The sequence below is a fragment of the Motacilla alba genome, chromosome 2 (assembly GCF_015832195.1).
Source record: "Motacilla alba alba isolate MOTALB_02 chromosome 2, Motacilla_alba_V1.0_pri, whole genome shotgun sequence".
Lineage (NCBI taxonomy): Eukaryota > Metazoa > Chordata > Aves > Passeriformes > Motacillidae > Motacilla > Motacilla alba.
The window spans coordinates 47,910,836-48,487,551 of record NC_052017.1 but is presented as its reverse complement, the minus strand read 5'-3'; the positions used below and the strand labels follow the sequence as shown (position 1 = coordinate 48,487,551).

General features: G+C 39.0%; 1 protein-coding gene and 2 long non-coding RNA genes across 35 annotated transcripts; all 3 read left to right on the top strand.

The window, feature by feature from the left end:
• Window positions 1-29,694: 29,694 nt before the first annotated feature.
• LOC119697200 lies at window positions 29,695-35,972 on the top strand. Its single transcript, XR_005255797.1, has 3 exons — window positions 29,695-29,810; window positions 32,990-33,207; window positions 34,709-35,972. It is a non-coding gene; the product is annotated as an uncharacterized LOC119697200 (long non-coding RNA).
• Window positions 35,973-59,130: 23,158 nt separating this feature from the next.
• Window positions 59,131-140,646, top strand: LOC119697199. Its single transcript, XR_005255796.1, has 3 exons — window positions 59,131-59,229; window positions 69,713-69,823; window positions 140,485-140,646. It is a non-coding gene; the product is annotated as an uncharacterized LOC119697199 (long non-coding RNA).
• A 3,522-nt stretch (window positions 140,647-144,168) lies between these two features.
• Window positions 144,169-433,091, top strand: ARPP21 (cAMP regulated phosphoprotein 21). 33 transcript variants are annotated; one of them, XM_038127609.1, is made up of 23 exons: window positions 144,169-144,409; window positions 292,679-292,841; window positions 330,317-330,485; window positions 332,137-332,336; window positions 332,737-332,778; window positions 333,182-333,214; window positions 334,046-334,135; window positions 338,209-338,353; window positions 339,597-339,675; window positions 341,003-341,062; window positions 341,971-342,111; window positions 355,435-355,543; window positions 357,323-357,424; window positions 363,778-363,815; window positions 365,878-365,937; window positions 368,477-368,709; window positions 379,365-379,595; window positions 383,941-384,110; window positions 385,614-385,718; window positions 388,042-388,305; window positions 396,036-396,162; window positions 430,978-431,129; window positions 432,279-432,944. In XM_038127609.1, the coding sequence occupies exons 4-23, from the start codon at window positions 332,175-332,177 to the stop codon at window positions 432,534-432,536; spliced, it is 2,601 nt and encodes an 866-aa protein (XP_037983537.1). In that variant the 5' UTR covers window positions 144,169-144,409; window positions 292,679-292,841; window positions 330,317-330,485; window positions 332,137-332,174; the 3' UTR covers window positions 432,537-432,944. The 33 variants fall into 33 exon arrangements, with proteins under 33 accessions (XP_037983537.1, XP_037983536.1, XP_037983538.1 ...); XM_038127608.1 differs by lacking the exon at window positions 144,169-144,409 and adding an exon at window positions 237,696-237,827; XM_038127610.1 differs by lacking the exon at window positions 144,169-144,409 and adding an exon at window positions 237,861-239,779.
• The last annotated feature ends 143,625 nt before the right edge of the window (window positions 433,092-576,716 follow it).

Below are 576,716 nucleotides of genomic sequence, written 5' to 3'. Positions count from 1 at the left end.
TCTAGCTGGGGTAGAGTGTATTTTCTTCAGAGTGGCTGGTGTGGGGCTGTGTTTTGGATTTGTGCTGAACACAGGGTTGATAATATAGAGAGATTTTGTTATTGCTGAGCAGGGCTTGCACAGAGCCAAGATCTTTTGAGCTTTTTATATGGCTGCACTGGCCGGGATGTTTGGGGATGAATGGGGGACTGGGAGGAGACACAGCCAGGACAGGTGACCCAAACTGACCAAAGGGACATCCCAGACCATGTGACATCATACTCATTATATAAAGTTGGGGGAAGAAGGAGGAAGAGGGGAATGTTTGGAGTGATGCTGTTTATTTTCCCAAGTCACTGCTGTGTGCGATAGGGCCCTGTTCTGCTGGAGATGGTTGAACACCTGCCTGCCCACAGGAAGCACTGAATCAATTCCTTGTTGTGATTTGCTTGTGTACATGGCTTTTTTCTTTCCATATTAAATTGTCTTTATCTCAATCCACAAATTTTCTGTCTTCTATGCTTCTGATTCTCTCCCCAGTCCTGCTGGTGGGGGAGTGAGCGAGGGGCTGTGTGGGGCTCAGTTGCTTGCTGGGGTTAAACCACAACAGCTTGGAACACAAATAATGATAATTTTTCAAAACAGAAGATTTTAAGTGCATTTTTTTTTTCAGAGATATCTTCTACTCCTACCATCTTGAATCCCCCTAGAGATAAACTCTAACAAGACAGGATAAACTTTTAAGGACACACCTCCTTCTTCAATCTCAGTTGTCATTTATCTTGTCATTTGAAATGCTGCATGATAAATCACTTTGTGAAGATGCAATATTTGATGCTCTGCACCTCTCTGTTTTTATGACTTTAATAAAATTTGAGGTTTTGCTGGGAATTGCTTTTCTTTAGTGAATTTCCTGATGTGTTTGGATTTCAAATGTTTTCATTTTGTCAAGTTATATGTGACATTATTCTGGTTCTTGTGAATGACACTAAAATGATTGTTCTTAGGTAATGAATATAATTCTATTCAAAGAATTAATTTTGGAGAAAGTTTAAAAAAATAAAAGGTAAAAAATCCCAACCCAAAGCATACGAAAAACGGAAGAAACATTTGGCTTTTTTGGATATAGTTTCCACTATGGAGCATCAGAGTCACTGAAGTGATCAGTTGTCAGTCATTACACCAGTGACACTGTTTCTAATTTGATTTAGCTTCAGATTAATTGAAACAGGCAGTATTGATTGCCACTAAAAGAACTGGAAGTTATTTCATATGACAGAAGTCAAATGGGATGGTTTGGAAGATGAGTCCAACTCTTCCACAGACATGCCTATTTTCTGTTTTGCATTTGCCCTTGAAGGAAAGAGCCCTATTTGCATTTGTAGAGAGATACTTCATAGTCGAGCATGTAATGCATGATCCAATCTACTGCAGTTGATAAAGGCTTTCTAGTCCTTGGTGGTTCTTGGATGCCATCTCGAAAGATCATATATTTGAGCTATCATTTTTTCTTATCTCAGTGTTTCTCTTTTACCTATAAAGCCTATACCTTCTTACTTTCACTGGCATTAATCGCCTCGTATTATCTCACTCGCTGCCTGCCAGAAATTTCAGTCAGAAATGGTCAAGAACTGGTTTCTGGCTCTTACTTCATAGATTGGGTGAAAAAGCATATAGCATTAGTACAGGTCAATGAATTGATATTGAAAAAGCAGGAACATCACCTAACAACATAATTAATTTTATTGAGTTCAATGAATAGTTTCATTTCTGGATCAAGCCTGAATTTCACATATGGCAGCCAGGCAGTTCACTGATGCTTTTATCAGGCTCATCCTAAATGATGCGTTTCACTAGTCTTGTTTAGGGTTTGAATCTAAATTAATAAGAAAAGGCTGAACTGGATTTCACTTGCTTCCTGGAAATGAGGTCAAGGCATGTGTAGATGCAGGAAATTGAGCTACATGATTTTAATGAAAAACTTTACCCGCAGATTTAATCCGTGCTAAGAAATTTAAAGTGGGAAGGAGGCTTTCATTTATTTGCCATACCAGTCTCTGCAGAAATAAGAACATATGCCAGGGCAGTAGCACTGCTTTATTTCCAAACCACTGCTCAGGTGCTAGAGAAGAGTCTTTGTAAACCTGTGCACAATGCCACACGGTGACTCCCACTGGAAGGAAGGACCCTGGTATGTGTACACACAATCCGACAGCTTACTTGTTCCACCAGTTTTCCACCAAATTTTGCTTCTGTTTCCTACAGTACTGTGAGAGTGAGAGGAATGGCTCAAAATCCCTTATTAACTTCTGCAAAGATACTTCATATTTAACTTCATATGCTGCAGTCTACAAGCAGTCTGAGCACTTTGAGTTTCAGTTAAGATGCCTATAGGGATGGTTTTTCCTGGATTGAAGTGTGGCCTGAAGCACCGTAATGTCCACGCAGAAGGAACTTTTGTGCCACACAAAAAAATAAATCACTATGAATTGATTTATATTCTGTAGCTGCTCCAGCCTACCAGTCAGTGCTGGAAAAAGATATCCTGGGTTTTGGAAGGATCCTGATTGTTTGTCAAGCAGTGGTCCCCAAAAGAGGAGGTTTTAATTTCTAGTAATGTGCTTTGTGGCGCTTTTTCCGCTTCCATTGATTCCAAACATGTTATGTTCATCTTCTAGGTTTCTTTTTAGAAGTCATCACAGTGATATTCAACACTGACTAGCATGCACAGATGGACATGTAACTTCCTGTTGTAGGTCAGATTTTAAGTAAAGCTTTTGTCAAGTTTCAGAGTTTACCAGCGCCCTAGGTTGAGGAGGACTGAGTCACTATCGTCCTTGAGCTGGCTGCAACGTGACAACTTCTCTTAAATTTTGAAGGGTTTTTTTGAAAACAAATGTTTTCAAATTTTTAAAGGCAGGTTAAATTATGCTCTAGAATGTTTTCTGTAATCTCTGGCCTTGTAGTAAGCCACTCAAAACTCTGCTTTTCCCTCAGTCATTCTTGAATCTGTCTCAAAGTAGAATGTTTTTCTATGTAATTCATTTTTTGATTTGGGTGTATTAATGGTCAAATTGCATAATTAAAACAAGCATCCTACTAAAGCTGCAGTCATATACTCTTAACTCATGCTCATTTCAAAGTAGAGTAATTGTGTATGTCTTCCCACCAAGGTGTTGACAGATGAGCTGTAGCAGCTGAAGTTACTTCTCTCAGGTGTCCATCCTTCCTGTGAGGAGAGTTGGAGAGACAGAATGTGTCTGTGAGCCTCAGGCTGTTCAGCATGAGTCTGGCAGCCCTGCTCCAACCCCTCAGAAGTGTAAAGCAAGGCGTCAGGGTTTGCACTGAAGTGGGAGAATTGAGAATACATTCCCTCTCGCTGACTATGCAGGCAGTGTGGCAGCCTTTCAACAGCCATAGTTAACTGCTCTAGTGTCCTTCACTGCCATAGACAAGTACGGGTCAGAGACCTAGATTCTTTTCATGTATTTGAAGTTCCACCTGTCTTGAGAGGGTGCTCTGCCAGGACTTGGACCAAGGTCTTTGACATCTTCTCTCAAGTGATAGTGTTTTATTCATGACAGTTTTCATGGACACTTACGCAATATTAAACAGGAAACTCCTATTAATGCGCAGTGAAAGTTTCGTAAGTGAACAGAAGTTGGGGGAAGAAAGATAACTATCTTAGTATAATATCAATTTACCTACTTTTATAATTTTTCTAGATTACTGGGAAGAGAACTCTTGAGGGTAGGAATGCACAAGTTGTGACAAATATCAAGTGTATTAATGTCATGCATTGGGTTAGTGAAGTAACAAAGCCTTATTCTTTAGTTACTTATTTCTGTGTAGCTAAAACTTTCTGCCTTTAAAGGTGATTTCATGGTTTTTTGCTTCTCTAAATTTATGTTTTGGATAGATTGATAAAGAATCTACCTTATGTTTACTGAAATGTGGATGCTCTCTGCTTGACAAATCAGGCTGAAATACAAAGGTGGTGCTTCTGGTAGGCAATTTGCTGTCTAAAGGAAGCAAACTGTCTTAAAAACAATAAAGATTGATACAAGAGATAAAACAACAGATTAAAACAAAAAACAAAAGGCCAAACCAAACCCCACCTACAGCTTCCCAAACAAGACATAAACCCTGTTCTTTTTTCCTTCCCAAAGAATCTTTCATCTTTAGTACCTGTTACTGCCTATTACTTTACTGTTTTCAAGCTGTCAATTATAAAGAATCTTTTCCCCCTGCCTCTCACCAGTATATTTGGAAAAATGATCAAGATAATGTACTTAAAGGATTGAAAAGAATTCCAATGTAGAAAGTAGATGAACTTTCCTGTTTGAAGCTGCACATCTGCATCATTTCCAGAGCTGGATAGATCAGTGTTACTTTGAAAGACTGTTTTGCTGCAACCCCCTCTTCTTGCCTTTCAGATTATGTGCTTATTGTGACTCATGTCACAGCTCTTGATTGAGAGGTCTGTTTTGGTGATTACATGAGAGAAGTAGTCTAGAGCTCCTAATCCATTTAAATTGCTTGTAAATGACTCACCTATTTTGTCTCTTGCTTCTACTATTGTGTGGTACCTTCTTACTCATATGTCAAGGTGAGCTATTTCCTTGTGTGCTAAGAATGGGCTCACATAATCCCACAAAGTATAAAAGTATAATGAGAGCATGGTACTTAAGTAGCTGCTGAAACTTTTTTGTAAGGTGTGTATGGATTTCCATTAGACAAACATCTCAATTACCAAGTTGAAACTTTTTTCTTAAATTCTCTTTTTCTGCATTAACATGCAATTGTATCAGATCCAGAGGACAACTATTGACAGGAATTATGGGGCTGTCTTGATTTTCACAGTGGGACCTTCTGTAGCGAGTCTCTTGTCAAATTTTGTTTTCTGGTCCATATTTTGTTTGGGCTGATTGTTGGACTCCACAATATTTTTTGTGTTCTCCTATGGCATTAAGTCTTTTTGAGAGGAAGCTGACCTTTTTCTCTGTGCTTGCTGAATGTGAAATTGTAGCAGTGGTAAAACAGTTTAGCTGAAATGATGCACTGGGTTGAAGCCACTGAAGTGGGGCATTTCTGTTCCTTTTTTTATTCTTTTCTACCCTTTCTCTATCCTTGGACCCTACTCTGGGCTGATGTAGTCTTGGGTATTCCTTGTAACACAAATTCTTTTATCTGACTCTTTTATGGCTTTACCATAAGCTAATTGAACACAATAAGTCAGAAGAAATATGGTCATTGCATATGTTGGGTTAGTTTCCTGTTGGATTGATGAGGTGAATTCTTATCCCACACAGCTATAAAAGCGTTAAGAGTCGTGAATAATTGTCCAATAGGAAAAGTAGTAGAGGTATACTGTTTCCAAATCTCTTCCATCTCTCTATGTGTAACAGAGATAATGGCATTTTTTCTATTAGCAAGAGTGTCCTGGTTTAACCCCAGCTGCCACTCAGCCCCACACAGCTGCTTGTTCTTTTTTTCTCATGGGATGGGGGAGAGAATTGAAATGGTAAAAGTGAGATATCCTTGAGATAAAGACAGTTCAACGGGTAAAGAAAAAACTGTGTGTGCAAACAGAGTAAAACAAGGGATCCATGCACCATTTCCCGTGGGCCAGCAGGTGCTCAGCCACCCCCAGGAAAGCAGGGCTCCATCACATGTTACTTAGGAAGACAAATACCATTACTCCAAATATGTTTCTCAGTTCCTTCTTTCCCCCCAGCTTTGCATGCTGAGCATGATGCCAGTTGGGATCAGCTGTCCTGGCTGTGTCCCCTCCCAGTTTCCTGTGTGTCCCCCAGCCCACTCACTAGCAGGGCTGTGTGAGAGGCAGAAAAGACCTTGGCCATGTGCAAGTCCTGGTCGTCAATAACAAAATGTGCTATCAACGCTGTTTCTGGCCCAAAAGCAAAACAAAACTTAGCCCCGTACTATCTACTGTGGAGAAAATTACCTGTATCCCAGCCAAAACCAGCACAAAAACTAAGGTGCTCTCTTTTTGATGTTGTTGTTTGTTTCGGTGTTTGTTTTTTAAAAAAAATTTTTTTGGGGTTGGGTTTTTTTTCCTTTGGCTTTATTTTTTCAGTGTGCTTTTTTAAATCCAGTTTGTTAGCATCTAATCAGAGATGGGGTTTTACTTTCCCCTATATGACCTACATGCCTTACCTTAGATAATTGCTTGTGCCTGTTATTAGCTGAGGAATAGAAGACCGTAACATTGATTTTAATAGTTTATTATACCCTGTGTGGACCTTTGGAGACTAAAAAGGCTATGCCACTTGAGCATAAAAAAAGAAAAAAATATAAGTCAGTTTCATTGTATCAGAAGAAAACTGCAAAGTATATATATATATTTGTAGCATTAGGTACTTGTTTTCTTAATGCAGCTTAAATTTATTTTATGAATAGTTCCCTGTATTAAGATTAAAATTTTATTTTGGAAATGTTTTGATTTTTTTGATAAATTTGTTTTTATACCTTTGTTTTGAACTGATAATAAGGGAGATCAAAGTTTCCTAAAGGGAAATTTAAAACATCATAACTGCATCTGAGTCAGCAGAACTTTTCAGTTTCCCATTTGCTTTTTTGCTGTGTTATAACATAAAAGTTGATTCCAAAGGAAAATAGAAACACAGTTCTGCAACTGTTAAAACAATTTATTGAATCTGTACGTGGTTCTACAGACTCAGTCCTCTGATCTCTAGAACAGGCACATTCTCCCCATTTCTAGTGTCATTTGAGGCAACACTGGAGATGCTTGAGATTATCAGGACTTGGCTCACCTCAACTAGAAAGGAGCTTGGAGTTGGTAAGCAGGAACATGACTCCATGTGTTAAGGCAACTGCTCTCAGGAACAGATGCAGCCTCTGCAGGAATGGGCAGGCTGACCAGCCCTAATCACATCAGCTGGCATGGGCATGGGATGCCTGTCTCTCTTACCTCCCTCCCCTGCCAAGTGCTGGCCAGCAGTATCCCTGGGCCCTCGGGATAAATCTTGCACTTGTTTAATAGTAATGTCAATTTAATCCAAATTTAGGAACTGCACTCTAAAACTTGATATCTCTGTTACAGGCTTTTCCAGGTAGATTATGACTGAATTTGTTAATCAGTGACAAATTATGTACTTTTTTTTGAGTTGTTTTATTACTTAGAAGTAAATAAATAAAATTCACATCTTGATACTACCTTGATTTCTATTGACAAGTGTACTTGTTAATGTATGCTTTAAAGACCTTTCCTTGTTTAAGGGCTAAAAGGTTAATAACTGAACCCAGAACTGTCTCCAGTGAATCAAGCTCAATTTTCCTGAGCCTATTGAAAGCAATCTGCTCCAAAGAAGCTAATTAGAGCCAAGTATATGGATTTCCTGGGTGATACTGTCTACATGTTGTTGTATATACTCTGCAATTCCTCTTGCAAATTTGGAAAATCATTTAGCTGTGTCTAGCTCACTTTCCCTTTTGCTGATGATGGAAATCAAAATACATCCCCCTCCAAAATCTCAAGATGGACCTGACGTGATTCAACAGCAAGGATGCTCTGGTAGTGGTAGCTTAGTAACTTTGCTAATAAAAATGGTGCTGTCAGTTTTACCAGCTTCCTGTGGTTGAATTGATGACTATTGGCTGGCTTGGATGGCACAAAGTATGAGAAAGCCATATTTATTTATTTAAGGATACTTAGTTGATGCTGGTAATGTTCAAGCAAGCATGCTTTCCATCTGTGTTTTTATCTGTGTTTAAAGTCACATTTTTCTTACTCTGGTGCAATGTTTATTTTGAACTTCAGAGTGGTAGCTGAGGAACCATTGTTGTGTTATTCCATGCAGAATGGAAATGTTTCTTCATTATATAGAGGGTGACAGTGTGACCTTGGACCCAGATGTAGATGACCTTGAATTTAGAAACAGGTGAGTCGAAAGGTCTGATTTCTAGACTCAATCTGTGTTGTGTAGGCCACAGATTTGCAGGTCTAAGTTTTGACAGCAGCTTAAAAATTATTAGCTTATATACTGAAAACCTCATTTTGTGGAAACTATGATACTACATGTTACAATTTTGAACTTGATATTACTCAGGGTCATGTGAACCCATGGTGGATCAGGATCTGACTTGGAGTTCCCTGGAATCCGAGCCCGTTAAGGACACCGTTTAAGACTTTGGCTTCCGGTTTAAATGTGTTTTAGTGTTCCAGTATAAATGCTTATACCTGCTCCTCATACTCTTGGCCTGAGACCTGAAAAATGTCTACTTCTGTGCGGAATATTAAGGCTGTTGGCAATAATTGTGTTTACACATCCCTGCTAGATAAGGAAGTGGTTTTCTTTCAACAACGGCTTGACTGTTTCAGAAGCTTTCCTAATTCTTCTTTGCCTTCCTTAGAGCTATGTTTTAAGATAATCCCATTCGTCTCCTAAGCCCCAAAACGTTATACCTAAAAATAGATGCTGAGAAACAGAGTTTCATTGTTTGTTGGTTTCCTTTAAAGAAAAAGATAGCACAGAATATCTAGGGGGTAAAGAGAGAAATATTTCCAACATCGTCATCTGCCTTCCCTTTGTATGAGGTGGTGAATGTGAAAATCCAAGTAATTAATCAATGTGAACTTTTCAGATTCATCATTGTTAATGTGCACCTGTGCCAAGCAACATTGTGCTGATTCTGGGCAGAAAATAATGCATCATATTCATTAACTACCTCTGGTTTTTGTGTCTCATTTGCAGAGCAGCGTCCAGGGAGGGGGTGGGATTTTAGTTTGTGCTGAGCCAGTGTTGTGCAAATTGAGTAGAGACTTCGGCTAAAGATCTAAGCTCTGGGCTTTTATCCCTTTGCTGCTTAAACCTTTAACATGAATAGAAGGTGTACCTGAGCACTGATGGTAATTTACCCAGTTCTCTGTATTGCTCTGTTCTTGTGAATGTGTTTTTGAGCAAGTTGAGTAGGTGGCAGCTTGCATATAACTAGGAAGACATTTAGTGGCATATAGTTTCAAAGTTTATCTTCCTTTACTATTTTGGAGATGAATCTGGCTGCATAAGTGGTTAATGGAAGGAGGGGAGGTCTTGGAACATGCATCTGGAGTTAATGTATTCCCTCTGATTTGTAAAGTGCCTGAGAATTCCTTCTGCCCAGTGGTTATTAGCATCTGCTGAGATGTCTCACTTGTGTTTGCTGTGATTGCATCTCTGCTTTCATTGCTGACTGGTGTATACAGCTGTTGGATTTTTTTAGGTGTCAGCCTTGTCTAAGCAAATGTTTATTTTGTTGGTATTAATTTTTCTGACAACATTTTGTGTGTGTTAATTATGGATTACAGGAAAAAAAGAAACCCAAAAACAAACCCATGAAACTTTCCAAACAAAATTGAAAAATTTCTGAAACATCTTCTATTTTTTTTTTCAGATCTTAATATATTGTCTACTGCTCCAGATATGGGAATATTATTTTACATTCTTTTGTGTCAAACAATTTAAGAGGAAAAAAAATTGAGATTCTTCAAACAGTACTAATTACAAATTGCCCTAGAGAATGTTGAAAATAATGGAACATCCATGTACTGGCATCAATAATAGTAATATATAATTATACAGTAGTACTTATTTGTTGTGAAACAATGGGAATCCCTGCCAAATGTGGAAGAAATAATTGGAGGCTCTGAAAGATCAGCTGAAAGAACAGTTTTCTATTCAGAACTGCCATTTCGTGCATTCATTCAAATTAAAATTTTGTTTGTTTTGAAGCTTCCCACAAGTAGAAATTCAGAATTTTGGTCTGCTTTTATACTCTGATAGTTGAAACAATCTTTTATAGAATAAGACAGATGTTCATGTTCTATATATTCTTATGTTTGAATTATTAGACTTCTGTCTAGATAACACAAACAAGAATTTTCAGGAGCTCTTATTCCAACAGTATGTATGGCTACCAATTAGCATTCAAATTCTCTCACTGTATGATAGGGTGTTTATTCACTTCTTTTTTACCATTAGAGTTTAGGCTGAATCAGGTGTCTATTCACAACTGTGTTTAAAAATAGGAGAGAGATACTGGGATGTGAGTACCTGATAGAATTCATGAACTGCACATGGAGTGCAAATAAATAATAAAGGTAAGGATTTAATAAATCCTGAAGAGAATCAAAGAAAACCCCTTTCTCCTGTAGCTCCCCTGCTTTTTAGTTGTCCACCTTATAAATTGTCTGTAGAGGCTGTCATACTGCTTTTCCCTACCTTGTATGCTGCAGCTGGCTTTTAACTACAGGCATTTGCAATGTCAGGGGCTCTGTAAACTTGGCCAAGTGAAATATCTTGAGTGCTCAGTGTTTATATGCAGGCTTGACTGTTACCGGTCAGCTGCAATGATGCACACCAAATGAAATTAAAGGAATCACTCTGGAACTTTATCCCTCTCCCTAAGCCCAAAGTTACATATCCCAACCACAGCCAAAGCCATCAAAAAGCAGCATAACAACTATAATAATTTCACATATGGATTGGTAATATCAGCTATTGCTCTTGGTAGAACTGATAATTAACTGGAATGGCAATTTATGGTCTTGCAGACCTTGTTTACGAAGCACTGCTTGCCATTAAAATTAATAGGAGCTGAGGGGAACTGATGAATGTCAGAAAGTTCAGATAAATCTGGAATACCTTGTGCTGGTACAGCACCACCCAAAGTATTTTGCTAAACTTGTCACTCATCAACATGTCACTCATACTCATGATGGATATGCATTTTTGTTGACACTCTTGCGACCTCATTGCAGCTATGGGAGGGTAAGAGATGGTTATGTCACACAGTCATATAGTGAGAGATTACTGTGTTGATACAAACTTTGTAAGGACGTGAGGCATGCAGAAAAAGAAATTATTCAACAATGTGTGTGATGAGTTTCAGACTTTTTTTTTTTTGTGGATCTTTTTTAAAGAACATCAAGAGTTACCTCTGATTGGCTCCATTGTTTAGAACAGGGTGCTAATAACACCAAGGTTGTGGGTTTGATCTCCTTATAGGCCATTCATTTAAGAGCTAGACTCGAAGATCCTTGTAGGTCCCTTCCAATGCAGAATATTTTGTGATTCTGGAATCATTGTTCCTTGGAGGACTCTTCCTCACAGAGGAAGGAAGGGAGAAATCAGAAGTCTCTGTTCCAGCAAATAGAACTAATGTAGTTTTGTTGGAAAGTGTCATCAGACTGGTGTAAAATTTGGGATTCTACAACTTCCTGCTGTTCTTTGTTTGATCCTGCTATAGACTGCAGCAGAGTTGGGAATAAACAGATTTGGCCCAAGACAAAGTGGCGTAGCTTAGGAAACCTAACATGGAAGCTGACAGAAATAGGGACTTGATAAAGCAGTGCAGTACTGCCAGTACCTGCTTCAGGACCCAGGGCTTTGGTAGAATTTCTACCTCTTTCCATCTCTGAGAAAGTTTAATCTCTTAAACTGTCTAGGCCCCTCTCCTGTTGGACTAGACCAGTCAGCCGCATCCTACCATGGGTATGCACTGAGCCCAAATGCTTAGTCTGTTGTAATAAATTATTTAGATTAATGCCTGCTGTATTTTGAGAGCTACTTCCTTTCCCTCTTCACCTTTTCCCCCAAGACATTTGCATTCCATTCTCTTGTGGTGTCCTAGGATTTAGCCACTGGGAATCAAAGTAAATTAACATAATGCAAAGGAACTGAGTACTGCAACTTTAGAGAGAGTATCTTACCAGAGGAACTCAAAATTGCAGCTTTTCAACATGCTTTGAGGTTCTTCATATCTTATCTGAATGTGACCTTTTTAATGTGTCAGTATTCTAGCAATATTTTGTTGGGTCATTTTTCTTGCCCAATTTTTCTTGCTAGTTGTTCTTGCAAGTCTTTGCTTGTGGGTTTGACTGATTTTCCTAGTCAGAAAAAAATGTTACTCTTAAACACATACAGAATTTCTGTGCAAGGTGACAAACTCCAAAACCATAACGTTTTTTCCACCTGTGTCCCTTGCAGGTCCTTGTGCTACTGATTTCATGAGATAAATCATTGTTTGAGATGCAGTCAAAATTCCAGATTTGAAGCTTTAATGGCTGTCAGATTGACTTTTATTCAGGTGTCTGAAAACCAGGCAGCTGGCTGGAATACTGTTGTGTACCAGAGGAGTCTTGGAGTTAGTATTCAGTACAAAGAACAAAGCAGAATTTATAATTTTTTATAAACTCCACACTTCCCTCCTGCCCTGTGCAAAGATAACAGGATTGTCTCTCTTGTGTTGGTTAGTGTCCTTCCTTAGGATGCCTGACAACAACTCTCTGCATCCCTACTACCCAGCAGCTTTTTTCACTCTGAAGAAACTTTGTGTGCACATCATTAGCCATCACTTTGTGAAATGGCTTTCAGGACTGTCGTCTAAAAGCTGAGCTTTTAACTACTACTCTTAACTGTCCTTCCTTCACAGCTAAAAATGCCTTCACAGAACCAAAAAGTTATTGAGTTAAAAATATTTTTTTTCCTAAAGAATTGAGATGCCATCTGTACTACTTCTGGCTCCCATTCAGCTCCTTTAAATGAATGCCAAATTAACAGCAGCACTTCTTCCTCCCTGCTTCCTTCTCATCCCATAGCACTCTTTCAAAGGTTCATCCAGAATCCTTGAGTAGGTAGGGAGTATCACCTCTGCAAAAACTTCAGTGGGAATTTTTCATTTATTTTGTGTTTATTCTCTGTGGCTGTTACAGCCCTAGTGTATCGTTCCTATGGTCTGACCTCCCTCCCTTGAAGGGAGGGCACAGCTTTACCAGAAAACTGTGTTTTCTCCTCTAATGCTTTTTTTAGTTACTGGTTTTGAGTACCATTGTCCCAGCTTCATGGGCATCCCCTGGCATTGGTTTCCATGTTTCCATTATTTCCAGCATCAACCCTTTTATTTTTCTGTAGGCTTCTCCCTTGGCCAGTATCTTCACCTTCCAGATGCCACATTTTCATTTTAAGGCACCATGTCTTATCTTTTTAGCTGGGAATAACCTCCCAGTTTATCCATTCTAAATGGAGTATGTGCAGAAGCATGGCAGAGGTGCAGCCTCTTAATTGGTGGGTTGATCTCATATTTCTTTATTAGCAGTCCATACTGGTTGCAGCTAGCAAGTATCAGACTCCTGCTTGAGAGTTCAGGAGGTTAGTTTTGGGCATTCACCCATGCACTGACACACAGTTTTCTCCTGCCTGTTTATGCTCATTATTTCAGCTCATTTTTGCGATGACTGCAGCTGTTTAACTTTCTGTGCTCTGTTGGATGCCCCTCTGTTGGACTGTGTATCAAGAGAAACAGAACCTAATGTTTCAAAGGCATATTTTTTCGTGTTTAATAATTTTGATTATGTATGTGAGTTTGGCATAGAAGATGTTTTTGAGGTGGTGATAGATTGGCCATGTAGAATATATTATATTATTATTTTATAATATATATTATATATATTATATTACTTCTGCTTCAAAACAAATGCCTCTGTTTTGAAGAAAAAAAATTAGTTACAGTGTGTTTGTTTCATGATTCTACTTATTGGTGCAGTGTTTTCCAAACTGTGGTTTGCAAGGCTAACACAAAGCTACTGGCTCATGTGAGTGCATCACATACAATCCTGATTAGCTCACATTGTTGCCTGTACCTTTTCCTATAACAATAACACTAGCTAAAACTCTCCTGGATACTTAAAAAATTCTCTGCTCTTTTTCCATTTCAATAAAACACTTTCCATGTTTTGTTTTGTTATTTTGGTTTTTTTTTTTCAATTAATTTGGGGACAGGGTAGGGGAAAATATTTTGATGTTTCTGTAGCAGAAGGCTTAAAGTAGCACAAAAGAAAGTGGAGTGAAGCTCTGAATTCTCCCATGGAGGCTTGTTTCATAGCCTATTCTTATGACAGAAAATGTTTTCCTCCAGCTCTTGTGAAGCTTGGTCTGGGTTTTGTGATCAGTATTGTCCCAAAGAAGCACAACTGTTTAGGAAATGTGCAGATAGGAATTTGATCCCCAGTGCACCAGAGGCTCATCTGTTAATTGCTTTGAAGATTAAAGTCAAGACCTTGAACTGGCATCTGAAACTGCCTTTAGAGATAAGCCGCAGCTGTGAACTTCCGTCATCTCCTTCCCAAAGCCTTTGGTATTTAGAGGATAATAGATAAGCAGGATATCGAGGGCAGCATCTAACTGATGTAAAAGATTTGTATTATGGAGACCTGAATTGTTATGGGGGCAAAGCCAGGTGTCCCTGGATAACAGATCTAGAGAGCTCTCCAGAGATGTCAGCAAAGAAAAAGTGTATGAAAGTAAGACCAGACAGCCACATGGAAGTGACAAGTCAATCAAGTGTTGATAACATCCATAACATGTATAACAGCCACTCCAGTTTGCTCATTGAATTGATAATTTTCTTTTTCTTGTAAATTAATAATCTAAAGGAATGTCTTCTAAGGTGGGTGTCTCACCTTCTCTCACTTGGTATTGCACACTCTGCTCACTTCCCTGACTTCCTGTCTCCTTCCCCAAGCCAATTTGGACTGAGTTGAAATCCTTTGCCTAATGAAGGGAAACATTTCATTCTACAGTTGTTTAACCATTTTGTTATAACCTCTTTTTTTTTTTTTTCAAGACAGTTTCGTTTCAAAACGTTTCTTTTTTTCATGTAAAAAACATTGAAGAAAAATGTTTTTGGCAAGTTAAACAATTTGCTTAGAGATCTTTAGAAATAACTGAATTCCCTGGTAGCTTTGGTTCCATCACTCAAAATGTCATTCTTCATCAAGAGCAGCTCTGTTAGTCAAGTATGATGCAAGCAAATGGGGATGTTTACAGAGTTACTCTACTGTCAGCATGTCAAAGGCTGTTTTAAATACAGTGCTTGTTAGGAGAGCCCTGTGGATGGCATTTGTTTTTATGGTGTTTGAGAGCAGTGCCTAAGGAATAGTTGTTGCACTTGGCCACCTAAAAGGACAAAGTTGCACCATGGAGTCTGTAGCATGTTGCTAAATGGTGATTTTTTTTTTTTTCTCCGAGAAAAATAGTGACAACAAATTCAGTTAGGAGGGGATATATTTCAGAGGAAGATAAAGCATTGGAGGGTGAGGTAGACAGAGGTGAGCAGTAGAGAAAGATTAAGTAATTGACAAAATCTAAAATAGAAGTGAATTAAGATGCTGCATAGCTGGTAAATGGAGATGAACAAATAATCATTGAGAAGTCTGAAAAACTGAGAAATACAATCAAAAAAACCCTCTGCCAAAACCAAACCAAAAGCCTCAGTCTATTTTGGCTGTTTCAAGTCCTCTCTAGTTCCTCCCTAGACTTCTTTTTCTAGAATTGCCTTTCTTGAAGTTCACTTTTCCTTTTAACACTAGTGAAGTGGTCCAGTGTGGGATATGATCTGCCTGCCTCATGGGTTTGGGCAATAGTGTCTGTCTTCTTTGCACTGCCTGGCCTGGGACATCAAAGAGTGGAGTTACCCTTCTTGGGGCTTTCTTGCTTGGTTTTATGTCCTAATGTAACTACTAGCATTGCTCAGCTTGGAGAAGTGCAGTAGACCAAGGGGAAACCCTTCTGACAGCCACAGGTCCTTCCAATTTTCAGCCAGGGATGAAAGTGTTAGGGAGATGTGGAAATAGCTTTGGGGTCCTGAGTTCTGTTTCAGAGGATCATTTGGGCACCTGGTGAGGGTAAAATGATCCTTTCCACCCTTCCATATTATAGGAGGGAAAGATGGGAGGAGTAAGAAAAAAAAAAAAGGACTTTAGTTTCAGAGCTCTTAACCAGCTGTTGGGGAGCTTTCTGAAAATGATGCTGGGAAAGATAAGTGTTTCCCTTTTGCTCAATGAACAAAACCTTCTGTTCTTTCTCTCTCTTTCTCTCTCTCTGTCTCTTCCCTGCCCCCTCATTCCCACTGCTTATTGTGCTATATAAAGTAGATGTAGTTCTCTGCTGCATCCTAGCCCTGCAGCTGGTACTCTGTTTTTGAGATGAAGAGTAAAAAACTCTGATGTGGTTCAATTTGCAACCCTCTTACCAGCTCATCTGGGGCTCTCCGAATCAGGAATGGGCCCTTCCTTATTTTTTATTATTTTTTTATTAGTTTGTGTGGCTGTAAATAGAAATCCTTTTTTATTAATTAAATTTTTATTTTATTAGATGTAAACATACTGACCTTGTAGGTAATGGCTGTCCTGCAATGTGAACCAAGTACAAATGGAATTCTGATTAACTTCAGGAAGCTACAGATTGTAGCTTGATATTTGTTTTCTTTGTAGTAAAAACTGACTACCAAGCTCTTGTACAAATTGTTTATGTGAAGGGGAATACAGGACGACCTTATAGCGCATGGTATTGCTTCTTTGCCCAGTTCTTATCATGAGAATATCCTAAAATTTAAGTTTCAATTAACATTGCTTGCATTTAGGAGAGATGTCTTTCACACAGGGATCTGCTGGGTATGTTAAAATTGTCACTTCTGCAAAAGCAATTGGTATTCCCTCATTTATTAGCAAAAATAAGTCTCCTCGGCTTCAGACATGGGTAACATCTGAACGAATGGCCTGATGTGAGAGAAAGACTCATGTCTTAGTTACCATGCCATCAGTGTTTATCTTAGTATTTGCATTAATTCTGATTTATCTTATTTTTGAAAGGTAAAATGAGCTTTCTTTGTATGTGTGAAGAAAAATACTGTTTCTACATGAGCCTATGCCAATCAAATGCTTTTATCTCTACACAAAATTATGATGCACAGAAGATCTTGAATGCTAGAGCTCCAAATGCCACATATCATACTCTTATAATAATCTCCCCATAGGACCAGTAAAAGCAAGACATCCTAGGGCATATACATGTAATATGGTAGCCTCTCTACATTTCAGATACACTTGAATAAGGAAAATCTTTTTAGATGCTGTGAACATGCCTCTGCAATCAATATATGTGTGTCCTTAGCAAATTTGTCATAGAAGTCAGATGCTGAAAAAAATTTTCAAATATTTCAGACAACAGCAGGTTTAAAGAAATATAAGGAGCATGATTTTTTGGAGGAGTGTGATGGGCATCTGAGCTAAATTTGGACCATATCAGTTTACATATAATCATAATTTAAGTGATACCTTTACAGTCATCTTTGAAAGTTGCAGCTTCAAGCTTCAGTGCATGATGTCTTGTCACGATTTCTTTTGTTCAAAAGTAACTGTGGGCACGAGGTTAATCACACATTTTCAGTTAGGGAAAGATTTGTGTCTTCTTTTAATCAAAAATGTGTTTCTAAATAGCACAATGTTGTATTTTAAAAATAAAAATTGAATACAAGTTATTGACTGGATAGATACTTAGAGGATTGACACTGATCATAGAGGTATACAGACCATCAACTTCTTTCTAGTCTGAGCAAAACTGTTATGCCAGTTGAAGTTTTCCTTCAGTGTGGGAAAAGAATGGGTGGTGGATGGTGGTCTTTTAACCACATATTGTGAATTCTTTGTTGAGCCAGGTCTTGAGGTGTTTTTAGCACCTGCATCTCTCATTGACTTATGAGAGACCAGTAGGTAATAGAGTAGTATCTGTAGTAGTATCAGCCTGTTGGAACTGAGCAGAGTTTAGTGAAATATCCTTTGAAATCTTTTGAAGGCAGCTGTTTTTTAGAAGGCTTAAAATACTTGTTATAGATAGCTTGTGACATTCCCATCCATCATGTGTGTGATCAAAATAAATTAAGAACTGTAAACAAAGCCAGAACATTCAAAGATAATGACTCAATAATATTGCACTGATTTTTCTCTTCTATTCCTTTCTGTCTTTAGGCTACAAAGCTGGGATTTGTTTAAAGCTGAGTCTTTAAAAATGAAATAAATTATAACAAAAGTATTTTTGTTTTGGAAAAAATAATAGCAGTATATTGGAAGGAAATAGCTTTATTCTGAACTGATTAGAGAGAACCTGAAGTTTATCCCACTCTATATAAATCCTAGAGGTGAATTACAGGTGTAAATGTTACGTTAATTTTGCCCTTCTCAAAGACACTTGAAAGTGTGATTCTGGCTAATGCTCTTCTATAATCTTGGGCCAGGCTCTGCGAACATAAATTTGCACAGATGCATTGATTATAGGAGTGTCAGTAGCATAAAGAGTGCCCAAAGAGTGTAAGTCATTATGAATGATACTGCTAAGACATGGATTATCTATTTCTTACCAACTTAATAACTCTAATACCTAAATAAAAAAAACCAACTTATTATTTAATCAAAGCAAAGAAAAAGGATCATTCCGTCTCAACTTGCTAGAAATTTGCCATGTTTGGATGCTCTCCAAACATTGTTGGAAGTTGTTTGATCCACACCATTGAACTGGAAGAGCTGAATATTAAAAAAGTCTCTATTTTTATTGAGTTTTGAGTCTAAGCACTAAAATTAGAAGCTAAAAAATTTCATATGAAAGGCAAGAGAAGTTTGGTGCTCTTAGGTATCAAAGAAGCTGTTCTTGAGTTAGAATCGCTCTTGAAGTTGAGCGATTTCTTGTCTGAAGGAGCAGACCAGATCTAACAAAGGGTTGTCTTGCATTGTTTATGAGTTGATGGCATTAGTCTGTTTTGGAGGAGAGAGGATGAAAATATTGATAATTGGTTACTTGCTTAAAATTTGGGCCGTATCAATTCATACAAGAAATTCTAATTCACCAGCTACCACCAGATGTTTAAACATTTATCTATTATCTGTTACCCTTTCCTATAATGATGCTCACTATTTCAATCTGGTTCTTTAAGCAATCACTTTTCCTAATGCCTTAAATTAACTGGCATTTTGAGGTTTTGATTATCCGTACCTGATTTCATGTGATTTTTTTTTTATTTTCTCACTCTCCCCAGAAATTACCTCTAGACTTTTTCACTCAGTAGTCAGAATTGAGAGGGGTGATCTGCACACCTCGCTGAATACTGTGCTTTATGCTCTGTCTGGAAATCCACCTTGTGCTAATTGCATAAGGCTGAAGAGGAGTTATGATGAATTGCTTTGTTGAAGAGTGTCTTAGTAGGCTCAGATTAATTTTTCAGAATGATTTCTGAATATTGTATGGGACCCTTGGTGAGAACAAGAGAAAGTCTCAAAATGAATCTTTCCTGATCAAATCATGCAGTACTCTGGCTACCTAACAATATGACATGTGAGACCAGCTCTGGAGAGGACAAGCCCTCAAGAGATCAGCAGTGCTGGAATTGTAGGACTTAAACACAGGCAGCATGATATAACCTGAGCATATAGCTGCAGCAGGTGAGGAAGAGTTTCTCTTTTTTACAGCTTAGACTTTTCAGGTTCCCATCCAGTTGTTCAGTACTTTGGGTGGCTTGATAAGCAAGCTTTTACTGTATTTCTTTCCCTTTGGAATAGAGAAAACTCAATGCCTTGTAAAGACCCTAAAAGGGACCATCTAGGTATTTGTGAGGAAAGGAGGAATTTTCAACAGAACTCCCTTTGGAAACAGAAGCTCCATGCAGGGCAGTTTGACAGATGAGTAGGGGACAGAGGTGGAACACTTTCTTGCTGTGTGAATTGCCAGAGTTCATCATATGTAGCTGCCAATTTTCTCTTCTGTTTGATGATCCAGTAGACATGAAGCAGAAGTGAATCTGATGTTCTTGCTCAATGTTTCACTCAGCTCTGGATAAGAGATCCTTGATATTAGAACTATAATTTGTCATTCGCCCCCTAATTGTAACTGGTGTGAGATGTTAGTTTGCCCCTTTTGAGGTTGGCTTTAATTTCCTGAATAAAAAGTTCTCTCACAAATGAAAATGTAACAATAAATTTAAAAAAGTAGTCACGATATGTCTTTCTTGACCTAAATGCATTAATAAAGATGAAGAATAAATGCAAATACAAAACTGAGATAACTATTCTTTTGCAGTGTGAAAAGGGTCATTTGAGAACATGAGGAAAGTGACCAACCCCATGGGAACAAACTGTGAAATAAATGAAGACGAGTGAGGGGGAGACAGGAGGGGATAAAGGAAGTTGAGTGGTTTTGTCTTCTCATTTGTTTGTTTTTATTTTCTTCAGTAAACATTTTGAACACAGCAGTCAAAGGTACTTGGACTTTCTTTGGCTAGTTTTGCTATATATCACTCCATTTCTGCTTTCATGATGGAAAAAAATATTTACCTGCCATAGATGCATACTGTTTCCTGCCATCATCCTCTGATTACAGGAGAGAACATATGGGTGTTTTCTCAGCATGGCTTTTTACCATGACTTCATCTTTCCAATGTCTTCCTGGAGGTTTTGTGCCATCTTAGTAAGAGTACAGTTGATTTGTACTCCCTGCTTTTCCTATGTTTTTTTGTCTTCTCCATGTATTGTAATTCTTTCCCAGCGCTCAAGCATTCCAGTTTAAATCTCACCAACAGAAAGTAAATTTGGACTACACTTTTTTTTTCTTTATGTTCAATTTAACATACGTTAAAATTTCCCAGTTATTTATATCTTTGTTCTTTAAATCAAGTATATTAATTTTATTCAGTTAGGGACTTTAATCCCTAATTGCCTTGAAAATTTAGGCTGATGTGGTGTTGGATTGCAGTTGCCCTTCCTGAATTTCATAATGAATTCTTTTTTAACAGTGAGAAGGCCTCATCTTCTCTGTTTCTATGAGAAGGTTACCTTTTGTTGCTCAGATTCTGGGAATAATTCAACTTGTGTTTTTCTCCCAGTCTCCTGCACCATTAATTGAATTACCTGTGAGCACCTTGTGTTTTGATTCTCAGGGGGATGGATGTATCTGAAGTTGAAATATCTGAGCTGTTTGTTTGGTTTTTTCTTCTCAAAAAACCACAGTCTGGAATCAGTTTTAAAACATGTTTTCCGGGAAGCCTGTGAGTGTTTTTTAAGCCTCCATAAAATTACTTCTGATTTAAATGACGAAAGAGCATCATGCTCTTCTCAGGGATTAGATCTTTATCTTCTTATGCTGTTTGTTTTGGATGTAAAGTTATGTTGCCTACTTTAGGTTTCACATTTCTAGGGACAGGCATAGACTGTATTCCAAGAGTCATACACTGTTAGGCTAATAAGTGCCACTGTGCAACTATTTTTTCTACACAGAAGTCTACTCCCATGCAATATTTTTTTCTCATATTTTAGCATGAAATAAAGCCACCATTGGATTTAGTATCTGTTTGTATTTGACCTGGATGAACTCTACTCTTTTAGCGATCGTCCTGAGCTTGCAAATGCTTTCCTGCGCATATAAAATTAGAAACTTGCAAGAGATAGTTCTTGCATAGTCACAACCAAGAACAGAAATAATGAGGCAAAGTAATGAGCAGAATTTTTAGCTCTGTAAAGGTCTGGAGACAGAGCTTGGGCCAGCATTTATCCAAAATGTCAGCGCTATATATTGAACAGGTTCATCTCAACACCTGGCCAGTGGAACCAGCTGGACATAGCAATGGGAGTACAGCAAGTGAGATGAAGTGTGGCTCCTTGCAGCCTTACTTGTCTCCTCCTCTCCTTCTGGAATCCTGAAAACTAGAGAGGAAGCCTAGCAGGGAAATTAAAGGCCACTCTGAACAACCGTGAACCATTAAACTTGTCCAGAGCTTCCTGTTCTGTTCCTTCACCAAAGTTTCCAAAGCTCTTGTGGCTGTTAAGATTGAATTTGAAGGCCTTCATGAAAATATTACTGTTTCCCAACAAATACAGCAGTTTTTTAAATTTCCCAGGATATGGGATTTGAAAGAGAGATAAAATGTTGAATTCAAAAAGCTGCTGTTGCTGAAGCTAGAAGTATTGCTGATATACTAATATATATTCCAAAATTTTATTTTATCTCATATAAGAAGAATATTTCCTAAAAACAAATGAACAAGTTTATTGTGACACAGCAAATCTATTAAAAATCAGTCTTTGGGCTCTGATATCATAACTGTGTCCTGAAGTTTTCCTCTTGTTCTAGTAGGCATCTTTTTATACTGGCTTATGGCATTCAAATTGACTTAGTTCAGCTGGGAGAACTAATTGAAACAATCTGAAAGGAAAATTGGATATTTCTTTTAGAAATTCAAAACTGAGAGTAGTTAATTATTAAATGGGGAAAAATAAATCAAACTCTTTTACCCTCTAGGAACTCTTGATCTAACCCAAATTTTAAAACTTTTGTTTTGTAACCTTGTTTTAATAAATAATAAAGTTTCAATTTTAAGTAAAAATGCTTCAATACTAACAATGCTTCTCTGGCTTACGGAACTAGAATCAAAAATCTGTGATAGAGGACTAAATGTTTCTACTTTAAAATGGGGTATTTTGGGGAAGGTGTGTTTGTGCATGAAGGCATTTTTTAGGTTGGGGTTGTGCTTTTTTCCAGAATTGACACTGCTGTGGAACAATACTAATTTACAGAGCACTGTCCCTTACACAGTGCCCTCATTAAGTGTAATGAGGCTCATCTAAAAGTCTTAATAATCCTTCAAAATATTATTAAATCCTAATTATTTATGAACAATGCTAGTGTATTTGCTTGAGGTCAACGTAGCATGCAAGTCATTTAATTAGTGCATCATGTCCTGTTGTATTCACTTATATTATTTTAATTAGAATGGTAATTGAGAACTGAGTATGTATGTTTTTTCTTGCAGTTGCAGTGCCTAAACCTACTTGTTGCTACTGTAATTGCTACATGCCCCATATCTTCTACCACCCCTCATTTATTTATTCATTATTAAATTAAGAATATTTAAAGAGGAGACACAGCTATTGCACAAAACTTTTTCCAGTGCAACTAGATCACATAATAATGTAACAGAATGATTATGAGAGTTGACTGTCAGATAGTCTTACCTGTAATCTTAATTTCTTCCCTGCCATGTTGGACCTTTGGTCCTGATTAAGTCATGCAAAGCCACTGGAAAGCAAGGAGGTGCCTTTTGTGTCTTCCAGACACATTTTTCTGACACTCGGTGGATCATGTACTGTACATACCAGCTGTGGTCTTATCAAATGCATTGGCTACAGTATTTTGGGGAGTTTTGCCATTGCCAAAATGGCTTGAATGTTCTGAGAGAGAAAGAGGAATGGAGAATAAAAATGTAATTTTTATCTGAGTTTTGCATATAGCTGCAGTCTGACTTGGAGTTTGCATTTAACATTTGAACACATAAGAGCTAATAATAATTTTTGTTGCAGTGGAACATCTGTTAGTTAATCAGAACTTGAATTAATGGATAACTGAAAGCAATTAGCTAAAGGTTGCAAACTAAGTAGTGTAATAATATTATTAAACTAGCCCTTCCATAGCTAATATTGCAGCCAGGTTTGGTAATTTAAAACCTTTACTTTAAGGGACCCCAAAATCTTGGTTTGGAAAGCAAAATTATTCAATTGAAAACATTGCAAAGTTTGAGATATAAAATCAAATTGCTCTAGGAATATACTTTAAATTAAAATCAAAATCAAACAACCCCCTTTTCATTTTGGATTTTAATCTTTTTTTGCCACACAATGGGTCAAAGAATGTTTCTTTTCATGCTTTGTACCCACCCATATAGTGAAATCTCCCTGGAAACAAATGCAGCAGCTTTAACTGAAAAAGGTTCATTGTACCTGAAATAAATTGCTGATTTTGTTGAGAATAATATTGAGAGGGATCAGCCCATTTCCTTGCCTTCACAGGCAGCTACAAACATGTTCCTGTTATCACTCAGACAAAATAATGGTTTGGAATGGTTTGAGAATATCCTGTGGCAAGTGATTTCAAAAGGGGAGAGTTTACTTTGTTTTATTTTTCTTTTTTTCTTTTTCTTTTTTTTTCCCCTAAGATGATCAGCATGTACATAGTGATTGAAAATTCAGAAGCCTGGCTGAGAGCTGAAGGATTTTGGTGGGTGGGTGGAAAAATGATGGGTGAATTGACAAGCTCTTGCACAATTATGAGTATATTGCTCCTGCAAGGGCTGTGCTACCTGGAAATAAAACTTTTGCTGAGAAAGCAAACTAAGTCAAATTTCTTATGGATTTCCTTTTTGGGTTGTGATTGGAGTCTCTCTGTAATTTAACAGAAAGGGAACTTGCAGTTCCTGGAGCTAGGTGACTCGTGATCTTTCTTATGAGAAGTCTCCAGTGGAAAATAAGTTGTGCTCACTCTTCAGTCTTTCCTTGGGCAAGGGTTGTAATAATGCTTGTCATTTATCTGCTTGCTTGTTTTCAAAAAGTGTGAAGAAACTCAATATCTTTGAGACAATGACTGCTTTATTAAAAATAGAGGTTCAGGGGTTCCAAAGTCAGTGACAAAGGGAGAAAAGAGACAGTGCATGTATGCAGTGTATCACATGATTACATAAGCACAGTTCGATTAAAGACGTACTGCTAAAACCTCAGTGTTATTTTGGCAGTAAGATCTGACATATCTCTTCCTTGAAGTTCTGTGTTGTTAGATTAGTTGCGTGTTTTTAGACTCCTTGTGTGTTGTTAGACTCATCACTCTTCACTGCTGCTGGATACATGTGGTTTAGTAGTGAATAAGCTCATCTTCACTTGATAGGAGTTTGCAAGGTCCCAATAAAAGTCTGCCTCTGGTTTTGTGTATTTGAAGTAGATAGAGTGATATTTAATGGACAAAACATTTATCAATTTTTTTTAAGCTTTCAGAAATAGAAGTACTAAGTGATTGTCAGCAGGTTACTGACATTACTGTGGTTTGTTGGGGGTTTTGTTTGGTTTTTGGGGGGGGGGGTTTGTCTGTTTTTTTGGTTGATTTTTTTTTTTTTGTGTATGTTTGTTCATTCAATTTTTCTTGAGAGACCTCTCTGAATACTTTCCCACTTTTATTGAAACACATGTAAGAAAATGGACAACTGTACTTCATGCACATTGCTATATTTATTTCTTTGTCATCAGATTTCATTCCTTCATCTGTCCTGCTCCCAAACCCACAGCTGTGCATTGCAGCCTTGTGCTTGGTGCAAATGTCTCATTGATGACTTTGCAAGGTTTGCTGAAGTGAGTTATTTGATACAGGCTATAGAACTGACTGGACTGTTTGATTAATCAACTCTTGAAATATTTTCTAAGTCTCTATCCAGAACTTCAAAATAGCTCATTTAATTTTTCTGGGAAAATAAAAAGAAAGCAAGCAAAACAAACAAACAAACAAAAGCAGGTTCGGCACCTTCATAGAGAGTGGCATATTTTATTAACAGTCTCCATCTTGGTTTTGTTTTTGTTTGTCCTTTTTCATGAAGGAATATTTCATCTGAGTAACAGTTACCACTGCATTAATTCTCTCACTTTTAATAAAATTTTGTTACATCATTAACATCCTGAGAGGACTCACACCCTTGAGAAGGGAGAAGGATCAATGATCAGGATATTAAGCTTTCTTAATCAGGATCATAAGCTTTCTTACAAAGCTGGGTTAATGTAAAACACTAAGGCTTTGGGATATAGCCTGTTGGAAACTTGGAGGCACCTTTCCCATCTTTTCAGCAATCAGGAAAAGAGCCTTTTTTTTCTTTTTCAGTCGAGGTTGCTAATTCTTTATGTAACTGAGGGTAGGAGTTCCTCAAGATCAAGGCTGCTGCACACTGGTGGTACTACTGGCTTTGGCTACACCTCTTGTGTCATGGACCACCTCTCCAGTGGACTTTGACCTTCCCCTTTGGAGAGACAGAGCTGCTCAGTGTTGGGAGCTGTCGTTCTAGTGTATATCATAAATGCAAAAAAATAGTTCAACCAATCCTTAAAGCAGAAGACAATTGTTCTAGTTTTATTCCTTAGAGCACTTCATTACACATGCACGCTCACATGCGCACAGAGTTTTGCATTTTCTCACTGCCCCAGGCCCCCCATATGTGTTTGCTGCCTGCCTCACTGACACCCTCTCCTGTGAGTCAGCAGTCTGCCATGGAAGGACAGGCATTAAAGCCATTTTTCTTGCTCCTGTTCAGAAAAGAAGCCTGCTGCTCTGACACAGAGAGTAAAGCTGCATTCCCCAGCTCTTTCTAAAACATACACGTTGCACTCAGTGTGATATTTGCTACTTATTGGCACTATTCAGTGTTTTGTTCCAGTGCCCTTCCAATTATTACTGTATATTAATTTTGATTAGACAGGAGGCTGCTTTGTGAGTCTTGACTTCCTGCCAGTACAATCAAGTGTGAGCCATGGGAATGAGAAGCAAATGTTGCTTTCAAAACCTTGTGAAGAATATATTACTTCCAAGTCACAGTAAATATATATAATTTTAAAAAAATACATGTCCTTGTTGGTAGACCAGGAATTCAGATAGGGCATGAACCCTACCCTGAAAGGGGGAATATGTGAAAATTGATGAAGTATCTGTATAAATGATTTTGTTTGTATGTGTTTCTGTACTCAAACTTAGTACTTTTAAAATTTTTAATCAGCTGTTTTCTTAATTCATCAAGCACTGTGCTATAAATTAAATTAGTAGAAGCAATGTTAGAAAAAAATAGGAATGACATAGGCTCCTAAAGACCCTATTGTGAAATATAGTACAAAGAATTCTGGTAGGTTTATTCAGGCAAGTTCTGTGATTTGTGCTGTTGGGAATGGGTGAGCACAGTATCATCCCTCTCCTGTTGTTCCTTCTTCCACACCCTTCCTCCCCTCCCTAACATCTTTGGTTTCATCAATGAATTTACAGATTCTGCAAGTTTAACTCTCAGAGCTCAAAAAAAGGACAATTGTGGTACACACAGAGCTTTTGTGGGGCCCGAAAATTGAGTTTTGAATGTCTTCCTTTTTTTTCTTGCTCTGCTTATTTTTCTGGCTGAAGTAATTGTCCTTCTTAGTCCCCTTGCTCATCTCACTCCTTTCTTTGGCTGGTGACTGCTGAGTTGTCATCATACATTACTTACTCTTGAGAGGGTAGCTCCTGTGGCCCTGCTTGTGCATAGCTCAGTCAGCAGCAGGTGCTGGAGGAGCAAAGCGTGTCAATATTTCATGCATTTAAAATCAAACACATTGACTCCCATATGGCTGCTCCAAGTAGCACTATATGTAAGCATGCTTGCTTTATGTAGATGGGCTGAACTGCTGTCCCTAATGCACCTCCAGCCTGGCAATGTAAATGTGATTGTGAGCAAGCAGTGTGGTAAAGAAGCCTTACCCAGGTTATGAAACTAAGTACCCAAAAATTACAAAATAGCAGATTCGTGGCTGGGGAATGAACAGGGGTTTTGCATGAATCCATTACTATGACAGGAAAATGACATGTGATCATGGGATTACACAATGACAAAGGTTTAGTATGGATAATTCCTAATTTTTTACCCCTGATTTTACAGCTGCAATGATAGTTTAACATGGCTTTCAGATATAATTTATGCCTATGGGAGTTAGAACATCATACACTTGTTTTTACCTTTTTCACTGTGCAATCGGTGCCCTTTCCTTGAAATCTACCTCCAGAGGATGATCTTGAGCTCTGAATTTTTAATATTGCAGCATGGATCTCCACAGGTTGAGCTGCAGAAGTAACTGCTCTAACTCTGGGGGGGAAGCAGGCATGATGCCCTAAGTTTTAGCCTTCATATTTTCCAGATTCTGTACTGCATTAGTATATAACTCTGAACTTCATATAAAGTGTTAGCAAGTTCTCTTCACGGTTCAATGGGACAAAACAATCCTTTTCCAGTTTGAGAACCAGGACACTGTTGCAGCTTCAGGCCCAAAAAGTTTAAACAACATTGAATTGAGAAGAGCAGTCTGGGAGGATGTTATTTCATAACCTGAAGTGTAATTGGACAATTAACCCCAATATTTAAATGGACCAAAACTTTCAAAAGCATGAAAACTCATGACTCTGAGTCCATCTTGGGTCCATCTTGGTTAGACCCATGGCCAGGCTCTTGTACTGCCCAGGGTGCATCCTTCAAAAGCCTTTTTAATAAATGCCTACTTTATTCTTATAACACTGTCCAGTCTCTGTTCTAGGTAGCCTCTCAAGGCATCAGGATCATGCAGGTCAGATGGGGGCTGTTGTGTTACTGGCTATGTTTGATCAAGAAGGAGCAGCTGAGATGTCTGGTTGCATTCTTCCATATGTTGCACACATTTTAAGTATAGTTCTTTCTTCTCTACATTTGCCAATACAGACCTTGGCTTAGCAGATTTCTGTACCTTTGTTCTTTAAATGGATACGAAGCAGAGGACTGCTCAAATGGAAATGAAGGAATGCCTTACTTGCCAAACCGAGTATCAAGAAAAGGTGTGTCTGGCTAATGATGTCCACATTTTCAAGTACTTGGCATTAGAACTTAAACCAAGAAACAAACCCAACACTTTGAAGGAAACCTTAGACTGACTGGTTAGAAACTTGGTGTGCAGGAAATGTTAAGAGTTTTTGCAAAAAGCAAGCATCCCTCCCCAAAACCAACCAACCAGCCAATGACCACAGCACCACAAAGAAGAAGAATCAAAAAATACCCCCAAAAGCCTTTTTTATTAATCATGCAGCATAGACTGGCCTGTTGCTGAAAAAAAAATAAAAGAAACCAGACTTTGGAACTTTGAAGTCCGTTTTTTAGTTTTTAATTTTGTTACTATGGGGCTGAGACAGCTACTGAAGAAGTCTGTGAGTGTTTAGCTACCCTGGGGAGAAATCAAAGCATAGTGCATTGACATTTTTTTGTCCTCAAATTATTCTAGCTGATTCCTTGTACCATTGATGAGCATGTAGTTGAGATTTAACTGTCTACTGAGAATGAAGATGATAGTGCAGAGTAAAGGAGGGGGAAGCAAGTGGAAATGTACTGAATGAAAATCTTTTCTCTAGGAAGGCAAATTCTCTACAAGATTTTATTTTTTTCTGGGCTGGAATTTTACTTGACTGTTTAGGTGCTTATAATGATTGAAAAGAATTAAACCTTTTCCTATTTAAAGGGGAGATATGTTATTGTCTTTTTATAAAAAAAACCTAAAAACCACAAACCCAAAAACTCCCTATTTGATTTTAAGTTAGGATGTACTAAATGTCTTTCCTATATGCATGGAATAGGTTTTTTAATTGTTATTTTCATTATCTCTTGTAAAACTCTGCTGAAATCTTGAAACTGTGTTGCTTAGAAAACAACTCTGCCAGCTAATATTGCACTTGCAAAGTTAAAGTTATATATCAAATCTGAGACTTTTTTGATATATTTTTTTTGTTCTTTGTTTCCAAATTTTGAACAAAATTACTTACTTTTCTCATACCTTCCCCCTTCTTCCTGTTTCCTCTTTTGATCTGCCTGGCTGCAGGAGGTTTGGGAGTCTGAATATCTATCTTGAGGGACAAATACTGCAGCCTAAATCATGTTGATGCTGTTGAAACAAAATGTCTCTGCTTTGATTATATTTCAAAACTACAGAAGATAAAAACAGAAACCAGGTAATCCTCGGTACCATGGACTGAGAGAAAGCAGCAAAGGCTAGACACTGTGAATTAATGTAACAAGCAGAAAGCAGACAAAAAGGAACAAAGCAATAGAGGTCTTATAGGAATTATGTGCTTTCAGAAAAATTTTAAAAGTATATTATAATCTATTTATCTTGGCTCTCCTCTGTTTCCTGAACAATGGGTGTCAGTCTTTGCCTAGATACACTGTCACGTGAAAGCTCCCATCTGTAGATCCCGCCCCACTTCAAAACCTACAAATATATTTAGCCTCTCTGAATCTTTTCACAGATCCAGGAAACAGCAGCTCTCTGTCACCAGCCTGCTCTTGACTTTTAGAAGAGATTTATTTTACCACCATGGATAGGAGCAGTGGGTCTGATGTTAGATGTTCGCAGGTATATTGAACAAACTCTGCAGCATGTAAGATTTCCTTTTAATTTCCTCTAAGTAACAAGTGCCTGTGTAGAGGGAATAAGCAAAGAAATGCCTGGCTTTGTTGCTAATCCTTTGTTTTATTAGCAGTTGCCCAGGAGTAGCAAAGATTCCCTCTCTCCTACAATGCCCTTCATGCTTTTTGCTAATTTGGTGCCTTGTGGTCTTCTAATTTATAAGCAGGATTTTCAAAAGTAAATGCTTGATATGCAGTTGAGAAGTGTTTGTGCAAGTCTGTGTACATTGTCATACATGCGGAGACCCAGAAATTGAATGTGAGTTTTTTGGGTGTTTGACAGTATTGATCCCATGACTCTCACAACTACCTTGGCAGTTTTGGCAGCAGGAATAAATCCATTGGAAAATAATAAAATAAATGATAAATATGTAAATAGTTTACAATATAGGTAGAGTGACGGAGATTATGGGTCTGACCTGCATTTTTCTCATTCACCATACTTAGGTTTTGTCCTCCTTGGGGCAAAACCCTGATTTTATCATTAAGTGACTGTGTTTTCTGCAAAAGAAGCAAACAACCCCCAAACATGACAGAAATTTTTACGGTAATGAAACACATATTGTCATCACACTGCAGCTTTTTTGAGACCAACCTTATGCAGCCCTATTTTTCTCAGGTTGGACTAGTGAGAAGGTAGTAACATCTTTCTGACTGTCTTTTCATGGAAATTTTCAGCTATGTTTGTCTAACACAGCTGAGATTACTTATCAGAATAATACATTCATTTTGGCCATTAACTGTGCTCACTGAGACCACGTACTCTGGAAATAATATATTCTGAAGTTTATCAAGCACTAGGGTAGTGGTACCTGTTTGCTATGCTCTGTAGAACAAGGAATGAATGTTTTGAACTTTGAGTCTCTGTGTACAACACCGTGAGGCAAGATCCATAAAATATATCATGGAAAAGGTGTGGGATTTAAAATATACAAATAGGATTGAGCCATTTGTTTAAAACTTTCCTGAATGTAGGTTCATACTTTACTATACTATAATGCGGTAGTTGCAGTACATGTCCAAATGTGGGATGTCTGGTTTGTAGACTTCTGCTGGCTTTGAGGTGCCCCCAGCAGGTTCCTGATCGCCTGTACCTAGGTTCTGGAAAATTCCAACTTCTAAGATGTCTTCTTCTAAACAGCATGTTGCAGTAACTGATTTAAATGGATTTGAAGGAGTGAGTTCTGAATCCAGACCCTTCAAAACAATACTGTTTTCATCTAAGGATACTGAGCTGTTTCAAAACAAACTCAAATATTAAAATGAGACTTTCATTAAGCAAGAGTGCTTCATGGCTGTAACCTTCCAGTTTCCTGTGTTGATCTAAAGCTGCTTCAAATATTCCAGTGTGGCAATCTTTCTGAGACAGGCTGCAGTCTCATGTGTTGCATAATCTGAGGTTAGAGCTTTCCCTGAAGTTTCTGCTAGAAAGTTAGAAGCTGTAATGCTGTCCTTTTGTGCAGATGGTCTGTTGAGACTCCATTTCATCATGTCACTAAAAGTAAAGGATTTTTTAATCAGAATTGATAACTGCTCAGCACAAGGGAGCATAAGTAAATCTTTAATGAAAATTGCAAATGGTTTGCTTTACCAGTGGATACGAATTTTTTTGCTGAAGAATTCACTGAAAGCTATTTGAAAACCATCTGATTAAATGAGTAAAACCTTTAGAACAATTTAAAATTAATTTAACAAACAGCCTGGATCTTTACCTCATTTAACAGTGGTCTCATCCAAACTACTGACCTTCTGACTTCGAGTCAGTCTGTCTCTTTCAGCTGTCATCACTGACTTCCAAAAGGTGGATGCCTTTCTCAGAAGTGGTCTCAAACTAGCCAGTTAGGATCCTGTTTAGGCTTGAAATCTGCGCCTAGCAGTCAACTCAGTTCTCTGAGCTTTCATTCTTTCAATGTCCTACACAGCAGCTTTTTTTCAGAATGTCTGCACTATGCAAGTAAGGATCATGCAGAGGTACCTGAGATGGATCAAACCAAAGCAGCAAAATCCCTGTGCATCCAAGCAGTGATCTGCCAGATTCCAAAATGATCCTGAAATAGATATATCTATCTTTTCATGTTACATTTTAGCAGTACATCTTTCCTTGGCCATTGCACCACAAGGGTACTATTGCATTGTTTTAGGAACCAGTAGGTGCTAGAGGGGTTTGAACTAGCTCCACTGTCCATGTTATGATCACAATTTGCCGTTTAAATATGTTCTGTGATCAGGAAAGATCTTTTGTTAATGGCAGACCTATGGGCCAGTCCTCTTAACTATACTTTAAAAGGAATAGCAGTAAACTTAATCCATGATTTCTCATAAACTTCCACACTTTAATCTAGAATGACCCATGACTGTGCATGCAAATGGATATATGGGGAAAAGTTTTCAAGACTCTTCTAAGAATCAGGATTTACTGGGGCAACACTGTGGCTGTGGAACTATGGGACAGGCCAGGGATCAGGCTGTTCTGCTGAGGTCTTGTTTCTCTGACTGCTGGGTGCATGAGGGCCAATCTCATTTTTGGCTCTTGGAATACTGCAATGAAAAGTTTATCCTTGAAATGACAGGTCCCTAAAATATTAAAATCCTTGTGTGTTCCCTGCTGTCCTCAGCTCACCCAGCCAGCTGGCAGAGAAAAACTGAAGGAAAATTTTTAGACACTCTCCCTCTTCACTAAGGAAGGATTTATGTAAGTGTATGTTGGCACATATTCATGTATGAGCACATATACAAGGACTTGCTGAAAATACAACTGCAGTGTTAGTTGACAGAAGCTCCTGGGAGTTTAGATTTGGTTTTCTGCCTCTGTATGAATATTAGAAATACTGGCTTTTCAGTGCTATAGTCAGGTGTCTGTGACATTACCCTTTGTGTGCAACTACACTTAACTAAAAAAGATTCAATAATTTCATTTTTTAACAAAAGGTGATTGAAGAAAGGACTATAAATTACTTAGAAAAACAGTAAAGATTTTCTTTTTCTTTACAGATACAGAAGATGCTCAGGAAGTCTGTGTTATTCAGTATGATGCTTCATAGCTCTTAATAGTTATAAAAGCTTTACACTGCTTGCAGTAGGGTGATTAGCATGGATGTTTAAAATATTTTCAGAGAGCTCTAATTTTGTTTTCCAAATTGACTTTAATTAGGTGCATTGGGTGCTTAATCTCATTGTTTCCTACGAGATGGGATTCCTAAATTGCTGATGGTAGAGCAAAATATGAAAAGAAGTGTTTTTCCTGGCTATATGAGGGATTGGGAGACCATGGAGCTGAGAATCCTGGTGTGGAAAGGAGTAATGAATCTGGGAATGGAATTGGAAAGTGTCAGACGCTCCACGTGGTACCTTCATGCATCACTGCACAAGGTATGAGAGGACATTGTGGAATATGCTGTGTAAGTTGTACAGATGTGATGTAGAGACAGATGGAACTATTGCACTGAAGATGAACACAGCAAAGTATACAATTAAATCTGAGATTGGGAAACAGCGAAGTAAAGAATTAGATAGTTGAAAGACCTTAAAGGCAGCACAGTAAATTCTGCTTTATACGATATTTTAAGGAAATGGGGTTGCATTGATATCACAAATAGGAATAAAGAACAGATTTATAAAAGTCTTGACCACGTTTTATGTGAGAAATTCAGAGGTTATCCAAGGATAGGGTACCATGTTCACACTTATTACACATCATTGCTACTAAAAACAAGGAGGTGTTTGTGATATATGCTTATGTAATATTTTAATGTTTATGATTCTTATAAATTTTAATTTCTTTGTGCCGTATTGTTTATGCTGTCTACTGATAATGCAATGACAAGCTTTCTACATTTTGAAAGATTCTGGGAGAAAAATTTCCCTAGATATTTGTACATTATCTCACTGTTACTCTTGGTCTTTCTCTTGTGATTATGAAGAATGTTCTCCTTCCCATGGGTTAGGACCTTTCCTTCTATAAGTTTCAATATCTTTTCTTTGTCATACCTTCTGGCAAATTTAAAGAGGGGCAAATTGGGTGTAATAGAGATTGAGCTCTTTTTATAACCTCTTAAATAATTAAGTCCCCTCTACATCTGCACTGTCCCAGACAGCCTAATCCTCTCTCTCAATTAATGAACCTTATCATTTCCCTGTGTCAAGTTATTCCTTCAAGAGTTTTCCCTCATAACAGTTTTGGCAATAGACTTGCAGTCTTTCCTGAATTATATTGTCATAGGTTACACTAGGTAATTGTCTAATTAGTATAATTTAAGATTACATAGTGAGAGGTTTATTTGAATTTTTCTTTCCATAGAAAGGATGCACCCAGAAATAACTTTCTTTGTTTGCTTAGTTTGAAACCCATAATAAAAGTTCAGTTCTAATTACAGACTTTATTTCAATGGCACATAATAAATATGTTTAGCTTCTGACCATTGAAAGGATTATTAGATATCAGGGACAGAACATCAGTCAGATAGTTTAGTATAAGCCGCAGGAGACAACCTTCAATATATTTGAATTATGCATTTCAAATGTTACGTTTTCAAATAGGACATTATTGTGGCATGAATCTTTATTAAAATAAAAATCTGGTCTTTATAAAAGCATAACACTTTTTAAGACTTAAAAGAATGATAATCCTTGAGATGGTGACAGCACTTATAGCAAGGAAGGCAGATGTAATTCATCTGAAAGCTGGTTGTGAAAACAGAACTTTTTCCAAGGTCTTAGTATAGGTGAGAGGAGCTTCTAGACAAGTCTTATAACGTGAAAGGAGAGTATTCATCAGGAAAAAAGTAATTTATCAGGGTATCACACATGTAATTCTGCTTTCCCCAAAGTACCATCTTGCTGGCAAAAATGATTATGTTTTATTCTTTTCTAGGGGCTGCCACAGAAAGAAGTCAGCAGACTGCTGTTCTTTTGCACTGGATTTAAATACATAATATGACAAGTGTTTCACTAGCATTGTTAGAAAATTATCTGAAGATTTTGATTTTCTTCTTTTTCTGTACATTGAGCACTGAAATAACATTGATAGACACTGTGCTGCTTTGTATTACTGTTTTTATTTTAGGCTATAAGTGATATTTTGTATGTCTGTTAGGTTTTTAATCAGGCTAGGCTTTATCAGAGAGCAAATATTTTGGCTAAATTACTGTGATTCTGAGATTTCCAGAGCAGTGAGAGGCCATTCTGCCCCAAGATCCCGCACATTTACTGAATTTGGCCTTATACCACACAGAAAACACTGCAGTTTTGTTCCTGATAAATATTAACTGATGAAATAAATTAGGTAGTGGGAAGACAAGATCATCTTTGCAGTTGTAAAGAAATAAATAGGTGATAGACAGTAGGTAACATGAAGCAAAAAAAAAAAAAAGAAAAAAAGAAAATATGAGAGTTGGGTGGAAAGAAGACACTGCTTTTATTTCAACAGCAATTTACTAGTGGAGGCAGGGTGCAGTGAGGAGGAAAGAGCTCTTCAGAATTCTTCAGAGCTGGGAAATAAAAAAGCATTCCAAATAAAAAAAGAGACGATTATGTCAGGAAAAAGGTGCATGTTTCTCCCATCTTCAGCAAAGGCAAGAATGACAACAACCCAAATATCGTCACCTTTATGCTATGACATGTTATGTCCTTAGAGAAGCCACCTCTGGGTACATGATGGACTGACTGGGGACATCTATCATCAGTGTTACAATGGCCAATTATACCTGACTGACATGACTGTTTTCTGTGGGGGGATCAGACTGTCTCTCTTGCAAACAAGGTAAGGGAAACGAAAGTCGTATACCATAACAAGACTTTTGTTGTGGTTTCTCACAGTACTCTTTTTGTCAAACCAAGGAGACATGGCTTGTAAGTATGGACTACATGGTGGCTGAGAAACTGGCTGGCTCACCAGCCTCAGCGGAGTGCTAGTGTTTCAAAGCCTAACTGCTTGTCATCTGGATTAAAAAGAAAATAGTTCTCCATTATTATCTCCAAATACTGGAGCAGAGCCCAAAGTGATTGCAGAATCTTCGTACAGGAGTTTTGACAGAAGTTGACTAGACCATAGACTGAGCAAAAGAATCTAAAATTGAAGCTGGCCTTGCTTTGGGCAGAAGGTTGAGCTGGGTGTCTCCCAGATGTCCCTTTGAACCTAAAATTGTTCTGTGATTCTGAGTTGTCTCAGTCCTTTCAATAGTCACTCAAAGCAAGCCTGATTGTTGAGTTTTGTCATGCCCACTCACTGCACGAATCACTCTGAATTCACCAGGAAAACAATATTAGATGCAGGTAATCACTTCAACATTCAATGTGCATGGTGAACAGCGTATCATTACCAGAAACTGCATCATTAAATATGTAAAAGGCCTTGCTAATCACTGACCATTGTTAAAGATTCATATAGTCTAAATACTTCCCCAGAATTTTAACAACCTTCCTCTTCAATTAAAATAAAATAAATGCATCAGAGCACAGAGAGAATCATCAAGTACAGAAAAGTACAGTTGAAAATGGACACACTTACTTGATTGAAAAAGTCACCTAATCAATGGGATCATTGAAGTAATGTATAATCAAGTAGCAGGGAACGTTCAACAGCTTTCCTCTGCATAAAAATTGTGAATAGAATTTAATTGTTCCTGTACTGAATTTTCTTTAACCACCTTGAGTCATGTTTCAGCAACACCATTGAATGAACTTTGAGCTGTTACTACTAATCAACCTAATGAAAAATTTGCCAAAGCCTTTACAAAAGTCTTCAGAAAGAAAACAAGAGGCGGGTTTTATATAGGTATAAAAAATTACTTTTTTCAGGGTTAGAAAAGCTCCTTAAGAATTAAAGGGTAGCACCTAAAGCTATCCAACCCAGACATATCAGTTGAGAAAATATATTGATGGATATTCACTTTTTGTGCTGAATCATTGCAGTATTTAAGAACCCCATAAAGAAATCATAATGGAGAATATCCTCTGTTGGAACTCATGAAGTTTTGGTTCAGTGAAGGCCATCTTGATAAATGCTGCTGTTCTTACCAATGGCTCTGGTGCTTCCTTTGCAGATGATTTTATGATATAACAGGTTATATATTCGTTTATGTGACAAGGGGTAGGGAATCCTACCCTTGGAGTAAGCTCTCTGAAACCAACTCTGCTGGTTTTCCATAGCTTTGCTATGAGACTTGTATGAGACTTTTGGACCCACACTAAATATGGGATTGGTACCAATGGGACTGTGTGTTATTTCTGTAAGCCACTCTGTTCTGTAATGGCTACAGGAGATAACAGCAAGACTATAGTTATATTTGTTGGTTTAACCAGCAGAGGTTTGTTTTGGTTTTGCGTTGTGGTTATTGTTTTTATAAGGTTCCCTCTTTTTCTAGCATTGAAGTAAGAAAAACTTCACAGCACCTTCATCGTACGTTCGATCTATGAAGTCGTATTGATTGTCAGGTGTAAGCATTCTGACAGCTGTGAAATGAGTGGATGCTGTGGTGCTAAGGAATGAAGGCTTTGCAACTGCATGAATTCTTGGGCAAGGAGTGTGCTTCTTATTGCTTTTTTGTTGAAAGTGGCAGATGTGGTTATGAGTGAAGATTACTATTATTTCAGTGAATCCACCCTGAAGTCTGTCACAAGATACAAGATGGTATTTGAAAGAAAAGGTTGGTATGCGTGATAGGTAAGGCTCTGAGAGAAAACCGTACTATAACAAGGAGTTAGCAAGCTTGTACCTGTCTGCCTTTTACAAAGTAGTTATCAGAGCTTTTAGAAGAGAGATTTTCAGATATGGAAATGGGACTTGGTATTAGGGGCAATTTGGCAATAGGAGATGAATCTTTGTCTCTGGCAGACAAACTTCAGTGAGATTTTAATTTTGTCACACGTCATCTTTCTTGTGAACTGAGCTAGCAAATGTACTCAGAGTTTGTTCGGTCAAAATGTTTCTCCTCAAGATTGCAAGTGGGGGATGGAGATGGAGGGTTCGAGATTAAGTTCTGAATTTGAAAAGTAATGTGCAGCAATCTCAGTCTTCAGTAAGCAAGCTCTGAAGGGCAGGGAAACCTCTTTTGTTATGTAAAAGGATATGTTTGCTATTGTGATTACATTGTTATGGAAAAGCATTATAAAATGTAATGTAGAATCTTGTAAAAGGCTAAAGCACTTTTAAAATGCCACCAAAAAGTTTTTTTCTGGTTCTCCAATTAAAAGTTATTACTCTCCAGTTTTACCTTGATTGTGGGGTAAATTCCTTGGAACCTTATTTGTTTCATTCCTCTAAATTCATCTAGACTCCTCCATAACATGAACGACAGATGACCCCAAGGGGCCTGAACTTCTTCTGACTGCTATTTTTACCCTATTGGAGACTTAGTGATTGAAGTTCAGTGTCATGTACTGAGAATGAAATCTGTCAAACAGTTTAGAAAAACGTGGCTAATTTAGCAGTGTTAGATAAAACAACTCCTTTCGTTTTTCCCTCTGAGAGTAATAGCCTCTATTTTCAGCACAATTGGCCTTTGGCAACTGTTGGCAACATGGGAGGGTATTTTTGGAAAAGGAAGGAAATATAAAAAGGATTAAACCACAGGGAATTGCAAGGGAGAGAGAATGCCGAAGAACAGAACTGCTAAGGAAGAAATAGCTTTACAGCAAGTTCCTGGACTATAGCTTTTTATTTCTCTTATGTTCCCTATATGGGTTCAAAGTAGGTCAGACACAAAAAATGCACACTTTATCCTACCATTGTGGTTTAACCCAGCCAGCAGCTGGGTACCACACAGGTGTTTGCTTGCTCCCCACACCTCTCTCCCCACCCTTCCTTGACATGTGGAACAGAATGAGAAATGTGTAAAACCTGCAGACTGAGATAAGAATAGTTTAGTCATTTAGGGGGGAAAAGTAAAATATAATAATAATTTTAATGAAAAGTCGAGGAAGAGAGATGATGAAAATCCAAGAAAAAAGTGATGACCAGTACAGTTGCTTACTACGCACAGAGGGATGCTCAGCCCTCACCACAGGAGAGACTGGCACCTCCCTCAGTTTTTATACTGATCAAACATTTTATGCTATGGAATGTCCCTTTGGTTAGGTCAGCTGTCCTGGCCATGCTCCCTCCAAGCTTCTTTGCACCTGCTCTCTGGAAGAGTATGGGAAGCTGAAAACTCCTTGACTTAAGGTAAGCACTGCACGGCAACAACTAAAACATCAATGTGTTATCAATATTATTACCATCCTAAATCCAGAACACAGCCCTGTATCAGCTACTAAGAAAAACTCAACTCTATCACAGACAAAACCACAACAGTATCCACCTCTTATTCAACACCACTTGTGTCATGCCAAGTTCTGTCCTTTCCAGTACACCATCACCTTTCCTGTCCTTCAGTTTATATACACAGAGGTATCATTCCCTTAGTTTATGTACCATCCTTGCAAAACTTCATTAAGTTCATGTAGTCTCTGACTTCATCCTCTATCAGAGACAGGTACCATGAGGTTCTCAGTGTGGTGATGGGCTGCCATAAAAGTGGTAACATGTAGCATTATATAGGGGTTAATATGTTATAATAGAATTTATTGGTTATTTTCACCCAAAATCAAATCCTCTTGAGGGAGACATCAGAATCCTGTCCTCCCACATTACCCACTTAGTGCACCGAGGCCCTCAAGAAAAAGCAATCCCATGGATGGGCAGTCTTTGCCTGAGGCACGAATAACCCAGCATATTTTTATGTTTATGTTATGAAACTGTCCCCTCCAGCAGTATATGAAAGTCTTGATTGGGCAGTGTCAACCAGATCGGCAGATCCTGTAGTGTTGACTAAACAAATGGCATTTGTTAAATGTGTACCCCAATGTTTAAAACTCCTTCCACTGATTGCTCTGTATCATCTTTAGCAATCCATCATATCATTAGATTTTCCTGGAGTTTGGTGCGTGTGACACATCCACTCTATGTCCTGTTCTTTAGCCAGGTGTCCATGAAGTTTTCAGAAATTAGTCCCATTGCCTCTCTTTTTTTCTGGAGTATCATGTCACCATAAGCCTTGCTTTTCAAGGCCCAGGAGGTGTTCTAGGTGGTGGCTTGGGGCACAGGATCTGTGTCCGGTCATCCATCAGCTGCTTCCACCACTGTAAGCACATGGCCCTGACCCTGGTGGGTTGGTGGGAGTGTGTTACAGCCAGCCTGCCAGGCCTCCCATGGTAACACTGCAGACACCATCCTCCACACAAGCTTGTCCTGCTTGATTGCAGGTCTTGTTTCATATTCATGGATAACCTTTGTGAGAGTGTCCATGGATAAGTTCCACCTCTTGGTCATGAGCCCATCTGTGGGTTACATCTCTTCCTTATGGCCCAAGGAGTCATGGGCCCATGGAGCTAAAAATAGTTCACACTTATGATACATCTGAGCCACTTAGCAGTCTGATCTGCCTTTTGGTTAATCTGATGTACTTCAATGGCCTAGGTCCTGGTGCATGAGCATTCATTCATGTGATGTAAAGGTTTTCCCCCTGGGCAGCAATGTCTTGCCACAGTCATATAATCATTGAGGTTGGAAAAGACCTCCAAGGCTATTGAGTCCAACTTTTGACCAAACACCTCCATGCCAACCTAAACATAGTGCTACTACATCGAGTAGTTTCTTGAACTCTTCCATGGATGGTGACTCCACTGTGTTCCTAGGCAGCCTGTTTCAATACCTGACCTGATCCCTGGATAAAATACATGTGTGATAGGAAACGGATTAATCTTTTAATAGTACAGTTTTCATTGTCAGGCTTCAGTGTTGTAACTGGGGATGCCTTGAAAACCCAAAGTTAAGCATACAATGCAGGGTGATGATGGGAATCTTGTGCTGGTCATTTCCTAATTCTGTTTTACTGTGTAGGTGAATCTCAAAGATATTTTTACAACTTTAATTGGTACTTTCATTAGGTGCATAGTGATGCTCATGGCAAATCTGTTCAAATGTTGCTTATGATAATCTCTCAGCCAAATGTAGGTCTGACCCACTAAAACTTTCTTTAAATTAAAATAAAAATCATGCAGATGTGTCACTTAAGGACATGGTTAAAGTCTGACTTGGAAGTGTTAGGTTTACAGTTTTATTCAATCTTACAGGTCTTTTTCAGCTTAAATTATTCTTTGATTGTATCTTTTGCAAAAAGGAAAGACCCGTGCTTTTTCCCTCCCTTTTATTTGCCTTTGACAGATCTTCCAATCATAAAGAGAGTGTCAAAGACAAATAATTCAGGTTTGTTCCTCTTTGTTTCCACTCAGCTTTGAAGTTCATGACAGTGTAGACTTAGTGTGGAATGTGAATGAAAAGGAAGCATATGAGAAAACAGAGAAATAAAAAAAAAAAGGAATTTGTCTTTCTGTTGTTGTGAAGTATGCAACTAGAACTTCTTATAATTTTAGCTCAGTCATGAACTTCTGGCTTAATTAATTTTTCATATGTTTCTTGGTCTTCAAAAATATGTATAATCTGATTTAATAAGATTAAACCTATTAATATTTGAACAGAATGTTAATAAAGAATTAAAATCTTCTCTTGGTTCTATCAACATGAGTCCAAAATATCTCCCTTGATTTCTTAGACTATTTGTCCAGTAATGCAATATCACAAAGAATTGAAGGTAAATTATGGTGCACTGCTTTTGAGCTCTTCAAAAGTACTTTCTTGCAAGATTAGATTATTTTTTAATTGGCTCACTAAATACTTATTAACTGCACTTCAGTTTACACTAGCGTTTTTATGAACAGTGATTAGATTGAGCTTTCAGCCAGAATGAGTTTTTCTTGTTCCATATCTAGTGACTGAACTTTGGAATTAGCCCAGATCTGCAGAATGGTAGTTTAATGACAAATATACGGAGATATTCTTCTTGCTTCCATACAGAAAATAGGGACTGACTTGTACCCTACATGTAAATCTGGTTTGATGCCAGATAAACTTGGATCCTTCAAAGTATTTTTATGTTTGGATTGCTGCACTTAGGCTTTTAGAAGTGTAGTAAGGGTCTTCCAATAAAAACAAAGCCAAAATCACAAAACCCCCAAATCAGAGACAAGCCATGGGCAGTCTTCTTTTTCTAGACTTTTTGTTTTTTATTTTTCTTCTATTCACTATCAGAAGCAAGGCATCCTTCCTCATTAGCCAATAGCAGATGAGTGTCTCCAAGCTGCTCCTGGAGTTCTGTGGAAGAGTTTCTTGCTATTTTGACTTTCTAATAGTTTTCAGGCCTTTTTCCTTAAGGGGACATATTCCTCAGGTTCGGTTATAGAATTGGATGGAGATGAAAAACTACAGGAGTGAGTTGCAAGCAAATCACTTCATAGTGCTAAGCCTGTTTTCAAAGAAAGCAAGCAAGCTGCATGGCAGCCCAGTGCGGGCAGCTCTGAGAAACATTGGCTTTTTGCACATTTACTGTCAGTTGACCTCTGTATCAACTGAGGGAAACAAAATTAATGACTGACTTTGAAGTGACTATTGTAGAATTTAGGGGTTTTCTGCCTTACTCTACAAGCTGTGAACTATATGCTTAACTCATGAAAATACTGTGCATTCACAGGCTATTCAACAGCATCTGCACAACTGGCTACTTGTCTTCATTGTGGATCAAAGGCATTTTTACAATGTAAATATTGAATATATTAGAGCAGTAAAGAATTTCATAGCTTGGGCAAACTAAAAAATGTGAACTGAGTTTTGGCTATAATGAGTGATTGACAACAGTTAAAAGTCAGACAAAATCATCATGACTTAAACCAGTGTATTCTGTTTTGTGATTAGAGGCAGAGTTATTGTCTCCAGTAAGAGTTAATGATGTTAAGAGTCATTAGTGCAGAGCTGGTTTCCAGTAAGAAGTCATAGTATAGTGAGGTGAAGTGATATTTGTATTTGACCTTCACTAAAATCTTCTGACAAAGCTACCTGCTATTTTTAGCAATTTAAATAAACTCAAGATAGCTATAAATATGAATTGTAACATGTTTCCTATATGTTCTAGCTATGTGTCATAATTATGTGATGAATGGAAAGGCACTGATTTCTGACTCAAACTTCTTGAGTCTGGTTTTAAGACTGGATGATGCCTTAGTGAAGTTTCTCTTTATTAGAAAAAGTAAATTTAATCCCAAAAATAGACCATAAACTGGTTTTTGCAGCTTATTAGAGATTGTCCTAGTAGTTAACTTCCCAGGGCTTTGCCTGAGGCTGAAGTGGTTTCTAACAATCCATCATTAACTTCTATGACAACCGCGGGTAGGCTGTGATTGTCAGAATCAGTCATGACATACTGCAGACCTCCTACTGTCATTCTAAAAAATGCAGTTACACCAGGTTTTGCACCCTGGCAAAGCGACTGGGTATGAGGATGAATGTGAAGTGAGTTTATTTCACACACTCTTGCAGGCAAATCTATGCTATGTTTGTCCAAGCCCCTCCTTAATGTCTTAAATATCTGCTGTTGGAATCATCTCTTCTTTAATATCCATGTCCCATTGTTGTCCATGCATCACAAATACTCCACTTTTAACCCCAGCCATGTGCAAATCCCTAGAGGAGAATCAGAATCTGCAAATAAACCTGATGAACTGGATATAGTTTTAAATAAATCATGAAGTGTCGCTTTCCTATTGAGAAGAAAATATGGATATGCAACTTCAGCTCCTTAAAGTTAAAATCCATTTTTAAGCTTTTTCTGCTAGTAGCACATTTCCTATAAATTGTTCCAGGTGCCACTAATTTAGGCATTTATTGTGCTGTACCTCATAACCAGGACAGGTTAACTTTACAGACCTCATTCTTTGTTGGAACGAGTTCATAAGAAAACTACATTGTCCTCATTTCAGGGTCTCCCTGTAAGTTCCAAACATAATCAATACATCTGGTAATGCCGCTGTTTATGTACTGATATGACTCCAATGAGATAAATTGTATTATGTCATGTCAAAAAGATCTGATGTCAATTATTTGAATGGGAAACTTGACGGAGAAAATGTCTTTAAACTGTATTTATAGTGTGACATAATATATTTTTACTTCTCTATTCTGCAGGAAGAAAACCTATACTCTTCTGGACTGACTTAATTATTAAATATGCATAACATTCACACACAATTTGAAGAAAAAACATTTTAATTCTTGTGAATAAGTGTTGGTATATAAACTTCTTTATCTTTTTAAGTTGAGAATTTCCTTGGGGCAGAAAACTTACTAGTGCTGTTCATACATTTAGTCAAGATTGACAGGATGATGATGCCTTTCTATTCTGCTAGGATGCAAAACTTTGTAGTTACTCATTTGTTTGGGCCAGTTATGCATGCTGAATGGAAAATACCTGGATGTTAAAGAAGCTATAGTATGATAAACTGCAAAACAAAGCATGTGTTTGAGGAGAAGAGAACACTTCAAGGGCAAACTGAAGTACTATTTCAAGTGATGTGCAACTGATGAAATTAACTGGAAATTATAAAGAGTAAACAGATCATGATGGTACATAGCACCATAACCCAGCATGACTCTTTCTGGGAAGATATGAAGAAGGAATGAGGATCTAAAGAGATGGCCTTGAAGGCAGCCAAAAGTTCAACAAGCACCATTTTCCTATGTGTCTATGAAACAGCCTATGTAACTAGTGCTGAAAAATCAACTGCTTATACACTAGAATTTTTAGCTGCAGTCCCAACTGTGCATGAAATTGCCAGTTCTGACTCACCTTAAGTTTCAAAAGGCAGCACAACAACAATGTAAGGAGAATCAAAGAACTGAAAAAAACCTTAAAAAGGTCACCTAAATCATCCCTTTATCTCCAAAGTCCACCAAGACCATTTAAAATCATTCCTGAATGAATTTTATCTAAATTTTTCTTATGACCAAAACTTTTCCAGATAAAGATTCCATAAAGTTTTAAACAATCTGTAAAATCTGTAACCACCCTTACTGCTACAAGGTTTTTTTTTCTTTCTTTCTTTCCCTTCCCCCTTCTTTCACTGTAATTTAAACTCTTTACTTACCCTTACCCCATCTGCAATTAGGACAGGAAAACCAATTTTTTTTCCTTTCTGCTATGCTTATTGTATTATCCCACTATTCAGCCTTCTCTTGTCTAGATTAGATAACTACTATTTTTTCCCTTTTTCCATATAGATCATATTTTGCAGACCTCTTATTGATCTGTTCTGGACTTTGTCCAACCAGAGCATACAACAGAGATCTTACTAGCTGCACAATAAGCAAGATGATTACTGAGTATGACTTGCCAACAATAGTTTTATTCATGCATGTCAAGGTAGTATTTGTCTTTTTCTTAAAAGCACAACATTCTTGCCTTATCCTAGCTTGTAATTCATAATCAGTTACATCCTCCCTATCCCTTCTGCAAAACAGTTAATAAATCACTTTTCCTATGTTTGCAGAGTATGCTTATTTTTGTAGGAAGTTGTCTTTATTGATTAGTATATTTTGTTTTTAAATTCCAGCTTTCCAATTTTTTTGAACTGTAACGATTCAAAAATGCTTAAATCACTTCTATGCTGATGTCACTTGCATGTTTAATGAGAATTCTTATTGCATCATACAAATTTGATTAGTTGTGATTTTCAGTGGTATAGGCAGAAGACTATTGTGGAGTGTCATCTTGCAATACTTCATTTTAATGACGAGACACTGATAATTATTTAGAGTAGTTTCTTGTCATATAGCTATATATACTATATATGTATATAGTTATAACAGTTCCATTTTAAAACCAAACCTGTTTTGGTTTTAATCACATAATATCAAAATATTATATGAGAAAGTGTCAAAAATTCTGCTCATAACCAAATTCTAGCCATCTTTCCCTGTATTCAGATATTTCTATCTACATAGCTGCATATACAATAAGATGGTATTTTGTATTTATATAGCAATAGCACAAAATAGGGAAGGTGGTATTCCAAGCAGAGCTTTCTTCTCATAGGGGATTTCTGGAACTGTTTTGTTGATGGAGAAAGGAGTTGTGGTAGAAACTGCTAGAAATACTGTTATCTTAAAAAAAACCCAAAAAACCAACAAGAAGTTAGGTGAGGTAGTTGAAGTTTGCATCACACTGCTGTGTGAAAGGGAGCAGCAATCAAATAAATAACAGCAGTGTAATTTTTGTGGGAGATCTCATTTTCTCTGCTTTTCTATATGTATTTGGAATTTGATTGAACCAAAGAGTGAGAAGTTATGGATTAGATCTAGAAACAATAACATTTTGAATTTGGTAAAGACACAAAATACAGAAACTTTTAAAAACTCTCCTGCTTTTTTGTTGAGTTTGGAGTTGTTTTAGCAAATAAAAAGTTGTGCAGAAGGAGTCTGCGAGATGCAGTATAGTGGGTTAAAGACTTTTCACCTTTGTACCTTTCTAAAAATAGTGCACCTTGCACAAAATGACCGTGGGGTGTTGCTGGTTTCAAGCAACGCAGGATAGACATAAAATCCTACAATCCTTTAGGTTGGAAGAGATCTCTTAGATCAAGACTAACAGTTAACCCAGCACTGCCCTGTCTGCCACTAAAACATCACATCTATGTGACTTTCAAATATCTCTAGGGATGGCAACTTAAACCCTTCTCTGGGCAGCCTGTTTCAATGCTTGGCAACCCTTTCCACAAAGAATTTTTTCATAATATTCAATCTAAACATCCTCAGGTGCAATTTGATATAATTTCCTCTTGCACTATCACTTGTTCCTGGGAGAAGAGACTGACCCCCACCTGGCTACAACCTCCTTGCAGAGAGCACTGCAGCTGCTCTGAAGTGACCCCAGGACAGGGACATTTGGCTGTGTTTGCTGTCTCCTCATGGCTGCTAACCCACTCAGGGGTTGCTAACTCTCTACAAGTGCATGTATTTTCTATTTGTCTGGATCCTAGAGTCTGACTTTGGTCTTGGAGCTTCTACCTGTGAATTTGTATCAGCATAGTTGAGCAGGGGAGATTTTTCAGATTTTCAGATTCATTTTGCAAGGTAAAATGCTGCTTATAAGTTCTTGCTCCAGATAGAATCTTAATGTTGGAAAGGTAGAACTGTAACTATAGAAGTATGTATTCTTACATCCTTCCTTTTCAGAAGGATCTAAATGCAGGTAGCATCTTCACAGCAATCTGTCCCTCTCCCAAATTTCTGTTCTAGATGTGCTGTACTATGTAGATATTATTGTTAAATCAAAATACAGAGTAAAGTAGAATGCATAAAAAAGAAAAAACAGAGGAAAAAGCCCATAAAATCTCCCATGTTTTTGGGAAATATACAGTGATGTTATTTGCAAATGATAACTGTAGATATAAAATCCATTATTATTATTATTATTATTATTATTATTATTATTATTATTATTATTATCCATTTTCATTCAAGTAGTACTTAACCAGGCACCAAATATTTATGATTTTTTTTCTACTCTAGTGCTTTTGGAGGCACAAATACTACCATGCTCTTTCAAATTGAATGTCATAGCATGAAACTGGTTCAATCATCAATACTTATTTGGGAGAAGTTATTTGAAAAGTGCAAAATTACTCATAACAACTCTGATAAAGATAAGAGTGCTCTTGCTTATATGGTGCTATCTAATTGTAAAAATTAAATACAAGAGTTATAAAACCCAGCTGTTTCTAGATGCACAATATTGTTTTGCTACTGTTCAAAAGTGCTGTAGCAAGGACAGTAACGTGTAAACCCTGGGTTGTTGTCTTGCTTCATGTAACATGCAGCTGGGTAAATCAGGTTATTTACAAGTTAGTTTTGTCAAAGAGGTAAATTTATCTTTCTGCTGTGAACAGGAACATAATTTTGTCCAAGTAACATGTCTGTACTTCGTGCAGTATAGTAGTTACTGTTGGAGGAGAATTTTCCTGAGGGTGCATTGAGATGGCATTAGAGATATCTGTGGCTGTTTGTCTCCATTAATGTTCTCTTTCTGAAGAGCAGAGGGCTTGGATGTTTAAAGGATAGGTTTGCTTTTTTCCCCTTTCCTTGTCACATGAGTATGTCTCGTGTTTGTCATGTGGGCTTCACTTGTTTTAGATTTGATGTGTAACAAATTGCAGGGAAATTCAGCATGACACTTTGATCTCTCTGATGTCACTCAGGAGGACCTGAAGTTGTAGGATGGGGTCATATCTCTGAAAGTGGTAATAAAACTGAAGAGGTTAGTATGGGGTTAAACCCTGTGATTAAACACTAATATTGGGAGAAGCAAGTGATAATGTTCTCCTGTGGCTCTTGGGGACCATATCTCAAATTGTATTATATCTGACTGGTGGAATCCCTGGTGTGAGTGTACCTTGTCTTTATTATTATTATTGATCATATATTCTTTTTTTTTAATTTTAAGAAGAATAATTTCTTTCCACAATAGAACAAAACACAATTTTCAGAATGCAACACTTCTTTCAAAGTAGAATTGAGCTTGTATTTCCCACTACACAACTTGCTATGAATTTGCAGAGGGACTTCTATATGGTCGGAACCAGCCTTTACATGATGTTTAAAGAAACCCTTTTTTTGCCTTTGATCCATGTCTGTATTCCCCTGACTTATCCACAAGGGGGACATAGTTCTAAACAAATACACAGCTTGTGGTTATTTTTGAATATGAACATTCCTATCCCTTCTTATTATAAATGATTCACTTGGAATGCCTTGGGACAATCTCAAAACTGTGCATGCAGTCACTAAGGAAACTCTTTGACAGGAAAAAAGAAAACTGTTTTTTTTTAAAAAAAGATTATTTTTATTTTGGAGAGCCTTCTTTTTTTTTTTTGTTTACTTATGGAGGTAAATTTGCTCACCTGAGTGTCAATAGTGATTTGTAATTACACGTGAATATGCACATGCCAAAGAGATCGTTATGTTTTGTTGTTTTCCAAAGAACATTATTTTGGCATTCTTAAGAATGTGTTGACATTTCTCCACTTGCTTCAGACATAGCTGGAGCTATCAATTAATCTAGAGGATCTGGTAATGAGCATTTTCCCCTCCCTATGTCTATCTTCTTTCCTAATAATTAGTTCTGTGTGAAACAAAGATTTGAATTAGAGGACAGCAAGACATGAGGTTATATAACAACTTGGCTTGTCTTCTGAACTCCAGAAATAGAGTTTTTGGTTTGTATTACAACTATGTTCTAGGGCTCCTAGAAAAATGAGAAGTATGATTGAGGCTGAGTTGACTGTGGGATCTGAGATTGTTTCTACCCTTCTGGTATTAAAAAATACAAGTATACAAGCAAGCCAGACCCTCCTGTAAGGGAAAGTAGTCAATCTGAGGATGATATCTCATTTTATAACCAATTTTGATTGGAAGCACTCACTTTGCATTGTCTGGCTAAGTTTGAATTTTGGAAGGGGAATTTGGTACTTGGTTGAGCAGAGCTGCCCTGATTACTGACTAAAGAAAGGAAACTCTCCCTGTAGCCTCTTTTTCATTCACTAGGAAGCCTTGACTTTTCCTATAACATGTTAATACCAAATGTCTTTTTATGCTTGGTATTTAAAATGTAATTCTGCTTATATAGCTATCCAGTATCAGAAATGAAAGAGGAGGATATAATCTCTTTTCACGTAGCTGTAAATATTATATTGGTGAACATTATTTTGCAGACTAAATTGCTGTGAGTTTACCTAAAATTACTCCTCTAGCCCACTCGGATGACTCATATCATCCACAGGAGACCAAATTAGATTGTCATAAATAATGTGCTTCACATTTATGTTTATTTCTCAGCATCTTTTTTGAAATTGTTCTTGTGAATGAGTGACATTTTTCCTATGTGCATTTGAAGCTTGCTTTATTAGTTCATTTTCTACTTCAAAATCCCAAATGTCTAAATACAGATTTTTCCATCAACCCAGTGGGGAAAACACGGTATTTAAAGATTTCTAGCCATGTGAAATTTCTGGAATCTTCTGTAACTTCTGGAACTACCAGTTGTGTTTAGAATTGACACTACCTTGGCAAAGATTTGTTAAATCTATTCCCAACATCCCTGTAGGTAAAAATCTGTAGAGCCCTAAGTATTTTTTAAAATCCTTTGTAATCCTTGCAGTTAAAACGCTTTTTTCCAGTAGCTAACCTAAACCTTATCTGCTTGAAATTTAGCTAATCTTTTATTGTTCTGTCTCCCCACTAGACATGGGAATGACTGGTTACCTTTCTCTTCAAAGCAACCCTTTACATTCTGTCATCATATCTCTTCTCCTGTGATCCTCTTCAGTTTCCTTTTTTTTTTTCCCTCACAGATCTTTTATTTCCTGTAGCTCCCCTCTGCTTTCTCATTTGGCTACATCCTTCTCTAATCTGAATGCAGCATTGCAACTGAAATCTCAACAGTATTGAACAGAATAAATAATTGTCCTCCTTTTTTTTTTGCATAGGGTATTTCTGTTAATGCATCTCAAAGTGATAGCTGCCTTTATGTATCATCCTAGAAATGAGTCAATGGTCTGTGTTCCTCTAACACTTCAAATCCTTTTCTTCAGAAGAGTTGCCTACACTAGTTTCTCAGTTTTGCACTTGATTTAGCCTTAATAAATGCAGTAATTTGCATTTGTCTTTGCACATTTTTCTTATTGGCGACATTGGATTATTTTTCCTTTCTTTTACTGTAATAGCAAACCATTCCAGCTTGATGTCATTGTTTTGCGTGTGCTGACCTAACTTCTTCAGGAAAATAATTAACAGAACTGGCCTTCTGCAGGGTCTGAGCTGAAACAGCCTTCCCTAACACAGAACTGCTGACAAAAACATGTTTTAATTTTGGCCCTTTATTATCAGCAGTAAGTGCTCCACAGCAGAAACAATTCCAAGCTGGCATCAACAAATCTTCAGTTTCTGTCATTTGTGACACGTGGTGCAATCTTTCAAGACAGTGCTCTGCATGAAAGTAGATTTTATCATCAAACAGAACAACTTGATCAAAATCTCCATCATAAATGGGTTGTTTGCTTTGAAAAAGTGTCACTGGCAATCCAAAGACACTAAATCCACCCAGATATTTCTCAAGGGATTATATGATTGACACATCTGTGTGAAAAAAGAACTTGCCTTATTGAAGTGCTTCTTCTATCCCATGTTTTAAAGAGACTTCCACCACTTCTGTTTCCCTAGCACAATGATGGAGGCAGCTACAACATGGAGAAATTAAGAACACCACTGCACCACTGCCAAGGTCAGGCAATGTGTCCCTCTAGCCCATGATCCTGTCTCCAGTAGTGGTCAGTACCAGTGCCTCAGTAAAAATCACAAGTACAAAAGCAAACATACAGTAATTGTTGTTCCTCCTCACCTCTTTTCCCCAGGTAATTTCTCAGTTTCCAATGCTTTATGGTGTCAAGAGCTTTCCTAAGCAGAGGTAATGCTGTTGTATAGAAAATTATTCCAGCTTTTGTACAGATGATTTGATTGATTCAAATCCACAATCTCACATTTACCTGGATTAAGCTTTGCTCATTTTTTTTTCAATCTATGCTAGATTCAGAACAAAAGGTAGGATGTAGAAGTTTGACATTTTCAAAGGTGCTGTCAGAAATCTTTCCTCCCTGCAATTCTTTGCTCTATGCACTATATACTGCAGTTTCAAACTTTGCCTATTGATCTGTCCTGGCTTGTTTAATCTGAGCACAAGGACAGCAATATTGATGAGGAGAATGTGAAATATTTGCCCTCTATGTGGCAGCTGAACCAGTAATTATATTCCCTTTCATAAAAATATATCTGAATAGTGTCACTGTAAATCCTCATTCATTGTCAAATGATTTCCTTGTAACTGTTGCTTCTTTCCTCCCATTTTTTAGAAAAAGCTGTAAAGGGAGTGTTTTTTATTGCATTATTTTTAGACACTACTTTGAACTTGTTTTTTCTTACTAGAACTTTTTGAATAGTATGTGTCATATTTTTCATACTGAACTTAGCACACAACCTTGAACTATCTGTGAGGAGCTTTTTCTTTCCCTTTGATTTTTTTTTTTTTTTTGTTGTTGTTTCGTTTTTGTGGATTTTGGGTTTGGTTAGGGTTTTTTGAGCTTATTTATTCCATGGGAAATTAACAGTGAGGATGATAAAGGTTTGTTTCTAGCTGCTCCCACCATTACAACCACATTGGCAGAATCCTTCTTGCAGTGCTACCACCCAGACAAAGAGAAGCAGACTGTTCTAGCAGAACTGTATGCCATTTTTGAGTGATGTGGTTTTATTAAATACTAACATTTTGCAGGTATTGCTTTGCTGGTGGACATGTAGGGGTTGGTTTCAGTTTTTGTTTCTTCCCTTACTTTTTTTTTATCCCTGCAGGCTTGTAGCTCATAAGAGAAATGGAGGGAGCTCCTTGTTCCTGTACCTATTTTGGTAGCAGTACAACTACACAGGCTTTACAGTCTTGTCAAACTGCACCCTAAAATATGCTGATTTACATGTTGGTTTTCCCAGTTGTTGGAAATAAGGATCTTCCAGCAAGTATTAAGCCACAGTGAACTTTAAGCCAATTTATTTCTGAATGAGAGCATTCCCATAGGTATGTAGCACGCTTTGGTTTCTCCATGCTAATTTCACGCCTTTAGCCTCCTTAACTTCTCAGTGGTCCCCCACACAGAACTGTACCAGCTGCATCATTGTTTTCATTATTTTGAATTTCAAAATGAAGGAGAATGTGAAAAAAGAAAATAAGGCTAGAAAAAGTGCTTTCAAAGTTTTCAGCTTTTACACATCTCATCTTCCTCAGTATCTAGGCACTGTGACTAAGCCAAATTCTTAACAAAGCAGTGGCAGATCTCTGCCATCACACTTTTTCTAGACAATTGTAGGTTTCTGTTCAGCACAGATGCACATTAAAGGAACTGCATGGGCTATTTTGACTTGATGCCATGCACCTTTTTTTACATTGGCATTCCAAAGCAAGTTAATCCCAGCACAACATGACAAGAGCACTCCAAAGGCGGGGCACTCTCTGGAGGTCCTGCACTCCTGCTCTGCTTCTCTTGCACTGCACCGGAGTGGAAGGGGGTGGGGGCTGTGGCAGCGGGTAGTGAACCATGGTGACAGATCTGACAGCTGCAGAAGCAAGAAGCTTAGGCTTTGAGACAAAGCTCTGCATCCCAGCCATCTGGGAGGCAGCTCTTTTTCCTTGGCTTTGCTGGTGGGTGTTGCCACTCCGACTGCTGGGGCATGGTCTGCTGCCTGTGAGAGTGTGCAGGCTCTTCATCTGCTATTAGGTTGCGAGTGTCTGCTTGCTACCATATGGCTGCATTGAAAACATGCAGAGAGGAGAATAAGCTGTAAAGCAACAGCAAAAATTCTGTTCAATGTTCTTCCATGGTGAGAGGGCTACTGGCTCACCGTCCTCTTCCCCCAAGTCCTTACAGCTACTGGTTTAAATAGGTACACCTGCACCAATTAAGCCCCTGTCACTTCCCCACTGAACTGCTCCAAGCAAGGACACGCTTCCCTGCTTGACACTCTGAATCCGGTATAATTCAGGGTGCTCTTACCCTCTGCTGCTGGAAACAGGAGGCTAAAGTAGGAATTAAGAGAGGTGGGGCTTGCTTTGGTTGAGGTATTTTGGAAAAGTTGCCAGGCTTGCTGGATTGATCTGGTGAAGAAGTGGGGGGTCTTCTATCCTCTGAAAGAGGCCAATTCTCTCAGACCACAATAGGAGAAAATCATGTAGCAGCATCACCAACAACAGAAAGAGGTTATTTTGCAATATAATTGTCTGTATGGCTGAAGAAGAACAAATGCTTTCCTTGTTCCCCATGGAACTAATAAAGAAAGGCAAGTTGAGGAGTCTAGGATAATTATTTAGTCATCTTAAATATTTATGAGCTACAGAATGTGCTACATGCAATTTAACAGGGACTTGACAATTGCAACATGCATCATCGTGTTTCACAGGGGCTAAAAATACTTAATCTTACTCCTTTAAAAAAAAAAAGCATTAATCCTAAATACGTTTTAAGCCAAGAATGAAGCTGTAAAGTGCGAGAGGAAGGAGAAGAAGGTTTTTTTTCTTTTTTATCATTGCACACATGCAGGTTGGGGAAAACACTGCAGGAATAAAAGTTTTGTTGAGAAGATTTTATGTGAGCTTTCTGAGAGTGGTGATGGTGGTAGCGGGTGTGTAATTCTTGATATTAAACAGTTTGCCATTGGCTTCACCATGATCTGGGGAATTTTGTTCTGTTTAGTAGGCTGGAAAAGGCATAGACTTTCCAGCTTTCTTTTGGTGACAGTAAAATCATTGTTGCAAATACAAAGAATCAGTTACAGTGGGACAACTCTCCCCATGTTATCTCTTTACAGGACTCTTGAGCCACAAATCCACAAAACAAAGTCTCTTCTCTCACTTTTTCTGGCTTTCACATGGTTTTCTGTTCCATGTGTGACTTGTTCATGCACAGCTCATAGTGGAGAAATTCACATGGAAGGACAGCTTCCACTGGCCGTGGAATCAGACATAGTAAGTTTTCTAGAACAGGTTGCTTTATTTTGGGCATTACAAGTGCTAGAACAGACTTTCTGAATTTCAGATTTCATAATTTCTGCCTGCATTTTAATCTCCCAATTAGTAGCAGTAGTAATAATAAAACCTCGGTTACATGGGCTTATCATAGGTAGTTGTTAGTTCATTTTGATGAAAGCAACACTGATGTGGAAGAGAGCTGTAATGTCTCCATTTCTTATTTCCTCACAAGTTGCACTGTCGACAATTTTGTAAGCATGAACAGATTTGGTCTTATGTATTTTTCTGCATTTGTAACTGTGCAATCAGTGTACTAGAAAATGTTTCAGTACTGCTGAATTTGGCAACCTATTTAAATTTTGGCTGTTAAAATTGGCAATTGTCTTCATCCGTTGTGATAGCTCAAGAGTGGCCAGGATAAGAGCTACCAGGCATTTGGGTTTCCTCAGACATATCTTACTTTTCTGCCAGGAAATTTTGTCTAGGAGTAATTTGAATGCCTTGACTTTCAGATAGAATGCATCTCTATGTGCACACCTAGAGCAAATTTGCTTGCTTTGTGATACCTGGGATTCAGTGTGCATGCACATATCAAATGGACACAGACATGTCCAAAAAACCAAGTGCTCTGAGAGCATCTTTGCTGAGCAGATGTGCCTTTGCTGCTCAGTGTCACAGGACACACGTGAGCTGTGTGTGTAGCATGAGCGCCGAGGAGCTGCCTGGTACTAGAATCCCTGTCTGACTGCACACAGTCAGCGCATGCACTGATTTATGCTCAGAAATCCATGGTCATGCTCTGAAGACAGTCTCTGCTTTGCACCAGTTACAACTTATGCATATTGAACAATCTGCATTGGAAATTATCAAGGAGAACAAATGTTCTCCACCCTAGCATCTGAAATACTTGATCTCTTTTGTGCCAAATGCAAAGTGTTATATGCTTTCACAGAAATGCGAGGGTTTTAATTTATTGGAATGGAAATGTAGACAGTGTAAAGGGAAAGACATTGATTTTGATCCAGTGTAAATTGTATAGGTGGGCTGAATGTACTGTATATTGAACATGTCAGAGCAGGGAAGCCAGGAGGTTGCTTATGTTGCAGCTCACTTTCCATTGCTGCAAAGTGGAGGACTTTAAACAGAACACTTGCTTGAGCTTATGCCTGCTGCATACCATGATACATGCTCACATCTTTCTGGCTCAGTGGCAGCAGCAATAGTGGAATCTAGAGCTTGCTGCAAAAAGGAGAGAAGAAAAGATGAGGGAAAGCAAAATGTGCTTTCCAATTAGATAATGGCAAATATCATACTTGTACTTGTGGAGGGTCAGAAAGGTAACAGCTGAAGGAGTCAAATAATAGACAAATTGATGATGGTAACTAAGAAAATATAAAAGAGACTCAATCTCTCTCTCACTGATAAAGCTGTTTGAGGTGCAGTAGATCAATTTAGCCATGGCTGTTGTTAGGAAATTGCTCTTGTTTGATGTTCCACAAGCAGATCATGCAGTTTCCTAGGAAACATCTTTTTCCACTTAAAATCTAATTTTCTTACATTGCTAGAACTGATGAGTCACCCTGCCTGGCTTTTACTTACTTCCCCTTACCTATTAAAATGTACTCACCAGAGAGAAATCCAGGGATTTATTAGTCTTTATCATTTGTCTGTTCAATTAACTCTTCTGGTTAATTCTGGTTCCTGTCTGTTATTAGATAATATACTTGATATGGCAAGTTAAAAGTTATAGCTTAGAATACAATCAAAATCTGAAATAAATCATGGATCTCTTAATGGAACATGCCTCCTAAATTGTGAAGAATTCCTATACTGGCTAATGTTCCATTATGACCCACTATGAAATTCTCCATGTTCCTTTGCCAATAACATGCCATCATATTTTCATTACTATTTTGTTAATTATTCCCTTATTCAGCTGATTTATAAGAGGGCTTCAACTTAGCAATGACAATTGCTGCCAGTTACTGCCAGAAAATAGATAGATTCTGTTAAATTTTGCAAACTATGGTTGAAGTTTAAAAGTCTCACTTCTTGGTTGAGATGTTGAATTTTAGTTGTAATGAATGGCACTTAGGTTGAATGGAAAGTTGCCAGGGAAAGAGGCAGGGCTTATTCATGGCTGTGGTCAAAGGAACAGAGGTCAAAGAAACGGGTTGGCAGCCTGAGTTTTCAGGGTCTTGTGGAATTAGTTCCAGTTTCCCAATGAAAGGTAAATGCTATAATTTACAGTTACCTGTTGTTTGGGCTATATATAAATCCTTGTAGTTTGCAGATGCCTAATGAGCCCCTGTGGCTACATCATTAATAAAAGGTTGGTCCAGCAGAATACAGCTTCCATAAAATTCTCCATGGGCTAGAATTCTTACCCTTTTTCCATGTGCAGCTGTGCCATAATCAGTATTCCTGCTGTTTCCCAGTGCCTCTGATGCCTCAGTTTTCAGTATCCTACTGATGTGCCAAACCCTAGATAGTAATGCCGTGAAGCTTCAACTGCTGACAAACGGCTTTCTATTCGAAGGGCAATCTCTCTGCAAAAGTAAGGCTCAATGTGACCCTACATCCCAAGAAGAGGATGGCTGAAGCAATTCCCCACCCTTTAAAACTTTGTTTTAAAACTTATGAAACTTTTTGGTTTAAGATTTTTATGTAGTTATTTATTATTGGATGACATACTTGTATCTTATTGTGTATCTATTTGTCTCTGCTAGCACATGGCTTGTTCAGCTGCAGCTGGTGAGTGGGTGGCCTTATCATATAAAGCTATGCATAATGCTTAAAAAATTTGATAGGCTTATCACTTGCATTGGCTTGCACCGGGTTTTGCTTATATTTCCAAAATATTAAAAATTAGAAGGAATGACCATGACTTTCAAGCAGCTGTTTCAAAGTATGGTTTCAAAGCAGTTTCTCTAAACTAACACTAGATTATGAAGTCTGTGGAAATGGTGCTTACACACTTGTGATCTTACACTATTAAAATCTGTTTGTCTTTTTCTTAATTAAAAGCTTTGACTTCTTCTGATGAGTTCAATTAATTTTTTTTTAACTGAAGCTTTCAAGCTAAATTTCAAGTTATTGATGATAATTTTGAGGATTTTAGGGACTAGAAGACTGAGTTTCAGCAGGACCTAGGCTAAAAATGTTCACCTGGCCCAAAGAGCAGCAAGGTTCAAGTTTCCATACATTTCGAGTTTGATGGCTGTGTTTGTACCCGAAGGGCACATGTAATATCGACAGAAAGATGTTGTGTGACTTAGGCTTCAGTGAGTGTAAGTTCTTCTGGTGTAAAAGAACTGTATAGATTGAACATTTGCTTTGAAACCTTGCAAATGTGAAAGATGACCTTTGATCAGAGTCTGGACTCTTGAAAAATTTTGTGTGGAAATGTGTTGGTGGCTTTGATTTTATTTTTTTTTTTAATGAGTTACGGGAATGGAGAGACCCTAGAGGCAAGGGAATAATAAAAAGGACATGCTTTAATGTTGTCATTGCTAAATGAAGTATTTGCCAAACCTAAATATTCACCCGGGCTCTGGGACTCACCCTTGATGAGGGAAAATACATAGAGCCATACTCAAGCCATTGATTGCAGGCACTTGCTGAGGCCATTTGCCATGAATTAACTTTTTGTGCTATGCTACAATAAACTCAGTATAACTTTCCCACTCTTTTAAACAAGAAAACAGGTTGTATCAAAACTCTGGCAGCAGAATCCACTCCTTCCAAGTAAAATGATGAAACTACTGATAATTTAGGAGAACTGGCTGCTGCACTCCCCTTTTATTCTGCTGGTGATGTATAAGTGCACTTAGGTCTTTTCATTCCTGTCTCTATCTCTGTCTCCTCCTTGATTAACAGTTTTGGTATACTGCTATGTGCTGCTTATGTGGCATCTGGTTCAGTGTCTGTCACTTCAGGGGCTGCTTGCATCTGGCTATGATATAAAATGCCAATCTGATGTATTTTGTCCTGGTCAGTGGCCCTTCATGGTCTAAGGTGAAGGCAGTTGAATTGTAGCTGTATTTACTTATTTCTGGAAATGTGCTGAATGTCTCAGTAAAACATTCCTTATGGAGAACAAAGGCTTTTTGCTGACCTGTGGGTCACCAGAGTAATTCACAGTCCAAACCACTGATCCACTGCAAAAGCTGTCTCCAGACCATAATTTGTTATCAAGGAGAACAAAAAGGAGGCTAATTTATAAAATTTATGCAAAACATCAGCACTTCTTGGTTCTCCACTTCATGTAAACTTTTTCCCTTGTTTTGATTCATGCCTTTGTGTTAAGATCGAAATGAAACAAAATTTTCTCTTGGCCCCCAAGAGAGAAATAATTATACATTTGTTTCATTTCTTATCCAACCATTTCTAAACTGCCCATTTATTATAGCAAGACCTGCAGAAGGCCACAGCTCTGCTGAGAATATTAATCCAATTGTTGACTATAACATACCATGAATAGGTGTGGTATAGTTTATAGGTATAGAACATCTAAATCCTGTTAAACCAACCAAGTCTATTGCTGAAAATTCTCACCATTTGTTCCTGTTTCTTTGTCTACCCTGTTGGCAGGAAATCATTTAGCCTAACCTTAGTGTAGCTCACACCATCTCTGTATAATCTTTACCACTCTTGCATTTGTGTAGTGAGAAGTCATTCTTGTCAGAGACACTCTTGAGATTCTGAAAGTAAAGCCAGACTTTTCTCTTATGTATGCAGTATTGCTCTTGGAGAAAAATGGAACTATGCTCACTGTGCTAATGGTATAATTATGGGGTCTCACTTCCAGGAGTAGAAAGAAGGCATTGGTTTTCATAATGTGCATGAACTTGGGCTTCAATGCAAAATTCATAAAGAAGATACAAACGAATCATTGCTACTAAATAAGGTAGGTCTTGGTGAATAATAGCATTCAAAAATATGCTCAATAAATGCAATCTTTACACTTATAGAAGTGCTTTTTTTTGAGGCTGTGTGTTTGAAGTCTTTTGCTATTATGCTTATTGCAAGTATTTGAAATGTAGTTGAAATTTGATCTCTCCTTTAGGGGTAGCAACAAATCACATACTGTTGTTTCCACTTCCTGACTATATTATCAAAATCCTTGTAATCAGTGCAATGTCTTAAGAATTTTAATCTATCCTTCTGGATAACAGAAACAAATAGAGGATTTGAAAAAATTGTCAACCACTTTGTCAGTCCTGAGTGTCCAGCCCTTTCCTGAAGCATTGCACATAGAACATTTTATTTCCTCCCCAATATATTGGTTTCACACAGAGTTTAAAATTTACCTTGTCACCATATTTGCACAAAAACATTACATAAGCAAGTATGGTCCTAATTGAGATAGATATTTTTCTACCTTTTTAATTGGTTCTATAAAGGTCTTTGAAGGGGTTTAAAAACTTAGATTATGCAGTGTCCCAATTGCATAAAATCTATTGCTTGTCTTTTATTCATATGCATGCTTAAGATTACTTGTCTTTGTGTGCATATGAGAATAGGTATTGATTCCTTGACAGTCTATGTTAAGCAAACAAAAACCCAAAGGAAATAAGTTTTCAAGCCTTTGTGACAGGTTTTGCTGTGTTTGCTGTGTTTAGAGATGAATAGATGAATGATTTGAGATGAAACGGAGGAACCTCAAAGAATTAGTGAGATATAAGTTTTAGCCAAGGTGAAAAAGTTACAGTATCTTTCTAGGTTTGTCCTAGAAGTAAACATTCTGAGCCTATACAACTGAATGAATAATTTTCCAATTTAAAATGGGTATGTTCAAAACTTCCTACTTTTGGGATACATATACATCAACATTATTCTTCAAAATTTTGCTGTTTTGTCTCCTGCCCCCCTGCCCATTTTTCTTCCTACCCTAGGAGGTGGAAAGAAGTATGAAAGATGATTTCACAGGAGCAACATGCACAGTTACCATACACAGATAGTGTTACCATAATGATACATCAAAACAAGTATTCAGAATCGGAGCATTTCAGAATTGAACATTTCAGAATTGGAAATTACCAAAATTTAAGATTTTCTAAGTTATGAGGAATGAATTTTTTAACCTCAATAATGCTATTTTAAGAGTCCTGTTATTTAAGAGGTGATTTTAAGCTGCTTAGAACAGTAATCTCTTCTCTTCCCTCATTTTGTTTTTGTACTATACCATCATACAGACAGCTATAAAAACCATCAAGAGAAATAGGCTCTTCAGGCTGATGGCTCCAAAGCCTGGCCCCAGAACAAAGGTATTGCAGTGTCAGATCATTGTTCTCTTTGTGAATGAGTACCCAAAAAGGGAATGAAACATCTTCTATGTTGTGAAGATCTATGGGTGACTTGGAGTGGTGAGCTTCAAGACTCTTTCTCTGATCCAGGCTGAGGAGGAATGTGTCACCTGCCCTTTTGCTCATTTCCTCTAGACGATACTTCCACAATCCCTTGTGCTTCTGGGTTGTCTAAATCCTTTTTTATTCTTTATTATGGAATGATTTGCATTGGGAGGTACCTACAACATCATCTAGTCATAAACCTTTGTTCTGGGCAGGAACAACTTCTTCCTTACTAGAACAGTGGATGGTGCTCAAAACTCCATCCATTCTGGCCTTGAATGCTTCCAGGGATAGGGCATTCACAACTACTCTGGGCAACCTCTTCTAAGGCTTTATCACCCTTTCAGAAAAGAATTTATTCCTAATGTCTTATCTATACCCACCCTCTTTCAATTTCAAGCCACTGTACACCCTTGTTAGAAGTGCCTCTCCAGCCTTCTTCTAGGCCCCTGTTTTGTACTGGAATGTGCTCCCTGAACCCTTTTCTTCTCCAGGGTGAGCAACCCCAGCTCTCTTAGCCTATTTTCTCAGAAGAGGAATTCCATCCTTCTGACCGTCTTTGTGGCTTTGTCTGGACTTGCTTCAATGGGTCTATATTTGTCTTACCTTGGGGCCCCCAGAGCTGGATGCAGCACTCCAGGTGGGGGTCTCATGAGAGTGAGGTAGAAGGTGAAAATCACCTTTGACCTGCTGGTCACACTTCCACTGGTGCATCCTTTTGGCCTAGCTGTATACAGGGGACCCATTTCCAACTCTTCAGTGGGTGGTTTTCACTGCTAAATACCTTTCTTTTTAACCTTGCCTTGCTCCTATGACCCATGAGGTTTCACTTCTGGCAATCCATGTGTTGCTTTCCATGCCCTTCACCAAGTTCCTGCTCCTTCCTCTTGTAAGATGTGTCCCTTCCTTGCTACTTCCATGTACCACACTAACCATGTTTCTGATTCCCAGTTCTCTTGTCAGCCTCCTTCCTTGCTCTTATTCTATTACCTCCACTAGGGAGATCTCCAGGTATGATCACCAGCTCTGTGTGTGATAAATATTTATTCGTCTGCCACCTTACATAGCTGGGTCTGATTTTAGCAAACTTGAAGGTGATCAAAATAAGAGACAAAGCTTGAATGAATTATACAAAGATATTTGCTGCCCCTCTGAGAAGCTGGTTGCTTGGGGTTTTTTTTTGGTTTTGGTGTGTGGTTTTTTTTGTTTTTGTTTTTCAATTTGGTTATTTGGTTTTTGTTTGTTTGTTTATTTTGGTTTTTTCCCCAAAGTATTTCTTTAGATGTATCATTTTCAGATATAAATATTATGTGGAGGCTGCTCTTGGTGCCCCCATTTTTCTTGTGAAAAGTTTTGTTTCCTAGCCCAAGATGGGATGTCTGGCAAATGACCTTCCCCTAAGGGTCTTTTCATTTCTGCTGAAAAAGGCAGAGCTGGAATTAGAGTCAATGGAACTGTCAAGGCAATGCTACACCCAAGTTAACAGTGACCTACTAAGTAATGTGGCTATAATGCTATTTTTTTTCTCCATATAGCATTGGAATGAGGGGATAGTCTCAGCTATAATGTGTTGCAAAGTGTGGACCACGGAAATTTGCTTCACCATAACTATTCGCCAGCTTTAGGGTGAGTGCAGTAGCTGTGTACTAAACGTCCACTATTAACAAATAATTTATAGCCCGGGTGAATCTCCAACAAAACATCACCAATCTCATGTGCTAACTGTGTGACAGAGACAAATATAGTCAAAATCTCCAGGGTCTTCTTACTTCCTGCCTGCCAACTTCACAATGTAGAGACCTTATCACATATAGTCTGACAATGTGTGTCTTTCCCCTGAGCTTCCTTCCAGGCATTGGGACTTTGGTCATCCTTTTGCCCAGGAGACTTTATAAGCTTGACACCTTTGTTGAAGGCAGAGCATATGGAAATGAACTGCAATGCAGCATGTGGTATGAAAATGATTTTAAATTCCGTCATTATCACAGTTTAGCATTGTGGCCAGAGCTTTCCCTTAATTACTCCCTAGAGGGACAAACTGCTGATACTATAACTAGACTGAGGCCATCTACTAAACCCAAAGCCCTATTTTAATTCTGAAAATTAAATATTTATTGTTCACAGGAGCATTTTGTTAAAAATGAAATGAGAGACAGAGGAAGAAACAAGTTTGTGGGGTTTAGTTCATCGCCCCATTGGTGTGGGTTGGCAGATATGGATGTGCATTGCTTCAAGAGGTCAGACTCCCTGTTGGCAAAAGCAGTCAGATATCTGACTCCAGACAGGTTGAGAAGGTAAATTTTGGTTATGTATATTACAAGACTGCAAGGCTCTAAAAGTTGAATTTCAGGAGCCTAGCAGCAGTCATTTGATCTATACCCTCTCACTTTAAAGAGATTGTGATTTTTTAAACTCATCTGTAGAGGACATTTCATGTGAACTCCATAGACCTCAGAGCATTAAATTTGCTCTGAATGTCTTTGTGATAACTTAGACCAGCATATTCTAGCCTTGATTTTAACCTCTGTTTCGTGTGCCACCCTATATGATGATGAAACTTTTTCCTGACTTTCCTATGCTGCTCTATTCATAACTTCCATTTCTCCATATTTCCATGTACTCTTTTTCTCCATCTTCTTTAAATAGTTTTGCAATGAATAACTGTCTTAACAAGGTGCATGTACTTTCCAAGTGAGAGCTGTCCTGCAGTCATTAGCTCTTAGTCTAGCAGATGACAGTCTAGCAGTGATGAGATCTTGGTATTACTCTTAATCTTGCTTCTAATTTGGTGTACAATTTTAGGCAAGTCTTGTCTGCTGGCATTGATTTCTAATGAAGGGGAGATTATAATTGGCAGTGGTAACTTGACCGAGGAACGATCTGGCACACAGGGCAAGAAGGCCCAACTACAAGAAGGGGTTAAATTGGCTGAAAGCCAATTCTGGCCAATGCCAGAAGCAGAACAGATTCCTTGCAAGGGTGGAAAATTTCCCTCGGTGGTGAGAGAAAAGACAGCCTCAGCATTGTCTTGTGGCCATTGTGGATTCCAAGTGCTCAGGGGCCACCTTTGGGCCGTAGAGCCAGGGCTGGGATGAGGTGCCCAGTGCAATAGCTCTTAGAATGGGTGCTGGTCCAAGAGTGCATAAGGAATCTGCTTGTGGCACATCTTTTCACACTCCACATTTGAACTGCATAGTGTGGTAGGACTCTGCCCGATGCACTGTTTATCACATTTTTCTTTTATGTTCAAGTACAAATGTGTTCTTAATTCATCTCGAGGGATACCATAAAAATTTCTTAATGCTTTCCTAGTGTTTGTCTCTTCCAAGTATGTTTTGCTTTTTCAGTATGAAGGACTCTCTTACCATGTGATTTGATGTGGTTATACACAGGAAAACACAAACTTTTCTGGGGCTTAATGCTGATGGTAAAGGACAACTGAGCAAAACACACTGAAATAAGATTCACAAGATAAACTCAGCTTTTCACAAATTAAAATAAACTCTCAGTTCAGCTGGCAACATTTTTCTGGAATTCAAATGTTTCTGCAGATCTTTTTAAGCAATGTAATACTTAGCAGGCCCTTGCATGAGGAAGAGACTTGTCTTTTCTCCCTGTAGATTTTTCCTATTTATCCTTTTTTTTGGTTTTAGCTTTGCTGCCTGAATAACAAGTCCTGTGTAGACAAACCAGTTTTATTCTAGTTTAGAAAGATTAGAGTTTGGGGATTAACACAAGTGTAGGAAGGGTCAGGGAAAGTGAAATTCTCAGCGACTTTGAAGAAGTAGTGCAAAAGGGAATGAGTGCAATGAAAATAGGGATATCAGCCTTGCCTCAACAAGAGTCTGTAATTTTTGTAGCTGTAGTTGCCTATTGCAAGATGCAATCCTAATGAAGATGAAGCTATGAATAATTTTAATTTTATGTTGTTAAGCTGTTTCTCTAAGATCTTCCATCAGGGTTTACCTTGATCTAAGAGGTATACAAAATACCTTGTCCATATCAAGGCCTTTCTATAAAAGACTTTGTTTTAACTAACCCTAGACTTACTGGTCCTGATACTTCTAACAACCAGAGCTTGTGTGCTGGACTTAATAGGCCTTTCTGGAAGAATAGATAGGAAAGCTAAGCTTAATTGCTTCATTTAATTTTCATAAAGCTTGGTAATTTTCAGTGAGTGTCTTTATGCCAGCTCTCAAGCCAATTTTTAATTATTTAGCAAAACATTTAAGCACATACTTTGATCCATGCTATTCATCAAAGCACTTTAGAACCTGCTTATGTGCCACTTGAATAGGTTGAAAGAGATGCTTGAGTGTCTGCTGAATGGGGAAAGTTTATAAAGTCAGGACCTTAAGAGGGAGCTGCTTGAATACAATGATCAGAGATACCAAAAAGTGTCCACCTCTGTCAGCATTGCAAAGATTTGAGACCAGAGTTGACTACATAACAATGTAAATGCCCCCCTCCACTTCCCCCCATATGCTTTGGGCATATTTCACGCACAGTTTTCAGCTGGTTTTGCTCACAAATTGATTTTTGTGTGTGTGTCTGTGTAATTTTAGTGTCACCAGCCTGGTGTGCCTGACACTGCAGTCTTTTTCAGAAGCAATAAGCCATGCAGTCTGATGTGGAAACAAGTCTCCATGGAGCTAATCGGCTTTGGTTTTTTGCTCTGAGCACTTGCTCGTTTTGTCCCCTTGCAATGGTATTGGAGCACTGTGTTAACTCTAACAGAGCTACTGATTGACAAACTAATGCCATGGAGTTGGCTTATAAGCTAAACTCTGAGAGTAACTTAAATCTTACTGCGGCAGAGTGGCAAAAGATAAACAAGCTCAGTTGGGGTTACTGAGTAATTTTAGATTAATCATACTTTCACTTTTCAGTGTTTTAAACAGTAAATGATTTTAGGAAATCTGGACCGGGACCTGGCTGAGGGCACGTCTCTGCTTTCATGTTATATAGTTTATTGTCAGCTGAGGCCTAAGTTTTTTTAGGCTGCCCTGGAATACAACGTGTGTTTTTATCAAGTCATTGTCATGGTTGTAGCAAGTCAAAATAAACCAGGCTAAGGTGATATACTGAATTTACCTATGCAGGGGTTTTGTCTGTAATCCCTGTACCTAAAGCATATCTCCAGAGAGCAGCACAAAACAAAAACATAGATACTTTTTTCTCTTTTTGTTAGTATTTTCTTTTGTTCTTGTGATTTCCTTTGGAGAACCAGAGTGTTGTCTCTGCATAATATCTTTAAAATTCCAGAGAAATGAAGAACCTTTATGGACCAAAACTGCAATGACAAAATTAATTTCACAAAGCAAGGCAAGATGTCCTTGAGGTTTTGAGCATGTGTAGAGCACCACATATGTCCAGGCAGGAGTTGTGGGGTATTTTATGAGGAGGCACAGATATTTTAAAGCACACTGGACCACCCATACACACTTGCTGAAGAATTAAAAGTGAAACTTGAATTTCAATAGTTTTGCTCACAATAGGAGTATAATCCCTCAAAAAAAATAGTGGGAAAAAGAGGAAAATTAAAAGATAGGTTTCCAGGATAACAAAGGAGACCTGGCAGTCTATTAGTGGGATGACTACAGCAGCTGACAGGCTGACAGACTGCTCCACAGTCCCAGCACACCTGTGTGGAGCCACCTGCCATAGGAGTGAAAAATGTATCCTGAGTTATAGAACTGCAAATTCAGCAAAAAATTCTGCAAGGGATCAGAGGAGTGAAATGGCCCTCATGCTAAGTTTTTGTTGCCAGAAGATTTCTCACCTAAGGAAAAAAAAAACAACCCACGAACAACTCACTCAGAAAGTAGTTTTCTCATTTTTACAGTATTAGGACTACTGGAAAATATATTACCATAGTAATGAAAAATGTCCACATCTAAATTATCATGTATATTCTATGTAAGTTGGTTTAATCAGGTAAAAATACTCTATACACAGCTTTACCTAAAACAAACAAACAAAAACAGCAACAACAACAAACTTCAGGAAAATGGTGAGCTGGAAGGTGGAGGGAAGACAGGACAGGTAAATCAAGGCTTGCAGAGAAATCAAGGAGGAATCATCCTGTACTCACTGTGGATGGTAAATGCTTCTTAGCTCTCCAACTAATACCACAAATGGGACATGCTGCAGAAGAGATCAAGGCTTTGGTTAAGGGCGATTATCTACGTAAGAAATCTACTGGGTAAAATTCTCAGATGATTTTAGGAAACTGAGGGTACACCAATGGACAGGAAAACAGTCCTTATGTATAGAATAATAGAATGGTTTGAGTTGTAAGAGATATTAAAGTCCAACCCCCTCCACTATGGGTGTTTAATTGATCCGAATAATCTGACTGTAGGGAAAATTCTTACATAAACTGATTTCTGCCTGTTTCTTAAGCTTATGAATGCCACTCTTTGCCTAAAAGAATTTTGTGGGTTTGGCAAGCCAGTTTACATAGCCCAGTGTTTTCTGTCTAGCTGTGGCACACTCCACTGCTGCAGTGGGAAGTGAAATAAAAACAGCACAAACCCTTGTGGAAGGGTTTTTTTCCTGGTAATTAGTAGAAGGTTCAAGCATAATTACTTGTAAAAATGATGCAAACAAAAAATGATTGAGTCTCCTCCAAGACACTTAAGTTATCAGCACATCAGATACCAAGGACTCAAATTATAAATTTAATTTCTCATTGCTGGGATTTTGTAAACAGTCCCTTTCATAAATTTAGAAAACTCACATCCTCAAATGGCATTGATCCCTTCTCCTGATGACTCTTCTTAATAATTTCATCACTCTCCATATGATTAGAAGTTTCCTGTATTCATTTACCTCCAGTGTAGTCTAGTTATTGTCTTTTGGTTTACACTTTGCTGCTGTTTTCATATGTACCCCTACAGCATGTTATTAAGGAATTAGCATATAACCTGTCAGCCTTTGGATAAATTTGACAATCAGCTCATGTAACTTCATGGTAGATCTATTGTATCATGGCTATTCCCATAACCAGGCATTTTACATTTTCTTTACCTGCTGTAGTGGAAATTTACTTTTGTAACCATAACTATCCCAAGCAAGTGTTCCCAAAGATGGCAACATCTTATTTCAGACACTGTTCCTGTATGAAATGTTTTTGTTCTCATAAATATTTTGCTTTATGAAAACATCCTAAACCCACGTTCATTTTCTCACAGCTGTAGTAAATGATGGGCATTTCCTTAAAGTCTCCAGCTGATGAGCCCAGTTCCAGATTTATGTCTTGAAGTATTTGCGTTCAAAGTACATTTACATTTATTCATCTTTGAATGGATAAATTTGTACTTTTGGCTGCTCAGAACTACTCACTCCTTCATTCTTTTGGTTTTGTTGTAAGCCAGAAGGGAAAGGTTCTGTGATCTTGTTCCTTTTCTACTTATGGTTCACAGAAGGGACTTCTCCCATAACTCTGGATGCAAGACATGGAGGCTAAATATTGGAAAGGCACAGGAGTGGGGCACATTTTATCGTTAAATGTTTTATTTGTTGAAAAGTACAAATCTGGGTCAACTTCATCTATTTATGAACCCAAATAAACTTTGATTCCCTATCCAATATTCACCCGGAAAAAAAAATAAATAGCTGGAATGTTTCATTGAAATAAAAAAAATCATTTAATCTATACTTTGATTTTGAATAAAATTGTTCTTGTTTTGAAAAGAGTAGTGCTTCTCTAACTCAGAAACATAATGGGGTGATTTGAGAATATTGACATAACCGCAGATGTTTGCTTAACAATGCTCTCATTTTCACAAGAATCCACACATTTTTTCCTTTTGGGTAAACTGAAACCAAACTCAGGCAGCAAGTGAAAAACAATCGTATTTGTACAGCTTTAGTTGATATTAAAATGCTCCTGTTTCTTGTGGTGATAGCTTTGCAGAGGGTTCACAGAAATCTCACCCCTTGTTCCATATGTTTCTTTTTGTAACTCATTCTTTGCTAAGGAGAAATAATTTTCATTCTTTCTAAGAAATTTCCCAATGTGTAGTTTTCCATGGAAACCCAAACATGTGTCAGAAACTGTGGAACTGCTGAATATAAAATGTCTCCTTCAACTCCTCTTCATTTTTAATCAACTCCAGCCACAGCTAAGGCTGCTTTCTGCAGGAGCAGCCCTTATGTTTCTGCAGTTGCTGAATATTCTAGGACATCATACCTAATCAGAAAGTCTTGTTCAGGACTGAGATGCAAGCCGTGACCAGCTACAAGCTTTCTTCCCTTATTATTTATTTATTTCCTTGCCCTTAAGAGCAAAATGGAGAATATTCCCATATTTATAAATTCAAAACCTAAGTGTCTTGATAGTTATAAAGAATAAAAAGTGTGTGGTAAGCATTTTTGTCAGGAAAAAAGCAAAACTGGTTTCAGTTCTTGTCTGTAACACTACTTTCCAGCGTGACTTTGGTCAGCTCAGTAAATCATTCTGAGCTTAGTTCTAGCCAGCTGTAATGCCAAGAGAATAGTGTTTCTTTTCTTCCACCTGTTCTGTAATTTATTACAAACTCTTTGTGGCAGCAACTGATTTTTCTTGTTTGGCACTTTCTGTGGACACTTAGCCCAACTTTCTGGAAGTAATTAATTTTTCAGTTCACAATCATTCTAAGTACTATCAAAACTTGTATGTGGGTGAAATGAACAACTTTCCCCTGTTTACTACATTAACAAGGTAAAAAAGTAAATTTTGGTAGCGTGCATTACAAACCATTATTTTTGCAATTTAAAATTAATGTTCAAATAAGCTGTAAGGAAATAGAAATGTAAACAATAGTTCAAATTGATATAGTATTATATGGCTGAAAACTGAGTTTGAATTAAAATTAGGAGAAAATTTTATGACAAGAGGGATATTTTCAGGTTTTTTTTTTTTTATTTTTCTGGAATGAATGTCTGAAACATTAGCATTTTAATTCTTCTAGAAGAACATTTTTCAGGGTATGATTCAAAATTTGTTCCAGCTGTGTCTAGCGTGGTAAATACATGATTTTTTTTTTTTTATAGGGGAACTCGAGGTGTTCTGTAGCAGTATGAGATATTGACCTCAACACATTTTAGACTCAGCCCTTCCCTGTAGGGTTGTAATGAGGACTCAGAGTCTGACCTGCTGATCAGGTAAGGGAGTTCAGGAGCCATTTCTTCAGCCTTTTGGAAAATAGCCCTTAAATTTGCAAGTGATTTCCTGTGTGTATACATGTGCATGTCCTGACATGGCTCAAACACTGAAATAATAAGGAAGTATTGACTTCCACCCAGATGTCTGTTTCACTGAGCAAGTGTTGGTCAATGGTTTGATGCGCTATTAGCAAGCATCTGAGTCCCTGCTAGGGGAGAATTTCCTGCAAACTGGCAGGAAACGCTTTCTAATTTCTGCACATTCTCTGCAGAAATGTCTTTGGAGTAAAGTAAGGGAGCATGTGTGGTTACTGGATATTGGAGACTTCAGTTATTTGAAAGACATTTTTAAAAATACATCAGTTTTAGCATTTTAATTAATTCTGGTGGATTTCATGCATGACCAGATTAGGATGTGTGAACTTTTAACCCATTAATGTATCCCTTTATTCAGAAATGTGACAAGCTAGTTGCAGTATTAACACCAAAACTATTCAAGGGATTCAAAAGCTGATACTGCAGTAGTAAGGTTATCTCCACTGGGCTACACTAGTCAGTGTGGACTACATTCAGCCAAAGGCATGACCAAAACACTCAAAGAGTGAATATAAGCTCCAATTAAAGTCAAGGGACCCCAGCCCCAGCTCCATCTGCTCTGAATCAGTGTAACTCCACCAAAAAAAAAAAAAAAAAAAAAAAAAAAAAAAAAAAAAAAAGAAGAAAAAAGTTGGCATAGTGTCAGTTTGTACATGTTGACCCCACAGGCTTGGCTCAGTTCAAACCTCCTTTAAATATGGATGTGGGTGCTTCCAGAGAATGGCCCTGCAGCATACTTGGCAAGTGGATAGATAGATTATACCCTGATACAGAAATACTTCTTGGACACGTGCTTAAATCTGTTGCTAATGAAGCTAATGGTACATTTACATCCACAGGAGGCAATCTCTGAGCCCCTTCATTGACTTCTGAATATGGATCATGGTTTTATTTGACTTAGATTTTGGTGCTGTTTTGAAGGAGATGCATTTCAAAGTGTGGATTTTGTCTGTGCATGTGTAGTCCTTGCTCTGAGATGGAATTTCATGGGCCTTGTATGACTCCTCTAGTGCATCTGTTAATGGTTGCTGATGTACCACAGCCTCGCACTCTTAACTGCTAACAAAATTGCTCAGGGTTTATGTGCAGACACATTAGAAAGCAGTGGTTGGCTTCCTATGTTTCAAAAAAAAAAAAAATGTCTTCAGAAACAGTTCAGTGGTAAAGTCACAAGTTAGAATTGTTTATCATCATCAACAGGCTGAACTAATAGCTTTTGTCATGAGAAACATTAAGATTAAATAGGAGTGTAGGGGAGGAAAAGCTTTTATCTTTGGGAGTATTTGCATGCAGAGTGTGTTAAATAGCATATCTTTTCACATGGTATGACATTCAGGTATGAGGAATACCTTAAGGACTTGCCAATGTCACTGGTCAGCAGTCTGCAGGAGTTAGTACAGTTGGAAAGGAACACAGACCTTGCTAAAACACAGCATGATCTAAACTTCAGGTTGTTTTAAAAGCAGGGCTCTGATGACACGGAATCAGTAAAGGTTTCAGTTTATCTCCTGTAGAAACAGAGCATGTTAGATCATCAGTTGTGGAGAAATCTCAACTGGGTCATTGCATTTCTCAAGCTTTTCAAAATCCTTCCTACTTTTTCATGGGGAAAATCTTGTTTCAATTGTATATGGGATTTTTCAGGCTCATTTTTAGTCTGTCACATTATGTGCCAGTATTTTCTTTTTGCCATGGACAAGGTTATATAGCTGTGACACATATAAATTGTTTATTATGTGGGTACGACATGAGAGAAAAAGTGTACCTGAGAAGAAATAGATCTATTGTAATCCTGTGACTGCATCATTTATCTTTTGCTATTGACTCTAGACTCTACCTTTTCTGGGACTCATTTCAATGTTTTCTGTTCAACTTTCAGGACCAGCCAGTCTTGTAATACACATCATTAAAATTTACCCTCTAGGAGTTATATGTATGTGTGTAAGCATATAGAAAAATATATATGCATGTGGATATATATGTATGTATGCATGCATATGTATGCATCCTTTGTTTAAAATCTCCTGAAGTACAGCTTTGCTGTTAGGCATGTGCTCCACAGAGTTTGCAAGATAGCAGAGCACAGGGCCTGTGGTCAGACCAACTTCACTGTTTGTCAGCAGTGTGGCAAACCATAGCACACACAAATGAATGAGCTGCTCAGGAGGTAACAACCTGAATTCTTTCACTTTTTTTTTTCCGCCGTGCTGGAGGGGGGCTCAAGCATGCCCACACTGTGGCTCCAGCAGAAGTTTAACAGCGTGCTGTGGGATCCAGTTTGGCTTCCCTCAGTGAGGGGAGGGGTCTGAGGGAAGCCTAGGAGAAATGACAAGGGTTTTTTTCATCTTCAGCTGAACTATTCCATGACTTTGCTGTGATGTATGAGCAGTCAGGAGGAACTCAACTCCTGTCAGTACCCTGGGGAAAATCTTGCTGGACCATTTTTTTCTTTTCAAAGTGAGCAGGCACTTTTTGTCATTTTGTTGATGGTTACAGTTTTTTTAAAAATCTATTTAAGGCCTTATTGGTTTTTTTTGTAGTTGAACCTCTTACCAGTAAAACAGATGGATCTGTGGACAAAAGCCAAGTGTATTTTCAACCTGAAGGAGGAAGGAAGACTAGTTCTGCTTGAACAGTGATTATTCTAGATCCAGAAACATACATTTGTGATGTCGAACTGGTGCTGATACTTCCTTCTAGTGATGGTTGTCAGATCAAGAGGAACTCTATTAATACTTTGTGTCCTAGTAGACTAAGAGATTTTTTCCCCTCACTGGAACAGAAAGTTGTCAAGACTTAATCTATGTTGTGTTGAGTCCTACGTAGATGAATTTGCCTCTTGAAGACAATGAAATGTTATGCTTTGAGGCCTCTCTTCTCTTTGTGCCTTACTCCCCCCACACTGGCATCCTTCAGAAACTTGTACAACTTCTGACACAACCCCTAGTGCAACTTCAGTGGTTACAGGAGTGTGGACTCATTTGGGAGCATATAAGAAGGTTCCAAGGTCACACTGACTTCAGACAAAAATGTTGTTACTGGATGCAGGTTCTTATTCTCTTCATGAATAAGAGGAATAACTAATGGGTTCAAAAGTTTGAGATGTCAGGTGAAACTGCTGGAAACCAGGATAAAAACATTCACTCACACATCATCACATCATAAGAAGTTTGATATGGTTCTGGGGAAAAGAAAAACAAAACCAACACAGTTGCATCTTGTAGCAGAACATTTATGAACAATTCTGCTGTTATTATTTTTTCCATGGGATCCTATTGCAATTACTTTTTTTCCTTCCACCAAATAAAAGCCAAAAGAATGTCTTTGTTGTAAATCCTGTTCATTACTGCCAGGCAAATTCTCCCTCCAATGTTTAGTTCATAGAGCAACTATGCTTCTTTCCATAAGCAGAGAAAAGTTCTCCAGGTTTATTTTGTGGTGAAACAGTTGAAAGAGAAGCTCGGCCCTGTGGTGGGACCTTGATACTTACCACAGCCCACATCCAGCTGTGCTCAATGCATCCTCTGGACAAGTACACACAGGTGTTCCATGCCCAGGACTCATTTTCAGGCATAAATATCACAAGCAAAGTGAATAAACAGAGTGAATTTTAAATATGAAGCAGTATTGTTGCTATATCTTTTTAGAGACAAAGGCATATTCAGCAAAGTTAATGAGAATAAAGTGATTCTGCCAGATTATTATAAGTGCAAATTGCATTTACTCGAAGGCTATGTAGAGGATGACTGTGGATTTTGTATTTAGCTATGTTTGTTTCATTGAAACTTTGTCATTGATACCTCAGATACTCCTAGTTTTGGTACTATATCAGGACAGAATAGCCAGCAGAGGGAGCAAAGGCTTTTTTAACAATGAGCTGTTGGCAAGAACTATGTGACCCTATAGGGGGATCAGGAAGGAAGCAAACTTTCTCTGTGCTACTTTCTTGTCCTCAGGAATGGAAGAAGAGGTGAGAGAGAAAGGTTTGCAGGCTTAGAAAAAAATAGTGTTGTGTGTTACTTTCAAACTTGAATTTAAAGCAGACCATGTTAATAAAAATTGGAAATTCAGCCCCATAAATAAAATACTACCTCACTGCAGATGGAGAAGGAGGGAGGAAACAAAACCAAAAACAGACAACCAAAACGTACAAAAAAATTAAGAATCAGTTGCTATTTTTTTTCTATTTGTTCATGTTTTCAGTGCCAAAACCATTTTCATCTAATGGCCGGGATCATTATGAAATGTATCCTGTGGTTTTGGCCACTTACACAAAGTTCTGTCACAGAGGGCTCTGTAATGACAATTTGCTCTTAATTGCTATCTAAAAGGGGCAACCATTGTAATTTCAGCACAGGCTTATTCATAGATCACCGTCAGTTACTGTGGCCAATCTCAAACACTTTGGGAAAAATATAAAATTAAAAAATGAAGGAGAAAATACTGGAGTTTTTGATGCCACTTCTCCCCTGCTTTTTAAGTTTTTTAACTCTTCCACCTGTAGTTCTTTGGGATTGCATGTAGATGATTAAGGTCCTGTATTATAAGATGACAACAATTTTAGATCTGGCTAGTCTCTGCCCTAAGCCTGCCTTATCATCTCTGGAACAGCTGCAGATTTTTGTGCTGAAAGACTGGACCAAACATATTGAACACATTGCATTTGGTATGCTTTCAAAGGGGTAGGCACACTCATCCCCAGCCCAGAGAGCTGGAGAGGAGGGAAGGGGCAGAAACATCTCAAAGAAGGAGAGGGTTTGCTGACGTGAATCAGGATTTAATGACCTGACCACCTGCTCTTGAAGTCTTCATCTGTAAGGTATTTGAGCCTATGAACTCAGACATGATACCTACAGGCTTTTCAGCTAATCTTGTTGTCTGACAGCACAGTCAAAAAGAATGTGACCTCAGGAATAGAGGAGATACCTACTTGATATCCTGGCAGAGCACGTTAATAAACATTTTAGCATCAGCAATGCCTGCTCAGCAGTCTGTAGGTTAGGGGGCACATAAGGTTACTTCTTAGCTCTAACATTCATTCTGTTTTGTAAACTCCTAAATTTCAGGTTTTGGATTCACTTGAATTCTCAGTCTTAGTTGGTAATATGCAGTGTAAGGGCAGATAGAGAAGTGTGTATCACAACAACATCTGCGGACTTGTGCATGGAAGTACAAGGCTAACTTTCAGAATCAAAGAGGAAAGAGCCTCAAGGATTGTTTCCCACTGCTCTGCTTTAACCTTTCTTTGTCTGTCTTCCTCTGAATGTGCCAAAAGTGAATGGCTCTTCATCCAAGATAACTGTGTGGCACAGGGCCCCCCCTGGCCTGTTATCAGCAGTGTTTGTGATGCTGTCATCCTTATGCAACATTCAAATAGCTTAAGAGAAGCTCCAGCTTAAATTGAGTGGCTGTTGTACTTATAGAGCAACACACCAATTAAGCCATGCTATAGAAGATTCCAGGGCTTCCTTGTCCCAACAGGAGAGGTGTTGCTTCATGCTTGCAGAGGGATTCCCCTGAGGGCCTTCGGCCCACTGTTTTCTTGGTAAAACCCATTGCTGTGAAAAGCCTGACTTCATCTGCTCCTTTCTCCTGAGGAAAATGGTTTTTTTTAAGGTCAAGAGAAATGTGAAGTTTTTATAAGGATGGCTAGAATGCAGCTTTCAGAGCAAGGCTTGTGGGTTTTTTTCCCCATAGTGTGCCTCTGCAGAGAAGTTTGGGCATAATTTCCCTTGTTCAGGAACATTAGTCCTTGTTATTTTTCTTCTTACTCAAACTTAACAAATTGAGCTGGAAATATATCCATTGTCTGATTGAATGGGAACATTAGCAGTGTGATTTCCTTCCAGAGGCTGATGGCTTTGATCCATGCTTGAATTCTGAGTGTTGCAGTGTCAGCAAGCTTTCTTTGTCTATGATTTCTGACTGTCTTTTGCATTTGCATCTTCACCTGTTCTTGTGTTGTTCTCGATTCAAGAGCACACAGATACAGGTGTGCCACTAATATGTAACTTTGTCTATTTCTTGCAAGTTAGGAACATAAAGCAAACTGAGAGTAAAAGAGGAAGAGATCTCCAAGGCAAGTGATGAAAAGAAGTTGACTTTTTAGCTACCCCCAGACACCGGTGACTATGAGCAATCCCATTTAGGTGCCCAAGTAGTGATTTTCAGAGCCCCACAGTCTGCTCTGTAGCCTAAAATTATGCAGAAACCTCTAAAGCTCCATTTTAGAAAATGGTTCATTATTCTGCCTTTGTTCCTATTTAAAAATCTCATAGCTCAGGAGGCTGGAGAAATTATTATAGTCTTCAGTCTAAACCTATTTTGGCAATTTTATACCTATTAGTTCTTGTACAAATGTACTTATTTTGATTAATTCTTTAATTCCTTACTATTCCTTCTAACTCCTTGTTATATTTATAGGTAGCAATCATATGCTCCTTAGCCTTTCTCTGACTTGGTTAGCCAAATTTTTTAGTTTTCTTGTGTAAAAAAAGGGTTCATTGTTTGTCTGAAGAAATGTTTCTCCTTCTTCTGCTTGTACTAGAAGACTTTCACTGAACCTCTTCTGGTAACAGACTCATCTTTCTGAGTTTGGGTGATCAAGGAAATGTGCAATTTTTAAGGTTTCATTGGTTCTCTGTGCAATCCTGTTCACCATTTCTGTTGGAAAGCTCCCTCATGATCACATTTCATCCATTTCCTTAAAACAATGTACATAGTTTTTGTATTAGAAATGATAGAGCTGCTCCTACTGCATATGATCATTTGGTGCAGAACAGTTGCCCTAGGCATATCCAGCTTCTGCATAAAACAAGTTAGGGACCCTATTAGTCACAAGTGTTTTTCCCCTAATGATTTCCCTTCCATGCCTTCTGAGTGAAGAGTTTCAGGGGAGGAGAATCAGGTAAATAAAAGCACATGCACACTAGGGAGCTAAGTTAAATCCTGCATTTTTGATTGCTGTGTTTTGCAGACACAATACATTTCTTTCAGCATCATGTAAAGTACTGTAGGCTGAGGCAGTACTGTGGAAATGCTGGCATGCAGTTGGAACATTTGCTTTACTTGTGAGAGATGAGCCTATTTACAAAATTAGGCAGATCATCCCAGTGGATGTCAATGGGATCTTTAATACTCACTGCCATACCTTTAAATACCCCTCTCTGATGGATGTCACTCATTTTGTCAGTCCCACTGAAACACTTTGGTACTGAAATCTCAGTTTTACCATGATGGGTTTGTGGAAGACTAACTCTAAACTTGTTGATGGTAGAGAAGGGAAGAAATTCTGCATGGAGGGAAGAAAAAACTTTTACTCAGATCAAAAGGAAAGGTGTGTTTTTTTTGGTTTTTTGGGTTTTTTTGGTTTTTTTTTTTTTTTGATAACTTGTCTTTATTTATTACAGTCATTTTAAAAGGAAGATCATTCATACTTCTGAAGGGCATGCAGTGGTTAAAGTCTTGAAACTGCTGAGAAGGACTTGGAGGTGCTGGACAGCATGAGGGGCTGGACAGGAGCTGGCACTGTCAGCACAGAAATCCAAATTTATCCAGGGCTGCATCAAAAAGCAGCCTGGCCAGCTTTGCCACCTGCATCCAGCTCTAGGGTCCCCAGCCTAGAATGAACTTTGGCCTGTTGGAATGAGTCTGGAGTTGGGCTACCAAGATTATTAGAGGGGTGGAGAGCTCTCTCCTATGAGGAAAGGCTGAGGGAATTGGGTTTGTTCTGCCTGGAAAATAAAAAGTCTAAGGGGTGACCTAATTGCAGCCTTCCAGCACGTGAAGGGAGCGAGCCTACAGGAAAGATGAAGAGGGATTCTTTACAATGGTAGGTAGGGACAGGAGAAGGGAGAATGGATTCAAACTGAGAGTAGGTTTATATCACAGATTAGAGAATAGGCTGGGGGGTTAGAAGTAGATCTTAAAGGTCCTTTTCAATTCAAGCTGTGTTATGATTCTAATAAAATCTGCTCATTAACAAGGTGAGGCCTTTCAAAGATGTTTTCAACTTTGAGACAAATATGTAGAAGACTGAAGTAAAGCCCTCCTATTCTTATTTTGCATTGCTAGTATGCACCCTAATTGATAGCACAGCAACCCCTGGGGAGAGCTCCTCCACTTCTGCATGTTTGTTAAGCTCAGCTGATGTCAGTGAAACAGTGGTGATCCACATGAGCTGAGGATGTGGCCTCTGGAGTTCAGAGGAGCAACTGTAGAATATCAGGCCGAAAAGTGATTTCTGAAGGATTTTCAGTTAAGCTAATGCCTAAAACAAATAAAGAGGAGGTTTCTTTATGTATTTAAGTGCTTTCCTTAGAGATACTCAATGAGCAGTGTGTGTCTTGACATAAACAGAAATGTACAAATATGACAGGTGAATGTTTACCAATTCCATTTACTGTTTATAGCAGAGTAGACATATTGTCTATGCTAATCTATGAGTTTGGCTGATGTGATCTAGAGAGGAGAAAAATGTTTTAATAGAAGTAAAGTATAATTTAAGCTTTATTACAGATCTCAAGTTTATTGAAGTATGATGCAAAGAAGTTTTTTGGGATGGTAACTGTGTATCCACAAAGCATGAAATAAAGCCAGGAACAGAATAAGGGTATTTTCAGTCTTCTTTCTTTGTCAGATCAGCTAAAACACCAGACTTTATTTCCAAGAAGAAAGGATACAAAAAAGACTAATGGCTTCTTTCATCAAGCATGGTTAAATTTAGGACATCTGTGTGGATAAAATATATTTGAAATGGTGGCTGGTTATTTCTTTTCTTTGTTGTTGTGTTTGGGTGCCTTTTTTCTGTTCATAAGCAAAGCTTTATATATATATATTTTTTTTTTTTTTTTTTTTTGTTGGGATACAGAAAACCTACTGACTGTTAGAGCAGGGGATGACAATTTTTGTTTAACCCACAGTTTTGACTGCAGCTAGCCATGAAACTTAGGTCTGGATTTTGATCCCAAATTCCATGATTACTTCCAGAGCTTTTTTTCCAATTAATATTTACAAGTGTTCTATAGTTTAGCAAACCTAGTAAGTATAATGTAAAGAATGGGATATATTTTTGCAGAGTCTCTTAGCATGTTAGGATGTCTGTCCTGCTTGTTATCATTGGAACAATTAAGGATATTCTGGCAATGAGTTAAATAATCTGGAATGTAAAATGATCTTTTTTTTCAATTTCAAAAGAGGGAACTAGGCTTTATACCAGTAATCTCAAAAAACATGTCTGAGCTGGTGATCCCAAGGCGTGCTGTGATTGTATGGGGTGGTTTAATTGGATATGCGGATCCGAGTTCACTGTTTACATGCACACAGCTATTTGGAAAGGGAGCTTGTTAATGAAAGTAGAAGAAAAACTTGAAGGAAAAAGCACGTTTGGCATTTAACTAGCAAAAGATTTGCTTTCTTCATTAAAGTCATTATAACTGAGCTCAAGAATTGCACATGCACAAGGGAATTACTTGAATTAAGTTAATAAAGTTGTACTTTATTAGATGTGAGGGGCCTGATTATTCCATTAGTAGCGTTATACAGCCTGAGTTCATATCTGTGGACTGGAGCAAGCAGGTTATGAGGATGAAGCTGTGAAGCTCCTGTCCTGTGCACCTCTTCACCTGGGTAAGAGGAAGGCTTTTGTTTCCGTTTTTATGAAATGGGACAAAATAAATTGGTGCTGTGCTGGCTAAACCAGTAATCAATAGAGTTTGTTTTTAGGAAATTTATAGGAAAGCCATTCAATTACCTGGTAGAAACTCTACACGTCTCTCAGCTGTCTCTGAATGTGTCAGGCCTGGAGAATATACATCAGGGTTTGGGAGTTATAGCATGTTCTTTTAAGTGCAATTGGCTTCTGTTTGTTTTCTTTTTTTTTATTCAGTTCTTGAAACAAGATTCAAAAAATAATATTATCTGTATCACTGCAGAGCACAGTGGGCACTGGTAATAAGCTGCTTTCAAGCATACAGTGTTATCTGTAAGGTGAAATGCTAAAGAGTACCATTGACTTGTTATGTAAATATCTTGCTAAAAGGTCAGGTGAATGCTTTTCTTTGGTCTGGGAAATGCTCTTAAAATTTTGCCACTTTGGCTTAAAATAGATTTGATCAGCCTTGAAGCCTGGTAAACTTTAGTATCACACTACAGTGAAGAAATTACCTGAAGTGTTGTTGAGTCTGAATGATGAAACTGGAATTCTCCAAACCCTCTTCATGAAAAATATTGAGAATGGACATATAAGTGGTGCTTCCCAGCTCAGAGGCAACAGTAAAGGAGTCCAAAAGATGCAAAGTAGGATTAATAACAATTAAGAACAAAGTGAACAGGTTTTTTTTGTTTTTTTTTTAAATCACTGATAACAGGAGAGCGCTATGGGTAGCAATGCACTTTGCATAATGGGCCCCACTTCTGAGTGTACCTTAGTATCATCCTGATCTTAAACAAGTGCCTGCCCTGTCATTTGTCACTGAGAGTGGAGCCCACTCTGAGCTGAGCAGATGAGTGTGGGCAGAGCACTGCTCTTGTCTGCTGGGGGCTGAGTTGTGCTATCAAACGTTCTATTGGCTTCCCATCAGATTTATGCTTCCTGAACCACTTTTTGAAGCACATGAGTTAGAGAGGGTCTTTCCAGCTGTGTTCCCAAGATCAATAAAATGGAAGAAAATGTAATGTTATTACTACAAATATATTTTAATTTAGCAATAGTTTTCCTAGTGAGGACAAAATCCGCTTGCTACAAAATCCACTTTCACTACAAAACCATCACATTATAAAACATATTGCTGATAGTGAAGGTGATGGGAATTTTGCCACAGCCTTGACCCTGTGTTCACTGCTGAATGCACAAAAATGGTTTAGCCTGATGAGTTAAAGAGCCAGCTAAGAAGTTATTAGGCAGATTGTCTTTTCTGTAATACACCATTCTTTACCAAATATCCATATCTGTAGGCCAGCAAAGAGTTAATAATCAATTGCCACTTAATGAACCTATAACCACCTTATTAAATCTGCATTGAATGTGTAGTTAAGTGTACTTAGAGTATTTTAATTTAAATGTTACCATAAAATCTGCAAGTGGAATTAGTGTAGTGCTTTTGAGATTACATTAGCAGCAAAACAGGGGGTGGATGGTTATTGTTAATTAAACCATACAGGCAACATCCAGTAGAGTCCTAACGGAGTGTAGGATGCATCTATTTGTTTAACATATCACAGTTTCAAGACTCTTTGTCCTGCAACTCCTTTCCCTCTCCCCATCCTTTTTAAATTACCAGTGGAAATTTTTGGACTGATTTTGTTATTCTGTGAGGCTCATGAAATGTTGAAGTGAACCTTTCCATTGTCCCTGGAATGGGCTTGACATTAATACACTCCATAGAGGGATGGAACAATATAATTTCATTATGAGTTTGTTTATTAAAGTATTTTATGACAATTTTTTTCTTCCATCTAAGCAGTCTCTGAGGAAAATTCTAGATTTGATTTCCTCTAATGAAAGCATCCCCCTTATAACATATTCATGACCACATGAATCATGACATCCTATATTTTTTTGCTCTTCTGTGCTTAGGTCAAATACTGCAAAAAAAACACCTTACTCCCCAGTCATTGTCCTTTCTTTTCCTTCCTTTTATGTGTCTATGTGTGCAGTATGTGGGACTGAGAACAAAATTCCCGTGGTATTTTTTTGTTTGAGAGGAATTTCTGTCAGACTCAGTGTTTAATCTGTGCCATAGTTCCTCTGCCTTTTGAAGGAACAAAATTTCTCCTCTCTGTGATTACCCTCAGTGTGACACTCCCTTCTTAAGCTTGTTTTCATTACCAGCTGGGCACTCAGAAAGAGAATAGTGCTGCATACCTGTCTATTTTAGCTGATATATTCCATTATTTGTGTTAAAGTCTTCAGGAGTCCTCCAGTCCTGCCTCCCTGGTTGTTGCCTCTGCTGATTGTCACGGGATAGGTGTCCCTGTGCTGTGTAGCCCTTTTTTTTTTTGTCTAAAAGGAAGAGTCCTTCCCAACAAACCTTTAGTCAAATCATAAACTCTGGTAGAGATAAGGTTCTGCAGGTTTTACATTTTGTTCCCATGGTCTTTTAGAGCTGTTACCTGGTCCTTAGTGTCTCCCCTTGCCCTCCAGCCCTGACACTTTTGTAATACCTTGCTAAAACTCACTTGTTGGTAGTTCCTGCTATAATCTTTCTCCTAGCTGAGGAACACACTGAGTGCTGGCAGCTCAGTGTACAAGCTGCAGATTAAGCTGCTGTCTCTTTGTACAACAAAGGGCACGGGGACATGTGTCCCCAGCCAGGAGACATGACAGCCAGAGACATAGCAGGAGCTGCTGACTCAGCAGGAAGACCCCAGACTTGGCATGGATGAACAGCTTGAGCTGTTACTGTGTTATTATGCCATGAATAAGTTGCTTTATGGATCCAGAAATTTTAGGCTCTGCTGTGGGAAGCCTGGGGTCAAATCAGTAAGGAAGCCTGTTCTGACTGCATGAGAGTGGGGTGTGTAGGGAGTCAGGTGGGACACCCATCAGCACACTGGAGCCACCGACTGCAAAGGGGCTTCAGTCTTCACAGTGAAAGTATCCAGTAGTGAGAGTGTGAGTTCCAGAGTGCCTCCTGAATGGTCAGACAGGCAAGTTTACTTAACATTCCATATATGCGAATGCCTCATCAAAAGACTTACCGTAGAGTCATAGAATTGTTTGGGTTGAAAGTGACCTAAAAGGTCATGAAGTTTCAACCCCACTGCTGTGGGCAAGGACACTCTTATGCTGCTGCTATATATTGTCTGTCATGAATTGCTCATTGTCCCCCAGGTCTTTTTTCCACAGACAATTCCTTGCCTATTTCTTGTACAGATATCCTTGGCAAACAGATCAGGACAGTGCTCATTCCCCTTTATTGCTTTCTGAAGCACACAAACCCGCCTAAATAACAGTATTTGCAATAGGAGTTTTTGTGCTCCTATCCATTGTGGAAGTTTAATTTAGACCCTCTGCATCTTTCAAAATTGTTTTCACTTTTCTGTGAAGGGCCACACACCTTCTAGGCACCAGAAGAATATGATACAATAATAATGAACATGAGACTATGCTTTGGCTGTTGAATGGGTCTTTTTACCCCCAGCTATACAAACCACGTGGTTACTCTGCATTTTCAAAAAAGCCCGTGAGTCAACTCTTCTAAGCAAATCCGTTGTACAGTGTGATGTATTCTTTCCTAAACTCTCTTAGGACTATACTAAAATTTGACTTGTTGGTTGCTTTATTTTAGTCACAAAGATCCAATTCTAGGTCTTTTCCTTCTGCTTGCTGAAGGTCATAGCCTGGAAACCTGAAAGTTAAGTCAAGTGCTTGACCCCTGTGAAGTCAACAGGACCTCATGGATTATTTGGTAATCCTTTCCATTCATCCTCTCTGTGCAGTAGTGCATGCATGTACAGGCCACAAGCAAGGATTTGCAAAATGGAGCCCTTTTTTTTGTAATTGAAAACCGTTGTTGAAGAAACAATGGTTCAATAACCTTTTCTGAAGCTGGCCTAATGTTTCTCTCCAGAGACCATGGTGAGCACAGTGGTAAATTGATTTTAAAAAGAGTACAGCATTTCTAACTCTTTATGCAAGACTGACTACGGTTTCAGGCTTCTACTTAATAGCTTTGGATAATGCAGGACGTCAAGCATTGATGTGAAGTGTATGTGTGCAGGAGCACATGGTATTATCATCTTATCTCTTCAGATTTTTCCTACTGTAAAAGAAAAAACATCAATAGTAAGATGAGTGAACAGATAATTTAAATTAAGAAATAACTGGTAGTTGTTTGATTCCCTGTTGTACACAATGGTGATATATGTTTGGAAGCAGCCGCCATTTTTACATCTCTTGAGGGAGCTTTTCTTTCCATTTTCACCTTTCTACTGGGCTGGTCAAAAAGGAAGCTGAACAAGCACAGAGAAAACCAAGAAGGTCTAATAGCGGTGGGCAGATGGAAGAGCTTTCCTTAACTGCATATGAAAAATAAAGAAAATCTTTCCTTTCTTGAACTAACAGAACTTAAACACTGATTCAAAGATACATGTGTGCTCATATGTCCTTTAATCTCAAAATAAAACCCCACCCCAATGTACTCTGATGGAATAAGATTTGCTGGAGATTAAACTAGCGAGTATTGTGAAGGCTGACCAAAAACTCCCCAGTACTTCTGTACCAAAATAAAAACTAAGAAATGTGTCAACCTGCTACTCCATGGACCAGGACACATAATGACAAAAGACAGGGAAAAGATGCTCAGTCCTTGACTTGATTTTTTTTCATTTGCATGTTCTGTCCACTGGCCATCAAGTTCCTTGTTTTATTAGCAGGGCCTAAGTGAAGCCTTATCCACACTACAAGAAGGTAAAGTAAGGAGTGCTTCAACTGATTGACTGTAAGCAAGTCTATGTAACCAGATAAAATGCATTTTGGGAGCTCACCAATATAATTTTAAGGTCAGTCTCTAACACATTTAAAAGATGATGGAAATTAAAAAAAAAATAAAAGGCATCACACTCATCTTCAAGAAGGGCAAGAGGCAGGAAACTAAAGGCAAGTCAGCTTTACCTTAGTCCTGTGGTGATCATGGAGCAAATCCTTTTTGGAAGCCAATTCCGGCTGTATGAGAGGGAGGAATCTGACTGAGGATGAGAAGAATGGATTTACAAGTGCAAATTATGCAGGACCACCTGACAACCTTCTGTGATGAAGGAATGCTCTGTAGATAAGATGAGATCCATGGATGCTGTGCATACCTTGATTTTAGAAGGTCTTTTAATATGGTCTGCTAATCTCCAAACAGCCAAAGTGATGATATGTAGAGTAGATAAACAGATAATAAGGTGGCTGGAAAATTGGCTGAACTATCAGCAGCAACACAAATCCCCAGCTGGCAGCTTGTTGCTAGTGCTGTCCCTCAAAGATCAGTATTGGTGCCACTATTATTGAGTGTTTTTATTAATTAGCTGGATGATGGGAGAGAGTGGACTCCCATCAGGTTTGGGGAGAATACCAGTTTGGTGGGAGCAGTCAGTGTTTTGGCAGGGAGAGTTGCTATTCAGGGGGAAATGAACAGGTTGGAGAAATGAGATGATAGAAGCCCCATGAATTTCAAGACAAAAAAACATGACCTGAGACAAAATAATCCCATGCTACAGTAGAGGCCATGAGCCGGCTGCAACAGCAAGAAGCTTTGAAGGAAAATGTGTTTCTGGTGGGAAAGTTGAACGAGAGCCAGAAGTGCCTCCCTTGCAGTAAACAAGGCCCGGCATATAACAGGCTGCACTGGCAAGGGTGCAGCCAGCAGCTCTGGGGAAAGTGATTCTGCTCAGTACAGGTGCATTTAGGTACCCTAATAGAAGTGGTGTAAACCTCATCCACAAGGACTAGCTGAGTCAATTTGGATATCAGTATAGACCAGTGTAGTTCAAAATCACAAGCTGTATAAACAAACATACAAAACAGACAAACAAATATAAACAAATTTTTGGGTGGCTTAGGTTTTTTGTCCAATTTATCCAACTCAGCTGGTACAGCAAAATAGTTTACCTCTCTTTACAAATGTGACTGCTTTGAATAATTACAGAGAAGATGGGTCAGTTATCAAGTGCCCAGCTTGAATTGAAAATGTTTTAGTTCCATTAACTTGTGAGGTTAAAGCACCTCATTCCAGCTGCAGATCTTTTGGCCACCACATATGTTAAATATGCCAGTCATCAGGCTGGGCTTGCTCCTCCCATGTGGCAAGCTTCAGGCAGTAGATGAGTGACAAAGCAAGGAGGGTGAGGACATCTGTCGTGTTTAGTGCCTGCTATTAGAAGAAAAACACAACCTGTCAGGGAGGTAGGAAGAATGAATGAGTTCAACCCTGACAGGAATTGGTGGGCAGGTGATGGCATCTCTTTGCATTATGTGTCTTACAGAGGTCATTTTTAATAGGTTGCAAATCAGCCCATGGCAGTTTTCTCTGATATGCCAGGGCAATGTGCAAGGCATTGTGATATGTACTTTTCTCTTATTTAGAGTTATTTAGAAAGCAAGTCCATATGTTTTTTTTCCCCTCCTTTCTTTTCTTATGTAGATATGGCCTATTTTATTTAAACTTTTGTAACTATTTGAATCATACTCAGTACTGCATTTTCAACTCGTGGACTAAATTGTGATGTGGAAGATGTAAATTACAAGGGATTATACTCGGGTTTTTTTCCTAATAGCCCACATTCTGTTACAATTTTGTTTGTGTTTGAAAAAAGTCTTCTGCAGCAGATATAGTCTGGTTTGATGAGTCCATTCAGAAGTGCTTTCCACTCTGCAAGGGTAATTGTCTTTATTAGTTTTGTACCTTGATAGTGTTTCAGCAGAGCATTTAGGAGTGTCAAATTCTATTAAACACAAACTAGCTCACAAAGGAAATAAATTGGAACTGTGTGCAAATGATGATACCTTAAGAGGTTTAAGTGAGTGTTCTGCTAGGGGTTTTGCCACTTGATAGGAAAAAAAAACCCAACCAAAAACAACAACAAAAAAGCCCCTCTAATTTTTGTTTATTTGAGGGGAGGGAGCTTTGTATCTTTTGGAATGACAACCTCCCTCTCGTGGATAAATGTGGAAAATTTAAAGTTTCTACATGCAAGCAATCAATCACTATGACTCCTAAAAGTTTTCATCATCTTTATTCAAAAGTGTAATTTTGTTGGTATACTGAAGTTTGAGTTACAAAGGAATGCTACAGAAACCACAATGCTTTTCTGAAATTTCTTTTTTTCCCAAGAGCTGAACTGCAGAGGTCAGGCAGGACAAAAGTACAGCCTATATTTGCATGGCTTAGCAAGACAGTAAAAGATGCGTCTAACTTCTGTCATGTAATGTTTGTGAAAGCCGAAGTAACTGTGGTTTCTGTGGAGCAACACCCATATGCACTAAGCAGGTCCCTGGATTTGTCTCACCCGAGCTGCAGGACTAACTGAGAAAACCAAAGGAAAGTGCTGAGACCTGGAGAAAGGATTTTGTTAGTGGTAAACACGAAAATTAAACTCTAGAGGAAGGCTGTGGTGTTGCAAATTGTGTCCTGCTTGATTTCCCTAGACAGCTCAATTTCATTGCATGCCATTAGTGCTTACATTCAAGACCATGAATGTATTAATCATGTTGGAACTGCTGTCCTCAGCTCTCAGGAGTTTGTCTTTCCTCCCTCCACAGACTCTTTAGCATCTTCAACTTGCTCTTTCTCTCATTTTGTCATTGGTTCCTATTTGCCCTGTGGTTAAAGGGGACTGATATGGAAAAGACAAATCCTTTGTACTAGCAGAAACCCATCAAATACTACAAGCTGGAAGGGTGTTTCCCTTTGCTTAAAGTGCTTCCCTTCTCACTGCTTATCTTATTCTGAAGTTGCTGTTCTGTGGAAAACCCCAGGAGGAAAAACCCAGACGGAACTGACTTTAGCTAGTGCTATTTGCCTCAGAATCAGGCCAAGTGAAATGGTGAGGGGACAAAAAGGCAGATGTTTTTTGGCCACCAGAGAAACAGCTGGCAGAAGCTCTTGCCCACACTATGGGGGACAAAAAAGACAGAAGGAGAGAAGCAGTTGGAAGGAGCAGGTCTGTCTAGGTTCACTAAAATGTAACTCATTCTGCACTATGCCTTTGTAAATAGGTTTTATGTTGCATGCTTTGTTCATAATCAGGTAGTTTCTGTGCTTGTTTCTTGGACAAACCAGAAACACTTGTGCAACCCTTTGTCTGATTTTATGTTGATTTCTGGCTTACTCTTGCTTGGCTAGGCTGTGGTCTGGCATCCTGTTTCACTGGCACTGGCCAAGTGAAGACATTACTCCCTCCAGACTTTACTGATTAACCTCCAGTTACTGCTGAGCTCTGTTGGTGTAATTTGATTCAGTCAGGATGACCTGGACTGGAAAAGGCTATTATGCCATAGACTGGTAGGTCTGGCAAAATTTTCTGTTCTCTAACACAGGTCAGTGATAAGGCAGTCTGGTAGTGGGAGGGAGCTGTGATCTTTCTGAGCACAGCCCAGATGAGACACATCAAAATAATGTCAGCATCTTTCCTGACTTGCTGCTTCTTGCCCTTTATCATCCACTGCCTCAGAAGCCTCAGTCTGGTTTTCATTCCATACACTTGTATAGCCCTGTCTGACTGTGTGGTTTTCTGGGTCCCTTGGGGACAGAAGAAAAGTTTGTGCCCAAAGATTCTTTTTATCTCTTTCCTAGTAGGAGGTTTGTGGAAATGTGCCCTAATCTGCTTTTGGACAAAGTGACTTGCACTAGCTGTGTGATTTAAGTGTTTCAGGTAAAGGCCAAATCTGCCTCAAGCAAACTAAGCATCCTTAAAGCAGACACCCCTCAATTTCTGTCAGATGTTCCATGCTCTCTAGGAGAAAGTGACTTCCAAGTGGAACAAGTACTTCTCTGACCAGGCAGCTTGGGTGTGAACGGGAATATCTGCACATGAGCTGAGAGATGATGCAAATTGAAGCAATGTGGATCAGTTTTAAAAGGGAATATAAGTTCCACTAGTTTGACTGTTTCTATTTAAACAGTGTAATATTATGAAAACCTATTCGTATGTTAATGGAACTGATCCATCTTGCCATAAAGAAACACTTACTTTACAAAGCAATATTGATATTTCATTTGTCTGATGGCAATTCTTTTTTATGCTCCTTTAGACTACCCATTTTGAAAATCCTTTTTTTATCCCCTCATGCTTTTGCTTTATTGTAAGCGCTTAAAACTGTGTCTTTCTTCAGGTATGTGAACAGTCATAATGGATGTTACTGGGTTTACCATCATAGTCTATATACTTTAAATCAACTACTTTTATTGTGCTAATACAAATGCTGATTCAGTGAAACTTGAATTTTGTACTTGTCTTCTCTGGGAAATTAATCCAGGCTAATTGATGTAAGTTGGCTTAATTAAACCACATTAAAGTCATGCAAAGCCTTTCTCATTTTGGGAAAAAAAAAAAAAAAAGAAGAAAACCACCTTAATTTGATTTTGTTTGATTCACTTCCAAATCAGAGAAACCACTCTGATCTAATATCACTTTAGATTCATGTTCAGTATGGTCTCTGTGTAGACAACTCATAGTCTTTATATGAGAGAAGGAGGGAGAAGTTGTGCTACTGCCGAGGAATATCAGTTTGTCTAGAATTACAGGAGGATCGTTTTTTTTTTTATTTTTGCAGTTGAGCTACTACATCATTTAACTTCCTTTTCAGGGGAAGTTAACTTTCATTCCCTTTTCTTCGGCCCATATGGCTGAAGCTTTCTTTTTGGTATGGAAAAGAGGAAAAAGGAGGCAAGGAAAAGGCAGAAAGCAAGGCAGATTATGGTTCAGGAAATTAACCCTGAGTCAAAGTCAAATGTTTTACTTGTCTGGCAATTGTTGACTGTTCTTCTTTAGTCTGGACCCACCAAACACAATAGAGTACTCATGTTCTTACAATCCTTTCCGGTGCATAAGATCACAAAGAAAAACCCAGCCGTCCCAAACAGGGCTGAATGCAGAAGGTAGTAGTGAAATGGGTAGTTTGATGCAAATCTAATTCGATGTGTAAGTACTGCTGAATGGGAAGGACACTTTAAATATGTAGGGGATGTTGTGGTGATTTGGTGTTTAAGAATTTCTAAAATATTCAGCGCTGAAATGCTCTGAAAATGCTAGAAAATGGTTTAAGGGAATTGCATAGGTACTTTTTGACCCTACCATGGTATAATCCCACCTTTCTGTGAGTCATCAGCATTATCTTATTAAAAGTAAATTCTTCAGTTAAAATGAGAAAAATATTTTAAATTTTTCAAATGGCTTAATCTATTTACTTATTTCTACTTTTGCCTGGGTAACAGCCTGAATTGATATAGAAAAAGGGGTTCACTTACAATTTTTGTAACAGAAAAATTTGTAAATATCAAAAGAAACTTTAGGAGTTGTAAAAGTCTATCCTAAATTCTTTATGAGCTTTTTGTGTTGAGAAGGTTCAAAATAGTTTGAGTAGGAACAAAATAAATACCCAGAAGTACAAAAATTCAGAGGTTAAATAAAAAATTTTCTCTAGTGTTTGCTGTCCTGATTCAGCCAGTGCAGTAGAATGTAAGAAAGCAATACTGCTGTAAGTGAATGAAAAAAAATATGATTTGATAATGGTTTCCATCTCATTGGGACTGGAATAATACACAATCTGCAGACAAGTAAGAGGACTATCTTCTGACTTAAGCCAGCCTCAAAGTATATGTTCAAATCTTCAGAAGTTGAGAGGCAAGAAATTTTATTAAGTGAAAAGGTGGGTATATATTAGAATTTTTGATCTGTGGGCAAGTTTCATTGATTTTTTTGAATTTATTTTAGAGTTTGTTAACATTCTTAATAAGATTTTAAGAAACTCAAACAGTACTGAAATAAACGTTGCACAGAATGTTTCATTTAACACATTAACATTCAACACTGAATTCAGCTTGGAAACTTGTGAGGTGAGTTATCATCTTGCCTCCTTCAAATGCTGTTTCCCATCTCAGTATGAAGCTCCATTGCTAGATTACATCCCTGTTATCTGTGCTTGTGGTTGAAGACTTTGTGTGGAACACCTCATGATCTTGGCTGGAGCAAAGCGATCTGACCGGTGAGTCTGCACTACAGATGAGGAGAGAACCTTGAGACTCTGTGCCGTCTCATGTCAATTTGCTTTGATATTAAAATATGTGAATAATAAATCAAAATATTTCAGTCAAAGAAAATATTTCCTGGAGAAAATAGAAATAAAAAATTGCAAAAACATTTTTCCTTTTTTTTTTTTTAACTAGGAAGTTTCTGTCTAGTTAAGCTTATCTTAAGCATCTGCTTGAACAGAAAACCTTTCTGCATGAGATTTTAAACTGTGTGCAAACGTCGTGATTCCCAAGAGAGGTACCATGAACATGATAGATATCTTTAAATGTCTCTGCTACATTAGAAGTCAGACAATTTTCTTGTCACCTGAGACAGGTAGAAACTTTAGCTGTTGCACATTTCCCCTTTTCAGTGCTCCTTCTTGCCCTATCAGAGTGCTAACCTATTATCCCTCTTATCCGCCCTCTTTTGCTTTGACTCATGACTTGAAGAGTCTTGCAAGCATAATGTGCCTAGCCTGAATAAGAGTTATGAAGCAGCCCTACTCACCTCCTGATGTTACACTGGTGAGGTCCAGTTACTGAAGCAAGTTACTAAAATAATTGAAAGTAAATTTCTGTAGATTTTCTTTCAACTGATTTTGAATGCAGTTTGGTGAAGGGAATGAGGGGTTGGTTTTGTTCTTTCTATTTTTGTCAGCTTCATAAAAAAATAAATATTAATGTCTTGTCATGAAGAGCCTTGACAAATTCTCTCTGGAAAAAAAAAAAAAAATAAAGGCACGGAGCTTTGGGTATCAGAGTTCTCTGAAATGACAGAGAGGAACAGAGCATTAAGATGAGACAAATGCCTAACTACTATGTACGTAAATAGTAAGAAACACCCTTTTCCTTGAGTGCTTTGTCATCAAATAGCAGCCTAAAAGCAGAAAAAGGCAAGATTACTACCCCCATTTCACAGATACAGACCTGGTCTATTATCAGCCCTCACTGTACTAGACTATGCATCACAAAACAGTGAAAACCTTGAGTGAATTAGATAAAAACTCTAACAGAAGCAGCAAAGGATAGAACTCAAAAAAGGCACTGATGAAACAAGTGATTTGTTTCTTCTTTTTTTTTTAATTTCCTGAGAAGTTTCTATTTATGTGCTTATTATTGCAATTTGCAAAAGAAAAAAATTAGAAATGTGAGATATTGAGGCACATGTATTTGATCATGAAAGCTGAGTCCCAAAGAGCAAATTATCCCAGTTTTTTGGAGAGCACCCGATATCAGGCTTTACCTGCCTGTAGGTGGTGGGAAGGTGCTTTCGCCCCACAGCTGCAGCAAGGTATTCAGAACATCTCTCAGATGCCTTTTGTTTTACTTGTCTTCTCTGATACCATCAACTGGCTTTCCCAATAATAAAGTTAGCTGTGTTTTACCAGTAAAAAAAAAAAATCTTTAATGGGGATAATTTATAACCTCTGAGAGGAAAAAGACTGATCTTTTCACAGAATTTAGGAAATTATTGCTTTCAAAAGTGGATTATAAAACTTCTTTGATTGAGTGACAGTGGTGCATTGTACAGATGAATCTTTCTGAGCCTTGTAGATGGAAAAGCTGTTCAGCAGTTAGAATAATCAGTCTCCATCAGAATTTTAAGCAGTTTTTTTTCAGCTCAACATACAAGCAATCTACTTTTAAAAATTTTAGTGTGTTGCTCTATATAAAGCCATTTATGAAGCATAAGAAAGAAATTGAAGTTCTCTCTCTATACTCTCCTTGCCCTCTACCCAAATGCAGCTGTCAGGTAATTTCTTTGAAAAATAGTTCTGGAGATTTTTTTAAATTTTTTTTCAACTTGTTGGTTATATCAAGGGCCAAATTGACTTAGCTTATGAAGGTTATGGAAGATACAATGAGTAAAGGACATCAGTATTTCTATTTTATTCTTTCAAAATGTGTTTTTAGATTAAGCTGACAGACAAGAATGGTGAATAATTAATGGACAGTTCCTTCTTATGATGACACAAAACTACCTTTCTGAACAGGAGGGTTACTGCTGCATTCCTTTTTACCCTTTACCATCCAATTCAGATGTTCAGTTCAGGAGCCTAAAATCCCCTGGTCTGTCCTAAAAGGAAAATCCCCCTTCAAAGTAGGAGCCAAACTGTAAGTGAATCACCTGTAAACAGGAAAATGTCCCACTGGTGCTTGTAGCTGTCTTTCTTAGCTGCAGTGTTGCTGTGCACATATGCTTCTCTTGGAATTTGTTTAAACTTAGCCATGTAATTATGCCAAAGAGTCTGAAATGCAGGGTCCAGCATCCCTGATACATCCCTGGTGCTAATTCCCTGATGATGCACCTTGCCAATCCTCTGTTGAAACAAGTTACTTTAGCTTAACAAATGAAGGGTTGTCTCAGAGCTGCACATATCTCACCAGAAGAAAAAAACAAAAAAACCCTTGGGGCCAGGGCTTCTGAGAATTCTGTTAAATAATCACTATCTCCTCAATCAAGTATCTCCTGGAGCAATTATTTGCCCTAGAAGTGGTCCTGCTGGGCTGTTATTGTTGCTCAGTGTGGAATGGTCAGGGTCTCATGATAAACTGTCTCTGTTGCTCCTTTTAGAAATCCACATTGCTATGAAATGGGGGGGAGGAAGAGAATGAGAATTGTGAGGGATTTAGAGAAACTGCACCATTTCATGGCTTCCTCCTCAGAATTTCTTATTTGTTGTCATTTTACCACAGGAACAAAACACAGAGCTCCTAATAATGGTCTGTATTACTGATCTCCTTTTTGGGCAGGTTACCCAAAGAAAACAGCTGCGCGTACTTTCACCTTAAAGCCTAATGGAGAAATGTGTATGCTTATCCAGTGTTCCTTTTCACTGCCTTTTCTGGATTACTCTTATATTCTACTGTGGCAAGCATAATGCAGATATAATAAAAAGCCTAACCCAAACAGACAGAGAAATGAAAAATCAGGATTTCAGACAATATCTGTTCCTTTCAAATGCCATAATAATAAAAGCTAGTTCCAATAGAATAAATATATTTAACCTCCAAAGAGCTATCAGTGCATTACCTCCCTACCACTTATGAGAAAGAGATTCAACTGGCTCATGAGTTATCTGTGTTTTATGCTCATGACAGAAAGATAATCATCCTCAGGGGTGAAGTATGCTAAATACTGCATAACTATGCTGAACTGGAAGCAGCTGCTCCGTTCTTTATGGGAGTGCCATTTGCTCCCACCCACACCATACAGTCTCTGGACAATTACTACTTTTCCTTCTGAAACCTATTTCACTGTATTTAAAACTGTCGTTAAAAGTTCAGCTCCCTGAAGAGCTCTGTAAACTGGGCCACTGTTTGTAAACATGGTGATTCAAAATTAGTTCCTTAATTTCCCTGCAGTCTGCTGCAATGTGGGCTGATGTTATTTTATTCGCCCACCGATGCACTGAACGGAGTGCACTACAAAAGGAGCAGCAGCAAAGGGTCAAGTGAGAGGGTCACCAAACTGGGTCAAATATGCTGAAGTCCCTCTGGTTCCTGCCACTGTCATTCCTGAAGGGCAATTTTAGATCTCAGCCTAGAGCCTTAAAGAATGTGCTAGAAAGTTCCCTGAGGGTCTGTGTTTTCCTTTATATGTGTTGTTAGGCTGTATTCCATTTCTGGAGATAAGTGTAATTTTATTTCTGGTTTGGTGTTTCCTGGTTATCTGGGTTGGAGAATGGCACTCTCACTCATCTTCCTGATTGTCTAATTAGTAATTATATGGTTTTTACAGCATGTTCTAGTGGAATCTAACCAGAAGTAATCCCACACACAGATGAGTATTTGCTTTTACTTGCCTATTGTGAACAGGCAGGTGATTGTTTTGGTTTCTTTTTGACAGCTGCCATTTGAGAGAAAGTAGGATTATAAATAGTTAGGCAAAGGTACGACATGAATGAGGTATATTGATGAGGCTGGTTCCTCTTGGGCCATTCTTTGGGTTAACCTGCTTCTTAAAATATATTGAACATATTCACTTATTTCAGCACAAATTCCAACAAGATCTACTGATGTCAGAAAACACAGAAGTTTTTTTAATTTTGGGGGTTTTTTTGTAAATCCTAAAGATTAAGAAGAAACCTTAAGTATTATAATTTGTTTTTCTCATCTTGATACATTTTTAATAATCCTTACTGGATTTACAAGTAGCAGCTGGAGGAAATGGACAAGAGGGGGAACAGCTGGAGAGAGAATAGACTTCTGAATAGAAACCTCATCATGAAGGTGCTGCGGAGGTGGCTTTGTGCTTAGGTGGAATCTAGTAGGAGAGTGGAAAATTGTCTGTCACTCCAAAAGCATGATATTCTTTCTCACTTTGAAAGAAGCTTCTCTTTCCATACAAACACCTGATAGACTGTGCTGGGAATCCAAAGGTAATCAAATAGATGACAGACCCTGTGCTGTCAGATAACAGAGACTGTATTAATCATGCCAGCCTTGCCGGCTACCCGTCTGTGCCTGTGACAACTTTATACAACTTGCACTTTTCCTCATTTCCTGTACTTGCCCCACCACAGTGTAAGACAGGTTACACTGAACGAGCCAAATTGTTTCCCTTTCTTTTCAGACGTCAAATTTTTCATTCTACTGATGACCTCTCTAGTCATTCTCCCTCATGCACATTCCAGTTTGAATTGACTTTGTAAGCATGCTTGGCCAGAGCTGTGTTTCATGTGATGTTTCAGCACAACCGTTATTATTTCCTAAACTCCCAAGGAAGTGCCTTGTGTAAGGCATCTTACTTAAGATTGCATTTCTCCCAACAACAGTACATTGGTGGCTTGTAGTTCATCCTGAAATAAGTTTCTTTCTTTCTTTTTCTTTTCATCTTATAGGATGAACTCCTAATCCTTAGCTGAAATTACTGATATTTTTCCTGAAAGCTGTGACTTTGCACTTAAAAGTAGTTATTTTCAACCCTTAGTTACATCTAATGCTCAGTCTTCCAGCACTTCCAAGACAATGCTAGAGTCCTTGCCACTTTGAGGTGCTTCTTAGCATTACATCGTTCTGGGATTTCACCAGCATGCTCCTACCTATTATGGCTGAGTTGTTAATGAAAGTGTGAAATATGGTTGCCAGAGATCCATTCTCCCCTACTGGTATTCTTGTCTTGTCTATAAACTATTTTTATAGGCATTATAATATTTTTACTACTACCAATTTTCTCTAGTTTAATAATTTTCCCGTATGTCCCTGCAAGATGCTTTAATTAAGTCCAGATAAATGAGACCTATAGCAATTTCCTTCATTTAAAAAATCAGATTCATTAGCAAAAGTGATAATAGTTGGATGCAGTCTACACCATATACTGCTACATTTCCTTTTTCATTTAGCATATATTTCAATTGTTTTTTGCCTTCAAAATTTGTTTAAGTCTTTTCTATCTTTGCAGGCAGACTAGAGGGCTTAAACAACTTTTCACTTATTCACTTTAAAAGTCTAAATGTGTTGGTTTTCATCTACTATCATGAACTCAAAAGACATAAAATATTTGCTACTAGATCTATAATTTAGGTTATTAATTTCTAGGCGGTTATCTGGCTTGTCCAATTTTAACTGCACTTTCTAATATGCTGTTTGAATAATTTTCATGCCTACAGAGTTTTCATGTCCCTTAATTTTCCTCTTTTTGCTGTCTGCAGGTCTTGTGTTGCTGTAGCCTTGTTTATCTTATTCCTCTTCCATACACTTAGACTAGCCACAAAGATTATAAGTCAAATGTCTTTTGTTCTTGTCACCTTTCCTCTAAGCCTCACACTTGTCTTATCAGTCACACCAGGCTTGAGTCCTAAAGGTCAGATATGCCACATACTCAGGGAATTATCCATCTGTCAAGAAGGGTCCTGTGCCTCTGAATATTTTCTGGGGATTGGATATCTGAAATCTTTCTCCTAGTTCCACTTCTTGAGCCTCATGTTGATCTTGAGTATCTTGTCCTATTTCATCCTCCTTCTCTAGGGAGGAGTTGTAACTACTCTTGTTAGAGGCTGTTTACCATGAGTGTGATTCTTGTAATACAAATGTGCCACTAAGTGGAAGGGATTGGGGCTTTACATTTTTTATTTCCTGTGAAATAGGTAGTCTGGGAATATAGGAGTACTTTTTTGAGAGATGGCCCTTTTATACTCAGAAAAGAAGATTGCTACTGAATGGATTTCTTTCAGGTACTTCTCTAAGTATGCCTGAGCATATGAAGTACCAGCAGCTGTAATAGTCAAGAGATAGCTTTTTAATTTGAGTCTGACAGAAATACAGGAATTAAAAATTTTCATTTTCCTTATATAATAATTGATAGATATAACCTTGCCTCAGTGGTAGAAAAAAACCACAGTATTTTGTCAAGCTCCCCAAACGTTATTTATTTACAATAAATGCATAATTTAGTAGGGAAATAGTTGAAAGCAGTGCTTTTCTTGGCTTTTAGAGCTGCATGGTCTGTGATGTATTAAAAACCTGGAGGGCGACTTGCATTACAACAGCAGGATCTTGTGTCAGCTAGATAAATTAGAACAAGTTACTCCACAAAGTGAGGAGAACCTTGAAATTAGTAGTCTTGCATATTAAAGACTCAGCATTGCTTATTTTCTCTGGACAAAAAAAAAAGAGTCCAGAGTACTTGTGATAGGAAAGTTATCTTCAGCCCAGTTATGTTTTATGTTGTCTTAAGGAGGAAAGAATGGTCTTATGTACCTGTTTCTTCCTTATGACAGTAGGAAGAACTAGTCTGACTAAATCTGAGTAGCTCCCTAACACTTAGATGGTCAAAGGACATAATTTGTAGGATGTGAATGCAAGGGTGTTTTTTGTGGTTTATTTTTTCCTTTTCTGATAGTCCAGAAAGAAGGGCAGAGTAAAGTGAATTACAATATTTCATTGTAGAAGTGCCAAAAAGGAGATGTGGCATTTCTTGAGCTGCAGAACTCAGTTTGGTTATGAGTGAAAGCCTACACAGGTGCAAGAGACAGTTGATATTTACATGAAACAGAGGGATAAACATCACCTGTGGCTACAAATTGTCACTTTGAAAATGTCTACAAAACCACTAGCTGCTGTAGCTTATCATGTAATCTCCCACAGCTAAGGTTTCATCTCAGAAGAAACTTCCTTAATATTTCCTGAGAAAACTGTTCTAGATTTACTGATGGGCTGAACATGTGTGGCTCAGATAGGCATTCTAGCAAATACAGCCTGACCCCAAATCTTGGTATTTACTGATCTTGTGTCATGCCACGCAGTTCCTCAATCTGATGTCTCTCAGAGCAACTCTTCCCCAGTGTTTACTGGAATTTAATGTAAATCATCCTCTTCTACCCCATAGAAAAAATTCACCCTGGATCTGTTGCTATTATGAGAATCCTTGCTTGCTTCAGTGGCATTTAGAAAATAAAAGATGCTTTAAATAATAGCTACTTGAGATTATGTCTCATGAGATATTTCTGAGGACTCCTGAGTATGGTGACAGAGTTAGAATTCACAATTGCCTGTCATATACTATTTCTTTTGCTGTACAAATTGTCAGCAAAGTTATCTAACTTCCAGTTCTTGAAGGTACTAGATTATAACTTTAAAACCAGGGGGAGAATGAGGTGGTATTTGTTGGTGATTAATAATTTCAGATAATGGCCCATTAAATGCTTCACCTCCAGAAAAAGCTTTCCTTGTTTGGAGGAGCCAAGGCACTCTCAACTTGGGAACATTGAACTGAGCACATGTCTTTTCCTGAGTGTTACTTACACTACAGTTACCAACCCAGAGAAGTAAAATGACAAATTTAACTGCCAGAAATAATGGATCTTAAAAAAAAAAAAAAAAAAAAAAAAAAATTAACCTAAAATCTCCCCAAAACAGGAGAAAGGTGTTTGGAAAGATTAAATGGCTAAAACTGAAGCAGATATGAAAAGACAGTAAGATAGAGACCTTGAGATTAATTTTTACTGTGTGTGCTGCAGCTGAAAATGGGACTGTGATTCTCGGCTCAACCAGCATCAAATAAGCATAACAAAATACCAAACTCTTTTAAATACCAAAAGAGTTGATGTCAGTGCAGAGCAGGTTGCAGACATAACCATTTATGTATTTTCCCAGCTCCTGAGGGGTCTCTGTAGCCCGTGGTAGACTTGCTTATGTGGCAGCATGGGTAAAGCTGAGTTTATTGCGTCAGCTTGAGAAAAATCAGTTTCTTACCCACAGTACAATTCTCTGAGAAGTTGTGGCTGTGGCCAGGGCTTTTCAATTCTTATTACATGGTGACAGTTTAGTGTCTGTTGCTGTTCATTGGCAAGATTTGAAAACTTGGGTATTGATTCCTTCTCCTCCCCAAGACAAAATGACAGAGGTACTCAGGTGGAGAACCTTCAGAAGTCTATTCATTAACAATTTACATTTTAATAGGATTTGACCTACTGGGATAAACAGGTGCCACCAGATGTGGATGTCCATCACCTCAACACCCCTTATGACTTTCAAATGGCAAAGATACTTTAGTGTCATCTGTTAGTTTGCAATATTGTCCTTGATGGGTTTTTTGGGTGTTTTAGGCCTCTAAAAATGTTTAAAAGATGGTTAATATTTCAGACCTTTCCATCAGGGAAGCTTACAAATGATCCCTTCTCTCTTGAGTCTTGTTTGGTTTTTGGTTTCCTTTTCCTAGATGGACAGAGAGCAGCAGCAACTGTGAGGGTGGTGGACTGCTTCAGGTGCTGAGTCTGTGGCCTCCTTCACCAGCTCCTTACTCTTTCACATGGCAAACAAGGTGCCAAGGTGGGCATGGGACATCTTCCCTTCATGAAGAAGGTCAGAGCAATCAAGGAAGCACAATTCCATATGGTGCTGGCAGCACACAGCCTGGCACTGACCGCTGTACCTCTCATCAGTTGCATAAAGCGCCTCTACTCAAGCAGGGTCTCCTGCAGTGTCTTAGCTGTGATGAAATTACCACTGGGCAAATGGCTTTCTTCACTGCCCTGGCAGGATTTCAGCCAGTGCTGAGAGCAGCTGTCCTGCACGAGGTACTGCCCTGCTTGCCAGTGCATCAACATGATAGGAAGGGCAGGCAGGTCTTAGATTACGGCAGCAAAAGAAATAATCCTTTGTGTTTTCCCTTCTCAACACAACTGGAACCACTTAATCCATTACTGAAGCATTGCTCTGGACCCCAGAGCATTTAGCTGTTTCAGCTTAATCCAGCGACATATATAACAAAAGCACAGCATTCCTACTGAATAAAACAGTTAGCTCCGGCATGTTGCATTATTAAATTATTATTTTCCCCTCCCAGTTCCTATCAAATACATCAAACAAACTGTTAAGAACAGTTTGTTGGAGACAAATGACTTGTAACAGGTTGGCGTCAATCATGAGCAGCTCACACAGATCGCTCTGTCAGATGCTTGGCGGGATGTGTGCCGACGTCCATCAGAGATGATTCAAGTCCTCCATGACACATTGCAGAGGTGGTGGGGTGGCAATGTGTAGCACATGCAGGTACTATTGTTAGGATTCAGAGATGCAGAAAGATAAATAAACTTTCTGAAGTTTTCTTCTTTTTTTTTTGAGGGAATGCGTGCCTGTCAGTTGTTTGTCTCTGCTTACTATTCGTTGCTTGAGAAGATCTAGAGTCCACATTTCTCAGAAGTCAGGGCTGGACAGAGCTGAGATTTTGCTGATGCTGATGATTCTCTCCTGGGAGAATTGTAACTAGGTGTCAAGGGACCATATTTATAGATGGTAAAGATTTTTCTGACAACATGGGCTCCTGGTGGAAAACCAGATCTTTAAATTGATTTTTTTTTTTATGGGAATGTCCTTACAATTGCTTCTAAGGAGCTTCTTCCCAATAAAAGCAAGGAGATGGGAAAGTTTTGACTGAAGGCGGGTAGATAGGAAAGAAAGGAGAGGTCATAGGTAAATACAGAATAGTCTGCAAACTTTTCTACTTCATGTAAAGAACTATAGTGTCACTGGGACAGGAGATTGGAAACACTTTCCTGTGTCCCAGGCCAGAACCACCACCACTGGACTGTGGAATAATCTGTTCCACTGGGTATAAATATTCAATGTTTTCTACATAGCCAAGACTGACAGATCAGTCATAGGCCTGTCAACATCCTGGTGTTTGGTTTCATGATGGATTTTGAAGTTCAGACTTCCAGATGGTGACTAGAAAAGCAGAGCTCAGGTGTATGCCTACATTTGCCTCTGGTTTTCAAGACAAACTGTAAGATTTTTAGGATTTCTCTGAGGCACTATGAGAACATTTTTTAAAATTATTATCTTGAAAATGTCAGTTGTCCTTTTTATTTTAATAAAATTCATGGTAACTTTGTCTAAAAAGAGGAGTTTAGAGTTGGTCCTGATATCAAAAAAGAAGGTCACAGTGTAGGAAAAAGGCATTGTATTGGTCTGCCTATAAAGAAAACTGTTCTTACATTCCAATGCTTCTGAACTGAAAATAGACATGGAAATACTATGCAATACTTTATTATTGTTTTTATGTCTTTAAAAGAGCATACAGCTGGGGTCAATTACAACTGTGCACAATAACATCAGGATCTTAGTTTTCTGACCAGATTCCACGTGATGTAGTTCCTGTGGAAGAAATCCTTCACGTAAGTTCAGCTTATCTCTTTGGCACATGTTACAAATTTGGGATTTTTTTTCATATGGCTGGGAAGTAAGAATTGCTTTCCTCTGATGGAAGCCTAATTTATAAATAATTATAATATATATTTGATTATGTGGTATTCAATAATTTGAATTTAGAGCAAACTGAATGAATAGCTGTCAGAGGGGGGTCAGTGCAGACGTTGGAAGACTTATGAAGCCTATTTCTCACTCCTACACTATGTTCTCTGGTTGTCTGCAGTCTCCAAATGATATTGTTACCTTCTGTGCTCATTTTGAATTATTAGCGCCTTCTAGATAGATACTGATGGCTTATAGACACTTGCCTGGGATTGTTCTCAGACTGCTGTTAATATAGCCAACATGTTTTTCAGATTGTCAGAACTAATCTTATTATGGAGTGACTTTTCACTTACAAAGGCATTTATAATTATTATGAGCCAAATTTTGCCTCCAGATACGTCCCTGAGTTTGCATCCTTGAGGGCTGTTCTGCCTAGGCTTTCATTTTTCAGGGTCATTCCCAATCTTTCTTCCAACCCCAGGCTTGCATTGGTGAGTCAGCAAGATTCACTTCCCTCTCCCAGGAAGATCAGCACTTGCTTAACACAGTGAGTTCCCAGGCAAAACCAGCCATTTATGTCATTATGGATTAACCTCAGAAACAGATTCAATTGTGTTGTGCCATAAGTAATTTATTTCCAAGGACAGCTTTCTGTGCAAGCATGGCGCTGTCTCCAGCTCCCGGTCACAAGCAGGCTGTGGGCAGATTTCTGAGAGGCAGCAGTGACAGTGCTGCCTGTGGGATGTTGGAAAACCATCTCTTCCATGGAGAGATTTAGAGTCCAGTGTATGTTCCTTAACACACACAAAAATAAGAGCAGGTCAGAACTGGGCAGTGAACTCAGGGTTTTCTCATGTGTCCTGGAAAATGCTTTGAGTAAAGCCCAGGTTTTCTGATACTTGCATGACTGTGAATATTGATCCTGCAGTGTTTTGTATTCAAGAATCACTACAGTTTGATTTGGTTTGAGCAAACTATACAAGAGCCCTCTTCAGAGTGGAACTGTTATTACTCTGATGATTAAATAACCTTTATTTTTTTTTTGGCATTTCAGCCCAGCTAGCTAAGTCTCATGATCTAATTACAATTTGGTATTTTATAACTGAAGAGACTATCAACAACCTCTAAATTAAATATTTCAGAAACAAAATGTCTTGTCTGAGAGTTAAATAAAAATGGTAAAAACAAACCAGTCTTTCCTTTATTCATCACTGTTTACATTCTAGTTTATTCATTAATGTTTAATGCACAGAATGAAAACTTAATGACCCCAGCATGCAGAATTTCACTTTGTCCTGTGTCTTTGTCTTTTTTTCTCTTTCATTTCTTGGGTAAAAAATGTCCCCCATTTGCCATTGTCTAAAAATATTGGGAATAGCTGAGCAGTAATCCCTGGCAGCAAATCATTTTCTGTCTTAATGAATGTCACCATAGAGATGATGACCATTGTTCACATACTAGTGTGACAGAATAATTTGCTATCTCATACAATTGTTTTCTATTAGCGTAGGTTAATCAATAGGATTCATGTATGTGAATAAAGCTGATCACCCCCTTTACAGTACCATTTGAAAATTTGGCTGGCATCTGACTCGTAAGTCAAAATGGGTGGCTACTAGAAGGTGTTTTATCTGTCATTTCATAGTAATCATTAATTTTTTAAAAAATTTAACACTGGACCTCAGTCAGCAGATGAAAAACTATACTGAGCTCAGGTTATTCAAGTCTGAGGTTATCCTTTAGGACCATTCTGTGTTTTACTTTTCAACAGTAGTGAGAAAAAATAGTTAATAGTCCAGGTAACAGGAAGCATCTTTAGGAGAACAGAAAGGAACCAAAAAATGTAGTTATTTTTGTGTCTCTACTTCTCTCTTCCTTTTTGGTGGTAGGACTTAATTCTCTGTACTCAGGTTGAAGGACTTTGGTCCTACGGCTTTTTATTTGAATGAAAGTGGTTTGTCAATCTATGACAAAGAGAATGTATTCTGTGCAGCTAAGCAGAAGAACCTGAATTATATACTAGAAAGGAAAGGATGGCTGGTTTTTATAAATTCATGCATAAGAACAAATTCTTCACACTCCTGGTGCCTCAGTGGTGACTGTGAAGATGATGCAAGGAATATATTGTGTATGAAGAAAGGAATATTGAAGACATTTTTTGAGTTGTAGATATTGTTGAGAGGTGACATTGGTAACAGAGTTTTACTTTCAGGCTCTCAAGATTGCTAGATAAAATGTCTCCTTTAGGTGTTTTGAATCCATCTCTTCTCTTCAATACAGTAGATTGTGCAGTATTCCATTGAGTAACAACCGGTAATTCCCTTTTTCCCTATTCTTCTCTGAACAAGCTAGACATTCTTGTATTCCAGCAAAGCTGGCTGGTTTTGACCTTCTTTTGCCTAGGATATCTTTTGAAGAAATTGTTGTACACCTTGTTTAGGGATTTCAGTTTGCAAATAGCATGTTGATTTATGTTTACTTTCCTGCAAAAACAAAGGGCATACTTTTCCTGTTGAGATAGTACAGGAATAATAAGCTTTTGGTAAGGCAGAAATGGTAATAGGTGTTAGAGGAACAGAACTCAATCTTACTGGTGTTCAAACTCAGCATCCATGACTGTTGTGTTTGACTGCCCCTCAAAATTATAGGTGCAGCATCATCTCTTCCTTCAGGAGGGAATTTGAAGTTGTTTGATGTTTTTTTATTTTTCAGAGAGAGTATAATGAAAAGGTTAGGTGAGGAATTGGACTTACCCTTTCTGGGGGTTCCTATGTGATCTTTTCTAGTGATAAATTCCACCTTTGTTAGATAGCTTCTTTTTTCTCCTCATCAACATTTCTTTCTGGAGCTTGGCATTCACTTCTATCACTTAAGTCAGTGCAACTGACTCCAAATGACACTCAGCCACACATTTAAAAATAAAAAGGAGCTACTTTTACCTCACCTTACTTTAGATAACATTAAAAATAATTTTTCATTCTCTTGTGTTTCCAGCATCCACTCTCAAGAAAATGTATGGAAATGATGCCTCTGATGTCTCCATGGCTTGAGTGGAAAGGTGAAGCTTGAAAAAGGCTTTTCATATGGCTGCTTTTGTAGACAGCGATGTGGCCACACAGAATTGTTCATTGCTGGCTTTTACTGATATGGGTCACAGCCTTCTAAGATAATTCTTTATCGTTGTGCAAATTTATCTGCCCATTTTTCTAGGGTGCCATGCAAACTAAGTAGTGTGCTTTTCTATTTCCCTGCAGACACATACACACATACTTCCCTCAGTAGTTTTGGGGTGGTTTTTCCAGCTTAGCGAATACAGATAATTTGAATTTAATTCCAAGAAAATAGTGAGAATTAGAGTTAACAATAGTACCTGCAAGCGCAGCTGAAACAATGCCTGAACTTTTCTAGGTCACAGATATTATTTTTTGCTTCCACACCACTGTGTGAGAAGCAAAAACATAAACCACAGAAAGAAAGGCTGATACACAGGTGCAGTAGTTGCTATTGAACTGAAAACACAGTGTGGTTTTTGTGGCAGTTGCCATAGAAACAAGATCATTTACAGAACATAATCCCATTAGGAGAAAACATTTTTAAACTGAGCTAATTGTACATGAGTTTATATTGCTTCACAACCTGTTTTTGGAAGATTTCATTTTTAGGATACTAATAAAAGACTGATTAAAAGCATTACACATTGTCCTAAATTGCCTACAGAAAGAGAGGAGATGGGAATTATGTAAATTATTGCAGGTTTCCTTAGATTGAAACAGTATGATCAAGGAAATTAATTCATGTTCTCATTTCTGTATTAAAAGTCACAAGCTAGCAGCTGTACCTATATTATATTATCAGCTTGGTCACATTCTGGTCCTTCTAAAAGCATTCCTCAAATGGCTCTTTTCCTTAAAGAATCTGTTCATTCCTTTAGATGTCTCCCAGTTATAGAAATTTTGGTGACATTTCCTCTGCACTGATTTGTGCACTAAAAGATGTAAAAAGCCTGTTGATAATTGACAGAAAGCAAGCTAATGGATTGTAAAAATACAGAATGAATAAAACTAAGATGAAATGTTTCACCTGTGGGAAGGCAAAGCTGGATTTAGGAAAAAACCTGAAAGTAAAAAGGAATGCTGAGATCTGCGGGTGCCATAAGGAACGAGGGATTTCCAGCTAAATACCCTAAGAAGTCAAATGTTCAAAAGCCTGTCCTTTGTATTTAGCCTTGCTCCAGAGAAATGTTGCTGCCAAATACCTGTATTAAAGAAATAGAGATGTCAATGGTTAAGCAGCAGGACTGTACCTATTGAATTATAACTGATGGGACTGTTCTGCTTAGTAATGTTTCTGGCCACCAGTCACATTTTCATTCAAGATGTGATCTGAAGAATTCATTGTCACTGCAAGTCAAGGAGGTCAAGAGCTCAGAAAGTTTCAAAGGGGATTTTGATATCTATATAGCAGCTAAAAATACCTGGAGTTGCACGATATTGGTGATCATGGCTCTTTGTCTTCTCTCTCTTTCTATGCCTCTCTGCTCCATTTAGATCCTGTTACACCTGGAGCAGATGGGGACAGTGCTGTGGGAGTCGTGGTGTGATCCTCATGGACACAAACTCTCATGCAATACAGCAACCCTACCTTGCTTGGGAGCAGCAAACACTACAGCTCTAGAGGCAAAACTGAATCTTGATGTGTGGGTATACAGCTTTATATAAGCTTTCCCTGATTTCAATGGGATCTTTTCCAGCTTACATAGATCCCTGGGAAACTATATTTTAAAGACATTAGCAGGCTAAAACCACGCATTCACCTCTAGCATGAGGGGAGGCAGAGAGCTCAGAGCCCAAATAATCTTGGTCAGGAACACATCAGAGACTGTTTTATGGAATTGAAATGTCTGTAAGAAGAGGTTATGGAACAAATAGTTGGAGTTAGTGCTGACCTAACACTGTAATTGAAGTCAGGGATAAAACAGTGGAATTGTGAGAATTGCGAGCTGTGGTATGTTGGCTCTTGTCTAAGACTGCTGGAAGCCTGGAAGATGGCAAATGTGACACCAGGCTTTTAAGAGTTTTTAAGGATTTTTAAAGGGTTCCAGAAGAGATCATGGGAACTATAGGATGTTAATCTTGAGAGGTAAATGTAAATCTGTCTGTACCAGTCAACAGAAAAGGATATAGAATAACAAACTTATAGAAGTAAGAGATGGGAGCCATGGAGCCATGAACTTGGTTTTAGTTTAAAATACAAATAATTAAAAAAAGGTCCACCTCACAAATTCACATCAACAGCCATGGGGACAAGCAGTTCCAGTTGATAAACTCTACTACTCCACTTGTAACATAATACTTGCATTTCTAAAAGGCAGTTTGTGAAGTTCATCGTAAAAAAAAAAAAAAAAAAAAAAAAAAAAAAAAAAAAAAAAAAAGCTATAACAATGAATGTCTTTATATAAATTGCCAGAAGGTAGAAAAGACAATAGGTGTCAATCACTTCTTCCTGTCATAGAGAAGTTACTGATGATGTTCTGTAGGGAACTGTGCTATTGAGCACATATATAAATGACTCAGAAAAGGTACTGAACAATGTTGCAATTCATTATTCTAATTACACTAAAGCAAACAAGGCAACAAAAAAAAAGAAAGCTAGTTGAGAAAATTGCAGAAGAGCCTTATGAGGGTGTGTGACTGGGTTAAAATGGCAAGTGAAATCCAATGTAAGTGTAAAGCAATGTATGGGGGAAACAGGATCCAAACTTTACATATAAATTACTTGTTCTGAGATGATCTTTAGAGATCAGAGTGAAATTTTATGATGAGGGCTGTAGGGGTTAAAAAACTAAACAGAGAAAAACCCGAAATTACAATCTTTAAATGACTCAAATCTGAAAGAGTATTCAGGGAGTGTTTCATCTACAGACACAGACCTGTTGGAGCAATTTCAGAGGAGGGCTAGCAAGATGATTAGAGGAGTGGAACACCTCTCCTATGAGGAAAGGTTGAGAGAGTTGGGATTGTTCAGTCTGAAAAAGAGACAGCTCCAGGGTAACCTAATTGTGGCCTTTCAATACCTGAAGGGAGCCCACAAGAAAGGTGATGAGAGACTTTTTACAAAGGCATGTAGTGACAGGACAAGGGGGAATGGATTCAAGCTGAAAGAGAGAAGGTTCAGATCAGATATAAGGAGGAAATTCTTTACTGTGGAGGTGGTTAGGCTGGAACAGATTGTCCAGAGAAGCTGTGAATGCCCCATTCCTGGGAATGTTTAAAGCCAGGCTGGATGGGGCTCTGAGCAGCCTGGTCTAATGCAAGGGGGGTTGGAACTAGATGATCTTTAATGTCCCCTCCAACCCAAACCATTCTAAGATTCTAGGTGTTCTGTGCTTTCTTGGGAATCTGCTTTTCTGCAGAACATGATTGAAGAGGCATCCTTGACCTGTTGCCTACAGCCATTGTTAATCTAGACACCCTTTTATCTTGGTGTATACAATGATATTTACAACGTTCTTGTTAGTCTTAAGTTCCTATTCAGAATGAAAATCCTCCTATGAATGGTTTTCAAATTAGTGAAGTAACTTTACAATGGTTGTTCTTTTTCCCTCCTCGAAAAATAGCTGCTATACTAATAGGTGGCAGAACACCCACAAATAGCAAAGAGAATATTTGATGTACAGACAGGATCCAAATATTTTTCCTCTCTAAGTAGAAAGCATGGAAAATGCAAATTCCATCAGAAGAGCTTTCTTTCTCTTCTTCCTAAGAACTTTAGGGAAGAGGGATAATAGGTAAAAAATAGTGTAATGCATCTGGATTTGCAAAAGACTGCAATGAATCCAAACAATAGGTGGAATTTTTTTTTAAATCAGCCATTAAATGATATGTTGAGGCACTGTTAATGCTGTATTATTTAGAATGTTTTTATATAGTCAACATGATATAAATTATTGGGATGGCATGTGGCTTATTTTTGTCATGATCTACTAAAAAGTTCCTTGAAAACTCTTCAGCTATAGTTTTTCTACTTAAAAATTATTTTCTTGCAGTTCAACTTTAAAAAAGAGTAACTCTTCTGCAAAAATCTCTCATCATTTTAAGAAAAAAAACAAGTTGTTTTTAGGTAGATGAAGTGTCTCACCTTATATTTTAAAAATTGAAAATGAAGTGACAGGTCTATGGAAAGGAAGAAGCATGAATCTCTAAAACCTTTTATTTTTAAAATTGCCATACAATAAACCAAGCAGATTCTTATGTAAACATGTGAAAATAGTAAAATAAAATGGCTTAGTTAATCCAAAACAAAGGGAAAAAAACACCCATTGAAAATATTGAATACTTTCACTCTCCATCCTGTTTGAAATCTTGAAAATTATTACACCTTTTCCTAACTCTGCTACTTAATAAGTAACTTCTTGGCCCAAAAGGAATGTTTTCATTTCATTGTTAACTTCAACTCATTAATCTTGTTCTTTAAGGTCAAAGCATAAGTGACTCTCTCGCTCTCTCTCTCTCTTTATTCTTTTTGCTTTTCCTTTTCTAAATCAACTAAAATATCCAAACCCTAAGGATAGCTATTATGCCTTCAGTAAGAAAAATGCACTGCTTGCAAAACAACTTTGATTCTTGTTTCCATGGGATTGTTTTAGTCATATTTAACATTAATGCCAAATCATGAATGCTGACCTATCTGGTACTCAGTTGATTTTATACTATGTCATTAAAAAGAAATTTTAGATAAAACATTTTAGTTTGCAGCCTTTTCAGATCATGATGTTCTGTCTTATTCTGGACAACAATAACATTTTATACAGAAATAAATCAACAATTATGATGGCAGAATAGCATTAACCCCTGAACTCCACATTGTTCAACTCTTAAGATGACATGTCAGTGACAAGACATGTCAGTGTCAGAACAATTTTTAAAGTGAGGTTAGGTCTGCTGTGTCACTACTTAAATCAGACACACAGTAAAATACGTATGAGACTGCTGCCCATCTTTCTCAGAAAGCTATGAATCCTGAGAAAGCTTTGCATCCCTGAGTCATCTAACACCTGGATGATTTCAGATTGCTTAGGGTGTTAGGCTATCCAGAGACAATGGCTCTCAAGCATGGCCTCATATGAATTTATTAAAACACTCCAGTTTTAACCCTGAAAGCTATTTAGGAGACTGCTTTGTTTCCCCATCATGCTTAAAGTGGTAAACTATCCCCACTTCAAAATGTTAATGCTGTGAGCATTGAAGATGATGGTCTTATCACATAAATTGTTATTAAGCATGAGGGGTTTTCTTCTGTACATTAAAGACTGGTCTAGATCCCTAAATGCTGAAGCAAAGGTAAGGTCTTTATTCAAGGCTGTGGTAATTTGTGCCATTCACTCAGCCACTGCTCTGTCCGGGTCTCATTCAAATGATAAAATAGAAAAAAAAAAAAAGGATGTTTTATAAATCTTAGCTTTTTGTGATCCATGCCTTTCAGTTGAAGGATTTTTCAGATGGAGAATTACCTTGAGTATTGCCTTGAACACTGTGTGCAGTTTTGGTCACTGCCATATAAGAAAGATATTAAGTTATTGGAGGATGTCCAAAGGGGGGCAACTAAGATGGTGAAGGGCCGTGAGGGGAAGCCATATGAGGAGTGGCTGAGGTCTCTTGGTCTGTTCAGCCTGGAGAAGAGGAGGCTGAGGGGAGATCTCATTGTGATCTTGAACATCCTGAAGAGGGGAAGAGAAGGGGCAAACACTGATCTCTACACTCTTGGGACCAGTGACAGGACCTGGAGGAACAGCATGAAGCTGAGTCAGGGCAGGTTTAGTTTGGGTATGAGGAAAAGGTTTTTCACCCAGAGGATGGTTGGGCACTGGAAGAGACTCCCCCAGTCAGTCATGACAGCACCAGCCTGATCGAGCTCAAGAGCATCTGGACAATGCTCTCTTGGGGAGTATTGGTATGACTCTTGGGGATGTCCTGTGCAGGTATAAGGGTTGGACTCGATGACCCTTGAGGGTCCCTTCCAACTCAGAATATTCTATGATTCTGTAATTAGTGCTAAGGTTCTCTCTCACTTACTTTTCATTCCAACCATAATAGAGTAAAGCACACTTATGCCTTCAGATGCAGGCCTCCATTGGTCTGAGACAGGGTGTTGGTGAAAGAAGATATTGATTGGCAGAGTATCAATCCTTTTCAGTAACTTTGGTAATCGCTTTCTAGACTGATGGTGTTGCTTTCCTTACTTCCAGAAGACTACTTTGACTTCAGCATTGATTTGGGCACATATAGACCATGTTATTTCACAGGAATATGGTAACATGAGGTCCAGGGAACAAAGTCATATACTGAGAAGAAACTGTGATGAACGACTACATTTATATATTGGGCAACACTTAGTAAACACGGTTTTGTTACAGTAAGAAAACTGGTGACACCTTCCCTTTATTGCCTTACAACTGGGCTGCAGCACCCACTCCTTCTTCAAGAAGATTCTAGTAGTTCTTCAATAATTTCCATATCATAGCTGTGGTATTTTTCTGTGTTAAAGCACTATATATTGATCCTGATGCTGACTTATCAAAACATGATTGTTTTTGTTATTTGCAGGCAGTTTATGAATCTACAAATGATCTGATTTTTTTTCCCATCAGGATTTTATATGGCTCGATAGCATCCTTTTGAAGGAATGTGTTGTCATTTTAAATTGTATTGTGCACAATTCATTCCTGTAGCATTGTTTGTTTAAATAAAATATGATCTCTTTCTAAGTTGTCTCTCTTTAGTGCTAGAGCTGAGGAAAAAAATAGTTTACCTGTATAATCCCTGAATTTTTTTTTCAAAAGAAGCTTGGGTCATATATTTTGCAGAATGTGAAATGTTCTTTTTTGCATGTTTTCTCCTCAAGTATTTTTTGCTCTTTCTTTCCTTGTTTCAGTTGAGACTGGCAGTAGAGGCCTCATAAAGTCAAAAGCCTCCCTTATAAGCTTCCCAGTCCATTCTCCATTTTGAAGTAAAAAGAATAAATCTTCAAAGTAAATCTTAAATCTGTCCAAACCAAACCCCAAATCTTGTAAGTTTTCCACATCAGGCTGTTCTAATACCTTCTACATTTGGGCAAGAAATTGTAAACATAGAGTACCTTCAACTAGGAAGTAGAAATAGTTTTCATGTCTGTATCTTGACGTTTCTGTTTGTTGCCTCTAAAAGTCTGTCTTTTGTTATTTTTTTTTAGTGTAGCTTCTTCCCTATGCTGAATTATTTCAGAACTGTGTACTATGCAAAGTACTAGATATGGGTTCTGAGAATACATTAAATTTTATCCTGTTGCCTCCCATTTTGTCACGCTAGCAGCAGTGAGCTGAGCAGTCCAGACAAAGGCAGCACTTGCACAAAGGCTGCACGTGGAGCAACTGCTTGTGTTCTGGGCAATGCAGCAGAGTATCCAAATGTCATCCTAGTTCTGGATGTTTGTATATACCCTGATCCATAGACCACAGAGAAGAAGGGTACTAAAACTCTAGCAGAGTTTGAATACAAGGATAATATTTTTTTCCTTTTCTCATGACTAGAGACATCTCAATACTTATTTTTTAGTTTTCAAAACAAGCAAACAAACAAACAAAGGCTCTTTTGTTTCACCAATGTTGATTAACTTTCATACAAGAGCATTTACTTTGTGTTGGTTCTAATGGATTCTATTATAGTGGCTACCATGATAAATTTACTTCCAGGGAAGGGTAGCCTACTAGGTAGATACTAGAGTATTCCAATTAAACAAAGCTTGTGGAATTAATTATTTAATACTTTGTAGGGAGGAAAAAATTGCTAAATTTTGAGGCTACACTTAACATACTCCACTTTTACAGAAAATGGCAAGTCTACCTTTCCTTGCCAGACATTAAATTTTCTCATTTATCCAAAAGTCTACAAGACTTTAGTTATCCCTTGTTGTTTCTGAGGCAGTAGTTTCAAAGAAAATATAATTACTGAGTTCTAAGTTTTAATATGACTTGCATTACTCATGCCAAATGCTGTTAGGATGCACCCCTCCTTCCCCACAACATTAATGTATAGGATTTGATGAGACATAATTATCTAATCCCTGTATTGTAGATATGAAGCCTCAGCTTCTTTCATTCTTTTTCTTACATTATGAAAATTATACAAATGACAGGAAAAAAATCTTTTCTTGTTGCTTGAATGCTTGAAGTTTAAAATCACCATTCTGAGCCCCACAGAGCCCCACAGAGCTCCCCTTAATGAGTCTTTTGAAAAATATATCAGGAAATAAACTTGTCCCTTGAAAGAGATAAAAATACTAGAAACCGTAAACTGTATTTTATAGAACAAATGTCTTTCTAGAGAACCCACTCTATACAATAATAAGCTGTGATATGGAAATCCCTAAAGAACAAAATTCCGCTATGTTTTCATCAAGGTCAAATCTGTCTGACTTTCTCCTAGTATTTTAAAAAGGTTCTTGGGGGAGGAATTGGTAATGATTTTGAAAATGCTTCAGGAAGTGAATGTCACATCTGAGAATATATCTAGTCTAAAGGTAAATGTGTTATACATTGACATTTGTATGTAGTTCAATGGGTAAACTATTATTGTAACAGGTCAAAGGTGTTCAGATTGAATAAGTCTTTTCCAAAAATCCAGTAACAACCCTTCATAATGACAATCTCTGGCCTTTTCTGTGTTGAAAAGGATGATGTTTTGGAAATCTCCATCTAAGTAAATCTCTTCCTCTTTTAAGTCGTAACTATGTATTTTTACAATTTTTATTTTATGTATTTTTACAATTTTAAGAGACTCGGGCACAAATCAGTTATACTGGAGTTGGTGAACTCTCTTAATTGTGATGGTCTCAGTCCAAAGAGAGAAAAAGGGATTCAAGCAACCTCTGTATCTAACTGTGTAACCCAAACACTGAAAACAGTTAAGATGGTGGTTAACCAGGAACCCAAATGTACTTGCTTATGGCACTCTAAATGAGAGGTTATGTGCTACATAGTAATGAATTGGGACTCTGAGGATTATCTGAGAGGATGTAAAATGCTGGGCAAAGGTATTCCTGGAAAAGAAATGACAGTGGCGTTTGAGTGCAGTGTTGGAATAGTCCTCTCTTAGAATAATGAAAATTAGTAGTGCCATGTGAGAACTCAGTTAATCAAACTGCCCATCACTAAATATAAGGCTTACCTGCCTTTGATCTTTGCAATGTATCCTCTGGGAATTTTCACTAAAGCTTGGGTTCAATAATTGCTGTGGTGGCTATATCTTTTTTTCCTTTTTTTTTTTTTTTTTTTTTTTTTTTTTTTGAGCGGGAGAGAGAGCTAAACCTTGCTTCTAAGTAAGTAGTCTTACTGGTAGCTACTAACAAAAAAATCTCTGCATGTCTGGAGGGAAAACAGGGTGGCAAATGAAAGATCTTTTTTTCTTGTCAAGGGAAGGGAGCTTTTGGCATATTTTAGAATGTGCCTCAGATCTTTGCAGTCTCTGAATTTTCCAGATTAAAAAAAACCACAAAGTCAACTGACTTATTCAATTTTCTACTAATATTGCTGTGTTAGGGTATGTTGCTTTCAGATCCCATCCCCAGAGGTTAAGATGCTAAGGACAATTATTGTTTTCTGATTATGCTAGGAAAATAACACTCCATAATTGTATTACTTTCTATATTTTCACCTGCTCATGAGCTACTGTCCAATGTCAGAAAATTATTAAGACAGAACTTTCATCTGAGTATGGCTAGTCTCATGTCATAGTTTTGGTTGAAATCAAAACATGCTTCTGAATTTTTATTTTTATGTTAACACAGATATCTCTATCATAACAGAAAGGAACAAAAGAAGATGTTTTTTAATGTCCCACTGATAGAAAGTGTAAGAATAGAAAAAAGAAATAGGTAACTATATGTCCTTAGATCCTCCAATTTTCAGGTGGTTCTGAGGATCTTTTACACTTAATTGGCATTTCTGGGGGTTTCTACTACAGCAAATAGCTTTGTAGATGCCATTTTTGGTAGTTGTTATAAAAATTTAACAAGACTGGAAAAGAAGAGACTGACTCCATACATTTACCATAGCATAAAATCTAATGATTTCCTTTTCTCTCTTTCTTATTTAAGTGGTAAACAATACAAAAATAATGCTTTCAAAACCACATAAGTAATCCTGACTATCCTACAGCACTTGCTGGACATTTCTAATACAAAATTAATTTGTTAGCCACTCCAGAATATTTCTTGAAAACAGCTTGGGGGATATGCTCTGAAAGTTCGATTCCATTCTGAAAAGTGACAATACTAAAGTGTCACCTTTTACCTTATCACGTCTGTTCCATATGGGTTCAGAGTTTTATCTGCTGACTTCTGTGGCAAATATATGTCTCTAGTGCTTGTTTCACTCATCCTCCAGAAGTGGCACAGCTCCATGAAGAGATGTTGATTCTGCTCCTTTCTGAGTATATTTATCATTAGAAGTGCTTTCTGAGTTTTAATTAAAGGATACATCAGATAACCTCAAGAGACTGTATCCGACCCAGCGATGTTGTGCTAGTTCAATATATACTTAGATGGAAGTGGAATTACTGAGATGTGATTGCAGATCTAATTAATTCTGCACATACATTATTTACTGGTGGTCATGTAGCAGAGAGGGAAGATCCAGGCTGACTTCAAATGCACAGTAATTTTTTAGAAATGCAACTGGGAGAGGAACTGGGAAGAAAATTGCCCATCTCTAAATCAGATTTGATCAGAAATTTCAGAGATGTTAACTTCTGAACTCCATCCTGCCATTTTTACAGGACTGCTTTTCTTAGAATAATTATTTGAATTCCCAAGCAGTGCAGTGTGTCCAGAGAAGGACAACAGAGAGGGTGGAGGGTCCAGAGCACAAGTCTGCTGAGGAGTGGCTGCAGGAGGTGGCATTGTGCACTCTAGAGAAAAGGAGGCCCAGATCCCTGCAATTTCCTGGAAGGAGGCTGTAGCCAGGCATGAGTTGGCCTCTCCTCCCTAGTAAAAAGTGACAGGACAAGAGGAAACAGCCTCTTGGCCAGTGGAAAGTTGCACCAGGGGAGGTTTAGATTGGATGTTAGGAAAAATTTTTTTATGTAAAGGGTTGTCAAACATCGGAACAGGCTGCTCAGGAAGTGATGGAGTCACAATCCCTGGAGGTATTTAAAAAATATGTACGTTTGGCACCTGGGGACGTGGTTTAGGGCTGGCAGCACTGGGTTAATGACTGGACTAAATGACCTTGAAGTTCTTTTCCAACCGAAATGATTCTAGGATTCTATGACAGTGAAATCATTTAAAAGTTTCTTGATTTGTGGTTTTTTGGCCTTGTGTACCTGAGAAATTTGAACGAAATGATCCTTTCATCAATTTCTGTTCAGAAATGTTGCAGAATGTTATTTTTAGCTTGCTAGTGAGACTTCTTTGTGTGTACAACTCATGTATGCCATGTTGCTGTGTTTATATTTATTATTTATACAGCCATGCATATTCCATGAAATGGACATGTCTCTGTCACCTTCATTGATGTCTGAAGTTTTATGGAGAAAAAAACAGCTCTAAAAAACAGCTTTTTATTTAAGATGGATAGGAAGGGTTCAAAACACAAGCTTTATTTCCCTTTAGATCAAAGTTACATCAAAGCCCTCAGGTTTTCTCATGGGGATTAACTAAAGTTCTGTAATTTACCATGGATTGATATTTGGATGCTTGCTCTGTATTCAAATTTCCCAGTTTCATCAGAACATAAGTTCCTCACTAGGAAAAAATCAAAAAACATTTAATCACAAAAACATTATTGTGATGCTCACAAGCTTGGAAGTCATGGTAATTAATATTGTATAGAAGGGAAAACCTATAATGGGATTAAAAGTAAGAAGAAAAGAAAAAAGTATTTCACCTCTTCTCCAAAGATCTTCAACATCCCAGTGCAATATATTTGGAATCTTTAGTAGATTAAACAAATAGCAATTACATTGCAAGGTTCATAGGACTAGACTTATGCCATATTATTCAGTTGAATGTAGTTTTAGATATGAGTTATAACAGTATTTTCATATTTTCCGCTTGCTTTGCCTTTATGCACCATTTAATTTACAAGTGTTATCTAGCCGCTGTTAGTAAAGTTTTCACCTAGGAGAGATCTATAGGCTTTTGTGGGTAGCTCTTGTTGACTCCCTGGATGATCACTTATTTTAATGAGAGAAATAAACATGGTGAGAAAGGCTCTTAGGTGAATTGTTTCTACCTCAAAATACTTTTCTACATTTGTATCATCCTCGATGCAGCAAAACCAAAAAACCTTTCATAATTGCTGTGATTTACTACTTTTAATAGCCTGGTAAAAGAGAAAGAATAAAACTGAAATGCCAGCTCTTGTGACTGAACAGAGAACAGAACAACAAAGATGGGTGAAGGTGGAGAATCAGGTTAAGCCAGCTCAATGACTTCTAAAGCCAGCGCAATGTTGGGGCACAACACACATGTTACACCCACAAAAGAAGCTGTCCTGTAATCTGTTGCTCTCAATGCATTCGTCTCTCAGGAGATTGAATGCAATTGATGTGATGTTGAGAAAAAAAAATTAATTCTGTGTTATTCTTTGCTTAGTAGGCTAATATAGGGCTCATTGCCTCAGGCTGTTGACCAGCTTGTTGATGACATTTTTGTCCATACATTAGGGAAAGGTGAATCAATATTGGTTATTAGCAGTCCTTTTTTTGCTGTGAGCCTCCCTTGCATATGGGATATGATCACAGGATCAGCTATGATGCTCCCAGCTCTAATATTGATTCTATGCATGAAACAGAAATATAAACAGCAGAAGCCAGCTTGTGCCTTGCCCGAACGGTTTGCTGTCTCCTGCTATAAATTATGATGGACCATTTTTAAGGGTCTTTTTCAGTTCATTGGGAAGAATTTTATTTTTCAGATTAAAAAAAAAAATAGCCATGGGCATTGTCACTGATTTCAGTCAATGGAAATGCTCAGTCATCAGCACCTTAAGATCTCTTTGTATTCTGCTTGGATGTTGTCTCATCCATGAAGTATTCTTCTCTTGTCTCCTCAAGGTTGCACTCTGGATAACCTGGTCATTTTCTTTTCCCAGGAACATGGGATTAATTTTGCCTAACTTTAGCATTGAAATCTTAAGTGTTTAGTTAAAAAATCTGGGCCTACTCTAATCCATGGAGGAGACCTCTTAATGGGCATTTGTAGATGTTTATCTGAGATACAGAAGATAAATTGTCCTCTTGAACATCACTTCCCACTGCCAACATAAGCAGTCTGGTCAGCTAGCTGTGTGTAGGGGCTTACTTTTTAAACTAAAGAAAGATTAAGCTCATCCTATTCAACACTGTCTTCTGAGATAGTACACAGGCCTGGGCAACATGCAAGGTGTAATGAATAGTAAAATCAGAACAAAAAAGCTCAAAATTAAATCATGCGCTTAAAAAAATGGTGAGCCAAAACACACAGATTGTACGGGCTCTGGCACGTAAAGAGAAACATATAAATAACATATCTAATAGTCTGTCTATCTATCTATCTATCTATCTATCTATCTATCTATCTCCTGACTTAATATCTAAAAGGAAATGAATCCTAAGGAAATCTGATTGACTTGTTGTATTATTTCTCTTACTTTAAATGCAATGTTGTCTCCTGTACTATGTTGCTTGAGAGAACACATATATTTCATACATATGATTTAGTCTGAAGGAAGTAAAGGAAAATGATCCCCATTTCACAGGTGATGAAGTGTGTGACAGGCCAACTAATGCCTGAATTTAGGCTCCTTTCTGATTCAATTTCACTATTTTTAGATGACAACAAATTGAATTAACTCAGAAGGACTTGTAGTAGAAACTTCATCTGCTTTCCCACAATACAGCTTCACACACCAGATCCCTTTTTTTTTTCTATTTATTGTTTGAGAAAGTCTGCTGTCTCATCAGTCTTAGTTTAGAGAGAGAGCGTTTTTCCTTGGAAGAATTGCACTATCCTATTGGACACAGCAGCAGCATTTATGTATGTCTTGAATGTAGCCTGAATAATCAGCCACTTCTGAGAAGAAAAGTGGATAGAAATGACTTCTTTACTTTTGAGAGATGAGACACAGGGATTTTTAAAAAATGTATTCTTCTTTCTTCCTGGGTTCTTTTGGGTGAGAAGTTTCCTTCTCTTCTTATTTCCATCCAAAATTTTCTTCCTTATGTCTTCTCTTTTCCTCTGAACATATTTTAAGGATTTGGACAGTGTATTTTTCCTTTGATTTTTTTTCTGCCTGTTTTGGCACTGCCCAGTATTTGCACCACTATGTACTTTTTTAGTTTTTCAGTAAGAAACTTAGTGTGCTGAGTATTCTGGTTGTGATTTTTATCCCTGTTGATTCAGTATTTTCAAGAAAAACTTTCTCATTTGCAGCATCCTGTAATAACCATGGGTTTCGGGCTGTAAAGTCCAATTCCGGCTAGTTTAGGACTCTGCCCGCACGGATTTTACATAGACAAAGCAAAAGACGAGAAGCGCTCTTTCTCCACGTGGCTCTAATGTCCTGTTTTATTGGCGTGGAAGACCACGCAGGTGGAAAAAGAGGAAGTGGTCCAATCCCAGAGAACATTTATACCTGAGGGAAAGGGGGCAGGGACGGAGGGCCACAGCCACTGGGAGACCACTGAAGAGGGGCAAGGGAAGGGGTTACAAGGGCATGGACCACCAGGGGTGTAGGGCAGGGGAGTGAATGGAACATACCATATGAGGGAAAAAGGGTACAATCCATGTGACATAACATTTCAAATCACCCAGTGCAATACAACAACTAACTATTTAGTGCACTACAACACCTCACCCTTTTCTGTTAAAAAAAAATAATAAAGGAAAGTGCATTGGACTGTTCCCACTACAGATTATGAATTTGCCTACCACTCATGATTTGCGGGCCTGTCAATTTGCTTTAGTTCCACAAATTCTGTGCGGTTGACTTCTGAGGTAGTGGAGACTAAACTATTAATGGCCTTTAAAAGTATGTGACGTAGAATTCCAAATGCTAACGCGACCAGAAAAAGAACAACAAAAAACAACATAATTGATCTAATTATAGAAGTCCACCACCCCGAGAGTCCCCAGTCTTTGAACAGTCCACTGAACCAGTCCTCGGATTCCTGTTTGACTTGTCCGGTCAGGCTTTTCACTTCTCAGAGAGCCGCGTGGATACTGGGTGCTTTCAATGCTAGGTTCATGCAGCAAAGTCCTTCAAATTCCTGGCACTCGTGTCTGTGCAGAAGCAGGAGGAAATCTATGGCTGCACGATTTTGGAGTGTGGCCTGCCTGGTAATCTCCCTGTCCTCTAGGAGGGAGCTGATGGCCGCGGATGTCAAGTCTGCCTGTTTGATTACCCAGCACTCTAGGTGGCCCAATTCATCTAGAGCTTTGGCTGCAGCAACCCATGGAAGGAAGAGGGATACAGCAACTCTTTTGGACTTGGCCCAATGGAAAATTTCTGCATCACAATTTGGGTCCAAATTGTCAACGCTTCTCTTATGAATTTTGCTGACTGAATTGTTCTTTTGAGTCCATTCGCCAATCATGGTTTGGTTGGGTGCCAACAGGGACAACCGCCCAATGATACATGGCCCTCCTGAAAGTCGAGAAGGGATTCCTGCCCCTGCCTGATCCCCACAAATTAAAAACAAACCTTTAGGGAAGCTTTTGGGATGTGAATGGTGTGGATCATCTGCTGCGATATGGCTTAAAACCTTGCACCACATTTTGGCAGTGAATTGCCCTTGATATTGTCGGATATTGTGAAAAGGTTTGGTGTTGGAAGGTGGGATAGTGAAGAAGTGTTTGCAGTATGGAGCAGGGGAGGAGCCCAACAGCTCTAACTCTTGGGGCTCCTGAGCAGCTCTGGGTAGCTTTGGCAACCACTCTTCTATGGGATTCCCAACTATTACGGCCCGCCGCTGACGGGTATGGTGTGATTGCGTGTGATGTCATGTGGTTTTGTGGTTGGAACTTGGGTTAGGCATAGGTGTATCTAACTTGTCTGTAAACTCTCCAGCTTGCAATGGAATCCCTACCAGGCAGGTAGACATAGGGTCCTTTGCTGCTGCTGTGGACAGGCATAAATTTTCCTGTTGAAGCGTCTGTGCCAGGGTCACCCAGATGTTTTGCTGTGGCTGAGGGACGATCCACACAGCTGTTAGACTGCTCAGCGCAAACAGGATGACAACTTGGACAGGGCCCATCATGAGGTTAGGTGGGAGGTAGAATTTCTTCTCCACAAAGGAAAAGAAACACTTATTTTTTAAAAGCATACTCGAGTTTATGGGTCTACTGGAATGCAGCTAGTTCTTTTGGGAAGGTTCTTTCTTCTCTTTCTGGCGGCGTCTTCTCTTTGAGGCGACAGCTGCTTGTTTCTCATCTGCTGGATTTTTGGGGACGAAAGGTTTTACCCACTTTTGAGGTATCCATCGGGGGCCTGAGGGGGTGGACACACATGTGTAACCACGCCCCCAGGTGATGAGCTCCTAAGGACCCTTGACTTCCCAGGTTTCTGGGTCCTTAATGAGAACTGGTGGACGCTGTGACAACCTGAACCAATTGTTATTATTGAAATGACATACTACTGGAGGATTCATGTTTTCAAGTGAACAGTTTAAGAAATTGATTGTAAAAAGGGCTTTGCAGAGCTTTTGTTGTGGAGTCATCCACGCTGCAGAACTGCCCTGCCTAGCCAGAACTTGTTTGAGCGTATGGTGGGCACGCTCGATCACAGCTTGACCTGTGGGGAAGTGGGGGATGCCTGTCTTATGCTCCACTCCCCACTGCTGGACAAATTCTAGGAATTCCTTGGAGGCATACGCTGGGCCATTGTCAGTCCTAATCTCCCCAGGGATCCCCAATACTGAAAAGGCTTGCACCAAATGTTGTTTGGCATGCGCAGCCCTTTCCCCTATGTGGGCAGAGGCATAAACCGCGCCTGAGTATGTATCTATGCTGACATGCACATATTTCATGCAACCAAAACTGGAAATGTGTGTGATATCAGTCTGCCACACTTCACAGCTCCCAAGGCCTCGGGGGTTAACCCCAACACCCAGTGATGGGACTGCCTGAAGCTGGCAATTGGGACAGGTGGCCACAATGGCCTTAGCCTGACTCCATGTTAATTGGAACTGACAGATTAGACCTGGAATGTTTTGATGATATTGCTGGTGACTTAGCTTTGCCTGTTGAAAGATGTCCGGAAGGCGTACCATTCCTGCTGGAGCAGCAAGGGAATCTGCTTTGCTATTACTTTTTTCAATCTCACCTGGCAAATCGGTGTGTGACCTCACGGGCACCACAAAGAATGGATGCTCCCACTGCAAAACCAAATGAATTAGTTTTGAGAGCAATCTGAAGAGTTGTTCATTCTCGATGTCTTTGAGAACTGCCTGCTCAGCCCTGGACACTATTCCCGCCACGTATGCTGAGTCGGTAACCAAATTAATTGGCTCCGAGAACTTCTCAAAGGCTCTAACAACTGCGGCCAGTTCAGCGATCTGGGGCGACCCTTCCACAAACTCAGCATCAGCTTCCCCATGCTGGGTCTGGGGATTTCTCCAAGTCATCACCGACTTGTGGGAGGCTCCGGACGCATCAGTGAACACGGTAAGCGCCTTGAGAGGCCTACGACTCCTTATCTCAGGAGCCATGAGGTGGAATTCCTCATTGAACAGCTTGTGTAACGGGGCGTGGACAGATACCTGTCTGTTGTAGCTGTCCAGGGATAGCTGGAGACTGGCATTGCTCTGGAGCAGGTTCTCGAGCATCTCCTTGGTGAACCTCTCAGGAGAGTTCCTTCCCTTTTTAGAAAGTTTGACTGGAAGGTGAATGCACTGAAAGTCACCACCAGCCAGCTCACGCAATCTTACCCTGGCCTTCCGGATCAGCTGAGCTATCAGCTCCTGTGGCTGTGTGATGGTTTTGGATCGCTGATGGGAGAGGAAAACCCACTCTATGATTAGAAACAGATTCCTCTGCCCCTCAGACCACTGGAATATTAATCCATGTATGTGTGGTAACTTCCCTAGAACAATGAATTTGAAAGGCAGCTTGGGCTGATAACGATGAGCCTGCCTCTCAGCCAAAGCCTTGTGCACCTTTTGGAGAGCGGTTTTTGCCTCTGGGGTCAGTTCCCTGGGAGAAGCTAGGTCTCTCTCCCCTTTCAGTAAGTTGAGAAGGGGAGCTAGGTCCTCGTTGGTGAGGCCTAGCCAAGGCCTGATCCAGTTCAAAGACCCACACAGAGAATAGAGATCTGCTAGGGTTTTGGGATCACTCTTGATTTCCAGTTTCTGCGGAACAACGGTCCGCGCAGTGATTTCCAAGCCCAGGTACTTCCAAGGTGGCATCCTCTGAACTTTGCTTTCCTGCAATTGGAATCCAGCAGAGGTTAAAACTTTAACCACTAGGTCAAGTGTGTCTTGGAGTATTATGTCATCAGGGGCACACACAAGCACATCATCCATGTAGTGTAGGATGATTGCCTTCCTTTTTTGGACACGCACTGGGGACAGCAATGAAGCCACGTACCACTGGCAGATGGATGGACTGCATTTCATCCCCTGAGGCAACACTTTACAGTGATAGCGCTTCATTGGGGCTTCTCGATTGATGGTAGGAACCGAGAAGGCAAACTGTGGTGCATCTTCCGGGTGTAGGGGAATATGGAAGAAACAGTCTTTAATGTCTATGACAGCCAATTTACAATCTTTGGGGAGCATGGTTGGGGAGGGCATCCCTGGTTGTAGAGACCCCATGTCCTCAATTACCTTGTTTATTTCTCTTAGATCATGGAGGAGCCACCGCTGCATCCCATACTGATTTGTCTTTCTTTGCAGACTGACATTATCACAATGACACACTTAACTAGTTTTAGATGGTAGAGAATCAGCTAAAGCTCTGGTAGTCAGTGGAGAGCAGAACACAGAGCTTTCAGAGACTCAGCCATGCTCTGAAAACTCTGGTCTCCTTCTCCCTCCCCATGGGAAGGAGATACAGCTTTGCTGACTTGCCAGTGGTGAGGTGTGATGAGTCTGGGCCAGTGAGTCTCTGGCCAATTAATTAGATGCTAACAAAGGGTTAATTGCTGCAAAGGTAGAGTTTAACAAGTATTTCAGGTAAGGATTACCTTTTTTGAATAACTTGAGAGTGGGCAGCAGCAGGGAAGCGCCATGCATAAAAACACTGGGAATGCTCTGTTTTCATTCAGAGACCAAGTCAGCACAGGTCTTCCTAAATGTATGCTGCTGGCATAAATGTCTGTATCCATTGTGCATACTTCTAACAACATGATCAGCAGTTTCCTATTAATTTCAGTGAAGCTTGGGTCAAGCCTGAGTTCATTTCTTCTTTTGGTTGCTATGAAGTCAAATTTGTTAAGGATTTCATCTGGTTTAGCTTCTTCTTCTCTGCTACTGCAAGAATGATGTGGTAAAAATGAGACTGTTTAGATAGTACAGCCAAAATGCATAATACCCATGGCTGTATAGAAGCAACTTTGGGACTTAATATTTTCTGCCAGTTTCTGTTAAGACTTTGGATTTAACGCAGTCATGGCTCAGGACTGACTGGCAAGATTTATTCTGCAGTGCTGGTTGGGAAAGAGAAAAGCATCCCCTTTTCCTCTTCATTTTTCAACATTCAGCCTTTGGTAGGCTCCAACAGGGGACTTCTAGGTTCCCCTAAAAGGTTTGAAATGTGTCAGCTCCAGAGACTTTCAGCAAGACCTGCAATCCCCTAAGACACTGCTAAAAATCTCTCCTGGGTGTCTGTTTCTTTTCTGCCAGTGATGGCGGCAGGCTGCTGATCTCTTCAAAGCAGGTCCTGTGGTCAGAAAGGTGCTTGCCTCCGCCTCCAAGGATGAATGTCTGTCAACAAGGCGGTTCATTGGCATTCTGCTGTGAAGATGGAAGAAATCTGCCTGTAGCGACACACCACTGGCAAGGTCGGTGAGACAGAGAGAGAAAGAAAAGAGTTTGCAAGGCTTTTGCTCTCAGTGGGGGAAATTAAAGGTGGCTTGTGTTATAAAATATTAAATAGTGATTTAATCAGCAGTGAGATATGTAAGTGAGCTTAATTAGAAATACATATTATTCTTTGACTTTAAAGCACAAAATGAAAAATTAAAGCAATCTTAGAGGATATGTAATCAGCAAGGAATAATATGTTGGAAAATGAGCCTGATGTTGTAATTGGTGTATGCAATTAAAATTAATTAATTTTAGTTAGCATACATGCATGCAAATATGAAATCAACGAATTTCAGATATTAAACTCATAATTATAGTGATACTATTGCCAGAGCTAGTGACAGAGGAATTGACTTTTCAATGGTAAATACTTGCTCTTCACATTTTCTCTTTGCTATCATGTCAGGCTGAAACATAATGATTAAAGCTATTTGATCAGGCATGATTAAAAAAAAAATGTTTAGATTCCCCCTCATTTTGACTTGTGCTTCCTAGCTTCTCAGCTGTATAAGTTATACTCACCTCTGGGGTAACTGCAAGACATTTTTTGATCAAGTGCAATTTGAGTTTAAGAAGTTCCCACCCACTCACTCACTGGTTGATAGACTTACCCCCCCCCCCCCCCCCCCCCCCCCCCCCCCCGGGCCCCTGCCAGATTGCTCTCCCTGTTTCTTTGCTAATATAGTCTTGAGGAGATGTGTGGTAAGCCAACTCATGGAATGATCTGGCTTTGTGAAAAAAAAAAATCTTCTTTCTGCTTTCTCTGCAGATTCTCTAATAACTGTTCACCAAACAAAGTGATTTTCTTCATTTCACCTACGAATAAAACCCTCACTGCTTGCAACAAAATTATTCCAGTGTATTAAATTCCAGTGTAAGGAAATTGTACAGAGCAGCAGCCTTCTCAGTTCTGGTCAAAATTTGCTTAAACCTTTCCAATTCCTCACTTTGGAGACTGACAACATATTGTTATAAAAGCTCCTGATTTTCCAAAAGTCATTCAAGGTAATGTAGGAGCAATTGTAAGACTGAATGATTATATTGCTACCAAAATGAATAAAGAGTCTAAAATGACAGTACTACAGCTATTTTTAAACATTAGAGAGGGTACATTATGCTTTAACATTTTTTGATCCAGTTTAGCCTAATAATCAGCATCACATTAATCCCCTTCAGATTATACATGCAACCAAAACAGAAAGCAGACCCCTGTTGGCTCAAAGTGTCATTAAAATAAAAGCTTTTAAAACAGCTTTAAAGTAAACTTCCTTGTTCTCCCATGGTACAAACGTACCTGTAAGAAGAATTCAAGGACATTCGCTAAGAGAGATGGAAAGGAAAGATGTGCTGATGAGTGAAAAGGAGGGCAGAGCTCCCCTGCTTCAGTCTCTGCATACCTGCATAACCAGCACACTGTATTCCACCATGCCTTTGTTTATCATTTACTCCAATATTCTTTCCTGTTCTGGCAGCAATCTTTTCACTGAAAATATGTTTCCTCACTAAAGTCTCCAGGTATTTAAAAGCAGCCATTTCTCATATGTGGTATCTTGCCCAGGTTACAGGAGCAAGGTGCATGGAGAGGATGCAGTAATCCCTGAGGGGCAATTAGGCAAGTACTGCTGCCAGTACACCTTTGTGCTCAGCCTGTCGATTTGGTGAGGAGAGATGAAGCTGGCTTCATCTGGCTTCCTCTGCCTATTTCAGATACTTGTAGGTTTTTCTTTTGACATCCCTTCCCTCTCATTTGCACTGTAGCCTGTTAGTGTGCACACTGTATGTTAAATGCAAAATTAATGTATTGACAGAATAATAATTAGGTGATGGTAGGTAGTCTGTGCAGAAAGATCATGTTTGTGTAAAAACAGAACCTGAGCAGAGTTATACAATCACCAGGAAAAATGCCTGATTTGTCTAAGCATTGCCACTTTTATCTGCTGCATGCAATAGCAACAGGAATCAAAGCAGCTAACTTTCCATCGTCTCAGGACAAAGGTGCCTGTTTGATTCAGCTTCAAGGGCTGCATGCACAATCAGACCCCTGGAGATATTGAAAGGCAGGAACCAGAGAGATGCTTCAACAAAGTTCATAGGGAGGAAGCTGCCTGCATGGAAAGAAAAAGATTGAGAAAGGAAATAAAAAATGGAATGGGACATGAATGCACTCTGAGGTCGCAGAAAGGTCTAAAAAGGGAAGAAGGTATTCAGAAAGACACTTAGAATGGAAATATAGTTGCTGTTAAAACTAAACAGAGACATTACTTAGGTTTAATGAAGCTGAATTTAATCAAGAAGGAATTGAACAAACTGTTTGGTGGTTGCACATTGTAATGCAACAACATGGTGTGACAGCTTTGCAAAGTGGTGCAAATGCTGTCCCTGCCCCCACAGGGATAGAAGTGGAGCAGGCAGCCTGCACAGTGGCCCAGCTCCTTTCCGTGTGGGGAGGGGTCAAGTCTCTAGGGCCCCCTTTCCCTGGCAACTGTGGATCTCAGGTACTGGAACGGCAGGGGAGGGGACTGCCTTGGGACACTGTGTAGCAGCCAGCTAAAAGTGAGAAGAGTCAAACTGGAAGCAGCTGGATGATTAGATCTCCTTTATTCACTGGGCCACTGCTTTCTCAAAGGATTTTGTGCATATTTTCTCCAAGATGTATGCCTCAGCTCTGCCGGCCACATGGCGAATGTCAAGCATGGTCGGCCCAAATTCTGTGTAGAGAACTGTGCCTCTGTGCATGGGCTTGCACTCCACAATCCCTGCTTTCACAGTTTGGAGGAGCAGACATCCAACAGGCTGTGTGACACCCTGGCCACCCTGCTGTCACCTCTCCCACCAGAGAGTTGCTCTGAACAAGTGCTCAAAAAGTAGGGTAATGCAAAAGTAAATACACAGCTACAGTTTTCTGGGGTCAAACTTCTGACTCGGGGGACTGCTTTGTTTCCCACTAGCGATTCTGCAGCTTACTTTATTTATACTTGCTTTAGCTGCTCCACTTCTAACAGTGTGGCTCCTGGCATGCTGATACAAGGTGCTGAACAAAACGTGTGCATCTATGGGTTCCACACATCCTACTTTCTGCAGAGATGCAGTGCAAAGAGAGCGATTTAAGGGCAGGGACAACACTTCAGTCATGCTGACCTTGTGGATCTGCTGCTCTGCTTTCTGAGGCTGGCTATCTGTCCCGTGCTCCATGCCAGCTGTGCTCAGCACTGGCTAGCACAACACCATTGTTTGCATTTGCCTTTTGGCAGAATAGTGAGTCTCAGAGAAAAACAAGAGTGTCTGAGGAGGTGTGTGCTTGCAACATATTTCTGTGGCAATAGCTTTTGCGGATGCAAACACAGACTGGTGAGACTCCACATGTTGTGGTCACACAGTGGCCGTGAAATCTGAGTGAAAGGAAGAAGAGATAAAAGTTTAATTTACTGTCTTGCTATTTGGGCAACAGATATGAGGAAGTTAGTGATTTTGTTACCCATGTGGTTATACAGTCATCCAGATCTACTGAAATTTCCCTTTCACGTGGCAGAAGGTACTAGCATAGCTAAGATACAGGTTTTGTTTTCTTTTTTTCTGAGTAAGTGAAAACAAAGGGACTGAACTCTGCTGCTTTGGAATGCAGATGTATTACTCTCATCAAATTTTACTATCAAATTTGAAGGTAGAGTTTATGGCAGGCCATTATTTCAGTTTTATGCCCTAAGAACTTTTGAATGGCTCTTTAGGAAGGAATGCTTTTAAAGTCACCTTATTTTGCCCCCTTTTCCATCAACAACTGTTGTTGGTAGTTGCAGTAAAAACAAATTCTGATGTGTGAAAATAACATGCTCTGTTTGCTTTTCAACATGGAGAGATTAAAGGAAATAGTGTGATAATTATTAATTTTGCTCTTTTAAGTGAATCTACACATTTTTCATCTGTCCCCACTCATTTTCCTGAAAGAGACATTTTTCTTTTTATCTGATTTTTGTCTGATAGCTATATATTGAGGTTGGAAATCCCTGTCCTATTCCTCCAAAATAAATGCAGGCAACATAATCTTGAATTCATATAAATACCTGAGGAAGGAAGAGATGGGTCACTCTAACATCACAGTCTTTTATGAGAGCAGTACTATAATTTGATCAAAAGGACTAAGCTTTGCTTAAAATTTTTTTGACTCACCAAATTTTTTGTTGGGTACTGAAAATAAAGCTATGAACAGAAACTACTTTATTGCTTGCATTACATTGTGTTGTGACCAGTCATCAGGGAATTTAATCATCACCTTCTAATTTTAGGAAAAAAGAATGTTTAAAGGCAGATATGGTGACATCAGTTCAGTGGTATTTTAAGAACCTAGCTGCTTTGCCTGCTGCCAAAAGCTTGTGTCTCGACTTTGTGCTTAGACCCTCTTGCCATAAATGGGAGTGACGATTTGGAATAATAGAAGATTGCTCTCGGACCAAATGTGTGTGGCATGAAATAGTGAGGTATTGGCAAAACAACAGGAAGGAAAGTTACATGGGTGATTGTACACTTATTCTTTGGTTAAGTGAGAAAGTCAGATGAAATATGTAAATAGAATATGGATTTTGTGTTAGTCAGGGATTGAAATGGGCCAGTATTTAATCACACTATATTGTTGCTTCTCACAACTTGAAACAGATGTAATGACACTTTTTAAACATATAGGCTGCAGGAAAAATAAGTTTCATTAAGTATTTTTAAGTTTTCATTTTGGCCCCAGGTAATAGTGTAGAACAATGGTGATCATGAATGTTGAAAAGTCAGGCTCCTGCCACTCATAAGATTTTCAAAAATTGGTTAGGTTAATGTGTTTAAATTCAAACTGAATGGATCATTTAATCTGATGCCTCCAGGAACAGAAAGAAAATGCCAAGTCTAGTGTGAAAAAATCTTTTGTTCTTAGAGTCTCCATCCTGCATGTGCTTAAATTCCTGGCGCTGAATTGCCTTTTGGAGGTTGAACATTCTGAAAGTGATGAGAAGTACAAAGGTGGTTGAAGGTACATTGGTGAAAAGTATATCGTAAAAGGAAACTGAGGATGAGCAGTACTTAGTACTGGCTGGCTTTAAAGTGATTTGTGGGCAGATTAAATACTGTTGTGTCATATCGTGTGCCAGGATCCTAAATATTTGCTAGCAGTTGTTCTGCCAATGCCACTATTGAGGAAAGGATGCATGGTTTCTTGACAGGTCTGCATGCATAACTTGGAATACTTTATGGTCCATGCTGCTGGAAGTTATTCAGCTTTCCCAGGGCTGGACCAATATGATCAGAGAGCTACTGGAGTATGAGGTGGGTATTCCTCCAGCTAAGGGTTTCTAGAGAACAAGGGCCTTTTCTCTGGGGTGCTCCTTTTCACCAGATGGGCTTTGGGTCTGAGATAATGCTGACACCATACCTAGGCCAGCAGCTCAGGATGCTGCTGTGTCTCAGCAGAGGGGTAACAGAAGAGACTCAAAGAACACCTGGAAGCTTTTCATTTGGCACAGTGCATCTTAAATCAAAGCTGTAGATGTGTAGAGCATTTTCAACTGGCTAAAACCGTTGTAGACACCAGATCCTCAGCTGGGCATCTACAGACTGACCTGTCTGACTTAACTTCACTGCAATCCTTCAGGCTGAAACTCCAAACTGACCATCTCAAATCTCTTTTAAGAGTCTTGGAAGCCTCGGGTTGATTTAATATGCACAAAACAGTAGCAATAAATTCCTGGAGAACCAATCAAAGTGTACAAAGAACTTCTACACCTGACATGGTTTATTTTATATCTGTCATTATCAAACACAAAGGTGGTAACTCATCCCTTTTTTTCAGTTTCTTGTAATTTGCTTGTAATTTTACCAAGCTTCAGAAAGTTGGGCAAACACTTTTTGTGCTTGGTGTCTGCCTTAGACTCATGATTTGATGATATTGCTGGTACTGTTTTCTGCCTTATAATATTTAAAGAAGCTTTATAAACCTTTTTTATTCTTGGGTTTTAACACTTATGGTTCTGCTTAAATCTCAGAATTTTTGGGCTGTTACTAGTTTGAGCTGAAAGAATCAAAGGAAAGCCTTTCGCTGTCATTTGCAGGTTAATTGGTGTGTTCTTTGGGGCATTCATCTTGGGACAGCAATACCCAGATGACAAAAGAAAAATATGTTTCATCCAAGGCACTGATGTGGCAAAACAATGGCCTTTGACTGGGCTGAGAATTCAGTGTGATTTCTCTGCTTCCTTGAAACAAAGGGAGAAGCTTCCAACTGCAATGCAGATTCCTTCTCCTGTGTTAGACCCACCTCAGAGATCACATGCAACTTTGCTCATACCCTTGTGCCCGTTTATCACTGTAGATCTGATCACTGCCAGCAGTTGGGGTCTTTAATCTGATAAATCTGACAGGAGATGCTTATGCATACCATTAGGAAGGCAATATTCCATATGCTCTCTAATTGGTTTGAATTTATCCTATTATTTCAGCATTTAAATGTTGCTGAACGTAATTTAGATGTGTCAGGCTCATAAAGTGTAGGCTCTGGTGGGAGTTCATTATTGAAAAAAGATACATCCAGCACGGCTTTTTCTGGCTCCAGGCCCAAGCCCTCAGCATTTTGCTTACCTCACGTGTAGCTTTTGTCCGCTAGCTATACTCCTACAACCATGCTGAAGTAGTCTCTGACATATTCTTTTTATTGCTTCCCCTCTAGTATTTCTTTTTTCCATCTCTCAGGGTGTGTATGTAATTTGTTGATTTAAGAGAGCGATAGCTCATTCAGAATGTGTGGTTGGCAAAACCAGGGTAAACAAAACACGCTTTTGTGAGGATGCTGGAAGACGTGAACATCATCCTCCATAATTAGTGACTGCCTGGCTAATGCAATGAAACCTGACAGTCAGTATCTTCTAATCTGGGTGTTGTGGCCAGTGCTACCATCCACTTATTAAAACTGATGAAAGGTGAGCTGGTTCTTCTCCTTACAGGAGTGCTCAGCCGGTGGACATGGCAAACACTGAGAGTTTTTCCTATTTTTTTAATCTCATTTGATCTCTAATGGGGCAATTTGGAAGGCAGTATGAAAGTTTGGGTCTGCACAGCTTTGTGACATATTTCTGTAACTGTAAAAGCCTCTCTGAAGAACATCTTGAGCTTCATGGCAGAACAGGTGTGAAAGCATGCTAATACCCCCAACACATGTGCGCTCACATGGCATGGTGGGTAATGAATGAGTCAGACTCCAAGGAATTTAATTTTGGTCATTCATCTCGGTAAGAAAAGTTTTTATATGGATGTCTTACATATATTGGTAATCAGAATTTAATCCACTGCTGCACTTTAGGGAGCAGAAATCTTTATACCCACTCCATTTATATAGCCTTCTCCTTTTATAAGGTGCAAGCGTTCTGTAAGGCTTATGCTCCTGCTTTAATGACAGGATGACTTTAATGACTAATGCCTTAGTCTCTCAAAGAGGAATAATTTTACCTCTAGGCAGATTCTCTCATTCCAACAGCTTTGTGCAGCTTCTTTACGACATCATCACAAAGCAGGAAGGCCAACAATGCCTTTTTAACCACAAAGAGATAAGAAAACATTTACAGGTGAGGCATGACTTTATTATTAGACTTGCACCAAAACAAAAAAAAATAGGCAAGCATGTGTCTGACAGCCTGCCTTGCTTGAGTTGACCATCTGATTCTATGAGAAGATGCCTACAAGAGATTTGTTGTAGACACTTACAAAACAGTGACCTCGCAGGAGCGCATGAATTGGGACAACTAGAGCTTGCAAGCATGTTACGGGCCTCATGCCTCACACGCTTTTCTCACATATTTCATTGAGTTAGGCTTGTGATGTGGGCAGGAAAGAACTCTCTCTGGATGTTGAGAGGCAGTGTCTAACATACTTTCTGCCTTAACACATACTTGGTGTGACATTCACAAAGCAAACCTCCAATATTACACCCCTTTTAACTATTCCTGAATATGCACTTTGGAGATAACCCTGAATTTCTTTTCATCACTCGTCGAGAAGCCCGTGGTTCAAGTACACTAGGTTTGATTTCTTGAGGGTGAGGCAGATGGTGGTGTTCTCCATCTTCTAATATGTCTGCTTGCAGCAGTTATAGAAGCATATGGAGTCTGAAAATCCTTGCTCTCTGGGCAAAGTGGGGTTAGCAGTTAGAGAGACTAGGTGGAAAACAGGCTTGTTAGAATTAATATAATGTATTTTCATTTCTCTCAGGTTAGGAAGCATATATATTATGAAGTTACAATAATAAAATTCTTTCTATATATTTATTCTTATCCTGAAAGGTTTGGTGCAATATATCTCCTGCTGACCTCCATCTCTAGGATGAATTGAGCAGAATTCCTTGCTGAACCTTCTTTTTCCTCTCTTTTTCCCATCTCTTACAGCATGACTCACTGTTGTCAATTGACATTCTTGTTGGTAACTTACTCTCTTCTCTGGCTTGAGGCTCTGTAACTGTTAAATAACTTCTCATACTGTGCTTAATAATAGAAAACCATTTTCATATCTAGGTAGACAGATTTTTCCAAACTGGTGGCCCAGACAAATCCTTTGAAGATAAATCTTTGAAGTTGTTCACCTGAGGTGTTTTATCCTCGCCTTTTTATTCTAATTTGTCTTTTTTTTTTTTTCCAGAGAATTTAACTACTCCTGTCCTTTAGTTTAAGTGTGGCCACAGAAGTGGGACAATATCACAAAGATAAACACATGATAAAATTTTCCACACTACATTACTGCACTACTTCCAGTGTGGGAAGATTTTCTATCAGTCTACAGTTTGCTGGAGACTTTCTACCAGTCTCTAGGATAGATAAATGTCTCTTCTTTATATAGAATCTTGGAACTATTCGTATTCAACTCTAAACTATATCCCCAAGTGCCACATCTACATATTTTTTTGACTACTTCTTCTGGTGGTGATTCTACCATTTTCCAAGGAAGCTTGTTCCGATGCTTAATAACCCTTTCAATGAAGACATTTTTCCTAATATCTAATCTAAACCTCCTCTGTTGCTACTTGAAGCCGTTTCCTCTTGTTCTGTTACTTGTTACCTGAGAGAAGAGACTGACACTTGCCTCGCTACAACCCTCTTTTAGGTTGTTGTACAGAGTGATAAGGTCCTGCCTGAGCCTCCTCCTCACCACTCCTATCACTTCTCCTAAGACTTGTGCTCCAGAACCTTAAGCACCTCAAGGTCTTTCTGGACCCGGTCCAGCACCTCAAGGTCTTTCTTGTGGGGAGGGGCTCAAACTGAACACAGCACATGAGGTGTGGCTTCAGCAATGCTGAGCACAGCAGAATGATCCCTGCTCTAGCACTTCTGGCCACTATTTCTGATACCAGCCAGGATGCCATTGGACTTCTTGTCCACCTGGGGAATGTAAGCAAAAGCATAATCTGATCTCGATTTGAAAATAACTTTTGTTTCACATCTTTTTCCCTTATATAATCTTTTTGTCTTTGACTGATCAATTTAATCTGCCTCATGAAAACTACTTTTTTTTCAATATATTAGAATGAAGTGCATTGCTTTTGAAATTAGTATCACAGAACACCACCACCATCACCATTTGAAATCGTATTTATAAAAGCTTTTCTTTCTTGTAGTCCACTTGGACATATAATTGGGTGGGGGTGTTTTTTATTATTTTTACTTCTAAGAGATAGATGCATTGAACAACGTGCAGATGTCATCAGCCTGGCAAGTGGTGTCGGAAATCACAAGGAGAGAGATGCTGGAACAACTCATGCTTTCTTCTCCCTGGATAAAAATTCATCCTTCCAGTGGCCTCTCTATGTGAGTATATGCAAGTAGGACACACACTTGCAGCTAACTTGTTCTGATGCATGGGAAGTGAGTAGGAATAAAGGCTGATTTTTAAATAGTTATATATATCAGGTTTTGACCTGTGGGATATGCTGACTGCTGAAGAATGAAAGGAGTTTTTCCTTGGCCAAGGGGCATGGACTGTGCTGCAATCAGTGTGAGCTGAGTTTGACATTAGGAAATGGCTAGGAAAACAGACAGCTTCTCTCAATAGCAACAGGTTGATCATAATAGTCCAGGCTCAGTAAGGAATTCAAAAGTCACTAAGATAATTAATGACTTTAAATGGGAGAAAGGAACATTTGGATTTACAAGGAACCACAATGTATTTTTCAGTTTGAATTAATCACTGTTATTGTTTAAATGTCTCAGGGACATTAGGGAAAAAACATGAACTTTGTTTTTGGAATTTTAATAGCAATTGCAAATCTCCATAACAGCCATAAACAGAGTGCACTGTCTTGTCTATCAAACTGATAATGATATCAGCAAAAGAGTGTCTAGCCAGGGAACAATACCCACTTGACTGACAGGTGCCTACAAACTCTTTTGAGTATACAGACAGAACAAGGAAGATTTAAAATATTTTCTAATTCTTTAGGGCAAGAACAGGAGGAAATTTGGAGGTTTTATTTGTAGTAGGATGTTGCAAATGAAGCTCATCTTAAACAGTGAAAGATGAGGGAGATTTTTTTCCCAAGCACCTGTAGGCAGTTTGACCTCTTACATATTCGGAGCATGTATTTGTGTACACTTAATCCAGATTCACCCATGGCAGAAGGGATGGCCTCCTAAAGAGCACTTTGTTTCCTCATCAGCTTTTACTTGTGAGGTTCAATGGCAGTCAGATTTGTGGAGCATGAGTAGAGACATGAGATACAAAGGACCACCTAATCTTTTTGAGTGTACTGGCATTCCCAACCCACTGCGTGTGTGGCAAAATGCTTTTTCTAAATGTCATGAAATGGCTGTTGGAGCTCTGAGGTCCCATAAGTGGCTGCACAGCTCTCAGGCAATGCTGTATATTGCGGTGCTTGTGTCTCTTTTCAGCTATACTGTTAAACACATTTAACTCTGCAATGCAGCACAGGAGAGATTTTAACCAATATGGATATATTCAGGCAGCTTCATCTTCAAATAGTTTTAAATAAAAAATGAGGCTCTAAGTATTTTGATTTTGCTTGGTCCCAAAGCTAATAATTTGTACAATCACTAGTATTGCAAACTTTCCATAACCAGCATAAGTCAAGTAGGAGCTGATTGAAGTTTTTCTCAATATTAGTCCCATTTCTAAAATCCAAAACCTACAAAAGCTGGCAAATCTGGTATAACCTCTAGCCTTGTAACAGGCAGGTTCACAGTGTTTGAAGGGTTTAGCCATATGACATACATATGAAAATCTAGAATACTTGAGTCATGTGGTTCCAATCAAATACTGTGTTTTTTAATGCAGCCAGCTGAAAGACCACAAAGTTAGGAACAAACACATGTACACCATATGTACTGAAACAAATTTGTGAAGTGCATATCTCTGACTGTGAGCAAAGAGATGCACATGAAGCACAGCGCGACACCATATGCAGGAAGATTGGATTTAATAATGGCTTGGGTGGTCTGTGATTGTGCCTCTCATAAGGTTTACATGCTAGCAACACACCATTCTGCCCCAAATATTCAGTCTATGTATAAAACGTGTACAGTCCTTTATCTGCTGAGAAATGGAGTCATGAACAGGGCTATGGAGGTGATATTCCCTTTGTTATATAGCACCTGTGAAATTGTTCCTGTTGTTCAAAGGCAGGTTAAAAAGTGCAACTCAAATTTCTGTCTATTCCTATCTACAAAAGGAGCACTAAAAATGCAGTTGCAAGTAAAGCAGGGAAAAAGACAAGACCAAAGGTGATTTTTCAGGGGTACAGATTACCAAGAAATGCATACTTTAGAAAAAGTTTCATCAAAGTTACAGACCCTTGCTTTTTGTGTGCTATAACAATGAAGCTTTGGGCTTGATTTCAAGAAATACAGGGTGAAAATCAATGTGATGCAGGAGGTCATACAAGTGGCTCTCCGTAGTCCCATCTAGCCTTAAAACCTCAGGGCTCAAGGATTTTCCACAGCTGCAGTGTGTGCAAACAGATGTAATATTATTGATATTGCTTCCTGCATTCCTTTCTGCTGTCATGAATAAACACCTCCTTCACTGAGGATTTCTCAATGCAACTTAATATGAGTTTATTTTGTGAATAACTTCAGATGTGACAGCTACTGTTTGAGTCCCACTGGGAAGCTGTGGTCGCCCCCACTCTGCCTGAACAGAGGGCAGAGGGTCAAACCCAGGGCCTTGCAAGATATCAGCCCGGTGCATGACTAGATTTGTATTTTTGTGGGAGTAGAATATGGAATTTCACATAGAGGGAGGAAAAATACGTCTTGGGGAAGTTGTTTCATGGCGTATCTTGGTCTCCTGGGAAGTGTGGGTTGGGAAGCGAGCATTAGTCCCGCAGCATATGAATTTATAGCCTGTCAAGGATAAAAGAAAGATGCAATATATAACAGCCTTAAGCTCTCTAATTATACGTCAGTGTGATTACTGTACCCCTCTCTCTCTCTAAGCAGCCTTTGACACACTTTGGTATGTGTGCCACCATGCAGGTGCTCAGTTTTGTACGTGCACCGCTGCGTGGCAGCAAAACAGGGACTTGCGTGTCCTCGGGTCACTTTTTTGCATTGTACAATTTTCACCTGGGGACACCTAAGGACATAATATGGCACCCAGCTTAGGAACATAGTCCTGTAAGAGCTGTGATATAAAGCATACAGCGAAGTTAAGTGTGAAGTTAATTACCTTGCTGGGGCTTACACCAGACTTGATGCTGGCAAGCTAAACTAGGCCAAGGTGGGCTAGGGATGGGATCATGAGGGGATCACAACAGCTGTTTTACTCAGCAGTAAAACTAATAAGAGTCAAACTGCTGACACATCTGACATTCTCCTATTTTCTGAACCACACTGGAGGAGGAAGAAACAGAGAATGAGATGGCTATAAATGGACTGATGAATTAAATATGGTCCTGGATTGAAATGCAAGTTTTCCTTTTCTGCAGGTGTAGTTCTTATTAACAATTTGCTGCTTCAAAACTGTCAGAGTTTTGATGAAGGAGTGCATACAAGTTAAGCAGATTTCCAGAGAGTGTTTACTCAGGAAAACTTACTGTTTTGCTACCAGGCCTGAGGTCAATTGGAGAACTGTGAGGCAAAAAATTTTGAAATTTTGGAGGACTGTTTTGAAGGATTCAATTTCCTATCTTCTAGAATAATTAATAAACACACACACACACACATGCACATATAAATTATATATATATATTTATATATTTATATATTTATATTTATATAGATTTCCCTTGTGTACAAACTTACATTTCTGAATTGCGGTTTCAAATGATACAACAGTATTTTTGGAAATAAGTGTTTTCCATCAAGCTACAGTTTCCAATTCTTGCCCAGCTCTAGTTTTGCAGGATGTCTGTGGGTGAAAGTGAGAACTAGGAGCTGAAGGAAGAGTTTCTGAGAAGTAGGTTATCTAAGGAGGACCATATTGGACTAACTGAAGTGTGGACAAAGACTTCAGCAATAAGGATATTTTTGCATGGTGATATAAGGTGCCTCTAAACTCAATGAGATCTTAACTAAGGGAAGCCTTTTTCTCTGAAGGGACAAAATCTTTCTCTTCACTCCTCCCACTCTGCTAAGCAATACACTTCAGCTCCTCCTTCAAACAATGGATTCAGGTTCCTGTCTTTCATGTACTCACCCACCACTTAAGAACAGTTTCATTGCCTTACAGAATTCTCAATATCTTCAATGATATGTGGTTATGTCCTTGCACTGTGGTGTTGCTTTGTCTCCTGCATGAATATCACTTATTAAGGCACAAATACACAGCTGTTTACAGAATAGTAACCATAATAACTGATATTGTGAGCTGATTCCTAGAGAACTCTGCATTGGTTTCTGCATGTCAGGAAAGGACGATGAGTTGAGCCACCTTTTCACTTACAGTGAACAAACACTTGTTAAGTTGCAAAAATAAATAAGATGCAGTCCTTCAAAATTGAATGTTCACTTGGATTACTCTATCATAGAATTAGTTAATGCATAGATATGGATATTTCCACACTTAGAATGGAAAATAATTAAATTTTTGGTGGGAAATGCTTAGTTTTTAGTTGGTATTTATACATATATTAAAGCCAATGCAGCATTTTCTGAGTCCCCTCTCAATCTGAACATTGCTTCTACCCGGTGAATAGTTCTGTGTTTTCACTGGAAAAATCACTACACCCTCTTTCTTAAGCTTTGTTAACAAGGGCAATATCTGCAGTTTTTGCTCCAGGATGCCCCATCCTTGGAAGCATTCAAAGTCAGGCTGAATGGAGCTTCAAGCAACTTGCTCTACTGAAAGGTGTCCCTACCCATGGCAGGGGGGTGGGAACTAAATGACCTTTAAGGTCCCTTCCAACACAAACGATTCTATTAATGATTCTATGGTTAATTCTATGAAATCCTAGCATCTGCTTAGACTGCACTGAGACTAGTGATGTGTGGAGGAAAACTGCTTGCAACATAAGCACTCAGTACTGAGGTCCCCTAAATGACGTGAAAAATCTTAATTCTGGCTTGGTTAACAGTAGTAAACTTAAAGAAATTTACTTTACCAAACCAATGTTCAAAGCATTTTTTAAAATAAAAAACTGTGTTTCCACTCAGCCAAGCCCATTATTAATTATGTGGATTTGAAGAAATGTGTTCATTGTACAACACTTGATAACACGGCCCTTCCTATATTTCTGTATAATACTGCAAAATAATACAGCTATAGTAGTTTTTCACTTGCATGGTTGTCAATGAAGGAAAGTTGCCATTACCCAGTATTTCATGACATTTGAAAATAAGGTCCTTTAAAAAAAGGAGATGTGGGGAAGAGTAAGAAAAAGAAAACCTGCTGCTCTGTTGAGAGAAAATTTCCTTTGTGTCTAATGCATTTTCCCAGAACAATGCAGGCTTGCTCTGCAGTCACCAGAGCTGTGCTCATGGTTCTGAAAGATAGTCCTCTGCATTTGGCATTAATCCTCTCCTCTCACTCTTTTGCTTGGCAATGCTGGAATTTTTCTAACTCTGTAAAACTTGAGCCAGCAATCTCTCTCCCCACCTCAACCCAGTTTTGTCTCTGTGCATCAAATTATCATTTTTAAAAGGCACTGTGAAGCAAGAAAACATTTGCTTTAGAATGCCATTATATGTGGCATTACCAAGATAGAGTTTAGTGTAAGCTAAAGATTTAAAAGAAAAATTATCTCTAGGATTCATTCCGGGAAAGGAAGACAGCTTAGGGATTTTTATTTTGTTAAAGAAATCTAAGTCTATGCTTCCTCCTGTGAAAGAAGTATGAAGTAAATGTCTCTGTTTTTAGCCAAAACCTTTTTTGGTGCAAATTGCACATATGGTGTAAAAGAAATACCAACTGAATAAGTGCTGCTTTCATCGAGTTACGGGGCAAAATGTAGGGGAAGAGAAGGAGGTGCAGAAGGAGGGTTTTTAGGCCATGCAAGCAACAGAGCCAAGAGAGGTGCAAATTGTGTCAATGAAATTTATTTTCCACAAGCATAAGCATAGGCATATCTTGCTTTCAGTGTTGCTATTACAGGAATCTTCCATTTTTCTATGCAGTCATTTCTGTTGCTGTTTATTGTGCATGAATCTAGTGGTGTTCCACAGGGGAGTAAGAAGATATGTTCATCTCACACAGAGCAATCTCAACCTTAGTGTGTGCTTCCCAAGCTGAGCACTTTGGCTTTGCCTAAATAAGCATAATTGGAATAAAAAAACCTCATAACTATAAAATTAACCATAATAAACAACTTGGTGCGTGTGACTAGATGGCTCCACGTTGCATGCTGTTGGCGTCTGTAGCTTGCCCCCAGAATGCGCTTTCACAAAGATGGCTTTGTCAGCAGACACCCATGGGGGCGGATATTTGTGCCAATACTCATGGCTTCTTCTGCCTCAGAGTTTGAGAATGAGCATTTCTTTATGCAGTGTGGAAGTGCGCAGGTAGCAAGGAGCTGAAAAGAATACAGTTATCTGGCTAAAGAAATAACACCACCCATGTTTTCAGCGTTCATTCAGTGAGCAGTGCAAGATTTCTCACTAGAGCTGGAAAACTTACTTTATCCTCTAAAACGAGTGAATGTTATTTTTTGCAGTCAGAAGCAACAACAACTGAAAAACCTGCAGTACCAGTGTTCGTATCCCCATGGCTCAGCTTGCATCACTGACACACAGAGAGGCATATTTCAGCCAGAAAGACAAAAGCACATGCAGAGAAGCAATCCTTTCCTGATGACATTGGCTACCTGGAAGCTGGCCGGCATACGAGGTGAGCAGGAGGTCATGTTGGCTCCCTTCAGGCTGGCTGGGGACGGCTTGGCAGGGATTAACTGGCTGCAGTTCTGCTGCCACTTCTGGCCTGAGTGACAATTTGGCAGGGCGCTCAGGTGCAAGAAGCAGAGCAGCAATCTGTTCCCTTCCCCAGCCCTCCTGCCCACAGCAACCTTATTTCTTCTCACTTCAGGCTGCTGCTCCCTCCCTTTATTTGTGTGTGCGAGTGCATGCACGCCTTTCCCTGTGGTAGTGGCGTTTGAAAGACACCAGTGTTTGCTCCATCTGGCTCCTGTATCTGTACTCCTTCTCATGGCAGCGCGAATCCAGGATAGATTTCAACAAAAGAATAATGGTCATCACGTTTTCCTTCTGTTTCATACTCTGATGTGTGGGTGGCACCAGGGTCACCCTTTCAGCTCCTTGCCTTGAAATGTGCTTGCAAGGATGTGGCAGCCCATTGAAAACTGATAAGAAGCCTTATCAAAATCTTCCCTGGTTAGGCTCCCAGGCTCCCTGCACCTTTCCACCCATCCTCCCAGCCTCTGACAGGGTGTCGAACGAAAAGCTACGTGGGTGCTCACTGCTGTCAGAAAATGCCAGTTTGCCAAAACCTGAAGGTTTTGCAGAAGTGCAGTTCAGCCCTTCATGTGCAAGGTGTTTTAAGATGCAGAGGGCAGTGAAAGGAGCCTGATGAGGGGGCAGACAGAGAGATTAAAGGGTGACAGACAACAGGGGCTGGTATCTGGAGATCACATTCCTTCACCTTGCAGTAGCCAGCATGTGATTTTTTCAGGCGTGGGAGTATTTCCTTCAAATCCTTTGTCTGTCAGATTTTCAGTAAAATCTAGGCATATGTGCATTTGGACTGGGGGAATGGGGAGGAATGGGAAGCAATTTTGTTCACAAATATTTTTGAAAGATGCCTATTTTTCACTTCATCACAGTAAAAAAGCTCTGAAGACTTTCTGTATTCCACAACTTATTTCACATTTTAGCCCAGTGAACCATCCTATACCCTAATAATAAACATGACTATTTACACAAGCAGGTATTGTGAAGAAAGATCTAGCAGAGAGCAGCTAAAAGCCATGATGAATAATCAGGAAACAAACATCATCAGTCAAACACTTGGAACTGCACATTTTTGAAGTGCAGGTTTTTGCCATTGATATGAATGTAAGAAATAACTGGTTGGTGCCCTATTTGATGAGATATTATGCTGAGATTATGTTTTCCAATATAATTTTTATCTTGGAAGAACATTTGAATTGGTAGGTGGGGGAGAGAAAATAATTTTGATTTCTTAGCCTTGAGACTATTACATTCCCACTACTGCTTGAATTCACTCTGATCCAAGCCCTTTGTGTCACACCATTTTCAGAATTAAATTATTCAGGAATGTGTCTGAATTAGACTGTAAAACTGCATTATGTTACTCGTTATGTAATTAATAATTGAAATTTCAGTCTTATTAATATTTTCTGACTTGCATTGCAAAGTTAAAATATAATTAACACATTTCCAATCAGTCCTATCTTTCTTATTTTGTGCAAGTCATCAGAAGTATAGTGACAGATCCATTCTAATGACATATCCAGGGAAAAAATAGGCTTATACCATTCCAAAAGGACAGACTCTGTAGGTATTAAATGGCTAAGATAATTGGTGAGTGCCATTTTATAGGTTGCATTATGCAGAAGAAATGTGCATTTGAATGGGATTTGCAAGCAGGCAGAGAAGACGAATACTGGGAAAAAAAACGTATAACACAGAATGCTATGTATTAGAGGTTAAAACCTTCTTAGGTCATCTGACCCATCTGTGAGATTATAAGATTTTTCTGCTGCACCTCTGTTAATGCATTCCCTGCTACACCTTAGATGTTCCAGTGAGAGACCTGTAATATTCTCCCAGGGAATTTATTTCACAATGTTGTAGACAGCTAGGCTTTTTCTAATATTCATACTACATCTTCTGTCTTTTCTTTCATTCAGTGTACTAAAGAAATGGGGAGGTATGTGCCTGGAGATGTAAATAATATTTGACACATTAGTCTTCTTAAGAAATAATTTATGCTCTTATTGAAACAGTGGACCAATAAGTAACACGTTCTTGCCTTGTGCTCCTCTCTCAAAATTTGCTGACAGTCTCAGTGTACTGAAGGCCTGGGAAAAAAAGCCATGAGAAATAAAGGAAAAAGAAATATTATAATTTCCTTAAAGAGATTTGGCAGGGTTTGGTTGTATACTGTTGAAGTTGGATAAAGTTTCAGGGAATAGCTCTAGGTTTTGCCATTGGTTTTGTGTGCTCCTTTGGAGATATTGTTGGAATATATAAGGAAGTTCAACATTCCCTCAAGAACAGCCTTGTTTTTCTATGTCATAAACTGAAAAGGAAAAATTGCTAATTTCAAGTGTTCTGGGCCAAGAAAAAAATATATTCATCATAAAAGTACTGCAGCTAGCTTCAGAAATAATTGGCAGTTAATTTGTTCCCTCCTTTTTCATCTTCCCAGTGGAGTTCAGGCAGCTGAGACCAGACCATGGGTAAGAAATCATCCATGTAGCTTGAAAATGGCAATGCTATTCTGATGGAAGCTGTATGAGAAACCATCCACGGATACCCTGTCCGAGACTTGCTTTATACTAAATAAATTCCACATAGAGTAGTTATATGTCTGCCCTGGAAATAAAATGACAGTTGACCTGAGGTGTCAGAAATATGCTTTTAAATGCCTTAGAAACTGCTTTTATTCCTGTCTCACTTCAAATACCACCTAAATGGCAAAGAAGGTCTATAGCTAGACCCAGATAGACTCACTTTAGCAGCCTGTGTGCGCATCTTCCTAGTAACTGCAGCCACCTTGTCAGATCAATATTCAGGAGAAGCCTTTACCTTATTTAATAGCTCATTAAACAAGTCCCACTTTCTTTTACCAGCTCCTTAGGTGATTTCAACAATCTCCTACATGACCTCTGCATTGGCATTCAACTACACCTGCATGGAGGGAGTAAGTAGGGACCTCCCAGCTATTTTCAGCCCAGTCTTTTAGCTTTGTTATAGAGTATGCCACACACCTGGTATCTCCACATCTTGCTTCCCATAGAGCTTTGTTCAGTAAAGTGCCTGGAAAAATCATGACATGGGTACTATACCAATAAAATGCAAAATGAACTTTGACCGCTTTTTTTAGCATCATCACTTTTTCAGTAAAGAAATCATCTTGTCTAGCTACATGCTTCAGGTTTTGCCAGAACTGCCATTCATCATGTCTCACCCTATTTGATATACCTGCTAAGGCTAAGAGTTGAATGAGACATGCCTGGTTCTATAAATAAGCAAGCTAAACATTGCATCTGATTGCCCTTTTTTTTTTCATAGCTGGCCATTTTAGGAAAGGAGGTTGGTAAGAAGCATGGTCAGTTCCTTCATTTAGCCTGTGGATGAATGGGCAAAGGTGACTGAGTGATCTGTGCTTCTCAATTTATTTCTTCTCCTCTGATGTGTGGTAATTGGTCATATTCAGTTACTGACCAGTTGCAGAGTAAAGCTGGTCTCTCACACTGATTGCATGCATGCGTTTCATCTGGGCTGTGGAGCAGAATGTCTTCTCTCTTGACGTGGTTCACAGCATACTCATTATTGTGGTTTATGTGTCTCAGCTGGTAGGCAAGGTCTCAACTACTTTCATTCGCATGCTGGCTCTTCCATCTTCAACAGAAAAATTCTGATCTCTCCCAGTTGCAGGTAATGCTACTTCTTATATTGTGCTGTTTCTTTTGGAAGAAATACATTCATACATACATACACATATATACATGCATTATTCATATGTAAATATATACATTTAAATATCTGTACGGTGGTAAGTGAATGTGGTATGTGGGTATGTGAAAGAAACACATTCTGGGTCAGGGGTTGGAATACTATATTTTCTGTGTACACTATTCTGAGTCTCCCCTGACTAGTCTTTCACACTGCTTTTTTTTTTTTTTGCCTTCTTTTTTATTTTCTCTGTGTGTCAATAAATGCTTAGTTCTCCTGAATTTGATGGATATATGGAAATTTGACTCTTTTATCTGGAGAAGACATAATGTACAGACAGTAACAAAGCACAGATCCTTCCCAGGCTTTTTTTTATTTTTTTGATTGGATGTGGCAGTGTGGCTGTAAGGGGTTAGAATCTAAGTTTGGCATTATGGATAAGGAGTTCTGATTTCCTCGCCTGACTACTGAACTTCTTGCAGCTACCTAGTTGTTAAGGAGAAAGGCAGTTTCCAAACAAGTTAATTCCTTGGTTTGTTATTGCCAGCAAAACATGCTGGAGACTAAATTGATAGAGACACTTTTAAAGACTGTAGGATGATGAGAAATGATGGCATGTTGGGCACCCATTTGGGATTAGGATGCATGATTGCGCAGAGCCCAAAAGCAGAGCTCCTACATCTGTTTGTGCAGGTAGGAATGCTGTCTGACAAGGGCACAGGATGACGTTTGCGTCACAGAATTGTTGAGTACAGCTTGAACATACTTGGCAGCATCCCATGACCTTCTCCTACTCCAGCTTCTCCATGATAGCAGAACTGTCTCTGGCCAAAGGTTAATTTTTTCTGATGGCTCCTAAACTTTCTAGATAGGGAATATTGGTGAAGTCTCAAAAAAACCACATAAAATAAATAAATTGCAAGCCCTGAATCACAGGCAGAAAGTTTCATTCTCTTCTGTGCTCCTATGTGGGCCATTTCAATAGGAGCCCAGAGGATTGCTCAAATCTCCTCTTAAGCTGTAAAAAATGTAAAGCTGATTTCCCATTGACTAGCATATTATGCAGTCATTCACACCAGGATGAAGCAGTTGGAAAGGTGTGGCATTCTGATTTGGTCCAATTTTTATTTGATTTCTGCTAGTTTTAATGAAATTATATAAGGTTTGAGACAGTGGAGAACTGGAAACTGTGTGTCTGACTATGCCCATCACTGCCTACTACCATGCACAGTGGGAACATTTTCAAAAGTCACCGTGTCTAACTTCACTGTGAATCAACTTCAGGTTCACATATGGAGGTAGGAACATTAGGGGAGGTAGGAATATTAAGAATAAACTTTGAAATTTAGAAGACAACCATTAACTATTGTATATTGTCACTAATTGCTTAGCTAGATAAAAATGTTAAAATACCAGAAATTTAAGTGAAAAACATAATGCTGGTGTGACTTAGTTTGCCAAGCTAACAGGAGGTGAGCAGAAGCAGTAAGCTTTTTGAGCTTCCACAGAGCTGAAATCTCCAGAGATCACAAGTAGGAGAATATCTGGTCCAATATGTGCATCTATATGGATTTTAAAAATATCTGGAGGAGGCAAACACAGTTGAAATGAGAGCTGCAAAAGCTGGAAAGTCTTCAGTGGTAGGCATTTTTTTGTAGCTGTGGTTGCTTTTGTTTATTTTATTCATTTATTTAAATGTCAACAACAACGCTTTATTTAGTCCATTCCTTAATTATTTTCTTAGTCAAAACTACCAGCAAATTTTCAACATAGGAAGTGGAGGAGCTCTTGTCAAAAAGGCTATATGTTGCTATATGTATCCTCACAATACTCGGATAGAAATAGTCCTAGAAGATCAAATGACAGTTGTGCAAAAATAGCTTCTGCACTCCTTAAATTCCTATGTTAGATTCTGATACCCTTGTCATAAAAGCTCCACTGTAAACTCAGGGACTGTTGATGTAGCAGTCTGTAGGATTTCTCTATATGAAAAGGATAAGGACAGAAAAATGCAGCCTTTATTTTGGCCTTATCAGCTGTAAAAACCTCACTTTATTTTGTAGGATAATGGCAGGTTAGTATCTATTATTTAAATTCCTTCTTTTCAGATCTAATCTTGTTTCCATGGTTAAATCAACTCTTTGTAGGGATTTATGAACACAGAAATTCCACGAAACCTGGGATTCAGAGAGTCAGGGAGGAGAATTAAAATCCTGGAAAGCCTGTGAATACATGGGCAAGTCATATAGATGGAAGGGAAATATGTGTTTTTAAAGAGGATTTCTGTCAGTGAGGGTGCCGTGTGGAATAATTTTCATCAGATGCATTGGGCAATAAGTGAAGGAATGGTCTCTTTGTTTCAGCTCCAGCTCAAATCAGCAATTGTTGCTATTCTGATAGCAGCTAAGTGGTCTGTGGGAAATGATGTGGAGGTCTCACTCTAGTCTTATGAATAGTTTCTCATTACATGAAACCAGTAATGAACTGAGCAAAAAAAGGAAATGGTGGAGGTAATTGTGAAGACTGAACCTCCTCTTACCCTGCATTTCAGGGCTAAGAGGTACAGGCAGAGCCAGGAGGAGCGTAAGAGCTGAATGGATCGGTACCACAGCTCTCATGTGGGTGACTTGGGTATTTTAGTCAAGAGGCCTGACAATTTGGTACATCCCACAATCATCAAAATCATGGGATGATAAGTGATGATAGCAAACTCTGCTTCAACATGATAGCACCTCTGGTTCTGGGTGTGACCAACTCTGTGCAAGTCACCATGGTGCTGCCTTGGCCCTTGAATCACAACTCTGCCCATGGCAGGCCAGTAAGCTGGCAGTGGGACATCAGCGGTGTGGGAGTAATGGGGAGGGGCCAGGCATTTCAAACTGGCAGTACATGCAGAGATGGGGGAAGATGATGTGATCCACACTCCCTCTTTCACCTCATGCTGCCAGCGAACTAACAGGGCTTGTGCTTCTGCTGGGATTTTCAGACACATCAGTGCTGGGGTCAGCTCTGAGGGCACACTTTCCCCAGCTCATTACAGAGCTTTGGTCTCTGTGTTTTCAGCTCCTTGTGTGCCTGAAAAGGGAGAAGGATGAGGGGTGCCTTGCAGTCGAGAGCTGTCGAGATGCCTCCTGGGGCGGCAGCACAGGGGCTGCTCCCACTCCTCTGCTCCCCCCAAATGAAATCTTTGCAGAACTGTCTGTGTGTGGTGCCAGTTTCCCTTTCTATAGGGACTCGTTTGTGTTGCTTACATCATATGCTGGATTTAGACGACCTCCAGCGTTACCATGGCAACGGTTTCTGCTTAAGTATAGGTGAGAATGTAAGTTAATTTTAAATAAGGTGAAATGAAGGAGGGGGTGAATAAAGCTCTCAAAAGCATTTGAAACCACACAGATCTATCTGCCTAATCAGTTTTGAAAGAAATCTTCTAAAGTAAATTTTGCATCCCTGAGGTTGCATTCTTCTCATAACAGAAAAAAAAAAAAAAAAAGAAAAGAAAAGTTCTGGGTATATTTCTTCAGACTGTCACCACTCAAGGTGGTGGCAGACCTGGGAAGCTTCCATCTCTGTCTCCTCTCCATGTTCCCCACGTACACAGTGCCAAATACTCTGTGTGTGGTGGGGTCAGAAGATGAATAAGACTTAGAGACAGCACACATCTACTTGGATGCTTTGAAGCTTCATGGAGTGTGGGATTAATGAATTTTTGCTGCTGCTGCTGGTTGTTATGAAGAGAGGCCAACATGTTGTTCTTTATTTTGTGGCCTGAACCCTGCCCTCTGCGGTATCTTTAAAATCTTAAGCCGATACTTAAAAATATCTTGTGTGTATAAATCTCTGTATATTTATATGTATGCCTATTTATTGTATTCTATCATTGGAAACAAAACAAAACAAAATAAAAACCAAAACAAACAAAGGTGCCAAAATAAAAACATTATTTTTATAGTAAAATTACCTGGAGGAGAAAAAAAAAAAAAAAGAATTTGTAGTTGATAAAGCAGCAGCATGAGGAGCACTGCTCTCGAAAGCATTATAGGATTGCCCCTGTTTGCTTCCTACCAGCCCAGTTGGAGCACTATTCCAGCACTATTTCTCTCTCATCTCCACAATTGCCTCTCCTCACTATTGTGTGAGAGTACCTAATCCATTAAATAAACATCAAGGTAATGGGAAGAGATACAGAAGCCCCTTAAACATCCACCTAGTTAGTTAATGCACTGTAATCCACAATTTCTAAGAGTTGCCTTCTTAATATACACAATTTACAGCTGAAGAGAGGGCAACTTCAGGAAAAGCAGAGGGTGGTTGCTGCAAACCCGTTTGTGGCAGCAGCCATGCTCTCCCGAGTGGCCTGACTCCACCAGTGCAGGCTGACCCTTCTCAGATCTGAGTAGCAAGAGGATGCTATTTAAATTATTGTCATAAACAGTTGCCTGGTAACCAGTTCTTGTAAAACTTTTGGCAGCACTATTAGCACAAGTACCTGTGCCCAGGTGTTTGTCCCTTTCACCTACCTGGAGGTGACAGCCCCACAAGCAGAAATAAGACTGCTACTGCTCCCTGGCTTGTTCATGGCCATGCATTTGCAAAGCAGTAAGACACAAGAGACTGAGGTAAAATTATGATACTCATTAATAAACTGCATAACCTTTTAACACTTTCCCTTCTTTGTCCTGATTTTCTGAATTTCTTTTTTCACTTCTTATCTCCATTTCATTTGTTTGTTTTGCCACTTTCCTGCTGTTGCGCAGCCCATGGAAAAAAAACTCCTCTTTTCTGGAGTTTGAAAGAGCAAATTTCTAACACATAAGGTCTACAGTACTGCAGAGGAGTTGTGTAATGTTATGGATCACTTGTAAAGATGTTTCTAACTTTCTACTTCACATTTCTTCAGTTGTGTTTGGTGAACTGGTTTATGGTAGCATTTGTGTTGGTGATTTTATATCTCTATGCAGAAGGTTTAATTAATTAGAGTAGTGTGTGATGTTAAGCCAGCCACAGTTAAAATCACAAGATAAGAAAGGAAGTGGCTGTGGACATAATGGTTATTAGATTTCTAAAACCATCTAGATTAGAGGGAATGGTCATGTGGATTGGGTTGCCCTGACGTTGCAGCCTGAATCTGGACTGCTGCTCTGTGGGGAGCAGGTAGCTTACTGCATGCCTCACAAAGAGAGACGCTGCTCAGCATTGTGTTCTTGTGGTATATGTTGTAGCAGGTATTCTGCCAGCCTAAGCAGTCAGGCGACTGGAATAGCAGAAATCTTAGTGGAAGGAGATTCCTCGTGTAGCTAATGTCTTATAAAATAGGACCTGAAGGAAGGAAAGTAAAACAATGGTGGGAGAAATCAAGCAGAAGCCCCAAACACCAAGACTGATGGGATTGAGTAACTCTGAATGTAAAACAGAAACCACGATGTAATTTTCATGGAAATACGGAGAGGTCTCTTTTGTGGCACTGACAATGTGAAAGATGTTGTTGATGCTGCCTCAAATGTGTCTTGCCTAGGAAGGACAATATGAGGATTATTTTGTGTGGTGTCCAGCATATTTCCTTCTGCTTAATGTGTGTGTCCAGGTGCAGGGCTAGAGCTACACTGCAACGGCTGTACTCCTAACCATAGAAAGAGAAGGGGAACTCAGCTATGTGTGATGGAGGCCATCTGAGACTGGCCAATCAGACAATTCCCTAAAAGACACAATTTGGAGTTTCTTCTTTACCTGTGCTATGTGTCAGGAAAGAAAGGCAGCAGTGGGGAGTTTCAAAAGTGTGAGTAGGGATCTCTGGTGGCATCTGTCAATTACTTCCAACTCTTGGCAAAGGGGGACTAAGAAAAACATGCCTGGCTGTAGACTAAAACATGGTATACAGCAGCCTACAGCTACGACAGAAAATCTGAGTCTACTGATAGCTGCTAACATCTGCTGTATTTATTGCTAACTCCCCCAAAAGGCCCCAAGGGGACATTTTATTACGTTCATGATTGCTTACATTTAGCAGTGCTTCCAATGTTAGTCACCCTTGCCACTTCTTACACACAAAATCTAGTACTTATGGGATATGTAAGGGCCTTAGGCAATTTTCTCTCACTGTGTTGGAGTATACCTCTCTTCTTAGCAAAGGCTACATAAGATGGATAGAAGTCAAAGTCCTTGATTTTTGCTTGCTTTTGTTGGTAAGTCATATAATAATATAGCATAAACTGAAACCATGTCTTTCCCTCCAAAGATGGCCATCTCAGACTACAGAAATTACTTTGTCTATGGATTGTATTTGAGGGAGGATAACAATAATGGGAAAACTGAGTCTGCTGGGTGAGCCTGATGGCCTTGATGGCCTCCAGCCCGGGAAAGGAACACAGACAAGAATGGCAGCTGGAAAGAAACAATGAGCAGCAGTCCTTAGGGGTATGGATACCTGGATTAGGAGGAAACAGGAGTCATAACTGCCATTTTAGTTAATGAATGGAGAATTTTTTAGAATGAAGACTCCATAGAGAAAGGCTCCAGCATCATTTAGAGATGTATTTTAGTGTAGGAAGCAATTAAAAAAACTTAAAGAGGAACACCAAATCTTTCAGAAAGAGAGAAAAAAAAAGCACCCAATTTAAAGTTTGTGTTTCTAATATGTTTGCCTGCTTATTGCAAGGGAAGGGAAGATTTCCTCTGCTAATGTATGTTTTGCTATTTGCTGGAATGAGCTATTCAAAAGCACTGTTACAGTGTCAGACTATAGATAGTCTTTGGGCCACGTGGTATCTTTCCTCTGCAGTGATTTATTCCATGTGTAGGATTTTGGAAGGATAGAGGAGCTTATTGAATAATTTCCACACCACCTCTTTCATTACAGTGTGAAGAGATGGAGGGCAGAGATCATCTCAAATCTGTAGGAAGTGTCTGTATCTTAAAACTAGTCACAGAATAGGAAGTGAAACGTCTACCAAAATATTAATGAATTGTAGTTTGCCAAGAAAGTAAATCAACAGGGGCATGTGAATCCAGGAACTGCAGCTCGCCTAAACTGTATTGTGACTCTCATGGATGTAAAGTGAAATATTGATCCAAACCAAAATATTTTGTTCAGGTAATTCTCAGGATGTAATGGTGCAGAAAAACATAAGTAAATTCTCATTTGGTGTTTTTTAGCAGGACAGCATTAGTGTTTATGCCAAATTATGCAATAGAGGATTTTCACAACTGAAAGTTCACCTAGGGAAAGTGTTTTCCTGAGGAAGAGATCTGTTTCATTTTTGTATACTACTTCTTCCCTTTATTCTTGTTGAGCAGTCAGAGTCCAGCTTCATTACAGCTTTGTGCTATGCAGCAGTCTGGTGCCTCAAACAACCATTTTTATAGCATTTCTCTGCCATTACCCAGGAACACTAATTTGTATCCACAACTGGAATGTGGTTTTGCCTTTAATTCTTGAATGATAATAGCCTTCTAAGTGTATTATGCATTTTCTTTCCTGTAGAAGGATTACATGTCATACCAAAGAGGCAAAATACCTCTCAGACTGTTGGAAAAGGTAGTTTGGGAATAGTGGCTGGAATCTACCCTACTGGTGAGTCCCTATTGCATTGGACAGAGGGGAATCCCTTTTTCTCTGAATGTTCCTGCTCTTCTTGGCTCTGAGTCCATGAGGAAATTCACACATACTACTCCAATACTGAGCTAATTTCCATGGATCAATGCAGCACTCCCTTGCACATTTTAGATGTGCTTCCTATTAAAGAAGCTGCAGCAATAATGTGTGTTTCCTGGGGGACTGTTGACAGCCTGGACTAATTGTAAGCTTCCTTTGCAACATTTAAGTCAGGAGCTCACCTTTCATGCCAGTGAGATTAAAAAGTGTCACCTTATGGATCAGCAGAAATTATTCACCAGCTTTTAAGTTAGATTATAATTCTTTTGGACAGAGAGACAGAGGCACTTTCCCCATTGTACAAGGTCAGAGATCTTGCCCACCCAGTTCTGTGTTGTTGAGCTGTTCTTAGTAGGGTTAACAGTGACTGATCTAGACCTGCTTTACTTTTGTGGAGGAATTGAACTTCATTTTCCTCTCTCTGATTGTTTAGATCATCCCCTTTTAAATAGCCTATCCATTTGCAGAGTACTGCCCGGTCCATTACTACATGCTTTCACTCTGTTTGCCTCTCTATATCCAAGGTGCAGGGAAAAGGTTTTGATTTTTTGTGTGTTATTTGCTGAAGCAGTTCAGACTGTGTGAATTACACGCTTACTCCCCATGACTCATCTCTGGTTTGCAGTGGTCTGTCAGAGATAGCAATGCTGCCAGCATCATTCTAGCTTTCCTTTGGTGTTTGCTGCACACTTCCTTACTCAGGCCCCTGAAGATACTTGTCTTTCCATCTTGCAATCTTTTATTGCATATACTCCTTTGTCCCTTCCTGGCTCATACAGGAATATACCTGTATGACCTGAAAAGCAAGAAGGGAGTTGAAGAATAGCTCACCAAATAGAAAAACTGGGGAGGCATTTATTCTCTGTCCCTGCTTGCTGACATTTGAGTCCTGCAAGACTCAGGGCAGGTGTCTTGAAGAAGCTCAAATTGCTGTCTGAATGATACAGTAGACTGGATACTAAATAAAGCTGGCTCCTTATACCAGTGGCACCAGTCCTGCCACTTTATCTGCAACAACAGAGCAAAGTATCTAGTGAAGCAGGTCAGCTTTCTTTTTTCTCGGCCTGTTCCCTCCTTACCAGAGACCAGAAAATCAGGGAGGAATTTAAATACCAAAGATCTGACAATAAAATAAAAGCCTGAATAAAAATGCATATGTTCTTTTGAAAATTACAGCCATGAGTTGATCAAAGGCTGGCCTCAATCTGAAACCAAAATCAGTGAGCTTGGACAAGCCTTCAATGACTCCTTACTCCAGTGTGGTCCCAGCTGCTTTTCATATTCCACTCTGGCCTCTCCTGTCACCATCAGCAAGGATTGCTAGGATGTCAGAAAGAAGTGAAACCTACAGCATTGCAAAGCCTGTCAAACCTCAGGCTCATGGCACTGGGGTTTACAATGTGTGACAGGTTTCAGTCAGGGAACTCAAAAATGCACAGAAAAAAAGCCCCTACACTGAAAACTGAGTTAGAGAAAATTAAAAAATTGTGTGAGGGTCTCCTATGCAATAATGCATCTGCAATCTCTTTTTAAGAAGAGATGGGTGGGAATGGTTGTTTTTATATCCAATTTTGTGAGCTTATTTTTTGTCTTTCCCCCTTAAAAATCCCAGAGAGAATGGATGCAAGAAGTGGTGAGAAGCTAAAGAAATGAAATTTTAGAAGGGGAGCTGGGTAGAGAGGAGCTTGTGCACAGTGGTTTTTTCCGATTTATTTTTTTTGTGTGATGTATTAAAGGAAATTGAAATTGAGATGAAAATTTGGTTTGAAAATGGATAATCAAAACTATGCATTCCCAGAATGCATCAAAACAAAATGTCCTCAAAATCAACATGGTTCTATCCTACATTTAGCTGTCCACAAACCAGCAATTCCTAGGGAAAAAAAAAAACCAAACCAGCTGGTTTTGTGATTCCGAAAGGTTCCCAAAGCTGCTGGGTGAATTATCCAGCTGTCAGGTTCATGTTTGTGCTCCATCTGCATCAATATTTTGTGCTAGCATGGCACCTTGAGCAGAACACAAGCATTTTCCCTCCCTGGTGCTCTTTCTCCCCAGATTCCATGGGAGGCGACTAAGACAGATGGATCAGAAGACAGCTAAGGCATGGCAACTGCCAGATCCCTGATGTGATCTGGTGTGCATCTAGACTGCAGTGTAAAAGATGTGACAGCAAGTTCCATACTTCAGTGCTTTGATTATCAGAAGCTGCAGATTTAAAATTACAGTGCTGAGCTGAACAACTACAAATAATGAGGGAACACAAATTTTGCTTGTAAATGAGCACTATAGGTCATGATATCACATTGAAGAAGTATCCTTATGCCTGTAAGGCAGCAGAGGTGGGCTGGGATGTCTTCTGGACCCAGGTGAGACATAAGGGGAAGAAGTATCTTCAGTCCTCAGTCTCACAGGGAGAAGAGCCCAGACATGCCTTTGTTTTGTCATCATGGGCAAATAATGTATGGGATCAGTGAGCTTAAAGCATATAGCTCAAGTTATAACTCAAGCACTGTCACTCACTAAAGACATTCATATCAGAAATCCACACAAATGCCCCTTCAGCTGTGAGCTGAGGATTTTTTAATACAAGTCTAGGCTAAAGCTCAGCAGATCCTGACATATTTATACTCCCCTCACAAATCTGATCTTTTTGTGTGGTCATCTGGTTGCCTTGTGCTGCTCAGGATTTATGTCACATGTATCTGCCTTCACCTTGATCTACACTAACTGGTGTGAATTAAATCAGCAATGAAGACATATCCTTGGAGTTAAAAATTGTGGTGAGGAAAGATCAAACCAGGCTACAAAAAATACTAGGAGCTAAAACTAACCATTGTGTATTAATTCCAGATGCTCCGAGGTAAAGCTAAGGATTAAAAGAAATAATGTCAGTTATGCCTGTACATGCAGGAAACTGCTCTGAGAATGCAGCCAGAGCACGTCTGCTGCAGTCTCCATGGTTTTTTGGGTTTTTTTTTAGATTCCCCCATGGGATCACCTAAGTCCACAGTCTCACACTTCAACTTGGTAGTAAAGCTAAAAAAAACTTAGCAAATAGCTTGTAATTGATGACAAAAGAGGGAAACAGAAGTGTCAGTCATTTATTACACAAACAAAATGAAAAATTAACTGCTATATCATGTTATTTTCCCATTTGCATTTTGGATTCTAGACATCAGAGAGGAGTTACTGACAGGAACAGGGGCAAGAGATTAGAAGTTTTCATAAATGGTAGTTGCTGTCCTTCCTTTGTTACTATTGGGTGAAATCCTGATACTATGAAAGTTTATGAAAATTTTGCTGCTGACTTGAGTGGGGCCAAAAAATTCAGTTCTAAAAACCTGGTGATCTGCTACTCTTTGATTCAACTCTTTCATTGTTGCTATTGTTTCTAAATGAAACCTTTGTATTCGCCATAGATCTATCAAATTCTGATTTTTCTTTTTTCTGTAGTCCTGATCCTGATGTCCCTTATATCAATCTGCATGATATAGCTCATTCTAAAAGAAATATTTTCTTTTAATTCCATGCTTTCCGACACTGAGACTGATAACATCAGCTGCACACATGGTACAACTTCTTGTCTTTTTTAGCAGAATAGTTGTTCCAGTAGGATCTTCCATGATGATTCACCTGGTTGTTCTGCACTGTCTAAAATACAGTGGATATTTCAATTAAAATGTTGCAGCTAGGAAGCTTTGTGACCTCACTTCTGAGCAATTCTTGTCAGATTTGTTTGACAGAACCAATTTGACATTGCATTCATTCTAGAGTGCGTGGAAATGCAATTATGTGTCAAACTTTCTGAAATCTTCAGGGACCTCAGGGCGATCAGTATTAGACAGGCACTATACTGTTTTGTCCTCCAGATTTTTATCTAGACAGGCAAATCTAGCATTTTGTCAGTTTTCTCTCTGTCAATTAAATGTAGTTAAAATTTTTTAATGGGAATTTTTTGTATAGTTTACTATTCAGAGAAAATCCATTTGAAGACATTTGTCTCTGATAGTACAATCTAAAATAAAGGATGCAAAATTATTTGTTAAAAAGATACTGGAAGTAATTTTTACAGCTCCCACAAATACAACTGAGTTATATCAGGGAATATGTTATATGTGGTATTATAAGTCCATTATCCTTTTCAAAAACCAAATCTGTTGGGTGATAGAAACTGTCAATATGTATTTTAGGTGGAATCTAGATGTTCATTTCACTTGTCTATTTGAAAAATCACAAAACTGTTACAGAAAATTGAGTGGTTTTCTTTCCTTAAAATCCAATGGTTCCCCAGTCTCCAAAATTCTTTTAGCAGCCAGACCTTTACTTTCACACATTCTCCCAATTAACATTTCACATACTGGTTGAAAACAGATTATTAATCTTTCTGTAATGGAAATATAAATGTAATTTCTAAATATATTTGTATTTCCTATTTAATATACAAATACAAGAATTAATTATATGTTGAATGATTTTAAAACCAGGGCCTGATAATTTCTCATTTTTTTGATTGGCGCTTTACTGTCCCTCTATGTCATTATGTCATACAAAAGCAGGAAATATATCTGAGACTATATTCTGGTAGGCATTGCCACTCCTCACCCTCAGTGATCTTATTCTCTAAACTGTTTGCCAAAGGACTCCAAGACTAGAGAGTGGAGGCAGAGGTTTCAAGCAACTTTTCTGGGCATAAGAGTTCAATCTTGAAAGCTACAGTGCATATGGATAAAAACTAACTTTCTGTACCTAGTACTTTTGCAAGTGAAGGTTTTACCAATCTGATTGGTATTGCAAATAATTAACATATTGGAATTGCAGATAGATTTTTTTTCCTTTCTTTTTTTTTTTTCTGATTTACTAACTTCACATTTTGGTATTAGTTTTGTTCAGAGAAAATGATGCAGTACAGTACAGTACAGGAATCTTAAATTATTTAAGTATCACTTTTCCATGCTTAATTAATAATTTGAAACTATAAAGGCATTTGTAGCTGTTCTTTATGCATCTGAGTGCTTTAGGTAGACACTCTGTGGTGCCCTACTGGCCAAAGAGCCAGTTGAAATTGCAGGTAATAACAAGAAAATATTTTGTTGTTATTTGCAATCCTCAGTAGTTTTTAAGACCATTACAACATGCAAACTAATATTTTAGTCTGTGAAGAAGGCACAGAAACATCTGTTATCTCAGGATATCCATTGAACCATCATTGGGTTGTTTTTTTCCCCCTTCATCTTGCTCTGGCCCTTTCAAGTGCTGCACACCCACATGAATGCTCTGGTTTCAAAGAAGCTATACTAAGCAGCAGTGAAGGAAGGCTTCACCTTACTCTTTATGCTTCCTTTCCCTTTCAGTTCATCGTTTTATTTCTTCTTTCAAGAGATGAGAAGCCTACGTCTGACAGATGGATGCCTTTTTTTCCTTTAATCTTTTCTGAAAATTCCCTTTCCTAAGAAGTAAATTACGGTCACGACACTTGTTTTGCATTGCTGGTTTTGAGCTACTGAGACCTAATGTAAGTGGTAAGAGGCCATCTTCTGCCTACACGCAATCAAAGTCAGCACAAATTCCTAAATTCAAATGTGGATTAGCATGTTCAGATCTACGCCTGCTCTCTGTAATCCATAAAATGTGTTGTTAGCTTCAGTAAGTAAGTCTGTTCATTTTTAAGGAAAGTGGTTCATTTCAGGGAGATGAGAATCTGGTCCTGAGTGTTTGATTGCTTCCTGTGAGTTGCAGTTTTCAGGGAGGCGTGTTATATCACTTCTGCTTATACCAGAACCCTCTCAGCTCGCTGTGCTGACAAAGAAATGTCTCCACCTGCCATTTGAAATGTGCTGATATTATGGACTGTTGCAAACCCACTCTGCAGTTCGGTGTGATTGGCAGCTACCGCTCGGAGGCTGCGAGAACAGGGATGCGGGAGGTCAAATGGAGCTGTGCTAGTGGAAAGCTGGCACACTCTCTCCTTGCTCAGGGCAGGAATCTCCTCCCTTCCCTGTGCTGGGAAGCGGGGAGTGCTGCTGAGCAGTGAGCAAACAGATGGAGCATGTTCTTAACCTCCGTGCTGCTCCACCAGACTCATAAAAGACATTCGCCCTCCCACTAAATGAGTGAATGAGAGGTTGATTGATGACTCAGAAATTTATTTATTCAAAGTTCTATTTAGCTGCAGCTACACAACAGCTTTCTGAACTTAGGGAAAATCAAACAATTCAATTCCCTGTGGGTTCAAAAGTGCAAGATGGCAACAGACAGTTTGCAATATGCTTTTCCCCTTTAAAAGTTTTAGAAGAGCAGCTTCAGGGTCAAAATTTCCTTGTTGGTGGAATTGGCAATGATTTCCCTCTGGAGTGATTTTTGCTTTTCTGTACTAGGGTGTGCTGTAGCATGATGTCTCCAACTTGATGCATGTGTTTTATTCAATTTCGTAAAATTTTTTTGTTTTTGAAGCAAGCAGAGTCAGTTTACCCCAACAGCTGTGTCTGAGTAGATTTGAGGTTTGTATCCCGCTTGAAAGAATACATGGTTCTGTTGAGGTGTTTATTGGGGAAATGTGTACCAACTCACAAATATGTATTTGTCTTAAATTGAGAACAGTACTTCCCGTTACTTTTGTTGTATTAACTGTGACATGGACCCTGATACATCATTTTAGTTTAAATAAAAGCTTTGCTGTAAATATTGCTGAAACACAGCTGTTTATATGTTACACAAGGCTATGTCTTACACAGAATCTATAATAAACTCTGAGATGGAAAGATGAGAGGTGTGCATGCATTCGTGTGTGTGCATATATGACATGCATTTCTGTTGCCAATTAAAGCTAAAGTAAGTATCAGATGGCATTTACTACTTTATTTCCTGCCATGTAAATGCCTTTTTTAGGTATTTCAGAAATCGAGATTATTTGAAAATTGCATATAATTTGTATTTACTGAGATTTCTGGTATGACTCACAATAGGATCCCACATTAAAAAAAAAAAAAGGAAATAAAAGTACTTGTGATTTTTTAGTTCTGATATGCATTTTAATATATGAAATTTGGAGTGGTGGATGGAAATTATTTGCAGATTTTACAAACCAGCCCATCTACCTGTACTTTGGAGGGCACCCTTTTGGCAGCTCTAGAAGGACCAAAAAGGTCTTAAGTGAAAAAAAAAAAAAAAGTTCATTCTCTTTTGCTCAGTGTTTCCTTTCTGGTGAGTGTTTTGATTCAGCAGCATTATTACAGATCAGCAGAAATCTATTAATGCTTCTTGCTTTTAGGTTCCTTGAAGGAGTGAGGTCAGGTGGCTTGCCCTCTTGTAGAGCTAAGTCTGCACTACCATATTTCTCACAGACCTCCAAAAGGGGACCTTCCTCACACAGATCTGACTTTGTTGCTAGCTGGCTCGAGATAATGTGGTCTTGGTACTCTTCTGTTTGTTGTGCAATCTCAGAATAAATCATTTTCAAATCTATCAGCACCTCTGTAAACATACTTCCCATATATCTCTTCATGCCAGCATGTGGGACCTCCACAGGAAAGGGTGTCTCTATTTTCTGTTATTATCCAGCCACAGGAGAAAGTCACTGAATTTTTCTTCCCTTCCTTTGTCCCTTCCTCTGTGCTAAGAATTGATTTGCTTCACGGGTCTGGACTGTAACTGCACCTTCCTGCCAAAAACAAAGTCACAGCATTGAAACCTGAAACATCTGAACATGGAAGTGTTTTGTGTCAAAGAGATGCTGTTTCAAGATTATTTATACCCATTAGTGCAATCAAATTCTCCTTCAACAGGCTAGGAGAGGATTCATGGGTTAGCTCATGCCACTGTGGCACTAGTTCCATCATATCTGCCCCAAAAGTCCCAGCACACAGCTCAGTGCAAGACACGAGAAATCAGTGCAGTCAGTACCTACGGATGGCATTGCAGACTGATCTACTTGAAACTAGATTGTCCCAACTTAGTACTGAATCCATGAGAAAAAGTGGAGTCAAAATAATATTTTAGCGAGCTACTTCATAGGTAACATTCACTCATTCTTGTTTTAATTACATTTGTAATATTACCTTCAGATTTGTTGCAGTACAGAAGCTGTGAGTAAGCAGAAGAGACTTTTTTTCTCCTCAGAGGAAAGACAAGGACAGATCTAAAAGTGATGTGTCATTTCAGTTTTATGGTGGAAACTTGATCCAATGAGCCAACAGGAGTTTTGTTATGAAATTTAGTGGGATGAGAGCTTCAGCACATGGCAGACCAGTGCTTGGCCCATCATCCTGCGCGTGAAAGGTGAATGAAACATTGAGAATGAGAAGAGAAATCCAAGTGCCTAAGAATCTTTGGCTTCTCCTGGCATATGGTAGTTGATTGCTCAATTAGGTCAATGTCTTCGTCACTCTATTACTAAGTATAGGTTGTTGTTCTTTGGTTACGTGAACTAGTTGTTCTTTAATGGATTCTCACTAACAGCTGTGGCTGGAAAGCTGCCTGGTGGAAAAGGATCAGGCCTGCTGGTTGACAGCTGGCTGGACATGAGCCACTGTGTGCCCAGGTGGCCACAAAGGTCAATGACATGCTGACTTGTGTCAGCAATAGTGTGCCTAGCAGGACCTGGGCACTGATCATCCATCTGTGCCTGGCCCTGGTAAGACCTTAAACACTGTTTTCAATTTTGGGCCCCTCTCTATAAGAGAGACATTGAGGGGCTGGAGTGTGTCCAGAGAAAGGCAAGAGAGCCGGGGAAGGGTCTGGAGCTCAAGTCTGGTGAGGAGAGGCTGAAGGAGCTGAGTGTGTTTAACCTGGAGAAAGAGAGGCTCAGGAGGATCTTATTACTTTCTACAACCCCCTGAAGTAAGGCTGTAGCCAGCTGGGGGTCCGTCTCTTCTCACAGGTGACATGATGAGAAGACACAACCTCAAGCTGTGCCGGGGGAGCTTTAGATTGGATATTAGAAAAAAAGTCTTCCCAGAAGGGTTGCCAAGCATTGAAACAGGCTGCCAGGGAAGGGGTTGAGTCACTATGCCTGGTGGTATTTAACAGATGTGTAGATGTGGCACCTGGGGACATGGCTTCGTGGTGGACCAAGCACTGTTAAATTTAGAACTGAAGTCAATAATCTTAGAGGTCTTTTTCAATCTAAGCAATTCTATGACTCTATGAAATAACTGTAGGCAGGCTGTGTAGCAACCTTATCTCTCAGTCTATCTATGAGCATCCTAGGTCATCCTCAGGTTTCAGTAGGAATGGCATCTTGAAGTCCAGGATCTAAAAGCATCCCCAAGGTTTCTCTGAACTCCTGAAGTCCTGGAATCCCCTAATGAACCTTTTCATCAGGCTGATTCCCTAATACTTAGAAATTATATCCTCAACAGCTTTAGAGTGCTCAATTCACACAGCTTGCTTCTTCACTCACTCTTCCTTTCTCTTACTGCTTTTTAGTTTTTTAAAGTAAGAGGGGGAAAAAAATGGGGTAATCTTGAATGTTTCTTAAAAGACATTGCAGCAGTTGTCAGCTGTTTAATTATAGGAATACTTCCTATTGGTTTTCAGAATTTTACCTTCACTTTTGCTCCTTGGAAAAATGTTGTTTTGGGAAAAAATATAAATATGTCAAGATCCTAAATCTCTGTAGTTTTGATTTTAAAAAGCATTTTTCATGTGGGAGCCCTTTTCTGTAGTTTTGTTTGTTTGCTGTATTCTGTCTGTCTTCTCCACATGGGTGCTTTAGAATTTGAGTTAATACCAGCTGTCTAGCACAGAATACATTTGATGCCAAAGTAATATCAATGGTTTGAAGGTAAACTCTCCCACACCTCCAGATCATAGGTATTTAATAATGGGCCATGAAGCCTGAGCATGCTATGTAGTGGTCTGCCCACAGCTTCATGGAGTGTCTGCTTCAAACTACATTGACTTGTAGCTCCAGCTCTTTCAAGAAATGATGTCAGCCTCTAAACACAGAGCCAAGTTGGCATTGGGCTGTAGGTGCATAGCCAATCTGCTTTCCATATTGTTCTCTTGGCTTTCTTACAATCATGAATAATCTGTTCAAGACAGTCTGAAAACCTCAGAGCAAGCAGGATGCACTTTGTATCCCTAAAGTCACTTTTTACATTTGCCTAGGCCTCATGCCCAGTGAGGAATCTGTAAATATGAGAGGAAGAAAAGAGAGAAATCTCACAGAAAACAGTTACGTGATTTCATTTATTTATATTATACTGCTAGAAACCATGACTGAAGACTGTGATTTGTCCACTGACATATGCATGCAATTTTTCCTGAGATGCAGGAAACAAATCTGTCAGCCTCCTGATGAGCATTACAGAGAGAAAGACACCCAGGATAATTTAATTAGACCCCAAGAAATAACCCAAAGTGAAGGACATTTTCTGGTTGTCAGAAACTAAATCCATCTTTAAAACAGGCAAAACCACCATCCTGGTTCAGAGACTTCCCTGCTCTCTGACCATCTCTGAATTGCTTTTCCTCTATGATGCTTAGAGTTCCTTGACCCTTCCTAGATAATTTCTTCAGGATCCTGAGCTGTGTTAGACCTATAGTACCCCAAATAATTGAGGAAAAAAGTGACCTCTTCCTATAGTCCTAAGTGCTATAAGGGATGATCCAGGTCCAAAGAATAATTTAGAGCAGTTCCAACCCTGACCTGCGCTAAGCAGTGAGGAACTGATGCAACAATGAATGATGAACGGCTGATTCTGTCTCATTTCCTATATAGTTCACAGCTCTGGAATAAAGTGTAATGCTGCTTTGGTAAGTTATGGAGTATTTGCAGAGTTTTGCATTGTTTTGGTTTCTCCCCCCCCCCCCCCCCCCCATCCCCTCTCCTCCCACCCCCAGTTCCCTCCCCTTCCTCCTAGAGATGAGTTTAGTAGAGGGGGAATAGCCCAGCAGTCTGTCTTGGACAAAGTAGAGTTGAAGGAAGGAAAAGAGAGAGAAAGGAATGAAAATGGATAAGTAGAAAGATGTATCTTCATCCCTTATGGCTGAGCAGTTACTGTTGTGAGCCAGGACTGATGGCCTGTGACCTCGAAGGTTTCTTATTATGGCTTGATCCTGCAGTGTGCTGCTTGAGAGACCTGGGCTGGGCTGAGCTGAGGAATACAGGGTCTGCTCTTAGTTCTGCTAATGATTCCTGACATTTGACATCTTTCTGCTCCACTTAAAGTCGGGCTTTCTGATTTGAGAATGACAGAATACGACTCTTTTTTTTACTATTTTTGCATCTTAAAATACAAAGCCATTTCAGAAGGAACAAGCTGGCATTTGCTACACGTAGGTGATTCTTTCTCCACTGAATAAAGCAAGAGCTTTTCATGACTAGAGCTGTATGTACCCCTTTGCTGAGTACATGAGTTATGCAACTTGCCTACTCAGAATAATGTCGTTACAATTATTAATAATTATATGTAAATTAGTTCATTAGGCCTCTATTTTTCAAGATATAATATATGAAATAACTAAAAATTATTTTAAATGACCCATCTACTAATTTCTAAAATCAGAATTCACCCTCCATCTGCTCAGAAACATATGCAAAACAAGGCACTTAAGTCACCAAACAATAGCAGATCCAAACAATTGTGAGAGATCCAGCATTATAAACTGCACTGGTTTATCACAAGTAGTAGAATACTATCAAATAAATATTGTTAATTTCTGCCAGGTAAACCTGATTAACTGTTTCAGATATTTTTCTTCTCCTTGTAAGCATTTTATTCATCCCTGCTGCAATTGGTTTGAATTTTTTGTTATGTTTGTTCTGTACTATTAAAACAATGAATCTATCTTCATTTAAAATACAGTCCTGTATTTTAAGGATTGCACTGATGGGGCTGGAATTCAGAGATCTAGTATCTGAGAAATTGAGATGAGAGCTTTTAAATGTTTGGTATAAATACAGTGTATGGAATAAGTCACCCTGTGCAGTGTAAATATCAATGGTGCCCATAATGTAGTATATCCTCAATCCTCTATGTGTAGATTTAGAATTTAGTAGAATAGCTTTGACTATTTTCTTCATGTAAATTTACCTCAAAGTGTTAAACTTGAATTTATGAAGGCTAGGAAACAGCTTTGAAAGTAGATTTACTGGCAGATTTAGCAGTGAATATTTTACAAAAGTTTACTAGGCAATGTAAAAGGAAATCTTAGATCTAATTCACTGTTGTTTTGTGAAGAAACTGGGCAGGGGTTGAGGAGGATGAAGTGAAATGCATTATAAGTCAAAGCTTATAATATTTAGCACTGGTTTTAAGCTGGATGCCTTTTATACTTTTTTTATACCAGAGCCTAAAACTAAATTTCTAGTTTGTATCGCTAAAGAAAAAAAATTCTCTTATTTACACAAGAAATGTTCTTGGAAATGGAAATAGGAGAGTTTTCCATCTTTTTGTATATATTACTTTTTCAGACCCTTTTCAGGGATGTACACTTTCTGCGACCATTAATGTTTCTTTAGACTAAGCAGAAGTCTGTTGTGTGCTGAATGTACCATGTAGGAGCTGCAAGTTGATTTCTCAGCAGCTTGCAGACATTGATGGACCATGGTTTTAACTTCTTGAGTCAAAATTTTGAAAGTGATTGGCATGTGTGAAATTAAATCAGCAAAAGCTTACAAGCTTATTGAATCACAGCACAAGCAACAAGAAAATGATCTTCTGCAACTCTGATGTTTTGACAACAATTAATATCTATTCATATTCTACTGAAACCAGGGAAAAGAGGCTTTCTTTCAAAACAAATGGAGTCCAGCTATATGTTAAGATCTGAATTAGATTTAGCTCACAGAGCAACCATCAATAAGAAAGAAATTAATGTCCTCAAAGTGTAGACACATTTTCTAATTTGTTTCCTCTAGAGAATTATCTGTACTTAAACTTTGCCGTTGGTGATATTATAGCTTATATGACACAAAGGAGTTCAGCCCTGTCTGTGCATACCAGTCATTTGTGCTTGGCACTGATGTATTTCTGAGTCTTAGGCATTTTTTGGACCCATCAAAGATATTGGGTGAGAAGTGAAGGGTATAAATATAGTAAAAGGTGGAGACAACTACACGAGGACTCCAAGTAAACATACGACTTTAATTTTTAAGTTAAACTGCCTTTCATTAGTAATGAACTGTCTAGTCCATTCTTTAAACTTTAAATAGGATGATGATGATGATTATTATTATTATATTTTTGTAATAAACTCAGAAGGATAAATGTCCATGAACAAAAGAAAAAAAAAAGGTAAACACTGAAGAAGGTTATTTATAATTTAGCAATTCTGCATGGCTCATGCTATACATGCATGTTTATAATGTATAAGATGCCTAGAACATCTGTTAAAAATATTTCAAAATGAAACCTGTAATCTCACGGGTATTTCAGAAGAACATAAAAATTATTTTACTTTGAAGAGTTTATTAATGAGTAAAGATTAAGAATACTTTTACCATGGTAATTTCTAGTGGTTTTCTGAGTAAACTTGGATATATCTAAGGCAGAAGCCTTATTTCAGCATGAAAATTTCAAGACAGGACCTCTCCGTATATACAGAAAAGGTGTAAAAATGTAAAAATTATACTTTCTCTCCTGAAATGTTCTCTTTTGAAAAATACATCCAAGAAAAATGACATTTAAAGGCTGTTTTAATGAGAGCCAAACTAAACTAACTACTGTTTATTTTAATGAACAATTCTTGAAATATTTGGTGCTTTTGAAATTTTTCAGCTAAAATCATACTCTTTTCCTCCAATTAGCCTTCAACACAAGGAGCTTCCTTGTCTTTGACCCAGCTCTGTCTGTTAACAACATCAAACTTTAAACATAAAATGACAGGCTTAATAATAATAGTTCAAGAACTATCCTTTCTGCCAGAAAGAAAAAAAAAAAAACAACCTCATTATTATAAATTGAGGTAGTGCTGAAAGGAAACAAAATAATGCATCCTTGTACAGGACAGGTCTTGCTTAAATACAGGTCTCAGGTTTTGAAGACTATGTAGAATGAAATCAAAAGTGTGTGGTTCATTTGGGGAAAAAAATTCACCTGTATTTTACAGTGGGTGACTTTTTCCTGTCCTACTTCAATAAGCCAAGCATACTCTGACTTGCACCAAGGGCAAATCTAACCTGGTTATTTAAATGCAACTACTTCATCTAATGTGTCTATACTTCTGTTTCTGGAAAACACCTGCCTATGACAAGTTTTGCTGTCCTCTCTGTGCTACCTGGGCCAGTCACTGCACAGATTTAGGGCTGATTTCATACCCCCACCATTAAACTTCTGTGATTTTGTCTTCATCTTAAAATGTTGTCATGGGGCTGTTAAAAGTTTTTCTTCTAAATTTGTGTAGGCACCTTCTTGCAGTATAAGTGAAATAGAAAACACATTTATTCTCATACAGAGGAGTTTATTTTCATTCATTCTCTTCTTATCCTTATATGAGAATATTTTATCCTATGTCTTAATTGATAGCTGACCTTTTCTCCATCTGCTTTAAATCAGGGAAGTACAGTGTTTCTCTTGTAATTACATTTCTGCCACAAGGTATTTTTCTTCTTTTACGAGATCAAAACCATTATTGACAGCAGGATGCAGTCTTTTCAATATTTTAATAAAGAAGCCCACTGTGTTTGCCTGATGCTTTAGCCTGCCAACAGGAGTTTAATAGTCTAGTGGAGCATTAACAGCAACTGATCATTGTTCAGAACATCTAACTAGCCCTAGGTTATATCAACCTGACAGACAGGACATTAGCTGAGGGCAGCAACTCTTCATTAATTGTTTATGCAGATGACCCTCTGGTGGAAAGGTGGGCATTTTCTCATTTGCCTTGGGCAGTGTAAACCAGCCCGAAACAGCCACTGCAATTAGAGGATGTTAATGAGGAAGCAGAGAGAGAGCGGGTGGCATGGAGAGCCCTGCTGCAAGCACAGCAGCACTAAGGGTTTATTCTTGTTCCCACTGCAGCCAGTGGCCAAATCCCTGTCGATTTTAAGAGCAGAAGTCCTGGCTGAGATCCAGACTGGCAGCTTCCCCTGTGTCATATAAGCTGCTGTTGGAGCATGTTGGAATGATATTCTGTGCAGACATAGTGAATGACTGTTCTTTCTCTAATTAGTCTTGCTTCAGACATTTGGGTTGATAAACATGCAAGGAGTAGCTGAATGTTTCTCTGCCCTGTAGTCTTTACTCGGAGACTTGAGAACTGAGAATACCAGCTGTTTCACAGGTTGTGAGTTGTGCAGGCTGAGATCAGTCATGGGTGGGTTTGTTCACCTGCTGGAGAGATGGCACTTACTATTGAAATCATCTAACATCCACAGTCATAATGTCTAGACAGCATGAAGGGACTGGCTCAGCCTTAATGGACTGAAACATCTGTGTCATCATCATGGAATTCCTTCAGGGGAGGGTGACAAGCTTGTTGGGAAAAAAAACCAGATAGACCAAGAATAAAATGACCATGGGATCAGGATGACATCCATATTAGCAGAACTGAAAGCAGTGTTAAAAGTGCCTTCCATGCTGTAAAAATTACTCCTTGATTGCTTTTTTTTCATTTCATCAGATCAGAAGGGCAAAGATCTACTACTTCATCTGAGCTGTCTTTGGGTAAAAGACAGCTGTCTGTTAAGTAATGTAAATCTAATGGTATTCCTTTCTGAAAGCAAAATCTAGTTTGCTTATGTCAGAGTCTGTTTTGGCATTGGAAAAGTTGATACCATGCAGTTCTGAGAAGTAGTTATCAAGAAGAAAATAACTGTGGTCAATTTAAACTCATGGCAGGAGAAATCAGGAGAAGGAGAATGCTAACAAAGTATTGTTTATTTTCAATATGTAGAGTTATAAATCTTCCAGGTAGCTTCAATTTTTATTTTTCTTTCTGTTACTGAAAGATTTCAATTTATAGTCATGACAATTATAGTTTCCTTAAGAAAATCATTGTCATCTCCCTGATGAACTCTTGTCTCAATGCACATTGTGTCCAAAACAGCCACCCATGCAGGAGATTTTTGTGCCCTTGCATTTTCCCCCTTCTTTGCAGGACTTGTATCTGTGATGATCTTCATCTGTTTATACAGGCAGTTCCTTTCCTGAATCCAAACAGGCAGTCCTGAGCCCTGACATTCCCTCAGTGTGTCACATGTCTTGGGTACCTGCAGCACCTGAATCTTCATTCTGGGGGAAGAAACTTCATTTTAGCAATATAATGGTGATTTTGCTGTGGGCAATTTGATTGTGCTTGGATGACCTGACTGCTAAAATCAAAACAGGGGTTGAAGTAGCTCCTAAATGTCACCTCTAGCAAATGATTTGCTTTTCTCAGGAGCCTTTTTATTTTATGCTGGCTGTAGATGATGAATACTTCCTCGGTCAGAGAGCAATCTGTCTTGGCCTGTCCCCTGACCCTGCCCTGTGCTCCCTGGCATTGCCACCGGAACCCAGCTGGCATTCAATGGACAGCACACTGACAGGTAAAAGATTAGTATTAAGAGAAAACATAGATAACCAGTAAGACAGGTACTGAACACTTATACAAAGGCTGAAACTGGAACAAGACAAAGCATTTAATGGGTAAACAAGACCATTCTGAGGATGTAATGCAGGTAGTTCTTTTCATCCTTTAGAAAAGGACATTTTCCTGCTCCCTTCCATTTGCCTTCAAAAGCATCTATTTGTTTGATACATTCTATTAATTAAACCCAAATATTTGTCTTACACCTGCCTAACAAGACCAGATATCTACACTACTGAGGTGGGGATAAGACCTGCCTTTTGTTTGCTTTTTGTGATTCTGCACTGAACTTATGAAGTGGCAACTGGCCATCTTTTGTTTTTGAGTTACATATCCGAAAAACAGGCTCAGAGGGAAGGAAAATCCCCCTGTGTGTAATCCAGAAATACTGAAGTGAATTGTTCAACATGTTCAGATCATTCCCTTTGTCAGCACTCAGTTGGAAGAATAGCTAATCTGGTACAGGGTAAGCAAAGGGGATGCCTAATAATTGTACTATCCATAAACTACTGTCAGGCAAGAGCAGTGAGGAAGCACAGGAGAATGGTGACTCAGCCATGAGTGTCTGAATCACAACGCCTCCTGGATCCACTCTGCCAATGCCATTATGGAGTAGGGGTTTAGGGGTTTGTTTTTTCTAGCACTTTTTTAGAGCTGTGACTAAAATAATAGAATGATTTGGGCTGGAAGGGATCTTATAGATTTAGTTCCAAGCCACCTGCTGTGGGCAGAAGCACCTTACACTAGATCAGGTTGCTCAAAGCCTCATCCAGCCTGGCACTGAACACTTCCATGCATGGGGCATTCTCAGCTTCTCTGGTCACCCTGTTTCAGTGTCTCATGACCCTCACAAGAAAGAATTTTTTTCTAATGTCTAATCTAAACCTAATGTCTAATCTAAACTCTTTCAGTTTCAAATCATTGCCACTTGTCCTGTCACTACATGTCCTTGTGAAAAGTCCCTGCCCAACTTTCTTGTAGGCCCCCATTAGGTACCAGAAGGCTGCTCAAAGGTCTTCCCAGGGCCTTCTTTTCTCTAGGCTCTTCTCAACCTAAACTCCCTCAGCCTGTTTCCATAGGAAATGTGCTCCAGTCCTCTAAAAATCTTCATAGTCCTCCTTTGGACTCACTCCAGCTGGTCTACGTCCTGCTCATGTTGGGGGCCCCAGAACTGGATGCAGTGCACCAGTTGGGTTCTCATGAGAGCAGAGGAGAAGAATGCCTTCTTTTGAAGCAACCCAGGATACAGTGAGCACTCTGGTCTGTGAGCACACACTGCTGAGTCGTGTCAATCTTCTTGTCCACAAACACCCTCCAGTCCTTCTCCTTAGGGCTCCTCTCCATCCATTCTCCATGCAACCTGTGTCTGTGCTTGGGTCTGACCCAAGACTAACTTTAGTGCATATTTGCCTCCTAATGCTTCCTTTTATCTGTTTCATAAATGAGTGGGCTTTTTAAGGCAAGGTGAAGAGGCTTCTCCTTAACATGGCAGTAGTAATACAACTGATATTGATATGACTGTTTTTAATTGTAGACTAAGGTTAAGTGCAGTTGACTGCTTCAATTGAACAGCAATGCAGGAATTAATACAAATAGGCATCATAAATTAGTGTCTAAACTGTGGCTCTCTAGAGAGTTGAGAAATGTGTTCAGATTCACCAGAGCAAATTCCAGGTAAGCTCCTGGGCCAAATGTTTGTTATTTCCTGTGTCTTGCAAAGCTTGAATGAGGCAATGAGAAACACTGTGCAGAGGATATGAGTAGGATGTATCAGTGGTATTTTTAGTCCAAACCATTCTATTCAAGAAAATACCCAGGAAGTTTTAATTTGGATACGAGAAGGTTACTGCTTATCTTTATTCAGATATTGCTATTGCAGAAAAGGGGGAAACCATAAATCCTGCTAGTGAAACAGGATTAAAACACCTGCAAAACTCATACATTTTCTCTGTCTCCACTGGTAGCAGAATACTGTGCAGTCCTGTGAGTGGATAGGGTGTCTTTTGTCATTCAATGAGGAAAGGTGTTATGGCCCATTGTGTTAATGTTGCCACATTTTTGACTTTTTGCATGTGCCACTGCCTTCATTTTCATTAACAGTGTACTTGGATGATACAGCCTGAGCCCTTGCCCACGACTGGTACATGACTGTGGGCACATGAAATATGGATTTGAGGATACTAGGAGGGACTGTTTTACGCTATTCCTACGTACTTCAACTTTCAATCAGAAAACATAGATATTTTACTTTGTATTATGTCTTGAAGGCTTGGGCAGAGTTAGGATAAAGGGAATATGATTGTTCTTGTCCATGTCCTCATTCCCATAACTGGCAGTTTTGAAGAAGTTCCTCTGTTGCGATGGGATGGGATCATAGGATAATGCTATGATACTGCCAAGGCAGGAATCTAAAACAAACTCCTGATCTCCTAATTTTGTTTAATGATGTAATTTTGAACTCTTTACGTTTCTACTGTCTGGGCTAAGGCAACAGCTTCTGCTGTTGCTTCTTATGTGGGCTTGACTTACATGACTAAACAGGCTGTAAAGCTGGCAACTGTCAGAATAATCTTTCCATTAAACTGATGGTCCTTTTTAATGGGGTCTGCTTTCTTTTAATGGTAGATGGTATAGCTGTGCAATGGAAAGCAAATTATTTTTTCTTCTTAGTTTAATCTTCTTAGGGAAAACGGTAATCCTCTGCTAATTTCCTCCATCAGAGCAAGCATATGTCTCAATCACATTTGTAGCTGGAGCAGAACAGCACTCAGCACTCAAATTATGCTAATAACCATTTAGATTACTTCTTCTTTGGCATTTACTCATATTGGAGATCCAGCAAGTAAGCCTTTCCACTATGTGAATTTATGTGTTTAATCCACATTATTTTCATTAATACCTCTGCAAGCTTTGGCAGGCGACTGTCTGGCTCCTTGCCTTGTTGTCAGGTAAATGTGAAGCAATGGTGTGGTCCTTCCAATGCATCCAAATCCTGAACTCTTACTTCTTAGTCTTTCTTACTTTGACCTGGCAGAGACAGGTGTGAGAGGGATTGCCAAGTAGTGCCACCTCAAGCAGGGAGCATATCTTATTGAAAATATTGTGCAGGTAGATGAGGTTCAGGTCATGTGGTTATGGCATTCGTGTTCTGTCATCCAAACTGTTAAAATCATACTGACAATGGACTGCACCATGTATATAAATGCATACAGAAAGCCAGAAGTAACCTTGTAAAACAGGAGTTATAATTTGCAATTTTGTGGTATTGATTGCCATGTGTGCTAAATACTAGCTTTGGAGTACTATGGTCTTACACAATACAAATTCTTACAATATAATCAATATAATTTGTTCTGTGTATTGGTCCTGCCTGTTTCTTAATGTATTGAAGTGCAAAGACTGTTCCAGGCACATATATATATATATATATATATATATATATATATTTATATATATATATATGTATGTATGTATGTATGTATGTACACACACATATATATACACAAAATAAAGTGTGCTAAGAGTGATTGAGGCTAAGCCAGTAGGATTGTCACTCGTGTTTTGATATACCTTTTCATTTCTTGTCAACTTTCCCCTGTGAGCAATTCTTGATGGACTTGTTTTGAAGTTGATAAGCACAAATGAGTAGTAGCTGTGAGAGTGACACCAAATACAAATTTCTCTGCAGCATCTCCTTAACAATGCAGAAGAAGAGGTATCAGTCATTTGTAATTGTATTCTTTGGGTGAAAGATCTCCTTTTGTATCAAGGTATACATGAATTCCTTAACTTATTAAAGATGATTACAAGAAGCAGTTTTCATAATCCAGATATTTTATTTTTAAAAAGTAGATGGGTATTGGAAAAACTGAACTGAGAGTGTATTGTGCCACTGGGTACAGGTTAGAAAGGGATGACTGGAATTTAGGAAGGATTTTCCTTTATTCAGAATAGGCTCTCAAAAGATACGTGTAAGCCTGTTACAATCACTCTGTGGAGTCAAAAGTTCCTCAGTGTAGATCTTGCTTAGAGCTAAATTAGGTCTATATTTGTCAAAGTTCAGTCATTTAGCATTTATGCTTGCAAGATAAACAGGGTCTTTTCTCTGGCCAGATGCTGGAAACTAGCTCTGACCAGAAAAAACATCCAATACTGAAATAACACCACACAAGTTAATAAGAGAGTTGCCCATGAGAGCAAGATAAGGACAAGTCTCTACAAATATGTTTTTCTTACCTCTGTTTACACTTTATTTTTTTTTTTTTTTGGTTAGAATCAACTCTTTGAAATCTCAATTGAATCATTGCCTTTTTTTTCATGCTTAAATTTGAAGTTAATTAAAACAGCTTTAAATAGTTGGATTGCTATTCTAATGTTAATTATTGTTTAGCCTTCTGTTTGCCACATAATTTTTAAAGTCAAACCTTCAGGAACATTAGAAAGTATCTTCTTAATTATGCTGAGAAGAAAGCATCTGATATATTTTGTTAATGTGACTAAGTTGTGAAACCATTATCTATTTCTGACCACTGGAGAAAACCTTTCTCTAAGACTCAAGATCAACAAAACACTTAAGCAGCTGCTTATGAGATGAAAACCCATCCCAAGGCATTTTTTTAAATACAGCGTTTAATCATCTTTGGAATTCTCATTTACTGTTTTATTTAGGGTGCTTGGGAATGAAGGAAACAGAGAAAACTTTCTAACAATGTTGTTCACAGATGGATAAAAATCCCTCAGGAGAAGTACAACAAGAGTTTTCAGTTTCATTCCTGTACTATTTTCCAGTATAGGTTTTAGATAAATGGATGTTGAAATACAGAGATAATTTACTCTACCAATTACCCTGTTAATTTTATTTTTTTTTCCAAATGTGCCATTGAGCCAGACCACTAATAGTTTCATCAATGAAGTTCTGTGTCTCTCAGTCACTAACCTAATTGTTCAAATATTTGTTTTCACAATAGAAGAGTTTGGATGCATTGTCAGAACTGATTTATTTGTTTTGGTACAGATTCCAAGCACCAGATATTCAGCAGAAATCATCTTTCTCTCTTGCACAGCACTCAAGTAATCATCTTGTAATCTTGTGTGTTAACAAATCATACCCACTATTTTCATTAATGTCACTATTAAGGTAGTGGAAAGTTCTGTCTAATGGGAGGAATGGTGACAATTGACCCTGGTTCTGAAGAATTTTTAAGATGTACTGGCAAGAAATGGGTAGGGAAGCAAATTCGAGAAATTATTTGTATAAAATTAGGGATAAAAGGCAGAATTCAAGTGCCTGACTCACACATAGTGTCTTCTCAGGGCACCATTTGTTTTGGACAGATATATATTTGCATCTGCATACACACTCAATCTTTGCTAATGTGCAGCCCTGTCCTTACAAATTGTTCTTTTTCTGAATATCATAAGGATTATCACATCCTTAAGAGGATGACTGAAATACCCAACGATCTGTTAGGGGGTACCAATTAAAGTTTTAATGCTGCAACAGCTGTTGTCTGCTTGTAAATGATTTCTCCTAATTTTGGGATTTTCTGTTAGCACATAAAATGCTTTGTTAATAAATGTGAAAGTCCCTGAGGATTTCTGTGCATTAAACTTTAATAATTGAAGAGTGCAGAGAAATAGCTGAAATGAAAATGACTGCATTATGGAACAACTTTTAATATGTGCCAAGTCTACTTACGATCATAAACTCCCATGATATAGCATCTATTTCGGGTTGGGTTTTTTCTTTCTTTTTTTCTTTCTTCCTTTTTTCTTTTTTTCTTTTTTTCTGCTTCTGAAGTCTCTCAAATACTTCTCTTAGGTCTCAAAACCCCAAAACAAGTTAACTAGGATAGATTATTTGGAAAATCAAAGTTCCCCTTAATACTCTTTCTGTCTAATAAGATATTCTGTTACCTTCCGGTACAGGTCTGCTAGTTTTGGCAAAACTATGACTATTTACATCATCTAAAATCTTGGCCCACCGTATCATATACCATTCAGCTGGGGTCATTAGCTCTTTCCTTTCAAGTTTTCTTTTCCCATTTCCTTGAAATCCTCACATCAAGTCAAATTTGACACAGTGCTGGAAAATGCAGCCTAGGCAGGTGAGTAGTCTGTTGATGATATGAAATATCCAACAATCAGGATTACTGTGAGGAAAAAAAAATGTCCATATTGTAAGTTTCATATTAGAAAGACTAAAAGGCCGAAATTTACCAATGATTCAGATGAACAACTTTTTAAAAAATGTTTCTGAAAGTAGACATTTTATCAACCTCAGTATTTGCAGGGGCTATAGAGGTATATGATGATCCCAATAATAATTATAATAGCAGTACTACTACTACTACTACTAATAATAATAATAACAATAATTTAAAATATATACCACCATAAGTAACATAACCAAAACAACAACAAAAATAAGATAATAAAAGAAGTAATGCAACAAGATGTTATAAACAAAATCCTGTGTATTCCAGATGGCCAGCATAGGACTTTTGTGGGGCTGATGTCTGCATTAGCAGACATCAACCTCATTTGATAATATTGCTGCTCTCTTTGGGTTGTGCTAGCCAGGTGGGCCCCAGTATTTCTATCCTCACAAGTTTGTTCACCTTGTATTTCAGAGAATTAGCTGCACTAGCTGCTGCCCTAGATCATGCACCTCTGAGTTGCTGCCAAGGGAGTTCAGTATACCGTGTGTTCAGCAGTGGCTCCAGCGTGTTTTTAATTTCGACGAGTCAAACTGATGCATACATTTTCCACTACAGCACTCATTTGTTTACTGCATCCTCCCTGTCTCTGTGCTAGTCACATACATTATGCATATTGTACATGCTGTCAAATCACTGCAAGGCCCAGGGGTAACCTCCCTCAGATTCACTAGCAGGTTTAAAACTGTCCAAGGCTGCACATGAGTGGTTTCCCTGTCAGGATCAGTGCCTGCGTGGATCTCCACCTGTAGTCCCTGACAGCTTTGCCCCCAGCAGGACACTTGAGAGAAGCAGCAGTCTGGGGTTCCCAAGTCAGCTGGGGCCATCACTCTTTTGCCCTTCTGCTCCTTCAGCAGGAAGCAGCTAAACAGATCTCCTGCTGCATTGTCCAGAGTGATTGTGCTGAGGTGGGCTGGAGCCACACACTTCTCACTTCTTACACTGGAGGATCTGCACTGGCAGAGGTCATACAGAGCAGAGGCTTTCCATGATCACACACTGGAAACGTCAACCCTTCAGGAGCAGTGTTTTTTAAATTTGGGAAATTCATATGCATGCCATGTTTCCAATTTTGCACCAGAAATATGTTTAGGAGAACACTTTCTTGTAGGGGCTATGAGAGGAAAGAGAGGAGACCCTTACTGTGCAATGCCTTGCAGAGAACAGTCCAAACTGAGTAGACTGTCATAATTTCTTAGCATGATATAAAATACATATTTTTGCTGATTTCTTCAGTTTGAGTACAATACTCCTGTATTTTTCAAAAGGTATTTAATTGCACACTTCAAAAGCTTTTACTTTGAAAAAATAAGAACTTTATTGGTTTTGAAATAGTATAACTTTATGAAGTAGGATCCATTTGGCTTCTTTTTTCATAATTAGAATAAAGTCAAATCAGTACAACATCATAATTATGTCTTAATTATTCTAATAACTTTCATTTTTGTTTTTAATCTTGATTTCTTTTTCTGTGCTGAAGAATAGAAGACAATCTAAACAATGAATTAATTCATTACTCTAAGCTCCTTATTCTCTTTCTTGTTCTTTCCAACCCTGCTTCTCCGATCATTAGAAGTATGAGATAATCAGGGCAAGATTTCGTTTGCTAGCTCTTTCCTTTCTTCCAACTCCCCCGCTTTTTCCTCTCCTCCAAATTCCACTTTTTTTCCTCTCTTAATTTTATGCACACCTTCTTATCTGTATGTAAGTAACTTAAGAGCAGGTAGAATAGGAAGTGGAGTAAAAAAGGAGCCCTATCCATTATTAGTTTCTCGGTGGGTGAACTTCTGCAGCTCTTTCTATAGCCTGTTGAAATCAATGGAGCTCTACTGAAATGTTCTTGGGGATCTCCTGTCTCCATTAGAGTCACCAGAGACATCACTGTGCTTTGCCATTTGGATCTGCTTCATAGAAAATATGGTGTTGTGTAGTACTGAGAGCAAGAAAAAAATCTGTGCCCCCCACACAGTTCATAATTAGCAGCACTCCTTCTTCCTACCTGCTGTGGCGTTCACCCTCAACTGCCCCTCCCTGGAAACTGGCATTAAATCTAGTGATGGAGAGGGAATTACCCGCTGCCTGCAGCTTTGCAGTGCAGGCTTATTCAAACACATCAGATTAAAACTTCTTTCAAAAGAGCAAACAGTGGAGAACTCTTTCTGGTGCTCTTTTGAACTGAGGGATTCAGACAAGATCTGGAGTAAGAGAATGTTGCTCTGAGAAGATCTACCAGTGAAAATAAACCAGATCAATGATGACTGACAGAAGAGAGAGGACTACATTTCCACTGCCTTTTGCGGGCAGACATAAGCGTGCTCCACCTGTGTTACATGTGGATTAGGAGCAAATATATTTTAAGTTTAGATGTACATTTAGTGCTTGCAGGGCTGGAGGTAGCTACGTGCTTCTGCTTCATAAATATCTACAATCAGAGACTTGGAGTTGCTTGGGCAGAGCTAACTTGTGTCTGCCTCCACAGGGGGGGTTTGAACATCGTGAGACTTGAAGGCACCTAGCCCTCAGCAGAGTAGCAGACATTCATTCCTGACTCTTTCTCCCTCTCTCTCATCTCTCTCCTTTTCTTCATCGTACGTTTATTCAGCAAGTTTGTTTAGAGAACAAATTCACATTAGAAACTGTCTACTAGAAGTGGTTAGGTTGACTTCTTTTGGGCAGCAGAACCTGCACCGTCTCAAAAGTATGCATGAAAACATGGTATAATTTTGCTAACTAGGGTAATTATTAAAGATAAAAAAGTATTGTGTTTTCTTTGACCCTGTTCTTTTTTACTGTGACCACTGAAAATATGTCTCCAGTGTAATGAGTTATACGTCTGTAAGCTACTTAATACAGGTAGCAGTACCTAATGATGAAGAAGTGCTAAATCCATTAGAGTAAAAGAGAGTTTTGACATTAATTTCAATGAAACTAGGATTTCATATGGAATTTCAGTGTCAATAAAAAACAGAAGAGAATAATAACTATAAATTCTGCTAGGAAATGGTGAAATCTGAAAATCCTACTCAGGATTTAAGGTAATATACTTTTTTGCCTTAGCATGATTTGCAAAATTTGACCTAAAAAGGAAGCATGTTAGCTTGCAGTGTTGTTGTTAGTATACATTCATGGTCTTACAAAGCTGTCATTATACAATTATATTTTTTTCTCTTTATCTTCTTCTTCTTTGCATCTTCTGCATATTTTCTATTTGAGCCCCTGAGAATATTCTTTTGCTCTTTTCTTTCCCTTTTTTCTCCTTTTTCCCCATCTTCCTTAACCTCATCCTCTCCTTATTCTTCTCTGTTCCACTCTTGTGCTGCTAGAACACACCCACTTGTATGCTAAACCCAGAGCCATTTCCATAATCTGAGCAACTGCATTAACTCAGAGTGGTGAGATTCTATACAGCTCTGACATGTTCTGAGAACACCTATACAAATCACACTGAGGAATGTACTTTTTAGACATTGGCTTGTCAGTGTCTGCAAAGTCTCAAAGTCTGCTGAGCATCTCCTCCAAGTTGCTAGCATTACCTAATCCCATCAGTGTTGAAGAAGACACACAGAGTATTGGGACTCTTCCAGTCCTGATCAGGGTGATGTATGAAATGACACTCTTATCAACTCCAGTAGATCTGTCACATTTAAATAATAATGCATCTGTAGGTGGCTTTTTATTTGTTTGTTTTAAAAAAAAAAGCCTGTGAACTTTGGAGTACTCTTTGTAGGGAATAAAAAAAGGCAGGTGATTTTTGGATAAGTTTGACTTTAGTTTAAAAGAATGTATTTAATAGTTAGATGCATGTTTTCTTCCTCACTTCTGTTTTACATTCTTCCAACATACTTCACTGGCATTCTTCTTCTGTTTCTCAATCTGGCTCCACAGTGAATCGGCAGCGAGCAGTAAACACTGAAAGAAGGCTGTAATTACTGCTTGCACAAGTTACATCCAACTAAAGATGGATTTTAAAGTGAGAAAGAGGCTGCTGAGATGACAGATAACTAGAGCTTGGCTTCTGAACTTTTTGAGTGCTTCCTAGTGCTTTGTCTCAGATTTGGAAGTGAAGCAAGGCTGAGAAATGATGCCAATAGCATTATGGGGACAAGAGGTGAAGGGACTCAGGGTTTCATTTTGTGGGTGGGAGAGGAGATGCATGGACATTGGAATTTCACAGCCAGATTAAAATCATGGAAGGCAAGTCTTGGGATCAGAAATTTTTGTCCACTGCTTGGAAAAATCAACAAATTGTTTTAGAAGTCTTGTAAAAAAGGCTCTTTTTAGAGAGTTGCAGAAAATGACTGAGAATGTTTCTGGTCTTGAATCAGAAAATTGTGCATAATAATGCTGAAATTAAACTATTTCATCTGTGTTCTGTCAAATTAAACATAAAGTAATATTTTTCATCTTTGAATCTTGACAAATTAGTATTTTTGTGGAACAAAGAATACATAGCATAATAAATATCTTTCTAGAGTCTTTGAACTTACTAAAATGAATGGATATCTAAATTTTGGATGATGTCAGGCAAATTAAGTCAATATTTGTTTCTGAAATGCTGATTATATTAGAGTATATATTTTCTACTAAGGTTAGATTTGAAGCCTAGATTTACTGTTGGGGGACCCAGAAGACACCAAATGAAACATGAACCAGCAAAGTTGCATTGCAAAAAAATAAGGGAAATGGTGTCTGGGGCTGCATTAGGATTGTTGGGGTGCTACCAGCAGGTTTGAGGAGATGATCCTTCCCCCTTATTCAGCCCTGGTGAGGTCACTCTGGAAAGCTGTGTCCAGAGTGACACTTTCGGACTCCCCAGTACAAGAGAGAGATGGATGCATTGAGGTCCAGCAAAGGGTCACAAAGATGTTTAAGGGTCTGGACCACCCTTCCTGTGAGGACAGACTGAGACAGATGGGCCTCTGCAGGCTGGAGAAGTCTCATGGGGACCTCATTTATGCGTATAAATACCTGAAGGGGAGGGTGCACAAGGAATGGAGCCAGGCTCTTGACAGTGGTACCAATGACAGGACCAGAGGTGATGGACACACATTGAAACACAGGCAGGTCCCTCTGAGCATTAGGATACACGTTTTTACCCTGAGAGTATCTCCATCTCATATTGAAAAAGCTACCTGGACTTGGTCCTGAGCCACCAAATTCTAGTTGATCCTGCTTAGGCCAGATGACCTTGAGAGTTCCCTTCCAACCTCAGCCATCTTGTGCTTTTGTGTGGATTTTCCACAGAGTTATAATAATTGCATTGCACCTTTACAAGTGGGAGAAGAGCAGGATCTAGTTAGGATACCCATATTCACTTACTTATATCTCATGCCATGTTTGTATTTGTTAGTTTTTGGAGACAACTAAAACTTCAGACTCACTGGTGCTAAAGAATATAGAGTATTAGAAACACTAAGTTGCTCTGCCTTCTTTTCCCTTCTCTCATTTTTTCAGTAATGTTATTGTTGCTGTCTGGATTCTCCCATTACATCCTATTTACAGATGAATTGTGAAAACCTAAGGGCTTATAATACATCTTTTTGCAAAAATAGTTTTTGCTGGTGGCTAGCAGGAACTTTGAAAAGTGGTCCAACACATCACACTGCACTCACAGAAAACTGCCAGCAGTGGAGAAGCAGTGGTCACATTTGCTGGGTGCCACCAATTTTGGTTTAATCTTCTGTTTGAAGAGAATTTATGCTCTCATCAAAGCCAAGGGTTGGCTGAGTATCTACAGCAGGGAAAGGGCTGTCCTATCCTTTACTTCTTACTTTCTGTGTGACTACAGACAAGTCATATGGTTTCTGTTCTGCAGGTGACAAATGAGGAGCTAAATATCTCTGCCCCACAGGTGGGTCATGAAGACCCTTAGTGAAACACATTGTGTAAATACATTCAATTTAATATTTTGTTTATCTGTATCATGGAAATGCCTGTGACCTGCAGCTGATATCAGAATCCCATCCTACTGAACACAATGATCAAGGGAATCAGTCCCTAGGAAATGAAATCACAAATCTTGATGCTTGGTCTTGACCCCTGGCAATACTGTATTCTGCCTTGTCAAGATTAAAATGAAAATTGCAAGTGCTTGGACATAGACCAATTCCTCCTGGGATGCCTCTTAATGAAAATTTCTTCATATATATAATCAAAAAGGTAAACCAAATGAACCAGCCAAATCTTCAGACAAAGGACAGAAAACACATCTTTCTCCTCTCATTTGTATGCTTGCATGGCTTCCTTATAATGGTGCCACCTGCTTCCTTCAGGTGAATAACAGTCTTTTATTTGCAAGGAGTTTTCTTGAATATATTCCAATTCAAGAAGAACATGTTCTTATTTCTGGTAAAAAAAAAACCCTCAAGCCCAAGACTTTCATGTTGGGACAATCTGTCTGTCAATATGCACCAGATGTGTTGACCATAAAGTTGATTTAGTATTCCGCACCCATATTTTCTCATGAGGCAGACTAATGAGAAAGGAAAATAGATAAGGGAAATGTCAAGGAGAATTGCAGTGAAAATTTAGATTGTTTTGCAGATAGGTAAATAGAAATGGGGAGAAAAAGCAGGAACTTTCATTCTGACACAATTGCTTCTGCTGTACAATACTAGACAGTTTGAAAAACATTGTTTCAGAACTTAGAAACCCCTTTGTTATAGAAGCCTGGCTGCCTACATCAAATCTGTAGCTAAACATATTCTTATGCTGTGCCTGACAGGAGAGGTAATCACAGACATGACTTGTAGCCAATAAACGTTATTACCAAGTATATTGTAGTTCACTTATGATAGGCATCTCTGAGAACTTGCACAGTTTTAAAGAATATATTATTGAAGCCAAATTATGTCTTTTTGAAACACTAAACCTGTAGGAAATAATGCCATCTTCAATGACGGAAAAGAGAAATGTAACAGGTGCAGGGTTCTGTATGTTGACTGATGTCCAAATTTCTTTATCAATCATCATTCAAAAGAACTCATCTACTTAGGTTGTACTGATAAAAGTATTTGTTGCCCCAAAGATATCCAATATAATTTATCCTTTTGTGAATAACCTCCTTCATATTTTCTCTACTTGTTTCAAACTGTTTATATGAAAAAAATTGTTTCACGCCCTTATTATAAGAAGGTGGTGTACAGCAAAGGAGAGAGACATGAGCTAGGATGCAGAACTGGTGCTTACGTTAAGATCCTCCACTGATCTGATGACCTCTGCCAAGTCAGGTGTCATTTCTTTGTCTTTTTTTTTCTGTTTCCAAGTTGATGATAATGATACTGGCCTCCTTCAATAAAATGCCTTGATATTTACTTGCTGAGGATATGAGTTATGTGAAAGTCATGCATTTCAGCAATTAATGCAAGGTAGAGTTTCTCCTCCTGCTTTACTCCAACCCTACTCCCTCTGGCTTATAAAGTTAGATAAAAATAAGTGACAGTAGCAGATAAGCAGTTGCCTTCTTCATGCATAGATACATAGATAATCTCAACCAGATGGGAACAAGGAACAGATGTTCTCTAAACATATGTGCAAACAAAAAATTGCAAGTGTGAATGTTCATAAGCAATGACTAAAAGAGGAGAAAGGAACAAAGTACGATTTCAGGACTCAAGTATTTGTGAGGTCTGGCCCAGAAATTTTCAGCTAGCTCTAGAAACAGCGCTTTTAAGAAAATGAAAGGATTTAGGGATATTAATTACTTTTGACTTTTCTTTGAGACATGAAGACATTCATCTAAGTGTCCTCAGTCTTTTCTGAAGAAGAATATCATGGCTAATGGTGTTCTGCCAGGACATACATCTGTTTGTATTTAGGCTTCTCTCCACATGGTTGGATTTGTAATGTAGACAAAGAATTACCTTTCCTTTCCAGATTCTGTATGGGCTTAAGCTAATTTTCTCATGATTCAGTTACAGTCCCCTTACCACATCCCAGAACTTCTGTTTTTGTCAAAGTGACCGTTAAAATGACTTACTGAAAACGGAATTGTTCTACTACTGCTGTATTTCCCTTCCTTCTAACAATCTGGCTACATTTCACTTAAACTTTCTCTTACCCAAATTTTACATTATTACATCATAAAGCCATTAATTTCAGTGCAGATCTACAACATATTACAGATGGAAGATAAGTTGAAGTCAAGCCTCTAATTGTAAAGATATTTTTCCACTACCTGACAAGCAACTCATTAGCAATATTACAAATATGAGATAAGTTGTTAAGCTTAGATTAAATATCTTAAATCATGTGATACCTCCTTTTGTCATTGAGTGGGATGAGAAAACAACTATGAGCTTCCCTAAGTTGCAAAGGAGATATAATGTAAAATAGACAATAAGGTTAATTTTTTTTTCTGTAAGCATTGTTCTGTTTTCAGTGTTAGGATGTTGATCTTGTTCAAGCTTTTGGAATTTCAGAGATATTATTGTGGGTATTTTCTAGAAATGTAAGACCAAATATGAAATATGTTGCTTTTTCTCAGTAGATACACTTATAAAATGTCACAAAAATATGACTCTTACTTCTTAAAAGCTTTTGGAGGTATGGGTGAGAAGTGTGTTAAAATACATACAGTTCTTCAAATCTTTTCACACTATTATGTTTTTTTCCATTTGGTTGTAGAAGTCCCAGATTCCATGCCAAACGGGAAGATCTGCAAGTGTTTTTCTTTGATGCACACTGGTTAAGAATATATTTCACCCTTGAGGAAATACCCATATGATGAATTTTTTATACCATCACTAGCAAATTCATCTTAGTGAAGATTATTGTCTCTGCTTAGAAATCTTCACATTTATGGATGAAAGCTGTTTCATAAGGTCAAAGATATGAGTTCTCTTTTTCACACTAACTTGAGCAGAGCAAAGGTGAAAGCTGTAAAATATCTTCAAGCTCGCTTGGCACCTGATCAGCTCTGATTTACAAGGATGTTCATATTGTTTCTATTGAATTAATACATTTGCACTAGCCATCTTTAATTTATATATGTTTCCAGACCAGTTAGCTGGAAGAAGCAAATAGGTGTTTAGCATTTAGTAGATATCATTATAACTTTTCTATCTAACTTATTAGTAAAGCAGGTTAGCAAATGGTTGCCTCAGCCTCTGAAGTGTTTGGAATTTAAGAAGAGTATTCCTATGCCACACAAGGAAAATATTATATATTCTTGGGGTTCTCATGTGTGTCTGTGCACACATATAGACCTTGTAAGAAAAGATGATGGCAAAATTCTTGCTGTGCAGTCTGCTGGTGAGAGTGTTTAATCAGAAATATAAGCCCAGAGCAAATGAGCTGAACTTAAGTAATTTTTAAGCCTGCAATACTAAGTTGTGTGCAATGAGTCTTTCTCTTGTCAGCTCAGGAGGTCTGCACTGTGCCTGTGGGCCTCTGCCTGAGAAATGATTAGAAACAGTCTGCTGTGAAAAGTTTCATTTCTGTGAATCAGTGAATCACAGAGAACCCATTTAGTTGAAAAATTCACAGTCTTTCTGTTTAGGCATTTTGGTGTTTTCTTCTAGTGTCTTTCATCCTTTATCCCCTCTCTTTTCAGAGCATATTTTTCAAAAACTGTTGCTTTCAGATAAATCTGTTGAAATTTTAACAACAGTGATTCTTCAGACATCTGTCACAACATCTGGACTTGGAGTCCTGAGAATTACTAGCGTACTCCCTCCTGTCCTCCTCATTCATACTTAAAAAAATCAGAATGGGTACGTAATGTTTTTTCTGCTATCTCTGTTAGTATGTAACATATGAGAGTCTCCACAGGAAAAGAGATGTCTTAGAGAAGGTGAGTACACAGCTCTCAAGGGTGTAAAGTGTGGTGAGCAAGAAAAACCTGGGATATTGGATCCTGCCTCTGCCTCTTCAGCAGCCCATGCTTGGCTTCCCTCTTGCTGTCTTGTTCCAGCTGCTTTTTCCTGTCTCCACAATTGCAGCTGGCTCTTGTGCTCATATTCAGATGCTTTTTTAGCACTGAGTTGCCTCTGATCCCTTAAAGTGGCTTCAAGCTCCTTTTTCTCTGTGCTTTCTTCCAGCTTCTCATGCTGTGCAGCTAAAGGATATGGACAGGAAGGTTCAGGTTTCCAGATATGCCCAAAAGAGATTTTGTCCCAACAGCCTTTTTTTTTTTTTCCTGGTCAAGCTGAACTAGCCTTTTTTTTTTTTTTTTTTTCCAGACACATCAGCTCTTCTGGCTAGGTTGGGTTTGTATGGTGTGCTTAAATGAACTCACTAAAAGCTTCAGGCTGGTTGATCATATCTAATTTAGCTAACTTTGCAGTCATTACTCTGCAGTAGACAGTGCCATGCTGTCCGAAATTGATGATTGCTGCTTTTCTAATCTAAACATTCAAAACTACTTAGATAGACCAAGCAAAATACTTTTCTAAATATCTTTATTATTCTGATTTTGTCTTAAAAATGAGACAAATTATTAGCAGAAAGAATACTGTTAATAATTTCTGCAAGTTAATTTCTTTATCTGAAATAATCACAAGAATTTCCAATATGTTTTCAAAGTTTTTGTAGATAAATTCAGAAACGGAATATGAGTTTGGTGAGGAGGCAAAGAATAGCGCAAATACAGCAAACTGCATCTCTGTCACAAACTTGAGTGCTGGCCCTTCAGGTTCCATGTACACTCTTCTTCCTAACCTAGCCAAGCCCTGAACCTTACACAGCCTACAAATGTTACCAGGAGAAATTGCATACAGCTTGTGCATGACCAGCTTGAGCATCTTAATGGAAGAACACATTTTGTGTGTGCGTTTTTTGCTCTAATGTACACTAGTTATATCTTGAGAGAGGCATTTGGATGCTGAGCACCTAGTAAAAGTATTTTCTTAGGTTTACAGACCACGCTACTGTAGAGGCCAATGCCCATTCTGTCCACTAGCTAGCTTGAAATCACCCTTAAATCACATTGAGGCAAAGCTGGAAAAAGTTTGTACTTATTTAGTGGGTAAAATAGGCTCCAAAGTTACTGAGGTTTATAAAGTTACAAGATGTTCAAACAGTTTGTTTTATCGTTAGGGTTTGTTTTTACTTAGTTTTTCAAGAGATCAAACATTTCATCCCATACTCAACTGACAACACATTATATGTTTACAAGCTCCTCATCAAGGATTTATTTTAAAGAATCTTTACTACATTGATGGGAGAGGAGTTTGAATTGGGAACAAAGTTGCTTATTTCTGACTTTTTTATTGCTTCCACAACTGACCCTTCCTACACTGTTTTCAGAGTCTTTAAGAAAAAAATAACAGTCAAAGCATTGCCTGTTGCTCATGTTGCTCTTTTAGCCATGTGTTCCTTTAGTGCTCTCTAATAGTAATCAATAAGTGCTAGCTATTCCTAAGAGAGAAGCAGCATGAAGAAAGGGGTGAAAATATCATTGTTTGCTAGCGCAGAATTGCTCATCCCTGGAACTCCAAACATGGATCAATTATTTCTCTCTTTGTTTAATGTGAGGCTGCTTCAGGCTTTCTAGAAAATAGGTTGCACTTCCTTTCCTCTTGGCTGCATAAAGTGTGTTCTGGTCTTAAACATACTTGAGAAAAACATACTTTTCTTCAGCCTATTATATCTATCTCATGAGGATATATTCACCATGCATGTATTACCAGTTAAAAGGGATACCCAGAGAAATCCCAAGTAGTTTAGTCATCCCATATCTTAACTCATTTCCACTAATATTCTTCTCAGAACACTTTTGTCATAGTTTTAAAAGATATAAGTTTTCTAAAAATATGAGTCCATCAGAATGAGTAGAAGCAACTAATGGATTAGGTCACATTTTTCTCTTGTCTAGCAAAGTCACCTTATCAAGATTAAACTTGTGTTGAAACACTCTCCCAGACTGGAGCTGAGATCAGCAACCCTGCACTTTTCCTGTGTTTTGGCCACTCACTGCCATCCTATTGGAGGTTCTGCAAGTCTGAAGAGGAGAAGCTAAGGTGGCTGTAAAGCATAAACAGCAACAAAGAGCAGAACAAGGTGAGGAGACAAGGTGAGTTGAGCAGAATAAGGTGAGGTCATGATATTTGAGGTAGCCTTTCACACCCAGACCTAGAGGGGTCCTCAGGCAGATAAACTCAAGCCAGTGGCTAAAGGCTCTGCCAAAATGCTTTCAAGCTAGGTTAAGCCAGATTGAAGCATTTCCATACACGTTAATTATGACTGAGGTGAAGAGTCCTCCAATTCACATTGTCCACAAAAAGGTAAGTCAGTTTCCATATTATTATTATTATTATTATATCTTTAAAAAGCCAGTATTGCCAATATTGAGTCCCACATTTGCAACCATAAGGACTGCCTATGCTGAATTAGAGACCTTCTGGTTTAAAAGCCCATGTATTGAACAAAGAAATTGTAGAAAACAATATGCACATGCTGTGTTCTGTACTCCTGACATAAAGCAGAGAGTATTTCTTCAAAGTGTAGGTAGTACAACATGTACACCGTGCCTCCTGTGGACCATTAAATATTGTATTCCATAAGTGCCAGACCAAACTTATATGCATGCATAGATACACTGTTGTTTTCACAGTAAAACTGCTATTTGTCTGTAAGTGCTGAAGAAATTCAAAGTTTAGGCATTATAAGTGCTGGGTTTATATTTTTTTTCCTACAGTAGGATTGTAGTTTGATGTTCATATGGCATTTTGTATTCAAATCTGTGGAAAACATCAGTCCAGATAGTCTCCTAAAGCGTGTTTCCTTGGAGTATTTCAACTTCTGTCTGATGTTGCATTTCATTTCTCACAGGCAGCATAACATATATTAAGAGGACATAGCACTATATGTGCAAAAAATCAGTTCTATCAGTTCTTATTTTAATTAGAAATTCTTCTGGACATTTAGATGGGCTATTAACAGAGACTGTGTCTTTTGGGGCCTTTGATGCCAAGTCCATTCTTTCATGCTATTTTCACCTGTGGAGAGGAAATCGTCCTGGTTCAAACATTGCCAGTATGTCAGAGGTATTTCCAAGGAAACATTTTGAGAAAGTCAGATCTGTTGAAAAGAAATCTAAAGAAAATGGGTAACAAAACAGAATAAAATAAGTTGAAAGGAACAGAGTCTAAAAATGAGCTAGGAGTAGGATAAAAGGCCAGTTGAAAGATGGCTGAGATACTTTGAAAGACTGAAGAAAACACAACGAACAAAAATGTAGATGGGAAACAGTGCAAAGCATTCAGCAATAAAGAGAAATAAGCAAAATTTTAAAAAAAGAGAAACAAACATTAAAAGTAGAAAAGAGGAAATAATTAAAGGTATGAGAGAAATGTATGTGAAATATTAATGGATTGACAGTAAGAGAAAAGATGATAACAGGAAGTGGATGGTTATGGAAATTTATTTGGAGAGAGGTAATGTCCTTAACATTATCAAGTGGGCATTATTTGAGTTTTGCTGACAGCTTCAAAGTGAGCAAGGGGTAAAAATGGAAGGGGTAAAAATGGTTCTTTACTTTGGACATCAAAGATCTATAAATATTTGTGAGTAATAAGCTGTATGATGGTATGTTCGGTATGTTCGGTACCTGGGTGGTACCGAACTGACAACGTCAGGTTTTGGGAATGGGCTTGTGAGATAATGTTTGTGTCAAGTGGAAAAGAAACATACTGGCTTTTAGTTTTGATGGAGTGAATCCATATTTCCTGTTGCTCTGAGTCAATAGTAATAGTCTTAGTCTGGCCTTTCTTTAATAAATTCTTTAAAGGGAATGAGATATTAAATCAGTACTGCTTTTGAGTTTGAGAAGATTTGTACTTCTTCAAAGGTGCACCTCAAGTAATCCAGGCCTTACCCAGACTCACTGAACCCTGAAAATTAAGCTGGAAAAATTCTTTGAAGGCTGAGGTCAGTGTACTTAGAAAATGTCCTAGCCAATATTAGGGTAACAAATCTGATATGCAAGATCAGTATTACCCAATATCTCAAGGTATTTTCATCTTCCATACCATTCCTCAGGTGATCTGAATGCCAGTTTGGAATGGCCCTGTGAGTGAACTTCCTTTCATCACAGGACATTCATATTGAGCCAGAAAGTTCTGGCACAACTCTAACAGTGAGTCTAATAAAGACATGCCGCTCCTTGAAAAGGATATTCTTTCTTGAGGAAGGAAACTCTTACATTTTAGACATCAGAGCTCAGTGTTATTCATTTGAAGGTATTTTAAATTAGAAGTGGCACTGAGTTATTCCTAAATGACTCAGCTCATCTACCTGTTTTAATATATGTCTAATATCTGAATTTTGATCTTCTGCAGTTTAAAATTTAGGGAAAATTTATCACCACTTCTCCATACTTTAAAAAATCTATCTAAAATAATGTAAAAAACTTTACAGGACTTATTTTTACAAAATTTATGACACAAACAATCCATGCTTGTCTAGTAAGCAGGAATCATTATCCTCTTTTAGAAAAGTTAGATTTGAGGTTCTGCTGATTGGTGGAGAACAAAAGATGGAAAAAAACTCTTTATTTAAAAAATTGAAAAAAATCCCATTTTCCTAAACCTACAAGGAATGGAATAGAGCATATCTCATTGCCAATATCTTTTAGACATAATTCTGCCCAGATGGTCCTCTTTCTAGGCTATTCTTCAGAGCTGCACTCCTTTTTCAGTCCATTACCTTCACTTTATCTCTAGTTTGTGCTTTCCTGTGGCTTCTGCTGCTTGTGTAAGCTCCTCTACGAAAAGTATTTGTTCTAGAACTTTTTGTGTATGTGCCTGGTATGCTTTTCTCTGTGGGTCACAACCTCACATTTTGTAAGCTGCAAATTTTTCCCATATTTTTCCACCATGAAAGAATTTCTTATGTTTTTTTTTTTTCCTTTTAAAATGAAGAACACTTGTTCTTTCAATAGGATTTTAGCAAATTGTGTCAATACACTGAAGATCACTGTCATGGGTAACGTGGTCATTTTGAAACGGGTTCTCTATGATTTTTTTGATGCCTGTTCTCTTATAGCTTCTCCCAATGCTTTTTAGTGAAAGAATAAGAAAGAAAAGACTGAGCTTTACACTGAAGTTGTGAGTTAACACTGATTAAAGCACTGGTCTGGTCGAAAGTAGCATCAGATGAAGAATCAGGTCTCTAAGCAAGTAGCTGAATTCTTTCATGCTTTATCTCACAAGATAAAAATGTAAACAATAATTTTCTCCTGTTATTTACATTGGCCTTTTAAAGAGTTTGCTCTTTCCCATAAATATTTGGGCAGGGTAAACCATGGTATATCTTTGATTATCTTTTGCCCATATCTGAAAGCAAACTTATCACATATGTGCCAAGGCCATTCTCCTTGTGCTGCTGTAATATAACGATGCAGTACAAAGTTTGGAAGCTACTGCAGTAGAGTGAAGCATAGAGAAGTTCAGGAACAAAGATGAGTCTCCTGAATATCTTATCTACCTGCAGTATACTTATGAACAGGCTCCCTCATGAGGTAATCTCTCCTGCTAGAGACCTAGGTGGAAATGCCACAAAACCAGCCTGTCTCTGACATGTGAGGATTTCAGTTATTCATGCCGGTTGGAATTCAGTGGGAATAAAATGCAATATACATGGAAAAGAAATAAACCATTAGTGTAACTTAATTCAGTGTTCTACTCTCTACCTACCCTAAGGGTTAATATTTTTACAGTCAATACATTTCAATTAATATGGGTATATTTGTGCAGTGAATGCATGCTCCATGACCACCATAACTTCAATGTTTTTATGCTTTTATTTCTATTACAAAGTCATTGTTCTTGTTGAGAAATGGAAAAGAGCTTTATAATGTGTCTGTGCAAAGTACATAGCTTGTAAGGACTTCAGAATTGTTTTCTCTAGATCTCTACAGCTTTTTCAAGGACACCACATGTTGCTGTAGAGGCAAAGTAGCACTTTTTTTTCCTTTAAACAGACCTTAACAGTTCAACATACTTTTGAATAACAAGTCATTGATAATGTACCTTAATTACAAAAGCAAATTGAGGACAATTGTCCTATTCATCAAAATAAATCACACATTAAGTAACTAATAAAAAGTCAACAGACAGAAGAAAAATACCAGAGCAGTGTTAGCAAATATGGGATCAAAATCCTTGGCTGGTATAAATCACCATGGCCCTAATTTCTTAACTGGATTGTGGCAGAAAATACCAGGTAATGATCTGACCTTTTTTGGGTAAATGTGTGAAGAATTATGTGCACTAATTTTCTTTTTAGAAATTAGGGGGCAATATTGATTGGTGTCAGATCTTTAGATGTTGCTTTTTATCTGTCCTTTTAGATAAAACAATCATGTTGCTCACATAATGGGAGAATTTGACTTCTCTTCTGGAGAATGTGATTTGCAATTCTCATTTTCTGAGCCAGCTTGACATGCTTACACACAGAGATTAAATGTCTGAGATCAGAAAGTTCAGTCATTAGGTGAAGTAAAGTTCTGTGATGCCACAGATACAGCATTTTCAGATCTAGACTAAAGATTATTCAGTGTACAAGAGGAAACACATTTCACACATGAGGGTAAAAATTTTCTTTCAGAGAAGGAGTGAAATTGCTGTTGAAGGTGCAGTGCTGGCTCACAGAAACTAGAATGTTTCTTGAAACACTATTCACGTCTTTTGGGTTTTTTTGTTTTGTTTCTTTTTGTTTTGGTTTTTTTTTTTTTTTTTTTTTTTTTTTTTTTTTTTTTTTTTTTTTTTGTGGAGATTTTGTTTCTGAGAATCTCTGCTGTAGGTGCTTTCCAGATGTACAAAGTTCCCACTCCTCCAAATCCAAATCCCTCCAAATATCATCAATAAACAGGGGTCAGAGGGAGGAAGTAACAACATGGATTTTCTATTCGAATCAATATATTTTCCTATAAAGGCAGCAGAGCATAAAAATTGTTTTGAAGCATGGAAAAAGGACATAGGAAGCTTCAAGACAAATTAGTAAGGGCCAGCTGATGCAGAGAGGGACTGCAGAAGGGTGCGACAAGGTGACTTTTTGGGTCTGTGATAAAAGGGCAGGAAGAGTTCAAAAATGGGGCAGAACAGAGGTAATAGGAAGGGCAAGTCTCCTGTTGAAGGGCAGTATCCACATATCTTGAAGAGGACCTTCAGTGCATTTGACTATAAGAGTATTATATCAGTACTTGCTATGAGATCATTATTTGGAGGGAAAAAAAAGGGCTAAGTGATAGATGATTGGGAAATGCCAGATTTCTGGGAGCTATGTTGTTTGAGACTGTTCTCCTGTGCTGTCATATTGGCTATGGTATAATGTAAGAGCCTTGTAACCAGAGATGGGTGTAGTATTTAAAGAATCATGTGTAGTATTTAGGAAAGAAAAGCTGTGAACGGAAAATACCCTAAATCGCCATTACAGAGTGAACCAAAATAATTACTTTATAGAGCATGCTAAGGGTTTGTCTGACCCAGGACTTTATCCATACTAATGTATAGAATACTCCCTTCCCTCATGAATTATTTCTTTTTCTATTAATCTCTATGATAAAATGGGCTTTAGGTGCTTTTCCTTTTTTTGCAGAAGACCTACACAAGTGCAGCAGGTTTGTAAAGCTTAAGAAGAGGGAACAGTGAGGAAGAGCAGGCTGAAATACCTCCCATCCAGCATTCAGATCCCTTAGGTATGATCTTGAGTTTAAGCAATGGACTTTTTATAGATGTACTTGGTTGTTCTGACTGCTTTTTCTCAAGAGCTTCTGATTTCAGTGCATGCCACTGTCAGTGACTAGCTGTCAATACCAGGTGAACAATACCAATATTAACTTGTTTATAAAGGAAATCACCTAAAAAAGAACATGAATTTATGGTAGCTTAGCTTACCAGCTGAGCAAAACCACTAACCAAGTCTTAAAGACATTTCTTCCTATCCTAGGAAGATCTCCTATATGACATCTCCTATATCTCCTTTATGTATTTACAAATGATTGTCAAATAATTTCAAAGATTGTTCCTGGGTGAGTGCCACATAATTATGAAAATTTCTACAGGGGAGAAGCAGCAGGCTCATTAAATGATCCTTTTCCCTTTGCTTTGCATGTCAAAAGCCTTGGCTTTTTTATATATTAATTTTTCTTTTGCAGAAAGGAGAAATATTTTAGATGCTGGTAATAACTGATATTCATATGAAGAATAGCCCTGATGGTGTTTGGCCATCTTGAAATCTCCTTTTGGTTGTAGGACTTCTCCATTCCTGGAATAGAAACAATACCCTGAGACTTCGACAATCAATCACACAGCATGAATAATGAGAAATCTCTCAAAGCAACAGTCAAATTTGCATAAACCATTCATTTGGATTATTTGAATAACCACCAAATTAATGCAAATCAAAAGGAATCCATGGATCATTTACAACCAGGAAGGAGGGCTGAAACCATTGAATAGATGACTTGATGAAAAAAATGTTCAAGGCTCTGTCTTTCTAGAACAAAAAAGAGGAGACAGGTTGGAGCAAAAACTACCAGGAAATGAGCTTCTTGCCCAGCCTGACAAGGTTTCTTTCCATATAGGTCCTACATAGAGGTCATTCTATTTCTTCCTCTGGCTGTTGTTTTCAAGAGGGTTTGGAGGGAGAGAGAGGAAATCTGGTTTGCAACAATGAGAAGGGAAGTAGTTAAAAACATGAGTTTAATTGATTTTTGTAAGAGGAGAATCAGAGGTAAACATTTTCAAGAAATATTAGTTTCCAGAGATGCATGTACTGATATTTTTTTACACTACATGCCTGGAAAAATCAGTTATGTGAGGGTCTCTTTAGATACATTCTAAACAGGACAGTTTTGAATGAAACTCAGAAATATGTGTGCTTGAATTCTGTCTGTTCCATTTCTCTTACTCTTCTCCTCCTACTTGTAGAAGGTGCTGACAATCCTCTGCTGTGAGTCTATATTCAATTTCAAGACAGTAAACTCTTCCAGCTGTCATACCTAAGGACGAAACCTAAAATCAGCTGATAGCTTATCAGGAGGTGTTTTTCATCAGTCTGCTCCTGCCACTGCTCAGGCTTCTCATTTCTCGGGAACTTGTTAGTCAAAAAACAAACAAACAAACAAAAAACCCCAAAACCAAACATATGCATCATTCAAATGTGGATGCAATTAATTTCATTAGGAAATTCTGTAATCCTGATGTAAGACCAATTCTATATAGGATAGAAGATCAAAAAATGTGTCTCCTTCAATATTTAAACAAAAGAAGCATGTCTCTGTCTAGCTACTGATTAATGCCCTCTATTTTACAATAAAAAGCTTCCACCTGTTCTTCTTACTTTGGCAATATGATATCAATAGAGACTTCATGTATGCCAAAATAATTACCCAAATTAAAAGATACATATTTGCTGCTTTGGTAACTCCCATGAGTAAGGAGAGAGCAGTGTACCTTAGATAAGTCAATCCCCATCAGACATGACTCTACCAGAGAGGCTGGTGGTCTATGCCTCTGTGCAGTTCTTCAGCCAGGGCTCTTTTAAAATGTCAATATTTGACACTCATCATTGCTTAAAGCACATGCTGGTGCTCCTGCCAGATGATTCCCTTCTTGCAGGACAGGAATGATCAGTGGGCTGTTCAGAGTCCCCCAGAGAGACTCTTTAACTTAAGGCCTGTGTCAGCAGGTTAAACAGATGGCTCTGCTCAACAGCCAACATCCTGCACAGCAGTCCCTGTGAAGATACTAAGCCTAACAGCTGACAAAATCTGGGCACCTGCCAGTTCCACAGGAAATCCCATTTTGGGGGAGACAGGAAGGAAGAACCTCACTCAGGAAGTAGCTCACTCATTCCTAGAGCAGTCCAATCTTTTTCGGTCTTCTTCATTGCTTCTAGGGTTCTTCTGGAATCTGTTTTGTTGGGTGGGTTTTTGAGGATTATGGATGGAAACACAACACACCTACTTCTCATGGAGCTTATCCTACAGGGTTTGGAGTAGTGGATCTGTGTTAGTTGAATGAAATGAGTCTGTCCCGTTGCATGCTCAGAGAAGGGACCTTATGTTCAGAGTTGTCATTCCTCTCCCTCACTGGTTACTATTCTTTCTATACCTAAATCTCAGCAGAGTAAGCCCCCAAAACCATGAACTCCTCTTTCCAAAAGGAAAAAAAACAAAAACCAAAGAACACCTTTTCATATATTCTGTGTATTATTTTAACAGCAGCCATCTGATGAAACATCTAGTTCCAGGAACACAGAAGGAGATGGCATAAGAGTACAGATTTCTGATTTTCAGCTTGAAGAGCACAGACCACTTTTGCTTTCTCTGAAGGCAAATCAAAGGCCCAATGTCCTAACTGTAATTTCTCTTTTCTTATTTCCTTATATTCAGAGAGCAAGAACTGTACCATCCAAGTACCAAACACAATTACTTTTTAGGGAAAGTGTATGTTAAAATTAACGCCCATGAAAATCAATTGAAAAATATTTTTTAAATAATAGTCATATAAAACAAGCTGCTTATAGATAGAAAGCTGGTGAGTTGCCTGACTTAAGCTGCTAGAGACATTGTTACTGGCATCTGGAAATTTCATTGTTATTATGCTTTTTATTTGTTAAACTAGATCACAAATGAGCTATTTATTTGTATTTCTTTGCTCTTTATTCTGTAAAAAAAACTGCTGAGATACACACCAGATGTCTGTCTCTGTTCTGTATGACTTTATTTCTCATACCTGCATTTGTCATGGCTTATTGCTTGCCTGACTGCTACTTCCTGTTGATTTATTGTGTAGTTTTACACAATAAATTTTTGTCATATTCTTTGTTCTCTCAGCTGTTTCTCAGTAGTCTCAAAGAATGTGACTTCTAAGTGGTTCCTCTCTTAATGTTCATGTACTGTGCCTCCTATAGCAGAAAGACAGAGAGCCTTTGCCTACCGTTTGCAGATATGCATGCACTTAGAAAGCTTTAAGTCATCATAAGTGAACTGTCATTTTTATGTATATTTCTTCTCCTTCTGAAGCAGGCGGTCTCATCAATACATCTTCTTTTGTCCTCCCGGAACTCACAAGAGTTTAAATCAGCAAGGCACAAATGAGAACATTATAGTAGAAATCAACAGGAGAGCAAGGAAAGGAGTATCAGTAAAAGCAATAAATGTAAATGAGTGAGCGAATGGCAGCTCCAGGGGAGATTCCAGTCACCTGAAGTCATACCCACTTAGTCCTCATGAAGTCTCCTCCCTTTCTGCAGAAGATTGGATTTACAGCTCTTCTCTGTCTTCTCTCCACCAGTTCAGTTTAGGTGTCCATGGCCTCCTGACCACTCTCATCACATTTCTCTATTCAACAGACCTTAATTAATGCTGGCTTTCTTGCCTGCTTTTTAAACTGCAGCCCCCCTGCTGTCTTTACCTTTTATGAATAAGAACTTCTCTGTCAAAATTTGTTTTCTTTTGCTAATATATCCATCCTCTGTGCTTTTTGTTTTGCCTGTTTAATATGCCCTGACACCGTAGTGCTTGTGAGCAGATCAGTTGGCTTTGGTGGATTTCACCCCCACATTTCTCAATGTCTTTCACAGCTTCTGAAGGTCAGGCAAACTCAGCCTCCAACTTCCCTATAAGGCCTATAAGTTAGTTTTTAGTGACAATCCTTCAACACTGGTAACTTGTCTGATTTAACCTTATCAGATTCAATATTCATGCTAAAAGAAATAAAATGCTTCTGGTTTTAAAGCTAAAGCATTACAGAGTAATTTACATAGTAAAACACATTGCTACATCAACTATAGTCTTCAACTTTTAGCTTCCCATGTGCTTGTCACATTTTACATTACGTCCTAAAGCTATATGTTTCTCTAAGAAAGTTTGGTGTCTTTATTAAAATTCAAAGAACCCACACTGGTGATCAGGCTCTAAATAGCATGTAGAAGCAAAGCCCCTAGGGCACCCATATCACCAAGAAAGGAATGTGCTATTAGTAAATCTAGAAAAGAAATGGAGTCAGAAAGAAGAAATGTGAAGAAATTTTCAGAAATCCAGAATAATGTGAGGAATTTCAAGTGATCTCCAGGCTGCTTTCAAATAGACCTGTTCCATACCATTCCTGCCCTTGTTCCAACCTTCCAGCTTCTTTTTTTAACCACTTCAGTGCATTTCTCTGTATTCTTGGAAGCTGTACAGATGCTAAAACCACCCAGCTGGATTTACTCTCTCCCTAGCAAGATACTTATCTGAATCTTTTACAACCATCTGCTACTTTCTCAGACAGGTAATGGAGCAGAACATCAGCAAAAAAAAACAAAACAAAACAAAACAAAACAAAAAAACCAACAAAAAACCCACCAAAATAAAACAAAAGAGCCCCAAAAACAACAACAAAAAGACCCCCCCAAAAAACCCAAAACACCACAAAAGAAAAATTGCCTGATTTAGAGATTTCAGTTTTATCCTAAGCTTAATGAATAGTTTTATAATCCATGATTTTTTTGGTTTAGCACCATGAGAGCTGAAGGGCATGCTATCATGGAGATTTCTTCCCCCTGCTAAAAGTGGTAGTACTTCTAAATATTCATGACATCGTTATGCAGTTTATCAAATCCAAAGCTTTTAATTTAGAGCACATCTCAGTCATGCATCACTTGTAGCCAGAAGTGGATTTTATTTCTTTTAACATTTGAATCCAAAGTATACAGAATGGATAGACTGTGAATTTTAAGCTCCTCTTGTCTCTCCTCGGATTATTTCATTTGCACTATTTTGTTTTGATTTCTTAAACAGATTTTGCTTTTGAGCAACCAATCAGTGCAACTCAACAAGATATAGTGGGAAAGCAGCTCCTGACTGTTACTTTCCATTTTTCACATTCATAGTGTAATTCATCAGAATAAAATCTCCAGGCTTGAATGATAGTCTATTTAGGGCATGAGATAGGCACTCACCAATGAAAGCTCAACTACTCTAGTTTAATCAAGAAAAACAGCGCTTTTCTTCTTGTAGACCACTGCGTGGAGAAAGGAGAAAATGAAACTCAGACAAAATACCTTTATAGCTTATTGGCTTTCAAACTATCACCTCTTCTTGCAACTCTTCAGCCCAGGTCCAGAGATGGGATCTACTGCTGCTTCTCTTCGTGAATGCATTTCGTTTTTATTTCCAAGAAGGTGTGGTTTCATTGGGTATTTGGCACAGGTGGACAGCAGCTGCTGAATGTTGTTATATGGATAGCAGCCACAGGAACCCCATGACTGTTTTCCATGGAACCACAACAGCAAAACTGTTATAAGAATATGGGGGATAGGAATACACTTTTTGTGTCTTATGGACTCCAGCTATCTTTGTCTCAGTTTATTTTTGAGTAAATAGTCTGAGAACGTGAAAAGTAGAGACTTTCTAAGAAGAAGAAATTGATGGAGTAAGTTGAAGAAGAGTATAACTGAATGGTGGAATAATCTTGAGATTTATTCTCTATTTCACTTTGGGGCATAACAGGAACTACACTTTGTTTTGGTGAGGAGACAGAGGTTAAGAGAAGTGTTTAGAGGGGGTGTGTGGTTATGCTGTTATTTGTCTGCTTGCCTAATTTTACATCAGTATTACTTGAATGCCTTCATCTGAAATCAGGTGCTTAAATGAAGGGACGTCCACTGTCCACTTGTCTGAATGGACGAGGCAGGAAATTGGCATTAGAAAAGATACATCCATAATACGGATAAAGAACTAAATCACAGAAGTTGTTGAGTTGCGCTGACAAAAGGCCAGACATGGCTTCCAGTTACTGAGAAGCAGAAGCCAAGAGAGACATTGCATGTAAAACAAAATGTGGGGTAGCCGCTTATAACAGAACTGCTGACCAAGACTGAAATGTCTGTAACACTACCATGTCACAATCAGATAAGAGTTTAAAATCAGCCAAACTGGGCCCATTGGAAAGGGCAAAGAGACGCTGGCTGTTTATTAGGAAGGGAGTTAAGATGGCAAGGAAGAAGATCTTGGGAGGGAACAAAGGTGTAAAAGGAGAATACAAGGGGTAGCAAATTATGTGATCTGATCTGACTGGGATACAATTTTAAGAATGTTAGTGCCATTAATATTAGACATTTGTGATTAGATTATGTTTTGATGCAATTGGTCACTAATCCTTTGTTTCTGAGACAACTGTTTCTATTCTGCAAATACAGATAAATCTGCATTGTATCAGATCATCAGCACTGCCTCAGACTGCTTTTCACCAGCAGAAAGTTTATTTCTGAATCCTCTAGGATCTTCTTAAAAAATGTTAAGCTGTAGCATATGGATCTCTGTATTATTGTTGGCTGTTTCTTTCTTTAGGTCTGACTTTGGGAATTGCAATGTTTTTTGTACAGCAGAGCAGTGGCAAACATTCTTCAAGATGCATTGTCCAGTTAAAGAGAGAATCATCCATCCTACTACCTCAGCTGCTTTTAGGCTTTCTAAGATTTAGCATGTATTCTTGTTGTTGAGTGTGACCTTCCTTTGGCACAGACATTTTGTCTCCACTCTTTAAAGACGATTGCCTGCTCTTTTGGTAGTGGCTGCCATGCAGCACAAAAACCTCTGAAGTCCCTCTGCAATCCATTAAGAGATTGGTTTATTTACTGTCTGGTATTGATTATTACTTAATCTGAGACTTCTTCCCTCAAGGAAAAGAAAATAATCTTTGTACAGTTTCAGGTTTGTTCTGTGGCCAGAGAGAAAAAAAAGGTCTGATGCAGCTGACTGAAGAGACTGTTCAGCTTTGAATCAAAGTGCATTTGTTTTCATTTTCTAGCCAAGTTTCTAGCCAAAAGATTTATCTTCAGCTAAAGTTCAGTGAAAATTGCCAGGTTGTTGATGCCCCTAAAGTTAAATTTCTCTGTTTACTTGTAGGGCAGATGCAACCAAGGTAGTCCTGGCACATGATGTTTCCTAGATCTGCTTTCCTGGTTGTAAAGAAGACTTGAGCCCTCATTAGAGAATCAGGACTAACCACTGTTTTTGAATGCTCTCCACTAAAGCCATATCTGTGGCTCCCAGACTGCTACATTTTAAACGCTTTGAGTTAGTCCCAATGGTAGGGTTCATATAAGCAACATGTAAGCCATGCACAGAAGCAAACGTTTTATTTTGTCCTACTGTGTTGAGCAGTCAATGAATGACATACATGTACACAAATCCCACAGTGCCCTGCACCGCTTAGAAAGGAGCAAGAGCCCTCAAATAGGACAGAAATGTCTTTTTAAGCAGCAGGAAAAATCTCCCAAACAACCCTCATTCCTGAGGAGCAAAACTGGAAATGCCAACCTCTCTGTGCTTTTACACACCAGCCCCTGGGCTCCTACCCACTGCAGGGGCTCCTGCCTGGCTTCTCAGGGCTCTGCTCTCTCGGTTCATTCTCATGTCCCCTGATCACCCACTGAGCAAGAAAAGCTGTGGGTAGAGGGGTCAGAGCTGAGAGTTGCATGTGCTGACAAGGCACTTAGTAGGAAAATTACTGTGTAGATATTGGGAGGTCACACACAACAGATGACGGCTCAGTTCATGCTGGAGCCCTTTTCTTTCTGGGAAGAACTCACCAGGCTCTCTTCTCAATCCATACAGATATAATTTGTATGAAATTTTCAGAAAAGTAACTCTTGTTATGATTTCTGCTACTTTGTCAAATTTGCATCAAGTTAGAGAAGAGCAGACAGAGACTGATGAAGGTATTCTTCAGCAAAAAAAAAGTAGAGGGGAAACTAGGCAACTAAAAGTACAGATTTAATTAATTATACTTTTTGTCCAAAATTAATTTTTATCTGCACTTTGTATTTAATTATGACAAGGAATTTAAAAAAAGAAAGAATTTTCAGTACTTCCTGTAGATTTTACAAAATTTGTGATCAAACCATATATTCTATGTCCAGAGAAAGATAAAAGCAAAGCTGAACATCTTGATGCAGTGATGTAATCTCATAAATATGAAAAACAAATCATTACCCATAATTAGGAAGTTCAATAAAGAATAACACATATTTCTATTTCTATAGCTGGGGTTTTGTTTTTCATTATTTTCTGTGTTGGGGTGTTTTGTTTTGAATATTTTTTAGATAAATGATGGGTCTAAAGGGCTTTTAATTACACACTTTTAATATACACTAAAAAAGAGCTCCCTTGCATCTAGCATCAGCCCGCATATAGCTGCAAACTTTTCAAGGGGCTTTTCTTTCCTTCCCTGGTCTTTAAGAGGCAAATTTGGTAGACCTTCTATCTGTCATTTCTGGAGCCTGAAATCCCTTATTTCCTGACAGAGGGGTCAATCCTCTCACCTCTTCCTGTTTCCATGCCCTCTCCTGGGCAGATGGGAATTACAGAAATGCTTAGCATTGTCCCAGCTCTGCTCCCTCTAACAGCTAAGAAGGTTTGCTGACGCCAAAGGCTGTGGCTGAATTGGATAGTTTTGAAAACCCCATACCTTATCATCAGCCCTGTATTACCTGTGTGCATGTAGAAGGAAGCAGTGAAATTCTGCTGGCCAGAAGCTCTAAGAATATACTACAGCAAAAGCCATGTGGATAGAGTTCTGAATATTTCCCTAATCCTGACTAAGGCTTTAACCTCTCCTGCTTTTATTTCAGTTTTATAACTTTGAGGTCAAAGGATTTCTGCCCTTGGAAAGAAGATGGAACTGGCCCTGTAGCTCTCACTGAGGGAGTGACTTGTTGATCAAGATATATGGGCAGCAAATATACCCATTTCCCCTTTAATCCACTTATTTATTAATACTTGATTATTTTTCAGTCTTGAATATTAACAAGCAAAAAGCCACAAGACATTTGCCTATGAAAATTCCTCCAGTCCCCGAATCCATTTTTCTCTGCAAGGTATTAAACAAAACTATCAGCAAAAGATTGATAGTGGTTCTCTTGGGCAGAATTGACAGTCCCTCTCAATTTTCCAGATGCACTGCTTTTAGAAGGGTGTTGTTGTACCTCTGCAGTGGTGCCTGGAACCAGCAGGGCTCTTCTGACATAGCCAGTGAAACCTTCTGCACTGTCATGAATTAAGTGCACATCTGTGAGTTAGGAGTGTATTTACTGCAGTGGAACGAGGACCTGAAGACAACTCTTTCTTTTCTGCTGGAGCACATGAGCTCCAGATGATGAGCTAGAAAAGGAACCATCTGGCCCCTCAACCCATTCCCGTCTCCCCCTTTTCTCTCAACATCCACAGCACCTGTGCTTCCAGTGAAAGTGAGAAATTGTGCCAGCCAGTCCAGCTAGGATTCTGGTCACATTACATGTGTTGTTATTGCATTTCTTGCTCCTTTTTTCCTTTTTTTTTCTTTTTTCTTTTTTTTTTTTTTTTTCGTGGAGAGGGGGTAGAAAGACTTTTTCTTGTATAATTGTTTTACAAGTCCTCACTTTCCTTGCAGCAAAGAAGTTTCCAAGCAGATCTTTCTAACGCAAATCATTTCACTACTTAGTTTAGCAAGACATTTTCACAGCCATCTCTCCTGTTATGGTACCATGTAATTCTGAGTGTGCTTGAACTCTCCAAGCCCCTGATGTTTAATGTGAATGTTCCCAGGCTTGCTGTGACCAAGCACTGATTTGGGATGTCCTGCCAGGTTGCAGGATCATAGGGAGCTTGATGTAGGAGGCAGCCCCTGAGTGAATAACAAGTTAAAGCTGGTCCCGCAACACAGCTGGAGCTATGTTTGCACTTCTACAAGAAAGGAAGAGGTGAAGTACAGCTGTCTTTGACTTAAAGCCAGGAAACCCTACAGGAATGTGAAAAGCTCTGTGAACCCAGCATCCAGGTAAATCCCAAGTAAAGATGCTGTACTGTAGCTTATTAATACATGCATGTAGAGCTAAAGCCTGATTAAGCTACTTGTTTCTGTTCTTCCTTGTATTGACCTTTTTTGATAGCAGAGGGTACCACTTAAAATCTCTCTATGTGGTTTGAATCTTATTCTTAGATATCTAATTCACTATGTATAGTGAGCAAGGAGGTGGGAGAGAGCAAAAATCAAGAGTATAAATGTAGGTGGACTCATAGACTGTCTTAAGAGACCTAAAATAATGCAGTTACTTAAAGAATCTTGCCAAGTACAGCTCACTTTTATATCTACTAACTATGTATGGAGGCTTCTCAAGCCTAGGGATGTCTAAATTGTTGGTAGATCCTTAAATATGGACATATAGATCCCACTGTAGAGGACTCTATCTCTGTTCTGGATTTTGATTCAGTGGTCTAAAGTCTAATTTACTGTGGGGTTGGTGAGCAACTCTGCATGCCTTTTTTGGATAGAGCCTTTAGTGGTAAGTATTACTGCTGCTAATAAGGATAGAATATCCCTCAAGTTCATCCGGTGTACTCCAGAGAAGCCTCTGTTGCTAGGAGTGATGACATTTCTCATTTAATAAAAATATTCAACTAGCAGCCAAGAAAAAAACCCCAAAAAACCCAAAAAACCCCACTGATTTAAATGTCCTGCACTGGTGCCTCCAGCAGCTACCTGCTTTATGATCTCAATTACATTTCTAACCAACTCTCCCTATAAGAATTATTTCTGTCATGAGTTTTTTGGAGAAAAAAGGTGGTTTGGGTTGTTCCCCCCATGCCAATCCCTAACCCAAGAGGGATTCTGCTAACTCCTGCTGAGTTAGGAAGAGGAATTTTTTTAAAAACTGTCATGAGAAACACAACGACTAACCAAGGAAAAATGTTCAACATGATAGAGAGAGCAAAGAGAGCTCAGGCAAACATTGAACTCAATACAAAATCTGGGGATGTGATTAACTTTTATGTTGATTTTTTTACTTCCATATGTGTCACTGTGATTTATTCAAAATTTGTTTCCTCACAGTTTTTTTTAAGGCTTTGTGGTTGCCAACAAGTGAATTAGTGCTGTTTATTCAAGTGAATGTTTGTAAAGCTACTTTATTGTGTAGATACTGCTGCATCTAAGCATTACTTTTCAATTTCATTTTAGTATAAATTAACTTATCTTCTTTCAAGTGCCTCTAAAGCTAATAATCCTAAAAGAATTAAGATTAGAAAGTAATGCTATCAGTGACAAAGCTCATTAATGGCTTTTTATCACTGCAAACTGGTGAACTATAGCCAAGATAATTGGCGTAAATGGAATATACCTATTCTTTAGCCAAGTATCCCTTAGTCTACTTTACATTAATTACTTCAAGGTTTTGTTCTAGTCAAATAAAATTTGAATGGCTTGTCTGCTTCTTTTCTGAAAGGCTGAGCAAATGTCAGGTGCACTGTTTTGAGAATGCAGAAAGGTTAAACCTGCAGCAGTCTAGATAAGGACAGAAAAGGGGACATAGCCTTGTGAAGGAAATGATGCTCATTTTGGAAATTATGTTCGTTTTTTACTAGTGGATAGTGCAGGCTTGCTGGGGGAGTACAGATTTTCCTTTTTTTACATAAACCATTTGTAAGAAGTGTATTACTATTTTAAAGTTGTTTTAAAGTCCAGAGAAGGCTGGTCTGCCCCAGCCTTCTCTGAGAATGCACCTGCACAAAATAAACGCTCTTTTGATTAAGGAACTTAATTGTCCTTTCCAGAGAGGTAGCCTTGTCTAGTAATTCCACATTCAGAAATTAAAGTGTAACATGTTTTAACATGCTTTAGTACCCTTATTAAAGCTCTTAAGAGCCCCTTTCAGAGGCCTCTAAGCACTAGCTAAAGACCCTGACCTAAAGAAAAAGAAGTATTCATTCGAGTAGGAGATCTCTGGTCTGTCTCTACTGGGAAATACTGGTTTACAACCTAAAGATAGAAGCAGTTTTCTGGACTGCACCCCCTATTTTCCTGCCAGCTTTTTCTCTGTTATTGCCCAGAGTGCAGCAAACTTGCATCCTGTAACAGTTGCTGCATTGTCTTTCCTTATGCTATCTATCTTTGTGAGATACCAAGAGCTCATCCCTTTTCTCCAGTTAGTTGAAATGTTTGTTGTTGATACCTGGAAAACAGGATTGCATTCAAAAGAGAGCAAATGTCAGGGCAACCTGTCCTTCCCTCTTCTGCCTCTCCAGTCTGGATTAGTTAAGGTAAGGAAAACTATTCCCACATAATTTTGTGCCACACAGAACAAGCAGGAAGAGTGCCATGGGCTTTAGGTTTTGAAGGCATGAGAATAAATGTACTACTCCTTTATGGCAAAAAAATAGGAGGAAGAAAATTTTAACAGTCTGAGGGACTGGTACAATACACTTCATTTTTTTTTCTCCTTCCTTTTGATCACTGCAAAATAAAAGAAAAAATTAAGCTGCGTGAGACAGAAGGGGAAGTTCTGAAAAAAGTCTTCTGAAACTGAGCACAAACTGTTTCTTTCTTCTTCTTTTCTTCCACAGTTTATTCAGGGAAAAAAATGTTTGCAGTGGCCATGGCATAGTACATTTACTCAAGTTCAGACAGCTTTTACTTGGTATTCTTCTGGCATTTCTGGTGGGAAGTAACTGAAAGGGTCTATTTCTTCCCTGCCCTACACCTCATTTATTGAGCAGATCCTGCATCTGGCAGACAAATCAATTGTAAACCAACAGACTTCAGGGATGTTTGGTGCCCTGATCCATGCATTTTTCAGCAATTCAAATGGAATGAGTTCTTTTACCCGACCTAAAAGTTTGCTGTGTTAGTGCAGTACCTCAGCCAGTACTCAGGACCTGTGCAACTAAATGGAGTAAAATTGGTACTTGAAGAGTCACATAATGTATTAACCATTTTTGTAACTTAATTCAGGGCATGATATATACAGCTGACATCAAAAGCCTTTCATAGCTGTTCTTTAATTTAAGTTTCAGTAATGAATATAGATCCAATTAGAAGGGAGCTGATACATGATGAAAAGGATTAACAATACCCCTAATTTCCACATTGAAGTAATGACTGCTATTATAGACTTCTTGATTTTAATCAGATATTCTCAAAAATGACAGTAGATTTGGATTCATAATGCTCAGCTGATGCTACAAGTCACACTCTGTATTTTAAGAAATAAATTAAAACTTACAAGCATACACCAAAAGCTTCTTCCATGTGCTTATGTGGCTTTTTTTGTGCTTATGTGTCTTAGGTAAACATTAATGTTTACCTAAGAGGCAGATTACAAGCAGCATGTCATTGGTTGTGGAGGTTTGCTGTAGCAGACCCTGAGCACCAGGTATGTGAGGCAAAAGTTGAGTCAGGGTTATTGCGAGTCTGATATAGTTTTTGAAAGCTGTGTGGCACTATCTTCAGATCAGACCAGGGGCTCTTGCTTCAAAGCATTTTGATGGTATAGAAAGGAATTTTGAAGCAGCTGTCACAACTCAATGTCACGATGATTTATCCAGTTTTACATCACAATCTACACAGACTGTGAGGAAAAATGCCCCTGTGAGCGGTCTCTCTCAGCAAGTGGTAATGGACCTCTTTCAGAAATACATGGTGAGCTAAACTGGATGAGAGCCTGTCAGTGAGAGAGGATTACTTTGCGTCTGCTACATGAAGCTTTGTGTCCGAAAAAGCTGTCTCCAGGACTGCTCTAATTTCTATGCCTTATGCCAATTTAAAAGGGAAGTAAGAAATTTGTGTGCATGCAATACACAGGGAATGAATCTATTTAAGCAGGTTTCCATCTCATCCATCTACCCTCATGGTAAGATCTGGGTATGCTTCTGATAGTATCTGTATTGACTGTGCCTTACCTGTGCCCTTCTGTAGCCATTAGGATTTGGTACTGCTGGGAAGCCACACCAGCAGTTGCCACATGTACTTTTTTGATATGGGCAACATATCAGGTGATGATGTGAGGTCTCTTCAGTTCGTCTTGCTTTCCTGACATTTTTCAGTTGGTCTGTACATCAGGCTTCAGTACCTGTGGGAGCAGGTGGGATACGTGGTATCATTTGTCGAAACACTGGAGAATGTTATATTTTCTGAAGCAATAAAGTCACAGAGTCTAACTGGGAAAATAAACCTATTTGGAGAAATTGAAAGTGCACTGGTTTGTTGTCACTGAAGAAAAATTCCCCAAACGGTCTCACCTTTTAATAAGCGCTTGACTGACGCACAAGCTCTAAATGGGAGCTATTGCTAGTGTCTGGCAACAGCATCCATAATGCAATATAGATACATCTATCCAAATCTGCTTTGAAGAACACCTTGCATGCAGTTGAGCTGCTAATCTAAGCATGTGTTAGTCACAGAATTTTAATCAAGTACCTTGAATTAGAAAATTTCATCAGCAAGGACACAATCCTTAAATTGAAAAAGAAATTGCATGCTGCTGAATGGATGTATTTTTTTGTGTTCAGATTTGGCTCCGTTTGCAAGTAGCTTTGGGATATGCTGTGTTTATTCCAGTTATGAAGCATATGTGGGTTCTTTCTGGAATGTGCTTCCTTCCTCTCAGCAGGTTTTGTACCTTATAATTAATGTTGCCTAGCCCAATGTTAGTATTCTTGCTTCTTTCTGTTTCTATGTTGTTGCTGGAGAAACTAAGATAAAGGAGCCTGTGTTTATTATCTGAGATAGTGGAGAGATGGCCTGACAAGTATCTTGGTCCAGAGCCAGCCCTGAAACTATTTTACATGTGGAACAGAGGGTAGAGGAGATATGTGGATGTCAGAAAACAAAGCTGGGAAGTGGCAGCTGCATTCTGAAGGAGTGTTAGGAAAGGAAGTATTGAAAGTATTTTTCTGTTTAATAATACTAATGCATGATCCTATGTCTCTGGTACTTAGCAGAAACAACAGTTCTATAAGTAATATGTTTGCTGTTCTAGACTAATGTAACTTGATTATATTTACTATTGCCTGAGATACATATGGGAGAGAGAATATTAAAATAAGTATTTTTGAAGCAGGGTTTGTTTGGATTTCTTTGGGGTTTTTTTTGGGTTTGTTTTGTTTTGTTTTCATACTAAGCAATATGAACATGCTTGGGAGCAAAATTTCTGGAGGAAGATAAATCTTTGATATGCGCTGATGTGAGCCTGTAATGGAAACTCTTAATTCCTTAATACGCCTGCTTCCTCTCAGTCCCTTATTTCATGCTGCATTGTGCACAGCATCAATTCAATTGTGTTTCAATAAATTTCTACTTAACCACTTCTCAGCTGTTATGAGTTCAAAACTTTTTCTTTCTTTCCAGGAGCTGTTCTCCAGTTCCAAAGTCCTTTGTTGTTACTTAAAACATTTGCCTAGAAAATACTAAAATTAAATCCAGGTTGTTGGGGTTTTTTTGTCCCCAAATTATTTGAAGAAAGAATGTTTGAGTATTAATATCTTTGAGGGGTTTGTTTAGCTTGCCAGCAAATTCTTTTAATTTGACTTTTGCTTCTTATTTTAACATGTAAAAATCTGTGCTGGTTTGAAGGTACTAAACAAATATTTGGAGAGAGTTAATAAATATTAATTCATCCTTAAATGCATGAAAAATTAATTTTTTTTTTTTTTGCTGTTAAAGGTTTGCATCTCAGATCTTGTTTATAGCTCAATTTATAAATGTATGTTTACATTGTGTGTTGGTCATCTGTCTCTCCTGACATTGTGGCTGCAGCATGTGGGCAGGTCATCTATTACAACTGTACCAACTATTTAAAAACTTGTCTCCTGTATAAGAAGAAACTCCTTAGCCATCATGTTTTAGTAATTGCTCTTGTTCACTACTGGTGCTTCCATTCTCAGTATAATATATTTAGTAACCCAAGAGTGCAGGAGAAAAAAGGAGTGGATAAAAGCACTGAGAGCACAGAGAAAAAAGCAACATTAAAATCCTGTCTTAGCCAGGAAGGCTGGGAAGACTGAGAAGCCTGGCTGTGGAACTACCAAATTGGTGTACACCTAGAATTTGAAAAGATTAATATCTATTGCCAATCCATTTCATACCTAAACCTCCAGCCATTGCTTTCTTAGGCACCTCTGATAGTGTTGGTTTATGTTAGGCATTGCCTGTGCATGCTGTTTCATAGTGTCTGTATCTCTTGAAATGGCACATCCGAAGTGAGGGGCAGAGCTTGTGGCCATATCCATCGTCCTCCCTGTGGCTGCTGTCTCTGAGATACTGGGTGAGTCATACACCACTACAAGCAGACTTGCCAAGACCCAGTCTGAGACCTAGACTTCCCAGCTGAGCCCATGTCATATCTCCTGAAGCACAGCAAGTGCACAGTGTAGATGCACAGAAAGATTACAGCCTGCTCTATCAGTTTGTGTGGGACACACTCTTTACTTGAAAAAATACACAGAAGGAATTTTCTCTAAAATAAAAGCAAATCAAAAAACCCAAACCCAGATTTGGAGTAGATACCAGCAATAGGAGATGTAAATGTGGACTTCAATAGTTGTACTGGAAACTAGACTTTAGAAGCTGCAAGTAGCCGTTGTGTGCACAAAAATGCTGTGATTTTTAGGGGTTTACCTTTGAGACTCATGTAAGAAGGCTCATTGTCCTGGCCTCCCTCGAAAAAAGTGAACTGAGACAAAACAGGATGAGTCTGGACCTACCAGTTCTATTAGGTCAATCTATCCTGACCTCATCAACTTGAAAATGTAGCAATCATTGGACTGTTAATATTTGTACAATTTTTCTGGTGATAATGTCTTCTTTTCTCCTCAGCCATAGAGAAAAGCAAGACCTTTGTCAAAGGAGTTTTCCACTTTTTTTTTTCCTTCTTTTCTCTCCTCTGCTCAGCAAATAGAGTGGAGACTGTAGATGGCATTTGTTTCAGATGTGTGCTTTTGAAATGATGATACATCGTTTAATCTTTCTATTATGCAGCTTCATGGAATCCTGCAGAAATTACTCATGGTAGGGAAGTGCAGGCCAATAAAGGCTTGCAGGATCAGGGGCTCACTCTGTTCTTTAGTCTGAAGTGTTGTCACTACCTAGTGTGTTACTGATAATTGGTCTGCCTCAAAAGTATTTTTATTTTGCTTTTAATGTATCAAACTCTTATACAAGACCTTTTGCTGTGCTTTTCTCTCCTAATGCATGGGAGTCCAGAACATGAAGTTGTGCCGTATTAAATGCTCTAACCAAGCAAATCTGGATTCTGAGGGTGTTGCACAATAAGCAATTAAGCTTTGCTGCTGGGCCCGAGCAGGCAGTTGAATTCAAACTTGAATTTTTTGGTTTTGTGGTTTTCCGGATCAAGGCCTCCCTGTGAATGCTCTGGTGCAAGCTCCCCTCCTCTACCTGCTGGACTAACTATATTCCATTATTCATTCCCAACGCTGAGCAACTTTCTTGGTCTTTGGCGTATATAGTTTATCTACACACTTCGTCTCTCTCACGCAATGTCGCACAACATGTCTCTCAGGTGGAAGGAGGATGTTTTTCCTAAGTGGAAACCTCTCTGCTCCCTTCTCAATGAGGAAAAAGGAGAGTTGGCTTAAAATATGAGTATTAAAATGTACTTTCTCTGACTTATTGCTGTCTTTAAAGACAATGAAGAAAGATACAATCGGATGGTTTCTAAAGAGAGGAAATGCTGAAACTGCCAGCAGGCAAATTATGTCAAAGCGGCAGTCTGGGAGACAAAAAGACTGATTTTTTGGGGGGCATAGTAATATTAGGTATTACAGCAGCAATAAGATTTTTATTTTTTTTCATCAAATAATCTTAGTCTGAAATTCATGCCCTAAGTCAGCTGTAGCTAGCTGTCGATTTACAGCTTCAACACAGATCATAATAATGAGACTGTAGATATACTGTTCTTTGTTTATTTACTTGTACTTTGAAGGGGTAAAATGCTTCAGGCAATAACTAGTTCGGAGGTCTTGGATTTGGATGACTTAGTGGTTGGTTGGTTTGGGGTTTTTTAAGTAGATTATCTATGGAATATGTTTCCCTTACTATTAGTGGTACTGTAACGAACAGATATATGGTACAATTATTGAAATGTCCTATAGATAAAACAGAATAATTTCATAGACCCTGGGAAGCAGTAATTGTTTATGCAGACAAATTGCCAGCTAAGAATTTCTTATGAGTATTTTCAATTTTTAATGTCATGTAAATTATTCCTACACTAACATAAACAGGAAAGCAGGCTATGATTTTCAGAGCCTTCTGAGTAACGTTTGTTCGCATTTCTTTCATTCATTCTGCATTTTTATTGTACCACCCAATAACGCCTTCCCTGCCTTTCCCACCCTGTTCATCCATTAAGGCTCAGATAATGACCTCACTGCATTTCTGTGAAATACACTTATCGCTGGGATTCATTATTCTGTCATGACAAGGCTATTTTTAGCCCAGACTCCAGCTGGCAACTGAGAAGAAACATAGGAAGGGAAATTGCCTCAGGTGCTATTAGTGTTATCTAGTTGCCTGTAGTGTCTACAGTTTAATGTGAAGTGTCCTGGAGTGCATGGCTCCAAATTTAATTTTTTTTTTGTTATTTCTTTAGCTGAAGAAGAAATATTCCAGTCTGTGGGGAAAAAACAAACAAAAAAAAGATAAAATAAAAAATTGAAATTAATACATGGCTTTGAGGGGGACTACTTCAAAGCTGATAAGTAAGGGCAGGTAGAAAAATACTAGCAGCCAGAGTTATGATGAAATTTGTTCCTTTTGCATCATTCACTTTACACCTTAGCTGTGCTGGGCAGCAGCTCACCTCACGTTGACATGTCCAGAAGGCTGAGGATATTCATCTAGAAACTTGTGCTTGGAGTAACAGATAAATAACATATTGTCACTTTTGCACAGTACAAAATGTTGAGAGTTTTAAGGATTTACCTGAAAGAAAAAGATTTCTGGAGGTTTTCCTGCTGGTTTCACTGAGTTGCTGATAATTTTAATGTACTGTCCTATCTGTGGAAAATAGTTTGGAGAAATTTTCAACTCCTCTGTCTTTCTAGATTTAGTTTCAGATGGGGCCATTGCATGTACTGTTTCCCTAACAAAAGATTTCAAGAGGTACTAACTCTTGGAGGAGTAGAAAAAAAAGAGAGTGAAACTTGCTGTTCTATGCCTGGCAGCCTTGCCTTGGGGAATGGGAGTTTAAGGCAACAGTCCAGCTCACAGTGCACAGATTTATGCATCAAAATTTACCAGTTTCAATAGGGAAGTTAAATGAGTGTGAAACACTGGGCTACACTGGAGAGATCTCCCTTGGGTTTAAGCAAACATTTGGGAATGTGGACTGTCTTTCATTGCTCCAGGATCTAACCTGGCTTACCACAGTCCAGGACTCCTTCTCCTGTGGGAACAAACTTGTGTATTTAAGGTTTTTATTCTGTTTCCATACATCATTAAGAAGATTGATAAAACTGATTTTGAGACAAATTCAAAATCTCCATTAGAAGAAGTGCCTTATTTTCCACACATTAATCTGTGGTGCATAGTGTCTCTGTAAAATACTAATGAAAAATCGTTATTTTTCTACAATCCAAATACCGCTTATGAAAGCATGCATGTGTTGCAAACCTTTATAGTAAGACTGTGCATATCAAAAATAATTCCTCTTAGCCTCACTAGAGCTTGATGTGTAACAACTCCTCCCTGATCTTCCTTAGATACTTGACAGAGCTGGTGAGAGCTCCTCTTGAAAACCCATAAAATTACAGTAAGTCTTCATGGAAATTAGCTGTTCACCTCTAGATCTTTTTATTTAGCATAAACAGCTATGGTGCTTCTATGAGGCATGTGACTAACTCGATATATGCAGCTACAACCTGTGATGGGAGTTACATGCCTCTGGGAACTTTGTGCTAGCATGAAATGATTTCAAGGCATGCTGTTTAATAAAGGAGAAAGATAAGCTCTTACAAAATACAACTTTATGCTGCTGAGAGGCATGTCACCCAAGAAATTAAAAAGTGTAGGTATGGGGGGAGAAGGCAACAGCAAGGTATTTCTGAAAACTGAGATAGCAAAGGGGTCCATTTTTAATTGCCATTGCCAACACTTCTTCATTTAGCTGAGTTAAACAGAGCTCCATGCTTGGCCTCAGGCATCATTACTTCCAAATGATTCTAAAATGACTATAATATTCTCCATTATATCCTTAATTAAGCATCACAGGACAAAGAAGCTTTGCAAACAAAGAACGTGTCTGTGCGAATTGTTTTGAGGAAGGAATTGTTGTGCATGGCATCTCTCCATGGTTCTGGTAAAGCACGATGGAAAAAAAAAAAAACCTTTCTTAAATTTTGTAATATGTTTAATCAAATTATGTGTTGTGAACCTGTGACTGGATAATGGCTTTACAGTGACTGTTTAATGCTAAGGCGATAATGAAAATTGGTTAAGGAGATAAATATAAAGCAGCTCCTATATGTGTAAATCTATTATCTTTGTTGCAGGAATACTAAATAATTGGATTTAAACAATAGACAGTAAAGTACTGGTGAAACAACAACCCTTTTCTAGCTTTTAAAGCTCTTAGAAATCTCATTTAGCTGCAGTTGAAGTGGGGGACAAATGATTTTTAAACTTTAGGACGTTTAAGAATCACAAGATATTAACTCAGCAAAGAAAACATGAATTAATGTGATGAATAGAAATATTCTGACTGGCTTGGAAAATAATCCTTTTCTTTCAGACACTTGGAAACTAGCATATTTATTTAACAGAAAATTCCAATTAGATTAAGCTAAAAATATGTTGGTTTCCAAGTAGCTGAAATGCCACCGTATTCTCTGTGCCCTTAAAAAGCTCTCTTCTAAATGATAGTGGCTGCACTTCTGCATCCATGTTCCTTTGGGTGGTGTCCATGGCAGTAACACCTAGAGATGCCAGCTGAGTTGATTCCTTGGTATCAGGCGAGAGGCTCATGCCCGAAATGTGAGGCAGCCTGTGCTGAAGAACTCATGGAATTATGGCACTGGAGAGGCAAAGGACTGAGAAGCATAAAGGAATGTATAAGAAAGTATAAAGACAAAGAGGAAATAACAGCACTTCCTGAACCTGGAATGGATGAAACCTCTCTGAAAATGGAAAAACATTTCACTTTGCAGCTGTGATCATGGGATCCAAAAGACCCCTGACATGGGATATTTCTGGAGTGACTCAAGAGCTAGCTAAACAAATAGAGGCAGCTAAAAACCAGTGGAAATTCAGCAAACCCCCCAGCAATTCCTCCATTTAGCATTCAAATATTTTTTAGAGACTTAAATAGGATGGAGAAAAACACCAGCACAGTGCTTCAGGGATTAAATGCTAGTCATTAAAAAAAAAAAATAAATCAGTGGCCTTTGCTAATTCAGAGCAGAGTTCTGTTATTGAAAAAATGTTATAACCACCCCCTGTGGTTGCAGCTAATAAACAGTTACATTCTACTAGTAAATTTCTACTAAATTAGTGGAATATTACTGATGAAAACCCAACACTTCCAAGTGGTTTGTTTTTCTCAAAAAGGGTTAGAGCTGCTTGACACTATTTCTCTGGTTTGAAGCAGGTGAGTGGAGGTATCTGAAGACTGTGTGCATATAAACACTCGAGGTGATGTTCTCTGTGGCTCTGGGGAAAAGCTGCTGAGAGAGCTGTAGTGCAGGGCACCTGAATTCATCCCAGGCTACAGAACAAAGTCTGGGCTCTTCTAAGACCTTGTATGGAAGGAAAAACGAGCCAGTATAATTCATGAAAACTGTGCAACAGTTTAAGCCATATGTATGTATGCCCAGCCTGGTTGCAGACACTGAGATGAAATTATTGATATAAGGTCAATTTTCACTGACTATATCTTCCTGTTTTGGTCCAAGAATTAGAAATGGCTGTAGCTCACTGATGGTTTCATAGCTCAGTTTTGCATGGTTTTCCAATTAGAACCATTGTTTTTTACTGAAACTCTTTTAAACCTTCACTACCTTTAATAAACATAGGGATGTCTCAAAAACATGGTTTCCCACATATTGAGTGAAATTTGATGCTAAGAAAAGAGAAAAGGTCTTATTAGTGCCTAATAAAAGGGAAACAAACCTCAACCATTATGCCGGCCACACACAAGCGAAGCCTGAATCTGGTCATAACATTATATATTGAAGCGTAATCCTTAGCTGAGAGATGTAGGAGAGATCTGGGGAACAACACAGGGTTTACAGGACATGGAGGAGGGAAAGGAGGAATGTATAACCATGAAGCAGGAGGCATGGAAGACAGGTTTCAGCTGTTAGGGTAAGCATGGAGGAGCACCTCAAATGTATGGCACAAACCTGCTAGAAAATGAGCATCCTTACTTCTGAGGTGTGTGGAATAGCTTGTGCTGCATCTCATTTCTAGTGCTAGCAGCTGGTATCTTTATGGCAAAGGAGGTCTTTCACACTGCGATGATCTGCAGTTTATAACATGTTGGTTGCCTCTGACTGGACTTTTGCATCATGTGTTGTTTTTTCTGTCTCAAAATGGATGAAAATAACTCCAACTGTTTGTGAGCTTGTCCCAAAATGAGCTTCCTGTGGTGCCTGCTTAAATGCATCCCAATTGAGTTTTCTTCAGTGTTTGCTTAAAATGATTAGCAAGCAGGTTTTCAGAAATAATATATTTTCTGGCATCACTAAGAAAAATGATTGCAGCTTGAATAAACTGCCTCTCTTACTTCAGTGACTGCTCTGTGCATACATATTTTTTCCAAATGTTCAGGGTGCATAATGTAGCTATTGTGGTTGTTTAATTTCATCCCCTAGCAGTTTGTACAGTATGGTAATATTTCAGGAAACCAGTAACTCAGATCACAAAGAATAAATATAATTTTTTTTCTCCTCCATTTTTCATTTTCTTCCAGCTGATTGAAAATATTCTGTATGTGAATCTCCTTGGTTCTTCCTCATTGCAGCAAACATCAAATGGTCAAATAATTGTCTGCTTTTCTTTCCTAGCATTTCTAGCATTTCCTTTTTTTTTCTCTGTTCTGAATGATATCTTGAGGTGTTATATCTGAACTTTTAATATTAAATTATTTATTTGAAAAGTCCACAATAACCTATATTGATTTTGGAATATATTTAGGCCACTATATTTGAGGGCAAGCTAGGATTGAGGGGTCAGAGTGGAGCAAAAGTCATGCTGCAGACAGATCTGCTAATTTCAAATAATTTCCAGTACACTTCAGTGTAGTTTAGAAGTTTTCTCCCCTTATGTGCTTTTATTTATTTCTTTATTTTTATTTTTTATCTCACCATTTCATTTCAAATTTGCCTGAATTGAAATGCTGATGCAGCATTTACTGAAGGGATGGGACTTTTTTGCTTTGGGGTTGTGGGGTTTTTTTTTGTTTTGTTTAATTAGAGTTATAATATTTGAAATTTTTTTAATACCAAAAATAAAATTTAAAAAAGAAAGAAAGAAAATACATAATAAATACTCATAATGTGAAATCTAGAAAATTTTAGTGATAAGTAAGGTGACTTATTGTTGTATGTGACTGTGGGATGAGGAGAACTGTCATATCAGTGCCTAATGTACTGAATAATGGGCCTTCTGCATAAAGTGCATTTTCTTTGTTCCTATAGTGACAGATGCAAGGAATTAATTGCTCTTAGCAAGAAATGTTCATTGAAGATAAGGCCTGAAATGAACACTGACACACAACTGTGAAACGCCCTGAAACTGTTTCATGGTGACAAATTACTGCTGAGGTATATAGACCCTTCCGCAAAAGTGACACCAATTGAATTTATTAGACAGATTATATAGAGAAGACTGAATCATTTTTTTGTCCTGTTTGTAGAGCTGACATTTACCAGCTTCTTCTAATGAATTGGATATAGGCAACTGAAAACAAAAGTTAGATGGTTACGAAATCTCTGGCGCTGACTGCCGTGGATCATGCAGCCACTGACGGTGTATGTGCAGTAGCATTTTTTCTGAGGAGGTAGACAAACCCAGAGTTTCAGGCTTAGGCAGTTCTTCTTTTCCTGGGAAATTGTTGCAATCAGAGCTGCGAAGCCCCAGTGAGCACAATGAGGCATGCAAACCATTTGTACATTGCACAAGCTGAGGCTGGATGTGATGACCAGCTTGCAGCAAAAGAAGTGTTGAAAGTCATGCAGAGGAGCTAGTGTCAAAAATCAAATTTCCCAAGTGAAGGAGCCAGTGCAGTCAATGAAGTGTAAGCAAGCATTTTAAAGTCAGCTTTTTGTAGGGGAATATATGCTGTAGTAATTTTATTTTGTGGATATTTATCTTTGGAGACTTTTGTTAAAATACTGTATTTAGTCACCAGTTAACTTGAATGTGGGCTAATCTTAAATTATGTCTCTTCTTTAAATGTAGCTGGAGAAGATTTTACATGGCATTTCTTATCAGTGTTTTGCAAAATAAATTCATATCATGAACTCCAGTTTACACAGAGTGAAGCAGAGATACAGGAAAGTGACTGAGTTAGTAATTGCCCTCACTCCCCAATCAGATGACAGAATAAGCAACAAAAGCAAATCTGTTGATCACAATCCTGTGTTGCTTTCTGCAGTCCAGTTTATATAGCTACAGGTCACTTTAGTCCCCTAATTTTGTTATTTTGGGGTTTGAGACCAGTTTGCTATAGCATGGGGAACAAAGGCTTTGTCTCCTCTATCAACAGGTCACCAGTCACTCCAGAATCCAGGAGTGCGGCAGTCCGTGGGGCTCAGCATGCAAAGTTCACTGAGTTAATTTAATCCTGTAGTTAAAATGCAAGTGAGCAAGCTTGTAATTAAAGGCTTCTTCATAATTTGCAAAAGCAGAACCGTAAAGAATTTCCCTGTTGCACCTCCATCTAAATTATTATCAATGATCTCTTAAGAGCTAAACAGAGAAGTAATCCTTTTTTCAAGGTATTGTGAAGGAGAAGAGAATAAAGTATTCTTCAGAATCTTAGGCTCAAAGCATCCATGAGACAGCTTCACAAAAATAGGCTGTGTTACTGAACATTTACTATAGGTGAGCATCCCATGACATGGCTCCTTGTAGTTGTTTCAGAAGGGTTAGATCAGCCCATGCCCAGAATTTTGTATAAACCCAATGCACTACTTTGATCCTGCTCCCTGGTTTGCTGGATGCCAATACACGGCTGACTTTGCCCTAACACCACAGGCTAAGATACAGTGAAAAAAACATTACAAAGAAGTATAACCCAGCACCTTCTTTTCTTTTACCCACTACAGGGCTACCTCTGGGAATAAATAATCTGCTGGTTTTAGTTCAGCTTTCAAGCATGGAAAGTTTTACCTTACTTTCAGGCTTCTTAATGAGTTCTCCACAAATGTGTAAATGGAGCAAATATATCTGAGTAGCAGATCCCAGCCCTGTTTGGCCTGATGAATGTGAAGACAATCCAGGGCTATCATGTTTCTGTAGTGAAATGTTAAAAGAAAAAGAAATTCTTCATTGTGACAGCCAAAAAAAAACCAAAACAGAACAAAACAAACTCTCATCCTTGTTTTATTCCCTTCAATCCTCCCGTCTCTAATATCAGGGCTCAGCTGGACATTTGACTCTCTGCCAGTCCTTTCCTTCTTTTTGCCTACACTAAAATATAGCCTGCATCAGGGAGTGGCAGAAATCTATCTCTACACAGCTTTAAAGCTTTCTGAACCCCAAACCTCTCTGTCTCAGAGGCGCTATGGGGATGCTCTAACCAATGAATTCTGCACCATTGCATTTGAGCAAGACTGTGCACATACACTGTAATGTGAAAAAGGAAATTTCAGCCTAGCAATGATAACCCATAAGTGCTTTGGATCTTGGCAAAGATTGTTTTGATATTCTTCTATATGTGTAATTTTAGTATTTTTTTCTCCCCAGTGATTTAAATTAATTTGAATCAAATCATTAGGCCCCAGACTGGTACTGAACATAATGACTCATCCCTAAATTAATATTGTCTATCCTGAACAACTCCTGTCTAAATGACTGTAAGATTCATACTCCTCACAAAGTCAGCTACATTCAAATGAGTTCTGCAACAGTTCATTAGGTAATGGTGTAATTTATATGTCTGGGTCAGCAAGTGTTTTTCTGCTTCGACTTAAAACGGACAAAGTGCAAGTAACTTAAGAGGTCTCTTGTAAATTTTTTATATTCCTCTGAGTGGGAAAAAAGAGGGGTAAAAAAAAAAGAAGCGCTTGAATCAGGACAAAATGCAGTGTACAGTACTGCAGGTATTTCCAGTTCCAGCCTAATTTCTTCCTTGTACAGAGAGGCATTATAAAATAAACCTGCTTGCCTTTCAGCAAATTCTGTCTTAAATGATGTGCTTGACACCAACACTTGAAAGGTTCAATGCTAAAGGGATCTGTTAGTATGAAGAATAAATGCACATAATTAGTCTGAGTTCAGTGGTAGGTGAAACCTCTGTACAACGGAAGTCAGTCATTCCAGATGCTTGCTGTATGTTGGACCTCCTGCCTCCCTGCATCTCTGTGCCGAGTGCTGTATTTCAATCACTGGAGGAGAGATTGGCAACAGCACCGCAAGAGCCTCCTACAAATGCTTTTCTGTGGCTGTAGAGCCCACATGCTAAATGGTCTGCAAGTTATGCACAAGGCAATTTATCTTCTGAAGGACTTAAATAGCATAGCCTTCATGAAACAAATGGAGAATTGTTATTAAATTTTTATCAACTGAGCACCAAACCTTGTTGTTTTTGGTGTTTGTTTTTTAACTGATTATCAGATTTGGGTGGTGACTATTTTTGTGCATTACCTAGTCTGCCAGTAAATGAGCTTCTTTCTTGTACACCTATGTTGACAAGGTATGGCATTTCAGATTTAAGTAATCTTGGCCTCCTTAGGGGAAGAATCTGTCAGTTGTTCCCTGTAATGAATGATGGGTTTATGGCATGAGGCACTGCCTGTAGTCTTAGCAGCAAGGAGAGCACAGCTGTCCTAGATTATATAGTGCTGGTTTCTGGTTATGGTAGCTGCAGTAATGAATGAATAAATGATATGAGTTGACAACTGCTCTGCTTTATAAAACATAACACTATTTTTGCTTAATTTCTGTGTTACTGTGAACAGCAAAAACTTCCCATCTTCCTCCCACAAATAAGAGAGAAGTGGCAATAGAAAACAAAATAATTATTTCATTCTCTTTTCCCTTTACTGGCACAAGGTGATTATCTAGCTATTGAATCCTTTAGCAAAAGTCTCTTTCAAAGCAATCTTGCAGTGAATTTGTGACTGACCTTGCTGGCGTCAGTTACTTTTGTAACCTGAATACGCGGGATGCAGCGCATTTATTTCATTGTGTTGTTGGGCTCGGAGGAAGTGAAGGAGTAATGCTTAAAATGAGTGACCAAGCTGACAGAAATGACATTTGAGACTGCAGTTTGGAGGGGCTCAGAATAATTCAAGCATAATGGGTGTGAATCATACCCATATCAGCAGATTTGATATCTGGAAGCCAGTTTACCGAAAGTCTTTATCAAGTTGTGTCTCTGTAGCTTCTGGGTTGTTGGTGATTGCTCAGTCCCCAGGGTGTCTGGGGATGGGCTTACAGGCTGCTTTTCATCTGCCTGCTCTGCTCTAACTGCTCACCATTAGTCATCCCATCTTGCTGCCATCCTTTTCAAGGATTTGAAGCATAGGAATTTCTTACTATACCAAGGTAAAATCCTGGGGTTATTAGTAACAGTCATTTTTATAATAGATGAAATCTGTAAGGATCCCAAATACTTCAAACATTTTCAAAGTAGTTTTTACACTTTTGGTTCTACTTTTTGCTAAGGTTTCTCTGTTTCCTCCTTGTGCCTGGACTTGTGTTTGCTATGTTTTGGTTTTTTGGTGTTTTTGTGTTTTGTTTTTTTTTTTCCCAGAACAAATGTATTATAGAACTCAAAATGATCAGGAAACAATTTAAAAGAACATTTTAAATTATGCAGTAATTAGTTGCTTTGTGTATTAGGTCTAGAAAGTGAAGAATGACTTTTTGGGTTTTTTGGGGGTTTTTTGTTGTTTTTAACAGGAATTTCTAAACTCTATGTGGTTGGACAAATTGTTGGTTATATCACAAAGTCAATGACTAAATTTTTAAACAGAACACTGAACAAATTCATTAGTGAAATATTTAACTTTGATTCTATGAAAACGGTTGTTCAATTGTGTAATTTTCTCCTTTGGCAGATTTTCAAAGTTTTCAAAATATCGATTGTTCTGTAATTTTAGTCCCCACAGCTGTGGCATAGAGTTAATTTCCTTACTAGAGAAGCCAATCTGCATAATCAAGATCTGAAACAATGGTATGTTTTCTGCTTTTCCTGATGAGTATTTGCCTAAAGTAATTCTTGTCCTATCATAAACTACTTTCAGGAATATAGAGTATAATATGTAACATAGAAGTCTCACATAAAAAAATAATGCAGTGAATAATTTAATGTTTCTGCAAACTGATTGTATGCATAAATGTATGTACTTCTAGTGCCACTGGAAGAATAGTTTCTTCCCACTTCCTGGGGTACTGTTTTTTTCACGTACACTCCTCTTCTGCTTGAGAACCCCTGCACCCTTCACTTCCCACAGATGGCCCAAAGAAGACTCTCATTTTCCCAGAGGTGTAGAAAGAATTATATTTATCCAGATGCCCACATAAAGTCTCTCAGAATATTTCAAAACAATGACAGTTTAGAGAGCTGACAGGTGCATGCAACAGTGAGCCTCTGAGAGGTCTCAAACACTTCAGCTGATGAAAGCAAAGCAGTAACTGGGCAAGAAAAAGCAGGGACAACAAAAGAACTTGGATAATAAATATTCCTCCGCAGGTGAGTTGTTGTGCAACATCAGTGGGGACTGAAAAAATACAAAGTGTTGAAAAATAAGAATTTCTGCAGTGTTGTTGACTGCTGGGCAGTCTCTTGTGACATAGGTCCTGGCTTCTCATGCTTAAATCAGTGGTTTTGGTGACTTAAATATTTCATGTGGAATGTGTCATTCTGTTCCAACCAGCTCCACCCAAGGAGATCACCACCAGCTCAGTGTAGCTTCCTTCTCAGGGTAAAGAGAGAGGATACTGTGGAGGTACACCATTTGTCTGCCACTTTCCTGGTGATAAAAGTTGAGATCTGGGCCTGTGAGAGGCCTTGAATTTAGGAATATTTTAAGTCATCTCCCATGCCTTAAAAAACAGACAACTAAGCTTCCTCTGGTCTATATGTCTGTTAGTGTCACATCTAGTGTCACCCAATGACATCTGCAAGGATGAAGGGAATTACTCAGCCATGTCCTCAAACAACACTTTGAACAACTTTCCTGTTCTGTCTTTAAATACCAGAGAGCATTGCAAGCTGTGATAAGCCATGTGGCTGGTCTGAGTTTTGGTTCCTCAGCAAGCTACAGCGATCAAACCACTGTCTTATGTACAGTTTGCTCCTCTAGACCACAGCTTTGAATTCACACCACATGTGGAAAGCTAAATCTCCAAAGCAGAAGAGGACCAAAGCACTGGTACTTAGAAGGAAAAATTACTGGCTCTTTCAGTGAGAAGAAAAAAAAATTACTTGAAAAATAATAGTAATCTCTGTTCATGAAATATAGGTTGGAGGAGCATGACACTGGTTACTGGAGCAGAGGGTGCATGAAACCTGAATGGGAGCTCACACTGCTCTTTCAGAGCCCAGTGCTGTACTCTTCCACATGCCAACACTTTGGAGAGCCAGAGTTATTTGGGTTTGGGAAGTACTGAGCTTAACACTGAAATACGCATTCATAAGCCTGGACCCTTTACAGAATAGGTCCATCCTTCCTACTGCACATCTGGGGAAACTGAGTCACAAAGAATAAGTCCTATTTGAGGACTGACTGTGATAGAATCAAGAGTAGCATTCAGTTCCTTCCTTATCATGATCTAGGGTCAATAGAACCCTACAGGTGATGAGGAGCAGCTGAGCGAGCCGGGGTTGTTTATCCTGGAGAAAAGCAAGTTGAAGTGGGACCTTATTGATCTCTACAGCTTCCTAGAAGGAGGCTGTAGTGAGGTGGGGGCTGATCTCCCAAGTAACAAGTGACAGGATGAGAGGAAATTGCCTCAAGTTGTTGCAGGGAAGGTTTAGATTAGATATTAGGAAAATTTTCCTCACTGAAAGAGTACTCAGGCATTGGAACAAGCCACTCAGGAAAGTAGTGGAATAGCAGTCCCTGGGAGTGTTCAAAAAGCATGTGAATGCAGCACCTGGGGATATAGTTTAGTGGTGAATACGATGCTGCTGCGCCAATGGTTGGACTCAATGATCTTGGAGGTCTTTTCCAACCTCCATGATTCCTTACACTGGATTATTGCTTCTTCCCAAAATGCATCTGGTTCAGACTCATGCTGACACATCAGCCCTTTTCTTTGTTGTTATTTGTTAAAATATTTTAACTAGGGGATACCTACATTTTAGTTTAGATTTTTTTTGTCACTGAGCTTGAAATATGTTTATTTAATTTAAGAAAACAAGCAAAACAGCCTTCTAACTATTGTTACCTTTTTAAATAGGCATTAAATCCAGGGATTTCTTTCCAGGTTTTATTTGTTTGTGTTTCCTTTAGTTTATCACTACTGAATGTTCTATTTACTTTCATCAAAGTTTAGGTTTTTGCTTCATAAAAGTATGAAGCTCAGCAACTTGCCTTTCAAGTTATTTAATTGTCCCAACTAATTGAACTCTTTTGCACACAGAAATACCATTTAATTGGGTAATTTCTGTGAAGATTTTGGGAAAGTTTCTATGATAACTAAGATGCAGATAAAACAGTGTTAGTTAGAGATGATAAAAGTGGAAGTCTGTCTCTTATTTCCAAGCCTAATGTGGTTGGAGCATTGCTCATTAATTTCAGATTTCTGATGAATTTAAATATTGAGTGTCATGATTTTATCTGTGTCTCCTGCTGCTCTCTGCTGTCTCACTTCTTAAGCAACAGGGATCAGATAGTGCCACTATTTTCAGGGACAAAATGTGTTTAACTCAGTGAGACACCTTAGCTGTTCTTGTGAACAAACAAGCAAACTAATGTAGCTGAAGTACTTGGGAATCACTTTACCTTTCAGGAGAACATTCTCTTACTGTATTTTTTTCAAGGCTGTAACTCTAAATGGTCCTTCAAGGCTCTTTAAGCACAGCTTTGTGATTATATAGATTGTACCTGTCATTCATAGAAAACTCAAAATTTGTTTAAGTCTCTTAGCATCTCCTGAGAGGCCAGGAAACCTTCTGGAGGCTTTCCTCCTCATGCAGAGTTGATGTTTAAATACAATGCATGGAAAAGAAAGCAAATTCCATTTTGTTGGAAGAGCTGCTGTCCACACATTTTTTGGTAAAACATGCCACTTGATGTGTTCAGGATTCCTGTCTGCTGTGCCAACGCTCTGACACAGGCACTGAGTCACATGACACTGTCCTCATCCTCATAAAACTATGCCTTCACCAAATGTCTGTGTATCTCCTGGTCTTTGGATGTGATTTCTCATCTTGGGTGTGCACAAGGGAAGGTTAATGATATATACAGGCATATTACATTAATACTAAAGGATGGATTTTTTTGAAGCCTCTGTGTGTGTGTGAGAATGTAAGACTTTGAGGATGGGGGTGACCCCTGTTGATGTCACTGAGTAGTTTTTGCCATTGGAGAAGGGCATGAGGAAAGGAGGTGATCAGCGGTGGGACCCATTGAGTCAACCACAAAAACTGATTCTTAAGCTCATATCCATGAGTTTTAGATGCTAAACAGATTTGATGCTGCATAGGGCTGATTCAAATGCAGAGTATGTCAAAACTTCAGAGGTATTCAGTTGAAGCTTGACACTGAGCATTGCTTCTTGGCTTTTTGGAAATGAGGGGCTCCAGACGTTACTAGTGATTTTGCACATCTAAGAATGAGAGTGCACCTTGAGTTGCACATCTGCCCTGTCAGCCCTGCAGCAGGATTCTGTCTTTGAGCAGAAACCCAGAAACTATGGAGGATCTTGGCCTACAGAAATGGGTACAAAAACCTGTTGAATAAGCGTTATATTTGATTGTGGTGCCATGTTCAGATCCCTAAACGTGAGTCCCTGCCTGCAGTTTCACAGCTCAGGAGCTCACTCTTGTGAAACAGTGTGCCCCTGGGCTCATTGAGTCACAGAAACTCCCCTCCAGCTCCTCCTGGCCCTGCCCACACTGGCCATCAAGAGAAGGCAGCCTGAGAGGAGACACCAAGCAGCATGAGCTCTGCTTTCACTTCCTCCTCACTCCCTCTCCCAGGCACAGCACTGCTGGTCAGGGTCCACCAGCTCCCTGAAGATAAGCATGGGACTTGCTTGCCAGGGTGCTCTCCCCAATGTCATCCAGATAGTTTTCAATGCTAGATTCTTTATCTTTCCTCATTAGTTCTTTAGTTGCTATTTTTGCAACTAAAGTGGTTTGGGTTTTTGTTTTTTTTTTGTCCCATGAGGGTTTAGGAGGGATTAAGACCCTTGAAGGGACATGGTAAAGGATCTCTGCAGTTTGCCAGCATAAAGGTTTTCATCTCATTAAAATCACAGGTGTGCTTTCTGTGAGAGAATGAATTTTCCTTCTTTTCTCCTTTCTCTACCTGTGACAAAGGAGGCACTACTCCTGCTTTTCAGTGCCACTGTAGGATTTTTTTTCCTTATTCATAACATTCCCCCTACCTCATTCCACACATCCCAGGGAGCGTCAGACCACCACTATAGCACTGCAGCTTCGAGTCATGCTGCTTCCTTCATCCTCCACTGCCTGCCTGGCTGTGAAGGCATCCTAACAACTCCCACAGCCTCTGAGTGCAGCAGGACAGGCAGAGCTACTGGCAGAGCTTGCTTTCAGCTCTCGGTGCTGAAGCGGTTGACAGATGTTCGGAGGATTTCTTGTCTCTGGACCAGCACTTCATCTGTTCCAAGTTATTCAAAACACAAACAGTGGGTTGGCAGGAATGAAATATGTTCAGAACCAGGATGTCAAAACAGAAATATATTTTTAAAAGACAAGTGTCAAAAAAAAAAAAAAAAGGGAAGGTGTTCATGCAGTTTATAGGAAGATGTACTGAAATAGTTGAGATTTTCTTCTTTTAACCCCTTGGGCTCCCATCTGACATGCTATTCCACTATGTCTGTAGTGATTTTCTTGTTAAATGTTAACAAGGGCATTTTGGGTCCTGGGTCCCTGGTTTGCTGATGGATGGATTTGCCACATTTACAAGGTGTTTGGACTACCAGCTAGCAACATAATTTGGGACTATCCTGTCAAGCATACTGTTGTAAAATTGAAGTGAGATCCTGCAAATGTGTTGAGTCGTACTGTTGAACAGAGTGGTGGAGGAGACATTTACTGAGAAAGAAAATTATTCTGAAAAAATAGAGAGGAACAGGGCTGAGATAGAAAGGAGAGCATGGCAGAAGTAAAAGATGGCTCAAATTTAGAGAAGAGAGGCATCTCTGCTTATTTCAATTCATAGTCAATATAGAAAGACGAGTTTCAGGGTCCTGTGGCAGATACAGCTTGCCTGCAGCCTCCTTTGGTTGCATGTGCATAGTAAGGCATGGGTGGTAGATGACAGCAAAATGAATCAGCACAAGAGCCCTCTGAAAAGGGCTGTGCTGCTTTGGGTGAGTTACTGTTAACAGGGTGTTAGTAACTCCAGTTGCATATAGAAAAAGATTCCTCTGCAAAACCAGTTCTAATAAAATTTGAGAGAAAGGATAGGAAGCATGTGTTTTAATAGGTAATGGAAATGAAGACAAAAGTAAAATTATTTCAATCATGTTTTTTTTAATTTAGTGGGGTGATTACCTCAGCAAAATAGAAGAACAAAAAAATATAAAAAACCAACAATTCAAGAATGTTGAAAGTTTTCATGTCCTATCAAAATGCTTTTTGGTCAGCAAAAGATCTGTCACTACTAGAATAAGGATGTCACAGGATAAGAGTATCATTCCATTATTGCTCTACACAAATAAGCAAAATTCTGCTTTGCTGGCTTTCCACAGTTGCAGAAATAATTCTTTCTTCAGCTGTTGATGCTGTTCACATGGGTATCATCCACACAATTTTCTGTTCTCGTTGTAATCCTTGTCATCAGGACAGAGTCACGCAGTAACATTACCCAATCTAATGATAATCTTTGACCTGCAAATTAATCTGTTGCTATGCTTTATTTTTGATGAGAACATTTTTGATGACAGCGGATGTTTGATGTCTTATTGCTACTCAGTGTCGTGACAATGTGTTTGGTAGGAACACTTTGGGATTTTTAGAAGCTATGTGTTCTCATGGCAAATTGTACTGATGCTCTGGCATTCTCCATTTTTGTTGAGATTTGATGTGAAACTGAAAGCTCCAAATGTACATGCATGGTGGATTTATGAATTCTAGTTTTGAGCTTGCAGAACTTTTATTACCTTTATAACAGTCTGGACTGTGAATTAGTACCCATTCCTTTTTCTTCCCAAAAGATAGATGTCTGTGTGACTAGTTAAAAGTGAGGAGACTGCTTTTCTTTTTATATTTGTGCAATTCTGCTTGCTTCAGCCCAGCTGAACCTGACTGATATTAATGCCAATGAAGAATTGAGCAAAATCTGTCTGCTTTCAGTAGATGTTTCACATATTTCTACTACATCCTCTTTTTTTTTTTTTAATGTTAATGTAAGCAGATTTTGTGAGTTCTTATTCGTGAAGACAGCACATAGCCATGGAAGGTACTGCATTTTTTGTCTGAAATGAAAATTATGATATTTACCCATGTTAGATTCGTAATAAATGTCAGTTTGGATCTGCTTCTGTGCATTTGTGGGTGGACAATACTTTAACATTCATACTTAGAGCATTAAAACACTTTGCAAACTATTATAGCCAAGGGCAATGTGAAACCTACCTACCTTGTGCAAGAATCATCGAGTGGGTGTGGAGAGGAAAGGACAGAAAAAGATAAAAAAGCTAGCCTGGGAGATCTGTATTTCACATAACTTAATCCAAACAATGATATGCCTTTATTCTCTCTAACCCCTGGGCTTAAGGTGTAATTGCTTTCTGTCATTGGAGGCATTTTGGCTTGGTGTGTTGTAAATCTGAGGGAGAGATGATCTGTGACTGGCTATGCTGCCTGTCTGCTGGGTGATGCTAGAAGCATCCTGCTGCCTGCAGCTGCTCTTGCTTGTGTTGGTGGGCAGGTTTTGAGGCAGACCCAGCAGGCTGACTCAGCCTAGATCTGAGTCCAAGTGTGGAATATGAACCCATAATGCTGGGCACAGACTTTTGACATGGGAAGTTACAAGACCTGTTTACTGCGCAAAGACACTTAAAAGAGCCCAGAGACAAAACCCCTGCTCTGCCACAGACTGGAAACTGGGGGTGTTTTTAATTTCTGTCTTGATGGCCAGTAGAAAACAGCTGAAATGTTACAGCCTACACTTAAAAAGCATTCTGATTTGGGGCTTTTTTGTTCCCTTTTCATTCATCTTTGTTTTAGGAAGACTTTATTTTAAATTGATTTTGTTATTAGTGGATCTGCTCGGCGGCAGTGCACCTGTTACATATATTGAGAACCTGACTCCTGACTTTAGCTGGTGCAAGTGACAGTGTTTTAAATTAAGCTGTCCTCCCTGCAACTATCTTTCTTTTCTTTATCTCCCCACCCAGACATAAATAATGGGGCAGCAGAAGGCAGGTAATGTTATAAATTGTCAGGCTACACAATTGCCTCATGTTTTGCATTCTGTTCTCTTCCCCCATTATCATCCATTTTGAACTAAAAGTTCATCCGTTTGTGGTGCTGCCATGAGAAGATGTCAAATATATTGATACTGTAGTATTTAAAAAGTATTAAAGAGTACAAATATATATCAATACATTGATAATGCTCAGCAACTACAACTGTAGCACTTTATTGCTGACATTTAAAGACCAAGGGAAGTGAAGTCTAATATAGGGAAGAGTGATTATCTCTCACAGTGTCTAATTTAAAAGTTGAGCTGGTTTTGCTCGCCAGTAGGCCCATGATCTATTAGTCTTCTGTTTCCCTTATACAGTAAGTGTTCCTCTAATAAAGAGTTTGCTATTTGCTTCTAAAACATCAGTTTGTTGTCCATCCCAGGTCTTCACGGTGGCTCTGCTAACAGTCACTGTCAGGAATCGTAATGAGATATGGCCGTCTTGCTTTCCTGAATGCTCAGCCAGAAACGCAAGGCACGGTGTCAGCCAGGCGGTCGAGGCAGCTGACAGGGGCAGCACTCTAGGAGAGCCTGGCTACCTCTCTGGGTGTTTTCATCATGGCATTTCAGGCTGCCACACTCTATTCCACTACCCTCTGGCTGGTGCTTTGCTGTATTTCTAGTGGCACCATAACAAGGGTAAGCTGGTTTGCATGCAGTTACTTTCTTAAACATGGCTCAACTGTTGTGCTGTGTAAAAGGATCATGTCTGAGTTGCAGAAACATGTTTACATAATACTTAGAGCTTGTTGCCTCCACTGGGGCTGTGAGGGGATTGTGACTTCTCAGGGGCACTACTCCCAGAGTGCTCCAGCCTGTCGCACGCATGCAAAAAAAGACTACTCCAGTTCTTCATGTCAGCCCAAAGTTTTTTTCTTTGTTTATTAAACATGCAAGGGTGAGCCTCAGTTCCCCTCAGAGAATTCTCAAAAGAAAGAAGCAGAGCAATATATACTCCTGTCCAGACTATGATGGGCATATCTCATTCATGGCTGACTAAGTGTAAGACAAAAAGTGGGTAGGACATGCTGTTGGCCTTAAAGGGTCCCTTTCCCTGACTCATCAACTATGCCAGCGCCTATGTTTGTAGGGGGAGGATGCGTTGGGGGAGAAAGTGGGTGGAGATTGCTTTTTGGTTTTTGTATTTAGTTTTCTTTTTTTTTTTTAACTTTTTTTAATCCCTAGCACTTTCTAAAATATCTAGTCATGCACTAGGAAATAAAACCTTATCTGTGTTGCCGGTTTCCCCATCAATTTGTCTGAATGCTTCCTATTCTGTATAATCTTCAGACATTATGGAGAACCCCACAGGCTGTAACCTGCTATCAGTTTTAGAGCTAAACTCCCCTCCCATTGCCACTGAAATTTAGATTGGGGGGGTGGGGGTTTGCATAAAAAGCAATGACACAATATGGTCCATGATTTTGTTTTAACAAATCAGGCTGACTTGCCAGATGGGTTTCTACTGTTGAGAGCAGACAATGCAACACTTGTGTCTGATTTTTGGAACTCTGGGCATAGAGACCAAAAGTGTTGTAATTGAAAGTACTCTGGCAGTGGTCAACCTCCCTTCCCTTTTCACTCTTCTAAAAATCTTTAGAACTGTGTTTTTGACAGTCAGTATTAAAAATATTAATTAAAAAAAGGCATTTTCATACTTGGACCTATATTTTGAGATATTATTTTGTGCAGTGCCAATCTCAAAATATTATGCTGTTGAGAAAGCTCAGAAAGTCTAGAAAGTCTAGAAACTAATAACATCTGAGAGAGAGCATGGTCAGTACACTACTCTTCATGTTCCTCCTTTTTGTTGTGATTTCAGTGGTTAAATCTTCAGGCAGGATTTTCATAGAAACAGTCACTAAGAAAACCAGCTTCAGCAGGAGGATGAAAATAAACTTTATTATATTTATGCTGTCAGCTTCCAGGAGAATATGGGACTATTTGAATAGATGGTCTGATTCCATGTAAGGAATCACTGGCCATGAGAAATTAATACCAGAGTGACAGCAGTGATGTATTCCAGGCTGGAGACTAATCAGGAGAATAATATATATTTGTCCAGTTAGGTGTTAGTCTTGCAAGTTAAGCTGATTAGCTGACAGATATAGATAGGGATAGGGCAATGATTTGTTATCCACTATAACAAATAAGTCTAAAAATAAACATATGACAGAATAAACACCAAGAATTGGGGAAACTGTTTTTTTTTTTTCAGAGAGATAAGAAAGTCTTATTTTATCCAAAACTGGAGGCAGTCACACTAATGAGTGGGAGATGATTGTGATATATCAGAAACAGGGACTGGAGTTAGTACTAATCTTTGCTCTGGTTTTTGCTTGCAAGTAGGAAGCTATCTAAGAGGTGAACTCGGTGGTAGGATGTGAGTTGGCCTCTGTAGATGATGCTAAGGAAGGAATTGGCAACAGAATGGGATGAGCCTCACATAATTTGGGGGTGGAAGGGGGAGCTTGAGTGAGTAAAATATAATTATGCTTTCCTAGCTGGTAATGCTGCCTTGAAGTTGCTCTCCTCCCTGTATTGTGAAGACATTTTCAGTGCAGCTGGAAAAGAGTTGCTAATCAACACACAAATGTGAACACTACAAATATAAAACCATTGGCATTTTTTAATAGAAAATATAAAGGCTTTTCATCTGGAGGATATTTGTACTTGCTAATAGCTTCTGACAGTGATAAACTTGTGGGCAGTGTCATTTCACAAATGAGAGGTTAAAATTCTGATGAAGTTCTCGAAACATGAACTCAGGGTCTTTTTAAGGTTCCTGTCAGCGAAAAAGCCTAGCCTCGTCTGACTTGCCATCCAAACATGGACTTGTTCATTTCATTGCAGATCTTCCTTCTCTTCTGCTTAGAATTGAGGATTTAAAAAGAAAAAAAAAATATATATATTATTTCAGGAAAATACATCTTTCTTACAAAGACAGGGATTGCTGTACTACCTATAATCATGCATCTAGTCAACCATCTTTAATAAGCTCCTGATGCCCTACTTCATTTGTGCCAGCCAGCAATTCAAGGTGGGTGTTGGAAATTAAAGCTGTCTTTCAGAGCTGCACCCCCAAGCCAGAGATGGATGCCATTTAACCTGCACGTTCTGCCAAATGATCCATGATGTGCAGGGCCCCCACCTCTGCAGTGGAACCTTGTTTTTTGGTATCTTGCTAGACTTCAGTGTCACCTTGCCCCTCATGATTTACAGAAACTCATTCTATGTTACCAAAACTGGAGGCTATTGCAGTATGTGACATCTGAAGAGCAATGGGAGATTGATGTATCCCCTTTTTTAGTGTTGTTTTCCAGACCACGTTGTTTTAGGGTGAGACAAAAAAGTCTCAATGTTCCCCCAAATCATCTTTGAAACCGCTCAAATGTGTTTTTCCAAGAGATGGAGAATTAACTAGGTTTGAACTAGGTTTGAAGTATTTTTTCTCTCAGCCAGAATAGCTTTTTTAGCATGTTCCCTTGTGTCAAGAATATGTGTAAGTAAAAGCAAAAAAAATAAGACAGATAAGTGTACTCAGACAATGATGACATACTCTTGTTTCCTACCAGGCATGTTTCAGATATATCTGTTCTAGTTAATCTCTAATCATTAGTGTCCCATCCTTTGACAATCTGTTTTTGCTAGCAGCTTGTATCGGCCAAGTGTTGAGGCCAGCATCTTGCACTGAGCTTGTTCTCCCTGCTCCCTCTGCTCGTCTCTGCTTTCTCTTCTCCTCAGCTGCTGCAGTTAACACACCTCTTCCTCCTTCTGGTAGGGCTGCAGCAGTCACTAAATCCAGGTCCAAATGGCAATCTGGGATGGCATCACAGCGCCTGTAGGGAGTTAAACCAAGTGGTCTTTCCTAAAACCTCTGCCACAGGAACCAGCCTGCCTGTTTGCTGGGTGAGCTGCTTTGTGAATGGGCTGGTGCAGAGCAGGCAGGTTGGATGTGGGCAGGATGTGTGTGTGTGTGTGTGTGCGCACAGGAACATCCATTTAGGCACCTGCAAGGGGACTTGTGTGTCCTGATCTCTGCTCATTAGGAATTTTTAATGCTGCTTCTTGCTTCAGCTAGGCTCTTGCATCATCCAGGGGCATTTTTGGGTACCTGCTTAATGCCAAGCTGCCATCTGATTTTTTTTTTTTTTAACTAATTTTTAATCTTTTCTGTCTGGGGGAAAAGCAAGCTGTGTTTGAGCACTACTTCACATCTCTAAAAATAAAAGTTGGCTTTCTAAGTGCACAGCATACTCCCTCTCTCTGCCTCTCCATCTCCCCCCACTTCCCTCTTCGGGCTTCTTTCTGCTGGAGAGACTGGGGGGGGTCATTCTTGGCAACCACTGAAGATGGATTCTAAGTGGTGCACAAGTGCACACATAGCAATTTGGCACACAGCAGGGACTGGGGGCGGGAGGCATTTTGGATTTGTCAGCTCATCGGCACAGCTAGGTTCTTGTCAAACAGCAGAAGTTGCACAAGTCCCTGGTGGCTGAGACGCAATTGGTGAAGCTGTGCTGGTCTGGAAAAGCAAAGATGTGAGGTCACAGGATCATTTTCTCCCTCATGCTGCAGCACAATTGACAAATTAGCTCATAATCCAGCATTACCTCCTCAACTCTCATTCCCTTTCCTGTCTTGTGTGCCCCAAATTTTATGTCAGTTCTGATATCTATTCTTTGCCTCTGTGTCTTCATTTCCCGGTCTTTATGTATCAGCAATTCTGTTAATTTGGATCCTATGAATGGCTAGGAAATTTTAGAGACTTTATTGTGGTCAGCACAAGCTTGTGCCCAGGAAAGATTTTGTCAAGCCTAGGGATTTCTAAAAGGTGATGCACATACCGAGGGAGTTACACAAGCTGCTGCAAAGCAGTACCCAGTACAGGGCTGAATCAGGGCTTGTTTTTGCCAATATTGCTGCTGCCACTGATGTGCTATTGATGGCCTGTCAAGAAGTGTATAAAAATTGAAAGTGTATTATGTTCCTGGTCTAGGAGCTGAATATAGTCTGCATAGCATGACACAGATTTCCTTTGATGAGACGCCTCACACTTTCCTAAACTCATTTTCTGAGTTAAATTTTTTTTTTCACTATATTTTTGCATGACTCAGAGATGGCTTTTCTATTTGTGCTTGCAAGCAAAAATCATTGGAGCTTTTTACATCTGTGCTGTTTGAGAGATGTGCTTTCACCTGCAGGTAAATACAGTGTAGTTTTGGGTATGATTGACTTCCTTCCATGACTCTGTCAGTTGCTTCAATTCATGGTATCAGAATTTCTTTAGGTATCTCATTGACAGGTCCATGTAACTGTGTGGATTCAGTTCCTGCCTTGACCTCTACTGCTGTAGATGTTGAGTCCTAATGAAGGGAGTAGGAAGATGCTGACAGATCCCTGCTTTTGTGTGTTCACAGTCCTAGCCCTGGTGCAGCACTGCACTCTGATATGGTGAGGGACTGCTTCTCTGTAGGTAGGTGCAGCAAAGTCTTCAAAAGTTATTTTGGAAAAAAAATTAAGTCAATCTGTCACATAAGGCTTGGCCTGGAATTAATCTTGGAGTAACCTGATGATCAATCCACACTTCCCCAGTGTGATAGAGACTGCATAATTAGACTTCTGTAGGAATGGAGCTAGGATGTTCTGGAAATCTCACTTCAGGAGCAATGCAGAGGAGCTGCTGCTCCTCCTTATCTCCCACAACACAGCCCTGCACATCACACAGCCTATTCTGCACACTGGATGTGTATTACTATTCTTCAGATGAACTGATATACTAAAAAAACTGAAACAGAATGAAACTTTAATAATTATTACTAACCAGAGATAAGAGTAGATGCAGATCCATGTGCATCAAAACATTCAAATTTTTGTTTGAGTAATGAAAGGGTAGTTGACAGAGTTCAAAAATAAGCCTCTAGCCTGGAGATCAAGGCATTCTGCCAAGTTAAAGTCCTGTGCAGAAATATGTGAATATTCCCTTGAATATACAGACTGGCTGGAAACTTGGATATTGCTTTTAACTTATAAGAATTTGTTCTACCTAATCAACTAAAATAGCAACAGTTTTAAATTGCAGACGTCTCCCTCAGAGTTTTGTAGCTTTAGCTGGGTGGGTAGTTTCTTGTAGATGGGGAAATGGACAATTTATTTCTTTCATATACTCTGTCACAGCTCTAACCACCAGGTATTTTGGAAAAAAAAAAAAGGTGCTACTTTGATTGGCCTAATCTTCAATACAACCTACAGATTGAGCTCTTCAATTTTGCTGTGACAAAGTACAAATGAGTTAATTTAGTAGCAGGTATTTGAAACAGTTGTATTGAAAACTAGAGGCATCTCCACAACAGGGCATAAGCTAAGTGTCTCTTTCGAGCATCCAACTCTTGTGGATATGATTGTATCTATTTTTGTCCTCTAATACCCTTGGGAGTACATTTAAAAATACAGAGGTTAGAGCAGTTGGACTAAAAAAATGCTTTTCTTTTCATTATTGTAATTTTGATTCTTCTGATAATGCATAGCAAACTAGGTCGACAACATTATGGGAGACCATACACTCTCTAGAAGTTCTACAGCACCATATAAAACAAAATCAACATATACATGAGAAAACTCAATAGTAGGCTAAAATCTCTTGTGGGAATTGTGTGCAGGCATATCCAACTCCAACAGTGGCCTCCTGCCAGCACCTGAGCAGTTTGTTTTGTGTTCTAAGGGCTTGCGCAATATTGAGTGATGACACCAGCTGTGCTCAGGTTCTTGAATTACAGCTCGAAGGATGGTGGCCATCAGGGGACACACTGGGCCTGCAGGAATGATTGGCATGCTGCTAGACTGAAAAGCAGAGGGTTGGGAGTTGAGGCTGAGAAAGAAATAAGTAGTTTTCTGAGTCTCACTGGTTTTTACTATAACTCTTGGAGAATATGGCTTTGCATGTCAAGATTTTGTTCTGATATGCTTACCTTCTAGTGGTATGTGCTGGCAGGTTGTCCCATATGCAATAGAGGCTTGAAAGAGGCAGTTACATTCCAGTGCTCTCAGAGGCGACATACCTGCACTCAAGCTTTGCAGCTAGATTTGGTTTTCATTTAGCTTGAATTATTTGTCATGAGAATTCTGGCTGAGGACACACATTTCCTGAAATGGATATACAACATGCCTCAGCCACAAAGATTCCTCACTAAACTGATGTCTGATGCCTTCCTCTTTTAAGGAAAGCTGTAATTTTCTTCCATAGTAAGCTTAATGCCTTTGACAGAAACTGAACAAAGCAAAGACCAATTTAAGTAATTTGTTTATATAGGTGGCTGCACATAGTCACTTAACAGCTTGTGTCAGATAAAGACAAAGCAGACTTCCCATGTTCCAGTTTGGCATGCATTATAAGGACTGGAAGACGTGGATCTGAATCCACATTCCTTAAGAGAAATGTTCGTTTCTCTAGCAGGCTGGATTATGTAGCTTTCATCACCTGACATCTTTTCTCTGAAAGGCTGTAAAATACCAAGAAAAATTTCTAAATCTAGTAATAATGCTACTTGAAAGATGTAAATGTAAATTTCATTTTAAATTTTTTTAAAGATTTAAAGATCGATTTTTTTCTTAAATTGAAATATGTTTAAACTCAACTACTTCAATGATTAGTCAGGGAATGAGTAGACATTATTTGGCTATTGCAGTCTGGTGAGCCCATCTTGATTTGGTCAGCTAGCAGGGAACAATACAGCTAGTAGGGAAGGAGGAACCTGCCCAGTTCTTGGCCAGGTTTATATATTACTATCACAAGAGAGAGTTGGCTGTGGAAATTAATCAACTTTCTTTTCTCCAGGGATCAAAGAGGTTACTCAGAGGATGCAGGAAAAATGTAGGGATTCAGCTGTGTCACATTTTCTCTCTAATTGAGCTGTCTAGGGAGCCTCCCACGTTTTGCAGAAGTGGAAACATCCAGTTTCATTTTATCTTTCTCAGACTGCAGCAGCTCTCTTCTTTGGAAGCCAAGGTCACGCTGCGTTTACTTTTGGTGTTTGTCCCTTTAATTCTCCTACAGTTCCGCAAATGCTTCTGGTGTATTTTTAAATTTTAGCTTATAATGACTTTTTTTTTTTTTTTTTTTTTTAAAGCACCATCTGGTCCCTGATATAGTTTAAAATAACAATCTAGCCAGGACACAACCAGCAGAAGGACTTTACACCTTTCACAACCCAGTATGAGAGCTTCCCCACCTATATTTCTCCACAGACACTGCTACCATCAGATGCTGTTCCCTCCAGACAGGTCTTGCAGAAAGCAAGGTCTTACAGCTCTTGCTTTCCATCCATTTCATCTTGAACATAATCATTTTATGGACACAAAATGGATGCACTAGAGAAGCTTACAGCTAGGAATGTGGGAGGTCTGCTGTAAACAGCTCAGTCAGAGAATTTGTAGTTGGAGCTCACGTCGGCATTTAAGCTGCCCTCTGGTGCTTACCACTTCTGCAGTGAATGCCTTCATCATGTTCGCTGGTGCCTGGAGACATCTGCAATATCCAGGGAGAAGAGGGAATCAAGCATTGCAAAAATCATCTCAAAAAAAAAAAAAAAATTGGCCCCATTCTGTTGGTGTTTTATTTTAAGCAGGACATTAACATGTTATGTTATCATTGCAGGATGTTATCATGGGCAGGAAGGTTTTTTTCATTTTGATTTTTATGAGTCACTTACAGCATAGTTTATTTTATCTTCGTGCTGTGTGCAACAGCGCTGTCTGTCATGGTGCTTTCCCAGTAGCCACAAATCAAAGCATGCCACTAAGCAGAGTGATCGTGTGACCGTCACCCTCAGCACAGCTGAGCCTCAGCCTGGTGTTTCTGCTCCGGCTGTTGGAAGACCTGAGGTTATCAGTGCCAAGGTAGCAGAGACAATAAATACAAATGTACCTTTTCCTACTGAAAGTACCTAAACCACTGCTGGAGACAAAAGCAGGCTAATGTAATGAACGGGAAAGGACTGTGAACAATTCTGGGACTTCCGCGTAGGTTATCCGTCTGGAGGGATATTCACTGCTCTTTTGGGTTTGTTTTCCTAGTAACTAAAGGCAAAGGTGGACAATAATTTCCCTGCAAGTTGCTCTGCGCTCGAATCATGCTCGCGTCCCCTCTGCAGTCCCTGGTGCTGGCAGCACGGGTGGTTAATATTAGCCGCACAGCTGATTGTCCCGCTTGGTGCCCTGCAACAGGTGCGGGCCGGCCGCCGTGCTGGAATCCCGCCCGGCCCGATGCCGGTGCTGGCACAAGCCTTCCCATTATATCAGGAAGGGCCATGTCCCGTCGCCACGATGCCCCGGCACCCCAGGCTGGCCCCAGCTGTCTGCGGGACGTGGAGCCGGGCGACAAGCACCCAGGGAGGCTGCTGCGGGGAGAAGCGCACCGTGATTCCTCTGGAGCGGGAGGACGGGAGGTTCCTGGATGGCACTTCCAGCTGCGGCTATGGGGTAAGGAGAAGGTTTCTGCAGAGCCCCGGGCCCGCGGTTTTGCGGCATTGCTCTTAGAGGAGGGAAACACAAACAAATAAGTACTAAACATCAAGTATCTGCACTCTGAAGTGAGCAAATACGGGTTGTGTTTGCTCATCATGTTGGCCCTAGTTCCTTTACAGCACAGTACTTTGACTTTGCATTAATTTTAATTGGCACTCTCTAATTTTAGAATGCTCCTGTGAAAAGTTACTTTCAATTCCAGTGGTGATTAGATGGTGATGACGTGTTTTAATAATAAACATGGGACAGATACTGAAAAAGAAATCAAATGTGCTGGCTGCACTTCTGGGGAGGGGAAGAAGTGCTATTGCTGTCCTCTAAAATTATCTGATCTGTCTGCTCTGGTGTGATATCTTAAGGTCTCCCATCTCTTTTTTTATAATTTTTCTTTTTTTTTTTTCTTACCACCCTTTTTTTTTTTCTTTTGTTTTCTTAAACCATAATAGCATCTTTTGGTAGGAACAACAAAATATCTAGGTGGTGTTTACATAGCCTAAATGTTAGCGAGAGAAAGGGGGAGCCGAAAGACTTGTAAGGTTTTACAGGGTCACTTCTAGTGTCTTGTTCCCTTAATGTGACCCCATTCTGTTGACTGTGTGAAGAAAGGCAGGGCTGTGAGGCAGGTCAGAAGGGATCTGTGTGCCACTTGTGTGTGCTGGTGCTCTGCCTACATGCACACTCAGGGATGGAGCCATGCAGGCTTGCTTAGGGACTTGAGCAGGCTCTGGCTGCAGTGTGGCAGTCTGCTGTGTGCTGGAAAACAGATACTGTTGCTGCTGCTGCTTCTAATTTAAGGGAAAAAAGCAAAAATAAAAGAGGGGCTCATCTCTACATTCAGCAATTTCTGCTCTGAATTGGTCACAACCCAGGGCAGTAGGTCAGCCTGAAGTAATGCTCCTGGAGAGTTAGACTGATGCAAGAGACTGAAATCAGTGGGAATCTCTCCCTTAACTATGGTGGGTTTTGGGTCAGCACAGTCCTCACTATTTCTATCTATGTGTAGCTGTGAAACAATTTTTTTGGGAGTTGTGGAATAAATAAGTGCTATCTGGGCCAAATAAGTACAATAGGGAACTCATGAGAAAGGACCAACTTCATAAGTGTCTGGTGTCTCTATGCATAGTCCAGGTTTAAGTTCATTCCAGGAGAGGTTTTTGATTGAAGCCATTAAAATTTAAGCATTGTTTTGACATGAAAGAGAGAAAATACCTTTTCTCAGTGCTGCATGTGGGGTTGTGCCTCAAAGAGGAGGCTCTTTGCTGTGGGACCATAATGTCTTAGGGGATTATAAGATCCTTCCTGGGCCAGTGCCTCTGGCTGGGGACACTGCTACTGTAACACTACTACTGTCCCGCAGCTCCTGGCCTCTGCACAGGCAGCACTGCGCTGGGGTTTGACGTGGTTGTTTGGCAATGAGGACACTATGTAAACTATGACAATCCTGCACATCTCGCAGTGCCTTGACTCATGCCTCCAGTGAAACCTTTCTCCAGCTCCCTCTCTATTTCCCACCGCCCACCCACACTGGTTTCTATTCCTCTTATTTTGATATGTGAAGCAAAATTTGCTGTACCTCAAACTGGTGCTTCAGCCATGCCTGAGCAGGAGCTCCCACAGGGATGGGCCAGTGCCGAGGGTCGGTGTTGTGCTGAAGGGACATGTGCCAAGGCACAGGGAAGATACATGACTATGTCCCTTTGAAAGGCATTGATTTGTGACTTTGGAAGGGCCTCTATAAGCAGCTCACAGAGAAGCCATTTACAAATTTGATGCCAGTTTTTAAGTGCAAGATGAAAGTGGATTTTGATGCCACTAAAATCGGCAGCTCCAAGTCCCTCAGGAGAGGTGCAGCAGTCTGTGTCACTGGAGAGCCAGATCTGTCGCCTCGCTAAAGATCTTGTATCCAGGTAAGAAAGCATAAATGGACGTGTGGATCTCCAGCAGTGCTGGGTTCAGAACAACACATTACTAAAAGTGTTATTTGTTTTTTAACCATTATGATAAAACACTCAGATATACAGAAGTTGGAGAAGAATAAAATGTTTATCCCACTTCGTACACAAATTGGTGATCTTGGAATGAAGTTAGAGGGCATATGCAAGTAAATTTTACAATTAATCTTTTATAACCAAGGAGGTCATTCAGTCCTCACTGTATCTAGAAATTGTTTATATATTTTTTATTAAAATTATGCATCATTTTCAAAGGAAACTGACATTATGGGTTTTTGGGCTCCTGTATTACATTATGTAGTACATCATTATCATAACTTACCTTCCCATCATTCTACTACTTTCTTGGAAATTTAGCTTGTAATTTCACTACAACATATTATAAGAAAACTCAGTTACATTTACAAGCATTATGGGAATCCTCTCTTGTACTGTAGACACATTACCTGGTCAGATTTATTTTAATTTTCTGTTAAGGAAATATAAGAATATACTCTAATGACATACAAGTCTAGGTAGCGAGAAAAACAATCCCTTTTACTTTTTCAACTACCACAAACTTCTGCTTTTTCCTACGCCCTAGGAGTGTACACACATATATGCATTTGAGAATATAATTTCTATAGTATAAAGAACCTGTGCTAAATACTCCAAAAATTGACCTTTTTAGGGTCCTTACAGCACTGTTGGTGAAGCTGATGGTAGCCAAGCATGCAAGCAAGGTATCCTTTGGTAATAGACTGACAATGTTTCTCTTCTGTGAATTTATTAAGGAACTCTCTCTTCTTCTAGCACAGAAAATGTGATGATGGCCTCTTCCTTCCCTCCTCACTGAGGTCTAGAGATAAAGAGCAAGAGAGAAAGGATGTTTGGCAGAGTGATTGGGAAGAGAAAAATGGGACAGTTTCTACTAGATGATGCTCTCCAGAGCAAAGGCAATATGCAGACACGTTCGCCTACAGCTAGAATTGTGTATTATTGAGAAAATCTCACCTCCTAAAAATCAAAAGAGAGAAGGGAAATTACTGGAAACACAGAAAAAGGATGCATGAACAATCTCACTGGAGGCTGCAGGAGAACATCAGTGGAACTACATGACCCATCTCTTGGGAAGGTCAGAGGAGGACATACTCTCTTGGAGCTGAGTCTGTTGCTGTCCTGTTCTTTCCTGACTTGTTATTGACAAACTTCACTAGAAAACTTGGGTAATGTTAACATGTTCTCACTAATCATGATTACACTTAGATGTCTTTGTCTTGAATCTAGAACTGTCTCAGATCTATCTAATTATGGTTTTCCCCTGTTGCTTTCCTGGCAAGTTCAGCCACTTCTCCCTTGTTGCTATGATGGGATCTGCATCCTTATTTACTCCCTCATCTCTTCTCTGCAGCAATTAAGAAAGGTTAGGTGAAAATCTGTGTATCTCTAGGCTAAAGACATCCATATGTGAGCATGCAGGAGAGAGCAGGCAGGCACCACAATTATTCACAGGGAAGGAAACCTCCATCCATATCTCCTTCAAAGAAGAAGGAGGTGAGTTGTTCATGAAGCATGCAGGCAGGTTGGCTTCTCCTATATTAGGAGGAGGTTACAGGAAAGGCTCATAAAGGAGATGCCCGCTCAATCCTTATCAACATGCTGGCTGCTCCAGGCAGGTCAAGTGTTAATGGAAGAATGACGAAATGGAAAACAGCAGCAGCCCAGGCCCCTGGCCCCTGAAATGGTGGATCCCTGTGCAGTGCAAAGGCCCAGAGCAGGAGCAGGGCAGGTGACTACCAGTGATGGATGGTGTTGAGACCTCAGAGGGAAACGATATAATAAATGGTTGGTCTGACACGGTAGGAAATGTTTGCATAGTGAAGTGACGGGTAATAAATAAGATTATGTTGCTATAGGTCCTACAGGCAATGCTGGAGCAAAAATAGTTTCTGATTTTCTTTCTCCAAGGGAAAAAAGGTACAGAGGCAAGGACTCTTATTTGTAATAGCCAGGCATGAATAAAACCATGTTTGCTGCTTACAGTCAGTGTTATCTAAGGCTGATGCAGATCCAAGCCAAGTATTGCTGTCGGTTCTCAGTTGTCATAGTTAAGGTTACAAAACAACTTCCCTCACAGCTTGTCTAAAGTCACTGTCTGGAGCTGAGGCCCCACTACTGTACCCACGGTTAAAACATCGTCTTTTCTTGCACTTGTTATCAGGGCTGCCACTAAGACTTGAATAATCAGACAGTTTGCCCTAGGCATTGACTCATTATATGTGATACATGATAATACATAGAGGGATACAGATTCAACTTCTCCCCTGAAATTTCCAGGTGTTATGGTTTATTATTTACAATAGCTTTTTCTTTGGGGAGGTTGGGTTTTGTTTGTTTGGTATGAATTTTCCTCTCTTGTTCATTTTTATTTGAATAGCAAAAATAAACCTCTATTACTGCTGCTGCAGTGGTCCATTAAGTTAAGTTCTCCATTCTAGTTTTTTTCTAGGAAGATAAATCCTGGATGCAGCATTGCCAATTAATAAATACTTTGATTATGAAATATGTTCATTCCTTAACTGTATGAAAGGGATTATTCAAGAAACATCTCTTGGGGTTTTTTTAAACAAAACAGGAATGGAGGGACTACACTGGGTGTATTTTTAACATTTTGAGTTAGCTTCAACAGTCTAGCCCTCAACTCCCTGAAACCAGTGAAACAAAGTTCCCTCTCTTTTATTTTCCCTTATAAACACCTAAGGAATGGATAAGAAATTTTATGTTGAACTTTTGTTTTAGTATGTTAGGGGGGTTAGTGAGGAGCAAGGGAATGAGAGTACTGAAATTACCTGCCTAGCTGCAATGTTTAAGGTCTTGTGTGATGCATTTCAGAATAAATTCTGTGGGGAATTTTTGGTGGCTTTCTCCCCCTTGAGAATCTTACTTCATGCAGTGTCAGGTATCCTGCTATCCCTGTGTAAAAGGACAACCATGCTGCAAAAAAAAAAATAAACTCACTAAAAATTCCAGTTTATGCCATTGAATTCTAGTTTCCAGAGATTACCCTGCTGAAAATATGAGTTTTTGTGGGCCACTGGTAATTAGTGAATAAGGACCAGAAGACCATTTGAGGTCCCCTCCCAGATATGGTGCTGGTGTCTCCAGTGTGTCTTCTAGGACTGTTCAAGAGAGTGAGAGTTTAGAAAACCAGCAGTGGAGTTAAATGACATAGTATGTCATTTTTTTTTTTTTCATACATTTATAATTTTAGAAGCTTTGTCATTTCAATGCCTTCCTGTGCACCTGATTGCATATCTCCTGTTTTTCTCATCTGTGATAAGGGTTTCTGGGACTTAGGACTTGGCAGGGAGGGAGAACTATTTTGGAATAGGCATGTGACCTATGATCTGACTTAGAATATTAGGCAAAGACCCAACAGTTGCTGTATAGACCTAGTGAGTACCAGCATTTGGAAAGTGAGACCTGCGAAACAAAATGAAGCATTTTTTTCCCAAACCTATCCCTTAACTATGGTAACTCAAAGTGACTGGATAGATTCTTGCTCTTTCCTCTGCTTCTACAGTACACTAAGCCCACATTAACTAGATTTTAGGATTACTTGCCGTTCAGTACAGAACTTTCTAGCCACTGGAGTATACAATATTAAATCCTGCGATATAGTTTCCATAGTATTGTTTTACATTCTCTCCTCATTAATCCAATGTTCCCTAAACCCTGCATTTTTAATGAACAAATAATTGTTCTATTACAGATAACTCTAATAGGGTCAAACCTATTTGGTAAAAAAGACTACATGGTTTTACACAGGTGAAAAATAGGGGTGGAGGAAATATGCATGTGGGGAGTTGATAATTATGTACAACACAGATTGGTTCCATCATCATACTTATCTTAATTATAAGAATATGTTTGAGAGATAAAGTTTCCCTAGAAGACAGCTAACTAACAACAGTGGTTTTATCTGGCTGCTCTTTTTATTTGTAGGTTTCATATGCTTTACAGAATAGTTGTCTCTATGGTTATCCCCATTTTACAGATGAGGCATCCAATTTCTTGAAAATGAGAAAGAGTTAGAGGGCAGCACCAGTTGCCAGCCATGCTGTGTCCTCTTTGACTTTCCGAAGAACATTTTTACAGCCACCCATTGCAGGCTCCAAGTAGCACACACATGTCTGGGGGTTGGATTTCAGCCCCACTGCTCTCTTTTTGCTGGCACTGCAGTAATGAGCTGAAACAAGACATTATTCCCAGGGCTCTGTGGACATTGCTAATGCCAATGACTGAGTAAAAGTTATTTGTTGTGACAAGGTGATACTTGTGTATTACACTAGATCTTAGGCTGTTAAACAAGAAAATCTCTACTGATTCTCATTTCATGTAGGAAACAAATACTGAAGAGGAAAAAAAGAATATTTTCAAGCTGGGAATGTATGTTTATCAGGTTTCTGAAAGAAACTCGGGAAAAAATATTAAGTCTCACATAATAACTAAGGTTGAGGAATTTTGCCTTGAAATTAGAATCTGTTTCCCTTTTCACACTTCCAGATATCGGGACTATAAAAGCAATGTCAAGTCAGTAAGTTTCTGAAGGGCAGGGAGCTGAGCTGCTCATTACCTTCCCAAATGCTTGTCAAGGCCTCAACAACACCCTGAATTTAAAGCCCCAGTGGTTGTGTGAGAAGACAACATGTGGAGGGGCAAGAGGTGTTGCTTTGGTTGGCATTGGTTGGTTGTGATGCTGGTGTTGGCAGGAGACAATGCCAAGAGTTTCAGGCCCCATTTTACTGAGATGAGCAAACAGGTATGAACACCATCACTGGCTTCATTGTGACCCAGGCAAATACAACCATAGTCCTTTGGTAAGCCAGGCTGCCAAAAGGTGAGAAGCATAGCTGAAATGATTTTTCAGAGAAGGATATGTCTGAGTGAGCTTATACTAGAAGTCTGTCAGGAAAGCTCAGGAGTCCTCTGTGGATGTTTGAGCTGTGTTTGATTACAGGAGAGAGAGGAGATCTTGGTGTGGACCCTTCTTTTCCTTTGCTAGCCCAGGAGATGAGTAAGGGCCCTGAGAAATTTGGATTAATAATGCTTCTATTACTACTTTTAATTTTGTAGCATTATTTGCACCATATTCTTGACAAATTGCAGAAGAGATTGGTTTGCCTGTTTTACAGCATGGATAAACAACTTTGCAGGCAGGCTGATCACCAAAGTAGTCTTAATCTGACTCCTCCTCATAAAGCCTTCTTCTGCATTGCAAGGAGGCTTCAGTGAACATCACAGCTGAGACAAGGATGGTTTTGAATGGCAGATTATGGGACAAAATCTTCCAGGCAGAGAAGGCTTTCATGGAGACGTTCATGAAATCTGGAGATGTCTACTTTCACTTTCATGAACAGCATGAGCCAAAAGTAGACATCTCCAGATCTGGCTCCCAGAAAGGGTGATAAATAAGTCTTAAATGAGCATTTTTATTGACAAATACCTCAGTGTGTGATGTGTGAAAGGATGTGGTGCTTTTCACTGAGTGAAAACTGATCTGTGCCATAGCAGGTAGATTACTCACCACACAGGGATCAGAAAATGCCTTGTGACAAATGATCAAATGCATCACAGGGCTGATCCCATTGGTGTCCTGGGTATTCTTCTCAAGATGGTTAACTGTGGTCAGAGGCATCTCTGCACTGCTCAGACTCAGAACCACCAGTTCTGCAGCTCATATCAATTTTTCTGTTTTTAATGGAGAGGAGGTGGGAGACTACATATTCATCCAGTTTGGGATCCTGCAGAACAGCAAGGAACAAACCCTCCTTTCCCTTCTACAGCTCTTTGCCTTCAGGCATTAGGAAGTTTGGGAGGGACTTCCTGAATGGTGTGGCATCCCAACCATTCTGTTTGTTAGACACATCCCTCATAAATTTGTCTAATCCTGGCACAGGCTTATTTTATTCTTTATGGCCTCTGCAGCATCCTGTGGCAGTGAGTCACAGCTTAATTACACCTTGTGTGAATAGGTTCAGTGCCTCAGTGGAACCAGCAATTAGTACTCGCAAAGAGACATTTTCTGTGTGAAATGTACTTTTCATCAGTGCTACCCCATGAGAGGAGCTGCCTGTTGAAGCTCGCAGGAGATAACAGTTTCAGGGGGAGAAGGGGCCAGTGCCAGCAGTTGTGTCACCGATGAGCCAGAGGAGAAAGTCAGGTACTGCCAGCGTGGTGTCACACACCTTAGGCTACCCAGCACTGGAACAATTAAAAAACCCACGTTACACACTGAACCCCATCTGCTTATTTGGTTCACTGTGGCCATGGAAACATCTGACCTATTTACACCTTCGTCAGAGTGAATGGTGCCTGGTGGAAGAGAGGTGGGGAAAGGGGAATGCTTTGAATTTGGATTTTGGAGACTTTTAATTAAGATGGATGCATGTGCATGTGTGCTCAAAAGGGAAAGCCAGAGGAACATGGCCCGAGCAGACCAGAGGTTCCTGCTCCACTGCAGCTGTGGCATCAAATCCTCCTTGAGGAAACATGATTTAACCAGAGCCTCTGCTCTGCATACATAAAATGACGCTCACTATTTCCAAAGGTCTTATGGAAATTCCTTCTTCTGTCACTTTGTCAGCAAAGTACTTCATGCTGTCGCTGCAGCATTCTTTCCTGAAAAGGCCCAAGTGGATGGGAATCAGCTTGTTCTACCAAGGAAGGAAGGGAGATGAGTCTCATTCTGCACAAGGCTTGCCCATGCACCTTAAAACACTCATCTGCTCGTTGCCTATTTCTCAGTACAGATGGGAAGATGGGAAAGAGCAACGTGAAGTCATTCCAGCACGTCAGATGGAGCAGGAGATTTCACTTAATTGCAGCTGGGGCATTTACCTAGGCTGCAGATTCCCATGACAAGATAATGCCATATAAGTTACCAGGCCAGGGGCACATATCAGCACATGTCAGATTGAGCCTCCAAATCCTATTCTTCTGAGGACATGTATTAGTATAAATGGGCATATTAGCTTTTAGATAGCTGTTACCTGAAATGGACCCTAGCTAAAAGGAGATCTGCTGGAGAGAGGAAAATATTAAACTCTAGGTATAAAGAAGATTTCTGCAGATACAACATCATCACAGTGAGTATTAAGAACAAAAGGAACTTCAAGACTTTAAAGATCTGTTGGGAAATCTTGAGGAAGAAATGGTGTTCACTTTTGATACTAAAGAGAGAGTGTCTTTACTATCCCCAAAGCATTTGATTGAAAACCACAGCATCAGACCTCAGGAATGCAAATTTGGTAGCTCTTTAAGATGAAAGCTCCCCCTCCGCATGCTTTTTTTTTTTTTTTTTTTTTTTTATTGCACATTTCAAAACCATTCATATTCTGGCAGGTAACAGTTTTTTTATCCTGAAAGTAAGGGTTGACCGAGGAACAAACTGTGCAAATTCTGTTCTCAAACACCAAAATTAGAGAGAAAATACCATCTGTTTCCTCTACAGCCTACTTCCCCCAGTTCCAGCGATATCTTCTCCTGGAAAAACACTCATGAAGCTAACAACAGGACACACAGCAATGCACCATAATGCAATGGTTTCTTTGTGTGTAGGGTTCCTCGCTAGAGGAGGCAGCTGGAAGCCCTGTTCCCAGCTGGATGGGGAAGATGGTCACAGGGCTCTGTGCTGCTGGGCTCCTGCCTGGGCTGGGTGGGATTCCTCTACCACGGCTAAGGTTTTCAGGGGGCATTCCTAAGAGTTTTCTCCTCAACCTGCTACAGCAAACTGATGGAGCTTTGACAGCAGCTGTGACTCATTTCAGGAAGAAATCCACTTGAGTGCTCATTATCACTTCAGCATCATTTACATTTTTCCCAGTCGGGGTGAATATTTTGTAGTCACAGGGCACAGCCTGTTTCCTTTGTCCTGGGAAGCCCACACAAACAGACTTTCTACCTGTAAGCTCCTGCCAGAAGCTTTACAGCTGGATGTCTTTTTTTTCTGACTTCTTTTTTTTTCCCCCTCCTCCTTGTCCTTTGTAGATGAGTTACACAACACTGTTTTTTCCTCCTCCAGAATCGCTGAGCAAATTTCAAGGCTGCGGAGGAGGGGGAGGAGAGACTGATGCACTGAGCCACCTTTGCCCATCCACTTGTGACTGGGGTATAATAGGTGCAGTTGATTTGAGACTGCCAAGAGTTTGCTGCCAAATTGAATTTTTCATAAACTGATTACTGCAAAGTGCTCTTGGCAGAGGAAAGTTAACACCTTTCTAACAAGCTCAGCTCAGCACAGCTCACAAAGAGGGATACTGTAATAATAATCCTCTTCTGGATCCTTGGCCAGGATTTTAGATTTTCCGAGAAACTGTTTCCACCCTCATTCCCTCACCCATAAAAAAATCCACTTGAGGCTTTTTTTTTTTTTTTTTCATAGCTGTTGGTGAAGGCATAGGAAGAGTCCTCTGCTGGTGTAAAGCATCCAACCTCCATTGATTGCAGTGCTCTGAGTTACTTTAGTGCTGTGGGGGTGATAGTATGATTCATACATGGTTGATAAAGTTAATGGTAATCTACCCTTAATAACTTAGCATTTTTCTCTAAAGAGAGCTATGGAGCCAGGGAAAGGGGCTGGCTGAACTACTCGAACAATTTATCTGACCATTTCTGCCTTGTGTTTTCTGCTTGCAAAACACTCATCCAGAAAGCTTTTGGTTCGTAAGGAATTTTATTCTTCATTTTGTGTCAGTGGATTATAAAATAGGGAGGTAAATTTAATTCCTCAAGTTGCAATGTTGTCCTTGCTGCCAGATGACTGTCACCCTACAATCAGAGAGAGGCCACTTCCAAGGAAGAAGGACAGTCTCCTACCTGCAGGCAAGAGTACCTTTGCTCATTCAGAGACATGTGCTAAGTGGAGAGAGTTCCCCAGAATTTATTTAACTTTCATGAACATTCACGAAAAGAAAAACAGAAAACATATTTTAGGAGCATCAAAGCTGCTATTTGCAATTAGCCCAAATCACACTTAGAGATCAAAAAACACACACCGAGAGCATTATTTTGGACAGACTGCATCCCTTTAGTTTAGCTTTTGGAAGCTGTGCCCATTCAGTCACTGTGGAGGACCTGTTTTTTGATGGTGCCTTGATGTGAACTCCAGTCAGATATTCCAGTGTGTGGGCAGGGATCCCACAGTGTGAAACATCTGCTTCCCAAAACAGATGCTGGGTGTAAGCAATGCCTGAAAATAATTATAAAAATCATAATTTCAAATCTCCCACGCCTCAGATGACCTTTCTAGCAGATGCTCCTAGGTTGAAATAAAAAGTGCTTCAGCGATGGCAACAAGGAGAGAGCATGTCCTTGTTAATTATTCTCTTCGCTATGCTCTTCCTCCATATTTATATCATTACAACATGTCAGGGCTTCACACTTGCCACTGACATAGATGAAAGAAAGCTTTTGCTACTCCAAAGGGGAAGCATTTATGGAAGTGCCAAGGAGCAGACAACAAAGGCCCAATGCTGCTAGGTCCGTCACCAGTGAGAGCTTCTGTGGAATAATCCGTACAGTGTACAGGACACACATGGACCATGTGGTTATGATTTAAAATCATGCCATCTGTTTAGGAGATCCAAATGGTTTTGATCTGCTTTGAAATAAACAAGGAAAAAAGGAGTACTGGAGCTTTTATTCTCTTTGGTGGTGCAAACAGGCAAGATGTTTCAAAGTGTCCGAGCAGAGCCTCTTCTGCTTGGCAAGAGGGGTGGCTGTGCTGGCCCACGAAGCAGGCAGGGAAAACTGGGTCATGTTTACAAAAATTACAAACTCTTTTGTAACAAATTTTTGTAAATTGAGAGTTAATTTAGGTAATGTAGCTATGTTGATATTTATCATTCAAATTTTTTCCACTATAGTTTTTTTCAAATATTGCATCACTTGAATAATTTTGTGGACCAAAATTCTACAAAAGCTACAGGTGGGAGAGGAAGAAACCTGTGTGAGGTCAAGTAAGGAATCCTAGTTTTCATTTTACTCCAGAAAAAATTATTTTTGGTACCCATTAGTATCAATATTGAAATGAAAAGTCATTTTGACTTGGAAAATGAAGCTTTGAAATTAAAAGTGAATTTCAGTTAGACATTTTAAATTCTGTTGAATGTTCACGGAAAATTGCCTAAACCAATTCCAAATCCTCTCAAAAAATGCTTTATTGAGTGGCTTGAGCCAGTGTGTGCCAGCTCTTCTCATCATAGAGATATTATCTATAGCAGTAGGAGTTCTGGTGTTAAAACAGAAAGGGCATATCATGAAAAACTGCCATTTCAGCCAGATAATTCATAAATATTAAGGAAATTTTTTTTTATATGAGAAATTATATTGAAATTCACTATGTGGTAGGAGAGATGAAATGGCTGTGAATGTGCTATAGTTTAGTGTCAAAATAATTTGGTGATAAAAAATCATGTATTTGTTGTTTTTATAAGAAAAACTACATTTTATCATGGTTTTAACATTTCAGAAATTGAGTAGCATGCCAGTAAAGAAGACTTTTAAACAGACAAGAAAGTCAAAATTTTTTTTTCTGATTTTTCTCTTTTAATCAACTAAGAACTTGAGAGAAAGACAAGCTGCAGTTGCAAAGTTCAGTTGCTTTGTTAAAAAAAAAAAGAAAACTTATTTCATTTCTTAAAAAAACTATTCCTAAAGAGGAGTATATGAAGCTGACTGACAAACACCAACCCTTTTCTTGCTTCTCTGCAAAACCACTTGTAACTGCAGCACAGCTTTAGTGAGATGTGCCTGTCCATCCACCTCTTTGAGTTGAGAGTCTGTTTCTTTTGGTCAGTGCTGAACCAGGAAGATTATGGCATGCTTTTCTTCTTGCCATGGCTCCTTCCTAACTCTTGCATGATTATATATACATACTAAATACATTTTGATTCAGCCTCTAGAAGGAGGGTGGCTTTTAAGACACCGGCGTCTGGATCTGCCTCGCCCAGTATGTATGTGTTATTCAGTTCTTGTGTTGAAGGAGAGACTGATGCCAAAGACTCAGAAGCTCTTTCCCTTCATCCACAAACCTCCATGCAGTGGGGGCATTGCCAGAGCAGGGGACACCAGGTTTAAGAAAGGGAGTGCAACTGCAGTGATTTCTTTGTAACCTGTCACTCATCCTTGCTGCTGTCTCCCAGCAAGCCTGTTCCCTCACCATCCCCAGCAGGAATGGGGGCACAGTGCTTCTCTGGACTTGCCCAGGTGTGGGTCAGGTGTAGCAAGGACCAGAAAAACCTTTTGGGTTTTCCTACTCTGCGTCCTCTAGGCAGAGGAGAAGACAGTGATTTGTTTCCTCAGGTCCATTCTTGTCCTTTCACCTTTGTTAACACAGATGCCAAATTTGGGGGGGTGTGGGGGGAAACAGTTCTACATTTATTTTAGAGAAAATGCTGAAGCGTTGTTTTGATTCTGCACTGGGAGCTAAAATGCTCTTGACTTTCTCAAGGCACAGAATTCTAAAAATTCACTTAATGTCCTATTTTACTGGCTTTTCAGTTCTGAGTTTATTTTCTGTATTTTCCTCTGGTATGTCAATAGCACACAGCGCTGGTTTTCATCTTTCATTTGGTCTTGTTTGCAATAGCTGAAATACTTATTTTAATCGATTCTTTTTTTAAACGTTAAGAGCAGCTGCTACTCAGTGTTGACTAGCACATCTAAACACTGCTTGTAGATCACAGGGTTTCTTTTTCAAATTCTAGTTGAAAGTGTTTTTCACTTGGCTTAATCTTTTTTGTAGGTATCTAGATGCCATACTTTTGAATTATTATTTTTTAAAAATAAAGCAGACTCTTAATTTGCATGGCATTGTTATTTTAGACCATATAATCCAGCATCAGACATTTATTTAGACACATATCTTGCCTAGTTTCATTCGAAGACATCAGGCAGAACCCTTGAGCAATTTGTTTCCAGTTGAGAGATATTAATGTTTCTGTGTGATAAACTGTTGTTGCTTTCTTCAGTTTCATCTTTCTGTGGCATTAACAATGTAAAGGCAACAAGTGCTGGTAAACAAGGTACTCAAAGAGCCAAACAGCAAACCCACCTCAGTGAAAGCAGAATGACAGGAATTGGAGGCAAGAGCCATCTTTTGATCCACTAATACATACTTTGTGTTCACATCTAGGTTGCTGTACAGTGCTGTCATTTATTCACTGGCTGTATGACAAATGAGGTGCCCTTGTCATCTCTGACCTGTGCCTAAGGAGAATGAGCTTTTAAAGCTATGATCTTGTGTATATGTACTGCCCAGTTTGCTGCCAGAGAACATTGCATATATGCATGGTATCATCATCTGGTAAACAAACTGTATTTGCAGTTTGGTCAGCATCATTAGTTAATTAGACTTTGGCTGTTTAGGCACCTGGAACAAGCAGTGGGAATTTAAATTCTTCTGATAAAAGGATTTATTTATAATGAATTTCACCCCATAATGAGTTCCAGCCAGGGGAGATTGACCATTAGCAGATGACTCACAGCATTACTATAAAGATCAGAGTCACACATTCAATTTTATATGGTTTACATACTCTCATCTAGAGCACAAATTCTAAAAACAAGTCTTTTGGCTCCAGTTTTTCAGTCCTGTGAAATTTGATACAGTCCTCCTATGCCTGAAAGCAAACAGGCAGGATACAGCAGACTATTTATTTTATTTCACTTTTTTTATTGCTCTTCCCCTCTACAGTTTCAAGAGGAAAAGAAGCTGAGTTTTTAATATTGTGAGAATGCTCAGCCCTTTTCAGCTGGGAGATGTCAGAAGCAGCTGCAGACCTAAATGAAAGGAGCTCATCTCTGAAAATTTGCTATGCTGTAATAAATGCAGGGTTCTGCTGGTGAGCTGCTGATGGCCCTTTAATGTCTTTAGCAGTACTCCAGGGCACTGCAGTTCCTCCTGATCCCTTCCGCCCTCCCCCTCCCTGCCCACCCAGGCTCAGGATTTCATCCTGTGAAGGCAAAGATTTCACTGCAACACTCAAGGGCCATGCTGAGTTTGAAGAAAGGGTCGTGCCTGGTTTTATCATCCAGCCAGAAGCTTCCCTTCAGTCCAGATTGATGTTCTTTACTGGCATATTAGCTTTAAACATTTGGCTCCCTGAGTCACATTCATATAATGGGAGTTGTTGGTATGCAGCAACATGGGGGTTGTTATCTATTTATTTTATCTAAGTAACATATGTTATGCAAGGAAAAATGTGTTTTTCCAGCACCCTTGTGACATATTTTCATGATTAGTTACAAAGCACAGTCAAATGAAATCCAAGAACTACCTTCCAGCCTCCAGGTCCCTGCTTCTCCTTCATTAATCTGTGATCATGGGCATCTGCCAGTCTGGAGACTGCAAAAGTGTAAAGAACATGACAGATTCCCAAAAAAACCACTTTTACAGCTGGGAAGTGAGCAGAGCATATGTGGATCTTGGTAAAAGGATCTCAGAGTTTGAAGAAGACTCTGGGAAACCATTTGGTTTGAGAGATGTTGAGTCTCGTCAAGCTGTATTTGATTATGGGATACGTGAGGCACAGTATTTCGGGCTGGGTGGGTGTAATCCCAAGGAAACAGGGCAGTGTTATTGATGGGCAAACCAAACACTGCCTGGAGCAGCTCTGGGTAATGTAGAAGAGCTACTAGATACTTGTAATGGTCAAGAGAATCACTCTGAGGCAAATGGGCATATGCAGACAGATGATAAAACCACAGGATAGTTTGGATTATTTGGAGATTATCACAGCTGAAGGGCAAGAGTACTTTCACTGCTGGGTAGAAATAGGACTAAAGTCAGCATAAAACCCAAAATCTCTCTGACAGAAAAGGAAAGAGGCCAACTGTTGGGATCCTTCTCAGCCTAAGAGGGACATTTCTAGGCATTGATAAACACATGGTTTGAAAAAGAGCCGTATGGGGTTTATGAGATTGTAGCGAATGTGGTGCTTGGAGCCCTGCAGGAGGCACTGAAGCTGGCAGGACTGTGGTCATGAGCTGTCACCATAGTCACTAAAGCTCCATAGTTAAAGGTAGCAGTCCCCACTGCAGCAGGAGGCTGGATGTCTGAAAAAGAGAGGGTTTCCAGCACAGCAAAGGATATTGTAGCAAAAACAACTGAAGATTTATAGCAGTCTCCATCATTTGTCCTGACTCAAGAGGGCATGAATGAGAACATGCATGCAGGAAAGAGTCCCATGTGAAGGCATGCCAGCTACAGTATGAAAGAAGCATCAGATGACCCAATGGTGATAAACCCCAGTTCCCTCAGGCAAGTAATCCTCTGGTAACCTCTCACCCTGCAATTCAGCCCATGCCTGTATGTGAGACGAAGCAACAATCACTGAAGTCAGAAGTGATCTCTGGAGTCGGGAGGAAAGGACATCAGTGGTAGGATCACCAACATCCCCATGACCAGAAGGGGTAAGGTGTCTCCACCTCATGGGAAAAGATCTGCTGGTAAAAAGCTCATTTTGTTTTGTAAGCTTAGAATCCTAACTTGAGCTTACCCAGCACTCAGCAGGCAGGTGTAGCATTATAAAGAAAAGCATCAGCAATTATCATTAAAATGAAACATCAGTTTTTCCATAGCTGGGAATATTGCAGTAAAATACCACCAGAAAGCAAGTTGGTCTGAGTGACATGATAAGTATTAAAATTGGGAAATCTTTTTTTTTCATCTTAAATTCCCCTTACTTTTTTATTTCAGATGATGCTTTTACATTAGTTTGAAGCTTTTTCAGACATAAATAGTCCATTATATAAGATTTTAGCCACCCCTTTTCTTCTAAAGTTGCTCATTTGTTCTTCTATTGTAGGAAACCTGTTTGTAGCTAGGATATGCCAAGAAAATGAAATGGTCCTTTTGCTCCTTTTTCCCAGCATGCTACCCAGCTGTCCCAAAATCTCTCTGCTCTGTAATACTGAATACTTCAAGGCAGAGGGAGATAAATAGAAAGAGACCAAAAGTACCTTTTTATGGGGCAGTTTGCCATTTGGCACAAGCCTGTCTGAGTCAGAGTTTAATTGTATTTGCTGATCATAGTTTTGGAATAGATATTTTAAACTAGATGTTATCTATTGGAAAAAAAATAAAGGAGAGGGTGCAAGAGAGGCAAATTCACACTTTAAGTTGTCTGTATGCTTTTAATTTTTTTTCACTTTTAACATAAGCAGTCTAGGAAACTGAGAACATGCACATTATATTAAATGCAAGTAGAGACTTTGGAGTTCCAGTTTACCAAATATGTGCAAAGTCCACATATATAATTAATCCCTGATGTTGCAGCCAGGATGAATTCATTCCAAGATCTATATAGAGGCCTTTAATGCCCTGGTTTGACAAAGACCAGTCACGTTCTCAGCCATGTTATATTAGATATTTGAAGCATTGAGGCTGTGGTTACTTTTTTTTGCCTAAAGTGCCCCCAGTGCCCTCATTGTTGTTAAATAGTTTCAGCGACATTGCATGCAAAAGCAGCCCACACAGTTTGTTCACCCTAAAATACCACAGCCATTAGCTAATGGTGACAAGTTTGAGGGGCATTTTTTTCAGTTTTTTGGGGGGATGGGGGGGGTTGTACTCCCTTATCCAGTGAACCTACAATTTGTAATTCCTCTGCTGACCGTAGAGTGAAAATGAACTATAAAGCTGTAAACTGGAAGACGAGCTATTGAAAAAATAAGTATTTTGGGGGTGTCTTTCTCTGTATTGTTTCTTAAGGGAGTGAAGCTGCATTACTCAACCTGTAGAGGAAGCATTCTGTGAACCACAGTGGCATTCAGGAAGGGCAGGTGTGGAGGTTGATGCTCCCACCTCTGCACTGCCTGGGGAGCAGGCACAACTCTCTCAAATTTTGGCAGGTGAAGTGTGTCTCCCGGCAGCCTAAAGTTTCTTACTGGCAAAGCTCCTCTCCTCTATCAGGGGTCCCATGCAGGTGTTTCACACTTGATCAGGAGAAGAATCCTGCTCTCTGCGGCTAAACTGTTTCCAGGTGCAGGCAAAAAACTTCATGTTTGTCTCTTCATGCTCTGCCTTCCCCAGAGCAGTCCGCAGTAGCTGTCAAAAGGTAGCACTAGTCAAAAAAACCTTTTCATAGCTAATTTTCCTTTAAAATTATTGATTACCGTAAAAAAAAAAAAAAAAAAAAAAAAAAGAAAAAAAAAAAAAAAAGAAAAAAAAAAACCCCCCCAAAAACCCTATAGAAAATGGTGTCCAAAAAACCAAACCTGAAAATGAACCACTGGGAATTTGGGGTGGGGTTTGTTGTGGTTTTGGAGTGGGAGGGGGGCAGAACATCAAGACCTATGTTGTGTGTGTGCATTTAGCCTGATAGCTTTTCCCTCTGAGAGTGATTCCCAGGTTTGTTTTATTTTCAAACTTGGCCTCCAAAGAAAGTATGAGAAATCACATATAAAGTGCTCAGGTGGTGTGTCACTAGTTTAGGTCTTTCATCCTTAAACTGTGAAGAACGTTGTAAGTTTCATAAAACCTGAAGGATACATCTGTGTTCCTCTGGCAGTGCAATAATAAAATCAGCAAAGGCTGATGCTCCTGTGCTGCTCCATCACTCACAATAAATATTTGAAAGGCACTATGGCTCTGCAGTAAATGAGGCTGTCAAAGAAGGCCACTTCCAATAGCTCATACTAAATTATGGCATGTGAAAAGTACTGCAGATTAGCGGCTCTTCGTTCATTCAGCGCTTAATGGCTGGTCTTGAGTGGCAGGCCAGAAGAGGGAAGCTGGTGCTTTTCAGCTATGTATTATCTATGTAAATACAGAGGACATGTCTTGAACCCAGTTCTGCTGCCTGCCCTGAACATTTCAAATGCCACGGAGCTTCAGCATCTCTGAGGAAGTTAGCAGCAAGTGCTTGGAGAGGACTCCTGTGGATGCTGCACGTTGTGCTACCCACTACGCTTCCTCTCTGTGGAGCATTTTCCTCTTCCCTGATGACACTGAAGCCATTAGGCTGAAAATGTGTTTGGCTCTTTGTGTACCTGCAGTACAACCAACATCAATGTCTCCTCACTCTTGGTGACTAGGAATAACCCACTCTTGCCTGCCCTGTCTGTCTCTGCCCGCTCCCCACCCTGCCACCAGCTCTCCTTGCAGCCTTGGTTAAATCAGCTCCCTCTCTCTGCTTGCAGCAAGCACCAAATGGCACTCCCAATGCTTATTTCTATTTTTGTGCGCATTAGATGGATGAAAAGCTCCATAGAAGGGAATTATTAGTAATTGTAGAGTGAATTATTAGTATTTATTGTGCCTCTGGCAAACTCTGCCTTTTTAAAGGAAGTGCCAATAATTAGTTATGGTGTTTTAATTAAAGAGAGCAATCTATAATTAACAAAGGGATGTTGTACTTTATATCTGACTTTTGTTATTTTTATTAATTAGCATTACTTCACAGATGTTATATTTTGAATTGTTCTTACTGCTCTTCTGCATATTTTTTTCCCCACTTCAAGGTGCACTAATTGAGTGAAATATTTTCATCAGGCTTTAAGACTCAGTCAAACTGACAGGGACACTCTGTTCATGTCATACTGGTGCTTTTGACAGTGTTGTACAAGTTACTCCAGACACTCTTCAGAGAATGTAAATTTAGGTTCTTGTGCTTTAGTTTCAATGCTTTGCTTCTTCTGTTGTGTAAGTCAGCTGCTGAACTTAAATCATATAGGTAATTTAGAAACTTAGTTTACTACCCAGCTTCTTCTCTTCTCATTAGTGGTCATTTCTATTAACTGAGTGGTTAGGCATCATTGTACAGTATTTAGATAAAAGTAACTTGCATCATTGCCCATAGAAAAAAAAATACTTTTCAGTTGTTCTTTTTATTTCTAAAATTTAGCTATGTGGTGAACTCAGACATTCTTCATGTCAGCAAGATATATATCCCAAATGGCCTGTTTGACTGTGAAATATATTTTGTTCTAGTAAATGGTTGTTCTTTGTGTGGTTTTTTTCCCAGTCTGGATAGCTGAAATTGGTGTTAAAACCTAGTAAAGACCCAGGGATGGTACCTGAGCAACTTTCAGAGGGCTTGTATTTTTCTGTATTTTGCTTTGGAGACGCATGTATTGAGTTCTAAGTGTCTAGCTGAGAATGACCATGGACATTAATTTCCTACAAGATGTGTATGACCATTCATCAGTTTGTGTGCTCTTTAGGGACATCAAGAGGCACAGTCTCCAGGATTGTATGCTCCTTAAATAGGTTGCTGTGTTGCAAAAGCTGGTAGAAAACATTCCTGAACAGCTTCTCACTGCTGGCATTAGCAGTTAACACCTTTCTTGTATATGACAGGCCATGTGAAAGAGGTGTGTGGTCACCTGCGAAAAGCAGAGTAAAATGGTTCAGAGCTGTCAGTACTACAAGATTTATATTAATTCCTTGCTGTTATATCCTGCACACACCGTGCAACCTCTAAGCTGATAGCCCCCTGATTTTAATTTTCAGGCTAAGTCCCTTGACACTTTTGCAGTCCTCACAGCTGTGGTGGCAGAGCCGTTCCTGCAAGATGTAGCCTGATCAAGGGATTGAAACTGCAGATTTAGTCTGAATGTTAATGGATGTGGAACTGATGTAGGAAGGGGAGGGGGAGGAAGATATTTTCTTTCCAAACAGAGATGCCTGTAGCCAGGTGAAATTGGTGTGATCCCATCAGTCTCCTGCTTAAAAGGCTCCTGCTGGGGCTGACAGAAACAGTGATGTGACCCCTGCCTTGGAGCGAGGGACACACATACACGTGTGTATTCATCCAGGCTTTGCAGTGGGGGCAAAAAGACCTTAGCTTTTTCCCTCCTATTTCTCTCTCCTCTTGTGTCTTTCCTTCCTCCTGCAACCCTAGGTCTAGATGTAATTGCTATTGTTTGTTTTGAAATCATTTGGGAAACTTAAAGAGAAAAAGAAGCTTAGCATATTGCTATCTTGCATCACCCTTATTTTTCTTCTTTATCCTTGAAGATATCCTTTAGAAAGAGTAGCCAGGATTTAGGATGCCCAAACTGACTATAAGGTAAATCGTCTCAGATATCCTAGTCACCTTTCCTCCTAGCTCCCCTCCTAACTAGTGTCTCAAAATAGGAGAGACCTTTCTTGAGGGAAGAGTTTACCTGCACTTAATTAGAGATTTAACCATAGCCTGAAACGCTTTTCCAAACAGGAATCATCAAGTGAATCACAGACTTGTAAAAATCCCTGGCAGGGAAATATTAGTTCTGAGGCTTCCAGATGGTTAACCATGCCCTTGTTTTCAACTCCACTGAAGAGTGCACGAAAAGACTCACAGCTAGAAATACTAGGGCTTACATTTATTTATTTATTTTATTTTGGTTATATTCCCATGAACACAAGTTCATGATCTTCTTGAAAAGAAAGTTGGAGAATGTTGGCATTTACTAAAAAGGAAATGTTTTCTCATGTCAATGTGTGCATGAGCTAATGCAGTTTTCTAGGGTAGTGGAGAGAATGTCCTGAAAGTCCCTCTTCCTAATTGCTGCTGAAGGAAAGAATGGAAAGGAAGAGGCAAGAGAGCAAAAGATGGAAGGAAAAAAAAAAAGAAAGAAAGAATTAAGAAGCTAATAACAGTGAAAGCTCACTGCTCAGGACATGTCTCTTTTTGTGTTTGAATGATTTTTCTTTGTAGACAGCCTTGCATGGCACTATTTTTAGAATCTCTTTAATAATTGAGCTCTAGTGATTGTGCTCAGCAGTTAGAACAGGCAGGGAAAATAGCATCTCAAAGAAAGCGTGCACCAGGGTAATAATTTAAATCAAACCACATTAGACTGTGCTCCCCGTTCTTCCCTCCCCCAGAAAGGTGAAATGCTGCAGAACACTGAGCACAGGGGAAAAATGAAAATTGGTCAAGTTTACAACATGTAATAAAACCCATCAAGAGAGTTTATGTTTTAGAGGTGGAGCACAGGAAGAGGTGATCTGGTCAGCTGTTAATGAATTGCTGTGACTAGGTGGTTTACGAGGGGAGTGCCTCAAATTCCCACCGTCATCAGTGAATTAGGAGAGAACAGCATGCCTCTAACTTGCAAGGAGAGGATTGTCACAGAGGAAAAACATTTGTCAAACTACTCTGAAAGAGTAACAAAACAGCAGTCCAGTGGCATTGTCACTGGTATGTTTGGTGTTTGCCTGGCTGTACAGCCAGGTCCGTGGCAGTCCTGGCACGGAGCTGGGTGCCCACTCTGTTCCTACCATTTGCCTCATACAGAAAGGTCTGCCCACCCTGACTGCAAAGCATTGTCCCTAACACCTCTTCTTACAAGCAGCAAACCTGGTGCTCCCACAGGAAAATGGCTGCGGTGTGGACAGTAAATCCACAATCAATGAATTACTGTCTAACTTCTCTTGAAAATACAGAGACAGCAGCAACTATGGCAATTTGTAGATTGTTACCACTCCCTTGGATTTTTGTGAACTCTATCCATCCTAAAACCGCTATTTCAAATACCATTTATAATAGTTTTATTTTTCATTCAATTGTGGTAATGTTTTTTAATGGTATATCCAGGCCTGATGACATGATTAAGTCCTCTTTAAGAATTCCAGACATTTACCTTGCAGTTCCATGTTGGTTGCCTTGCCATAGATAACATGTTTCATTAATATACAGACTGAAAACATTTTGAAATGGAAAAAGAATATAAAGTGTTAGGATTAGCACTAAGTAGTGACTGGCTTTAAAGATACAAAAATAGAAAAAAAACCTGTTATCGTCTCACAGTGTAATATTACAACACAGTAATAACTAGAATTGATTTTTGAATAAACCCATGGGAACTGGTAACACATCCATAATTTCAAAAATTAAATTACAAGATTCAAGCTTCTATTCTCCAGAATTTTTATTTCAACACAAAACGTCTTCCTCTTAAGAAGACTGAAACAAAGACATTGAGAATTTCTTACCAACAGAAGAGTCTGAGTGTTGACCTGTTCTGCTCTGCTTGTCTGCAAACTGTGTGCAAACTTGAAAATACACAATAATCCACTGAGAGTGGGTGTAAGGCTGTTATAGATTATGACTATAAAGAAGCTGCATTTGCCTCTTAGGAAGTTTGATTTTCCTATCAGCCCATAGAAGATTTTCCTCAGCATTTTTTTATTCAAACATTTTACAACTACTGGAATTTATTCTTTAACATTTCAACTCATACTCTTCTCTCATATGACCTTCCTCTTCCACGTCTATGACAGTTTGTGTAAAATAATAATATTGACAGTGTGATATGAGAGATATCCTGTGATAAGCTGGTGTCAAAGTTATTGGCTTCCCTTCAAGTTTTAACTTGTCTGTCAGAGTGAAAAGATGTTTTTCAAAAGCAATTATAATAGCCTAAGTCATAAAGATCCACTAAAAATATTAGAAGTATCATACAAGACATTGGCCTTCTCTCCTGTTCTGACCTAACTTGGAAAGGATTCCCTTTGAAATTCAAGAAGAGTATTAAAATTAATTGACTTGTCTTTGTTGTCTTTATTAGTTGGGCTTTATATTCCCCCCCCCCCAAAAAAAAAACCAACAAAAAACAGCTTTTTTTTTTGCTTTGGTTGTAATAAGACTAATTTTTAAAGATTTTACTTGCAACTAAATTTAAGCTCCTGAGTTTTGACCAAATATGAATTTTTGTATCCTTGCTTATGAATTGTAAGCTAACCAGAACACTTAGCTTAACCTGGAAGCTGTCAAGGAAAACAAAAAGGTAGGAAAGTTTATTTCCCAGGACAAGTTATTCTCCAATAACTGTGTAGATAAATAGACCCAAATTCTTAGTACTGAAGTGTGTTTTGCCTATCTGCAGGCAAACTAATTTTAAAATTAAAATAAGGATATCGCATAATAAAAAATCCTAGCATGCTTGTAGAAGGTACTGTGTCAAAAACTGGTAGTTTGAAGACTAGGCTGAGACTGTGATTACAGAAGCAGCTAGTGCAGGCTTGCCTGGGCTGTGACAAGGCAGAAAGAGGCATAGAAGTAAGGCCAATGTGTACCTGAAGGCAGATTATATATTTTCCAGTTGTCTATAACTGGTGGCTTTGGGACTGAGATGTGACTGAGGGACCCTTTGTTAAGCCTGTGATCCATACTCTTCTGACCTGTTATCATGGGAAGATTTGCCTGCGAAACTCTCGAGTCCTGCACCCTGTTGGTGTCGGGAGGAAGGGTGTGAGCAAGATGAGATGTGGAAAATGCTCAGGACAGTCTGCTGCAGCCTAAAGAGTCCACACAGAGAAAGCCCAGGAGGGCTGTGGGCTGCACATGACAGATGTCCAATGTGTCAAGTCCCAGGGCTGAGTCTTGGGACTGGTGACTGCAGCCATGGTGGAAGAGCGAGGGGGAAAAGGACAGAAGTGCTTGGGGCCAGTACTCTGATCTCCCTCCCTAGGAGGACAGACAGGATTTAGTCTACAGTACCCCCCCATCCAGGAAAAAATGCACTAATTTCTCTCCAACAGCATCTGTACTAATCCAAAATAGAAAGATTGAGCCTAAAGTGTATCACAGCAAATTCCTTAGCCCCTGAAGAGCAGAATATCTTTGCTCTGGATTTCTTCTTTGATCCTCTGTTTGCTTGCCCTGTTCCCAAAGTCCTTGCTTTGTCCTCCCTCTGTCCTCTCCCAGCACGGAAGAAAGTTGTGTTTGGGGCTAGCTGAGAGTTTGCACACACAGCTTGGCTGCTTGGCCGCTACCCAAAATAACCGGCAACAGAAAACTTTTACCTGTGTTTACCTCAATAAAAGCAGTGTCTTGGGATCTGCCTACCTGCTCTTGTCTATAAAATCTGTAGGACCCAAAAAGTCCTCATGAGACCTCTGTCCCAGTGGCCAGGAGGAACTCCTCAGTTATGGGGGAGTAAAGAGAAGAAAGGGAATGTCACTAGGTAGCATGCAGGCAGTACCATCCCTTTATCAAGCTGGTCTCACAAGTACACTGAAATAGAAGTTTGGCCTTCAGTTTGAAAAGAAGCTATTTTAAATTTGTTAATGTCATATGTAACAGAATGTTTATAGCACTATCTAAATGCTAAACAGAGGGAAATATCTTTGCCAGTCAGTGGGCTTTTATATGAATAAAAGAAGAAGTAAACTTTTATTTGGAGACTTAACAACTGATAAAAAAAGTTAGTGATAGAATAACAGAGGGATAGAGATATATGAATAAGCAATAAAAAATTAATTATATTGTTTTCTTTTCAGCCTCATATTTGATTTTATGCTTACAGAATGTTTGCTTCTATTTATTGTGGAACTTAATGTTGGAGTTATATCTAAATATGAAATAGAAAATAAAAAAACCAAAAAAAACCCAACCAAACAAAAAAAAAAAAAAAAAAAAAAAAAAAAAAAAAAAAAAAACCCAGAAGCATGAATTCCTTGGAACAAAAAATTCATTGTTTATGGTTTAGAGGCTGGCTGATATGCAAAGAATATGTGTGAGTAACATCTCTCTGCAGAAAGGTAGGAATATGTATCATTATATTTGCAGGCATTCAGCAGAATGGCAATTTTCAACTTCACAGACTTTCCTAAAGCTCAGCTGCTTGAGCCAGTTGGATCCATGAAATTGAAAATGAGCTCAGATTAGTTTGAAGGGATTAGAGCTACAAAGAGCATCCATGGAATGGTGAACTTGGCCTCTCTGAATTATCTCAATCCAACCTCAGAAATTCTAGTTGGAAATTTCATTTGATGGAATTTGCAGCATGCTGGAGAGCATCAAGTGGACCTGTGGTCCCAGAGATGGCTTTGTGGCTTAAATGTTGTGAGCTCTCAGCTCAACCCTGACTCCTCTGAAGCTACTTAGTATTTGAGGGTATTTAGGTGGATTATATGTCATCTGGAAAGCCCATGAGTCCCAACTGTTCATGTAAGCTTGTAAGTCTACTTCTGTTCCTCTTAACCTTCTTTTTTTTTTCTGAATTATGAGTGATGGGAATTAGTGTTTAATTTAATAATTTTTCTTTCAGTGGTGGGAAAAAGGAGGAATTTAAAATTTAATTACTCCCATCTCTTTTTTTTTTTTTTTTTAACCAAAGAAAGAGACAGAGCTAATAGTCAAATATCTGGAAAATCCTTCGTGCTTCACCTTGTTAGCATCTCCAGTGTTCTCTGTATAAATACAAAGACATCTTCCACCATAGATTCCTAAAATAATAGGAATGATAGCTCCTGCTTTTGCTACATCCCAGTGTCCCAGCATTATGGAGATTAAAGTGAGGCCATATCTTCAATAAGAACTGTGGTGGCTGAAACACCTGTAGGGGTAACAGAAATAAAAGCTACCTACTGTTGGGAAGGCACCCATTTCCTTTTACTGAATGACATTCATCTTCTCAGTGTTCAGCCATTAAGATATAATGAACTTCTTAATGTGCATTTGTTTACAGAGACAGCTGACAGAGGGATCATTTCATTTGGTCTTCAGTGTATTTTCTCAAAAGTGAAAGTCTACCACTCCTCCTATTGAGATCTTTTCTTTGTGCAGGTAGCAAAGGATACTTGTTTTAGAGAGAAAAAGAGCTTTTACAGGTTTCTAGGATCACTTGATGCACTGGTAGGCTTTTAAATTGTGACTGCCAGCAATTTTATCAAAGCAGAACTCTAGTCACAGACCCATTGCACCATCCGTCCATTTGATAAAAGACACATTCATTTAAGGAAATGCTGAAAGGGAGATAGATGAAGATATTAAAGGCTCCTGTATCCATGGACACTTGCAGTACAGTTCAAGGGTGTCCTTGTATATAATTTCTACAAAATTATAAAATCTTGTCATCAGCAGTTTTATTTTTATAACAAAGATTTAACAATAAAATATTTAAAAATATCTGTCTTGTGTTTCTCTCTCCTCTGAAACCTTGAGAGAAGCTCCTGTTTTCATCATAGCATATTCCTGCTGTTGTTCTTAACCAGATTGTCCTCGGCTAACATGGTATCATTATCCTTTATTAAGATACCCATTACAAAATGGCCATTGCTTTCTGTGTCAATCTAGAGAGACTGAAATAACTGTTAGTGTGCCTTTTAGTAGTCTCATGGTGAAAAATAAACCCTTAGAAATGGAGACTAATGGAAAGAAAATGACCATTGCACACTAGTCAGGTAGACTCAGCAGAAGGCATCTGAGTGTTAATTATGTAGGAAATACAAAGCCTGTCCATTGTTAAGTTATCAAAATCACTTGGGACAAGGCAACCGGCAACTGTGAGATGCTAAATGGACAGAAGGGTCCATTTCAAATGATATATTTATTTAGAAACTAATTAACAAATTTACTTGTAAACACATGGAAATACCAATTATGTTCTGAAAGTGTAAGTGCATCAACATTAAGAGGCCAGCATTGTCTCTCTTACATGATAATATAATTAAATCTGGCCGGAGGACCAAGACTCAGTTCAAACTGTTCAAACTGTATGTTCAGTCAGTTCAAGGGGACATACACATAATCTATCCATATAAATATATATTTGCTGAATATATACTAGTGGTCTATTCTGGTATTTTATGCGTTCATTTCTCTATTCCAAAATGTTTCTTTGAATTGAGAGTGCTTTATTAGACTAGTAAGTGATTTAAGGCTTTGCATTACATTTGGGGAAGTATGTATTTCTAATTTATTTTCATTAGATACTCAGATGTATAAATGCACTTACAGCAAACTTACAAAGCCCTCAGGAAGCAAAAATTGCCTTGTGTTGAAGAAATTTTATGGTACCATTAAGGCTGACCCTAGATAACTGGTTAGGAAAGTTTTATGCTATCGCTGCACCATTCAAGGTAAAGTGCTAACCTGGCATTGTTATGACTTCTGAAGTTAAATGGAGTCCTGACAGGCATGAGCAGCTATTTTACAATATTTATTCATTAATATGTACAGATCTTGTATGGTTTACTATCATTACTTCAAACAGGAACAAAAATAAGGGTTTTAAGAGCACTGTATCCAGTGTTGGCATATTGCAGTGCTAATACACTGTGAGACAAATTTTCAAAATTATTTGATGTTCAGGCTGACATCTCAAATGAACCTAGGTTACAGTTCTGTAGTTCAGTCAGACAGCAAAGCTGCAGGGGAAAAAAATCTTGCTCCATTAACTATTCTAGGGAGAAAACCAGTTAGTGGGACTGGACCCAGTATGCCACCCCGTCACGCTGAGCAGCAGCATCACCGTCCAGTCTGGGGAGGAGGGAGGAGAGTGCAATCATGAAGCACAAGGGCTACTGAGGTTTCATTCTGTTAAGATTAAAAGCACCTGTTTGCAATCCTCAAGGCGGAAGAACAATGCTAAATTATTAAGTTTCATATATTATATTACGTATTCAGGTGCAATTGCTTTCTATTTCAGCAAATTCTGGAAGTTTGCAGAATACGAGGCTTTGGATTTCCCTGCCTTTTTGAAAAAAAATGTATCTTTAGACAGTGCTGGAGATAGATAAAGAATATGGCAGGATGGAAGCAAGGCTAGTAGAAAGACTTCTACTGGACAAGATTGTTTTTTAAACACAAATTCATGGAATATAAGGGATGAATGTGTTTATATGCACATCACCTTCATCTAACAACAAACAGAAAAAGAGAGCAGAATTCAAACTTTTAATATCTGCAGTACCTTCTCTAGTACAGGCTTCAAAGCACCAGCCTAAAATGGTCACAGCATTTCTTCAGAACCTACATTTCCTGCACCATGAGGAAGACAATCATGCAGATGCATGGCCACTGGCATCTAGTCAGATACTGCTGCAGGTGGAGCAGGTAGCACAGGCAGACACTACCCTTTAAAGAACAACAGCAACCGTAAATAAAACCCACTCTTATTTCAGTTATTTATAGTTCTGCCTAATCGTCTGCCATTCTCTCTATAGAGACTTTCCAAAATCCATGCTTTGGGCAAAATTTCATTGAAATTTCGTTCAGTGCCATCCAGCTGTTTCTAAGAACAAACCTAGGCAAAAGTATTGTCTAGTTTTCCCTTACTAAAACCAAGCAAGTAGAAGAACCATTCTGACAGACGTTCCTTTAAAGACATTTCCCTGATGATCTGAATCGGATCTTTGAAAATAGCCATTGTTTTAGAGATGTATATTTTTATTCTTCCCATGAGCCTCCACTAAAATTACATGTTTTGTAACTACTGCTCAGAGATGCGCAGAATAAATTTCTTTTAATTTTAGTAAGTTTTTTTAAAAAAAATTTCTCATGTTTTCACAATATTTTTTAAATTCTCTAAAAAATTTAATTGTCTGAAGCTGCAGCTGTACAGTGAGTTCAAGCAGCCAGTCCTGGCAGTGTTGTGGATCTGTTTAGGAAATACCAATGGACTACTGATTTTCTGCCCCTTGCAGTATGTTTTGTTTTGTTGTTTGGTTTTTGTTTTTATTTTCATGTCATAATATGCTGCACAGAGGTTTTGGCTCACAATATTAGTATCTGACACTATCTGACATGCACAGATCATATGTGCCTCATTTCTCATGAGGACCTTTTAGAGGTCACAGCTTTCTCAAGAACATGATATGTGTGTTCTATCAGCTCTTTAGCATGTGGTGCTGCCTATAACATATTTAATTATCTGCAGAGATTTGCAGTTGGTCTTAATTTAGTTGAAATGGTTGATCAGTCAAGTCACTGACAAGCAAACAGCTGTGTTTACTTCCACTGGTACTTTGTTTGACCATTTTACTGTGATCTCTCTATTAAAGAAAAAGCCATTTATTATATCTTTTGCTCAGCACAAAATTAGTCTGATATATACAGACCTCTGCCCTAACTGGAGTTCTGCTTCTGCAAGCAATGATGAGGAAGGTGAGTTTCAGCCCCACCCAGTAAAGGTGTGAGGGGAGCTGAGTGGGATTCTCTGAATCACTAGCAGTGACAGTGAGGGAACAGTCTGGGTGACGAGAAATCAGTCTGCAGGAAAACCTGAAAAGGAGATATAGAGAAAACAGGAAAAGGCCAGAAATAACCATATTAATGATATTGGTGTGTGTACCTTAAGGGTTGTCAGGATAAGCTTGCTACACTTGAGTTTTGATGAACATTAGCATACTAAGGAAGAGCAATGGATCTGTGATAAGTCTCAGGCTTGGAGGCTGTGATTAGCTGTGCAGGGAGAATGATCATGGAACAAAGAGTCCAACTGGATGAGAAGGAAGTCAAGATCACAATTGAGAGCTTTCAACAAAGCATGACACTTGAATTCATGCACATGCACTATTTCCAAAACTTAAAGAGGCTCTTCAAGGACCTTGGATACAAGCTTTGCTTTTTTGAAACTTCTATGAAGTTCCTCCCATCCCAGCCAAGTATATATTTAATACCTTCTAGTGTTGTTGCACCTTAGCAATAGTAACCTACGAGACCTCCACTAGGAAGTGACAGAATTAGTTTTGCCTGTGTCACTTTAATTAGCCTCTCCCTGCTCTGCACATAAATAATTTACTCTTTGCAAAAAAGACTTTAACTGCATGATGAAATTTTTCCCTCTGGACTCATGCTTCGTTCATTGCAAAGAACAGTTCTGACACAGCAACCAATACAAACCGTGCAGTTAAGGATGCTGTATATCTACAGATGCCCTGCCTCACCAGTTGGGAAATTAGGGATTGTACAGAGGAACTGAAAATAGAGGTAGAAAATTATCATAGTGAAATGTTTTCCTGAAGGCTTTTTTCCCTTACTCCTGCCATGTTGTTTTGATGCAATATCAAAACCAGAGAAAGGCAGTGGAGCTTTTGCAAGTCCCACCTGAACAGTTCCAAAAATGTTGCACTAAATGTCCCCTTAACAGAGATTCAGTCACTGACCATGTGAAAGTTACAGTACTGTGACACTGGTTGCTTCTGTAATGGATTCAAAGAGCCTTTTCTACCTTGTATAGAACAGGAACCGTAATGCTCATGTGGTCACTTACTCCCTCTCCGCTGAAGGTGCAGTAACTTCCATGTCAGCTGCAGTAACTGAGAGGGGAGAGGCAGGGAGACTGTCAAATTCAACTGCAGCAGCACCTGAAACCATTCTTTCAGCTGTGGAGTGAAAGGTTTATTTCAACAGAAATTTGAGGGTCTGATCTCTGTGAGCATTTGAAGGACTCAGCATCAAATGACATCTGCGAGACATGTACTTTGGGCATAAATGATGCCATTGAATACTAGGTATATTTAAACTCTCCAAGCAAGTAGAATGTCTCTTTAGCCTGTGCTATTTTTTTTTTAAAATCTGAGCCTCAATTCCTGTAGTTTAAAATGGAGCTAGTATCGCTTTTTAACCACACAGATGTTTGAAAATAAAAAGTAGCATTTCAACAACTGCTTGAATGCTTTAGTGATATGTGCCAAAATGTCTGTAAGTAAGTTGTTCGGAGCAAGGTGTAAAGTGTGAAGCCAAACCATTAGCACTGATGAGAAATGAAACACTGAGCAGCTTCTCATAGCACGGGTACCATCCATCCCTGGTGCTGTATGTTTTGAGGAATCTGCAAAGCAGACCAGGTGCTTAAAAATTCCTAAGCTAATGCATCCTGTCAAAGGAGTAAATTGCAGCTGCACAGGCCAAGAAAGCAGGAGCTTAGGAGTAGCCTTGAGAGTTAAGTGAGCACTAGGGTGGAGCTGAGTGTACTATATACAACACACTGAAGTTTATTGCATGGCTTTCATCATGCAGAATTTTCTGTAATTGCAGAAGAGTTTTCCATAACAACAAGTTTCCTTTCTTCAAGAATGACCACAGTTTGTCTTGTTTATTGGTGTTTTGTTAATTGTGACTCTTAAAGGAGAGTTTTTAATGTGTTTCTTCTCAGCATCACTCATTTTTTTTCTAAATGAAATTTACTGTTATATTTGGAAGAGAAATATTACAAATTTACCTTTCTTCTAAACATGAAGACTGGAATCTGTTCCATCTCTGCTGGAGGCAGTTTTGTAATAAAGTGTTTTAATTACAAGTAGTCTTGCTGTCCATGATAAAAGTGCATAATCATGCTGCACTGTGAGCTGTGACTGATACCTCTGCCTCTTCCTTTCCCTTACTTTGTCTTTTCCTGAACCATACTTTTGGCAAAAACACCGTATATACTTTCATTTAGTTACTCGGATATGCTGATCAGCTGGTACTCATTAGAAATAACTAATAATTTATCTATGGAATGGGTTTGTTAATTTGATTTTAGAGTTCAGTTTGGGGGGCAACACAAAGAACATGTGGCATGTTGGAGAAAGAAAAATTCATGAAGTAAAATGAAAGGCATAAAATGGAGCAGATGTGCAAAGTGGAGGTTCTCCCTTATCTCCTATGTCAAGTCACAGTTAAGGAGACAGTCTTGGAGGGTCTGCTACTGGCTGGAGAGTAGCCAGAAAAATCTATTATTAAATTTATGAAGTGCTTAAGCTGAGGTAGAACTAATTTTCTACACAGTGGCTGGTGTGGGGCTGTGTTTTGGATTTGTGCTGAACACAGGGTTGATAATATAGAGAGGTTTTGTTATTGCTGAGCCGAGCTCACACAGAGCTGAGTTCTTTTTTGCTTTTCTACTGCCACACTGGCCAGGAAGTGCATGGGAGATTGGGAGGAGATGGAACCAGCACAGGTGACCCAAACTGACCAAAGGGACATTCTGGACCATGTGACATTATGCTCAGTGCATAATAAAGTAGGGAGAAGAAGGAGAAACAGGGGGATGTGTGGAGTGATGGTGTTTGTCTTCCCAAGTCACTTCTGTGTGTGATGGGGCCCTGCTCTGCAGAAGATGGCTGAACACCTGCCTGCCCATGGGAAGCACTGAATTAATCCCTTATTTTGCTTTGCTTGTGCGCGCAGCTTTTTTCTTTCGCTATTAAAATTTCTTTATTTCAATCCATGAGTTTTCTGGCTTTTACTCTTCTGATCCTCTCCCTAACCCTGTGGTTGGGAAAGGGGAGTGAGTGACTGGCTGTGTGGGGCTGGGCTGCTGGCTGGGGTGAAACCATGACAGCTTGTCTCCCAGTATAAGCTCAAAATCTTGTTTAGCCCCTTTGAACTCTGAAGGGCCCTCTGCTTTTATTAAACAACAGAAAGCATATTGGTACTCAGAATGCTGAGTTCATATAACCAGATTACCCTAGTTATTAAATAATCTAAAGTTTTTGTTTTTCCCAGCAAACAGTAAATCCGAACACAACATAAATCAGTGAACTAAGTTATTTTGCATTTTTACATAAAGGTTCTGGATCCTCTCTAATTTCTTTTGTGGAAATGTGTCCAAACTTAATAAAAAGGCTAGTAGCATTCCAAGTTTGTTCGTGATCTGGAGAGACAGGAAAAGCAGAGGTTGATGCGTCAGCCTGTCCCTTTTAGTGAAAGAGCCTTGAGGGGTATTACCCTGCAAGTGAGATATAAGTTTGATTTAATTCCCAGCCAGGACCACTTGAGTATTTTTTGCCACTGGGTCTAGTGATAACAGGGAAAAACAAACCAGTCAACAAGAAACAGCAGGAATTATATGGGTATCACTGGTAAGCCAAAGCTGCCTCTAGGTGGTTTGCCCCCCGCAATAACTGTCTTTTCTCATGATACAGAAAGCTATCTTTGGTCATATGAAGAATATTTGAGAAGCTAAGCCAAAGAAAGGCAGAGCCAGGGTTTTGCAATGAATTTTTCTGGCAACTGAAAACACTTAAGGGGAAAAAGGGTTTCACAAGGAGTATATATGTATATAAAAAGTACTTGTTAAAATTAAGTTGTTTTATTTTCAATTACCTCTTCTGAGAAACTATTTTTTTGCATAAGATCTGGTAGTAGAAGAAGGTTCAGCTATCTTACACTTTCTCTGGTGGTCTGGTATTGCCCATAGTACAATTTTTCATTAATACGGTTGCATTTTAATTATGTTTCAAAGTTGATTGCAATCACATTGTGATTATAGACTATCCTGAGTTGGAAAGGACCTACAAGGATCATTGAGTCCAACTCCCTTCTCCTCGAAGGACTACCTAAAGCTAAACCATATAACAAAGAGCAACATCCAGATGCTCCTTGAACTCTGTAGTACTCATTTGTCTTGGAACTAAGGGAGAATGCATGGGAAAGATTGGCACAGACCAGTTTATAAGATATGCCTTTTGTTTTTTTCTAGAGTATTTCTGTATCTTAATGATACTAATACGAGTAAAGTAAAAATAGGAAAACAAAAAACCAGTTACTTTTCCATTCTAGTTAAATCTCTGAGTAATTTAGACAAGAAGTCCTACTTTCAGTGGATCTGAATTGTTTACCATCATAACAGAATCCAGCATCTCTCATCAGGGGGTCAGTTTCACAACCAAGCCTGGTTTGAAATCTGGTCTTTCAGCACCTCTATGAGAGACTCTTTGTGTGATTGGAAGCAGTGCTTTCTAACAGCGGGAATCTCATACTGCAAAGGATGTAATAGGATTTGGATTTTCTGTTAAATATCTTTAAAAACTGGCCTTTAGCAATGAGTTCTTATCTCAACCTCAGGATAGTCTAGGATCTCTCATTTCTCTGACTTCACTGCCACAGAGTTTGCTGCCAGTAGCAGACCACAAAATTTGGCTCATTCCCAGTCCTTTTGAGTTGCTCCACCCTTCTCTGCCAGCCCCAGATTAGGTCTCTGTATGGCATTACTTGGGAACTCCACTGGAAAATCCAGCCTGTATGGAAGACAGATTCCCAAAGTAGCAGTGTGAGACAGAGCAAGCAATTCTGATCTGTTGGTTTTTGTAGGCCTTGTTTGTCAAGTGCTGATTGTATTTAGGCAGTCAAGGGCGTTCGGCAATGCACTGAGCCACTTTAGAACAACAATTTATGTGAAATCACCTTTCACTCTTTAGTTTTTTTACAATTCAGATAATTTTTAACTTTCTTGGACACTCTCTGACACTTAGCAGTGCAATTCACGTCTAGCAAGTTTCCCCCCCGCCCCCCTTTTGTGCTGGAACAGCATTCAGGGAGGCCGTTCTGTTCCAGAGCATCTTTAATGCTTTCTGTCCACTGGTATCAATACTCCTTTCCCATGGAGCTTACTTTTCTTGGCAAGACTGGTGAACTACATCAAGCAACCTTTAGATCACCTCTTGAGGCCCATTTTTTGCTGTTCCTGTCTTTTTCATTGGGGTTTTGGAACCAGCCTACATAATTCATGTAGCAAGTGGAATTTCTCATTGTCATTGTGCTACAATATGGCATGTAGTACTGATCAGTAATTTTTTTTTTAAAAAAATTACACTGGAAATTGAGAGGCCATGATGAGAAGTAAAATATATGGATATACTTGGTTGGTAAGCTGGAAATTAAGTGCTGCAGTTGTATGCTACTACTACTATTCACACTGCTCTCTCTGCTTCATTTTTCTTGTGTACCATGCTTTGAGAGCCACCTCCATCAATTAGGAGTTTAACTGGAACTGGAAAGGTCATGTAATGGAGTTGCAAGCTTAAGTTAGTCACAAATGAAAAGACAGGCTTACAAGTAAGAATAAGAAAGTAAGAAAAAGAGAGTATCACAGCTTAAGATGCTTTTTAGTTGCTCAGGGAGGCAAACCAGTTTTGCAGTATTAATTAACATTTTAGGGCATGCTATATCTAAAGCAAGAGACTGTGTGTATGTGTGTGTGGGAGGTGTCATTTCACCACAAAAAGATAGAAATAAGTAAAATGCGGTCATTTCTTGAGGAGTAATATTTTACTTATGTGGTACAATAGAAAGGTGAAAAACATGTTTTTACTATCAAATTAAGAATTTGGGTGTTTTGGCAAAAGCCTAGCACTAAAAATGTTGAGGAAAAATATGAGGTGTACATGCATCTTGCTCTCTCCTTCTGTTGTTAATCGCTTCTCTGTGTCTCTGGCAATCAAGCTGTCCCTCCTCCACTTCAAACGCATGGAGGATGCCAAGAAAAGTTGCCTGGCCCTTTCCCCCTAACTCAACAGACACACAGTGGGGCTCCTCCTTCAGCACAGGGAGTTTAGTATTCTCAGTGAAGCCTCCCTCAGACAGATCTTTATAGCTTTGTTCATTGCTGGTGTCTTTCATGCGTTGCTCCACCGTATCCCAACTGCACAGCCAGGGATGACAACCTCAGCCCCTCTGAGCTGTGATTCATCTCTCCAGTGCCTCCCCCCAACACGTGGCACCTACATAACAGCTGGGCCCATACAGCTGCTCCCTTCTTACTGGTGTCTTGCTTCATAGTTCTCTTCTAGATGCAACATCTATTTTCTGAAAAGGTTGTGGACAGATGAAGAGGCATACCTGTGATGGCAATATACCATGGAATCTTTAAAATACCTGATTACCCTTCAATGTACAGTGTACCATTTCACCACATTTATTTGTATGCATGCCTTTCTGTGCATCATGTGGTTTTGAGCCCTAAGCTTGCTTTTCATTATGCCAGGATAGTGATTTCCTACATTAAAAAATATTTTGTAGGTGTTCCTCATTGAGGGTGTTGATATTTTAGCATCTGGCCAGTGTAATAAGCCCACTTAGGAATTTGGCACAAACTGAAAAAAAGCTGTGACTAAGAAAACATTGTAACAATGAGCAATTGGAAAAATGGATAGTAAAGACTTGCAAGGAAATTTGTCCAGCCAGGAAAAAAGAAAAGAAAGTAGCCAACTTTCCAGGGAGACTTAGGTAAATAATAAAACTAAATGGTGAACATAATAAGTACTGAATAAAATGCCTGAAGAGAAATCCTGGTATCAGCAGCAATTACAAATTTTAATATCTTATCTGTAAGGTAATAGAAATTATTAGGACAGGTGTCCAGTTTTATATTCTGTTCTAAATTAAGCCTTTATTTGATATAATTTTTAAGCCAGAAGTGGAAGTTGAAGAACACAGCAGCATTTTTTTTTTGTAGAAGTCCATTCTTTGTGAATCTCTGTGGCCAACTGTGTATTGATGTCTACAGTTTTGTTGTTAAAGAAATCATCAATCAGTCATTATGATACAATGCTGGACGCACTTCAGCCTTACATACTGACTTCTACAGGCCAAAATATTGATAGATTTATTTTCTATGGTTATGTGTTATACAAGTTAACTGACAGTTCAATAACTCAGCAGCATCCTTGAATATAGCTCCTCTATGTTGTTTTGCTCTCACAAAGCAAAATGAAGAGGGGAAAAACCCAGCTGAGATGCACAGTTTCAGAGAGCTTTTCTGCATTTTTCTGGAAATAACCCAGAGAAATGTGTTATAAATTTAAAATACAGAATAGCTCATCAACTTATCAACTCCTGGTTCTGCCATTTTTTGTGGCAGATTTGGGTATGAAAAAAATTTTCCAACTTTTCACAACTGTTAAAAAAAAAAGTTGGAATTTAACTGAAAATATATGCATATGGCTATCCATTATATCTGCATTGGACATGCGAAAAAAATCAAAGCTTCAAGTCAGATGGCATACTTTTATTTCAGAAATCTGAACACATTTTAATTCTGGAAAGTACAGGAAATGTTTTTTGAATTAAGACTGTTTAAAGACAAAGAAGCTAATTTAAAAGATATGAAAACCTGTTGTCATTATCTTTAACATTTCTGATGTGTTGGACTTCTTACAAATTATGAAAACTGAAGCTCTTGTAAATTTTCACAAATGGCGAATTTTTTTCTTTAAAATATAAATAATAAAAGAGGAGGCTTTCAAAAAGCAGGCCCAGAAATACTTCCCATCAGCATGACTCATGCTCCTAAATCTCATTCTGTGTCTGATACATCCACATGCGCTACCCTACATAAGCCTGTGGATTACTTTCCATTGAAAAAGGAAATAAGATGTTCCAGGCGGGAGATAGAAGACCAGATTTCACAACATGTATGACAAGATCTCAGGCTGACAGTGTTAGCAGAGATTTACAGAGAGTTTAGGAGGACTGCTGTCTGCCTGTTAGCACCACTCAGCACAGTGTGTTTCGTGTCTCAGAGACATTGCACAGCCCTGTGTTGGAAGCACCAGCCATGAACAGGAGTCGTGGTTCTGCGCTCACTGTGCTCAGGGATCCACAGAGCCAGGGCTTCTTTCGGGATGGAAAAGATAACATCACTCCTGTATTATGTGCTGCGCTGTGCTGTGCTGTGCTCTGCTATGCTGCCAGAGGTCTGCATGGAATTATAGGATTAAGAAAGAAAAGAAGGGGGAAATTTAACTCATGTTCATGCCTGTGTTTGCAGGTATGTATGCACACTAGTACATATTTATAAGCCTTTCAATGTGCTCCTGGGCCAAAACCCCACAAAAATCAGAAAGCAAACCAAGAGACATTCCTTTATCTAAAGCATGATGAGGTTGTTTGAAATGCACTCATTCTGATGCTCTGAGCACCTTTTTGGAGGTGCCAACCTTTAGATGTATCTATAAGAGCTCCACTGAGTTCCTACTTGTATTACCAACTACCTTAACTGAAGAATACGTTACAGTAAATCATAATATTGATCATATAAATGAGTTGAGATCCATGCCAAGTTTTTCTCCTACACTGTTTCTCATGTTCCTCCAGCCTTAAATCAAGGTTACCTAATACATACGATTGCACATGCAAGATTTCAGTGTCATTTAGCAACGATTAGTTTTCACAAAACAAGTGGAATCTAGCAGAGCTTTCTCACTAACACTCTCCAGAGACAATCAACTGCTTCACTAGAGCTCAGTCTTTGCCATGAGGTCATTTTCCTTCCATCTTTTACTTTACAGAATGAAACAAAAAATTGAAAAAGAGAGAACTGTAATGTGAAAAAGTTACGAAGTGAAGAACAGAACATACAGCCAGATCATGGGAAAGGGTATTGACTTCAGGTTAAGAATGTCACTGATTTCTGAAAATTCAAAACAAACAGTTTCAAGAAAAGGCCATTTTGGCTTTTTCACTTAAAATTGTGTTTTGTTTTTTTTTCAAATCTTACTGCATTATGGACTTTCCCATGTTTGATATTAATGTACATACACGGCTATATAGACAAAGAAAACATTTGTTCCAAATGTTTGTGTTGAAATTACATTATATATGTCTCATAATAGTAGAAGGTCTGCAAAAAGGGTTCAGGCTGTTCTTGAAAAATAAAATTTCATCTTGATTATCCGCTAGTCTTTATCACAGAAGAGGGAGGGGGAGGAAATCAGAGGGCTTTGCTAGATTCAGGCTATGATCCTCTGCAAGTGAGCTACTTGCCACTGGGAGACTGTGAAGGTCCCAGGGAGAGCAGTCAAGTTTTTTGGTTTTTTTTTGGTGTGGTTTGTGCACACCTTCTCTCATGTCTATTTTTCCTTTTTCTTGAAATATTTGAGAACCTTGTTTTGAAGTAGAATGTTGAAATCGTGGTATTCTTTCAAAAAATGTCTCTTGCTTCCTAGACAGACCTCAGAGGATTTTTGCATTAAAATCAGTAAGATGGCAAAAGGGACATCAGCATGCAGGTTTATTATCATTATTATTGTTATTGTTGTTATTATTATTATTATTATTATTATTATTATTATGCAGACAAGGTGCATTTGTGGCTAAAAATATTAATTGGGAATGTCATGAATTAGGAATCATTAAGTGCTTGTGAACAGTAAAGACAAGTGTTGACATGTTGCTATGTGACTCACAAATACTTTTTCACGTGGAGTGACCTGTATAGAACTGTAGGTCTCTTTATTTTAGAGAGGATTCCATGGGTTTAGAGGGTATTTCAGCAACGAATGATGACAGTGAATAAAAGCATAGGATAGCTCTCATATGAAGTGAAAAGTGATTACCTTAGAGATAAGAAGATTCAGAGTGGACATAAAAGTACAAAAAGCGCTGAGTGGTGGCAAAGAGTTGAGCCTTTATTGCAACAATGGTGGAATTTAAATGGGGATGTTTAAGACTAGAAAATGAATACTCCTCACCATGGCATCAAAACTCTATGGGGTATTGTTAGCAAAATTCATACACTTGAGTCTTGGTCATTGGTATGGATAAAGAAAAATATTGCAAGTTTAGTATTTATTTAGTGCACTTCAGGATCAGAAGTGGGCTTCTGGTTGAATCAGATCCACTCCACTGACTTCTACACATGTGTATGTGTGCACATTTCTCAAATGGCCCCACCTTCACAGGAAATTTAAGTGCAGTAATATGAAAAAAAATTCCATCACCTCAACCCTCAGAGAATAAGCCTCAGGAGACACCTTATTTTTGTAGGCTTTTATCTAGTGGGAGAAGAAACTTCCCAGGGAATGCATAGCTGAGCTTTGTCCTGGAGAGAAGCAGTAAATTCACTCCAGAATAAAGCCATCCTTGCTTCCAGCCCAGCAGAAAAGGGCTTCCTGGTTTTAGTGATGGCAGTGGAGTATGATTCCTTCTATTTCCCAGTTTCTTTGGACAGATAAATAGGAAAAAAAAAAAAAAAGGAGATGAAAGTTCATGGCAGGGCCCTTGCAAAAATGAACAGATAGGGGAAAGCTTTTTAAGGGCAACATATCAAACAATAACAACAAATACTTTCAGAAAGGCCTGAGACACATGAGGAAAATCACCTGTATTTCTTTTTAACAAAAAATATATAGTATTATATCCCATTAGTATTGTGACCCTCTTAGAACATTAGAAAGAAGAATGTAAGACACATATATTTCTTTTTTCGGCAGAATTACATGTAAAATGCAAGGATTTTCCACAAGTTGCAGCAACAAAAAGTATTATTTTTTCATCTTTGTTACATTGATTGCATGGAGTGCTTATAGTGTATACATGAAATTACAACACGTTGTTCTTTTTCTGTTCTCAAATTGGTTTTCTTCTTCAGCAAATCTTGGATTGACAACAGTAACTTGTCATTCACCTGGAAGTCCTTTCTAATTTCATTATTGATTTTTTTGGTCTTTGATTAAGTTGTATTATTGATTAAATTATGTTTTAAAAAAATACTTTCATTTGGACTTCCTTAAATTTTCCAACACCCATTCTTGTCTCACCAGCCAGCTGAGGCTATTTTTTATTGGAAATTAATTCTCTCAACACCTATCACATAGTTAAAAAGCAAAACAAAAGAGAATCTAATTCACCTGAGCAAATAATCCTGGAAGAATGCCTACAACTGACTATCAAATAATATAATAGTACTTCAGAAAAATAAAATAAATTAATTTCTTCATTCCTGGACTCCTGTTTGCAGGACATCACTGGGACAGCTGGGACTCAACGTTTCTGACTCCATCAAAAATGGGGTTTGTGTGCAAAACAGACGGTTCTTCTATTGCAAAAATGATATCACCCTCTATTCTAGCTGATGGGTACTGTTCTGAAAAAACAAACATTTTCTTTTCTCCCAGCCCACCTCCATGGACATAGTGTTTTATTGTTGGAACAGAGCAATTGTTTTGGCCTGTGATCCATTGCTTCTCTCTCTTTTATTTCCCTTCTGGCTCTGAGAGAGGGCGGCAGAAACATCTGCTAGAGTTAAGACATACTGCGGCCACCCAGCTGATCTGGGAGCCCTGCAGCACTTTGGCTGTGCAGGAGCAAGGAGATGGGCTTTCCTGTCTGCATGATCTATAACACTGTGCAGCTAATTCAAGAAGAGTGAACTATTTTTGGAGGTTACCAAATGACTCAGAATAAAGAAGCAATTGTATAATGCAGATGCAAAACTGAACACTCAGATTATCTGTCTGTTAAAAAACTGAAAGAAAGCAACCTAATTTCAGTTCAGCTTCAGGGAGTAGGTTTCTTTAACAGCACTCCAAGTTAATTTAAAGCATGTTCCTGAATATACAACCTTTGCTATCATAAGCCACAGATGCTTTAAAAATGAAAAAAACCCAAACAACCTTTTACCCCCTTCTCATGACAAATATGAATTCTAGTGCAAGAGATTTAAGCCAGAGTTTGATGTTGACTTCATTGCACCTAGAGTTTTATATCCCATTATAAAATGACTATCTTATTAAATGAGGAGTTTAATAGTTTGCTTTTATAGTTGATGGTCAAAACAAGATCAGTAGTGTTTTCACAAAATAAGAAAAATGATGAAAGTGATGATGACTGAGTATGTACTAAGAGTCAGCTTTGTCAGGATCATGGGCTTGGGATATAAATTTTAATATAATATTTCTCAAACCTTATTGATCATCTCTACTTAAAATTCACAGATTCCCCTTAAAATGCTTCAGGAATGTTGCAAATGTCACTACAAATTCCACACCTGGAAAGTTTTGCACTTGATTTAAAAAAAAAAGACTGCAATATTTACCCTTAAAAACTGAGACAACCACACAGCCTTAATATTTCAACAGTTTTCTAAGGCAGTCTGTTAGGTACGCTGTCCGAGGTCAAGAGAGTATATAACAGGAAATAAGCAATTTTAAAACTTAGCCACAGTTGTATTACCCTGATATAAAGATGAGTTGTAAATATTAGGCTCAGGTGAAATTAGTGGCATGAATTCAGCAGAGCATTTATTTCATCCCTGCTGCCAAAATCCTACGTTCTTCAACCAGATCCTGGGCTTAGAGGAAATATTAGTAGGGAAGTGACTCTTATTGTACTGTAAGATAGGGTAACCTGATGAGAACAGGCTGAAGTGGAACCACAGGATGGAGTCAGCAGTGGTTTCTCTTTGCATATTGAGCTCTGAGGGGAAAAAAGCCACATACACAGAATGAATAAGAAACATGGGGACACTGAGGGAGGACATACCCTGCTCTGGCTGACATGAGGGCAGTCAGCAAATTAGCACTGGTTGAGTAGATAGGTGGAGTTTTTCCTGCTGTGTTGGATTTTTCAGGTTAATATGGCGGAACTCCTTACTGTTTCTGTGCTGGAGGCTGGGTGTTAGAGGAAGCAAAGCTTGCAGAGCTGTGGGGAAGGGACAGAGCTGTGACAGCCACTAGAGCCAATCTCTGTGTGTGCTTCTCATACTTGTGACACCTACATGCAGAGAAAACTCTGCTTGTGAAGGGGAAACAAATTCAGTTCCACTGTGTTTTTTTTCTACTTGGCTCTCCAACTCTAATGAATGAAAATTCATCTGGAGAAATACTAATTGTGTTTGACACCACAAACATGCAAGCAATGGGAGCAGGTTTCTTATCTAGGCAATCTGATGATCTAACAAGATGCCTCAATGAGAATAGCTAGTTTAAGGTCTTGTAATGTTATTCATTAGTTTTCTAATGCCAATCTTTACAGTACGCTTCCCAATTTGATGCTGTTTCTCCTTCTCTGTTCTTTTATACCCAAGATAATGCTTCTTTCCAATTCATTGACAATCAGCAGCAAAGAATGATCAGTCCCCCACACATCAGCATTCTCACAGTATCGCTGAGGATGTTTGTTTCACATCAATGTCATTTTACCATCAGTGGCAAGGTGACCAGATGAGTTGATCAAGAAAGTGTCAGTAAGTTGGATGGATGGATATCTAGGAAATTTGTCAATGCTGAAATTAGTTTTGTGCAAGAGAGATGGTTGAATACTATTGTGTTTTTAGGAATGGTCAAACTGTGGGAGTGTAATAGTTGATTACCCAGAGGAAGTATCAACCTCCTGTGATTAGCTAGTTCTTTGCTCATGTCAGTGCAGGAATTTGAAAAAGGCAAATGGGTGAGAATGTTTGCAGTTCCACGAGCATGGCAAGAAGAGAAAAATAGAACTAACATATGTGTCTTTAAATAATACTGGACTGGCATCATTAGGCTTGCAGCAAAGCATCCTCTGTATCTTGTAAGACATTAAAATCATCAACAATTCTCCTTGTACATCCTACATTCTCACCACTTTTTGTGGTAATTCTTATCAGTGTAAAAAATTCCTGTTATTGAAAGTAAGTGTGTTGTTTTCACATCAATCTAAAATAAAACTAATTTGCTATTATAGAATAACTATATTTAACTGAAAGGACAAATATTAGCTTCATTTTCAGAGATATGGGATTGGCAGAGAGAAAATGCGCTATTCCATTCCTTAGCTCATCACAAAATTGTAATGTGGAGGAAAAAGTATTTTGTGTGCATAAATAAAAATCAACAAACACAGTGCATCCAACTATTTGTCTAGGAAGTTTCACACATTTCTTCTTTTATAATGAATCATAACTTGAATGTAAATATCAATTGCAATCTTCCAAAAAGTAGAAAGTTTCAGCTGCTATTTTTGGTCACTCACTGTGCAAATAAACACTTTGAATATCATAGGAAAAGCTGTTCATAAATGGAGCATTTCTCAGTTTAGAAATACTTTGTCCTATACTGTTTTATTTAGGCTATACCTATAAATAGAAATCAGCTGCTGAGAAATGAGTTTCCTATGCTAAATCATTCTGTTTTATTTTGCTACACAGCTAATCCTGGAAAGGCTAAAAAATAGTTAACAGGCAGTCTGTAAGATCTTATAAGATGACATTTGGAAATCCTGCAGTCATATTAGTCATTAGCCATGGCAATATTCTGCCATAAGGCAATGAGTCAGACGATTGATTAGAGAACCTCATCATGATATACCCTCCGGCATGAATATGGAGAGAGGGAAAGGAAAATGAGAAAGGAGAGTGCATGGGACACAGAACAGTGAGAACACGGAGGAATAGAAGGGCAAAGAAAGTCTGAAACAGTTTATTTTTTAGAGGTAAAAGGTAATGGAGAAGAGGGAAACAGCATAAATCATGGATCTTGGGGACCCATAAGGTGTGCTACCATCACACTTTGTGAGTGAAGTCCTGTATCACTGGAAAATCTAATTTTTCTTACAATCCTGGCATGACATCTTGCCCTACACATGAAGCAGGTGTTGGCTACCTTCGTTGCAGGTGTTCACTAAAAATCTCGGAGAAGACTAGCGTGGAAACACTCTCTGCTTTTAATTCTGCATATTTTCTCAAATGGATGTGTAGATACATACGGTTTTACCAGCCATCAACATGTGTGATAAGGAGCATCAGCAAAATAAACAGTGCACAGAAGCTGACAAAAGGCCTACAGGGAACACTGGACAAATGCTCACTAGTGAAAAAATTGCTAGGCACTGCAATTAAAAGGAAAGATCTCTGCTATTTAGGAGCTTGTGATGCTTTTACTGGTGGCCTTACTATGACTCCCCTGCTGCTGTTTTGGAAATTAGCACACCACTTTTGGCTGTGCTACTCAGGTATGCAAGGCTGAGTACCTGCCCCATCCTTGCAGTCAAGCTTAAAAGCTGCCAGCTCCTAGTAGGAGGCAGGCACTACACAGAAAATACAGTTTACTGTACAAACAAAATACAGTTTATTGTACAAACAATAAGAATGAGAGGTGCACCTAAGTGCAGCTAAGATTTTATTGCAGTGCTTTTTTTTTTTTTAATTCATGTCACTAATGTGTGCTATTCTCCTCAGCAGGATATGATTTGCAGTATTTCCAATATTTCCAAATGACTGGGTCTGTCTTGGTTTTGTCCTGTACCAAATTCATCTAGGTCCTCAAGTGATGTGCAATTCTTTCAAAAATTGGTGAGCTTTGTAATTTTACTGCTTCAGATTGAGTACAATTTGTTCAATATACTCATACGATGAACAGTCAGAGGTGCTTGTGTCTTCAATGAAGGGGAGCTGATAGTAACATGTTCTCCATAAAGGCACTGTCTTTTATGATGTTTCCTGGCTTGCTGGGCTAATTCCTTTCTGAGGCATTTCAGGAAAGAGCTTCCTAGTTTTGTTTATCTTTATGGAAAATATGTTACATTTTTAATACAGGGAACTGCTGATTTGTTGGGGGGTTTTTTGGCTTATTTTCTAAGTATTCTGATGTGTATGAAAATACTCTCCCTATAAATAAACAATAAACACTTACTATAACTACTTTATAAATCAAAATGAATAATTTATTGTTTGTGCTTTTAAAAACTGTCTTAATCAATATGAAACATTTCAAAAGAATACATACAGATGATATTATTGGCAAACAAAATTGCTGCCAAGATCAATGTAAAACTCCCATCGTCTTCAATGAGACTGTTTTCAGACTGGGATGTAGGAGGTTATATTTTTGCAGACTGCCATGACAGAAGTTCCTCATGACAGATAGTACTTTCCCCAGAATTACAATAGCCAGAAGAAAGATCAGAAGAAGCAGCTGCGAAGAACAAACAAAGGCACCAGGAAACTGGTTGAATTTCTCGAAATGATCAATTCAATAAAAGGTAGAATCAGGATCAGAGCCCTGATATTTGAAGTCAAGACCCGGTTTCTGCCTAATGAGGTTGCTTCACATGCAGCTTTCCCAGGTGATGCACAGCTCATCTTTCGTGGGCTCATACAGAGAGAGATCTTATACAGCATGCAACAACAAAATCAATTGTAAGAACAAGCTTCAGCAGATTGCTCCCCATCACCACTAATTAGCTTTCATAGTTGCATCTTGCCTTTCTCTCTGCCCTATCCTCACTCTTCTGAAGTGCTTTGCTCTCTGTCACTTGCTTCTGTAAGCCGTGGAGCTCTCCTGACTTAGACAGAAAAGGCAAATGGGGAGAAGGCTTCATGCCTCACATGCTCATACAAGCAGAGGATCACAGGGCCAGGTAACACAGTTACAGATTTGAAAAAAAACATTTCTGTTTGCCATGCCTGTCTCACTTTCAAATCATTTAATAAATCTTTTCTTCTTCATAAGAAATCTTGAAATGAAAATGTGTAATTCCTCTTTGGAGGAATATGGTGATATAAACACATTTAATTATCTTAAACACCTAAAATTTCATGACACAAATATTACAAGAAAAATACTGTTGAAAGCTACATAGCATAAGGATAATGCCATATGCCATTAAAATATATTTATCTTAATTGTTATATTAATGGGTAGATCCTGTGGGCCGTAAATTTATCACAAGTCTGGTCTGCATTAAGAATGGATCATAAGATTGTAACTGCAAATCCTCGTGCCACTTAATAGGTAAAATTAGGTGTCCCATTAGTCACAGTTGTGATTAATTTCACCTGTTCTGACATGATTATGAACATCATGCAGTTGTTTTAATATCTTTGTATAAAGATTAGCCTAGCTGTTTTATTATGTTTGTGTCTTACTCTATGATGTCTCATTTCTTTTGTCTAACTGCTATTACTAATAGTCAGTACATGAAGGAGTCCAAGGACTACGCTCTTCTCATTAGAGTCCAATTATTCCCATATAACTTCGGAAAACTATGAAGATGTCTAACATAGAAACTATTTTAAATGGAAACAGTCATCAAGATTAGCAGCTACTAAAGTTCATTAATCACTAAAATTTAAGGAAAATTATCTGCAATATAAAAAATCAACAAATAAAACACATATTGAGATCACAGTCCAATTTTTAAAGAGTGTATAGGAAATCTCTTATGCCAATCAAAGTCTTTTTGAGTGCATTCTGAAATCTTCTGTGGGCATGTAAAGGTGATTGAGGATCATAATCTGGGCCTTTCTGACAGCCTCACATTATCTGCCCAAAATATCAGGAGGCTTTGAAAATAAAAGACATATCCTATAGATATCTTAGTCAAGGGCTCTTGACCCCAGAGTCAGCAAAAGAAGATGAACTGCAATAGCCACAGAAAGCAGATGAATCTTGTGAAAAACAGATTTCAGGAGGACTCTATCTATTTACACAGAGTAGCTGTACAATATCTGAGAAAAAACGGTGAATCCCTGAATCACATGTTAATTAAAGCTGGAATAGTTGCCTTTTTTTCTGATTGTTAAACAAAGTAACTTTATTAGAGTCAGAAAACTAATTTTATTCTGAGACGTACTCTCCTTCTGCATCTGTGTCTCTTTCTTCCACATCTGATACTTGTTAAATATCTGCCAGAAGCCTGCCTGCCCTCTAAAGCTCGGCTTCTGGCTATGGATTTAAAGAAATAATACAAGTGTTTTATACTTTTTGCTTCATAATGTACACCTAATAATTTTTTGTAACATACAAAGCATGCAAAACAACATTAAAGAGAATGGAAGAACTGATTTTCAATTAATCTGAGTTTGTTTTTTGTTTTTAAACTACAGAACATTCTCCGATGTTAGAGAGCTTCACAATTCAAATGGCTGATGAGTAGCAGTCTTGAAATGAGAGCTTAAATGAAGATAGTAGGATGATTATGAGGACCTTGTGGACCTCTGTGGACCTTGGATCAAGCCCTAAGAAAATTTCAAGTTATTTGCTGTGTAGGACCATACAGACAAAGTATAGTTACCATCCCTCAGAGTTCTCACAAGGCTGAATTTACATTGTATGGTTGTATTGCACTGAACTTCCATGTTAATATTTAATGCAATACACTTCCTGGATTTTCCATGACACTGGAAACTGATTTGATATTTAATGTATATGGTATTAAAAAGAAAACAAACCAAATTTGGAAAAGAAAAGGCTTTTCTCACAACAAAGCAAATTTTCTTATCTGCAGCAGATCCGCAGTAGGAGTTAATATAAAGACAACACATAGGTAAAGGGCTCTGACGAGTTAATCTTCATCATTCTAGGTGTCTCATGCTTGCTTTAAATGAATATGTCATTCACAGCTGGATATCCATCAATTCATCCAGGACAGGAAGGGCTTTTGTCCCATGAGGAACTATATTCCTTGTATGTACTTGCATTTGATACTGACTCCTGCTTCACTAACTTGGGAGAGGCACAAAGGAGAACTTCCTTGGAATGGCAGGAAATAATTTTTTTTATATGTACAGGTTTCCCCCAAACATAAGGTCAGGTTTACTAGCCAGCAAATGGACTAAGAGCTGCCACACCTTTTAACTAATCCATCCTTTCTCCCATGACTGTCAGTAAATTTACCTTTGGCTGCCAGAATCCAACTTCTGTTGGCAGCATAGGCATTGAGACATGTACAGCCTGTGCAGACTGCAGCCCGGATCAGTACTTAGTGAGCTCTGAATTTCATTGCTAGACTGTTCAGTGCCCCCACAAAGTCTTCTAGGCTCTGGTTTATTGTATTACCTTTGGCAGTCTGAAGTGCAGTAATTTATATTTGTCACAACTGCCCTTCAACTGGTGCGGTGCTGGTACAAACTTGGGCTTTTTTGTCTTGTCTTTTTTTTTGTCAGTGAGGGAGTCCAGTATTGTGAATAATTAAAACTCTATAAGCAGTTGATCTTGGTGATACAGCATATCACACTAAATGACTTATGTAAAAACCATAAATTTTTACTTCTACCCTCTCATTTGCTTGAACTATATTAAAAAATTCTCATCATGAAAAATTAAAGATTATAAGAATAGCCATTATTATCCTGTTTACTACATGCAGTTGATGTAGAGATATTTAGCTTTCTCCTGAGGAACGGTTTGATGTATATTTGTTTTCAATTAAATTTGCATATGCCATTTTAAAGAGAAAGATACTTTATTTATCTCTCTATTTGCTTTCACTAAGGAGGGAATAAAAGTTCCACACTTCCCCCCCCTTTCCTGCATCACTGCAGGAGAGCTCTGCATTGTGCATCATAAAGAGATTGGGAAGCTGGGTAATTAATCATGGGCTTTTATGTAATAGAAAGTTTAAAATTCATTAGCTTTATATCGGAGTGAGTGTTATGAGGGAGAACATGTTGTGAATGAGAGGGAGAGCCTTATAATTAAGGAAGTGTGTAAATAATAATGAAAGTCATTAGTGCCATTCAGTTTCTAAGAATGTCATAATGTAATTGGAGCATTAAAGTGAAATTTGCTATGACAAACATTAACGATACAAAAGAGAGAAAATGTGGTTATCTTTAGTTTGACAGATAATGTCAGCTTTCTTGCAAGGCCCAGATGGTGCACAGGAAAATGTTATGAACAGTTTTGTTTTAATATTTCTATGATGTGATATTTGGGGATACAATGTCACAAACACACAAGGAGGTTTACATTTGTGAACCAACAGTGCCTTTGAGCACCAAGTCCAATGCTGAACCAATATATAGGGAAAGTCTTGTCACTGATACAAGACTGCTGTTGCAATAAAGTTGAGTTGCAGTGTAGCCCATTATTATGTGGCATGAAGTTTTCTGTCTGTCTCTCTCTCTGGATATGCACTTTGAATCTTTCTCTCCTTTATATTAAAAAAAAAGAAAAAAAAAGAAAAAGAAAAAGAGAGGAGGAGGGAGAAAAGGAAGAAAATGATTTAACAATTATGCAGGAAATTATATGATGCTAAAATTGTACCATGTACTGCTCTTTCAATGAAGGGACTTTCTACAGTTATTGCACATTGCAAAGGCTATAATTTTAGGGCGTGAAAAAATGTAGATTCCAAACAAAAGAAAATTTAAATATGTCTAGTGGATAAGGCAAGGCGAAACAAAAAGAAGGCAGCTGGAGAAAATTTGAGGGAACAGTATTATTTTAAGGGAAGTGACTTAGAAATAACTATGCTGAAGACTCCAAGACCTGGAAGGCCCAAGACCTCAAAATGCCCGAATGTTAAGTATCTGCCTTTGTGTTCTGTCTATGAAGTACTGTGTTGGGGTACTGCCCCCATCACTTTGTGTCAAAAAGACCTTATTTTTATGTAAGCAGCCATTCATTCTTTACTGTCTCTTTTCAGCAACCAACACAAAAGTTGATTCCAAGGGTTGTGAAAATTGCTAAATTAATGCTGATTAATCTCATATTTGGTTGACAGTTTTAAGAAAAGAAACACTGGTCCAAATGAGTGAAAGTGGAGAGGTGAGGGTGATTACTTCAGTAGGATTTTAACCCATGCTCCTTGAAAAACCTCTAAGACTTCCAGCTGTGTGACAAAGGCCACTTTTTATCACCACTGACAGAACTTGAAAGGTTTTTTAGTTGACATAGCAAGAATTATTCTCTGCATACTGTGGGACTGCTACTACTTTTGGGATCTTTGAGTAGGATGGTTCAAAGTAGAGTCACACTGACTGTACCAAGTTGTGGTTACATGTCTGCCTTTTCTGGTCATTTTTACTGAGAAGGAACAAAACCAGTGCGATGATACATAAGATGTGAGAAGAGGTTGCCTCCAGTAGTTTGTAAAGGGATGTTTTTTGGAAAGTGTGATTTAGCGCTGGTTAGGCTTTTTGCTCAGTTTGATTAATTTTGTTTAGGTTTTTCTTCTGGTTACTCCTGTTCTTTGACACATCTGCACACAGTTTTGCACCTGAAGCACATCATGGCCTTAGAGGGGGCAAGTACTTAATTTCATTGTAGGGGAATTGATCTGCCAGAAAATTCTGTTACTCTCCTGACTCTATTGTGGAGGGCACCCTCACCTCCTCTCGAAAAAGGTTCATGGCCAATGTTTGTTGTTGGCTGCTTCTCTCACTGGTTGAGTTAATAAAGTGAGTGTGAGCCTCAGAGCATACACTGCAGTGAGGTAGGGAGGGCAGTAGGAAACCAACACATCCAGGTTACACAGACACTGTGGCCAGGATTCTTTCTTGAGATCCTGATGGGAGAAGAAAAACTATTATTCTTAAATTTTTTAAAGGAAAACTGAAAAATGGTATCTGGTTGAAGAGTACTTGTGAAAAGTACCTGCAAGGCATGTCCAGGCCTCATGTAAATTGGGACCCTTCTGGTAAACTCCTACATTTAAAACAGGCATTTCAGAGATTAGACCTTCTAGAAGGAAAGGTTAAGAGGGTACCATGTTCGGGGGAATTTCAAACTGAGAAGTTGGTGTTAGTGTGTACTCAGAGTTACATGGGCTGATTGGCACAGCAAATATTCCTTTTTTCACCTCCAAATCATTTGCCAGCTTCATTCTCTAGGTTTTCATGTGGCAGCTGGGGTGATGGTCTTCTCTAAAATACACATGGTTTTGAGAGTTCAAGCAAACCTACAACTCCACAGGCATGTTTTACTGCTATTCTTAATATTGATCTGAAAGGATTTCAGTAAGGTAAATGGGGATTCCTGTCAAAATTGTTTTTTTATTCTTTCCCTGTCTATGTCATTACTGGATCCACTTGCTTTCCCATGAAGTTCCCTGGTCCCTTGGCTTCCCTTCTTCCAGAGCATCCTTATGGGCAGATGTAGGTCTGTAATTTTTTAGCAGTGAGAAAGACAGCATGCACCTGTGTTGAAAGCCTCTATTTACCCACATCTTATTGTGGTAGCTGAAAATTGTCACCAAAGCTGGTCTGCTGGCCAGGTGTGCTGGGAGGTAACCAATGCTTTATTACTTTGCTTTAGACAAAGGGCAGCAAAAAAGACTTGTCTTGGTAAGATCTCAATGGGAAGCTGCTTTGTGCCAGCAGAAGTTGTTTGTGACTCTTATGGCTCCTACACCACGGGCTGCAACTACTCTCTCTCTTGCAGATGCTGTGTTTGTCATATGTCTCTTTAGAGCCACTCATATTTGTAAGCCAAGCAGTTCCTGGGCTCTTAGGTGACCCTGAGCTGTTGGATTATTAAAGCTCATAAATCCTATTGAAAGTGTTTGGAGTTTCCTCAGCCTGATTTCTTCCCTACAGTACTCTAATATGTGGAGGTAGTGCACATTCTCTACAATGAATCACAGATCTCAAGATAACCAGCTCATTGCATTCCCTTCCTGGGACTCTCCCTCCTCCTCTTTTTCTCACCATTTTCTCTCTGGCCCATTCTAACAGAACCACAGTTCACGACACTCTAGCTGACTCTCTCTTCTTACTACTCTTTCTCTTACTCACCACTGCATGTTTTGCAGCTTTGTCCTATCGTGCATGCCACACACACACATTATAAAAAGTACTACAATGCTAAGTTTCTATATCAGAGATGTGTTTCTGTCCAGTGCAACTGAGAGCTACTGATGAGCCCTTTCTGTGGTCACTTTAGAACATCCTTTTTTGAGCTGCCAGCCACTCATCAGCCCATGAAACAGGCCACTGGCCCTCCTACACTGTGATCTGAAAGTTCGCTAGTCCTCTTGCCTGTAAACATAAATTGAAGAAAAGGCTACAGCAGGACAGACAATGTGCACAAGTGCTAGCTGTCAAAGACAGAGTTCAAATTCCTGCTCATCTTCTGAAAGTCACAGCTGAGCAGTGCTGCAGAAGCTACAGTTTCCAGTCTTAGGGGGGATTAGGCAACTTTTTTTTTGGTGTGGGGTGAGGAACTCCACACTGTAATCTCCTTTTCAAGATACACAGATATGGCACATCAAACACGACGGGATTTCCAAAAAAGAAACTAGGAGGGGATTTGAAATGTCAAATACAAAGAAATGATTCTTTGCTTTCAGTAGGGAAAAAAAAAAAGCTGCCTCAACCCCTCTAGCAACAGATTATATTTTTAAAGGGTTGTTCATTGATCTTTCTCCAAATAAAGAATCTGAGATTTAGGTACCTGATCTTAATCCTAATGAAATCCATTGCAAAATTCTTACTGAGTTCATTGGAAAGAGCATAAAGCTTCATTTTTTTTTCCAAGTCTGAGTATATGCTTTACACAAATTGCTTGGGTAATTTTCCCTTACTTGAGATGTCGTAGCTGAAAAAATATTTTAGCTCTTCCTGAGAAGTATTTAAAACTGGAGCAATTTGGCTATGTTTACATATTGTAAAGTGCCATTTTAAACAGACATGCTATATTTTTAAGTCCATCTGCAAATTATGCATGATTAATTTGTTTGTAACATGTAGGACATAAAAGTGGAAAGGAGTTTAAAAATAAATGAAACCCCCTAAAACTGATCTCTTTCAGATGAGATTATGATAAACTACATCAACAGTTAGCTTATCATACTGTTGTGCCTCAAACTGAATCATTCCATAACTCCAAAACACCACAGGCTTTATATGTTAGAGGGTTTGTTTTTTTTTTCCACTAAGAAATGAATAGAAGCAGCAGAGATGTGCAACCAGTTGTGCAAGATTTTATTAAGGTATTTAGTAACACCACGTGCCTTCTCTCCCAGGAATCTGTGATTGCAGAACTGCAAGAAGCTCTGTTTATTTTTCTGACATCTCATACTTCCAGTCTGATACTGGGTTTTCAGAGCCCAGTAAGGTCTTTTTGATTTCTAAGTGAAATTGAAATATCATTGCTAGAAAGTATGCTTGCATGGAACAAGTAATATAATCTGTTGTCATGCTTTGGAAACACTTTGAGCTGAGGCATTTGTGTGTGCACATTCATATGTGCTTCACTTCTATATGTTGCTTCTGTTGCACAAGGGCACTTGGTAATACCAGAATCCTAGAAAGTATGGGCTGCTGGTTAATTGGTTAGATGTTTTGCTCAAGAAAGTACTTGGTGAAATAGGTCTTGTGTCTTTTTTTTTCCCCCATTACCCTCAAAATTTGGTCCCGTAACAGACAGAAAAAGGTGTCAGAAGTCTGAAGAGTTGATCTAGTTCTGTTTCTGCTTAAAAACACAGCTTCTGCTGTGTTCATGAAAGTGCTGACTTTCATGAAGATTAAATGGACAATTATCCCTGTCCATGTTTACAGATCAGGACAGGCAGCAGCAAGTCATTGCCATCATTTGCCACCTCTTCAATATTATGATTGTGCAATGATTGTGATTTTTCTTTCTACAAGTCCTGAAGAAAGGGATGTAGGCTGTGTATTCTGTCAGATTATTATCTGACTGAGAAGGTCTGAGGTGACTTCTTAACAAAGGAAGTCAATTTCCCTTATTTTCACATGCTGTGTTTAATGCTACTCAACATTCTGAGTTGAAAAACTACATTACGTGATACTGGAGTGATACTGGGGTTTTTTCCTGATTATTTCCACTGGTGTTGCTGTAACTGGCATCTTTTTGCATTTGGTAACTTGCTGCAGGCACATCCAGCCTTGTAGGAGAGGGTGGAATGAACTGCCAGACTACAGCTTGGATTAATTTTTATCTTCTTACAGATCTGATGTATAAGTTTTGCCTCTTCCCACTCTGAAGACACTCCAGTATCTCAACGGTGGGAGACAAGCTGTGGATACGTGGCTGTTTTACATGTGCATGGTGTCCAGTGACTGGAGCAAGGTTCCCAAGCGTTCACTACTCTCGTACCCTTCCCTTCTGCAGGTGAGTTGCAAGGCATTTAGTGAAGGCATGAGTGAGTACTGCTTTTGTGTCCTGGCACATTTTCTCCCTTCTCTGGGTACCCTGCTTGGGAGTAATGGAATGATGGGCAGCAGCCAGGTGAGGCCCTCTCCATTTCACTGTAGGTTCAGAATAGTTTTGATAACCACCTTGGAGAATTAACTTTGGTCCATTGTTGAGACAGCTGCAACATCAAATGGCAAAAAGCAAAGAGCTGGTCCTTGCCCTGTCACCAGGTGCAGCACACGAGTGCCATTTATAGCCTCTCTGCTGGTCTTTTTGCTTTCAACTGGAACCTGTAGCACAGTGTTAAAGCGAATATGTTAAAGAATGAAAATAAAAGTAGATGGAGCCACACGCAACCATCCTAGGAGGAAACCACATCAGGAGGTGCATTAGCAGAACAGGTTTTGGTGTGCCTGGCTGAATGCCTCTGATCACTTGAAGTGTGCACCAAGAGCCATCTAATGCACACCCTGTTGTGGCTCATCACTCACCGTATTCTTCCAGTCTGATTCCATTCAGCAGTCCCCAGTAAAAACAAGTGTCTGCTTCTAAGGGGAAAGAGGGGTTCCAGGGGTGCAAGGATAATACCTACTAAAGCAAACATTTTCCTGCAACACTTGGCCGGCCTTCTGTATATTTGTCCATATTTACTGGTACGCAAGTTCTGCTACATTCATTAACCATGGCAAACTGTCTTCTCTAACTAGGGCTTTCTGAAAGCCCATCATGAAAGGAATGCATTTTTAACTGTGTATCTTAAATAAGAATTGTCTGTCTGTGGGAGCTGGGTTATTTGTATCACCGTAGAAAGAAATGATCTCTGTATTTTGTAGGACCTTGCTGCTTTGTACTTATTGACTGTTTATTTTTCATCCATAGGATTACTAATTGCAGCTAGTATCAGACGCTTCTGTCTCCTTTCAGGTTATTGTAGTAGAGGGCATTGTACCAGATGCATGGTTATTCACAGACATGCATTTCCAGCAGCTGAATTGCTGGATCTGCTCTAAATGATCTATGGCAATTACATTTGGCGTTGTACAGCTATAATTTTACTGCATATTAATAGCCACCTAGCAAAGAGGTAAATGCCCTTTTCTCGGCTGGGTGCAGGATGAATGCCTGGATGTATTCAATTGGGTAAAACGAGGGCTGGGTTTAAAATGCACAGCAGCGGTTTCATGTATCAGAAACGCGTGTGCTGGTGAATTGCCTGTTTCTCTCTGCCTTGATGGTGTGCAGCAAGGCTCCGAGGGAAACATCATCAAGCCAGATCCTAGATAGAGCCATGCTGGGCAGGGGAGGGGGAAGGGGATCATGTGCCCCATTTTTAGTGGCTCATCTGCTACCACCCAAAATCTGCTGCAGTATTTTTTTTTTTTAACTTTTTTTTTTTTTTTTTTTTACTCCTTTCAGCATCTCGGCTGATCAGCCTGAAGGCTGTCAGGTTTCACCAGCAAAAATAATAATTAAAACCACCCTCCCCTAGACCTTTCACTTAAAGATGTCCTCTGGAGTCAAGGCCCATTTCCTTCCCTCTTTATTTTTCTTGGGGGTCGTGTGTCGGGGGCGACAAGCAGTGGGTGGGAGCAAATAACAAGGAATCGGAGGGGATTAACGAGCTCTCTCCTTATTAGCCCCGCTCGGGTGCTTTGTCTCTCTGCTCCTGGCTGAGGATGGGCTGACGGGGAGGGCTGGAGGGAGGGGGGGAAACAATGTGACCGGAGGGGTCGGCGTGCGAGAAGCCACAGGCGCACGGGCGGGCGGGCGGACTGACGGACAGACAGATAGACAGAGCCACCCCACACACAGACAGACACCGGCCCGGGCGGGCATCTCCGGGCCGTGCGCGGGGCCGGGTGGGGTGAGGTCGGGCAGCGCAATGGCGCCGGGGCCAGCGGGTCCTGTGCGGCGGCCGGGGTAGCGGCAGCCGGGGCAGCGGCGCTGAGCGCAGCGAGCGCGGAGCCGGCGAGCGGCGGAGCCGGAGCGCGGCGCTGCCTGCGGTCCGGGGCGCACCACGCTGCGTGGGCGGGGAGAGAGAGAAAGGCAGAGGGAGAGACTCGCAGACAGACAGTACAGCCCGGGAGCGCGGCAGATAAAGGACGGAGGACGGGGAGAGAGGAGCGAGCCGGAAGGGGATCCAGGCGGGCGCCGGGAGCGGACGGGCAGAGGCGGGCGGAGCGGCGGACCGGGCCAGGACAGGAGGCGGCCGGCGGGTCGGGCGGTGCCGCCGCGGCCACCGCGCCCGGCCAGCAGCGCGGCGCGGCGGCGGATCTCCTCCCGCGGCGGAGGCGGAGGAAGAGACCATGTCTTTCAGGAAGACAGTCACTGTACTGTAACAGCAGCGTATCCGCAGCAAAATAAACAAACCGGCCAACCAAAAATACCAAACAAACAAAAATAGCCCGAGCCGCCAAGACGCTGGGGGCAGATCCCGTTTGCAGGCAAGGTAAAAAAAAAAAAAAAAAAAAAAAAAAGAAAAAAGGAACGAAAAAAACCAAAAACAAAACCCAAGGAAGCCAAAGCAGAATCTGTCGACATTTGTGTGGCGTGATGTTCTTTGTTGTCGCGATTTTTTTCGTGTCTATTTTTTTTCTTCCAGCATGTGTTTTCTGTCATTTCGTTGGAGTCATTCGCCCCATCCCCCCTCCACCCCCCCTCCCCCCCGTCACCCCTCCCCGTGATCTTTTAATTTTTGAGGTCAGGGCGGCTGGAGCATGTGGAGTGGAGAGAGAGGGAAACAGGAGCTGTATATGGAACCGGGGCTTGCCTTTATTGCGTGCGATGGGCAATTATTAATAGCGGCTGCAGGATTCCGGCTCTAAGATGTGGTATTTAATAGAGGGGGAGGGAAAAGAAAAGGAAAAAAGGGTGTCGCTCGTAGTGCGGCGGGGCAGGATGCTGGAGCCGGCGCCTCGCACGGGACTGCGGAGCGGCAGCGTGGCGGTGGTGACAGCCAGGTAGGGCGGGAAGGGCTCGGCGCGGTCGCGGGGCCGCCTGCCCCGCGGAGGGCGGCGGCTTCCCAAAGTTTCGGCCGCCCGGCGGTGATCGCCAGAGGCGCTGCCGGCGGGAGCGCCGGCGGGTCGGGGTCGGGCGCGGAGGTGAGGTGGCCGGGAGCCGGGCTGGGGCAGGGGGGACGAGCGCCAGGAAGGGGGGTCTGCGGGGGGAGATCGCCCTCCTCCTAGCCGTCATTTTAGCTAAAATGGATCAAACTCTTGAGAAAATCTCAACTTTTACTCGCTGATTTGTGAACAGCATCGCGGGATCCGCTTTCAAAGCAGCGTTTGCTGGAGGGCAAGCCTGTGCTGCTTGGACTGGCATTGTTCTTAAGGGTGGCGATGTGAGGGCAGCAGATTTACTTGATGCTTCCTTGGCATCTCTTTTTGCATGCAGTGGAGGAGGATCACAGTCCAGGTGTTACACCCGTATTGTTAGGTGTCCCGTTTTCGCAAAAAGCAGTTCATGTTACTCCGCTTGGTGTATTCTGCCTACTTGTCTGTGCGTCTCAAACGATATCGCTTGTAAATCTAACCCCGACGTGCTCATCTAGCGCAGCCATTACGCAGCCTTGTTTAATTGCTGCTATTTATTTTGCCTTCATTCACCGCGTCAGCCAGCGGGGGGAACGCGCTCAGATTCCGGGTGCATTTTTACGTGCTAGGTGTGTCTCTGCGCTTCCAGGTGTGTGCGGTTTTGCTTAAAACTCATCCCGCCGCCGTGTGACATCGCTGTAAATGTGCCGGGAGGGGAAACAAAAGCATTAGAGAGCCACACAAGTGTCTGTGCATCACCTGTTTGACTTCTCTGCCATTGCAATGCTGAGCCAGATGCATGCCCGGTGCGCGTTCTCCTGAATGGCATATGCACATTTTAGGCAAGTACAAAGCAATTGAAGCTGAGGGTGATGGGGAGGGGGTAAAAAAGCCAACCAAACCAAAACCGTACTGTAAACTGATCTGCAGCTTTTTCAATCGCATAATTTAACTGCGCGCTGATTTTGTTTTAGCAGTCTTCGTCACGGATCGAGGCAAGTTTGTGTGCACAATTGGGCTTGCAAATTGCTAATCTCGCACTCACTTTGCCTCTCAGTTCCCAGCTGGGCATGGTTACCTTGAGAGCTGTGGTATCAGCACTGTCAGAGCATGCTCCGGTGGGGAGATCGGGTGTGTTCTATTTTTAATACTATTTAATGAAGATGCTTCTCACTCTGCAATATACGAAGCATAATGGAAGAGCAGAGCGATGATTGGTTATGGATACTGGAAAAGGAAAAATGCGAAGGTAAAAACGGAAATCCTTCAAATATTTCTATTACATTAATGAAAGAAAATGCAGCTGTGCAGAAAGGGGATTGATTAGCTCATTTTAAGCTGAAGAATTTTGTGGTGTCTAGGATGCTTTTTTTTTTTAAGTTCTTTTAAAAAGTTGCATGGAGCAAACTAGATAGATTATTTTATGCTATTGGTAAATCTTATTCTATGTGGGCATACTTAAGTTGAAGAATATGCCATTTTATTTATTTTTTTTAATAGTGAAGTATCTTACAGTGGAGTAGCGCTAAGGAATATCTTAAATATTTATTTTTTTTCTTGTGATAACCACTTTGAATGATTAGCTCTATTTACATGCTTATTGGTAGCCTCCTGAAGCGGGAGTTTTGAGTTTTTATTCCTTGCAGTTATAAGTTAATTCAGTTGATATTAAAAATCATTGTTGCATGCAATGCTCACAGAATGCAAGCGGCTGTAAATCTCTTGTGAAGTGTAAAGGAAAATACCTATAGATAACTACAGTATATACCACTTGGTGAGATCCATGGAGATACTTTCGAAAACGGCCCTGTTTGGTGTAGTTGTAGTCAGAAATGAAATTAGCTATTGGAAAGAATCCACACACTTAGAATCACGTAGAGAAACTCACCTCAATTAAAGATGTCTTCTGTAAAACAACTGTATTTTCTCTCTGTTCTCTGCAGTTTTACAGGATGGTGGTCTAAGAAACAGCTGAGTACCCCTCCTGCAAAATCCTTTTCCAAGCAATTATTTCTTTCTGCTATGTGCTAGTCATTTTGACTGCCCCTGGGCTAAGTGTGCAAGTGAGGATTGCTTTGACGAGTGCTGCACCACATTGTACCCATGAAGGAAAAATTACATAATGGTGATAGAGGAAATGCAAAGAGATTTTTAACACAGGTGTAATTATAGTTCTCAGAGAGGGAGAAAACAGTGCAAAAGTAACTTTGAAACTTCACTCTCTTGGAAAACTGTGGGCCAAATCATATTTTCCTGATGGTGCTGCTTTTCCTGTGGGCTTTACTGGGGTTATTTGCATGATTACAGTAACTAGACTTGGCCTGAGAAATCACTGTTACTAAACAGAATTTCCGGGAGTACATAAAAGAAACCTAAGAAATTTTGAAATCTGCTACGCTCTTGACTTCCTCACAGGTTATGATTTTGAATAATTAACTTTAGACTTGGAATGAATAGGGGGGAGGAAAAGTTCACTTATTCTGGATGGCTTACCTAGAGTCTGTCTTGTGTGCTGTAGACATTGGTCTCGCTGCAGTCAGTGGGAGCTTTAAAATTGGCTCCATGGTTTAATCAGTGCTAAAGACAGACACTGGGACAAATTTTCAGCAGCTGTAAATTGATGTAGTTTCTTTGGTCTTAAGAACAGTGTAGACTTGCACCAGCTGATGATAACGTCTCTCTGCTTACAGTATACATGATCTGTACTTTGCATTGCACTGTGTTACCAATTTTGTTGGCATTAATTTCAGAGTAGGAAAATTATTTTGGCAGACTGGCAAATCCTTTGTTTATAGGGACTACTCACGAATGAGCGGCTTGATCCTGTGAGTGCTCCCAGCTTAATTTCCTTGATAAGTTTCAAAGCTACATGTGTGTAAGCTACATGATTATTTAAAGGAAATGCTATTCATGTTAAGTAATCTCTTTTCAAAAATATCATTGCAGATTGCCCAGTTGAGAAGTAATGTAACTACCATGCAATAAACTTGCAAAATCTATTTGTCCCCTGCTTATTCATTTATTAGATTTGAAGTTCTGTATTAATGTTCTTAGCAGGTAGTAAGTCAAGCAAATGGGTCCCTTTTTCTTCTAGAAGATTGAAACATTCATCAAACAAGTAATACATGGCAAAGACTCTGTACATTCCAATGGAGAGCACTTGGTACTGAAGATTTAAAATACTGTGTATGAATATCTGTGTGGTAACATGCATTTCTAGGATACATTCTATTTTGATGACAAACTGCAGTCCAGGTAAGTTAGATTCTTCCCTAATTAAAGTTGGATAAATTGAATTGCAGATAAATTATGCAAACCATGTGAGGTCATGCATCTAGTTTTTGACAGTCATCAAGTGAGACCTATTCTGGTCTCCAGGCTTGTAACTGGGTCACCTCTGGATTGTAAGTTTCCCTGATTAATTGCTGGTGTTTGTTTTGTTTTCTAATTTTTCCACTTGATATATGAAATACTGATTTTCAGAAACATGTAGATATAAATAAGTTTACATGTTTGTTTTTAACTATCTAAGTATTTTATTTTTACACAGTAATTTAATGGTAAGCCCTTCTAACAAGGAAGTAACTTCAGAACAAGTGCAAATAATGACTCATCTCTGCTTTGTTGTTTTTTTTTTTTTAATAAATTAAACCTGCCTATAAATTCATGTAGACATACTGCTTACTCTTTATGGACATAATATGTTTTTCTTGGGGTCTTTCTTAAGAAGGAGGCTTAAACCCAAATCAGAAGAACAGCCACTATGGCTTGCACGAGTATGCTGGTGTTCTCACACACACAGACACATAGTTTATTGGAGAAGTGAAAAAGACAATATGCCATAAAACTACAATACTTTCAGTTTTAATAAAAACTAATTTTTTATTAAATTACATCTATGACGGATTCTAGCCAATTCCTCATTTGTCACTGAAGGTCCAGTCTTCTTAGTTGTAGGACTTCACAGCTGCTTAGGTGTTTGAAGTGACTCTAGTTTTAGGCTTCATGTTTTCTCATATGTTGGTTTTGCTGTAGGCAGGCTGTGTGATTGGGTAAATTGAATTTCCTTAGCTTATCTTAGTTTATGAGACTACATAAATAATCTGCATTAATGCTTAATGTGTGATATAGACAATCCAAAGTTACGAACTGGATTGATTCCAGGGGAGGAGCGCTGGAGTTCTCTGTCATCTTTCAGGAAAATAACCCAAGCAAACACTTCCATAATGTCCTGCCTGGTAGTAATGTTGCTGGTATTTACTACTTCTTCCTTTTTCACTGTTGTAGTTTCCAGGCTTTCAGGTAATCCAGCATCAGCACACTTCTTTTTGGTTCCTTGGAAAAAGTTGTTGTGGAAACGGTCCCCTTTCATTCAGATGTACAATTTTTTAGTTACATGGTGGGCTCTTGAAACTGTGTTTGATCATTCTAGAGTCCTAAATGGGTAGTGAGCTGTTATCTGAAAATGATACATCACTTTTTTGTCCGTTTTTCCCTCGGCTATTACACGTAAATTCCCTGTTACTGCGAGGAAAAAGCAGACTAAATGCAGAGAGAAATACATAAACAAGAAGTAAACAAAATTGCTTTTTACAAGAGTGAGTTCATGATGACTGTTTACATGAACTAATTGCAGCTGTGGTAAACGTGGTCAGAAGAAATACTAAGTAGGTTGTTCGGTTAGTGCTGAAGGAAGATGCGAAGTGCGAGAGAGCGATAATGTCATATATCATGACTAAGCTGAAATGCAGAAGGCATAGTTAGGCAGTGACAGCTGGGAATTTGAAATTTGTGATTTGGATATCCAATGACTTTATGAAGCAGGGGGTTTAGAGTACTTTCTAGTTACTGGCAGTGTGTGGAGGCAGTAACCATGTAAGGCTGTTTTTAGGGCAGACATTCACATAGCATATGCTGAAGCATGTAAGGTGAGAAGTGCGTTTTTATAAGTGAAAGAAAATTTTCACAGGGAAATTGGGACACTTAGGGATCAGGTCAGGTGTCTGATCTTGATCTTTTAAGGCCACGAGTCACAGATTACAAAGAGTAGTACCATGAGAAAGCGAAGTCCTATAAAAGTGTTTTTGTAATTTAGTGCTTTCTGCCATATTCATAATTTAGTCTTGGACAATGCTATAATTTATTTATGAGCTGTTTATACAGTGCTTGTGTTAAAATTCTAGAAGCTTGGTAACAACTTCCAACTGATAAAACTGCCTTTTTCCAAAATTGGATGCCTTCAAATCAAAGGAAAACTTAACTTAAAATGGTTAGCAGGATGGTGTGACAAAAAAATAGCAATTAAGAAAAACCCCAGCAAATACTCCCACACCCTCTCCCCCACAATTAAATGCTCTGGTTTTTGATTTCTCAAAGTTTTTGTCTTCTGTTTGCAATCTATGCTAAAACATAAGAAGCAAATACAAACAAATCACCTCCTTTCAAGCTTCTGTTTATCCCAATTTTTACAGCCATGCAGCAATAATTTTTACTGGATTCATAAAATCATCAGAGCCAGTTTTATGTTCTAGGATTTGAACTCTGTCATCAAAAGCATGCCTGAACAGCTAATAATTTCGTGAGTAATGAATCCTGTTGCAGTATTTGTATTTTTAGTGCCTCATGAGTTGAAGTCTTCCTGTTCCTTCAATACAGAAAACATTTTGTAAGTTTTCATTATTAAATACCAGTCAGAATGTGCTGCTTTTCTTCACAGGGAGTGCATGCATCTTTGGTTTGGTGGCCTGCAGAGCTTCTTGTGGTGTAATGCTTTTTATATTGTGAAGAGAGTTATCACAATTTGTTCCTGTGTAAAGAGGGATGGCAAGGCTTCTCAGCAGATTGAAGCCAATGAAGCATTTTATAAATACAATTAAATTATTAATTAGCATGAAGTGTTCAACTATATATTTGATTCAATGAGAAGTTTTGCTGGGGAGCAAACTTCAATGGTGTTGTTGCTCTCATCTGCAATGGGTACAGCATGGTATTCTTCTGAAGAATATCCCTACTTTTTGCTTTTCGGGTGTTTCTGCCATTGAACTTTATTTGAAATGCCTGAAAGTAAATCGTAAATTGCTGTGGTACAAACCTATACCTTGAGGTTTTTCCATTTTCAAGTGACTGTTCCGTTTCTAAATACATTGCCTTTGGCGTAACATTTAGAACAGTTTAAAGGAGGCTGCTTAATGCATTGTAAAGTATTTGTCATGGAGTCAGAAATGTTTATGGTGTCATAAAAGCTTTGAGGGAAACGCATCAAATAAATTGGTCCACTCTAAAGGCTCACTACAGATTTTAATGTAAGCCTGGGAAATGTCTGATAGTTTTGTAATTTGTGTACTTTATAAACCATGAAATCTGAAGTGAGAAGGTCTGACTTCCATGCTTTCAGGTTTTGTTCCTTTAGGAAAAATTCAGAGCTTTCTTCTACAAAATCAAAAAAAAAAAAAAAGGGAAATTCTGACCATTGATCTCTAAGGAAAGCCTAATGTGTGACTTAGGGCATCTTAAAGTGCCATATTTCATAATTCATACTACTGTTAGCATCTGGAAATGCTAATGAAAGTATGTTTCATCCAGGTATGATTTTTGGGGAAGCTTTAACTCATCAAAAATGAGCGTAAGTTGAAAAACATAATGTATTTACTAGCTTGGTGTGTCTCAATACGCTTTTCCACTGCTGTGTAGCAGTCTGTTCTGGAACTGAGCAGCAAAATGGAGTGAACTCTAGTGACAAGAGCTATGGCAAGCAGCATGAGGATCCTGTTAGATACGGAAGACAATGAATTATTACTGAGGGATAATGCAACTTTTGTTTAATCTATGTACTGTTGAAAATGACTGCATTTGAAAGAAGTCCTTGAATGACCTGCTTCTTAAAGTAGCCCTCTCAAAATTGGTGGCTGAGATAAGGGAGAGGTGGGGTGAGGGCATAGTGGAGGATTAGTGCTAGTAGTATGCTTGTGATGTGAAGTCAGGTTAAGGGGTGTCAGAAGTAGGAGGACAGCAAAGGGAAATTGGAACTTTCAGGACATATTCCATGAAGTTCAAATAACTGGAATTTTGGATAATGCAGAGAAAATATATAGATGTGTATCCTTTTTTCAGTATCAGTATAATTTATTTTCTGATTTAAAAAAAATAAAACTCTTTATGCTTGTGTTGTGATGCCTGTCTTTGTATAGACGATAAGGACAAAACGACTACTTCTCTGCAGTCACACCTAATCTCACTAAATCTGAGGTTACAGGGGTTGTAAATGATCTACATCTTCTGATTTTTGCTGTTTCAGAATTGCTTCTCTCTGCCACCTGTCTGGCAGGAGAGAAAGGAAGATAACAAAATTGTTGCCAAGGTCTGAGGGCAGCTTTGTGGCAGTGTGGGCTAAAATGGGACTTCTTAGATTGGCTTAATGTCAGTGAAAGAAACCTGTGGGTGATCCCCATGCAAGATCCTGGGTTCTGTGATGTGTAGCCAGTTCTTCTCTGAAAAGAAATTGGTTTCTATCCTTGGTACCTCTTCTCCTGGCATGGAAGTACCTCATAAGTTAGTCAGGTATTTGCTGAAATAGTGTAATGTGCCCTGTGACTACATAAATCCACACCTTTCCATAAAGGGTTTTCTGTTAACGGGGAAGGATTGGTAGGAAAGAGCAAATTGAGATGCAGATCTTGATGCAGCATTTCAGCTGCCTGTGGTTGTGCTGCCGGTAGCCCTGTAGGCATGGTCGGTGGTTCCACAGACACCCTGTCCACTCGCTCTTGTGTCGTTCTGGTTTCCGCAATGCGGGAGGAAGATGCGGCAGGCACCTACCTCTCTCAAAGCCCACGTATTTCTTTGATGTGTTTGTTATTCCTCAGGGTTTGGTTTTTTTTTTCAGGAAGTAGACCAGAGAACATAATTCGTACTCATGAAGGCTAATTACAATTTTTCCTCTACAAATCTTTTCTTGGAGAGCTGTGTGTTCAAAGAACTGCTGCTAACTATTTTATGTGCTACAGTTGTGCTCAATGTCCAGGCACCGAGTACCGAAATGTAGATTCTTTTGGCACCTGTTCCTGTTTGTGTTTGTTTGATAACATACACTTGTGTCACGTCTTTATTAATGTTGTCAGGCACGTCAAAGCCATCTGTAATAAAACTGCATCAGGAGAAGAGCATGTCAGAAAATGTGACAGTACAATATCGACGCTTCTGAACAAAACTTTTTTATTGATTAAACAGCACAGTTTCAATATGTGGAAAAATGAAATCAGTTCTGATTATTTCAGGACTTTGAGAGCAATTCCAGTGAGCCCTGAGTCTTTGGCTTGCCTATAAAATGACAGCAGACTGAGCAATTTAGTGGTATATTATGAGAAAATTCTATGGCATGGGAATGTGTTTGCTAGGTTTGCGTTGACTGAGATCATAACAAAAGAGGAGCATAAGTGACCCTTTTATTTCTGGTGCGCAGTTGAATATTCTCCTGGAATCTGTCATTTATTACCCATACTCAGTAGTTGGAATGAGGCTGGCATATGATGTAACATACCAGTGGTCCTTGGAACATCAGCTGCCTGTACGAGAAATTTCAATGTCTATTCACTGCCAGACATATGATTTTAATAAAAGGAATTCAGGGGCTCTGTTCCTGACCTAAGATGGTTTATTTTGGGACCAGTAACTTGACATAATGATGTATTATAAAATCCAAAAAATGGAGGTAATTTCAAGTAGCTCTGCCACCTCAGCAGAGAAAATAAATAATACGGAGGGTAGCTCATGTTATATTCTTTGGTCAAAGCTGAGTGTGTGACGTAAAGCATACTGAAGTTGAGACTTACTGTGTCCCTAGGTGTAACATAGACAAGGGATTTTCTAAAAAATCAGTCCATAGCCCTGATTTGAGGCTTGCTGGAAGTGCAGGAAGATGAATATTGGAGGAATTCACCACAGTCCAAATACAAACTCTTTTCTTGTTCTGCTTCTTGACACATGAATTTCAAGCAGTCACTGGCATGGATGTCTCTGCCTCTTTTTTGGCTGTTTCGACACTTTTATCAGTTGTCTCTATTCTGCTCCATAAACTCTCTGGCCATTGTTCATACTGAGCTTTTTTTCTAAGTTGTGCCCCTTATGCAAACTTTACTTTGTTAAACTGACCCTTCTGGCTTTTTCTTGGGTTTTCATCTTTTCCAGCTTTTTTTTTTGCTTGCCTTCCTCTGTGTCAGGTATTTGCCCCTGTTTGTAAGAGTTGAAACCTTTGATTTAATAGTCATATAGTACTGCAATTTTTAAAACAGCCTTTCTTAGTAGATATTTTGGCATTTAGTTTATAATAAACATGTTATATAAAACATACTATCATTATTCAGAATATACCAGTTCCCAAATCTCTTGGATTTTGTTCTGGTATCTCTTAAGGAGAGAGTGCCACCAGGTCTGATTGCATTTGTGAAGCAAAAAGTTTTATGGTAAAAGCCAGAAGACCCTGTGCTTTTGAACTTCATGTATGGAGCTCCTGTTGATATATCTGTGTCCCTTTGGGGCCTCCATCCAAATTCAGTAAGCTCCATAGAATTGTGTGTGTGTTTCATGCTCCTGAAAAATGTTGTGTCCTGTACTCTCTATCTATTTATTTAGATTATTTGGTTTTCTCGGATTAGCAGCATTTTCAATAAATTTTTATCTGTTGCCTAGAAAATAAAGTGTAATGGGAATGACCCAGAGTAAATACCTTTAACGGTGTTTTTGTTGTCAAAGACTTGTGTTGGCTCTCTGACTTTTCAGATGGACTTCTGTCTATGTTGTGAGTACCATAGCACCTAAAAAAGTATCTTGAATGCAGTTTACTGTGTTACTGGGTTGTACAATGAAAGAAGGAGACAATTACCAGAGTTCTTACATATGGAGAATTATTTTGTATTTCATGTCTGTACAATTGTTGAATGAGCTTGGAAGCTGCACCAAAAGCTGAGAGCTATATATTTTTCTTGTACCTCTGATTATCATGATGTCACGGCCACGGATCCTGGTCAAAACTGGAGGAAAATGATTGATTGTAGAGATTGTTACCAACTGAGGCAACTAGCTGTCCACATTTGAGGACATATACTAAATACATAATCCATATATATTTTTGTGAAATGCATATATGCAAAAATATGCTCCTTCTAAAGACAGAAGTAAAGGAACTGTTGGCTGAAATTTCTCACTCTTGTATTTGAAGGAACATGGTTTGCTGCCATCATCTGAAAGCTGAAATTTATTTTCTCCTGTATTTTGTTTGGTTTTTTTTCTTGCTGCTGAGATATAGCAGGAGAATTGCCTGTATTCAGCTGCCAGTTACGGATTTAATTCAGTTATTTGTTTGTCAGTAATCTGATTGGCATTAGTGCCTAGTTCACTAATTGTTCACTGTATTCTGTCAGTTTATTATGCAAGTAACATTCTGAAATGAAACCTAATAAAGAAATGATGGCAGCAGTCTGAAGAGATGATATATAGTAGTTATGAACTGATTTTTGTTTCTTTTAGTGGGTTAATTTCCAGACTGGTGGACAGTCAACTCAGTTATCTCTCAAATAGCATGAATTGAAGGAATCTCTTACCTTTCAAACACAAAAGTCTGTTGTGTGGAGTCATTCCATTTTTTAGAGGGAGGTCATGTTAATAAGCTGTTTATTCCACAAATAATGGTGCCTATGCTTTTCTCAGTGTCCTTGGTGGTAATTTAATTCTTGAATTCAGTTGTTTGCCAAGGAAATGATTTGTGACTTATAAAAGCATGAGTGCAAATGTCTGTGGTACCACAGACTTGGAATGCAGTGAGAGGGACTTTTTTTCACATAGCCTAGATTTAAGTTGACTGACTTTTTTTTTTGTTGACTTGATTCTCTAATCTTAATCCTTGTAAATAAATGCATGAAAATATTAGCCCACATAACCCTATTGCTGGAACTCAATCAAATATCTAGCAGGATCCTGTTTCTGTAGCAGGAAGCTGGTATGGCAGAAGATTCTTCCAAAATGTCCACATATTTTGTGGACTCAAAAGTTCAAGATGTAGCATTTGTATTACTGAGCAACCTAAGTTGGAATTTCCCCCAAATGACTGCATTATCAGTCTGCTGCTCAACTGCCTTTCCAGTGCAGTGCAAAGGAAACAACAGGATTGCATTTGGAAGACAGAGAGGCAAAACACTTGTTTTCATTTTTCTGCTAAATTCAGACATTGAAACGGGCGAACTCCTGATATATGGTATGGGAAGTTGCTATAAAAGTAATGTTAATTTTGTTTAAAGTTTATGTTCTTTAGCCCAGTAGAATGACTGTACATGCAACATGCAGTCTTGACCACCCCCACTCTTGTGCTCAGTAGTGTCAGTAAAGCAGAACTTTGTTGTTTAAAACTTACTTTTTTTGCTGGCATTTCTGTAAAAGCAAGAAATGGGCAAAACCAACAAGTAAATTCTCAAGCCTAAGATGAGGAAGATGACACTGGGCTGCTGCTGATGCCTGGCTGTGAAGTGTGTGCATGTGGAAATGGGCTGGGAGTGGTCATGGGCCACTGGAGACCTGTTCCTGTCAGCCCTGCATGGGCTATAGATGATGGGTGTGATGGTCATAAAATGCCTGTTTATTTCAAGAAGCAGAAGGAGACCCTTTTATAAACTGGCTCACTAGTCTGCCAAGAGAGGATGTGTTCACTGAGTTCCAAGTGGAAAAACAGGGCTGCTGCCTTTTGAAGTATTTTGTGGTAGTGTCAGTGAAATACTATGACATGTTTGGTGGGGTTTTGTTGGGTTTTATTTCAGGAAGGGACAGATTTTCAGTACTTCAAAATGCCTTTCTGAGGTTATTTGGATAATTTAAGGTTATTCTTTTTCAGTGAAGGCTTTTAATAATCTTTATGTCTTTAAAAGAGGTCTTTCTGATAGTGGACATTGCTCCAAATTCAAGTGCTACAGATAGTGTAAGTTGACGAGTTCTATGGCGTACTTATGTCCTCACAAAAACCAGCAGCTTTCCCCAAAAATACATTTTCCAATAGTAAAAGCAGATAAATGGGGGTTGTGAGTGAGAAGCATGAAGCTTTTCCAAGAAGAGAGTGGTCTGCCATGAGACAGTAAGTTGGAGAAAGATGTGAGAACAATGAACATTCCTATTGTTCAAGGGTTTGGGGTTTTTTTTTTTTTTTTGGTTTTTTGATTGGTTGGGTTTTTTTGTTTTGTTTTCTTCCGAACTTAGTCCAGCAATCCAGCATTGAATTTCCCTTCCTCACGTTCAGCTTTAGAAAGCATGAATGTCCCTCTGGAAGGAGAATAGGCAGCCGGCCATTTCTCATCACTGTGAAACTTAGATGTATTTGGGAACTGAATAGAGGAAGAAAACAGTACAAAAGGAACTGCTTTTAAACAAAAGGTACACTTTTGTCATCATTTGCACAGCGCAATGAAAACTAAGCTGTCCAATCTTTAACTGTGGTGACCCAAAATATGTCTGTATAATGTGCTGGCAGCTGATATATGGTAGGCAGTGAAGATAAAACCCATGCTATAAATGAATAGTCCCAGCAAGGCTTTAGAAAACACTTGAAGTGAATTCTAAGTTGGGTAATGAAAGCAGACTTGGAGGGAAATTGAACTGCTTATTGCTGTGTGCAGCTTGCATTGATACCCCCATTGATAATGTCCTGCGGTGGGGGTGTGGCTGAGGTCCTTGAGCCTCGACATACCTCAGAGAAATGCTCCTCCTTGAAAGTGAGACATAAAGAGATGGTTTCAGGCATGTAGCCGCTGCTAATCAGGCTGGTAAAAGAAATGTGAAAAATAGCAGTCCTCTTTCAATACTGCATTTGTTGTAAATAACTAAAATGCCATCAGTTTACTATTTAGATGCTGATGTGGTTACCTGGTTTTCCCCATCTTTATGGCCTGTTTTATAATGCAGGCTTGAATGCTGCTTAGTTCATTTCTCCTAAGGAGGTAGTGAATCTGAGCCATTATAAACGGCTTATAAGTGCTGTCTCAGTCTAGTTAGATTTATAACAAAATGGATCTTATAGACAGAGTTTTGCATAAATAAAAAATTTGGTCTTTCATTGCTCTTTCACTTTCCTACCTATTATTTTGTAGTTTCTGAAACAATTTCATCTAGAGGCTTCAGTTAATTCTAATAGGCTTCAGGAGGTTAATATGAAAGAAGCATAGAAAGTTTTTCCTGGTTGTTATTACTCTTGTTAAAAAGGCTGGTGCTCAAGGTTTCTTATTACGTGCCCTGCATCTTTATGTATACAGGCAAAATAAATTTTTAAAATATCCTTCAGTTTTGTTGGAGGCTCATTTTCCTGCACAAGCATTCACTGCCTCCCACAGAAGTCTCTGTTACAAAGGGGGCACTGGAGAATGCAAGGTTCTGGAGAATGATGGCCATGTACCTGGGAAAGGGGGTGGTGGTTACCCATCTAGCTCTTATTTTAAGCAACTTCATTGCTTATTTAGCCTCTGTAATCCTCAGTGTCCTCACCTGGAAGGAAATACTCACTTTTTGTACTTACTTTCCCTTAGATCTTTTTTCCCCCATTAATAAGAAATGATGGCATTTTAGAGCCTTTTATAATAAAGAGGAGCAGTAGGAATATTCACTTTGCCTCTGTTTGGCTTATATTGGCATATGGAGTCAAGTCATGATGCCTTCACAAGTTAGCTCAGTCACAGTTATTTGTGTGCAGCCCTGCAATCTGCAGCAAATTTGAAGACCCTCACTTTCCTTCGGCTGCAGTTACTCCCTGCTGTCACTGTTGAGTATTACAGACTTTACTTACTGGCTCTTTTCCAGACAAATAATGTGATAGAATGTTTCTGTTTCAGCAGGCGATAATGTTGAAGAATTTAAACAGGTACAAATAAAGATAATTTGAAAAATAAAGTCTCAACCATGTGAAAATTTAAGAGACAGAGCTTGAAACAATTAAGAGATTTCTTTCGGCTGGTTGATTTCATATTTCAAGTCAAGAAACATGTGTTTATATTTAGCATACATTTAGGGTTAGCTCTAGCCAGGATTTAAAATAAAAAAACTCAGGAAAAACAATACCCACCATTGTTTGAACCTGATGATAAATATGAGGAATTAGAACCCATCCAAAACCACTGGATTTAAGTATTGCAGGCATCTGTCACCTATGTTGGCAGCTTTTTATTTTGCAGGTAAAAGTTCAATAGGCAAAACATTTTGAGGGGGAAGTTTTTGAAAATGTTATGAAGTAGGCACAACCTGTTTTGTTCTAGGCATGTGAATCCCCCTCTAGTACCTTTTTTTTTAAATTTTGTGTAAAATGTATAATATGTCATCCCCTTTTATTAAGCAGTAATAATTTATAATCCTCTATGCTAAGTTCCCTTCAATCTTTATAAACCACTAGCTCTTCTGATACAGCTGTGATTCTAAAATAATCAGTATTGAAATTGGAGTCTTTATTTATCTGTTTTATTTTTGGGTTGTAAATACTTTTCGCAACAGCTTTTTCAGAATATCTTGAAAATGTATATTGTAATGATTATGTGGGCATGTATAAGAATTTAATTGCCTTCTGCATCTGTGTATGGACTTAGTAACTTTTTTTTGAGACTATTACTTTGCATTAGAAGCTATTTTTTTCACTTGACCGGGTTTTTCAGGAGGCTGGAATACTGAAGTGACTTAAAACCAGGTGTTGTCTGGTTTGCTGGGCTCTGTATGTGTGAGAGGTCCTGGGTTTTGCTTTTAAACCTTCCACTGGCTTCCACTCTGGCATCACAGTTTCACTCTTGGGTGTTGCCTGGACATCACTGAAGTTTGTGACTGAAACAACCAGTTTTTCATGTACATGTATATGTGGCTTTTGCTTAAATCAGTTGCTTTTAGACAGAAATTTAATTTTGCTTTCTCCTTACTAAAGTTTTTCTGTAACTGCTATAACTGGTTTTTCTATAACTGCTACTTGCTGTGAGTTTCAGGCTTTTTTACAATCTTTCTCAACATTGCTCTAGGTTCATTTTGAGGAGTACCTGTACAACAGGTGCTCTCCTTTGTGCCAGAGTTTGCATCCCATTTGCCTGCCTATCCAAGGAGGATGGATGGCTGGGACAAGTGTGGTAATTTTTTTTTCCAAATTTGTGCTCAGCATAAAAGAAGGGTTTAATTTAAAACAGCAGTTGTCCTTTTTCTTTTCCAGTTCCCCATGAGCATTGTGCTTCTCTGATCTCCAAATTTTCTTTTACTACTGGAAACTTTACCGTTTCTTCTAGCTGCAGCTAGCTCCATCCAGTCTCTCTCTTTATTTTTTTTTTTTCAGTAATGCCCTGTTTATTTGTTCCTGAGTCCCTCTGAATTTTCTGATACTTTTGATATCATGAGATTACCCATTTCTCATACCTTTGAGAACCAGGGATCATCCCTATACCTGTTCTGTCTTCCCTGTCTGCACAAGAGCAGCTTTCTGGTTATACAGATTTCTTTGTTCATGTCTTTAGTAGTTCCTTACATTGTTGAAAATGTGTAATGCATTTTGAATTTTGAAAAAAGCCAGATTGACTGGAAGCATGAATTTCAAAAATTTTTTTTTAATAAAATAAGCTTATGGCAGCAGTAAAACATTAATGTATTTAGCATTACTTTGCTCTTTGAGAGGGAAGAATTCCTGACAAAACCTTTTACATCAGCCAGAAGAGCTGAAAGACAATTTCTTCCTACTATGGTAAAGTACAGATTGAGCTACGGACTGTTGTGTTGGATTTCTGATTGTCAGAGAAGAACATATATCCATTGTCTGAGCAATTGAAAGTAAACGTCCATTCAGTAAATTTATACATAGAGTGTGTCAGAAGCATAACCACTCTTCCATGTGTGTCACTAGCAGTCAGCACAAGTGTTTCTTTGGGACTTCACACTGCAAAAAAAAAAAAAAAATCCAGTCTGATCTGTTAAAACAGCTGTGAATGTTTAAGTGTTGAATTACACGTGTTTGTCAGTGCTTAGAGGATGTCACTACCCATTTGCCCCAGTAGGATGATACTCAGCTGACCTTAGCTTCCACAAAACCATGTGAAAATAGATGCAACTGCAGTCTAAGAAAAAATAAAAGTTGTTTTACCTTGTTTTACTCTTTCTCAGGTTTCTTGTATAGATACACAAGTAAGCTTAGCTGTACTTTCCTGCAATTAAATTTTTGCATTCTCTGTGGTCACAAGTAGTAAAATAAAGTGAAGAGAGAAGGAAACCATAAAAATGATTAGGTTAAATTTAACCAAGTAAACTAATAGCATTTCTGTTTCTTAAAAAATGTGTATGCACCAGTTGCACACATGTAATATTGGTGTTTACTGAAAAAAATACAACCCTCCAAAAAATGAGTGTTGAAGTATCATTTTTCATTTAAAAAGAAGGGCCCCATCAGATTCTTTTGTGAACATTCAGTGATTTCACAAAGCTGGTACAGTTAAAAGTGTCCACATTTTGGGAGAGAAAGAGATCTGTAAGTTTTATGGTACATCTTTGTGATTGGGCTTTCCCCAGAGACAGTGTATAGATGAAAAACTAATTAATTCCCTTCAGTTCCTATAGAATCTTCTAAAGGACCAAGAAAACAGAAATGTGGTTGTAAGGTTTTTTTGCCATTCCCAGTTCACATCTGGAACCTATAATCTATATTATAGGAGCAAACCCAGAAACAATGAAAGAAAGCTCCAACCTGAGATACTCTCCTGGGAGGTAATTTTGAGTTTGGAACATGCTCAGAGAAGTGCTTGGCAGAAGAACTAAAGACCATTGAAAGAAGTTTTATGTTGTGTCTCTTGAAACAGAAATAAATTTAATGTACTTAAATTATCCTTTCAGACCTCAAGGTCTGTATTACTATGTAATTTTTTTTTCCTCCCTGTTGTGAATTGCCAGAGATTCCAACTAAGTATATGAAATTTGTTCTTGTACTGGTTCACATGCTTGGACTGATGCAACTATTTACCATATGAAGTCAACAAGCCTTTTTCATAAGGGATTATAAAAGCTGAAGTAGTAGATGTAAAGGAAAATTATGCAGACATTTTTACTTTGAGAGAATTCAAAAAAAGTTGTTAAAATGCTTTGTCTTACTTTGGTTAGTTTTATCAGGTCACTCATGCAAAATCTTCAGTGTTTGTATTGAAATGAGAAGAGCTTTGATTTCAATAGAAGGCAGAGCATTTTCAGAATAGAAGGAGGTAAGCTGATCTAGAGGCCCCTAAAACAATGTGTGTAATTCATGGGTGGAATTACAACCCGCAGCCACACAGCACTGTGGAGTGGGAGGGGTAGCATCAGTAGCTTTGCCAATCACAGCTTCAGCTGGAATACTGTTAATTCTGCTGTGGCAAGGAGTCAGTGCAGTCTGATATTTGAATCAATTGTTGCAAGATACTAAAAGTTCGCATACCAAGGAAATTGCTTCCACTGAAATTGAAGCAGGTTTCTCCTATTGCATTTGAACCCTTGGCAATGCCTAAAAAAGTGACTATCCAGAAGTTAAACACTTGGGATATATTTTTTACAGCTCAGAGGATAATAGCGAGGCTTGTTGATAATGAACGGAAGGGAAAGAATATCCTCTAGAGGAGGTCTTCTAGCAGCTTGTTTTTTACCAGTGGCATGCAGGTTATTTTGCAGGGCTCCATGAACGATGCTTGGACAGCCAAGTGCATTGTCATTTTCCAGGGATTAGCCTAATAGTTGTTATGATGCTAGTGGTGGTACTCGCCAAAAGCAGGGGAACTGACTCTCTTAATTATCCCTGCTCTTTGACTTCATGCTTCAAAAGTTTTTTTTTATGCTGAAAAGCCTTTTTGAGGAGGAGAACAAGTGTTACAAATTGTTTTAAAATACTGATTCTAGCCTCCCTTATGAAATATCCGTAAGAATTATATTTTGGAGTTTTGCTTAGAGTGTGCACCAAGATCCAGCTCTTCCCTTTTTAGTCCCACATACTGAAAAAAGGGTCCTTCACATTGAGCAGGCATAGGTGGGAGACAAATTGAGAAAGAGGCAGAGATCCACAGTCATGCAGCCCAACAGAGCATGGGAGACATGCCTTTGAATCATCAGGGTTTTATTGTTTCAATAAAATAAGTCACATTCTTCCTAACAGTGAGTGAGGAAGCATTCCCACATACAGTTATTAGGATATTGATACCTTTGTTATGATATTGATAAACCTAAGCATAGTTATTGATTTTTCAGAAAGTTACAGGATTAAGAATACCTTTCAAATGCCTGTTTTACTTTGTGTTTTCTGTCCTGGTTTGTGTTTTTAATACTGCCCAGTATTCTTGCCTGTACTCTTAGTTCTCCATATCATGGGTGTTTTTAGGCAGCCATGCAAATAGCAAACTAATGTGTCCTTTTTATGCATTTTCAATGCACTGGAATGTCAACATCCTTCATTTCTTAGGCTGTCCTAAGTATGAAAATACCTATATGCCAGAGCCTTCAAATCAGTAATATTCTTGTCATGCTCTGATTGTGGCTAGAACAGGAGAGGTGAAAGATTTTTGGGTAGACAAGATAGCCAAGAATCAAGCCAGTCCTAATAAGGTATGAAAATTTTCATTGTGACCTTCTGTTCTCAACAACTTGAAGGAGTGTCGAGCAGATTTGCACACAACAGACAGAATATTTACATGTGTTGGACTTCTCTTTCACTGTTGTTTTAAAAGCCATTGTTTAAAAGATCCATCATTGACTTTCTTCTGCTCTAGCTGTTCTTTTTTTGGTTTTTTAGAATTGGTGACAAGCCTCTTGCAGTGAATGAAGCTTGATTCTGTGAATATTTTTGGTTAGGTAGAAATGTTTTGGGACATGTTGCTTTTCTAGAAGTAGTTTCATTAGTCAAAGAAGTATGTTTCAGGGAGATGGTGGTTTTGGTAGAGTAGGATGACTGCAGCAGGTTTCATTCAGCTGGCACTCAAGTCCTGCCCCATTGTTCCATTCTGAGTTGTCAAGCCACTAGTATAAATGCTGGAGGCTGCTTGTTTATCTCAGTATTTTTCAATTCTGTCAGTGCCTTGGTATTTTGATTTTGTGAGGTCCTAATGTTTCCCAGAATGAAGATTTCCAAGAAACAAGACCCTTTGTTGAACCTAGCCGTTGAAATTAGGGCAGTTCCATCAGATAATACCATTTATAAGACCATTAATATTTCAAATTCTGACCTTTGGTTGAATTAAAAAAAAAAAACAAAAACCAACATTAAGCATAAGGTAATATGTGAGCAATTACAGTTGGCAGCCTTTGCACCTGTCTTTGGCTACAAGTAAAGAGTCTCAGATTTTTTATTCCTCTATACCCTGTCAGATTAGAAGCAGGCTAAAATTTGTCTGACTTTAAGGTGGTAGTGGTTCAGATAAGGATTGAAAAAAGATTAAGGAAAAAAAATGAAAGAGCAGTAAACTCCCTCTCTATTCCTTGTTCTTCAAGTACACTTCTAAAAGAAAATCAAATCAGAGTTTTATTTATCCTCTTGTGGCTTTGAAATTTGAATTTTCAGGAGCAATAGTGTGTTTAGATATTTTTGCAAGAGAAAACAGGCAGAGAAAGACTTGTTCAGTGGCAAGAATTTTTTTAATGTTAATAATTGCTCTGTCTCTAAATGGGTTAGGAGGTAAAATTAAACATGTAAATACAAAGCTCTTTGAACAAGAAGCGTATGGGCAGAGGTGGGTTTAGGGGATTTGCTTGCTTTTTTTATGAGAATGATCTCCAAAGCTGAAGTTACAATGATTAGTATTCAGGGTTGTACTAGTAGGTAAAAGGTTGGTCTAGTCCTGCTGGTTTAACTGTTGTGTAGTTTCTCAGGCTTTGTCTATATTGAGAAGATGAAATAGGAATGGGGAAGCAATAAACGTGCAAACTAAAAAAGTAATACAAAGCAGCAAATGTTGTAAGAATTACAAGATAATGTGGTTTTGTATGTTTTTGGAAGGTGGGTTAGGCCATAGACCTCTTATCTCTGTCCTGGGGATGAAGAAAGAGGGACCATTGCTTCCCTTTGTATTGAGTTTCACAGAATAGGCTGAGTTAGAAGGGACCCACAAGGATCATTGAGCCGAACTCCTAGCCATGCACAGGACTTGTCCATCTTCAGACCTCATTGTCACTTTATTATTTTTTTTTTTTGGGATCATATTGTTGTAGACTGAAGAATTTCCTTCTAACTAGAGAAGATCTGGTGACTGTTAATGGGAAGTATAAGGTCCTTCAGTTGTCCAAGAGACAGGCTTTTTCTTGGCTGGCTGCATTCATAGCAGGGGATGCAAAAACCGAGATCTAATGATGTTGGTGTCACTGCCCATAGCAGGGTAATGCATTCCAGGGATAACAGATTTGCCTGCAGGGTGCGTTAAAAGTGGATTAGTGTAAGCACTGGTTTTCATAATACTCCATGCTCTCAGCTTTTTTTAAGTACCGAATTCACCACGGACTTAAATAATTAGAACACAAAGAAATTACAATGTTCTTCCTCCTTTTTCTTGTGCTATTTCCTTGTATCTTTTCCTCCCTTTCTTTTCCTCCCTCATTTTTGAAACAAACAGGGAAATTAAGTGCCAGAACTCCCTTAGTGCAACATTGCAGTTGAGAATGAAATTGTCAGGATGGCTGCTTATAGTTCCCACAACCATCATAACTAGGCTAAATTGCATAAAACCTAGAATATAGCAATATGGAATATTTCTTATGACACATTATGTATGCTGTGGGAACCATCACTTTGAAAATCTTGACTTCTGCATTTTTAAAATATCTTCTGAAATTTGACATTAATGCTTCCTTTTTTTTTCCTTTTGCATGGAAGTTTTTTTCTGTGCCCACTGGTGATAAAAATCAGGTCATGAATGCCATCCCGATATCCCTGTGAAAAATGCATAGCAACCAGTCCTTCTTCTTTATTTAATGAAAACTGTTAAAAGGAGAAATGAATTACATCATGCAGTGAAATGAGAAGGCTAAACAGTGAGCTCCATTACAGCCACATTGCAATGTGGCTTTTTTTAAGTGATTAAATGATCTTGGATAAATGTTTTAGAAAAACAGGTTGAAATACTACTTCCTTGGCTTACAGACAGCTAAAGGGATACTCAAATTGCATTTGTATTCTGCTGACTCGTGTCATGCCATTTTGCAATCTAGCAAGCCCTTGGTTTTTGTACTGCCATACAAGTAACAGTTCCTGTGCCAAGGCTGCGCCATGTAGACAGCAGCAATGTTACTAAAGCCCTGACCTGAGTAGAAATGAACTCTCAATGACTGCTGAAGCTAACCTCTGCAAGCTGCTGTGGCAGCACAGCAAGCCTTGCTCTGTTCACTAGTGCTGGGACACCTGAGCTGTGGTCATCTCCTTTTAGTCTGCTTTCCGTGTCATCCTTCCTTTAATCTGTTTGATTTGATTCTAATGTTTGAATGTTTTAGCTTTCAGACAGTGAAGGCTTCATATGTAGCTTCCAGGACCAGAAAGACTGATCTGATGCTGGCCATGTGAGAGTCTGATTATTTCTGTTTAGTTCAAGAAGATAGATTCATTTTCAGTGTCAACATTACTGTTTTTCTAAAGGTGTTCCACCATCCTCTTCCTCTTAGGACTCCCATTTAAATCAAGAGGAATTTGTACAGAGCACCAGGATCATTTAGAATTGACAGCTGGGTATTGCATTTACAGTGATTTTGTTTAACTTGCTATAATTGGAGTTCAAGTGCAGAAATTCTGTTTTGTTTTATCCTATTACGATAAAAAACTGGAATTTTTGTAAGGGTCTGTGATATTTTGGTGTTCAGCTGTCCTTGGAGGTTTATGAATGTTTAACTGTCCTTATATTTGTTATTCTTTATTCTGTATTCTGATTAACAGAATCATGATAGGTGTTTTATGTTTTTACTCAAGATTGGGCTTTCTCCCTAAACATCCTTACCACATTTTTGTCTCATTTTGGTGGATTTGCTTCCTGTATTATGGTAGCCCCAAGCAGCAGCTGTCAAAATGTGGAGGATTTTGGATAAACACAGTTTAAAAAGTATTTCCCTCATCAAACAGGATGCAATCTATTTAATTTGTTAATTCTAGTTAAAATGGCAAATTAAACTTTAAAAGCACAGTGCTATCTGAAATGCTTTATAAACAGTTACAGGTTTATATGGCTTCACAGGTGTTATCTTTGCAGCTGCTGACAGTCTTGAATTGGTGTTGGAAGGTGTACTGTGTGAGAAGCTCTGACAGCCACAGCTTCAGGACTTCTTGTTTATAGGTCAAGGTGGGGTTTACTGTCAGTAAACCCAACTATTTTTATGGTCCTGTATTAGCATGGAGGTACTAACTTGTACATCTGTTTTCCATGAGCTGGCTGTCTAACTCAGAAGCTCTTTTAGGAGAACAAAGATTCAGAAGAGGGTTAGAAAGAAGAGAGAAATAATTGCTGTTCATTGGGGGTTTATCCATTTCATTTTTCTCTGATGCAAGAAGTATCCCTTAAATGTAATAATGAGATCACAGGCTTGAGGTTGGTTCAGGTCTCCGTGCATGCAGGAGCTTCTGAGGATCAGGGCTTTTGTGGCCCAGTTCTCTAATTTGAATCCAACCTAATTTTTTGGGTGCTGTTGAGCCTTTAACATATTGGACTGCATGGTGCAGTTGTAGGAGTTGCTGATGGGCCTGTGCTTGGTCCCTCCTAAATAATGGATATTTTCTGAAGATGTAACTTTGCTATTTAGAAGACAGCCTGTAGTGTGCCCACAACTTCTCAGACTGGAGACAGCTATGGATCTAATCAAAAGGAAATTCCAGAACTGAACTTAGTGCTAGATACTTTAAGGTGTGCAACAGTTTTATTAATTTTCTTTTCTGTTGGATTTCTAGGGAAGCAAATGAAACTTGTCAAATTATTATGTGTTTATGGTACATGTGTTTAAAAGCCAATGGTCATCTGTAAGAGCAGTGAAAAATCACCTGTGCAGCCTAGAAGCCTAGGCAATAGCAAAAGGATAAAAACTTCAGCCCAGTTAATTCTGATCAGCATACAGAAAATCAGCTGAAAGTTGAAGTATGAGGTTTTAAGGAGAATGTTGCTCAAAAATACTGCTATTTTAATTGAATTATTTTGGAAAATAGTTCAGCTATTTAAAATAGTTTAGCTAGCAGCTGAAGTTAATATCAAATATATTTTGTTGTAAAATTAGTTTTTCAGATCCTCTCAAGTTTTTTTACAATATGGTTATAACTTACACTGTCAAGTGATTACTCATTTAGTAAAAAAAAGATATTTCTTATGGTAATAAATGTTTTGATATTTTAGGCTGGGATTTTTTTATTTCTGTAATGGAGTGAAAATTTTCACTCAGTCGTGTGGATTTTTTTTAAAGTCATGCATTATTGATAGTCCAGTGATCCTCTAGCAGAGTTGCTAGTGTGTGATTATTTACACTTGCTTCTGATGGTATCTGCTAAAATTTGGAGTATTGGTGAGCTTACTTAAAGTCAGCACCTATACATAATAAGCCCCTGGGTGTTTTAACCCCATTTTGAAACAGAGCATATTTACTAAGGATTTCGGGCAGAGGGGGAAGGAGAAGGTGTGTTTGATCTTCTATTTAGTTATTTATTTATTGAAAGTAATACTTATAAACAGGATTTCATTATTGTGTGATTTTGAGATATTGTAGCATTTACCAAACTTACTGTAGCAAACTTACTGTTTTTGGAATAGTATATTTGCTTTATTTTTCTGTATGAAACTGCAGTTCTCTTTCCCTCCTCTCAGTGTCTCAAATTGTACAGCAGATAAGGGGTTTTTATCAGTATTTGATCAGGAGATTTGTTTTGCTGTGAAGTGTGTCATAAATTAGGCAAAGCTACAGTAGATTACTTATATTGTCTTTTGCATAAAGTTCTCAGGCACATAAGTTTTAATATCAGAGGAAAAAGTCATAAATCCTTGCCATTGCACTTTGGCATGTTACAATAAAGGATGCAAAGCATAAGGTCTTCTTTTTATTTGCTTTCGGAAGGGTGATTTGCAAGAAGGATCAGAGATCTGACAAGAACTGGGATTACAGTGACAGAAGTGGTTATTGACTTGCCCTTTCTCATAGTTGTGTCATGTTTCATCAGCCTTTGAAAATCTTGAAAGTATCGAAATAAATCCTGAGGCTCAAATGGCATTGCGTTACATGTGAAGAACTAATTAACCAAACAGACTTTGTGCTCTACACAACAGGATGGTTTCAGTTCTTGGAAGGGCAAGGTCAGCCTAGACTCTAAATATGGGTACATAGGTGAAAAAAAACCTTAATTCACAGGTGAATTTTATAAAATGCTTAGAGGGAGAAAAAAGGAAGTAACTGGATTATGCTGAATTCCACCAAAATACACATAAGCAGCCAATACGAAATTTTAGCTAAATAATTTAAGGCAACTGAAGGTTCTAGGTACTCATTAAATTCTGAAATCTTAGATACACCTTCTTGAATTATTGTAGATGGGGTTTTTTTCCCCAAAAAACTTTAAAATGAAAGTCTCATTTAACAATCTTATTTAAGGGCCAGACTGGAAATACATCTTTACTTGACAGAATTTTTAGCATAGCGCTGTCTCTAATATATATTATAATAAATTCCTACCACATACATTTTTCTTCTTCAAATTTCATGCAATATATTCTCCTCTGTGATTTTGGTGTTGTGCTTGATAATGATGTTTTTGTTTTCCCTGTTACTGAGCGCAGCAATGAAAAAAATGTGATGATATGGCCATTCTGCAGTGGAAATCAAATCTATTGCAGGCTGTAGAGCTTTGGTCCCACACCTCTCTCCTGTAATTTAAATCTCAGTATTTTTAGATCATTGATGTAGTTAGTGGTTTCTAGTGCCAAGTAAGACAGATTGTTTCACTGCAGGTAAACACAATTTTTGATATTATAGGAGTTTTTTTTAAATCATATTTGAACTTCTGGAGGCTTCAATCTGTATAACGAGATTTAAAGTACTGGAAAAGCTTACTGTTTTTCTATTTGTTTTTTGAATATCCTTTTGGATTAAATATATATATTTTTCCTAGTTTAAATTTAATAGAACATATTCCTTGGAGACATTGGCTTAAATATTTGATTTCTTCTGGGTATTCATTGCTCTTTTATTAGTTCATGTGTCATGAAGCTTTCTGGCTGGGTGTATGTGGGGTGACCAATTACGCTTTTTACAAAACTGCTTATCTCTCTCATAAATATATCATCATTTCTTTCCTGAAAAACACAATCAGACATTGAAACGCTTTCTCTGCCTTTTCTTTTGTTCATGATATCACAGGGAGCCTGGAATTACCCACTGGAAAAGGCAAACATAATGTTGAAACCACAGGGTTTCTGGCAAGATCTTTTCAGAAGCCAGAGCTGCAGATCTGTGAACTGGCATTGCCTGTTCTGTGAACCTGAGCTTCTGCCTTTTTCCTCTTGACTATTGTAACTGTTTCTGAAGAGGATTTCTTCCTCTTGCTGGCCATGGGGCTGACATTGAAAATACCTGACTTTTCTGGTGTTTCGTAGTTGAATATCTTCCTTTGTTTCTTCAGCAGATGATTGCAGTGTGTAACACATTGTCTTGATGCTGCCAAGGAAGAAATGTGGTCTATGACAATGCATTTTTTACGATGGGTTTTAATCTCTTTTTCACATGACAAGGGAAATGACAAAAGGTTTAAAGCTTGATTTGTTTTTTATTTCTACAAGTGAGCATAAGTTGAGGTTCTTTGGCACTCCAGTGCTTGGAGCATTATGCAAAAATGTCTAATGCTTTCATTGGCTTTTGTAACATGCAGTTAATCATTAGGCCTTTTGACTTCTAATTTATACTTATAATTGGCATTTTTCTTAATTTCCTTTTGAAACCATGGCAACAGAGTATTGAATACAATCCACAGCATACTTAAGGCTTCTTTTTGTAATGTATTGTATTTATTACTTAACTGTGTTGCCTGAGACCAGGCGAAATTGTGACCAACAAAATGGGATTAATGTGTTTTCATAAAGTACAAATAGCCTATATTCAAATATAAATATAGATAGATTAAATACATTAAAATATATTTTCATATAGCTATTTATATCTGTTTATGGCTAATATATCTGTTTATAGTTTCTCTGTAGTATTAGGGCAAAAAGATAATGCCTCTTCTCTAATTTTCCTGTTCTTCAGAATAAGAAGAACCAATAATGAGAAATATTCCAATAACGAGAAAAAAGGCATGTGTATCTTACGTTAAAAAAGAGCCATTCTTTACAGAGTCAGAGTTAAAAACAGGCCATCTCCAGACTTGATTGAAAACTGTGAAAATCTTGTCCATACATCTTGCAAGATTTTAGACAGAAGAGCAGTTTATAGCAGAATGAGTGTACTTGATAATGTCTATGTAAACTGTTCTCAGTTGATGTTGCTCTCCTAAGTCTATGTAATGCACAAAAGAAGTCATCAAAAAAGCATTTGTATTCCAATATATTTTCTGATAAACACAATCAAAGAAATTTCAGGACTGTTCCATTGTTGATAAAGAGAAACTAATAAAATTATAAATTAAAAAGTATAAAACAATCTGGTACTGGGAACTCTCAAAGGATCTATCTAGCCTTTGTGGGTTTTGATAGAGGAGACTTGGCTGAAATATGAGCTTAGAAAACTTACTCAGCACTCAAACAAGCTTGATATGAGTTGTCTTTGAATTTGGAAAGTACAATTGCACTTTCTGAGCAGCAGAGCACATGAGGCGTTGTGTCACAGTGTATGGTGGTGCTTTTTTGATTTTGTTTTTTAATCTTTATTGCTTTTGGTTTTGTTGGGGTTCTTTTCTGGAGTGAAGAATTTTACTTCAGCTGCAGGCTGGTTTTGTTTCAGCAAATGGCCTTAGGAAAGCAGGATTAGCTGCTATGTTTAATTCTGGTAATCAAAAGAGACTTTTGGAGGAAAATAAAGTAATTTTTTCTGTCCATTCTTATATGAAAGCTTTTAGCTGTTTTGCAGTCAGTGTTTGTCTGCCAAGGCAATTCTAGTTGTTAAGCTCAGGTCTGTTTCATCAGTGTAATGCTGCTTTGCTCTCAGCAATTATTTTCTTTCAGGATTTCTCAATTAAGCTAGTGCTAGTGAAAATGCACCTAATTTGTCAAGAAATGGCAGGATGAAATATAGGGGCTATTATATAAATAGGGAAAGAAAGAGATCAGGACAAGCTCATGTGAAACTCTGTGATACTTGGTCAGTTCCTGATGTATTTTCATCAGTTTATGCTTCCATCCCCTGGTGATGTTGGAAGATGTGTAAAGCAATTGCTCATAAGTTATGGGCCATCTATTTACTGGTATTTTAAAATGCTGTGCTAGTAGTGTACAAAATTGTTTTGTTTAGATGTTGTTTGATGTTGTGAGCTTCCTCCCTTCCTGCCTGGGACTCAAGTGCTTTGTGTTTGGTTATTAGTGAATGATGAATGATGGCTTCGCTGGCTGCTCATTTATTACCTGCAGTGTACTTAGACTGAATTCTTCAAAGGCATCTGTGCTCCAAATGCAGATGCACAGTGCATAGGTTTTCTAGTAAAATCCTTATGCTTTTGACTTAAGCTTGAGGAGGAAATGAGTAAAGAAATAAGTTAAGTTGATCTTTTAGTTCTGTGTGTAAAGCCAAGTGGACATAATCTGCAGCCACCTGATTGAAATGGCAAAGAGAAGGCATTGAAGGAAGAAAGAGTAGGGATGGCTTGACTTCGAGAAATGTTTCAAGAACTTCTGCATTAAACTCAACTATATGCGTATATTCTATAAAAATTAAAATCAGTGTAAACTGTATGTTCCACCAGATTTCATTATACATAGAAGTGTATCATGACATTGCACCAGCAGCTTTAAATATCTCACTGAGCTGGTGCTGGGTATCTGTAGCCTCATCAATTCAGTTCACCATGGCTGCCACACTCTGGCTCTGAACAGTAGCTCTGATTTGCCCTCAGCACTGCTGAGACTCCTCTATGGGGAGCCCAGGTTCATTTACTGTGCTATTGATCAGGGTTTCATATTGAAATGATAGTATTCCTTCTGGGATGTCCTTGTGTTATTTATTGTCCCTAAACTGGCTTTAGATTTTGTGGAAATGGAGCTCCTCTGGTGCATTCACGACTACATGTTGATGGGTGGAGGAACATGTGTCCAGAGTGTAGTTTTGGTGACAAGTGAGGAAATGATGAAGCAGATTGTTGATTGACAAAAAAAAAAAAAAATGCAGACTAGAGGTGGATAGTAATGGAAACAATGTAGACCTGTTTAGCTGGCAACTAAAAGGAATGGGCTTCTTTAAACCTAACAACAAATGATGAGGTGATATGCAGTTAATTCCCACAGGAAGACAAAACTATTGTGAAATCAAGAAAGCTAATTAAACTGGAGGGCAATTACTGGCACAGTAAGAAAAATGTAAAAAAAGCATTTGATGTGAATGATGGGGTAATGGAGATTATGTCCTGGCAAAGCAGTGAGATTCTTGAACATCCTTACAGCAAAATTACTAAAGCATCCTCCCTGGACATCCTCTAGTCATAAAATAAAGCTATTGGTCTCTAAAGAGGACTTTGTGATATAATTATCTTCAGTAGCTGAGAAATAGACCTGATTATCTGGGAAGATGAGCTTTGGTCCCTCTTTCCATTTGAATTGTGTATTTGCCCACACTGGCTATTGTTTCCATTGCAGGGTTTAAGGAAAATGACTTTTGTGTATTTCAAGGAGATGTGCGTGCATTGAGGATGGCTAGGAACCTCTCTCTCTTTGGACTCATGAGTCTTGTGCTGTTTTCCACCACCTAACAGGGAGACCAGTTAATTTAATGACTTTGATTTTAGGGAAATTCATCAGGTTTTCTAAGGGAATGAGAGAAAATTTGGCGTATGTGTTTGAAATGCATGAGGTGGTGTTGAAGGCTGCTCTAAAGCAAACAGCTCATTCCAGGAGCACTGATTTGTACATCTCATTAGCTTGTTAAAAGTTTGGGTGTTACTCAGTTCCTACAAAAGTTGTGTGATTGACATTTATTAGCCAGATCACTCAGCCTCATATCTTTTCATGCTGATCCTGGAAGACTTCAAATGATCATTGTGACAGATAAAAGAGCATTTTTTTTTCCAAGCCTTATCTTAAGTATTAAAACAAAGCAGACTCTCCCTATAGGCCATCTATATTTATTTTTCTGGGTAAAGCTTCCAGCTTTGCAGAAATATAACAAGCTGGAGGGAACATCATTATTACTTGTCTGAAGATGATGACATTGACATGAGGTCGTCTGACAGGGGATTAAAGTGGAAAAATATCGGTGGCAATCTGTTAGTAACAAGAGGATCTCTTTGAAAAAAGGAATCAGGTGTAAACCACAGAAAGTTGATTTGCTTCTGGGATTTTTCTTTGGTTGTTAAACTGTTTTCGAGAATCCTTGCTGTTATTTGTAAATACTGGGTTTCACATACAGATTGGGATGGTGTCAGTGCCATTCCAGGATAGATGTTTCAACGGAGAGGCTGCTCCATATTTACTTGTTGCCTCTTTTAAGAGACAGCTGTTTTTTGTATAGGATTTGAAATCTAGTTCAGTGTGTTTCAGTCTGCCCTGTTTTCATCAAATTTGGCTGCCACTGCTACTGATGGTTGATTTCTGGCCTGTTTAAGCTGGGTCAGGGGCCTCTGCACTGTTGCTTGTATGCAGATGCTCATGTTTTTTAACTCATGGGAAAAAATAGCATCTGCTGACAGTATCTGGTAAAGTGCCATCAGTAAATGAGTCTAAATAACCTTTTATTTGCAAAGGTCTGTGACATGTAGGAGCAGAAAATGTAGGCAATCACACTATTTAATTTTTTAGTGATGATGCAGAGGGGACAATGTGAGGAGGAGGAGGAGGTGGGAAATAAAAAACTACATCAAAGATTTCAATTACATATTTTTGCACTGTTTTTTTAAGGTTTAATCTTCATTCTTTTAACAATCAATGAACTTGTAGGATTCCATGCATTTCACAGCTTTAAGCTTGGTGGTTTTTTTCCATGCTAAAGCATTTTGTTATAAGAACTGATTTGGATTATTATCCTGCTGTGCTAATACACTGGCTTCCAAGTGCATTTGTGTATTTCTTTAGGAAATGTGGGAAGACATTGAAGAGGAGCACATAGTCTAATGATGTAAAGACTAGGTCTAGGACGAGTCCTAAAGACTGGGAGATGGACAACTGAGTAGTAGTGTGTTCAATCTAAAGCTGCAGGATTTATTTTTCTTGCCTTTTTTGTGTTTGGTGGTGGTGGTGTTTGGGGTTTTCATTGTTTGTTTGTTTTTGTTGTTGTTTTGGGTTTTTTAAACAATACATTTTATATCATGAATGTTTTCTTTGAAGACACCAAAGAGTTGAAGCTTTTATTTTCATTATGAAACCTGAGATTTTCTTTGATTTTCTTAATGGTAGAAACAAGAATATTTAAGTAAATGTCAAGTAACAGGAAGTTTATGGTTAAAGACATGAGAATCTGGCAAAATTGAGGGTTGTGTCTACTGATAATCTCAAGATAATGCTGGAGTCCATTTCCAGTGGCTTCCAGTAGTCTGATGAGTGATTTAGCAATTATGAGTCAAACCTCTTTTGATACGTATGGGTGAGGTTTATATTGTGTGGTGGAAAGCCCAGCTGACTACTCTGCTTCCAGCTCATGGAGTCATACCTGCAAACCATTCTTGAGAATGGAGAATCGTGATGGGATGAGAAGGATCCTGGCTTATAGATCAGGCCAGTGTCAGCAAGTTTTCAGTAGCAGGATCTATTCCGTCTTTGGAATGACTTTAACCTCTATGCTTGGAAGATTTGTTTGAAGAACAGCCCTTGGATTTCACTCTGTCAGAGTTCTGTCCTGCCTGCTGCTTGCCTGCTCATGGTTAAGAGTATGCTCTTGGGCCTTAAAGCCTGCTCATCTCCTCTCTGAGAGAGGACATGTGTGATACTGGGAGCATAAAGATCTTGAAATGCCTGCTTCGCCACGTGCACCTATGTGGCCATCAGAACACCTCATACATAACAGAGAAGGGGCTTGCTCCCCTGTAGTGGCCTCTGAGGGTTTTTTTCAGATGTCTCTCTTGAGTTTCAGTTGGTGGTGAGCTCTCAGGTGCTCATTGCACAGGGCTTTCTAACATCTTTGCTTGCTTTTCTGTTCTGGTTTTTTGACAGATCTTCTGGGTATAGTTTTTAAACTCTTGCATTAAATTAATTGTATTCCTTCCCACAGACTTTTCTTGGAATTTGCGTGGTATGTGTTGTATGAATGTATATGACCATCCACGCCTTCTTCCATCCCTTTCTCTTCAAGCTCTGACTGTAGTTGTTCAAGCTTAGTAGTACCTTCAGCTTCTAAAATGAAAATCCTGTAAAAAGGAAAAGAATTTCAGAAAAGAAACCTCAGCATTCCCATCCCACAGCGTATGCTGAGCAGCTGGTGCTTATAAATTCTATACAAACAGATTATATTAACACTTTCCATTAAAGTGGACCTACAAGTGGCTTGGTGGGTCCCTGTTTTTTCTGTTGTATTGCTGTGTGCAATACTCAAGTTGCTTCAGGGAATTAGGGGCTGAAATTTTGCCACAAGCTCCAGCAGACTGCTAAGATCCCGACACCTGATGAAATTTTGCTCCCTTGCATATCAAGAAGGTGGTTTTTGCCTAGCAACACGCTTTGTGGTTTCTACCTGAGGATCAAAAACAGAAGTGCATTTGTTCAGCCTTTTGCGTCACTTTGGTACTGAAGGTTTTGACAGTCAAATCATCCCTGACATTTCTGTTGATGCGCAAGAAAGAGAATAATCCAGTGTGTTTTTCCATAGCAATGCTGTCATTGCAGCACTGACAATAGTAAAAAGTACATTCATCACTGAATAACGAGATATCCTGGAAACATACGAGAAACAGAGACACACTTCCAACAAAAATGTCTCACTTTTAATGGCTATTTTCTGACTGATCCTGTTTTGCTATTTATACTCTCTCTGAAATATTTTATGGAAACCTGAGTCCCTCTGAAAACCCACCCAAACAACCAGAAGTGTATTTTACGTATTGTAGTATGTAAATGATTAGTCATCACTTCTAGTTTGCTTAATAAAGGAGGAGGAAATCTATAAAAAGGGAAGGTGAAGAGCTGGAATTGATTGCTATGTGTCTCGCTTCTTCTTGCCTTCTTTTTATTTCCCAGAAGGTAATTATGAAGGATTTCTTTAAAAAACCATCCTAACAAGCACTATTGTTCTGGGTTTGAGGATGGTAGCTGTACATTGTAAGATTATTTTCCACTTGCTTGTGTTTTCTTGGGGAAGTGTATGGACAGCTTTTTTTGTTTTAAGATTCTATGGCCTTCTTGTACATTGTCAGTGAAAAATGATGTCTTCAGAAATCTTAAGTGTAGCAATATGGGGAATGCATCTTATAATGAAATTTGCCTTGGGTAAAGCATGATAAGATGATGTTGAGCATCTGTGCACAAGACCAAGTCTTGGCAGATCTCTTCACTTGTTACATATGATACCCTTTGGTTGATTGGTTTGTTGTCTGGTTTTTGTTTTGCTCTGTTTGTTTGTCTTTTGAATAGTTAATTCTCAACAAATGGTCACACTGGAGAGTTCTGAAATAAATTTTGTGTGTGTCCTGATTTTGGTACAGATATCTGTGTCTCTCTTGGTTTTGGAGGGTTTTGATTATAGCAGTCTATTTCCTGGATGGCTCTTTTCCAGGTGAAACCTTCATGCACTGTACTTGGGATTTTTGGTTTGTAAATTATTTTGGTTGATTCCCTCTCCTAACCCCTCCCCCATCTCTCTTTTGGAGGTGTGGGAGAAGCAGTCACTGGAAGATGGGTATGAGGAAAGGATTTTGAGTCAGTGGTTTATTCACTCTTTGCTTGCTGAGTATTGGCTCCTTGAGATACTTTTGCATGTGCTTGAGTACTCGGGCATAGCTTTCCATGCTGTTCTTCCACTCCCATTGTGAGCCTGTGTTTCTAATGAGCTAGAATTTCCAAAAATATCCTGCAAGAAATGCCAAAAACCTAGTGGGAATACTTATTTTCTGTTACTCTCTACAAATTATTAAATGGTTTAAGGAAAAGAAATAGTTGTGTTTATAAATTTGCAGGATGGCAGTGATAGTTTACAAAAGTGCCTGCTGCTCTCCTCTGTGTGCCAGAGCTCCCAGAGAGAGCAGGACTGGAATATAGTGAAAGGCTAAACTCCACTTCTGGTGCAGCAAATTCAGCTCTTTTCACATGGCAAGTTCCAGTGTGTTGACACGTGCTGCGTGGCAATTGCAGCCGTGCACAATGTAAAATGTGCTGCAGAAACTAGGAGTCTGATAAAATCAAAAAACAGAAAATCATCTCCCATTATTCTTGCTTGGCTTCCTCCCCCCTCCCCAGTAGAATGATATATGCTTTCTGTTTGCTATTTTGTGTGTCTGCACTGACTTCTTCAACCATGACTCACGTGCAATTCTTGAGAAGAGCTGCCTGTTGTATCAAGACAGTTCAGCACGTGGCCATGGCCTGTAAATCAGTCCGACTCATCCGACAATGCTCGTTTTTCTGTGAAATCAGCTATTCAGCTGGCAGACCCAATCCTGATGAACAGTGAAAGTTGCATTGCTGAGGCAACTCTTTCTTTAGGTTTATTTCTCAATCCATAACTTGGAAATCTCATTTTTTCTCCTAACAAAATGCTTCAGGAGAATTTTTTTGGTGGATGTTGTTCAGGGAATAGGATTTCTTCCTTCTTCTCCTCTTCTTCCTCCCATTCTGGCTAATTTCAATTTTTATTCAGCTTATTAAATGAACATCTCGATTCACTATCCTGATAAAGCAGGTCACTTTCTAAAAGCACCCACTTAGCTATTTTTTCAATAGTGTTTGACTGTTGAAGTTTTAATTGGAGCAGAAGCCATAGTTAAAAAGCAGGCAAATCTTTTCTCCTCATTCCCTCATTGATTTCTGTTGAAGCAAACAGATGAGCTTATATATAAATATGTATATATGCTTTTTTTTTAATGAAAAGTGCTGGAATTCGCTAAAAAAGGTTAGAATTGAAATGAGTAATCTTCAGTGCATAATGCAATTGTTAATTTTAGCTTCTTGCGTAGGAGCTGTTATGACTTGAACAGCCGGCTCTAGCCTTCATTAGAGAAGAAGCAGGCAGTTTTGAGACAGGTGGAGCTGGATCAAGCTGTGAAAGTGACTTGCTGGAAACTGGTCATTAGTGTTAGAAATCTGGTCCTATCCATTGCACCCCTCCCTTGTGCCGTGATCACTGCCGGTGTTACTTATTTTTCGTCTTTTCCAGGTTGGCTATGGTGCGTCAAGCTCTCCGAAGGACCAGCATGGAGATTGGCACTCTGAACTGTTAATGGGGACATGGGACTCAAGTTGCCGTTGATCATTTGTGTGGACTTAACCAGCAAAGACCAACAGAAGACGCTAGAAAGGCAGTTGGAATTATAGCAGTTTTTCAGGTAAAGGGCTTCTTTGGTGCAGCTGATCTCAGTGTAATTGTTCTTGTGAGCACTGTGTAAAGCATGTAGATGAGCTGCAGGTTAATCTGCCCATGAGGAGCTTGTGCATGCATGTGCATTTCTTGATGAAGATCCTTATCAAATTAAGGGTTATTTAACAGACCAGTTAAAGGTCTTGCCACTCATGTTTTGAATTTTCGTCAAAGCAGTTCAAGTTTCAGTTGTAACTGCAGAATAGCCAAAATCATCGGCCTTCTTGGGGAGAGCGGTGGGCGAAAGGAGAATCACAAATTAGATCACAGAAAGGCAAGTCAAGCTTCAGGTTAGTTTCATATTCCATTTAGTTTGTTCATGAACCTTATAGCTTGATTTCTTGTGAGGTTCACTGTCCTCCAACTGGAAGATTATACAGGGAATTGTATTTGCTTACAATGTGAAAACAAAAGCAAAAAGTGGGAGAAGAAAGTGCTTATAACTCAGTATGCTTTAGATTTTTTCACTTAAAACATAGCTTAAAAGAAATAAAGGTAAGTTATACTGGTTCTGTTGAATGTTTAATTTCAGACTTTAAAAAGAAAGATGGCAAAGTGTGATTTTGCTTCATAGCTGCTGTTTCACTGTTGAGAAATGGCAATGTGTTGCAAAAGACCCTTCCTGAAATAACTTCTCATTTCAAATACAGTTGTTTTTCTTGAAGATGCTTCTTAAGTGAAGTGGATGGGGAAAGAAAAGTTAAATTATTCATGAGTCTTCTTTGACAATTGATCAGTGGGGGAGTCTTCAGGAGGGAGCTGTGGGCAGAGAAAGAGAGAGCAAATAATAAGCTTTAACTCTGAAAAGCCTTTAAAGCTTCTTTACAACAACCTCATTGTAAGCTGAGAGTAAATACAGTTCAGTTGAGATTTCTTCATTAGAAGTACCTGCCAAGGGCTTTCTGTACAATTTTCCTAGTCCTGAAGAGTGATAAAGGTTTTGGGAAGAGGCTTAAGGTTTTAATAATGGAGCCGTTGGTTTGATCCCTGAAATGTTGACCCTGAGAGCTTCATTGCCAAATTTGAGTTCATACTGATCTTGATTACCTCTTACCTCTTAAAAAGAAAAGAAAGAGAACTATGTATTTATAGTGGTAGTGAGCACCATGGCTTATGCTATGCATAAAACCCATGGCTGAATACTAAAAACAGTGTTGTTGCTCATGCTTGGTTTTTATTTCTGTTTGCTTGGCTATTATTTTTATTAAAAGAAAATTTAAAAAAAATAAGAGGAGGGGAACATCGAGATGTCAGAGACCTAGAAGGGGTCCTTTTTGCCTGGTACCATTGAGCTTTGTGGTAGAGAATCCTTCACACTGTCCCTGCCTGAACCTTGGCAGTCCTGGGGCTGGGCTGGGGAGTCACAGCACATTACCTTAAATCTGCTCTCCACAAATACTGTTCAGATCTGCTTGGTTAACCTGACACAATTCTGCTGTTAACCAATATTGATGATTCAGTACATCTCTTCAGCTGGGACATACATAGTTTTCCACTTCTGAACTGCACATTTTGGTTTGTTTATCAAAGGAACTAAAATTAGGAATTAAAAGAAAAAAAAATTCACCCCCAGTGTTTTGTTTTGTGTGTGTTTGTGTCGTGGTATCTTGACCTTTCAGGTCACCAAATCTTGTTATTTTAATTTCTGTCTGGAAGAATGTCTGAGCAAGGTAAATTGAACCAGGAGACAGCAGAAGAAGCTGCAAAAGAGCAGGAGACTGCCATCTCTGAAGCCAACCCGGACAACTGTGTTCTTAATAAATCTGAAAGCTCAGAAGTAGAGGAGGAGAAGCTCAGTGATTCCAAGACAGAGCTGCAGGTAAGACAGGAATAGTGAATGGGAGTGTTAAATATAAATCTGTTACCATTGCTTTTCCATTTCTGTGAGTTCTTTCATTGCCTGCACTTCCCCTATTTTTCTCATGTTTTTGAGACTGTTTCTATTTTTCCCTTTTAAAATTTATTTATTTATTTATTTATTTAGGTTTCTTTTATTTCTCTATAAAATAAATGCTGTTATTTGTTATACTTTTCAAGCTCTTTAGGCTGCTGTCCATTTTATTACTTTTACTGAGAAGTTAATTTCTAGACATCTGTTTTAAAGCTTGGTGAGACATTTGACTGTTTTCCCTCTTTGGGGATTTAGAAAACTACCTTGATCTCATGAATTTACAGGTAATGCTAATGAATAATTGCTTAATGTGTGGTTTGGTTTGTAGGTGTTACTGCCAACAAAAAGTTGTTATGCAAAGCCTAAGAAGGTAATTTGATAAGAAGACTTTATCGGATGAGGGGTTTTTAATCCTTTTTGCTCAATCGAATAAAAAAAAAAAAAAAGAGGGAGACTACAATTTAAGAGGAATTTGGAGAGGGGGAGCATTTACTTAAGTATACCTTTTCTTACATTTTTATTTTATGCAAAATTACAGAACACTGTGTAGTGGATTTCTTTGTTTATACCTGTTTGTAAAATGAATGAAAATGGGCAGAGATGATTCTTGGTTTTCCCTACTTTCCAAACTGGGTTTGGGGAAGTTGCTTTTGCAGTCAGCAACTGATTTAAAACATCAGATAGAAGTGATGTAGTCTGTTTATTGGTAATGCTTTCATCATGCCCACTGTCCACTGAAGTGATAACTGCTTCTCTTTTTTTGCTATACCCAGAAACGAGGGGCAAATCAGAAAAAGAGATCCAAGGTAAGGGTCCATCTCTGTTTGGAATTGCATGCCACAGTAGGATGAAGAATTTCAGTTAAATGTCTGTCTACAATCAAAATTGCTTTCTTTTGTCACTTGTCTGGTTGAGTTTTTTGTTAGTGTTGCAGGTTTTTTCTTGCCCCCTACCATATAGTTCTTTTACACAAAGGCAAAGAACTGCCTCCAGATATAACGTGTCAGACTTCCCTTTATCCATCATAATTTTATGCTGCTGGGCTTGCTGTGTCCTTGTGTTAGACAGCATGTGTGCTTCTGTGCACCACTGGAAAAGGAAAATGTTCACTCCTTTTGCTTTAGTAATTAATGTTTCTTTGGAATTTTATTTTAATGGCATAATCTTGACATAAAGAAACAGAGATTGACTAGCTCCCTAAGTGGGGAGTGGGTGGGGGCAGTTGTGGAAAGGAGCTTCTAGAAACAAATAAAACCCTAAAGCTTCTTTTAATTTTTCAAGTTCAGGTCTGTCATACGCTCATATTTTGTTGATGATGACAAATGACAAAAGGAACCCTTGAGTTGATGTTAAATTACTTTCAGTATTGGAGTAAGTGTTCTTTGCTGTTACAATTTTTGGTGGAAGTGAGTGAACTGTAGCTGAAATGATAAAAGCAAAAAGAAACCCATAACCTTTCCTGTGTCTTGCTGCTTAGAATTCTTTTTAATTCAAGGTTTATCCAGGCAAATGCATTTTTTTTGACTGGGTAGGTAATAGTTATCTGGGATATTTGGGAACAGCTGATGTGGCAACTTATGTGACTTGGGGTCAGTAGTAGTGTTTTCTGTTTTGTTCTCTCTCTCTCTCTTATTCAGTCAGGAGCTAAAGGAAAACTTGTGCGGAGTCTTGCTGTGTGTGAAGAGTCATCCCCCCGCCCAGGAGCAGAAACTCTTCATGACAACCAGGTACACTTGCAGTCCTTGCTGTTAGCTGCATGGTTGACCTCTGTCTCCAGTTGCATGATCGTGGTACTTAATCGGGCATTTAACAATGTCTTTCTTGGGGGAAAAATTACATCTGACCATGAACATGTTTTTATGGTTCTTACTGGTTTAGCGTGAACTTTTAATTTGAAATACCAGTTTTATACTATATCACAGGGTGTTGTTTGCTTTTTTTTCCAGACCCCCTGAAAATTTCAGCAAATGGAAAAGAATTCAAAAGAATTCAGATTTTAAAATTTTAAAAAATAGTAACAATCAAAAAGAATAATATGTTCTTTTCTCTAAGGCTATCTCTTTCGAGGCTGCACCAAATACATTTATGAAATGTACCAAATACAGTTATGAATATGCTCTGATTTGTGGTTCCTCTAAGACTTCAGTTCATATCAGTGTCCCCCTTCACATAAAATTCAAAGATCCTTCATTCTCTAAAATACCTTAGTAGAGACAAGGATGCCTCCTACTGAGTGGCATTCGTTTTTTAAACTCTTGGTGTAAATTAAACTATATCAAAAAGCGTGTATTTGAGTTTATCTGTACTGGTGGTGTTGCATTCCCAGCAGCTGGTAGAGTTCTGTCCTCTGCACTCCTCACCTCAGACAATAACACTGGTGGCAGTCTTTGCAGACTAACTTCAAAAAGTACTCCAAAAAGCAAAAGTTAAGCCTCAGTTACTCCTCTTTGCTTGCCTTGTAAGAGCAAGGCTTAAGAAAACCCAGCTAACTAAAACCCAAAATATGATGAACACTGCCTATAATTTATGAGATGTTTATGTGCAACTGAAATCAGCCATCGAGAGAGCTTCAGTAAGTGGCTTCTTGTGAGCTTAGCACAAAAATAAAAGATGACATTTAAGTGTACTTTCTCACTGCTTCCTCTATTGACTTGAAATGAAACAAATCTGTCTCTCCTCTTCACTCGTAAGTAAGGAGAGGTTTTTCTATTTTTTTAATTTTGTTGAAAGACCAAAAACCAAATTGTTTAGCAGCAGGACATTTGCATGTTCTACTGCTCTACAATGATGCTTATGCAGTAGATGGGCAGGTTATTTATCAGTTGTTCTGTTGTAGGTAGATGCTTTTTGCTTGACTTGCATTACTCAAAATGCGTGGCTTTTGTTCTAATTTTGTTTGTATTTTCTATTGTTTAATGGAGAAGGAGAAGGAGAACAGTATAAAGAGATTGTATTAAGCATTGCTGGTAGTTTACAATGTACTGCACAGGACCTGTACTAAACTACAGAGAGACTGGCAGGTGCTGAGGCAAAATCCCTATCCTTACACCAGGCAGAGGTGGGGTTCCTGTTTCACACAGCCTTTGGTCTTACCTGACTGACCAGCCTCAGCAAAGATTTCTTGAGAGGTGAAATGTCTCCCTTGACCCCACTGTGTTTTCTAAGGAAGCAATTGGCTTGGTGTTAATAATTTGATAGGAATTGCCCTTTTGCTATTGCTGATCTTTTACTAATGAATGTGGCTCAACTTTGCCATGGAAAGCTGGACCTGCAGGCTCCTCCCTGGGCTGACTGAAGGATGCAGGAAGTTTTGTGCCAACCAAATTGTTTTGCTTTCACTTTAGAGGAGAAGTAGCTTATTTTTGGTTTGGAATTTTTTAAAATTAATTTTTATTTTATCTTAATGGTTTATAAACCACTGGGAATTAATTATCAGAGAATGTACGGTACCTTGCCAGAACTACTGAGTATGGATTGTACTGCAGACTTGATGTTTGTACTTATATTTGAATACTTGCCTTCATTTTCCTGTATAAGGAAAAAACTTGTTTACCTGTATTACTTGATCTTGAGTGCTTATCCAATGGTTCACTATGTCCTTACTTAAAAGAAATGTTGCCTTTAATGTTATACTATAGACCAAGAAGTGTATTACTGCAATTTGGAAATCTATTTTGTTGTTTACTATACTTGTATCAATGTATTTATTAACATTGTATTTTATTATTGAGAAAAATCAATAAAAATCTAAGAAAATACACAGTAGCTTGCTTTCACGACTCTACAGCCCTTTTGTGTGTTTTTTCTAGTGCAAACACGTCAGTATTACGTTACAAGTAAAACAGTATTTACTGTATGTTCATATATGTGCTTTTCTGTAAAGTCTGTCATTTTCATCAGTGCATTTTTAAGAACCACTCTGAAGTTTAGGATTAATATCCTGGGAACAACGTGGCCAGTTACATTTTTCTCCTGTTGAAAAGCTAGCACCACAGTCACTCTGCTCTGGGCAGGGCAGGGAATGAAGTTATCCTTTGGGGTCATTTGGAAATAGTTGATCCAAAGTTTCTTTGAATGAGAAATCAGACTGCCATTTGAAGTGAAGGAAAGCAGGCACAGCATTAGTTCTCTGAGCACAACTGAACACTTCAGAAAACATTTCTCAATATATCCTTATCTCAAATGACCAGGAATTCCCACCCTTTGCCTCTGTAGGCTCAGATTTTGTGTAAGACTGTCAGCCATAACTAACAGAAGTAGGGATGAAGAGTGGTAGGTCAGGTTAAATTTTGGGTCCAGGTCTTTACAATGCTTTGTTGCTCTTTTACAATGCTTTTCATCTCAAGTCTTTTGTGCCACATTCAAATTTCACAAAAAGTCAATAATGATTAAGCTGACAAGTTAACCAATTTTTGTCTTACTGTGGCATGTTTATGCTGATGCCTTGTTTTGTTAGGATCTTGTGTTACATGTCGTGTGATGGCTGATTTGTAGTTCTTTAAAGAATTCAGAAACCTAAAATTTGTAGTAATTACTGGAAACATCTTTTGAATTCACAATGGTTGCTTAAAAGCACTCCCCTTACTTTAAAGTTTTCTATTGATCTTTTGGTGTGCTAGTATTCTTAGAAAAATAGTGAGGGAAGGGAATTCACTAGCATTCTAGAAACTCTGAAAGTCTTGAGTATTGGTGAATTAGGTTTTCATTGATATGATGTCAAAAAATTATCAAGCATGCATGATTCTCTTCTATTAAAGAAAACTGCTTTAGCAGAGACTTTTATGAGAGCTTTCTTCAAATTTGCTTTTTTACACTATTTAAGCATATAGTTTTCTAGGGTTTCTTTTTTTTTTTTCTTTAAAAGAATAAAACAAAGAAGTATGCTTCCTTCAATTTTATCCAACCAGAATAGGATTTCTTGAAATATATAAACTATGCCATGGTAACTTAACAAAACCCAAATTGTTTTCTTTTTAAAACAAAGCCAGTGTAAAGTAATGTTGTGAGCAGGCAAAACAAGTTTTTTAAAGAAATTAGAAAATGCAAACCAGCTTGAATTCTCAAGCTGCTTAAAAATTAACTTTTTAAAGCTGAAGCATGTTTCAAAGGGGCTCATAGTCTCCAAAGTACTGAATTTGTGATGCCTTAGAGAAGTTCACTTATAAAATGTCCCTGAAAAATCATAGGACATATTTCCCCCCTTTTGCAAAAGACACATTTGTCTTTAAATACGAATTACCTGATAAGCTAGCAAGCCCTCTTGTACACAATATAGTATAGAATTTGCTGGCACTCCTCTACTATTAGAGCCAAAAAACTCCATCTACCTGATGGAGTGCACACTTATGTGTGCAAAACAATTCATATCAACCTGCAGACTTTCTAGTGAAACTAAAGAAGTTTTATTTTTCAGATATTTTTCCACTGATTATCACTGAACATATGTAGTATTAAATGATATAATTAGGAAAGGCCATATGAAATGTATTTCATTATTCTGTAAAGTTGTAACGGGAGAACTACTGAAGTGTAGAATAACATAGTCCCCGTTAATAAAGGTAGCCTGAATTTTATAATATTCAAAATATCAGAGAAGAAATACCTACTTACCCCTAGAATTTGGCCTCTAAGATATCATCATTCACCTGGCTAAAAAATGCTGTGTTTCAAATAGGAAAGAAATGTATCTGGCTTCAACTTTTCTAGCTACACATAGTTTAATGCTGGTATCTGCAGGTTGGAAGCCATGGAAAGCATACTGAATCTTGCCCATAATTTATCTATCTTTTTTCCCCAACAGGAATCAATCCAACTACAACTTTCAAGTTTTCCTAGCTTGCAAGAAGAAGATAAATCTAGTAAAGATGACTCCGAGAAAGAAAAAGAGAAGGATAAAAATAAAGATAAAAACAGTGAAAAAAGCAAGATCAGAATGTTATCAAAAGGTGAACTTAAAAATATTTGAACTATTATAATTGCCATTGCAGAAAGGATTGTACATTTTTGCAAGGATGTGTTTCTTTATTTGTTTATATGTACACAGTAAAAGTGTTTTTATACACTGAGAAAATTCAGAACCTAAAATGTATGTGTAAGAATGTTTTTCATACAAACATCAGGCTTTAAAGTGAAGAAACCTTCCAAACTGAGGTCTTTTATTAGATTTTATTTGTTTTCTAATGTAAAATCGATCTTTTGAATGCTTAACCATGTTGGTATAAACACATAAATATATATTTATATGTTTGATTGCATAATAAGTGTATATAGTGCATAAGACATTAATACTCTTTTATCTAGATTAATGATAATATATTGGCATATAACTTGTGCAGTGTAGGCAGTAGAGGGTAATCCTCTTCATTATTGTTTCTTTCTCATGGAGAATTTATTTTAAATGCTGTAAGGAAATTCATCCATGACATTTAACCTGCATTGCTATCTTCTATTATCACCTACCAAGATTTCTTCAGGAAAGATGTTTCAGCTAAATTTGGCATTGCTTTTGAAAATCCTATTATTAATCCATGGTATAAAGCTGCATTGTAATCTCCCAAAAATAATCATTGCCTACCTGGGTGTGGATCTGCAGCTGGTGTGAATTGTCATTTGGCTTCAATGGAGTTTTCACAGTTCACACCAACTTGAGGATCTGTGTGTACATTTAAATCAGGACGTAATGCTGAAAAATTAATTCTGGCTACTGTCACGCATCCCTATTACCTGCCTACTCCCAGGTGTCATTGGATTTCAGGCTTTTAATGCAAATAGAGTTCCCACTGGCATGATTCCTCATTTGCTGAGTGTACAGCATTTAAGTGACGCAAAGAGACATTGATGAATAAAAGTTTTCTTTTCTCATTTTAAAATGCTTTTTTAGTGGTTTAAAGGAAGAACTTGGCAGGGTCTTGAATGGCATTGAAGGTTTTCTGTGTTCTTAAATGACCAACAGTCTCTGTCAACATTTAGTTTTGATGCTGTGTTTTCATTGGAGTTGTACAGAGGAACACTGAATATCCACCTGCTGCTTCAGAATGTATATCTTTCTTGGCTGAACTCCAAATGACTCTTTTCTTTCAGAACATATTTCAGGTTGTTGCTGGAAAATGGATTTTGATTTATAGCATAGTTAATCGGAACTGTTGAAATGAAATAAATGAGTGGAGGCTGTTTGTTTTTATTTTTCAGATTGCAGTCAAGAGTATACAGACTCAACAGGCATAGATTTGCATGAGTTTCTCATTAACACATTAAAGAATAACCCCAGGTAGGTATTTCCTGCGTTAGAGCTGACATTCCTGAAATTTTAGTTGGCAGTCTTTGGCTTCTCATAACTGTACATTGTGTTTTATTTGTTCTGGAGATGGTTATGAGGGAAAATGTAAAGGAGGTAGGCTGTTTACTGAGAAAAATGGTATAAAAAGTCATCAAGCCATCCAGTCACCTGTTGCTTAATTTCACTTTCAGTAACATCTGGTCTTTGTCCTTACCTTTTTTATACAGCTCTATGTGGTGATTGCAATAATATATTATAACTATTACAGTTGGAGATTTGTATATGAGTGTAAAGTAGCTTTATTCTAGCAGTGCTGCACACAATTAAAATCCTGTGCTCAGTGCCAAATTCTGCTCTCAGTATTCCCATAGTTTTCATTTGGAGCTACAAGCCCATCTCATCATCAAATTTGCCTCTAAACATCCAAGGAAAGATCTCTAGAATTTTTATACATTGTGATTTTCAATGTTCATTTCAGCTGGACGCATTAAATAGGTACCATGTAATTCTGCAATTATTCCCGGGAGAAATGGGAATAACTGGGTACCTAACAGCTTGCATAACCCCTTGTACAGATGATGGAAGGTCCTTCAGTTGCTTTATCTGTGCAAAATGAGAAAGTTCAAAAGAACTAAAGAATGATGGGACTCTGTCCAGCATAGAAATGTGTGGAAATATGCTGGGGAAGCTTTTGAATGTTTTTGACAAGAGAGGGGAGGGAAGAGGAACATTTGAGACCTTCCAGTGAAAACCAGAGCATTTTGCCTGAGAAATACTGCGGCATTGCCTCCTGGGAACCATAGCTCAAAGGTGGTGTTCTTCTTTGTGCTCTCTAACTAGATTAGATGTGTCCAGCTTTTTTGCAGCAAATCAATGCCTTGTGGAATGCCGGTATGTCTCAGGAAAAATGTTTAAAATTTCTGTGGGTAGCAGCTCTTCTTGTGAAAGATCTAGCTTAGATGGAAATCTCATTTTCCATCAAAAAAGGTTGAAAAAAGACCAAAGCTATCCATGGCAGTGAGAATCTTTCTGAGCAACGCATTGATTGCAGCCTGTTGTGGCTGAAAGCGCTCTCAAACCATAGTTGAGCTCATTGAAGAGTGAAATCTGTATGTCAGTGAAGGAGCAGGAAAGCAGGCTTTAGTCTTTTGCAGATGATCCAGGGTAAAAAAAAAAACAAAAAAACCATGTTTGATTTTTAATCAAGATGACTGACAACGCTTGCAAAATAGCCTTACGAACACTGTTATATGAATATTTTCCTCTAAAATGTCTACTCATAGTAGATGGTGCAAATCCTTGCGTTTCTTTTTGACAGGGACAGAATGATCCTCTTGAAAATGGAACAGGAAATTATTGATTTTATTAGTGACAACAAGTAAGTTGAGTTCCACACTTGCTTTATTAAGTCACGTGCGTGTGTTGCAGCGTGGGTTGTGCGAGGGATACGCTCATATGGACTACAGTGCTCCTGAGGGCTGTTACTGGCACACTGCAAGAGCAGGCTTCTGTTTCCTGCCACGTGGTGGAACTGCTTAAAATAAAGTAGATGTAAATGAAAACCTTTTGCTTTTCATTGTGTTGTAATTGCACTGGCTCTGCTCATTTAGATCCAAAAATGTAATTAAAGCTTTTAGTGTAGCGGATAATCAAATAGGTTATCTCATGGCTTTTCCTTTGTGCTATGTTATTCTAATGCATTGGAAAATAAAACTGAGCTTTGGTGGAGGGATTCTTGCTACTATGTGGTCTTTATAATAAAATATTCTTGCAGCTTTAAAATTAGAGAGTCAGAATAGCAGCAGAAGAAAAAATTACGCTGACGGGAAATAACCATTTTGTCAGTAATAGAGGAAAAAAAGAGTGTTTGCCAAACTAGATCTTTCCAGAATTGCCCTGCATCTGACCTTTGGGAGAAAGGCAGAAAGCTGTTGCCAGTGTCTCAGCAAATCTGTAGAATTGGTTGTGCAGGGAGCGTGAGTGCATGTGGGGTATTGGGGATGAGTTCTTCCCAGCACTCAGAATACTGACTAGGCACCGTGAAGCGTGAGCTTTGTTTGTCCCAGTGTTGCACATGGAAATGTACTTGTTAGAAATTCTAAAATTAATTCCTTCTTTTTTTTTCTTTCAGCCTTTCTGTAGCAAACATTTATATGTAAATGCATAACGGAGAAGTTTTCAGTGAGATTTCTGTCCACTGAATTGTCAAATGTATGGCTGTTTTCATTTATGTATGGCTTAGAGGGAAATTTAATTATCAATGCTATTAATTTCCTTTGTTTTTAGTAATCACTATAAAAAGTTCCCTCAGATGTCATCGTATCAGAGGATGCTAGTGCACAGAGTGGCAGCTTATTTTGGAATGGATCACAATGTGGATCAGACTGGAAAATCTGTAATTATCAACAAGACCAGCAATACAAGAATGTAAGTAACAGCGCTGTTGTGTTTTTCCTTATTGCCTTTCTGAAGACAGGAGCTGGTTTGTACCATGACTGCGTGGTGTAATTTTTATATATATATAAAAAATTTTGTTTGTTTTTGTGGCAGCAGTGAGTGCTGTTTATTGTTTTCTAGGTTGGGAAGGGAGGACAGGGTTCTCATGGTGAAGTTATCTAAGGCTGTAAAGATACATGAGGAGAAATCAACCTAACTGGTTTCTTGCCAGAAAGCACAGTATCTTGGAATGTTACTTTTTCTGATTCTTTAGTGCCACCACTTTGCTACAGAAGTGAGCTCTTTGCTTTGCAAGTCACCTGATACCATACAGCTACATCCCAAATCGCCCAAACGTGTTTGGAAGATTGCCTCTTTCCTTGTTCTAGCTCTGCCTGCTTCAAGGGTCATTTTCTGCCCAGCCTGATTATTTAGTATTTGGTTTCCCTCCACCAGCTGCCACTGTTCATTCCCTTTGCTTCTCCTCTATCTTGTTTCCACTTTATTTTCCCCTTCAAACCTCACTGTTTGACAACAGTGTTTCTGTGAAATACAAATTCCTTCTGATGGTTCAAATGCAATGCAAAATTCCTGGCAGGTTAAACCTGTTCTGGCATAAGTTCAGTGCTTCTCCATGAACTGGTTAAAGCTGTATAAGGTAAAACTGTATCAAGCTAATCAAAACTCAATATGAGCTTCAGTAATGTGTCCATGCCTCATCACCGTCACTTTTCCTGCCAAGTGCCACATGTGTTAAACATAGCCTTCCTGTCCTTCCCTACCTATGAACTACATAATGAAGAGGAAGTAATTACAGCTGGGTAATGAAGTTTTGGTATCTGGTGTTGGAACAGGAAAGCCCCATTTGAAAATTGGGTACTTCCTGTATTCAATTAGTAGGAGAAATCTAAACATTTGTTTTATTTATATATCCAGTAGCTAGGTGATTTATTTATATCCAGTTGCAGAGAGCATTTTATAATGTTAGCTTCTCCTGTAGAAGGGTGGAAGGACTTGGAAATGATGCTGAGCAGGGCTGGGAGTTAGACTCAGTGATCCTCATGAGTCCTTTCCAACTCAGCTTATTCTCTGATTCTGTCACTACCTAATTCTTCAAGATCAATACACATTGGTATTTCCTATTTCACTGCGCCCTAAAAGTCTTCTATGTGAACACAGTAAATTTAAGATAATGGGCAATTTATTTTAGATCCTTCTGGGCTGTCCCTGAGATACTTGGATATCTGTGAAACAGTACTTGGGCATTAATGTTTTTAAAGGTTTGAGTGAAGCATGCACTAACAGTTTGATTTTCAGAAGTCAAGAGAATTACAGTAGCTCGATAACACAATCAGGCTGCAAAGGCTTAGCCTCAGAGTCTGATAATACCTGCCCCCTACAAGGGCTATCTTTGGTTTTGAATAAGAAAAAGCTTGGTATGCAGCAATCTGGTGTTCAGTTCTGAGCTGAAAATGAGTACCCTCTTAAACAGAACACAGTCAATCGTATTTGAATGCTCTTTAAGCATTCCTCTCTTGTTTACAGTCTTCCCTTTTCCCTTCACATTGATGTCACTGGTGTAGTGCACCAAATGCTACAGATCTTTCCTTGCAGCATTGCCTTCTCCTGGTTGACTTGATAATAGGATAACACTAACACATTAATATCTGTAAATGCCTCGCTCTGTTGTGTGGCTTTCATCTCACAGATGGGTAGCACTGGAAGCACTTACATGATTGGAAATGCTGGTGCTTCTGGAGAGGACACTAAAGCCTTTTTCAACAGTCAGAGCTTTATCTGAGTGTTCTGGTGAAGCTGTGGCTTCATGCATAGTGGGAGTGAGCAAGCAAGGCCATTTGCTAGGTATGAACTGCCCTTCTTGCAAGCTCAGCAGGCAAGATCTTGTAGGGATATAACAGATCGATCTATGGCCTTTTCGGCTGTGCTCTTGCAGACTGGAGGTGAAGCCATTGAAGATTGGTGCTGACACCATTCCTGTCTAGATATTCCAGAAATAAACATAGGGTTTTGCCCCTCTGTTGATTGTAAGTACAGCTGTTTTGTAAGCACCATGCAAGCCACAAGCTGCTGCTTTCTTCCCTCTTCAGTGATTTGGTGGTAGGTAACTGGATTATATGAAGCTTGTATTGCCTTGTGGTTCTTCCAGTGTGTTATTTACATTATTTTGATATTACCATAAAATAAAGCTTTTGTGAAGTGGCTGTTTCTTTTCATAACTGGAGGAGATTGCATGTTTTTTAAAATGTCCCTGGCTCTGACAGAAAATAGTTTGTTATTATCTGGCATGAATACAGGCTGATGAGATTTTATTATCCTTGGCAAATATTGTGTAAGTTCCACATCTGAAAGCGTCCAATGTGATTTCATATGTTCTACATTTCACTGCTCTCAGAGGAGACAGTTTTGTGCAGTTTCAAATCAACACCAAATACTGGGAATGTGTTGACTCTATTAATTACTACTTGGACAGGATCCAGAATACCGGAGAATCTGAAGAGTGTCTGAAACTCTGTTCATCGTGGTTATGTTGAGCTGTAAGCCTAAGCCTTGATGGCTTCATGTGAATTTATGGAGAGGCCCCACAGACAGATGTTCTGAAGATTTGCATTTTGGCAATAAATTATCTCTTTGTGGAATGTTGTTTCCAAACTACTTTAGCTACTACTGTGGAGAGAGAAGAATATTCTTGCATACTCAGGAATTCATAAACTCTGCACTGGCTGTGACTTCTGTGTACGTGTGCTTGTTTGAGAGGAGCATATGACTCTGCAGTGTTGCCCTGTGGGCTTGAATAAGCACCTTGTGTTAATTTCTTTGGCTGAGTTAGGGTTCATGTCACATCTCTGCTCCCCCTTGCAGGCATGAGTTCTTCCCTGGCTGCAGGTGATGAGTTCTTCCCTGGCCCCAGGTGGTGAGGTGCATTATTTCTGTTTAGCATAGACCTCCCATGCTCGCTGCCTGCAGGTGCTTGGAGGTGAAGTGTCAAAAGAGTTAATGGTTTTGACATGAAAGGGCTGGTTGGAAAACTCTGCTATCAGCGTTCCTTACGGGTATCTTGGAAAGGACTAGTGTGTGTTAGTAGGGGATGAGCATATGAATGAAACAGATCAGGGCATTTCCTTGTTTTCATCAGTTGGCTGTCTTAGGGCAATGTGGATCCACTTTTATGTACCTATGCCTGTAAAGTACCTACTTTACAGAGGTTTGGAATATGAGAAAGTGTTTATTGAAGAAGTCATAGCTGGAGGGAGGGATGTGACTTCTCGTAGTTATCCGTGCTGCTTTTTGTAGAGGGGAAAAAAGGTGGTAAAAATTCATTAGGATCTGAATCTCTGGGGGTGCAGTCCTGCAGCTTTCATGAACTCTCAGTGAAGTCTCTCTTAAAAATACAGTCAGACAATAATGGCAATTTTTCAGGCTGAAGAGTATTTATAATGAAGAGCTTACTCTAAGAATCTAAGATGCTTTTTTTCTTTAATTTTATTGGAATGTGAACGAGGCCTGCTGTTTTCAATGCTTTTTTTTTAAGAAATGAAATTTTAAAAGACAGTGAGGACCTCAACCACATAAGTGTTTATTCACCTTAATAAAGTTAAGTCTCTGTATTCTAGCTTTCATTAGAGAATAGTGGATTTTCAAAACCAATTTTCTTTTCATATGATTTTTGAAATTAAAAGTCCTTACAAAGTCCTGCCTAACTAAATCATCCAGTTTTTGAAATCTTATTCTCAGCAGTATATATGAGAAAAATTGATCAGAAAGTGAAGGAGGATTTTGTTGTTATATTGTTTCCATAGTCAAAGAACTCAAATACTACTTAAAATGGGAAGTCTGCCTTGCTTGGTATGAAACTGCTCTTGCGTCACCATTCTAATGTATATTTGTCTGTCATCTGTGTCTGCCTGTCATCTATCTAAAGATACACAGAAATGTATGGGGAACTTAAGAAAGTGAAATACGATATAAAGAGAAGTTTGAAATTGAGGCAATATGTTAGACAGGGCATCCCTTTTTGGAGCCAAAAAATGTATACGTGCCACCTTCTGTTCTGCATATTCCTCATAATTGCTGTCAAACAACTGGAAGTACTTCAAGGATTTTTTTTGCAGAACCATTCATATTATGAACTGTATCAGTTCAATCGGATTAATTGATTTGGTTATCTGTAGTTAGGTGGAGAAATGTAGGGGAAACATGTTTGGTGTGCTTGGTAAATTGAAAGGGTTTTCATTTGGTTGAGATCATCAGCCATCTGACAAGCATGTCCGTACCACAGCCCACACAAGCATTCATGTACTTGTTTTACATAAATGTGAGTGGCAGGGCTCATCAGAATCGAGAAGGTAGGATGCTTATGATATATAATGCTGTGTTTAGACATTTTCATATATTCTGAGGGTGTAACTTAGCTCTTATGAACTTCATACCAATTCTCACATCCTCAGTTCTGACTATTTTGTTTTTCAGGAGTATTGTGATCCTTGTGATGCATGGGTTTTTTCCTACTCTACAGTTAATATTGTGCTGGCTCAGTTGGTCTGTGTTTTGTTGCCTTTGAAATGCTTCAAAAACTTGAAGAAATATTAAGCTGTTATGTGCATTACAGGGGTTCCTTATAATCTAGAAATGAACTGTATCAGCAGAAGGAGACATGATGTTCAAGTTGTTCTTTGAATAACCTGCAAGGCTTTTGTAGTTTGGCATACAATCTGTGTTATTCTGCCTCCTCTGTGTAAGAGTGGTTTGAATCAAAAGCAAAGAAGAAAAGTTCTTATTTGGTTTCTATTGTGTATTCACTGAGTGGTCTTGCTGTAGATAACATCTATATTAGTAGAGGTGCACTGTAACAATTTCACCATCTTCAGAGTCTGAACATTGGTACAGGATCCTACAGGCATGTCAGTAAAATGGCATTCTCTGAACATGGCAATTTCAAGGCAGAATCGATTCCAGAATTTCTTTTTACCCAAGGCTGAAGTGCCAAGAAGACTTCCTTGAGATACTAAGTGTTACAACCTTAGGAGCATGCAGAAAAGTATGCCTTTCCCCTTGACTGAATAAGGTATTCAATGTAAATGACTTTAATTTCTTTAAGCTATTGTTTGGATGGGACATTTTAGCAATATGGGAGTAGTGACAAATGTATACCTGAAAGCAAATCAAAACCTGTGTAAAATCTCAGTCAAAGCAATTTGATGTTTGCCAGAGCATTTGAAGAACAGTTTTGTTACCCTTTCTATTTTAAACCAGAATCATTATCTTGCAAATGGTTTGCTTAAATTCCATCTGCATTTAAACACCTTATGCTATTCTTAATTACCATATATGAACTGAGAGTAATGATCTCATGAGAGCAGAATTGCTTTTATGAGCCACATGATGCATGAAAATGTACATGAACACCCTTATTTCTGGTTTCATTATTTTCATTGGAGTCTGGCATTGCATTTTTTTCTTCAGGGGACTATGGAGTCAGAGGACCTCGTTTTCATGTTGTAGTTACCTCTTTTCCATCTTTGCTGCAGAGCAGTTACTCCTTGACTATTAAGAAATAAACAGAAACTGGAGATACCAGTTTACAATTGCTGTTGTTCAGTCAGTATTATGACATTCTCTGCTACAAACGTAGAGAAATAAAAGGGTGCACAGTAGATGTATGCAGCTAAAACAAAGAAACTATGTAGCTGAGGAATAACACTGTAATTGGCTGACATGTTTTGGTTTAAGATGAACTAATATGTACTGCGACCAATATTTTAGTAAGAACATTAATAAAAGAATAATGTATAATAAAAACTTTGAGGTTATGTATCTACATGGTAACATGGGTAGCATTGAAGTAACAGATTACGTTTTCACAGATTTGAGGGTTTTTTAATACGAAAAGAATCAGTTTACTTCAGGGATTCAATTATTAACATGATTAGAAAAAAATTTTATTTTGTTAATGGTAGTTGAATTAGGACAGCCTTTTATTTTCAGTAAGCATTCTGTCATTTTAGTCGTATTTCTCTTTTGCATGAAAGATACAGATGAAAAAACATAGATATGTAGTACGCTTGAAGTTGAGTTGAATTTGACCCTTAAATACTGCCCTCATTCTGTCTTCAGTGTAAACTGTATACTGGACCCATAAGAAATTACTTATTCTGTAAATGAGATGTTAGGGTTAATGAACCAGTTCTAATAGCTCCCCGTATTAAATTTTCATCTAATGTAATTTATTAAAACTAAATTGTTTATAATGAAGGTGGACATGTGCTTTTTACAGCTGTTCTATACTGTGATGAAATACTAGTTAAGTGTTAATCAGAAGATATCTATGGTATATCTTCTTCTATTTTTTTCTTTTTAATCCACACCACTTAATAGTGTAAGTTTTATTAAACCTAGAAGGTTACTGTCACCTGCTCTGTGTTGGTAGATGGAAGGTTGCCCAGGAAGAGAGTGCTATGGAATAGCAAGTAGGTAATTTGGTTGAAGGAAGCTCTTTCTGGCATGAGTAATTAGTCCTTATGCTCATTCAAGCTGTAGTAAGAAAGTGCTCATTAATCAAGATTCTGTTTGGTCATTTATACTTTTATTTCACTGGGGAGAGATCTGGAAATTTGAGATGACCCCTGTGCTTTCCTCAGAGGTAAAAGTGCATCTGTAGTAGGTGAAGTAATGGTTTTATGTCTGACCATTTCAGAAGTAAGGTGTTGAATTTTGAGCAAGTAAATTTGGGAGGCGGTTTAGATTGGTTATATAATTGTCTTTTGCAATATTCTGTAGCCTGCCACTATTTTAACACAGGAAATAGGACTCATAGAAATGTAAAAAGTATTAGGAGTTTAGAGAAGTCTTTGTCCATTGTTTCAGCTTGCTTTTCCAGGGTAGCCTTGTGAGGCTGTCTCTTACAGTTTATTAGAAACAGGCCCTCTTCTTCAGGCCAGTGATTGTTCAGAGTATGCCTTCTGATCCTTGAGTCTTCCTGCTAGAGTTGGCAAAAATGTTTGTGGTATGAAGCAGAAGTCAGAACAAGAATTTGCTATGGTATTAATGTGTATACGTGAGGCATTTCAAGAGGACTGCCAGTTTGTTAGCCTGCTGGTTTTTGGTGAACCATCTTCAAATCTTCAGCAGTCTTCAAATCTTGAATTTACTTCCTTTTTCTCTCTCTCTTACATGTTAATTTTTGAACTTCTGAAATAGAAAAGTGTAATTTTAAATAGATTCCAGCAGTTATGCAACACTGTAATTTTCAGCCACTTACAGAATATGCCACATCCTTAAAATCAGATATTAATGAATTCCATAATAAACTGTGCTACCACTTTTGAGCCTCTATTAGCTGGAAATAAATTGGCACTGTGCAAGATGTTCAGTCTCAATAGACACCCTGAATATCAAGAATTAAATCCAACAGGGGAGAAAGCAGCAGAAGCAGGTCCCTCAGTAAAGAAATAATCTTAGTTTGATCACAGGAGGACAGCAGAGCATTTTGAAGCTCCTAAAATGGTCTCCGCCTGAGAGAGGACATTGTGCATCTGCCCCATCTATCAGAAGAGCTGGTATTTGCATGTGCCCTTGGCCTGCAGGCTTCTCCCCTGTGTTCAAAGCCTGTGTTCTGGCCCAAGGATACTGGGCAAAATGAAGTTTGTACTCAAGCAGATGCTCAGGGAGCCAAGTACTGTTTTTTTGCATCCATATCTTAAAACAGGATGGTTTTCTGGAAATAAGTTTTAGGAAAGCTTGTGAGGGTCATGAATTGTGCAATGATACCTCAATATTAGATTGGGGTTTTAAAGTACTGTATCTTTGAAATCCCTCAGGATCTGGCTCCCTGCTTGGTCCACATACAACATAATTTGGCATGAAAAAGATTTCTGTAGCATCTTGATAGATAGGCAAAAGTGACATAATAAAAACTCATAGTCACTGAAGGAAAAATGCTTCCATGAAGGGTTCCTGCCTCTTTTTCTCAGGCCTTCCAAACTTATTTGCAACCCCAATTAGAGGGGAAGAATGCCTGTGAAAATAACTTGTGATTTTCCACATCCCTGTTTAATAATTGCTGAACATGTTTAGAGGCCAGCTGCTGTTCTGAAAAAAATGATGAAGAATGTATGGTCTTATACTGGGGAAAATCTAGCATTTGGTTTTTGCAGATTTTTCCCCCCTGTTCTACAGAGAAGGCCTCACCTTGAAGAGCCATCTTGTACAGGATTGATTTTTCTTTTATAGCTTTGAATGTGCTTTTACCATCATAACAGAAGTTCTTAGTGACTCATATGATAAAAGCAGCAATCTGTTAATGAGGCATTTACCTTCAAATGCTTGCAATGCCATCTTGAGTGGTTTTAAGTATTAAGTTGTGATAATATAACTGCACTGTATTTTAACAATTAGCTATATTTAAATTCCCATTCTCGCTTTTTGAATCCATGTTTTAGCATCCATCAGCCCCTTAATACATGAAACATATTTGAAGGGTGTAATTTCGGGCCCTCATTCTTGAAAAATATTGTTCTGATAGAATTTATTCCACTAATTTAAACTGATGGGCTGGAATTCTGCTATTTTCACTAAGTTGGGTGACGAACTTTTTGTCAGTGATGATATTTGCTTCCATGGTCTGTAAATTCTCTAACTCTCAGAATACTTTCCTGTGCCTCCATGATCAAAACAGGCATTTGTACTGCAGATAGGGTTTTGCCCCTCAAGGTGCAAAGCAAAGAGACAGTAATGCTTGCATAGTTTTACTAGGGTAGTAGTGCAGAGCCCTAGGAGAGCCTTCAGCCTAAAACCAAAAAAAACACACAGCAGGCAGGTATAGTAGATACTCACAAACTAGCACAGCAGGGAAGGTCACCATACTGTGTCACAGCATGCCTTCCAAATAGAGGCCAACGTGATGTTGGACTGAGCAATCCATTTAATTAAAGATGGGTATAAATAACAAGAAAACACTGTTGAACCATCAGAGCACCTGCGTAAGAGTGCCCCAAATCTTCACAACTTCTTTGAATCCTGTCTGCAGCAGTGACTCTCTCCAGCTCTTGCTACTCTGTGGCTTTCCTTGTGGCATCCTTCTGTAAATCCTTTTTATCAGTTATTCATTTTGCTTGCCAGATGGTGATTCTGAGAGTACCCTGGGTGGTGTTTTTCCCATTCCTAGCCCCATTATCCTACCTATTTTTTGTTTCTTGTTGCCATTCATTCAGGAGAGGGGTATTAACCTGCTGTCCCACGTAATATGCATTAAATGAATGTTCCACTGCAAATGCAAAGTTCAGGTTTTTTGGCCTTCTGCCCATCCCAGTGATCTCCCCTTTTGAACTTGCATTCCTGTGTGGAGTTCTTTCAGACAGCTGCCTGGCTATTACCTGTGAGGCTTTTGCAGATGACATGCACTAAGTGCTTGCTAGATTTTTTAACTGCATCAGGCACTGTAATGGCAAACCCATCTTTTCCACACATGGTGAGGTTGCTGCTTCTTTTGAAAGGCATCTTGCAACAGCCTGTGTGCTGTGGGGCTGTCAGAAACATATGCCTCATAATAAAGATTTATGTGCTGTATAGAAGTCAGCCCTGACAATACCAGACTGTTTGTGAGCTGTGCTGATGCAGTGACTAAGCCTTCAGAATTGTAACATTCAAAGCTTTTGCTTATCTCTTTCCATTTGTCCTTTTGGTTCAGAGTCTGTGCTTCCTGACTCTTAGACAGTTATTTCAGAGCTAATTAACTTATTTTAAATGAGTGCAGGCTTTTTTTTTTTTTCCCTCTAGTATTTAATTTCTTATCTCCTGTGCAAATAGAGGTCTATGAAACTGCATTAGTTTGCTTGGCAGACTCAAGGAAATGCCCTGCTACTTCCTTAGTCTGTGTATCATAATAGCTATTACCATTCTTCTGTATGTTTTTAAAATCTGTAATTTGATTAAACAGTGAATACCTGGTTAAGGTAGTTAGGGCTTGGGGTTTTTTCTTTACTACTTACAAGGGCTGACTCAGATTCAAAAGCATTAAATGAGCATGTAATGGGGAATTTTCATTAAAGAGTCCGTGTGAAAAATATGCTTGAGGGATGAACTCTGTTTTCTGTCATCCAGAGATAAATCGAGAGGAACTCTTCTACTGAAGTGAATGGAAGTAGCTCACATTAAAATCACCATAAATATAGAAGAGAAAAAAATCATCTAATGCCATCAAAATCTTCTCTTTTTTTCCTTCCTGACACAGAGAAATACTTTACTGCTTACTCCAGCTTTACCATTTCCAAAATACAAACTTAATTGTAAGGAATGAGTCCAGAAAAGTGCCTTTGGGGCCTTGCTTAAGTAAGGACTGCCCATAGCTTTTGAGGAGCTAGAACATCAGAAAGGAAAATGGCCAACTTGTAAAAGAAAGAACAGACACAAAAACCATCTAAAAGGTACTGATGGAGGTTTGTTCTGCTATGGATTTTTTATTATATCACTGATTCAGTGTTTCCCAAAATGTCAGCATGGTTAAGTATAGAAGGATTCTGGAAGTCATCTTGTCCAATTCCTGGTCAAGCAGCACTGCCTGGACCCAGTTGCCCAAGACCGTGTCCAGGACCATCCTCAACGTGTTCTCTACCCAAGTGATTCAGAACATTTGGTTTCATTTACTGGCTTTTAACATTTTTGCCATCTGTATCCTACTAATAATTTATTTGTACAATAGATATTGGAAAAGAAAATGCAGTAGACAGTATTAAAGAGAAAAACACAAGCACACATTGAATATCTTCTTTAAAATAGTCTATGTTTCTGTCTAATGATGATTTTCAATGCTTGAGGGAGGCCTGCAGGCTGGTGTGCCTGAAGACCCTTGCTGGTGTGATGTCCTAGATCTCACTGACAGTCTTCCCTCAGGCTTTGCATCCCCATGAACTCAGCTGGTCATGCTCTTTGAGACCTTGCTGCTAACAGTGGCCCAGAGCTGCAGAGATGGCTGAGAGAGGTGGACCTTCTCATGGTGCTGAAGGTACCCTGGTGCTCCAGAGTGCTCTGCACATTTGCAGAGTCTCTCTGCCCATACAATTTTTTTTTCACGACTGGAGATTGATCACCTGCTGGGCTTGTAGATTAATTTTATTAACAGGCACATACTGAATCATTAATTTTGACTTGTGGCTTGATCTTATATTTTTCTCCTATGAAAAACAGAAACATTTTATAAATAGTAAATGAAGTGAAAATGGGATTTAAAATTTAAAATAATGCAATGAAATATGAAAATCATGTTATTGCTTAAATAAGTTAGTAATTGGAGGAGACATTTTTTCGAAAATTTTTCAAGCTTTTTTCTCTGACTTTTTTCTCTCTAATGACTTTTCCCTTGAATTTTAAAATCTAATTGATTTTTCTTTGCATATGGTTTATTAGATGTTCTGTTGATAGTTTACAGCTCTAAATTTTACACTGATGGTACAACTGCAGAAATTTAGTTTGCGCTTTAGGATGAAAAACCAGAAAAATAGCAATTCTCAGATAGTCCTGTGAAAGCACAGTATTTGAGTGCAGGAATCTTCATTTCTGGCTGCACAGGCATAGTGCTCATTAATGGGAGCAAAGGGAGAACAACTCACCTAGCAATCCACTAATGGGGCTTTGTAGCCTTTCTGTTTATGAGGAAACATAAGGAATGACTCATTAGATTATGAAACTACTATGTAGAGAGCCATGATCCTCTGGGCTTTTCCTAAAGAAGGCTAGTAGGGCATCCAGAGAATCTAGTGACTTGGGCCCTATAGCTATGGATGGTGGTCAGAGATTTCTTGAATTGTCAAAATCTATGAAAATTGGGATAGTGGGTTCTGTTGCTTTGTCACAAAAATGCAAATTGTGAGCAGAAGTGGAAGTGCTCAAAATTCATAAAGAAAGAGAGGCAGGATAGCTAGTGTGCCTTACTGTTGAATTTCTTACAGTTTATTACAAATGTTTCCTGTGTATCTGACAATGAATTGTTATGGACTGCAGTTATGGTGTGAATGTGTGCTGTATTTTGATTTGAAATCCATAACACTGTAACAACAAAATGGTTGCTAATTTATGCATCTGGTTTAATTTTCTGTTTTGAAATAAGATGAATATGAGAGGTTTTTTTAAAGTTTGTAGAGGACTCTTATTTGCAAAAGCACTTACTTCTTCAAATTCTGCCTTTTGATTTCTTCACCGTTGGTAGCGTTGATGTCAGCAGAAGCTTCATGTCTTGTTTGTGTAGGTATCTAGACATGAGCATCTCCTACCACTGCTGCAGTTGGCAGCTCTTTCAGCACTGAGCACAAAGCTTGTGTTCCCTGACAAATCTCACGGTGTATTGCTGCTTTTAAAACACAGTTTGTGCAGTAATAGCCACTCAGTCGGGTGGCTCATGAATGTGAGCTCAGTTCTTGAGGCCATTGGTCACCCTAGTGATGGGGTTGGGCTGAAGACACTGCAGTTTAAACACTGCAGGCTTAAAACATCACCACTCTGGGAATGGTGCAGGCTGGAGTGTTACTTATTGACAGCTATGAGGCGTTGTCAATGACCAACTTGGCCACAAAAGTTGCTTCTCAAAGGTGTCTTTTTGCACAAGGCAAGATGATATAAGATACTGCTTTTTGCAGAAGGTGAGAACATGGAATGGCATCATAACATCTTATAAACCTGAAAATGTTGAGCCAAAACTCTGGGGTTTGACTTTTAAAATAAATAAATAAATGTGTTTAAATCAGTGAACTAATTGATGCTCTATGATTCTTCTGGGGTATTTTTCCCACTTAGTGGTGATGAGATAAAATTTTGTTTAAGCAAAACATCATCAGTCCCTCCCTTTACCGGTTTTGCTTACCAGGAATGAGGAAACTCTTGGGTGTCTGGTTTTGGTTTTGTGTTTTTTAAGATTCCTGCCAGTTTTTTCCTTGCTTTTCAAGATGGATAGGCTTCACTAAGCGGCAGTGTTGCCAGAGATCCCAGCTACTGAAGGAAGCAAATTAACATACAGTATGGTAATTTGTTTTCCCTGTCCTTCAGTCACAGTGAGGAGAGTCTAAATATTTTAGTGACTGGGACTTTGGATTCCCATTCCTTGCTACACAACAACAACAACAAAAGCTATTTATAGCAATAACAGTTAGCAGCCATACAGCGGCCTCAGACAGCTATAGGCAGCATCTCACAAGTGTTAACTGCTTTTGCACTGAATGCCTCTGTGAAAACAAAGAGCACTGAGAAATAAAGATCACAGCAAAACCAAAAGAAAGATTTTTTTATTGCTATGTTTTACTTTGCTGGCAGACCAGAGCAAAGGTTTTCTGAACATTTAAAAGATGAAAAAGGTGAAGAATCCCAGAAGCGATTTATCTTGAAGCGAGATAACTCTAGTATTGATAAAGAAGACAATCAGGTTGGTTCTCGGTTCGAGAGTTGCTGAAATTTGTTCTGTTTTTGAAGGTGGGCTGACTGATGTTATTGTTGTTCTTTTGTTGTTGCTCTCCTCCTCCCCTGCCCTCCTACCCCTCCCCGCCTCCTTTGGCACATGTACACCGTGGGTGGCTCCGAGCCCCAGCGTGGCCGCTTCAGCCGTGGCAGTGTGTGGGTTTGCATGGGTGGTTTGCTTGGCGCAGGACTTGCTGCATGCCCACGGGAGGGGGAATGCCGGTGGCTCTGGGCTGCGTGGAAGGCTGTGTCAGTCGCATTCCTCTATGTCTTGCCTAACTATGGCAGTGTTACGCTCCCTGTAGCTTCCTTCTTCCGTTGTACCCATTCAGAGTTGGATTTCAGTATGGACCAGTGATGAACTGATGTAGCCTAAAAAGGAGAGAGTGAAAAAAAAAGTGTAAAAAAAAAAAGCCCCAAAGATGTGATGGTGAGGCCAGGTTGATTTTTTTTTTTTTAACCATCCTAAAATTATGTTTTGACCAAAAATAAGTGAGGTTTGTCTTTTGCTTCCCTCCCTCCTCCTGTGCCCTCACCACCTTTTACTGTCTGTGTAATTTACTTGCTTGTGCATGTACTGTGGCAGACGTTCCCCCCTGTGTTGCCTGTGCCATAACACTACCTTAACTTAGGTGAGCTTGATGAGTAGGGGAGCACCAGGGAAATGTGTCTGTTTGTGCTGCCTTTAAAAGTGGGTGTTGTGGTGTTTCAATCCAGTGCAAGCTGTGTATGTGGAATAGATAAACAAAAAAAAAATCTGAAATGGTTCTGATGTGATTTGCTTTTATGAGAAAATTCTCACAGGTAAGAGGACAGCATATGATTTCTTTGCTAGGGCTATGTTTGTGGAGGAACCAACCAGTGATTCTCTTGTTGCCACTTCCCTTCATGTTTTCAGTAAAGGACTGGTTTTTTCTTTCATTTTTTTCACCCTTTTTTCCTTGACTTTCAGTTGTACATGGCAGCCTTGCCAGTTGTGCTGCATACAAGCTGGCTTTGAAAACAAATCCCAAGCAATTTCAGGGTGTGGTGACTGTGGGGATCACTCAAAGGAAAGCAGCATGACCTGTCCCACCCGGTGCTGGGGGGCAGGGGGAGAAGGACCAGTCCTTGAAACCCATTTGTCAATTAAGCATTTCCCTCATCTCCTCTTCTCCTTCCCATGGCACAGCCATTTCCCACACTGTGGTTTACCAAGAGGCAAAAATGGCCCTTCCTTTTCCAGCCAAACTTCAGTAGAGGGTTCCATACAGTGTGAAAATGGTTAAAAGTGTTGTGCCGAATATCTGAGACTTCTCCTTGCACCCACAGACTTTGTGGGTTTCTTCTAGGGTTTACAGTTTAGCTCCAGCAGCCTAGTTACCCTCTTTCTTCCTTGATTTCTTAGGTAGCCCACCACTACCTGCCCTCCTGCTCCTCACAGCTGGTAGGAGAACCAAGAGATATTAGCAGTTGAGAACAATAGCACTTAGACCTGGGGTGAGGACACCCAATTTTAGGATGGTGGGTCCACAAAAGCTGTGCAGAAAGCCTCATTTTGGCCACCTGCTTGATGAACCCATGTGCAATATCTAATTGGAAGTCCTTGAGTGCCTAGTCTCACAGGGTTCTTTGTGCAGGAACGACAGCTATCATTTTCGTGCTTCATTTGTTTAAGTGAACATTTATTATTCTCAGCTGACAGTTACTTAATGGCAGTTTCTAACAGCTCAACTTATATAACCCTCCTGGTTTTCTTTCTGCTCAGCAAAACAGAATTCTTCCATTTAGAGATGACAGACGAAGTAAATCAATTGAAGAGAGAGAAGAGGAGTATCAGAGAGTGAGGGAGAGAATATTTGCACAAGATGTGAGTAGTTATTTTAATTGCCTCTTTAGTGCCATACCTTCGCCGGTAGTCAGACAGTTTTGCCCCCCTCCTACAACAACACTGCAGCTGGACTTGCCCTGTGGAGCTGGAGGTGACAGGGAAAGCAGATTGGCTCAGAGGGTCTCAGAGGAGCTTTAGAGGTGTGGAGGTTGGCTTCTGGAGAGTGAGGTGATGAGAGTTGCAGGGATAAGGGTAGAGGAGAGATCAAGCCTAGCATGTGGTCTGGGGAGTGCCTGTCCTGTTTCTTTGAATGTTCATGTTCACATGGCCTAGGTGTATTTCCTTTTTCCTTCTGCTGGCCAAAGAGCAGTGATTTAAGTGGACACTCTCAATAGTTTCAAATAGCTGAATTATTTTATATTTCTTTCAAGGTGGATCAAATCTTTATGTGTCGTTCTGCAGAGACTCCCTATGGGTTTTGGTTTTTTGGGCCAATGCTGTAGCATCAAGATACTGAGAACAAAAAAGGGCAGGGGTTAAACATGGAGTTGCATCATTTTTTTTTTAAATGACTGATTAAAGAGCTGTACTCCTGCCATCAGAAAGAGTCAGTCATGCTGTTGATGATTATATTCTGAAAGGAATAAAATTAAGCAGACATTAAAATTCTTGCCTTTACCAAAAAATCAGAACTTGCATGACAAGGTATATTGCTAAGGAAATTACTTAAATCTGAAACATCTGTGAGCAATACCTGATGTTCCTGAAAAAAAAAAAAAAAAAAGAAAATCACAATTTGCTATAATACTGTAATGATGAGGTAATGAAAGAAAAAAAAGAAAAAAAGTCAGCATTTTAATGTTTTATTTCATATCTCAGTGGGAGTTCTGCCATTTAGGAGGAATATGGGAATAAATCCAATTAAAACGAATTTTGAAAATCATATTGGGCAGTGTCCTTTTAAATTAAAACTGTTCATATGTTGCAGGACTAATAGTACTATTAGGAATTGCATATGTCCAAGTTGGGGTTTTTTGGCAGAATACACTGTATAGTTTTAAGGTGTGTGTTGTCTCACTTGCTTCTTAGTAAATAGCTAGCTACATCTAAATGTTTTTAGCTTCATTTTTTCCTGGATGAGATGATTCCAGTAAAAGCAGAGGCCCTTCAGTTTCTGTTTTGCTTTCAGCGTGTTGGCCTGACATAAATACAGTCCCAGGATATACATGGTGGAATTGCCGAGTTGTTCAAGAGCTGCAAAAGCCACTTTGCAACAAGTTTGTTATATGAAATATAAGAGGTTTTGACACATTACAAAAGAGCTTGTGCAAAACCAAAAAATCTTTGGGTTTTAATGCAGAATTCATATGAGGGAAAATGCTAAAAATTACCAAATGGAAAGTTATTTCCAAAATAGTCCAGTTTCTATCACAAGCTGCAGCTAGAAATGCCAGGCTCAGAAACAGAAGTGGCTGGAAAAGTGTTGTGAAAATGGCTCCATAGTGTATTGCTGCTGTTACCTTTAGATATTTGAGTTCTAAGAACAGGCAAGTGGAGAGCATTTGAATTGCCCACAGCAGGAGGCTGTTGTGGTTCATTGGGTTGGCATTTTCGAGTGGCAGGACCTAAGTAAAATGTGCTTTTTGGCAGACATTTTAAATGGAATTGGGAGGGAGCATTTTTAAAGATTAGCAGTATTAGATATCTCTCCCTCTCTCTCTCATATCCACTCCTTTGCTCTCTCTCTCTCTGCTATTGCAAGTGTTAGTGAGCATCACAGTGCAGTAAATTTCAGCAAGCTGTATGTTTAATGTCAAAGGCAATCTATGTTTTATCTGAGCTTTTTTGGGTGGAGCACTCTTTGCCGGAGACAAGGTGTTTTTAGGATGATGCCAGTGGTTGTGGTGGTGGACAATGTATTTTTTCAATTTTAGGAAAGAGAGAAATGGCTTCCTGTTATAGATAGTCACTTACTGCATGTGAAGTTTTAAGGCCCTCTGCAGTCATTAATTAATCCAATTCTCCCCAGGTTTGTGTGAGGTAGGTACCTAAGCCTTGTTACTCTGCAAATTACAGATACAGAGAGTCAAAGATAGATTATTCATGTGGTATTTTTATTACCTCTATACTGTTTACACTCTGTAGCCAAGCCTTTATCAATGCTTTGCTTGTGAATCTTAGCAAATGGATCACAGATACATCACTTCTAGTTAGAGTATGCATGAAGAGAGCTTGCATGGGAGGTCTTCAAAGCGCAGCCATGAAAGTCCAGAGTACTGCCATAACTTGTTGCATCCAGCAGCACCCCCAATCTAAAGATGTTTGAGACACCAAAACTCTTTAGATAACAGCCCAAGAGTCAAAATTTTAAACAAAATTTATAAGGAAAAGGTAGTCTGGTTGCAGGGGCAAAAAATTCTGTGCATGTTTCGAGTGCTGTGAAAAATGTCTTAACCTGCACCCCACATAACAATATAAGCTTGCCCATCCTTGCTTTGATCTTACAGAACTCTAGTGCACCAGATCTCTTACTTTCCTAGTGGGAAGGTTTTAACAAAATAAGCATGTTCATGAATGATGCCATCACTATGATAGTCCTTATGATGATTACTCTAGTATTAGTCAGTTTAAATTATACTTTCTGGCAAGTTTTCCATCTGCTGTGTTGGCTATCACAAATTTTGACAAGGCGAGCTGGAAGTTTTAATGACTCCTGTCTCAGCAAGTGGCAGGGATTGAGAAGCATGTTAGTTTGATATTTTAATAAAAGGATTGATGAAGAAATAAATAGTTAATAAGCATGGTCATTCCAGCTCACTGAAATAAGAGCTGCAAAGTGCACCTCAGATTTTTCAGGCTGCTAAAAAAATCTTAAAAAGTGCGGGCTGAGCTCTGTTATGCTCAAAACTATTTTCAAGGTTCTTTTTTTAATTGCAAAACTTATTTTATTGGAAACTTAGTTTTAAAACAATTTGTGAATTTTACAGCCAAGTACACTGGAGCAGAGGACCTGCACTTTCTAGGTCTTGCAAAGAAGTTCCTAGTCTGAACAGCTTTAGTTGCATTTGGGAAGCTGAAGAATTATTGTCCAAGAAGGACAAAGAACAACATACAGGAATAAAAAAAAGTTATTTCCCTGTATGTAGAGAATCCCAAATGCATGCATAAATAATACATGATGTTTGGCTTTGAAGCATGCAGAAAATTGATTGTAAAGACTAGCAGTCAAATTACATGGGGGAAATTTCATTCTTCAAGGTTAGTGCAATGTATAACCTCATGAGCCAGAGTCACTCTAGGACCATTCAGTGTTCATAAATGCATTCTCTGGGAATCATTCTGTAGTCACTGAAAAATGTAGATGTTTTCTTACTTACACAAATGCTAGAATTGCTCATGGTACACATGGAACTTATTAAAGGAAGTACACCATGCTCTTTATTTTCTGTTGTCAACTGTAGTGACAAGGAGTGTATTCCAAAGAGCCAGATCTTTTAGGTACAGTTGGTCACGATTCCTCTAGTTAAGAAAACTCAGAGAATCTTTATCAGTCTGTGATTAAGGAGAGAAACAAAAGAAATACCTGTAGATGTGGCTTCAGCCTGGTCTATCCCTCTAGTGTGAAAAAATTAGGAAGAAGAGGGCTTAAAATTAATAAAAACAAATCAAAGGCACACCTCATTCTGGCCGCCATAAACCTGTAGGTACTAAAACTCCTGTACTGGTGTACAGAGACTTTCTTTGTGGCTGCAGATCAAATAACAAGCATTAGTTGGAAGCCTGAGATCTATCACATCTTGTTAACTGACATGAAAATTATTACCTGATGGTATCCATTGCAGGATGTTGCTGCAGGTTAATAGTTATCTGTGTTTGCTAATGTAATTAAAAACAAGAGCAGCAACTCCCAGTATATCTAGTGCACTGGTAGAACTGATGCACATTTTCCAGTTGAGACTTTAAAAGGTTCTTGGAAATTGGAAAAGTGAAATACTCATTTCATAAATAACAATCAGTCATACAGAGCATCCTAATGGAAATCTTGCACGCAGAGATCTCCAAGGACACTAACTTGTAGGTAATCTTACATAAATTTTTTATCTGGTAGGTTTGTTGCTGGTCTGTTTAAAGGGTAAACAAGAATCAAGTGTTTTAAGGATTTTTTAACAATATCTATGCTGAGTATTTAAGCTTTCCTGATGCTTTAAATTGAGCACTGTTGATGCTATACATCAGGAAGGTGAGTCCTGACCTTCTAGCAGCTAAATTTCTATCCAGAGCTGCTTAGCCACTTGATTTTTAACAGTAAGAATAAAATAATATAAAAGTGCCTATCTTCTCTGCCTCTCAGCCTCACACCTGTACTGAAGAATACTTTCCAGGGATTGGAAATGTGTTGGCACAGTGTGGCACTGTGCCAACATCATCAACCAAGAAGACGAATTATTATGGACTCTGTTTAAAGTCTATAATAGCCTTGACAGTGGTTCCCATCAAGACACTGAGAAGGAAGCAGACCTTTCTGCTTGATTGATAAAATATAAATCCCAGGTATTTATTCTGCTTTGTGCCCCAGTCTCTTAAAAAACTTTAATAAAATAAAATAAATACAGACAAGTGCATTACAGGCCCCTTTGCTTTTGTAACTTTGTGGGTACAGAGTCCAGTACTCTGGTCTAAGCAAAGGCTTTTCTCTAAGAATAGCTGTAATCCTGTCCTTTGGAATGTGACTGCACAGAACTCAATGCACAGATGTCTATCACAAAATTCGAGATGATGACCCCACAGCTGAGGTTGTACAAGCCCGTGGAGTGATCTCAGTATGCTTTTCTGGGGCTTTTTGCTTCTGCATAGTTCGACTGTGCTGAATTTGTTAGTGAAACCTGGTACCTGAATAAGGTACATAAAATGAGAGAAGACACAGTATTGTAGTTGTACAAAGGATCCCACTGGTTTTAGGTGAAACAGTTTGTATCTTCTCTTAGCCTGAGGTGAAAGCCTAGGTCTGCTGTAGCTGGTGGGAATTTGGTTCCTGGCAATGGAGAACTAGTTTCTGATGTCCTGAGGCTTCCTGCTAAGGAGAAACTTATTGCCCCTGATGCAGCCCAGTGCCTTGCAAATTTAGCAGGAATGCAGGGTGGGAGCTCACCTGGGAAGCCCACAGAACTGTCAGATGTTCCCTAATGTGGATTCTGAGTGGGTGAATTACACTCTAGCGAGAACTTGTAGTGCCATCTCGGGGTAAATTTCTTCCTTTTGTAGATTGATGGGGCAGCACTAGCTGTGGTGTCAAGGGAAGACTTTGTCCAGGCATCAGCTGGAGCATTAAGAATGAGCAGGGTGTTGTTTCTGGTGTTGGCCAACACTCTTTTGAGTGGGTCATTAGCTCACCCTTTACAAAACAGAAACTTCCAAAATCTGTGCCTATTCCATACTGTTAAAATTTGACACAGTTAATGATGGCATTTTATTATTCTTTGGGCTGAGTCCTATTGTTACAGAACTAATGGCCATGATCTTTGGTGTCCTCCTTCCTTTACCTGCCTTTTGTTTAAATTCAGTGCAAGTGCTGACTATTCTTTCTTCTGTACCTCATGGAGACATAATCCAGTGACAGCTACGAGGCTTTTTGTGTAGCGAACATGAAATAGGAGGGAAATGAAAAAATCAAAGAGGGAGAATTATTCATGGGAAATTGAGCACAGCTTCATTTCTCTGCATAAAAAATTAAGTAATTCTGAAAGAGATATACACTTGCCCATAAGATTTATTTCTTCTGAGCCCTTCACATTTTTTGGGTTCCAAGGCCTCCAGCAGAGAGCCTTCTTGCTATGATTATTGTTAATATTATTATTAAGAAGGTTATTATCATTTTATATCCCAGTGTTCCCTCTGCAACTGTAAAATGTGAAGTCACACACTATTTCTAAGTACTGCAGTATCTTCTCTCCCTTTGAGGAACTTTGTAAATTCTGCATGCATTCCTTCTGTTTGTCCTTCCTACCTAACAGCTCTGTGCTATCCTGCAGTTTTATTTTGAGGTGGTAGGCTAGACCAGTGGAACCTTATAATATGCAGGAAAAACATTTTTTCCCTTCAAATGCCAGTATTTTGCACATAGTGCCTTCTTCAGATCTCTCGACTGAGAAGTTTCAGTTTGTTCCCAAACTGAGACACCTCATTGGCAATGTGTTGTAATGCATGGAATTTATTTTACTGGCCTGACCTTATTCTTGACCTTTTTTCCCCTCTTGTCCTCTGCAAATGCAAATGATGCATGAATTGAAATCCCCTTAAGCCTGAGAAGGGGAGGTAATTCTAAAATCAAGGAAGAAATTGGAACAGCAGAGCATATCTAGAACGTCTGATACAATGCCTTTTTTATTTTTCAGTCAGTTTGCTCCCAGGAAAACCTTTTTGTGGAAAACAGGTAAAAATAGCTTTATTTTGTGTGTGTGTGCTGAACTTAGCTGTTTCTCTTAATTTTTTTTTTTGTCTCTCTGTAGTTCTATAGTTATTTATCCTAATGTGAAGACTGTTTAGCAAATTTGCAGTCTGTATTATCTGCAGTGGTTTTATGCTTTAAGAGGGGGTAATAGAGCTTGCCTTGCAGTATGATATCTGAGGAGATAAACTACTACTGCTGCTTTCCTGAGGCTTTTGCATTTCAGTTTAAAAAGCAGATTGGGGGAGGGGGCCACCTAAGCTTTCATTTCAAGTGACCGTTGTGTCTCTGGAGTGCCTTTAGTATTTAACTTATTGATCTTTAAAAAGCACTCTAGCAGTGGCTGGATGACAGTATTTATGAAACACCTGGCTTGGGTGTCTGTTGTTTAACCTGCTCTCCTGTGGGACTGAGCAGCAGCATTGACATAACTTGTTGCTTGTGAAGGCTCACAAGTTCCACACAAGTTCCTGCTTTTTTGCTGCAGTGTAGTAATGAGCTGGTGATATTTGAGCTCACTGTTACTTTGCATTACTGCATGATAGTTCTTGTGAATGTCATTTTTGTTATGTTAAATCCACTCAAACCAAAAGGGAAGAGTAAACTGTGTTTGAAATGTTGAATATGAAGTGTTGGTTCCATAACAGCCATAAAGTAGCTTAACTGTGTTGAAAATCTTAAATTGTGTACCTTTCTGGCAGATAAGGATTTTAACCAAAAGTGGGGAATTTAATTGGTGTTTGAGCAGTGCTGACCCAAGTCTGTCCTGCACAGGTTTAAAAACTGTTTATCACTCCCCCCTTGAATAAGGGGAGGCTCTCTCTCACAGTATTTTGTTCTCTGTCCATCCTTACATCTGTCAGATGCATTTATGGGTGAAGCTGTTCCCATAGAAAATGACTCCACAGTAATGGTACAAACCAGCTTTCCCAATGGACATTTCTGTAAGTGGAATGAGGGAAGGCCCTCAGGAGATCATGACCTCTGTCATCTAACCACCTCATATTCTGAGGGCCAAGGGTATTTCCTCAGCTGCTGCTTCTGTGTTGTGACTATGGAGATACGTTTTATCAAAACAAATGAAAATTCTGACAGAGTAACTCATAAAGCCAAAAGCAGATGCTCCCATAAACCTGTTTTTCCCTCTCAAGGAAGATTGGGGCAACAAAGATGACGCAGTTGTTCACACTTCCAAGTCAGCATGGAAACACTTAGGGGCTGCACTGCCAGGGGTAGGGTGTGTACCTTTATGGGATAAACCGTGAACTCCATTGCGCGGGCTCCCCTGGTTTATGCATTCAATCCCACACCTGTGTGCAGGAGAGTGGTCAGTACTGGTATTTACATGTGGTTTGGTGTCCTTGTACCTGGGAGCTGACTGACCAGCCCAGTGTGAGGATGCATACCCAAGTGGAGACCACTAAAAGGCCAGGTTGGAAATCGTACTGCCTGCACTGTTGCTGTCCTGAAGGAGACTTCAGCTGCATTCTGCAGAACACTGCTTTCTCTTGCTGCATGCCCTACAGCCTTTGAGCAGGTGAAGCACTTAAACTTGTACTTAGCTCCATGCACATGAGCAATCCTGTTGATTGGCTGTGTTGAAAGTTAGGTGTGTGTTTAAGTGCTTTGCCTTTTTTGTCAGAGGATCTGAGCCTTTCTCTGAGCTGCAAAGACTTCCAAGCGACTTAGCAAGTATTTAAAATTACATATGCAGTATTTTGCTGGCTTGCATTTTTTATGTTCTTATTAGGTGGTATTTTTGTGAATTTGCCTTTGAATGGAATGGTTCCTTAGCTTCTGAGAATTACCTTTCTCGGTAACAGGAAATGCTAAATTGGCCCTCAGCCTCTCTGGATGATGTTTCTTATGTTCAGTTGACTGTGTACAGGTATGGGAGAGGGAGGAGAGGGGGCATTTTTAGTCTTGGTTCTTTAAACTGGGTCTAGCACAAATTGAAAAATATGTCTAGAAATCAAATAAAACTTTACAGATCAGATAAATTTGAATTACCATGTTTTTTAGCATAATCTTTCTTTTCATTTTTCAGTAGGCTGTTGGAAGACAGTAGCATATGCAATGATATGCATAAGAAAAGACAGCTGTTTAGGTTTGTATGAATTTTATTTAATATTTATTTCCCAGCACATCCTACTTGTGATTCTGTCTGTGTCCTTGCCAAAGCACACCTTGACATGTGTGGTTGTATGTCAGTTTGCTGGTTGGAAAGGAGCATGGAGAACAGAGTTCTTTCCCACTCTTCCCATGTTCTCTGAATGAAGAGGTTAACAACAGGACCCTTTTCTTTGGGTCACTGCCTCAGGAATCACATGAGATTTTTCAGCTGCCTGGCTGCTCAGACTGTGACTGTTTGGGAGAGACTGGAGAGGCTCCATTTTTCCTGGAGCATATATGACAGGCACATTTCATAGGCTAGTGCCCTGACTGACCTTTTTCCTTTTGTTGGTTTGTTAAAAGCTGAAGTAAAAGTACATTGAGGCAAAACTGATTGAAGCTCCCTTATCTGAAGTATCTGTGTTTTCAAACTTTTTTCTGTTAACTTTGTCTTCTCAACTCCAATTCCTTCCACGCATTCAGATCCATCCCATATCCCAAAGAGCATCCCAGGCCAACAGGAAATCAGTAAAATTCATTCCCTGTTTTCACGGAGAGCAGTTCTGCTGATTGACACACTGAATCAGTGGAAGTCTGAATCTGGTGGTGACAGTGTTCTTCTGAGAGTTTTAGAAAGGTTGTCTTCCCCCACCACGAGTGCTCACACATTCAGTTCACATCAACCAGACTCCCTTAAAGTGTCAGCCAGCTGGCACAAGTCTTAAGCAGAGGAGGCAGAAGGAATGGATGCTTTCAGAAGTGTGCCCTTCATCTATTAAGGCTCATGGACAGCGAGGCAGATATTCAGTAGATGTCTGCATGCATTGGGGTTTGCATATGTCACTTCAAACCTATGTCATTTATATTACATAACTTTTCACTGTGAGGAGAAATGGATGTGTGAGGAGAAAATTTGATATGTGGTTGCTGAGTGTGCATGTCATCACAGCAGCCACAGAGGAGATGGAGAGATTGCACCAGATAAGGAGCAGTGCTGGAGCATCTGCTTTGGCACCCCATGACCACAGGCAGCAGGCAAAAAAAGCTTCCTCCTTGCTTTGGGTTAGCCTTGATGACAGGACAGTCTTGGACTGGGCATGCAGGACTTAGGAGGTGTCTGCACACACACTCTTAATAGCTAATGTCTGAGTTTGGGGAACTAAAAGAGATTTTTTGTAACCCAAAGCCACAGGTAATGGGGATACAATAGCATTCTGTTTCTCCCTCTTTTTGTCTAGCGTATAAATAGAAGAGAATTGGTAATTTCTAAGCACAGGAGTACAAAAAAGTCTGTAAAAGAGTCTATACTTTGGTTTTTTTCTTTCTGATTAAATCTTAAAGGATGATTTATTTTTAAAATCTTTTTCCTTTTTTTGTGTTGTTGCTTCTGTGCTGTTTCTCTTCATGCTTTCCCCCTGTGTGGGTCTAGTAAAGGTCAACAGGTTTATACTGCTGATCACATCTGAGAGAGGCTCTGTTACAGGCGAGGAATGCAACAGCCTGATCCCATCTTTGACACGCTGCCTCCTGCATGTCCCAAGAGATACAGCTCAGCAGGTTCTTCAAATAAAAAGCAGGAACCAAGTCCACAAGGAAAAAGAGGACAAAAAAATTAAATAGATACAGTCCCATCCTTTTGATCTGTAAAGAGTTTTCAGCCTGCAAGCTATTATACTGTAATATATGACAGTGGAGTGGAAAATGTCTTTTTAAATCCTTCCAAATACAGTGTTACGAGCACCACTTGGGATAATGGTGCACTAAGCCGTGGTAGGCATTTTGGTTCTGTCATTTTAGCAGTGCAGTGCTAGTAGTTTACCATAAATAAGCCAAATTCTCATCACAGAATTTACTGTGTTATTACTCACAGTACACGGCGTGCTCTGCAACTGTTCAAGAACAGGCAGCCTCTACCCAGGAAATTTCATGATTATTCTATGCAGAGGGGAAACAAAGTAAGAGACCACAAACAAACAAAAGACAACAAACTTGTGGGTCTCTAAGTGAAGCATTAGCAGTGAAGCGTTTGGGGTCACACTGAGAGGACACATATTTAGGAAAGGCTTTGGATGAGCTCACAAAGCTGATAATGACTAGGAGCAAGCTCCTCCAAGCTTCCAAAGAAATAAGGTTATGAAGACAAAGGTAGAGTGCAGGTGAAGTTGGTGAGAAAAACATCACAGGGGATGGACAGCAAAGTGAGAAGTGGTGAGGGGCTTGCTGAGGGAAGAGAACACTCAATGGGCAACAGAAATGCTGCATCAGTGCTGCTGTGTCAGCCCCATCTAGTAAAGTGCTCTGAGGAGACATCCAAAAGGGGAGGGTGGTAAGTGTCATGCACGTCAAAAGGTTGTAGCAGTGTTTACATGCTGAAGGCAGATAAGTATGGGGGTCAAATCCCATTTCAGACCTGCATTTGTAAAGGCAGAGTATCTCCTTTTTCTTTATTTGGATTGCTGTAGGGTACCTGAAGATAGACTTTGCCTTGACATGGTTTTATTTGTGTATAAATCTTTATTTCATGCTATCTGTAGGGGCAACAGAGACAGCATTGGGAAGACGTCTGGCAGTCGACAGAGCAGTACAGAGAATGAACTGAAGTGGACTGACCACCAGAGGCCATGGAGCAGCACAGACTCGGACAGCTCAAATCGAAATTTGAAGCCAGCCATAACAAAGACAGCCAGTTTTGGTGGGATAACCGTCCTGACAAGAGGAGATAGCTCATCAAGCAACAGAAGTACCGGCAAACTGTCTAAAACAGGTAGCTAGTACTGTATTGGGTTCACAGTGCTTCTCACTGTGCGGTGATAAATGGCTGTGCTGGTGCTTGTCTGAGTATGATCTGTCACAGAATGGTTTGGGTTAGAAGGGATCTTCAGAGACCAGGTAGTCTGACCCTCATGGTTGGACTAGATGGCAAAATACATAAACAATTGTGTTTCCTGTACAAAGGAGATGTGTGTGTTCCTCTGTGGATGTGCGTATGTGGGTACCTGCTCCTGAGTTTTTAAAAATCAAGAAAAAATGCAGTGCATGACATTTGCAAATCATAGAAGAGGTAGGCTTTTCCTGGGGTATAGTATGTGCACTCCATACACATAGTGCACTTGTAGCCTGAAAAGGTGGTGCTCCTTTCAGAGAAAGCACAGATTTTACCTTTTTATTAATCTTAATATTTTGAGTTGTGAATAATCAAATGTCAGATATCTGAGGAGAAATACTAGAACATTTTGTTGTCGTTGCTGAAGTACACCCTGTCTGTATTTTGTAGTACAGCCTCTGCCTTGGCGGTGGCAGTTAAGGCCATGGTGGACTCAAAGAGGTCCCACAATCTCTCCATTTTCTTATTTAGTTCCCATTAAACAAAAGCATCCTTTAAGGAGACTATGAATCTGGTGGGAATTCTGCATTTATTTGCATGAACTTTACGAGTACATTAACATATGAGTGAGTCACAGGGTCTGGATCTAAGTAATTTCAAGCTATGCCATTAAGCTATTCTAATATACTTTAGGTTGAAAGTGCATAATAAATAATGAGGCCATCAGATGATTCCATCAGATTGGTTCATTTGATACCTATAGTACAGGACAAATGGTAATCAATATGTAGCACTTAGTGCTCTTTCAGCTTGAGAGTGTTTTATGGATGGTTCTTAATTTACACCCAGTGTATCAAACCTGACTTGGTCAGATTTCACTCCTACCTCCCAAATTTTACAGTAGCATTAGTGTGGTCAGGATGCTTGGGAATGGAGTTTTTAGAATAAATAAATAAAGCCATTGACATAGTAATTGTATTTTAGATCTCTGGAGGTTGAACATAGTTTAAAATTTTAGGCAGTCGTAAAGTCACTTGAGTTGAGAAGACCTTTAAGGTCATCAAGTCCAACCATTAGAATAACATAGTGCACCCCTAAATCATGCTCTCAAGGGTCACACTTACATGTGTTTTAAATACCTCCAGGGATGGTGAGTCAGCCGCTTCCCTGGACAGTCTGTTACAATGCTTGACAATTTCTTCACTGAAGAAGTTTTTTCCTAGTATCCAGCCTAAATATCCCCTCTAGAAACTTGAGGCCATTACCTCTCATCCTGTCACTTGTTTCCTGGAAGAAGAGAATGACCCCCACCTTGCTACAACCTCTTTTAAGGCAGTTGTAGAGAGCAAAAAGAACTCTGAGCCAGTTCTCTCAGCCACCCCTCATCATTGTGCTCCAGACCCTTCACCAGCTCCATTGCCCTTCCCTGGACATGCTCCAAGCACCTCAGTGTCCTTCTTGTAGTGAGGGATCCAGAACTGGACACAGTATTCAAGGTGTGGCCTCACCAGTGCCGAGTACAGGGACACAATCACTGCCCTGGTCCTGCTAGCCACACTATTGCTGATACAGGCCAGGATGTCATTGACCTTCTTAGTGACTATGCTGGCCCATATCCAGCTGGCTGATGACCAACACCCTCAGGTCCTTTTTCACTGTCCATTCTTTCCCAAGCCTGTCGTACTACATGGGGTTGTTGTGACCCAAGGGCAGGATCTGGCACTTTGTCTCATTGAATGACAAAATTAGCTTCAACCCATTGCTCCTGCTTGTCCAGATCCTTCTGTAAAGCCTTTTTACCCTCCATCAGATCAACACTCCCTCCCAGCTTGGTATCATCTGCAAACTTCCAGAGAGGATGCATTTGATGCCCTTGTCCAGATCATGGATAAAGACATTAACAGAACTGGCCTTAGGGAGCACCACTTGTGATCAGCTTCCAAGTATGTGTAACTCCCTTCACCCTCACTCTGACCTGGCCATCGGCCAGGGGGAACTGTACACCCATCCTGGCAATGAACAGCTAGATTTTCCAGGAGAGTGCTGTGAAAAACAGTGTTGAAAAATAGCTTTTCTGAAGTCCAGGTAGACAACATCCATAGCCTTTCCCTCATCCAGTAAGTGGGTCACCTTGTCATAGGACATTGAGTTGGTTAAGTAGGACCTGCCTTTCTTTCGTAGGCTCATGTTGGATGGGCTCTTTTGCCTGGTAGTCCTGTACCTGCAGGAAATGTACAAGGTTGTCCTGTACATGCATGTATATGTCCTGTAATAGCACTGAAGACGATCTGCTCCATAAGTTTTCTCACACCAAAGTCAGACGGATGGGCCTTTGTCCCCCACATGCTCCTTGTGGCTCTTCTTGTGGGTGGATGTCACATTTTCTAGCTTCCACTCAACTGGGGCATCCCACTGGGACTGCTGATAGGTGATGAAAAGTGGCTTAGTGAGCACTTCCACCCTCTCCCTCAGAACTCTTGGGTGGATCCCATCGGACCTCATAGACTTGTGTGGGTCTAAGTGGTGTAGCACATCCCTAACTTTGTCCTTGGATTATGGGGTCCTTGTTCTGTTCCCTGTCTCTGTCTTCTGGCTCTGAGGACTGGGTACCCAAAGAACAGATCTGGATATTACAGGCTGAGGCAAAGAAGGCATTAAGTACCTTAAGCCTTTTTCTTAATCTTTGTGACTGTGTTTCCCCCTCCAACCGATGAAGGATGGAGATCATATTTAGCCTTCATTTTGTTGCTAATTTGTTTGTAAAAACATTCCTTCTCGTCTTTTACAGCAGTAGCCAGATTAAGTTCTAGCTGAGCTTTGGCCTTTCTAATTTTCTCTCTTCATAACCAGTTTTTACCCTGAGCCAGGGTGGCTGTGTTCCATGCTGGGTTGTCTTTTAGCACATGGTTACAACCTGCTCCTGTGCCTTTAAGATGTCCTTCTTGCAGAATGTCCAGCCTTCCTGGACCCCTTTGTCTATCAAGGCCAAAGTCTCCCTCTGAAAGTCCAAGGCAGCCAATCTGCAGACCCCTCTCCCTGCTTCTTTGAGAATTGAAAACTGTCTTTTTTGTGATCACTGTGCCAAATAAAACCTCCAACCATCACATCACCCACAAGTCCTTCTTTGTTCACAAAAACAGGCCCAGTGGGACATCTTCCCTAGCTGGGTCCCTCACCAGCTGTGCCTGGAAGTTATCTTCCAAACACTCCAGGAACCTCTTAAACTGTTTCTCACTGCAGTGTCCTATTTCCAGCATTTATCTGGTAAGTCAAAGTCATGTTCAAGAACAAGGGCCAGTGATTGTGAGACTTCTCCCATCTGCTTACAGAATATTGCATCTGCTTCTTCATCTTGCTTGGGTGGTCTCTAACAAACTCCCACCCTGACACCTGCTTTGTTGGCATTTTCTCGGATTTCTACCCATAAACACACAACCCTTTCACCACCACTGTCAAGCTCTAGACAATCAAAACACTCTCTAACATACAAGGCATATCCCACCATCTATCCTTCCTTGTGTATGCCTTCAGAGGCATTTCCAGCCATCCACTGCAGCCCTCCCCTTGTGCGAGTCATACCACCAGGTGATGGTAACTGTGTCACAGCTATCCGACTGTGCAGTTACTTCCAGCTCCTCCTGTTTTGTTACCTATGCTGTGTGCATTGCTGTAGATGCCCCTAAATTGAGTTACTGATTCTGCCCCCTTTTTGTGGGAAGAAGCTGTAATTCCTACTTATCATTCTCAGGCACTTCTTTAATTTCTAACACATCAGTAACCTTTGTGCCTTCACTGCCACATGCATCTTCTTCCCCTGCCTCCACTGGGATGTCAGACCGAAGAACCTCACTAGCACACCATCTCCTGAACACTGACATGCTGCATGGCATCCCTTTTGCTTTTCAAATCTAGTTTAAAGACCTGATAACTCCTCTGCAAAGATACTTTCCCCCTTTTGACAGACAGGTATAACCTGTCTGTCTAGGCTTGGTGTTCTATAAACCAACCCCAAAAGTTCTGTCAATGACACCAGGCTCAAAGTCTGTTCTTAATCTGCTGACTCTTCCTTCATCAGTCCCTGCAACTGGAAGGGCAGAGGGAGCACTACTTTTTCTCCTGATCCCTTAACCAGTCATCCCAAGGCCTTGAAGTCTCTTGATTGCCCATGGACTTCTTCCGGGGACTTCACTGCTGCCTAACTGAAAAATCAGTAATGGATAATTAACTGAGAGCTGTATCTGAGTAAAAAGTTTTCTTTTCACATCTTTAACTCCAGCACCGAGGAGGCAGCAAACAACCCCAAGAAGTGAGTCTAATCAGCATATTGGGCCTTCTGTTCCCTTCAGAAGCGAGTCTCCCATGACCATGACCCATCCTTTTTTCTATATGGAAGCAGTTTGAGGCAGGGAGCAGTCTGAATTAACCTCCAAGCAAGTGAACCCCCATCCTTGCTGTGGTTTGGTTCCACTTGCAAAGCCTCACATCTGTTATCCCAGGGCCCCTGAGACAGTGAGATAATCACACAGGAGACCTGCCTGCTGTGCTGGGCAGGAGCTTGTTGCCATTGCCCGCTGTCCCTTCATCCCTGTGTTCAGCCAGGTGGAGAGATGATGGAATCCTCCCTATCGCGTGCTCTATCTGCCTATGGGATGTACCCCAGGGAAGGCAAGGTGTAATTTCAGTGTGTATGTAGTTCTGGAACTACACTCTAGTGTATTTTTTATTTGAATGTAGACAAAATAGGCTATACAATGGGGCTTGAATTATGGAATAGAGCATGGTTTCACTTCCAGATTTCTTTGCCTCCTATGAATATTTGAATAGCATCAGAACTGAGTTTGATGTGCAAGAATTAAGGAAGAGGCACAGGCTCCTTCTATATTTTTTTTTTTTGTATCACTCTACCTTAAGTAGAGTGCAGGTAAATGTATTTCTCTGGAACATTGTGTTGCCAAGGTGCAGAGCATTTAAAATGGTGTCGGGCAAATCCAGTTTGGAGGAGACATCTAATTGCAAGGGCAATATTTTTAAGAAGCCATTTTAGTGTTAAAATCAAGCATAGTAAAAAGGATGCACTTAGGAAATGTATTACAGAAGAGGCTTGTGAAGCATGCCAATACTTGTAAATGCATCTGCACCCTGTAGACGCCAAACCCCAAATTGCTTTCAAATGAAAGCTCTTATAATACATTTTTAAAACATCAGTGATATTAAAATTCCATGTTCTTTTTTAAATGCTTTGACTTTTTAAAGGAATGCATTTAAACTGGAAAGCTAGCTGAGGCACAAAAAGAATAAAAGAGAAGCAAGATAAAAGGAAGGAGTGGGGAAGAAGAGCAGGACTGGATATCAAAACAAACAGACGCCTTCAAAGCCAGCCCAGAAAGTCAAACAGCCTGAAAAAAGTCATAAGAACTACTATCCTAATCACTATTTCTGTCCTTCTCTCTAAAATGCTATTGAATGGCAGTAAAGCAGAAAAGAATAACAATTCAAAAGCAATGGGGAAATATGTCTTGATAAAGTGTTTTCTCTTCACAAAAAAAAGCTAAGTGCATTCATACAGTAGTCAATGTGATATTTGCATTTTCTAAGGTGTGTTGGGTACCAAGTGATACTTGATTGTGAATGTTTTGTGTACTATCTTCATTACTTTCTACTTTTGCCATAGGCAGCCCTGGTGTTCTGTAGTTCAGTAGACATTTAAAGGTTGATCATGTTTTTATTTTGGGTGATTTTGTTTTGTTTTGGTTTTTTTCCTTGTGTTCGCTACAGTAGTTGAAATGGAGTTGCAGAGGTGTTGCTACCATGTTAGACATGCTGCCCTGGTAGCATGCTGGAGTCTGCTAGGCAACAATTCTGTCCCAGTTCTCCTACAGAACGACTTTTCTCTGAAGAGCTTTATGGTTCACAGTAATAAATTTAAAATATTTTTGTCTTGCATAAAATTTGTATTGAATCAGTGTGAAATCATTAGTTGGTCAAAATGTTCTTCATTGGCTAAATGACAGAAAATATTTATGGTCTCTTTAAATGTGAAAATTATTCTCTCTATATATGGCAGTCATCCAAAAGCATTGTTAAACACTCTTCCTGAGCATAGGAGTATTAATATTATCAGGATTTTTACGGAAGGGTCACAGCTGCCTTCAACAGGGTATTCAGTGATGCAGTATTAACATTGTAACCTTTCTGGATCGATTTTCGAATTGCCACCAAAATTAAATGTTCTGCCCCTAACCTGTGATAAATCAGTAATTAATGGTACGTAGCAAACAAGCAGGAACTGAAGCTCAGAAAGATGCTCGCTTCCCCTTAGGCTCACAGAGAGATCACAGAACATGCTGTTCTCTGCAGTAGAGTCCAGTAGTGTCAATTAGTCTTAGACTTTATTGTTTTCAGCTGTACAGGAATTGGAGCTTAGCAAAGGAATTATGTTACTTCATTTTTTGCAAACTTCACAAAAGGGGCTGTTTGAAACCCATTACATGGTTATCTTATTGGTTCTGATGGTTATTTTTGTGCACCTGTTGATCGTTTAGAAAACCCTGTTCTGCTGAAAAGCACAGATTGTACAATGCAAATAAAATTTCCTTCTCTATTATTCTATAGTTCAGTAGGTACAAAGAGATGTTCTAAGCTATAATTGAGTATCAAATGGGGAGTTAATAATTTAACAAATTTCAATCAGATTGCCTTCCTACTACTTAGAGACATCATGCAAAATGTTGGTCTGTTTAGATTTCTAGTAATACAGTAAACTTTCCAGGGTTGACTAAGAGTGGTAAGTGAAATGATTGTCACTCTAGAGGCACAATGATGTACATGTTCATTCTGTAACATCCAAAAAGAGAAAATCTAGCGTATCAACAGCCATGTTATTGTCACTGACACATTGCAACAGTTTTTAACATCATGAGAAAAGATGTGTTTCAAATAAATGTTCTATGTGTATCTACATATCTAGTTAGGTAATTGTTGGGAGTCTTAAAAGTTGTAGCTATTGCACCTTTAGCTTCTTTTAATGCATTTCCCTTAGTTGCAAAAAGCTGGTTGTATTGGGGTATTAGCTGTGTTGATACAGATCTGTAGGGATCATTAGCTTCCTTGGCAGGGCTCCAAGTAATTGGAGAACCAGTCTAATCTCTCCTGTTAGGTGCTCGTTGCTGCTTCTCTTGGGAAAGGCATTTCAATACATTACTGCAGGCGTTATAATACATTAACCTTCCTTTGCTGTTTTGTTTGTTTGATTTGTTGTTTAGGTGTTGGGGTTTCTTAAATAAAGTGTCTTGTATATTATATTTTTCCTCCGAGTTTTGGAACTGGATTTTTCCTTCTTTATAATTTACTTGAGTTAGGCATTAGCCTGATGAATCTTGTAAGTCCAGCAAAAACTGTCAGAATATTGATGTATGGGCAGCAGGTCATGAGCCAACTGCTTCCAGTCATAATCTTCCCACTGACTGTGCTGAAGCAGCAGTTTTATTTTTAGAAGTGCAGCTTCCAGGGAAATAATCATGTTCACATGAGCACGTGCCATTTCATTAAAAAAATCATAAAATATATTGTTGCATAGAGAAAGGCAAGTGACTTACAGAAGTAGTAAATAAATATTTCTAATCCAAGAATCTATATCCAAGACAAAAATACTTCCAGTGTTATATTGTTCTTGAAAATTATCATGGTCTAGAGTAAGCAGTGATAGTGGATAGATTTGAGAGTGTAGTTGATAAGAAAGGAGAAATTTGCCTTGGACTTGAAAGGTGAGATGAGCAGAGATGTTCAAAGTCATCAGATACTGAATGCTGATCCAATGAAAATAGAGCAGGACATGTTGCATCACTCATATTGCTTAGAATATTGGAAAATTAATGGTACTTCCATGCTCTCCCTCTGCAAACCCTCTAAGCTATTAAGCATTTTTGGTGGTTTTTCTGTCTCTCTTTCTTTCCAGCTCTTTGAACTTCTGTATCTCTCAGAATACTTAAAAAATATATTAATGGAAAGTGATGAGAATGTGAAGGTTATTATTATCTCAACTGTGAAGCAGCAAGAAAATTATAGAATAATCTAGAAGAACTATCCATCATTACATGCTGAAAAAAAGAGGTTAGATTGTGTAATGGGGGCAAAAATCTCATTTAGTCCAAGTTCCTTTCAGAAGTCTTTTGCAAGACATCTTTTAATATGAATCTGAATAAAGTCAGATAGTTTATTTTTTCCCCTCTTTTACAATACTGAATTCATTATAAAGTGATTTCCCATTCCAAATTCTGGCAGCGTGAAAACAGCTGATCAGAGCTACAAAGACAAGATTAATTGGTGTTAATTTCCAAATATTAGTGTTGGAATTTTCTTGGCTTAATAGGTCTAGACTTAAAATGATAGGAAATAAATTACAATAATGGAACTAAATAAAATAGATCATTCTTATATGGTATAAATGGGGGCAAAATTGGTACAGCAGTAATTTCTGGATTTTTGTTTTCTTTTTTAAATTCAGAAAATTCTTGGTACGGTTTTGTGACTTATTTGTGCCATTTCAAAATCACTAACTTGATCTACTGACATGGGAAAGCAGATCTTGTATCTTTTAAGGCAGACATTTCAAAGCTATCAGCTTGACCAGTGTGTGGGGATAGCCTCAAAGTATTGTCCACTGCTTCCATGCCATGTGATGAGTACACCGAATTCATTGCAGTCCTCTGGCTTTTATCATTCAGAAGCTGGTACAGATCAATACATAATTCTGCCATAAGAACAGCAGAAAGGGAGGAAAGAAAAACCAAAACAACTGAATGCCAGAGCTTCAATCTTCTTTTATGCCAACAGCGTTTCATTGGAATAGCACAAAAAGTGGAGAGAATCTGAACTCAGGCTTGGTACTACTCACACACATGCTCAGAAATAATAGGAGGTTTAAGAAATCTCATCCCACTACCATCTCCAGGCAGCTTTCTGACCTGTTGAATTCACAAGGTGAAGGAAAAGAGGAGAAAGTAAAGAGAGAACTCAACGAAACAACGTGAAGTGCATGTAGAAAGGCCAGGGAAATACAGCAAAGGACCTTGTAACTGATGTGGAAGGAAAATTGAACTCCAGCAGCTGTATTTACAGTTGCAAGGAAGATGCCAAATACTACTTGCAGCTTGATGAGGATAGCCTCCAGGAATAACTCTGCAATTTGTAGAAACACAGGAATCTGAAATTAGCTAATAAATAAAACTATTTCTTCAGGAATAGTATTTCTAAATTTCTAACCTCGGTCGACAAGGAGGGGAAAAATATAGCAACTAATACAACTTTGATGTTTTATTGAAAGATTTACTTAATGAAACTAAAAAAATTCTTTGGAAATTTCTATTACTTTCTTGATTAGATACCAGAGAAGCAGATGTAGGGTCCTACTTGTGGCAAATAGTGCACAGCTCATAGAGAGGACTGTGTCTGTAGTGATTACTGTATTAACCCAAAGTTTGAAGAAGATGGACAAAAAAATGTGTTTTACACAGCGACCTGCAGTACTCTGTGGAAAAATCCTCTGTTAAGTAACAGGATGGTGGTGTGATTTCTTCAGAAGAAACCTCTTCTGCTCTCATTTCTCTAAATATGAGAAAATAAATGAATTTCAAATGCATTTGACTGAAAATGAATTTGAGCCTCTAAGCAGTCCACTACAGGGTCCACCTGCAGTATCCCATATCTGAGAGAATATAATTTGCCTCAAAGAGGTTTGCTAAATTGAAGTCTGAATTCTGTCCTTGCTTTTAGTCTATACCTGCAGATGAACACTGTGGAGGTTAGATGCATAGACAGTGGACTCAAGTAAAATAGAAGTTGCAATTAAAACATACTTTGCTTTGTGGAGTAAGCATCCATACCATCCTGCTTTAGAGAAGCTGATCACCTGAGCCTTATGCTCTCAGAAATTCTTGTCTTTTTTCTGTGAAGCAAATTAAAATTTAATAAAGTAGTATCTCAGAAGTTTGAGTATTATTTTGGGGGGTTAAAATAACGTGTCTGCACATTCTTCCAGGCACAAATGTGCTTTGACACAGTTGATTTATCTTGATTGATCAATTTTAATAGGTTTGATGCTGAAAAACTAAAGTGGCAAAAGTCTTAGGTAGTATCTTAGGAGCTTTAAGCTAATATGGATATTACACAGCTACCTTGTGACTAGACTGATAACTCAGTTGCTGTTGCTTTACAGAGAATGTTAGTTGATTTTTTTTTGTGTTCTATTTTTGTTTTGTTTGTTTTTTTTCATTTATAAACACTATGTTTAGTTTTTATGCCTTATGAACTGATACCTTGGCATTTTAAATATGGGCTGAGGATTTTGTGTTCCTCTTTGGTAAATCTGTTTATTGGCTGGGGGGAAGCCGATGTTGCACGAGGAAAGTGGGCATTTGGATTGTGAAAATTACCACTGGGTACTGCGTTCAGTAGGGAGTGAAAATCCTGCTCCTACTAGCTGGGCATGGAGTGGTGCATGCCTTTGCAGTCTGTGAAGCTGTCCTTGTATGGGCACTATCTGATGGGGACTGATGTCCCTTGTAACCCCTCTTCCTGCTGTGGTTGTGTCTCCCTGTTAGGCTCAGAGTCTTCCAGCAGTGCTGGCTCCTCAGGATCACTGTCACGAATACATCAGCCTCTCCAAAGTGCATCTCTCGTCCCTGGGGTGACAGCCAATTCTTCAGGCAGCATGTCCTACCCTGAGAACGGGATGAGTGGCCAGGTGGCCCCCAGCAACACCAGCTATATCATTCTTCCACTTGAAGCTGCAGGGATACCTCCTGGCAGTATCCTTCTCAACCCACACACAGGTCAGTACAGTTCCCTCCTGCTTGATTCTGCCCTTTGGTGTTTCTGATGTCAGCTGGTGAATTGGCAAATTTCTTGTTTCTAGACATATTTTTCTGGAGGCACTTTATGAGCAAATATACATTGAAATGATGTTTGGCAAATTGTTGTTTTCAAATATGCAGGCAAAGCTAGATTTGATTTCTGAGGCTGTTGTGGCATAGCTGGTAGGATGTGATACAAAACGCTCTTGCTCCATCCCAGACAAGATATTCATAATTCAGCAGTCCTGGTGCTCCCTGGCTCTCAGTGAATCCTCTAAGATCCTGTAACATCAATAAGGACAGATGCTCTTCTATATCAAGCGTGCTGAGATATGATGCAACCAAAATACAACATCACATTCTTAGAGATTGTGCTTAACAGCAGAACTTCAAAAGGCTTAAAGGCTGGATTTGAATCTGCACTTCAGAATTAATTTTATGTGAGCTATATGATTAGCAACTGTGTTTAAATTGAGAAGTTTGTGATAAGAGAAAGATGTAACTCTTAAATTCCTGATAGTTTTCAGCACTGCAGCTCACAAATGAAACGCTTGCAAGCACCCAAGTGCTGTGGGCACTTCAGAAACTCTTCCGTTTGAACTTGAGTGCTTGATGAAAGCTTAAGGCAATTTGTTACCTCCTTGGTCTGGATGAAGTCTGGATCATGTTATGCTGTTACTCCCCACCATTGTACTATCAGTGTTAAGAAGGTTCAGGGAATTTGAGGGTGTGCGGCTTCCTTGGTAATTTAGACTATTCCAGTTGACCACAGCTAGCTGTGCTGTCAGCCTTAGCTGAGTTATGCTGGGTTTAAAACAAGAAAGCCTGTAGTGAAATGCAGCTTCCATTATACTGAGAGCTGATGGTTAAAATCCAAAATATTTTTTTCAAAGTACTTAAAAGAACATTCAGGAGCTTTTTTCTTTGGGGATTTTTGTTTATAACTTGTATTTTATGGGTATTACATCCCTGTGTTCTACTATTTGGTGGAAATGCTTAAAGCTTTGTGTGTCCACTACTAAGAATAATTTTTTTGGTCATAGTTCAGTCAAGAAAGTTGCAGCATTTAAGAAAAGTACAGCCTTGGTAAACTCTTCAGCCAGTCTTAGCACAGATATTTATAGATGGTAATATCTGGGGCTGATCAATATGTATCAGCATATTTAAAATCAAGGAGGAGTTCTTGTTGGTTTAGATTTGAATATTGTACGTTTGATAAGTTCTGTCCAGAGAGGTGACTTAGTAACTTGTACAAGCCTTTGCTCTTCTAAAGCCTTTACTCTTTAAGTGTGCTTTTTTTCCAAGCTATTGCATTATTGACATGAGAGCCTAATACTGTCAGCAAGGAAAAGATCCATCATTATATTCATCTGCTCATTTCTGTTCTGGTAGATGACAGTTCTGTCTGCAGCACTGAAATTTCTCGGTCAATACAGAAGGCGACATTTTGTGTTCCACCATATGGTCTATTTCCATACAAAACTCATCAGGCCCAGGCAGGAGTCAACCATAATTCAGGTGACAGGACAGAGAAACAAATGAAAGAAAATTATGCTGCATGGAGCCACAAACAACTGAGGGATACTGCTTGTTCCTGGCCAGGCTTGTTCCTGGCAAGGACAGAGACTGGAGCTCACCACACTTGAAAGCAAGAAGAGCTGTGTGAGAGTAGCATCTCCTACATCTGTCTTGTCAATTTAGCAAATTGGAGCAGCTAGTTCAGATTTTTGCCTGGTACACAGGGAGCTTTTTTTTTTTCCACTATAGTTACTGTCATATCAATACTGTCATATTTCAATACTGTCTCTAGACCAGAGCACCTTATCTTCCCTCCCTGTGTGCCTCTGTCTGCAGATGCATCATTGGGAAACCCATGCATGTTTGTATGGTTAACATTCGGGGAGCAAGTATTTTTGTGTATATATTATTTTGTGTTTCTTTCCAACCTTGTGTTTCGTTTCTGCAGCTCCCATGTAAATATATACATAATAAAGTAATGAAGAGAGCATACTTCTTTAAAAACCTGAAATTCTTGTCTCACATTCCTAGCTTCATGCCACTACCTCGTGCTGGAAGTCAGACTGTACTTTGGCATCTTCTGTGTTTTTCACATGCAGCAAAATGCATGCTGCAAAATTGTCACTCTTTGGGCTTAGAATCTTTGCATCTTATTAGGGAAACATTACAAAAGGAGCTCCATGGGGAGGAAATTTAGATTGCTGGATGCTGTGATCGACTATCAAAGTGATGGATGCTGTCAGAAACAGAGATGAAGAGAAGACAGTTGAAAGAAAAGGAAAAAGGATCTTTGTTTCCTGTAATGAATAGATTTTCTTTCCCTATGCCATACTATTCTTTAGCTCTTTCTTCTCCTCTTGCAGAGTAGCTACTTCCAGTCTTTTTCTCTCTTTTGATCATAACATCATGTCCTTTAAAGATCTTTCCTTCCTTTCACACTACATAGTCACTGACTGTGCAAGCTTCTGATGGCATCCAGAGATGCTGTCAATTTCTTCCTGCTCTGAGTATAACTCTTCTTCTTACCAGGTGTTGGGAATACACACTTTCTTTTCCATATCTGCAGTTTCCTTTATTTTCTCTCTTCTGCTTTACCCTTCTGCTTCCCCAGATAGTCAAGCTTCTTACTTGCTTTGGCAAAGAACCATCTAGGTGGCTATGCTCTCTGTTTCATTTACTTCATCAGCCTGCTTTACCCTTTAAAGGATTCCTCTTGACACGTTCTTCTTTAACCCCTCTGACAATTTAAGAGCATTTATTTTTCATTCTTACTCCTTGAAATGACATTGCAATCTTCGCCCTTCTATCAGGGCCACAGTTCATAACTTACAAATCACTTCCCTGTTACCTTCTGATCTCTCCTTTTCATTTCTGATTTCAAGATTTCTTCATGAGAAGTCTTCTCTTTTTTTTTTATCTTTAAAAGTGTTGCTGGGACTTCAGACTTTCAGTTCTGCCATCTTTCATTAAGCCATAGGAAATGCTCTTTATTAGCTTCCCCTGAGCATCTGACGCAGGCTTTAGGACCATGTTATTCTGCTCACTCGGTCTTCTAAAGTACTTCTGGGGCTTGAGATTCCCAAAGCTTGGGAGTCCATGCCATAGTCACCCAGTGGGTTCACAGCAAGAATCAGGAAATCAGTAGACAGAAGTGCCCCATGCTTCTTTTCCACTCACTCATGATCTTTCTCAGCATGAATGTGGTGTTGAATTCATCCAGAAACTTGATGCTTTAGAGAGACAGAAGGCAAGGTTCTTTAGCCAGTGCTCTTCATGCCTTTCTGACCATGATTCATTGGAAGGAGAAACTAGAAGGCTGAGGACTAGATGGAGCAGATAGAGATGCTTTGTAGGATACAAATGAGAAGTTTATTATTTCACTGTTAAACTGAACTCCTCCAGATCTCTCTTTTTATCTCAGATATTCAGACTTTAGTTACCTACTTCATAGGTTATAACATCATTGCTAAAATTACTTTTTTTTTCCTCTTGGTAGTATTCATAATTCCTTTGAATTACAGATATATGATAGAACTGAAAAGAGAACGGAGGTGATGGAAAACATTTTTCCTACTGAGAAATACCTTTTTTTTGCTTTCAAGACAATGACTTGGGTAAAATTTTTATTTTAAACAAACATTGGTTTTGCCAGATTGTTTCCTCCAGCTTAATTATGTGAAGCAAAATGAGTTCAATAGCTTAGTAGAACTCTGAAAAGAATTTTTCTTGTATATAAGAGATTCTTAAATACACCTTAAGTGTTGCTTCCTTGAAAACTGGAGTGCTAGCTCCTCTAAGCATAGGGCACAGCTCTCAAAAGCACAGCTTTATGTTACTAGAATGTGTAAGTAAATTAGTAAGAAGAGTGGGTTTGTTTTTTTTCCCCTTTCCTACAAACCGCATTGTTTCAGAAGTAGTTGTGTACATTTGACTGCTGTTGTGTTAGAGGAAAATGTAAGGGAACATTCTCTACCTTCAGTGTTTGCTCCAAAGTTCAATTTTAATGTTAATTGATTCATCATTGAATGATTTCAAGTAACCATAGCATCTGAATCATCTTATAGCCATGGTAACTTTCCACCCATTCCTTGGAAAATCATGCTGCTGAAACAAACGTCTGCTGTCATGCCTGAAAAAAAAATAAAAGCTGTCTGATACTGTAATTACTGTAATTGAGAGTGATGAACACTTTACTCTTGTAGCAGGTTAGCTAAAGAGTGATCAGTTAAAGCAAAATTGTTTGCTTTTACACAGAAAACAGTATGTCCTTAAAAGTGTCCAGCAAGAGCCGGGTGTTTTGTTTCAGGTCAACCATTTGTAAATCCTGATGGGACACCGGCAATATACAATCCTCCCAGTGGCCAGCAGACAATGAGGAGCCAGGTGGTGGGACAGTCTCAGCAGCAGCCTTCTCCCCAGCAGCCTCAGCAGGTTCAACAGCCACAGCAGCAAATGGCAAGTCACCTTGTCACACAGGTAGGTGTGGTGTCATTGGAAAAAAAGAAGGAGCTCTTGGGGGTATGAAGAATGACCTAGAGGAAAGAAGGGAGGAATGCAGCTAGACCAAATATCAGGATGTTCTTTTAAACATGGATAAAACAGATGGAGAGGGAAGATTACATCTTCCATTTTATCTAAAGAATTATTTCATTTTCAAAAGTAGTGTTAAGCATGTCTACATAAAATTAGTTTGAAAAATTCACCCATTAGTGGAAGCTGAACCATTCATTTTCAAACCAGTGCAGTCTGTAATTCTCTCCAAAAAGCCAGGGACATTTCTCTTTTGACAACAGTGGGTTTAAGTCAAAGAGTAAGGTACAAGAACTCTACAAGCCCTTTCATGTCCAGTTGTATTAGGCCCAATCTATGGGTGCTCTCCAAGCCCCTTTGCCCCAGTTTGGTGGTTCTCTGCCTGCACCAATATTCTGGCTGTGATCCTTCTCTGAGCTAGAAGTTCTGGAGCTGCAGCAGGAAGAGCAATTTTGTTTGAGCACAGAGCAGTGTTGACTGTCTGGTCCCAGCACCGACCGCCTGTGGCATATGGCCAGATGTGGCTGAGCATGGGCAGCAGGGTTTGGGTCTGGTTCAAACTTAATTTTGTAGATTGCGTGCCTGTTCTCCCAGGGCAGAGCAGGCAGAGGGAACTACTCAAGCAAGAATCCTATATCCTGCTTAGTCACAGAGCAGGCAAAATCTACTGTGGTTCTTGTGTAGCTTTATAATTTGGCACAGATTCATCCCAGGTTGTGCAGAAATACAATTTTTGAATTCAGTGAAGTTGCTTTGATTTTACTGGGTTTGGACTTATATGGTTATGGCTCTTATTTCTTGATCTGGTCTTCACAGTTTTAGAAGACAGAGATAGTACCAAACCTGTAAGAAGTAACATGAGAGGTTAAAACGAAAGGAATACTAAAGCTATTCCAAGGTAATAGTGCTGTGGAAAATTGGTTTTTTCGCTTAGATAAACATCTGCTCCAAGCTGATGGCCTGTCTGTTGGTAATTCACAGCCTGTTCTTTGTCATTTTTTTGAACTCTTGTGTTCTCCCAAAGCAGCTTTACAGTCATTATTCCTTTGCCTATGACACACTTGGAGTTAAATCAGTCACTAACAGTGGAATTCAAATATACACTTACGCTATGCTGCTTTCCATTTTTATCTCTGTAAATTAAACATGGAATCATAATTTGCCTCACATTACGAGTAAGAAGGTATAGCTCTGGCTATATTTAATCTAACAGCCATCAAATCCACAAAAAGAGGCAGAAATGTCAGTAATAAATAATTGTTTGGTATAAGGCTAAAATGAAGACAAAAATCACAGTACTTGACCTCTTGTACTCAGGCTGGTGATGAGTCACTTGTATTTTCAGAGCTGCGTTTGACATCTTTGTTCTCAATAACAAAGGTGGTGATGATGGTGCTTGTTATCTTTCTCTGGTGGAATTTATTGTCTTTCCCTTTGCTTGTTTTGCAGCCTGTTCAGACAATGCAGCCATCTTCTCAGTCAGTCCAATATCCAGCAGTTTCTTATCCTCCCCAGCATCTCCTGCCAGTCTCTCCAACACAGCAGTTTTCTGTGGTACTAAGGATTTCTTATTTCTTTTTCTTCCCTTGAAATTGGAGGTGTGAGTGTGTGTGTCCAGGAGCCACTCGGGAGCACTGCAGCAGGTGTTCCACATGAGAACCCTGTCTGAATACTCATTCACCTTTATGCTTTGGTACTGACAGGCATTTTGTATGAGCGTTCCCACTATTTCTGGTTACCTAACCTGAAGGGTGATGGTACCGCTGGGCTCTCTACCTGATTAGCAGACCCTCCAGAAAAATATTTTCTTCTGCCTGTTGGTAGGAGCTTATGTCTCCTCACTTAATGCCAAGTGACCTTAAATTGCTAGCTTGAATTGTTGAAATTTGATTTATTCCTCTTTTGTGTCCGCAAAGACAGGAGAAGAAACCTCAAGAAGGCATTATTTTTATTTTGTATTCTTTTATCCATATACTAAATCCACTACCTGGATTTATTCTTTGGTAATATCAGAGGGCTTGGGAAGGAGAGTAGCAGTGAACCAGCTGCAGAAGGTGTGGTGTGCTGTACATCATGAGAATACAACAATGGTTGTGTATAATGAAAATAAATAGAGTGCCTGAATCTGATTCTGGCTTGGTGCTTACAGGGCTAAGATTATACTGTTCTGAAATGAAGCTGACATTTTAAAGAGGCACCACAAGATTTTTTTCTGTTTTTTTTTCACTCTTGGTCTAGTAATCTTGTTTAAGATTGATTTTTTTCCCCCAATGTCACATAGTTATAGTAAGATATGTAAACAAAGCTGAATGGATCCTTGCAGATAAAATAATGTTATTAATATCATTTAAAGGAAAAGAAATATGCCATGCTGAACAAAAGTTGCATATCTTAATGCTAATTCTTTTGAAAAGTCTGTTGGAGGAATATCAGGTTGCCCTAGTGACAGTCACAAGAAAGCTAATATTTTTATTGGTCAACTTAATACTGAAACTTCATCTGAATTACTATCTTAAATGCACATTACATTATAAAAACACTACATAGATTATATGTGTTTGAAGATGTTTTTCTCTTTTGTGAAAATCGAGAGGCATTCCTGGCTCAGTGAAGTTTCTTGTAGAATCCATTTGCAGTCATTTGTCATTCTGATAATGAATATCCTAGCTTTTTAAAGAAATAACTTCACAGAGACAACTCGTGTCTGAATATGAATGTAGGATGACATTCCTACAGCATTACTTCCAAAAGCCACCTGATGATCTCTCAGCACTGTTTAAAACATTGATCCATGACATCTGCTCTCAGTTCTGAGTGTAAGTCTCTCTATGTGAAGGTGAGTCCCAAAGTGCTTTCCACAAGCAAACTTTTTATTTTGTTTTGTTTTTTACATTTTGACATTTCCAGACATTAAATGCTTGTGCAGGATGGTTTTGGACAAAAAATACCACAGTGCTGCTAACAATATTAAGAGGTTTCTTTTTAAAAAAGAGCATTTTTATGGTGCTTATTTCCTATCTGTAATTGGCTATTAGCACAGTGGAGTTTGAGTACTTAAAGGTCTCATGATATGGGCACAAAAGAAGATGCCTAGAACCACACTCACATTTGTAAATCTTTGACCTTCACAGAATAAACTTGAGAGCATTGAATAGGATTAATCTTCTTGCAAGAACGAACAGATACAGTTCAGAATGCCTTATTATTACTAGCATGTAATGAAGCTTAGGTCCATTGACTTTCTATAGTGCGTTTATCCTACCACAGATTTTTTTTCTTCCCCTCTTCAATCAAATATAGAACTTGTTTCTTTCCGACACAGAATAAAATAGCCTTGAAATAGCAACATTAGGCTTAGTTTTGTTTTGGTTTTTTTCAATGTTTACCACCTTGGATTTTCAAAGCAGTCCAAAAAGGGAAAGATTTGCAGCTGAATCCTACTGAATTCCTCTGGAGATTAGTTTGAAACGCAGGTGAAATTACCAGCATGTGTTTGGCTGACAAATTCTGTATTTGAGGATAGTGGTATCCATAATGTTATTTTCATGCCCTTTACATTCAAAATGTCTTCTTTTGAGGACTGTAAAGTTCACTTGTCATTTTGGAATTAAAGGTGAGGGTGGCAGGGGAAAAGAGCCAAAATAATTGGCTTTTTTGCCAAATGATGCCATTCACCTTGCAGTCTGAAAGTCTTCGTCAAAGCTTTTATGGTGATTTTCATTTTAATTGCCCCCATTTTTGTAGATATCCTTGCAAAGTTTGGCATGGATCGGAGCTGAGTGATTCCTTTCCCCCCTCACACTCTGAGCCTATTTTGTTTTGCTAACTCATGTGCCTGCTGCATCTCTATCCCCTTCTCTTGCCTTCTGCCCCGCAGCGAGATGACATGACAGCGCAGTTTAACCAGATGAGCTTAAGTCGTCAGTCGTCAGGAGACAACCCCGAGTCGCCTTCTGGCCCCGTGTACCCCTCGCCCATCCTGCAGCAGCCTGCCCAGCAGACAGGTTACATCATGGCCTCCCCGAGCCAGCAGCTTCCCCCGGGAGGCTTCACGGGTTCAGGACCACCGGTGTCCCAGCAGGTGCTGCAGCCGCCGCCGCCGCCCCAGGGCTTCGTGCAACAGCCACCGCCACCTGCTCAGGTAGGCAAAACCTCCGCTGCCCCTGGGGCACGGTGCCCTTTACAGCATCAGGAAGGGAATAGAAATTCCAGCTTATTTTTTATTTTATCCCTGGTAAAAGCTGAGCAGATCTTTAGGCATCAGGGTACTTGCAAAGCTTCTGTTGGTTCCTGGGTTTCATCATTTCCTTCCCTCTCTTCAAAACGTTTTCTGTGCATGTGTTCATACTCCATGACACATCTGCACATGAATATGAAGGAGGAGGGTGAGTAAATGCCCACACTCCTTTTTCCTTGTGCATGTACCAAAAGAGCAAAATGCACATCAGCCCAGGTAGTCGTTAATCATATTTAATTGACTTGAACATGTGAGGTGTCACAGATCAGTAATTTTAACTGTCTTCCTGAAGACTGATTATGTTTTACTGTTCACTACCAAACATCTCTGCTTGTCTCCTGGGTACCTTTACAGAATATTGAAAGTGATTACTGTCAAGAAGTAAAATGCACAGATGACTTTCTGGCCAATTTTCAAGGCATACACATTAAAAAGACAAATTTCTTTATCCAATTATAAATAACTTCATTTAAATTCTACCTTAAATTGTATTAATAGCATTTCTCTTGCTTTCGTTTTACCCTTTGGAAGAAAAAAAGTAAAAATAAAGAAAAAAACTTAACAATTTCTTATAATGTAACTTCATTGTAAACCTTATTGGAAGTGGTTGTTTGGTTGGTCGGTTTTTGCGTACTGCTTCTCACTGAAAATTTCCACTTGTGCTTATTAATGGAATTGGTATTGACATAGGAATGAATAATTTTTACTGTTACAGTGTTTCAAGTGGGCTAAGGATCTAGTTAATTAGATCACTAATTAACAGTAAAAGAAATCTGAGGACTGCTGGATGCTGACATCCCATAGAGGACTGTGCAATCCATGATTTCTGTGGTTAAAAGATGTGCAGCTATTTTTTCTGAAAGAAGGCTTGGCAAAAACAAGTTTGAAGGTGTTGAAGTTCAATATAATGTGATTTCTTTTACAAAACAATTGAAAATACTGCTAGAAAAATATTGCTAGGAAAATATTTCACAGTTTGCCAAATGTAGCAGGTTTGGTGGTTTTTTAAAATTTGGAGAAAAAAATGACCTAAACAGCATAATTCCCTGATGAATCCACCTTCCCATCTAGATTGTGTCTCCTAAGTAGAGGCTGTCCAGGCTTTAGTCCTCATGTACAACCCCCCAGGTGCCCTCAGTGTTTTCCAGCATCGTTTAATCCAGCTCCTGACACTTCTAGTGAGCCAGGTAAATGTGAGCACCTCCCAGTTACAGGCTGTCACCACAGCAGGCACTGATGTTTCCCAGCTCTGCCAGCCAGGGTTTGCTGTGGGAGCTGAGTGGGCTGCAGGGTGGTGCTGCCAGTCCTGACAGGGACCCCACACCAGCTCCTCACCCCCTCGGTTGAGGCCAGATGTTCAGCTCGCCCTGGGGTCTCTTCTAGACCTGCCTTGGCTGGCCTTGCATAGGCTGCTTTGGGCAGGTTTGCCCCCTGCTCCTGCCCCTGGCTGAGCCTTGCTGTGGGAGCATTGGGTTTCACCCCTGTATGCACAGCAGGGCACAGGGTTTTCACTCAGCACAGTGCAGTGTTACTTGGTGAAGCTCTTTTCCAAGTTAATCCTTGCACTGGTACTACTTAGAGGCAGATTAACTTTTTCACAGGCCAGGTGATGAGGAGGTGCCTTTTCATGTACAGGCTGTTGTAGGACCAGTACAGTACTGTGTGTCTAATGGTCACTGTGTCTCTGTCCATTCCCCAAGTGCTGTCCTCCTATAGTTCAACACAGTGGAAAGTTATTGACAGCAGAAAAATACCTTTTGGCTTTGCAACAACTTCAGTTATTTCACTGTGGAATGGTTTGTCCTCGGGGGAAAGTGTAGAAAGGTGAGAAATTCAGTGCTGTCAGGTTCCTCCAGTTCTGCAGATAACAACCATCTCCAGCTGTTCCAAAAAATCCTTGTCAGATACCTGTGGAAAATGGCATGGCAGGGTTTAGTGTCTGCTGCCCATGTCCCTGTGCCTTGAAAGCAGAGTGGCCTTGTTCTGCCAGAAAGGAGAGAGAGCAGCCACTCTCTGCATCTGTATGCACAGGTGGGAGCTTCTGATTCACATTTCAAGTTTTAATACATTCACTTGAGTCCTAGAAAGTGGTTTGGATATTACATTAAGCACATGCATGGCAAACAGGGGCTCTCTCTTATTAAAAAAAAAAAAAAAAAGTGAATCCCTGGGTAGTTCTTCTGCCCTGAGAGCTTAGCTTTCTGTACACGGGCAGGTAGATCCCAAATCCTTGTCCTGCCCATGGCACAGCTTCTCTGTGGCAGTGGCTATTTTCAGTCTGAGTCAGCTTTGTTACTCTTAGGGGCTTAGATGCTATAGTAAGGCTGCTCTCAGACACCATAGCAGGTGGTCTGAGGCAAGCTCTGAGAAAAAAAGAAAGCAATAAAGATGGTAATGGAAGCAAAACATTATGTGATGCATTAATCAATGCAATGCAATCAATGTAAAAGCACTTCTATATCTTAAATGTTGCTATTGAATTTATACCAGTATAAAAGTGGCATGACTTTAATGGCTAATTAGTTCCTGTAAATGCACTGCTGATAAGATTGGCTGTGATACCCTGTATGCTGTTGGAAAATAGCAGTAAAAAAACTTGGGTGGAGATCCTGCGAGTGTGATAATTTCCTTTGGGAGCTGAAAGGAGGAGAAAGAAATGCTTCAAGCCTACACACCCAATGGTACTGCATTTAAATTACTAGCTTTTCTATTAAAGTTCAGTTAAATGTGGCTCTACAGCTGCTCTCCAAGATTCTTTCTCCCAGCCTTTATTAAAGCAGAAGCAGACTGAGTTTGAAATGACATGCCTAAGAAGTGGTGAAAGAAATCTTTGGGTTTCTTTTCACTTCTTCTTTCATCACATGTATCCCCCAGCATGACAACAAAGTCACCATTTAATACTGAAAATAAGGATTTCTGTTTGTTCAGCAAATTTTAAAAAAAAAAACAAAACAAAAAACAAACAAACAAAAAAAAAAAAACACACACACACGCACAAAAAAAAACAACCACCACCACCAAAAAAAAACAAAAAAACAAAAACCAATAAAAAACCCAAAAAACAAACAAAACAAAACAAAAAAAAAAAACCAACAAAAAAACCAAAACCCAAATCCCAAACGTTAAACGTTACCTGGGGTTTTCTGAAAGGGATTTTTAGCAGCAAATGACGGCTTGCTTTCTGTCATGAATATCGAACATATATATCTTTGCTTTCTTTATTTTCAATTTTCTTCTCTTCCTGATAGTTTTTCTGTAGCAGTTATGGATCAAACACTTTAACATGGGTCCACATTCTCCTTTGTAGTACTTTATCAATGGTGCCTGTCTTTGCCTCTGCAAATGAAGAAGTGGAAAAAAATACTAATATTATGTCAATGGGAATGAATATCCTCCCTGAAAAATTATTTTCACCTCTGACTCATTCTGGAAGGTATACTGGCCAAATGATATCCAAAAGTGAGATGGCATGAATTCTTGGAGAGGCCTGGAGGTGTAATTAACATGTTGAGAGATTTTTCACCTGAATTAGTTTTGTGTCATCATTAATTTTGTGTCATCTTTAATCATCTGTCTCTTTGCAAAAGCCCTCTCCTTGAGAGTCTGTAATGACCCTAAGACGAAATCTTTATTCATAGCATATCTCCTCTAGGAAACTTGTTATGAAGAAGGTTGGGGAGTTACTGCAAATGAGCACGGTTTTCCTTGATGATCTTTGAAAATTATAATGGAGGACATCTTACAAGGCATTATTTCTTGTTACCTGCTACTGTAATTATTATGGAGGGGGCAGGGAGGAAAAGGCCTTGAAGAATGACTGACCCCTGTCAGTTAGATATTGGGAAGAAATGGCACCTTCATGTGTCTGTGCATCACTGGGGTTTCTCTTGTCTTCTTCACTCCCATTTATGTGTCTGTATCAGTGGCATTAGCAGCGGTGCCAGCAGCTGGATGGAGGTGCTAGTCCAAACCTGTCTGGATATCAGCAGTGTTAAGAGAAGTTAGAGTACCAGTCCAATGGCTGAATCAAGCTGTAAGCCAGTAGGGAGGCAGTTTATGAAAATAAAATCATCCTGGAGTGTGTGTGGACTCCTGACCCTGCCATGAGAAACTAAACAAAGTACCAGTGAATTTCATGGGTGCTGCTGGAGAGCAGCCAGAGAGACACCCAGCCTCATGATGGCTCCAGGCTGTATGTGGACAAAACAAAGCAGAAAACCAATGCTGCACTGAGTCTCTGCACATCATCTAGAGACAAAGCACATTAGAAAGAGGAGAAAGTAATGTCTGACTGTGCCATTTCTTGAGTGTCTCTGAAGTAACATGCCCAGTCATGATTTAAGTCAAAGTGTTGTATCGGAGAGAAAAATTAGAATGCAGTGGAATGGTCAGCCTACAAGCAAGGTTATTATTAAAAATCGTACTAAAAAAATGATTTTTCACAGTGTCAAGGATTAAGATTGAAAAACTATGCTTTTAGACTAAAGAAGGTGGCATTTATTTAGGTTATGGTCTTAGAAAAGCAATTTTTTGGTAAACTTATTTTAGTTTTACGGTAACCGTATAGCTTCATTGGCATGCTTGTTAGTGCCATGGAAACCTTCTGGCTCTGCAAATAAAATGTTTTACAAGCAAAAGGTTGAAGGTTAGATTGTGCATTTCACATGGGAATGCAACTCAAGTATAATTTGGCATGTTGGTTGGCTGCTACAGAAATACAATATTTTTTGTTAAAGAGCACATAAGTAAACATTTTGGTAACACTGATGTGACGAGACGGTAAAAAATTCAAGAGGATCAGAGCAGATGATGTAAGTGATACTTGTTATCTCTGATCCCTCTATTTCCACTGTTCACCAAAGTAGAATCAAAAAGGAAAAATAACATTTCAACTACTGACAGAGATGTACTCAAGATAAATGAGAATGGATCCTTCCCCTCAAGCATAAAAGACCTATTTTAGATCATGTCTATATTTTACACCAAGCCCTTCTTTTAATGTGTGAGCTTTTAAAAAACAAACAAACCTGCCCCCACCAAACAAAAAATGAGCTAACAAAACCAAAAACAACAACAAAACACACACAAAACCAAAAGAACAAATGCCATTGAAAGCTACACCTCTTGTTTTCATGTCATGCGTGCATGACTACTGTCTAATTCTTGATTAATCTTTGTAAGTGAAATACTTTTTTTACCCTTCCACTACTAACATTTTTTTCATGCTGACAGATTGCACTCTCAAACTTTTAAGTGGGTTGCATAACAAATGTACGCCAGTGAATTGAGAAAATGAGAGCGAGGGAGACAACCCTTTGACCAATGCTGAGGTTTTATGTGTGTGGTAAAAATAAAGGAGTGTATGCTTCAGTGTATATATTTTTTTTGCTCAGCTGGTTCAACTATAAACCTGACTTCAAAACTTAGATTCTTCAGGTTATGTTTTAAGGTTAATACCTACAGAATAATTTCCAAAGAGATAATTCCCATTGTTGCCAAATGCTCATGTTGTTTTAAATATCTAGGGGCATGTCTGCACTGGAAAATGAGGAAGTTGAGGGTAGATAAAATAAATCCTTTAAGTGAGATTAAGCTGCTGGCAGGATAAGTGAGAGTTATTTCCACAGGGGTTAATATTCTTTGATTTGTAGAATATGTTAATAGAAAATAAAGAATATTTGAAAGAATGTCTGTTCTGTTCCCCTGCTCCAAGGCTGGATCAGATATTTGCATTGACTTGACTTAGAGTGGGTCTCCTCATTTCTTTCAAGCTTCCTGTAGCAGAGTGTTGCTGAGAGCAATCAGCTGTGCATGAGATGAGTTTATCACAGTAAACTTTCCTGATCCACAGTTTATGCTGCTTAAAGAGTGATTTTGCATCTTAAATGTGTGGGCCCTTTCCTATTCCTTGTGGCTTTTCTTTGCAGAGAAACAAATTCATAATGGTGGTGTCCATTCTACAAAGGCATTTTGGTCTTTTTACATTAGTCACTAACAAAACAAATGGCTTGAGGGCAGGCACTGACCATTAGGTGCCACTTGGTATTGTTTGGAGGGAGGGTAGCTTGCAACATTTTCCAGTCAAAACCTTGTTTTTCTCATACTTGTTTGACTCGGGCTGATATAAGCAGAGAGAGGGAAAAAAAATTAATAGTTTGAAAAGAAAATTAATAGACCTTGAAGAAGGGATGGGTGTTCAGCCTCTTGATTGACAGATGCTGTTGACTGTCAGTTGGTCTGCGGGGTTAACTTCACCAACATCACCCAGTCCAGTTTTATTAATCCTCATCCTTCTCCCACCACAGTTACCCTTTCAGTAGGCTTCTACTTGCCTGGGTAGCAATCCATAGCCTATTCTTGTCTAGTCTTCTGTGTCTATGCCATTTTTTTTCCTCATCTGAGACTGGAAATTTTCCAAGGAGAATTTCTGATCTCTCTTACGATGTCCTAGCAGTAGTTACCTTTACTCTGCTAACTTCGTGGATGATCAAATTGAATGGTCTGTATCAGGAATATTTCTTCCGTGCAAATAAAAGTGGCAAAAATAGTTCTTGTTTTTGCAAGAAGAAAATAAAAGCATTTGGTCTGAATCTGTGCATATGTCTGCGTAGGATAAATGCTATGCACAGAGTGAGAAAAAAATGGTATGATTTATTAAGAAATGCTGAGTGCTGTGGCAGAAGTTGAGAGAGAAGCAATGTTCTCCTAAGCCTGTGTCCCTCTGCAGTCTGTTCATACCATACATTGCCAAACTCTGTCAGATGCCTACAGTATCCCTGACAGCTGAAAATGAAAAATTTTGAGTGCTTTGAACTTATGAAGGGTCAGTTGAAAGCTGTTTAGCTCAAATGTCTCAGTAACACTAGTGTGGCATGTATAGGAAAAATCTTTTGCTGCAGTCACCCTCAAACTTTCACGTTCACCTGTGTGGTAAGGAGATGGAGTACACGTTTCTCTGTGATGACAGTAATAATAGAAGAAAAAAGAAGCCCATCTACCAGAACTTGCTGACTTAATACATATCCTCAGCTCCTGCAAGAAAACAGCTGTGATTATTTTTTGAACTCTGATTGTTTTCACAACAAGAGCAAGAAAGGCTTTAGAGGGAAATGTTCATATAAGGAGGATGCACATGTTAAACAGAAGCATCAATCTGATGATTTTTTAACAAGTGTTAGGGCACACTCCATCTTGCTTTCCACCTTGTTTCAACATATTTGTACTCCAGGCCATTCCTTGCTTTGACTGGATTATTTTCTCCAGATTTCCTTTAATGGTTCAACATGCTGTCTGTATGTGTTATGTTGATATGGAAGGTGTTGTTTGCATCTATTTTTCTGCAGCTTTTGATATGTTAGTGTGATTTTTTTTTTGTATATACCTGTATATTTTTATGAATCCCATATTTTTTTTCCTATTTCTTAAAGTATCTGAAAATAAATGTGGGCACTGATAGTCCTTTTGCTAGCACAGCTGAAAGCAAGCAGCAATTCTTGAAGAGACAGGAGGCAAACCCCTTCTCTTGATTGCCATTACCACTAATATACTTGATTTGAACTTCTGCTCCCCCTCCCTGTTTTGTTTTATTTTGTGAATCTTTGATCTCTAGAGTTTACTGTTCTCTTTCTTTGTAGATGCCAGTGTATTATTACCCATCTGGTCAGTACCCTACCTCAACAACTCAGCAGTACAGACCCATTGCCTCAGTTCAGTACAACGCACAGCGGAGTCAACAGATCCCCCAGACTGCCCAGCAAGCAGGTATGTACATCTGGTACTCCTTCAGCTGTTCGCAGTGCCTTTGCAGGTGAAACCTGTTGGTTGTGCTCTAATTGAACAGCAGAGGAGAAAGCTGGTTGCTGTTCTGTTTGAAAATTAGAAAATTAGAAACCTCTTGCTTGGGCATCCCGTGTCACTATAGGACACAAAACAACGCGACGCACACACACTGCTGTTCTCAAGGTGAAAAAAGGGAAGTTTATTTTCTGACTCCAACATTTATAGATTTCCAAAAGTGACAGTGGATTGGAGGATGAAACTGCCACCTCTCCAATGACACTGGGCAAACCAACAGTCCATCAAATTTTTCCTCTTCTATAAAAGAATGCAAAGCAATAAGTTATTTACAGAAAGTGTGTGAGAAAGTTTGTTACAAGAATGTAAACATCAGAAGGCTTAGAAAATCTTAAAAAATCAGGGCAACAGTCCTGAGCGATGGAAGAGCAGGGGTTACATCCTCCATCCTTGCTGTCCTGCATGCAGTGCTGCTGTGTCCTCAGTGTCCATGCTCCAAGTGGCTGGGCACAGAGAGACCTGAGAGAGAGCTGGTGTGAGCAGTCAAACTGCACATTCAAGCCAACCATTGTGGTTTCCCTCCATCATGGGAACTCCTCAAATGTCTATACTGCCCTATGTGATGGACAGGCATGCTGTGATGCAGAAGGGGCCGGTTGTTCTCCTCCACCTTGTGCTGTTCCTGGGCCAGAGGAGCAGCAAGGCTGTGTGTGTTGGTGGCCGTCGGGGCCGGCTGCCCTCAGTGCCGTGCGGCTGGAAGGGGGGCCGTTACACTGTAAGAGAGTGAGTAGCAGGTCTCACAGTGAACCGGTCTCTTTTCCTGCTGTGTCATGCCACTCCAGATGACTCCAGAGTACAAGGGACAGAGGGGGAGCTGGGCTGGTGCGTGCCTGGAGAGAGCAGGAATTGTTGTTGTCAAGGAGTCGTCGTATTTCAAGGGAATAAACAATTCTGTTGTTTGAGATTTTTAAGATTTATTTATTTCCTGTCCGTTTCTTTAGTGCACACCTTCCCTCATAGGGTGTCTCAAACAGTAACTCCAGGCGAAGGAGGAGGAGGTGGAGGGGCGGGTTTTGTTTTTCCAGATGTGCCAGGTAGAACAAAGCATTCATCATTTGATCTCAGTTTGGCAGAAAACCTTTAGAATGCCAAAGCAGATTCCCTGCAATAGCTTTGATATGGAAGTCGTTTAAGATGCAAGTCAAGAGCCCAGACATGAGATATGAACAAGACTTATGGGGTCATCCAGCTTGTCAACCTATCTCTGTAATGTGACTGCTGGCAATTTTGTTCCACTCTCTCAGGCGCTCAGAGAGACAAAGACACGACAAACACAGCCATAACTAAGCAATTCATTATATTTTTTTCTGCTGTTCTGTGTTCTAATAAAATTGGTGACATTTTGGTCAGTGTCAGTGGTGACTGACTGTGTCTGCTTTCATACCTTCATATTATACATTCCTGAGAGAGAAGAGGGGGAAGTATTGCACAAAGGTCATCTGTCTCTTCTAGCTTCTCCTGCCTGACAGTCTGGTACCATATTTATTATCTCTATATAGTGGATCCTTGAAACAAAGTCCAGATCAACTTAGATGACATTATCTAGATCTACTGTGTTGTTATGAAACCATATTTATCAGTTTAATGCTACATCTATAGCCTAGTGGAGAGTATGGTAAGTGATGTGCACAAGAGATGGCCTGATGTATGAGTGATGTTCCGAAGAAGATCTAGCTGTGTGAAAATCCTAGTTTTAAAGATATATTGTAGCACGGGAGCTGTTGAGTCCAGACAATGCAGAGATGCAACTGCTAATTTTGTTTCAATGTTTACTGCATCGTTTTCCTTACAAGTCTGGAAAACACGAGTCAAGGAGTTTGTGTAAAATCTTTAGCACATCGGTCTTTCCCTGCAATTCGCTCTTTCAGCTGCCTGCTCAGTTGGAAGCATTATTTTTATCTCTTGTTTAAAAATGAAAACATTGTGTCTACAGTTTAGACTCCCTGCTGTGGTGATGATTTTAAGTGTTTAGCTATTCTCAGATCTTGAGACATGTCTGAAAACAATTTTGCACGCTAGTTCATCCCTTTGGCCTCTCATACATCCTTTTCCCTAGTCATGGTCCCAGCGTGTGGTAAGTGTGACAGGAAGCAGATTGCAATTCTCTACAGATCTTGTTTTGGAGGTGGTGTTAGAATTGTTCAGATTTACGTTCCACTGCATCTCTTGGTATTTGGGGAACAAATAGCTGTGTATAACCAGAAAGTAGCAATCCACAAGCAAGTGTTTCAGACTTCCATTTTCCTTCTCACACAGACTTAGCTTCAGATCAGCACATGAGGAGCCAGGGATAACAAGGGGCTGGAGCAAGAAGATGGAAAATAGTGTTTGTGAAACAGAATGTGGTACAGGAATACTGAGGATGGGAAGGGTGAACAGATGGGAAGGAGGCAGATGAAAAGATGATTTCTGAAATGGTTTCCCCGAAGACCTCACATCACTTGCTGCTGCTTCGGAGAGAGGACGGCTGCGGTGCAGGCAGGCCCAGGGGAGCCCAGCTGGCTGCCTGGACCTGCCGGCTGGCTCCTACGGCAGGGCAAGCAAGGAGGCAATCTCAGCCTGGCGGCTCAGGAAATACTAAAATTAAAAGTTTGCCTGCCTGGAGGAGCCTTTGGAAGCTTTCAAAGCAACAACAAGGAGTTCAGATCTTAGTTCCCCTGTTTTGGGATGCAGAGGTCAAAGTTTCATCTAATGTTAGCAATTTGTTTTCATTTTTGTTAGAAAAGGTCTCTTCAGGATGAAGCGATATTGATGATTTTTGCAGCAAACAGCTACAGTAAAATGTCTGCACAGCATCTGTGGTGGCTGAGGGAGCCTGTACTCTCTCGTGGCTCTGGAACGAGAGCAATATTGAGTTAAAATGGCTCCAGGGCAGAAAAAAGGATGAGCTCACCTAAAATTAGATTAGAGCTCTGGCAGCAATAAATCAATTGGAGAGAAGGCTGAAAACATTTTGTGTGTTTATTTACCCTTTTTATTTTTATTTGTCTAAGTGCTGGCTTATGTGAGAACCTAAGTGACCCATTTCTGGCAGAAGCCTAGTACAGTGTCCTCCATGAAGATTTTTGTGCAAATGTCTGCCATTTGAATTATGTTCATATCCGTTTGAGCCAAAATGTGGTATCAGTGTAAACAGAAATACTTTTGTTTCACTCATGCCATTGTTGCTCTTCTTCGTTATTCTTTTTCTGCACCATTTTCATGTTCAGAGCTGCTCAGTGCGAAGTTTTTCAAGGTGTTGCCATTGTGTGGGGCCAGGGTTGAGCTGGAGTCTGTCACACCATGGCATACGTATGATGTCATAGGTGGATTCTTAAGGTGTGTTCAGGCAGGTATTCTCGAAAACAGTATGCTCATTTTTCAAACCATTTGAGTATGTTGCTGTTTCCATTTCTGCACTCTGTAACAGGTGATACTGTGGAGTGCCCAGTTTTGTAAGCACATGGAAGAAAATATTATTTCTGTATTTGCATGTAGCAGTACTCCGTAAATTGCATGTCTCGCATCATCAGTATTTCATTCTTCAGTAATTATCTCTGTTTTGATAGACTGATCCTAGTTACTGTCTGAGTAGAAAAATAGAGATGTATTGATGATAAATCAGTAATTATTTCTATTTTGTCATGACAGAAGAAGTCAGCAATGTTTTATTTTATATCTGTGTCTCTATTTTCTCCTATTTTAATAACTGCTGAGCACTTTCAGGATTTTTCATCTCTGAAGTGCTTAATAAGTATGAGCTAGATAAATACATGAGTATTATCTTTGGATATGTAACTCTTCTTATTGCTGTTCACAAATGAACAAGCTGCAACAAATTACGGGTTTTTTTCCCCTTTCTGGTTCATTGTTGTATGTTTGCCTCATGTTACAGATAATTTCAGAGTGCACCAGAAATTTTATGGATAAAATAATATTTATCTTCTTGCTTGGGCCTAGTTCTAAGAGGCTGTTAGCTTGATTTATTACGCAGTTTTAAGGTAGATGTCTGTGGAGTGTGTTTTGCATCAGCAATGATATAATCTTTTGAGGAGATTAAAGCTAAGATCTTCAGTAGATCTTTAAGTAGCTATAGTACTTTGATAGTAAGTTTTCCTGCCAAAACTTTACACTATAATATTTCCAGACAAAATAAGATGCTATTTGACGTAATTTGTTGTTCTGTAATTCTGGCAGTTAATGTAATGATGTTGGGATTTCTCATACATTCAAGAATCAACAAATAATGCCATTATAACCTGTTTCAGGGCCCAGATATCAGGAGAAGACTCAGAGAGCATAGGAAATCTCTCTATTTTTTTCCTAAAAGCAACATATTTGCTTGTGTACAGTAGGCAAAGAAAGTCCTTATGTGAGGAAAGTATATATCTGAACATTGTCTGGATGTAAAATCCTTTCTTAACCAGTGCTCATGGATATTCTGTAAACAGCAGGTGTTCGTCTTGAAGAAAAGGTTCCTGATGGAGGGTAGTATTATAAGCCTTTACAGCTTCCAGTAAAGTAGAAGAAGTAATTGTCTCTTAAATGCATCTCTGAAACTTTAAGTGAAGACAAAATGCACCTTAGCAGAGTCCATAAATTTGTTTAGGTAGGAATCAGAGTCAAATAGACAATGAAATACTGAATTTTTGCCTAATTTAATCATTTCAGTGTCAGCATAATTGAAGAGTGTTAACTTCAAGCCTCTTTTATCCTCTTTGTCTTCTGAAAGCATTTGTCACTATAAGCTGATACTTAGTGGGAAAAAAAATGGGGGAAGGGAAATGTGCAGCACTAAAAACAAAATTGGTTTGTTATCATGGTCATTAGAGAACCTTATAAAGAAAGATTGCTGCTTTCTACCTTCATTAGCAACCTGACAGGAGCTCATGGTCCATGATGGATTTGTTTGCATAATTCTGTCTATAATTTCACTGCTTATATAAACATAAACAACTTCAATTTTTAAGTATCTAATTATCTGAAGAAACTGTTTCTCTAACAGTAATTGCTCACTGTGTTATTGAAACAGATTTGTATGGAAGGTGTCCATCTGTGTTCAGTACTATTATTTTCAGCAGATACTGCTGCTCCTAAAAAGCATTACTAGGGGGGTGAATCTCATGTTCACAGAGGCTTGACAGGAATAGGAGGGACAGAGCCCTACTGTTCTAGATACATAAGTGTAGTGCTATACTCATTAATGTTGATGGAAGGCTTTGAAATGTATAAGAATTTAATGAAATAGTTTGACCAGATCAAGAAGGAGTTTGAAGCAATTTCAGTCAGACTAAGTTCAAAATTGTGATCTTGAAATGATCCTCACCAATGTTACTAGTTTCTGTTCAAGTATTTTATGTTTAAATTATCCAGAAGCTTAGAGCTTTACCTACAAGCATGCTTCCATTTAGACAGGATGTCTCTGCCCATGCTACCTGAAGTTTTGTGCCCTGGATTTCATTCTTCCTACTGCCTGAGGAGGATGTTGTGACCAAATAGTTCATTCAGGACTTTTTGAGAAGATTCCTGAATGAGGCTTAATTTTTTTTCAATTCCTAGTCTTAAAAACACTAAATCCTTTTGTCTTTCTGACTTTATGCAATAGTGCTGCACCATTACTGAACCAGCATTGAACTTTACAGAATATCTGTAATTTAAATTAATAGCAAAATTAATACTATCACACTTCCTACAGCATACCTGACTCTGAAAATTAAAAGATGAAATTACTTTTGTCAAAAAGCTTTGTTCTTCCTCAAATGACTTGTTTAATTATTCAGCATTCTCAACAGGAGAGAGCAAGTATTGAGGGAAGAGAACACTGGTAGGTTCAGCAGCTAGAATACTCTTAAGACAGGCACTTATTTCTGGTTTTCTTTCAAGGCATCACAAGTTGTATTCAACTTTTCTAATACTAATTAGAATTTAAGCCATTGCTGACAGCATTTCTAGTGTCTCAAAGTTAAATACAAATTTTTTAATTTTAATCTTATTCTAGAGCATGTGTTAGTCTCATGTTAGTTAATACACAGAAACAACAGAGAGAGAAGAAGATTTCTAACAGTGTTGTACAGTAAATAGGACTTCAGAATAGCCTCTGTAAAAATTACAGAGGCATACGATAATGAAGATAACACACTAAGGTATTCAACAATGTCTACAAAGAATCTTTGTGTTTCTGGCTTTTTTTTGCCAAAAAGAGTCATACATCATCTCTACTGCTAATTCTGTGTTGGATCTCTCTGCAGCACTCCCACTTCTTGCAGTGGAATTTTCCAGCACTGAATAATTGAGAGGTTTATATTGTAGTCCTTGAGAGCAAAGGCAGATTTTTTTTTTCTTTTTTCTTTTTTTTCCTTTTCTAATACCATCCTGCCATTGGCAGAACTAGTGGAGCCCCACCATTGACAGAAATGCTAGAAAGCCTTTCTGGAGGGATGGAGGCCATCTCCCGCTCTGCTTCAGGCACACTGCTCACAGGAGGTCTGTAGACTTTGGGGCTCACTTCTTTGTAGCTATTCTGCAGATGAAAGCATGCAGCAGGAGGCAGAAGTGGAGGGCTTTTGGGTCCCAGCTAATAATGGAAAAAACTCTGAACATACAGCAGAGATCTGCACTGCAGGAAGAAAGAGCGGGAAGAGCTTTTGCCTCACAGTTGCTATTGATTGAGGATTTAGGAATCGAAGCACACTTTGCAGTTGTAAAACTCCATAGAACAGGGCACATATTTAAATTGAGAGGCAGTAGAAGAATCGTGTGTGACGGTGCTGGAGGAAGAGCCCACGGCATGTGTTCTGTGTTAGGGCAGAGGAACTCAAGAATGATGTCGCAGTAACTGAAGCAGTGCTCTGCTAACCAGTCCTGATATATTATAAAGCCCCAGTGTCTTTACCTGAATTTTGTTCAGCCTTTGTCACAGGCTTTTATTGTTTATCTAAACTACCCACAAGAACAGCATCCCTCTGCAAATGCAAGGATTTTTTTTTTTCACTCGCCAGTGGTAGTTATATAGAGTGTATGAATTTGTATAACACGTGAGCAATTGTTGAAAGTTCTCCTTTGTTGGTTTGCAAGTGAAATAATGCTCATAGGATGGGTGTGTGAAAGAGGCTGTCCTTGAGTCTTCCCAAAGAAAGCAGCTGGTTTCCTTAGCAACTGGCAAGGATATGTGATACCCCTCCAAAAAGTTCTTCACCTCTTCCTCAGGTCCTGCTCTCTGTTGCAGCTCACTCATTATGCACCAGAGCAGAAAGCATTCCTGCAGCATGAGCTAATTGTAATGCGTGATGGCTAGTAGCTGTCATTGGTATTGAACAGAAAATAAAAAAATATTGAATTTGCTGTCTGAGTGTCTGGTTTTAACAACAGCTTGATTATTTCTGTTATTACTAGTAATACATAGCCCCTGCTGAGATTTCACTTCCAGTGGGTATCTCTGGCATTTGTCATTATGAATGATAAGGATAAACACAAATTTTCTTGCTGCAGACCCTGGCAAGGGTTCTTTCATGTCTGATAGGATGTAGATTGAGGAAGGAAAGAGGTGTTTCTTTGTTTGGCCTTGGTTGCCAATCTTAGGACTTTGCTGTAAATGCGATTCATTTTATGTTAATTCACTCCAGAATGGAAAAATAAAGCTGCTATTTCTGCTTCTGCTTATGTGTTGGTGGCAAGACATGACTATGACCCGATCAGGAATGTTATTTTCAGGATGGAGAAACAAACAAGCAAAACTATTCAATATGTTGAACTGCAGTTCCTTGTTCCACAGTGCCTTTTTTAGAAGTTTGAATCCCTAGTGCAACAAGTCATGTTAGATAAGCTTTTACTCCAGTTTCTCTGAGAAGAGCTGAGATTAAAAGTGCTTCAACACAGATTTTCATTCTGAATTTTTACATATTTAATTTAGCTTTTATTTTCAATGCAGTTCCTAGGATCCTAGTGTCTTGGTTACAAATGTGGTCTTCTGATTACAAATGGTCTTCTGATTGCTGTCATATAAATGCTTAAGGACAAGGAAAGAAAAAGAAGCCATCCTGTGCAATAATGTTTTTTGTGCCATAGTCATACCTAGGTGCTGCAGCAAGTCTTAAGACACCTTAACTAAGAGCTAGGTGTATATATATATGAAGACATTTTCTTTTTCACTCCTGGGACCAGGCAGAGAGCTTGCAATCAGAGCTAAAAGAATGTTAAGGCAGCTGCCATGGTGGCCATCCAGTTCAGGGCTGTTTTCCACCTCTAAAAAGTGTTCCTTAGCTTAGGTAAATCAGAAAAAAATAAAGAAAAAGCTTTTACAGTGGCAGCTGTTTATTTATTCACACCTGTAAGAAGTTGGGCATCCAAAGAGCCTACTGAGTGCTGAAAACAGGAAGTATATTTTTGATATTGTACATATAGGGTCCCCAAGTGTGTTTTCCTAAATGTTAGTGTTTGGAGTAATTTGTGGATTTGCTACTGTATGAATTTCTCATTGTCTTCATTCTCAGTGTTCCTTAGATTTGCTTATACAACGAAAACCCACAGCTGTCATGAGACATGGGTGTTGGACTTCGCCTGAAAATAACAGCAGTCTTTTTCTTGTAGCAAATAATCTCTTTCTGAAGGACCTTGGCCCTGTGGCATTGCTTAAGGGAAAAAAAACCCAAAAAACCCCCAAAAAACCCAGCCGTTTCTGAGCAAGCAAATACTCAGGCTATGTGTATGTGTATATTTATATATATATATATATATATATATATATATATGTATGTATGTATATATGTATTATGTATTCTTGCTCTTTCTGTCAGTCTGTGTTATCAAAACATTTTGTTATGTGCTTCAGTACTGTCCTCAGCCCTTCCAAGTAGCGTGCTGGTAAAACAGAACATCTTCAATAGCATCTGCTCAACATTGCTGCATTTCCAGCTTTCTCTTTGTTGGGAGCTACCTTTCATCACTCTGCAGGAGTGCAGACTCACAGTGCAGACCTTTTTACGGGTCCTACAAATGAACCTCTACAAATTGAATTTTTAAGGTTCCCAAGTACTACTTTATACAATAAGGAAAAGAGGGGAAATGTATTAAATTATAAGAAGCGATGTGCTGCTTCAAAATGATTGCTGGATTAATAGTTTGTATCAAATGGCAATTTTAATTCTCTCTCAATTGGAGAAATAGAAAGCAATTAATCTTCTGCAGCACATTGTGAAAAATAAGGGCTTCTACAGGATTTCAGCGAAGCTGTTCTTTCACTTAACCTTGAGCTGGGCAATAAATAATTATAAATGCAGCTACATTGCAAGGCAAAAGTAATTTGGTGAAATAGAATTATCATCTAATGCAAGAATAAGAAACTTGAATTAGGTTTCCTGATGTTCTTTGTTCCAGAAAAGTATGAATTTGATTATGATTTGCGCATAAAAGAGTGGAGCTGGGTTTTACAGAGCAGATTTTATACCCAAACTATCACAAGATGATTTATATTGCAATGTTGACATAGGCAAATGCTCTTGTGCTCTCTCAGCTATAACTCACATAGAGCCTCTGATGAGAGGACTTGTTTTACAGATAGAAAAGGTAGTGTCCAAGGTGCATGAGTACATTAATATCTGTCAAATAATTTGCTGCTCTTCACTAAGGGCTCCCTATTGTCAGTACTGCCTTCCACAAAATTTTCAGTGTGTCCATCATATAAAGTTTTTGTTCCGCTGTGACGTGCTGCTGAGGAGACTAAGGATACAACAGAGAGCTGCTTCATCCTGAGCTTCTCTCCTGACCACAGTGCCATTCCTTGCAGCTCCCATACATGCCTTGCAGATCCCAAAGAAGTGTGGTTAACCTCGCTTCACCTTGGGACTTTTCAGCCAACTCAGTGGAAGCTGGCCAGTGAAAGGATCAATGAAGCATGTATGAACGGGTCAGCAGTTCATATCATGGAGCACTGCACAGGATACTCTGGTAAGGAGAGGCAAGGGATGTGAGAAAAAAAAAGAAATGCAGGAGTGAAAAGAGCTGTATTTTTTAGTGCAGAACCATGCCTCGGCATACTGCTCCACTAGAGCAATAGGCAGGAGCTATTCAAGCCCCAGGCTAATTCCATAAAAATGGGAAGCCATGAGTTTATTATGTCAGTTTCTGTTCAGGAAGAAAGCATTCCTAAATATAATAAAGCAAATATTATTCTGCTTTTCTTTGAATTGTTCATCTCTGTTTCCCAGAAATCTGTCTTTGCAGTATAAGAAACAAGGAATTTGTTCCTAGAAAACACAGCTAGCAATGGTAATGGGTTTGTAGGACATTGTTGAGTCTGCACACTAATTTCATGGAGATAATGTATGTCGGGAGAGAGCCATATTTGTACTTCCCTGGTGGACACTTCACAGTGATTAAGACTCGTCTACTTTTACCCATTTTGTCTAGGTGTTGATAGAGTGCTGTGGAGCATTTAAAAACTAAACTGAAGATTTCTTTCTTTTATAAAATTTAAATAAATGTGATATACAATTGCTCATACACTCTTAGTTTCTTTGATGGAAACTGAGTCCAACCAAATGGCTACAAACGCTGATGTGGTGTGTCAAAAGTTATGGAAGAGAAGATATGGAACTAATGTTTGTACCTTCTCCCACACACACACACACTTTTCCCCCCCTTTGATGTATTTATTCATTCCATTATAAGGAAAAATGTAGAGGTGCAAAGCTAATAATTTCTTATTAAAGACTATGTGTGGTCTTAAATCAGTTTGCTGACCAGTTTGAAACCTTGAGGAAGGGGGCATTTAGTTCAGTATCTGTCTGCTCATTCTACATGGTCCTGATTGCTACATTGCATGAGTTTAAAGTGGTGTTTGGAATGCATTAGACTGGTTTTTTTGCTATAATGTGGCCCGTTGTGTATTTAGAAAGGTATGATTTATTGGAGAAACAGGTGTGGGCACATGGAAAAACAGTTTGTCTTAGAGAGTTATTTCTAGATGACTAGTAAAATGTTGATTCCAAGTAGGCCATAATTAATCAGCAAGAAGTCTTTTCCTGAGTTTCCTCCTATAGGTAAACAGACTCAGGACATCCATCAAATTGAAACTGAGAGAATGAGGGGGGAACACTCTTGAGTCTCCAGTTAGCAAAGCAGTTGTATTTCTTTGAAGCAATCCCAGCAGGGTGCTTTGCTGAGTGATTGCAAAATTGGCTTCAAAAACAAATCCTGAATTTCTTATTTCTCATAGGTTTCTTTAAGTTTTAATATACTTCTGGTGGCTGCTGCATACCAAGAAGGTGAACAATGGCACAGAAAATGGGCTGATAAACCAAAATCTTTCTCTGATTACCCTTGAAGTGGCCTCACACCTTTTCTTTCATCTTCTTTTCATTATGTTGTGGTGTGCAAGTATATCAGTAGTTACTTAGTGAGCTCTAATCATGCTGAGCTCACTAAGCACAAAAGTAAATGTCAAAAACTTTTGTTGATTGTCTGTTTTAAAGCAGCTTTGTCACAGTGCTTTCAAAAGCTTTAGGTCAGGAGATGTTTGATCTGGAGATGAAACAAGTGGTAGCCTAGTTTTTATGCTATACTGTAGTAATATGAAAATCTTAGTAAGTTTTGTTAACTGTAAATGTGATTTCACTTGATTTATGTCTCCTTTGTGCTGTGAGAGATCTATAATGCTGAGAGGTAGGACTTGCAACTGCACGCTGTGCTAGCCATGGAGCAGGGGTGGATATTGGTGGATCTGCCATGCAGGTGGTTGATTTCTGATTTTGCTTTAGTAGATGCAAGAATATGTAATTCATCTTCTTGTTCAGCAGTTTGGGAATTAGAGTCACTTTATAATACCTAAAAGTCAAAGAACTCCCAGCTATCCTTCTTTTAGGGTAAGGTCCATAGAGATTAGTGATTAGAGAATCTTCAGGGAAGGTAGAAGCTTTCTAGATGTAGAAAAGAGTGTCCGTGGTAGGAGTCAGCCCTCAGAAAACCACCTGCTTAGTTTGCAAGACTTGACTTTTCAAAAATCCAAAGAACTAGCTTGCTGGAATGAATCCCGAAAGTCCAACAGTTAGGTGAGGTCATGCATGTAGTTTCATAATTAGGTTGTGTTGTAAATGAGGAAAAGCCATAATCAAAATTGTTATTCAATTCCTTAGGTAAAGGTCATGTGTCACATCTTTCTAGTGGTTTTGAAACTAGTTATAACTTTAGATTAATTTTCCAAAAATGCCTATGAATTGCTTAAGAAACTACCTTAGTCCTGATGTACAATGAAGGTAGTAAAAGCACTGTTTCAGGATTCAGTATATTAGCTGAATGTTTACCTTGCTCAGAAATTGGCTATCCAAGCATTTTCTATTGCTTTCTAGTGTCTAAAGAAAGACTGAATTAAGATGCTGAATCTGTCTTTTTAAAACCTAGTTTATCTGAACACCTGTAATTTCTACAACTCACTGCATCTGTCCTACTAGAAACACAGCCTGTGGACTGCTGGTGTCCTTGGGAAGATTTGTGTTGGGCCCAAGAGCTGTCCTTTGTTGCGTGAATGTTGGGATCTTCCTAGGATGAACTGTTTGTTTCCTTAGGAAACAGTGAATTCTTCTTGGATCCCAGCTGGCCAGCAGCTGATTTTTTTAACACCTTTAATACAAATGCTTTGTGATGACCCCAAGACAAGTTTGTGTGGAGGTTTTTTGTTTGTGTGGTTTTTTTTTCAGTCTGCCTTGTGTCCATCTGTTTCTTTCCAGAGATGAACCTCTTTATATAATTCACAAAAGCCCTACATGGGTGCATTCTGAGTAAGAGGAGGATGTGCTTAGGTACGTCTGTTCTCTCCCATGTGATTAAACAAGGAGGAAAGAAAACTCGTGACTTCCAGCACCAGTTCTCTCCGGGGCAGGAGGTTAACATTTGACAAGATGTCTGCCCTTTTGAAGAGTCCCAGCAAAAGCAGATGCAGATTTCATCAAGGCTTGATCTTTTGAAATTCACTTTGCCTACTCAGCCAACTTCTCACAGGATTTTTCCCACAGCTCACAAAGGATCCATCTGGAGAAAATTGCTAAGCAGTGTTTACTAATCCATCTGTGCTGTTGAATGTCTAGACCTGTGTAAGGGCTGAGGTAAAGTCTTTATAAGCTGTCATGCTGAATACCATTTTGAAGTCCTCCTGTGGTTTGCAACATAGGAAATGTAAAGATTAGAAATTCTGCTGAGGCATTTTTTACATTGACTCAAATTCTTCAGCAATTTTTAGGGCAAATTCTGTTGTAGTATATATGATTGTTAGGTTATGAAATACTGCATCTCATTCATATGTGCCCATGTCACTGGAATTAAGGTTGTAGGGACTACTTTTGCATTGCCTTTTTTCTGATTTCTAAATATTTAACCTTGCTCCCTGGCCATTCAGACATAAATGCATCGACCTGTATTCCCATTTTTGAAAGCTGGAAATATGACTTCTAAAGAGAATGCAGCTATAGTCAAGCAATGACAAATTTCTTCCAGTTTTCAGTGCTTGATTTTCATTTCAGGGATCTGTTTGTCTCTGTATAGTTGTCAATGTGTGTGGTTTGCTGCAGATTTTTTTATAAAGATTTTTCTTACAGTTCATGCAACCCTAACTTTAGGAATAATGCAGTTCTCTGTTGAAGTGTCCTTCAGTAGTGAAGCTGCTGTGATCAGGCTGTGGAAGAGCAGGGCTGCCATGAAGGGAATCTTGGGGAGTATAAGATTTCTCTTTACTTTGGACCTTAACCTTCTGCTGGTGTGAACAGACATTTGGACAGATGCATCTGCACAGACCATCCTGCACCATCAGAATTCTGATTTGCTTCCAGGGTTGAGAAAGAATGATGCTGCATAATAAAATATGTGTAGGTATTTCATCCTGGCTATTTCAACCTTTGGTCTTGAAAAGCAGATTATTATCTATTGAGTAAGAATTGTATTTGTATTTTGGCAGTATGTTAAAATAGAGTCTTAGCAAAGAGACACCAGTTGCCCTTGCCTGAGAAGTAATATTGATTTCAAGAAGATGAAGAAGCTTTTGTCTTCTTGTTACAAAAGATTGTAATATTGACATAACAGAAACTGAAAAATTGAACATAATATAGTGGGGAATTTTCCTTTTCATTTGAAGGACAGCACTGCAAAAAAATTCTTTATAGTTTCTAGGCTGTAAAAGCATGTGGCAAAATACTCTCAGCTTTTATACTGTATTTACCTTCCATGACAGATTTCCAGAACCACTGTCTTAGGCCTGGGAATCCTGCTACTATTTTCCTTGGAGACCTAAGGAACCTGACATGTATGGAGCATTTCTAGTTTTTGTGTTAATTTGTTTGCATTGCTGAGCCCACAAGTAAAGCCATGACTAGGATATTATTGAGTACCTGGTAAAAGTGAAGGGGGTGGTGGGGACAATATACCTCAGCAAGTTTCAGAGACCACATTTTCTCCTTTCCTTTTGATGGTGCTTTCTGTGGAATCTTGCCTTGCAAAGAGAATAATGAAATCATAAGTCCATCACACTATTAAAAGATGCCGGCTTTTGTTCTGTAATGAGATCTCAGAGGTCCAGGACGCCATTCCTGCTCTCCCTTGGGAAGAAAAATGAGCTGCAGCTGTAGCAGCTTGGCTGGCTGCTGTGGCCAGAGAGGCTGGGAAGCTGTCAGAGGAGTTGGAGATGGAGCAGTAGGTTTCCAGTAATTTTGGCTCTTTAGACAAAATAACATCTGTGCCCATAAAGAGAAGTTATCCTTCCAGGGAAGTGTCCTGAAAGACATTTCAAAGCCTGTAGCATAGAAATGGGGTTTTCGGAAGAAGGTAGATTTGGAACGTATTTAAGAGTGAAATCTTCAGGGAACAGGGGATAAAGTGAATATTTTCTGGGTTAGAGTATGTGGGAGGAGTATAAATATACATTTTCTGGTCACTTTTACTATGACTGCTGCAATGCTGTGGGGGTTATTTCATTGCTTCAGGACATCAAGTCACAAGCAGGTGATGGGACAGAGGGGTATTGCTGGTTCTTCTAAATAAAGACAACAGGCTGTAGCAATGACTGCTGCCTCCTATCCAGTTTGCAGTAGTGGGGGGATTATCCCTCCCCTGCTCAGAGGTAAAGTTTAGCAGAATATTTCTGGTCTTTTGAAAAAGTAGAATTTGAGGAATGCTGCGAACATTCCTTTATTTAAAGGAAAAACACGAATCTGAAATGTATAGACAAGAAAAAAGAAAGGGGGAAAGTGCATTCCTTGTTATAGTTTTCATATCCAAGTTGTTGTTAAAGAAACAAAAAGGCTCTTACTACTTTCCCTTGCTTGAAGTAATCTATTTATGCCTTGTATTTCTATGAAGTGCTGTAGAAAAAAATTGTAATTACACTGTATGAAACTAATTCTTCTACGCTGAATTAAGTTTAAAATAATGTTGAATCCATATTTCCATTAGCAAGCAATGAAAAAGCTATTAAGACTAAGGCTTAACACACAATCAGTTCAAGTCCTGCAAATGTTTCTACAGAAGCATGGTGCTGCAGAGCTGTAAATAAATGGAAGTGATAGCCTGAAATGTGCTGTAGTAGCTGTACTACCTAAAATTTCAATTAAAGAAAATTTTTTTTTTTCTAACTATTAGATTAGAACTACAGAGGGGTCAGGATCAAAGAGGTACCAAGCCCTTTTTCATATATGTTTTCGGAAAATTAGGAAAATTAGTTTCATCACTTTTGCATTTTCTCCAAGCCCCCATCTGTAGAGAAAGCATTTAGCTCACTTACTTTTAAAGTATCAATCCGTGTATAGAGGTGTTATATATAATTTCAGTTACGGTGTCACTGCGCCATTTTTCATCCAAAGCCTGTAAATACAGAAAAACTCCAGAAAGGGCCAACTTCCACTAAAAAGTTACTCACAGACATTCTGTAAGCATGCCATATGCCTGAGGTCCTCAGGTTAAACAGTAATGGGTATCATAGAAATAGGATAGATACTCATTATCACTTCCCAAGGGAGTGTTTTGGATTAAATAAGTTAAAAATTCCCACCAGACAGAAAGTCTTTGTTAAATGTGTTTTATTTTTTGCAGATGAGCTCATTACAGTATAACTGCTGATAAAGTTCTTTTGATCCATGGCAAGATGTAACTGCTTTGGCCTAGTCATTAATTCAGGACACAAAGATGTGCTTACCACTGTGTCAGAATGGGAGGACTGCAATAATTGGAGGCAGATAGAATTTATTAAACTTTCCCTAGCAATATGAGAAAAGCCTGGCACATGGCTCTCCATAGCACTGCCCAGGGATGTGTGCTCTTCAAAGGACACTCCCTGAAGTACAGGTTGACTCTGAAGTCAATCTTCATCTGTGCTAGTACGTCAGAGGGCAGAATTTAGCCCAAAGTGTCTTAAAATAATTTCTCAATGCTTTACATTTGTAAAAAAACCCTGCTGTGGGTTAAGACTTTGTCATCATGCTTTTTCTGTACTCCTTTTCCAGTACTGCTCTGAGCCATGGGAAGAGCATGGCTTTTTCTGTGAGATTGAACTGCTGGGATCACTTGTTCACACAGTGAACAAGTGTGCCCAGAAACTTGATTCCCTCACAGAAGGGTTGCTGCAGGCGGTGACTGCAGTGTCCCCATCCCATTCTAGGTGTTAGCAGAGTTAAACCACAGCAGCTCTTGGGTCCCTTTGCCCACCGTGCTGAAGCCATGCAGTAGGTATGCTGTAGGTCTGTAGCCTGCAGCTTGCTTCAGTGCCTACAACCTGGAAGCAGGAGGCAGTTATTTTCCAGCTTCCACCCAAGAGGTAGCATTTAAATTGTGACCCTCTGAGCCAGACTTCGTTCCAGAGCCAATTTGTAAATGCTTTGTATGTCAGCTGTAGTTGGGAAGTCCCAACCACTTTCGCCATTGTAACATTATCTTCCAAAGGGCCAACAAAAATACAGCTTTGATGTGTTTCTTTTGGTGCTCAGATGCCATTGCATGTGAGGTATTATCTGAAAACCACATTATCACATTAACTCAGGGCCTTTGGGCATCTGATGTTGCCAATTGCCTTCACTTCTTGCTGGTATGTAATTTATCACCAGCGTGGCCTACCCTGCTAATATACACCCTTTGTGGGCAGAGGCGAAGCTAATATACTTTCAAAGTGTATTTGAATTGCTTCCATAAATCACAGCTGTCACTGTGAGCAGTTTTATCACTTGCCAGAACAATATGTTATGCTCATGCTTTATAGCCTTGGTACTATTCTGAACTTTTATTTGTCTAAATTGTAATGCATCATAACTTATTTTATCAGACAAATTTAAGCAGCCTCAGGTTTTTTAATTATTATTCTATTTTTACATGGAAACACTGTAAAGAAGAGCATTTTTATGGGACATGATTTATAGTTGTAATTATTACTTTTTATTAGTAATTAGCTCTAAGAACTCTAGTAGTTTGTTTTTGATTTGTTAATTTTCATTCTTCTAAGAAGTTCATGCAGCTGGGGCAGCTTTGTTTTTGTTGCTCATTTCCTCTCCTACTCTGCTGTGTAGCATGAAAAGCAGCTACATGGCAGTAATGAGCCATGGAGTTGGAGATGGGGAGGAGGAGGAGCCTCATTGCATCATAGATTTTATTTGCTATCTGTGCAGAATATCCGCCAAATTAATTAATTGTGTGGATTTAAAATAAAAAGCCCTGTGAAATCCAGAAAGCACTTGGAGGCGAGACATCCTACCTGAGAACTCTAGGATGGTGTAGCAGGGAGGTCATGAGTAGTTATTTATGCCTAAGGCATAATTAGTGCCTTCATCTGGGAGTGCTTCCCCTGAACCATAGAAAGCAGCTGGGAGCATGAGCAGCTTGAGTACTCAGAGCTGTGCCTGGCTCAGGCATGGCCTGGGGGGTGGGACAGTTGTGCCTCAGCAGCCAGAGCCACTCACCTGGGCAAGGACCAGCTGTGCCCGCTCTGCCTGCCCGCCCCGTCCCTGCTCCAGGCGTGCGGCGTGCGGCTGCTCCCATCTGCCAGCTCAGCCTTCCCACCAGGCAGGGTCCTGCTAACACCACTGGAAACTCTGCACAGGTGCAAACTCATCCCTCAGATGTGTCTTCTTCTGCCATAGTTGTAGATCTGTTTGTGAGTGTGACCTGTGACTGGTTTAGGACTTCACTGCAATAAGGGACTCTCCTCAGCTCTTCTTTCTCAGGGATGCGCTGACATTAAATGCACTGTTTCCAGAACAGTGAAATATCTTCTTTTTTTATAGCCATGCCTAAAATACCAGTGAATATTTATGAACCAATTTGCCGTGGCTTCTCATGTGATGGGAAAAAAAAACTATGGTTTTTTTTTAATTTTAATTCATGCAATAGCTCATTCCAGTATATGAGAACAAGGTCTATAAAGTAGTCAGTTTTATAATTAGAAAATTATTTATTTGCAGCAGATATATTTGCTAAAATGTGAAGATTGCAGTCCTCTGTTTCTTAATGTGGAAAAGATATGCTAATTGTTTAAAATTGAGCAGTGTCTCTAATGGAATTTTTTTAGGTGTAGATCAAGTTCCTTGTCATGAGCAGTAGACTAAAGGTATGACTTAGGTTTGCCCTTTTACAGAAGTTAGTGTTTATTCTTAAGATTTGCACTCAGAATGAGCAGTAGTTGCTAAAGAATGTTCTGCTGATGTATTTGCAGATCCTGTGATTTTCTCTTTTCAAAAATTTTAGCTACACAAACATTTTCAGCAGATTGGCTAGGCACATCAGCTACCACTTCAGAAATGCATGTTGTAAATTTTACATGAAGAGACATTTTTGGCAGCTGCTTTGTGGTTTGACTTTGAGCAACTCCAGAAAGGGTATGTGAAATCAGTTACCCCATCCAGAACACGTAGGCAAGAAACAAGTATTTTAGCCTGAGGATGATTTGGAGGACGGTACTGTATTAAATTCAATGATTGCACATGGAGGAATTCATATATAATGAATATATTCTTCTGCCCACGTACATAGATTGTTTCGTAGGCTGAGAGGAGCTAAGGATGGAGGATAGTCCTGATTTATGTGAAAAACAAAAAGCACTAAGAAACCTGTTTTTCCCACAGAAGACATCTCTCCCACCTCAGCTGAGCCTGGGGAGCTGGCAGATGCCTTTAGCAAGAATTGTAAAGCCTCTGTAAACCCTTCCAGTTTAATTTGAAAATATCCATTTGTGTTGCTTTGCTGACAAATTTCTGATTCACAGAGACCTGTAGTTAATATTTTGCTCTGGCATCTGACTCTTACTATGCCCTCTCCCTCACCTTCCTGCCAGTATTGACAGACTTAGAGCTCTGGGAATGTGGCCCTACCTCTTGCAGGCACTGCCAGGAAAAGAAAAAAAAAAAAAAAAACAAAAAAAAAACCAGACCTTTTTTTTGGGTCAAAGAAGCATTCTTCATCTAACTGAAAATTTTGCAAAGCTCTGTGTATAACTCTTAGTTAATTCAGCGCTTAAAAGTCTCTCCTTATTATAGATTATATTGAAGAACAGATATTTTTCCATTGACTTTATCAATTGAATATATAGCACTTTTCAGCACTGCTGGATTTCAAAATGTTTTACGAAGATGCCACCCCTCAAAACCTTATTTTGCACATGAGACAACTAATAAGCAGAAAGAAGAAGTAATGCACTCAGAGTGTACTAGGTCCCAGGCAAGAAAAAACCAATCAAAATTTATGATGTATGCAAGGAAAAAAGTTCTGCTGCTGCTGGCTCTCAAATCTACCTTGACAACACACCCAGGTTGATGTTCAATATTTATGCTGAGTTGAAGACTCCGTATGTTTATGGTTTTTATTGTGCATTTTCCATTGCTCTGATTGCTTAGCTGGCATCCATCAGGAATTCAGACTTTGCAAATACTTTTGGCCATGAAGATTGTAAACATAGCCTTGCTGGGGTTGCAAAATATTAAGTGTGCTGTGTGGCAGCAAATGCGCTGTGGCAGGTCTGCCCCAGTGATTTCTGAGGGCAGACATCACCCTGGAGAGACCCACAGCAGACAAAGCACAAATATTCAGAAGACTTTCCTACATTGAAACTTGTGCTATGCTTTGAGGGGTTTTTGCTAATAAAAGTTAATTTTCTATCATTTATAGTTGCACAGTTCCTTGAGAGGAGATGAGGGGATCAGGACTGATCCTGTGGGTTTTGCAGAAGAAGTCTGCATAAAATGCTCTTGCTTGGCAGATCAGCCTTCTCAGGCTGTTGCTCTGGTTGAGTTAACCAACATCCTCTTCTGCAGCAGTAACTCTGGACCAGCTATAGTGGGAGTTCTCCAGCTAATATGCTGTGCAGTGGAAGCTGGGGATGGAGGGGAGGTTTTGGTTCATGTAGCTGAATTGAACCATGTTCTGGGTGGACATTATGACATCTGTTGACCAGAGGCCTGATTCCAAGCTTTCTCAAGCCAGCAGAAAGAGTGCCCCTAGCATGAGTGAGGCAGGGACTGGAAGAGTGATGCCTGCCCCTTTCCCAAGCACTGCTGTCAGCCTGTTGTCCATCTTGGTAGAGACTTGGGAATCAGTGCAGAAAATAAGTGATGTCTTCTAAAGTCAGCTTCATCCTCCCTCTCCTTTTCTCTTTCTTCAGCTCTCTTTGAGCCAAGATTTCTTGGCACAACTGTTCAGAAAAGCTTGCTGCTGAGTGTCATTTCTGTTAAAATCTTTTGTGAATTTCACAAGGAATTTGTGACTCCAGGTGTTAATCCTCTTGTTTTCAAAAGTGACACTAAACCCTTGTTAGAAAAGCCAGAGGTGAAAGTTTACATCCACAATGCATTCCCCCTGTTTTCTTTTTTCCTTTTCTCTTTTTTTTTTTTTAATTAATATTATTCTGCAAGAGTTGAAAATGCATTTGCCTGTGATGTGGAGATAGGCAGGCTTTGTGAATTTAGCTGCTTGATTAATCAAAAGTTTGTAAAACTGTATGAACAAGTTATTTTGCACGTTCCTTGGACAATTGAAACAAAAGCTCAAATTCCTCTGAAATGAGACTCATACCCCACACATCCTCTACACCCAAGGCAAACTACAATATAAAACAAGATTGCATATAGATAGGAAATCAAACAACAAAAAAAAAAGAGTTTTGGAAATTGGTGGTGTTCTATTTGGGATGTCAAAGGGGAATGTTTTTTGACTTTTCCAGAGATTTTTCTTTTACTCACTTATTCCTTTCTTTCTAAGCTGCACAGTTTGCCCCCAGGGGAGGCTAGCTGGGCACTGGGATGACCACACCTGTAGATTCCACCCTTCACCTCCTTCCAAGAAAAAGCTTTAGCTGGAAGATACAGCCCAGTTGTAATGCAGTAATCGAATGTTGCTTTTGTATCTATGTCAGAATTGCAATTAGTGTTTATATTTCTGCTGTGATAGGGAATGGAGTGGATGCCCAGAACAGACACTGATACGAAGTACTAATAGGTGCTTCATGGTCTTTTATTTTGTACTTCAAGGGCCGAAGGGAAGAGAGGGTCTCAGTGATAGCAATTGCTTTAGCAAAGGCTTAACCCAGTTTCATTAAGGCCCTTTTAATCAAGAAAGACAAGAAATGTAAACTAGTGTCTGCAGTAAACTAGAAGAGTTGGTAATTGCAAGGCAAGCATGAGTGGGAGCTCTCTGTGGCTGTGCCACAGAAGTGAAGTATGGTAGATTCATCCCTGACTGCCATTTGGTTTATTAGTTGCGAGTATGTCTTGGTATATAGCCACTGCTTGGTCTGATGGCTCTTTCATACAGGCACATACAAGTGCAAGGGCCATGCATTAATGCAGGCTCAGTACCACCTTGCCCCATTTTTTCTCTTGTGGGTTAAGCAGTGGTTGTGCAGAAGGATTTGAGAAATGAATTTGTTTTATATATTGTAGAACTGAATTTTATTGGCGCAGAACCTCTCTTTCCTTAATTTGAATGCTACCTGCCTGGTCAAGTTTCTCAGAAACATTTTAAAGCAATGATAAATGTGCTTGTAACTTTCCCACTGGAGATCCTCTCCTTCAAAAGGTTGAGTTCCCTGGTCCAGAAGTGTGTTCAAGCCTGAAAATCATTGCTCTGAAATCAAGAAATTACCTTATATGCTTAGAAGTTAAGCAAATTCTTAAGGGCTCTGCTGTACAGGGGCCAGAGTAATCACTGTGTTGTGGGCAAGTGCTTCTAATATGGTACAGAGCTGGTTAAGGTGGATTGCTAACCCCGGTAGTCTTTAGATTGCATTCTGCATGAGTGCACTTGGAAAAGATGAGATTTTGCAGTTGGACCCATATGGGCAGACATATGCTCCATCAAAGTCCTGTTGGCTTCAGTAACGTCCCTGCGCCTGTTTGCATTGAGCTGGGGGCTGCAGTCTGCAGCTTGCTGTGTCCTTATGTTATAGGTAAACAAACAAACGCACAGCTTTCTGCTCTGTGATTTGGTACCTTTTGGTGTATGCAGAAGCCACGGGGAGGAAGAGTGCCATCAGGCAGTGGCTGTGTCTTTGTTGCAGGCATTATTTACAGTTGATGTTGTGTTTATAAAGACTGTTCCTGAGGCTGAGACACAAAACCCAGCTTGTGAAGGTGAAAAAACAGGGTTTGTTGTGATATGGTGCTAACAGTCGTTTACCCCATTCTACCCACAGTAAAATGGAACACGGTGCAGTGAATGGTATCACCAGAACATTGCAGTCTTCTTCCAACAGACAGGATGTGGGCAGGGCAGAAACCTGTACCTGATGTTGTGTGGAAAAAAAACATCCTGGCAGAGGCAGCCGGAGCCCAGGGACCATCCATCTCCACAGCCATTCTAGTGAGCAGCAGCCTGCCCGAGCAGTCCCTGCTCAGAATAGGGGTCTAAGCACTCCACACATATTTTGGTGTACTGCCAGAAGAGTATTGTGCAGTTCTTCTCCTTTTCTCTGGGCAATTTTTTTTCCTTTGGGTGCTTATTTTTCTACCTGCAGTTGTCTTTTCTCTTCAGGAATGCATCATCTTTACTGTAGTGACTGCAGCTATTCATTGAAGTTTGCACAGTATCTGGCATGGAGGTTCACTCTGAGCTTGTGCTTGTAGACATTTCATCAGTATCAAGAGCTGATGCCAAGATGACAAGCTGATATCAAGAGCAAAGTTATAGACAGATAATACACAGGGCTTGCTTAACTTTTTTTTTTACTCTGACCTGCCATTATTTATTAGGGGTCAATCCAGAAAATCAAACCAGAAGAAATTAATCTGCTGAAATTCAATGAATCTGAATCTGTGGTTTGCAGCTGGCATGGAAAAATCTGATCCTGCTAGTCTTGTATTTGTGCTTTTTTTGAATCATACTGAATTTTGTTTTGGTGATTAGCTGTCCCATCGCACAGTTCCTTAGGGATTTACTAACAAATTTAATAGATATTTCATATAACAGTTACTCTATGGCCATGAACAGTTTTATGTAACACAATGCAAACATAGACGCAGGTACATATGGGCAGTATTTCAGCTGCTCTTCATCTAATGAGCCTGTCATATGCCAAAGGATTCTGTAAACACTAATGGGTTCTCACACTGGTGTTTTAGTTTTACATTAGCTATTCAAAAACCTACTAAAGAGGAATTGCAGCAGACCTCATCAATGTAACTGCCTGTGTCTACAGTAAGGGCTACTACCAAATTTGCATCCGTTTTGGTCTTTAAGCTGTAAATCTCCCTTAAGAGCATCCTATATTTTCTGCAAAATTACCTCTTTCCCTGCCCATGGGTATCAGTTGACTCTCCTTAAGGTTGTTGGAATTGGTGGTTAGGAGCTGAGAGCAGAATTATTCCTGGATGATCCTTAGTACTATTTTGGACCTCCCTGTTGTCGTGAGAACTGTGCACCAGCTTGCAATACATGCCTCCAGTGGCTTAGCTCTGTTGGGATGAGAAGGCTTCACCTTTCTCAGAATAATGTAGTATCCTCCCAGTCCTCTAGTACCCTCCCTGCAGGCACCTCAGCTGGCTTTGGGCATCTGCAACCCTCCAGTGTAAACCCTTGCTTGTGGTACTGGCCAAGGGGAAATGCTGTCTGAAGCTCGTTTCTCCCAAGCTGTTGAGCCTGTCATTTGCAAGCTGAGTGACTTCTTTTTTTTTTTTCTTTTTTTTTTTCTTTTTTTTTTTTTTTCTTTTTTCTTCTTTCTTGGTCTCCAGTAAAATGCAGAAGCCTCAGATTACAAAAACAGCTGCACATGCTTTGGGTTAATGCATTTAAGTCAGGCTCCAGGGCCTGGGCAAGTGCCAAGATCCTGGATCAGCTGCTTTACCAGAATTAGGCTGCTGTAATGGAGCCCTGCATTATTGTGTTGCAATTATTTAGGATTGCAGCTGGCTATGCCCTGTATTTTTTTTTTACTGAAGTGAGATAAAAGGATTTGTCTTAAAAATAGAATTTTCTTTTCAGAAACTTTCAGAAGCTTTGAGTTATATACTATGTCTATAAGATGTGCCCCTCTGTTAATCTTTACATTTATCTTGACAGAGAAGAGCAAGAAATATTTGTCATAGTTTTTGAAGAGCAGGAAGAGTGCTAAAAGGTTTAAAAAAATAAAATAAATGTGTATTGGAAAGGAAATAAAATAAGTGAATAAAGTGTCATATAATCACATGGGTTTAGGTTTTCAGAAGGAACAGGTTTATTTTGAGCATCAAGCCACTTATTAGTAGCAAGTTCTTCTTAAAGCTGTCGTTATAATTTGAAAATCCTTTGTATAGAGAAGTAAAGGAATGGATACAGATTTTAAACTGATGAAAAGCATTTCTCCAGCCTCAAGTCTCCTGTATTTGTATCCATTCAAGCTGGTTTTGATGCGTGTTTATATACATTTCTTGTCAAATAACAGCTCTCTCAGGTTCTCCAGTTGATAGCAAAAAGTAAACCGAATGCAGTAATTTATCTTTGAACTGTTCAACTGTGCCCTTCTTCATGTTCTCGTTAATAATGCCAGGTCTCCCAGGAGCACTCTCACACAATTTTATCACATAAGCTTTTTGTTTGACCTTACCTGCTGTTCCCCTGGAATATAAGGGGGACAAAAAAACCCTAAATGCCAGCCTGCCTTAATTAAAATTTTAGTCTCAGAAGATGTTACAGTATGTGATTTCATTAGGTATATAATTAAAGTATTTAATCATACCTCTTACTTGTCTGGGCCTTTTTACTCAGTAGTGAAGTCACAGAGTTTTAAACCAACTCTGTTCAGGTGTGGAAAGGTAACTGAAGGGTGGATATGCATCTTTAAGTAACTCATAAATTCAATTTACTCAGGGTTTTGTGTGTTTGCCCTAAAGGTAGTTTCTTGGATTATGGAGTAGAAGGCACTAAATAAAAGTTCAGCACTCTTTGCAACCAATTTTTTCACCCATGGGACAGCAAGCATGCATATAAATGTTTTTTAAAAGATAATGCTATTCCTCATTTTGAGGTTGGAACTTAGCATCATAGAAAAAAGGTAAAAGAATGGTTAAAAGATAATGGGTATTTCTTTGACATATAAGAAGTGCTAAATCTTACATTGTTATATGTGCTGTTACTTCCATCATTTCTCATTGCCATAATCTAAATCACCCCAACAGGAGGCTTTCTGCCTCCCAGGTGAACTAATTTGTTTTATGCAGTGACTATTCTCAAGGAAAAGTCTATGCAAAAAGCAATCTATCTTGGATTTTGTAAAAATGTACCTTCTTTTTGTTTATATAGGAAAAGCAGATTTAAAAAGTGGGTTTTTGAGGCTCTGAACCTGCACATCTTTTGGACCAGGAAGGGTTGGTTTGCTAGGGAAGTTATTTCCCTAACTTTTTTTTTTTTTCCATTTTGTTAGCAATGGAGAAATGCCCCCAGTTGGCAGCATTGTCCTGAGTAGCACATGAAACTATCACTGCTTCAGATGCTGTGTGCTTTGGGCTTCTTCCAACCCCTGGGGTTGCAAAAAAAGTAAAACCAAGAGCTTTTTGAGGAAGTATAAAGCAAGAGGAAAAGGAGTGGCAGTTCACCTGAGTGGTTCCTAGGGGAACTTGCCACGTGGGCGATTTCAGAGCTGTTATCCACAAAAAAAAAGAAGAAAAAAAAAAAACCAAAAAAACCCTAGTGTAGCACAGTATTTTCATCAGCAGTTTTTACTAAATCCAACAAATAGGTTGCTCTGGAATAATTCAAAATTACAGGAAATTTCCCCATTTTATTTCTTCTTCTGAAGCTGGATGAAGACATTTTTGCCCTGCTGCTTTCATGGGATTTGTAGCTTTGTAAACCAGAGATAAAGAGGTGGGGGAAGACAGTCCGACTTCTTTTATCCCAGATTTTTGTTCTTTTTCTTGTGAAAATAAATCTTACTGGCTCATATCTTTGATGCATATACATCTTGTTGAGTTTCTTAATGCAGCTGAATACTGCTCTTTGTGTGTGAGTCTGACAACAAATGTGGCTGTTGGTCTGTTACCAGGTTTGGGAAGCACGAATGTGTTTTTTGCAAAGCTATGGCCGATTTAGGGACTCGGAGCTGCTGTTCTGGCAGCAATTATGTTTCAAGACTCAAAGTTCAACATCCTGCAGTTTTATAACCTCAGCTCTGCAGAGAATTATTCGAGTCACTGTCATTGTAATCACTTTAGGAATACATTTGCTGCGTTATGTGTTTCCAGTGAACGTAGCTGGAGTGCCATTAGCTAAAAATTGTTTTTATCTTGCAAACTTGAAAGAATCAATGCTGTTAGTCTAAAATTTTGAAAAAAATCTAACGTAATAACCCATGGTTTCCCCTGCAAGCTGTAGTGTTGGAGTGGGATGTGCTTTTACCTGAAATGAAAGAAGCCAAACTTGTGTTAAAAGGCTTCTCTTGTTTTCGGAGGGTCTGAACTTGTCAAGTGCTGTGAGCAAAATAAGTCTGTGTTCTGCTGTGGTTTTTGAGTGTGCTGTTTTATGTGCTACCTCATATCTCGTATCTTTTCTGTTGCTTCTTAAGACTTCCTTATTTCAGGCATAGGTATTCTTGTTTGGTTTTTTCCCCCTTTGTATGTGTGTGAAAACGAAGTAAAATAATTGCACAGTCTTGCGTTTTGAGGGGAAAGGGATGGAATTTTAGTATTCAGCTATCATGTACTTGTCCTTCTAGCTCACATGGTGTCCAGTTCACACCCATAAATTATCTGTGATGACTTCAAGTAGAATACAAAGCTGAAATGTCTTACTAGGTCAAGACATTTTTTTGTGTATTCCAGAGAGAAAGCACAGTAGGAATGGATAGAGCAACTGCAGCCGATTTGCTTTGCAGTGTGCTTTGATTTTAGATCCAAGCTTAAACTACAAAATTGTTTACAAAGTGGTTTGAATTTGCTGCAAAAGATGCAGTTAAAATCTTCATACTCACACAGAAAATATCACCAGGAGGGAGACCTTAATTAATGTATCTTCTATGAGTCTTCCAAACTGCAGACACTTTGGGGTGAGGCTAAAATCAAAATTAGCTTAAATTTATAGATTAATTTTAGATTCCATGACAGTTTAGTCCATCATTTGCAGTGAAACTTGACAGATAATGGTCAACTGCATAACAAAAAAAAAAAAAACCCAAACCTTTTCCTCAGGTGATTGGGCACCCAATTCTAACACATCACACCTGGACATGAGAAGCCAGCAAGAACACAGTGCCTTGGAGCAGCACTCCTCTAGAGGAAGCAGTGCATAGGGATGGTGTTACAATGTCCACGTAGGACGTGAAACACCTGGATGCAGTCCAGTACTTTAGTATCTCATGCAAAGTCAGGAGGGACTGATGGACCACTGGAACAAGAAGAGCTTTGTTCTGGCCACCAAAAACACTTGCCTGGAATTCCTGCTCTCACTTGTGCTCATTTTGTGGCTCCCACAACTTGGTCCACTGTCTTATGCAAGATTCCCCAATTAGGCTGGCTTTCCTCCTGTTTTACACATAACCTTTAAGGTCTGTTTGAGAATCCAAAGGTTCTTTGGGATGCTTAGGGGCATGGTTTAGTGGTGGATGTGGCAGTGTTAGAGCAATGGGTGGACTTGATGATTTTAGAGATCTTTTCCACCCTAAGCAATTCTGTGATTCTAAGACAGTGTTCAATCTTGCTGAACAGCTTGCTTCAGTTTTTCCTCCTTCCAGTTTTGCAAATACTTTGGGATGGACCACCTCAAAGCTTTTGGTAAAAAAGAAAGCTGTCAAAAACTTTACCAAATGTACTGATGTGTCTGTGAGTGAATTGTAGTTCTACAATGACATTTTTTTCCTTCTCTGATTATAACTTAATCATGGGGATTGTAAGTTTGTATTATTAGAAGGTAAAAGCTACATCCATCCACTTCAATACTTTGCCCATAGCTTATTTCAAAAAGTAAAGGAGAACATACCCTAGTAAAAGTGTGGGAATAGATACCAACCATATTCTTCAGTCTGCAAAGTCTACTGAGCACTACTCCAGCTTGGGCAAAATAAACTAAAATAGGCCGTAAATATCCCTTAGAATATCCACTATACACAGGTGACCTCTGCCTGTGGAATAAACTGGGTGGCATTCCCAGCCTGTGATTAAAGGGAGGAGAGGCTGGGGAGAGGATCCTGTCTCCTATGCAAAAGATCAGTCCTTTTGCTTGGGAGGCAGGAAGAATGTTAAGAGCTACCTGGCTAACATTTTCCTAAGTATTTCAAATCTGGAATGTGTAATTTAATGGTCTGACTTATACTGGACAATGAGCACACTCTAATAATTTTTATTACGAGAACTACTTATTAAACTGATTAATATCTTCTAGCAAAATGTCCATTCTCATTTTAGAGGCTTTAAGTGATACAAAAGTTCTTCCACTCTCAGCAGGTTACCTCCTTGTTAATTATAGGGTCTGATGAAACTTTGATTTTTTTTTTTCTAATCCAAAAAGTTCTATGTTTATCTTCCAGACATGTAATTTTATTATACCATTTTCTGGTCTGTTCAAGAACTATTGTTACAGCTTAACCCCAGCCAACAACTCAGCTCCATGCAGCTGCTTACTCATTCTCCCCAGCTGCACAGAGAAGAGAATCAGAAAATTAAAAATGAGCAAACTCATAGCTTGAGATACAGACAGTTTAATAGGGAAACCAAAAGCTGTGTGTGCAAGCAAAGCAAAACAAAGAAACATTCACCACTTCCCGTGGGCAGACAGCCACCCCCAGGAAAGCAGGACTCCTTCACACCTAAGAGTTATTCAGGAAGAAAAATGCCCATTCAGCATTCCCCACTCCCTCCTTGCCTCAGCTTTATATGCTGAGCATGCTGTCATATGACATGGGATATTCCTTTGTTTGCCTGTGTCTCCTCCCAAATTTTTTCTTCTCTCCCAGCCTCTTTGCTGATGGGATGGTGTGAGAAGCAGAAAGTCTGAGTAAGCACCGCTCAGCAGTAACTAAAACATCCCTGAATTATCAGCACTCTTTTCAGCACAAATCCAAAACTTCATCCCATATTAGCTACTAGAAAGGAAATTAATTCTACCCTGCCCAAAACCAGCACAACTATCTATTTGCAGATACTTTTTTGTCTTTTTAATAAGTTGAGCAGAGTGAGCTCATTAAGCCTTTCAGAAAAAGGTGTGCTTCCTGACTGGAAGGATCATGTTTTCACCTTGGTTCTCAGCTCTTACCAGTTTTGGGGAGTCTTCTGCAAATGTAAGCACCTTCTGTGTGCAGAATTTGCTGTTAAAATATTTTGAAGTGCTTCATAGGGTCCACACCCAGAGTTGGTGCTTGTTCTCCTTGGCTTTTTCATGTGAGCTCAAATTCAATCTCTTCCCAGTGCTCCTAGCAGTTGCTGCAGGGGCTGAACTGGTCTATACTGGGGGAGGGAGGGGAAAGGAAAGGGAGGATGGCATAGGGCACCAGAAAGGCACTGCACTCATTGCAGAGCAGGCAGGAGCATGACCAGATTCTGTGCAGCATTTCACCCAGCCCGGTTACCTCTGCTTGAGATTTCTCTTTTAACTTTCCTTTGGACTTTGCTTGCCTAAGCCATTGCAGATGTGTTGCCGAGGTACCTGAATTTCAGGTGGCACTACACTGAGTAAACCAGAAAGGGGGCAGGTGAACTTTCAAATCATGTTATATCAAAAGCACCATGAGTGTATGTGTCTGCATTGGATGGGCATGGATGCAAGGAGTCTGTTCAAATGGAAAGAGTACAATAAGATTTGCAGTTCAGGGACTCACACTCTTTACCCACTGTGCTGATACACATGTTCCCAACATTGGTAACACATGCTTCAAATCTGAAATGAGCAATCACCAGTCCTTCCCAACATGATGTGCCATTCATGAAGGATGTATGCTGAGGCCAGGAGAGCAACAAACATGCTTGAATTGCAGCTCTGGGTCACACTACCGGCAAAGGAGTAAAACTGCTGCATTTTGTCTTTTGAGCTGCATAGCCTCACTAGGAAATTGAAACGTTTGTGGGTCTTTCATGCAGTCTTTCTCCCCTGGGATGTTTAAGTTAGATGACTTTTAGCGTGGTGAGGCAGGCTGTAAAGGTTCAGAGAATTACCTTGATACGATGGCCTCTTCCATTTCAGCTGGAATCCAAGGCTCATCTTTCCTCTGAGGCATTCGTTGAAATTCTGTGCACGCTTTGTTCCCCTGGTTGTTTAACAATGTCTCTCATGTTTGCCCTGATTTAAAAAATCCTCCTTTGTAGCTGAGATAACATAGAGCAGGATGATATAATTGCAGTAAAGTGGCCCTGGAGCTTGCAGTAATAGGATGGTTCATCTGATGTGTACTGCCATTAGAAAATAACCCACGTATGTATGTTCTCAGGGGACTGTAAAGAGGCTTTTAAGGATTACTCTTCATGTAGTATGAAAGCTAATGAGCAAAAGAGCAAGTGCAAAGAAAGCTATTGCTGCATAAGCATGTTGCCGCTTCCTGTTTTCACTTTTCTTACACCTGTGTAGCTCCAAAATAGCCACCTCTGCCCAGTAATGCCTGGTTTCTCATGCACTGCAGTGAGTTTTCAAGTCTTTTGAGAATAGAGTATTATTTCCATGTCGCTGAAAAGTAAATAGCACGTGAAAAGCATGGCGTAGTTTAAGACTGTGCTCTGTGTTTGCAAATTAAGTAATTTTGTTGGAATGGCATTCTCTGATAGTCTGTGCCTGAGGAAAAAGGAAAAAAAATGGATATAGTTTCACAAACAGAGCTAAAATATTAGTCTCAATTCTCCCACCTCCATTCTTTTTCCTAGCCAGAGTGCAGAATTATACAAAGATATCGACAGTAAACAGTGGAGGACCCGTTTCAAATATTACATGGAGAATTTGGGCTGCAGTGATAGGAAATTTAGAACAGCAGTTTTCTGATACTAACAACTTCTTCTCCAAATTGATTGCCACTTAGACTGCCAATTGTTCTACTTTCATTTGTGCTGAAACAGAAGCCATATAGCAGAACAGATATTAGCTTTTTTGTTTTGTCACAGCATTTTTTTCTTGCTTATAAAGCTTTTGTAGATAAAAAAATCTATTCACTTTTAATATTCTCTACCTGCTCTGTAATGTTGGAATATACTTTTGTACTTTTGTGCCTTGTCATGTTTTTAGGTTCAATAGAATGGACAAACCTGCATCTTTCTTCATGTACTTAACATAATAAAGGGTCAGGCTTTGCTAACAGGTTTAAGTGGCTTTATTGAGGAAGATCTTGAAGAAGATGCTGGGTTTTGACTAAGTGCTGTACTGGGTTCTACAGCACAGTCTGACATCCATAGCTTCATTTAATTCCAAACGGTACTGATCCTAAAAAAAAAAAAAAAAAAATCCATGAATATTAAGTAAGGAAGAGATGACAGCCAGCATCTCTGCAAAGATACACACAGGCCAGTAAACTTCTTAAACATCCCCATTTCTACTCACAAGTCAGGGCATTAAATATTCAAGAGTACCTCCTTCTGGATAAAGAAGGGACTTGCTTTATCATGAATTCTAAGAGGATTTAGGATACAACCTATTTGTTCCCATCTAATCAAATTGGAAGCATGTTAGAATGCATGTGAAGTATTTGTGTTGAGGCTTTTCTGTGTGGTCAGAGCATTGCAAAATGCTTACACAAGGAGTAGGAAAAAGATCTTATTCTTACTTTCAGGGATGTAACTGATGTACTCCTCAGGTTGGGACAGGGGTGAGGAGTGCACGTGTCCTGTGGTCCAGAGAAATTGCTTGAAGTCCTTGAAGAGTGTTGGAATAAGATTGTAAAAATAATAATGCACAGCCCAGTGGACCTCAGCTCTTCAGCCTGTCTCCTTTTCATATTTCTGCACCTAAAACCTGGAGTGGTTATGCCATGTACTAAGCAGTGCTTCCCAGTACAGAGAAGATTTTCAGGGCTGGGTGTTTATGAGTGCGTGTGTGTCATTTGAACTAGATGGTCTTTAAGGTCCCTTCCAACCAAACCCATTCTATGACTCTGTTTTTGTAATATCCCCAGGAGATCCTGCCTATACATTCATCAGGTAGCTACTTTAACTTTTCCATGATCTTTTGTTTCAGCTTGATAGTCATGTCTGCACTGGGTCATAAATCTGTCCTATTTGGAGAATATAGAACACAAAGCTGAGGTGAAGAGAGAGCTGTGCATTTAAACACACAGCAGGGCATTTGCAGTAGTCTCACAAAAGTAACGTTAATGCCATCATATCTACTAGACAGAACAGAAGGGCTGCTTTCTACATGGCCCCAGTGGTGTCTGTCTCTCTCTGCAGAGCACCAGTCTGCCACCTTGTGCTGGTGCATTACAATCCAGTTCTCTGAGCCCAAATCCAGTGTTGGATTACATTCCACAAAAGTGTCACTTGATCCCTGGCTCACTATCCATCTATGGTTCTTTACACTTCTGGGATTTAACTTCAACAACTGGAGGTGAGAGGAGATGAATTTCGTGTTGCTGTTTCTGCTGTCAGTTGACACCCCTCTGCTTAAACTTCTAGTCCTGCAAATACCAGAAGAGTATTGCTAATTTTTTTTTCTATCCTTTATCCCCTCCCCCCCCATAATTGGTGTACTGGAGCAGAAGAGAACTTGCAATTTTATTATTGCTGTATAAGCCTTCTGTAAACTCAGTTACAGCAGTTCTGATGTTGGTAATTTTTATGACTAAAAAATATGCTGACACAGTGTTTGGGCGTAGGAAAAGAGCAAATCTGAATGTATAATAATCTGGTGAGTTTGGGAGATGTTTAATGCTATATCCCAGCCAAGTTAATCACTTACGGAATTTTTTTTTCTTTAAATTTTGCTCAGTTGACTGGAGACATTAATCTCTGGAACAGCATCTTTAATGCCAAATACTTGACCAGAAATCTCAACATTTCCCTGACATAAGAATAGATTTAGACGGAAAGCTATCAACTGACAATAGACCAGCAGAAACAGACATTTGTTACTTTATTTCTGTTACATAATGAAGAAATATCCAGATGATGGTTTTCACTTGTGAAGTATATTGAACTAGGTACTGTATTCATGAATATAAATTGAGTAGACGTGACACAATTTTTTCATAGAAAGATGACACAGAGTTGCTCCTTGTGGTAGTTCTGTGTCTGAAATATGCTTATTGTAAAAACATCACTACAGAGTTAATAGTGCACTGCATAACTGCATGTTAAAATATGAGTGCTAAAGAACACAGAATGTGTTAAGGAGAAATTATTCATAGATTTATAATACCTATGTCTGGCCACATTTTTCAAGAGCAGTATCTTTCTGCATATTCCTTTCCTTTCCTGCTTTTTCTGTGAAGTTCTTAATTGCTAAATATCACCATCACCCAACCAGCCCAGTTCCATCTGTTTAGGCTCATTCCCAAGCAAAATCACATTGCTGCTGAGCAATTTTTTATTTGTGCTTGCCTTCCCATCCGCACTGTTGCCTCATTAGCAGCTTGGCTCTCTAGATCATCCAGTCTTTGCCCATTTCTCCGTTAGTCCTAGAGGAGCCATCCCAGCAGAAAATCTGCAATATTGTGGTGACTTTGAACACAGTTAGTCACGGTTTAAAACAGAAGCATCAGCTTCTCATCCTTGTGCAGTGTTCCTACCAAGTAATGGGGAGGATACTCCCTAATTTATTATTTTCCTGCTTTGACACACATTAAAATAGTATGGTGGATTATATTACCCTTAATGTACTCTAATTGCATAAAAAACCTTGCAAGTGAGAGCCAGTGTGTATAGAGGTGATCTTCTTGATTAAATAAAGGCTTCTCTGTTTATATTGAGCTAGGGAGCTGCATTACAAGGAAGGTAAGAGGGTAAGGCAAGAAATGCAACCTGAAAGAAATTGTCAGGTTAGACCATGAAGGCCAAGTGCTGGTGTCCTTGAAGTTGTTGGGAGTTTTGCCTTTGAGGAAATAGCCAAAAGACAGTAGCATCTTGTGTCTCTTTAGGACTTTAGAGCCCTGTGCTGCAGTCAGACAGTCCTCCAGGTGGTCTCTGCCACAGTGTCAAAAAGCATAAGGAAAGTGTGCTGCCCATTCAGGTCAGCCTGCTAGGGCTACCAGCTCATGGCACTTGTTTATTGCACTTCAGTTTTCATTTCCAGTAACATTTCTGCAGGAACGAGTAACTTTTTAACTAACACAGGTATAAGTGATGGGATCATTTGCTGTACCTTGGAACTATAGTAATTTTGCCCCTACAAGCAACAGGGTATTTGAAGATGTCTTTCCTCTTCCAGGTTACCAGCCTGTCCTGCCGAACCAGCAGCAGGGGTTCCAGGGTCTCATGGGAATGCAGCAGCCGCCCCAAAGCCAGAACCTGATGAATAATCAACAGGGGAATCAGGTGCAAGGCATGATGGTGCAGTATCCAGCCATGTCCTCTTATCAGGTATTTAGGAGCTGTAAGGAAAGACTTTTTTCTTGGAGAATGCTTAATTGAATTAAGTTTTTGTATCACACAGTGCCCTTATAACTTCATTTGGGTAGTGTGTGGCAGGAAGCCTTCTGATGAATACGCTTTTAAGTCAGTTTCTTTGCTTCCTATTTACATGGTTTTAGTACTCCTGATTTTCATTCTGATTTTGGAATGCTTCAAATGAACTATTTATTACAGCCTGCAGTGAGGGTAATGTCACAAAGAACGAAGGATTTAGACTTCTTCCTGTGAAGAAAATTAATTTTAAAAAATATAAGAACATTGTTCATTTCTTCTCTTTTTTGCCAGTGCAGTACTGTTTCCTGTAATGGAGTTGAGGGCTTTGCCTGATCCAGTTAAAAATTACTCATCTGTGGAGACTCCTGCCAAGGATCTCACCATGTCTTCTATAACAAGCTGTAGCCAGATGGATTATTGTTTATTGGGTTCTGGGGAGAGGGAAGGCAGTGGCTTGATTTTTACCAAGTCCGTAAGTTACCCAGACTTATTTCCCAACCTTTATACCTAGTTTCCATGAGTTATGCCAAGCACATGTGAGAGGTGGCCTGTGCTTACATTTCCTACTGGTCCCTCTGGAAAGTTAAGAAACTAAATGGCATCTAATTCATTTTAATAGATTGCACTGATTGAGCAGCCATTCCCCTTTTACCTCAGCTTCTTTGAAAACACTTCAGCAACACAAATGGAAATGGGGGAATAGCTTGTGGGTAAAATTTTCCCCTTAGATCTTCAGAATTACTGTATCAAAAACGTGTTTTAAAGGTTAATGATGAAGTTAAAGGTTTAGACCTTTCAGATGGCTTAGATATACCAGGGTCAAATCTTCTGTTTGCACTGATCCCAGTAATGCATATTCTACTAGGTCATGACAGAGACACTTTCTAGGCCTAAAAGCAGAGGGAATTCTCTTTAAAACCTTCTGTAACAAAAAAATCCTCAGAGATGAGAACAGTTCTAAGCAGCAGAAAATAGCACATTTTGGCAGAACATACAGTATACTCAAATTCAGCTAGAAGGAATATAGGGATTTTGGGAGCCTACTTTAACTTGCTTAGTAATTGCTATCTTTTTTCCCCTACGTCTTTCCGTATTCCTACCTAGGTGCCAATGACCCAGGGTTCTCAAGGATTGCCGCAACAATCATATCAACAACCAATCATGCTACCTAATCAATCAGGTCAAGGAACACTTACAGCCACTGGAATGCCTGTCTACTGTAATGTCATACCTCCTGCCCCACAGAACAACCTCCGGTTGATTGCCCCACACTGCCCCTCCAATAACGTTCCAGTTATTTCTGCCAGCTGCAGGACAAACTGTGCAAGCATCAACAATGCAGGGTGGCAGGTCAAGTACTGACACTGTGGCTTAGATTTATGAGGATAGAGGTGCATTATTTGACAAATAAATCATGGCCTTCAAATGAAGAGGAACACAACAGAATAATCAGTTGAGGACACGAGTACTGACAATGCTCAAGTGATTTGCTGCTGGAAAACCTGTAAAAAAAAAAGTAAAATAAATTTTGAAAAAAAAAATGTTTGCTGGTTAATGGTGCATATTTTTGTCATGTCTGCTAGGTATGCCTTTATAGCTTAGCTAGTGACATGAATTCATTGAGGTAAGATTTTTTCCTACCACTGAACACCACTGTGTAGATTGTAATATCCCCGATTCGGATTAGTTTTGTACTTTGTGTTGAGTTTGTGAAGCTAAAAGTATTAAAAAATATAATAAAATCACATTGTACCAAAGCTGTAATGGAAATGAAAAAAAACTGAAAACAAAAAGAGAATTACTGAATGGAAGGAATAATTTATATACACTATAGAGTTTTTTTATGGATATATACTGTATTGTAGTGCTTAATCACAATAAAGCTATTTGACCTCATGAAGGAAGGTCATGTTTCTACCACCTGCTTGGTCTCCTCTGTTTCTGAGTGAATTTCCTTTAGTTTCTGTATTGTCTTTTTTCAGGTGAAGCTAATGGGGGAATGGTGCTTAATAGGCTTGGAGGAGTTTGATAAGAAGGCAACACAGCTAAAACCACTTTGGAATTGTAGCATAGCCACCCAGCAAGTATTAAGTGAATGTTGTACCAGTTCACCTTAAACTGAGTTTGCACTTTGCCAGTCCCTAGGACAGGAATATCATGAGCACAGTTCATCATGGCTGCAAGCCTCTTCTAAGTCACACTTCTTCAGGAGACCATATAACTGTCGTACATGAAAAGACATAGTTGTCCCATGATATTCCATCCACTGGATGGAAGACCAGTTAATACTGATGTAGCAACCACAGTACCCAGCAATCCTGATACATAGAGATGCTCTACCCAGTTATTGGTGCTCCAGCTGTAAAGTCATTTTGACAAAGAAGATGACCCAAGAATCAGATCTGTGAGTTTCAAGTAAGTGGGTATGAACAATATATATGGGAGGTTGGCTTTTAAAACACAGTGGTTTGCCAGAAAGTTCTAGAACTTTTTCCAGTTCCTGTGGTTGTGTTTTATTATTATGTCCATCTTCACTCAAATTCCCAGCTTGTTCTGATAAATTGTTCTTGATTCATACATGCTGCATGGAGTTCCTCATTTTGCTTCAGTGTTGACAACATTTGAGACAAAAGTCTGAGTAATTTTTCACTTAAACTTCATTTTTGATCAATTTTGAGCACCTTTATAATAGTTAAAGTTGAGCACTCCAGAATTATGCATACACATAATGAAAAAAAAACAAAGATCCTTCTATATATAAAATCCTTTTATGACATAATATGATTTTAGGTATCCAAGATTACAGCAGCCTACATAGCCCTTGACCAATGTTAATCTGAATGTGAAACAGTTTTAATTTTACCTTCAGTATATGTGGCCTTTCCTTTGGTTTCCACTTCAGCTGTAGAAACAGGAGCTGGAGGGGCTTCAAATCTATATTTGAAGGAAACGTTTTTGTTTTCTACAATGAAAAGATATCTTTCAGAGTTCAGTTCTTTTTTTACGTATGCATCTTAAAGTGTGGAATCCAGTCCTGTGGGATCGTAAGAAAGCCAAACACTGAGTTTTATGTAGTGTAATCACGATTCATTTGCTGAGAGACAGTCAAGAGCATGAGCAGCTAAGTAAACACAATTCACTCTTCAATTAGAGGTGAAATGCCTTGGGAGAGACTGCTGATTGATTTTTTTTCTTTCTTTCTTTTTTTTAAAACAAGACACTTCATTTGAATTTTGCCTGTGACCCTGAGCTCTCGTTTCAGATTCCCTGCACTGTATGCTTTATTTCCTTGAAGAGTTTCATATACAGCAGAGGTTTCTGTCCTAGCGTGGATATAATTACATAATTGATGCTGTGTTTGCTGCTGTGGCATCACTGACAGCTGAACGAATGGGTGTCCCCTGTCAAGGCTCCACTGTCCAGCAGGAAGGACCTTGTCCTGCAGGTTACCTTGTTTAGTACGGGTTGTGTGTGCCCAGGTTGAAGGAGAGGGGAGGGAGAGGCAATCTCTATACACCCAGTGTCTATATCTCTATACACATTCCAGTGTCTGGAATGAAGAGACCCTTTGGTCATCACTATATTTAAGTCCCATTTCTTCTCTGAAGCATTGCTGTTACCTTATAAATCTTGCCTCTTGTCAGAGAACAATGAATGAATTGCCTGGTAAAAGAAAAATCTGCCCTCAGCATCACAGATCGATGGCAAACTGGGCTGTAGATGCTCTCAGATGGGGAAGGGACTCAAAAAGGAAAGCCTAGGAATCTTGCTTCTGTAGACAGGATTTCCTCATGTCCTTAGGTTGCTCTAGGTCATGTCCCCTTGACAAGCAGCACATCCCATGCCTGACCGTGGCTGTGCTTTCCCATGGTACCTATCTGCTAGCACAATGACCAACTGGTAGAAAACACCTACTTAGCTGTGGAAGCAGGGATCCCACTGACTGACTTCTCTCAGCCTTGTGGCAGCAGCAGATACCTGCATGTTAATGTGCCTTTCTGCTGATATGAGACTTGAACTTTTTTTTTGTGAAATTTAATTTACAGTCTTGGTAGATGGTCACAGCCACCCACCCCAAAATAGCTGACATCCTCTGATTGTCTTGCTCTCCAAAGGGTTCAGATCTCCTTAGGCATATGAGGGAACAGAATCTGTTCTCCCTCAGCTATGGAGAATGCCCCAATTATTACGGTATTATGTACATGGGGAGCCATCTCATGTGGTGGTGCATTGTATTTGCTTTATGCTGAAAGAATTTGTATTTGAAGACAATTAGGTAATTTTTCTATATCAAGAGAAACAAAAAAAATTCTCTAATTTTATACTATATTTTCAATTCTTTATCCTATTTTTCGTTCATTAGTAAAAATATTCTGAACTGGATTGCTTAACACCTTTCTGCTATTAAAAACAGAGATGTTTCAGCATTATAAGAAGGGGAGGGAGTAAGGAGGAAAAAAGAAGTGATGTGAATACATATAGCAAAAAATGCATAGGTGGAGCTCAGTGCTTTTTCCTAAGTCCTTTGAAATATTGGTAGGTAATCTCTGTAAAAGGATTCACATGGCCAGATTTAGCAACTCAGGAACTGGTCAGCATGAGTTCAGAGTCCAGCTTACAGTAGTGAAATTGTTTACAGGACATGTGTCTCATCCTGTGGGGATGCTCTGTCTCTGTGGGCTTGTTTTTCTCTAGTCTTCCCTTGGAATTTGGCAGACTTGAGCAGCTGCTCTGTGGCAGCCCTGTTGTTGTGCTAGGGACTGTTTTTTGCATTTTTCCTTTGCCTACTGCATACTTGCCTTGTTAATTGTATATTGCTTTCTCCTCCTTTTTTATATTCTATAGCTGATGGAAAGTTCTGCCTAGGCCCCATACATATTTAATTTGCCACTCTTTTTTTTTCTAATTAGTATTGCACTGAGAAACCAAAGAGGCATATCCTGAATTAAGCTGACTCTGTTAGATGACACTGATCAGCCTTTTGGATGGCCTTATTCATTTGGGCTGTAATTTGCAGAGGCTGTACATTCTGACAGAAACCAGATGCCATTTGCTATTGTTTTGCCCTTTTTGCTGCCCAAGAAGTCAATGATTTCCTTCTAAAACTGTATTCCCTTATGTTTCTGTTTAACTCTGGGTGGAAAGCTTCCTGTACTGAAGGAAGACTGCACAAATTATCCCAGCAGCAAGGAATAGGGACGTGCAGGGGGGATGTAGAGTAGCCAAAGAATCTTGCTGTCTGCCCTCTTAGCTGCTCTGTAGCCTGAGGACATGCCCTGACATGGCCACTTAATGCTTCAATACAATTGTTTCACTTGGTGTCTCTGAAATGTGCACAGGTCAGTGTCCTTTCAGCCCCCCTGTTCACCAGTCTGTTGAGTTGTGGCCCGTGCTTCCCCTTTGGGCCACCGGCAGAGAAAACAGTTTCCTCCCTTAATGCTCAGTGGAGAGGCTCTGACGGAAGATGATGCCCAGTCCAGGCTTGGGGTTTTGGCATGTTGTCCCTCAGAGCTCCTCCTGACTGGTAAAGGAGAAGGAAAGTAGTCCTTAGCCTTCAAAAGTGTCCCACTCATGCTTAGCCCAGAGACCGTGCCTCAGAAATGCTCCCAGCTGCAACACCTGCTTAGCTCATGTTGCCTAAAACCAGATTTCTGGTGTAGGCATTACCATCCTTTTGGGCAGTGACCAGTTTCGGGAAAACAATGAGGGAAGCTCAGAGTGGTGCTTCAACAGCAATCCTACAGGCTTCAAGGAGGTTGTAGCAAGGTGGGGGGTCGATCTCTTTTCCAAGGTAACAATCTATAGGACGAGAGGAAATGGCCTCAAATTGCACCAAAGTTTAGAGTGGATATTAGGAAAAATTTCTTCACTGAACGGGTGGTCAGACATTAAAATTGGCTGCCCAGGGAACTGGGGGAAACACCATCCCTGAAAGTATTTAAAAGGCATATGGATGTGGCACTAAGGAATAGGGTTTAGTGGTGAATGTGATGCTGCTGGATTAATGGTTGGTCTCAATGATCTTAAAAGTCTTTTCCAGCCTTGATGATCCTATGATTAATATGTCTGTAGCAGGATATAGAAATTCCTTGAGTGTTTTGGAGGAGAAAAAGCCTCAATTAATACACGTTGCCTGCACCTAACACAGTATGGGTGATGCAGCAGTTTGGGGTGTGTTTGCTCCCAAATCAGAGCAAAAGAAGACCATTTCCAGCTGGATTTCTGCCCCTGGTTTGCTTTAGGAATATACTCTCTTCCCTGCTGGTTCCTTTCACTCTTAAGAAAAGTGCTTATAATGACCCTTTAGGGTAGTGGATTGACGGTTAAATATTTAATGCCATGAAGTGTTTCTGAGGACAGTTGGCCCTGCATTCAGAGAGGGACGTGAACTATTGATGTACTCCTGTATGTTTTGCAGACCCTGGCTTACACACTCCTGAAAATACACCTTTCCAGTGCACAACAGAAGGGGGAATCAACCCTTAGCCTTCTGGCTCTTTTTACAATATCTCACCTGCTGTGGAAGGGAGTGACTCCTCATTATCTCTCCTGATATAAGGACTGGGGGACATAAGAGAAATTTTGCCTACTAAACCATCACTCTCCAAACAAAGGAAACATGAGAAGAGCTCTTTTTTTCCCCACATAATATTTAGGCAACCTGTGGCATTCCTTGCAGCAGGATGCTAGGTGCCATTTCAGAGATGGGTGGACATGGTTATAAAAGAATATTGCACAGAATGAAAGCTGCTAAATACAGCCAACCAGTGTTTAGTCCACAGAGGCAGAAAACAACCCAGAGAAATGTCATCATATCATTATCCCATCTATAAATCCTTTCTCCAGACACTGTCAGAGATGAGGATTGGACTGGGAATGAAGCTTTGACCTGATGGAATATGCAGTTCCATAAAGCAATATTTGTTATCTAATAATAATAAATAATAATAATAATAATAATAATAATATATAATAGTTGGTGTCACCCATCAGAGTCCATCCTGTAACAAAAATAAGGCACAGAAAGAGGGAGTGAGGCTAATCTTGGGTTAATTTTCTTCAGTTTGTTTAGTGTCATATGGCCCTGACTGCATGAGTCACTATGACTGGCCTTACACAGTTGCTTGTTCTGCTATTCAGAGCAGGATGTGTTACTACACTGACAATGAAATAAAGCTTACAGGGGAAGTGCCTCATGGTTTTTTCCTCATCTTTCATTTCTTCTTTGTAGCATATACTTGTTCATTATTGTTGTAAAGGTTAATTATTCACAAGCATTGCTTTTGTGCTAAGAGTGGTTTGCTTCACTTGGTAATAATTCAATTATTTTTAGGTGGCTTTTGGTATATAATCTCTTATTTCCTGTCAAAAGTCTTGGCTTTCCTGAGCATCAGGTGGAATTGCTACTAAGAATGAGTTTGACAGTATTTTTTCATTGACTTAAGGGGGCTTAATTGATATAGGAATTACAGGAAAAAACTGGAAGAGAGGAACTGTGATTGGCTTCCAAGCTGAAGAATAGCAGGTGTTCAGGGTAGACTTATGAACATCTTGTTGAAAAGCGATATTAAATTCTTCCCTGGTTTTTATTTGCAGAGATCAGTGGCGAAACTACACTTAATGAAGCACTATGCTCCAGTTTGAAGCACTATGTTCCAGTTTATCCTTGTGTTGTTAAGAAATAGTTTTAGAAAATATGTCAAAAAAAGTTGCCTTTTATGCTATGGGTACAGTTTTACAAAAGGCATTTGTGAAATGGAAATGTAAAACTGTGTATGGCATGGTATACCCATTGAACTCTACTAAATGTATCCCTAAAGAAATGTTTGAAAAAGATCCCCTCAAAGAGTACTGTGTATCTTCAGATAAAAAGCAGGGTTCACAGATCCCAAGGCTACATGGGTTTTTAAGCCTAAAGATAAATCATATGGGTGTGAATCAAAACATTTGCCATAGCCAGGCTTTGCATGCAAATTTGTGCCAGATCATCTCTGCCACCAGGAAAAACTGCTTTTATATGCATGGAAAACAGATATACATGAACACCTTTGGTATTTTTTTTCTTCTTAGTATGATTGGAAGAACAAGTGAATTGATAGTAGACAAAACTGGAAATTTTCTAGTTAGTTCCCATTACCTTTGATCTCACCAGGTTCCTATGCCCAGTGGAGACTGTAGGGAAAAAGGGATTCTGTGCATGTATGTGCATGTGAGTAAAAATTTTTGTGATTAAGAAAAATGAATTATTTGGATTTTTCTAAAGCCTTTCAATTGAAACAAGATTTTAAAAAATTTCTCATGAACTGTGCTCCTGTCTTCCAAGCTAAGTGTTATTGATTCTTTGAGGACATGATTAAACATGGGACACAATGTCAGGAGGTGAGTGGTTACAGTATAGTCCTTTGATATGTGACATTTCCTGCAGATGCTGGCAGGAAAAAAATTATCTTATCTAGGAATCAAGGAGGAAACAAATTGACACTGAGATCAAACCTTAATTGGAAAATCTGGACAAATTTCGCCTTTGAGATAAAAACTTCTAAAATACATTAGAGGAAATCTCCATGGGGGAGGATAAAAAAAAAGCTTTCAATGTCTCAATGCCTATTGCAAAGACCAGGAGGTCAGACCTTAAAGCAAAGTGCTGGGTATTTTTAAGCTTCCTATAAATAATGGTTTAGAGCAATTTGCACATACATTCTCAGCTAATCTCATTAACAGCAAGTAAAATGGAGGCCAGCAAGCATCCAGAATCTCCCTGGCTCAAATATTCAGTGAGAGTCAAGTCTTGGCTTGAGCTTAAGCTTAAGCTTAAGGCAAGGTTTCTTTCACGAGAAGCAAGCAGAGTTGCATTTGCATGAAGCTCACATGTGGCACTTGAACCGAGCTCATGTGTGAGTTAATGGCCACCCTTTCATTTTGTTTCATCTCTGCAGATGAAACACTGAGACAGACAGCATGCTGTAATTCAGAACTGCTTCAGGCATCCACACTCCTGCTTCCTACTGGGTGCGTGAGCCTGTTGGGCAACATGCTCCCATGACTATGGGCTACGCACAGCTTGATGCTTCTTTTATTGGCATGGATATCAGAAAACCACATGGCACGGGGCTTGCTGTCATCTTCCACGAAGCTGAAATTATCAGGGAGTGTTTCAGAAACTACAAAGGGGTCCAAATTATATGGAAAACACTTGGGTAGATCTGGATGCATGGATAAATCTGGATCTTTCGTGCTGTCCCAGAGATAGAGAGGAGAAAAAAATACTGGTTTAAGTATTTCTTGAACATATTCTATCTTCCCAGTCCACTGGGACTTGAAGATTATATGTAGTTGGCATGTGGTGGAAGGAGTTAATGCTGATGTGTGAATAAAGATGTTGCAGACATCAGAGCTGTCACACAGCAGTGGAATGAGCTCTGGACATGAAGCATTCATACAGCACAGGAAAATATTCTGTCTGAATGTTGCTCTATTATTTATTCATGTGCTTCTGTGCTCCCCTGGACTGGGGCTGTATTTTTTAGAAAGCTGTCTTGCACTACAGCAGATGTTCTGTGGTTCAGGGCTAGGAGCATTCCCCCTCTTTGCTTAAGGAAAAACCTGGTGCTTGGCTCAATTTTTTGTTTGCCTGGGTTTTGTGGGATTTTTGTTTGATTGTTTGTTTGGGGTTTTCTTTTGGTTTATTAGTGGAAAGGAATTTTCTGCACAGATATAAGTATCTCCTTAGCAAAAAAAATGTCTGTTAGTCAGAGAAGCATTGTCCAAGCACAGGTATGTAAAGGGAAGCTGCAATTTTTTAAAACCACTCATCCAATAGAGGACCCTGCTGGTATAACATTCTCTCATCTATAAAGCATGGGTTTTTTATAAAAAAGGGGGTGGTGTTTAACTACAAAGGTACCACTGGTTTTTATCATATTTTTTTGTGCAAATAAATAAGTCTTTTTTGAGAACTGATAATTCCTTCTGCATTAAAAAGCATCAGAAATAGCTGACAGCAAGCTGCAGTGACAGGGCCATTTTACTTAGCTCTGTGTGATGAGCTCTTTGGATGTTGTGAGCCAGGTACCAGTGTCTGAAACAGAATTTTTACTGCATTTTTTTCTCTTTTTCCTTTTTTTTTTTTTTCCCCCGCCCAATTTTATTCTGAGTAAATAAGCTCATACTGCTGGAAACAGGATGTAGTCTCTGAAACATCTTACAAAGAAAACAAATGGCTTGCAGATTTGGTGAGAGAGGTGTGATGGCAGCTGTTTTTTTGGGAGCACACGAAGAGGTTCAGAGCTGATAAAATGCTGCTGTGTGCTTCAGGAATATGAGCTGAGGCCCTGGAGCTTAGTATGCCAAAATCTCTGAAGCTGCTGGCAAAAATGAGGAGCCTGCACTTGTGATGGTTTGTGAGGATGCATCAGCACCAGTGTGAGAGATGCGTGTGACCTGATGACAATGTGGCTTGCAAATGAAGTCATTCCATGACTGCCTGTTCCCTGTGCATATTATGGACAGTGTGATAGTGGTCTTTGAACAGCAGAAGCGTGAAAAAACCAGCTGTGGCCATACACAAGGTGCCAGGGAAGGCATTTCTAACATCAGCAATATGTATAATATCAGTAAAAAAAGGATGTATAATGCTCTGGCACCCTTGAGATCCAGAGGGGAGATGAAACAGATGCTAATAACCGCACTACAGGACTGGTTCTGTGGGAGAGGACTGATCTTTTGAGCTCACAGAGAAACACAGGCAGAAAAGGCACTATTTGAGATTCTCAAACTGTGCTAGCAGCAAAGAATATTCCTTTTGCTGATGCTGCTTTCATTTAAAAGAAGAGCTATTATCCTCAGTTTTTCATGATAAAGACATATCCTTTACAGAGATGTGTGAGGATGCAATATTCTAGGGTGGCATGAATTGCTCTGTACAAGTTCCCAGTCCTCTCTCTAGGGGAGCCAAGGTAATTAGTGCACCTTGACATCTGACTTCTGGACAGCATGATGTGGGGAAAATGATACCCAGGGTACAGAAATCATCCCAGGTACACCAACAGCAGCTACTGGATTGCCAGTGCCCTGTGATGGCTGTTCTTAGAACACACACTGCCACCACCAGCTGGAGCGCAGCCTTTCTGAAATGAATCAGTGAAATGTGTATCATGGGTAGTAGCTGGAGAAAAGGCCTGAAGGTATGGCATACTCTCTCACAGAAATAGTTTTTTCTTCAGAAATAGTAACATCTTGAGCTGAGGGAAGACTGAAGGGACGTTCTGGGGTGTGATCTTTGCTGCTGACATATAATGGAGCAAGGGCTCTCCATTCAGGGCTCTGTGTCTGTGAGTCCCATAAAACCAAGGGTCACAACTGCTCTGTCTCTCAGCCTATTACCCACTGTATTTCCTTATAACAGTCATTTATCTGTGTCGGCTTCTCAGCTGGTGCATTTGAGATTGAAATGGTGGCTGTCAGCTTGTAAGAGAAACTGGGTCCTGCAGGAGTTGAAAGCCTCACAGCAGAGACCCACATTGTTGGTGGCTTTCAGATAACAACAAATATCATCTGCTGGCCCAACTGCATCAACAGATGCACATTCCTGTCAGTCAGCTTTGATTCACATCCACATTTAGCTTGCAAATTGTGCCTAATGCCGATGGCCCCAGACATGCAGCTATGTGACCTTCTGGTCACTTGTGTGGACCAAGTCATGCTGGTGTCTGTGAAGCTCAGAGTCACGATAAAACAGGCATCCCACTCAGTAATCGGCTGCCACACTTAATCCTGCATTTGTTCCTTGCTGACTTACAGCAGCCAAAGTGGCATTAAGAGCGCCCTGTGTCAGTGGCACTGGAATCTGGAGCTGGGCTTCAGGAGGCAGCAGTGCTGTCTCCTCCCAGCCAGCTCTTGAAACTGCTGGGCAAAGCCCAGCGCTGAAATGAGCAGATATGACCAGTAAAAATATTGCACATGTTCAGCTTTTAGGACAGGAAGAGCACTCCATGGAATGGACAGCCAACTTAGCCAGCAGGTTTTTTTTCCCATCTCAGTCAGGGTAGATGCATTCTCCCCAAAAATGTGTGCTCTCCCGGAAACTGGAGCAGCATCCTAAAATCTCCTGCACAGGCACGCTGCTGGAGTCCAGTCATGCCTCTCTTCGCTCTTAAACATAATCTCAGTCCACCTTTCAGAGAACACTAATTTTATTTCCCCTCAGAATTGTTAGATTGTGAGTTAGGGGGGTAAGAGTGGTGCTGGTACATGCTTGAGTTTAATGCACTGGATACTAATCTGTGAGGTAGCAGAATTTTTTATCCTTGTTATTTCCATAACGATTCTATAGAGAAAGGTAGGACACATATGGAAGTTGGTTTATACCAACATAGCTAATTAAAATTGTGTTGTGTTCTGATTTTGTTGTCTCTGCTACCATGTGAGAGGGTGGCAAACACCAAAAGCAACATGGACAAGTGTAATTAATTAGTTAATTTAGTGGTGTACTTAAAAGCTTTTTAGTTATTCACTCATTTTTATTTGCTCCTTCTTAGTGCTTTCACAGTTCTGTATTTTTCTTAAAATGCCATTCAGCATTGCACATTGATTAGAAGAGAAGGGAGGATTGATTTTTTTTAAGCATTGACACCATCTCTGACCTTCTTCTTGAATTTTGTATATTTTAGATTCATAATCTCCTAAACCTAATTTATTTATTTTTTTATCTTTGAAACAGTCTTCATAGCTGCAAAATGCTCTTGGAAACAGAACATGCTGATAAGTGTATAGAAACAGCCAATACGCTGAAAAATATATTTTCCCATAAAATAGCTTATCTTAACTGCTGTTGGCACTCTGGCTAGCTTTTGGGTTAGACAAGATACAAAATATGACTTTAACTGGCACATCTCTTTGAGAGAACATTCCAGTGGAATGTGTGCAGTGGAGCTGCCCATGAAAAAACCCAGGTGGGCAGGAAAACCACCATCTCAGGGACTAGATTTGCAAAATTCTTACAATTGCCTGTTTTACCCAAGATAAAACACTAGTACCTAAAACACTACAAGGTAGCACTAGTGTAAGCCAGAGCCATGAACTTGCACTAAGGTGTCACCGGTTTGCACTTCTGTCGCCATCCACATGCATTCAACCTCTAGTGCCTGCTGGTATCTAGAAATAGCAGTAGTAGCAATGATATACAGGAAAATGAGGATAGTTTCAGATGTTGATAATGTGGAGCTTCCTGATGGAAATATGCTTTTTCCTGTTCCCTTGCATTAAAGTCCTAACATTTCTACCCTCTTTCAAGGGAAGTGCTGATCCTTTAGGAAACCCTCTCCGGTAGTACCAAACTCTTGATAATGATTTTCCCCAGATGTTTCATTGTATACTCCCTGTGTAAGGAGATTAGCCTCATCATTTCTTAGCAGATGGAGCCACTTGGGTGAAGGGGTTTGACCAAGATCATGCAGGAAGTTAGCAGACAGAAAAAGAAAAAACAACCAGAAGACAAAAAGAGTGCAAGAGTTCAAGAGAAACACAAAGTTCCTCCATGTAGCCGACGTTAAAACTAGGAGACATCAGCATGGTAATGCTCAAGGCTGTAATGAATTCCTTATCCCTAGTGTTGCAAAGGAAGGTGCAGGATGAGTCCCAGAGGCAGGATTCATACCTTGCTCATTCAGAGCAGCTTAACTTCAAAGGCAAGGAGTAAAACCTCAGTGGTTCCACTCCTGCCTTCTCGTACTGTTCTTTCTCGCTCAATTCATTTTTTCTCCTAAGAGGTGGATAACAAGTGGTTGATATATTGGCAACAGGAGAAATCCAATGTGGGCAGATTATAGAATTATAGAATCTGACTTTTCAAGGTGTCAGAGGCTTATATATATATATATATTCTTTTGTTAACACTGAAATAAAGTTGTCCAAAGTTGGTAGTGTAGAGGGCCTGAGAGAGCTGGCAAATCTCAAAGAAGAAATGGACAGATTTGATTTTTTTTTTTAACTACCGCAGCTCTAGTGAAACAAATCAAATACAGCTTTAAAACTTCCCTGCTTGAACTTTTCCTCTTCCCCTTCCCTCTCCCTGGGGTTTCTGTTTTAGAGCTCTTGAACTGATTTGTTGAGACAGATCAAAGTATAAAGTATTTCTCAGCTGGTCTTATTTCTCTCACTGGATTTTAGTGGCAGGAGACAGGCAGCTCATTACAACAGGGAGAGTGCTCCTATGAAACCAACTTCATTACAGCTGGTAAGAAAAATAAGATTCTGCTGAAGCTATAGTTCAGTTTCACCATCACAGAAATAAATTATTTTAGAATGAATAAATAATGTCAGACTGCATCTCGTTAGAGTATAAGGCTGAGTAGAAACATGATGTTAAATACATCTGAATTATACTGCTTCTGTCTGGCATTGTGAAGACTTTGAAGTACGTCTTGGGCTTGTCCAATTTTAGCATGTTTGCCCTATGCTTGTTCAATATCCTCCTCTTCAACAGTGCTTCAGTGAACAGGGAGGATGGGAGGGCGTTATGTACCTCAACAGCCTGCCAGCTTTCTCCAGCTGCTGACTGCATTTAGTAAAGCACCAGAAATTATTGGGTAAGGGTATGTTTTCAGGGTGGTTTCTGAACACAGATGTGGCTCCTTAATTTTTTCTGAGAGTGCATCACGTATAAATCATGTAGTGCAGGGCCGTTGCCAGTTTGATGGCAGCTTAGAACAGGCAGGTTAGGAGGCTGTTTCTTTCTACAGACCATATATGTGAGCTGTCCTTTCACAGGCTTCTGTCAGTCAAGGGGCAGGACAAGCTTTCTGTCTTTTCCTCTCTGCTCTTTTTGTTGTTACTTCTCCCGGCACTCCCTCTTACTTGCTCTCAGCACTATCCCTTAGCAGTCCCAAAAGCAGAAAAAAGCCTCATTGTTTTGGCCTGAGTCAATGCCATAGTTTGCTTACAGCTTTGCAGATTTTTTGGGTAAGGCAAGGGAGAATGATGGTTCCATTCAGCAGCAGAGCTGGTTTTTGAAACTATTCCTCAAAAGGTTTTTAATCTTAAAAAGTGGAAAAAGGAGAAGAAAGAGAAAAGAAATTAACTACCTAAGGTCTTGGTTCAGTGGCAGGGATAGGAGCATATTTCAGGTCTCCTGACTCCCATCACAGGAATCACAGGAATTCTGAATTTATGAAGTCTGAAATACATAGTAAGTTGAGACATGACATGCAGAAATCAGAATGGGAGTGCCTTTCATTGGAAAGGGACCCTTCTCCTGTGAGTTTGTGCTTATGTTTCTGCTTAAACGCAGCATGGCACATGTTGCAGGCTCTTTTGCTTTTCTTTCCCTTCACATAAGACAAAAGAGAGAAAAAGATGTCCCTGTAGGGAGGTGTAACTATATTACATGTCGGCTGGCAATAATTTTTGGAGCAGCAGGACTGGTATTTTGGACAGGTATGGCTGGAGCACAGGAGCACATCCTGAGCAGTGAGGTAAGAGGCACAAATGCTAGGAGAGGAGCTAATCCAGCCTAGGTGAGCATGTGGCTCCATTTAAAACCAGTGTAGATGTTCCATCTACACAAATGTTAAACATTGCTCAGGCTCTGCAGCAAGTTAACTTGCAGAGTAAAGCAAGATGTGGGATGGAAGTGAGGCCAGATCCAGAGTTTGCTTGCTAAAGGAAGAGGCTGAGTGTGGGCAAGAGACAGTATAGTGCTAAGACATATTTCCAAAGCAGGACTTGCTGCTCCTTATATGTCTGCTGGGGAATGGGAGAAGAAGAGCTGGTGGATCCAGGTCCATGACTCAATAACTTTTTCTCCGTATGCCCCAATGTTCATCTCAGTAGCAGCTGCTGCCTGGGTTCCTAGTTTTGCAGTGTAGAAAAGGCAGATTGTCACTCAACAGGATTGAAAATGAAACATGGCTTCCTGCTTTACCTGTACCACATGGGGAAATATTCATAGACATACCATAAATGGGGCAATTTTTGGCCAGGTTCTTGCAAGACATAGCAAAATAAGTCTGTGTTTTGTGAGCCCAGTTGTATGCACTCCACTCTGGAAAGAAAGAACCAACAAGGATGTTACATGAATGTAGACTCCTGAGGAAGGGATAAAAAATCTCAGGTTCTCTCCCCACCCCGTTGGCGTCAGACCTACCGTGAAATTAAATTTCCTCAACAAGGCAAGGTTTGAAGAACATAAAGCACATGACGTCTCCTGGGGAGGCTGTATTTGAGAATCGTGTTCTCAGTTTGCTGTAGTTTAACAGCATGAGAGTGGGCTCATTGGGATTTCCTGTATGCTAAAACCAGTCTTTGATAGCTCATTCATCTTACCTTTCCATGGTGCTCCCACCTGGACACACACATTCAGTGTCTCGGTGGGGCCTGTGACCAAAGTCAATGTCCTTGTGGGACATTTTAAGCAGGTGGAATAGCTAAGCATTATGATGCATCAGTGTTTTCTTGTGTAAAAACCAACCTAAGCATGAAAACAGAGGAAATACAGCCCAAAAGGGACCTTCCATGTGAAGGAACTGTGTCCAAAGAACTGTGTCAGCCTGTTGCTTTCATTCATGGATGACTGTAAAACTATATAGAAATATTGTCCCCCTGTCCCTGTGTGCATGATTTGAAGCCATGCCCATCAAGGCCCTTGAGACCCCCTGGCAAGATTTTTTTAAGGTGACTGTAGCATAGAGAGATTTGGGCTGGTGTTATACACACATGGTGAGGCCCCTGTAGCAACAGGGATTGATCCAGATTTGTTTTTCTGATTCATGGGTGGCATTTCAGTTACTTAGAGGAGATGATTTATTTGTAACTGAGATGACAAGTTTGAGGTTTGAGACTTGAAAAAGGCTCAGGAGCCTGTAGCTATTTCATGTGGTTTTGTTTGTCCAAGCCTACGTTTTTTGATCTTTCCAGAAGTCACAACCCCTTTCCCAAGCTGAAAGCTGACCTCTGTGCAGCGCTCTGTTGCTTTCTGAATGGTTTCTGCTCCACAAACACTTCTACAGGGTTCTAAGTAAGGTAACAAAGATTTAGCTGGCAGCAAATGTGTCAGTGTGCCTACACACTGTCAGTCCAGTCTTACAGGAATGCTCCAAAATAAAAAAGAGAGAGGCAAACATCCTATTCTATTGTCATACTTTTGGTCATTAACGAGAACTTTGATCAGATGTACCTCACAGGTAAACCCTAATAAACAAATAAAAAGTCTGTATTCCACAAACATCCATAAGGGTTTTGCTATAAATTCAGGGGGACTAGGGTATGATATCTCTAAGTCTGTCTTGGCTTTGTTACAAAACAGCTGTGAATTACTTACAGTCATTGGTGGTAGTTCTGGGTCAGCTGAGTATAATTAATCTTCCTGATAGCTTGCTTTCCTTCCTTGGGAAGGAAAAAAATGGTGGGCAAAGGCTGCTGGGAGTCAATATTGGTGAGTACCAGTTCTAGTTGTTACTGCATTATGTAGTTCTCGTGTCTGAGAAGTGGTGATTTTTTTGGATTGGTTTCCCTGTTGGTGAACAGAGGTATGTATTTCCTTCTGTAATGAACAGGGGAAATGCATAAAACAATTCATAAAAGTTGTGAAGTGCTTTGAAGGGCATAACATGTGTGCTGCATAACATGTGAGCAGTAGTGGTACAAAGTTCCTGTATATTGCAGAGTTCCTCTATGCATCTCCCAAAGTTGTGCCCCTGCATTTTTTTTCCTAGGTCCCCAGTCCTCCTATTACACTTTCATGACATCTCAATACAGAGGTTGTAACCCTACTTCTGTGTAGCCTGAATCTCAGATCAACTCTTTTCCTAAGGTCTTGAGCTGTGACAAACTGAAGTCCTTGCCTCGTACACCTACCTGCTTGCTCTCATTTATATTGCCTCAGTCCAGCTGCTTGGCAGAAGAGCCCACTGCAGAAGGTTGATGATATCTGCACAGAGGGTAAATACGCTGCAGCTTTGAGGGACTTGGCAACACAAAATACTTCTTTAATACTTCTTTAACGTTGTTTCTTCAACAAGAGCACTTCAATGTAATGTTAGCTTAGGGAAGTATTGCCTCCCTTAAAGGCAGCATGAGAAAGCAGAAGTACTTTCTTATAAGTGTAGGAAAGTTCTGCTTGTTGTAGTTTCACCCTGTTGCTCGAGATGGCTTAGTGAATGCTGCAGTTGCTGTTTGCCAGTTGTACAACCTGCCCTGTCTGATAGAGTGTTGGAAAGATTGTCTGGATCAAATAAACCTTGTGTGTTTGTTTTCTGTGCTGTATTTTTATCATTTCTATTTCATGTGTTGTCCATGACCTAAGAGTTCACTTCCATCTGAAAGTAGAGTGTTCTTCATCAACCACTCCCCGCTTCTGTTACTGATCAAGACCTCACAGTCTTGTGCTGCTCTTTGGCATACCAAGTGCCATCCTGTCACCTCTGCCCTGCTAGCTCATGCCTTTGCTGTTGGAGATTCTCAGCTTTTTCTGATGGGCACAAGCTTCTATAGTGAAGCAGTGCAAAGCTAATGTCAGAGATGGCATCTCACCCAGGAGCAGCAAAAATAATATTGCTTGAGATAGCTGGCTGCTTCCTGTATGCATTAGAGTTCATGAAGGGTTACAGGATTGAGACTACAAATCTACATTCACTTGTTTCTTGTGCATGTGCTGTTGTGGCATGGGATGGCATGTTCTGCTGCCACGTATCTATGGATTGATTATGCAAGTCCTGCACGTTTCACAGTGTGTTACAGGCAAGTACCAGTAAAAGGTATCAAGTACTCACAAATAGGAGATATTTTGGCAATGTTTTTGTTAATATTGTCTTTACTTTGCAATCAGTAATTTCTTTACACAGTAAAAAATTCTATATCTCTATGATGTAGTGGGACACTGATGGGAAATAGCCTCCTGTCTAAGAATTATTTTTGGAGGCTACTTGCTTAGTTTATTTCTGATTTGGTACAGAAAGATTTTTTTCTTTAAATTTATGGTTTTTAAGATCATGTTAATTGAAACTCTGGCATTCTTAGCCACATGCTTCCCTTGATGGTCCCAATTTATAGACAAAATTCTGGAAGAAAAATTTGATAATATTTAGCTAAAGGCATTGTCTCTGGCTTGAAAAGTCCTCTGAGCCTTAGATCCTAAGGGGGTTGAAGAGTATCATGGGAAAGGAACAGGATATGTTTTCCCTGTCTTAGACTCTTCCTAAAATGTTTCCCTTTGGACTCAGAGAGAGAACTAAGTGCTGGACTGACTTTGCTCTGATTCACTACACCCTATTTTCTCCTTTGGTCTCTGCAAATTATTGTTTAACTGTCAGTATGATCTTTGTCCTAGGTGTGATAATATGATAGGATTATTGATATGTTCCTATTTTTGATAATGTATAATTTTGAGTTTTATTATTGTTATTTTCTGTGTCTGTAGGACACCTAGTATAAAGATATAAAACCCCATTTCTAACTAGGTCCTTTCAAAAGTGTTTATAGTTCATTAATCTGAACATTATCTTCCCAATAATACAGAATATTTAGTTTAGATAAAATAACCATAGGGATGGTTAATATCTCTATACATCCAGACCAATTAAGGCAGCTACTGATAAAACAGGACTTATTTCAGACCTCACTGTCTCTTTGCCCTGGGTAGCAAACAAAAGTAGCTTAGTTTAACTTCATATTACCTTTTTTTTCAACTTCACTCCTAGCCCTTATGTTCTACCCCAATCAATAAGAGAGAGAATCATTAAGCAAGATCCTGTTAAAACAATGACCTTGCACTTCAGGGCTATCCAGATGGGTTTAATATGTCAAGCGATTGTTTCTCTGAGGTGTTTTGACCCTGTGATCACAACAGGCAGAAGGAGTACATACTAGGAGCAATCTGAACTCAAGTTTATACAAGTTTGTCCTGGATGAAACTAATATGTAGCATCTTTGCCATATTTTGGACTTGTTTTAAAGCACTCAGCCTGTCATAAATCACTTCCTAAAGTAATATTGAACTTCAGCTTTGCAAAGGCCTCAAGTAAAAGATGCATAGATGTGGCACTTAGGGATGTGGTTTGGTGGTGGACTTGGCAGTGTTAGGTTAATGGTTGAACCTGATGACCTTTAAAGGCCTTTTCCAACTGAAACAATTATATGAAGTATATCCAGCCAATTTCTCAACAGACTATTCTCTCATTCAAAAATACCAATTAATCAGAGGTTGAACTAAGCCCCATTTTGAGTTGGATCAATAAAACCCCCAAAACAAACAGCACAACCATCCTTCCAAAGCCTCAACAGAGCCCTGTGAAAAGGGGAGTAAGGAACACACTTAGAATTTTTTCTTCAGATACATGTGGCCTGAAACTTTCAAAGTGTGGTTTATGATTGAGGAAGTTGAAATCACAATGTTGTACTTAGCTATTTTGAACTGAACAGTTTGGTCTGGACCTTTTATGATGAGGTGGTTGGGGTTTTTTGGTCGTTGCTAATTTTATTACCTTTTTGATTTTGCTACTGGTGTAGACCTCTTTTGGGGTGATTTTTTTTTTTTTCAAATTTAAGTCAGAGGGAGGAAGTTTGTGAAGGATAGATGAAATGTAGATTCTGGAGTTCTTTGAGTAAAAGTGACCTGTATTTCTGTCTGGGTGAGAGGAATAGCTATCAAGGACATCAAAGAGAGGATGTCACCAAAATTAAGGGCATTCTGCTGGCTCTTCTATGGCAATAAGTTCTCTTGTGCAAGCAAAGCAGTGAAGGTGAAGCAAGGACAGATAAAGTTGTCATGGGTGGGAAGAAAGAATCAAAAATGTGGAGTTTGTACTGAACGGGACAGTATTGTATCCCAACTTTCTTTCTTAGCCAGGAAATCTGTATCTGGGTGATGCAGTTCAAGGACAAACTCTTCTGGTTTTGGTGATTTTTAGAAAGGTAGATTCACTTTTTCTTTCACAAGGCTACCCCAGGGTTCTCCTGGTTGTACCTTTGCATGTCTGGTGAGAACTGGAGCTCCCTGTCACACATCTGACCTGTAAGAAGTGTTGTATTCTCTGAATCATCCATGTTATGAACTTAGGCATTCTATACAGCAGTCATAAAGCAGAAAATTATAGTCTATTTCTTATCCAACTGTCTGCCTTCTAGAAAATGAAAGTGTCTGTAATTGGGCATGAAGTATTTTAAATTGGGCCATCAACCAGACTGCATCTGTTGTTCTCTTTATTATTATTCATTACACATCACAGACACTGATGTTGTGTTTTCATTAATTTTTCTATTAACTTTTCCCCATCAATGTGATTAAAGATTCATTATTCTGAAGCACAGTAAAACAACCTGCCATCACCTCCCAAACCTGAGATCAAATCAAAACCACCCTGCCTATGACATTAGACAAAACCTGATTCAGCCTTATAAAAATGAGTTCATATCTCTGAGAACAGATATGTTAGCAAAGGATTAGCTGTGCAAATGGTCAAGTCAAACAAGGTGTAATCAGGGCTAACTTTACAGCTCCTCCTCATTTCACTTCTCCCATCTGTGATGGGAGTTTAACTTAGTACCAATTATCTTGTACCAATTATCTATGTATTTAATTTGGCCATGTAATTGGCAGACATTTCCAACTTAGCTAGTTTTTTTTTTTTTTATGTGCTATGTATTTAATGGAGCTGAAGGATTTTTTTATTCCCTCTTGTTATGATCTTTTAAGAAATATGTGAGATCTCCTGTCTCCTCTCTTCTTCTGACTGTTATAAGCAATATTGCCTTTAAGTGTGAAAAGTGCCCTTAGTAGAAGCTTAAAGAATACTCTATAAAGAATGGGAAAATGATGGAAATAGAAGTTAGAATGTGCTTAGATGTGTGCATTCATGTGCTCTAGCAAATGTAAAGTTTAGAAACCCATTGATGACTCTAGTTTCATCACTGTTATTTTGTTGATTAAAAAAATGCAGGCATCAGTGTTTGCACAATATGAGCCCTTTTGCCCCATCCCAACAAACTGCTAGTGAATACCTTAATGATGTCCACATTTTGGAAAAGCACATAATACCTGTTGATTAAATGGCTTGTTTCAACCTGTGTAGAACATGGGTGGGTATGGGAGTGTGTGTGTGTATGGCTTGTCCTTCATTTTGAGACCCATGAGAGTACAATGCTTCTTACTGTTCTCTTCTCCTGGGAAGCAGGTAAGACATAAAGCCATAAATTTAAAGCATTAATCTGAAATGGAAATGTGGTGGGGAAAAGAAAGCTTTTGTTTGGGCCGTGGCTGTATAAGAAAGCCAAAAGGAAGGAGCAGTCCCAAGGTTGCACTGAATTAGGGAATCAGTCCATTTAGGTGTTGTGTAGCACCTGTGCCCCTGCTTAGAGCTTTACTCCACCCAAATATCTTAGCGTGTGTGTAGTGGTAATTGACATTCTTTGAGGAAAAAAAAAAAATCTAGCCAGATCTCAATGCAGATGTGCTTCTCTTAGAGCTCCCTGTCTTTGCCGAGTCAGCTTCTGAAGCCAGGATTTGCAAAGGGCCCTCAATTCAGAGGAGTTCCTTAAAGGACACTAATGATAACCTGCTGCTATCAATAATGGCCTGGCTAATAACATTGTCCCATACTAATTTTCAGATATCTCAGAGCACAAGCTGGTCAGCAACTGCTCAGTGAAAGAGCCATGGCATGTTCTTGATGTTTATGAAATGTGTGAATGGTGACTCCAGCCTCTGTATGGACTTCCCTGCCTGGGAAGAGGAACCTCCCTCCAGGTCCTGCCGTTGGTACCAGCTTTTTTGTAACAACATATTAATGGATCAACATCTTAGTTCTAGGGAAAGAACAAATTTAATTTGCTGTAAGACAAAATTGACAAAACTTAGGTCTGCAGGCAGACGCCAATGAGAAAAAGGCAGACTTGATAGCAAAATGGTTCTGCAAGTTATCTTTAGTTTCACCCATCTCTCTGGTTGGGATCCATGTTACTTGCAAAACTTCAGATATTGTTTTAGATAATGTTTTCCATGACCTTGTTTGGGGAGAAGCCTCTGCTGTTTTTTTCTTGGAGAGGTCTTCAGCTTTCAGAGTTTGTAATTCATTAAAGCAATATTTAATTAAGGCATCAGGAGGAGGGAAGTGAGGAAACTTGTTGCTCTTTGCAGTTTTTTGTCCCTAGGTGTATTTCTTGTCCCTGCTTAATTCTGAGTGAAGAAAAAAGTGCTGTTGTCCTCCAGACATGGCTGTATAGGGCCATCTTCTGGTCAGGCAATAAATAAAACTCTTTACTGAGTGTTAATACAGCCCAATGACTGTCTAGGCAGTAGCTTGGCAGTAAACACTCTTTTATACAGATAAATAAATAAGACCAGTGCATGCTCCTATCATGCGTGTTCCTATCTTAAGATGGGATACCATAGTAGACCACAGGTTTGGGGTGACAAATTCTGCATGGGAAAATCCTTTAGGGGTATCTTAGGTCATACTTCAAGCGAGCTCCAGGGTTCTATTGTTTTACATGAATTTTTCATTCCAATTTTTTTGAGACAAGCATGAAATGCATGTACTGGAAGTACTCAACTGAAATTTATTCAGTCTTCTTGAGACAGTCAAGCACAGTAGATCTGGAGGAAAGACAGACCCGAGGGAATGGCCTAAAATTGTGTCAGGAGACATTTAGGTTGGATATTTTAAAAAGTTTCTTTGCCCAGAGGGTGGTCAGGCCCTGGAACAGGATCCCCAGAGATGTGGTCACAGCTCTAAGCCTGACAGAGTTCAAGAAGTGTTTGGACAATGCTCTCAGGTGCTTGGTGTAATTCTTGGGGCTGTCCCTGGGTGAGGGATTGGACTTTGCTGATCCTTGTGGGTCCTTTCCAGCCCAGCATTTTCTGTGATTCTGTGACAGCTTTATCTTAATTTACTGTACTGCTAATGATGAAAGATTGCCTGGAAACGTCTCAATTTCATCATATTTGAGTACTAGAGAAAAGGCTATGTGGATAAGCTCTAGTCAAGTAGAAATGGCAGAAGAGTTGATTTTTATATATATGTGTGTGTGTGTATATATATATATATATATATATATACATCTTTAAGTTTTAGTTGATCCGATGCCTATGATTACCTCTGGCACACAAATAGTACACTTTAAAGTGATGTCCTATTTAACTGGAAAGAATTACAATTTAAGACAGAATTGAAGAGATGAGATGCAAGCAAAATTGTTTACAACTCTAAGAAAACATCTAGCACTTAGATGACGAGAAGTTAAATCACAAATTATGGGAGTAAATACTGCAGTCAAGAGAGGTTTTGTTTCCCCTGGAGACAAGCCAATAAGAATTACCTTTATTGCTCTTCAGAGATAATGTCTTTTTTGTTCTCTTTTTTTTCTTTGTGAGGAAAATGCACTGCCTGAAAATGCTGTGTCCAGCTGTGACCCTTTTAACATGCCTAATTGTCAGAAGTTGGGTGCTCTCTAAAACCTGAGTGAACCATTTTGTGTCTCATGCTCGTTGTAACTCTGTAAATGCTCTGTGAACAAGATGGCTGCGTTGGAGCTGGATGCAGAGGGATGCAGGGAAGGAGCCCCCCTCCAGGAGCGAGGAGACAGGGAGGGAAGAGCAGTCGGCTGCAAGAGGTGATGAGGGATGGGGTGCATGGTGAAGCCTGGAAGTTCACACGGACTAGGAATGGTGTTGCCTTCAAGTTGAAGGTGTTTGAATCCAGTATCCAACTGTTGTGTATGACTTTGTTTGGATTTATTGCTTTTTGATGTGGATCTACCCATGTAAAAAAAAAAAAAGGTGTGGGTGCCTGATTTATTGAAGTGTTTTAACAGACAGTAAAAGGCAACCTGGAAAATGCTGCATCACTCATGTCCATAAACTCACCTCCACTCCTCCATGCTTATCCACCTCCCTTCTTAGTGCTTTAGCAATCCAGTACCTAAACAATTCTGTAACTTATCATATCAAGTGCATCATAAATTATCTATTTTACAGCTTATAAAGAGGAACACAGAAGGACTCATGAATTCACAAGGATTATTTTTGTATTTTCATCAATTGAAAGCAAATTGATGAAACAGTTTATCCAACTCATTAAATGAACTGACCCCTGAAGGTTAATGTAGAGTTTCGGAAAGTGCCCAAGTGATTAAGCCAGAGCAGTATCAGAATGACTATGGCATGTGCAACGATTTATTGCCTCTGTGTAGAGAAGGCTGTGGGATGGGATTCAGTGGAATGACTTCTTTGTTTTTACCTCACTTCCTGAATAGCGGAGCAGCTTGTTCTCCAGAATACACCCCTGGTGGTAGTAAGCAGCTTCTCCCATGTACTGTCCAAAAAGCTGTAGATCTGAAACCGGGTAAGTTATATTCATCACAGGGAAATGCACCATTTATTTACTATGGAAGAAAAAAACCACACCACATGTGGTGTCCATGATTATGTGATTCCATAATCATGGAATCATAGAATGGTTTGGGTTGGAAGGGACTTAAAAGATAATCTAGTTCCAATGCGCCTGCCATGAGCAGGGACACCTTCCACTAGACTGGGTTACTCAGTCTCCTCCAGCCTGGTCTTGAACATTTCCAATGATGGGGCATCCACAATTATCTGGACAGCCTGTTCCAGTGCCTTACCGCCCTTACAGTAAAGAATTTCTTCCTAATATCAAACCTAATCCTACTATCAGTTTGAACCCATTCCTGCTTGTCCTGGCACTACATGCCAGGACAGAGAAGTCTCTCTCTCCCTTTCTTGTAGGCTCACTTCAGGATTCTGGAAAGCTGCAATTAGGTCATCCCAAAATAATAGTGATAATAGCTGTTAACTACATGTGGTTAACAGGTCAATGGCAGCATACAATGGGTGTTTTTCCTCCCATTGTATCAGTTGTACAATAGTGCAATTTTACTATATCCCTAAACTTAACTGTTTTACCTGAATAAAAGATGTGACAGGATATTTATTTCATGACATGCTCAACAAAACAACTTCCTACATAGCAGAGATGAGGTGAAGTTGTCTGACTTATCTGACATGAGAAAAAAAAAATCATCTCTCCATTCACCTAGGATGTCTCTAGGTAGAGATGTCCACTACCCACTTAGTCTTCTAGCTATGGTATCTCTAAGAATAATTCTGGATCTTCCATATATCAGAAAGAAAGGGGTAAAGAAAGTGTTAATGGTTCAGATGCAGCACCTGCTTAAAATGTTGCTGCCTCAATTCAGTGTGCAGAAAACAGGGGGTGGTGTGGGAGCAGGAAGGATGGGATGTCTCCAGCTGTTTGAAGAATTTCTGCCATTAGCCATATACCTGAGGTCTGAAGATAAACTTTTTAAAGTGCACTTCATGTTGATCTCTATTTCACTTAGGCTGATGTTCAATGCTGACAACAAGCTGTTCTGTAGTAGCTCTTGTTATTTTCTCAGACAGCACCCTTAGGACTATATCAATGGCAGCCACAGGAAAAAAATAATGAGAACATCATTATTCTCTAAGTGAGTTTCTATTGTTGTAACAGAACTTGGAGAGTCAGGAGCACTGAGAGTCATTAAAATGTCTTTGATTATTAGTTCTTATGATTTCATCTTTTTTTTTTTTTTTGGTCCTGTGTTGGAAATGAGCTGGGATCTTGAATGAAACATTTAAGATGATGGTGTTTCCTGGAATTTATGGAATGTACATTACAGTATGATGAAATGTTATAATATGTTTATCTTGAGTGTTCATAAGATAGAGATACTTATTTTGCACTTACATAAAGAAAATTAGAGGTAGTTTAGAATTAAATCTGATGCCTGGAAAAAAAAAAAAAAAGAAATCTTATTGGACACAAAGTAAGGAAAAATGCTGAAAGGCTCACTTTTTTTTTTTCCTTAAAACCACTAAAATTCATGGTACTCTGTTTCCTTTTTTTTCCCTCACAGGTTTAGAAATATATTAGCATTCCTTTGTGCAAACCTGCTTATCTTTCCAAGTGTCACAACTATAGTTTAAGCTAGTTTGTGATGATGCACACACTGGCCAATATTACTGAAGGCTTCAGCATAACTGGCTTGAGAATTAAATTTTCTGCTTGCAAAGGATTTAGGTAAGGCTTATTATGCTGAGCAAGCTACCAAATCTGTTCCTGACAACAAAAAGTTTGAGGTTTTTTGGTTTAATTTTGTCTTTGTTTGTTTTTGTGGGAGGTTTTTTATGGTTTTTGAGTGTGTGTGTGTGTGTTTGTGGTTTTTTGGGTTTCTTGTTGTTGTTTTGTTTTGTTTTTTTCAGGGTGGGGGGAGGTTTAAATTTACCTGCCTGGAGATGGGGGGAGTTCTAAGGAAAGGAGCCACCCTTTATGACAAGAGACTTTCAATGCTCTTGGGCACGCCACACTGTCCATAACCCCTTAAGATCCGAGATGACATCTGGGCTCTAACTAAACATTTGGTGTGTACAGCCTCAGTTATAACTGCAACACTCTGTACATGCACTAGTGGTCACTAGGAAATGTGAGGTAATTCATATTGCTTAAATTACAAAGGAAGAGTGTACAGTCAAGCTGTATTACCTTGCTTCTCCTGTGGGCTGATAGCACATGTAGCTTATATGATCTTGGTATGAAAAAGGTTTTTCCCTTCCTAAGAATTATCTAGGCCCTTTTTAATGCAAAATAGGAAAAAGGTGTCTTGAGATTTTCCTTGTCCTCTTCTCAGGTGTTAGAATAGTACCTAATTATATGATCAGGCTTTTCCATGTTCATTGATGTCGTACTTAATGATGTAGTTAAATAATTATACAAATTCTTCCTGAGGAAAATTTAGAGACTTATCAGGTTTGACAGAGGCTCTCAAGCTCTTTTTCTACAAGGAGTTTTGGGCAGGCAAATCTTTTGCTCCATGTTATTTCCATATGAAATGCAGGTATATGTGTGCTGCTGTCTCTCTCACTGGAAGTTGCACTCAAAACCAGCTAGATTCAGAGCATGCTATTGCAGCCCAGTCAGAGGAACTGTCAGCTCATTTCTGTCATATGGACAAGTGATTGGACTACCAGTGTGAAGCCTCTATTACTGGGTTATAACCAACCTGATACTTCACTGGTCTCAATCTCTTGCACATTACTTTTTTTCAGAAAAAATGTTGGCTCATCTGCATAACTATTTCCAGCTTCATTTTGCCAGGCTTTGTCATTAAAATAATGTCGTTGGCATTAAATAAAAATATTGTAATTAAATTATTCAGGCTTTGTAATTAAAATACTGTCTGTTACTGGGAAAAAGTCCTGAGGACAAATCTCTTCAGGGCTTGCTTTTGCAATGAAAAGCAGTTCAGAGACTGTAGCCCTTGTACCAAAAGGGATGGATTTGATACCAGAAGTGGCAAAAGTACACCCCTAACAGACAGTTATTTGTCTAGGGGACAGAAATAGTCTGTTGTGTTTCTGAGATGTATATAGTTGTCTGCAAAGCAGCAGTCAGGCTTTTGAGACGGTGTGGAGAGCTTTTGTGACAGGTCACGGACATCTCTGTAAAGGTAGTTCCGACACCCTATAAGAGGAACAAATTTCTAGACAAACATTGAACCTGAAGAAATACGATCACTGAAATTTGGTGTCATGCCGGAAGTTATTTTCCCATCAGTTCAGTAAAAAGTTATAAAACTTAGTCGCCATAATTTATCGCCATAGATTGCTGAACTGGCTTTTATCCTTCAGGATGATTGCACCAAGGGCAAGATCAAGCAAGACCTTCTCAATCTGTGTGGTATCTTGTGGCCTATGTGTCTTAGGCTCCTGTAGTCCTTGCACTATTTCCTCATGAACAAGCTCTAAATGGCCAACAGTCAGTCATTGCAGGAGGGATTAAGAGCCAAGGCAGAGAAACATTAGCTCCACACTGTAAATGTAATGGGTGTTTGCAGTGAGTCCCCTGCTGCTGCAAGGTACCCCGCAGAAGGAGAGCTAGTGACATACAGTACTGAGGAATATGTCAATCATGATGACATAGGAAAAGTAGCCAGCTGTCCACAAATATTGCAAAGCAGGGTGACTGCTGTTTCTGTGGATGTACAGAAATGTCCTGCCATGCTGTGAGTGACTAGTCCACACGCTGTTAGGTACTCCATGATTAAATGGATATCTTGGAGAGACTGCTTGTTTTTTATTATTTCCCTTGGTCAAAAACATAATTTTGTTGTCTACTGCAAGGGAAATATATGAATAAGACATTGTAAAGGCTGTGCAGGAGTTGCCTTTTATGTTGAGGTTGCAGCTGAAGGTCAAGGCAATACCTACAGGAGTCCATTAGATGAAGTTGTTAGTAAGATGATTCTTCTTGTACAGAAGAAAGCTGAGAAAGGCCAGTTGACAGTGGATACACCTGGTTGTATGTGTTTGGGAGGAGACACTACACAACTGGAATTTGTCAGGAAAGGGAAACTAGAACTAGAGCGTTAAAGAAATGAGTGAGCCAGACTTTGGCATCTGCTACAGGTTTGTTCCCAGAGGAAGCCTCGAGGGTGCTGAGAAAATAGTTCTTAAGCAAAAGCAAAGCTTGCAAGGCAAACTTTCTTGATCGACAAGTACAAACCTGAATATGGCAAATGTTGCTGTAGAACAACATATGTTGCTGACTATATAAATGTTGCTGTAGAACCCCAGACAATTGTCCCACTTGGCTTAGGGTAACAAGGTGGCTGCTGTGGGAAAATTGATTTGAGTGGCTGTCATCTCGACTTAGTGTCCTTGAAGCTGTAGTATCAGAACTAGATTGTGCCATCAATGAGGGCAGGATGAGATGGTGCAAGATGGTTCCAAGTGGGCTTCAGGCTTAGAGTGGAGAAGTGCTGTGGTGGCATTTTCAGCTAGAAAACTCTGGGAGGATGTGATGTGCTAGACCAGACAAAATACAGCTGAGTCAACTCCCTTCCTTGGAGGGGGTTTAGTGCAACTTCCAACGCTTGGTGAGCCTGGTCCATATCTGTAACCCGCCACAAAAAGCCACTGGGTAGTGAAAGAAGGCTTTGTGTAGCCTTTCACTGTAATCTTTGAATTTCCATCTTTGAATTTCCATCTTCTGCTTGACCTTGTGTGCTTTAAGTGCTCTGCTTCAATCTTGGTGGATGGAAATCAAGTTGTACCCGGGGGCCAAATAAATTTTTTGGAGTAACTGTGCATTAAAAGCCTTCATACAAACAATATACTTTATCTTTGCTAAACTGAAAGCTGCAACTTTCCATTTGAAGAGAAACTGAATAACAATTGGGTTCTATGAAAGTCTTTTCCTTGTCTTAAATTTTTTGACCTTGTTTTTCCTTCAAGCTACAAGTACGTGTGGTAAAGGTAGGTTACTCATATATGTGCCCTTCATTTTCTCATTAGAAGATATAAGATCAGAGGTCTGATCATAAGTCTTCTTTGTCCTCTTAGCAACACTTCTTTTGCACAGACTATTAATACATTATTAGGATTTTCCTTTACACTCCTGAAAAAAATTGTCAGTTTGCTGCAAGTTTGGGAAACCCGAGTTCTTTCTCTCAAGACTGACCTCAAGTCCAAGCTTGTCTTGTTATTCTGTACTGTAAAGAAAGCCTGGAGTTGTCTGATTACTTCATTCTGCTCTGCGATGACAGATGGTTAACCCTTTGCTGATTAAAGGGGTGACATCCTTCACACACATTTTGTTTTCTTTCAAAGACTAGCTCTCATCCATCTTCACCCTGATACACCATTGTAGTAGCTGCAGCTCAGAAAGCCAGCAAGCCACCAACACAGGGGAAAAAGGGCTGCCTCTTTCCTGGCTGTAATAGTCTGCAAAGTGGTCTATGTCACTTGCAATTTTATGCCAGCTGAAAATCGTTGGTGTTCTGTGTCTTGTAGTTATTCCCAGGGTGGGAATATGTCTTCCCACATATTTGTGTCTTGACTGGCAATGGGAGAGGTTGGCTTGCTTTATAGTTGGTGAGCAACTGAGAGTAAGAATGCAATCATTACTAAACAAGGCTCAACACCTTACCTTCCATGCCTTTTAATGTGCTTCTTTCCTCCCTGTATTACGATTCCTACAGTTGCCCACATTAGTTGTTTTGTTGGGTATTGTTGTTGGTTGGTTTTTCTAACCTGGTGACTGATTTATTGACATAACAATCAAATAATCTCCAGGAGAATCACTGTAGTGTACTTCAGCAGAAACAGAATTTAATATGTCAGTTTTTATTAAGCAAGAGTGATTATGTAGTTAAATACTAGAGTGAAGAATTCCATGTAAGGCTGAGCCCAGTGTGCTTTCCTGGAAACTGTACTCATGCCCTAATGAATGGATGTAAAAGTGTAAAGTGGGTGTAATAATGGAAATAATCTCTTGCTGCCAAGAAGGAATAAGTCTGTGGTAGAGAGGGTACTGCAAGTAAGTCTCCTTGGTTGCCTATAAAGTAAAACTCATGCATTACATGAGCTTGTGCTGGCTCTGTGCACAGGCTGGAATTGAAATCTCTACAAGAGCAGCACCTAAAGAGTACAAAAAACTCCTAGGGGCAAGCAGTGCCAGCATTCTAGGAAATAGGAAAAAAGGGTTTTGTGAGATAATTTCCAACAGAACTGACAAAGTTACACAGTTCAGCCTTCAGTACTGAATCAACCTTTCATGACTCTCGGCCTCCATTCATGGTAGTGGGAATCTAGACATTCAGAAGAATGATTATGCATTGGGAAACTACACCCCATCACAACAAAAGTCTTAAAGGATATTTCCACTGGAAGCATGCTTAAAAAAAAAAAAAAGGCATTTTTAATGTTTGAACACAACTATGGAATCAAAAAAATGACTAATGTTTCTTGTCTGGCAGGCTCCATGCTTGCTTGATTCTGCATCTCCAAAGAAGAATACTGAGGTTCAGATGTGGCTTCATGCATGGTTTTCATGCATAGAAACTGCTTTGCTATGCATCCTTATGCCTGGGATAAACACCACCACAAGACAGACCTACAGTTATAAGGGTCAGGAATGTGGATGGTGAGGCCCAGAAGACCCAATCAGTGTGACACTTTAAGCCACTGAATAATAATCTGTGTCAAAGATAGTTTCTAATTTTCAAAGCAATAGTGTTCTATTTATTAATGTGTAAAACATTGAAGAAAAGCATAGGACACACACATTTTGTACCATCACTTTTGAGTTCATAGATTGTCCAAACGTAGCGAGTGCTTAATCACTTTTTCCCTCTTAAAGTGAAATATTCTCTTTGAAGCTAGCCAGATAGAGTCAGGGTTCAGCACTTACCTTTTTACTAAAAATAAGATCATTTGATCATTGTGATCAAATCTCAATTTCTGATATTTCCTCGGCTAAGGCTTCCCTTTCTGAGATGGATGGATGGTAGTATGCTGTGTTTCGGTCTACAGTAATCAATGCTGAACTAGGGTTCATTGCAGTATCACTTCTGGGAATCCCATGGCTGCTACAACAACAACTCTAGCTATTGAACCAGTCTCTTAGGTAATCAGGCTCTCCCTTATATCATGTGCAAGATTTCTTTTTAATTAGAAAAAAAATGCTGTTTCTTACAAGCAAAAGGCTTCTGTCATTAGCAGTGTGTGTCTGTCTGGGCATTTGGTCCCAGATTAATTTAGAAGCTGAAGCAGGAGCAGTCTCCTGAGTGAATTGAGGTTTTTCCCCTGTCATCATGAAAGATCAGTACTGCTCTAAAACACTTTCAGGAAGGTCCCACTTTGAAATGGCCTTTAATACCAGTGATTTCTAATGGGATGCTGAAATATGACAGCAGGAATGTGTGCAATGAGTTCCAAAAGTCTAATGACAGTCTAACATTTATCTTTTGTGTTGCTAATCTCTTTGCTGCCAGCAGAATAAATTTTGGCATGTTGAAATAAAAGCCCATTCACCCTTTGAGGTCTCAATGCTGTATAATTGGAACGTAGTTTCTGCTTGCTCTCTTCTTTCTCTGGATATCTTATTATATTTTTTATTTTTTGCTTTTTGTGCTGTTTTTCTGCCCTTTTTGTTCCCCTGCTATCTCTTTCACACAGCAAATCAGTATGGATCCACCTCAACTCTCCACTTCCCAGTTTCCAGCTTGTTTTGATATTTTCCTTTTACACCTGAACCTGTTTCTGTAGGGATCCACCTTTCTATGGTGAAATCTGCCCCATTCACCAGCTGTTCTGTGCTCACCACCAGCAGACAATGCCTAAGCAGAATTTTGCCCAGGATTCTCTGCAGCTCCAAATATTGCATCTGTGTACCTGAGAAATGTGACCTTTTGCTCTCTGCTCATCTGAGCACATTTGTGTCTCACTGCCTCTAGAGGAATTCAGATGGAAAAAGGTTAAATGGCAGCTACAGTGGGATTATAGCCTTTTCTTCATAAAACTGGTTTACAAACCTATGCTATTCCATGATTAAAATGACAGTACTACTTGGCTGAGGGGACTAACAACAATGCGTTTTGCATGCAGATCATATTCTTCAGGATGTTCTCCATTGAGGTTTTTCCTGCAATATTGTTTTCAGATGTTTGGTTTCATTTGTGTCACTTGGCAGTGATTAATGACACTGCAGCTCTGAAAAATTTCATTACCTACTAGTGTGTATCAGTGCTAATGAATTATATAATTCCTGCACCATTATATGTTATCATCCTTCAGTACAATTGAGACACAATGTATCAGTACTTGAAAGATGTCCTGCCACTTCTTATGACTCGAACTGTATTTTATTTCCGTGGGTTTAGATCTTAAACTTTACTTGATTTATATGGCTCATCTGATGGTACATTGTGAAGCCCCTGAATGACTGCCTAGACACTATTTCTTTCAGAAAAAATACAGATTATGAAACATTTAAGACCATGTTCAGACTTCCCAATGTATTTCCATCAACCCAGTGGTGTGGAAATGCATTCATTCTCAGAAATGGTTTTTGGGATTTTTCAGTATATTTCACAGATATATTTGGAGTCATGTGCTAGAGATACTGTGCAAGGTTATATGTTTTAGGCACCACAAAGTCAACTGAATTAACCAGTTTTAAGATCTTTGGGGCTTATCTAGGTATTTTAAAACCTGAGAATTAACCAAGTTCTTTTACCTCAAGTATTACCTCCTTTTCCCTTGTAGATACTCTTGTCCTTTTTCCTGCTGTTTATTGTGGAATATGCTCACAGCTTTTTGCTTTCTCATTCAACTGGAACTTAAGTATCAGTTATCTGTCATCTTTTTTCATGTATGACCCCTTTTACACTGTGAACCACATTCTCTTCATGGTCTGCATTTATATCAAAAGCTTTTATTCTTTATTTACATTGGTCAGAAAAAATAGAATAGATCAATTAGCATATAAAATCACTTATCTGCAGTCATAGTGGTCTGTAAAAAAGATTGTTATTTTTACTGGGGAAGTGGGAAGAATAGTAAACAAATTACACTGCTGATGTAATAACTGTCTTGATTTGTTTTGGTTTTGTTTAGTGTCCTTCAGAACTGTGTCATTTGAGTAGTACTGCTAGTAAGAAATCAATTTGCTCAGACAATTACCAAATAGGGCAGTCATGTAAGATATGTTGTGTTGGTAGTCATAAAAAGAATGAACCGTTGTCTCTAAAGGCAATAAAAAACTGCCATGAAAAGCCAGGCTAATTATGTTCTCCTGAAATTTCAGTTGATAAAACCACCTCAACAGGTATTAAACTTCAGAATGAGTTAATTAATTTGGGCAAGGGAGATAATATCAACAGCATTTACTAGGTTACGAGGTCACATAGGGATAGTATTAATTTTAGGTAAGGTTTGCTGTCACATGGAGTATCAGCCAATGTAGGTTTTCTTAGGTGAAATGTAAATGTTCTTGTTCAACATGATGAAATTTTTATTAAAAAGGGTGAAACAGGTAAATCACTAGCTCAAACTGTCAAGCTTCCATAAATGCATCCCTACTTGTGATCCTAGACTCTATGCTAGTAAAAAGTTTGATTTTTATCTTTTAATTCCAGGTGGTTTTATTATGTTGGAAGTGATGGGCTTCTTTCTACAACCAAAATAAATGTTGTAGAAAGGTACCAGGGGCAGGGATCTGGGAGATAAGTTGTGGAGTGTTTCTTAGCTGCCTGTACCCTCCTAGGTGGATCTGCAAAGAGCTTTTCCTCAGAAGCTGGCGTTTACAGCATCAGCTTTCCCTGCAAATTTTCAGCTTCTCAAGATGCACATGCTAATTCTCAACACTTTCAAACTGACCTGAATTTACAGGAGTAGAGTAGCTGCATGCTGTTTCTACCCCTAATCTCTGACAAAGGATCAGGCAGCCTCACCTCAACTTCTGCAGTCTTTTAGGACACTAATTTATTTTTATTCAAGCCAATGTACTCTTGAGCACAGAGCTGGAAACAAAGTTATGAATTAAATAAAAACCTCCAGCATTAACTTCTCTTCAGCCTGTAATTAGCATGATATAGCCAGATTTCTGAGGTTTTCATGCACCTTCCCTTTATGGCTTTTTGACACTTAGGAAGAGCTAGATGCTGCCTCAGGATGTTTTAGCATCTTTCCAAATCTGTAAGCCTGTGAACTATACAGCATGAGGAAACCTCCATGAGCTAGACACCTAATGCAAACTTTCTGAATAAGGTGGTTTTGTGTTTGTTGTTTTATTGTTTTGGGGTCTTTTTGTTGTCTTTTTTTTTTTTTTTAATGTCTTGATGATGCACATGCTTCTGGTTTGTAGAGATTAATATTCAAAGTTATATAACAAGTTGTCTCTAGGAGCATATTCCAACCTGTTAGGTGTTTCTGCTACTGCATTTACAATGATATTTTCATGGTGAGCAAGAGACCATGTACTGATTGAATTTCCTGGCTGCAGCTCTCCAGCCAACACAATGTATTACGGCTGTTTCAATATAATTTCCCATTTGCCTGGACAGTTAATGATAATTTATCCATGGACGTTCCTAAGGATGCAATCCACCAGAGAGTAGTGGATACAAAATACATGAAGGAGGAAGTTCTAGCCAGTATTTTTCCACCACTAAGTATTCACAAACATTAGACTTTGCAGAATTTCCTAGAACCATTGATATATTTGATATATAGGGATATATATAGGTATTTCACAAAATAGCTGGATATTAAAACTTTAAGCCACAAGTCAGAACTTCACAGATGACCACATCAAATAAAGACAATTTAGTGGTAAAAGCAGGATTAAATGCTAAGACTTGGAGCAGAACAAAGAACAGATAGTCTGAAAAAGCAAATCAGAAGAGAAAGAGGGTGCAGAGAGGGACCAGTTAGAAGAATAAGGACACTTTCATTTTCATAAATAGTGGTACATGTAAGATATGTCCAAGTGCAATAGCACACACATATATAATATCATTTACTCTAACCACTTCCAGGATCTCTTTTTATTTTAATTTTGCTGCTTCATTTCAGCTCTAGCCAGCATTATTCTAGGTCCATGGATATTTTATCCATTAATGTCCTTCACATCCACTCACTACTGTCTCCTTAAGTTTCCTTTTAAACAATTTTTTTTGCAGTTATCTTTCTATTTTTGTCTTTATGAACATCCATTCACCCATCTAAATGCCTTTTTTCGACTCTCTTCTCCTCCAATTTTTCCTCTACTTTCCATGTGACTACTTTTGGTGATATCTTTCAGAATTTCCATCTTTCCCTGCTGCTATTTTTCACCTTGCCATTGCAATTTTTTGCCCTGTAGTTGTCTATCCCTCCTGTAGCAAATGGAAAAAATCAGAGTGATGCAGAAAAGCTGTAGAATTTCTTTCATTCCACTCCAGGAACAGTTTAATTTCCCCACCTGATTCTCAGCATGGATCCATAAACAGTGGTATCAGCAGAGCTGAGGGGCTGGAATTGCAATGCAAAGGTTGGACTTTGTCAATGTTATGTTGCAGCTGGAAGGCTTTCTTTCCACCACCTCCACCTTCCAGAGTCTGATATATGGAAGATATCACTGCAGGTTTGTCTGTTGCTTTTAGTAATAACAGAGTACAAACCCTTTTAAACAGAGGCTAGAATTGTCTAACCTTCTAGCTACCTTGGTGATCAGTGCACTATTATCGCAGGCAAGGCTTTTAAAAACAGGGTTGGATAATGTGTCTCTATCTAGACATCCCATTACAATGATATTTTTTTTAACCACATCTCTATTTTACATGCACATGTCTTTCCAACCGGAAGCTATTTCTAAAAGACACCCTAGAAGATCTCTTAATAGCATTTGCTTTGTGTATATAATTTATCCCCTCTTCTTGCTTTCTCATTCCCTGCATTTGTAGATATAGAATCAAGTCTATTTCTTTGTCCTGCTAAAACTCAACCTCAACAGAAAATGCTCAGAAATGAGCAGCAGTAGCACCCTGTCAACAGAACTTTTCCTTGACAGACAGGTACATGCTCAAGTGCATTCAGAGGAATCACACTGAAACATCAGACACTAGAAACAGAGTATTTCCTACTTGAATTCAAATTTTACCTTCATTACTATTGTATTTACAACAGTAAAATAAAAAGATCAAGCACGTAATGCTGAACTACTGAAAAGGGATGGCAAAGAGAATGAACATCTGATGTCTCTGGAAGAAGGAAATTCATGTACATTTGGGTACAGGCCCTGGGAAACCAAAGCAGCGCCTGTGTAAGAGAAATAAAAAACAAGAGCAAAACTAAGTACAGTTATTAAAGTGCTGCAGTATTCCACTGATTTATGTAATCCTGACACTAAGTAATTCACTGCAGATTTCCTTAATCTTACATTTAGGATTAAATTATGTAATAACCATTTCCAGTAAAAATTAGAAGTTCACTAAATCTGATCTATAGATCAGTTTATGGTACAGTTTTCTTGATGCTTTAAGAGATTTAAAAAAAAAAAACCTCATGAGCTCACAGCTGTGAATATAGCACCCATTTTAGCATGATGGTCTTTCAGTAGTAAGTCTTTTTTAGAGATTGCTATAATGTTTTGTAATCATCATAGATTAGAGAAGTACAGAAAAGCCAAGGAGATAATATGTTTATACCTCCTTCCTCTTCCAACTCCTCCATTTCATAGCAGGCTGCATGGGAATATAAGTTTTAAAGAATCATACGACTATGTGATATCAGTTGAAAACCATTAGAGGTGTAGCTAGAAGGATAACTAGGTATGATCAAATAGTTGAAGCATGTCTTGTCAGGTGATCACAAATGGGAAGCTGCATGATTAAATAATACAGGCTTAACTTGGCCCTCTTGGCTTCTCTGAATGCCTTCAGGGCCATGCATAATCAGCTTGCAGCTTACTACCTTCCAACTTCTCCACAGACTAAACACACCCAAATAATGTGGAGTTTTGGAGAATGGCTCTTTGTTTCATAGAGAATGATGCTACAAAGGGTCACAAGATATCTTTTTTTTTAACATCTCTGGTGAGACTAGAAAAAGATAATGCATTGTATTTTAAAGAGGAGATTTCAATCTTGGGTAAAGCATGGAATTTTTTTCTAGCTGTACCTGTTTCTGTGTATGCAGTATTTTCTTTTTTTCCTTTTTTTTCCCCTTTGTAGGAATCCTTTTTGCTTCAACATCTTCCTGTGGGTATAATTTCATTTCAGTGTATGCATACACATTTATAGTAATATCAATTTCCAGTGTGCTTTCTAGGTTTCAGCTGATTTTGAGATGATGTTGGTTTTCCAAGATTAACAAGTTTGAGTACCTCAGGTGCTGGGAGCTTTAGGAAATTGGGGCTTTTTGGTGCTTTTTCTTTTTTTTAGCAGTGGTAGTACCAGTCATTTCATGTGGCTTTGATACACACTAAGGGTGAATGTAAAGGTGCTGTCAAAGCATTGTAGTCACAGATTTAATGGCCACCTGTGAAAACCTACATGATTAAAAAATTGCCACTTGATAAAAAGTTTCTCTAGCCCTGATGAAAAATCTTTCTCTTGACCTCCATCTTCAAGCACCCATTCCAGTGTCTGGAGACTTGTGTTGTGCACCTCTGGCATCCCCAGATATGTCAAGCCTGGTGACAAGTCCTTAGCAAGATGTGACCTGTGGCACCTCCTCCAGGCTCACAGGGCCGCATCTCTCACTTCCTTCCCCTCCTCACTCTGCCAGGCACCTCACTACCAACATCCAGTACAACTCCAAAAGTGCTCTGTACTGATCCCCTCCTGTAACAATTCCTCTGTGCTGGTACAACCTGTATCAGCTGCAGCCAGTGTAACACAATGAGACACTGAGGAAGGCAAGAGGTGTGTTCCCAGCCCAGGCAGGAAGCCTGATGCTGCTGTCTCTTCCTTGGCCTCTTTTTCTTGCTTCTCCTTGTTTATCTTTCCTCCTCTCCTCACCCTTGCAGCGCAGCTGCACAGCAGTGACACAGCTGACCGGATAAAAGGAGTACTACTTCCACCACTTTGTGAATTTTTGGGGAGGAGTGGCTTCTAAGTGACCTGCCTTGTGAGTTTCTTTGCCTTCTTCACTTTAATAAATAATTTTTGTGATAGTTGCTGCATGTTATTTATAATTAGTCTGTTTGGTAGCACTGAAAATCATCTTTGATCTTAACAAGGTTGCTCAAAGCATTTAAAAGAGTTCTGTGGCAAGTAGCAGAGAAGTCAACTATAGGTTTTGCATACCTAATATTAAAGAAACACAGTTTTTGTAAAATGGATTTTCCAAATACATATATAATTCCATAGTTAACAATAAACTCAAAGACATTTAAAATGCAAATGAAAGTCAGCCAAATTAATGAACTTGGAATCAAGTAGGACCAGAAGGTCATTTAAGCTGGTCACACATATAACAGTGAGGGTGTTCAGGGCCATTTAGATATCTGCTGACCCCTGGCAGCTGAGAAAAAGACTGAGTTGAACAGCCCCTAATGCATGTGACTGATTGTTTGACATGGTGCTATGATGAGGCTGTAATTTGGGTTTACCAGCTGAAACTGCTCCACAAAACTGTTGCTGTTTATCTGGTCTGAGCAATCAACTTGGTGGGTGAACTGAATGTCATTAATATTTCTTGTCATCACCATTAGGGATCATCACCAACAGTGAGTTGTAGAATTAATTTCATGCTTGGTATGATAAGGTTTCCTGACAATTTTGCACGGGTGATTCAGGCCTGTAGCTGCAATGAATGAAGCAGTGCTGGAAAAGAGCCTTCTCTCTCTGAAGCTACTCTTCTATTGGGTTGACTTGTTATCTCTGCCAGCAGGTGTTTGTTGCCTCTGATGTAACACAGCCTTGACAGCTGAATCATTGACCACAGAATGCATCCCAAAATCAGCTGTGGTCTGCCCAGCAAAGCAATGGCAGAAGTGGTCATTTTCTTTTGTAGAGAATGTAAGTGTAAATAGCTGGAATAGCATTTGCTTCTTCAATAGACCGAATCCTGGTTTCTTACAGAGACATGGTGAATACTCTGCTGATATCAAGTATTACATTTTTATAATTTAAATGTAGTTGTGATGTTGTAGCAGATGCCCATAATTAGAGTTCTTCTTGGCTCCATCTGTGAGATGAAATACATTATTCGAATCTTGAAATCTTTCCTCCTGCCTCAGGAATTTAAAATATGAGATTTGTCTTACATTAACCTAATCAGAATGAAATATCTCGAATACCCTCAATTGAATTGTATCAGGAATATGTACACAGGGCAATACAGGGTTAGCCATAGGCTACATTATTTTTTTAAAGGAATAACAAGCTGTTGCTTCCTGACAGTGAAAGAGGGCTTGGTTTCCCTATTTTTACTGCAACCACACAGTTCTGTTAACCTCACTGTTGGGAGTGCAGGTAGAAGAGCACAGAGATCTCACCATGAAGGAGAACATGCATCACACTATGCAGTGGCAACAAAATCCCCTTCTCCTTCCCAGCTGTGAGCCTATGAGGTCAGCTCAGATTCAGGTCTGTCACAAATTGGAGTCATTGGTAGTTTTAACAAGGGCTGTGTACAGCACTGTGAGCAGCGGTGGTCAAGGCCAGCAAATATCACCTAGGTTGTTTTCATGTATGTATCTGCAGGAATATATCCTCAGAGGCAGACAGTGTGCTACCGCCCTTGTCCAAGCAGCAGAATTTGGTTAAATTGATTATTTGGGCACAGCAGCATTACACCGCCTTGCATTGGCATCCTTCTCAGGTGTACACGGTGGTAGATGTAGCTGAATTTTGCTCTGTGCAGCAACATATACACTCAAAGTGTTAGTGGGCAAATGCTTTCCTGGTATAAATTGATGTGGCTTCATTAACTTCAGTGAGACCATGCTGATTCAGAGCCACAGAGGAGCTGGCTCTGTGAAGCAGTCAAATTTATAAAGGACTGCATAATCTACTAGAAAGTCAAGTCAGGCCAACCTCTGTGCTATGACATTTCTTCTGAAATTCACTTTAATAAGGTAATATTTTCTTCCAGTTCCATAAATGCAAATCAGCTGAACAGCACTTCGCATACTTTCTCATTTAATTAGAAACTTAGTCCAACTATACTGCAAATGCAGGTGAAAGTGAATGATTCTAACCATTTTTCATTTTAATTATCTTGATTAACTTTTTCTTCTTTGGAATTTTATTATCTTTCATTTCAGAAATGTCATTTAATTTAAGACAATAAACTTTTATTTAGTAAGCTGGAGAAACTAGAGGATATGATGCGAAGAAGATTTAACTCATTAAGCATTAATGTTACTAATATTCTTCTACTAATTATTCATTAAGTGGATTGTCTTAGCAGAAAAGTAGGCTTGGATTCTCTTGTGGATCACCACATTTTATTTGCGTATGGCACAAAAAAAGGTAGAAATAGCAAATCTTACCAAAGTTAATGATGAAATACTTCAGAGGACATAACACACTTAATGAATTTCTTATCACTGGATGTGTTTAAGAGTTCCCATTTGATTTTTAGCTAGCAAACACTACATATGTCCTTCTATATACTTTTAGAGGTAGTGGTATCTATTCCTTCATGGTTTCTTTGACCAAAAAAAAAAAAAAAAAAGATACATAAAAGAGAAGGAAAAGGTAAAAAAAAAAGAAAGCACAAATCCAAAACAAACAAAAACCCAGCAAAACACCTGGAGGGATGTTACTGTCTCCTCTAAGGATTTTGTTGCCATGTATTTTACAGGGGAACTAGTGTGCATCTCTCTTCCCAGTAAGTTCACGCATTTTGAATTTAAAAGACAGCTTCAAGAATGCAGCATGGGAAGGAAGACTAAACCTGAAGTCAGCCTCTTTATGTAATCCAGGAGAAAAGGCATGACTTGATTATGGAACCTGTAAAGTCTCTAGCTCCTAAAATGCCTGACAGAGCATGCATGTGGAATTCAGATCTCTACATCTAAACTTGTACTCTTATAAACCTTCCTCTTACCTCCTGTAGTGCCTGGAGATGCCTGTATTTCACAGATACTTTCCCTGTTCATCTTCTAAGCTCTCATCAGAACTGCAGATCAGAATTCTCTCTCTCGGCAAAAGAATGGTGCCTAGCCAATGTCTTGGCCTGACTAACACCCTCAGCATCTGATCCTCTCCCTGTCTCTTCCCCAGAGGTTCCACTGGTGAGAGCTGTAAGAATGAAGGATGAAGGGACCCAGCATAGGGCTCCATGTTGAATGCAGGGAGGTTCATGTTAGTGTGACTTCCTACTAAGCTGTGCACTTGCCTGGGGAGTGCAGGACTGAAGTTCACTGCGATTTCGTTTCCTAGAAGAGTGCCATAATTACAAGACTTTGTCAAGATGTTTCTGTAGCTGAGAAGCACTTTTTTCCTAGTTTTTGCAACTGTGTCACTCTGCAGGAAACAATTCAAGAATTGAGATGCTAGGGAGTGAGAAAACAAAATGGAATACAGGTCTCCATATATATACCAGTGTTGGGCACATATTTTAAAGATGAAAATGTTGCTGCGAGTGTGAACTTCCTCTGTTCTCTGCTCCCTGGATGGATTTAAACTTGAATTTTCAGATTCCCATGTGGGTTCTCTGACAGTGACCTGATTTAAAAGCCAGTTATCACCATTCTTTCATTCATTTTAGAAGAAGGCTGAGTCCTCCATAGCTCTTCCACAGAAAAGACACTGACTTTTACCTTTAGGGGGATGATTCTCCATGATAAGCATGGGATTACAGATCCTCAAAAGCCAGAGGTGACTAATTCCCAGCTATCAGAGGTGCAGATGTGGCTCTGTGCTAGGCATTTTCTCTGACTAGCCTTCCATTGCATACCAGCAGTCTGTATCATTCTGGGGTAAGAGACTACCCCTATGGTGTAGGGAAGCTAATGCATTTTACTCCCAGTTATGGATTTCACTCTGGGAAGGATTAGGTTTTGCAACATTTTTGTGGTTTGAACCACAACAGATTAAACAAGAAGTTGTTTTGTGAAAGATAAGCCAAAGACTGAAATCTGAAATTAGTCAATACCAGTAACAAATAATGACACAAGTGTTTCCATTACAAGTGTAACTGCTGGAACCATTTGGGATGCTGTAGTAGGATGTCTGTGATAGAAGATCTTTCAGCATTGGGACCCTTCCTATGTGATCCCTTTTGTGACAATATGTTGTAAATGACAAATGTTTGGCCTGTGATAAAACCTCATATCAGAACCGCTCTGGATGTGTTTATTGATTTCTGCACAATTTTATGTGGTCAGGCTTTTGAAATTGAGGTTCCTGGATCTCAACAGACAAAGGGTAAATTAGAATTATATTCTCATGTAGTGTTTTGTAAGGTCATATTCATGTGATGCTGCTTAATGTGTCAGAGAAACAGCTGAAATCAAATAACAAAGACTACATTCTATTCTTTGAATATGCTTTCCATTCTTGTTCTGTAGAGCTGGCCTCTTTTACAACTTCAGACCTGTTGCTTGAACTACAATACAAGGTCTGGATAATCTAGCAAAAAAATTCAAAACTCTAATCTTGCTATGGCAGGTGTGCATCAAGAGAGGCTCTTGTCCCACTCTAGCAACAAGGCATATCTCTTGAGATCTCATCTCACTCTTGAGATGGCCAAGATGCAGAAGGAGAGCCTTACTCAGTCTGTCTTGGAGAAATATCTTTCTAAGAGTTGTTTTTGAAGATCTGGAGCAACTTTAGAAAACCATCTGGATGATAAAAAGTGTTTGGCTCAGTTTAAGACTGCAAAAGAGATGCACTAACATTTAGAGAGGAAGAGTTTTTCAGTATGTTTGCCATCACTTCTACATTTGACTCAGTGTGACTTTGTCCACAATGCCGAGGTTGCTGTGCATATCTAAAATCAAAATTTTGAAGAATGCTTCTCATTAATTTTTTACTTTCAGAAAACAAAATAAATTGAAAATTTAATAACAAATAAAATTTACACTTTGACACACGATTTTCAGACAGTGAGAATTAAATTTGCTTTTTTAAACAACTCTTTCAACTCTTCTCAACATCCAATACTCTCAAAACCCTGCCACAGACTGTTATGCTTCTTTCTCAAATTGACTCTCTTTCATCAGTTTTTTACCTTTTCTCCCAGCTTCTGCTACTTGCTACTGCTGGAAACAATCCCAGGCTCCTAGTTAGTCTTTTCTTTGGTCTCTGTGAGACTATTTGTTTTCCCAGCTGTTGTTGGAAGTAATGCACACAATGCCATTCAATGTTTCAAGTGCCTGGCCTGTCCGTGGGAAATGCACATGGAACCAATCTGGTACCCAGTCTCTCTTATTTGAATAAGGATTTATTGAGTAAAATAAGTTTTCACAATGACAATATTTTTATGTTAGCAGCCTATCAATATCCAGCTCAACCCAAAGCTCATAAGGCAAGTTTGAGTTGAGCAGTTAAGAATCTGTGACAGGCAGTCTTGTGTTGTGTTTCCATAAAACATCACACTTTCAAACACAAGAGTCTTGAGACTTTGAAGAATAAATACAACTGAAGCAGAAATAAGATTTCAAAGGGGTAGTAAAATAAGGAGTGGTGGAAATGAGATAAACTAATGTATATTAATGTGAACAAAAATTATTCTCTACAGCAAACCCTTTTACTCCTGTCTTAGAATAAGTCAGCATGCAGAAATTAAATCTTCTAAGGAAAAGGTGGCTTTCAGTACCATTGAAAGTGATAGGAAATTTAAGAGATTCTTGTAGTGGATAGCCCTCACCCTCTTAGGAGCTCTGAGCATGACTAACCCTGGTCTCTGAGGAGGGGACCCAAAGGCATCCATTGCAGGGATGTGTCCCATGTTGCTTTTGTCTGTGAAATCTAATAATGCATGATGAATGAGCTTTTAAAAAACAAATTGGCCTTGATTTCTGTGGAAGGACAGAAAGAACAGGTAAGAGTCCTAATTAGAAATATTAATTACTGGCTTAAGTACTTTTAACTTCTGTGCTTGCCTTTGCTTTGTCTTAGTTCAGAAGAAGGCTGAGTTCTTGCTACTGATAGCTTTTGTTCATACACCTGCTTTACAGCTTTCATCAGTAGTGGAAGAGGATTGGTAGCCCCATTTTTCTTCAACACTCTTCACCCTCATTTAATCTGTTCTTGTTTAGAACTGATTGCCCACTGACAAGGTGAGAGCAGGGCTCTGGAGAAGCACATTTCTCACACATAGTTGTTCACTGAGAGGTAGCTCTCTTTTCATTTTCGTATTTGACCTGGTTTTATATCATGAATTATTTCTAGAGCCATGAAGCAGCAGTTTTGGCTGGTTTTGCAGTCACGAAGGATCCCACTGCACTACGAGTTTTAACTGTGATTTATTTCAGTAAAATATCTGCTATATTAATTTCGCAGAATTGTGTTAGGTTTTAGTGCTTAGTACTTCTTGTGGTGCCCTACAACTCTTCTTTAAAGGATGTGTTAAACCCAGGCTTTAGTTTTCTTGAAGAAAAGACCAGAAATGTGTGTCGTGGGTATGTTCTGTTCTATATGTGCAGGGAATCTCCCTTCTGTGGTTCCTGTGGACTTAGATCTGTGCTGGGGCATCTCAGCCTGGCATTAACTTTTTACTGACTGGAAAGAAAATTTTAGCTCCAGACATATACTTGCTTTCAGCAGGACCATATGTGACAGGTTGGATCCATCCATTTATAAATATTAACAGCTGCCAAATGACAGGTTTAGGGTTGTACTGTGGAGCTGGCCAAGGCAGCAATTACTTGAATTTTAGCAAGAGCTGCACATTGACTGTGGATACATTAGCTTTAGTGGAGATTATTTAGAGGCTCAGTGGCTTAAAAGCAGAAATCACTTACACGCATATTGGATATTATTACAGATTCAGGAGAGTTGGCCATAAAACCACTTAGCTTCCTGTAACAAAAGGACTCCTAGCCAAGCAAGTAAAATGTTAATGAGACAGCAAGCACTCATTTTCATGTCTGTAGCCTTTCCCTCCAAGGTTTTGCTGCTTCATACTGAGGTTCATTAGAGTGGAAATGGTTGACTTTAAAAAAGAAACACCAGCTAAATTGCTAGGGTGTAGAATTTCTTTTCAGATCATAATTATACGTGATCAACGGAGTGTGTAATTAGTAAGTTGGGTGGAGGATATTTCCAGAACAATCAGCAGCAATTTCCTCTCTGCTATTCCTTTCTCTGCTCTGAGGACCTTTTGTCAGTTTTGGTATCTGTGGCTTTATTTTAAGCCCAGAAAACACAAAAATAAAAACTTATGTCAGGTAAGAGTGACACAATAAATCACAATAAAATTAAAAAGCCCCTGCAACAGGATATTTTGTCTTCATTGTAATAGGCCTTACTGATTTTCAATATGTTACCAGCACTTGAGCACAGGGGGAAAACACACAGGCTTATTTCTGGCCTCCCTTGACAAACCTGCGAGACTCTTGCTAGAGCCTGGATTGGAGTTGCACAGCAAAAATGTGAGAAGCTGTCATTGTCTTCAAATATCATAGGAATGCCCAAGTAGTTTCTCAGTGCTATGAATAATTCATGGAATAATTCAACGAATCTGTCCAGCATGGCTAAAAATAGCTAAGTAAACTGAGTGCTTTTGACCTTAAGAAACAAAATCTGTTTCAAATTTAAAATAAATAAATGAAAAGCCATTAAAAATCATATGGAAGCAAAGATGTTAGTCTGTAAAGAAATGGTTTGGTATTGTATCCTGAAATAAAGTATCCCATCTTAAAAAGTGGATTTCATCAACTCCCCACAGCTGTTTGCTTAGAGGAATGAACATTTCCCACAATTAGAGTGGATCGAGGCTTTTGCCCATCTCTCCTTGTCCCTGCAGTTAACAGGCTCACTGGCAGGCAGGGTGTGACTCTGCTGCATCCCTGACTAAGAATTGTCTCCTCCTGCAGGCAGCTCTAGGAATCCCTAGATCTCAAGATCCTCCTGCTGTCAGGGATGTCCTGCCACTCCTGCACTCACAGTGGTTTTCCTCCTTCAGTTCCACTGGTTTTAGAAGCTATGGTTGTGCCTGCTCCTGATAGGTTTCTTTTGTCCCCCAGACTGTTTTGGCACTTTCCATTTTATGTGACAAGGCCACAAATTAGTTTGATATTGTGGTAATAATAACAATAATAGCACTTAAGTTAAACTTTCAGTCTTTCTCTCCAGTGACATCACAGCGTGGCCTTTAATGGCCTGTCCTAATTCTTTTGTAATATGGGAAATCTTTCCTTGACACAAAGAACAGGGCCTCAACCTGGGTGTTGTTTCGAAACAGTCTTTATATTTCTGGTCAGGATTTATCCTGAACTGCTAGACAGTTTTGCCAGACTAGCATAACAAGCTCTTGCAAAGCCTGTGGATTGTGGAAACTGAATACTGTAGTTCTCACTAATCTGGTTTGTGAGGTGCACAGAAACAGTCAGCTTCAAAAACTGCCCTGGACTTGCTCATAGGAGGGCCAGCCTCTGGTTTACAGAACTAAACTACGCAACGTCTTCAAATAACTCGTTTAAAAATCTGTTTATGAGGAAAAATCTCAACCTTAATTATCAGATTATGTCCTCCGTATGAAAACACATTCCCTTAAAAAATTTTTTCTCTACATATAAATATGGGCATAATTTTCAGAAATAGTATTTTGCTGTTCTAATCAATGTTGTGTGGTAATTTGTGGTTAAAAGCGAGGTTGAACAGGAAGACTCCAGATTTTGCATTTCTGTATTGATACAATGGTCAGATTAAGCTTCTGCATCACTGGTACAGGGAGTAGAAACAAAAAGATGCCATATCTGATTCTGCAGGTGTGTCAGACCACTTGCAAAGGCCCTTGTGTGGTTTCCAGGAAAACAACTGATGCTCTCCTGCTCCTCCTATCTGTTCCCCTCCCATTATATACAGAGTACACAGTGCTCAGATCAGCCACTGGCTGTGAACTGTAATGGTGGATTTCCTCTAATGTCTTGAAATAGCAAGAAAGGAAGCATTTGGGCCTTGTCTGCTGTGCTATGCAACCAGGTTGGCCAGCTGCAAACGTGAACACACTTCACTGGCACCCCTTGTCTGGTGCAGATAGGCAGAATTTTTCTCTTCAAACACTTAATAAAAATAAAAGCCCATAGCAGATGAATGCTCTTTCCTTACAAAAGCATTTCATGTAGGTTCATTGGAAACCTAGAATTCAACAAAATCCAAAAGTGTAGACTTGATTGGGAGTAAAAAAATCATGTTTTCTGTGTAGTTGCTTGATTTCAACATTGAAAGTTTCAGCACACTTAATCTTACGATGACAATATGAATAAATGGTAGTTTCTGTTGCCATGGTAAGTCTTTGGCTGGGGGAAGGTGGGGTGGGAGGGTATAGATGTACTTTGGTCACCACTCCAATCTTTATATTCCGGCACCATGTTTTTGAGTGCGAGGTGAACAGACAAGTAGAGCTGTATGTTCACCCTTTGGGGCTTCCAAGGGAGAGATGTTGAATATGTTTTTAAATAAATGGAACCTTCATTATTTATTCATAACTAGATTGCTAACTGAAAAATGAAAACAGCTACAACAGTTATTTCAACAAGACTTTGGCTGATTTAAAATACAATTCCTGTCAAAAAAAAATATAGGACCTAATAATTCTGACCACTTTAGAGCTTTGCCCAAATGATCTGTTTACTCAGTGACTGGTATAGTTTGTAGATATATGCATGAAGTTTAAATGTGGGGTTGTTTTTTTTTTTTTGCATTTGCATGAATAGTTAAAACTGCAAATTTGGTACATGGCTGATTCAGCAGCATAAATTATATATGTATAATTCAGCAGCTACTGATCTCTTTATGCAACACAGGATCATGAGTTGTGTTTTTCTATTCTGAGCTAATTGTGAGTCTCAGTCCTTCTGCCACTTTGAATCAAAATTTCTTCTTTTCCAAGGAGTATGTGTTTAACCTGTTTCCCTTGAGCTAGAACTTGAGCACCTGACAGTGACAAGAGCTTGACTGCATTTGTGAAACTAAGATTCAGACTGTTTTTTAGTATTTTCCTGAATCTCTGAGCTGAGGGGCTAACATGAACTAATGTAAAGCACTTTTTTTTTTTTTTTTTTAATGGATCTGCCATTCAGAGTCAAGTTTTTGGGGGCAGAAATGGCCATGTGGAGATCTGAGACACAAAAATTCTCTGAAAAGTGGCCTGTGCTTTGAGCAGGAAATGTTTGATTATCCTTTCATGGCTCAGAGGTGAAGTTCTTGGACAGTGGATGTGGCAGTATGGCATTAGCTCCAGGGACTCTGGAGATGCAGGTTTTTGTTCGTGATGTTATCCTGGACTTACCTTGTGGCTTTGGACAAGTCACATGATCTCCACAGCCTTTACATAACGAATATAAAGACTCCCCTCTCACATGGGGACTGTCCAACATGGCTATTTTGTTGCAATGGTTGTTTAGGTGGACTCTGGCTTTACATGGCAGATGTGGGAATACACACTGCCCTTCTGCACTTCATAGGATTGTTTCTTTTCTGCTCCCTGGCCCCAGGTGCATCTTACAGAGGACAGATAGCCTGATCTGCATTGTAGGAGGTGCTCACACTTGTGTCAGAGTGCCTCTAAACAGAGGGGCTGCAGGAGATCTGTCTGGATTTATTGCCCTTCCCTCTTTTTTTTTTTTTTTAATCAACACCAGATGCAATTTCCAGCTCATGATCTGATGATGTTTTTGTTTCCAGCTCAAGAAATTAAGCTTCAAGGTGGGCTATGTGCCAACACTGCACCATGAATGTCCAAGTCTTACCTGCTTCTTCTTTCATAAACCCTAAAGATTTTCAGAATGTCGTGTCTTTTCCCTTGTTCCATCATAATGGCATCTCGAGTCCAGTGCTTAGGCTCCCCTTAGGGGGTCCAAGTGGATTGAAGAAAAGGTGATCAGCTAGGGCAGTGTGGAATTTCTGTGGTCCAGGGCTGACAGTGTGCCTGGTGCTCTCAGTAGTAGCATGGTCCCGCAGGGAGCATGCAGAGCCCTCTTCAGGGGCTCAGTGCCCAGAGGGAGGGGAGCAGTAAAAGCCTCAGTGTCCCATGATAGAAGATTGCCACTCCAGCAGACCTCAAAGCCTGCTTAGAGGGCTGGTGTGGGTTCTTGTTTTAAATTGCTTTTCTGTGAATATATGCCAGTGTAAAAATAGTTCTGCCTTTCCGCCTGCAAAAATTCATCATTTAACAAGGGAGAAGAGGTGTCTGTTTTACTGCCTGAAGCCACCATTAGTCCTCTTACCTCTTGCTTCTGGTAAGCTAGAACACATAAAAATGTGTTGTTCCCTAGAAGTAAAATTGCTGCTTTTTGCTGAAGGGAGAGCTGAGCACCTCCAGGGTATTGCATTGGGCTTGAAGAAAGCCGGGACTGTGGACAGCATGGAGGATTGCCGCCCTCTGTTGTTGTAAGGAAAAATAAATATCTGCAGCACAGCTAGTACTATTCTTTCTCTGTCCTTTCTTTGACTTCTTTTCTTTTGTGAGTTTTTTTCTTCTTTTTTTTTTTTTTTCTCCTCCCTTTTGATTTTTACCTTTTCATGCAGTGGCTGGCTGCAGAGTCACAGCTGACAGATGGCTGGTTTCATCTGGCTACCTGAGGGTCTCTGTTGCCAAGTAAATTCTTGTCACAAGTGGTCAGCAGGTCAAGGCTGCTCATCTCTGCTGTCCTTGCCAGAGCATGGAGCAGAAAATCAGTCATGCAAATCTTTGTGCATTTTTTTTCCAGCATGACTGCATGCTGTCAGAGTTCCAGATGGCTGAGGGACACATCCTCTGGCTTGCTGGTACCTAAAGGGCAGCATTGCCACCTGCTCTGTGAAACACAGGTTGGCCCAGGGAGTCTGGTTTGCAGATATCAACTTTTATGCAATGCAGAGTATGAAGATGACCTTGTACATTCCTCTCTTAGTGACTTTTTTTGTAGCAGTTATTTTCTGGTGTCATTGTAGTTAGTGAGAGTTAATTTCTTCTCCCCTCCTGCAGCTTATTTGCAGAAAAGCTGTTTTGCAGTTTCAAGTCATGAAGCCTTACCTGCTCATACTTTTATTCTGAACACAAAGCCTTGCACTTCATCAGCAGTAACTGATCCTGATGCATTCCAGACAATGAAATTATATCTGTGGGGGCCATTAGGAGAAGCCTCCCTGGGCTGCTAGATGCAGAATTTATAGAGTCTGTCTTTAACCTTTTGGAAAATGGAGAAATGTCTCATTATCTAAAATGATAGCCTTGTACACTGGAGAGTTTAGCTATTTGAACTACTTAACCAACTCTACTTCTAATATATGTATTTCATATTTAAAAACCTGAAGCTGCAAGAATTGTTATTTCTATAGGTGAGAACATTTTCACCACACTTTTGGGATAGGGCTATACCCTTGTGTATTCCCATCTGTCATTCAAAGTGATCTCTTCTCTTGCTTGGCTTCGTACACCATCTCTTAATAGCTCTTCTTTCAAAATCTCACCTGCAAGAGAATAACTGTTATATAGTGAAGGTTTCACCTGCTGGAATTGAGTGATCTACTCAGGAAGAGGCATAGCTAATCAGCAGGGGTATTGATTAGGGGATTGATATAAGGAGCACACTGTCACATTGGGGGAGTTTTGTGCATGGCCAGTTTGGTGCAGTGCGTGCTGTGAGGCAGCAGCAGTCACAGAGGTCAGGTATGCTTGCTGCTTGGCCAGTTTTTGGGCAGAGAAAGTAAATGCAAATAATCACAGTAGAGGATAAAGCCAAAGGCATGAAGTGATTTACCCAAAATCTCCTAGGAAGCATGTGAACTAGGAATTATAGCTCTAGCTGTTGAATCTTGCGTTAGTGTCTCTGACTAAAGCTCAGCATTCCTTTTGGAGCAGCACAATACACTGCAGTACAGTCAACATGGGAGAGGTGGGGTGAGCCCCTTGGACAAGAGCGTGACTCTACAGTGCTCTGGAGATGCTAGAAGAAAGCTAGTTAGAGCTCAATGTGATGATGGTCAGCCTGACATCTGCCTATTCTGCCTTGGCATAGGCTGTAGCACACAGGAGATAGACCTCCTCCTGCAATACATCTCTGTATGCTGCTCTGGGAAATATTAACAAGCAATGCAACTGCAGCCCTTTTCTTTCCACTCTCCCTGGATTTATTCCTGACTGGCCTTTGTTTGGCCTTGCTGTCTTCAAAAAGAGACATCAAAATTATGTGAAAACAAATGCCTCAACAGAAAGGAGTCCAGACAGGCCAAGCTGCTGTTCTAAACAGCTTTAATTTTATGTATTCTTTTGCTTTATGTGCTGCAATGCTTTTTGTTTGAAGGAATTATCATACAACTGTTTGTTTTATTATAGCGCTCTTAGAGGAAGCTGTCAGGAGCTGCAAATATTTCTTTCTCCTTTAATCCACTCTTAATCCAGCCCTTAAAACTGTTTTGCTCCCAAAGACCTTGGGCAGTGATATTTGGATTGAGACTGGCTCCCACTGTGGAGATATCCTGCTAGCCCTGTAACATCTGGAATGGCACAGGCTAAGGCAGGCAGCACTTGTCAAGGTGTTGCCTTCACAAGCTTACAGGAAAAGGTGCAACAACTCATAAATTGCTGTTGCACTGTTCTGATTTCCTTGCTGAGGAGCTCTTAGATGACAGGACTGATACCTGCAGTGCAAAGAAAGTGAGGAGAAATGTTACGTTCTGCAGTGGAATACAATCAAGCAATACTGCAGTTTTACAGGTGGATGATCAAAACTGCTGAGTTTTCATATATTTTTAGAGGGCACATACTTGACTGGTGCTGGCTACAGATCCACCAGCCTTATGCTGAGTGCTGGGCATTTAAAAGTAGACAATAGTGAGTTTTACCTTCTCAGGATGTGAAGCAGTCTAAACTATTTTCAGGGTCAAGGTTTGAATGAATTGTATGATATATGAGAATTGCATACCTCCTAGCTCTGCAGAGTTGAATTTTTATCTTGCTAACTCATCTGATGTGAAATAACAGATTGACAACCACCAACCACACTGAGCTTTACACAAAGGTACAGAACAGACCTGTTTTATCCCATATATATATATATATATATACACATATGATCCCATGCTACATGCAGAACTTCAGTATGACTGCTGTAAGGGTGCAAGCAGGATTTCAGCCTGCATTACTCCCTGGAGGAGATGAGAAGCCAATCTCTTCTCCAAAAAGCAGACTGTACCTTGAGACAGAGTTCCTCAAGAGGGTATGAACTCCCAGCAGGGTTGCCAGTATTCAAGTCCAAGCAGTGCACCACCTGCCTCTCTTGAAAGATTTAAGGTGCTCAGCATAAGTTTTCTTGCCTCTGCCAGCAGGCTGACGGAGTGGTATAGAATGGCTGGAATGCCTCCATCTCCATTGCAATTTATGGACAAATAAATTAAGCCTTTAAGGCCCTTTTTCTTTCTGCCAGCCTCTGCCAACTTCTCCCATTCATAAGTCAGCTGTCTTCTATTTGAATGCTAGGTTATTCTAGTATAGGTTAAACGCAGATTTAAAGACATCCAAGGAGGCTGTAAATGGCAAATGATAAAGGTAGTTAATAAATAAGTAGCAAAAAGAGCTATTTAACATCTGTGAAACCTTTCACTGTGATCTTGGAAGTATCTGCTGGGGCATGTGCTCCTCTGTGGTTAGGTGCTAACTGCAGGAAAGCCTATGCTTGGTCCTACACACTTAAAGGAAGTTGTATATACTCTTACTTTTTCTCAATAAGCAGACAAAAATAAGTGATGAGGTACAGAGACAAAATAGCTATTTCTTTATTAATAGACTTCAATAAAAGCCTACTTAAATTTACTTTGTCAATATTTGAAACGGTCATGGTTCTTACCTAATGCTCAGGAAGTGAAGATGTCTTACAGGCACCAGAGGAGTGCAGAGTTTGTACTGAATAGGAACAGGGTCACAATTCCTTGAAAACTCCTGCACTGCAAAGAATGATGAATTTGATGGCTCCACAGCACAGAGATATAGGAAAGATTGAGTTTTCCTTCTCCACTTGCATTTGTAGCACTGCAAAATAGTGCCTTGTTCAAGGAAGGGTGAAGCTTTAAAATTTCTTAATAGGTATGCAAGTGTTTACCTGAATCCTTCTGAGCCAACTCAGTTGACATACCATTCTGTAATATATACTTGAGTCCCTTTGTTCCTTTGGTACAATCTCACTTTGCTATCATTCTCTTGAATTCTGCATGTGATTTGATTCTCACCTTCCCACTCCTGGAAGTAGACTGTCAATTAGTCTTGTCTAAACATGCTAATTTTATCTTTCCTGCTGGAGCTGTGGATAGAGACTCCTTTCTGCCTTCCTGGATGTGTGGAAGGAGAATTTCCTCACTGCTCTCAGTGGCAGGAAAAGTCCTCTTAGGCGGGTGAATTGGTAGAAGAATGAAGTTACTCTATCCTGCATGGCTCCTATGCCAGTTTTGTTAATGATATAGCACAGGATGCTTGACGGCGAGCAGAGCTTTCCCTTCTTGCTAGTATAAAAATATATTTTGGGAAGAGAGCAAGTATTGAACCCCAGTTTCCCGACTCTTTTTCCTTCACCTCAAGAGAAAACTTCGCAGTAAGATTTATGGCAACACTCCTATTGACTTCATCTCATGTGGGATCCAGTGGGATAACTATGTCACTGGAGAGGCTGGAAAAGCAAACAAGATTGGCCACATTGTGAAGAAAAAGCTTTAAAACACGTTCCAAAATTGTGAACAAAGCCTGCTGCACAGTATGTAGGACAGGTTTATGTTCCAACCACATGAGACTTTTTAGGGGAGAGCTGAGGCCACCACACATCATTTCTTAAGATGCTTTGACAAATAGAAACATCTTTTTCTTAGCAGCTACTTGAATATTTTTTTGCTAATGCTTCATCCCAGCAAGATAAAAGGGGCATTTAAATGTATATATGAGAGGGATTTAGTTTATAGACATAAGTTTCAATTTTATTTTCTTTTTGAAGGCTTTTAAAGAGCAGCTGTGGAGTGGGTTTTTCTTACTTGTTTAAATTAGAATTTTGAGGACTTCTGTATGTGGAACAGGAGATGGAGCTATTTCCTAGCATGAGACATATTTTGCAGTTTAGTTCAGCACTGGCAATAGTTGTGTATTGTCCTTGTTACAGTTCATGCATTATCATGATTGCAGTCTCCCTCTAAACCCTCTTTTTCAAAGCTCAGTAGTCATCACATCAATGTGACATTTTATTCACAATCTGGATTTGTGGTTAATGGAATCAATAACCAGCAATACTTGGCTTGTGTGGATGGGGTAAGCAGCTCTCAGAGGTGCAAACTTCTTGTTTTGAGGTGAAAGATATTATTTATAAGGCTCACAGTTGTGTGTCCATTTCAGCTACCAGGCTAAACATGAATTACTCTTTAAATCCTTATTTGTTTTGTTCCTAGTCTTCTTTTACACAAGATCCTATATTTATCATCAAGTGTCTAAATAAAAATTAACTGTGTTTTTTGTTTATTTTCCTAAGGAAATGAGGCTTTTGTTCCCTCTCTGTATGTCTGTCAGATTGTTGCATTTAACTTTTGAACCACTGGTCAATTCTAGTGGCAGAGGGGCAAAGGTCTTGAAAACAATAACATTCCTGCAAATGGCACAGAAATTGACAGCTGGGTGATGGAGAGAAACCCTGTTAACATTCTTTTGGAGGAGAAAGAGTCAGCATTCATCTGTTAGCAAACATGAGGAAATCCACTCAGAAATCTCTTGGAATAGTCACTTCCTTGGTTTTGCTGTCCCTGGAATGCTTTTTGTTTGTTTATTTTCACTCAAGACATATAAAAAGCGAGTGAAGTAAATATGTTTTATTTTTTTGTAAAGAATTGTAAGGTTGTCTTGGGAGAAAAAGCTGAAACAGAATCAACAGTTAATTTGGGTGTTTGTTGGTTTTGTTTGTTTACTTGGATATTTCCAAAGAAATAAATCATTTTCTCTACTTCCTGGATTTGGCAGGAAATGGGAACAGAGCAGTATAAAGGGAGACTGTCATTTCCAGTTTGCCTGGAAGCAGAAAAGCCTAAGAAGTAAGAGAATCTGTTAACATATAGCTATCCTATGCCATCTCTGTTATTCCTAGGACCAGATGCACAAACCCTGAAATAATTTCTTAGGTTATCTTTCCCCCTTCTTCCAAAGGCCCTGTGGGCTTTACCTGATCTATGAACAAAAGAGCAGCAATGTCGAGCACAGATTTATTTTCCTTTTCTTGTTGTCATTGTGCTTTACTGCAGGGTGCTCATTGTTCTTGTCAGACATGGAGATGTCTCTTGGCATTGCTGCGCCCCTTGTAGCTGCCATCCCAAGTCATGCTGCAATTAGCACAATACTGGTGCCTGCCCAGAGCGTGCTTTGGCTCAGGAGTGCAAAGGCATGTAGGTTTGTGGAATCTGGGATATGGCCAAAAGAAGTGTTCCAGGTAGGCATATTTCTCCATCTGCTGGGAAAGATCAGCCTTGCTAGGCTCCTCTCCCTGGGGAGCTGAGCAAGGAGATAAGAAAGGAGTTATTAGTTTACTTCATGTGCAAGTATGACAGAATAGAAAGAAGAAAATGCCAAGCAGTTTGATGAATTTGTTTTCCATTGGGAAACATGGGTTGCTCTTTTTTGCAAATTCCATGTGGTCATCCCAAGTTACGAAGTTAGGAAATGTTCTGTTTCTTTGGATGTGTCTTTCCTCCCAGCCTGTCAATGCAGAGGCATGAACTAGCCCTTGATATTTCCCACAGGCTGCCTCACCCACCATTGTGTCTGTTCAGCACCATTCCCAAATCTATTTTCTGCTGTTAATTGATTCTGGCTACAATACTGCAAACACTTGACAAATGCAACAAGAGTAGTTCACATCTCATCTAACCAAATAAGAAGCAGTCTTTTCATATCCTATAAGCTTCTGTGTCATTAAACTAAAGACCAGTCTTCAAACATTACTGGAGGCCTTCTTATTCAGTTTGTGGCGGGGACAAATGATGTATTTTTGTATGGAGCTTGGCACTATTCAGGCTTTGCCTGCATAATATAGCTAGACCTCTGTTTGTTTATCCTGAGCCCAGATAACTAACTACCTTTCAAATGTCTGGTCCATTCATATCCTTTCAAAAAGAATTTAACCAAAAATATGTGTGTATAAAGAATAGCTGAAGGGAAGGGATAGTTCATGAAAACATTTTAAGGTTGTATTTTCTCACAGATCAGTTAAATGTAGTGTACGAAATCTATGCAATTATGGATCTTGTATTTAGCATGAATTTGTTGTTGCTGTTGTGTGGGGTTTTTATGCCTTGAGTTAATGAGGCATTAACTTGGGAAGCAGTCCTCAGCATGAGGGTAGTTTTAAAAAAAAACCCACCTGAAATCATTCTGAGTAGTGGAACATGCACAGTTTTAGCATTATTCATTAGAGTTAGTTCAGTTAACTGTAAAAAAATATTTGAGGAGATGATGAATACATATTTTCTTGCAAACTCAATGAGTATTACATAAGAGCAAACAGCAAAGAGAATACAAGACTTACTTTTCTCCCAGACAACTATTTTCAGTCCTTGCTCCCACCAGTAAAGATGCTGACAAATTAATTTATATTTTGTAAATACTCACCAGGTAATTTGACATATCCTGGCACACCCTCAAAAGGGGTATCATAGAGTAAGAAATAGAGTGTGTACTTTCAGGATATTTTGAGATCACCTGTTCTTATTTCCCAGCTGCAAGGGAGAAAGTATCTCAGCTAGCCAAAATAGCCAAGATTTTGTTGATCATCCTAGCTACCAACACTGAACTCCAGCTTGTGTGACTTATGAATGCAAGAAAATGTCTGATTGAGAGCAGATCTCTTACTGCTGTTATTAAGCTGGGTAAGAGCAGATATACATGAGAAACTGTCTGAACTCCCACAATGGGCACAGGAAGGAAGGAGATAGTAAGTGTTCACATGTGTTGTGAGAGCATATTGTGTTGTTACAGGGGAAGGAAGTCATAAAAACTGGAAGATGTGGAAACTGTCAAATTTGGCTGTACTTCTTTAACTTTTTTTTTTTTTTTCCCTTAGCTGGTCCTCTTTTAGTCAAATATTTTTGTTTTGGCAAATCCTTCATTTCTCAAGACAGCTGAGCTCTATGACAAGGATTGATGACAGACAGAGATCGAACTATGCTAAGGAAGCATAAATGAGCCTAAAATAAGAAAGATCACACAGCTCTCCAAGAAGCTGAGCATTCTCCCTTAAGGAGTTTTTCCCCTGAATCTTAGAGTTGTCAATTTAAAGCATAGAAGCTTAATGTTTTATTAGAATTATGGTCTTAATGTGGACACAAGAATATGAGTGAGATGATGCAAGTTTCCTTGCTTCAAACTCTCAGCCTAGTTTCCCACAAAATCTTGGTGCTGTTATGTTTTCTTCCTTTAAAGCAGAATAACTTTTCTCCCGCTATGGTGGTATATCTGTCCCATTTACAAACATGTAGCCTTTGATCAGTGGCATTACTGCAGCTCAAAATTAAAATAGGTTTGAGCAATTTCTGAAATCAAATGGATATTTTAAGTCTTGAACTGAAATGGGACAAAATATGAAAACTTCACAGCTGCGCTGTAGCTGAACTTAAAACCTGTGATGTTGCCTCCCTGACTGAAATGTTCATTACCCTGGCTTCTGGGGGACTGCACCATCTTTCAAGCATCAATGTACTTAGCTCTAGCATACAGCAAATTTAATTTTCTTACCTTATCATTAACACAGTCAGCAAATCCCCTGCCATTAAACATTTGCACCAAGTGAAAGCACTGGCACACAGTGATCAAATTACTTCTCAGTCTTCACTTTGAAAGCACTGGCACACAGTGATCAAATTACTTCTCAGTCTTTACTTTGATAAGCTGAATAGATTAAACTTCTTAATCTGCAAAACAGCAGTTCTGCCATCCTCTTTTGCTCTTTTTCGTATTTCCCCAGTTTTCTCCAGTGTGGACACCAAACCAAAATAATCTAGTACTGTATCTTTAAGCCACACCACTTCTTTTACTGGAAGTGTGAGATAAACAAATCAGTTGATGGTATTGGTTTTCAGTTTTCATTTTGAGTTACATTATTTGGGATAAATGTACTGTTTAAAAACAAATCTCTGTGAAAATGAAATTCACTGGATCAATGTGTTCCTTTGAAACAGGTCAGGTCAAAGCTACTGCAAAGGAGCAGGAATGACAAATGTAATCAGTATGTTTAAATGCAAATTTCATTTTTAATAACAAAACTGATAGCTATAGAAATTTCCAGTATGTTTCCTAGTGGCCCCTGAGAATGCCAGTTGTGCTGCATGGGGTTTATCATTGGTTCTGTAGTCAAATAATCAACAATAGGCAACATTTTTTTGTGGATTCTGATTCTTAAAACAGTTGTCTTACTTAATACTTATTTTGAAAAGTCTTACTGTTGATGTTTCTTTCCTTGAAGGCAGAACAACAGAGGTTTTCAGTGCATGCTTCCAATAAATTCATGGATTATTATATGGGTTTTGCTTTTTAATTGTGTTTGCTGGCAGGCTAGCAAAGTAGTATTTGTTTTTTTGTAAACAGTGTATAAGATTGACCTATTATCTCTTTTCATGTCTTCTGATACAATATTTCAGGTTATTTTTGTTGAAGTGTTACATTGAAGGAAGAGGCTACTATTTGTTTCCAATTAATACACCCATATTCATGTCAAATATGGCATACATCTTTCAAGTCTCTGTCACTTGAATCAAACTACTTCCTAAGCACACTTCTGTGCTATTGCCACCTACTCACAAATTAAATTAATCTGTCCTTCCTCTTGTTACTAATTAAAATCCCCCTCTTTTTCAGAGGAACTGTCTTTTATGCTTGTCATCATGTCTGGATTTCTACCTTCCAAGTTTTCTATAACATCTGTTTTATAACTACTGTCTCATTTGATAGTAAAATAGCTGTTAGTATAGGCAGCACTATTCTCTGGCTGATAGTTATCTTCATGGCTTCTCCTGCTACCTGTCACAGCCACAAGTCTCTCATTAATTTGTGGTTTCCTCACTTCCCACCTCTCCTGCCACCCCCTAGCTATACAGGAGCTGTCAGTCACACAGCAAATGAATGCTGCAGGAAATCCACAGTGCATTCTCATACAATCCAATGCTATAATTTCCTCATCTACATCTAGTACTGTTAAAAAAAACCCTACAAACACTATGTAGTGTTTTCAAGCCTGCTTTATTCTTGTGACTAGCCTGAGAGGGCTTTTCACTGAAGGACCATTTACTGCTTGGTGCTATGATTTAATCTGAGTGGTCTTGACAGGAAGAGGCTTTGTGGCTCTGAAACTTAATGAAAGTCAAAAGTCCAACAAAAAAAAAAAAAAAAGAAAAAAGGCTCTGGGGAGAGGTATTTAAGTAATGGGAATCTTTTAAGGTTCTCTGTTGAGCAAAAAATTAACCCACTCAATATTTGGAAGATTTCTTCAGATACTGAGTCAATATGCCTCCAGAAAGGTTACTAGGGTTTTTTTTTTTAATATGGGACATCAACACGTCAAAGACTGGTAACAGTAATCAACCTTGAATTTTGAGGTCTTCAGTTTAGTGTAGATGGCGTGGTGTAACCATTCTGTCCTTTTTTAGCAGGGCTGCTTTTAAATATTGCAACATATCATCCTTCTATAGGTATACTTTATGGATGTGAGTTTGTTTGGCACTGTTGAAAATCAGTTTAGTTGAAATAAAACAGGAGACAATGCATTTGTTAACTGTGAGTGCATTTGAATTATTTATCTTCATTAGTGCAATGCTCTGTAATTTTCTTTTTCCCATTGTCACCATTTGATTAACAATATTTCAAGTTTCAGTTTCCCTGCCACCTCCTCCAGAACCCTCAGACTTGATTTTCTGATGTCTAATAATGTGTGTGTAGGCAGGGGCATATGTAGAGGTCTTTCCCACTGTGAATGAATCAGTAGGATCTTTAACTTGTAAAGACCACCTATGTTCATTAAATAAAATTGTCATTCCATTAAAATAAGTAGGAGTTTCTCTCTAGGACTTCAACAGAGCATTCATACTCCAGAGACAGCTAAAACTGACGTGTTAAACCATGTTTTCCACCCTTTTATTTCTTAATATTTGTTCTCTTGCTCTTGAAAAATGCTGGTAATGAAAGCAGACTGGCATATTCAGAGGGAGAGTCCCATGGATACACAGGAGAGGAGAGAACTGCACATGAAAACTAGTTCTTCATAGTCAGCTTGGTTGTCTTTCCTCTTTCCCACTCAAGTGAGAGTTTTAGGGATTAATAACCACAGTGAGTACCTGGGACACAAAACACTATGATGTTAGCCTGAAAAGTAGCAGTGTGTAGTGCATTTAGTAGGTGAGGGAAGAGACTCCTACCTTGGTCTCTGACATTCTCTGGCATTCTCCCATGAAATGCCGGAGATGTTGACTTCACACTCTTCTTGCTGTACCTGCAGACACAGGGTACAGGGAAATACTGTATGATTTGTTTTGGAAAAGGACACGTTTGCAACATTTTCAGGCTATAAAATGTTATGTTTCCTCATTTCCTTATAAATTAGCTACTGCTATCAAAGACCTATCGTTAATTACACAGGGAGAAACAAGTCCTAACTTTATTGGTAGTGAATGTAATATTTTGTCTTAAAGAGGTTGTAGGGCTACCAGACATTCTGTCACAATCATTCTAACCAGAATTATGTAAATAGCAGATTGGCTACGTCAGTAAGTAGCTAATTGTTTTGTATTTATTTTTAAAGAGTGTATAAGTGCTGCTTTCTGTGTTTTCCCATGTTCTTAAGGCTTAAATGAAAATTTTAAGACTTGCTCTATAAAAGGATTGGGTTACACTGTGCCAATGAGTAGAGATTTTAAAACAAGTTTATTGCATTGCTGCTCTTCTCACAACTGAAGGATGCAAGGACATTCACACATTTGCATCATGTGGGTACCATGTAGAAGATTATATATGGGGGTTTTGAATAGCAGCTAATTTCCTTTTTGTGACTCCTAATCTGCCTTACACAAGATTAAATCCATTTCCTTGGTCAGCTTCTTTATAGATATAGACAATATTTCCACCTGAGAAGTAATCCTCATGGAGAGACAGCTGGTTTCCCTCAGAGCTTTTCATGAAACAAGCCTGATACTCGCCCTGTCTGAAAGACTAATGGTGCTCTGGGAAGCAGCATACTTCAGATGCCGTGGATGCATAAGGGTGAGGGTCTGACTGTGATTAGGATGCCAAGCAGAAATAATGCACAAAAAAAGTGCCAAATGCTTCAGGTAATTTGTGTAGTGGAATTGCTTGAGTGTGTACAAGTTTCATACAGAAAAATGCTCATTGTCTATTGTCACCTTGAGTAAAGGAAAATGGAGTTCCTGAGGTTATTCAGAGGTTTGACTTCTTCCTACCCTCTCCCAGCATGGCAAATCTACCAGGGATCATTGGCATAGCTGTAGCATTGGTGTAGCCCAGGCACTAGTGGTAATCCTTGAAAACACAATTTTTACCTGGATGGTAACCTATGGTGTTAAGGGATTCTGGAGCTATTGCACAGAAATTAAAATATTTATGTGCACACACTCGCACACGCAAGTATTATTGTTGGGGCTGTATTCACAATCAGTTGAGATCATCTAGGGGTAAATGTAATTATCATTGCTCTTTCAAATGAATTTATTTTGTACTAGTATTGGTCAGTTTTGTGACATTTATAGTAGAAAAAAATAATGGGGAACTGTGATATCATACGCTATAGTTTGTGTTTTCTTTGGGGGGCTTTTTTATCCTTTTAAAAATAGTGCTGCTGCTCCGAGTATCTTGGATGAGATTTTTGAGGAGAAAATGTTCCTTTTTTATTTCCTGTCTCCTTCCCTTCAGAGGCACTCAAATAAAAGCCAGAGACAGGATTGTGAAAAAAAAATAGCTGCTACTGAAAAAAACAGTGTGATTAGTGTGCTGGATGCTTTCCTGTTAGAGTGGAGTGAGAAACAAACTCGTTAGCAGGCTGAGGATGTCAGGCCAACCAACTGTTATCTATCCTGGGTATTCACAGGCAGAAGACGTGGATGCATGCAGCCTTCTGAAAAACAAGCAAACATCAGCTTCTGTTTAGAACTTCTAAGTTATCAATCGTCACTAAAACAAGAAAGTTTGTCACTAAACTAAGTAGCTCCCATTATTCAACTAAGCTAGCAAAATTTATAATAACTAATAGTGAAATACTGTCTGTGTCAAAATCAACAAAGTAAGCAAATTAGCTTCAGTACTTGATTAGTTATATCACCATGCTAATATGGCAGAATAATCAATCCTTGTTTACCGTTGTGTATAAATCTCACTAGGAAACCCTATTACAGTCAGTCAATCCTTTAATTGGAATCTGGAAATGTATCTTCTTCCGTGTTCAAAGGCGCTGTTGTGATCTTGTCAGGATCAGATATCTTAAATTATGTTATAGTCTTGTAAAAAAAGTCCAACTTAAGATAACTATAGAAACATCTAAAAAATATGCTGATGTAAAAAAACTGGCTTAATGTTCAACTGCAAACTAGAAAAGACATCAGACTGTGACACACTTCAGCTATGCTGCGTACTAAAGACAACGTTCTTACTGATTTTGGCAAGCAAGGAAATTAAAAATAGTATATTTTTGAATATCAAGACAGCTTTAGATCTTGATAGAAACTACTTCTCTATTAAATACAGAAAGATTAAACCAAAAGCACTAAAAAAATGTACAATTTCGTAGGTTTGCATGCTCCCTAAGTATTTCCCTCACAGCAATCAATTTGTTTGCAATTGTGAAATATATTGTAGATTCCTTCTGGCTTTTAGAAAATAATATCTAGAAATTTGGTGTCCTCTTATGTCTTGTATTCAAGACAAACAAGGAGTTTTATTTTTCCTTCTTAGATCCTACTTTTAACACAGGAATTTAAAGTAGTATCTTGCATTGCCTAAATAGCTGTGAATTAAATCCAAGTTAGCTGAGCAAAGATGGTAAGGACCTGGCAAATGTGTTGAGAAGCAGTTGGTCAGGTATTGAACGTGCAGTGACAATTTGTATTGTACTAAGGATTTCTTCACTAAGTTTCATGACAGGTAAAGTTCTGCTCTTTCTCAAAAGCAAGTAGAGCTTGTTGTACCTACATTTTATGCAGACAAGAGTTGCTGTTGGTTTAGCAGAGAGTTATAGTCAAGACAATTTTAATGAGGCCTGGATTAAATTGAGACATTAGATTCAACACGTATTTATACCTTTCCTATGTGAACAGAGCAGTGATTTGTAATTTTGAAAACCACATGTAAAATATGGAAGAGAAGAATTCTATTTTGAGAGCATTTTGCACAGACTTGCTCACAAATGTACTCTTGGAGAAGTTCTGGGCTGCTGACTTGCAGCAGCAAGCAGAATGAAAAAAACACTTCTTCCTGTTTCCTCCAAAATACCATGTGTGAGAAATCAGAGTGGGGGGAAAATAGCTGCAACAAAATGTTACAATATTTTTGTCAGACATCTTGCGTTTGCACTGCGTGTATTCTCTAATTTTAAAACTATGCAAAGCGCCTATGTGACAACATTTTCTGCTTTACATAAAGAATTTGGTAAAAACGAGGTATTTTCTCTCTTGTATCTTGCAGCTGGAGTCCCAAAAGTATCAGAAGTGACAGCTTAGATGTAAGTCATAGGGATGGAACACACGTTCCTTAGTTTCTAGTTTCCTAGAAAGACTGAAATGTATTTAACTTTAGATTTTAAAAGGAATCTCAAAAGTGTCTATGTGAAACCAAATTACTTTAAATAATCCTGAGGGACTGTTACACTTTGAACAGCTGGAATGAAGTGTTATTTGGATTTTGATCTTTTGTCATATTGCATTACAGGAATATGCTGTAAGGTTTAGTTTTCCAGAAAGTTTTAATTTACTGATAATTTTTGAGGTTGTGCTTAGAGTGAAGGACTTTTGATAAGAAATATTTGATACTATCTTGTGGAAGGAGTATGTGGAGTGAACTCAGAAATAATGTGTGATGTGCATCAAGAGGAGCAGACCATCCATAGCTGGAATCAGTGCTGGCACTCGGGTGGGTTTAACATGCACTCTTTTAACTTCCTCTGCACCTATGTTACATTCTGCTGTGACTGATCAGCCTTGGAAACTGTAGATAAATTAGGAAGTCAGTAGGTGAGGGAGGAGGACGACAGTCCCTCAGCTGACAAAACCTGCATTAGCTAATTAATCATAATTCATTGACTTCGCAACCATGACATCAATTTACCTATTGAGCACCTAAGGCTTTCTTAAAAAGATTACAGTGACTTTCTCAAAGCTGTGATGGTTTATGCCGATTTTGAATCTGCTCACTGCAACAATGCATACCTGATCTTATCGTAAAACGCACACAGAAACTTGCTTGAAAATGAGAGCTGCTGCTGTACACTTGATGTGTGATGACTGCAGAGAAGACAGAAATAGCAACAGACCACACCTTCTGTTGTAAGTCCCAACCAGAATCTCAGTGTGTAACCTCCTTTCTACCATAAATGTGTTTTTGTGAACTACAGCTCCATCAGTCACTTCTATGTCAACTCAGGCCTGTTTAAAAAAAACAAAAACCTGTCATATTTTCTACTTTCCTCTCAGTCAGTGCTTGTTGTGGATGATTAGAAAAATCATGATTATAACTGACTGTCTTGATCCAGTGTGAATACAGCTGATATCATTGTGAGGACTCAAAGAATTTTTGAACAACCTTAGGCATCTTAAGTTGACTGGGAGCTGGCTAACGTTGTCCTAATTTTCAAGAAGGGCAAAAATGATGACCCTGGTAACCATAGGCCTGTCAGTTTCACTTCATTGACTGGAAAAATTATGGAGAAACCAACCTTGAAGGTATTAAAAAACATCTGAAGGACAACACTGTCATTGGTCCCAGTCAACACGCCTTCATGAGAGGAAACTCCTGCTTGTCAAACTTAATTTCCTTTTATGACAAAGTAACACATCTAGTTGATTAAGGGAAACCAGTTGATATAATCTTTTTGGATTTCAGTTAAGCTTTTGTCTCTCAGAGTTTAAAGAATTGAAAGTTGAAATATGAACTAAACTCATCATTTTCTTCAAGATCCTAAATATACTGCTCTACCAGGGGCTGTATTTTGTGGCACTTCACAGCAACCCCTGATGGATTTACAAAACACATGCATCATCTGTGGAGTCATGCAAGATCTTATGAAAACAGCCTCAGCAAGAACTATTTATGTTGGATACAGCTTTACTGGGGAGAAAAGGATCCATTTTCTCAAGAACAGAATTCAAAAATCATTCAAGATGAGCTGCTGTGGGAGTAGACCCTCTCCATACTGCGGTGGCTAAGCATTTCTCAGGACCAGGGATGCAGTCATCAGTTGTACGAACTTTCAGTGATAATTTCCTCTATTGAAAACTAGATGACAATTATCACTTTTGAAAAAGCCGAGACATTTTTTTTCTGTAATAGTTGTATTCTCTTTCACAGTGAAACATAATCAACATACATTTACATATTTCTTGTAATCAGGTCAAGTGGAGGTGCGTGATAAAAAAGGGGTATTACGGTCAGAGTACACAGCTTCATCTTGGTATAATGCAACTAATTACAAAAAACCAACTGCAAAAATTGTAAAAAATCTTAATTGGTGCATGCTTTTTTATTCATTTGTACTTGAATCTGTACTTTTTTCTAGGCCAGTCCTTCTAGAGTCTTTGGAAATATAGCATATTCTTGCTGGAAAAACAGGCTCACACAATGCATTGTCAGATTTGCCACCTCTAGCAGTGAAAATAATGCTTACTGATTTTCATTATGTTCAGCTGTAGGGAGCAGTTCAGATGAGACTTAGCTGAATGCCTCTTCATGTCATGAATTTTCATCTAAGCACTTAATAAATTTCAAGTAATAATTAATGTTTTCAAATCCTTTTGAAGAAAATGTGCTAGGACAGATGCTGTCCAGGATGTAATTAGAATACAACAGGATTGCAAAGTTATAACTGACTTAATTTATCTTCTATGAACTACTCTGCTACTGAGAATTATGAAAGGGAAAGAACACTTTTGGTTTTGTCAAAGAGACTTCAAAAACTGCCACATAAATAATCCAGGTGTCTAATTCCTGACAGTTCTCAGATTGATGGACAGAACAGTCCATTTCATATGCTTGAGTTAAACACAATGTTTTTAGTGATGAGAACTCTTGCTGCTCCCCTTGGTGCTTGCCCATTCAAAGGTGTTCTATTTAACTATAAAAATGTACTGGGCCAGAGGAAGCTATGATTTTTTTTCCCTCCAACAGCTACATTTTCTGTGCGTTAAAAGTACACTATCTGAGGAACAAATATATAAACATTTTTAATGTGGTTTTTTTTATACATCTATGTATAAGTATACAAGAATCTGTATTTATGCATATATGCTTAATATATAATATGTATGAGTTTTATAAATATGTATATTTTTGTATAAAATATATAGGCAGTTATATTTCAGAAAATAAAACCAGTCAGCACAGTTTACAAAATCTGACTAGATTTGAGCAGCCTGTCCCAAAGTCCATAACATACATCCTGATATCTGGTCTTGGTGATGCAGGAGTAGGTTTATTCAGTGGAGTAATAAATTAACTGCCGCCATTTATTTTTATTTTATTTTCAATAATTTTTAAAGTACAAAACTCTGCCTTTTCTTTTGCTACCACAGAAGCAAAGCTCTGTCTCCTCAGGGTCTGTGAGCAAGAGTCAGCCCCAGCACCTGCTCCTTCCTGTCTGAATGATGTGGCTTGGGCTTGTCTCGTGGGTAGGAGCCTGCCAGAGCCCTCCACACTCATTTTGTGGATACACGTCAGCAGTCTGAATCTGCTCTCCTAGTCCCCACACAGGAACAGCTCATCTTGTTACCATTTCTAGCACATCTTCATCTGTTGCTCGGTTTACTGCAGCTATAAAGCAGCAATTTCCTTTAATTTCTATGGGAGGCAAAAAAGGAGGCATCGTTATAGCTTTAAAAGTCCCCAGAAGTTCTTTACATCAGCACTAAGCTGTGTTTTTCCATTCCCCACGTGTCTGTTTGTCAAAGCAGAATGCTTTCCCATATAGGAAGAGTTCATTTCCCAGTAACTTCCAGCACTGTTTTCTAGTAACTACAAGCAAAGAGTTTAATAGCTCTCATGAATTCTCTCATGAACAGAAATGAAGTTATGTAATCATATAGATTCATATGGAGTCATGTAGAATCATATATCATATAGACTGTGTCCCAAAGCTCATCAATTTGAGGCGTCAACTGAGAAGGTAGAAGCTCAGACTGAAGTTTTTCTCATGGTTAAAATATATATGAGTGTGCCCTAAGGATGCTCTGCTGCCTAACGGGGTGCACCCTCACACCTCAATAACTTCCTTGATTGAAGCACTAAAATAACCCCTTTTCAATCTGCCTGATGAGAGAATTCAATATGGTTGAGTTGTCCTCCTTGCTGAAATCTTCTTGCATTTTGGCAGCAGGTTCAAAAGTCGATAACAGAGAGAAGGGTGATAGTAAGAAAAACAAAACAAAACCCAAGTCACATCGAGTCTTTTTTTTAATAAGTGCTTTTCTTATCCAGGAGTTAGCAGCTTTCACTTGTGCTTGCTGTATTTCATGTCCCAGGATGGGTAATGTAGCGTGGAAGCAGTGAGAGTAAATGAGAATAGTTACCACCAGTGGCAATGTGTGCAACAAAGCCCTTTATTATATAAGCATGGCAGAAGTGTCCTTCAAAGAGGGCTTTAAAAACTGAAACTAGTACAGAGATCAGAACTGGCCAAAATTGCTCCACCCAATTATCATATGATTGGAAACCATGGCCTCAGTGAATAAAAGATATTTAATTGTGAGGGGTGGAGTGAACCTAAAAGAAATCTGATTTTCCTAACACAGGAAAAAATATGGTTTCTTTGTATTTGTTGGAATTATTTGGCTTAAATAGGGCATTTCAATTGTTTCTTGCACAAAATTGTCAATTAAACAATTTTCCTTCATCACAGCTCAGTGACACTGAACCAGCATTTTCCAGTGAAAAAATAATTTATTAGAAAATGTCCTGTTTTGATCTTATAATACTTCCCATCAGGATAAGATGAGGTTTGTTTTGAAAAGGGTGGTCCATGATTATTTCCATAAACTCTTCTTAAGTTGGCAATGCTGATGTGAAGGAATAACTTGTAAATAGTCTTAAACACATTAAGGGTAGGGATTTAAAAAATGTTTTCATATTCTCTCCCTCTCCAATTCCTGTTGCTTCAGTGGGGAAAAGCATGCTTTTTCTTCACACTCAGAGGTCTGTCTAACATAATTGGTATAAAATAATAACTCTGCTTTGCTTTTGATTTGGTTTTGGGTTGGGTTTTTAAAATTTTTTTTTCTTTGTTGCTATGTTTGGCCTTTTCTTACCCACTTATTAGTTAGTCTCCCTTAGGAGAAGTATGTGCACTCAGAACTGTGGGTTGAGGGATTTTTTGATTTCTACCTACCATTACAGGATTTGTTTTTAATAAAATCAAATGTTAAATGAAGAGTAAAAGGTAGGCAGCATTTTAAATAGTTCATAACACTAATTGCAATCTGTGGTTCTGTTAATGTTTTGTTAGGGAAGAAAATAAATCCAGAAAACACTGACCAACAAGGAACAGCAGGTGTTTATTAGAAGTGTTAAACTGAACATTAATAATACTGTTGGGTGCTCAGAAACCATGGCAACAGTAAGGAGCAGCAATAAAGGTAACTTTTCTAATATCGAAATACATTATTTAAAAACTGTACTCACCTCTACTCTTCATCCTAACAGCAGATAACTCTCCTAAAATAATGCTTATTCCATATGATTGTGGAAAAGGAAAATGTCACTGAATAACCGGTTAAAAAAAAAAGTGCGAAGCCTAGGTGAGGCATTTAATTTGTTTTTCCCAAACTTTCTAAGCTGAAGATTAAAATATTTGGAAATTTTTGGTCATAATGAAGGTAAAAAAGTCCCAGCCAGCTGGCTGCAGTAGTCACTAAAGTCTACTAGCAGTAAATCTCAGGAATTGTTTCCTGAGAAAAGCATCCTTCTCTGGAAATTATTTTTGGGAACAAGTTGTATAAATATCTGTCAGGAATAAAATACAATTTACTCTGGTTTAGGATGAAGGAATAAACTAGCTGGTCAGTTGAGCCCATCAGCAGTTCTTAGGTATGTTGAACCATGAAGGAAGAGCTACTAAGGATGTGCCTGTGCTGAGACTTTTGAGTGTTAACACTTGGTATGTAGGACAGTCCTTGATCTCATAGGATGCCACTGAACACAGACAAATAGCCAGTGAAGAGTCATTATTTGTGTTTCTGGCTTGAATACCTCTTAAGTTACTGGGCTGTGCATAGATGGCAACCTCACATGGAATATTTAACACTTTAAGTGAGGTTTTCCTTCTCAGATCATCTAACAGCTCTGGGAAGGCGTGGGTCTCCATTCCTAGCTTGGCCAGGTGCCTACCTTGTTGTAAATCACAGAAAAACACTAGGGGCAGTGAAACACTAGGCTTCTTCTTTTCCTCTGTGCAACCATTACCAGCTGTGTGGACACAGAGAGCAAAGTGGTGTAACCTGTTTATACTGTGGGCAGAGGGTACTTCCTGAAGGATGTGAGGACTTGATGGCTGGTTGAGTAAATGTGAAGGCAGTTAAACATGCCTGAACTTCCCACATGGAAGCTGATGAATACGTGAATATGCAACTGCCTTGAGAAATTAATTCCAATGGATACCAGTGCAATTTGATCAAAGGTCTGAAAATTAAATTCTTTTCCCACTGGATGGCAACCAGCAAACAACCAGTTTCAAGGTGCTGATACTGGCTAGAAAGGGACCCTCTCTGCCGAGGACAGCAGTGATTTCCTTGCTTCCCAAATCTGAGTATAGCATCTGAAAATGCATGCCAATAGCCACAATCTGCATGCAATTCACAGGCACAACATTTCTTCAGTGTGTCTGTCTCAGGCAGCCACCAAGGGAACAGACTTATACCAAATTTAGGTCTGTGTAGTGGATCATGAAGGGAGAAATAAGCATCTTTTCGTTTTATAGACAGCTGGTATATGGGAAGAGAAACAAGAAAATGGGAAAGTGTTTGCTTAAAAGAAAAAGTGTATCTTGGTGGCCATGTAAGCTGCCATATGGAAAGAGAGGGCTGGCTACGGAGGCACTCTTTTCCTGTTTCTTTCTGGCACAGGCCAGGAGGATAGTTACTAGGCAAAGCCATGAACAGCATTTATTGAACACATCATCTAGACCTCTGCTTCTGTCAGTGGAGCTCAGCAGTAAACACACAAGCACCTGTGAGGTGAAAATCACCTTAAAACCAAATGTGACCACAGTGTTTGACTCCAGTGGCATGAGTATTTAACCACTTCATTTTTTTCTTACACTCATTGTTATAAAATAGCTGATTACACATGACAGACACCTTAACTGAAGAATTATTGATTTATAAATGTAAGTATCTGTTTTGTTCACCTAGTAATACCAGGAATTGCAGAAATGGAAGCATGCAGGAAGTGTAAAAATCAAACTAGCCTCTGCAGAATGCAGTCACTCATTTTCTACTACACAGTGTTTTCTCTCCTGCAGCATTTCTATCTCAACTTTTGCTAAATTTTCTCTCATGGGCTTTTAGTCCAGTCATGAATCTCAGAAGAAATTATCAATACTATAGATAAACTAAATGGATACTGTAAATAAACGAAAAGTCAGCTTACATTTGGTTTTGATTACCAGTTGAGTGAATAATTCCTAACCTTTTCTTGAATGCTAACTGTTGTTATTAAAGAAATTTGTATATATTAAAGATATAAAAGCAGAATTGTAGCGCCTATATTTTGACCCTTTTTTTTGTTAGTTTTATGCTTACACTTCCTCCTCACCTATATGAACAAAAGAATACATCTTCCTGGGTGGAGATAGGTCAGCCTTCAGTAAAGCAGCGTATTTCTAATGATTTTTGGCAGTTAGCCATTTTGAAGAGTTTGAGAAGTCAGCCTGGTGAAACACCACCCAAAAACTCGTGAGCAGCTAAACCTCTCTCAACAGTTTTTTGACATCTTTTTCTTCAAAAACAATGTATTATGTAGTCAGAGCTAGAGCTAGCTGAGTGTGCTAGTGAAACTTTTTCATTAATAAGTATTTTTACGTACTCCCTTTTCCCAGCTGCAGTTTGGATGCCATTGTTACAAGGTGAGAGAAAAGAGTGCAAACTCATCAATAAATTAAGGGCTATATTGTGGTTCCAGGATGAAAAAAATAAAAAGACATGAAATGCATGTGCAACAGATGTGTGTCAAAGTGCTAAAGCTGATTATTAAGATATAAATCTAAGAAGGAGATGTTAGTTACTGCCAGGCAACTTCCAGGATATCGTGCTAGGCAGTGCTTTTCCAGAGGGTGGAATAGTTATGAAGTAAGCCAACTTTCTCTGTCTCGGTACAATTGATTATTCAGTAGGAGACTGTTGTCTCACAGCTTCAAGGTAAAAATGTTTTGTCCTATTTTCCTTTTAAAATGTGCAAGCTAACTCCATGAGAGGGGAAGAGATGCCTTCAGTAGAATCTAGACTGCCTCCATCAAGGGGGCGGGCATTTGTGCACAAGGGGAGAGAGTAAGCTTTGCTCCAGGATGAGAGGCTGTAGGTGAGAAAGCAAAACGAAGGATGGGAGAGGAAGGGGGAATTTATTCCCCTGCTTAAATGAGTATGGTGCAGCAGACCTCTTAAGAAAAATCTAGGAATATAGCTTTTGCCTCAAAAATTTCCAGCTCCCAAGTTTTACCTATGTGGATTTTAACTTGGATTTGAGAAGACACACTGGGGGAGAGGTCATTTGTTATTCTAGTAGGTCTGCCTTTTTACCAATTCTTTCTCCTTAGCTTGAGTTGTTATAAGGAAAAATATCACTAGGTAAAGACTAATGGTCCCAGGTGTCTAGGCACAAATGTGAGAGTGTTGCACACCACAGTATCAATCACAATGCAACTCCATGGTACTTCTTGCCTTTACACATTCCCAATAAATTATTTCTGTGTTTTCCACAAAGCAAAGTTTTTAAGGAAACATTTCCTGTTTCTTTCTAATCTGTCCAAACATGCTGGCAGTCACATTCCCACCACCTGAGACTTTCAGTGCTCTCACTGAAGCCCCTTTGCAGCGGGTGGCTCTGGTGAGCTTATAGGTGTCCCACTTCACTCCCTAGACACACCACTGTCAGACAAGGTTTCCCTACTGGTTTCATCACAGGTTTCCCATAGCAGAGTCTCAGACCTCTAGTTCTTTTAAGTAATTTTCCTTGGTGCAAAAACCAAATTACAGCTCAAGCTGATGCCTCTGAGGAGGGATGCCAAAGAAAGGAAACCCCTGGCTTTTATACTTTCACAGTCTATTCATGCCAAGTGTGGGATCTTCCTCCAGACTCATTGGCTCCTGTTCTGTCAGGTCGTCTGGCTGTTCTGTCAGGTCACTCATAAGTTCCCTTTCTTGTACAAAGGGTCTGCAACTGTTCATGTTTTCTTGCCTTGGATTCCTGGCACCCAGAATTCAATCTGCAGCTGGCACTGTAGCTGTACACTGAGCTTCCTTCATCAACTGTATTTCTCAACAAAAATTTTTTCAAGGGTGTGTCAAACCCAAACAGCTCTTCTGGCTTTTAACTAAGCATCTGCCTTAGGTTCCTCAGCCACAAACCCATTTCTTTGTCAGCTGCACAAAACTGCTCCTTGTTAGACCACCCACCAGGGAGTCATATCCACCCAACATTTTCCTGACATCCATCTGGGTGAGACATGCGTACAGGGATGAGAACAATGGGAAGAATGGTCCCAGCACTCATTCAAAGGAAAAGATTAGGAGAGCAGTGATCTATTGTCTATTCTCACTTCAAGAAAAAAAAAAGGCTTTTCTTAAGTGGGTGTGGTTACTTTCTCTTTTTATAGGAATCAGAGAAACGGGGAAGGCCACTGTTATACTGTTTTACTGCTAAAGGATTGAATAATATGCTGGAGGATGGATCTTCTAATTGATGCTTCTGATGCAAAATTGTATCTCCTCAGGAGCTTGAAGAAGTAGACAATGTTATAGAAGCCTTCTTTATGTATTATGTGGAGTTAAAGTTGTAGTATCAGTTGTTAATCTTACATCTGTAGCTAAATAGACATGTGTGCCTCTTTGCTTTGTGTACTTTTGGACATGCTACAGTGTCTTTTCCACTAATACATTGTTTTCTCTGCTTACAAATTACATAAGAAGTCTTAGATTCTTACTGAAGTTATGTCAACAGGTTTAGCTCTCATTCACTGCAGCTAAAACTACCTCCTGTGGCAGTGCATCTGTTTTCCTATTTCAATTTCTTTTGCACAAGATATGTCAGTCAAGTGAAGTTCATATTCATACCAGCTAAGGAGATTGATGTAGTTCACTAGCTTAATTACACTGTTATTAACCTTGCAGGGATGTTTTGATGAGTTCATTTTGAAATACTTAGTTATCTGACAAAAACATTGAGATATTATCCATACAAGTGTTTCCCCAGGCTGCTATCAGGGATTGCAAACATGGGAGTTGTACTGGAAATCTGTGACCCGCTGAAATATCTGCTTGCAATGGCATGCTGCTCTAAGATGTATTGTCCTACAGACAAAAAAAAACAGTCCACCCAGATGGGTAGAAAGTTCATATTAATGAGAAAAAATTTTTTAGCTGTGATTGGCATGACAATCTGGTTTGTAAATACTGTTCAAGGTAGATCCAACAGTGACAAAGAGTGCATTTGAATAGAGTGTTTGTCAGTGTAATCTTGTTTGCTCTGGAAGGTGGATGCCACTAGCCACAAAACCATAATGTTGCAAGAGATACTTGCAACATTTGGTTTGATGATATGGTTTGATGGAGATGAGATACTTCTTCAAATAATTGTAATCCATGTGACAAAATAAACAGAGACCTGAAGTCACAGGGAAAGACTTTAACAGTGTATCAGCCTTTCTGATGATCTGCAGATAATCAGAGACATGCAGACCATTTAGCTGCTTCATGGTAGGTAACCTGCATTCTAAACAAAGTTTGTGCCTACACCTCCGGTGTGTTACGGATTGCCTGTACAAATTCTTTGAATTTTGGGAAAAGAAATGTCATTGAGCATCCCAAAGAATGAGCATCCCATGCCATCTTCAGCACTTGTGGCCAAAGAATAGGGGATGCAAAAGGGGCTATAAGACAGCACTTCATCTATCCATGTCAGCAGAGCTTCAAAAGTGTTTGTTTTGGTGTCTGGGGAAAAAAAAAAAAAAAAAAAAAAAAAAAAAAAAAAAAAAAAAAAAAAAAAAAAGATAGGTCCTGTAGGATGAGGATGCCTTTGTTGTGTTCCTAACTTTTTTCTGGCATGGAGCAGTGCTAACCTCTGTGCTGGGGAGGCATTGCCTCCCCCTGAGCTCTCTCCCAGCATGGGCTCCTACAGGAAATGGCCCCTCCAGACTCGACAACAGTTGGATTGGTAGAGAAGGAAGTCTCTGTAACCATTGTAACTGGCCACTGTTAAACTGCCTAGATTTAGTGTTCAGTGTGCAAACTTAGGAGAAGTAGTTTCTATTTCTTCTTCTATTAGTTCTGGTTGGTCCTCAGTTGATATAAATCTCTACTGTTCCTCTGAGGACAACAGACTAGCACTGTTTTTCCCAGCTGGAGATTTATTGCTCCATGTGGAAACCAAAGATGTTGAAGAACTAGAATATTCATTGCAAGAACCCAGAAAATGCTTCTAATTTGCTGTGTGTGACCCTTGCTATTTACTGCCTTGGATCCATGGTGGCTGGCACAATCACATCAGAAAATGGGTGTGTAGAGGATTAAGGAAGATCAATATTGTTTGGATGACTGTGAGGCATGCCACCACATGAGTGTTTTCATGAAGGTTTATGTGCAAATGAGAGAGATTGAAAGGGAGTTTCTGGAAAAAAAATTTGCTTTTCTGGAGGAAAAGCAAAATGATTGTTCAAATGTCTTCTAATAGCAAGGTTTATCTCTGTAGGAGAGGACTCTCCTGTCTCTGATGTCAGGACTGTTTTGCCAGAGAAAAACATCAAAAGACACTGATCCTCTAGACCAGCCATCACAGTGGGAGCTGGAGAAACACCACAACACCTATTGCTGAAGGAATTAGAGTTTTTCCCCAGAGCCCTAGTGAAGATTTTAAAAAGAATGCTAATTACAGCTGTCAGCACACTCAGGCACTGTTACTTCAGAGAGCCTTTTGGAGTACTAGCTAGCCACACTCTTTAGGAAAAGGGTTTCCTATGTTGTTGCACAGCACCCTGCCAGTGCTTCCAGAAGAGTTGCTGATGGTGCCAGGGAGTTAAGCTCACATGCTGGTACTGCTGTCTGTGGCAGGATTGTCACCTGGGGAATCAGTGGCATAGAAATGGAGGCAGCAGCAAGCACTCAAGAAAGCCTAGGGGAGCAATTCTCCTGGGCTCTGAGCTCTCAAGAAGGGTTGTTTCATCCATTCAGTGCTCTGGCAGAGGCCCAGACATCAGAAGATGAGGGGAAAGCCAAATATATATAACAAGGATGGTGTTCAAGAATCCACAGGAAATCTTTCTTCTTTGCTGGTAATCAGTTTGTAGAATTAATACAATTAATTCAACTGTTTGCCAAACCCAGGCATGAATTTCACTTCACATTACTTCATAAAGGCTGACTTAGGTCAGTGATGGGTCAATGCTGTAGGGTGCAAAGCTGCAGTCTGCTGAGACGACAGGGTGAGGGTAACAGGGAAGAACTGGAATGTGGCAATATTGTATGTATCAGTCTTGATCAATAATTCTCAAATTCTCAGCCCAGCAACAGAATATCAGCAATCATAAAATCCTTTTGTTATGATGTGTCCTTATCCTATTGGTAGATATTTTTTCTCAATATTAATGCTAAATATACTTTTTTTTTTCTCAAATTCCTTACTTCTTTTTCCATCTTTTATGAATGTGGGAAAATATTTATCCTTTTTCTGAGTAGAGCTACATTTCAAATATTAAGGGCTATTATCATATCTCTCCTAAATTGTCTCCTCTGTAAACTAAATAACCTGAATTCTTCTGCTGTTTCTTATGGGATATTTTTCCAGGTGTCTAAAAATTCTCTGTAGTGTCTTTCAGCCTCCCTTTAATTGAACTGTATCCTTCCTGAATTATATTAGCTGTATGCCAGCTGAGGCCTTGCTGATAAAGAACTGCTTCATTTCACAGATAATACTCTTACTAAATTTCCATATGGAGTTTTTAAACAAATTTTAGTCTTACATTTAGCTTGTGATTGACAATGATATCTTAGTTCTTTACTGCAATATCAATGACATTCAGTCCCTCTATGGTCCTTAAACAGATTATTATCCCTACCTATGTGCAGAGTTTTTTATTTCCCTTACTGAATTACAATTTTCTTAGCCCAGACCAATCCTTCCATTTTCAAGATAGCCTTGAATTTTCTTCCTCTTATGCACTACATTTGCTGAATTTGCAGATTAAATGAGCACTTTTTGCTTATCCTTTCCAAACCATTGAGTTAAATCTGGCAAGCCTCAGGCCCAGAGTAGACCAGAATCCTCTTGATGTAACCCGCTAATCAGAAAGTCAGTGACTGATAATTAGTCTTCATAAATGCAATTTACTACCTATTTATGCACCTGCATGGTAAATCTATCTATTATCTTTTATCTAGTAATTTCATAGATGTACAGAGCTAACAGTGATATTTCATTGTGTTTCCACATGATGAAATTGAGCATTTGCAGTCTCCTCTAGCAGTACAGACTTGTCATTTTTATGAATTTCTGATTGCCCTTCTCTGCCACTGCTCCAGTGTAAAATTCCCTTTTGTTTTCTTTTCTTGAATATTAATATCCCAGAATACATTTGGTATGCCAGATATCTCAGGATGCTGGATGATTTTTCTCTTTTTCAACTGAAAATACCTTTCCAGTTACATAAAGGAACATAGCTATCATTTACCATAGTAAATCTAATTGCTGGCTCATAGTCATTCTGTGATTGATAACAGGTTGTTCTCCTTCTTTAGGTTTTGTTTTAGGGATCATTTGTTTACTAAGCTGTAATTCTCCTTCCCTGGTCTTGGAAAGAGAGGTTTAAATAATTTAATCACATGGTTTAATGTTGACAGTAGCATCCAATAGAATGAATTGTATGGTTTGCTGTGAGAGTAATGATGTGAATGTTCTTAGAGCACATGGTAAAAGTATAGACTTTCTTCTGACTGGGGACACTGAAAAATGAAAGCACACAGCTAAGTGATATAATGATATTTTACCAAAAAAACACAAAAAAACCTATAAGAGATGATGGGAAAAACGTTAAATGTTCAGGTGAATCTTTAAACTCTTTGTTGGAATAAGAAACATATGAGAGAATTTTTCTATCCTGTAGCTAAAATTAAATATTCCTTAGTTCAATAATGACTAGAAAAATGTAGCAGGCTGTCAGCCTATGCACTATGTTTGATGCTGTGACCTTGTTAAGCTGTGATTTAAACTCCTCTTTCCTTAAGTCACCTAAGCAAGTTAAATTGGTAAATATTGTTAAAGGTGTTAAAATATGCTGAACTTATTTTAAAAGGCCTTGTATTTTGAAAATCATATTTTTTTCTCATCAAATAACTTCTTTGGTATTTGGCAATGTTTTGGTGCTTTCTAATGGGATGATCCTTCCTTTTGTCTTTCATTTATTCATGTTATATACCTTTTTCTTCTCTATCCCAGAATGTTTTTTCTACCTTCCATTTCTCCGTGCACTGTTAGGTGTATGAGACCAAGAGGTTTTTGGGGTTGGGTTTGGTTGTGTTTTGTTTTTTTAAAAAACTCAATTGGCAACATAGGTGAAAAATGGGATTAAAGATAGGTCAGTTTTCATAGAGCTCAGACAAATTAGGGTGGGCAGCTTGCCCAAAGGGGTAGTTTGGCCGGAGTGTCAGGGAATTGACTTGATTTGTTAGAGTGAAGAGCCCTTTAGTCTGATTTTTTTTTTTTTTTTTTTTTCTAGCAAGTGAGAAACCTCACTGGCAGGAGAGTCAGTACCTCCATGGGCCAGCTAAATCTATTGCTCCCTTCCTGCACAGTGACCTGGGCAGGTTGCCATGTTATTCTCTAACCTGTATAGTGCCTGGACCCTCATCAAACCAGCTCATTTCATCCCTGTCTTCTAAGGACATGTTTGCAACCTAGTGTTTTAGTCACCAGGTAAACATACCAGGGCTACCTTTAAACAAGTCTTATGCTTCCATAGAATGACCCAGCCCAAGCTGCTACTGCCATACTGGCAGGGCAGGGAGAAAAAGATGTTGCCCTCCTTTGGAGTAGAGTATAATAGCCCTCATCCTTCTCAGACCAAGCACATTGGAGGAAGGTTCCAGAAGCCCAGAGGAAAAAAAAGGAGGAAGATGTCCTGAGGTATAAATTTTTGGGGAAATCCTGGGGGTAGCATATGTAACTCCAGAACAGGATCCCATCTGAACAAGTCAACAATGAGGCAGATCCTACTGAACTTTTCTATGGCCTCTGAAACTCATCTCTGTCCTGCACTGCTTCTAATTATAGCACTAACTGGTGTTATTATACGGGCCGCTCACAGATGGTACTGGGCTTTCTCTTCTGCCAACTCCATTTCCAGTCCTCCTCCCTCATCAGGATGAACTACAATGAAGAAATGACAGTTCCCTCCCACAGTCCAGTCTAGACTGCAAAGTAGTGTACTGCTGCTTAAATTTGTCCAGCCTGAAAATCAGGTCTTCTTCATAGACATGAAGACCAACTTTATGCAGTAAGGTATCATGGACACCAACTTCTACATGTAGTGTTTTTATTGGATCAGGCCCTTTGTAAGTTTTTGGGTTTTTTTCAACAATTTTAGTTTTTTTGCTCTTTCAGACACGTTATAAACAAGCTTGGTAAGCCTTTTCTTTCCTGAGGGTTGTACTTAATAATTCTCGGGAAAATTTTTTTCTTTATTTTCCAGACTCTTCAACAGTTTTCTAGTGGCAATTCAAGTCTCAGAGCAACAGGTACATGCCAGGTTTTATTAATGACTTTCCCTTAGAAGCTACCAGCAAACACCCAGGTTCACAGACCTCCGTTTCCACACTACTCAGTGAGGATGCAAGGTCTTGCTAACTTAGTCTTCTATGACATGTGGCTGTGATGATGTTTTTCTAGGGGAAGAAAAGCTTTTATTTTTATACTTCTGTTACTAAAGTAATGGAATTGAGAGCACTGGCAAACATTTTTTTCTCTTGAGACATGTTTGATCAGATTAGTGAGGCAGCCATCTGGAACAGCAGACATTTACATTTTGATTGCACTAGCTAATCAATATGATCATTGTATTATTAATGTGTTATTTTCAGAAGAGGAAAAATCTGGTCAGCTAAGGATCAGAAAATCTGGCTCTGCCATCAACTTTCTATGTGATTTTGAGCCAGATCATTTAAACTCTGAGTGTTTAAGCTTGTTCATATGTAAAACAGAAATAACAAAGATTTTGAGCCAGTAGATAGATTTGAAAACAGTTATGGAAATAAAATTGTCTGGCTTACTTTCTGGCATTCAAAGAGTTATAAACATAGTGACATAAGGAAGATATGAAATCCACCTATTTATATTGAGGTGGCACAAATTAATTGGGAAAAAAGCATCTGTTAACTAAAATTATCTTTATTGAACAATGATAATGATATAATTCAGGACCCAGCCCTCCATGCCTTATTCATTGCCTTTGACAGATATGTGCATGGGAGAACTTGTTAATATGAAACATGGGCTTTTTCTCCCCAAGTTTGTACTCTGTTCTTTCACTGTAGATGTGAGTCATTTGTCTGCATGTTCTGGTACAACTCCTAAAAACTGTCTTGAGAAGGGTTTCAAGGTGCTTCTAGAAAGATGGAAAAGATTAGGAAAAAAAATGGAGGATTTTAAGACCTTGTGGGTGGAGTTTGGGGAGAATTGGACAGGGACTCTAAGTGGCAGATTCAGAGCAGCTTGGAGATTTTGGCACCAAGAAAAGCTCTGCATATCCCACAGATTTCAAAATTATATTTATCCTGTGTCTTTCATTGACTTGACGCAGATGCTGTTCTAATTTTCTAGAAACTTTGTTTCAATATTTGTTGGATCTTCAACAAGAATTTTCCTTGAGCTAAAATTTCTAATGATTTTCATCAAGGTTTTCACCCAGAAAATTTTTGGTATCTCTCTGCAGGAACTGCTTCAGTTTTATTAAGTTCTACCTGCACAAAGAAAGGAGCTGTCATTTCATTTGACCTGACTGTCCTGGCCAGCCTTTTGCACAGTGCTCAGGACCTTCCTCTGTCATAGGAAACTGCAAACTCCAAGGAAGTAGCTGAGTAGTCAGAACTAGAAGAATAGAACTAGATAGCACTATTTATAAAACTAACTGTGGCTTCCACACTTGCTACTTTGTTTAAAAGTTATGAATCTCTTTTGTCTGAACATCTACAGTTTGTGGCATATTTAATTTCCAATTAATTGTATGGTTTTCTTCTGCTGATAACAATGACTAATTTCACCAAGAAAGTGCAGCAAGAATGAAGAGACTTTCATGGGTTCAGAAATTATGCTAATATATTTAGGTCCATATTTTACCTTGAGCTTGGAGTATAAAGAGATAAATCCAGCAGTTCCTGCTTATCCCTGAACATTATAAGAATGTATTTTGTGTCCATAAAATAAGAAATGTTCTAATAATCCTGTGTCTTGGGAGTTAATGACATGCTTTTTGTAATAGACACTGAGGAACATCTTTTCACTCTCATAGGAGAGTACTGTAATGCCAATTTTTGCTAACCTTTAAAAAAAAAAAAATAAAAAATAGTGACTTCTGAATTCAAATCAAATTGCCAAACAGTTGTCTGGGATTGAATAGGAAGGATGATGAAAGGAACAAGCAAATCAGTGTATGTTATTTTAGTGAAACTTTGCCCAAAATTTTTTAGTCCGCAGGGACAAAAAAGAATTATAGAATTCTTAATGGAGAACAGAGGTTTGCAAAAATGAAAATACTTCCAAAATGTGCTGGAGGTTTAAAAGAAGAGGCAAGAGGCTTTTTATCTCTGGAAGGTAGTGCATTTCAAAATTGTCACTAGAAAGATAGCTGTAATATGGAAAATTGCTACATTTTGCTATAATATTTCTACTGAGGGACATATTACAGGATATAGGAAACTGAGAAAAGGGGGTACAAGATGCAAGAGTTTATTTTATGACTCACCCAAACCTCTGTTTGACGTTTGCCCAGTGTATCACAATTGCAGACAAACCTAAGGAGCAGAAAAGCTGGGCTTTGTGTGACTTCCCAGAAAGGCAGTAGTAGCACAGAGAGAGCGCTTGCTGTGTAGTAATTCCTCTTTATGTAAGCAGTCATCAATGAGTTCACGTAATCTCCCTCCGCCCCCACTGCTCTTCCACTCAGCAGTGCTCTGCCAGCACCCACACAGTGACTCACCCTGACAGCCCTTTCTACTGTATACTTACAGAAAGGTTAGAAACATTAGGCTGTTCCTTTCCTGTTCTCCCTCTCCCTACCCCCCTCCCTAAAAATCACTTCAAACGCCTTGCAAAGACAGATACTTGTGAAAGTTTTGCTTTGAAATAATTAGATGGTTGGCATTGATAGAATTAAAAATCAACTATTTCTGCCTTATTCTCAACAAACTGATCCTTTAATGATCATGACTACATATATTAAAGTAAAAGTGCCTTCTGGCCCTAAAAAATAGATATCCATAGCCTCATGATTTTGTTATGAAGCTGCTATTTCCTTGTCCTAATTTTAATGGAGTGTGATGAAGAATTCAAGGCTGCGCTACTGAATTCTGTATCCTCTCCTCTTCCTTGGTCTCTTGGAGATAGATTCATAACAGTTGAAAATTGTACCATTTCTTTTTTCTTCTTTATGTTTTACATACAAACCTTAGTGTGGCAAATTCTTCTTCTTCCAACCGCCCCCCCCCCCCCCCCCCCCCCCCCCCCCGTCTCTGAATGTTACAGAAAAAAGGATTCAAATAGCTCGTTCAGTCCCAGAGAGTGTGGTGTTTCCAGTGGTCTTAGATGGGAAAGAGTTAATATTGGACAAACTACCTGGTAATAAAGGAAGGTCATAAATGTGAGATAGTAATTTCTTCCCCTTTAGGCAATCAGCTTGGGTTCCACCTTGGGTCTTGCTCTAGGAGGATTTGAAGGTGGAATGAAATGAGAATTAGTTGCTTAACCCTGGCCGCTAGCTCTTTATTTCTTCTTTTCTAAGTCTATGCAACATCCTCTGTGAAAATGTTTCTGATGGATTTGCGTCAAATTGCTTGTTATGTTGTTGTGTTCTTATTTCTTAAGTATTAACCTTCTGTTTACTTATAAATGAAATATTAAATGAAATGACAGGGTGGACAGAGAGAAGATTTGTGCAGATGTAAGACTTGTCATCCACAAATAAAACAAACTTTTCTTACCAGTGACAGCTATCTCCCAAGACTCAAGTGCTCACAAAAGTTCTCTTAAAAAGGGAGAAACAACATAGATACATAAATGAAGAGAAAACATTTTCTAGAAATAGCTCCTGATGTTAAGCTCAGCCTGGGCTTATTGCTGCATCATGGTTCTGTGGGTTATTCCCAGGAAACACCCATATATACACTTTGGTACACACTCATTTGCAATAAAGCCTTCAACAAATATAACAAATTTCTTTCTGTAGGAGCATTTATGCTATGAAAGGAATTCAGTGTGTTGAGCAGAAATAAGGTTTGATTTTGGAAACAGCCTGACCCAGACTACTTCACATATCTCTTCAGTTTGCACTGACATTGCAGATCAGAGAATATGTTCTGCATACATCATTATTTTCACTTGTTTTGATGAAATGTCCAAAAAATATGCCCAGGTGAATTTCAAGCACATCACCAGCTGCTTAAAGAGGTAAAAATGAAGCAGCTAAATTTTAAACATGTCTGAAGCATGATCCCATGAATGTTCTCTGCTGCAGGGACAGAGAACATATCTCTGGCTGTAAGAGCTCTTCACAGCACAGACTGACTGCTCAGTCCAGAAGGTCTCAGCAAGATCTTGTATTTAAAGACTTTATGGAACATCAGAGTCTAATGTGAGCACAATATTCACTTTCAATGGTGCTCAAGCTCAGAGACCTCTGCACTCTGCATCTCTTGTACCTTGGAGACCTGATTCCTCTGCTCTGCTCATTCTCAGAATAGCTTTGCTTTCCTTTCTCTGGGGGTTTCAGGGCAATGGGGAGAGCTTTCTCACTCCTCATCACCCTCACTTTGTGTTGTTCTCTGATGCTTTCTGTGGTCTGCTGTTTTCATAGTTATGATAGATGAAATATTGATCTTGTTCAAGTTCCTGAGGGAAAATAAGGTCTTACTGTTTATGTGAACAACTTTCTTTGCAAGTCCCATATACTTTAATATATTGCGCTGCTAAGAAAAAAAAAAAAGACTCACCAGGATACATTTAGTAAAGGCATATGTAAAAAAAAAACAAGTCAGCATTACTTCTCTAAGAACAACAGAAATTAAAACATAAATTAGCACAAATAAATAACACAAATCATCAATAAGTTCATAGATTCTATCAACAGTATTCTCTAGTGAACATAGTAACTAGTTAACAGTTGTGCCCGGAGGCCCAGGAGCGCTCTTAGATTCAGGCTGTATGCATCTCTGTTTGCTGCTCATAGGTTTTGCCTGCCTAACTTGCAGGAATGGCCATCTCCTATCTGTTCTGATAAGCACTGACTGCCAGGGCAGTAGGAATAGGGGATAGCCAAGTTGAGCACTTGAGGGGATGAGTATCTCTTCATGCATAGCTTGAATCAGAGGGCAGCCTGCTCTCAAACCTCCTGTTTGGTAACAAGTGGACAAGACTTATCTGAGGGCTGCAGAGTAGACATTACTGTGTGGCACCCTCTTGGTCAACATGCATTGGCTGGAACTGGAGATGCTGTCATGCAGGGAGATACTGCCTTTCAGGGTGCCTGCAGGGCATTGTGGTCAAGGTCACCTGCATAAGCTTCCACATCCACGTGAAAGGATGGGGTGATGTGTGTGCAAACTCTTTAATACTGGGCACTGCTCTATAGGGGTTTGTGTAGAATGACTACTTCTTTCTCTCTTTTTAAAGATCTATAGAAATGTATTGTCCCAGTTTTAATTGGGTAGTCAAAGCTCAGTTGTCACCACGGAAATTTTTAAAATAGACTATTACTGATGCACTTGGGGAAAATCGGTGTGTTTGAACAAATCAAATTTACTCAGAAGTTCTGGAACTCACAAGATGTGTATTTTCACCTGAGAATAACTCTTCAGGTGCAGTATCCCAGCTTACTTCTCAACAGACATGTTTTTCTTCAGTGTTCTCTAAATGTATTCTCTGTCTTTTTAATGCACTAATCGTTTAGTGGTGCCTGGATCTGCTCCTGCAGATCATGACAAGAATTCCTGTCTGTTGAGGAGCACACTCGTGAATTTTTTGTGCTGCAGAGCTGGTTTGGAAGTTAGTCTGAGCATCTCTGGACTTTGTGAAGTAAATATGTATATGCAAATTTGAATAGAGCCTTATGATCACATGGGAGATTTCAAATTCAAATGACAGCTGGGAGCCCATCTCCCTACTATACTTTAATGCAATCTGAATACTTTATGGTCTTGCAGGCCTTTGGAGAATCTCCTGACATTTCAGGAGGGAAATACCCTTTTTCTTCTAACCCTGGAGTTTCAGTCTGCCAAACGCATAGTCTAATATTTTCTGTAGAATGTGAAAAGAAATTAAGGCATTTCCCTTTCAATTTCTCTGCAGCTTTACTAGTTAGATTTGCTCAGATGAATGCAAAAAAAAAAAAAAAAAAGTTAGCCATGCATGCCCTCTTCAATATGGTAGAATAAAGTAAAGCCAGATGCATGAAAAACAGATTTGCCACAGGGGAAAATGCTTCTTTCTTTTATCAACTTTTTTTGCTGCTTTTCCACTCATCAGTCTTCAAACTCATTTTCTTCACCCCACATTTTGAGTTATGTCTGGGGTAGGGATTTGTTCCCATGGAGCTACCTTTCTGTACTCGTAATACCAAGACTGCATCTCTTCTGCTTTTTAGTCTCTCTTGTGCTTCTCTCCATGCTACGACCAGACTGATGGTACTCTGTTTTGGAAAGGATCTCATTTCCCAGCCTTTGACCAGATTTGCAAACTGTTCTTCCAATGCTGGTTCTGTTTTCATCAATGTAAGAAGTCAAGAGTTGTTTTGGTTGGGTTTGTTGTTTGTTTTTTTTTTTAATTTCTCACCTTTGTTTTTTTCTCCCTTGGTTTTTGTTTGGTTGTTTGTTCATTTGTTTGGGTTTTTGTTTTGTTTGTTTGTGGTTTTTGTTTGTTTTAAAATCACCAACAAGAACCATTTGAGAGGCTTGAACATTAAAAAATCTGTTACTATATTGCAGGCTAATTCTAGGTCTAAGCATTGTCAAGCAACAAAACCCTAAAAACCATCAAGCAGTAATAAAATTTATACATTGGCAAAGATAAACACAATTATGTACTTGGATAAATAGGAGTTTTGTTAATTGAGATTAAATATTTTCACCCTGGAGATTGATTAATGTCAGTCCTTGTACTTTTCTGCAGTGGATGTGAGTTTTGACATCAAACAGGGAGCTGGCTACTGATTACAATGAAGCTGGGGCTTGGGCCTCTACAATTGAAAGATTACTGAAAAAAATTGGAAATTATTAAATAGATAAGGATTAAGAATGATTTCTTGCTTGTGTAAGCATGAAGAATCCCATGAGCTCAAGCTGCTTAACTTATCAAAAGGGGTTAAGGAAATACTAGTAAAAAAATTTTAAACACCTCAACAGGGTAACCGTATTTGATATTGGGGGTCTTTTAATTCTCCCTTACTTATGCTTTTCAAAATCATGTTTAAATATTTGTAAAGGTAAACTTTCCATGTGAGGAAAATTTTTTGTATGACAATTATTTTTACTGAAAATAGCCCCTTTAGCTGATGTTCCTGTGGATTGTCCCTTCATTCGGAAATAGTAAAGGTTTTTTGATGAAAAACTGAAAACTAATTTTGGTTTTAGAACACTTAAACTGAATGTTATTCTTCTTTCCAGCAGATGAAAATAACAAATTTTTAGATGTTTTTCTAATGTGGGGTTTTGGGCATTTTTCATATTATACACTAGCTTCTGTTCAGCCTGAATTTTTACTGTCATCTGAAGTACATGATTAATGGAATTTGAAGGACTATTATTTACAGACAGCTATAGTGACTGAGTTTCAAATGTAGTGATTAATTTATGACTGGAGCAGCCATCATGTGACGTGGCCAAAGCTAGCAAATGGATGTTCACATGTATGACTCTTGATGTTTCTTCTTTTTCTTATGCTTATATAATACAATGAGACTTTTCATACTCAGATGCTGTAATTATCTGCTACTAGGCTTGTGATGTGTTCTCCCCCACTTTTCTAAAGCATTAACATACACATATTCACACATTCACTGTGACTTAAGACTTATTCACCTCCTTTTTTTTTTAGTTTTATCCCTCATTAAAAGAGCCCTCTAAATTTAGTTTTTCTTTTCTGTTAGCACTCATTTGTACTTTTATTTTTACTTGAAAATCATTAATGACTCATCATTTTCCAGTACTAGCAACTCAACTTTGTGTGGCACTAATTTGCCTTGCAACAATCTGTTCTCCTTGCATACAGCTGGAATGCTCTGGCTTCTCTTACTAAGAGCGTTAGTCTTCAAATCGTTAGCTGCTCAGATGGGTAATATTCATTTTAGGTCCTCTGTTTTATTAAATTCCTTCCATAGCTTTTTACTTACTGGAAAATCAGCTTTCCCATGCTTTTTACTACTATCTGGGAAGGTGCCATCACAAATTTAAAATTAAATGTTTTACTTTAGTTATTTATGTCTTGACAAACGCTAATTTTTGTTTTCAGTCCAAGTGTCTCTATTGATTAACCACTTAATTTTTGGAAGGAATTAAAATACTCTGACACTGTTTTATTCGCCTGCAGTCAAAACTGGCTCCTGATGAATTTTTTGATCGCTGATATAGAAAAAAATCTCTCCACTATCATACCAGATGCTGATGAGATAGGACAAGGGGAGGAGCTCTGTTGGTTCAAGTTTGTGCTTTGCCCCTTGGGCAGCAAATGCAGGGCACTATGCCCAACTCCAGGACATATTGATGTATCTGTTTAAGTCCTGTGGAAGTTATACACTGTGGTTCACTCCAGTTTTGTCTGTCCAGGCTGGGAACACAGCCTCAGAAATTGCGTCAGGTTTTAAGGTGTATTTCTATGTTCACATGTTAGCTACATTGCTTTTGGGTTTGTTTTGAGCTCCTTTTCTTATGCTGTTAGAACTAGATCCTTCTTCAGCCAATGCCATGCACTGACATTGCTTTCCTGAACAATGTTCCAGAATCTAGCTCCAAGAGAGTAGTTTTGTCTTGTTCTGGCCTATATGACAACCTGGGGATAATTTCATGCTCTCCATTGATTTGATGTATGGTGTACTGTGTCCTTACCCAGCACCCAGGTTAAGGTTCTGTGGCATGAATGAGGAATCCTTTCTGAACAGTAGAATATTCAACAGTGCACTGTTAGCAAACATGTATGTTTTCTTGAAAAGCTCTCAATAAAAATGAGTAATTAATACTCCTTTCCATATCTATGAGGTGCTTTCCCAAATGGAAATGTTAGATATGTCTCTGTAAGTCTCCTTACAGCACATTTTTACTGTCTGGTCTAATTGCATGTGAGATTTCAAATGTCAGGCAAATAAACACCACTCTGACATATATTCCATGTTCCAAGAATTTTATTCTCCAACTTCTGATAATTTCATCATGCCAAAGAAAAGCAAAGCTGACCCCAATATCTTCTCTTGGTCATACTCCACTAGTTTGTTAAATAGTCACCAGAGGTCCCCTCCAAACAACTTATATGTTGTTCTGTGTCAGGCATTCATGTCTCTGGTCAAATTCAATATAAAGAAATCTTAGTTCATACAAATCCAAGGCTTTGCAAAGGCAATCAAAAGTTTGATTAAAATTTTTTAATCTGAATTATTTTTTTTACTTATTTTTATTTTTTTCCCTAATGGCTGGGGTCCCAGTCCTGCATTCAAGTAACAAACTTCTTGGTGTGGACCTCTACAGTACCTCAAAAAGTTACATCTAAAAGATTGCAATTGTAGAAAAAGTGTCTGGAGTCTTCCCGTGCTAGAAAGAGTATTGACATGGACACTTATTAAAAAGTATTTTTTTCATATGTAGGTGCTGGTTTGTAGGGTAAGAAAAACTTTGTTTTGAGAACATGTTAGTTTAATTTAGATATTTAAAGAAATGGTGTCAGTTTGGGGGAGGAAGACAATTTTCTAAAGCAAGGCTCAAAACTTGATCCTTGAGTAGATAGAATGTGAAACTGGAGAATTTCTGAATGCGCAATATATCTTATGGGAAATGAAAGAGGAAAATATTCATCTTCCAGATAGAAAATCAAAACACGATCTAGACTAGGAGAAAACGCAATGGTTGATGATGCAATTTTATTTACTACAGTGATTTTTTTGTTGTTGGATCTATGTATTCATTTTTTCCCGTCAAATAAGGCTGTTAAGCATATTAATTGGCTGTAATTGCTTTAATTCAATTTTGAAATGTAGTGATTCATAACATGATAAACAAATTTAACTTGGACAGCTTATTAAGGATCTCAAGGAAATCAGATGTATTTTCTCTTATTGCTTGCTTACTTAAGGAAAATCAGTATCTCATTGCTACTAAATTTATTTAGAATTTTTTAGTTATTTTCTATGCCTTTATATCAACATGTTGAGCTGTTTTCTTTCTTAGTATTTCTAAGCTACTGGAATTTCAAGCCAGAGAAAATAAGAGTTGAATGAGACCTATTATTTTTTCATTGACTTTTAAGCACTCTGCATTTCCATTCCTCTTCATGGAAAAGGTCACTTTAATCAGTAGTGAATACTTCAAAGTTGATAGCACAAAATAATCTTAATAGGTTATTTGAGTAGCAATTTGGTTTAGATGAAATTTTGTTAATTGGAAGAACATGCATTTGTAGCACACTATAACATACTCTGGAGAGCTCCAAGGGGACAGTGCTGTTTTCTGGTCTTGGCAATCAAGAACTGTTTGACAGAGCTAGGATTGCTTCTTCCAAAGACAGAATGATTAAAGAAACATGTGACAGAACTACCTAAACATATACAAGAATGTTGCAAAAGAGAGAAGAATACAGTATTCAGATGACCAAAGAGATGAGAAGTAAATTTCAGTAAGCAGAATTCAGATTTGACAGTATGGAATCTTCCTAGTATTTAAGATAGTGAAATGCAGGGAGGATATGGGAATTTCAATCCTGACAGTGTTAAAAGCAGACAAAACACAGCCTGGGTGTAAGACAGAATATAATTCTTTTCTGAAGCCAGAGAAGAATTAGATGTCTTCTCAAGGACTCTCCCAGATGTATTTTCCGTGTTTCCTCTCATTCTTAGATTTCAAACTTGCTCCTGCCAGTACCTGTGTCCAGAAAACCTAATTCAGTAAGAAGGAGTGAGGCTTCTGTTTACTTACATACAATAACATAATTTCCAAATCAGTTCGCTTTTCAGGAAGGGTTTCAGTTTTTGCATTTTTTTCAGCATTCAAAACCATTCAGGTTTTCAGAGTCTTCTTGCCTGCCAGTTTTGCGCTTCTAAATTGAACCTAATTTTTTTTTATACTTTCAGGCTCTTAAGGGAGATTCACCTCAATATTAGGCACTAAAAGAAAGGTGCCTAAGCTAGCATGGGCATCCAGGCACCTGCTGTAGTCTATGGGGAGAGGACAGATGCTGTTAGAGTTCTTATCTTATATGTAAAGTGTCATTTACTGAGATAAGGATCACTTCTCCAGCAATATATACATTTCCATGCAGAAATGCTTCCTACGTATGAAGTTCATTGAAATGGTCTCATGACTTTTAATTTAGTTCAGAGAAAGTGTACTGAAATGTCACACAGATATTATACAAGTCATAGAGAGTCTGTGATGCCTCTCACTGCTTCTGTATATGCCTCTATTTCTCCTGATTACATGGAATATGTAAATGTGCAAATTTGACTTTTTTTGTAATTGTTACATTTTCATTCAGTGTGAAATAAAATCAGGATCATCTGATTTTATATGCAAACTAATCATATAAAGTCCTTTTGGTAAGTATGAAACTGACACTGAAAGACTCTCTCCTCACCTACCAGAAGAGACTTTGTTGGTACTGATGGAACTTCCTAGATCTTTACAAGATATACAGTCTCTAAAATTCTGACATTGATATCTCACTCTCAGAAAAAAGAATCTGTTTCTGTTAGAAATATTTCCAAAGCAACTGTTTGTTTCAGTGGCTTTCCAACGAGGAAAGCATACATGGCTCTATGGTTTTTAATGTGTAGCAGCAAATCAGCCACTGGCTGTGATGAAGCCTCTTCAGGGCACCATGACTGGATCCTTACAAGCAGTGAGAAGTTCAGGCTGTATCCTGAGCTGATTCCTTGAACTTTTTTCCACAGTTGCTCCTCCCTTGATTAGTGAAAAAAAAAAAAAAAAAAAAAGGAATTATGTGAAGAGTACCCATCTCCTTCAGTGTTTGCATTTTTGAGAAGCATGCTGTAATTGCTCCTGCCTGCTGTCCAAGGCATCATTCCCATATTTGGGCTGTCAAACACCAAATATAAAAAACACCAAACAAACAAATATAAAAAACACCAAACCAAACGTTAATCCCTTCTGATGAAGAGCTTCACTTTCATCTCAAAGTCACAGAGTAATTGACTTCTGTAGTGTTTCCAGGTTTTACCAGCACTCATATCTATATTTCTTATTCATCCAAACTCACAGTGAAGTCAAAGTGGATTTAATGAGTCAATTCTTTTTCTTGGAGTAAAAAAGTATCACTAGTTAATAAGATTCAGTATATTAGAGTATTGCAGGAAAGCTCAGGGGATTTCCTCCTCACTAGAAGTTAGTAAAAATGTAAGAAAAGTGGCATATATAGTGGGAGATAATAAATACACCTGAAAATCTATTGCCTTTGAACAGACAGGTCTGAAATGAAGAAAGTGTTCTTGTGCAGAAAGACATCTTTGAAAAAAAATTTGTTTTAATGCTGAGCCATGAAAAGTTATAGTGGAGAAAAATACTAGGATGGAGAAAAAAAACAGAATTTGATACATTTATCTTCTTAAGCATCATTCCACTTATTACAAATAAACAAGAACTTGCCAGACATCTAAAAACCTCTGAAATAATCAACTTACAGTGAATAAATTATTTCTTTCCTTTTCATATGAAGAGAATCAGATCTTATAATTGTGGGGGGATAGAATAGTAAGAGTATGGAAAGTAATCTTACCCCTAAGGAGTTGCAGCTGGGCCAATTATCAAGAATGAGGAGGAGGCCTGACTTCAACAGGCCACAGCTGTAACTAATAAGAGCAAGAGAGATATAAAAGAGTGGGTTGGTTGGTTAAGAGAACACGCCCTGAAGTGGGAAGGGAATTGGAGCCAGTTGGCGACCTGGTGAGGGAGAAAGGATGTGCTTCGAGGAGCTGCTGACCAGAAAACACCGAAAAGGTACAAAACTTTTGTGATAAAAAAATGATAGTGTGAAACTCCTGCTACAAATATACATATATGACAACATATAATCATCTTGCATCTAGTAATAGCTTCTTGTTAAAGTAAACCAATTTTAGCAGCCAGGTTTAAAGTAGATGTACTGCGATATTGTCAGAGGATTTCACCCAGTGAAGTTATCCTTTAGTTTTCTACAGCTGCAGCAGAATCTTGCTGCTACTGTGCAACCAGCTTCTCTTGCAAAATACCTTTCCAACCTTCTCTTTAAGTCTGTGGCTCCATAGGGTGCACCTCAGGCTCATTTAGGAGCTTGGTTGGAACTTCTGTCCATGACCAGGTTTTTCAATCACTGCTGTTCTTTGGGATGTTAGCAGCTGTGTGCCCTGGGGAAGAGCTAAGGACGTGTGTACACAGGCGTTCTGATGGGCCCTCTGATAGAAAAGGCATGGCTGTATCCAGTCCACTGGAGGAAGGGGAGACAGATAAATCCCTGACCTCAAAATCACGTGAACTGACTGCCTGGTATATGCAGAATATAAATGTAGCTCTTTCTATGTTGTTTTCTATGTAGTTTTGGGGGGAGGTGGCAGAAGCAGTTCAGAACAGAGCTGGTGAGAGCTAACAATAAAGTGGTGCAGATGATCAGCCACTAATTTTTCAGTGTGCTCCTTGGGCCCTTTCCAGGGTAATTTTCAGAGTAGCTGTGCTCTACTGCTAAATGCCATATGACTTATGGCTGAGTGACTATGATACTAAAAAATAAATAAATAAACAATGCTGTGTTCTGAAGTACAAACCTCTGTTTAGTTGAAATGTTAGAATACCCCTGATGTGACTTCATCCTGGGTCAGCTGGTGTTTCTTCAAAAAGGTTCATTGCATTGGTTTTGGAACTCGCATGGTCCAGACGCCATCCTTTATAAACAGTAAGTATGTAGCTGCCTTACAGTGAAAATTTAAAAAATTTGTAACATGGACCTGAGCTATTTCTTGCTTGTTGTTGTGAATCCCAAAGAAGAGTAGTATGTAACATTTATACCACAATGCCTCTTAGTCCAGGGAGGTCCTTTTCCAGCAGAAGTCCCTGCTGTGCCCAGCTACTGCTCATTTCCAAATACTGAAGTGGCACAAACCAGCTTTTTTGTGTTTGTGCCAGCATTCCTGTAATTTGTTTCAGGCAAAAGCACCTATTTAAATTGGGTAAATTAACCTTTCTGATTTTATCAGCAGTGAATTAGAGAGCTAAAAGGGAGACAGGAGATTGTCCTACACTGCTTTATGATTTCAATTCTAAGCAAATTTTGCCCCAAACTCTCTCCTTATTATGTTTTCTGCTCTGAGGGATCACTAGGCTATGAGTAGACCTGCTCTGTAATTGTTTCCATAGTAACAAAGACTTCAAAAGATGGAATGAGCTGGAGAATAACAAAACAAAAAAAAACCCAAAAAACCCATGAGTTGTAAACAAAATAAAAATGAGTGGCAGAGACACAATGTCTGAAGTCTAAAGGTTTTGTGGCTCCTTTCCAATGACCCAGCCTAATGTGAGAGTGATGATATGAGTTCATCTCAGATTCACTAAAATATACCCTTTCTAGAAGTCCATATTACCATGGCATTTGCATTCACTAACTCATTTCTTCTCCCTTGGCTCAGACTCTTTGCTACTTGAACCTGCACGCAGATCAGACCCTTAGCTGGAGATGTCAACTGGGGTGTCATCCTGCCAGTACTGCCCCTAAAAGCCACTTAATCCAAACGTGTGATCTGTTGGACAAAGTAGTGTTGCTTGTTTCAAGGATAATGATTTATGCCAGCTTCACCTTATTTAGTCTGACCGCTAACTAGATGCGTATTCCAAGCTTGGTTAATTTGGGTTTTGTTGTGGATTTTGGTGGATTTTTTTACACTAAGTAGCACAGGAATTGTTATTGGGAAACATGCATTCTTCTTTTGAATCTGCTACTGGTATATAATATTTAAAAATTATATTTTATGTTGTGTATGTGTTCATATCTTGACTTCCCTACATGTAGAAAGGGAAGTGCAATACTTCTTTGCTGTCTACTGTTTTTGAAAGCAGGTTGTTTCAAGATGAACAGTGTTGGCAATCTTTTCTCTCATTTAAGTCTGCTTTGCATCGAAAATATATAGTTAGCTGCAATATGCCTGATGCCTAAATATTGTAACATTCTGCAACAGATTTTTTTCTTAGTTCTGTGAACTCTCATACTTGTTTTGAAATATTTCAAAAGAAATGCTTAGCATTTTGCCTAAACTTGGTGCTAGAAATAGCTAAACTAAGATGCATTCTGTCTACATAATACATATCAGAATGTTACAGTAAATGATTTTTGGCTTTGTAGAGTGTGATACTGTCTAAAATAATAGAGATTCTTTAAAATACAATGAAATACATGTTGATGGCTGGTTGTGTAGATGAAAATGTTTTCTATTTGTGAGCCCTGAACTCTTTGGAGACTATCACAGCCCCATGCAAGGGAGTGGAAGTTCTTGTGCCAGGACTCCTGCCACATTTCAGAGGAAATGAACTGGGGAAGGTTTGGTCCACTGTCTCTGGTAATTGCTCCTGCATTCAGCCTATCAGACTGCTTCAGAAGCTGTTGGAGCTACCACATTTGAAAAGCTCTTTGGACTTTACAGCTGAGATCTCCCAGGCACATGCATTCATATCTCAGAATTAAAATATAATTTGTTTTGGCTAAACAGCCTCTAAATCTTTCCTTCCTCCAGATGGAAGCATTTATGCAATTAAGCATTTGGCAATGTTGGCATAAGTAACCATGTCCCCTTTGGAATATTTTCAAAACAAATACACAGTAAATGTGGATAGAGTGATCCAAAGTCATTGTTTTTTCAGGAAAGGGTTGTTTGTTTTCTGGTTAGGTTTTCTTTTGCTTTGTTTTCAGGGTACATGCTCCTTTAACTGGTAAAAAACACAGTCCTCTGGGGTAGTTTCAATCAAGCCTGGCGTTGGGGTTGATGAAGTACGTTCATGTTATCTGTCTTCTATACAGGGATGTCAAATTTTAGTAAAGGAAACGTTAATAAAGGAGTATGGGGTGAGAAAATTTTATCTAAATGTAACCTGGCTAGTCCAGTTCTGCAGTAATCATCCAGTGAAGGCCAGGAGATTGAGTGAGATTTGTTGATTTGTCATGATAGGCAAGCTGCATTTAGTCTACGCACAGTGAGTGAAACACAACTGATAATGGGCTTTCCTCAAATCTCCAAGGGCTCTTGTATCATATCCGGTGGTAAAAATGACAGCAAAGGTGAGTCTTAGGCCTCCAAGTTTTAACGTTCTATCAAAAATTTGTTGGAAAATCTTGAATCTAAATCTATACTGATAAAACTTTAGCAAAGTTTGCTAAAGATTTATCAGTATGAAGCTGGAGTCAGATTTTTCACAGATGCCAAAGGCAAGAGCAGTCAGATCATTGGTACCTCATGAATTTAATTAACCCTGAAACATAATTAAAGTTGCTGACAGTAGGTGTCTCTCATACCTCAGCCCACACCACAGAGAGTCAGTTATTTCCTGTGTCTCCTAAAATGAGAAAACTGTACAATAACAAGTCCTTCTTTGTAATGACTCTTGGCATGTTGTAACTTCCAAATGACTATTACTGTAAATTACTTATTAGATTATTTTAAATTTATTCTGAGATGGGCTGTCTGGTTAGGATAAAGTCAGATGTTTTACAGACCAGAATCCACTCTGGCTCTAAATATATTTTGTAGGAAGTCAGGGAGGGACAGGATTAAGGTGTCAGTATAAACAACAGGAAGGAGAAACTTGATAACCAAGTTTCACAGAACAGTAATCTTCACATGGTTTTAAACACTGGTGATCTTTCTTAGGAATGCTTTTCATCATCTCTTTATCAGGTATGCATAGGGTTTCTACAATGGAAAAGAAGTCTTGGGTTTTTTGTCTTTTGCCTGGGTTCTAATGTCCAGTTTAGTTTGGGTTTTTTGAGTATTTTACAAACAGTGATTGGAGGGGGGACGGTATGATTGATTTTGTTTTGCTACTGATATTTTTTCAGCCCTTGCATCAAAACTCAGTTTCTTCACTGCCTCTAGTGAGTCTCCATTAGATCTGAAGACTTCCAAACTGCCCTCCCAGAAACACAAAGTTTGGGGATTTGTATGAAATCTGAGCCTGCTTCATCTGACTCTACAAAACCTCAGACTTCTGTGTTTGGTATTTTGCTCCAGCTTTAAGGGCTGTAGTTTTATTCTGCTTTAACATGAACCTGCTTTGAAGTTACATGAGACTTCACTCTTTCAGGTTCAATAAACTTTGAATGAATTTTGTTTTCATTTTTGTTGTTCCAGAGTACTGAGACCAAAGTGAATAGTGGTGGAGGCAGGGAAACAATAAAACAGTAATTGCTCTGTCTTTTGACCCAGAGAGTGAAATAACTGATCCCATGAAAATTTTAGTTCAGCTCCTTGGACAAGAGTGATTAGATAAATTAGAGATAGAAAGACACTCTGAACCAAGTCTGCAAAGCTTTTCAGTCTTATTTTTCATCTTAATTAACTTATTATTGAAGTCTCATGAGCCTCATGAATTTTCTCACATAAAAATGGAAAAAGGATAAATGAGGCTTTGAGGTTTATGAAGGAGACAGTGTGGTTGGAAAATTGGAGAAATAGTTATGACCAATTTTTTTTCCATTACCCCATAAGGCTGATCACTTTTTGGTGACCATTGTTACCTCTATGTCTCTCTGTCAAGGGCAGGAAGGCAGTTGTGTACATTCTTTTTTGGTTACTTTCTTTTCCTGAGTGAGGGCTTTATTTCACGAGAGGAGAGCACTAAGGTGAACATGCAGCGTACATGACATAAATCATAGTCTATTTGACACTGAGTGTAATTCCAAAGTATAAAAACAATCTTCAGGAAATTATGGTAGTTTTTGCATTTCTAGATTGTGGAAGCATTTAACTTCTTGCCTCAGAATATATCATTAGCTGGATGTCATTTTAAAGGGCTAAATATTGGGAATATTTACATGATCTGATTTACGTATCAACCATTGACCTCAGTGACTGCTTTGAAAAAAAAATCATCGTAGTGTAAAATAAAGAGTGCACAAGATCTTTGATGCATTGTGTAGCAGGAGAAGTATTTTTCCTTGACAGTTAAAATCTCCATGTGCTGCCTGAATGCCTGAGAGGATTACCTCCCTGTTAGCACACACAGACAGATACAGCAGTACAACTCTTGGAAATAAACACATCTCTAGATAGAGCAGAAACACAACAAAAAAATATTTTTTCTTCATGGTTGTACTGGAGAGTCTGTGACATTTTGGAAAATTCCTATCATTAGGGTATTCTAGGGATGCCTGTCTGAAATACCCTCATAACTGTCTAACTGTGTGAAAAGCAGTGATAAGGTGAGATGAGATGTGCATCTTGTTGCTTAGGAGAAGATCCTGCAGTTCTATCTGGTTATGCATCTTTTTCTGCATGGGGGCATCTATAAAAGAATGAAAATGTTCCCTTGTGTACTGTTTAGTGGGAGTTTCACAGCCACAGAGGTACTGCTTTAAGGATTTCAACCAACATAGTCTTAGAAGATGATACAGTGGGGCAGATCAGATCCTTGCACTTTGGAGTTGTTCATTCCTGTCATCCTTCTGGAATATTTTCGGTGTTATGGTTTGTTACTACCTAATTTAAAAGACCTGTCTGTAGCACACTTCTCTTCAAAATAAAGGATAATTACAAATGACCCTCCAAGTTATAGTACTCCCACTGCCTGATGCCTCTCCCTTTAATGAAGTTCATGACCATCTCGGCAGGGCTCCCCAGCTTGCCTGCCTCAATTCTCCTTTCTGGTATCAAGGGACTTTGTTTTGAAGAGCTGCACCACATGAACTATTAATGGTGCTCTACTCCCTCTACTCCCCTTGCTTTACTTTCTTCTGAATTCAGCTCAGTGCTACAACTCTGCTGTTAAAATTCTGTTGTCCCCACACTTTTCATAACCAGACTACAAATGTTATTCCCTGTTTATTTTTTTTCTTCAATTAATTTTAAACTGTAAGGCAATAACAGGAGTTTGGCAGTTGGAGCTGCTCCTTAAATGCCCTTGTGTCATAATAAACAGCTGACATTTATTTTGTAAGCTGTGATTTTTTTATTGTATTTCCAAGAAATCGTGTTGTTACAATCAAACTATGCCATCAGATTTTTTTCTTTTATAGTCTCTTGCATTGGATACAATTGGGATATGAATTTTTTGACCCACAAGTCTTTAGGCAATGTTCAGGGAGAAGAAATATTGATGGCTGGTCTCATGAGTTTTGGTCCTGTATCTTAGTTGCCTCAGAGAGAAGTTTTTCAAGCTGGTGTCCAAGGTAGCAGGACAAAAATAAAAACCTTGAGTTTTGTTCTGGGCTCATTTCTGTTATGATATCTGGGTTGTGCTCCTTTGAAGAATTTTTCTTTCTCAGTTTAACTCTTTCAGGATGATTATTGCTGTTGGTCAGGCTTTTTTTGAGGTTGTTCAGTCTTTTGTGTGACATTTAATGATTATATATAGCATTTTTCTATTTGGGAAGCATTAAATGTTTGGGTTGATTTGTTATCCATAGTTTTTCTATGGAATGGAGCTATTAGAGCAAAAAGCTGAGAAATAAGCATGTTTCTGTATTGGTCCCTCTTTTTCCTTGCACATTTGCATTCTGAAATTATAAGTAATTTGTAGTCCAAAAGCACAGCATGTTCATATGGAAGGTCTGAGTTTAAATCAAAGACTTTTAACATTTATAGCAACAAGTAAATAAAAAATTTTAGAGACAAAACTTAGCCCTCAGAAATCTGTCATGATTCAGGCTGTGAAGCTCACACAGGTTTCTTGTATCTAGCAGAAAATAAGATACAAATGGGACTTGAATACACTGATCCAAATACTTGTGTAAGCTGTACTCCGCAGTGAATGGGAAAATGCTGGATGAAAAAAAAAGGTAGTTTTCTGCAGTTTTGCAGACTCATTTTGGCTTTAGGTAGTTCCTTTTGTCTTTTACCTATTTGGCTTCATTTGGAGCTAGATGAATGTGTGTTAGTAAAATTGTGACTTCTGGTTTGTATTTATCAAACTCAATTAATTAATCAAACTTTTACATTCATGCTTGATGTTTCTTACCTTACATACATGAAGTAAGTCTGCTGCATAAAGATGCTAATAATTCTCCTACTCCTAATTACTTCTTCAGCTTGTTGGGTTGTTAAATCTGAGTCATTAATACTGCCAGAAAGATCAGGCCACAAGCTAGCAGCAGGGCTGTACATCAGTCACAACCCCTTCAAGACTACCAAGATGTTCTCAATGTCTCCCATGAGCAGAACTGCATTTATGGCCTTGTCAGAGATTCAGGTTGCAAGGCTACAAATGTTTGTGTTCAGATGTCCTTGGGTTTGCCTGTGGATGTCATCTTCCTCTTTGCAGAGATTCAGTCTACTTCTGTGATATATAACCAGATGGAGGCTATTGCATGGCGGAAGGGAATAGCCCCATCCATGCAAACGCTGTCAAATGCCTCCCCTCTGGGGAGCTATCTAAAGACAGACATGATCATTATTCTCCAGCTCTAATATACTTCACTTCCTTCCCTCACTTTCCCACAAAATATTGTGGAGAGACAGTGCTGCAGCTATTGACTCCTTTTTTTCTCACGTTAATGACACCACTCTTTCCTCAGGTGACTCTGTATTAGAGTCATTAATCAAATGTCACAGCCTAAAAGCATATGGTCTCTGTTCATTGCCAGGAAGCAGTAATTGGCAGCGAGGTAGCAGGAGTACACTCTGGAGATAAGTATTTCTTAAAAGTGAAAATGCCTTCTCCCCTCCCATGATAGGAATCACCGGAGTGCATATGTGCAGCTGTATATAGCCCTTCCTTACAACAGCCATGCCATTTGTAATCCTCTTTTGGATATAATGCTACAGTAGCTTGGATTGCAATGTACCATTTTTAGCACTTATCACCAAGCAGCAGACAGCTGGGCTTTTACATTACAAAACAGCCACCACTACAGCAGCGGCTTGGACAACAGTGAAGTACTGTCCATGATGTATGATCTTGAGCAATGTCTAGTGGCCAGAATAAAAATCAGTCTGACTTCTCAAAAGACTAAATGCAGCTGAAAGGGCTGCTAGAATGGGCTCTAAAAATGACGTACGTGGCTGAACCAGGAAAAGAAAACACGTTTGCTGTCAGGCCAGGTAAATGACCTGGGTTATAGAGTACTGTGAGGTTTTAGAGAATAAAGTCACAATAGGAAATGAGGTGCTACTGCAGAGTGGAGTGGTTAGGCTGGCTCTCTTGGACACCTATGCTGCTCTATACCCTTTACCTCAGGACAGATAATGACCACTTCACGTAGTCCCATATTCAGTAGCTGACCAAGGTGCCCTTGTTCATTCACTGTTAGTGGTAACTTGGGTGAACAATTTCATTTTCATATGTATGTTTCAGGAATGACTGCACAAATAGATGATTTTACTTACCAGAATTGATGCAAGTGCAAGATGTCTCCCTGAGGATGGATTGCTTTATTTCCATTCAGTGTTAGCCACTCAGTTAAAGAGAATAAAACAATGTGGCTGATCATTCTTATTTAAACAAAAAAGGCAGTTGTTAGGGCCTAGACATTCTTGAACAATTCAAATGGGACAGATTCTCTCTGAAACAGTCAAAGCAAAGAATCCAAATCCCTAAACAGGCACAGAATCACAGAATATGCTGAATTGGGAGTGATCCACAAAGATCACTGAGTACGAGTCCTGCTCCTGTGCAGGACACCCCAAGAGTCACACCATGTTCCTGACAGTGTTGTCCAAACACTTCTTGAACTTAGTTAGGCTGGTACTTTGACCACTTCCCTGGGGAGCCTGTTCCAATGCCCAACCACTCTCTGGGGGAAGAACCTTTTTCTAATATGCAGCCTAAACCTCCTCTAACACAGCTTCAGGCCATGAATCTTCTAAATCCAAAACTGTTAGTCAAGCACATTTTGCAGATAAGTTTTACCATTCTAGAGAGAAAGGAAGATTACAAGTTATTGTCCATGACAGCAGATTGCATTTAGCTTTCCCTGCTTTAAGCAGAACTGAACCTTGAAGCATCATTGCTGAGGGAGTCACCCATCTACAGAGAGATCTGATAATAGTGTGAGTAGATGTCATTCCCTCAGAAATATGATGGTTCAGATTTTCTTCTCATGAAGATTGAATGTCAGAATAGTGCAACTGTTCAGAAAATTGAAATACTGTGCTCCCCTCAGGCTAACCTCCTGATCAAATTTGCTCAAAGATTTCCTATTTCCTTTAGCAGCTAGCACAACTCACAAGCATTGCCATTTGCCTTGTGCAACTTGGCAGCAGTGGCTGGAAGTGGTGAAGAGCTCAACTGGGTTTGTGCCAACCTGCTACTGCAGGCTCTTCATTAACACACACAAAGGGAATGCTGCTAGGACATGAATAAATTCATTTGACTGCTTCCAGTGAAGCTGCAGTGAGAACTCGGGGACGAAGGACTTCTTGCAGAAGCACAGTAGAAAGTGGGTCCTGAGAGAAGGGGAAGATTTTGGGGTAGCACAAGTTGTAAAGCCTGAACTGAGGTGATAAACTTGAACTGAAGATTAGTGTGGATCTCTAGAAGACAAAAATCTGGAGTGTTGGACAGCTGCAGATGCATGCAGAGGACCACGGTGAAAAAAATCCATTCTCTGTGATGACATTGCAATACTTAGTCAAAAGCCCATTGCAGTGTACATAGGCCTTGTTATCAATTTTAGTGTGTTTTGGATTAAGTTTTTAATCCCTTGGTGTACCTCTCAAATCAGCATTTCTAATAGTTCTAAGCTGTGCTGAACTCAGCGTTTGCCTTTCGTGCAGAGTAGATACTGTATATCAGTATTGCTTTCTTCATGCATTAATAGGTCTCATTTGTATGATGGTTATCTGTGGAAACTTTAGGCAGCTGTCTTTAAATGTAGGCATTTCTTTTACAATTTTCTGCACATATAACTAAGGAATACGCATCTGAAGGAACACCTTAAAATGTATTGTCTCACTCTTATAAGAAAGCTTAATTCTTCTTCACAGACCAACTTCACACATAAGCACAAGTTCTGCTACCATATTAATGTCCTTTGTGTGAGATTTCTTTTTTCCTTCTTTGGTTTCTTTTTTTTTTGTGGGATTTCACACATTGTTTTGTTGCACTTGGAGGATCAAGGCAGAATACAACAGCAAAAATAAACCATGAGAGAAGAAGGAAAACGAAGCAAAATTCAGAGACTAGCCAAAGTTAAATTACATTTTTTAATCATCTTGTCTATCCTTTTTCATCTGGAAACCCAAGAAACCAGAAGGGGCCTTCAGTGCTGGCCTGCACCGCACCTTAATTTTTTGGCTTAGATTTTTCTCCGTTAAAATCAGCAGTAGCCGCCTACCAACTTCAGAAGTTCATGTTTTAGACCTGATAAGCTTCCATGTGTTCCAGACTGCTGCTCTTCAAAGGTACCTTAGAAACTTTGAGGGTTCCACAGTGAGAACATCAGCTTAGATTTACAAAGGTGTGACTTTTTAGGCTGCTGATCACAGTAGAAAAATCTGTGTCATGCTATCCTCACAAAACATGAATGAACTGGGAGAAGAGTAGATGAGCAGTCATGTGCTTGGGGCAGTGCAAAGAGTAGGGATGGCAGAGATTGGTCCAAAGCCCAGGTGTGGATGGTGTAAGACCAAGCAGCTACATGGTGGTGGGTGGGGTGGGACCTGTCCAGTGTACATTTCTTCATCTGTGTTAACTGCAACTCCACCAGCAAAAAGGACAAATCCAAAGTGCTTATCTCTGTGGGGGGGGGGGGGGAACCCAAAACAAAACAAAACAAAACACAAAATGTTAGATTCATCACAGCCTTTTCATTCAGTGGTCCTGTCAATATAGGTATAATTGTAAGAGTCCTGTAAGTACTCCTGGAGCTTCAGTTTCACTAATTTAAAGTGTAGAAGGACTTAGGTGCTTTCCAAGGTATCTCAATGGGAGGAATTTCATTTAAAATTAACTGGGTAAATGCTTTTTTCTCCTATAACATCATTGTCCTAGGTGATAGACCGAGAAGACCTATAGCTCGCTGATGACATACCCATAGCTCACTGAGTCCTACAAGAAGGCAAAAAATTTGCATGTTAGGCTAGATTGCTGAAAGGACTTTTTTTGATGTGTGAAATGTGTTACAGAGTAAAATGAGGAAATTCAGGGGGAAAAAAATCCAGTCTTTAACTGAAGATTTGAAGAGAACAAATTCTGATATTTCCATCAAATTTTTTGTGATCAGAAAAGTCATTCTTTACCAATAGGTGCAAATTGCATTTTGATATGTTTTGTATAGACCATCTTATTTGTATTTTTTAATATTCTATATTGCTTTCCTTGCAAAGAACCTCAGTTACTACTTAAAACCTTTTTATGTGTCCTATTTGATCTGCAAAGCAGTACTTTGATGCTTACTTAACTCAAGATATTTTAACTAGTTAGTGATGGCTGGAAAGCAAAATAAGTTCACTTGATATGTTTCTTGGAATAGAATGAAATGAAATGGTGACACAGCATTACTGTTCCAAAGAGAGCATTCTCCTACATTAGGTTTTAGAGAATTCAGTTATATGAGCATTTCAGAGAAGAGGGGAATGCAAACAACCATCACCATTGCTTTTATTTTTGTTTAGAACAAAATTAAATTCTGTGAGAATTTCAAGTTGGAAGGCTTTGCTTTCATGTTACTTGTGCCATACTGTTATGTCTTTACAAAGCAATGGAACACATTTATAACATAAATGTATGAACTGGCTTATAACTCTCCTGTGCTTAGAATCAGCAGAACCTGAACTACTCTGTGGGACTTCCAGAGTGGAAAGCTGACTAAATAAAAGCTGGCTTAGTGACAGGGAATTTTGGCCAGAATTAAGCAGAGGAGAAATAGGACTTTGGTCTTCTATGGGTCATTGTCTCTCACTACGCCTGAGAAAAGTCAAACAAAATCACAAACATACAAACATCATGATTTCCCCCTGAGGCAGAATACAGATAAGTTTTTGACATTTTCCCATCATTTCTGTGTAATTCAGGTGAGTTATTATATAATAATATGCCATACAAATTTATTTAGCAGTAGTCATTAAGGAATGCTGCAAGAATTCTCGTAGTAATGCTGTAATTAGCAGCAGTAACTACAGTCACGATCCATTGCTAATAGATCGTGAGTGACTTGGCTGGCACATCAGTGGGCTGGAGCTGATCAATGCTGGTATTTCATTGCATCATGCTCACCACATGCTGCATCCCTCAGAAGGTGGAGATGCCACAGTTGTTTATGCATACAGATGAAATTGCTTGCTAATGAGCAGTCAATAGCATTGCCAGGGGTTTGGGAACAAACCAGGCAATCGGCACTCTTCCTCCCTCTGCGCTCTTGCCCCATGGTTCAGGGCTGACCTGGCCAGGGCCATTTTTGAGCCACGCCTGAGCCCCCAGGTGTTTTATGACACAAACCCCAGCCAAAGCACTGACCTGTTTCAGTGTGAGCTGGAAGTTTCCAGGGCGCCTGAGTGCAGCCTGAGCCCGCACCAGCAGATGGGGCGGTTACAGAGCATTTACAGCCCACTCCACAAGATCTCATTATTCACAGAGCGTGCTTTCCCCTGCAGAGCCCTAGAAATCAGCCTTTTGTGGTTAATGGTATTATTGGCTATTGCCTGGCTTAATTCAGCAGTCACTGCTGATGCATGAGGGTTTGAGGCAGTGTTTTTCGGGGCAGTGTCCCAAGGGCTACATCCTAACAGTGTTCCGTGAAACAACACAGAGTGGCCAGTAGCAATGGTGATAAAAAACACCTAATTTCTGTTTTGTGAGCCAGATAATGTTCCTAACAAGTTCCCCACCTCTCAGGCTGTTTACAAGCCTGAGATATGTACCAGACTTAAAACTTTCATAGTGAAATTTCGGTGAGAAGGAATAGTTTCTAGATAAATTTTAATTTTTTTTTTTTTTTTGTATGCAAAGTAGTGCGGACCTTTATTATTTGGCCTTGCCAAAAAAGGATGGTCTTTACACAAGCATACAGAAATACAGTGCTTTTTTTCTTTCTCCTGGATAGATGATAAATTAAGAATCTGGGTCTTTTTTATATTTACAACAAATCACATACGACACTATGTTGTTGTAACTACATCTTGTATTCTCAGTACCCTGCTATTTATTGAAACAGAAGGAAGTCCAAATGGACTGGTTTTCTGAGGGTAGCAATTATCTACTCTCTTTAGGAAAAAAGGCAGTTTCTTGAAATTCAAATCTCTTGTAGAAAAGAATGTGCTTTTACATTTTTTTCATAAAGGGAGGGGAAAGTTTCTTTAGACAAAGTGATTTTTCCAGCATGAAAGTCCAGCACTAGAGCAGCAGACTGGGATATTGGAAATTTAAGTTCAAGTTCATTCTGCTCAATTGAGGACTTAGACCTGAAACTTCATTATTTTTTCTCCTATTCAAGGCAGGGGTTTCTTAGGTCCTGACTACTGACCCCATGGCACATATCTGAGCTAACTTCAGTGATGTACTCACTTCTGATTTAAGTATTCTTGTCTTTATATGTTTGACTCTGGATTGAAAAATATTTGCACAATAGCACTGCCACGTCAGTTTATCAATTTGCAAGTGTGCAAGAAGGGCTCCCTTCTCCAAAACGAGCTGTCATATAAATTTGCTATGTCATTCATTGTCCCTAAGATGTTCTATACCTGAAACCTTGCAAATTGCCTGTTTTGTTAAGAAAAAAATGCAGAAACTGTGATTGATTCAGTTTCCTCAGTTTCTTCCTGGGGCAGTTTTTAATTAAAGCCTCTTGGCCGAGTTCTTTCTTTCATTTAATGTTCCTGCCAAGATCTAAAATATCCTTGGCCTTTCACCATAAGAATGGGACAGGGATACGAGACAGGAAAGTTTAGTTCAACTTTTAAGCTGAACTTGTAGAAAATAATGGGCTCTTGGAACGCTTGGAGAACAACTGCAGAAAGAGAAGAATAACCACCACAAGGACATTTCTGTGTTGAATGATGTGACAAATGAAAAAGCTCAAGGTAACTTTATTAAGATCCTGTAGAAAGCACAAATAAAAATTACATCCACTTCAGAGAAAAGTGAATTATGTAACCCAGTTCAGGTATTGAATCTGCAGGTTCTGTTTCAGACATGGGGAAGTGTTTGTACACATTTCAGCTCTTCTAAGTTAAAAAAAAAAAGGACATGGTTTCTAAAACTTTTTTTTTTCTTCTGTGCCTTTAGACCACAGCAGCCACAGCAATATTCCATTGATTTAGTTCTATATGGAATAACTACTTAGTTTTAATATTTGCTGAGAAGTGGACTATATATGACTCCACTTGGATATCAGAATATTTTAAAAATGTTTGCCTGATGGTCCACAAAGACATTTTGACTTATGATGTGATCAAAATTAAGATTTTGTTACAGGCATAAATCTAAAACATTTTGCAAGCATTTTACTAAGGCCTCAGATGTTCATGGCTTAGGATTATTGCCGTATATGAAAACGGTACAAATATCTATTCAGAAACATGATACAGCTAAACCACTAAGCATTTTAAATGAAGCAGTGTTACATATATGGGATGAAGAATGGGGAGTTAATTGACCATACAGAGTGATTTTTCACCATTCATTTCATTTGGTAGCTCTGAAAGGCAAACAGTTACCATAGAAACAGTAAAATAAGTCCATTTTCGGGACTGGATGATGGGCTTCTTTTGGAAATGTAAATAAAATTTCACTAGATAGATTTTGTCAAGTGTGTATCCTGCAGGAACTTTGGGGTTGGAATAATATGCGTCTGGTTGTGTTTGTTTCATTTAAAAGGCTAGTCCATCATGTGCTGGTTGGATTTTCACAGCATGCTGTTCTAGTTCCTGTGATTTCTTATTGCAACTTGTAATCTTGGACATTTTAGATGATATCTTCCATCCTGTACCCCCACATAGGAGCCTTTGAAATTTTGCCTGAAACATGTCAGGACCTCTCAGGATCCATTTGCTGCTATGGTCTCATATCCTTTATTAGTGCTGTTGTGCAAATTGAAGGCACAGACAGCAATCAGGCTTTGCAAGCCTTTAAGTTTTCAGTCCTCTGTCTGTTTCAAGGGCTAACAATTGCAGAAACTGCTCTTTCAAGCATCACTGTCTTTGTTTGGTATGCTATGGGATAAATGGCTTAGGTGTTTGTGAGAAGGACAGAGAAGGATAAAATATATCACTTACTTTAATACAAGACAAAAGCTGGGAGTGAGCCTGAAATCTGTGTTTAAAAGAGAAATATTTCCTCGCCTCTGGAAGAGGCAGAGCCAAAGGTACACACTTACTGCCATGATAGCAGTACTGTGTACACTTCTAACCTTTCTTTTAAACTATTTGGTTTCATTACCGGCATCAAGGATGAAGCTTGGTGCAGTCCAAGTTAATCTGGTTTGTTTTGACGGTGTTTCCCTTGTCAGACTGTTACTGGTACTCAGATCAGCTGGTATGAAGCAAATCAGGCCTTCATAGATGTACTGAAGAATCTAATTCAGGGTCCTCAGAACACCTCAAGGTACATTTGAGCAAGCATGTGCCATGGTTACAATACTAGCTATCAAAATAAATCACATAATGAAATTTTATAGGTACTTTCTGGGGCTAGATTTGCTTGATAGTGGAACCCTGAAAAACTATCTTCTCATGGTTGACATATGAGCATATGGCACAATGCATCAGTGCAGTTACAATACTAAGTTTGAAAACAAAGTGTTCATGAAATATCCAAACCTGTTTTCTACAAGTTCTGAGCAATAGAGAAGAACTGAACTAAGACTTTGGAAATACATTGTTATTTTAGGACTTCCTGTTCTGTTTCCCTATTTCCAAATATGCAAGTCTTCCTTGATGAAAAGTCAAATTTGAGTCTGTAGTCACCTTTGAAAAATCAAATTCCTCGCTCTGGCCTGTGTGCATGTTGCACAGGTGAATCCTAGGATGTGAGAAAACTTTGCTTGACTGAAGAAATGTTGCTGATTTGGAGAATTTGGGACCACTTATAAGACATTGAAGGTAAAGTGTTTGTCAGAGGTCTTGCAGAGAAAAGAGAACTTCTGACTGAAAAAAAGTCAATCATGCTTTTACCATTGATTTTAAGGCCTCTAAATTTCACACTAAAATGTTTGTCTAACTGTGGGAGCTGCATTTTGAAAAAATCATAGGCCTGTCATTTTAAATGTAAATAATTTACCTTATTGCCAAGCTCTATTTCTGACAGTTGCACGGTATTTTATATATATATGCAAATATATGTATATCATATGGACAGGGAAAGATAAATTCAGTAAGTCTGCTTAAAAAGCAATAATTCCTTTATATGTAGAGTAATAATAATATCTTGAGAGAGTTTAATATGTCCAGTGACTAGCAAAAAGGAAACAATTACGAGTCCTTTAGCTTCAAGTAGAGAATGCCAATGAAAAACTCTTCATCCATCCAGTTTTGCAAATGTAGATCTTGTGAATTGTACCTGAAATTTGTCTTGAAGCAAAAATTTTCATCCTTAGTTCTCCTGGAGCTCTCAATTTTATAGGCAAGTTATAGCCACATGGATTCTTCACTTCAGAGCAGAATGTGAAAATAGGCACATAGACAAGAACACATGGATTTGAAGTTGACAAATTAAAAAAGGCTATGCTTTCCCCCAGCATCGTCCTTTGCATCTTCTCTAGTCTTAAAATGTTCAAAATGTGTTTTTTTTCATGTGCTGTTAGTTTCTACATGGCTGTGGTTCTTGGTGCAGTCTGGCCAAGACTAGAGGCAGTACTGACGCAGTATTGTAAGAGCTGTCCTCAAGAGCTGTCCTCCTGGGACTTCTTCCCTCAGCAGAATCATAGCATTCTCGAAGACTTCTTATGAAACTTGCTATTCACAGGGTTTCATTCCAGCACTTTAAATACAGAAAACTTCAATACCAATTAGAGAATCCTCTGAATTTCAAGTGGTTTCTTTTCAATACTTAAAACTACAAATCTTCTAAAGTTCACCTTTTACTGGTACGTTTTGATGGGAACTAGTGGTGAAAGGTGATGAGAACTAGTAGAGAGTGGTGAAAATAGTCCCCCGTCATTATGGGGACAACACAAACTGAAATGCTTCATTTGAAACAAGTTTGCTTCAGGAATATCTAAGGATTAAAACTGTATGCATAAATGTAAAAGCTGGAAAATTAGGATTGCTCAGTTATCTATGTTGCTAGCAGCAGAGAGCAGGCAGGTGCAGAGACACACATAGGGCAGCCAGATAAACATCTGGCCTTTGGCATATTACTAACATCTGTCTTCTGGGAGAACATACAGAAAAGAAATCATTCTCTATTTAATATTTTTAGTGACTTTGTTTGGGAGCAGGTTTTTTTTGTGTTTGGGGTTTGTTGGTTTTTTTCATTTAACAACACCAGATAATATTTGAATTTGGAGAATGCTTAGGGGAAGGGCAGTTGACAAATTTTAATCAAGAAACCACTTGCATAACGAAGGAAACAATGGAGCAACTGAATGGAAGCAGCACCATCTGGAGAAAAAGATTGATAGCTTATTGAGCAGCCAAGGGTCTGTGAAAAAGAGATGTCCCTGGGCTACATAATTAACTTGATATTTTATTTCTTTGTGGTGTGTGGTTTGTGAGTTAGTTCAGAGACCAATGAATCTAATACAATACTCTCTGAAGACTGGGAGGAGACATGTCCAAAATTTAAAATGAAGCTGGGCCATTTCCTTTATTTCTATTTCCTGGAAACAAATTTTAGTATGTGAATTTCCTGGAAACAAATTCAGCTGAAATAGCTCACTTTGTTTAAACCTTTCATCATGTGTGTAATTTCACATCTCTCCTGGGTTTGCTAGTTCCAAACACTACCATGATTTGGCAAATGTCACGGCTGTTCTTCATGTTTGTCATAGCTCAGTGACCTGTGATAGCAAGTGGAGACCAAAAACTAATTAGGCTATCCAAAAACATTTCGTTCCTCATTATAAGTCAAGATTACTATTCTTGATGTCATGAATCAGGTTTTTCTGATGTTGATCACCACATTAATGGCCTGCTCCGTGCTTTGTTGACGCATCCCCATGATGCAAGAACTTTGCTTCAATACCTATGGGGTTGGTTAAAGGGAAATTGGTGCCACTCAATTATTATGATGATGCTTCTCCTTTTCATTAGGTTAGAACGTTTATTTTCAAGAACAAAATACTATGTGAGAACTATAGTTAGTTTTCATTGAAAGTAATTTGTTCTTTCCATGAACCCAATAAGGTTTTTTTATGAAATTATGTTAATGGTTGGCTTTCTGAGCATGTTCTCTCTACTATTTTGCTGAAGTACTTTTTTTGAACTGTATGTCAAACAACCTCTTTTTTTTTCTTTCACATCTTGATTCCTTCTGTTGTATTTTTGCTTTTGAGATTTGAAATCCTACATTTGTAACACAAATGAATCTCCAATGTGGAAAGACAGTTGAGAAGCACATTGTGGCTGTACTGCTGTTCCAAACAGAAGTATAGGTGGGTCTTAAGCATATTTTCACTCTGCTGCATTAATATTTAATTGCATCAAAGTAGATTTGAGGAATGTCTTAACAGTTTCCTCAGGTTTTTAGGAATGTTACAGACTTTAAGCTACATATAAATCTGGAAAAACAGAAGTGCACTGAGGGATTGAAGGAAATAGAAGAAAATAATAGGTTCTTATAACTACAGTGGGAATTATTTATTCATGTAAAAATGCAGGTAAATCTGCACTAAATAACAACTGTTGTGTGCATTTCTAGGTATGAAAATATAGATTAAATTGCTTTTGGAGAGAAAAGCTTTACACCTAAATGTGATCACCAGCACTACAAGTCTGTATAACAGTAAAAATCAAAAGTTTCAGCTGAGTTTAATGGAGAAATCTAATTCCAAATTTCTGTGCTGGATGTGAAATGGCTGTGCTGTGGTAGCATAGATCTGGTGTAAGATAATGGACAATACGCCTGACAGGTTTCACCTAAATTCAATCCATTGATACATGAGAATTACATCTTACATAACCCATCAGAAATAAAATCTCTCAGGAATCCCTAAGGCTGATCAAGGTATCAGTCCTTTATTAGAGAACATGTTTTTATTTCCTTCCCAAGCAAATGCAAAGTGCTAAGAAAGTTGTTACATTTCACAGTGAATCATGCTGGTGAAGAGTTTACTTTTCAAGTAAAGTCCAGTTTTGCCAGGCACTGGAGGCATTCACATATATTCATATGTTTTCCTCTGCATAAGTAAATGTGACTTTTTGTGTTTTGGACCCAGACTTCAGCTGTAAACAACTAATACCTCAAATCTGCATTTCTTCCCAGCCTGTAGACACTCACCTATTATCATTCCCTTGCTGAAAACCTAATCACCCCCCACTACTCTACACCACTCCTGCAAAAACAGTAAGGGGGAGAAGGGAATGAAGGAATGGTACCTTTCTTTCTAAAAGCAGGTACACTGACAGCTTTCTAGTGATAGTAGTGAGGGAATCTTAGTTTGGATAGAGAAATATGGTAGGAGCGCTGAATTATATCAGTTGGCTAAAAGATGCTTTTAGGGAAGATGGTTTCTCTGAGTGTGAAGTAAACAGCTGATAGAGCAAAACTTCAATGCAAAGCTAAAGGAAGTAAAACCCAAACACACACAAAGGATAAAGAGTCCATTTACATCCATACGTATTTTGGGTTTGTTCATGCTTTTTTGTTTGGATTTTTTGTTTGTTTGTTTGGGTTTTTTGTTGATGTTGTCGTTCTGTTTTTTTTTTGTGGCTTCTGGTGTGTTTTTTAATATAGATCATATTTCTACCTAATTAAGGTGGTTATCAAAACACCAAAAATAGAGTAATGCTGTGAGAGTTTGTTTCCTGCTTCATAGACTCATACAATGGTTTGGGGTGTAAGGGGTTGTTAAACTTTATCTGGTTCAAATCCCCTGCAATGAGCAGGGACTTCTTAACTAGGCCAGGTTGCTCAGAGTCCTGTCCAATGATTCTGAGAGATGGGATATCTACCACTTTTCTGAGCAACCTGTTCCAGCGTTTCACTACCCTCACAATAAAAAATTTCTTCCTTATATCTAGTATGAATAGACTACCCTCCAGTTTAAAGCCATTACCCCTTGTCTTGTCACAAAAATCTGTTCCTATTTTTCTTATAAAAACACTTTATCTACTGAAAGGTCACGGTAAGGTCTTCCCAGATCATCCTCTTCTCCAGGCTGAATACTCCCAACTTTTTCCTCTTAAGAGATGTGCGCCAGCCCTGTGATTATCTCCATGGCTCTCCTCTAGACCTGCTCCAACAAGTCTGTGTCTTTTCTGTGCTGAGGACGCCAGAGCTGGATGCAGCCCCCCAGGTGGGTTCTCACCAGAGCAGAATAGAGGGGCAGAATCCCCTCCCTCACCCTGCTTTGGATGAAGCCCAGGATGCAACTGTCTTTCTGGGCTATAAGCATGTCTTGCTGGGTTGTGTCAAACTTTTCATTCACCAGCACCCCCAAGACCTTCTCCACAGGGAAGCCCTCAATCCCTTCACCCCCCCCAGCCTGTATTGATAATGGGGATGGCCCCAGCCCAAGTGCAGGACCATGCACTTGATCTTGTTGAACCTCTTAGGTTCCCATGGCCTCACTTTTTTTACCTTGTCCAGGTGCCTCTGAATGGCATCCTGTCCTTCAGACTTGTCAACTGCACCTCTCAGCTTGGTGTCATCTGCAAACTTCTGAGGGTACACTTAATACCAATGTCTGTGTCATCAATGACAGCATTAAACACCACTGGTCCCAGTAAGGACCCCTGAAGGACAGCGCTTGTGACTGACCTACATCTGGATACTGAGCCATTAAGCACTACCCGCTGGACATGACCATCAGGCCAATTCCTGGTGCCCAGAACTGTCCACACATCAAATCCATCCACCTCCAATTTAGAGAGGATGTTGTGGGGGATCCTGTCTAATGCTGGACAGAAGTCCAAATAGACAATATACATAACTCTTCCTTGCCCATTGCTGCAGTCACTCCATCATAGAAGGACACTAGTGTTGGTCAGGTGGGTCTTGCCCTCGGTGATGCCATGGTGTCTATCCTGAATCACTCCACTGAATCCCATGTGCCTTAGTGCAGCCTCTAGGAGGACCTGTTCCAGGATCTTCCCAGGCACAGAGGTAAGGCTCACATGTTGGTAGCTCCCAGGATCAACACTTCCACCTTTTTAAAAAATGTGTGCAATTATTCCTCTCTTTGCCAGTCACCCAGGTCTTCACCTAACTCCCATGACTCTTCAGATATCATGGAGAGTAGCTTGATTTCAGTATAGCTACTTTAGTTTAGGACAAGCAAAAAGTGAAAGCTGAATCAGGGTGTGGGGGTGTGTAGAATGTGTGGCAGTGTAAATTAGGGCACAGAAAAAAATTAAGGTCTGGAAAAATAAACAATACGGTGCAGGTGTTGTGGCTTTTGACAGAAAGAATGAAATGGAAGGAAGGAGCTGAAACAGCTCTTCTTTTTTCTCTCTTGCTGGCAACATGTCAGTCACTTTGGTGGAACCTGCCAGTCCAAGGATATCTCTGTAGGTGTGCTACCTGCTTGTTCACAAGTTATCTTTGCTAAATAAACTAAAATTATCATTGTCTACTACATTGAAAATGTAAGTGGTTTTGTTCTGAAAATAAAGTCTTTTTGCACAGGTTTTACTTCAAGTTCTACAAAGTTGGGTACAGATGGTACTTGTTCCTTCATACAAAATCTGTTAAACATCAGTACATAAAAGTGACACAGAGATTTCTCTTTCTTTCCTTTCTTTGTCTATACATGTGCTAGAAGTAGAATTACAAAAGGCTCTCATGCAGACTGTACAAGATAAAGGACAAGTGGAAGGGTTTCAATACTTACTGCCTACCTCCTTTCCCCCCACACAGCCTAGCTGAGTGATTGTTTTCTTGTCCACACCTGATGCAACCTGGTTCTTGCTGAAAAATACCTTTATTTTTCACATGTATCTTCAGAATATCTTGGTAGGGCATTTTCCCTGGTAAATTGTCTGACAGGTAATTTTTTGGTACATTAGCACTGTTGATGAGGAAGATGCTAAAAAGTAGATTTTGTATTTTATTTGTGTTATTGTGGGGTAATTCATGATAGCTCTTGAAATTTCAAACCATTTTAGCCCTTCTCCTGTAAATGGAACACTGATTTCCCACTTGAGGAAGGCCTGTAGAAAGATGTAATCATGCATTCAAAGGTATTTTGTATGCAGGGTTGCTAGTGACTGAAATGCCAACTCACAGAAAATATAAAGAAGAGCTGCTTTTAATGCTCAGATTGTTTCCATATAAGATGGGCTCACAAAAATGTTTACACAGGCTAGGCTCAGAGGAAGTCAACACCCCTCTGAAAGGTAAGCGAAAGAAAAAGAACTGGTTCAATTGGGAGAATTGCTCCATGATTTTCTATTGAAAAACCTGACACATCAAATTGCTATTTTTAGGCTGATTATAAGGTGGAACACTGGGTTAATGAAAGCAGCTGAGTGCTATGGAATGTTCACCCAACACCCAGCATACACATGGAACTGTATATGTCTGAGAGAAACACAAGCAATCTGCCTGGGATGCCTTAGAAGTTTGCCAGAGAAGAAAAGCTGGCGTTATTGGCAAAACAGAAAACAGAATTGGAAAAAACTTCTCTCTTAAGTTACTTGAGTTTATTTTAGAGGTGAGAGAGAGTTCGTCATAGAAAGGTTTAGATTGGAAGGGACCTTAAAGATTATCAAGTTCCAAGTCCCCTACCATGGGTAGGGACAAGTTTCATTAGGCCAGGTTACTCAAAGCCCCATACAGCCTTGAACACTTCCAGGGATCCATAAATTTTTTTGGAAACCTGTCCCAGTGCCTCACCATCCTCACATAAGAATTTCTTCCTTATATCTAGTCTAAACCCATTTTCTGTCAGTTTGAATCCATTCCCCCTTGTCCTGTCACTATACTTTAATAGTCTTTCCATCTTTCTTTTTGGCTTCCTTCAGGTACTGGAAGGTCCCAATTACGACACCCCTAAAGTCTTCTCTTCTCCAGGCTAAACAACTCCAATTCTCTCAGCCTTTCCTTATAGGGGCTCTATCCCTCTCATCATGTCGATGCCCCTGCTCTGGACTTGCTCAACAGCTCCATGTCCCTGTGTTTAGGACCCCACAGCTGGATGGGAACTCACTAGAGTGAAGTAGAAAGTTGCCATGCTACTTTTGATGCAACCCAGGACACATTTGGCTTTTTTGAGCTGTAAGTGTACATTGTGAGCTCATGTCTAGCCTCTCATCCACCAAGTCTTTCTTGACACTCCCAAGTCCTCTTCCCACTTCTTGATCTGTTCATCCCCCAGCCTGTGTTTACACTGGGAGTTGCCCTGACTCAGGTGCAGCACTTCTACTTGATATTATTCAATCTCATGAGATTCCCACGGACCCACTTCTTGAGCTTGTTCAGGTGCCTCTGGATAGCATCCTATCCTTCAGGTGTGTCAACTGCACCATGTCATCCTCTGACTACAAATGGTGTCAAGTTGTAGAAAGGGAGAATTAGAGGTATGCACTGGTAATCAACAGCATTCTGCAAATGATCTACATGTTTATTCCACAGTGCAAATCCCTAAAAGCTTAAAAAAAAAATCCTGAGCACTCTCTAGTAAGCTACACAAAGTTTTTAAGATTTCTCTGTTTGAAAGTCTTGTGCAACGCCATTGATGGTGATTTTTGGCCAAATAAGAGTGAAATAACATCTAGGGTCAAAATGCTTTTAGTGATTGTTGATGTCTCAGTTTCTGATATTAGGGACAATGTATAGATACTTTCAAATCCAAATAACATCTGCTTTCGAATGGTTGTAGGTTTTTCTAGCGCAATCAAAAGGGAGTAAACTCAGCCCTAAGGTATGAAAATGTATAGATTATAGTAGAAGTGGCATGCGAGAGCAGGGTTACAGTTTAATGTACGCCATACAAGAGGGGACTTGCAGAGTTGTTCACATCTTTACCAGTTGATATTAAATATGATGATCTGGATGCATCCTCTGCTTTATGAAAACCCTAAATTCCTGATTGCTGGATGCTTGGAGATCACATAGGAGAGAGAAGTGCTCTACACCTACCCTACTTCTTTCCATTTTCATTGAGTATCCTCCTTCCCAGCTGTGGTCAAGGAACTCCTTGCCTAAATCAGGAATTTTGAATTCTGGGTGACAAGAAGAAAGCCGGGGTAGATGCTCTTAGTCTCTGGGGCTACAGTGAGGCACTCACCTTAATGAGATAGATCATATGCTGAAATAGAAGCAAACACCATGGGCCTTGTTGAACTTCACTGTGTGTGGCACAGTAAGCAGCTGTTGAGTTGGTTGAGAATTTGCTTGAGTGGGAGAAGAGAGCTTTCTGTGAAGCTCTCCTACCTCTCAAAGCCTAATATGGATGAATTAGGGATTCTAGAGAAAACAGTAATTCTTTTATATGAAATTTTTTTTTTTTTTACTCCTAGAATGAACAGATTAAGGGTCGATTAATTCATGCTGATTTTCAGTTTAATGAAGAATGTACTGATCACAGGGGGAAATGGAGTTCTCTCTGACTTATAGGGTCTGATTAGAGCAGTCATCTGGAAAGCACGAGCTATGATGGTACTTCTCTGTTTCCAAGAATAGATTAATAACTAAATTGGTTGTTCTGTTATAGTCTTTAAACAGCTGCACTGTCTCCTGTTATTACTCTCTAGGTATTGTATGAGTGTATTTCCAAAGACTGCTGCTCAGTCGAAAGATCAGCATGTAGTCAAATTTATTTCCAGTTGGAAGTGGCACTTATTAGCCACTGGGTAAAGGATCTCTCAGAGGCTGCTGAAGTCTCTCAGTAGCATGGAGTAGGAATAAAGGAAATAGAGTGAGTATCTAAAGGGAGCCAGGGTTCTTCTTCCTGCCTTGTAGGAAGATCAGAGACCCTCAGAAGCTTATCTCTGCCAAAGTGTCCTGTCTTCCATAGCAGGAACAACCACCAAATATTTTCCATTATTTCTTGTCCTAGCAGTATAGCAGGATCCACATTCTAATATTTCCCTTTATTTCTCATTGTGCTTTATCTGTCTTCTGCCTTGGGCAACTGGTAAATTTGCCTGTGCCTAAGACATAGCCATTGAGTAGATGTCAGATGATGACACTCCCTCCCCCTAGCCCTCCTGCCCCGTTTTTTCTCTGGAGATATTATTTTCTTCTAACTGAGCATTATATCATTAGGGCTCCAGTTCTGTGTCAGGGAATCACAGAAATGAAAACAGATTCACAGAATATCCTGGGCTGGAAGTGACCTACAAGGATCATCCCTTTTTGCTTCACCTGTGCAGCCAAACTGGCATTCTTCCTCATGTGTTGGACTTCCAACATCTAGGAATCACCCGCTCCTGTGCCCTTAGGAGGTGATGCTTGAAAAATGACCAGCACCAATAGACCCCAGCACCTTATAAAGCATTTTCCCAGTGGACCTCACTCACTAGTTCCCTGAGCCCAGCTGAAAGTTACTGATGATTCCTACTTTCAACCTTGCTACTCTAACTGTTTTAGTGATATTGGCAGAGAGAAGCAAAACAGAAGTACACTCACCAATTCTGTTGTTCAGTGCAGATCCAGCTCTAGCCTATATGTATATTTGCCATAATTACAAGTTAATGTAGCTAAACCTTATTCTTGATGTGTGGCCTAATACATAAATATCCTACTAATGCTTGTAGTTTAGTTTTGATTTAAAATGTTTTGATTAAAAGTGTAACTTTTAAGGGTATTTCTTATTCTTTTAACTGGCAGCCGGACATAATCTTAGTTTTGCCTACTTGTTTCCCCATGCTTTAGAAATTTGTTAGAAATTCTGTATCTTTCCATCTATGACCTGATTTGGTTGCCAATGGAGTCGGCAGGCGTTTTTCCACTGGCTTCATCCAAAACCAGATCAGGCCGCTAGAGAGCAAATGATAAATTGCATTCAAAAGCTGGATGTTACCACAGGCATTGGTCAATACACACACAAATTTCTGCCTAGGCAGGTTTTGTAATTCAGTATCCTTCCCTCAGTAACATCAGGATGCCTGCTGTGGTACAGCGAAAGGAGTGTCTCTAGAGTGAGACTGGGTTTCATTGTCCATCTGGGGAGTTATTTGAGGCAAATGTTGAGACGTTGTCAAGGGAATTGTTGGGAAAGGTGTGCTGCTTCAGAGGTGCCTAGACACAAATAGCAGCATCTATTACTCGATTTTCTCTTCCTTATGTTTAAGGCCACCAAGTTCACTGATCAACACCATGTTGTTTTGGTTTGTTTTTTTGGTGGTTTTTTTTTATCACTATCAGTAACAAAAGCTGAAATCTTTTTGGTGTGAGAATATTAACTTTTTCATCAAAAATCATTACTTCAGAAAAATGGTGTGCTTAGGTAGATTTCCAAAAGTGTATAATTTCAGAATTCTTTACCAAAACAGACTATTCTTCAGTTTAAATACATCTTTTGAGATCTTTCAATCTTTAAAGTGTTCTTTAACCTATTAAGAGCAGCTATTAAATATTTTTCAACTTCAGAGAGTAAAAATATCATTGAATGCATAAAGTGAGATACTCTTTTAAACTAAAAGAATGAACGCACTCTATTTTTTCCAGGGAACATTTTCCCCATTATCTGCCTTAACAAACAACTAGTCTCACTAATAAATAATTCAGCAGCAAGAGACTCGAGGGCTGTCTATGTAAAATTATGGCGTACATTAGCTGGTCCCCTCAGTTAGGCATGAGGTTCTGGGTGATTTAGCCTTGAAAAAATGGCGTTCCTAAATCCCTGGATGTCTCCTTAAAAGCTGTCCCCTAAATTTTTGGGCCTCTGCGGAAAGAAACTAGCTGCTCCTTTGGAAAAACAGGGACTAAAATAAGACCGCTTTTTTTTACTCCCTGAAGCTTAGTTCTTTCAGATTCCATTAAGGTTGTCTGAATATTATATTTTACAAAACTCTTCATCGTAATGAGGATTAACTGGGATTTTTTTTTAATTGTTTGTGTGGTCTTTCTTTTACCTTGCTAAAAGAAAAATTTTAAGTGCCTGGCAAACTAAAAGAAAAATGAAGAACACTCTTATCAATAAATAGAAGCTATACTCTGTATCCAAACTATCTGTGTTAAATTGCCTGTGCCACAGAATATCCAACATAAATCCTTGAAAGCTTGAGGGTCATAGTAATTTCAGATGAAGCCATTTTCTCAAAGATCTTTTTTTCATATCTGAAGATTTTGCTTAAGGAAGGAAAAGGCTGAGAATAATTAGTGCTGCACTTGCACACACGTTACCCTGGGTTAGCTATTAAAAGAAGCCATTCAGGAGCAGCATCAGCAGTGCAGATAGCTTGAGTGGAAGCCAGCCCTGGGAGTTTCCCTGCCCTGCAAGACTCTCACTTTCTGCCCTTGTGGACCCCCAGTTTTGACTCATCACTGCTACTTCCTCCAGTGCTGCGCAGTGTTGGAAGTCTTGGACTATGTGAAGTGACAACACAGTACCTTTGATGCGGTGAAAGCTCTACTAACAAATACATGTCATTTAGACAAGACTCTGTTTTTAAAAACAATTTTGTCTTTAAATGATAAATTTTCAGCACATTTTCTATGAAGGCTTTTATGCTGCAGGTAGGCTCCCAAGCTTCATGGAAATGTGAAGACAATTGATGTATACATCTTCTGGCCTCAGATAGATGTTAATATGATGCACTTTTATTCTGGATTTGGGAAGAGGGGACTATATGTATGCAGTATCTCATGGAAAACTTAATGATAACCAAGGCTTATCTGTCCACACACCTGAAACTAAAACATCATACAAGCAAGATATAGAGAGACTGGATAGGCAAAGATTTTATCATTGGGGCATTTTTGGTGCTGGAATTGGTGGAGTTTTTTGTTTGTGTTTTTGTTTTGTTTTTTTTAAATGATGAAAAACTGAAGTGAATTAAGTAGTTTAAATAAAGTTACACAGAAAAATTGGAGAAGGCTCAAATTTTAAGCTGCACATGCTAATGAGTCTAATTATCAGTCACATAAACTAATTCTCAATGTTAACTGCAAAAATGTCTGAAAACTTTCATCATATGGACTTTGAGCAGTAGGTGAAAGAACTCATGGTTCAGTGCTCCTATTCAATTTTCAGATTAGTTTATCTTTTGAAATTAGTAGTTGGAAAGAAAATTCTGGAGCATGTAATCACTCAGGGACAACCAGTGGTAAAAAGGGGTTAGAAAACCTTAGAACTTGGTCATGTTTTGATTTTCTAGGGCATGCAGACCTTGCCAGAAGCATCTTTTCAACCATAAAAAAGTAAAAAAAAAAAAACTAATCATATGAAATACTAAAGCAAAGTTAACTAGATCAGTACCTAGTTTTAGTTTAAACTTTCTCTTGACACAGGAGTGTTGCATATTCCTTTTGTTGTCCTACATCCAGAAGATGTAGTAAGTTTTATTTGTTCTGGCTGCTGTGAAAGTATTTGGGGAGTCCTGTGCTTTTTCTGCAAAAACACCTGATGGAGAAAACAAACTCTTTCTTCCACAAGTATTCACATGTGCAGGTGTGATGTCTATTTCCTGTGCTACAGAGAGCAGTAAAGCCTTCTTGCTCCTTTGCTTGCTGAAAAAGAATAGAGAGTGGACTAAGAAAGTGCAGAGAAAAGCTGCTGCCTAACAGAGAAACGTTTTCAGAGTCACAGTTTGAAATTTGCCATGATTACAAATTTTCAGGGCAACAGTTGTGTGAACAGATATCGAAGTGAGAATTTCCAGTCACTCTTGTTAGTTAGGTGCTGAAGGTACATTGATTCTCAATAATATGAGCTCAAAAGCACTTTGCCAAATCACTGTTTAATGCATGAACTACAGACTGAATGAATGTAGTGTAGAAAAATTATGACAGTATGTCCAGTGACAAGAAAGTCTATTAGTTTGCCATTTTTAATGGGAAAAAATACATTCTTTCCAAATTCATAAAAATAGAGCCTAGCTGGGATAAGATTCCATATATGTACAATCTACAGCTGTGATTATGCACTAAACATACAATATTTATTATTTACTGCCTCTTACATTTTATTATTATTAATGTAAAGGCCAAAAAATATTGAGTTTTTGGCTTCAGGAAATTGCACTTGTCTCGCTCTGACGAGCAGGACCAGCAGCCTGCGACTCAGACTCTTGAAGAGCTTGGCACACTGGCTAAAAAGAAGCCCACACCCTTTTTCTTTTTTTTTTTTTTTTTTGTTTGAACCCATTTTTCAGTTGAATCCTACAATGACCCCTAAATTTTCACCCAAAATTATTCTGAAATGCAGTGTCCTAGGAGTTTGGAATAGTCCACTGCTCAGTTTCTGTTTTTACAGAAGAGCTGTGAAAAGTTTTCAAGTAGAAATAATCCAATTTTGACAGTCTAAAAAAATATAGAGGCAAAATTAAGCTCCAATTTCATTTAAATAATAACTTACATTTTAAGCCTGAGTATAAAGTCTGTTGTGAAGCGTTCATCTCAAAATCTTTTGGAAGAAACATAGATGTGTTTTCCTTAAAATTCTTTGTAAATGCTGTCCAACTTTATCATGTACTGATCAGATATTTCAGGATTTGTTTGGTTTTCTCCCTCCTATTTGTCTTCCCTTAATTATCCCTTTGTTTTGCTCCATTTGCTTCTCTTTAAAATACAGATAAAGCAGTGCTCTCAAAGGGATAAAAAACAAGATTCTGACCCTTTCTGCAAGTAATTTCTTTTATAGGTGGCTTGTTCAGTGATGTGTGGATTATTCTTGCCACCCTCCAGTCTTGCAGCTCTCCTCTGGCTGTCAAATGCCAAAAAGCACAGCTTTGGGAAGTGAGCCATCACATACCCTATGCAGCCAGAGCCCTCTACCCCTTCAGGAAGAAGACAAGGCATTTTGAAGAGTAACAGCAAAAGTAATTTCATTTTTGGAAAGCTCTCTGCCGTACCCTAGGTCCTCAGAGGAAAGAATAAACAGCAGAGAAACCAAATTATCTCTGCAAATATGAAAGGCTGAGCTGACCTCTGCAGGAGAACTTCTGTAACCTGTGTGACCCTGGAGAACCAGCTGGTCCTGCTTTGTTAACTGTAAAGGCACAGTGTTGTTGAAAGTCATCCCTGGCTGTGATTTACAGCTGGAAAACTTAGACTGAGCCATATGCCAGAAGGACTGGGACAGGGCTGAGAATTAAGTTTTTGAAGAGAAATATTTGAGTCTCAGACAGTGAGACCTTCAGAATAATTTCAAAATGTATTAAGAACTGAAAAGTGTGAGTTTTGAAAAGAAATTTTTCTCTTTTTTTTGCTTGCTTTCTCAGTGGGTCATGCTTATTAATTATGGAAGGATGCCTTGCCTAGCAGAGTGCTAGGGTGTTCCTTTTCTGTATTGGTGAGAGAGGTATCTCTCATCTGGCTGATCCACGGGCCAGGCGTGGGCACATTTGCCAAAAGCTGCTAAAACACTCAATTTGTGGACCATGAGTGATGCTGACAAGGATGATTCTGAAGGTATTTAAATATCTTTGGGCATTGCTTATGGAAACTGAGCAAAACTCTGTGCTATAAAGCATACTTTTTTTTAGGTGGTATGATATCCAAGAGTAATACTAGCCAAAATACCCTGTAACTGATTTGTCTGGAGAATTATTTACCAATGGAGCAAATATTGTGCTCAGTGAGAATAAACTGCAGTATTGTTGTGATCTTGGTAGAAGAGCTAAGACATAAAAGATTATTTTTTCCCTTCTCCACAAATTCCATTTGACTCACCTTCATTGCTGCAAGTGGGACCCAGGATGTATATTTTGTATTTGGCAGGCTCTAGAAAATCCCTGTGAGCACAATATCTTTTTCTGGCTCTTTTTTCTTTCTCTTGGTGGGGGGAAGTGTATCAAAAAGGGAAGGTTCAAGGAGTGTGGGACATAAGTGTGGGGCTCACAGAATGTTTCCTTTCAAAAGAAGATGCAGGCACAAGACACAGACATAAGTATTTTGATTCGTGCCTGAGAAAGAGATAGGATTTGAAGAAGTTGTGAAGGTTCTGTGTAGCCCTCTTCCTTCTGGAGTTATTTACTGTATTGGAGAGAGTAATAATCTGCAGGGAAGAATTCAGGAACAAGGGAATCTTTCTTAATAAACAAACAAGCAAAAACAGTCCAGAAGGTTGTACATACACACAAAAGTAGAAGATGGAGTATGCTGATCTGAAGTCATCAAGAAACTCTATAAGAGCAAGGCATCAGGAAGATCTTTACTTGATCATTGCTGTCTAGAGTGTCAATGTGATTAGCAACAGAAGCATTTTGGTGTATACAGAGCTTTGGTAATTGACTCAGCTGTGGGGCTGAATGAAGCTGTGTGGCAAATTAACTTCACTACCATGTATAGCAAGCTTGGCTGGTCATTTCTGGGTAGATCAGCTGTATCCTGAACATACACTGAGAATAGACTTGTTGCATGCACATTGTGATGTGTGGCCTTTGCTTGCTGGGCGGTGACCTTGTTGATCACAGTACAGGGGGCTCAGGGCACCTCTGGTGCTGTGGGAAGAGGCTGTGCTGATGATGAGTACCATTTTGAGCAAAGCAAATGACGTCTAACATCAGGCTGCATTGAGCAGACACGTCACTGCAGTTTGCTTTGAGTCCAGCCATAGAGTCTTTGGTATGGCACAGGTACTGTGGCCACCATAAGTCATTCAATGGAGTTTTGGACCTCTGAAGCTGGGGCTTTGAAATTTGAGGTTAGCAATAATGGGGGAGCCCACATACTCCTCGCTAGGGAAGTATCCATTTCTGCTGTTGGCTAGGGCAGTAGGAGCTTGGAGGAGCAAGAATTTGTTCACCAAGATAGTGAGCAAAGGGGGGATTGAGAACTGGATGCCCCTGAAAACTCATAGGCGAGTGTAAGGCAGGAGATGACCCTGAAGGGTGTGAGCAAAGGGAGGTCTTTCTTAGCCAGGTAGCAGCCATCTGAAACATTACTGCAGGGGGGAGCAACTTCAGAAATCTAAAGAGGAAAGTTAAATCAGTGTGTTGAAAAGGGAGTTCCTTTGAGGGGCTGAGAGAAGCATATCTGAGGGTGACAAGCTGTCAGAGTGAGCAAGCCATAGGAAGCAGCAAAGGGGGATTTTTGTGAGTGGAGAATCAAAAGCAAAATTGGAAGACTTTGTGGATTAAGAGTTAACAGGGGTGTGCATTCCTATTGACACATCTTTGGTTTAGGTTAGTGCTAAAGGAAAACTTCTGGTTTAATTAACAGTTGTGTCTGCACTTAGTATGTATTACTTTCCTAATTTACATGCTCATTTCTGCCTTTGTTTCTGTTCTTTGATTTGAGCTGTTTAACGCTGACATCACTTTTTTTTTTTTTTAATGTGTCAACCCACTGTAAGGAAACATAATGGAAATTGGTCAGTATTGCTTAATTGTGAGTCACAAATGAGCCACATGTATAGCTCACACACGTTAACAAAATAAGTGGCAGGTTTCTAGAAATAGCACTCACATGTAAACATCATTCACTATGTAACCAACATGCAGTGTGTTGCTTTTTACAATTTTTTTTAAAAAGTGTCAAGATTGGCTGACTTGACTAAAAGAACCAATAGCTTGTCATCTTTGTTGTAATTTTCAAGTAAATTAAGATCTTGATTTTTTTTTTAAGTAGTAAAAACCTGGAGTATGTCAAGTTGAAATGTTAGTAAGAGTAATGGTAAGTTTTGATAGTCTGTGCTTGTGAATTTTAATGTCTTCCAGCAAACAGCTCATCAGCAGAGTTCTAACATATCTTTTATGTTCAGTTTTATGGTGTACACCAGGCAGTGCCAAAATATGAGTGCAAATGCCTAAGAAGAGTTAAGGAGTTGTGAAAAATATGTGCTTATTGTGCTCAAAAATTTAAGAACATTTTGGAAGCACAATAAAAGTAAAATCTATGCCCCATAACACTTTACTGAGTACAAATAAGAAGTTACAAATGCAGGACATACTCATTGCTTTTTCACAGAATGAAAAAAAGAAAAAGAAAATTAAAAGAAGAAATGTATGGTCTGTCCTCAAACCAGATCCTTTTTACTACAGTGATACTGCTGTTGTGATTATACAGCCTAGATGCTGCCTTTCTGAGTAAGGGAGAACATCCCTAAAAATAACTGAGGGGTGTACTAGTTTGAGTGTTTTTAGAATTTGACCCAAACACCTATTCCTTGAAAGATATACCCAGATCACAGGAGGAAGAGAGGTGCAAACATATGTTTGGGAAATTTTATCTCTGAAAGACAGAAACAGCCTCTGCTAAATCCTATTTCTTGCACATATAAAAATTGTACTCTAATTTGTAATTTGCATCATACAGAAAGAGCTGAAATGTGGTATTCAGCTATTAAAGGGGTAGGTGATTTTAAGCCATGTACCATTTAAATCAGCCATGCTGTTTTGAGTTTTCTGCTGTGTAGTTTAATTGAGAAATTCAGAAGAGAACCTTGATGTTTTTTGTCAAAGTCAACCAAAGACCTTGGAGGTCTCAGTAACATATATCAGGCCATAGTTGTTGCCATAAACAAACAGGGATGCAAATGTCACACTTATTTAACAGATTAATTTTCTTACTTTAGCTGCTGCTTGAAATTAACTTGTTTGATTGTCTGTTTTTTTATGAACATTATAATGTGTAGCACTGTAATGTGGAAGGACAAATTATGTAAAAATACTCCACATAAACCTGTTTTCTTGACTGAGTCCTGGGCCCTCTGCATGGACCTTATTAGCTTCAATATAAATACCAACTAAAAGTTATAATGGCTGAAAAGATCAGAGGATGATTATTACAAAAATTACCTGAAAGCATTTCATCAGATATGAAGTGTTTTTGTTTTTTTTTTATTTAGTCATTAAATATATCATTATTCTCCTAATGGTCAGATTGCTCAGTTTTTCTTCTGCACACAGACCCACTGACTCCACATCTACCTCCTCTCTTATGCAGAAGAAAACCCAATATAAGTGAAAGAAAAATTCTTAAATTCTATTAGTTAACATTAAATCACAAAATTAGTTTAGTGGCTGCACTCTTCATAGTGGGAATTGGAATATACTGCTGATGACTGAGGAAACAATCTCTCAATCTTTAGTTTGTAGTTATAGACTTTCTCATTAATTTTTTAATATCTCTGATGTCAGCGTTCAAGTTTCTTGTCTTTGGTTATTAGCATGGCTGATTCATGCTTTGGGAATCCCTAAATAATAAGTCAGGTGCTGGCAGCTGCTTTAATCTTTTCTCCTGCTGAAACCCCTCTGACTTTAATGTATAATGATGAAGGCTTAAAGCTCCATCTTTTTCTTTCTCTGGGGAGGTGCCGCTAATAGTTTCAGTGGTATAAGATTAGCCTTTGGATTTGCATGAGACAAGTTTCTGACACCCACTGGTGTTTTTGCCTGCTGGATACCACTTCTTTTAAGCACCACCCATAATCCTAGGAGTTTTTTGAGGACAGTATCAGTAGTAGAATGCATGGTCACTAAAGCAACAGCCTGTAACCTCCTGTAAAACCTAGCCAAGCCATGTGAAATGCATCATAGTTTTAAAGACATCTCAAAAACTTGCTTTCAAGTTATTTTCATCTCTTTCAAAATTTGCTTTTTTCACTCTTGAAATTACTAGTTGCATACCTCATGGAATGTTGCTGCCCAGAACATTGCTGCAGCCATATGCAACCTGATGATGTATTATCTGTGCCTGAGGGGTAAACCCCTTCAATCTGTGAGCCCCTAAGCAGAAGGGAGAGGAAACTCCTTGTTTTACTCTTTATTCTTTTGTGGAATGCAAATCAGAGGCTGCCTCAACTCTCCTTCTGCTGACCAGTAGTATCACCTGACCATTATTCACACTGTGGAAATAATATATGCTCTGTTTCTGAAGGATGAAATGAAAGCCTTTTCCTCATTTACTGTGTTGTGGTACAGTATACTCTGAGCTATGAGTAACAAAATGGTGTTGGAAAGCAATATTGTGTAATTTTTAAAAATTTCTATTACAAATGCATCTGTAAAATAGAACACCAAGAGATTAAATTGAGTATATTATTTGCAGTGTGTCTTTATGTTGTCTGTGGGGTTACAGCATATTTAGTGGGTTATTACACATGCAAATTGAGTGTCTAGTCATTTGCTTTTTTCCTATCTTTCCTACTGTTTATTAGTTGGCATTCTCTTACATGATTCCCATGCTAAATAATTGCTTTGCCACTTTCTCTTTCTTTCACAGTCTTAGTTATTTCAATTTCAAGTAACTGTAATAATTTAGAAACTACTGTAGTGGATTTATAGTAACTAAAAGGATGACAATTATGTGGTTGTAGAAATGGGAATGTTCTACTATGTTCAAAAGCTCAAATTCTTGTTATGATTTTTAGAAGATAACTTAAGCCTTCGGTTTCTTTTTTCTAAGATGTGGGAGTGAATGACCGTAGGGCCATTGCAAGTCCAAAAAGTGTGGTAGTGAGACTTTGGTTCTTTGTGCACACCATTCCCTTTCTTTACCAAGATGCTTCTTTTGGGGCACGGTTTGGTAGACAGCTTGCTATGTCAGCTAGGAGGGAATCGTAGCAGGCTCCACAAGGCCCTAGCATATGCAGAAAGCAGCCTAGCAAGCCAGCAAGCCTCATGCCCCTCTAGGCAGAGAAGTAGTCTCTGGAAAGCTGGCACACTGGATGTTTTTTCTGTCTCTGAAAGCAAAATGTAGTGCTGGCACTGGGAAGAGGTGCTGTCAGACCCCCCTGCAGGAACAAGCAGATGTGAAGTAATATTTTCCAAGTGATTTTGGAGTCCACATGACACAAAATTACCTTCTGAAGTCACTTTTGAAACTGTTCCCTCCTATTTTTTCTGATTATGGGACTCCTGCCCACATCTTTATTTTGGAAACACTGCCTACTTGTGCCAATACATGAGGCTGTGTCCCGGCACCGTGCCTGCCTGATCCCATGTCTCTAGGGATAGTGAGCCATGTGTGGCCAGAGGCAGTGGCTGAAATTTCAGCCTTGACCTTTATTTATTTGTTTGCAAAATCGGTCTGAAGTTTACTGTAGCCTTTGGGTGTGCTTCAGCTACTTAAGCATAAATGTGTTGATGCAAAGCTCTCCTATCCAGGACACAGAAGCAGTCCCAACAGAGAAATGTGATTGATTGCTGCTGCAGCTCACGCATGCAGAGGGGTGAAGTGGGGCTTAGTATGTTTATTTTTTCTGTTTTTGCAACTCCTCTTTCTCACTTGCCCTTCTTGTGGGTGGCTCTTTAAATTTACACAAGACAGAAAGCTCCTGGTTCAAAGTAACTTTTTAACTGCATGCTCATTATTATATTCCCTGTTCTCCCTTCTGGTGAATATTTTTAACTACTCTCATGTTGTCAGCAAGTGTTTCCTTTATATTCCTGAAAGTTCATATTATAAAGTTTGGATCCAGCAGGAGAAATGGTCAAGTTCTGTGAATGCTTCTTTCCATGATATTTTGAACCCCATGTTAAACCATCATTGTTGAAGGTATTTTGAAAGTTCCAGTTCTTTCTACTGCGGTTGAATACATTGTAGGGAATTAAAAAAAAATAAATAAAAATATAGTTTGACAGGTGAACAACATAAAATTTATGGGTTATGTTGTTTGGTACCCATTCTAAGCCAAACCATCTGGCAGAGGCTGGCTTTCTTCAATAGTTCCATTAAACTCCTTGGAGCTTGCAGCTACAGCCTCTGCACAGCACAACAGCCATCTCCAAACGGTTAGGTGAAATTGCCCAAAAAGTGTTTTTTCCCCTTTCATCATCTGTCAGAAGTTTCAGTAATGAAAATACTAACAATGCATAGCTATGATACATAAAGTAATTGTTGTTAAGCAACAGCCATTTAATAGAGCATTTTAAATGTATATGAACAACCTGCTACTTAGGAGTTTTCTGGGGTTTTCTGCAGAGCTATTTTGCACTTTTGCGCAGCTTGGCTGTTACATAAAAGGCTTTGTGGTGTATTTTGTCTTGGAGAGTTCATGTGGTCCCAGAGCCCTGCAGCCAAGTCTCTGCTTCTTGCATCTCTTCTAAAGCAGTTGTGAAGGGTGTATTTGTCCCCAAAGTATCTATTTGACTGTAACAGTCTACCATAATACTGCTGCTTGTTTCTGATTGTGAAAATTCATGTTAAATGCATGTAAATCATCTCTTACACCTGTATCTCAGCTGATAGCTGCTGAGACACATGCTGGACTAACTGAGACCCATTAGGTATATATCCTCTAGTGAGAATGAGCAAGTAATCAATGCAGTGACTTCTACAGTGCAACTGTCTGTTGTTAAAAACAGCTGAACACAGCGAATAGATTTGCTTGCATGCACATGCTCTTCAAAAAGGTCTTGAGCATTTTTTCCTCCCTCTGGGGCCAGTTTTTCCTGTGGTACTGTAATGGATTCTTTTGCTTGACTTGGCCTGTGTTTTTGTCATACATGACAGCCTTAATAGTTTACTCAATATTTCTGTTCATCTGAGGATTCGTGTAGAATATATTTGGCCCTTTTTCTAGGTCTACAAATAACTTCCATATCCTTTATAACGTGTTCCTCTGTAACATCTAAGGAGTCAACATTCCTTTGGCATTAAAAAAAAATCCTCTCTTGTCCCCCGAACTGCTTTTTAAATTGATAATACTGCTGAGGCATTTTCTTCCTTGACCACCCTATCCTTACAGAAGGAATTAGGTTCCTCAGACTCTGCTCTTCAGCAGGGACTCTGGCAATCGTAATTCACACAGTCTTTGAGACCAGATGTTTTTCTGCTGGTTTCCTTTAATACAACAGAAGGTGTATTGATCACATTTATCTAATGCTTCAGAGAATGTGTGCATGTAGTCATTGAAATTCTCTCTGTTTGGGTTTTCCTATTATAGATTTGTGACTGAAAAGGCAATTCCTTTGTTCTTGGGGCGGGGCGGAGGGTTTGCTATGCCCTTGTATCTCTGAGCGCTTTCATGTGTCTGGTGGGGTACTTAACTGCTCTGCCCTTCCTCTAAGGATATTCCAGTCTGTTTAAATCCAGGTCTCCAGCATTCTTCAATAATCACTTGGAGCCAAGCTGCCTGGAAGAGTTAGGGCTCATTGGGTGCCTGACTGCCCAGTACCACATGGTGCAAACTGCTGCAGAGCACAGTGTCCAATTACAAACAGCTTTCATCCTGGAGTTGTCCATATCCATGGCTCCTTTTCTGAAGGTGATATATTTTAGCTTAATATTTCTTCTGTCAAAACACAGAGGACCAGACATTCTCTCTGCTTTTCTGGAAATTAGGTCAGTCAGCCTTGCTGGTAGGAAATCTCACATTCCTCAATCAGGCAAAGTAAGGCTGATGAGATAAGCATCAACAGAGACACCAAAATATATTTTGGGAGAATAATATGTCCCTGCATTGAAATTTTTCTTCTTAATTGTTTTTTCCTTCCTGGAATATTATTCTGTTTGATGTCCTTAACTAAATACCTTCATAGTTAAGTGCTTGTGTTTTAGCTATCCTTATGCTTGCATTGGTAACACTTTGTGTCCTCTTTCTTATGCAGGCATAAAAGCTTTCTGTGGTTTTGTTAAAATCTTGAACATAGGAGTATGTATTTCTGTACTTACCCTTAGGACATTTTTAACTTTTGCCTAAGCTGGTCATATAAATGCAGATCTGGGAAAAATATCAAACTGAAAAATGTGTATTACTACAGCAACAACTTAAAAAAGGGCCTTGATTATGGTAGGTAGAGCAAAAGATTATTGTCTCTAAGGACATGAAACATACTGATAAGCAGTAGCTTCAGAACAATATATTTTGGTAAAAAAATGAGAGCTCTCTATAATGTTCACTTTCCACAGCCTCAAGAGAGTAAAATCTAGAATAGCACAATGAGAAATTTATGAGAGTTTTCCAGCCCAGTTTTTGGCTTGCTGAATAAGGAAAGTAATATGCAGTGTGTCATACAGCTTTTATCACAATGAAATAAAATGTTTTCTCTGTTTTCTGGATAAAAAAAACTCAAAACATTTTTTAACTGCCGAGTTTTAAAGGATGACTTTTTGGTTTTGTTGTCAGCATTCCTGATATTTGGAATATTTCCTTGAATGTACTTAGTTTCTTGTTTTGTGGGTGAAAATTTTAACTGTCATAAGAAATTTACAAAGGAAATATTTTTTAAAAATCCGAACACCAATCAAACAAAAACCAAAACCCACTTAGGCCAGTCATTACTGTTGTGATATCAAAGGTCATTTATCAAGCTTTTAAAAAACCTGAGTCACTGGTTCATTGGGAAAATGTTCATGGCAGCAGTTCCTCAAAGCTGTTTTACTCTTGGGACACATATTCCTAGAATTTCCACTTCTTTGACTTTTACAAAGAAATGCACCTTTAACGCTGCTCAGTGTTGTCATCAAATCAGTGTTCACAGGAGATAAATACTTTTTATCTGTCACTGAAGACTGGAGAAATATCAGGGAAACTAATGAAAATATCTGACCTTAGTGGTATCTCAGGGTAGTAGTCAGCAAAGCATGCTTCAGATGAAGGTGTTTAAAAGTTTAAATTCTACTATGCAAAATAATGAAGTCATTTTCTCAACAGGAAAGAATGTCATTTGATAGATTCAGAATGTTTTGATCTTGATATAGGCCTTCCTACATTTTTTTTCCCTCTAAAGAATGCCTTGTCTTATTAAATACTTTATACAAATATTAATTATTTTTAAGTTTTTAATTTTATGCAGAAATCCCTTTCTGTATTCTGACAGCAGTAAGCAAGGTGTCTGGTTGACTTCACATTTAAAGCAACAAATTGTTCTGAAAGTCTCCCCATCCTGCCCCCTGCATGCAGTTTATATAAGCCTTTATTTCATTTTTCCCTTTGCTGGAAATCTTTCCCTTTTCTTTCCTTTATTTTTTACATATTTTGTGATAATCTCCTTTTTAAAACAGGCCTGGCAAATTATATGCAGTAGTCAGAGTGCAGTGCTGACTCCTTGCTAGCAAGAAAGACTGGAATCAGCGCTAGTGCCCACTGTTAGTTCAAGTTCCATTTTCACAGGTGAACATCTTTCTTTGTTCTTGCTGCCACTTTGTGCTGACAGCACGGTCTTGCTTCACTGCCCACTGTGGTGCTTGGGTCTTCTCCTTGAGTGGTTACAGATGACAGATGAATCACACATGAGCAGCACAAATTGCTGTTTCCCTGTGTTTTCAATCTGAGTTCCTAAAGCAGAAATTTGTCTTCTATCTTGCTCCATGCTGTTCTGTATAAGAGTCTTTTCCATCATCCACGTATGAAGTTAAATGTCTCAGTGCAGATCACGTGTCCCTTATTCCTCAGATGGTTTTAAACTCTGATATAGTCCAGCCTGTTATTCTGTTCTAGTGCCCTGAAAATTTTTGTTCATATAGCACCTTGTCCCATCAATTCCCTTGACTAAGAACTGGGCCAAAACCTGAAACTAAAATGAACTAAACAAATGAAGAAAGCTTCAGGGGTGAACTTAGTTAAATCTCTGCTTTCCAAGTTTCAGATTACTTTTCCAAATATAGTTTTCCATTTAAGGAGTGAAAGGAAGAAAATTTCTCAGACATTTAGATCATGAGGATAGTAATTTTGCTGCAGATAACATTCGTCAGAAAGGAGATAATGAAAAACAAGAATAAATATCAGAGGAAAACAGGTGTAGATCAAGAAAAAAACTGTGGAAAATGATGACAAATTACAGAGATTGCATACTATACCATCCTGTTTCTCAAGAGAATGCATATACTCAAAGGGCGAAAGATTTATATTTTTTGAAGCCTCTGATGCTATTTAAAAATATTGAGCTATAATACTCTCTCTACCCAGAAATGGGTTGTTTAAGCTTCATCAGCTCATGTGAGATAAGCATGTGTTTAAGTGTACTTCTGAATTAAGTCCTTCAGTTGTTTCTACAGTTGGTCTGGTATTACTCTGAATAGGGCTTGATGCTATCCTGTTCCATGAACCTCTCTGTGCTCTCTTGAGCCACATTTTTTACACATGCAGAGACTGCTGTGTACTAGAACTGAAACCCACGTTTCCTGGTAGAAGTGAGACTTGGTGTTCTGGATTGCTGCAATCCTTGGGTCAGAGGTGCCTCTGCACACTCTGAGTATCAGACAGAAGGGAGGGTAATCCAGTGAAGAGTACAGGATGGTATTTCAGGCTGCGTCTTGGCCACCGTGTTTTAATGAAAGTCTTGCCTAGGAAATCCATCAGTTCACACTGCTGAGTGAACACACAGCACTGTGACTTTAATCTTTTTGTTTTGGGCTGTGTTTACAATGCCATGGTGAGTACTCTGTGCCTCAAACCTCTACCACTAACGTGCAGAATAATTTCTGATGTACGTAAGAGACTCTACTTCAAACAGTCTGTGGAGGGAGAGCCCAATGACAGCTATTGAGAATTGTGCCCTTTTTAAAATCTGACCACATAGGAGCTGGGGACTGTGCCATGTGTGGGTAAAACAGATTGCTCAGTGCAAACACAGAGGATGATGGTTCAGTGAGAATCTGAAGGCAGTTGGTGATATGGGAGCCTGATCTGGCACATTTCACTTCCATTATGAGGAATTAATCCCCTGTTCAGCTGAACCAAAATCAAAGCTCTTTTGCCTGCCTGATAATTTGTCTCTTGCTTATTTGCATCTCATTGTTTTTTCGGTCTACACTTAACAGCACTGCTGCCTTTTGCACAGGGTAAAGTAGAGGTATCAGCAAAACACATCCATTTGATAGTAATGGGATGTCTAATAAACTTGTTGCTTCTCATTTGTATTGGTAAACTCTTATAAGTTCCAGGAATGCTCTGCTTTCCTTCCTCCTTGTCGTCCCTATTAGTTGAAGTAGAGGTTTGTTATATCGAATTTCCACATCAGCCTTCTTCTACTGAAATATCACCTCTTACTGAAAAGTTCCTACATCCCATGAGACATTCTGAATTGGTTCCTACACAAACCATTAAACAATAGGAAGGGGAAAGACAAGCAAGGTAGGGAGCAAATAGCTAGCACAATTTAAGCGAGAAACATTTTTTGCTCCATTGCTGTTTACCTAAAAGCTTCCTAACACCAAATTAATAATTTCCAGATCTGTTGCTTCCATGCAATGACCATCAACTTTCCTTTCACATCATGATTTGTATTTCTTGAAAATCCTGCTTTAGCCAACAGGAAAACCAGCCAGACCCTGCTACTTAAAAACGTGCTGTTTCTCTCAGCCTTCAATGAAAATAATTAGCACAGTGGGGGAATTAATACAAACAAATTACTAACTCTTTTATTCGGATAGCTGATAAGAATTTAAGATCCTAATTAGGAAGAAATATCAATGTTAGTGCAGTGATTCATGGCAGAACTCTATTGACTTACCAGGGGTAAGTCTGCAGCTGCTTCATTGAGGGCAGAGAAAGCCAAATAGCTGGAGACAGCTTTCTTGGTTATAAACCAAAGAAAAATTAAGCCAATTTATGAGCTGTATGAAATTTGAATTAAAGAATGGAATCCAAACTTTTTCTGCACTGGATTGTGTTGTGATAAAATGCTGCAGAACAGGGCCTGCAAGAACAACTCTCTCACTGAAGCATCACTGAGGAATACCAGGGTTGCCTTCTCTCTGTGGTACTGCTGGGCAGCCTCAGCAGGTTCAGTATCAACACTGGACTCACTGGAAGTTAGTGGTAAATGTAAGTTTTTCCTAGGCAGAATATCTTGACTTTTTGTTTCTATACTGATGTTTTTCTCTAGAAAAAGAGAAAAACAGTTTTTGTCTTTCTTTGAAGTCTTGTTTTTAATATCAATGTTTTTCCTATTCTATTCCAGTTTTCTCCTCTGACATGAAAGTACTTTTTGTAACTACTTTGCTCTTATCAGATTGTAGCACTTGTGATCAATTTCTTTGCAGAAAAAGTAAACTGAACTGCATGTTTTGATCCCTGTTTTTTCCAGCCTTAAAATGACATTGCTAGTTCCTTTGCTCACACCAGTCAAGAAGTATTGAAAATGTCTTGACATTTCTGCTTTTTTGCTTTGACATTCATTAGTCTAAATCAAGAGACAAATCTGTGGGTACAACTAGTGGATTAATTAATTTCACCTTTCACCTTCTCAGAATTTGTTACCATAAAAAAAAAAAGTTGCATACTGTAAATGGTGAGTTTGTTATAAAACCTGAAAACCATTAAAGCTAAATTGACAATTTGTTGAATAATAATGGAAATAAAAAGGAAGCATAGAAAGGTGGTGGTGTAGAATGGAAGAATCCATGGTGTAGAATGGAAGAATCCAGTGGCCCAAATTCTCACCATTGTCACTGGTGCATTGGAGTCTCTGGAGTCTCCACAGCTCATGAGCAGAAGGACTGAAAAAAGGCCAACCATAAATACCTAAAAGCACAGAGATAACATAGCCAGAAGCTGTGTTGAGGCGGAAAATGAAACCTGGAGGCAGTCATGAGAGAAACTGTTGCAAATTTAGGTGAAGAGCTGACTAGTTGAACATATGTACACAATTGGAATGGGTTTTGATTTGAGTTTAAGATGAGATTTTTATGTACTATGAAAATTTTAAAGTGACTTTTTTTTTTCTCCAAGCCTTCTAGGGTTGCTGAGCACCTTTCCTGGATAACAAGGCAGAGCAAAGTGATGACTCTGGGGGAAAAAAAAAAAAGGCAAAAAAAAACCCCTTGAAACATCTGCAGACTCTACTGAATTTTAAAAATGCAGGAGATGTGGAGAAGCCAGAGATAAATTGTTTAAATTCACTCTTTTTGTTAGCCAATAACTGTTTGCTCTAACTTCAGAGGAGATACCCAGCAGGATTTAGCTGGAAGGGGTCATGCAGTCCAAGAAAGAGCAAAAGAGAACTGCAGTGTTGAATATGCCCTAGGCTTTCTCTAGCAGGTACTTGGAACATTTATCATTACTGTGAAAATGATAAGAGTTAGTTGCTTTCTTGCTTCTAAATTATAAAGATGAGTCTTTCAACGTTGGTGAACAGTGGTTTGAAATAATAATGTTTTTAGTGTGCTACTCTTATGTCTCTACTGAAAAGGGGGAAATTTATTGTATCAGAAGAGAGAAAGAAAGAGATCAGATCTCAGCAGATTTCTCCCTCCTCACTTGCTAATTGCCCAAAGAGGAAGAGCTTCAGTTCTACTCCCTTCATCTCAAGCAACCCTGCGCTGTGGGCTTCACCCATGTCATGTCACAAATGTTTGCATATTTTTTCAAATTCCTGACTTTATAAAAATGTGGAAACAAAGTCTCTGGTGGACACATAAGTAGCATTTTGTTGTTCTGGGGTTGTGCCTTTGCTAATTTTCAGGTGTCTCCTTATGGTTGGGCAAAAGGAAATTTTTTTCTCATTGCACTCTGGGAGCATAAATAAGGATGATTTTCTTTGAAGAGCAGGTGAAAAATTAAGAACTTAGATAAAAGGGATGCAAAGGATGATAGTGCACAGTGGGTGAGATAAATGTTTCCCAAACACATAAATTGATCCACCTCACTAGTGATTAATATAGCTCTTGTCGAACTATTGCAGAACTAGAAAAACCCCCTCCTGTAACAACTCTGAAAAACCTCTTCAAAGATCCTAGTCTAAGGGGCACAAAGAACTTTTGGCTAAAACAATGTGGGTTCTTTTCCTATAAAGATTGTCAACTTTTTTTTTTTTTAAAGGAGCGGCAGGAGGAGTTAGAAGGTGATGTCTTGCCTAGTGAGGCTGTGGAGGCTCCACGTATGGAGGTTTGCAAAACCTTGGGGGACAAGGCCATGGGCAACCTGCTCTAGCGGATGCTGCTTTGAGCAGGGATGGTTAGCTATAAATCTTGAGGGGTCCTGTTCAACCTTAACTATTCTGTGACTCTTTCATGACATTTGCTGCTTTGTGAATGCGCCAGTTGTGCTGGATAAAAGGAGGCAGCATTGAGGAGACTGTTCTAGATTAAACCAATAGAGATGATGTCAGCTTACCTTATTTGCCACCAGACCTTATCTCTGAGAACTCACATAATTTGTTGAAATAAAGTGGCTGCTCTAAGTGCATTTGCAACTCTAAAAATAGCATTTCTTTTCATAATTAGCATATTTTCAATTAAGGTTTTTTTGCCTATCAAAAAACAGGAAACATGTACAAAATTACTAATTGTTCTGTCATAGAGAAATATATGAATTAAGCTGAGAAATGTAGGAATAGAGCTCTCTGTAAGTATAGGAGTTATGTGTGTGAAAGCTGTGAAACAAAACATAAAGAGGATCAAAAATTGGTTAAATATAAGCTGGAGGAAGGTGGAAGAATGAAGGAGGTGAGATGTAGTCATCAAGGAGCAATACTGCCTATGGTGTTGGTTATCTTTCCAAATGTTAAGAAATTCTGAAGATTTCTGAAGGTAATCATCTGTGGAGAAATCATCTCTGTCACTGTTTAAAGATGCAGAAGCTGCTTGGAAAATAGATGAAGTTGTGCTGTACATGAATTGATAATATGAGTACAGCTGCTGTACAAAAATGACTGAATTTATTGTGAGAGGAGTACTGTGTTCCTTTTCCCTAAATAAGGGCCTATTAATTCTAATCACTTTTCTTAAGCTATAGCAAACCACTTTGGGCTATTCTTTTTCATGTAGATACCTTTCTGTGCAGGGGATGCTCACTGCCAGCCTGCCTGGTTGAGCCCTGTTACAATCTCTGCAGAACACCAGACCCTTTAGGAGGGGACGCTTCCCCTTGGACCCCCAATTCCATTACTCCTCTCCAGGCACAGAGAAGAGTGATGAGGATACTGGCAATTTACTAAGCCAAGCTGTCACTTGCAGCTGTGCATTGAAATTTCTAGCTTGAAAATTGCTACAAATAAATAAATAAATGCTCACAAGACCAGACTTACAGATTGTAAAGGAATTTTATCTTTGAAAAAGGAGCCCACTAGTAAACAAGTTATGCATCTTATCTTGAAAAGTGGAACCGAGCAAATAGCAATTATGGAAGAATTTTGTAAAGCAGGAGGAATGGAAACTTTGGGAGGAAAAAGGACAACCTAATAATTCATTTATATCTTCAGATTTGCAATTCTACAGGTTATAGCTGTTATTTGAAGAGAAACAAACACAGACCGCTTTTTTATCTAATATTTTGGTTTAAGTAATTTTTTTTTTTTTTTTTTTTTTGCTTGATAGTCTCTGGACTTTGAGATGATGTCTGTTAGTATTTATTCAACCTGTGACACAGTTGCCTTGATCACTGTGTTATGGGCTAAGGGTGCTTGGGAGGTTTTTTGGGTGTTTTTTTTTTTTCCCTAAATGTTGTATATCTCAAAAAAAACAAAGCCTCAGTGTTAGGAACTAAGCTTTCAAAACTGGAAATAAGATTGCAGGAGCTTCTTTAACTTCTTAGGCTTAGCAGCACTGAATACTTTATTTGTTGCAAATTATTTGCTCAGTTGTCATAATGAAAACAACTTTCCTGATCTCCTTCAATGCAGATGTGATCAGGACAGTTGGTGACATCACCAAGAAACTTTTCTGCGAAAGGTTAATCTGTTTCATAACTAGGAAACCTCATTAGCCAAAAGCTGTCATTCTAATTCCAAAGCTTGCACCTGTAGTAGGGGAAATGCCAAGTTGCACCCAGACTTATAGATTTTAATCACCTTTCAGCAATATTACTTCTTCTTTCCAACAAGTTCTTGCATTGCTTTTCCCTATCTGCTCCTAAGAACTGATATTTTAGTATTTGCTCTTTGCAACATAATTAATTAATCTAAATTAACTTAAACACATTTAGATGAAGTCTGGGTTCTGAAATTTGATCTACCTGTGCAAATAGTTATTCTGAAGCTAATCTGACACACACAAGCACACACACTATTCTATTGAGAGACCAGCAAATTAAACTGCAGTGGTGTAGGAAGATAGGAATGACCCTTGCTGGGACTTGCTTTATTTAAGCAACTTTAGTACCATACATAATGTTACATAATGCATTCAGGCTGGGTGATACATTTCACTGATGCTTATGTCAAAAGCCCAGATGTACATTTTGCAAGAGTTTGGATCTAATGGTTGTTTGTTGTTGTTTGTTTACTCTGGTAGATAAATCTATAACAGTTTCTCCTTTCTCATTTAGCTTTCAGACCGTTCAAAAGATGATGCCCTTGCCACCAATTCTTTTATTGTAAGAGGCATATTCACAGGTAGTGTCAAGATAGAAGAGCTAGAGAAACCAGGTGGGTGGATGGGCTGCCAGCCAGCCTAATCAAGCTGAGATCATAGGCACAAGACACTGCCCTCCTCCAGTGTTTTCTCACCATGCTATCCCTCACAAAGAACTTCTCAAAATACACCGAGTTATGGCAAAGAGCTCTGAACTCCTAGAGGCCAGCTTTAACTTTGTTTGACGAGCAAGTAAAATCATATGTGAAGGCTATTTCTAGGGGTGAAATATTTGCACCTGAATGGGTTGAAGAAGTGCCATATTGACATATATATGAAAATAAGGGTAACCCTATTGTTCCATTCCAGATTCCAGTTTTATTCTTGAATTAAAACTGGATACACAACATGTTTTGCACTATCAGGTTATTTGCAGGGAAGCTTATCCATCATCTTTTTACTCTTTGCCTGATAGCAATCTCTGTGTTAGCCCATCACTTCTGTCAGCATCAACCCAATGTGTATTTGAATTACTTGTGCTTTAAAAACTCTATACAATATTAATGAGATACTTTGGTTTTCTTTAGCTGTAGACATTTTGGCATCAAATTAGCCAGCTCTACAGTAGACTTTTTTTTTAAAGCAGGGTTTTATAAGATAATTAGAGTATCATTGGAGGCTATTAATTCCTGTCTTCTCTTTAGAAATCCACCTTAAGAGAATCCTCCAGTTTCAAAACTATTTTTCTTACTTTAAATTTATTTGATATGTCCAGCCTAAACTCTCCATAAGAAAAGTTCCCTAATCTGAACATGACCATTCAAAGTGAATTATCACAAAGTTAATATCTTGTACTTTAAATGTTGCTGCTGAAAAGCTTCTTGTATTGCTTTAATTAGTAGCAGTTTATTTAATTGCCTTAGAGGGCTGCATGTTTCAAGGCGGGCTGGCCCTCTGAGCAGTACTGCTTTTTCCTCCTACCACTTTCCAGGTAAGAGGCAGGGCTACAGCCCAGCTATTATATGAGTGATCTAGTAAAATGGGAATGGCAGAGACCAGACTTGCTTCCAAGGGGAGCAGAAAGCAAGTAAAGTGTGGATGGTTAGTCTGAGTTTTGTTTTCCTTCTCTTCTTAAGACAAAATCCTGAAAGACCTGATGAGAAAACAGAGTTGAGAGGAGTTGAAGAAAGTGTGTGAGTTTAAAGAAAAATAGATGAGAAATTCCTTTTACCATGAAAAGCAGGGCTTCTGCCGGCTGTTCTTTTTCTTCCTAGCAAAGACTGGGAGATTCTGTCTTTCGTCTAAATGTTATTTTCTGTTACCAAATTGAATCACAAGAAAGGAAGACCAGAGGAAATTATCTTCTGTTGTGGTCTGATGGATGCAATATGAAAATGTCAGATATTGCTCTTTTAAGAAATTTCAGTTGGGAAAAGGTTGTGGGCAATGTTTTCTTTTAAACAAAACACGAAGGAGGTAGACTCAAGCATACTTCAGGGTAGTAGGAGGGCTGTTTATGAAGGTTGGTAGACAGGTGGCATGACTATGATGAGTCAATGTAGGCAAATAAACTGGATTGATCAAGAAGAAATGAAAGACTTTATTAGGTAAATAATGTAAACTTGTCTATATTGTAAATGATATCTTTTTTTTAAAAACAGGGGTTGTTGGAGGGGTTTTTGTGTGGAACGAGGGATGCATCTTTTTTTGGCTCTTTCCCACACCGGATTGAATCAATTTCTCACATACCACTTGGCCTCATTTTTCTGCTTATGAAAACTCCTAGTAAACCTTTCCCTATACTCTAATTGCCAAGCTGCAACTAAAGCAACATGATTTCTCAGCAGAACTAGTAGATCACATTGAATTGTGGTAGAATTGTGAATACTTTAGCTTCCTACATATTGTCATTTGTTTCAAGCTTGAGCTTTCATGACACAATACTATAGTCAGTGGGTTTGCTTACTTTTGTGGTTGGTTTTTCTGAATGGTTACCTTGATCCTGATTGAATGTCCATGAAAGTTAATGGAAAGCTGTTTTTCCTTCTGTGACTTTTTTTTTCTTTCTTTCTTCAGGCTGCTCACTTAAAAATACTCATTTAAATTAAAGAATTTTTCCCACTGGTTCACCAGGAGAGATAAGTGTCTCAAGTAACATTGTTTTGGCTAAATGTCTTACATTTTCTTTTGATTATAATTTTTATATGCTTAAAATCTTACATCCTGATACTTAGAATTACAGCAGAAGTTTATCTGTTCTCCAGCACTTGCACTGAAGTCAGCGATTCTCTTAGCAGCAAATTGTTTGCTGAGAGGGGTAACAGGTTGACCCTGAAAGATTTTTAAGAATACTGGGACTGATTGTTCAACTACTAAAACTTAAAGAAAACATCTCTTCCACACCTTCCCATTGCCCAAAAAATAATTTTTGCTTTTAGGATGTTTTAGTTTCTTAGGGCTTGGATGATGCAGACGTGCAATCCTCACATACTGATCTCTCACTGGAATTTTCTTTGTAACAGATCTCTTTTTTTACTGCTATTTATGATAACCTTGAAAACCACATTTTGCATTATTTCAAAATTGCTAATTTCTCAAAATGGTGACTACTATTTAGCCCTGCTCATTTAGGGAGCCATGTTCACGTGGTCAATTCAGGCAGCCTCACACTAGCTCTGTCCAGGTCCAAAATAAATTCTCACCATAGTCTTGCCCATGCTGTTATCTCCAAGTGGACTTCTCATAGGATGAGGCTGATACTTGCAGAGTCTAGATGTGAAACTGAAAAAGGGTCAGGGTGTTATTTTTGCCTTACATCATGTTGCAAATAACACAGACTTGTTGCAATCTAAGTTTCTGTAACTACAGTCAACGTAAGTATTTTGTGTTGGTTAAGAGGGCATTGGCAATTATGCACCAACATTTGCACTTCCAGCTCAACAATTCAGTGACTGATACCACTTTGATTTAGCTCTGCATGTCATTAGCAGTCCAAGTGAATAGCAACCCGTGCCTAATTAACTATGAATGGATAAAGTCAAGTAGAAAGACACAAATACCACCATTTATAGAGCTGCAGAGCATGAGAGCTATAGTTACCTATAGTCAGCATGTGCTAAAAATTGTTAAAGCTGGTAAGAACTTCACTACATAGAGAGTTGTAGTTCTCTCATAACCTTAAACCATGGGTAAAATCAGAAATGCTTTCATTAGGATGGTATAGACCACCCATGCAGTGATATTTTGTCATCATGCAGTGCCATTGGGAGTATTCAAGGATTTCTTATATAGCAAGGAAAATAAGTTTTAACAATCTTTAACATCTTTGATTCACAGAAGTACTATTGCTATAAGGAGTCCTCAGAGAGGAGGGTTTGCCTTGTACCAATGATTTATCAGTTTTATTGACCATTAAAATAATTTTAAGTCCTGAAACCTCTAAATCCATTGCAGGAATATTAAACTTTTCTCTGTGCGTTGCATGCTTGATGTGTTCCACATCTTCCCTGCCCTTGTCCCTTTGAAAAAAATGTCACAGTTACACAGGTGGTAGGATTTCATTGCTAGTAAAAATGATGTTAAGAAACAGTCACTGACCTGAAGTGTAAGATGCCTAATTTCTGAGTAGATGATACAAAAAATAGCTTAAAATTTTGTTACATTTAGGAGTCTGAACACCACTGCCGGCAGATTTTCCCCCATCCTAGAAAAGCATTTGCCAAAAGATGAAACATAGTACACACTACCAAGTAGACTTAGTGGTGCTGAAAGAAAAATGAGATGGGCAGTAGGTTTGACATCTCTGAGTTTACAGATCATCTCTGTTAGAAAAATGAGCCACAGTGATACATATAGGTTGTCCAATTTGCGAAGCAGGCAATTTGAGCAGCTGCCCAGACAAGAAACTATTCTGTGGTGCTGATCAGGTATCATGATATCAAGACACATGATTGAAGGAGCTGGGCCTGACACTGCTGATTAAAGTCAGGCGTGTCCAGAGGGGATTGATTACATATTGCCCAGTAGTCAGATGCAGTGAGAGAAAAGGGCAAGACTGCTCTGTAAGCCCTTGTAGCACTCCAGTAACACCTATGAAAAAGAGGCACAGAATTGTCTGAAATGTGCTACCCCCAAATTGAAGTGGGCCTTATTTGCCAGGAGAAACCAGTCACTGTCACAGGCCATTTCTACCCTGGGACTAAAATAAGATGGTATTTGAGGTGCTGTATGCACAATATATTTTGTTTGCATACACAGCTTTATCATCTCTCTTGAGGTCTTCTGGGCTGTGCCAGTGAGGGTTGTTCTAATGTTCCCTTGGCTTCTCACTTGTTTTCTTCACAAGCTGAACTATTTGACTCCTTCCTTGACAGAAAAGTGCAGAATTTGTGCAAGCCATGTGCTTTACCATATCCCTACTTTCTTTGTCTGCAATATTGATTAGGTAATAACTCAGCGCATCAAGTTGTCCCTTTTGCATGACCTCTTCCTCTTAATATAAGGAAAGAACTTCCTAAAACAAAGGTGGTACTTGGATTTCTTGCTAAATGATACTGCAGATCTAATGGGACCAAGTGAGATAAGCTACTCTGAACATAAATGTGGATTCCGGCTTTCTCATTTCTTGCTGTGCTGAACTTTTGTCTAAAGCAATGTGCTTTAAAATGTTTGAATTGCATCCCAGAAATCTCCTGTAAAGCCTGAAATAATACAGTGTAGTGTGTGTGTGTAACAATACCCATACACATAATA

What these genes read in the sequence shown, in the direction of transcription:
- ARPP21 (XM_038127607.1), top strand. Translation starts at nt 332,175, where the DNA reads ATGTCTGAGCAAGGTAAATTGAACCAGGAGACAGCAGAAGAAGCTGCA. An exon ending in GTTATGCAAAGCCTAAGAAG is followed by an intron (nt 332,779 to 333,181) that starts GTAATTTGATAA and finishes TGCTATACCCAG; the next exon opens with AAACGAGGGGCAAATCAGAA. An exon ending in CAAGTCACCTTGTCACACAG is followed by an intron (nt 384,111 to 385,613) that starts GTAGGTGTGGTG and finishes CTTGTTTTGCAG; the next exon opens with CCTGTTCAGACAATGCAGCC.